The sequence below is a fragment of the Pleurodeles waltl genome, chromosome 6 (genome assembly GCF_031143425.1).
Source record: "Pleurodeles waltl isolate 20211129_DDA chromosome 6, aPleWal1.hap1.20221129, whole genome shotgun sequence".
NCBI classification, from domain to species: domain Eukaryota; kingdom Metazoa; phylum Chordata; class Amphibia; order Caudata; family Salamandridae; genus Pleurodeles; species Pleurodeles waltl.
Window position 1 is genome coordinate 73,137,075 of NC_090445.1, and position 418,456 is coordinate 73,555,530.

The 418,456-nt window shown below is 46.7% G+C and overlaps 1 protein-coding gene and 1 long non-coding RNA gene across 2 annotated transcripts; both read right to left on the minus strand.

Moving 5' to 3' along the window:
• Positions 1 to 141,408: 141,408 nt before the first annotated feature.
• Positions 141,409 to 358,349, minus strand: LOC138299219 (E3 ubiquitin-protein ligase TRIM39-like). Its single transcript, XM_069237345.1, has 8 exons — positions 357,810 to 358,349; positions 317,806 to 317,901; positions 311,072 to 311,302; positions 307,223 to 307,245; positions 306,201 to 306,292; positions 275,774 to 275,800; positions 172,299 to 172,871; positions 141,409 to 142,033 (listed from the first exon to the last, which is right to left on the minus strand). The coding sequence occupies exons 1-7, from the start codon at positions 358,221 to 358,223 to the stop codon at positions 172,327 to 172,329; spliced, it is 1,428 nt and encodes a 475-aa protein (XP_069093446.1). The 5' UTR covers positions 358,224 to 358,349; the 3' UTR covers positions 141,409 to 142,033; positions 172,299 to 172,326.
• Positions 334,329 to 338,327, minus strand: LOC138299220 (uncharacterized). Its single transcript, XR_011204723.1, has 4 exons — positions 338,208 to 338,327; positions 337,449 to 337,540; positions 336,604 to 336,680; positions 334,329 to 334,665 (listed from the first exon to the last, which is right to left on the minus strand). It is a non-coding gene; the product is annotated as an uncharacterized lncRNA (long non-coding RNA).
• Positions 358,350 to 418,456: the final 60,107 nt, after the last annotated feature.

A 418,456-nucleotide genomic window follows, 5' to 3' on the forward strand; every position in this document is an offset into this window, starting at 1 on the left:
TCATTAGATTTCTCACTGGTGAGCTGCTAACAGGGAATAATCATACCTGATTGAAGTATTTTTTACATCCTAGGGAGAGAAACAAAAGCAGGTCAACATCCAACTAATAGAGTTTAATAGTAAAATGTGTATTGTTTTAAAACATGTATGCAGAAGGACAAATAATTATAAACAACTGTTAATAATATTACTTACTTCTACAACTTAATTAACTTATGAAAAGATTCAATACATCATTACAAAAGTGATAACTGGTGATAACTGGTTGTGTAATTGTTTTTTCGACCCCTGTTCCAATTCAGTATGGTGTTGCGCACTTGCTTCTCTAGTCACAGTAGCTGTCACCCACCCCCATATATTGGTTGATTACCCTCAGATGTAATATGTTGGGAATCCTGGGATTTATAACCTTACTTCTGCCTGGCTCCAAGTTTACCTGTTAACCCTTTGAAGCCTCTACTAAACACTGTTCTATAGTTATGTATTGTGTTTATAAAACCAGCACAAAAAAAACCTCACAAAATTTGAAATGTTTGTTTCCATGAAGAAATAAATCAACATCATTCCTGTGCTACAATACACATCCGGTAACCTTTAACACTCAGGGGTTCAACCTCCCTCTCCCATAAAGAGATTTTCAAGTCAAATGGAAATTCCTATTGCACATCTAGGACAGGGGCACCTCACATCACATTACAGAGGAGGGGGAACTGGTTTCAACACTAATGGCCTGATTTATATGTTGGTGGAGAGGGAACTCTTTGGCAAAAGCAACTGAGTTCCCTCAATGCCAACACAGTGGTCTGCCCGCCCGATTTAGATGTGGGTGGACCACCGGTTTGGAAACGGAGGTGATTGCGTAGTCTAACTTCTCTGACCGCCCAACAAAGAACTGGATATATGTCAGTCCACTGAATTAGGATGGGCGGACATATAGCTCTTTTTTTATTGTCTGTCACATCCACGCAACCTTTAATGGTAAGGGACAGTAAAAAACATAAATACCATCTCATGGCAAAAGGGGGATTTTTTGTTTTTTATACTATGGATGAAAATAAAAAAAGAAAACAGTGTGGTGCGAGGATCTGTCATTTTGACAGAGCCCTGCACCAAACTGCAAAAAGCACTGACAGGAACTGGCATGTCGGCAGTTCCTGCCAATGTGTTATAAATTACCTCCAGCTTGGCAGTCATTTATAAATGAGGCAAGCGGCATCTCCATCAGTGTAACATAGTAATTATTCTGTTGCCCTGGCAGGGAAACGGCCCATCCATCCACATTTAATTTTGGCTCTAAATTCTAACTTACATATTCTGGTCGGGTATTTGCGGGTATTTCTTTTCTGGCCACCCTGTTTACAGAGACTCAACCGGTTAATTACTGGCCTCACAGGAACCTTATTTGGTATCTCTGGAGCGTCACAAGTAAGGTAGTTCACAGTCTAGAGGCCCAAACAGGATTTTGTGGGCAGCAAGAGGATGTCAATTAGGCCATTCATCTTCCGGTGTGCTAAAACTATTAGTTTTGGACCCAAAGGCAATGTTATCACTTTCAGGCTCAGTCACGCAATATCTGTGGATTACTTTGAATGTGTTTGTTTGTGGGCCTGATGGATCCTGTACGCAGTAAACCCCAGCAGTATGTGGTTCATAGTATGATTTATCATCTATCTGTTTTCCTTTTTTGTTCCAGACACCAAGGGGGTCATTACAACCCTGGCGGACGGCGTTAAAGCGGCGTTAAGACCGCAAACAGGCCGGCGAAAAAAAAAAGGGAATTATGACCGTGGCGGAAACCGCCAACAAAGACAGCCACTTTAACACTCTGACCACCACGGCGGTACAGACAAACATAGCGGCGGTTACCGCCCACAGTATCACAACCTACCAATCCGCCACCTTTTCCGGGGCGGATTCACCGTGGATAAAAACAAGGCGGAAACAGCCATTTCAATGGGAAAACGCTCACCTCTACACACTCCACGAGGAAGGATGGCACCATGGAGCCGGAACTCCAAATACTCCCTGCGACAGTCTTCCTGCTCCTGTACGATCATCATCAATGCCGGCGCCGAAGACAACGGTGAGTACTGCACCTAAGACATAGGGGAGGCAAAAGTCAGGGACACGCACACGCAACACCCCCACCCCGACCCTCACCCACTACAACACACACACCAATGCACATCCAAACATAACAGTAACAACCCCAAAACCCCCCGGAAGAATGCAAAGACAAAAGGAAATGAGTGCAACCATTGTAATGTATCAAAATACAGTAAGCAAATATATACAGATATATATACATTAAACAGAATATACATCACGATTAGTAGTGCAGGTATGCACCATTCAAAGTCCGTGGACCACTGGGCCCAAAATGCATGGGCGAGGCCCACACACGATACCTGAGCAAAACGGAGAGAACACTGCAGGGGCATCAGATCGAAATACAACAGGCACCTCAGGGGGAAGGGGGGGGGGGGCACCTCAGCCGGATGACAGCACCACGCCAGATCCACGAGGGGGCTCCATGCCCATTGATGTATCCTGGGGAGTGCAAAGCCACAGTCTCTCAAGTCTCTACAGTGGGTGGCTTGCCCACTGTAACATCCTGGGGAGTGCAAAACCACAGTCTCTCAAGTCTCTACAGTGGGTGGGTTGCCCACTGTACCATCCTGGGGAGTGCAAAGCCACAGTCTCTCAAGTCTCTACAATGGGTGGGTTGCCCACTGTACCATCCTGGGGAGTGCAAAGCCACAGTCTCTCAAGTCTCTCCAGTGGGTGGGTTGCCCACTGTACCATCCTGGGGAGTGCAAAGCCACAGTCTCACAAATCTCTACAGTGGGTGGGTTGCCCACTATACCATCCTGGGGAGTGCAAAGCCACAGTCTCTCAAGCCTCTCCAGTGGGTGGGTTGCCCACTGTACCATCCTGGGGAGTGCAAAGCCACAGTCTCTCAAGTGGATGACAGTTTCCACTGGTTCTGGAGGGGGACTGGTGCCCAGAGTGCTTCATCCTGTTAAGGACTGAGGTAGTGGATGCTGTTCTCCACTGGTACTGGAGGGGGACTGGTGCCCAGAGTGCTTCATCCTGTTAAGGACTGAGGTAGTGGATGCTGTTCTCCACTGGTTATGGAGGGGGACTGGTGCCCAGAGTGCATCACTCTCCCCGTGACAGTCCCAGTTCCGTCACTGCCCCTGCCGCACATGGGCTAGCGGTGCTTGCCCTGTTCAGCAGTGCTTGACTTTGCAGTTTCTGACCTGTTCAGCGGTGCTTGCCATGGCGGTCTTTGCCCTGTTCAGCAGTGCTTGCCCTGTTCAGCGGTGCTTGCCATGGCGGTCTTTGCCCTGTTCAGCGGTGCTTGACTTTGCTGTCTCAGACATGTTCAGCGGTGCATGCCATGGCGGTCTTGGCCCTGTTCAGCGGTGCTTGACTTTGCTGTCTCCGACCTGTTCAGCGGTGCTTGCCATGGCGGTCTTTGCCCTGTTCAGCGGTGCTTGCCCTGTTCAGCGGTGCTTGACTTTGCTGTCTCTGACCTGTTCAGCGGTGCTTGCCATGGCGGTCTTTGCCCTGTTCAGCGGTGCTTGCCCTGTTCAGCAATGCTTGCTATGGCGGTCTTTGCCCTGTTCAGCAGTGCTTGCCCTGTTCAGCAGTGCTTGACTTTGCTGTCTCTGTCCTGTGCAGCGGTGTTTGCCATTGCGGTCCCTCATTGCCCAGCGGGGCTGTGGCTGCCGGGACCCTCCTGGGCACTGACTCTGGCGGTGGTCTCCTGACCAGTGACGATGGGACTGCCCTCCTGGGCACTGACTCTGGCGGTGGTCTCCTGGCCCCTGACGATGGGACTCTCCTCCTGGGCATTGACTCTGGCGGTGGTCTCCTGACCAGTGACGATGGGACTGCCCTCCTGGGCACTGACTCTGGCGGTGGCCTCCTGGCCACTGACGATGGGACTGCCCTCCTGGCCACTGACTCTGGCGGTGGTCTCCTGGCCACTGACGATGGGACTGCCCTCCTGGGCACTGACTCTGGCGGTGGTCTCCTGGCCAGTGACAATGGGACTGCCCTCCTGGGCACTGACTCTGGCGATGGCCTCCTGGCCACTGACAATGGGACTGCTGTCCTGGGCACTGACTCTGGTGGTGGTCTCCTGACCAGTGACGATGGGACTGCCCTCCTGGGCACTGACTCTGGCGGTGTCCTCCTGGCCACTGACGATGGGACTGCCCTCCTGGGCACTGACTCTTGCAGTGGTCTCCTGACCAGTGGCAATGGGACTGCCCTCCTGGGCACTGACTCTGGCGGTGGCCGCCTGGCCACTGACGATGGGACTGCCCTCCTGGGCACTGACTCTGGCGGTGGTCTCCTGGCCAGTGATGATCGGGCTGGCAGTGGCCTCCTGGGCAGCGCGGATGATGGCGGCCTTCTCCGCCGTGCTGCTCTTCCCAGACTTTGGCGCTTTCTTCTGCCCCTTCCCCACCTTGGGAGGAGTCACAGCTGAGTGGGCACTCCCCCCGGGACCCTTGTGAGCGGCTTTGCCGGCTGGAGTCTTCCCCTATCCCGTTGGGCACTGTCCAACTTCTGGTGCTTCACAGGGGGGGGACTGGCTGTGCTTTTGCTCCGTGTCACACTGGCTGCCCTGGTGCCCGGTGCACTCCACATACCTCTAACAGGCACCACTGGTACCGGAGATTTTTTGGCTGAGGTGCTAGTACGGGACCTATGAATTGGAGGGGGGGGGGGAAGAGTTCAAGGTTGCTAAGGAAAAGTTTCTTAGGAATACTGGTACGGGTAGCTGGAGGGGGGTCTGGGAGTGGAGGAAGAGGAGGTGGTTGTAGGAGGTGTAACTTTTGATGATTTGGGTGCAGGTGCATGTGCTGGAGGCTGTCGTGAGGTGGATGGATGTTGGGTGTGTGTGTGCCCGCGTTTGTGTACTTTGGGAAGGGGCGTCACAGACACACTGGGAGAGGACACAGGGGACGTGTAAATGGTAGTGGGGGTGGTGAGTGCAGGTGAGCGGGGTGTGGTGGTGGGTGTGCTGGTGCGGGTCCTAGTGGCTGTAGTGGTAGTGCATGCAGGTGAGAGTGTAGACGACACTGGGAGGGAGGAGGGAGACGACGACGAGGGGGACACAGTGGAGGCAGTGGATGTTGCTGTGTCTGTATGTGTGTGATGCTTGTGTGAGTGCCTGTGGGATGTGTGGTGCCTATGTTTGCCTGAGCTTCCCTTGTGTGTTGACATGTGTGCAGGCTGGTCTGATGGTGTGCTTGGGATAGGCAGAGGTACAGGGGATTGGGTCTGGGTGGAGGAAGTTGGAGGGGGGAGGCTAGACACAGGGACAATGGCTGCCATCAGTGCTGAGGAAAGAGATTGCAGGGTTCGATGATGGGCAGCCTGGCCAGAATGAATGCCCTCCAGGAATGCATTAGTGTGTTGCAACTCCCTTTCTACACCCTGGATGGCATTCACAATGGTAGACTGCCCAACAGTGAGTGACCTGAGGAGGTCAATGGCCTCCTCACTGAGGGCAGCAGAGGTGGCAGGGGCTGAGGTGCCTGGGGCGAAGGTGATGCCCACCCTCCTGGGTGAGCGGGCACGGGGCGAAGGCTGAGGGGCTGCTGGGAGGGCGGTGCTGGTAGGGGGGGTGGCGGCTGTACCTGTAGAAGTGGGGGGCACAGATTTTGCCGCCACCACAAGGGAGCTCCCATCGGAGGACGAGTCTGTGTCGCTGGTTGCTGATCCAGTGACCGCCGTGAAGCTCCCCTCGCCCTCCGTCCCACTGGTGTATTCAGAGTCTGTGGTGTGGCCCTCCACAGCCATATGGGATGCAGCTCCCTCGTGCTCCGGTGCCAATGTACCTCCGCCTGATGATGCTGATGCACAAAAGAACAGGGAGAGCACAAAAAGGGGGGGGGGGGAGACTACAGAAGAAAGACAGGTCGAGTGCATGGCTTACCGCTACAGTTGCCGGACAATACAGACACAGCAGCCCCCTGCACTACGCCGCGCTGTTGGGCTCTACAGATGCAGTTCCTGGGATATGGCCTACATGGCTATGGTGGACATCAGCACACATAGATGACACAGGGGCATGTATACCTGTACTTGGCACTCTACAGAGGTGGGGTGGAGTGCCACATGGCCTGCATTACGGTGGGGCCTAGCCTACGGAACTCGCCCTGGCCTAGGGAAACCCACAGCCCTCCTCCCCCACCCAGACACCTTCACTGCGCGCAAAAGTCAGCTGAATGATGTTGTGTCTGCTGTGATGCCCTCAAGCGCCCATCCAACTCAGGGTAGGCCACCGCCAGGATCCGGAACATCACAGGGGTCATGGTGCGACGGGCACCCCTCCCACGTTGGGAGGCCATCCCCAGCTGAGCCTCCGCCGTCTTCTTGCTCCAGCAGCGAATGTCCTCCCATCTTTTACGGCAGTGGGTGCTCCGTCTCTGTTGGAACCCCAGGGTCCGGACGTCCTTGGCGATGGCACGCCAAATATCCTTCTTCTGGTGGGCGCTGACCTACATGACATGTACAGGGGAAGAAGAGAAGTCATTACCAACTTCACCGTCGAAGTGAGTGGCCCACATCCCTGTCCTTGCCATGTGGCACATGCATTCACAGTCCTTCATGCTTGCAGAACTCTGCCCCCTTCCTTCTTACAACCAGCCCTCTCCACCCAGGCATAGCCCATACAACTTGCACCTTATGTACTCACCTGTTGGTCTGGAGGACCGTAGAGTAGCGTGTACTGGGGGAGGACCCCGTCCACGAGCTTCTCCAACTCCTGTGCAGTGAAGGCAGGGGCCCTTTCCCCAGACGCACGAGCCATTGTCTCTTCCAGACCGAGGTCACAGCAGCACTTGCAGTATAGGTCCTCTCCTGTCGAAGATCAGGTATCAAGTGATTCAACAGATAGAAAATGGCGGTCACGTCCGCGGCGGTGCGTATCATCACCGCCGGCGCACTTCGTCATTGGCTCCTGGGACCCATAGGGTCCAATGTTAACCAATGCAGCATTGCGCAGCGGTCTTCGACCGCCTACCGCGACGGTGTACAACGCCAGCGCAATTAACCTCACATCCCATTGTCCCACTTTAGAGGTCAGGCAGCCGCCATTTCAGGGGCCCACATGGCTTCATTTTCAACTGCGTCACACATACCTAGGCCTGGACTCAACACACTTACAGACAACTTTTTGGATTATGTTTCGTGTTCTGTGTAGCTGTGGGTACATACCTCTGAGTTACTTGACTCTGTGGTCGCTGTTGTCCTTCCTAGGCACCGTCAGCTGGGACATGTGAGGAGATGGCGGAATCCTCCGGTGTACTGACCGCTGGTGGGCCTGTTGACAATGGAGGAGCGACATTTAATCATCACCTACAGGTTTGACCGTGCCACAATCCAGGAACTGTGTACCCAGTTGGAGCCTGACCTGATGTCAGCAATCCGCCATCCCACAGAAATCCCCCCACAAGTGCAGGTGCTATCAGTGCTCCATTTCCTTGCAAGTGGGTCTTTTCAAACAACAGTGGCCATGGCATCAGGGATGTCCCAGCCTATGTTTTTCAACGTGTTGTCTGCTCTGCTGAAACACATGCGGAGCTACATCGTTTTCCCTCAGGTGGAGGATTTGGCTACTGTTAAAGGTGACTTCTATGCCCTTGGACATATCCCTAACATCATAGGTGCCATTGATGGGACCCATGTAGCTCTGGTCCCCCCCCCCCCCCCCCACAGGTGTACAGGAACCGGAAGAGTTATCATTCCATGAATGTACAGATGGTATGTTTGACAGACCAGTACATCTCCCAGGTAAATGCTATGTTCCCTGGCTCTGTGCATGACGCCTACATCCTACGGAATAGCAGCATCCCTTATGTGATGGGTCAACTCCAGAGGCACCGGGTGTGGCTATTAGGGGACTCTGGTTACCCCAAGCATAGCAGACACTGAAAATCGCGACGGGTGCAACTGCACCCGTCGCACCCTTTCCACTCCGCCAGCTCCATTCGGAGCCGGCATCCTCGTGGAAGGGGGTTTCCCGCTGGGCGGGCGGCCTTCTGGCGGTCGCCCGCCGGCCCAGCGGGAAACTCAGAATTACCGCAGCGGTCTTTTGACCGCGCTGCGGTATTCTGTCGGGGGAACTTTGGCGGGCGGCCTCCGCCGCCCGCCGAAGTCAGAATGACCCCCTTAATCTTCAGCTGTTTCCTCAAAAATCCAAAGTCTCCAAAAGTCCAAAGTCTCCTGCCAAGGAATGAAAAGTGACTCTGCTGAGCTATGTGAAGGATCAGTCTCATCATCCTAACATGTCAATTGGATCTTTGTTTTTAAATCTGCGGACTGGCCCTCCAATCACATCAGTTTTTAATTAAGCTATCAATACATCCATGCATTGCCTCAATCAAGATAATTTCAGCTCGTAGTTTCCTTTGTCTCTGCCCCCAAAAAAGGTGATGTTCCAACTCTCTAGGAAAATAAAAACTCTAAAAGGCCATGACTCCAATCCTCAGGACTAATTTGATTCTCCTGCTTCTGACATCTTTTAGGCGCTACCATCACCAAGTGCCTTAGGTTACCCTGGTACGCTGCAGCCAATAAATTACGCAACTTAGAGCACCAGATTTGCATATTTTTTACTTGTATGCACTGTGCAATGTTTTCTATAACCTTTGCCTTTGGTTCCAGGATGGATGATGTCATGAAAGCAGTAGAGTGATATTCTTTTCCACCTTTAAAACCTTCAATTGTATGCATGTATGACTTGTGGGCTGAATAGTGTCTTTTGTACCACAAATAAAAAGGAAAATCTTACTTACCCAGTAGACATCTGTTTGTGGCATGTAGTGCTGTAGATTCACATTCTCTTCATGCTCCTGCCATCTAGTGTTGGGCTGGGAGTGATATAAGTTGTTTTTCTATGGGAAGCATTTTTCGAGTCCCAAGATCGAGTGAATCCTCCTTCTCAGTGATACTGCACATGGGCATTGAGTCCTTTGTTAGATTGTTTTCCCGCAAGCGGGTGAGAGAGAGCATAGGAGAAGTATAGAGAGATGCCAATGCAAGAGAAGGTACATATGTACAAATATATACAATTATAATATAATGTAACTGATACGGCCACAGGCATCCCGGGAGGAAGGAGGAAGCATCTGAATCTACAGCACTACATGCCACAAACAGATGTCTACTGGGTAAGTAAAATGTTCCGTTCAATGGCATGTGTGGCTGTAGATAAACATTCTCTACATAGACTGTAAAGCAGTCCCTGCATAAAATGCAGTAGCTAGCCTGTGGGAGCCGCAGTTGTCCTGAAAAGTGTTCTTAGGACAGCCTGTCCTACATTGGTTTGATGACATGCTAATACATCTAGACAATAATGTTTTGTGAAAGTATGCGTTGTAGACCAAGTAGCTGCTTTACAAATGTCAGCTAAAGGAATGTTTCCCATAAAACACCATAGTGGCACCTTTTTTCCTAATAGAATGTGCTCTAAGAGTTAGTGACAGCTTTCTTTGTGCTTCAGCATAACACGTTTGTATGCACTTAACGATCCACCGAACTATGCCATTTTAAAAAACTGCATTATCTTTATGCGGTAGTGAGAAGGCTACAAAAATCTGCTTTGTTTTCCTAAACTGTTTAGTCCTTTCAATGTAATACATGAGTGACCTTTTAACATCTAAAGTGTGTTGTGCTCTTTCTGCCACTGAATCAGGTTGTGAATGACAACTGGTAATTCAATGGTTTGATTGATGTGGAATTGAGAATCTACTTTTGGTAGGAACCTTGAGTTTGTAGAGAGGACCACCTTAGCTTTATGTCCTTGAAAGAAAGGTTCTTCTACGGTTAAGAACTGGAGCTCACCTACACATATGGGGTTCGGGAAGATGTAAATAGTCAGTGTTTGCCTGAGGAAGGTGAACCACAGGTGGTAGTGCTCTTACCTCTACCTCTGAAAATATTGTCACTATGGGGGTGATTGGCCAGGGTCGGCGGGAGCACCGCCAACGGTTTGGCCGCGGTCAGATGCGGAAAACCGGCGGTCTCCCGCCGGTTTTCCGCTGCCCTTAAGAATCCTCCATGGCGGCGCAGCTCGCTGCGCCGCCATGGGGATTCTGACAGCCCATACCGCCATCCTGTTCCTGGCGGTTCTCCCGCCAGGAACAGGATGGCGGTATGGGTTGTCGTGGGGCCCCTGGGGGCCCCTGCAGTGCCCATGCCAATGGCATGGCCACTGCAGGGGCCCCCATAAGAGGGCCCCACTTTGTATTTCAGTGTCTGCATTGCAGACACTGAAATACGCGACGGGTGCCACTGCACCCGTCGCACCTTCCCACTCCGCCGGCTCAATTCTGAGCCGGCGTCCTTGTGGGAAGGGTCTTTTGCACTGGGCTGGCGGGCGGCCTTTTGGCGGTCGCCCGCCAGCCCAGTGCAAAAGCCAAAATACCCTCAGCGGTCTTTCGACCGCGGAGCGGTATTTTAGAGGGGGGAAGTCTGGCGGGCGGCCTCCGCCGCCCGCCAGACTCAGAATGACCCCCTATGTGTCCCTCTGAAAGAACCTCAAGAGTAAGATGTTGAGGCTTGTTTGGTTTGGGAGGTTTGTTGGGTCAGAGGTTGTTGATGGGCTATAACCTCTTCTGTATGTTGGCTGACAAACAAAACCCTTGTGTGACTGGGACTGAAGAGCCCCCATGGCCTTTGCGGTTTCTCTATCTTTCTTTAATTCTCAAGTGTAGAGTCAACTTGATGGCCAAAGAAATGCTCCTTGCCAAATAGAATATTAAGTACCACTTGTTGAATTTCTGGCGTGAAGCTTGAACATCTAAGCCATGCATGTCTCCTCAATAAAATGCTGGTGTTTATCCCACGTGCAGCTGCATCAGCATGCATGTCATGCACATCTGATACTATTGTTTGCAACTGTTTGCCCCTCTGCAACATTCTGCTGGTTACGATTTTGGTGCTTATCTGGGAGAAATTGGAAAAGCTCCTCCATCTCATCCCAGTGAGCCCAGTCGTACATAGAGAGCAGGGCCTGCGATTCAGAAATACGCCAATGATTTGCCAGTTGTTCAGCCACTCTTTTGCCAGCTGCATCTAGCCCCTTGCTCTCCTTTTGTGGTGGAGGAGAGTCCCCAGTAGCCTAGCTGTTAGCTCTCTTCTTGGCAGTGGCAGCCATTATAGAATCTGGTGGGACCTGATACTTGATGAATAGTAGGTCAGAAGGTGTGGGCTTGCATTCCTCGTCCACCCTGGGTATTATAATCATAGAGGACAGGCACTTTAAAGATTTTGTCTGTGTGACGAAGAATACCTGGAAGCATAGGCAAGAACTGAATGTTTCTGTGTGTGGTGGTGAGAGTGTCAAACTAAAAATCCTGCTCTCTTTATGAAGCCGCACATTGTGAAAACTGGCTGCCCTAGCAGTGACTCGTTGGTAGCTAGAAGTATCCCCAGGAGGAGAGGGCTATGGAGGATATAAATCTGGATCCGTGTTAATAATAGGATCTGAATCATAAGAGTCCCAAGGGTCTGTGTCTGGATGTATGTCCCTTAAGTCTTCCCCTACAAACAAAGGTGAACCTTGATGGGTGAAGTCTCCTGCGGGGGAGAGGCAGGATAATGAGGAGGAAAAGTAGGTGGAGTGGAAGCAGGGAGTGGGGGTGGAGAATGTGGTGGATCAGGAGGAGGAAGAGGAGGAGGTAAAGGCTTGGTCGCAGTGGCTTTGTCCTTTAAAGTCTTTTTCGGAGTCAGTGGGTTGTTCAAGGCCTCATGGAATATTACTTCCCTCTTAAAAGTAATAAAGGGGGTAGCCACAATACGTCCTATCTCGTCTTTTATATAAAACCTGCGATGTTTAGCATTACCGGTGTTGGAGTGTGTATTTTTAAAAGAAATATTAATACGAAAGCTTGCAAAATATTGTGTGATGAAGCTGCATAGAAATGTTTTTAACATAGAAAATAATGCACACGTTTGAAATGTGCCCACAGGGAGTGGCTACCAATGTATACGAAGACTAATAAAAAGGCTTATTCTGAATTATTATGCAATATGTTTTAAATTTGTATTATTAGTATATCATAATTAGGGTTACATGTTAAGAGTTTGCTTCGTTAAATAAAAGGCTTTAACTTAGCAAGGGCTTGGGCCTAGCTGCCTGGCCTCAAATTTGAATTGTATTTTCTAACGTGTAGACCAGTGGTTCCCAAACTTTTTTGACCCGAGGCTCCCTTGACCTATTGGCTATTGGCCGCGGCTCCCCATTATGGTATTTTGTTTTTTTGGGCGGATGGGGGGGATGTGAGCCGGGCCTCGGGAGTACTTACATTTTTCACCGTGAAAATAATTGGGATAAAGCCAAAGAAGGTATTATAATCATAGATGTAACAACATAAAAATATAACAGTTGTTTAATTAAAAAAATATATAAATGGTTAAGTCAGAAACAATATAAACTATGCTTAGAAATCTGTATTGGAGGGAAATGTCTCCAGTACTAATCCTATGCTAGACAGTATATGCTCTCCTCTGCACTCTGGTGTTTGACTGTGCGTCGCACAAAGCAGCCTATTTGTATGCTAGATCTGGGAGTGACACCAGCAGCATGCAAAGTTTTTTCTTTAATGCAACAATGCACAGCAAAATTGAAGTTTCATTGCATTGTGTGAAATCTTAGTAAACTTGAGCCTGTATGTCAATTTCCCTTTGAGTACTATAAATAGTGTGTAATGGTCTTTTTTTCAGGATGACTTTACCATCAATGCATGTTCTCTTATTTCATTCTCATATCTTTATTGTGTTGAGGAGCTAAGCATTAAAAATATGGTCTATCTAGGTTTGCTACCTTTGGGGGATTACAGTAGTATACATTACCCATGAAATAATGTTGACCTGTCTTTTTTCTGCCAACTGAATATTTTTATTGCTGTAGGTTTCCTTCTGTCAGCATTTTACTATATTAGTCTTTCACTTGTCCACCAAGATAACAGTTTTTTAAATAATGGTAACAGAAGGAATAGCACTTCTTATGTTAGTGGTAAAATACTACGAGTAGTAATTTACTGGTCTTTTAAGAAGAGTTAATTTTTGTTAAAATTGGGGATCAAGTACTGCTGTTTTAATTACTGCTCTGACAAGTTAGCACTGCGTTAAGTATGTGGTAATCACTGTTGCCGGTGACAGCAAATCCTTCTCAAGTAGTCGCTCAAACATAAAATACAGTCAGAAAGTGGTGGTAATCATGAATAAAATAACCTGAAATGCACGCCATGTACGTCATTTGCCATATAGGTCACAGATGTCTGCAGGAGCTGCAGAAGAGAAGATAAATGTGGACTGGCGGAGCAGGCTACCAGGACTCTGTGGCAAAGCAGGATCTCCATGGGTAAACTAAAAAGCTTTTGGTCTCGATTGGGTGTACCAATACTTACCTGCTGTCTTGAAAAGAATAACTCAGCCGAGGATCGGGGTTCTCTGGCACTCCAAATATACATTCTTGCTTTTACAAGGAGCATAAGAAATGAAATCAATTAAACCGCCCACCACATTCTTCCTATATTAATTTTCGGCCTTGGCATTGGAAAATGCTTGTTGTCTAATTTTCTAGCCAAAGACCTAGTACACATTCATTATGCAGGTTTTTGTGAATAGAACTAGTGTGTACTATAATTACTTCCACTAGATGGTGTTTGAGGATTAAACTTCAAGGCCCTTCCTTGCTGTATTTCAATTTCTCACTAGAAATTCCACAATCACGAGCTCTGCACTCCAAACAAGGAAAACGGCTTCTGACTTTTTTTAATGGAGGGGATTATCTAAATTCTAATATGCAGCTGCAGAATTAGGTCACTGCTATCCAGTAATGATGCAGCTCATGGCGCCCCTGTCTAGTTTTGATGGCGCACCAGGGCGCCATGGCGCATAGTTTGGGAACCACTGGTGTAGACTGTGTGCTGCTTTTCCTGAAGAACACAAAGCTGTACTTTTCCAGAAGTTATGTGTGACTAACCGCAGTAAACTCTTTCTCATGAGAACCGGCTTGCTCAAGGCGATGTTCTTGCTAAATGCAACAGTGTAATTCGTAACAGGTGCAAGGTTAACTCTCCTAGGAGAGGACAACGAAGACACTGACTGGAGCGTAAAATGAAACATTTGTTACCTGACATTCCAACCGTTGAAGACGTCAATAACATGGACCAATCCGTGACATGGGAACTGGAAACTGTGGAAAATTCTAGTAAGGTGTTTGCAAATTATTGGACAGAGATACGGATGCACCAGACTTTATCCAATGAGGAATTAGGGGATAGTTAGACAGCTCTGACTTAACCGCATGACCCAAGAAAAAAGCATGCATTGCCATTCTACTTTTCCTTTCAGACACTTTTCAGTTATTAAGTCTTTAGTTGTCCTATCACCCAAACCATCCTCTGGCCATTTTCCTGATGTTATCTTCTCCTCCATCTGAGGGAAGTAATCCATTCTTAGCTATGCTATCTTGAGACTTTGCCCCATTCTAACTTTGCCTGATGCTGATGAATTGATGTCCTGAGGACGAAGACTGACGCAGCTTGCTGATCTGTTGGATTGGTAACTATCCGATGCAAATTGTGATTGTCTGTTTGCCTTTTCTTTCTAGGTACCAACTGCTATTTTGATAGAGGCCTTAGTTTAGATGTTTTCTAAATTCGTGATCACCAAAATGTTTTGCATGAAGCCCAACATGTTGATGCTAATTTGAGGTTAGTTAAGGCGTTCACTAATATCTTATGCAAATAGACAAATAACTAGGTTCTTGCTTTGTTGACTCATGTACTAATGAGACCCTGCTAAGTTGATTCATATTAATGATGTGCTTTAATTCTGAATGAGTATAATCCATGCATTGATTAAGTTGTGTTCTGATTGCCAAATAATAGTGCTTTTTGAGGTGTTTTATTACTATTGAGATTAACCGACATGATATTAGACTGTTGCTAATAGGGAAAATAAATATCCTAACACTTAATTAAACTGGTGTGTTTATTCATGACTGAAAGGTCACGGTGTGTTCAATTATTGGTCCTTATTGGTTGTTTATTGATTAGTGATTGTCATTATTGATTGTTTATTGATTTGTTGATTGACGATGCTAAGAAAATATTTCGTACTGGGAAGTCCCCAAACACGGTCCAAAGGTTTGTCAACCTAAACGCGTACCCTTGTACGTTTACTTATTAAGGCTCTGACACGCTAACAGTTTTTGGTAGCAGTGCGGGTGGTTTGGCCTTTTGGGGCCCCAGTACGAAAGATCAACAGTTTTGGTAGATACTCATGAGTTTGGTCCTTTGAGGTCCTGGTACGGATGGTACAAGGCAAAGCGGTTTGGTGGTAGGCAAGGTGTACCAAATACATTGGGTTTTGTGGGGTTTTCTTTCTCAATGGTGCAAATTGGGGAGATGTGTCCCTAAGTCCCAAATGACTTTCCCGGAATCTCGAAGCTTGCTGAAGGGAGTCTGAGTATGTTCTACTGAGCGTTCTAGTGATAGTGTGAATGAAGTAGGTTTTGTGCTTGTACAGCTTATGCAAATCGCAGGTGAATTGTGAGGTTTGTGAGGATTTTAGGCCAATTGATGTTTTAGTAGGAGTGGGCGTACTACACCGTATGAGAGTAGGGAAGTCGGCGAACTTCGTGTGAGTGTGGCGCTTTGTGCTAAAAAATTGTCCACGTGGTTGTTGATGATGTACGGACCCTGTGTGGTCTAAGACTCTGGAGTATATTGATAAGTGTATGAGACACTTGGTTTATGTTGTAATTTGTGCGGTTTAATAGGTCGATAGTGAAGTCGACGAGTCGAGTTTGAGTCAAAAGTGAGTGAATGAAAACTTCGATGGAGATTTGGTGAGTTCTAAAGTGCACTAGAACAATAATCCATTGACAAGTCGGGAGTAGAATTTGCGGGTCAAATTTTGCTTGCGAGTGCAGGATCTGAAAAGGAGAGAGTAGCGGCCGAGGCTAAGCGAAATCTCTGAAGCGATTGTGTTACCCTTCCTGTAGTAAACAGGCAAATTTGGGTTTTATTTTGGTAGGTGCTCGCAATATATTGCATTAGTTTTGTGTGAATTGAAAGTGGGAAGACAAGCCGCAAGACTTTGTCAGCCGCAGTGCGTGTGAGTGTGACGTCATTGGAGCCGTGCTGGTATAGGTTGGTTAGTGAGAAGGGTCGCGCACGGATTGGCAGCCGTCCGTGAGAGGCAATTAGTTTAGAAGGTAGGCGAAGAGAATTCTGGGAATAAAAGTCAATTCCTGATTTGATTTTGAACAAAAATAAAAGACGTAAAGATTACATTTTTCAAGGCTTTAAAGAGTGCTTTGAGGGGACATGTATATATTACCACAAGTGTAGGGGAAGTTAAACCGCCAGAGGGTACACAAGATTATATTGTAATGGAGGAAAAGGATGTTGCGCCATGTCTTTAGCTAAAGCAATGGTGCAAAGCGACGGAGAAAAGTGGGAGCTTGGCGTTTCCTGTAAATGGAATGTTCAATTTGAGGATTTTGGAAAATTTGCGGGTGGTGCTATATGATCTGAAGCCACCTCCGAGACCAGCACAGTTTGAGGCGTTAGCAATCTGGGAGCTAATGGCAAGACAGCAACAGCAACAGAAATTTGAGAAGAGAATGAGGACAGCAGAAAAGACAATAGCAGAGGCTAGATGGGATTGTGTACAGAAAGTCTGGAGAAGAGAGACATTAGACGGGGTTAAGCTGTTTCCAGTGATAGACCAAGAGGGTGAAGGCAAAGGGAGGAAAGCTACCCGTAAGACTGACAGAAGTCCTTCCAGAGACAGAGAAGCTAGAAAGTCCTCGATAGGGATCGACGACTCAGACGATGATGAGTTCCTTACTCAGTTACTGAATGATCGTCCACCACCATATGTGGCAGACGAAAATGGCCAGAGTACCAGTACACGTCCTATAGGCACAAGAGAAGGCGACAATGAATCCGATACAGGTTAGTCCTGTCACGACACAATTCCCGATACAGAGTAGTTTTGGCGTGCCCACCGCACAGGTGATGCAACCCCAGTTGGAGCCGCCACAGGTTCAGAGGCTTTACCCTGACGTACCCATTTTAGAGACTACCACCAACCTGATGGTACCGAAAGAGCCGGTATATTCGAAACCAAAGTGGATTCAGACTGAACCAACCCCGCCTTTACTTCCCCAGGTGCAGCCGCAAATGATCCCGAGGTATACTTCGTTCACAGGACCGCAGTCAGACATGTCATCAGTGTTGAGCCAGAATATGGGAGTTAGTCTTCCACAGGTTTTGGGAAATAGACAGACACCAGATGCCATATCTTTGCCTATTACGGTTAGTCCACCTGTACCATTGTATGCGCAGGCGAAGCCTAGTGTATGCGATCAAGGGGTAATGACACAAAATACAACAAGAGGAGGGTTAGCACAAAGCTCCCAAGGGATGATTCCAGCGGAACCGACATTTGAAGGATCTAGATCCTTGTTAGATTTCAGTTCAATTGGGGCTCCTCCTGATGCTATGAGACAGTCAGGCTCGAGATTGCGGACACCGCTGACCTTGAAAGTGAATGTACCACAGACGCCTTTAGTACAGGCTGGAAATATCTCATTGCAGGGTTTGACTGCACAACAGCTGACCGATTGGTTAGACAGACTTAATATTCCACAGACTGCTCCTGTAGCAGCAGGGAGAGCAGAAGGAGAAGAGTACCTAAACTATGTGAGGTTGGGTATGGAAGCAGAATTGAGGTACTTGTGCCCAAAGATAACTAGAGAAGTGAGGAAGGTGCACCAGAGGTTGGCAAACCTGGCAGACAAGTACGGCATAGACCTAGAGAATACCAAACATTTGAAGAGAAGCTACAGATTAGATTTTGAGCCAAAGGATTTTGAACACATGAGGTCTACTAGAATGAAAGCGCACCTCAAAGAAATACTGCAAAGTGCACAAGTTTGGGGAGCCTTAGAGAAGTGGGAAGGCAGATGGGCGAAGAAAAGAGACAAGAGGAAGAGTGATTGCATAGAGCAGACAGCTAAAACACTACCAGATACAAGCACGGTAAAGATGTTACCAATGAGAGAAACCGCAGGAGGGGTTCTTGTCCATGTACCTTGGACTAGAGGTGATACTCTGTCATTTACGATTGATTTCCCCAGGTTGAGAGAGAAACCAATAGAGTGGTATCAGCAGACAGACAGGTTTATGAAGCTTGCAAAGTGTCTTTGGGAAGACCTGAACACTGTTTTTGAGATAATAGTTCCAGCTGATTTGTGGATTGAGTGCAAAAGGAGCGTAGATTGGCCGACTGAGGAACCAGCAAGGGACAGAAACACAGGTGCGCCGTCCCCTGTTGTGATGAAGTATTATTATAAAGTGACTGAGTTTCTGAAAACAAGAGTTTCGCCTAAGAATATTGATTGGCAAAGGATTGATCGAACGGCTCAGGAAGTCCAGGAGTCGATACATGCTTATTATGAGAGGTTGTTGAAAGCGTTCAAGCATTACAGTGGCACAGAGGTTATTGAGGTCAAAGACATGAATCACCTTGTGTTCAGATTTGTGGAAGGGTTGAGACCTGAGATTGGCCAGATGATTAAGAATCATTTGATTTGCTGGCAAGCAAAGCCGATTGATGAGGTGTTGCAGTATGCGAAGTACTGTAGTAATGAGATTAAGTTGAAGCAGAGAAAGTTGAAGGAGAAAGCAATGGTGATGCAGATAAAGGCTGCACAGACGGGGATGCAGGGAGGGTTTTTACAGCCGATGGTACAGCAGCGCAGGGAAATGGGATGTTTCAGGCACAGGTGAGAGCTAGAGGTCGAGGAGGTATTGTGAACCGCGGTCCAGACTTGAACACTGCAGTAGTTCAAAACGATGCACAGGGAATGAAGAAGCTGTTACCTTATCATGCTTGCGGGGTCTTTGGACACTGGAAGCGGGAGTACCCAATGATGGTGCAGGAGGGTGTTGTTCAACAAAGAAATGATGTCAGTTCATTTCAAAATGCGAGAGGACCAAGATTGAGAGGTCCAAATCCAAATTTTCAGAATAATCTGAATCAGATGCAAGGTTTTCAATCCATGCAGCAGGTACAAATGCCACGTATGCAGCCAATGCAGTTACAATCGATGCAACAGCAGGTCCCCATGGTACCTAGACAGCAAAAGCCAGTGCCTTTAGCCCCAATGGAACAGCAACAGGTGATGCTTCCTCACAGGTCAAAGAATGAGTCAAAATAACAAAGTGCAGCAATACCCACTGCGTGGTGAGAATGGAATAAGCGATGAATGGTCGGATGAAAGTTCAGGCGGAGAGGAGTGCAGGCTTGCAGCATCCTTAGAGGTAGATCAAAGAGGACCCTATGTGCAGGGGAAGGTTATGGGTCACAAGGTTTCCTTTTTGGTTGACACAGGAGCTCCACGCTCCACAGTCAGAAGTGCAGAGGTTCCAAAACTGCCCCTTTCGGGACAGACAGTTAAGGTAGTAGGAGTAGCAAACCAACTCCTGACTAACCCGATCACTGATCCGGTTCAAGTTGAGCTTGGCACTTTCAAAGGATTGCACAGATTTGTGCTTTGCGATTCCCTATCCCTATCCCTATTGGGTAGAGAGTTATTGTGCAAGACGAGGTGTTCGATCACCTGTTCTAATGAGGGAATTGAGGTCCAGACAAACAGTGACGATGAAGGGGAGGAACAGGTTTCAGAACCTGAAATTGAGACCACAGATGAGGAATACCCTCTGATTAACTTCTTTCTGATGTTCACAGTGGCTGATCTCCCAGCAGACTTACAAGGAACAGTTCAAGAAAAGGTGTGGGATTTGACAGGGAAGGAAGTAGGACTGATAAAAGGAGTAGAGCCAGTCAAAGTCAGTGTGAAGCCAAATGCTGTATTCCCCCCAATACCGCAGTATCATATGGCGCAAGATGTCCTTATAAAGGCTGCGCAAATCATTGCAGATTTTGTGAAACAGGGAGTCTTGAAGGAGGTAATGAGCAGTCCATGTAATTCACCAATAATGGGACTGAGAAAGCCCTGTGGAAAAGTTCGGATTGTCCAAGATTTGAGAAAGATCAATGACATAGTGGTGAAATGTTGCCCAGTGGTACCAAATCCAGGTGTGATTATGTTTCAGATTCCATGTGACGCAGAATGGTTCACAGTAATTGATCTGTCACAAGCGTTCTTTTCTGTGCCTCTCCATGAGGACAGCCAATTTCTCTTCTACTTTAAGTTATTGTACAAGGTCTACAGTTGGTGTCGAATTCCTCAAGGGTTTTCAGAATCACCTTCTATATTCAACCAGATACTGAAGAAGAAGTTGGAGTCGTTGGAGCTGCTTTTCCAATCGACTCTAGTGCAGTACATTGATGATATGCTAATTACATCCAAAACAAGGGATGAGTGCAAGTAAGATTCCATTGCCTTACTGAATCACTTGGGGAAGAATGGGCACAAGGTGTCCCCCAAGAAATTGCAATATTGTCAGAAAGAGGTGAAATATTTGGGACATCAAATTGAGTAAGGATCGAGGAAGTTAATCAGGGAAAGAATAACTGCAGTGTTACAGATGAATCCCCCGATAACACGGAGAGATGTTAGGATGTTTCTAGGGATGGTGGGGTACTGTCGCCAGTGGATCCCAAATTTCTCAGTCATCTCTAAGCCATTGCTGAGGCTGACGGCCAAAGAGGGTCAGGATGCTATAGTGTTGGGAGAGAACCAAATGAGAGCGTGTACTGAGTTAAGGGAGAGCATGTGCAGGGCTCCAGCTTTAGGTATGCCTGATTACACAAAGGGGGTGATTCTGACCCCGGCGGTACTAGACCGCCGGGGCCAGGGTCGGCGGGAGCACCGCCAACAGGCTGGCGGTGCCCCGCAGGGCATTCTGACCGCGGCGGTTCAGCCGCGGTCAGAAGAGGAAAACCGGCGGTCTCCCGCCGGTTTTCCGCTGCCCTTCTGAATCCTCCATGGCGGCGCAGCTCGCTGCGCCGCCATGGGGATTCAGACACCCCATACCGCCATCCTGTTCCTGGCGGTTCGCCCGCCAGGAACAGGATGGCGGTATGGGGTGTCGTGGGGCCCCCGTAAGCGGGCCCCACTTTGAATTTCACTGTCTGCATTGCAGACAGTGAAATTCGCGACGGGTGCAACTGCACCCGTCGCACCTTCCCACTCCGCCGGCTCAATTCTGAGCCGGCGTCCTCGTGGGAAGGGTTTTTGCACTGGGCTGGCGGGCGGCCTTTTGGCGGTCGCCCGCCAGCCCAGTGCAAAAGGCAAAATACCCTCAGCGGTCTTGCGACCGCGGAGCGGTATTTTGGAAGGGGGAAGTCTGACCCCCAAAGTCTTTTGTTCTGTTTTGTCATGAACGCGATGCATATTCTTTGTCTGTCTTGACACAGGTCCATGGAGGTGTAAACCGACCAGTAGCATATTTTTCAGCTACTTTGGACCCAGTTGCAGCAGCCTTACCGGGTTGTCTGCGTGCAGTAGCAGCAGTTGGACAAAGTCTTACACAGTGTGAAGGCATAGTGATGGGACATCATTTAACAGTCATGGTCCCTCACTCAGTGGAAATTCTCCTGATGCGTACAAAGACGCAACACATGAATAATGCGGAGGAGGAGCCAAGATGGGGGCCGGGACGGGAGCTTAGTTTCGGAGCTCCGGCCCGTGCCTCGTAAAAAACATCCTGTGGGCACCCCCCTGGGCCGCCGAGTGGGGCGCGATTGTGGAGGAGAACGACTCAGGCACCTGGCACCCCCCCCGGGGCCTCCGGGCGGCCCCCTTGCCTCGCCGGGACCGATCCGGGCTGGAACAGGCAAATGGCCGCGAACGTGCGGCGCACCCGGCGAAGGATCGGAGTGCCGGGAAGCCGCTAGCGCTGAGGCGGAAGGCCCCCCAGTCCTTAACACAGCTCAGAGTGGGGGAAGCGAGCGAGGGGGTGCCGCCCCCCCCACATGAGCGGAGAGGAGCAGACGCTGACCTGTGCATGGGCAGCCCTTCTCCCACAGTAGACGGATCAGCTGCAGCGAGGGGAACGCCCGACCGGCTGCCTGGGACCGGCGGGTGCGGCGGTGAGGACGGTGGAGGAGGGGAGACCTTAGGAGAGGCTATAGAGTGAACCACCTGCCTGTGGACCCCCCCCTGGCTGGGTGGAGTTGGGAGCACAGGTGAAGACAGCCCGCTGGAGGTGAGCTACGCCCCGCGGGGTGCGTCTGGCATTGGACTGAGGGGGGTTTCCGTCCCCCCCTCCCCCTAGCATCAACTGCATTGGACTATTGCGTCTCCCCTGTCCCCCGCTTCCTGAGCCCATTGGGGGCTGGGGCGCAGAGCGCGCAGACGGGGGGGAAGAGGGGGCTGACCCGGGACCCCCCCCCCGAGTGGAACAGAGGGGTCACCTCGGCGGGCCATCAACAGATGACAAACTTAGGACCCAAGGGAGCACGGAACGCTCAATCCCCTGGGAGAAAATAGCAGCGATCAACCGGAGGACTAGCAGGGCACCCAATAAAAGGCTTGAGCAACACGCTAGACTGCAGTGCCTGACAGAAGGGAAGCAAACGGGGCCCAATCTTCGGGGAGGAAATGACGGAGGCCCCCCCGTCTCGTGCGCGCAGCGTGCAAGGGGAGAAAGCGAACCACCTGGAGGGGCGGCCACCTGCTGCCCCCCGCGCTAGACGAGCGAAGGGGACTCTGCAGGCAGTATCACAGAGGGAGGATCGTCCAGCTGAAATCAAGGGCCACGCCGGAGCCCTGAATTAAAATATTCGGCTCCGCTTGCGGCGAGCCACCCGCCAGCCACAAACTATTGCTGCTAGAAACAAATCCACAAAAAAACAGGACCGGCACACACAGATGCAATCAACGGGCGATCAATAGTTGGCCCCAACCCTGCAAGCTCTGGAATCTACCCTGCAATCCCACTCCACCCAGTTTGAAAAAGTACTGCAAGCAATTATGGACACTAAAACTTCCCTGGAGACCAGGATCGATTCAGTATCACAAGATCTAAATCTGCTAAGAGTCGATCACCGTAACCTAGCGGAAAGGTTAAAGTCAGCGGAGGCGGAGATAAAGGAAATGAACCCCTCGGTCTTGGACAACCAAAAACAGGTACAGGTTTTGGACGCAGAGGTAAAAACACTCTGGCGCCGAGCCGAAGAGGCGGAAGGCAGATCACGGAGAAACAACGTGCGCTTCATGGGCTTTCCTGAAAAATGAGCAGAACAGAGCACAGAAATAATCCTGGAGCAATGGTTGATCAAGGAAGTGCTGAACGGGTCTCCGTCGAAATACTTCTTGGTAGAAAGAGCGCACTGGATACCGGGGAGACCTCCGGCCCCGGGCCAACCACCGAGACCCTTGATAGCAAGATTTTTAAATTACAGAAACCGCGACTTAATTTTGCAACAATTCCGCAGCAAAGGTCCATTCAGACACAAAGACTCTGAAATAAACGCTTACCCAGACTTCACACAGGAAGCAATTCATTCGTGAGGGTCAAACAACGCCTCTGAGAGCATAATATTAAATATGCACTACTATTCCCTGCTAAGCTACGAGTCATAACGGATGAACGTATCCATATATTTACATCCCCTGAGGATGCCTGGACGTGGCTGCATGCGAAGGGCCTGGCGCGACCCCAGTCCTGAACGGAGGACAGAGAGGAATGGCTGACTGCCCCACTGCGGAAGCGCTCCAAAAGGAGACCGAGAGGCCAGCCCTCAGAAGAGCAGGCGGCGGAAGAACGGGCAAAAGTCTTGAAGGCCACCCCACTGCACACACAGAACACTTTTACGGCCTTGAGGGAGATCTCGGCGGACAGCCCGGACTCTGATTCGCTCAGCTCGACATCCGGCCTCACGGAGTCACCAGCGGGACCAAAGCTCACCCCGAGCAGCAGACGAACTGTAAACATAGACAGCCTCCCGCTCTATCTCCCCCCCCTACTCCGTCCTTGCCCTTTTCTCTATGACCCCCTCACCCGCCCTATCTCTCCCACCCCTCCTCTCTCCCCCCCAGCGGTGTGGGGCGACAACCTGGTCGAGGTGCCCGTGCCGAATCCGCGCCTCTACACGTATCGGTTAATGCTGCCGCGGGCCCTGAACAGCCCCAACTGCGTCACGGATGGTATTGTCTGGCCGCAGCAGCCGGGGGGGCTGGGGGGGTGGCCCGGGAACCAGGCGGGGCCCAGTAGTATAGGCAGCCGATGGCTGCGGAAGGGTGTGGACCATGTGTGCTGGCCGCATTTGGTTGCTTATATGGCCGCCCCATGGGAGTTCGAATGGACACCAAGTTTGTTGTTTGTTTGTGAGATTAGTAATTTGTTATTAGTTAAAAGTTTTAAAATGAGTGTGAGTGGAGGGTGTGCAGCGGGGTCAGTAGTTAAACTGCTTTCAAAAGGTCAACACAGGACACAGGGAATATTGCTAGCGCAGACACGTAGCTGGGCAAAAGTGATTGTACAGGAAGGGACCCGTGTGGATACAGCTGGGTTGGTGGGATGGGAGGCAATCATACAAAATGTAAAATGGCGCTAAGAGCAAACCCACCCACGCACCAATATGATATAATCACGTGGAATGTAAGAGGGCTGGGGGCCATAAGTAAAAGAAAGAGGGTACACAACCGCCTTAGAAGACAGGGCGCACATATAGCCATTCTGCAGGAGACACACAGTTTGGAAGCAGACCTCTGCGCGTTACGCGGAAGATGGGGTGGACAGCTGGTGGGCACAACATTCTCGGCATACGCCAGGGGAGTGCTGATTTGGATAGCAAGGGGAGTCCCCTTTGTCATAACACACCAGACGATTGACAAAGATGGCAGATATGTGGCACTAGAGGGGGCCCTGGATGGCAGACAGTTAACAATAGTTGGAGTTTATGCCCCTAACAGTGCCACAGCCGAATTCCTAGGCACACTCACCCCAGCTTTATTGGAGAACCCTGAACCCCCAGCCATATGGGGAGGCGATTTCAACAGCATCCCAAACACAGAGTTAGATAGGTCCATCAGTGCCCCAAAAACAAACCTAAATAGAACAGCCAGAAGCCCCCTGCTCGGATGGGCTGCGGAAATAAGAATATTTGATTTATGGCGCATGACACACCCCCAACGGAGAGAATATTAATTTTATTCAATACCACATAAGGTACACACAAGAATAGACACTATGTGGGGGACCGGAGATATTTGCGCCCTGACAAATAAGGCAGAATATTTGGCCAAAACATTATCCGACCATTCTCCACTACGAATAACGCTGAACTGGGGCAGGAGACGCTCGCAGATCCTCACCTGGCGGATGCAGGGGGAGTCCCTACAGGACCAAGCGTTTAGAGAGGGATTAAATGCAGCGGTGAGACAATACTGGGAAATAAACAAGGAATCAACCACTTCCAGAGCATTAGAATGGGAGGCACACAAGGTCGTAGTAAGAGGGTACTGTATCTCAACTAGCTGGGGAGTCAGGCGCGCGCTGCACTCGGAAATAAACAAACTAGAGAAGGAAATGGGAGACTTGGAAAAAGCGGTGGCAAACAAAGCGATTCCCTACTTAACACTGAAAGAGGCTTGCATAAAATACAACGAAGCAGACAACCGCCTCCGAAAGCATGATCACAAATATCGCTTAATGCAACTACATGCGGAGTGAAACAAGTCTGGCAGGATGCTAGCGTGGCTTCTCCGCGAGAATCGGCAACACTCCCCGATCGGGTCTATAAAAGGGTACGCAGGTAAAATGCTCACTACACAGGACGAAATTAATGGGGTTTTCAGTGAGTACTATACTAAGTTATACACCAAACGAACCACGTGCACTCTCCAGCAACTGAGGTCCTTTCTGGAGGACTCCCCAATGACACAAATATCGCTAGCAAACAGGCAGCAACTAGATGCCCCATTCACAATGGAGGAAATAGACAGGGCAGTGTTGCAGATGCCCAGGAATAAAGCCCTAGGCACAGACGGACTCCCCATAGAATACTACTCCACATGCTCGCTGCACCTGAAAACACACTTGATGAAGGTGTTTGAAGAGGCATGGGTCAGCAAAACCCTACCACCCACAATGAGAGAGGCTATGGTGGTGGTTCTCCCTAAAGAGGGTCGAGACCCCACAGATGTTAAATCCTACAGACCACAATCACTCTTGAACATAGACTGCAAAATTTTAGGCAAGATTCTTGCTAATAGGCTTGCCCCCCTAATGCATACAGTGATACATGAAGACCAAAACGGCTTCATCCCAAAGCGCAACACTTTCTTAAATATCCGCAGACTCCTGGGAGTAATAGGGGATACCCCCCAGAGGCTCAGGATGAGGTGGTACTATCGCTAGACATTGAGAAGGCATTTGACACTCTGGAGTGGGACTTCCTATTTGCCACAATGCAATGCATGGGAATAGGGCCGAATTTTATACAGTGGGTGCAGACACTGTACACCAAACCACACGCCAGGGTAAAAACAGGTGGGGTCATATCAGATAGTTTCCCAATCACAAGGGGCACAAGACAGGGTTGTCCACTGCCCCCCCCTGCTGTTTGCCATGGCAATGGAGCCGCTGGCCATCCGCATACGGGCTGCACAGAGGAGCTGGGGGGTAGTCAGGAGCGGTCTTTATCATGGCATATCGTTGTATGCAGATGATGCGTTAATTTATATGCGAAAAGGGCCTGAGACGATCCCTCTGGTAATGTCTCTGTTAACTGAGTACGAAGACCTGTCAGGGTTGGTGGTAAATTGGGACAAATCATACATATTTCCGCTAATCAGATGGTCCCCGGCAAGACAAGAGAATGCCACGACTGGCCGTCTGAAATGGTGCTTCGACACATTCAAATATTTGGGGATACATATATACCACAAAAAAGAAGACCTCAGAGACGGGAACCTAGGGAGGGCACTGACCTCCATGAAGGGGTCACTAAGTTTCTGGACTAAACTTCCACTGTCACCCCTGGGCAGGGTGGCGGTGGCAAATATACTACTGCTGCCTAGGTTATTATACTACTTCGCGGCTTTGCCCATTTGGGTCCCCAGGAGCTTTTTCAAAGGTCTGAACACAGTATTACTGCAACTAATATGGGGAGGTGGCAGGGCAAGGGTTGCACTCACCACCCTGCAGTGCCCGCTTGAGGCGGGCGGACTGGGCGCCCCTAACTTCGAACTGTATTATGCAGCTGCACAATTACAATGGATATTGAACTGGTTGCACAGGCCAACACAAGCAGAGTCCAAGTGGCTTCTAGCGAGGCTGGAGGGGTCTCCGCTGACCACATGGTTAATGAACAGGACACTCAAGAGGACCCCTGGCAATCCGCTTACAGAGGTAGCGCAACTATGTTGGCAAAAATACATACAAAAGACCATAAAACACTCCCATACTCACCACTCCTAACATTAGAACTGATCCCAGGCTGCGTGGAAACGGTGGGCCCGCATACACTTAAGATTTGGACAGAGGCCGGCATAACGACGGTTGGGGATTGCTTTGAAGACTGGAAACTGATGACATTTGAAGCTATCCAGGCTTTAACGGCAGTGAAACCCGGACAATTCCTGTCTTATCACGCAATTACCCACTTGATCCAAAGGACGTGGGACATGGGGGACGCGGAACCTGAGTGCTCTCCTGCACTTCATCACATGCTGAATTTAGATAGCCAAACAAAAATAGTATCGAATATGTACAAAACTCTGAACAAGCCCTCCGAGCTCAACCAGGAGAGGCCAAGGGATAGGTGGAACGCAGTCCTCACCGACCAGATCCCACAAGAGGAGTGGTTGAAAGCCCTCAACCACATAAGGGGGGTGTCCAGAAACTCCAGGTTTCGCTATACACAATTCAATTATGCACATCAAACATACCTATCCCCAGCCAGGATCTGTCGCATGTTTCCGGGGTCGACATCGAACTGCCCGCGGTGTGGCGCCTCAGGAGCGCACTTCTATCACATGGTGTGGGAATGTGTCCACATACTCAGGGAATGGAGGGGCTTGACAGAAGAGGTAGCGGAAATAACAGGTCTGACACTAGCAGTAGACCCCAAATCTTGTCTGCTAGGGCTGAGAGCCAGAGAAAAGAAACACCAACACCTACATAAGTTTGCAGACCTCGCATTTGTGCTATACAAAAGACTGATAGCAATGAACTGGAAGGCCCCCAGTGCACCCGACCTGAAGGCCTGGCGCTCCTTAGCGTTGTGCTGGACCAGGACGGAGGCCCTGGTACTTAGTAAACTTGCACGTGCGGGACAAAATCACACAGGGGTGGAAACCTGGGAAACGCTAATCACCCGGCTAGCTGCCAAAAACGATGAAAGGCCGCCATGATACAGACAGAGAGGCTGGGTAGGCACAGAACTACTAGACAATCTTGAAACGCCAGATTAAGTAACCAAACCAGGAACACAAGACAAGGCAAAGAGGGAACCCCCCCACCCCTCTATCAGCGAAGCCAACACAAGTAACAACAGGGGCCAGGTGAGGAATGTACACATGCACCAGTTTCAGGCAAACAAAGCACACCACTGAGCCACACACAAGTCCCAAAACAGACATGTCCCCCCCCTCCTTGCATCACAGTCAACAAGTATTATCAGAGATAGACCCACTAGCGCCTATAAATACGCTCACCCAAGTTACGTGGCAATCAACAGGACAGATTGCAGTAAGAATCGACCCAAGTGCTGCTATGTGTAAGGTGGTGGGATTTCAGTGTGTTAATGTAGTTGTACGAGTACTGTTTAATCTATTAATGAGTATCCTGGCGTGACTGCCCCTATCCGGAAGTGTAGGAGGGGTGGTGCAACATTGTAACTATGTAACCCTAAGTGTGTAAACATTTAAAACTCAATAAACATATTTAAAAAAAAAAAAAACACATGAATAATGCAAGATTGACCAAATATGAAATGATGATATTGGGGTCACCAAATGTAACGTTAAAGAGATGTACAGTGTTAAACCCTGCAACTTTACTTCCAAGTGAAAATACAGAGGTTGAAAATCTGGAAGATGTTGAACATGATTGTCTTGAGGTAACAGAAATGTGCACCACACCAAGACCTGACATTAGAGACACCCAATTGGAAGAAAATGACCAAATTATCTTTGTTGAAGGCTCATGTTTGAGAGACACAGTAGGAGTGCTGAGAGCCGGATATGCGGTATGTACAATTTCTGGTATCCTGGAAGCATACTGGCTTCAAGTAGTGTATTCCGCTCAAGTAGCTGAGCTGGTAGCTTTTACCAGGGCTTGCCATGTCTCTGCTCAGATGAGAGTCACTGATTTTGGCCAACTATGGTCACTGAGGGGTTATTTGACCTCTTCTGGTTCGCCAGTGAAAAATGGTGAAAGAATTAAGGAGTTGTTGCATGCGATTTAGTTACCTCATGAAATTGCTGTGGTGAAATGCAGTGCACACCTGAAGTCACAAGACTTTGTTTCAATGGGAAATGGATATGCGGATCAAGTCGCAAGCTTTTGCGCATTGAACTGTGTATCGTTCAAGGATCAATGGGAATTGTTACCTGAAAGAGAAAATGAGACATGCACAGGTTACGCATTGAGGGTGATTGACACGTTAGAAGAGTTGAAATTTTTGCAGGACCGTGTGGGCACAAATGAGAAGCGTTCTTGGGTTAGGATGCAATGCATACAAAGACCAGATAATTTGTGGGTTTCAGAAGAAGGGAAAATGGTTTTGCCAAACAGTCTTTTGTCACAGTTTGCAAGGTTTTATCATGGTCAAGCACACATTGGGAGGGATGCCATGATCAGGTTGTGCAAGATTGACTGGTTTACCCCAAAGTTTAGACAAGCTGCAGAAGTGATTTGCCATTGTTGCGTCATCTGCCAACAGATGAAAGCGGGGAAAGGGACATTTGAGCCGCATAGGAAGAGCTGGAGGTCCATTTAGCAGAATACAATTGGATTTTATTGAGATGCCTGTATGTGGAGGTTTGAGGTATGTTTTGGTGATTGTGTGTATCTTTAGTCATTGGATTGAAGCATACCCTACACGTAGAAATGACAACCTCCCAGTAGCAAAACTGCTGATACCACGTTTCGGTTTTCCGATCTCTTTAGAATCAGATAGGGGAAGTCACTTCAACAATGAGGTGGTTAAATTACTGTGTGCAGCATTGAACATTGAGCAGAAGTTGCATTGTAGCTACCGCCCTGAAGCATCAGGACTAGTGGAACAGATGAATGGTACCCTGAAGTCGAGAATGGCGAAAATGTGTGCGGCTACAAATTTGAAATGGCCTGACGCATTACCTTTACCTTTAGTGTTAATGTCAATGAGAAACACGCCTAACAAGAAGACAGGACTGTCTCCGCATGAGATTCTCATGGGTCGAGCTATGAGACTGCCCGCAGTGCCTGCGAATGCTCTTGTGAATATCACGGATGATATGGTGTTGGACTACTGCAAGGGTCTGGCTGATGTGGTCCGCTCTTTTTCTCACCAGGTGGAAGCTACCACCCTGCCACCGATTCATGATCCTGGACACAACCAGAAAGCTGGTGATTGGGTTGTCATCAAGAAACACGTAAGGAAGACGTGCTTGGAGCCTCGCTGGAAGGGACCCTACCAAGTGATACTAACGACTAATACAGCTGTGAAGTGTACAGGAGTTCCGAACTGGATCCATGCCAGTCACACGAAGAAGGTGACGTGTCCAACTGATGAGGAAGTTGAGTTGTTGAAAGTACCAACAACTAACAAGGAAGTCTCAGGGCCAGAGAGAGAGATCGAAGGGGAACTGAGACAGAAGGAGAGCACGTTGAGGACGGCTTGGTCACTCCAGTAAGAGACGAGGGAGAAGATATCCAGAGGGGTGACGGTGAGCCTATCTCAATTGAGGCAGCAGGGGAGCCTAATCAGAGGGAGGCTCTCCCAGAAGCAGACGATTCTGAGAATGAGCAAGAGCACTTGACAGACCCAGAAGGCGAAGGAGTTGAGGTGGAAGAGAGTCAAAGTGTCCAGATTCCTCCTGAGCAAATTGCAGGTCCATCAAGCGAAAACACCATAAATCAAAGAGAGAAAGCAGGGTTATCACAAGAAAGATCAAAGACCAAAGAGATATTGAAAGGAGACAAGTGGCCAGAGTCACAAGTAAAGAGGAGAGAAGTGGTTGTCGAGGACGCAATAGAGGAAGAAGTAGATACAACAAGGAGAGAAGATCTAAGTGAGCGAGAGTTGAAAGGTGATTGCAAGTTGAAAAGGAAGAGAGTAGCAAATAGAAGGTACGCGGGTCCTGAATGGGAGAATACAACTACATCTGAATGGCAACTGGAGTTTTTGTCTTTTTGTTTTGATCGAGAAGTCCCAGGTCAATATTTTGGCACCCGAGTCTGGCTGAAGGGACTGAATTGGTGTAAAGATTGAATTGACTTTTGAAAAACGATTTTGATAAGCTGCTAACCTGAATTGACAAGGGATCCTAGGAGTGAGACTGAAAGCTGTAAATAATTGGTGAAAGAAGATTTGCTTGTTTTGACTTTGCTGCAGAAAGAGAAATTATTAACCATCCTCTGCTGTTGTTTTAATAAACCATCCTCCACTTTCTGATTCTTTACAGATCATGGCTAATACTAGCCAGGAGAATAGAGGGAGTAGGCGTTGTAAATATTTGGGTGTTGGCTCAGGTATTGCGTGTCTAATCTTGGTTGTGGTTGTGATTGTGGGTATGACACTAATGGATAAGAGTGGGACTAACAATGCTTCTTTTCCTGAAACTACTACCGTACTAACAGCTATAGAGAGGTTTGAACTGGATGAGAGATACTTACATGAGGGAACTAATGTAAAAGGGGAACTTTCCTCTAACGTTTTCTATGGCTTGCTGAGTGAATATGTTGAGACAATGGATGCAAAGGATTGCTTTGTGTGTACACAGATTCCTACTTCAGTACAAGAAGGGGTTACTTATCATAGCTTGCCACTAACCTATGGGATAAGTTGTAGTCTGTTACTAACAAGGTTTTATAACCAGGAGGATATTCAGTACTTCTATTCTAATCATGATTATGGCCCTCATTACAACCCTGGCGGTCGGTGTTAAAGCGGCGGTAAGACCGCAAACAGGCCGGCGGATTAAAAAATGGAATCATGACCGTGGCGGTTACCGCCAACACAGCCAGCCACTTTAACACTCCGACCGCCACGGCAGTACAAACAAACAGCATGGCGGTCACCGCCAACAGACAGGCGGAAGACAATGTACCGCCCACACTATTATGACACACCAATCCGCCACTTTTTCTGGGGCGGATTCAACGCGAACAAAAGCACGACGGAAACAGGACTTGGAAGGGGAAACACTCACCTCTACACAACCCACGAGGAACCAGGACGCCATGGAGCCAGAACTCCAAATCCTCCCTGCGATAGTCTTCCTGCTCCTCTACCAGGAGCACGAAAGACGGCGGCGATGACCACAGTGAGTACTGCACCTACAACACAGGGGAGGGGGGAGGGAAAAGAGAGTGACACACACACGCAACACCCCCACCCTCACCCACAACAACATACACACTAATACATGCTGCAACATTACATTTACACCCCCCAAACCACCCTGGAAGAACGCAAGGACAAAAGGAAATTAGTTGAACAATTGTAATCAATAAAAAACTATTAGTCAAAACTTTAAACACAGTATAAACAAATATGTACACCAACTATACAAGTCCGGATACTGCACCATTCACAGTCCCTGCACCACTGGGCCCAAAATGCATGGGTGAGGCCCACACTCGATACCAGACTCAAAACGGAGAGAACACTGCTGGGGCATCAGATCGAAATGAAACAGGCAGCTCAGGGGGAAGGGAAGGGGGGCACCTCAGCCGGATGAGTGCACAACGCCACTGCTCCACGAGGGGGCTCCATGCCCATTGATGTATCTGGGGAGTGCAAAGCTACAGTCTCTCAAGTCTCTACAGTGGGTGGTTTGCCCACTGCTTCATCCTGGGGAGTGCAAAGCCACAGTCTCTCAAGTCTCTCCAGTGGGTGGTTTGCCCACTGCTTTATCCTGGGGAGTGCAAAGCCACAGTCTCTCAAGTCTCTACAGTGGGTGGTTTGCCCACTGCTTTATCCTGGGGAGTGCAAAGCCACAGTCTCTCAAGTGGGTGGTTTGCCCACTGCTTTATCCTGGGGAGTGCAAAGCCACAGTCTCTCAAGTCTCTCCAGTGGGTGGTTTGCCCACTGCTTTATCCTGGGGAGTGCAAAGCCACAGTCTCTCAATTGGATGTCAGTCTCCACTGGTTCTGGAGGGGGCTTTGTGCCCAGAGTGCTTCATCCTGCCAAGGACTGAGGTAGTGGATGCCTTTCTCCACTGGTTCTGGAGGGGGCTTGGTGCCCAGAGTGCTTCATCCTGACTGAGGTAGTGGATGCCTTTCTCCACTGGTTCTGGAGGGGGCTTGGTGCCCAGAGTGCTTCATCCTGCCAAGGACTGAGGTAGTGGATGCCTTTCTCCACTGGTTCTGGAGGGGGCTTGGTGCCCAGAGTGTTTCATCCTGCCAAAGACTGAGGTAGTGGATGTGGCACTCCACTGACGGTGGTGCAACATGCAAGCTGGCCAGGCTCCTGGAACTGACCACCAACCTCGTACGACTGACCACTGGGGATGGCAGCTATATCTGCGGTGGTGCCACAGGCTCAGGATTTCACGGGGCCGCTGGCGGTGCTGGTGGTGGTGTCAGTAGCGGCGGTGCTTGCAGCGGCCTCTGTGGCATCTGTGCTGGCGACCGCCTCTGTGGCATCTGTGCTGGCGGCGCGCTCTGTGGCATCTGTGCTGGCGGTGGTCTTTGTTGCGGCGGGGCTGGTGGCGGTCTTTGTGCCGGTGGTGCCAGTGGCGGCCTCACTGACTGTGGTGCTGGTGGCAGGCTCAGTGTCTGCGGTGCTGGTGGTGGGCTCAGTGTCTGCGGTGCTGGTGGTGGGCTCAGTGTCTGCGGTGCTGGCGGCAGTGTCTGTGGCGATCTTGTCCGCCGTGGAGGTTGGCGTCGACGTGGACCTGCCTTTACTATGCTTGCCCTTCCCCACCTTGGAAGGTGGTGCAGCTGTCTTGCCACCTTCCACTTTTGTGTTGCCTGACCCCTTGGTGGCAGGTGTTTCCGCCTTCTCCCTCTGGGATGTGGGCAACTTCTTCTGTTTTGGAGGTGGCGGAATGTCCTTGCCCTCACTCCTTGGGACACTTGCAGCCCTGTGGCTTGGCGCACTCCCAAATCCCACTATTGCTGGCACCACTGTGCCCGGTGATGTGGTGGCTGAGGTGCTGGGTTGGGACCTGGAAAGACGGGCCCTCGGGGACAGACAGGGGGGAGGGGGGGGGAAGAGGTGTAGGGAAGAAGTCAACATTAGATAGGAAAAGCTTCTTAGACACACTGGGACGGGTAGATGGAGGGGGTTTGGGAGTGGAGGATGAGGTAATGGTTGTAGGAGGTGTACGTTTGCTGTCTTTGGGTGAAGGTGCATGGGCTGGAGGCTGTTGTGAGGTGGAGGGCTGTTGGGTGGGTGTGTGGCTGCGTTTGTGTAGTTTGGGAGGAGGGCTCACAGACACACTGGGAGAGGACACAGGGGATGTGTGAATGGTAGTGGGAGTGGTGATTGCATGTGAGCGGTGTGTGGTGATGGGCGTGATGGTGATGGAGGTAGTGGCTGAGGATCTAGTGCATGCAGGTGTTAGTGGAGATGAGACTGGGAGGGAGGAGGGAGACGTGGAGGAGGGGGACACAGTGGAGGCAGTGGATGTTGGTATGTCTGCATGGGTATGCTGCTTGTGTGAGTGCCTGTGGGATGTGTGGTGCTTATGTTTGCCTGAGCCACTCTTGTGTGTTGATGTGTGTGCATGCTGGTCTGATGGTGTGCTTGGAAGTTGGAGGGGGGAGGATGGACACAGGGACAATGGCTGCCATCAGTGCTGAGGCCAGAGCCTGAAATGCTTGCTGTTGGGCTGCCTAGCCAGAATGAATGCCCTCCAGGTATGCATTTGTTTGTTGCAAATGCCTCTCAACATCCTGGATGGCATTCACAATGGTAGACTGCCCAACAGTGAGGGATCTCAGGAGGTCAATAGCCTCCTCACTGAGGGCAGCAGGGCTGACTGGGGCAGGGCCTGAGGTGCCTGGGGCGAAGGTGATGCCCACCCTCCGGTGTGAGTGGCCACGAGGCACACGCTGAGGGGCTGCTGGGAGGGCAGTGCTGGTAGGGGGGGTGGCGGCTGTACCTGTTGATGTGGGGGCACAGAGGGGCCCTCCACCGCAAGGGAGCTCCCATCAGAGGAGGAGTCGCTGTCGGTGGTCTCTGTTCCTGTCCCCGCCGTGGAGCTCCCCTCGCCCTCTGCCCGACTGGTGGCTTTAGACCCCGTAGTCTCGCCCTCCAGGCCCATGTGGGATGCAGCTCCCTCCTGCTCCGGTGGCACTGCTCCTCTGCCTGATGATGCTATTGCACACAAGGACAGGGAGACCACAAAAAGGGGGGGGTGAAAGACAGAAAAAAGACAAGTTGAGTGCATGCAATACCACTACCGTTGGTGGACACTACAGACACAGCAGCCCTCTGCACTACGCCATGCACTTACAGTTCCCTAATTAATCACAGGGAAATGGGGTACAAGGCCTATGCCCAATTGTTGCACACATGGAAGTCACAGGAGCCTGACTAGGTGTAGTTGGCTCTCACCACTGGTGGGGCTGGTGTGCCACATAGCCTGCCTCACGAAGGGACCTTGCCTACAAAACTCGCCCTGGCCTAGGGTAACCCACAGCCCACCTCCCCCACCCAGACACCTCATATTGCGCGCAGAGTCAGCTGAATGAGAGTGTACTCACCCCCTTGTCTCTGCTGTGATGGCCTCAAGCGCCCATCCATCTCCGGGTAGCCCACCGCCAGGATCCGGAACATCAGGGGGGTCATGGTGCGACGGGCACCCCTCCCACGTTGGGAGGCCATCCCCAGCTGGGCCTCCGCCATCTTCTTGCTCCAGCGGCGAATGTCCTCCCATCTCTTCCGGCACTGGGTGCTCCGTCTGTGGTGGACCCCCAGGGTCCGGGCACCAAATATCCTTCTTCTGGTGGGCGCTGACCTACAGGAATAGTACAGGGCAAAAGGAAAAGCTTTAACTGTCCGGACCGTCACAGTCATTGGCCCACGTTCCCACCCTTGCCCTGACGCACATACACTCACCGTCCGCTCATGCAGGGCTCATTCCCCCATCCTGGATCGTCCGTCCACACCACTCCTAACAGGCATTGCCCATACAGCATGCTCAAAGTGTACTCACCAGTTTGACTGGAGGACCATAGAGTAGCGTGTACTGGGGGAGGACCCCATCCACTAGTTTCTCCAACTCCCGTGAAGTGAAGGCAGGGGCCCTTACCCCAGACACTCGAGCCATCGTCGCTTCCAGACCCAGGTCACAGCAGCACTTGCAGTATAGGTCCTCTCCTGTCGAAGGTCAGGTATCAAGTGAGTGAACAGAGAGAAAATGGCGGTCACGTCCGTGGCGGTGCGTACCGTCACCGCCGGCGTACATCGTCATTGGCTCCTGAGACCCATAGGGCACAATTTTAACCAATGCAGGATTGCGCTGCGGTCTTCGACCGCCTACCGCGACGGTGTACAACGCCAGCGCCGTAACCTCATATCCCCTTGTCCCACATTACAGGTCAGGCAGCCGCCATTTCAGGGGGCCACATGGCATTAATTTTAAATGCGTCACACCTATCTAGGCCTTGCATACACACAGTGACAGGCACATTGCGGATTGACAAATGTGTGCAATAAATTATTATTTCAATAACTCAGTGTTGGCTGACTCTGTGCTCGCTGTTCTCGTCCATAGGGCACGTCCGCTGGGGTAGGTGAGGAGATGGCGGCATCCTCCGGTGTACAGACCGCTGGTGGACCTGGCGACAATGGAAGAGAGACATGTAATAGTCACCTACAGACTTGTAGACAATCCAGGAACTGTGTGCCCATTTGGAGCCAGACCTGATTTCATTTATCCGCCATCCCACACGAATCCCCCCTCTAGTGCAGGTCCTGTCAGTACTCCATTTCCTGGCAAGTGGGTCTTTTCAAACAACAGTGGCCATTGCATCAGGGATGTCCCAGCCAATGTTCTCAAACGTGTTGTCCAGAGTGTTGTCTGCCCTACTGAAATACATGTGCAGCTACATTGTGTTCCCTCATGTGGAGGATTTGCCCACAGCGAAAGGTAACTTCTATGCCCTGGGACATATCCCCAACATCATTGGTGCCATTGATGGGACACATGTGGCATTAGTACCCCCCCGCAGGAGTGAACAGGTGTACAGAAACCGGAAGAGCTACCATTCTATGAATGTGCAGATGATGTGTTTGGCAGACCAGTACATCTCCCAGGTGAATGCCAAGTTTCCTGGCTCAGTGCATGACGCTTTCATTCTGAGGAATAGCAGCATCCCTTATGTGATGGGGCAACTCCAGAGGCACTGTGTGTGGCTAATAGGTGAGTACAAGGACCATATACCCTGTGAATAGTTATCAGGGTCTGGGGTTGTTCCTACGGGTTAGTGTGTGTCTTACAGTTGTCCCTCTCTATGTGCAGGTGACTCTGGTTACCCCAACCTATCATGGCTACTGACCCCAGTGAGGAATCCCAGGACAAGGGCAGAGGAACGCTACAATGAGGCACATGGGCGAACTAGGAGAGTGATAGAAAGGACCTTTGGCCTCCTGAAGGACAGGTTCCGGTGCCTCCATATGACAGGTGGTTCTCTCTACTACTCACCAAAGAAGGTGTGCCAGACCATCGTGGCCTGCTGTATGCTGCACAACCTGGCTTTGCGATGACAGGTGCCTTTTCTGCAGGAGGATGGCCCAGAAAAAGGTCTTGTGGCAGCTGTGGAGCCTGTGGACAGTGAAGAAGAGGAGGCAGAAGAAGAGGATATCGACAACAGAAACAACGTTATCCAGCAATACTTCCAGTGAGACACAAGACATCACTGCCTCCTACATCTGATACAATTGTTAGACCTCTCATATGTCTGTCACTTTCACCCAGTGTATGGACCCTGACTTGTCCCTTTGCCTTTCCATTTCACAGATATGGGTCCCACTGTGTGACCTCTGCTACATTACCTCATGGACTAGAGCTGTGTGACATAAGTATGTTGACAATACAATGGACATTGCTTTTTCCCTTAGTTTTAGCAAATGCACATTTCTGAAAGCACAGACTGACTCCAGATATTTTTGTGATTCAAGGTTGTTTATTTATGTTGAAATAAGTGGGGGAGGGGTTGTGAAATGGGCTGGGGGGTGGTGGGGGAATGTCCATGGCAGAGTCCAGTCTATTTGTTTCACAGGTGCATTGTCCAAAGGGGCATAGGAAGTGAAGCTAGGGCAGTTTAAGGTTGGATAGGGTGACGAAAGTGGGACAGAAGGATGAAATTCAGGGTGGTCTCATTTCTTGGCAGGGGTCTTGGCATTGTTCTCTGTCTTTATCCTGGATCGCAAGGACCGTTTGTGGGGTGGTTCTCCATCTGCAGGGGGTGGGGTGCTGGTGTCCACTAGCGCCGGCGGAGGTGGTGGGCTGTTCATAATCCAGGCTAGTGTCAGGGGCCCCTTGTTGTGCCACAGAGTCCCTCCTGGTGTTCACAAGGTCCTGCAGCACCCCTACAATTGTGACCAGGGTGGTGTTGATGGACAGGAGTTCCTCCTTGATCCCCAAATACTGTTCCTCCTGCAGCCGCTGGGCCAGTACCGTTGCCATCGTCTCCTGGGAATTATGGTACGCTCCCATTATGTTGGGGAGGGCCTCGTGGAGAGTGGGTTCCCTGGGCCTGTCCTCCCCCTGTTGCACAGCAGTCCTCCCTGTTCCCCTGTTTTCCTGTGCCTCTGTCCCCTGAACCGTGTGCCCACCGCCACTGCCCCCAGGTCTCTGCTGTTCTTGGGTTGGTGGGTTTGCCTGGGTTCCCTGTAGTGGTGGACACACTGCTGCTTGACGTGTCCTGGGGACGGAGGGATGGGCCCGCTGGGTGGGTGGGTGCAGTGCTGGTGTTTCCTGAGGGGGGAGGCTCTGTGGTGGCTTGTGTCAGTGTGTGGGGAACCGACTGTCCCGAGGTCCCAGATGGGCCGGGCTGGTCATCTAGATCCAGTTGGACAGAGCTGCTGTCATCACTGTGGGCCTCTTCTGTGGGGGGGGGGGGTGGACATGTCTGGAACCTCCTGTCCGGTGACGTTGGGTAGGGGTCCTGCAGGGGTGTAAATGCATGATTATTGCATCTGTGTGTGCCATCGTGTGCAATGGGTGAGTGACCCTGTACCCCAGTGCTTACATTCTTGTCTAGGACCTTGTGTGATATTTGGTTTGGGGATCTGTGTGAGTATCTGAAGTGGCCATGCTTGAGTGACGGTGGTCCATGCATTGGTGTTGCATGCAGGGCTTGGTTGTGGGAGTGGTGGGGCGTGAGGGTGGGGTGAGTGGGAGATGGTGGAGTGATGGGGATGAGGGTGGGAGTATGTGATGGCATGCAGGTGGGATGCGGGGGACGAGGTAGTTGAGATTTGACTTACCAGAGTCCATTCCTCCTGCTACTCCTGCGAGGCCCTCAGGATGCATGATCCCCAAGACTTGCTCTTCCCATGTTGTTAGTTGTGGGGGAGGAGGTGGGATCCGCCGCCAGTCCTGTGTACTGCAATCTGGTGTCTTGAGACCACAAAACGCACCTTCCCCCGTAGGTCGTTCCACCTCTTCCTAATGTCATCCCTGGTTCTTGGATGCTGTCCCACTGCGTTGACCCTGTCCACGATTCTGCGCCACAGCTCCATCTTCCGTGCAATAGATGTCTCCTGCACCTGTGCTCCAAATAGCAGTGGCTCTACCCGGACGATTACCTCCACCATGACCCTGAGCTCCTCCTCAGAGAACCTGGGGTGTCTTTGCGGGGCCATGGTGTGGTGTGGGTGATGTGTGGGTGTGTGTGTGTTGTGATGTGTAAGGGGATGTGTTTGTGTGTGTTGTGTGAGGTGCGTGGATGGTGTTGTGTGCCTGTGGATGCTAGTTTGTTGATGGTGGTGTCTCTCTCTGTGCCTCGTTCCTAATTTTTGTCATAGGGGTTTGTGGGTGATGTGGGTGTGTGTTTTATATTGTATTGGGTGTGTGGGAGTGGTGTGTGTATGTGTATCAGGTGTCTGTGTTTCGATTTGTCCAATGTGGTGGTGTTTTGGAGATGTGTGTGTATTTTGAGCGTGACGGTGTGTACCGCCAATGGAATACCACGGTTGAAAGACCGCCGCTTGGATTCGTGGGTTGTGATACTGTGGATGTATTCTTGTTGGCGTGACGGTGGAGGTTTTGTTTTCGCCATTTTATCACTGACCTTGGGTGTGGCTGATTTGTGTGGGTGTCTGGATTTTGGCGGATTCCGAGCTGTGGGTGGTAATAGCTGTAGCGGAATTCCGCGGGCTAAGCGGTGTGTTGGCGGTCTTCTGCACGGCGGTAAGCGGGATTTACTGCCAATGTTGTAATGAGGGCCTTAGTGTTTTCTTATGTGCCTATAATCGAGGATTTGAGTGATGTAGCTAGATACTATAGTATAAAGTTAGTTAAAGGACTCTTTGAGCCGACATTGATAATTAGTACATCTTATGGTCACCGCAATAATTTGACATGCTTGCTTACACCTGTAGAAAAGAGCCTTTTAGATCACACGGATGATAGAGGGAGAGCATTAAAGGGTAAATTAGAAAAAGGATTACAGCAGCGAGCTTTTGCTAGTAATGAAGCTTATGGTGCAATTAGGGTGCAATTAGAGAGCAAGGGAAATTAGCTTTACATGCATTACACGTAGGGAAGCTTTTTATATCTAGGCTGAAATCATACTATGACAATGTGTTTGTGGGAATGAGTGAATGTAAGCATGTGTTTTTGTTTCAGAGTAAATGGACGTTCATGTTAAATGGACAGGATCCGGCGATTCCTGGGATTTACTATATGTGTGGTCTTAATGCTTATTACCGTCTTCCAAAGGGATGGTATGGGACATGTTATTTGGGGATAGTTTTCCCAAAGATATACCAACTTGATGGCTTAAAGAAGTTTCCGAGATTGTCTGAATTACATCGTACTAGACATAAAAGAGAGACCGCTGCTGGTGTAGTGGGTGATATATTTGGGGCGATAATTCCTTCAGTGGGAGTTATTTTGAACTCAATAAAGATTCGAAAGTTGTCTACTATTGCGGATAACATGCTGACAAATTTTTCAGGAGCTATTCTCCTAATGGATACTGAACTTGCTGCGGAGAGGGCTATGACTCTTCAAAACAGGCTTGCTTTAGACATTCTTTTAGCGAAAAATGGCGGAGTTTGTAGGATGCTTAATGAGCGTCATTGTTGTGCATATATACCAGATAATAGTAATGAGATTAGAAGTATGCTTACTAACTTGACTAATGATAGTACAGATTTGGAGGAATTGAAAGAACCTGGTGTTTGGGAAAAGGTTGGAAAGGGTTTTGCTTCAGTGGGGAATTGGCTTAGCAACATTTGGCATGGGATATTGTCTAAAATAATACAAGGGATATTGATTGTTATAGCTTGTCTATTTGGATTGTGGTTGGCATGTAAAATTAGCAAAAGAATACAAATAAATAAGGCGAAAAATAATAAGAGAAGGGAAGAAAAAGAAAGGGAAATATTGTTTAGGGAAAAATCAAAGGGGAAGCCAATACGTGAAGAGATTGAAATGACAGAATTTTAACTGATGTAAAATTTGTTGGAAAGGTTTTGTGTGACGACAAGAGTCATCAGAGGAGGGATTGTTGGAGTGTGTATTTTTTAAAGAAATATTAATACGAAAGCTTGCAATATATTGTGTGATGAAGCTGCATAGAAATGTGTTTAACATAGAAAATGATGCACGCGTTTGAAATGTGCCCACGGGAGTGGCTACCAATGTATACGAAGACCAATGAAAAGGCTTATTAATTCTGAATTATTATGCAATATGTTTTAAATTTGTATTAGTATATCATAATTAAGGTTACATGTTAAGAGTTTGCTTCATTAAATAAAAGGCTTTAACTTAGCAAAGGCTTGGGCCTATCTGCCTGGCCTCATATTTGAATTGTATTTTCTAACGTGTAGATTGTGTGCTGCTTTTCCTGAAGGACACAAGGCTGTACTTTTCCAGAAGTTATATGTGTGTAACCATAGTAAATTCTTTCTCATGAGAATCGGCTTGCTCAAGGCGATGTTCTTGCTAAATGCAACAGTGTAATTCGTAACAGGTGCAAGGTTAACTCTCCTCGGAGAAGACAATGAAGACACTGACTGGAGCGTAAAATGAAACATTTGTTACCTGACATTCCAACCGTTGAAGACGTCAATAACATGGACCAATCCGTGACATGGGAACTGTGGAAAATTCTAGTAAGGTGTTTGCAAATTATTGGACAGAGATATGGATGCACCAGACTTTATGCAATGAGGAATTAGGGGATAGTTAGACAGTTCTGACTTAACTACATGACCCAAGAAGAAAGCATGCATTGCCATTCTACTTTTCCTTTCAGACACTTTTCAGTTATTAAGTCTTTAGTCGTCCTATCACCCAAACCATCCTCTGCCCATTTTCTTGATATTATCTTCTCCTCCATCTGAGGGAAGTAATCCATTCTTAGCTATGCTATCTTAAGACTTTGCCCCAGTCTAACTTTGCCTGATGCTGATGAACTGGAGTCCTGAAGACGAAGATTGACGCTGCTTGCTGATCTGTTGGATTGGTAACTATCCGATGCAAATTGTGATTGTCTGTTTGCCTTTTCTTTCTAGGTACCAACTGCTATTTTGATAGAGGCCTTAGTTTAGATGTTTTCTAAATTTGTGTTCACTAAAATGTTTTGCATGAAGCCCAACATGCTGATGCTAATTTGAGGTTAGTTAAGGCGTTCACTAATACCTTATGCAAACAGACAAATGACTGGGTGCTTGCTTTGTTGACTCATGTACTAATGAGACCATGCTAAGCTGATTCATATTAATGATGTGCTTGAATTCTGAATGAGTATAATCCATGCATTGATTAAGTTGTGTTCTGATTGCCAAATAATAGTGCTTTTTGCTGTGTTTTATTACTATTGAGATTAACCGACATGATATTAGACTGTTGCTAATAGGGAAAATAAATATCCTAACACTTAATTAAACTGGTGTGGTTATTCATGACTGAAAGGTCACGGTGTGTTCAATTATTGATCCTTATTGGTTGTTTATTGATTAGTGATTGTCATTATTGTTTATTGATTTGTTGATTGACGATGCTAAGAAAATATTTTGTACTGGGAAGTCCCCAAACGCGGTCCAAAGGTTTGTCGACCTAAACGTGTCCCCTTGTAAGTTTACTTACTAAGGCTCTGACGCACTAACACCGGTCTCTAATATAATTTCAATGGATGGGAGAAGCAGTAGTAGAGGATTGACTAGAATCCAATTGCTCCAAAGGGATGGTGTCTTGACTTTTCGGTACGAAAGATTTCAGTCGGTGGACCTTTTTCAATGCGGGACCTGATTCTGAGATGCTTCTGCGTGGAGCCAATACACTCTTTGCCAAAGGTTTGGTAGTAATAATTCAGATTGAAATGGAAGAGGTCGATACTGAAGATGCGGCAGTAGTCTTCATTTTCTTCGGTGAGGAGCCCGACGGGCAGGGCAGCCGAAATGTCCTTCTGAAACCGACCATGGCCTGGTGGCAGTGGTGGTCAGTGACCTCAGTAAGGGCTTTTTTTAAAGTCTTAGAGGGGGCAGGAGGGGGTGCGGTACTCACTCACTGCGTGGACGGTACCTTGTGGCTTTCCATGTTGGACTGCACGTGGGAGTCCAAATCTTCAATGGAGACAGCCTGCTCGGGCTCCTCCTGTGCACATTCTTCCCAAAGATGTCTGGAGTGTCATCTGGGGATTTATCATCTCCAAACTGTGCCCTCTTCGGTCCTGAAGGGTCTTCTTCGATCTGAACCATCGACACGGGTCACAGATAGCCTCCTGATGACTCGGTAAGAGGCACAAATTACACACCTGGTGATGGTCGGTGTGGGGGAACATGGGGTGGCCTGAGGACAGAATCAAAATGGTGTTTGTTCCATTAGTCCATCATTTTCTTTGGTGCCGCCTGGAAGTATGCTTGAGGCCAGGCGAGCGCTACCCCGAAGGGCGCGTAGTTGGTACTGGACCCGACGAGCTGTAGACTACAAACGCAAGGTGGAAAACATGATTAAAATAACAATACCTTGGAATAAAGGATAAACGGAAAGAAAGTCTCAGACCAAATCTAGTCGAAGACGGAGCGAAGAATACAAGTCGGAACCTGACGGCAGAGAGAAAACAATCTAACAGGGGACTCGATGTCTATGCGCAGTATCACTGAAAAGAAGGAGTCACTCATGTGACTCAAAAAATCCTTCTTGAAGAACAACAACTTGTAACACTCTGAGCCCAACACTAGATGGCAGGCGCATGCAGAGCTTGTGAATCTACAGTAACACATGCCATAGAACATACTGTTTTCACTCTTTCAAATTTAAATGTGTTTAAAATGTAACTAAATTTAGTTTTCACTTCAAAATTGAAAATTGTCACCAATTTAAAAATAATTTAGAGAAATATCAGTAATATTCGAGTCATGTTTATATGCAGTTATTACAAAAAAGAAAGAACTATGCCCTCTTAGCCCTTTTACTAAAAGAGTGTTGGATGTTTTGGGGCTGATTAACAAAGGCTTATAAAAGTACATAATGAAAGAGTGCTCTTTGCTGTGCTCATAAACGGTATTGCAAATCGGTCTGCACGTCAGTGAGACAAAACAAATTGGTTAACTTTCATATATGCCAGCCTTGCTAACTTCAATTGATTTAATTAGACTAATCCAGCCAAAAACAATGATTTGTAAAAGAAAGCCCATGACTAGAAACATGGTATGAAGCTGAAAATATGAGACATGGCAACCATAACTGACACATAAAACGATCCATTGTACACATAAATGATGACACACACTTTTTTACATTGATATGGGCAATGGCACCAGGCAAAACAAACACTGTTATGGGGGGGAACTGCTGCCTTACTTATTTCTTTTTAAAACCATCTAAAGTAATCCAGGTAGCAAGAGGGTGGTGGTAAGTCTTCATTTATAGCCCAGCAGCGGAGAGCAGATTTACACAGCGAGGTACTGTATTTTTGTTATTAAGGCTTTTAACCCCACGCTCTGCTGCTGACACAATCTCTGGCTTTGTGATCGGGACTCTGAGGAAGATGCTCTTCTCCTAAAGTTCCACACTTCTATACCACTTATCTTACCTTCAGAAACTCCACATCCTGTTGATGATACTTTGAATCGATCTCAGCGATCAGGTTTCGAATGGTGATTTGCTGTTCTTCTAATTTGGTCACTTTCTCCTTGATGCTCTCTAGACTCTTCCTTTCTTTTTCATTCAGGCTCCTGAGGCGAAGAGATTTTTCCTTCTTTAAAAACTGCTGCAGATCCTCATATTCATTGGAGCTTTGCTCTCTCTCGCGCTTGAAATTGTCCTGTAACATAAAAAGTAGTCACAAATTCACATTGCTATCACTCAACAAATATGGGATACATCTATCAATCGACTATGGAAGTGACCCATTCTGAAGCAGGGTATTTTATCATCCCCCGAGTGATTGCAGCCATTGTTTATGTCGTATCGGAGCAGAAGGCATATAAAGGAGAGCAGAAGGCAGTAACTCTTTACCTCACATGGGAAATTTCTTATACAACTATTGATGCTGTGGTGGAAGACGTGGAAAAAGTATTTCATAGCAAGCGTTGACAGAAATATTTATGGGTATATTATAATTGTCCTGCCACACAGACGCCTGCCTTGAATTGCAAGACAGGGCTCACAGACTGATCTTAGAATGCAGTAGGTTGTCTCCTTGGAAGAGAGAGTCTGATGATGGGTGATGTTGCAATTTTGTAGGAGATACACTGGTCATTCAACTGAAGCCTTGACTAGACAGGAAAGCATCAGGATACTGCTGGACCCTGTTCTAGAAACAGCAGATACTTCCATAGACAAATGTATGGGATGTATATAATAGTCGGGTGGACTCTGGAGAAGAGGATGTAGGTTATGAGCAACAAGACACTGCTCAGAAGGGGAGAATGGTTGTTTATTTCATTTTTTTTAAACTGAAAAGTAAAGAAGAGTTCTAAAGAGGAAATCCAATAGTTTTAGAAGCTGAACTTGAGCTTGGCTTGGGCCTAGGTTATGGGACAACAGTATGCTCTGAGACAGTCTCAAGATTTTCTGTCCACATGAAACTCAAGTGTTTTGATCTTGACACATACGTAATAAATGATAAATGCAAACACAAAAAAGAAAAAAACTGACTTTAGGCCCAGTTTGTTTCATCAATATCAACAATATGATTGGGTAGATATGAAGGAAAGCAAACCCATGCCAGTTCAAAGCATCTCAGGTGTTACAGTACAAAAAAGATAATTAACAAAGCCAACAGGTCTTGCACGCAAGACACGAGCTATTGGCTTTGTTAATGTTTAGCCAAGTTGTACACCAGGGCAGCTGGGTGGACAAGGACTGAAAGTACTTTTTTTTTTTTTTTTTTAAGAGCACTATGACATAACCAGTGCTGGCCATGTCATTTGTTTAGGGGAGGGGTAGGGGGGAGGAATGGGGTTGGGTTGACAACACAGGGGGAGAGGCAGCAATGGGAGATAACAATCTGGAAAACAAGAGTGTTTGAGAGAAAATGACCTGAGGCAGCCAGAGGTGGACACATCATAGCACTTTTTGTTCTGACGTGGGGGGTGGGGGGCAAACAGCACAGATGATCACACAACAATACAGATGAGAGACTAAAGCTAGATGGGGCCAAGCACAACGGATAAGGGAATGGAGGCTAGCAACACAGACCAGAGCTTGGGGCAAACAACACAGATCATTGGTGGCAAGCAATGCAGACCATGAGGGGAAGCACCATGGACCATGGGGACAAGCAACATGGACTTGGGATCAAGAGGCACAGACAAGGGTGGGCAGGTGGCTGTGGGAAGCATCACGGATACGGGAGGCCAGGTGGGAGGGTAGGTGGGGCAAGCAGCACAGTTGAGGGAGGGCAGAAGGAACACACAGGAGAAGTATGAGGGGGGCAGGTAGAAAAATATGCACTTTGGAAGAGTGCTTAAACACAAAAAAAAAAGTAGCACCTAAAAAATGAGCATCAGAAGGACACAAGTAATGTGTCCATGCTTCAGAGAAGCGATAAACACAAGAAGAGGAAGGAAATCCACAGCAATTGATCTATAGGAAACTAGCTAATGAGAGTGACAATGAAGCCAGCTAATGGTAGGCAATGGGTGGCATCTATGCCCACTGTACGAAAATAAATTGTCTCGAAAAGACAACACATAAACTGTGAAGGTCAGGCCCAAAGAGGATGCTTAGAGAGAAGGAAGCCCTTGTCACAACGGCTGCCAGATGTTGTGTGACTATTGAGTACCACTGCACTTGGTGAGCGACTTATCAGCTCTATACAACTTTAGGGCATCTAGTGGAGAGGAACACACAAAGACCCTCTATTATACATCATACATGTGTTATGCATTCAGTGCACATACATTGTGAGCTGAATGGTGACTTTTTAAAAGTTGTATCACTAATAAAAATACTGTTTTCACTCTTTAAAATTTAAAATTGTTAAAATGTGATTACATTCAATTTCAAATGTTTTCACTTTAAAATTTGAAATTGTCACAAATGTAAAAAAATATTTTTGTGAACTATAAGTAATATTCGAGGAATGTCCACACCCGGTTCTGGGCTGAAATAACAGCGGAAAATTACACAAAATCATACTCGTACTGATAGAGAAAAGTCTGGTCATACTAAAGGTTCACAAAACACAGTTCACTGCCACCACTATATGTATATAATTAGGCTATCTGAATTTAGGTTTCAAATGATTTTCACCAATCGTAAACATGGATTTTCAATTGAAACCAGATACTATGACATTTTTCCACCAAGTGGCAGCAGCAAACTGTTATTACTGCAGTTACATTTCGGTGCTGATTTAGTAGAGAAAATATTAGGGAGCATGGCAAGTACTAAAGAGATTATAAATTACCCAAAGGGGCTTAAAAACATAGGTTCTGATTTAAATTTCGCCAGACGAAATATAAATCCCATAGGATAGACTGTTTTGACTGAGTAACACGTCGGACGAAATCTAAATTAGGCCCATAGTCAAGTGAATGGTCATGGGTTGAATAGGAGCTATTGCTGGGATTAGGTCATTATAATGCCTTCCCTGTCAGCATCTGCACTTCACTGAAAGGCAAGACGAAGAACTGGAGCAACTTCAATCAAACAGACATAACAGCTAGTTGACACACAGCTTGCTGTCAGGGTTCCTCGTCAGACGAAGCGATCAGTCCCAGAAAACAAACCTTTGCTCTTTTTGAGTCTTCCTCGTAAAGAAAGAGGCCCTCATTACGACTTTGGCGGTCTTTTTTTAAGACAGCCAAAGTCGCTGCAGCCAGCAGACCGCGGTTTGCTGACTGCAATACTACCATGCCATAATACCATAATACCATGCCAACAAAGATCTGCCCGCCGTATTACGATACATAATATGGTGTGGCAAAGTCCTGTACGGTGGTGCGGTACAGGAGGTGCTGGTGGTGGAAACCGTCAGGACCCATCCCCTCCCGAATGACCAGCTCGCCGGAAAAAGAATGTTGATGGTTTTAAAGGGGTAGTGGGAAGTGTTGGGTGCATGTGTGTGGTGTGCGTGCATGTGTGCCTGAATGGGTGTGGGTTAGTGTATGTCTGTGTGCGTGGAGGGCGTGTGTGTGTGTGCGGATGAAGGGGAGTGTGTGGATGAGTGTGGATTAAGGGGGTGGGGGATTTGTGTATGTGTGTGGAAGGAGAGAGGTGTGCATGAGTGTGAATTTGGAGGTGTGTGTGTGTATGTGCATGTATGCTGATGAGTGGGGGGGCATGGAGGTGTGTTGACGTGTGTGTGTGTATGTGCCAGTGACAGGAATAGGGATTCCTGTAGCCGTATGCTGCCTTGTAATTCGGATGACCGGGAGAATCTCACCGCCGCCCACATTGGTGCGACCTCAACGTCGGGCCAGGTGGCCTTGTGGCGGTTTGGCTTCAGCCAAACCCCACAACTCGTAATGCGGCAGTCTTTATCACTGGGTCCGTGGCGGTAAGACCGCCAGCCTTGTATTGAGGGCCATAGTGTTGGGATCTGAACCCAGAATGTGTAGAGGCAATACACAGCAGACAACTGCAACTTTTGTCCTGTACAGAAAAGAGAGGTGGCTTGCTGGACAGTGGTATGTGTGCTAGAGGGAGTAAGGTACTGCCAGGTGGGAAGCAGGTGACTGCTCTCTTTCCTGGTGAAGCAACACAGCAGCATTGTGTCTTTCACTGGTATAAGCGGAGTAACAACTATATCACTGCTGAGTAACAGGCACTACCCCATGCATTCCTTAGTGCAGAGGAGTTACATGCCACAATCTCCTAAACCTAAATAGTGGTAGAATATTGTAAAAATAGTTTGCATTGTAAAAACAAAAGAAACACTGTTGGAAGGTGGGCATCATGGTACCATTTTGGTGGAAGTAAATCTAAAACAATGATTTATAAGTGCACACTCACAACCTGAAAACAAACATTATTTATATGTGAAAAACTAGACTAACCTACTGGGGGACAACAATCCAAGACTGCATTTATATAGTATTAAAAGGCATAGAAGGACATGCATATGGAATATTTTGTTTGTTAAGTGTTGTTTTAACTGATCAAAAATATCTTAAAACAGTATTCTTTGAAGGCCAAGGGGCAGATGTCACACCTCCAGGTTGCAATTGTGCTATTAAAATACGAAGTGCATGTCTATGCTTGGGCCTTGTGACAGGATGCACACTTAAGCAGACTGTTTGGGATGGGCTGTGTGTCCCAGCTGGTTCTGGGAAAGGTTGCACTATACTCCCCAAAAAAACCTCCATCCTCTACAGGTCCCTCCCACCAATTGTGCTACATGGATATTCATTGCCTCCTGAAATTGTGGGTTTTTTCAGCAGGGGATTCTCACCGAATAGCCAATAAGAATTCAGAGGGACCTATAAACAGTGGAAAAGAGAACATCATAGGTATTTTCCATAAAAGATATAACACTAGTGCAACCAGAATGTCCTGCTGAATCCCTGATTACTCTTGCTTCTCACGCTATGTTATAGTGCTTGGGAGTAGGTGTCAGACCACCTTTACTGGCGTTTTACTTGCTTCAAGTCTCCTTTTGCAGTAGTGGAATTTCACACAATTATTGCAAAATTCACAAAATTATGAGGACTTACACAAAATGCATCCTGCACTCGAAAAATGACGGTCCGTTTGTGTAAAAATTCAATGCAAAAATGTAATTTGACTTGATTTTCCTTTGCACAAATCCAAAACGGTTTTGTACTCAAATGTTACCCTAATGGTCCGCAGGGGTAAAAGAAATGTACCTGAAATGCAGCTCGAGTCAAAATTTCTTCATGAAATTACGGAATGTGGCGTTATGACATAATCTCTGCAATTGTGTGATGCTATATTACCAAAATGATGCCAAATACACAGGCAAATAAAAGTTTTGCCCAGGTCTACATGCAAAACCACTCACCGGCTGCTTCAGGACATCTTTGCTGCTGTTAGCATTCCTTAAATGTAAACTTTTCACTAATGTGCAGTGTTTCACGTACCCATGGACTGCTTTTGCCCCAAAAACTATACTTCAGCTTCTTACCTATTAAGTGTATTATTCATAATTTAAGCTATTTGTATTTCAACCTGTCGTTTTATGTGTGGTTTCCTTTCTAAATTAAGTAAATGTATTCTCAAGAAAACATTTCATGATTATAGTAGGCAGGCTAGAAAGACTAAACACCCCCTGCACCCCTCCCTCCCAAACCCCGTAGGCCTGGAGTACAGGAAAAGTGCATTTACTTTCTTTACCTCCGTGTACACCCTTTAGTTTTTTAGGTCGAGCATAAGCGTTCAATATGTTGTATACTTTTAAGTATACTTATACTGCGAGTTCAAAGCTATTTTGTTTGTTGGTTGCAGTGTCCTTTAAAAATCCTTGCTTGCTAATGGTCAGTTCTGCCTCTTTGTCCTGCCTTTTTTTCTCTCTGGGAGCAGCACCAACTACTGTATAATTATGCTATGTCCTGTTTATGTTTTCTGTAGGGGACTTTTTTTTTTTTTAGTATTTGCCTGTTCGGTTTACACTGTGGGTGCGTGTTCAGTCCCTCCTCCCCACTAGCTCCCTCTGCAAAAATAAAACCAATAGCAGAGGGAGGCTTTTCCAGGGCCAGCTTTTTTTTTTTTTTTTACATCTGAAAGAGGATTTCTCCTGAGTGGTAGAGATTTGACTAGCTACAAGCTTTTCTGTAAACGGGGCTCTAAATTGTGGTCAGATTTGTGACTTCAAAGTGAGATGATTTCCCCCTCCCTTAACCCCCAACCCATCTCGCAGCTTCAGCCGTCGCCATCCCCCCCCTCCAATGCCCTCCCTTTGCGTGTACATCCAGTGAGGCAGCAAGCAGCCCAGGAAAGTGCACCTGCAGCCGCTTCTCATCTTCCCACACTCCACAGCCGCCTGGCATCCCTTAAGGGTTTCATGTTCCTGTGCCCTGGCCATTGCTTGTTTATACAGCGCTTAAAATCACTCTTCTTCCAAATCCACGAGCTGTGATTAAACAGTACAGGCGAAATTAATCAAGGAAGCAGGGCGCAGCCAGGAACTCTGCTCCATAAATCTGAGGTTTCACCCAGGACTTTCCCCTGCCCCCAGCTTGCTTTAAATCTTTGTTATTGCTTTTGGGCGGTGAAAAAACGAACAGTCCTGTACACAATAGGAAGGTTTATGACTTCTAGCTGCATTTGTTTTGGTCTAAAGACAGAGGTGACGTACCTAATAAGCCCTTCTTATTTTGCTTGGTACACAATCGTATGCTTATGGTTACTCAGAATTGCACTCACTGTGGCATGTGGTGAATCTATGAGTGTCTCTTGTTCCATTCAATGTTTTATAATTTGTGCCTTTCTTTCACCCGCTAGTCATCTCCCCCTTCCCTGCGCCGCATCTCTTCCCATTCCTCTTCTCCGCTCTGGCTCTCTCCTTCTTGACCTCCTGTCTTTTCTGTGTCATTCTCCACTTCCATATCTATTTGGAGGGCAGACAGAGATCTCATTAGCCCTCAGTACTCCACCAGAGGATGGCACACGAGACAGGCGTGAACATTTCTACCAGTTATGTCTACGTTCTGGCTTATCATCTTGTGCAGCAAAGACCTGCTGCAGTATTAGACAAGTGTCAGTAATTTATAGCCTGAGCTGAGTTTAGCGTCCCGTTGACTCATGTATCCCCTCGCTCTTCCAGAGGAGAGATCTGCTGCTTCTGCCTGACCCGGGTCGGGCCGAGTTTCCTTTCCGGAAAGGGCCGAAGAACAGAGGATACATCATTCGAAAGGGGGTAACAGATACCACTGATTAACAGTATAATACAAACATGCTAGGAATAAATATCAGAAGATTTACCAGAGGCAGCCAAGACAAACTAGGAAGTATTGCAAGAAATTTGTAAAAAGGAGACACACGTTTGGTTGGCGATGTGTTTTTGTTTTTTATAACCTTTATAACAAGAATGGTGAGCAGTCAGGAGAAAGTCAATTGGTGGAAGAGCAGGAAATAAAACAAGCTGCACAGACTGATGTTATCTCACAGCAGAATAAAAACAGCACAGAGAGTAAACAACCATTATTAACACTGGGCTTGATTATATTGTTGTATGAACCGGTGGCCAGGGTGCCTTGTTTTTTCCTACATGTTGGTAAGTATCTGGGCTTTTAACCATGCCCACCGCACGCCCATCGCTACCACTTGTTCATAGGCTTAGCCTTTCAAAAATCCTCTTAGTAACAAATTTACGTTTATCCCTTGTCTTTTTTCTTTTGTCTCTATCCTTTGCGCTAACGCAGCACTTTGTATCGGCTAGGTTATGTCAACTTTTTTACTTTTTATTTCCAGTTTGTGTGGCAAGAAAGTTCCATTTAGGAATTTACAAAGCTAATAGCTCTACCTTGAGAAAACACGAGACCTATTGCATTGCAAATGCTTGTCTTACTTCCATCAGTCTCATAATTTACCCCTCTCCTTGTCTTTCATTATTATCTCTCTTTGTTTTCCTTCATCCCATCAGGTTTAAATCTGCATACATCATCAACTAAGAATCATGCAACAAAACCTCATTAGTCACCAGCAACTGAGACCTTGGCTTTTATCTGAAACCATAAAATCCTGTTCCCATAATTATTTATCAAACAATAAGAGGGACTGGGAGGTTGATGGTCCAGTGTACAATCTCCAGATTGACTAGTAATGCAATTAATGTGTACACTGTTCCAGGGAAAGATGTGACTAGGGAGCGTTAATGTTCAGGAGCAAGAGCCCTCACACATCCTGAGAGGATGTCATGATTCATAAAAAAAAATAAAAAAAATGATTTATCATCGGGTAGCTCCTCGTCAGACCGGCGCTGCAATGTCTGACGGGCTCCCCGTTAGGGGGCTCTTTGCCGGAGGTCTTTTGAGTGATTGCTGTAGTGATGAATACTCACAAGTTAGTTTCAAGGACAGGCACTATTCCTGGCAGGAGAGTGAAATATTAAAATTAGTTCTCAGCCCCAATCAGCCAAAATTATTTAAAAGAACAAAATAATAGGACTGAGACCAAGATTAAAAACATCAGGAAAGTGGAAAATACGGGAAAGCACGTCAGGGTAGGTTACCCTGCACATCGGCGGCGCTACACTATAGTGACCGCTAACGGCATGTTAATTTCTAAGCGGCCCCCCGTATGACGAGGGATGGGTGACAGTTTTGTTCCTTTTTGACAGAGAGTTAACTTCAATGTAAGTGACTTCATTATCTTTTTCTTTTGATTTATTTAACTCCCTTAAACTTATTAAGAGTCAGGAGAAGTTTTTCTATATTTGGTCCTGAAGAAGCGTCATAGTATCTCTATAGACCACCGCACACGAAACATGTTGACCATACTGTAGGGGATTTGTGATAATTTCCTGTCTCCAACTTTAAGTAGAAAGTGGTTGAGCATGATATCTCATTTCCCACTTTCCTGATGTTACCCATAATTACTTATTCATTGATTTACTGTAGGGTTCTACTGTGATGCAACTGGAGGGCCTGCTATGAATTCTTAACTTGACGGGGAAAGTAAAGGCTCAGTTTCAGACATAAAGCCCTACCCTGACTGCTTTTACTTTGTCAACCAAACTCTAAACGGGCCCTTAGACTAGGGCCAAACATAGAGTCCGGCGGGCAAGTAACTCCATATCAACCGTGAGGCACTTGTAATAAGGCTCATGCAATATTCGTCATGTTAGTGACAGAGTAACCCATACGCCAAACTCTACATAAGGCCCTTTATGCCTTAATCTCCAAAGGAGGCGCGGGTAAAAGTCACAAAGCACTGACCCAGGTATTGCAGGTAGCTGACAACTGGTTAAAAAGGAGGATAATGTTTGAAGTTTTCACTCCATAGTACTGACACTATTCTCTTACCTTAATCTGTATAACTTTAATTTCTTCTTTGTGCTGCAGTTCAAGTATATCAGCCAGCTTTTTCTTTAAAGCTTCTCGATAACTCTGAAACTTTCCCTAGAAAAAAAAAGCTGAATCTTCAAAGCAATTCAGATAGTGATTTACAATAACAAAGCACAACATGCATGTGTTCGAGTAACACTGTTGTAGTACCGATCACAGAAAACTCCTAAAATACATGAAGATTCCCCAGCCTGTTATAAAGGTAACATAACTGTTAGCATGTTACCATGGTACCAATTCTGATGGCATGCTACCTGATCAATGACTCTGATGGCATGTTATCATGACAGCATGTAATGTTATCTGCGCAACAATTATTTTCAGGGCAAAAACAACAGACGTGGGTCCCGTGCTCACTGTGCCAGTGGATTCAAGCTAGCCTGGCTGATGAAGGGTGACACCCTGAAACTGGTCCCAGGATGCTTGTTTCCGGTCCAGGGAGGACGTGGCCTGGCAGTTAGGGCTGGACTGTTCCCATGGGGAACAGGGTCAAGACTGATTTGCATATGGCTTAGTCCAAACTGGGGTGGCATGGTGAGTGTTAGAAATGGGGTCACTAGTTGGCAGTCGGTATGCACCCCGTCCAAGTAGGGGACCCTCACTCTAGTCAGGATTAGGGAGATACCCGCTCAGATAACCCCTGCTCACCCCCTTGGTAGTTTGGCACAAGCAGTCAGGCTTATCTCAGAAGCAATGTGTAAAGCATTTGCACATGACACACAGCAATAAGTGAATACACTACAAAAGGAGACCACACCAGTTTTAGAAAAATAACCAATATTTATCTGTGTAAAACAAGACCAAAATGATAAAAATCCAACATAGTGTTAAAGATATGAATTTGGCAAGATTTACTCAAAAATACAGTTACTTGAAGTCAATAGCTCCACCTGGGGCTATCACAGCGTCGTGATCAACAAAACCAACAGTTTAGGCCAGCCGCAGCATTGCGGGCCAGCTACGGTGTCGGGAAGACCCGCAAAACAGTACCTTTGGAATTGGAGAGCATCGTGATCCTCGTGGCGAGCTCCAGAGAGCGGCGTCGCTGATGTCACATTGTCAGTTCCGGAGTCGATGAAGGGTCGTCAGGCCCTTGAAGTCACACGCACTGCAAATTGAACTCTGGGCTGATGAAGTCAGGAGAGCTGGCGTGGATGGCGTCAGGGCTTCTGTGCAAAGCGGGACGATGCGACGTGCGGTGCCCACAGGTCACGGTGCAGGCAGCGGCTTGGTGACACTGTCCAGCAGCATTGGTGAGACCAGGGCTACAGTGTGAAAAGGAGCGGTGAGACGTGCGGTGCCACCAGGTCACGGTGCAGGCAGAGGCGTCGTTGTTGCTGAAGTGCTGTCATTGGTAGGCCCAAGCCAGCGGTGCGGGATGGGTCAGTGCTTCCTGACCTTCCAAGTGATGTCCACATGCCACAGTGCAGGCAGGGATGCCTAGTGACGACACTGGAGTCGATGGTGCTGGCGTTGGTGGACCAGGACTGCGGTGCGGGATGGGGCGGTGCTTCCTGTACCTCACAAGCGGTGTCCACAGGCCACAGTGCAGGCACCGGTGTCGGTGTCAGCATGAGCGTCGTCATTGGGGATCCCCAAGCTGCGATGAGAGCAGGTGATGTCGGACTGCAGGGCCCCCAGGTCGCGGTGCAAGCTGCAGCTCGGTGAGGTTGTGCGATGATGGCGACTGTAAGACCAGGGTCACAGTGCAGTGGCGACCGGCAGCTTTAGGAGGGAGGGGGGCGGGCGGGGGGCACGCACACACACACACACACTCATTCTTTCACACACAGACACGCACGCACATTCATTAACAACACTCATACCATTCAAACATGCACGCATGTACCATTCATTTTAAAACATCACACACACTCATTCTTTCACACACGTACGCACGCACATCCATTAACAACACTCATAACACTCAAACATGCACATGCGCACCAAACATTCAATTTAAAACATCTCACACACACACACACTTACCTTCAGCCTCCAGGTCCCAGGAGGGTTAGGACTGCTGCCTTCCCTCAGCCACTGAGGGAAGGCAGCAGTCCCAGCCTCGTCACAGAGTGGGATGGGGTCAGTGAGACTGCTGACCCCACCCCACTCTGTGACGAGGTGTCACTGATTGACACTCGCCCTGGGCTCTTCAGGGCTTAAACCTGAAGCGCCCAGGGCGAGTGTCAATGGGTCAGGCTTTCCTCGTCAGCCAGGGGAGGGCCTCAAGGCACCTTTGCTGAGTCGAGGAGGTCACGCCCATAGGAGCTGTGGCCTCCTCAGCCCAGCAAAGTTCAGCTCAGGCAGCCAGGAGTCTGCGCAAATCACGCATGGATCACTCCTGGCTGTCTGAGCTGAAAATGATGAGTGTCTGTCAGGCTGGCCTTTGTTCAGCCTGCCAGACACTCTTCATGAGGGGCAAAAGGTGGGGGGCGTGGCCCCTTCGCCCTAAAGGACGGGCCGCCACTGTCACAGTGCGAAGCGGGGCATTGCAGCTCTGTGCGGCGTCGGCAGGTCACGGTGCAGGCCAGCAGCTTCGTTGGCGGCGGCGCAGTGGTGTCTCCTCTTGAACAGCACAAAACACACAGTTCCCAGTGCTGCAGGTCGAGGAAACTGAAGTCTCTGGTGTCCCTGAGACTTTCAACAGGAGGCAAGCTCTACTTCAAGCCCTTGGAGAACTATTTCAAGCAGGACACACAGAAAAATTCACCCTTTGCACTCTTTTCAGGCAGAAGCAGCAACTGCAGGCCAGTCCAACAAAGCACTCCAGCAAAGGGAGAGTACTCCTCCTCCAGCTCTTCTCCTGTGCAGAGGTTCCTCTTGATTTCAGAAAGATTCTAATAGTCTGGGATTTTGGGTCTTCTTCTTATGCCCCTTTCTGCCTTTGAAGTTGGCAAACTTAAAAGTAAAGTCTCAAGTGTTTGTGAGAGCCTTCCTTGTCCAGGCCAGGCCCCAGGCACACACCAGGGGATTGGAGACTGCATTGTGTTAGGGTAGGCACAGTCCTTTCAGGTGTGAACGACCACTCCTCCCTCCCCTCTAGCTCAGATGGCTCATCAGGATATGCAGGCTACACCCCGTCCCCTTTGTGTCACTGTCTAGAGAGGTGCAAAACAGTCCAACTGTCAAACTGACCCAGACAGACAATCCACAAACCGACAGAGCCACAGAATGGTTTAAGCAAGAAAATGCCTACTTTCTAAAAGTGGCATTTTTAAACACACAATTTAAAAACCAACTTCACTAAAAGATGTATTTTTAAATTGTGAGTTCAGAGTCCATAAACACCACATTTTTATCGGCTCTAAAAGGGAATCTGCGCTTTAAGGATATTTAAACGCAGCCCCCATTTTAACCAATTCACATTAGTCAGCAAGAGGCTAGTGGGGCTTCACATCACAGGATTAGCCTTAGCAGCTTGGGTAAGAATGAGAAGCTAGAGAGCTGTAGTGCATCAGATTGAAGGATCAGCCCCAACAGCCTTTGCAAAAAGGTGGGTAAATTGCAAGGTGGATGATGGATGGCTCATACCACTTTCACTGAGCAAGGCTGTGAGAGAAAGAGATAGAGGGCAACATATTCAATGACCACCATTGTTGTGGATCCATTTTAGTTTGCCAAGTTCAGCTTGGCTTCGGCTTCCAGGCCTATGCCCTTTTACCTGGATAAACATGCTCTTTTTTTATTATTCATTTTAGCAGTGTTGACAGTTCTTGCATTTTAGAAACAATTTTTTTATTTTATAATCAGTTGCCATTCCGTGAAAGCACAGATGCTACCAACTTGCTCATAGTTCAGTCTGCCACCATACTTAAAACACATCACATGATCAAACAAGCATTTGCAATGCAATAGGTCACACACTTGCAAGAGTTAGAGCTATTGATGTCGTAAATGCATAATTAGACTTTTCTTGCCACATAAATTGGTTAACATTGCCTCATAATTTGGTCCTCTCCTGCCACATAATTCCAGTGGCCCTGTATATAACTAAAGCACGTCCATTTACCTTCTTACTCTATCTGCATCACAAAATGGAAATGTTGCCATTTAGCATTCTAATTTAAATCTGCCATGCTAATTTCAATAGAATACCGCTGTCAGTACCCCATCATCAGAGTTGCTGGCTGGTTAACACAATTCCCAAAAAACAAGTCTCAGTGTTGCTCAGCATCCTGTGATGCTGGAAAAAATCACTTAATATCCCTGTGCCATAAACATTAAAGTGTTATTGTAACTGGTGCTCAAGCAAAGAGCTCCAGTACCTTCGGGTCCAATTAATGCTCAATAAAAGTGCCCAAAAAAAATATCTCCCTGTGCCATAAAACATGAATGTTCTCTGCAAAAATGAGCCTCTTCAACGGCTACTTTGTTGATAAACAATGTTCAAATATTTTTGTCTATATAATAAACGCTGAAAACTACGGGACTCATTATGAGTCCGGCGGTCTTCAGACTGCCAGACTCACAATGGCGGTCGGACTGCTGCGGTCGTGGCGGTCCAACTGCCACATTATGACCATGGCATCCCACTGCTTGCAACCTGGTGGCCCCAGTGGTTGCAATCCACCAGGGCAGCACTGCAAGCAGCGCTACCCTGAGGATTCTGGGTTCTGGCCAGGAGTTTTACTTGGCTCCACCAGCCTGCCCCCGTGCCCCTGATACTGTCGACTGCAGCCTGGACAGCAGTTTGAGGTCCTCCTCCACCCGCAGGCACCCGCCTGCGCCTCATCCCTGGTGCCTAGTGTTAGGCTTTTCCTGCTGTCGTCGCATGAGTAATCCTTCTGTGTTGCCACAATCTGTTTCTGCTATTTGTATTGCCATTTGTTTTACTGTGTTTTCCTTTCCCTGAGTAATCCTTCTCTGTTGCCACAATCTGTTTCTGCTATTTGTATTGTTGTTTGTTTTACAGTGTTTTCCCTTCCCTGAGTAATCCTTCTGTGTTGCCACCATCTGTTTCTGCTAGTTGTTTTACCGTGTTTTCCCTTCCCTGACTAATCCTTCTGTGTTACCACAATTGGTTTCTGATATTTGTATTGCCGTTTGTTTTACTGTGTTTTCCCTTCACTGAGTAATCCTTCTGTGTTGCCACAATCTGTTTCTGTTATTTGTATTGCTGTTTGTTTTACTGTGTTTTCCCTTCCCTGAGTAATCCTTCTGTGTTGCCACACTCGGTTTCTGATATTTGTATTGCCGTTTGTTTCGCTGTGTTTTTCAGCGTGTCTCTGCCCCCGCTTATCTCTCATTTTACCTGGTTCTCACCACCCGTTTGTTTTGCTACTGGCTCCGGACGGTCATTGTTCCTTCTGCCTCCCCTGCGGCCCCGCCCCCCTCGCACACCCATTGGCCCTCCCTCCCACATGCCAGCTGCTCCACTATCCCACTCCACCCTCATAATGGCAGCCACTGTGCGGCCGCCCCGCTTGCACGCCAGAGGCAAGCCTGGCTGAGCCCATCCACGCCTGGACCGCATCCAGCACCAGTCCCCTTGATCCCCCTAACCCAGGCCCCCCCAGACAACACTACTCCACAACCACACTCCACTCCCTCAACCCAGGACTACTCTCCACCTGCACCCAAGCCAACCCCAAACACACGCAGGGACCTTTCACCTGCTATGCCTGCCGTTTCTCCTGCTCCCCCACAAACACCAGAAACACCCACATGCCCCACACCAACCCCAACACTCCCCACAACAAACACCACAACTTGGATGCAGAAGACTCCCACACAGCCCCCACCCACCCCAACAGACCCTACCCCAACAAGCCCCACAACCCGAACACACTCCACAACAACACCACCACAACCCACAGCAACACCAAAAAAAAACACACCAACACCATTGTGCACCACAACAACAGCCCCCACAACTACCTTAACTGCATACTCCTAAACACTCGCTCCTTACACAAGCATGCCATCGAACTCTGGGACCTTATCACATCACACTCACCAGACATTGTCTTCCTCACGGAAACTTGGATGAAACACTCATCTGAGCCAGACATAGCCACAGCCACCCCTGATGGATACACTCCATCGCAGAGACCGCCTAAACAAACCAGGAGGTAGCATCGCCATTATACACAAAAACACCTTTAAGCTCACCACCAACACACATGACACCCTAGACAGGGCAGAAAACATGCATTTCCTAATTCACATAAACAACAACACAACCCTCAGAGGAACCCTCATCTTCAGACTACCAGGGCCTCGCCCCCCCCTTCTGTGATGCCATCGCTGACACATCAGCCCTCATGCCCTCACCTCCACAGACTACATCATCCTCAGTGACTTTAACTTTCACCTGGAGAACCCGCACGACCTCAACTCCTCATCCCTTCTGGATAACCTCACGAACCTCGGACTCAGACAACTGGTCACAGCACCCTCCCACTCAGCAGGACACACAGTAGACACAATCTTCACCTCGAGCAAAGACATAATCTACACTCACACCACCGAACTCCACTGGACTGACCACCACTGCGTCGACTTCTCCTTCTCCAAACCCCCCACACACCACACCCTACTGCATGTGGGACAAGATCCCCACAGAACACCTAAACTCCCAACTCGCGCAGAACCCCCCCATACACACCAACAACCCCAACATTGCTGCCCATAACCTCACACAATGGATCACAACCTGCGCAGACTCACTCGCCCCTCTCAGAAGAAACATCACCACCGCAACATCAAGAACGCCCCTTGGTTCACCACTGAACTCAAAGCCTCCAAGACTGAATGCCGCAAAGCAGAGAAAGCTTGGCGACAGGAACCCTCAACCACTAACGTCTCCACCCTCAAAATCACCTCTCGCAAACACCACCAACTTATACGCACCACCAAAAGAGCATACTACAAGGAACGCATAGCCAGTAACTCTCACAACAGCAAGGAACTCTTTACCATCATCAAAGAGCTCTCCAAACCTAAAGCCAGCAACATAGACCCCCTACACACACAACTCCTCTGCGACTCCATCTCCAACCATTTCCACCGCAAAATCTAAGACATACACAACAGCTTCACACCACACGCACCCGCCACACACACCACCGACTCAACCAGCAAAGACACTCCCCCCCCAACCTACTACTCTCCTGGGCCCCCACCAACGACAAAGAAACTGAAAAAACGATGAATTCCATCCACTCAGGCTCCCCCTTGGAACCCTACCCCCATCGCATTTACAACAAAGCCAGCCCAACCACCGCTCCCAAGCTTCGTGACATAATCAAAAGCTCTTTCGACACCGACACCTTCCCAGACTCCTGGAAGCACGCAGAAGTCACCACACTCCAGAAAAAGGCCAAAGCTGACCCTGATGACCACACCAACTACCGCCCAATATCACTCCTCCCCTTCCCCGCCAAGGTCGCTGAGAAACTAGTGAACACCCGCCTGTCCCACTTCCTAGAGGAAAGCAACACACTTGATACCTCCCAGTCTGGGTTCAGCAAGAGCCGCAGCACTGAGAACGCCCTCATCGCATGTACTGACGACATTAGAACCAGAGTCGACAAGGGCGAGACCGTCGCACTCATCCTCCTGGACCTCTTCACTGCCTTCGACACTGTCTGCCATAAAACACTCCGCACACGCCTCCACAACGCAGGTATTCGACACAAGGCTCTAGGCTGGCTGACCTCCTTCCTTACCGAAAGAACCCAGAAAGTCCGCCTCCCTCCCTTCCACTCCACAGCCACCAAAATCATCTGCGGAGTCCCCTAAGGGTCCTCCCTCATCCCTACCCTTTTCAACATTTACATGACCCCGCTCGCCAACATCCTCCGACCTCACGGAATCACCATCATATCCTACACAGGCGACACCCAGCTCATCATCTCCCTCATCCCTAACCCTACCACGGCCAAAACCAACCTCCACGCTGCACTCCTTGACACCGCCACATGGATGACGGCAAACCACCTCAAGCTCAACTCCAACAAAACCGAAATCATCATTTTCCGCCCCAACAAAATCATATGGGACGATTCCTGGTGGCCCACCACCCTAGGCTCCCCACCAACCCCCTCAAACCACGCCCGTAACCTCAGCATCATCCTGGACCCCTCCCTTTCCATGACCCAGCAAATCAACGCCATCACTCCTCCTGTTTCAACACTCTCCGCATACTGTGAAAAACCTTCAAATGGATTCTCACAGAGACCAGAAAGACCGTCACCCACGCACTCATCAGCTGCAGGCTAGACTACGGGAATGCCCTCTACGCCGGCATCACACTCAGACTCAAACACAAACTCCAGAGGATCCAGAACGCAGCCGCCAGCCTCATCCTGGACCTCCCACGCCATCAACTTATCTCCTCACACCTCAGATCCCTTCACTGGCTTCGATCGACAAGAGAATCACCTTCAAAATCCTCATCCACGCACGCAAATCCCTTCACAACACTGGACCAACCTACCACAACAAAAGAGTGAACTTCCACACTCCCACTCGCTACCTCCGCTCCACCAACTTCGCACTCGCCACAGTCCCCCCGCATTTAACGCGCCACCACCGGAGGAAGATCATTCTCCTACCTCGCCCCCAAGGCCTGGAACTCCCTCCCGACCAACTTCCCCAAGACTCAGAACCACCTGCTCTTCAGAAAAAACCTCAAGACGTGGCTGTTCGAACAGTAATCAACCTCGCCTCCACCCCCACCCACCCCTCCACCAGCACCTTGAGACCCTCACGGGTGAGTAGCGCGCTCTATAATTTTTTGATTGTTTGATTGATTACAAGTCCCCATCTGCCAGCCTGTCCATGGCGATTTACACCGCAATGGAAAGTTTGGCGGAATGTGGGTGTTGGGGGACACCTGCACTTGGCATGAGCAGTGCAAGAGCCTCCATGCACAGCCCTGTCACCATTCCACACTGCCACATTGGTGCCGGCTCTATTAGGAGCCGGCATCAATATTAAGGCCCTGTTCATTGCAGGGACGGTGGGCGGAAACGCTGTTTTTGCCCGCCGGCACTGCGGTGAACTCCTAATATGGCAGGCAGGGAACAGGCCACACAGGCGGCCTGAAGGCGGAAAGAGTTTGGCAGGTGGCCTCTGCTGCCCGCCAAACTCATAAAGAGGTCTAAAATGTCAAAACTAAATAAAGGAAGTAGATATATATCTTTATGTTAATGCCCAGTCGATTTATAATACTTTGGTGGTCATTACAACCCTGGCGGTCAGTGTTAAAGCGGCGGTAAGACCGCCAAAAGGCCGGCGGAAAAAAAATGGAATCACGACCATGGTGGAAACCACCAACATAGACAGCCACTTTAACACTCCGACCGCCAAGGCGGTACAAACAAACACCGCAGCGGTAACCGCCAACAGACAGGCGGAAGACAATGTACCGCCCACATTATTACAACAGTCCAATCCGCCACCTTTTCCGGGGCGGATTCACCGCAAACAAAAACACGGCGGAAACAGGACTTGGAACGGAAAACGCTCACCTCTACACACCCCACGAGGATTCAGGATGCCATGGAACCCGAGCTCCAGATTCTACCAGCCTTTATCTTCCTGCTCCTCTACCAGAAACAACAAAGACGGCGGCGAAGACCACGTGAGTACTGCACCTACGACACAGGGGAGGGGGGGTAAAAAACAGTGACACACACACGCAACACTCCCACCCCCACCCACTACAACACACACACAAGTACATGCAGCAACATTACATTTACAACCCCCAACCCCCCCTGGAAGAATGCAAGGACAAAAGGAAATGAGTCGAATGATTGTAATATATTCAAATACACTAATTAAAAATATATACATATATAAAGATATTTACACTATAAACAAATATATACGCCAATAATACAAGTCCTAGGTATTCCACTATCATAGTCCGTGGACCACAGGGCCCAAAATGCATGGGCGAGGCCCACACAAGATACCCAAACAAGACGGAGAGAACACTGCTGGGGCATGAGATAGAAATAAAACAGGCACCTCAGGAGGAAGGGAAGGGGGGGAACCTCAGCCAGATGAGTGCACAACACCAGATCCATGAGGGGGCTCCATGCCCACTGCTGTATCCTGGGGAGTGCAAAGCCACAGTCTCTCAAGTCTCTACAGTGTGTGGTTTGCCCACTGCTGTATCCTGGGGAGTGCAGAGCCACAGTCTCTCCAGTCTCTACAGTGGGTGGTTACAGCTAGTGGAGTTGCCCGCCCCCTCCGGCCACGGCCCACTTTTGGCGGCAAGGCCGGAGGAGATAATGAGAAAAACAAGGAGGAGTCACTGGCCAGTCAGGACAGCCTCTAAGGTGTCCTGAGCTGAGGTGACTCTGACTTTTAGAAATCCACCATCTTGCAGATGGAGGATTCCCCCGATAGGGATAGGAATGTGACCCCCTCCCCTCAGGAAGGAGGCACAAAGAGGATGTAGCCACCCTCAGGGCTAGTAGCCATTGGCTACTAACCCCCCAGACCTAAACACACCACTAAATCGAGTATTTAGGGGCTCACAGAACACAGCAAGATAGATTCCTGCAACCTAAGACGAAGAAGGACTGCTAAGCTGAAAACCTGCAGAGAAGACAGAGACACCAACTGCTTTGGCCCCAGCTCTACCGGCCTGTCTCCCCACTTCTAAAGAAACTGCTCCAGCGACGCGTTCCACAGGGTCCAGCGACCTCTGAAGCCTCAGAGGACTACCCTGAATCTAGAAGGACCAAGAACTCCAGAGGACAGCGGCTCTGTTCCATAAAGACTGCAACTTTGCAACAAAGAAGCAACTTTGAAACAACACACGTTTCCCGCCGGAAGCGTGAGACTTTGCACTCTGCACCCGACGCCCCCAGCTCGACTTGTGGAGAACAAATACCACAGGGAGGACTCCCCGGCGACTACGAGACCATGAGTAGCCAGAGTTGACCCCCCTTAGCCCCCACAGCAACGCCTGCAGAGGGAATCCCAAGGCTCCCCCTGACCGCGACTGCCTGCTTCAAAGACCTGACGCCTGGTAAAGACACTGCACCCGCAGCCCCCAGGACCTGAAGGATCCGACCTCCAGTGCAGGAGCGACCCCCAGGTGGCCCTCTCCCTTGCCAAGGTGGTGGCTATCCCGAGGAGCCCCCCCCTTGCATGCCTGCATCGCTGAAGAGACCCCTTGGTCTCCCATTGAAACCTATTGCGAACCCGACGCCCTGTGCTGCTGAGGGTGTACTTTTTGTGCTGACTTGTGTCTCCCCCCGGTGCCCTACAAAACCCCCCTGGTCTGCCCTCCGAAGACACAGGTACCTACCTGCTGGCAGACTGGAACCGGGGCACCCCCTTCTCCATTGAAGCCTATGCGTTTTGGGCACCCTTTGACCTCTGCACCTGACCGGCCCTGAGCTGCTGGTGTGGTAACTTTGAGGTTGCACTGAACCACCAACGGCGGGCTACCTTGGACCCAACTTTGAACCCTGTAGGTGGTTTACTTACCTGCAAAACTAACAAACACTTACCTCCCCCAGGAACTGTTGAAAATTGCACTGTCTAGTTTTAAAATAGCTTATTGCCATTTTTGTGAACACTGTACATGCTATTTTGCTGATTCAAAGTTCCTAAGTTACCTAAGTGAAGTACCTTTCATTTAAAGTATTGTTTGTAAATCTTGAACCTGTGGTTCTTAAAATAAACTAAGAAAATATATTATTCTATACAAAAACCTATTGGCCTGGAATTGTCTCTGAGTGTGTGTTCCTCATTTATTGCCTGTGTGTGTACAACAAATGCTTAACACTACCGTCTGATAAGCCTACTGCTCGACCACACTACCACAAAATAGAGCATTAGAATTAGCTCTTTTTGCCACTATCTTACCTCTAAGGGGAACCCTTGGACTCTGTGCATGCTATTTCTCACTTTGAAATAGTACACAGGAGCCAACTTCCTACACACAGTTATTGCAAATACACATTTTCGAAAGCACAGACTGACTCCGGATAGTTTTGTGATTTAAGGGTGTTTATTTAAGTGCTAAATAGTGGAGGGAGTTGTAAAATGGTCAGGGGTGATGGTGGAGGAATGTCCATGGCAGAGTCCAGTCTATTAGTCTCACAGGTGCATTGTCCAAAGGGGCGTAGGAAGTGGAGCCGGGGCAGTTTAAGGATGGACAGGGTGACAAAGTGGGACAAAAGGATGACAATCAGGGTGGCATTGTTCTCTGTCTTTGACCTGGATCTCAGGGACCGTTTGCGGGGTGGTTCTCCATCTGCAGGGGGTGGGGTGCTGGTGCCTCCTGTCCACTAGCGCCAGCGGAGGCGGTGGGCAGTTCATCGTCCAGGCTAGTGTCAGGGGCCCTTTGTTGTGCCACAGTGTCCCTCCTGGTGCTGACGAGTTCCTTCAGCACCCCTACAGTGGTGACCAGGGTGGAATTGATGGATTTGAGTTCCTCCCTGAACCCCAAATACTGTTCCTCCTGCAGCCGCTGGGTCTCCTGAAACTTGGCCAGTACCGTTGCCATCGTCTCCAGGGAATGGTGGTAGGCTCCCATGATGTTGGAGAGGGCCTCGTGGAGAGTGGGTTCCCTGGGCCTGTCCTTCCCCTGTCGCACAGCAGCCCCCCAGTTCCCCTGTTTCCCTGGGCCTCTGTCCCCTGAACCGTGTGCCCACTACCACTGCCCCCAGGTCCCTGTCGCGCGCGGCACGAGCCGAACATTCGGCTCGAGCCACGGCATGCGGTCCCAAGACGCCTCTGCACCTTACGAGGCCCCAAGTTGGGCATGGGGCCTCGTTCTTCTTTAGCACACCGCGCTCACAGGCAGGTCTGACCCCCCACTCACCTGTTCTTTTCTTCTTTTTTTTGTCAGCTTGTTGTGCCTTCCTTTATGTTTTTCTCCCTTTCCCATATTAACCTTCTCTTCCCAGCATTCCTTGTTCCCTACTCTCTATGGCTCCTAATCCATTCTGTTCTATGTGTTTTTCCCTATCTAAGATGGTGTCCTTTTACTTCCTGTTGGTCGCTTCCTGTTTGTTGGTATTTAAGGACTGTGATTCTTTCTCTCCTTGCGCTGCAACACTTTCTGTTTGGATGGTGTCTTCGCTCCTGCTTCCTTTTATTCCTGTGCTGGTCCTCTCTGCCCTCCCATCTCCCAGGTAAAAAACATGTTATTTTGGTCTAAGACCCTTTCCCTCCAACAACAAACCTAGGCCAGCCTCACCATATGCCTGACTTACAAGATGATATTGCAACTTACCAAGGGATGATTTCTGTAGCAAATATGTAGAGTAAAAACACACACATAGCGTATTTTTAAAAAATGTCACATTTAAACTGTATAATATATTTAATGCGTTCACATGTAGTGCTTTTTGACTTAATGAAAGTGTTTTAGGTATGTGCGTTGATAAACCTTCTAAGGTTGAAAAAATCCAAGATAGGTTAATAGCTTGGCTAACTATTCTGAAAAGAGTCTAAAATAGTGAAGGGGTGAGCCTGTCCCTGACCCAGACCTCCACACACATACGGTTATCTCTTAGACAGCCTTTGCATTGGGGTCCTCTGTGTCACCTCGGCCCACCCCTGACCCTGCTCTAAAGCACAAATACCCAGCCAAGTCACGTACCACAAATCTAGGGTTAGAATAATGAATTTTACTGAGAGTCCCCGCATCTTGGCATTAACATGTATTTGTAACTCATATTTAGTTAATCTTCATTGCTGGAGGCACTTGATCTCAGCAAGGGATATGTAAAGCCATTGCTACTCTTCACCACGCAAAACACTATCTCCATCATGAACTCTACACACTTAGGAGCACCCACAACCTTGGAAGAAAGGCAATCGGCGACAAGCTCAGGAAGGTCATGAATACCTCCATCACCGCCGATTCCTTCCCAGAGGTCTGGAAACACGTTGAAGTGAATTAAAGAACTACCGGCCCACCTCTCTGCTTCCCTATCCAGCAAAAGTCCTTGTGAAGGTTATCAACCAGTAACTCACCCAACACCTAGAAGATCACAACCTCCTGGACCCCTCTCACTCAGGATTTCAAGCAAACCACAGCACCAAGACAGTTGTGATTGCAGCCACAGGGGACATCAGAGCCCACCTGGACTGTGGGGAAACGGCAGAGCTCATCCTCCCGGATCTGTCTGTCACGTTTGACACCATCTCCCACCACATCCTGATCAACAGACTATACCACCTTGGGATTCAAGGAAACACACACAAATAGATCGCCACGTAGCTCACCGGCAGAACACAAAGGATCAGTCTCCCACCGTTCACCTCAGGGCCCAAGAAGTACATCTGTGGAGTCCCTCCAAGGAACATCCCTCAGCCTGACCCCATTCAACACCTACATGACCCCCTGGGCCATCACTGTCAGATCACACAGGCTCAATATCATAACCTACACCGACGACACACAGCTCATCCTCTCACTGTCCGAAGATCCCTCCACAACAAAAGCTAACTTACACAGATGCTTGATGAACGTAGCTGACTGAATGAAGGACAACTCTCTCAAACTCAACACCGATAAAACGGAAGTCCTCATCTTTGGGAACAACACCTCGCCATGGACTGACATATGGTGCCCTGCAGAGCTCTGCACCCTCCCCAAGCCCCAACAGACCACGCCCACAACCCCAGCATCATCCTGGATAGCAAACTATCCATTAAGAAACAAACTGATGCAGTCTCATCTGCCTGCTTTTACACCCTTTGCATGCTTCAAAAGATCTTCAGGTGGCTCCCAGCAGACACCAAAGGAATCATCATGCAGGCCCTTATCACCAGCAGACTGGACTATGGAAACACACTCTACGTAGAAATCACAGCCCACCTCCTGAAGACCCTCCAGACAATACAGAACTTAGCAGCAAGACTTGTAATCAACCTCCCCATAAGGTCCCACATTACATCCCATCTAAAAAAAAATACACTTGCTCCCAATTCAGAAAAGATGCCAGTCAAGATGCTGATCTATGCCTACAAGGCCGTGCACAACGAAGGACCAGCACACATCAACAAACGCCTCTCCTTCCACCAGCCGACCATACACCGATCAACTTCCCGCTCCCTTGCCGACATCCCACTGTTCAGTTGAGCCAAAGCCACAGGATGCTCCTTCTCTCACCTGGCAGCCAAGACTTGCAACAGCCTTCCCCTGCACCTAAGGACTGCACTGTCACTCCAGCAATTCAGAAAATAACTAAAGACCTGGATGTTTGAATGGTCATTCCTCCACAAAGCAGCATACAACTCCAGTAGCTCTAGACCCTCATGGGTGATTTTCCATGCTCTGTAAATGTTTGATTGATTGATCCTTTAAAGTGCTACAGGTAGTGACAGCTGGAACCACAGAATAGCTGAATGTTATTGCCATGGAAACCAGTTCTAGGCCCAGTTCACCCCTGTCTGCAGTTCAGATGAACTCTGAGAGAGAAGAGCAGTGACACAGCAGAAGCCCAACTGGAACGTTGTGACTGCAGCAGTAACTCAGTGTTCTGAGCAAGCCACTCACCTAAATTCCAAACGTTTCGATAGGACAATGACAATTCCCCAATCCCGGTGAGGACTAACATGACTGCGATTAATACATTGCCCTCTCGCAAGTCCTAAAAGGGAAAGGGGATCTGGGAAGAGAAAAAGAGAAAATACCAGCTTCTGCAATGTGGACTGCATAATCGGACTGCTGGACCCTGGACTGTGTGTGGTGTTGGGCGTCAAGACTTCTGATTTCTCAAAATTCTGGGCTGCAAAAGAATAACTTCATTAATACATTGAACTAGCATAAACTATTTTGAATTTATATATTGCATAATATCAGTTATAATTGACACATTGTGCATATGTTTCTATAAGGCTGAACAAGTCTATGCCTCTTTTTACAATACTTTCGAAGTCTCTGAAGCAATGTCCAAACTCAAAAACAGTCAACTGACTAAAGACCTTCTTTGTGTTCTGCCGTGATTAGCCATTAACAGTTTTAAAAAACGTACTCTATTTTCAATCTCCTCAGGGGAGCGCTTTTTATAGAAAGTACATCTGTCCTTAATGTCTGGTTAGCAGTATTTGGATTAACACCCAAATGATAAATCACGCTAGTTCTTATTGTCATAAATTATTTAAAAGGCATAGCTCTGTTTTGTTTCATTTAAGCAATTAATCTTTATTCACCTTGAAATGATGTTACTTGCTTGAAACTTTCAGAAGAGTCCAAACTGAGTTTTGTCATCTTTTTTATTTTCTCTCTTTTTTAAGAAATACAGAACAGTCTGCAGTAGATGAAAGAGGAGAGCCAGGACTCCGCAGGAAGCAGGCGGAGGGTGAGGATTGCCGGAACTCGACTGGAGGCTGTCCAGAGGACGAGAAATGCTAGAACTCAACTGGAAGCTGGTTGAAGAACGAGGAACATAGAACTCGACTGGTGGCAGGCTGGAGAATACGGAACTTGACTTAACTGGAAACAGGTGAGCAGAGCAATATATATGAAGCCAAGCAAGGCCTCAGACTCACAAGCATCCTTAAATAATCAAATCTGCACACGTGCCTTTTGGCAGTTGATTGCTTGTTAAGGAAATGAGCAATTATCCTCCTGATTGTGGCACATGTTCAATACAGATCATATTGTGAAGTCTGAATGTTTGCAAGCAACAACATCTTACTGTAATCGAGCTCTTGGGTGTGCTAGTGTACCCGCAACAGCTAACTCCCCAAAGTGCTGGGCGTGGTTTCATAGGACTTAACAGATTAAATTGTCGCACCAAACGAGGGGCATGAATGAAAGACGCAGATTCCAAAGAATGCTCAGAAGGATCATATCTTTTCCAGTCAATCAGAAAATGCAATTTATCATGGATTTGCTTAGCGTCTAAACGTACCTCGTATTCCTGATGTTCATTGACAATGACTGGAGGTGGTGGTGAGTCAGGTCTGGTATTTGGATGGTAGGGTTTTAAATGAGATACTTGAAATACTGGGTGTATCATATATTCAGGAGGCAGTTGCTTTGACGTAACTGGTCCTAAGATTTGTGTGATCTTGAATGGGCCTAGATAACATGGTTGCAGTTTTCTGGGACCAGCTAGGGTAATGTCACGAGTAGAGGGCCATTTTAAATCTACAATTTGGTACATGGGTTCAAGGCTTCTGTGTTTGTTAGTTTGCAATTTCCTCTGGGTCTTGTGTTTAGCTAGTTAGTTTTTGCTTTCCATTGGATGTTCTGTAAAATCTTTAATCATTTAGTGACAGAAGGGACTGAAGGGGTTAAGTCTGGAAGTGTTACGGGGAGATTACGGAGATGGGTGCCAGAGAGAAAACAAAAGAGTGAGCACCATAACCCTGAGTGGGTAGAGTTATTATATGTGAATTCTACCAATGGTAGGGCTTTGTCCTAAGTCCCTGTTAGTGAAGACAGGAGGAACCTGAGTGTTTTTTCTAATGTCTGTGTTAACCTTCTCCGTTTGACCATCTGTTTGAGGGTGGTAAGCAGTGAATTGGGCTATTTCTATGCAGAAGAAGAAGAAGAAAGGGCCTTCCAGAATCTTGATGTGAATTGACTTCCATGATCTGAGATAATTTTCGTGGGCAAGCCATAGAGTTTGACTATATGGTGTACGAACAGAGTGCTAAGCTCAGCAGCCTTGGTTGGTAATTTCTCAGCAGCACGAAATGTGCCACTTTTGACAAGAGGTCTACTACAACTAACACAGTAGTAATGTTTGTTAGATTCTAGTACGTCTGTAATAAAATCCATGCTGGCTGTGTGCTATTGTTTATGAGGAATTGGTTTCTGAAGACCAGCGGGAGCAAGCTGTGAAGGTTTATTTCAAGCACAGGTTGGGCATGAATTTCCATGGTCATAAACATCCTGGGTGTCCAGCCAGGGCGGAATCATGACTCCAGACTAGTACTTAATGTTGCAATTCCTATGTTAGATTGTATCATTTCCTTGCATGTAAGTAATAGTCCTGTTCAATCGTATTATATGGTTTTATGAACCACTGTTCAGAGGGGAGGTCATGAGATGTCGTTTTGACATTAGCCATGAAAGTATCTATTGTGGTTAAAGCTAGCACTCTGTCTGCAGGTATTATACTGGGACGGTTACAAGATAAGCATCCTCTGAGCGGCCTGTACATGACAAGATATCTGACTGAAGTTGTTTGGTCTCTGATTTGTATGTGATAATAAAATCAACATTGCTGAAGAAGTGAAGCCAGCGCATTTTTCTAGGGGTCAAAGCCTTAATTGAACTAAAGAACTGCAGATTCTTATGGTTGGTGTAGATGGGAACAGTGTGCTTTGCTCCCAGCAAATGATGTCGCCACTCAGTCAATGCTGTTTTAATAGCTAATAGTTATTTTTCAGCAATGGTATCGTTTTTTTCAACTGGAAGGAGTGTTTTTTTAGAATAAAAGGCTACAGGATGGAGATGGACTCCGCAGGAAGCCGACAGCGCCTGAGGATCGCCAGAACTCAACTGGAGGCTGTCCAGTGGATGAGAAATGCTGGAACTCGACTGGAAGCTGGCTGGAGAAAGACAAACACTGGAACTCCACTAGATGCAGGCTAGAGAACAAGGAACTTGATGTTCACTGGAACTTGACTAGAGGCAGGCTGGAGGAGAAGGAACTTGACTTGACTAGAAAAAAGGTAAGCAGAATAAAAGGTATGAAGCCAAGCAAGGCCTCAGACTCACAAGCATTCTTAAACAATCAAATGTGCACATGTGCCTTGCTTGTTAAGGAAATGAACAATTATCCTCCTGATTGTGGCACATGTTCAATAGAGATCACATTGTGAAGAGCACATGTTTTGGCAGTTATCGTTGGAGCAGGTGGAATACAATGTGCATAATCAACAAGCATTGGTTATAATAAATGGCACATTTAATAAGCATTGGTTATTGCAAACTTGATATACAAGGATGTAATGAATATATCCAAATAAGTCTGAACGTTTGCAATCAACAGCATCCTACTGTAATCGAGCTCTAGGATGTGCTTGTGTACCCACAACACTCAGCCAGCGCAAACTGAGTTCTCAACAATGGCTGAACACCTTTAAGGTAATCCCTGTCAGCAATGCACTCTGAGTCCCTATTTACATTTCATGGATTGATATTGTGTTTCCATAATGATTTACATGCAATATGTGAGTTTCTTTATAGCACATACTATGAAGTGAGTTAGATATAGAGCTCTGGTTAACTTCAGGTAATAGGATGGTGGAAATGTCTGGTAACGAGATCGGGAGTTCAGTTTGAAGGCAGTGAGACTTTCCCACTGTACTTGTCAGTGGGTCCAAAAGGAGTTCATAAAACATGCTCAACCAGACCTTGGCCTCTTCCTAGACAAATGATGAAACTTCAAGGTAATCCCACTCAGATTTACTTCATCTTGCATTCCTTAAGAGTTTATGCTTTTCCAGGTGTTTCTTTATCTATTTTTTCTCACAAAACCCATGACTCTTGCAAAGTGCATACAATTAATCTAGTTACCTCTAGTTGTCTGGATACATTCAGATTATGGGTAGGTATGCAAGATGGTGCACAAATAAGTGCTCTGCTGCTGAAGGCAGTGAGAGTTTCAGGCTATCAGATCCTTGACGTCTATGCAGAGAGCACAGGTCAATAGTCACATATGGAGACGTGCAAATGTGTCTACACCCTTTCAAGTCACTATGACACAATTATATGTGCACTTAGCACAACATACTCTATGTGTTCTAACGTGTGTACTGAAGTGCATTCACTGTGGAACTATCTTGTGTGCCTTAACCTTACTAAACTAAATGTTGTCTTCAAGCACTGACAAAGATCATTTCCACAACATTGAAATGCATTTGCTTCTAAAACAATAAAGACAGATGTAACTTTGCATAATAATGGATTGCACTTGAAGATTATTGTAGTTCTAGGCTACAATTATATACATGTGTATTCAGAATTATACTGCATTTACCAAATTCTGTAATATGTTAAAAATAACTTTTGTACTGACAGCTTAATTTGATTTGTAGTTACATGTACACAAATGACACATTAAAATGTGCACCATTGAATTGTAAGTTCAAAGTTGACATAACTAGGTCTGTATTTCTTTCAGTCTGAATATCCCTTTTCATTTCTTCCTGCTTTACTTTTGTCCAGGTATTTTCACATGAAATGTTAGTTTGGGAAGAAATGTAATATTTGTGTTAGTAACAGAGACTGTGAGATGAAGACCCTGACAAGGAACATGGAGAGCCGGACATCTAACTGACAGTCCCTATTCAGTAATGTATCAAGGATCCAAAGTTGACATCATTCTCAGGACTGTCTTCAGAAATTATGAGTGGTGCCATCTGAAACATGAGAATGGAAAAGAACAATAGAACCCCTCATGGTGTGAACAAGAGGTATTGCTAAAGAAGATTTGTATGGTACGAATCAGTGTTTCTACATGATGATGTGTCACTATCCCTTTAGACTTCGAGAGGTGCACACCTCTATGAATATCCTTAATTCTGACCCTTTACTGAGTGTAGCTTAGGACAACACTTATTTCTTCATTTTTGTAGAATACTCTTGACTGAGCTTATAAACATTGACACCTTTCCTACCTTCCGGATTTTCCTGATTATTCTGCATATGCATGAGAATATGATTATTCCCCTTAATGCACTTCTCTAGCTTTTTGAAAGTTTTCTAGGTTTGACCATCCTAAAGAACTTAGACCCTAAGACAGATGATTGTAGGGATTTCTCATACCTAATAGAGGAGACCAGTGACTCTTCTCTGAGTGCCAGGCATAATACCAATATACTCCATGGCTGTAATTGTATTTCTGGTTTGCCTTATATTGATGGGCCTACACTTCGTCAGGAAGTTTGGTTATCTTGTTGTTATTCTGTATCTATACAGTATGATGCGGAGATTGATTTACATTAATCTGACTGCTAACTTTTTATAAAACATTTAACATGATTTTTGTATTCCTGGCCCTTATTGTGTAATCAAATTGGTTACACTGTTAATTGGAAATTGTTTAGAATGATGCTAAGTCCCTACATCCATGAATGTGGAATTCATATAGGCCCAACGCCCGGGACATATTGTTTGGTGTCATGGGCAACAAGTTTTCATGTTTATTTTGTCCTTGGGACAAGTAGGCACCCCCCTGAAAAATATTCAGAGAAAAAAGCAAGTAGGAAAAAAAACATTTCCCTACTATGAAATTTTAAGTGCTATTTCTTTGAAGCATCATTTAGTAAAATGACTTGATACATGCTAGTATTTCCAAAAAATATTCCTGAAGGAAAATCAGTGTAACCATTTTCAAAAAGATTGATGAGAAGCATGAAAATAAACAAGCAATGTCAAAGCCAACCGACCCAACATTTTTTGTGAGTCTTTTGGTTTTGTCAATCCGTGACTTGTTTTGACATGGCTTTTGTAACACTTTAATGTTGTGGGAGCTGCCAGGCACTCACCACTGTAACAAACACTTGCAAAAAGAAGAAAAAAGGTTTTAGTCTCAAAAAGCACACATTGCCACCAGTGGCCTAACAAAGGCCCTACAGCCCCCCCTCGCCTCCCCTCTAGGGGCCCTTCTCAGCACAGCACAGCACAGCACCTGCCCTAAGTCAGTATGGAGGGGGGCCACTCCATGTTCTTTGCAGGGGGCCCCTTCCAGTTTTGTTACGCCACTGCTTGCCACAGTAGTTCCTGGCACTAAACAAAACTACTTTGTGTGCCAATTTGCTCCTTGTGGGAGAGCAGAATGCAATCGTTCACAGTAAAGCCAGCCAATAGATAGAGAAATAGAAGTTTAATAAAACAAAATGCCTTAACATCAGACCTCATTAGGGACCCAATTCTTAAAGAAAGTCACAAAAGTGCACCCACAGTATATATTTTTTATTAGTGGCTTTCACGAATTCACAAGAACTTACAAAAGTAGACCAGGAAATTGTACTCCTAGAAAATATTTGTGAACTGTATTTTAGCACGAGCAAATACGCATGAGTAGACTTTCTCATGTCAAAATCTATTGAGCATTTACAAGTTCACTTTTCCTCCAACCACTTTTTTCCCAACCCCGGAAGAGCTTCTACTTCTCCCACTGTCAGGAGTGAATTTCAACCCTGTCTCATTTTGGAAAGGATTAGAGCAGAGCTGGTAAAAATCCTGAAAACATGCAAGCTAGTAGATTTGCAGACACAAAGGCATTCCAACCCTGGAACTATTGCTTACTGCTACCTCCAGCCCCAGTATGTAGATCTGCGTAATGGTGGCAAAATAAGGAAATTGCTATAGTAGGAATTGAAATTGCAAGTATTCAAGCTCTACCATACTAGTCGCCCTGGCATAATCAGAGAGGCTATTATCAGAGCTCTTACATACTGAGATTGCTGCCATAATTTGTTGCCGCACTATATGGCACCGAAGGGACAAGTAGATTTTTTTACAGGACAAGTAGATTTAAGAAGCAACCTGTCCCATGGATGAGCAGATATTTTATTAAATTCCACACCCCTGTACATCTTTTGTGTTGACAAAACAATGGTCTGTTGCATTACAGATGTCAACAGAAGCTCACCACCCCTATATGTGCCTATTATAATTACCAAGTCTTTGAAGGAGGTACACAACTTTGAAAATAATTACAGTACCAAAGGAAAGAAAAATGTTGTGTTTACATGCGATGAAAGCAAATTGGTGGATGTGTGGTAAAAGAAAGAAATACACTATAGTATAAGTAGAACAGACCAAACAGACAGTGATGACGGGGAAGGAGAGCATATGTGCAATGTGCAGATGTAAGGTTTCAGAAATGTGGGAAGAAAAAAAGCATGGGCGGCTAAATGTGGAGTTCAAAGGAAGGCAGGGAGAAGGCACGAACGTGAGACATTCTGAAGACCAATACCCCTTGAATTTACCTTTTGTGAAGTTTAACTATGTGTATTCAAAATTTGTTGTGAGAACAGTATCAGTTCGTTTTTATTGTTTCTAATAGCATCGCTTTGAAAAAATATGGTCTGCACCTGAAATGAACTATATGTGGTGTTTCTTAGAAAAGGAAAGGTTTGTATGTTTTCCTTTCAAATACAATCTCTTTAAAGTGATATCATTTTCCAAAAGACAGGAAAATAATATCTGTTAATGACATAAAACAAATATACTCACAGGGGTTTCAGTAAAAAAGAGCCGTAAAATCCTATACTACCCTTTAACAATACCTGCCCCTGAACACTAAAACTGCTTACTATACTTTATACTACCTTTTCCCAAACCCCATAAAACCCTTGCTACTCATTAAACTTACTGTTGTCTGAGTCCTACAAACATCATACTTATCTAGTACTTCCTTGAGCCCTAAAAAGCATTTATTACTCCTTAAAATTACCCTTCTCTGATGTAGGAGGCTGGCATTCTATGTAGTGTGCAAAGTTAGGCACACTGTGCGAGGGGTCCAGGCAACCACACATTGGTATCCAGGGTTAAAAACTAGATCACCTAATGCTTTAATTTTTAAGGTAGCTTGGTCGAGCTGTAGGGCCAATCTTGGAGAAGTGAAAAACATTTGATGCATTCACAGCATCAATCTTGCAACTCACACACTCAGGAATAACTTGAGACCAATTTATAACAATACTTCAGATTTTTATGTAATTTTTAAGACCAAGATCATACAAATTGGTTAAGTACTTTTCGAGATATTAATTTTTAAAGTTTAATAAAAAGTATTTTTGTGCGTAATAACGCACCATAGGAATCAATGGAGAATCACCTTTAAAAATACATATAAAATTGTACAGCTGGTGTAGGAAGTTGGCTCTGTATGTGCTATTTCAAAGTAAGAAATAGCATGCACAGAGTCCAAGGGTTCCCCTTAGAGGTAAGATAGTGGCAAAAAGAGATAATTCTAATGCTCTATATTGTGGTAGTGTGGTCGGGCAGTAGGCTTATCAGAGGGTAGTGTTAAGCATTTGTTGTACACACACAGGCAATAAATGAGGAACACACACTCAAAGACAATTCCAGGCCAATAGGTTTTTGTATAGAAAAATATATTTTCTTAATTTATTTTAAGAACCACAGGTTCAAGATTTACAAGTAATACTTCAAATGAAAGGTATTTCACTTAGGTAACCTAGGAACTTAGAATCAGCAAAATAGCATGTACAGTTTTCACAAAAATGGCAATAAGCTATTCTAAAACTAGACAGTGCAATTTTCAACAGTTCCTGGGGGAGGTAAGTGTTTGTTAGTTTTGCAGGTAAGTAAACCACCTACAGGGTTCAAAGTTGGGTCCAAGGTAGCCCACAGTTGGGGGTTCAGGGCTACCCCAAAGTTACCACACCAGCAGCTCAGGGCCAGTCAGGTGCAGAGGTCAAAGTGGTGCCCAAAACGCATAGGCTTCAATGGAGAAGGGGGTGCCCCAGTTCCAGTCTGCCAGCAGGTAGGTACCTGTGTCTTCGGAGGGCAGACCAGGGGGGTTTTGTAGGGCACCGGGGGGGGGGGACACAAGTCAGCACAAAAAGTACACCCTCAGCGGCACAGGGGCGGCCGGGTGCAGAGTGCAAACAGGCGTTGGGTTTACAATGGAGTTCAATGGGAGACCCAGGGGTCTCTTCAGCGAAGCAGGCAGGCAAGGGGGGGGCTCCTCGGGGTAGCCACCACCTGGACAAGGGAGAGGGCTACCTGGGGGTTGCTTCTGCACTGGAGGTCGGATCCTTCAGGTCCTGGGAGCTGCGGGTGCAGTGTCTTTACCAGGCGTCGGGTTCTTAGAAGCAGGCAGTCGCGGTGAGGGGGAGCCTCTGGATTCCATCTGCAGGCGTCGCTGGGGGGGGGTCAACTCTGGCTACTCACAGGGGCGCAGTCGCCGGGGAGTCCTCCCTGTAGTGTTGTTTCTCCGCAGGTCGAGCCGGGGGCGTCGGGTGCAGAGTGCAAAGTCTCACGCTTCCGGCGGAAAACGTGTTGTCTTTAAAAGTTGCTTCTTTGTTGCAAATATGTTTCTTCTTTGGAGCAGAGCCGCTGTCCTCGGGAGTTCTTGGTCCTTTTAGATGCAGGGTAGTCCTCTGAGGCTTTAGAGGTCGCTGGACCCTGTGGACCGCGTCGCTGTTGCAGTTTTTCTTGAAGTGGGGAGACAGGCCGGTAGGGCTGAGGCAAAAGCCTCCGTCTTCTCTGCAGGGCTTCAGGTCAGCAGTCCTTCTTCGTCTTCAGGTTGCAGGAATCTATCTTGCTAGGTTCTGGGAGTCCCTAAATACTCAATTTAGGTGTGTGTTTAGGTCTGGGGGTTAGTAGCCAGTGGCTACCAGCCCTGAGGGTGGCTACACCCTCTTTGTGCCTCCTCCCTGAGGGGAGGGGGGCACATCCCTAATCCTATTGTGGGAATCCTCCATCTGCAAGATGGAGGATTTTTAAAAGTCAGAGTCAGCTCAGCTCAGGACGCCTTAGGGGTTGTCCTGACTGGCCAGTGACTCCTCCTTGTTTTTCTCATTATCTCCTCCGGCCTTGCCGCTAAGAGTGGGGCCGTGGCCGGAGGGGGCGGGCATCTCCACTAGCTGGAGTGCCCTGGGGTGCTGTAACAAAGGGGGTGAGCCTTTGAGGCTCACTGCCAGGTGTTACAGTTCCTGCAGGGGGAGGTGAGAAGCACCTCCACCCAGTACAGGCTTTGTTACTAGCCACAGAGTGACAAAGGCACTCTCCCCATGTGGCCAGCAACATGTCTGGTGTGTGGCAGGCTGGTAAAACTAGTCAGCCCACACTGGAAGTCGGGTATGTTTTCAGGGGGCATCTCTAAGATGCCCTCTGGGGTGTATTTTACAATAAAATGTACACTGGCATCAGTGTGCATTTATTGTGCTGAGAAATTTGATACCAAACTTCCCAGTTTTCAGTGTAGCCATTATGGTGCTATGGAGTTTGTGTATGACAGACTCCCAGACCATATACTCTTATGGCTACCCTGCACTTACAATGTCTAAGGTTTTGCTTAGACACTGTAGGGGCATAGTGCTCATGGCCCTATGCCCTCACCTATGGTATAGTGCACACTGCCTTAGGGTTGTAAGGCCTGCTAGAGGGGTGACTTATCTATGCCATAGGTAGTGTGAGGTTGGCATGGCACCCTGAGGGGAGTGCCATGTCGACTTAGTCATTTTCTCCCCACCAGCACACACAAGCTGGCAAGCAGTGTGTCTGTGCTGAGTGAGGGGTCCCCAGGGTGGCATAAGACATGTTGCAGCCCTTAGAGACCTTCCCTGGCATCAGGGCCCTTGGTACCAGAGGTACCAGTTACAAGGGACTTACCTGGATGCCAGGATGTGCCAATTGTGGAAACAAAGGTACAGGTTAGGGAAAGAACACTGGTGCTGGGGCCTGGTTAGCAGGCCTCAGCACATTTTCAAATCATAACTTGGCATCAGCAAAGGCAAAAAGTCAAGGCGTAACCATGCCAAGGAGGCATTTCCTTACACAACCCCCCCCAAACGAAAGAGGATGAGACTAACCTTTCCTAAGAGAGTCTTCATTTTCTAAGTGGAAGAACCTGGAAAGGCCATCTGCATTGGCATGGGCAGTCCCAGGTCTGTGTTCCACTATAAAGTCCATTCCCTGTAGGGAGAGGGACCACCTCAACAGTTTTGGATTTTCACTTTTCATTTGCCTTAGCCATCTGAGAGGTCTGTGGTCAGTCTGAACTACAAAGTGAGTACCAAAGAGGTATGGTCTCAGCTTCTTCAGGGACCAGACCACATCAAAGGCCTCCCTCTCAATGGCACTCCAACGCTGCTCCCTGGGGAGTAACCTCCTGCTAATGAAAGCAACAGGCTGGTCAAGGCCACTGCTGTTGGCCAGAGAGGGTGTCTGAATAGATCACTCCATCAACTGAGCCATCTTTAAGGTCTGTGGAGAGGAGATCAGGGAGAGGTTCACTCTCAGCTTCCTGGTCCTCATCTGTTACCATCAATAGATTCACATCTGCCCTGTCATGAAAGAGTTTGAGGCGGTTCACATGGATCACCCTTTTGGGGGTCCTGCTAGTGCCTAGGTCTACCAGGTAGGTGACCTGACTCTTTCTTTCTAGCACTGGGTAAGGGCCACTCCATCTGTCCTGAAGTGCCCTGGGAGCCATAGGTTCCAGAACGCAGACTTTCTGCCCTGGCTGAAACTCAACCATAGCAGCCTTTTGGTCATACCACATCTTCTGGAGTTGTTGGCTGGCCTCAAGGTTTTTGCTTGCCTTTTCCATGTACTCTACCATCCTGGAACGTAGGCCTAGTACATAGTCCACTATATCTTGTTTAGGCTCATGAAGAGGTCTCTCCCAGCCTTCTTTTACAAGAGCTAGTGGTCCCATTACAGGATGGCCAAACAGAAGTTCAAAGGGGGAAAACCCTACTCCCTTCTGAGGCACCTCTCTGCAGGCGAAAAGCAGACATGGCAAGAGGACATCCCATCTCCTTTTGAGCTTTTCAGGGAGCCCCATGGTCATGCCTTTCAATGTCTTGTTATACCTTTCTACAAGACCATTGGTTTGTGGATGGTATGGTGTGGTGAATTTGTAAGTCACCCCACACTCATTCCACATATGCTTCAGGTATGCTGACATGAAGTTGGTACCCCTGTCAGACACCACCTCCTTAGGAAATCCCACTCTGGTAAAGATACCAATGAGTGCTTTAGCTACTGCAGGGGCAGTAGTGGACCTAAGGGGAATTGCTTCAGGGTACCCAGTGGCATGACCCACTACCACTAGGATATACTGGTTCCCCGAGGCTGTGGGAGGTTCAAGTGGACCCACTATGTCCACACCCACTCTTTCAAAGGGGACCCCCACCACCGAAAGTGGAATGAGGGGGGCCTTTGGGTGTCCGCCTGTCTTACCACTGGCTTGACAGGTGGCACAGGAGACACAAAACTCATTCACCTTCTGGCCAATAGAAATGGTTAACTAACCTTTCCCAAGTCTTGGTTTGTCCCAAATGCCCAGCAAGTGGAATATCATGAGCTAAGGTTAGAATGAACTCCCTAAACTCCTGAGGCACTACCACTCTCCTAGTGGCACCAGGTTTGGGATCTCTTGCCTCAGTGTAGAGGAGTCCATCTCCCCAATAGACTCTGGGGCGGTTATACGACGGAACACCGACTTCCGAAACAACTAGTGCCTTAACAACGACACTGACCTCGTTGTTACTCCTAATGCCTTTACCACGAATGTCTTAACAACGATATTTCGTTGTAAAGGCATTCCTGATAAAAGCATTAGTAATAGGCACCATTGATCCTACATCCCTCACCCCAACCCCCCAACCTCACCCTAAAACCCCTCACCCCCTCCCCAAAACCAAAAACGCCCCACCCCCCCAAGCCCACCCCAAAACCTAAAACCCCCAACCCCCACCCCCTCCCCAAAACCAAAGACGCCCCACCCCCAACCCCGCCCCAAAACCTAAAACTCCCTGACCCCCCCCAAAACCAAAAATGCCCCACCCCCCCAAACCCGCCCCAAAACCTAAAACACCCGACCCCCACCCCCTCCCCAAAACCAAAAACGCCCCACCCCCCAACCCCGCCCCAAAACCTAAAACCCCCTGACCCCCCACCCCTCCCCAAAACCAAAAACGCCCCACCCCCCAACCCCGCCCCAAAACCCCCTGACCCCCACCCATTCCCCAAAACCAAAAACGCCCCACCTCCCAAACCCGCCCCAAAACCTAAAACCCCCTGACCCCCCACCCCCTCCCCAAAACCAAAAACGCCCCATCCCCCAACCCCGCCCCAAAACCTAAAACCCCGTGACCCCCACCCCCTCCCCAAAACCAAAAATGCCCACCCCCCCAACCCCGCCCCAAAACCTAAAACACCCGACCCCCCACCCCCTCCCGAAAACCAAAAACGCCCCACCCCCCCAACCCCGCCCCAAAACCTAAAACCCTCTGACCCCCCACCCCTCCCCAAAACCAAAAACGCCCCACCCCCCAAAACCTAAAACCCCCTGACCCCCCACACCCTCCCCAAAACCAAAAACGCCCCACCCCCCACCCCGCCCCAAAACCTAAAACCCCCACCCCCTCCCCAAAACCAAAAACGCACCACCCCACCAACCCCGCAATAAAACCCACTGACCCCTCCGCAAAACCAAAAAAGCCCCACCCCCCAACCCCGCCCTAAAACCCCCTGATCCCCCCAAAACCAAAAACGCACCACCCCCCAAACCCCGCCCCAAAACCTAAAACCCCCTGACCCCCCATCTCCTCCCCAAAACCAAAAACGCCCCACCCCCAACCCCGCCCCAAAACCTAAAACCCCCTGACCCCCCACCCCTCCCCAAAATCAAAAGCGCCCCACCCCCCAAAACCTAAAACGCTCATCCTCCCAACCCCACCCCAAAATCTAAAACCCCCCACCCCCTCCCAAAAACCTAAAACACCCCACCCCCCAACCCCACCCCAAAACCTAAAACCCCCTGACCCCCCACCCCCTCCCCAAAACCTAAAACCCCCCACTTACCTTAGTCGTCCCCTCGTCACCTGCGTCGTCCTCCTTAGCCGACTCCCTTCTTTGTACCTTAACCACGCATCTTCGTTGTTCAGAACATACGTAGGTAAGGCACAAAATAACAGAGTCGTGGTTAAAAAAAGCGTTGTTGCGCTTTCGTTAACCACGACTTCGTTATTAAAACTTCGTCATAAAGGATGTTTCCCCTCTGGGGGTCATTTTGACCTCGGCGGTCTTTTTTAAAGACCGCTGAGGGACCGCCGTGCGGAAGACCGCCAGTGGTGGTGGTTTGCCGCTCGGCCTATTATGACCGTTGGCAGCTCTCCGTCCTTTTACGGACGGAGAGCCGCCAACAGCCATACTGGCGGGAGGCGGGGAAGTGGAGGTCGCTCCACCTCCACCGCCACGCCAACAGAACACCGTCCAGCGAATCACGTCCTGTGATTCGCCGTGGCGGTGTTCTGTGGGCGGTGTGGTGTCAGCGGAGCTGCTCCCATGGCTCCCGTCCCCTCCCGGAGGATCGTCGGACCAGGTAAGTTGATCGTCTGTGAGGGGGGGGGGGGGGGTGTTTTGTGTTGTGTGGGTGCATGGGGGTGTGTGTGTGTATGTAGAAGGGGTGTGTGAGTGCGTGCATGCCTACGGGGGTATTGTGTGTATGGGAATGAGTGCGTGTATGTCTGTGGGTATGTCTGTATGGATGTGTGCGTGTATGTTTGAATGTGGGTGTGCGTGTATGACTGTGTGTGGATGTAGGCATGTATGTCGGTGTGTGTGCGTGTAAGTATGTAGGTGGTGCCTGCGTGCTTGTCGTGTGGGTATGGGTGAAGTGATGTTGGGGCTCGCGTGAGGAGGGGGCCCTGCCACCTTTGGGGGTAGCAGGGGTGGTGGGGGGGTAGGGGATGGAGTCGGGGTGGGGGGAGACCCCTATCAGTGCCAGGGAAGGAATTCCCTGGCACTGATAGTGCTTTCCACCATGGATTTCATGGCGGTTCAAACTGCTGGAAATCCACGGCGGTAAGCCGGGTCCAAATACCGATGGCGGTATAGTGACGGCCGCCGAGCTGGAGACCCAGGTCTCCAGCCCGGAGGTCGTCTCCGCCCTGGCTGTCGGAACGGAGAACCAGTGGATGACCATGGCGGTAACCGCCATGGTCATAATTCCACAAAGTAAGACCGCCAGCCTGTTGACGGTCTTACCGCCGGTTCTCTGCCTTCCGCCAGGGTCATAATGACCCCCTCTATGTGTTCCAATAATCTTTCCTTTGGTCTCTTCAGCAGCTTGCTGCCTAAGGCCTTCAAGAGAGGGGCAGGTTTCTTGCCCCTTACACAACTGTTCCCTTGTGGGTTCCCCTGGGCCTAAGAGTTCAACCTGATAAGGTTCCAACTCCATGGGCTCAGTTACCTCAGAGGGCAGAACTTCTTCCTGGGAAGAGAGGTTTTCTTTCTCTTGTTGTGTGGAATCTGGTTCTCCAGTCTTCTTTCCTTTTCTCTTGGAGGGTTGGGCCTTTTTTCCAGGCTCCAACACCACTTTTTCACCCTGAGCCTTGCACTGTGCCCTTGTCTTGACACACACCAGTTCAGGGATACCCAACATGGCTGCATGGGTTTTGAGTTCTACCTCAGCCCATGCTGAGGACTCCAGGTCATTTCCAAGCAAACAGTCTACAGGGATATTTGAGGAGACCACCACCTGTTTCAGGCCATTGACCCCTCCCCACTCTAAAGTTACCATAGCCATGGGATGTACTTTAGTCTGATTGTCAGCGTTGGTGACTGGATAAGTTTGTCCAGCCAGGTATTGACCAGGGGAAACCAGTTTCTCTGTCACCATGGTGACACTGGCACCTGTATCCCTCAGGCCTTCTACACTTGTCCCATTAATTAAGAGTTGACGCCTGTATTTTTGCATATTAGTGAGCCAGTCAGCCAGTGTGGCTAAGTCCATTCCACCCTCAGAGACTAATGTAGCTTCAGTGTGAACCCTGATTTGCTCTGGGCACACTGTTGATCCCACCTGGAGACTGGCTATTCCAGTGTTAGCTGGAGTAGAGTTTTAAGTGGAACCTTTCTTGGGACAGGCCTTGTCTCCAGTTTGGTGTACCTGCTGATTACAGCTACGACACCAGGCCTTCTTGGGATCAAAGTTTTTACCCTTGTACCCAAAATTGAATTGTGAAGAGGCTTTGGACCCTCCCTCCTGAGCAGGTTTTTGGGGCCCTGTAGAAGACTCTTTACTTTTTCCCTTGGATGTCTCAACACTCTTCCCCTGGGGAGTCTTTGTGACCTCTTTCTTTTGGTCACCCCCTATGGAAGTCTTGGTCACCCTAGTCTTGACCCAATGGTCCGTCTTCTTTCCCAATTCTTGGGGAGAAATTGGTCCTAGGTCTACCAGATGCTGATGCAGTTTATCATTGAAACAATTACTTAACAGGTGTTTTTTCACAAATAAATTGTACAGCCCATCATAATCATTTACACCACTGCCATGAATCCAACCATCCAGTGTTTTAAATGAATAGTCAACAAAATCAACCCAGGTCTGGCTCGAGGATTTTTGAGCCCCGCTGAACCTAATCCTGTACTCCTCAGTTGAGAATCCAAAGCCCTCAATCAGAGTAGACTTCATGAGGTCATAGGATTCTGCATCTTTTCCATAGAGTGTGAGGAGTCTATCCCTACACTTTCCAGTGAACATTTCCCAAAGGAGAGCACCCCAGTGAGATCTGTTTGCTTTTCTGGTTGCACAAGCCCTCTCAAAAGCTGTGAACCATTTGGTGATATCATCACCATCTTCATATTTAGTTAAAATCCCTTTAGGGATTTTCAACATGTCAGGAGAATCTCTGACCCTATTTATGTTGCTGCCACCATTGATGGGACCTAGGCCCATCTCTTGTCTTTCCCTTTCTATGGCTAGGATCTGTCTTTCCAAAGCCAATCTTTTGGCCAACCTGGCTAGCAGGAGGTCATCTTCATTGAGGCTGCCCTCAATGCTTGCAGAGCTGTTGGACTCTCCTGTGAGAGAAGCAACATTCCTGACTATCACTTGTGGACACAGGGTTTGAGAAACCCTGGGCTCCCTATCTAGGACTGGAGGTGGGAAATCCTCCACATTACTAGCTTCCCCCTTTGGGAAGGTATCATCAGAGGGGTTATTTTTAGCAAACTCTGCCAAGAGCTCCTGGAGCTGTACTTTGGTAGGGTTTGAACCAGTCTTTATCTTTTTGATTTTGCAGAGAGACCTTAACTCTGACATCCTAAGATGCAGGTAAGGGGTGAGGTTGAGTTCCATCACTATCTCTTCTGCAGCAGACATTATGGCCCTCATTCTGACCCTGGCGGTTCTCTACCGCCAGGGCCAACGGGGGCGGGAGCACCGCCGACAGGCCGGCGGTGCTCCCTTGGTCATTCTGACCGCGGCGCTTTGGCCGCGGTCAGAACGGGAAAACCGGCGGTCTCCCGCCGGTTTTCCACTGCCCCTTAGAATCCTCCAAGGCGGCGCAGCTCGCTGCGCCGCCGAGGGGATTCTGACCCCCCCCTACCGCCATCCTGTTCATGGCGGGAAAGCCGCCATGAACAGGATGGCGGTAGGGGGGGGTCGCGGGGCCCCTGGGGGCCCCTGCCGTGCCCATGCCCATGGCATGGGCACGGCAGGGGCCCCCTAACAGGGCCCAACTAGGCTTTTCAGTGTCTGCGATGCAGACACTGAAAAGCGCGACGGGTGCTGCTGCACCCGTCGCACGCCTTCCACTCCGCCGGCTCGATTCCGAGCCGGCTTCCTTGTGGAAGGCGCTTTCCCCGCTGGGCCGGCGGGCGATCTGAATCAGATCGCCCGCCGGCCCAGCGGGAAAGTCAGAATACCCCTCGCGGTCTATTGACCGCGGGGCGGTATTCAGGCGGCTTCCGACGGGCGGGCGGCAACCGCCGCCCGCCTAGGTCGGAATGACCACCTATGTTTCTAAAAGTTGGAATACTTTTTAAGAATCTAAAACTATCTCTAGAACTTAATTCAAACTTTTACAAAACTTTTAAACTCTAAAAGAAATGCTAACAGAGACTAACACAAGGCCCTAGCAGGACTTTAAAAATTTTAGAAAAATAGGTCAAATTTCAAAAATCAGTTTCTAATGACAATTTTGGGAATTTAGTCGTGTGATCAGGTATTGGCTGAGTAGTCCAGCAAATGCAAAGTCTTGTACCCCACCGCTGATCCACCAATGTAGGAAGTTGGCTCTATATGTGCTATTTCAAAGTAAGAAATAGCATGCACAGAGTCCAAGGGTTCCCCTTAAAGGTAAGATAGTGGCAAAAAGAGATAATTCTAATGCTCTATTTTGTGGTAGTATGGTCGAGCAGTAGGCTTGGGTAGTGTTAAGCATTTGTTGTACACACACAGGCAATAAATGAGGAACACACACTCAAAGGCAATTCCAGGCCAATAGGTTTTTGTATAGAAAAATATATTTTCTTAATTTATTTTAAGAACCACAGGTTCAAGATTTACAAGTAATACTTCAAAGGAAAGGTATTTCACTTAGGTAACTTAGGAACTTTGAATCAGCAAAATAGCATGTACAGTTTTCACAAAAATGGCAATAAGCTATCTTAAAACTAGACAGTGCAATTTTCAACAGTTCCTGGGGGAGGTAAGTGTTTGTTAGTTTTGCAGGTAAGTAAACCACCTACAGGGTTCAAAGTTGGGTCCAAGGTAGCCCGCCGTTGGGGGTTCAGTGCAACCCCAAAGTTACCACACCAGCAGCTCAGGGCCGGTCAGGTGCAGAGGTCAAAGTGGTGCCCAAAACGCATAGGCTTCAATGGAGAAGGGGGTGCCCCAGTTCCAGTCTGCCAGCAGGTAGGTACCCGCGTCTTCGGAGGGCAGACCAGGGGGGGTATTGTAGGGCACCGGGGGGGGACACAAGTCAGCACAAAAAGTACACCCTCAGCGGCACGGGGGCGGCCGGGTGCAGAGTGCAAACAGGCGGCGGCTTTACAATGGAGTTCAATGGGAGACCCAGAGGTCTCTTCAGCGAAGCAGGCAGGCAGGGGGGGGGGCTCCTCGGGGTAGCCACCACCTGGGCAAGGGAGAGGGCCACCTGGGGGTCGCTTCTGCACTGGAGGTCAGATCCTTCAGGTCCTGGGAGCTTCGGGTGCAGTGTCTTTACCAGGCGTCGGGTTCTTAGAAGCAGGCAGTTGCGGTCAGGGGGAGCCTCCGGATTCCCTCTGCAGGCATCGCTGTTGGGGCTCAGGGGGGGTCAACTCTGGCTACTCACAGGGGCACAGTCGCCGGGGAGTCCTCCCTGTAGTGTTGTTTCTCCGCAGGTCGAGCCGGGGGCATCGGATGCAGAGTGCAAAGTCTCACGCTTCCGGCGGGAAACGTGTTGTCTTTAAAAGTTGCTTCTTTGTTGCAAAGATGTTTCTTCTTTGGAGCAGAGCCACTGTCCTCGGGAGTTCTTGGTCCTTTTAGATGCAGGGTAGTCCTCTGAGGCTTCAGAGGTCGCTGGACCCTGTGGAACGCGTCGCTGTTGCAGTTTTTCTTGAAGTGGGGAGACAGGCCGGTAGGGCTGCGGCCAAAGCAGTTGGTGTCTCCGTCTTCTCTGCAGGGCTTCAGGTCAGCAGTCCTTCTTCGTCTTCAGGTTGCAGGAATCTATCTTGCTAGGTTCTGGGAGCCCCTAAATACTCAATTTAGGGGTGTGTTTAGGTCTGGGGGGTTAGTAGCAATGGCTACTAGCCCTGAGGGTGGCTACACCCTCTTTGTGCCTCCTCCCTGAGGCGTGTCTTATCCATAGTGTATGGAGTGTATGGTGGACAAGGCACACAAGCAGTGTTTCCATGTCGAGTTGGTGTTTTAGGCTTACACCAGGACACTCAGCCTGCAATGGCAGTGCTGGGTGTATCTGGATGCATAGCCCTAGAGGGTGGCACAATCTGTGCCGCTGCTCTCAGGGGCCTACCCTCAGTACCCCATGCCCTACGTACCTAAGTACCTTTTACTAGGGGCATATAGTGGTAGCTAAAGATATATGCAATTGTGCCAATGCAGCGCAACAGTTTTAGGGAAAGAGCTCTGGTTCAAGGAGCCTGGTTAGCAGGGGCCCTGAACGCTACAATTTCTAGGCTACATCGAGCAAGAAGTGGGGGCTAACCATGTCAAAAAGAGGCCCTTCCTCACACCTGAGACCTCAAAAACCCTTACTACCACTTAACGCTACCCTACTTTGAACTCTAAAATCCCCATACTACTGCTTTAATGCCTGTCTTCTGAACCCTAAAAAGCATTTACTACTCCCATATCCCCACCTATCCCTGAGCCCTAAAAGTCCCTTAACCCTACACTGAAGCCTAAAAGCTCCTTAATATAGCCTACCGGCTTCATGTATGAGCGGAAAAAAATTTAATTTCACAAAAACTTACCACAAAGTTTTTTTAAATACATTACTTTAAAAATACATTGCATTTATCAATATACCAAAATGTTTGCTTTTTTGCAAATATTTTACCACTATCTGATGTAATTTAAAAAAAAAACACTGCATGCAGAACTGGAGTCTTTCAAATTGCATGTTCACTGTTAACTGCACTTTTTTATATGTTTTACTTTGTGGAGGCATCAATATTTCGTAGTGTTTAATTTTACACGTTTAGAAAGTATAATTTTTCAATTTGTTTTTATTTGTCGTGTTGAGGTAACACCATTCACAGTCCAATATTTTCAGAATTCAAACATTTCAAATTCTAATACTTTACTACAAACTAATTTTGATTAATCGTTTGGTTAACAATGCTCACAAGCATTGACAAAGCCAATAGGTCTGGCTTCTGGTCTGTGTAAGTCCATTACTGTATGATACATCTGGATGCAATCAGAGAAAACTCAGAGATACCAAATTACTGGTGACTGATTTGATGTGCTTGCAAATGTCACGCAAAGTCACACATTTGACAGTAGAAATGATGCTCATTTGCACACTGAAACCAGAGTATTGACAGATAAGCAATCTAAAAACTTGGCAGCTATGTATAGTTTGTTCTTCTGAGTAGCCTCTGGAATAGAATTTAATGTGCGAGATTGCCCCCCTCCCCCCCAATTCTCCCCAAACCCCCCACCACCACCACCACACACACACAGATCTACAGCAAACGCCCTTTATAATCCTGGACAGACTCTCAAATGGGGACCACAGTGTGAGGCTGGTCTTCCTTCTCCCCTTACCTATTCCCTGTCGTAAATAACACATACCAGGCACTCCTGGGCGTGATCTTCACCGGGAAGCAGCATGAGACTGGTTGCATGGGAATGGTGGGTGGATTCGATAACTAGGAATAGCAAACCTGACCTACACACATATCTTGTGCTCCTGGGCAGCTTCTAGAATGGGGACCACCATGTGCTGCTTGTGATCATGTGACACGCTGCAGACCACACAGATGGGCTCCTGGTCATCTTCACAGAACAGCTTTAGTTTCTCCTCGTGTTTTCTGCATAGATTCGCCTCCTGGGTGGTCGCACTCGGTACTTGAAGCTGTTTGGCGATTTCCACCACGTTCGCCAGTTTCCTGTTGGGCCGGAGGGTTTTGGTCTCGGAGATAGCTCTACACTGAGGACAGGGGAAGTCTGTCTGCAGCCCCTCCCAGCACCGAGTGACACAGGACAGACAGAAAGTGTGTCCACAGGCCACAGCCACGGGGTCTGTGAAATAGTCCAGACATACGGAGCAGGTGGCCTCCTCCTTGAGGCTCTGGAGATGGCGCGGCGCTGCCATGCGGACACTGATGTGCACCAGGTTCCGTTTCGTTCCGTTACTCAGTGCTGAGTATCTTCTTCAGTAGCGGTCTCCTCCGCACGTGAACACATGCAGGGGTGGCTGTCCGGGGCGTGTCTGCACCAGAGCGGGGCGTGTCTGAGGCGGAGCTGGGAGCGGTTGTAGCAATGCTTGGGGGAGTCTGTCACTGACCTGGGAGTGTCTGTTGCAAAGTCGGGGCGTGTCTGCAGCGCACCTGGGAGTGCCTACAGCGGAGCTGGGCGTGGCTGATGGAGAGATGGGCCCCTCTGTGTCAGCAAGGACTTTACCTGAGATAACAAGCATTTTTACTGGGGTGCTTGCAGGTGACCCGTGAATCTTTGTCTGTACTGGCGGCACGTGCCCTGGCATTACACCCTCCTCTCCCCAACATGACTTGTCAGTGTCTCCCTCGGAGTTCAGCGTGTCTACTGCCGAGAGGATTAACAGTAATGGGGCATCACACAGTGATGGTCTTGTTTTTTCGAGTGTTATTTGGAAACCCAATTAGTTGTGTGGGGCACAGTTAATTAATTAAGTTAGCACATTTCAAATACTGAAATCTTAATATAGGAAAGCTCTGAGAGAATGAGGATTACAGACGCCGCAGAATCTGTCACATGGTGTACCCTATCACAATGGCCCACATTTATTTAAAAAAGAGGGCTGCAAATACTCCCAGCTGGAGGGAAATTGTCCTTTCTGGAGAGTCCCCTTGGATTTTTCACCTTTTCTGTATTTTGATGGCTGTAGAACACTGTGCGCTTTAACCCTTCTAACCAGAGATACAATATCTGTGCCCCACTTTTTAACAGGGTGAAATTTGCATACGTCCAAATGGCATATTTACCTTACCTTTAAGTCCCTGGTATATGGTACAAAGAGTACGCAGGGCCTGCAAGTTAAATGTCCCTAGTGGCGTGCAGCACTGTTTGTACCACCCACTACAGTGACAGTGCAAACATGACTGCAGGCCTACCATTTGTAGCCTGACTGTTGTAGTTGTAACCTACAAATTCCACCTGTCAAAAAACATTTTGATAGGTCAAAATATTCCTTTTAGAAGTTGCCCCTATGTGGGCTATTATTGCAGCTAGGCAGGGTGCATGGTATTTAAAAGTAGGACCTATAGGAATTTAATGTTAAACGAGCTATTGTCACTGTAGCAAGGCTGGCTGAACATAGGAAATTACTGGGTTCCATTATTACATTTAATAATGCTAATTTTGGTTACAAAGCAGCTACAAAAATAATTACACAACTATCTTAATAGTCATTGAAAATCCAAGTCAATTTTGAAGGCTGATTTTTCACGAATATTAAGGAAAATGTTCTTTTAGAAAGTCACCTTACCCTGCCTAAAGTCTTTGGAGGTCCATTAGTATTTAGTGTCTCATGTATACCAGCCAGTAATTAGAATTTGAATACGTATGAAATTCATCCCAGGAGCAAACAGGCTGATCTGAATGGGCAGAGACGATCCTCTTGACCTCGAAGAATAGGCAGGGTGGAGCAGTGAGCATACTTTTTGACATTACAGTGTGAAATCCTGCTTCAATGTCACAACCTGCCAGACAGGTCAGCTGAGGTTTTACATACACAAAAGTATTAAAAAAAGTGATGGAAAGAGTGCTTGAATTAATCTCATCTGCTGATTATTACTTGGCCCACATCCCAGTCCATCGTTATTTTGCACACCATGGCACCCCACTTTGGACCCAGCCATGCAAATCAGTCTTGGCCCTGTTCCAATGAGAACAGTCCAGCCTGAACTACCAGGCCAGGTCCTCCCTGAACTGGGTCATAAGCAACCGATTACTGGTTTCACCCTAGTTAGGGCTCATCAGCCTGGGATAGCGTAGTTCCAGTGACACAGTGAGCACTTGTCTTGGCAAACCTTTCCCACTTAGGGCGGCACACTAACGTACAAAAAAAAAAAGTGATGGATGTAATGCATGAATTATTCTCAGCCAAGAATTAATGATGAAGGCAAGACACCCACCTAAAAGCAGATTGCAGAGATTTCAATAAACTCTAGGAGGCAAATTACAATTTGCATGCTAATGTTAAAATCAAATATGATTTTACCGCTACTGTGTGGTAAATGTGCCCCAGTACCATGCCACTGTTTAGCGGGGCCCAGGACATGTACAGTTCAAAACCACATCAGGTTCCAGGCAAAAAGTTGGGGGGTACAACACCCGAAACCCAGCTTCCCACACAGCCCCCCCATTAGCCAATAGCCCAGGAGACTCAACCAGATCTGGGGCAGTATTTCTAGTCTGTCAGTCGAGGAAGAGTAGTGGATCAGGCTGAATGGTTGTAGGGCTACTCTGCCTTACATCTTACTGTCCAGGTCACTTCCTTTGGGAAGGTGACCAACCTCAACAGTTTTAGGACCCAAGTCAGTGGATTCTACTTTTGGTTTTCCTCCTTCCTTGGGAAGAGAGGTGTCCATCTCTACTAACCCTATTTTAGCCAGGGTCACCCCTAGTTTACCCAAAGAAGTTATCCACAAGTGGAATAACCCCAGCATGACCAACAGGGTCAGAGAGCATACTTTGCTATTTGGCATGGGGTTGGACCAACATGCCAAGGATAATGTAGCCATAAAGGTTAACACCCAGCAGAGGCCACTGACATCTGTAAGTGCCCAAAACCACACTTGTAGCTCTTCACTGACAGGTGAAGGGGCTAAGTTACAAGCTTCTTTGGGTTCAAGGGTGCCTGTCTGCTGTTTTAGAGTGGAGGTTACTACATCTTGTAGAAAACACCCTTCTTCCACTCTCTTGTCTGTCAGCTGAGGAGTCACTAACTCAAGCTGAACAGTTGTGAGGAGGCGGGTATTTAAAAGCCTGTCTCCCCTGCAGTACGGCACACGCCTGGGCACATGCCTGGGCCAAGAGTGGGTTTGTCTGCGTCCATAAGAGCCCGGTTGAGGCTCGGCTGGGCCACCTTTCTGTGGCATTGCTTCCCACAGCACCTGTGAGTTGATCTTGGTCTTTGACCTGCTTTGATTTGAAGAGCTTTCTGTCTTGGTTGCTATGTGGGCTGTTTAAGACCATTGTTGACTGCCTGAGACTACCTGTTAAATATAGTTGACAAATGTCAGGAACTAGCAAAACTATTTTATCTTTCTTAATCAACGCTATGGTGGTGCTCACAGAGGAGATTTCCACTGTGGAAGATCAGCTGTCGGAAACTCACTAGAGTCAGTCTTGTTTAGGGGGCTATCAGATAATTCTCCTAGGGGCACCCTGATTAAAAATGCAAAGGACAGATACAGCGCTATGCGCTGTTCTATAACACAGGACATGCAGGGCAATGTCATACATAATCAGGGTCAGGCGCATGCTGAATCCCAAAAACTGTTCCATAGAAATGGAGGCGGTGCCAGGCCCAAATGTAAAAAAGGGGTGTTGCCTCGTAAAACCCAATCAGGTAATTAAACTTGTAGAGGGAGTAAAAGGGGGACCCTAGCAGCTTCCTCTGGGCATTGCTTTAATCAAGATCTCTTCTTAAATTTAGAAACACAAATTCCGGCTGCCTTTGAAGTCCTTAATGAACTAATTTCCAAGTTGGTGGACGTCATGGGCAAAATATGGGAAACAGTGGGATCCATTTGTGATAATTCGGCAAATATTGTAAGTAAAGTGTCCTCGCAGATAACTTTCTCCCCTGACAATAATAATTTACCCCAGGTGGGTGGTCCCAGCAGGTTTTCTACTTCCCAATAATTAGGGCATGCCAGGGGTATGATGAAACCTGGAAGTCTTGAAATCAATTCTATTAGTACTTCAACAACAATACAGGATGCTCAGTCAACATCAAAGGGGGCCACAGTTGGGGCATTGGGTGGAAGGATCCTCACTATTATTCACAGTCAACACTCAGGATAAGGTAGTTCAGGGAGGGCCCTGTATATCTAAGGCTATCACTATCCTTCCCCCAAACCCAGGTGTTGCTCCATGCAATGTGGTTTTTCAACTCCCTCCTGCATCCCATTGTATATCATAGGCGTGGCTAATATCCCACCTTTAAAACAGAATGTATCAGAATATCACCAGCAAACTTAGTATTCAGGAGACAGGGGACACGGAGGGGATAATATACGTAGACGGGTATCCTACCTATATTTCAAAAGCCATTCCCTCTATCCGTAGGAGAACAAGAGGAGGTTTAGCTGTGTTCCTTCTATATACACAGCACTGATGTTGACAGGTGATTTTAATTTGCATCCTTGCCTGGAATGTTATCTGTATGACCTGTCTGATAATGACAGCATAATTAGTGACCATGTACACCTCAAGCATACTGAGCAGGGGGATTTGCTAAACAATTTGGTATTGGATTATAACTTAGTCAACCTGCTCAATAAGAGAGAAGCTAATTCTGTAGATGGATTACCCACTTTTAATGGAGCAGGGGCAAGGTCCGTTACTGATTATATCTTTGTTTCAGCCGGAGTGTTGTTCATGTTATCAAATTTCAATGTGGTATAGAATATTTACATCGATCATAACCCCCTCGTGGACACTTTTCAGTGGGGCATGAAGTGGGTGGACATCTGTTGTTTGTTCAAGGAACCTGCCATTCTCAAAGATCAGGAGTGTAGATTAAAATGGGCAAAGATCATACTTGAGGTCTTCAATTCTGAGGTGCTCTCTACTTGTTCTTCTGAACTCCAGATTTGTTTGAACCAGAATGCCTCTGATGATTGTATTTTGACAGATTTTGAATCACTGTGCGGGTATATCAAATCTGCCCGTACTCTGTCCTTACCGCCACCTCTTCTTAGGTGGTTTGATAACAATTGCTCAAGGGCACGTAAAGAGTTGTTGGCTATCTTAAAAAAGAAACCCTAAGATAGAAATGAGGTGAAAAAAGTACAGGGTATCATACCATTTGGCATTGAGGAATAGAAAGAGAGACTTGAAGAAAGAGATGTGGGAGAACTTGCAGACAGCTAACGTATTGTGGGGCAGTGCTGGCTTCTGGAGGGTGGCGAACCACCTGTTTTTTTTAGTTTTGAACAGGTTTTAGATCAGGCCCTAAGAGTCCCAGCTCAGACCTGGGTTGATCATTTCTCAGTCCTATACAATTGTGAATATAATGAGCTTCCTACTCCGAGCACCCAGGTGGATGCAAGGTTAACAGTACACTGGGAAGAAGTTAGGAAAGCTAAAATTTCCTTCCCTACAGGCAAGGCTCCTATTCCCGACAGGGTTCCCCGATATGTTTAAGTCCTTAGTTGATCTCTTGGTGCCCATCATTACCCACCCTAAAATGCAGGCGTTCTTGGCCCATTACCCTTGGCTTGGCATCATTTTATGATAGTGGCAGTGTTTAAGATGGGGGATAGAGTGACCCCTGCTTGTTTTAGACTGATTTTGTTACTCGATGCAGAGTTTAAAATCATAGGCCAGGTGATTTTGAAGAGACTTACCCTCTAGGCTAGCAAGGATGATATCTTATCCAATGTCCAGTATGGGTTTAGACTGGGCTGGGGTATTGGTGGAGAGCTGAATCTTAATTAGCATTTGTTAATATTAAATTATACAAGAGTGAAAGGGGACTCTGTGCTCAGCTTTCAAAAGGGTTAACAGAGTCAGGCTCTGGGCTGAGCGGGAGTACATGAGGTTGATCCCCTCTCATTGTTTTTTTTTTTTTTACATATCTTCATAATGGCCTCACAGCATTGGTAAGGCATTGTCCCAATGGAGAATGCACACATCACTTTAATTTAAACAGACAGAGGAGTTCTGCAGGGATGCATCCTGGTTCCTTATCTGTTTGTTTTGTACATCAATAGCCTTGAGCGGGTATTATCTGAATATGGGCTTAAAGCCCAGAGGGTGGGAGGTAAACCGCTCCCTACCCTCCTATATGCAGATGACGCTATCCTGATTGCACTCATGACGAAAGGCTTTCAGCGCCTTCAGCACCTTTTAGACTTTTATTTTTATTTTATGGACAACTTGGACTTGTCAACTAATTTTAAAAAATCATATGTCACGGTGGTGGGCCCCAAGAATACTAAAGCACAAAGATTTGTGGCTAGTGGCCAGAACACATAAATATGGTGGAAAATGTTTCCTACTCGGACATTTATCAGATTCAGGTCTTAGTTGGCATCCCCTGATAAATTATAATAGGGTGAGCTTGAAGAGGGCTAAATTTAGCTTAAAAGACTTCTTGCCTCGATTGGGACAAAAGCCAATTAAAATATTATTCGATGTTTTTAAAGCTAAGTGCATCACTATAGCTAGCTTTGAATGTGAAATCTGGGGCTGTGCTTCTATTGCTCAGATTCAGGTAGCACAAAATATGTTTATGAGGGCCCTCTAAGTGTAGGACAGTGCATCTCCTTAAAGATTGTACATGAAGAGCTGAGAACTGGATACATATGAGACATTATACGCATCTGACCCCGTTTACTCTGGTTCTCAGTCTGGCAGAAGAAGGAGTTAAAGCTAAATAAGCTAATTATTTGGGACTGCTTGGGCCAGGATAGCATGCTACATATTCCACGGGTGCATTAAATCATGTCCAATCTTAAAGATCTGAGGAGAACAGAGCGTTTCTTTGATCCAGGTTGCATTATCAAAGAAGCTCTTGCTTGGTTGAAACAAGTTGTCTCTCTCCCAGGGTAGCAGTAGAGCATGGGACCTGTGCCTTAACCAAGCAGTCAATGCAACCGTACATTATGGTGAAGTCAGTGAGTGGTACTGAACCTTAACTTTATATGGAGATGCCTAACCACCATCGCCGGCGCTTGACTTACTTTGGACTAGGTATATTTCATCAGCTGATGCTTTCAAAAGGTGTTTAGTACAAAACGTCCAATTTACCTCTATGCGTGTAATACAGTGGAGGTGTGTGGGATTGTCAGGTTGCTGGTTAGTACTGTACTGCTAGTAATTTAATTTTTTAGTGATACAATATGGTAGTTCTGTGGTGGGGTAGCTATGTGGACTGTGTGTGACAGGTGGGATTTCAAGTGTATAATTGATGTAGTATTAGGGTGATGATGGGCTAGTTATATGAGAGTATTGAGTGGCAGTGTGGTAAGAGTGGGTGGCAACTATGTACAGCAAAGGATTGAATCTGATGATTCATTGCAGATTTGGGATGGTTAATAGTCTCTTGTGCACTGCAATGGAAGCACATCCTATAAGGCGAAACAATGCACAAAAATCGAGCAGTACAAGTTTAAAGGTGTTTAGCCATTTGACCGCTAATGTGTATATGTAAATATATCATCAATGTACATATTCGAGGAGTTAGGTGGAGTTAAGTATAGTAAACCTGTATTTACATCCATATACTTGCCTTCACAATAGTTTGGTACTCAATATTTAGGCAATGACATTATTCCATGCTTTTATTTTACCTACAATATTCTGGTAGCCTCTCACCTGGAAGGCGTATTGTGATTACCTAACACCAAAATATTACTAGCTTCATCACTAACGATATTGCAAGACAAATTTGTCTTTCATGGAATATAATGGGTAGTTGATGGTTGAAGGTATAATGAGGATGGAAAATGATGAAAAGATGAAGGTAAGTAAACCAAAGAAGAAGTTTATTCCATAAAGTTACAGGAGCCCTTGGAGATATTCCTTGTCCTGTGCTCACCGATTCAAACCACCCAGCCAACTGGATTGGAATGCTCAGCACGAGGAAAACCGAAGAGAAGAGTTTTACACAGTATTAGAGCATGCATAACATTATAACTGTAAACTGACATGTTGAGATACTCCAAAAGAAGTGACTAACGTAGTAAGGTCACATGAGTCTGGGGCTAAGGGAATCTTATGATATGCAGACTTTAAATCCAAAAGGCTAAAGATCTTCACACCCCCAAGGTTTGCAAGAAGGTCTTGAATTTTTGGAAGCTGTGACAATCAACTACAATGTTCTTATTCAGTAAGCGTAAGTCTGCACATAACTGGATCCCACCATTCTTCTTGCAGACAACCACAAAGGGACTAACCTACTCAGAGAAGTCTGTGCCAGAAATTACACCCTCCAAAACCAATTTATCCAACCATTGTTTGAGATCATCCCTAATACTTAAAAGAATCAATCTAACTTTGTGTGTGATAGGAATTGCATTTTGTTTGAGTTTTATAACATGTTCAAATGTTGTAATCTTACCAATTTTGGAAAGCAGTTGTAAGTCTGTCTCCTAATGTATCAGAAACAAGTGCAATCTGAGAATCATTCAAATGTACTGGATTTTCAGAACCCATAAATAATTTTAACCCCATTTTTGCTAATACTTGCGACCCCACAATGTTTTTGCCTTTCACTGCCACATGTACTTTGGTAACCACTTGTCTACCCAAACATGAAACAGATTCAATAAAATAGCCTAACATATCGATGTCATTGTCTCCATAAGATTTTGGTGATATATGTTTCCAGTAAATGAACCTTGGGAAACAAGATTTTATAGTATAATTTATCTGAAGTTATGGTGTCAGGTGCACCAGATTCTGCTATCATATTTAAAGAACAATCAACAATCATAACCTCACAAAAAGGACCTTAACAATGACCTGATGTTGAGGAGAGACAACAGTATCAATGGTCAATACCATCTTCTGAAAATCATTTAGCATGCAATCTACATTGACCTGAACTAGCACATGGCTGACTTGAAGAAAATTTTTAGCTCTATAGACTGCCTGAAAGTGACCTATCTTGTGGCATTTTAAGCATTTCTTACCTTACTTGGGACCATTACCAACATGAGAATTAGAACCACATCTATAACATACTGTGTTCCACTTCTTTTAGAACAGTTTGGGGCCCTATTTTTAATCGAAAGAGCATGACTGTCTCTGCTTCTTGAACTGAATGCACGAAGGAACTAGTAGGAGCATCATTGGAAGAAATCATGGTCTGTTCAATCCCTTTCGCTATATCAATAACCCCAGCAGGACAGGGATCCCTACAACTCAAAATCCTTTGTTGTATTTTTTTGGAGTAACAGCTATAAACAAACTGATCTCTAATATAGGTATCCAACGCTAGTCCAAAACTACAGCCTGATTCCAAATTTCTGAGAGCAGAGATGTACTCTTCCACAATTTCATCTACTTCCTGTTTTCTTTTCATGAAATTAAAATGTACTAACAGCACATTGGGCTCTTCTAAAAATGTCTTATTGAGTCGCTTAATCCCCTCAGTGTAGACAGTCCAATTATAACCATCAGCAGAAGGAGGATTGATTACGGGAAGATTGTCAAATGTTTGTTGGCCCTCAGTGCCAAGATAGCTGAAAAGTAATGCTAATTTTCTTTTTGGAAGTAATTCTCCGCAAAATTCTCAAAAGAACGATACCAGATATTCCTCTTACAGCTTGTTATTGGATATAATACAGCTGACTCTTGTACTCCACTTCTTTGTCCTGGGTACAAGAGGAAGCTGGTCTAGTCCTCCAGGGCTCCTCTCAGGTGACATAGTGACGATCCAGTCTACTTCTGATCTTCTAAAGGTCCGGAAAGGCTTCTGAAATTGGAGGTGCCACATTTGTTCCTAGCATTTGTTCCTGTGTGTGACTCTTAGCTCCACCCTAACCAATGTGGTAAAAGTTCTCCAGCCCTGACCTACCTACTTTGAAGTAGCTCCTGTTTGCCTTACTGCAAACAGGGCCAACATGCAATGTGTAAGGCAAAGCCAAAATGGCAAAAGACTTTAGCCTTACTAAACTTGAGCTCTGAGGTTGGGAGTGTTTGTGGGGGAATGTACTAGGGTAATCCTAGTATCCTCCCCATCTAACATTAAAATCCAGTTTGAAGCAGCACTCTTCCCACAACAAACCCAGAGAAAGAAGTCTGGTAGGACAAAGCCAGAGAGTCCTTCAGTAACTAGAAAGGGAAAACAGAAGAAATGTTGTGGCATCCTGTTCTCTCCCTTTCACATGCACCTCAAATGTTACATGTGGCTCAAACAGGATTTGCCACTGTGCTGTCAAAAGGAGACCAAAGTCCTCACCTGTTGAACTCAGAGAAGTCATCTCTGACCATTCAGGTCTGTTTATTTTTTGCTCCTGGGAGCCATTTCACACTTTTTTCACACCTGTTGAAGAATTATCACTAGCTGGGAGTAGCTGGAGAACTAATGGAGTTCATAGGGGGTACAGCATAACTTTCTGAAAGTAACGTTTGCTAATTTTTATAACGAATTGGACTTCACATTGAATAGGACTTTTACTAAATATTAAAATATCTGACTAATAATATTTCTAGCTGGTCATATTCCCGAGATACAACATTAGTATTTTAACCTGTTCTCTGAACTGGACAGCTAGGCCTGTGACAAGGAAAATAGCTTTTTGGGCCATGGCAGTACTGTTCACCAGCTGGGATACATCTGTGGTCAGTTTATGGACATTGTAATATTCATTTTTTACATCTCCAAGTTGTGAATACCATGCACCCTACCTTTGTGGGTTACAAGCCTGACATAGGGGTGAATTACTCATATATAAAACTGGGGGTTTTACATGTTAAAAAAGCATTGTTTTAACAAGTCGCATTGCAAGTTAGACTCTCCCACAAGGTAGGCCTGAAGCTATGTTTGCACTGCCAGCGTAGTGGATGGTACAACAGGTGCAGCAGTCCACAACTGACATTTTAATTTCTGGGCCCTGGATGCACTGTCTACACCATATAGTGGGGACCTATAGGCATGGTAATTTGTCCAATTAGGAATAAGCCAGTTTAACCATGTTTAAAGAGGCAGTAGGAGCACTTTACTAATCACTAGCAGGGATAAAGTGCACGTAGTTCTAAAGGTAGCAAAAATATTGCGTCCAACAAAAGTTAAGGAATCCAGGATGACAATGTCGAAAAGGCAACTTCTGACACCAGAGTACTACTAAAACACTTTGGAAGGCAGTCATTGTGCTTGGGTCCTACTAGTACCATTAGAGAGGCAGTCAGTATGCCAGGGTACTACTAGTGCCATTAGGGCAACTGTCAATATACTATTAGGTAGTAGTCAACAAGCATTACTAGTTTCATGGGAATGGCTCTCAAAATGCCAGATAACTATCAGTAGTATTATGGAGATACTACAAAATGGCAGAGTGCAACCAGTACCTTTAGAGAAGTTCTCAAGATGCCTGAGTACTAATAGTCCCATTGAACAGTACTCCAGTCTTTCATAGTGCTATTTGTACCACACACGTTCCTCCCATTGTTGCAGATCAAAAAGTTTGCTTTTTGTGGTTATATAATTAAGGGCCTACAGCCAGTATCCCATCCTCATAGAGTTCTCTTTATCATGCCTGTGTCAAAGGCCTTCGAAGTTGTAGCGAGCCAGGCACCGTTCACCAAGGCCTGGTGTAAGAAAGGTTTGTTTATCATATCAATAACATGCCATTCTACTACAGGTGACACCCAGGACCAAGCAAACAACTAAAAGCGTCTCCCACCAAATCCCACCGCATGTATTCTACCACCCAGAATGTCTCCACCTTCCTTATTAGTTGTAAGTATTGTGAGCTTCTCCCTGGCACTAATGACAGATGACAAAAGGTTTTCTGTTGGCAGGGCAAGTGAGGATATCAGTTTTAATTGTGACATAACCACTGTTCAGGGGCATTCTGACAGGTTGTCAACCAGACTCTCAAACTTGCGATCATATGACTGTGGAGGCAGAGGTTAGGGAGTTTTTTTAAGGCTATGAGTCAGGATGCTTTAGAGGTGTGTGGTGATCAGCCAGGCTTCAGGCTGGTGGTTATAAGCAATGGCTACAAATTAGTGAGGCATCCCAAAGGTTAGAAGGACAAATATGAATCCAGTGATTAGGGTGTGGTGTCAGTGAAGGGTCTGGTTTCTAAGGCACTGGTCTAAGAACTTGGGTAAGGGTGTCAGTGTAGTGGCTCATCTCTGGATGTGTGCCAAGATGGGTTAAGAAAAGCACAATGGCTGGGTGAGGTTAGTGTGTGTATAAATATATTGCACTAGGCTCCTGCTTTGGCAGCTTTCAATGTGTTTATCTCTGCCAGACTCTGCTTCTTTTCTTTTACTCTCAGTCAGGGTTTTGTTTTCAAATCTAGAGTTTACCCTGTTGAGCACCTGCAAACAAATGTTCATCATACCTGCACACTCTTCAAAAGCAGAAAAGGAGTGATAGAATCGTAGAGATGCTTGTAAATGTCATATCTACATTGGACTAGGCCTTCAGCGCTTCTTCTTGTTGCGATGTAAATAAGGTGACCATCTGGAATTTTGGCAGTACCAAAATCCAAGGCATTATAATTTTGCAGGAATCAAACACAATGCTTCACTAAGTGTTAGTCAACAAACTGTAAATGCCAAGGCTTGTTATTCAAAGCACGTGTTGCTAGCAGTGACTATTGTTGTAATGTGTCAAAAAATGTTTTATTATTAAATCAGCTTCTCTTGGTTGAAACTGGGTTACAAAACCAGGGACTTGTTTACAAGCCACTTGCCCCACCGGTGCATTAATTTTTCTTATATAAAAAGTGATGTAGCGGCAGCACAAGGGGGTTGTAAATAAGCCCCTCAGTTTTGTAGCTGAACACCCACCTTTAAGTGAGTAAGAAAGGTCTTTCAACACTCCGTGAAAGGGAATGTGTTGTTCATTCACTCAGAGTAGCTGAAAACAATGGCCTTTTAGAATAACATTGTTTCCCATGAACGGAGGAGGTTATTTATGAGAGGCTTGCGCTGCCGGAGCATCACTTTTTGTGATGCTCCGGCGGCGCAAGTTTCTCAACCAGATCTATGAGGCCACGCAAAGCCACTTTGCAACACCCATTGATTTTGATGCTGGCCCAGATTTACTAAATGACGTAAACCAGGGGCAGCCCCAAAACCTTACGCCTTCCTAGGGGTAGCGTAACAAGGAAAAAGTATTTGATTTCTCCTTGTTTTTAACTCTTTCCATGTGTACTGCATTCTACACTACACATAGAAAGAGGAAACTCCCTCTTTGCCTTCCTGCACAAAAACAGTCCTGCATGCAACGCAGACACTCTTACACCATGGTGCAAGGGGGCCTGCATTGGTGCCAGGCAGCAAATTGCGTGCCAGCGCAGGGGGAAAGAATAGGAATGTACCATATTTCATACATGGGGGGCATTCCTGGGGGCGTGGCTATGCCAGTAAACATGGCAGACGCTCGGTGAAGGAGGTCTGCTTGGCCAGCAGATGAGCTGTCTTTAACCGCTGTTCTCCTGGGTCATCTGATCCGGGTTGAGCCCTTCGGCAGTAGTGATCTGCAGCAACATCTAAAACACCCGTTTTTAGGTGTGGGTGTTCTGGGGGCAGACAACAGATGCTGGGCCACAAGGCAGCTGGGCTGATGCGAGGAAGAGCAGCGCTGTGGCAGTGAATGTCCTGAGGGCGGAGGTGCCCAGCAAAGATCCAGTGGGAAACCCTGCCGGAGGCACCCTAGGGGACGGTGTCCTTGCTGACAGTCTCCAAGTGACTTGACGCATACAAGGTGTGAAGGGGCGCTGAGGCGGTTGGTGGGTGGCTGCCCTGGCTGTGGAGCGGTGGCACTGGGCTCACTCGGGTGCTCAGGCAGCACCTGAGACCAGAAGAGGGGAGCAACAAGCACTCGGCTGAGAGACCGGCCAGAGGGGTACAATTGTCGGAGAGCAGCAGAATGGTGGCTCTTAGAGCTCACTTATACTAGTTCTGTTACCGGTTGAGTGACAAGGGGTCCCCACAATTGAACATTGGCGTGTTGTGAAAGACAGGGAATTCCACCCTACATTCTAGACTTCACCCAGGAATAGTGTGGGAACTGCCTTGAGGACCCCTCAAATGGACTGACTATCCTAGGCCCGAAGGCCTTTATCCTCTGGCCGCGTCTTGATGCCTGGTGAGCATACGGTGGTCCTCTAATTGAATGGTGACCAGCTGTACGCAGGTGCCACCCTACTACATGACCCTCTTTAGCCCCAGAGACAAACCCGGTGTGGCCCCCCTCAGTCGGACTGAGCATTTCTGGACTTATGGGTCTGGAGGCCCTTTTCCTGAGATCCCACCCCCATTGCTCCGACCTCTGCCTGTGTGTGGCCGGGCCCTGGATGTTTTGGACGCTCACTCTTTTTTCACTCGTGCCTGCTGCTGGAGGTCAACTGCGGATGTGGTGTGGCTCCCGTATTGGCCCTCTTCTCTGGTTCTCCTGCCCCATTACGACTCCGGCATGACTAGGGATAAGGTGGCGATGGCAGCCTCTCAGCAGAAAATCGATAAGTATACTAAACAGACTGACCAGATGACTGAAGTGGGAGCGATGGGGGAAGAACCCCCCAGTGGATAATGATCTGCAGACCTCACCTATTCTACTCGTAATTCAAGACCTTAAGACTACTCTGGAGGGTAAGATGGGAAAACTCAAAGTAGGCTTAGCTCTAGTCAGGCAAGACCTCTGTAACAGCACGCACAGAGATTGAGAGCAGGGTGTTGGAGACCAAAGATATGGTCAAATCACATGGTGATCGCTTGACAACCCTGCAGCGCCTGGTAGCTGGAGACCTGCGTTGAGGATGCCGAAGGGAGGTCTCAGAGAAATAACCTTTGGATGGCATCCCAGAAGGGGCGGAAGGCTCCATGCCAATGAAATCCATGTGGACTGTCAAACGGGGTTCCCAAGGAGGATGTATTGAGCCGCTTCATCATGGAGTGGGCCCACAAAGCGCTGCTGACGAGACCCCCTGTGGGTGCCCCATCCAGACTATTTATGGTGTGGGTCCTCAATTACGCAGATAGAGGTGCTGTCCTTAGGGCTGTGCACAAGGCTGGCCAATTGACATACCAGTCCTCCCCAGTGATGATATTCCCGGATCACCGTGGATCCTTCCAAGATGCTAAACTAAAACTGAGGGCCATGGAGATTAGGTACATGCTCCTATTTCCGGCCTGCCCCAAGGTTCTGTTTCAGGGTAAGACTTTCTTTTTCAACTCCACAGATGTGGTGTGGGACAGGATGGAGGAGACGAGCACAAGGCCCAGTGGATACTTCACTACCGGGGGGAAGAGGACAACAAGGGGGGTATTCAAGGACCTTCGAGGGAATGGCGCACAGCTCTGAGAAAGCACCTGCAACGCAAAGGGGTGGAGGGATCATTGGATCTTGGCCGTGTGACTGCTGGCGCTGGCTCGACTGCATCAACGAATGGATTTCTAGCAGTCTCCAGCTCTGAAAACCTGCCGCAGGCCCTACTGGCTGTTCCGTAACACATAGGGATGGTCCTGACAATGGGTGATGCTTACCTGGTTTCGTACTGCTCGGGCCTTTGCTGTTTGTCGGAAGGGATCCTCAGGCTTCATTTTGGTTGGGGATGGTTTCCTTTGGGATAGGGAAATTGGGCAGAAAGGCCAGAAACCATATATTTACATTGGAGAGCCAACACTTGGTAACACAGCAGGAATCCCTCTTGCAAGATTCGTTGCATACTCAAGCCGTGCTATGTCAGGAACTCACGTAGCAGGTAGGAGAGGCGTGGCTGCCCATCCGTAGTACAGTCTATCAGTGGTAGTTTTTAAAATGATCTCCCAATCAACTACAAAATCACCCATACCTGATCGCTAAAACTTTCCTCTGTAATGTCAATGCACAAATCAGATTACTGCTGGGGAGAGGTAGGGCGCTCCGCATTGTTCTTGGGAAATGTTGTAAGCTGGTAATTGATGGGGGGGATAACTACTCCTGACATACTCCTCTATGACAGGGCAACAGATCTGCTCAATGTGAGTGAATGGGGGTTTGGTGGCTTTCGAGGTTCCGTGTATGCAGAGGAGGGATGGGTACTGGGCGATCAGGACCTTCCACACTTGTTGCATGGTGGGAGAGGCTCTGCAGCGCTTCCACCTGCCACACGAGTTGTGTGCGATGCATGGAGTATGGACATGAAGGGCGTAGGATGGGCTGACCCTCTCACTCTGGTGACCCTGTTGTGGTGGGCACCTGACTTCCTCAGTTAGCAGCCCCCGAGGCTTCTCCGCATGGGACACTGTAGGCTTCTCTGCATTGGGTATGTGCTTCATAATGGGATGCTTAAGTCTTTCCTGAACCTGCAGGAAGAGTACGACATGCATCGTAGACAGTTTTTCAGGTACTTCCAGCTCCATCATGCTCTTCTCCCACTTCTGCAAATGGAAGATGAAATTCTGGAGTTCTCCCTGATGGAGGCTAGAATCCTCCTTACAAATCTGAAGGAGCACAAACTGTCAGACATATACAAAATTCTGTTACGCAACTTACCAGACCCGAAGGAGGGGATACGGAGGGCATGGGAGGGGGAGTTGGGTCCTTTGGATGATGAGGACTGTAGGGAGGTGGTGAAGCCCCCCAGAGAGGCAGTTGCATCCTCACAATTTCAGTTAATGCAGCTGAAAGTACTTCACAGGGTTTATTTCACTAGAGCCAGTCTTCATTGCCTGGGACTGATCCTTGCAGGGAACAGCTTGTGGTGTGGCGACGTGCAGGAAGAACTACAACACACGCTTTGGCATTGCCCCTGCTTTTGTAGGGGGAGTGCTGAGGCAACTTGAGAGGTTTCTGGGTTTAGACATTCCCTGAGACCCCAAGCTCATCCTTCTTCATATCATGTATAATCTGGAAGGGTGGATATGCTGACCAGAGGGCTCTCCTTTGGCTGGGACTAGTGGTCACTAAAACAGACATTGCTAAGACCTGGAAGGCAACAGAGGTTACCCCGTTGGAGACATGGGCCAAAAGCATGGACCAATGCTTAGGAATGGACCTTCCGATATACTTGTCCTGGGGTTGCCCCCAAAAGCACTTCAATATCTGGAAGGACTGGGAAGAGTACAGGGGTATACAGCTAGCATCTTGTGCCTGATGGGCCCTAGACTACTATTGGAGATGCTGGATTGTGGGGTTGGGCACTCCGCATGCATCAACACGAGGAATGGGATATGCTATGCTATATGCTATGCTATAACAATGTCTGCGGCATTGGTAACTTGTGTCTTGTGATAATTCCTGCTTTTTATTACTGGCTTTTGATGTATCATTGTATAGTAAAAATGTTCGTGCTCCACGCATTTCTTTCCTCCTGTGTTGTAAAATCAGTAAAATGTTTTCCAAAAAACAGGGGTGTGGCTTCAGGCGTCAAGATGGCGGCCGCACTCTGAAAGTGCTCTGGACCCCTCCGTCATCTGCCCAAAGTAATCGCCAATCTGGACGCGCTCCTGCGCTACTAATCACCCCCGTGGATGCTCCGGCGGGTGTGGACCGGGAGGCGGCAATCGCCGAGGCCGCAGCGCCCCTGTGGAGGCGGAAGACTCGTCCGGCCGCAGCAACCAATATGGCGGCAGAGGACTGTTTCGGCCGTGGTGGTGCGTACCCTCGTCGGAGATACTCATAAGGCGGAGGAGCCGGGTGAGCCGTGTGCGCTTGGCTCGGTCCGCCGCCGCACCCGCATAGGACCCCTGGTGAAGGCCCCTGGGGGGGATCTGAAGGGCGGAGGCGGCACTCGGCTGCCCCCTGAGTTTGCAGCGAGGCGCTCCCCCCTCATCAGCCGGCCCTTGCCTCAAGGATTCCCTCTGGGAGTCCCGAGCCTTGTCGGCGGACGCCGCCTGACTGCCCAGAGAGGCGGGGCGTGCAGGCCTGTGCGGAGCACTTCCGTGATAGGGGCGCGGAGCGGGTTGAGCGAACCCGCCCGGACAGGCGCGACCGAGCGAGGGGCTTAACGAGGCGCTGGAAGAGGGGGGCAGCTGTCGGCTGCCCCCAAAGACGGCGGCGGAACGTTACTCGTCGGTGGGGCGCTCCCTGGAGTGGAGATACCCCCCTGGACGCACACTCAGGACCAAGCCGCACCAGCCTCTGTGGTCCGGCGGGAGGAGGCCTTTCCCCGCCTGGGCTGCCTCGTGTGGTGGAGGCAGAGTGTCGGCCAGAGGCGCAGTGACAATCCGCTGGCGTGTGCGGTCCCATTGCGCCCCCCCCCTGCGACTGGAAGGCACAGAAGAGCCGAGGTGGGTGAAATAAAACTTGGCCTACCCTTGTGCTATGGAGAGCATTGGGGCCACGACCTGAGTCAGAAGGACTGATTGGGAGTTTGCTGAATCGGTCCCCGCATCTTGGCTGGACTCGGAGATAGAAGGACTGGTCTCTTCCCCCTAGGTCGAGTAGTCAGTTTTGGGGCACCTGAGTTTGCCTTCCAGGGCCGGGCGTGGGGGCCCGCGCTTACCCCGATCTAGCTCCTGGAGGAGCGAATGACCCTGTGGCCTGCCGGTTCTCCCAGGTGGTGGCGGAACTGCTCGCCTTATCGTCAAGAAGGAAGAGAGACCCACTTGGTGCCCCCCCCCGTCCTGGCTGCATGAACGTCTGCCCTCCTTGGGCTGAGTGAGCCCCTAGCAGCCTGAAGTAGCAGGAACTAAAGACTCTGACCCCTTATGAGACCATGGGAAAAGATAAAGCAACAAAACACTTGTCAGCATTCCAACAAAAGATTGACCAGTTCACCACACCGGCGGCCTCTTGAAGTGATGGAGACGCCCCTGTCAGAGGCCCCACCTCACTGGACGGAGCGAATGCCATTCCACAGGCAATCCAAACCTCGCAACTTGCTGTGGAGACCAAAATTGGTGAGGTAAAGGAAGATGTGGGCCTCATAAGACAAGATCTCAGAAACGCCATTGGTCGCATTACCACCGTGGAGGCCCGCGTCTCACAAACTGAAGACGACCTGGCTGACCTCAGGGCCAAAGTAGCCCAACTACAAACCTGCACTGGAGAGCTGAACCGACGCGCCGAGGATGCCGAAAACCGCTCCAGACGCAATAACCTCTGCTTCATTGGTTTTCCGGAAGGAGCGGAAGATAACAAGACACTTTTCTGGAACAATAGATCAAGACCTGGATGCCGGAGCACGCGCTCTCACCCTGGTTCACGGTCGAGCGGGCACACAGAACCCTGGGCCCGCGGCCCCCCGCCCGGCGGACCCAGAAGACCTATTATTGCACGTTTCTTTAATTTTAAAGACCGAGACAGCATCCTAAGGGAAGCCAGGCGATCCACTGACCTCTGCTGGAACAACCACAAGATCTTAATATTCCCTGACTACACCAGGGAGGTCCAAGCCCGACGCCGGTCATTTGAACAGGTCAAACAAAAAGCTCCGGACGATGCAGCTCTCGTACATGCTCCTCTTCCCTGCACGCCTAAAAGTCATCATGGCAGGCAAAACATTCTTCTTCGATTCACCGGAGGAAGCGTGGGACTGGCTGACAGAGGAAGGCATCAGGAGTCGGAAAGGTCCCCTAAGTGCGAGTGCCTCCTCCGAGGGCGGTCCCGGGCCCCAACCAGCCCCACAGAGAAGCCGCAGGCGTACCAGGTCCAGACAGGGAGGGAAGAGAGTGTCCAATGACCCACCTGGGCGTGATCCTGGTTCGAAAGCTGGTCCCCAGACAAGGGTGAGTGGTGCATAAACTCCGGGATCCCGTTCCCCGGTGCGGATGTCGGCTATTGACAACTTGAGCCAGTCGCCTGTACTTGGATAGCACCCAACTGAAGATCCATGGGGTTCTAGATATGATCCATCAGTGGTCTTACTAGAGGAAACTCACCTGCTTGGTACCCTTTGCCCTATGTTGGCACGAGGGGGATATGATAAGGTCTACCACTCTGGTTTTGCATGCGGATCAAGGGGAGTGGCCATTCTTCTTCATCGCTCACTGCCAATGGTTGTCACCTCTACGAGGTCCGATCCGCAGGGGAGGTTTGTAATAGTGTCTGGGTCGCTTCACGGTTCACCGTGTAACTTTGTATGCGCCAATGCCCCCCCAACCGGATTCAATAACTTTTTACTAGCGCTCCGCCGAGCTCTAGCAGACCTCCCTCAGGGTGCCACCCTAGTGGGAGGAGACTTTAACTCAGTCTTAGACCCCTCATTAGACGTCTCTGGGGCGGTATCGGCCTCCCGAACTGCAAGGGCTTCTAGCCTACATGGATGGGCAGAAAGCCTCGGAATGTGCGAGGTATGGAGAACCTGGCACCCAAGAACGAGGCAGTACACACACACTTCGGCAGCCCACCAATCTCACGCTAGAATTGACCTTATGTTTATGCCGGCTCAGGATGTACCTAACGTCACTTGTGCAGAGATCTTGCCTCTGGGGTTTCCGACCACTCACCAGTGCAAATCAGATTGAGTGGCTCAGACCCGACCTAACGTCTGCTATGGCGCCTAAATGTGTGGCATCTGCAGGAGGGCGATTACATTCAAGAAATCGGAGACCATCTTACCCAATATTTTGAACACAATTTGGGATCGGTGCGATCCCCGGGCACAGTTTGGGTGGCTAGCAAGGCTACCATTCGGGGTTATGCCAAACACCTTGTTCGTATCCGGGAACGAGCCTGTGACGAACAGTTGTCAGTTCTAGAGGCCAAGGCACTATGACTTGAGCGCCAATGCTCAAGGGACACATCTACCTCCATACTAAGACAACTCACCTGGCCCTCGAATCCGCAAAACACATTTGGAGAGTGAAGGCAGCCCGTATACACGGCTGGGGAGACAGGAACGGAAAGCTCCTGCACTGGCTGGCCACATGACCCCTAGCTGACAGGGTCATCCAGGAAATCCTCGACGAGTCCGGGACGCTCGCTAGATCCCTGTGCAACATTGTACAAACCTTTGCTTCCTACTATACACGGTTGTATGCGGAGCGCCCCAGACCTCCAGCCGAGAAAGAATCCCCCCTTCTAGAAGACGTCGTGCTTTCCAGGATCTCACAAGCAACTAAAGAGTGGATGCAGAACTAACCCTTGCAGAAATAGCAGGGGCGATAAACAGCCTTACATCAGGTAAAACCCCTGGCCCGGACGGCTTTCTGACGGAACTCTATCACTGATGTAACGACATACTGAGCCTCCACCTCCTCAACATGTATGAGGAGGCTGAGAGGGAGGGCCAATTTCTCTCCGGGATCGACCAGGCCACTATTGTGGTAATCCCCAAAACCCAGCCCCCGTTGCGCAGCTGCTCGGCATACCGGCCCATTTCCCTTCTTAACACCGAAATCAAGGTGCTGACAACCATACTTGCTACCAGGTTGAAACCTGTCCTTCCCACACTGATACACTCTGACCAGTGTGGGTTTATGCCCTCACGCAGCACCAGACACTGCATTAGGCGGCTGCACTTGGCTTTGGCACATCGTGGGGTCCCGGTCACCCCTGGCCCTTCTCCTCCTGGACTTCGAAAAAGCCTTTGACACCGTGGACTGGTCCTATCTGGAACAAGTCCTCCGACACAATGGATTGGACCAAAGTTCCAGGGCCTCGTTAAACTACTTTACTCTAATCCGACAGCACGTATCCAAATAAATGGGGTGGTCTCCGATCCATTCCCCATACGTCGCAGTACCCGTCAAGAATGCCCTCTATCCCCGTTGCTGTTTGCACTTGTGATAGAACCCTTGGCGAAACTACTGAGAGAGGACCCCCTGATAGAAGGTTGGGCGTGGCCAGAAGGTCCTGAAGACAGAGTGGCACTATACGCAGACGACGTTCTTGTTTACTTCTCAAATCCTGCCAGAAGAGGTCCTCGGATCCTGGAGCTCCTGGACCTTTTCTCCCAGGCCTCCGGTCTGGCTCTAAACCCCGGCAAATCCCTCCTGGTCCCCCTACATCCTTCCAGAGTGAGCATCGACTGGCAATGCAATATTCCAACCTGAAGAAATAATTTTAAATACCTAGGCATACACGTAGCCTTATTACCCGAGCTAGCATGGGAGTTAAACGTCACGCCTCTCACCAAAAAAATTTAAGAATACCTCCAAAAATGGAGGAACTTACCCCTCAATCTGTTGGGTAGAATAGCTCTCTACAAAAAGATGATACTCCCCAGATTCCTATACCTCCTGCAGAATTTTCCACACCCAGTCCCCCGAAAGTGGTTCGTCGAAATGGAAACAGTGGCACGTCGGTTTTTGTGGCACGGCTCCCATCCCAAATTGGCCCTAGTCACATGCCAAAGAGATACCTATGATGGAGGGTTAAGCATGTCCAATATACACCTCTATTACCTAGCTACCCACCTCCTAGTGATCAATGATTGGCTTGGGGGAGGTTGGTCGGATCCTGCTTACAGGCAAGAACTTCAGACACTCGGCCACTCCGGAGTCTTTGATGCCTTATATGGGGGCCGGATTCCCCGTGACACCCCGGATGTCACGGGGGTAGTGCTGCTGGGTTAGCGTGCAGCCCAAAAAGTGACAGGGGAGTCACCTACGAGAGGTCTCAACACTAGAGGGATTCCGAAAGTGGGACAATATTGGGATATCCACCCTAGGAGACGTCTTGGGAGAGTCACACATGCGGTTCTTTGCGGAATTCCAAGAAAACTACTCCCTAAATAAAACCCAATTCCACAAGTATTTACAGCTCAGACACGCACTTCTGGTACATGTCAAACCGGGAGATATTGTCCCTGAATGCAGCCCTATGGAGGTGAAGACCCTGATGGGTGACCTGGGCAAAGGAGGAATCTCCCAGCTTTACAGCTCCTTGCTCTCTAACACTTCCCCCTCACTTGTGAGTCTTCGCCGGAAGTCGGAGGGCTGGGTAGGCCCTATTGAAGAGACAGACTGGATAGATGTGTTGTTGGCCCCTAGGACCCTATCCATGCCGTCCCGATTCCGAGTACTCCAGACATTCTTCCTCCACACAGCCTACCTCTCGCCTAAAAGACTCTTTAGGGCTGGCCTGCTGCAAACTTCTGTTTGCCCCCGATGTTCCAGCCCTGACGCTGATTTTTTCCACATGGTCTGGGCATGCCCCATCATATCGACGTACTGGAAGGCGATAATGGGAGAAATCTCGAGGGTTCTACAATCAGAGGTGGAGGTCGTGCCCCTTCCCCTCCTCCTGGGGGCAATGGGGAGATGGAATTAGGGAGAGCGGACCGTATCTTTTTAGGAGTGGCGTGTCTGGTGGCAAAAAGGGATATCATGATGGAATGGAAGGTGGGAGCTGCTCTCACGTTGTCTAAATGGAGGCGGGGTGTTGAATGGTGTGCGCTGTGTGAAAAAGCCCGTGTATGAGGCCAGAGGATGCCCAAACAAATACAACAAGATATGGGGGAAATGAGGGAGCATGTAGGGTGTCTGGCCAGTCACGGAGTGGGACCCTCACTTGACATGCAGTTACGGAAGGGGTGACCTCCTATTGGGGGTCCTCCTGGCCCCCTCCGCCTTAACTGTCCAGAGCCCACAGGTCACGATAGAAATTTGTTAACCCAGCACCACCCAGTCGATTATTCTCATGCTTATTGTGTGCACATAGCTTTTAATTCAGAAAAGCACAGGCCTCTGGTCACATTTCGGTTGTCCCAATTTCATTTCATTTCATTTCATTTTATCTTATTTTATATTATCTAGCGTCAGGATATTTGTTTATGCCATGTTATTTTTTGTTAACATTATGGTTCGCTTTTCTTTGTATTTGGAATTTCTATACATTCCTCTTCTATAAAATCAATAAAAATATCTTTATAAAAAAAAAAGTTTTCCAAAAAACAGCATTCCTGCTCTTTCACTGTGGCAAAGAGCAGCAAAGCAAGGTGACTTGCTGCACTACCCTACACCACCATTCCACTAAATATGCCCCCAAGAATTTATTTCACTGTGCGTACCGCTGTGCCTCCCTCTTAACCTACATCTCTGGCCTAACCTGTGTGATTTTCACATGTCCTCAAAATCTGCATAGCCAACACATGTGCCCACATTGTATTTGTTGCTTCCATAGCACAGTACTAGACTTTGCTGGACCAGAGGTGTGTCCTCACCAGTCTATCTTTCATCCTTTCACAAAGCTGCAGCAAGGATAATGGATAGTAACTATTAGGAATGAAAACAGGCCCTATCTGGGCCTCTTAAAAAGGGTTATGCCATTCCCTAATCAGGATTTTTCTTCTCCCAGATTGTGTATTGTGTGTACTACAAATGGAATTAATGCACCTAAAACTACAAGCACAAAATGCAGTTTCCCAATATAAGGACAGAGGCCAGTGCAAACGGTCTCATCCTCGGAGCAGCTACTGTCAGTGTCCCCAGTCTCAAATAGTTACTGCCCCTCTGGGGCCAGTGCTTGTTTTAATTGTTGAACTTGAGAAAAAGCTCTGCTGCATTAGCTGAGAGAAGACGAGGGACCATTAACAGAGGTTGCCTGATGCATCCCTCAAAGACAAAGCCTCTAGTGTTTGGACCTTGAGGAACTCGACCACTTATAAAAGATGAGGAACAGCCACGATGAAGAGTAGCCAGAGTCAAGGCTAAATTCTGGATGAGACTCTACTTAAGGAGAGAGCCTGCTTAATAAGCATGCAGATCTGCAACCCATCTGACATGGATTGCACAAAATGACCAACAACATCACAAGAAAAAAAACTATTAAAAAGTATCTGAAGACCCTGTCCCTGTACTGATTCTAAAGGCACAACCCATGTAAATCAGTCCTACAGCTGTGCACTGTGGGCAGGAATATACCCAAGAAGACATTTACTCCTAATCATACTTCACCCTTATCTCTTGGCAACACTGGACCGTTTGAAATTGGAGAGGACATACCTGTATACCTTCCACTAGGTTGCTTTTGCTGAGTGGACTTCAAGGCTCTTTGAACTTTGGCTGCACAACATACACATAATAAGTGGCACTATTTTCTTTGATATGTTTGAATTCGCTTTGTCACACTAGCACTTAGTGGTACTCTTATTCCTGCTGAGTGCCACTTTATCCAGTACAAACCCGTGGTGCTGGGGAGTAGCTTCCTGCGGTGAGGTGTTGATGGTCGTTTCTGTATAACTTGAATAAAATCTACCTTCAATCTGATCATGCTGGACATTGGTTGATTCTCCTTTGCAAATTGGTGATGAGCGGGTACTTCAATGCTTCGACCACCAAATTGGCATTGCAGTTGATGCTGTGCAGTTATTATGAAGTCCAGCTGGATCTCCTGGTGTCTGATTCAGCCTGCTGCCCTGTTCTGCGTGAGGCTACTAGTGTGCCTCCATCATGAGGACCAGCAGCAGTTTATAAGGAAATACAAAGGCGGATTTCCCTTCCTACAGGTGTGGCATGGCACGCGATGTTCCCACTGCACAAATGCAGTCTCCACAGGAACGCATCAGCACCACTTCATGCATCTTGTCTTTGCATCTCCCGTTTTGTCTGAATTTACACATGCAATATAGCACGTGACGTGCGCCCCACCCATTTTGGTTGCCCGACATTCCGAAATCATCGCACCACATTTTATTGTACTGTGCAACATCATCACTCTGGGTGTGACCGACAAGTACATCGCTGTTTTCCCTTCCTGGGCATTCTGGATAGACGTGGGTGACCTCTATGTATGAATTTTACATTTGTGTCCTGGGAGGTGTATTTAGCCCTTCCTCCACTTCTATCAAGTGTAGATGAGCAGGATGAATGTGATGCTAGTAGCAATGTGATATTGTGCGCTTAAGAAAAGGTAAACAGTGATGACAATGATTTGCAGAATGTAGATTTGTATCGAGGAGTGAAGCGAAAGCTTCCGCATTGTCACATATTGATCAGTGGTAATGAAGGTCATCTAATGGCTGATTCTGGATCATCATTTACTCTAACTGGTCTAGACACTTTTAAGAACGTTCTACCATTGTCTTTGAATACTTCTATGGTGAAACTGTTTACTTACGGTGGAAAGCAAATTGAGCTGATTGGCCAATATCAAACTACCCTACAATTGGAAGAGTAGAGCGATGTTTCCAATCTTAATGTTGCAAACGAAGGATCAATTATATTGGGCTGGGATGATCAGGGTGATCCATATATACTACTGGATCCTAATTACCCGGATCAGGTCTTTGGAAAGACTTTTCAACACAGAATCTTTTTAAGGAATGTGGCCATTCTGGTTGTCGTGTTCCATTGTGTCTCGGGTAAGAATCGGCGAAGGAAATGGAGAAATTGTGTAGCCTAGACATAATTGAATCTGTTGAGAGTTCTGATCTAATTTCTGCAGTGCTGTTGGCACAGAAAAGTGACAAGTCACTTTGGTTCTATGGGGATCTCAACCAAAACATATGGGTGGACTGTGAACCGCTGTCAAATATATTAAAAATGTTGAGCACACATAAGGGCATTGTGAGATTTACCACCCTAAACATGTCTGCTGCCTGTCATCAAGTGCAGGTAACTGAGGGTTCAAAACATCTCACTTGCTTTGCAACACCTGAGGAGCAGTACAGCTGCAAAACAAATGCCATTTGGTTTCACATCTGCTTCCTCAGTGTTCAAGTCAATAATGAGACTTATGTTTAGGGATCTCAAAGGTGTACTGTACTCTCAAGATGATGTTCTGGTGTACAGTGTTGGTGTACGCTGTTGATATCAACTAAACATGATGACAGATTGAGGCAAGTGGTGAAGATATTGAGCAGCTATGGACTAACTCTACGAGATAATAAATGCAAATTCAGTAGAGATGGCGTGGACCATTTGGGTAATCATATCTCCCAGAAAAGTGTGAAACCTAAATCCAAGATTCTGGAAGCTATTGCGAAGGTTCCGACACCTCTCAATAAACAACCGCTTAGATCCTTTTTAGGAGAAACTTAATACTTTTCCTGTAAGAAAGTTGTTGAGGAAAGGCAAGAAATATGTATGGGACAATGAATTATCCATTGTGCATGGCAATGAGCTCAAACCTTTTGACACCAGGTATTGCAGTATCATAATTAAAGATGCTAGTAATGCTGATGTTGGTTCTGTTTTATTGCAAAACAGAAAGGATGGAAAAGAAGAAGTGTGGCATTTGCTTAAACAGCATTTCTCAGTGCAGAAGTCTCTTAATCCACCAATGAAAGAGAGGCCTTTCCATTCTGGTGGGGTGCAAATCATTTTAAAACATATGTGCATGGGGTGCATTTTACCATCTGTGTTCATCATAAACACTTGGTGAGGCTTTTTACCACTGAAAGTGCTGGAAAGGCCACCCCATGGATAGTGAAGTGGCAGTACTGCCTCCAAGAGCACAATGGTTACACTCAATATGTTCCTGGAAAGAGAACATATTTCTCTTGTACCTTGCACCTTGTAGAGCAGGGACTGTTACGCCAGGTGCATCAATTGCTTGTACGGTTGTGCTCAGGAAGAAGAGTGTTGGATTTAGCCTTTGAGGGACATGTAGGAATTTATGCCATGAAGCAGACAGTATGTGAAGAGGTTTGGTGGCATGGACTATATAAAACTATAGAATTGTATGTCAGGTACTGTAGTGTTTGTGTTATAAATAATATGGCACATGCCATGCACCAATTACCAGTAACATCAGTGGAAGTGCAGTTGGTTCCCTGGAACAAATTTGCTTTGGGTAATTCAAGTCCACATACGGTGTTGGGAGAAAAATCTAAGTATGCTTTTGTTTAGATGGATTATTTAACCAAGGGGCCAGAGGTAAAATTTGTAAGCACAGTGAGTGCCCAGATTGTCATACAATGTTTGCAGGGTTGTCTGATAGAATATCGAAGCTAAAAATATGATGTGTTGACAGAATATTGTGTCAAAAATATTGAGAAGGTAAGTGCAAAATGTTAAGTATGGATTTATTATTATTAACTCAACATCTACATACCTTGAAGATACTCAGGCCCATATTTATGAAAAGTTTGTGCCGCCATTGTGCCAATTTTTTTTTACGCAAAAGGGGCACTAACCCGGACCCATATTTATAAAGTGGTGCTAGACCTGTTTAGCACCACTTTTTCTTGGCTTGCGTAATTTTTTTAAGAGCCCTGCTTTACCTTGCGTCGTTTATCAACAATGATATCCAAGGTAGGAATTTCCTCCTAGAAAATGATGCTAGCGCCACATTTTTGAGCCTTTGGAAAAATAGCGCTAACTCTTTTTACGCTTGGTCAGACCATGCATTAAAATGACACACAGCTATAAGTATATAAGGAAAACTCACAGAAGGTACTCTGGCAAACAACAGGACAACATAGACCTTTTACTGCTACAGCTCGGCAGCTGGAGACAACAGTGATGATGCCAAGCGCCAACACTACCACCGTAGCACCCTCAAACACCACAAAGGCAGCGCAGAAGGACAGAGCAAATATTTTGCCAACGGACATCTATCCTTAGCCTCAGGGAACAAGAGGTCATCAGACACTACAATTCGAAGCAGGAGTCCGTAGTAGGCCTTCTCTACCACATTGCTACTGACATCATGGCAAGAGCGGAAAGTCCAAAAACCATACCACCCAAATTCCTGGCCGTGCTCCACATGCTGGCCTCTGGCTCATTTCAGACCACTGCAGCACAAGTGGGTGGTATCTCTCAACCATCCTTTCCTGCCTTCCTCCCTAAAGGTACACCTCACTCCCCACCACATCCTTTTCTTCAACACCCAGTAGCTGCAGCCGGAGGCATAACAAGGATTCTACCAGATCGCTGGGTTACGGAATGTGCTGGGTGCAGTGGACTGCACACATGTCCAACTTGTCCCTCCTGCTGTAACTGAACACCTTCATAGGAACAGGAAGCACACACGCTCCATAAACGTGCAAGCCATTGTGAACCATTGCGGGATATTCACGAACATCCTTGCTAAATATCCTGGCAGTGTGCATGATGCCTACATCTTCAGGCACTCAATAATAAACCAGCGCTTTGAGGATGGACAATATGCTTGCTTACCTACTTGTAGGTAAGCAAGCAGTAACTACAGAACACATACAACATACAAAACCTTTGGGGCAAACAATACACCCACCAAACTACACACACATTGACAGGGAAGCATGGATGACCGTTGAGCAACACATATGCAACATGCACCATTCCACACATCAAATGCATATTACCCCTACATACGGCCACATGAAGAATCCCCTTGCACCACTGGACAGTCACTTTTAATAATGCTCCGGTGGAGCAATGACCTCTCCACATTTAAAAGGTGGTTTCAAGCCACTACATGTGTCCTAACAATGCCTTCTAAATACTGGCCCTTCACCACCCATCACTTAGTGTGGAAGTGGTCTGCAAAGGGTTTTGCAGTGGGGATTCCACCTTAACACACCCACACATTTATGACAATCTAAAACCTGAGGCAGCACCAACAAATAATGCCACCCTATGGGTGGCATTACCATTGTCTTATGAAGACAAATGATTGATACTCTCATTGAGTATACTTCCCCATGTGTGGTGCAAAATGCAACACACATTGAAAGAGGAAATTACCATCATTGATTAGTCATGTACAGCAAGGGACACCTTACTACACAGAAACAATCAACCCCGCAAAGCAGGCATCTTTCTACCATGCTGCAACAGTGGAGCTTGGCAGCTGATTTACTGCCAGCACACTGGTAGACGGAAATGCACCATATCTAAGAGATATGGCATATTGCTGGCCTTTACCGGTGGTATAGGGCAGTGCAGGAAAACACCTCATGCCCTCTCTTGTGCCGCAGGGGTTTGTAAAGTAGTCAAATAGATGGCAATACATTTCAATCTACTATGCCACACTTCGCATGATGTCTACATAAGCACACATGCATGCTAGCCAGGAAATATTGATAACAGCTCTGTGTGCAGGGGGGCATACCATATCCGGGGGTGGGAGGTCAAGGGGGGATAGGGTTCACATGTAACACACAGGGCACAACACTGGTCTCATGGCACACACCACACGTAATAGGTTCTAACTTGCACTACATGGCTCTTTTGTAGGTCATAGGTTATAGGGCAAATGTACAATAATCTGCAACATCACACATATCCCGCATGGGTGAACTGTCATGCCACACAAAGCACTCAATCACCATGCCCCTGAGGCTGTACCCATGACTGGTAAGTGCACCACACAATACAATCATGCATGCAAACAGGATCCCACACAATGCCAGATGCAAGTCCGATTCTCTACTCCATAGACAAATATTGTGCCAGGCCAGTTAGAAAGAGACAAATGCAAGTTTAACACTGTCTCTTCTCTTCCATTGCAGCAGACCAAGGTTACGGCTTCCAGCCATAGGTCATCACCCCATATGAACCCCACATACTGATGCCGAGAAGGCTTAGAATAATACACACAAAAGGACCAGAAATGTGGTAGAGAGGACATTCAGTATCCTGAAATCCAGGTTCAGGTGGCTTGATGTGTATGGAGAAAGCCTATTATATGCACCACCCCTTGTGTGCAAAATAATACTAGTCTGATTTTGCATGGCATCTGTGTTCGCACCAGTGTCCCCTGGGAGGAACAGGTGGAGGTCCCCGGGGAGGAGGATGAGGACCATGATGCACAACAAGAGGATGGGGCAGCACAAAACTCTGCTGCTGGAACACACAGAATGGACAATATTGTTCACAACTTCTTTACTTAGAGACTGTACTTTATTAATCACTGAGCACACATTTTTAAATAAACCACTTGAACACAGATTTGTCTTGGAGTACTTTTGTCACATTCACATGCCTTATCAACTCACCCACATCTTGGAAAGCATGACTAGGCCACAACAGTTGGAAATCAACTAGGAACACACTCAGGAAGACCAAACAACTACACACAATGCACTAATACATGAATGTGCAGGTGTAATGTATGCATTGTGTGTTGAACATATATTTTACATACCAACACACATGACACAGACATCTGATTGACATTTGACAGCAACCAATTTGAAAAAACAAATGATGACTGCTGGTCAGCTGTCTGGCCTAGGTAGCACAAGTGTAGTCAATACCTACAACAGTAGGTCAGTGTCTGTTGTGTAACAAATCAGTGTCTGAATGTCACACTCACAGGTGACAACTTACAACATACCCCTCAGTGGCACTCACATGTATGACTAATAGTGAGTTACATAGGTCTGTCCAACTCAAATCAGTTGTTATATTGCATGCATGTCAAGCAATGTCATAGCAAGTCACAGACACTTGGCAAACTGTATGTGTGAATAAGGACACAGACATGTTGAAACATGCTTGTTCTACTTATAGATGTCAGAGTATTCACACAATCCAACCACTCTTATAGATCTCTCCTGTCCTGCATTCTCCGTTTTGGGTCCTCCTGGCTTCTGTTTGGTGTTTTCGCAGTTTTTTTTTTTTTTTACACATTTGATACAAAAATGGTGCAAGCACGATTAGCGTAAAAAAAGTGCTGCAAATCATGCTAGTGCCACTTTTAGGGCATTAGCGTCATTTTTCCTTGCGACATGTCACAAAGGTTAGTATCATTTTATGGATGCTAGCCCTTTCTTAGCACCATGGTGTGCCGTTTTATGAACATGGCGCGCACATGGCGCTAACAGAAGTCATTATGTGGCATTAAAAATGTTGAAGCACAACTGCACTAGTGCAAGTGTGCATCATTTTTCATAAAAATGGGCACTATATTGTTTGGAGTTAAATATAGTAAAACTTTACTTACCCAAAGAAACTTACCTTCACAGAATTGTTTAATTCGATATTCTTGACACCATATTTTGTCCACACAATATTTTGAACTCTATATTTTGTCCTCACCATTTTGAAGGTGAGTAGGATCAAAGGATATCCCAGTGAGTTGGTAACTGACAACGGGATGCAACTGGTATCACATTAGAATAGGACATTTTTGGAAGAGACCGTAATTAGGCATACGAGTATTGAGTTGGTTAAGCGGCTTAACCATACCCTAAATGGGCAGTTACAGCTGGCTTTCATTAACAAACTGCTGTGGGTGTTGACAACTACCCCAAATGACAGAACTGGTGTTTACTGTTTGTTAAGTTATGGTGTTGACTCTCAAACATTAAACTGAAAAAGAGTGAGTTTATCAACCCCAAACTATTGAAAGGAGTGAAAGATGTGAGGAAACATATTAAAAAGAAATAAGATGGTGGTAAATGTGGGTGTGGAGGAGTGCCTGGAGACAAAAATAAGAAAGGTTGTTGGGTGAGAGTCGAGAAACCAGGTCATGTAACATCTGTTGATTCTAAATTTTCATCTTTTGTTCAAGTTGTTGAGGTGTGGTCTAATGATGTGCGTACGAGTGATGGCAAAGTATGGAACAAGGACAGATTGGTAATAATTCCAGTTACTTTTAACAAAGGTATCCTAACACCCTGTAGTCAACGCTTATGAGAAATAGTGTCCTTGTCCGTTTCTCCAAAGAAAATATAATTTTTTTTTATTGTGGACCCTCATACACCTTGTTGGGTTGGTGCCATGCTTCATCATCGGGTTGCACCCTGGTTCCTATAAACCAGGGTGGACTCATCCATTTTCCAGGGAGCATTTAGGATACAGGTTTAAATCTAACATGGAAAATATAAAAAAATACCTATGATTACCCTGGTATTTCTTTATTTTGAGCACCACTAGTATGATTAAAATTACTTAATAATTTGGTTACGTAGGGAGGGGTTACTGTCCCTATACCCTATAGAAAGTCAACATGTTTCAGCTCTTTCTTATGGCCCTCACGGGGTCCCAGGCTTTCATCAGGACTAGAAATTAATTTCTGTTCTGTCAATGTTACTGTCACAGTTTTGTGTAGGCTGTCTGTGTCTATTCTATCATTTATTATTTGTCACATGTGTAAGAACATGGCCAAACATGCAAGATGAGAGACCTACTTGCCTGGGCCTCTAGTGAGGAGGCATTCCACTGTGCCTTGCTGCGGAATCACAAGACAAGGACAACATGTATATAAAAACAACACAATGCAGAAAAGCTTGTTAGCTCCAAGTCTTCAGAATAGTTATCTGAGTGATATGTGGGTTTTACTCACCCTCATGGTAAATGCCCTGTCATGCAACTCCCATGTGTATTTAGGGGAGTATCACAATGTTTTTGTGTTCAGCCACACATTGTATTTTTCTTGTAAACATTTGTACCCAAATCTACACAGTGCATAACACATAACTCATACACATGCGGTGAGGTTCCAAACCAGTATAATATAGTTGTTATCAATAAATTGCCTGTTTAGAGTGGTGATTTCAAAATTGTGAATGGTTCTTACCCTCCAAGGTTTACACACACAGACTGTCAATTGTGACAGTGGACGTGCAGGAGGTTCTGCTTCCGGGTGAGCAGACTTCTGGATCGGAGCGGCCGGCAGGACATGGTGCGCAGCGAGGAGCAGGAGCACAGGACGGGAGCAGACGGGAACAGTGCTGGTGCATCTCGAATGGCACCCGAGAGCGGCGCCGACATCTGACAAAGCCCTACGGTGGCCAGAGCTAATTGGGCATCGCCACTCCTGACCCCGCCCTGATCTTTGCGACTGCCCCGCATTCACCTCTCCCTCTGCTCTATCCTAGCCCTGCCAACGTTGCTCAACGTGGGGAGGGCCTAAGCCCCAGGGCCCTCTGGGCCAGGACCTGACTCAGGAAGCCAGAGGTGCGAGGAGAGGCCAGCAAGTAGTCGCACAGCTGCTCGGGGGAAATCTCCATCGCCACACACAACTATAAGATGCTTTAAAGTCGCCCTGCACCTCACTCCCCTCCAAATTAAGGCCTGTATGAAAAGGGAGAAAAGAAGGCGAAGAAAAGGCGAGACATCAACATCTTACCAGCAGTAAACCTGGCAGCCCTTGTAGCGGCATATACTGTCACACCCAGCCAGCCACCTAATCAGCCACACCAGGTCTCCCGGTTTTCCACAATTTTGGCCAGGAGGCACCTCCTGGGGTTGAGTAAGCGCAGCGGCTGTAGTCCTGGGGGTTCACAGAAGTGGCCCAGCCAGGCCTGGGTGTGGCTTGTGTCCCCCAAGAAAGACCCGCTTATACCCCCCTTCCACTTGAACACCTATCTAGTACAAGTATCGCCTCTCCAAGCTAAGAGCCTGAACACTTTTGTCAATTTCCCTAAGCAGCTGGTCCTTCAAATCCAGCACCCCCAGCAAACCAGCGCAAATGTGATCCAGCAGACCTCGGGGGGGCCCTAATGGAGGGAAGAAACGGCCACAAAAAAGGACTAGACAGAGCTCCCCAGCAAACTCTTCACCAACTCTCATAGTCTCCTCACCAAATGAAGGAGCTCAGCTTTTGAAACAGACTGTGAACTCTTGCAAATCCACCCCAGCTGTCAGTAAAAAAAGAGGGTTACAAAATTACCAACTTTTTAACCATCCTGCCCTCAGCCTGTCAGGGCTCAACTGACCCTTCAGAATCAACAACTACAGGGAAGACCACTGATAAAGAATTTAAAAGGGTCCACTTATCCACATGTCAACTTACAAGGCAAATTTACAACTTGCAAGAGTCAGAATGACCGGTCCCTAGCAACAACCACATCAATTCACTCCCCCCCTCATGGAATGGAGTTTGAAGGCAGCATCCAGCAGAGCACCCTCCCTAGAACTGGCTTCAGTCTTGGATTTCAGCATTTGGGAGGACCAATCTTCACGCTTTAGCATAAGGGAGCACTCAACCCATCTGGTCTCTGTTAGTCCCCATGCTCCACCTCCAACTGAACCCTCTGACACAAATTTACTTAGAGTCTCTTTTGGCGGCATCATGCAGGATACGACCACCAACCCCAGTAACCCCCAAAAAGCAAGAGCTGGAGCCTATAAATAGCATAGTCTCCCTAAGCCCGTTCCTGGACAGCCCACAAAATCCTCAGCAACAATCGGAGGTGGCCACTGACACCTGCGGCTCCCTATTGTCGACACTTGACATCATGGCAGTAGCAATAAAGCACCAGGAAGACAAACGACATCCAAGTTGACCTCCTCAACATCATGGCCAAATACATCGTGGGCATCGACTCTAAGCTGCAAGCACTCAGTGATCTGATACTTCGAGCCCAAAAGCACAAATATGTCCAACAAGCAAGGTGCAACTGCACTCCCTCTGGGAACAAGCCCCAGGTCATCGCTCCCATCCTTAATGAAATCCTAACTGAAGTCAGGGCCCAGGCCTTGAACACAAGGGAACGACTTTGAGTCAGAAGCACCAGCACAAGAAGCCAACACAACGCTCACGGAACAGTTTTCAAAAGTGACTGCAAAACCAAAAGCTCTACAAATCCCAGGGCGCACAGCCTCTGGTAGTCCACAGCCCAGGCCTCAGTCCTGCTTACAGGAAGAAGTTCATCACTCTGAGAACAACAGCGCCTCCTGCAGCCTCTCCCAGTGCACACCACCACCAAAAACAAAACGGGAAAAGGAAAAGCAAAGGAAGGCACAGAAAAAAGAAAGATCGGACAAGCAGAAAAGCATTTGGCAACTTTTCAAGCAGCAGAAGCAGCCCAACGCCCTTAACATTTGTGCAGAATCATCTTCTCCATCTGACTATGATCAGTCTAGTACCATAATGGATCAACCCATTCTGGATCCAAGCCCCCAAAAATCACCCATATCCACCGATGTAGGGGTCACAGTAGTGAAACCCAAAGCGTCTCTTCCAGTCATCCATCACAGAGGTCAATCAACAAAGTCAAAGAGGCCGATAGAATCAGTAAGTCAGGTGAGACAAAGCCAGTCAATACCGACCATACTACAGCGTGCCTTCTCACAAGCACTGAATTCAGCTACGCAATAGCTTGGCAGCCTGTAACAACAGACTATCTAACACAGAAGCTGCGGGACCAAAGCGGGAAAGAGAGGAGCCCACCCGGCCTCAGTAGACAGCTACATCAATTGCCCCAGCACCGCTTAACAGTGTGTTCCAATAACTTTCCACTACCTTACAGCAGGGAGTTCCAAATGGCAGCCCTAACTCCCGCCACGTCTTTAGAAGAGTTCAAGCTACTTCTCATTCCATATTTCAAGTCAGAGGGAAACTTTGACACCCTCAATGGAGGAAATATCTTAAAATTGCTAGGGGAAATAAGTGAACTATCTCAGATAACCTCAGCAGATCTTCTCTCCGTGGAATTTAAACCGCATCCACAAAGGATCGATCAAGAGGCCACACTTACCTCATGGTCTTCGGCAGCCTTAGTAGATCAATTAGTCACTTTTTCTGACATTTTTTATTCATGGGGCTTTGAACTACGACAAGTGGACCACCTCCCTTATCCGGGACCACTACGGGCGTCAAAGCCCCGTAATAACTCAATATTAAGAGGGGCAATGGGAGCCGGTACAGTTGCAATGACCACGGACAATCTAATGGTAGTGAAGCACGCGGGCGATCCAGGTTTAGGCCACATTCTCTGGGCCTCAAAAGAGCTCCCCCCCCAGCTCACAAAAATATCCCTGACCATGACCAACAGCGAGGAGATCGGGGCTCTTGAAGCTCACACATTAACATCTTCTCATGGAATGTACACAGCATTGAGTCAATATACCAAGATCCAGAGGCCCAGGCCTTTCTCCAGGAGTACGATATTATCCTACTCCAGGAAACCTGGTGTTTAGATCCGATCGCGGCATCAGGATATATATCGCCTTTCACATACCAGCCAAGAGTTTAAGCAAATATGGTCATGCAAAAGGAGGCATGATAACCATGATCTCCTTGGCCCTTATAGGCCACAAAGTCGCAATCGACACAGTCACATTGGATACAGGCAACTAAAGTCACACTCAGCAGTCAGCAAAATAGTCAATTACAGTTAATTCTTATAAACGTGTACATTCACCCTAAAAAGGCTCAAAGGGGGGGAAAGTGGAAAAATTGGGCGAACTAATCAAGCTCTTACAAAGGAAACACATCAAGTCCACGTTCATTATCAGCGGTGACTTCAATATTAACTTGCTCTCGTCAAAAGGAGGACGTGCGAAGACCCGATGGGCAAGTACCCATAGGAAATACCTGGATCTTTTAGGTCTAACACTATTAAATGGTAACAGCGAAAAGAACTCTCCAGCAGCAGTAACCTTTGCAAGTGGAAAAATAAGTTCAACCATCGACTTCACCCTACTAAACAACTTTGCAACACCCCTGGCGCGCTTCTTCCAAATAAAATACAGAGCTGAGAGCGATCATTTTCCACAATCACTGGAGCTGGCTTATAAACCTGAGAAATTACAGATCTCGAATGACCTACTCTCAGCCCCAGCAACATTCAACCTCAAGAGACTGAAATGCGCCAAACAGGGATACCGGCTGTGATAAATGAGGTGTATCAAAAGGCTGGGTCTTTAGAGGAGAGAACAAACAGAGCAGACAAGCACCAAAAGGACCCCACCTTCAAAGTAAACTGGACTGACGCCTGGGCCGAGCTCAGCAGTGGGCTTCTTTCAAAATTTCCAACCGTCCATAAAGCTCCTTCTCAGTACCTGGCCCTTGACTCTAAAGACAGAGACAGTCAATCCTGGTTTAATAAAGTTCTGCGCCTCCAGAAAACACACATTGCGCAGCAGGCCAGGAAATTGGCAAACACCATTAGGTAGGGTGAGTAAGGCGACAGAGCCTCCCAGAGGTCCATGAAAAGAAAGTACCGCGCAGACTGCTGGGCTGCAAAGAAAAACCTTTTAGAAGATCATTGATCCAAGCTACTCTGGCCGAGCAAAACTAAAAACAGCAAAGCATTCTGGAGTATGGTGAATGACCTGGCCCAGGGAAAAAATCGTCTTCTCAGTTACAGGATCAACCCGGCCATGTGGGAGAGTCATATCTGTAGCTTGTATGGTCCGGCAAATAGGAAAGGAATCATCCCATTTGATCGGAAAGGGGAGCAAGCGCTCTCGAGTCATAACAACAAAGCAGGCCGACAAGCAGTGACCATCGCCGGGAAAGATCCCTGGGGCGCAGTTTGGAAATCGGACCAAATAGCCGGCCTGATTAGGAAGATGAAATCTGAGGGGGCCACCGGACCAAACCGGCTCCCAAACGCAATCTTTAAAATCCATCCAGAGTATTGGGCACAGTACTTTCTGCCCCTCTTCACTACTACCGCCCTGGCCAGCCACATTCCATATTCATGGAGAGGTAGCATTATACACACCATCTTCAAAAGCGGAAAACCAGCCCCACCCACGACTTACAGGCTAATAGCACTCATCGATGTGAAAGCTAAAGTGTACGGCTCCTACTTGTTACAGCATCTGCAAGCCTGGGCCAATGAGAATATGCTCCTCCCAGTATTTCAGACAGGCTTTAGGGTTGGCCAGGGAACATCAACAAACCTAACTGCCCTTACCCTCATTGTGGAAAGGGCCAGTCACAAGAAACTGAGCCTTTATGCATGCTTCATCGATCTTAAATCAGCCATTGACCGGGTCCCCAGGGAAAGACTCTGGTACAAGTTGGCTCAATGGGGCATTCCTTCCAACCTGCTAAGGGCCATCATAGACATATACACCGACACCTGGCTTCAGGTTAAAATCAGTGACGGCACAAGACACACAAAATAATTTCCCACAAAGTCTGGCCTAAAGCAAGGTTGTATCCTGGCCTCACTTCTCTTTAATTTATATCTGGCCGACCTCGCCGGTGTGATGGCAAAAGTAGACAGTCATCCCCCAGCCCTCGGCCTAGAGAAAATCGGATGCCTACAATATGCGGATGACATCTTGCTTTTGAGTCACACTCCACGAGGCCTGCAACAGAGCTTATTGGCACTCAAAATCTTTATGGACCAGCAAGGTCTAGAAATCAACCTGGCCAAAACAAAACTAATGAGACTCCTCGGGACAAAGTATAAATCTTTCACCTGGTTCCTAGGAGACAAAAAGGTGTAGGTGGTGCAATTTTATAAATATTTGGGAGTCCATCTCGAACCATGCCTGAATTGGAAACGTCATCTGCAGTCAATCCAGGCAAAGTCCAACTCATTAACCTATAGTTTCAAGCCACTCAAGAAAAAGCTTAACTGCCCAAATTGGTTGCACCTGTTACAAATTATTTCAGCTCAGCTGCTCCCAGCCATCTCTTATGGGACCGAAGTATTAAAGGGCCGGGAGATCTCATCACTAAACAGTTGCCAAGTGAGAACCTACAACGCTGTTTTCAGCCTACCAAAAAATGTATCTCCAGCCTAGGTAAGGGTGGAAATGGGCCTAACAAACCAGATCTTTCAGACTCAGGGAACAATCCTCAATGCATCATGGAGGTTACGACTGGCAGAGAACACTTCAATACTTTATTCCTGCTGGCAAGAAGTCCAGGCTCAACAAAACTATAATAGAATAGGCTCTTGGGGAAGCTACTTAAACCAAGTAATAAACAGCCTGGGCATGGAAGATGTTTGGATAAGCGGCGCAGAAAAATCTGAATTCAAGAGATTAGTCAACCTCTCAGTTCGCTCGCTTTTCTCTTATCGCCGACAAAGCTTCTCTAGCCAAAGGATGGCACACCTAGGCAGTCCTAGGGTCCTATCTGTTCCCATCCCAGCAACGATATCTAACCAAACATTCTTCCACTCTAATAAAACAACAATTCTTCCTCTTTCACACCAATGACACTCGCCCATCCTGGAAAGAGCAGTACCTCGTCCAGAATTGTCGCCTTTGGGTTTACCACCAGGAATCACTCCTGCACGCATTCTGCACCTGCCCAGCTCTAGGCCCTGAAAGAAGGAAGCTGTTAAAACCTGCCTTTCTGACAAACCACATTCGCTCTTGCAGACTAGCGGTCATTACCTGGCTTAAGGGCGACTCAATCCCATTCTGTTGCAGGGTGGTTACGTTTTTAAAACTAGTTCTAAAGGAACTGACCAAGGTCGACCTGGGTCAGCAGCCATGATATCACTCACTTATATAGTTCCATGGTTTTATCTTATTTATTTCGAATGAACGTTCTGATTTTGTACAACATTGCAATGGTTTTTAGTAATCGAGCAAGATTATCCTATCGTACCCTCCATGGTGTCTCCAATCATATGGGCTGGTGGGACACATCACTCTATCCTCACTCTTGTAGGATGTAAATTTAAGTAAGTTTATAGTGCCTACTTTCACCTACCCAGTCCGTTCTACGAAAAAAGGAAGAGAAATGAGGAGCGGCTCATCTTACCACTGTGTCGCTGGCAACCTGCCTTTACCTCACAAATTGCCTATGCCAGTAGACTCTCCATGTCTCAAGGACGCTGTGGGAGGGGCCGCTTCCTAAAGGGGGGTGATGCCATGTAAGCCTCAAGCCTTCCCTTAAGATGCTGGGAGATGTAGTCCCCTGATAGTTCCAGTTAAACATATTGGCCCTCATTACAACCCTGGTGGTAAATCCCGCTTTCCGCCGTGCAGAAGACCGCCAACATACCGCTGCGGCCATGGAATTCTGCTACAGGTATTACGACCCACAGCTCGGAATCCACCATAATACAGACACCCACACAAGTCCGCCACAACAAAGGTTAGTGATAAACTGGCGATAACAAAACCAACACCGTCACGCCAACAAGAATACGCCCAAAGTATCATGACCCACGAATCAACGCGGCGGTCTTTCAACCGCGGTAAACCATTGGCGGTACACACCGCCACGCTCAAAATACACACACCTGATACACATACACACACCACACCCACACCACTATAAAACACACACCCACATTACCCACAACCCCTTACAACCAAAATTCTGAAAGGCCAGAGAGAGAGACTATCTAAACCAACACCAGCATCCACAGACACACAACACCATCACTTACACAACATCCACGCACCTCAAACAACACACACCAACACATTCCCTCACACATCACAACAGACACCACCTCACACATCACCCACACCACATCCTGGCACCTCAAAGACACCCCAGGTTCTCTGAGGAGGAGCTCAGGGTCATGGCGGAGGAAATCGTCCAGGTAGAGCCACAGCTATTCAGAGCACAGATGCAGCAGACCTCCATTGCTAGGAAGATGGAGCTACAGCGCAGAATTGTTGACAGGGTTAACGCAGTGGGACAGCATCCAAGAACACAGGATGACATCAGGAAGAGGTGGAACGACCTACGGGGGAAGGTGTGTTCCGTGGTATCCAGACACCAGATTGCTGTACAGAGGACTGGCGGTGGACCCTCACCTCCTCCCCCACAACTAACAACATGGGAGGAGCAAGTATTGGCAATCATGCATCCTGAGGGCCTCGCAGGAGTAGCAGGAGGACTGGACTCTGGTAAGTCATATCTTCACTACTATATCCCCCACACCCCACCTGCATGCCATCACATACCCCCACCCTTACCCTCACACCCATCACCCCAACAACCTACAGATACCCCACCAACACAATCCACACATCCCAAAACCAAGCCCTGCATGTAACACCAATGCATGGACACCCATCACTAAAACATGTCCAGTACAGAGACTCACTCATGCCCCAAAATCACCAATCACACAAGGACCAAGCCAATACCGCAAGCACAGGAGTAGAGGGTCACTCACCCATTGCACAAGATGGCACACACAGATACAATAACTATGCATTTATACCCCAACAGGACCCATACCCAACGTCACCAGACAGGAGGTGCCAGACATATCCAATCCCCCCACAGTGATGACAGCAGCTCTGCACGCCTGGATCAAGATGACCTGCCCGGCCCATCAGGGACCTCAGGACAGTCGGTTCCCCTGACACAGTCACAAACCACCACAGAGCCTCCCCCCTCAGGAAACACCACCACAGCACCCACCCAGCGGGCCCATCCCTCTGTCCCCTGGACACGTCAATCAGCAGTGTGTCCACCACTACAGGGAACCCAGGCAAACCCACTAACACAGGACGATCAGGGACCTGGGGGCAGTGGGCACACGGTTCAGGGGACAGAGGCACAGGATAACAGGGAAACTGGGAGGACTGCTGTGCGACGGGGGGGGACAGGCCCAGGGAACCGACACTCCCTTAGGCACTCTCCAACATCATGGGAGCTTACCACCATTCCAGGAGACCATGGCAACGGTACTGGCCAAGTTTCAGGAGGCCCAGCGACTGCAGGAGGAACACTCCCTGGGGATCAGGGAGGACTTGAAGTCCATTAACACCACCCTGGTCACCATTGCAGGGGTGCTGGCAGACCTTCTTAGCACCAGGAGAGACACAGTGGCACACCAACGGGCCCCTGACACTAGCCTGGATGATGAACAGCCCTCCACCTCCGCCGGCACTAGTGGACAGGAGACACCGCCACAGGACCAACAGGACACCAGCACCCTATCCCCTGCAGATGCAGAATCACCCTGCGAACGGTCCCTGAGATCCAGGAACAAGACAGAAAACATTGCCAAGACCCCTGCCAGGAAATGAGACCCCCCTGAATGTCACCCTTCTGTCCCACTATGTCACCCTGCCCATCCTTGAACTGTCATTGCTCCACTTCCTATGCCCCTTTGGACAATTCACCTGTGAAATAGACTGGACTCTGCCATGGACATACCTCCACCATCCCCCAGCCCATTTTACAATCCCCTCTACTTATTAGCACAGGAATAAACACACTGCAATCACAAAACAATCTGGAGTCAGTCGGTGCTTTCACAAATTTGTAATTGCAATACCTATGGAATATAGCAATGTCAATTTACATGTTCACATACTAATGTAACAAAGCTGTAGGCCAGGAGTAAACATAGCAGAGGGCACAAAGTGGGACCATCACCACACACCACTCACGTGCAATCACCACCCCCACTACTATTCACACATCCCCTGTGTCCTCTCCCGGTGTGTCTGTGAGCCCTCCTCCCAAAGTACACAAACGCAGGCACACACCCACCCAACAGCCATCCACCGCACAACAGCCTCCGGCCCATGCACCTTCACCCAAATTCAGCAGACGTACACCTCCTACAACCACTACTTCTTCCTCCACTCCCAAACCCCCTCCATCTTCCCGTCCCAGTGTGTTTATAAAACTTTTCCTCGCTAACTTTGACCTCTTCCCTTTACCTCCCCCCACCCGGTTCTTTCCCGAGGGCCACGCTTTCCAGGTCCCAGCCCAGCACCTCAGCCACCAAATCCCCAGGCATAGTGATGACAGCAACTGCGGGTCATCGAGTGCGTCACCCATCAGGGCTGCCAGTGTGCCACGTAGCGAGGCCAAGGACATTCCACCACCTGCCAAGGCGAAAAAGGTGCACACATCCTGGAGGGAGAAGCCGAAACTACCAGCCACCAAGGGCTCAGCAAAAACAAAAGGGGATAGTGGCAAGACAACAGCGGCACCATCAAAGTTGGGGAAGGGCCAAAAGCAGAAGAGCAGGTCAGGAGAGGGCATGGTGGCACCGACTGAGGGACCAGTGTCACACCTTCTGTCCACGACCACACAAACCTGTACAGTGGCGAACACCGCTAGCTGCCCCACCACCTGCACCGCCTCCGGCACGTCTACAGCCTCACCGACAGTCCCCAGCCTCTTCCCCAGTGGGCAGCCGTCCGAGGCTGCAGGAGACGTCCTGCTCTGTCCCTCAGGAGGTGCTGACCCATGCATCGCAGCCAGCCCCGCCGCCACAGGCACCGGCGCAAGCACCACCACCACAGACACTGCCGCAAGCACCACCACCAGCCCCGCGACGTCCTCGGACAGTGGCACCACCACTGACATGGCTACCGTCCCCAGTAGTCAGTTGTCCGAGGAGAGTTCCTGGACCCTGGGCAGCTTCCATGAGGCATGACTTCCATCACTGTTTGCACCTGCAGGTGGAAGGCGAAGCCGCAGCAGTGTGGGGTATGTCGCTGCCTTCATGGCGTATCATGCTACCTGTACCTCGCCAATCTCGTGGCACGCACACCCAGGTGAGGGAATTGTACCGGCCACACTGCACGTGGAGCACTCTGGGCACCATGCCCCCTCCAGAACCAGTGGAGTATCACATCCACTACCTCAGTCCTTGGCAGGATGAAGCACTCTGGGCACCATGCTCCCTCCAGAACCAGTGGAGTATCACATCCACTACCTCAGTCCTTGGCAGGATGAAGCATTCTGGGCACCAGGCCCCCTCCAGAACCAGTGGAGTATCACATCCACTACCTCAGTCCTTGGCAGGATGAAGCACTCTGGGCACCATGCCCCCTCCAGAATCAGTGGAGACTGTTATCCACTTGAGAGACTGTGGCTTTTCACTCCCCAGGATAAAGCAGTGGGCAACCCACCCACTGGAGAGACTTGAGAGACTGTGGCTTTGCACTCCCCAGGATAGAGCAGTGGGCAAACCACCCACTGGAGAGACTTGAGAGACTGTGGCTTTGCACTCCCCAGGATACAGCAATGGGCATGGAGCCCCCTCATGCAGCAGTGGCGTTGTGCGTTCAGCTGGCTGAGGTGCCCCCCCCCCTCCCCCTGAGGTGCCTGTATTTTTTTGATCTGATGCCCCAGCAGTGTTCTCTCCGTTTCCAGTCAGGTATCATGTGTGGGCTTCGCCCATGCATTTTGGGCCCAGTGGTCCACGGACAATGATTGGTATACTTCCCGGACTTGTGTAGTTGGTGTACATATTTGTATATACTGAATTTTGATTTTTGACTATTAGATTTTTCATGATTACAGTCGTTACAATCATTTCCTTTTGTCCTTGCGTTCTTCCAGGGGGTGGGGTAGGGGAGGGGTATATGTAATGTTGCTGCATGTATTTGTGTGTATGGTGTTGTGGGTGAGGGTGGGGGTGTTGCGTGTGTGTCACTGTTTCCCCCCCTCTCCTGTGTTGTAGGTGCAGTACTCACTGTGGTCATCGCCACCGCCGTTCGTACTCCTGGTAGAAGAGGAGGTAAACCAACATTGGTAACACCTATAGTTCGGGCTCCATGGCGTCCTGGTTCCTCGTTGGGCGTCGAGAGGTGAGTGGTTTCCCTTCTGTGTACTGTTTCCGCCGTGCTTTTGATCGCGATGGTTCCGCCCCGGAAAAGGTGGCAGATAGGCATCTTGAAATACAGTGGGCGCTACTTTGGCCTCCGCCTGTCCGTTGGCGGTTACCGCCGCTGTGTTTGTTTGTACCGCTGTGGAGGTTGGAGTGTTACAGGGGCTGTCTATGTTGGCGTTTTTCGCCATGGTCATGATCCCATTTTTTTTCCGCCAGCCTGTTTGCGGTATTACCGCCGCTTTAACACCGATCGCCAGGGTTGTAATGAGGGCCATTAACTTTGTGCGACAACAGATGGAGAGGGAGGATGGTTCTGGATGATGAGGTAGTACATAATGATCACCCTCAACCCAAGTGTTCAGCTCTGAAATAATTTGAAGATCATGTGCTAAAGTAATATTATTATTATTATTTTGTTTTTTCCATCTAAAGTCTAATTGTACTGACCATTTATAGTATGAATTATTTTTTGCATTAGATAGTATTTTTTATGTTATTATCTTCCTTTTGTTTTAATGTGGGGGGGGGGAATATATGGGATTTTCTTAGAATGCTCTTTATGTAGCAGAATGTAGAATACTCCTGCCGTGAGGTTCTAGGGTGGCAGTTGGTTATTCTTCCTGTGTTACTTGAATAGACGCCTAACTTTAATCCGAGCATTGGGACTTTGGTTGACTCTTCTTTACAGTTATCAGCTATTTCCAACAAACTACAGTTCGTGAATACCCTTAAGTGATAAAACATTTTTTCTCACTGCCCCACACCCATGCTGACGTTAGCATTGAGTTGTCCAGTACATCAGTCCTCATGCTCCAGCTACATGGATCAGCAAACATCATCTGATTTCTAGATACAGCTCTGCAGACCACTCGTGTCACCGTTCAAGCACATACGTGTTGGTGAGGGATAACTGAAGGACTGAATCTGGGTCAACCACCACTGCTTTGAATCAGGTGCGCATTCTGGAGAATGCTAGCAAAGAGACCACAAATAATGAAAGCCAAAACTCTAGTGTCAAAGAGTTTACCTGGGATCTTGGCACGGGACATTCAAAGCACTCCCTCTTTTATAACACGATTCCATTACAGTTGTTGTCTACATAATAGCAGCACTTTTCTACATTTGCATATGATTAGTGTAGCACACGTATGTAACATTTTAGAATCCCCAAATGGCAAACTGGTTTGTGATCTTCTCTTCTGTATCAACATGTTTGTGGCACCTCTCTGCCCAATTTCTTTCCACCCATTTCCTACAGTGGAATGTGTGCACTGGGGACTTTGCACTTCATCAACTTCTGTTTTGGTTGCTCCAACCTACACTTCTCTTTTTAAAAAATGTTCCTCACTTGTCACAATCACCCTGCACAATGTACTGCAGTGTTGTGTTTACTTCCTATTCCAACTTCCCAAAATACACAAATATTTGGGACATGCAGCCAGGCAGTCAACATGCCTGTACTACTACTAGTGTCAGATGCAAAGGCAGTCATTGTCTTGCTCATAGCAATCAATTACCACATTATTTCATTCACTGGTTTTAGGTACCACATTTTCACCATACAGCAGTAATAAAAAATCCCTTCCATTACTGGTACACATCGTCATTGGTTGGGTTTGCACAAGATGGCAGTTCATACAAACGTATCTCCTACGCCATGTTCTGCACTGTACACCTTTTATGTTCACCACTTAAAACAAATGTGTTCTTCTGACTCCTTTTTATAACACGCCTATGATGTCATACAGATTACACTTGCTAGTGCAGTATGTTCAGCAAAGCAACCTTGCTCTTCCCTGCCACAAAGACTGTCCCATTGGCTTTAGTAATGCTTAAAGGCTGGGCTTAGGCAGCTTCATTGACTCCCTGCGAGACAAAGATCTTCCTTTAAAGCCCTGTGCTTTTGCTATTAAGTCATGAACAATAAAGGGCCACAGTATGCAACTATTGGTCAGACCCTACGTACCCCAGAGGAATCTTAGATCAGCAAGGAAATTGTTGGCTATAGTTACCAGAGTTAGAGATACACACATGTGCAGGAAGTTGTTTGGCTACTTATCACCCAAATTGTGGAATTCTATGCCCTCAACATTTGGTAGGCCAAGTTAGAAGAAATGTTTAGGAAAAAACTCAAAATCAGGTTTTTCAAATCAGGATGCAGGGGGGTGTTTGAAGGCGGATGGGCATCAGAACCAAGCGCTGCAACACCTCTTTTGAGGTAGCTAGGCGCTGTAGAAATGTCACTATTATTATTTTGATTTAGAATCATTACTGAAGATACCACAGATTGGGACGGTGTACAATTCTAGCTAGTTAATACTAAATATGTTGAATAGAACACACGTTTATTGTAAACAATAGGCCTAGAGTCAAATAGGATTTTCTCACTTCAAAGCAGTCCATTTCAATTTGTGCTCTGGCAGAATCGTAAGTAACGAGATAAAGAGTACTGCAGCAACTGCAACTGGCAGGGAATATTGGGTAAAGATGGGATACTGAAGGAATATACAGATGAAGCAATCAGTTTACTTGCCACTCGAGGCTGTAGCCCATCTAGCTATATAGCTTTTCCATTCAGCTAGCTTAGAAACAAGATTCCTGGACAAGGTTTTCTTTGAACCCTTCTTAAATTAATGACAATTTTAATGTTCAATTTACTTTTTAGGCTACCAAAATAGCTATTGTTTCCAAATACAGCAAGAAGGTGCTCTGGGATCCTGCACTTTGTTTTAGGAATAGTCACTGCCTATGATGAAAATCCCCTGAAGGCCAAACACAAGTGGAGTTACATTTTTTGGAGGAATTCCAGATTTTTCCATTAATGTTTTTACATAATGAACCATAACGTTCTCTTAATTTGTTTCTTTCAGCTTTGCAGATTTTGTAATGGTATATTTCTTACCCAATCTATGAACCCCCACAGCCTACTGCACACAGCCTTTGGCTCTGTGCATCAGGTTGGGGTGGCAGAGCTAGGCCTGCATCCATACCATGCGTGCACTGTCCTTGGTCACAGAGCCAAAATAGTCTTTAGTCATGTGCAGACTCCTTGGCCTTCTACTATCATCTGCGCCTTGAGTATTTACCACCAGAGTCTGCTGGGCACATTTTTTTACCTGTAAGCAGGCTTTAGTTTCAACCACTCCTCTTTTCTACAATCACTCCTTCCTGGCCATAAAACCATCAACAGTTTCTGAGCATCTTTCCTATTTTCAAATATGTCACAATTTCTATATTATTCTTTCAAACCCGTCTGAGATGCGCCGTGATCCTGCGCCAATCGATTCAGATGTGCACTTCCCTAATAACCTCACCCCTCCACAATGGTGCCCTAGAATTTTTTTCCGTGAATGGTTTGTGACACTGGGTGATCGGAGATATTTTTCAGTGTTTTATCCAATCCAGATTGATATGTGGGATTCAGAACCTCGGCTTTCAAACACTTCTCAAACCCAATCGTCAAAATACTCTTCAAACCTTGCTCAACAGCTTTTTTTAAAAGTAAATATTTCAAAAACTCTTAAACAGAACAGCTTTACATTAACTGAATAATGACTGACCTGAGTTGGTGAAATCAAATTACAGTATTAAAATATTAAAATCCGACTGGGATATACAAACAGAGGGCCATATTTACAAGCCCTTTGTCTCACCAGAGGGTAACTTTTAGTGACAGTCCTGCCGTGCACACTGCAAGGCCATATTTTAAAGGCTACATAAAACCACCCTGCATGGCTTTCCATGTCCTTGTAAATATGTACTGAGTCAACGCAGCGCAGATCACTGTGTTGGCTCACTCTGCAACAGGGAGGCGTGCCATAGGTGTTACAGTGGCTATTCCAATGCAACATCCATGCCGCACACATAGAAATAGGAATACACCTCTCTTGATTGTTTTTGTGCAGGAAGGTGACCCTTCCCCCACAAAAACAATCATACCAGCAGACACCCCTGCACCATGGTGTAAGGGTGCTTGCGTTGGGACACTGTGCACCAGCGCAGGGCAAATGAACAGGAGTGTACTGTATCTTATAGATACTGCGCATTCCTGCCCTTGTCTTCTGACGCACGGCAGAGCAGCAAGAAGTCTTGTGGGGAGTCCCTGCATCAAAAGATTGTAACTATGGCCCAGAGATCTTTTTGTAAAGGACGCAACACCACCACCCACCGAGGTGCCATGCTTCATCACTGGTTCTCCTCCTTACCTGGGTATATTTCTTGTCTGGGTGGGCTCTTGTATAGAGGATCTTCTCTGTCTTTGAGGATAAGCTTTCTCTGTTCCAACAATTTGTCATTTGAAAAAGGGGAGATGGCCTTATGTAGCTAAAATTACCAAGCAGTAGAGTCGCAGGATTTTATTGTTGACTCCCTATGACAAGATTAACAGTAGTAAAGGATAACTGGGGTAATTACTTAACTTATCTAGGGAGACATGTTTCCCAATGGCCAGAGATGCTGACTAGGAACAGGATAGGAATACAGATATCAATGCGAGGAGAGAGCAACCTTTCATCTATTTTCAAACAACTTCGGATAAAACACTGTGCAATATGGTCAAACAACATGAGGCTGCATCTTATATGAACTCCACAAATATACCAATGTAATACTGAGAATACCATTTAATTGACAATGTGTCCTTGCTCTATGTGGTGAAGATACGAATTAGCAAACATATTATATATGTAGTGTCAATGAGCAACCCCTAGAATGATAATCCACTTCCTAGAAAAAGGTCACAGTTTATGTTGTCCAACTTTAAACTACGCCACAAACAACAGCTTGTCCTGAATAAAGTTCTCTTTTATTCCAAATTTGGATTAATTCTCTTCAGAAGTTTTTTGCTGTTGTACATAGAGAAAATTACTATTAAACATAGAAAGGGAAATGCTTTTTTTTACCCCACTTATGCTTCCCCATCGTATCTGCTTGAAACTTGTCAGAACCAAACTAAGATACTCGCTCTAACTTTCTTCCAGATATGGTCTTCTTCAAAATTATTAGCATAACAAACAGGCCCTTCCAGAGCAACGCACAACCTAACCATAACTAGAGAGTAACATACCTATGTATATGTATTGAAGCAGCATATGCTAGATGCAGCTTTTACAACAAGACTAATAATGGCTCAAAACTGTTTTTTTATCAATTCTCGAAATAACCTCCTAATAAAAAAAGAAAATCTGGAGTCTTTTGCTGATGTATTCTCTTCGGATCTATCCAGATGTCAGATTATGTGAACAAAAATGTGTCCGTATGAACCAGTCTACTCTGGAGCCATGTTCTCTCCTGTGAAACATTAAACACAAAATACATTTAGGTTAGAGTTAGGACAGAGTTATAACACTGCCTTATTTTGAATTGTTTTCCTTTTGCAAAAATTACATTAAGTTGTGCATTTGTCAACTCAATTTTCAAACATCCAATCAGCATAAAGACACTTTCTGGTTCTGTACCAATTTACTAACATTTATTATCCTAATGGATATTGAGAGTTCCATTCTAGCAAAGAGGAGATGGAGCTGCCCTGAGTGTTATAGTTTTGTTTTATTGTGTGAATGTCCTAATAATAGTATAATAAACCAAAGCAAATCAAGAGACATTCTAGGTTTGTTCATTTTTCGATTGCCAACATCATAGATCATGCCTCCTCGCATTTCCAACAAAGAGCTGCACCTGTCATAGACTTCAACCATGCATGTGCCTGGAAGGGAGGCAGCCATCCTAGTAGCTACTGCTTCAAGCAGTGATGCTCACCAAGAGGCTCCAGGTCGCCTGCAAGAACTTGGGCTCTCCTCAATTTTTTTCCAAACATCCAGTCAAGAGATATACTCAAAATGGGTCACACAACAGTCTTGTTTGTCCAGAGATGGCTGTGTTGCGAAATATTTTTTAAACAAATCTTGTTGAGTTTTTATGAACCACATCCTAATAGACATCCAGAGAAAGACTATAATTTACAAACAGCTTCCTGAAGTCCCTTCAAGGTATATGAAAAACACTTTTGGTAGATTGTATATGGAACCAAGGATCACAGGTGCAGCTGCTGAAACTGAAACAGGTAGAGCAAGAGCAGAGGAAAAAAGAAAACGGGGAGAGTAAAGAATTCGTAAAAAAAGGTTACTAAAGAAAAGTAAAATGGAGAACACATGGTAGGTCATGTAAAAGCACGGGTTACTGGCCAGTATATATTTATATCCGCTCCACACATTAAAAGGCATTAGGTTTGCTCATGGACGAGGTCACGGGGCAAGCAGTTGCTACTGGGCCACAGAACACACTACAATCCCTATAATTAGTATGGTAGCATCAACAAATGATTTATATTGTGAATAAAAACTGTAGTCCTTGCGTTCTGTAATGGCTGCCACAACTTATTGCTCAGGTTGTGGCAAGCCAATCTGGAACAATCTCATCACATCTTGCACTGTGATGCATCCACTTAACAAAACAGATTTTACTTTTGGAGTCTGGTATTGTGGTGGTGAAGAGTGCATAGTCCCAGTTTTCATGAAGTAAGGACAATGGTTCCAAGGAAGAACATGAGTATTCACGTTTTTCCATCAGTCCTCCACAGGCATTCTGGTCAGTCAAGTAGGAAAAAGGCAAATGTGAAGTGGTCAAAATGGATGAGTACTTTTTTAATTGTTTTGGTGGAAAATATATTTTTTTTAGAAGTGTTTTATTTTGCATTTTGATAGTTGTGAATAGTTTGTATACAAAGCAAACTAATGAGCTCACATATCCTTATACAATTTTTCACTGTTGGTGATTTGCTTGGTGCACATTCCAACTGTCATTGAATTTCAGCAAGAAAATAATAAACAAGAAAAGTAACTTTTATGCATCATCCCAGTTCTGTGTACGTCATAATAACATCTCTTCCCAATGCTTTCCCCAGCAAACTGAAAAGTGGAGAAAAAAAAAGAAATGGGGGGAGGAAGGGGAATGGAAACCTCCCTCAGACTTCCTAGTCGTACCCCTAATGCAATCCTCAACATGACGTAATATGCAATACATCTGCCATGAATCGGATCGGGAAGGAGATGGGGAAAGAAGGAAGGAAGTGCAACCCGCAGAACACTTTTAAACCTCCTTTTTCCATCTGCTCTGGGGTGGTCCATCAGGTGATTGCTAATGCTTTGTAATGTCCCTGTGGGCTAGGACAAAGGGAAGGTCCAAATACCTATGACCATTATCTTTTTCCTCTTCCTGGCATGTATGGGGTCATTATGACCCTGGCGGTCGGTGATATTGTGGCGGAAGTACCGCCAACAGGCTGGCGGTACATACCGCCACATTATGACATTGGCGGGTTGGATGCAGCCAACCTGCCAATTTACCATACCGACCGCCATGGTGGTAGCAGCCGCCGGGCCGGAGATAAGAATCTCCAGTCCAACGGCCGATATTGTCCCGCCAGCGGCATCATGACCCTGCCTACCGCCATGGTTTTCATGGCGTTCGCAACACCATGAAAACCATGGCGTTAGGCCCTACCAGTGACAGGGAATTCCTTCCCTGTCACTGATAGGAGGCTCACCCACCCCCCCACACACTCCAAAGATGACCCCCCACCACCCCCATCCACGCTCCCCCTTCCTATCCACCCCCCCATTCACGCACACTCGTAGACATGCACCACGCATACACATACTTACTCTCACAGGCATACACGCATTCATTCACACATGCATCCATTCATTCTCGCACACATCCGTATTCACATTCACACTGACTTGCAGACATGCATTCACATTTCCATTCATACATGCATTCTCACACATGCATACACACCCGCAAACAACAGACACATTCGCATTCACGCACACACTCACAAATTCATGCACACAACCCCACACACACACAAAACCCCCTACCCCCCGTCGGAAACCCAACTTACCTGCATCCAGGGTGTTTTCCAGTAGGGGACGGACGGGGCGCTGCTACCGCCTGCAGTGCCCGCCAGGCCGTATTATTTTTCATAATCGGCTTGCGGCAGTCTACTGGTGTGGCGCTGCTGGTGGTAGCAACGCCACCTTAACACCATCCACCAGTATGGCCACAGACGGATTTCTGCCCTACTTGTGGCGGAAATCAGGCTGTGCTCATAATTTACAGACGGATTTCTGCCCTACTTGTGGCAGAAATCAGGCTGTGCTCATAATTTGGCAGACGGATGTTAGCCGCGGCAATGGTCTTTTGGCGACCTCAGGCAGCATTTACCGCCAATGCCTTAATGAGGGCCACAGTCCCATCAGGCATGTTTCCACTATAAACAGTTCCGTCCTGTTCAGTGTACATTCAAGATCTCTATTGCTTTTATCCAGATTGGAGACAGCACTGGGAAGCTTCACACCAAAAGAATAAATCCTACATTCACTAGGCGGCAGTGTAGATGACGCAGGTGTCTGTGAGTTACATTACATTCAATTGGTGGGGTGTGATGTATGTGGTCTGTAAATAATTAAACTGTGTGTATTTATAGCGGATATTCCTTGAAACAGAATGGGCATGTTTTAGTGCCTGCTCCCATTCCTTTCCCTGGAATTTGTAAATCACCTCCTCACATTTAGTAAGCAAGTTCAGAAGCCAGTAATTAACCATCTGGGGTACGAACTTATAGAGCCAAAAGACCAATCTATGTTTGTCGCCAAACGTCAGCAACACTTGTGCAAACCACCCCACCATACATCAGGAACTGGGAACCAGGAAGACTATTTTTCTCAATCATCACAGCAAGGTGGCGAGGAGTCCCTTTGGGGTAAAAGTTGCCAGCAGTCTCGATGCCAATCCCAAAGGAACCCTGCAGTCTGGATTCAACCCTTACGAGTGGGAAATTCCATTAATGGAAGTGCTGGGGAATGCAACATCCATTTTTGTGTTTTCCCAATCACTGTACTCCAAAAGAAAAGTGCTATGCTGAGAAGCCTGGGACGTTGTGTCCCAGCTTGGTCAAAACAGTGCCACCAGAGATCCTCTTTGCTCAGGAGCCCTCACCTTGGCAATCTCTGCCAAACCCAACCCAGCACGCCATCCACAGCGGTTGAGCAAATAGTAAAGTTAACAGTCGGGAATGCCCAGTCCCACCCCTCCCAAATCTGCTCCATCTCCCTCTTGGGTGAGACAAGGTATGACACTCGTTGGCACTCCCCTTGTCAAATTAGCTCCTGGAGCACAGTGCAACGCCAGGAACCAACTCTGAGGCACCAAGACCAGGAAATTTACAAAGAAATACAGCACTCTTGGGAGCACTACCATCTTGGAAAGTGCAACCCTGGCCATCAATGGCAATTTCTGAGAGCATCAAAAGCACACACACCCCTTGAGCGATCGTAGCACCCACCTTGCCCTCTCGAATGTCCACCTTTAGTAGTAGACCCTAACGCCTAGATAGTTTTCCCATATTATACCAAACTGCCTAACCAGTGATGGTATCCACAGCCCATTGGGCGCCACCGGGCATGGACATATCTTTCCCTAATTTGTGTGTAAACTGGATATTGTCCCCAGATACTCCAGCAGTCCCACACTCCAGGGGATCCCTGTCTTATGTACAAAGGCATATAATTTGCCTGCATAGATACCACATGCACTCCATCATTTAAATAGATGGCCCTACCCCACCTTCCTTCCTCAACACACTAGCACATTGTTCCACTGCAAGGGAAAAACCAATCGGAGACAGTGGGCGGCCCTGCCTTTGCCACAAAAACAAATGTCTTACCGGACCCTTGCCCCTACATCTGCATACAACAGAGCCACCCATCCTGAACTCTGGTTAATTCAGTGCATGACAGCTCTTAAGTAACCCCAATGGAGAGTGTAAAAAACATTGTGGAGATCTATTGTCAACACCACTTCTGGTGTCTTATCCAGGACTCTGTGGAGGCTCCTGATGTTAAATGAGGTGTTACTCTGAGGGAGGAATCCCTTCTGAGCTTTGTGCACCAGTGTCTAAAGACAGGACAATAGGATATTTGCCAGCACCTTGCTAACAATCTTATACATTCAGCATGGACAGTGGCTTATATGACACTCTGGGGGTTATTCTAACTTTGGAGGAGTGTTAATCCGTCCCAAAAGTGACGGTAAAGTGACGGATATACCACCAGCCGTATTACGAGTTCCATAGGATATAATGGACTCGTAATACGGCTGGTGGTAAATCCGTCACTTTTCCGTCACTTTTGGGACGGATTAACACCTCCTCCAAAGTTAGAATAAACCCCTCTATGCAGTGCATCCCCTCAGGAATGGAGAGAATCAGTGCCTCTCTGATAGTAGTGGGCAAGGAGCCCGGATCCAAGGCTGCTGTGTAATGTTCAACTAGCTTGGATGCCAACTGAGTTCCATGTTATTTTATATCGATTTGTATGGAGCAGCTAATCACCTATTAGGGTATTCAGGCGTTGGAGCAGGCACATATGCTGTGTGGTACTCCAAGTTGAATCACCAGGTATTCAGTTTCTTGCACCCACCTATCTTGCTTCTGCGGATGCGAGGGACCTGTGCAGGAGAGAGAGAGGTGGAGCGTAGCTGTCTGGAAGGTTGGTAGAGCCGGAGTCGGCTGTTGAGGTATGCTTGTATAATGATGTGGAGGATTTTGTAGGCATGGATGAGCAGCTTGAATTGGCAAGATTTCTGGAAGGGTAGCCAGTGTAGTTCAGTATGAGGGTGGAGTGATGTGAGCACTACGGAGGATGTCTAGGATCAGTGGCAGCGGTGTTTTGGATGGTCTGGAATCAACCAACAACTCATTGGAGCCTGATGTTTTCCCCCATGCCAGTTCTTTAATAGCAACTTTCACCTTAGGCTCCATAAATGGAACGCTTTGTCCAGAAATGTGATATCAGACTTTGGGATTGTGTAGTCCACACCATACAGTTCTCTGTAGTAATGGATGAACTTATTGATTTTCATGGTGATTGAACACCACCCTATTCATGTTATCTTTAATTTGAATGATTGGCCACAATCTATCCCTGGGCTGAATCAATCTGGTGAATAGTCTACCTGCTCTGCCCCCTTCCACATGATTCTCAGTTATAGGTTCAAATTGTTCAAAACCCTTATGCGCCAGAATAAGGTTGCCTGATTTTCCCTCTACTCCCATAATCCTGTGTGTAGCACAGGAGATTCCGGATGTCCCCACTCCAGGCCATGGATAGTCGTCTCTATTTAGAGCAGCTCAGTCTCCAGAGCCCGCTGTACCCCAATAGCCTGACCTATACAAAATCCATGCACTACCACTTTGAAAACATCCCGTTCGATGTCAATGGGTCCTGCAATGTGGTGAATGAACTGAATTACTCCCATACACAATCCCCCAAAGGATCCCTGGATTCAGGCTCATTAAGGTGTGAGGTTGAAAGCCTCCACATTGTGATAGTGCTAAATGTCATCTACATGAAAACTTCATGAGGAGTAGGTTGTGGTCCAAGAGGGTGCAGCCAAAATACTCCAAGTGTGTAACAAAATTATGCACCCCTGCAGAGCACTAGGTATTGCCGAAATGGACTGTAGTTCATAAACAGGTGAGTAAAACGAACATTCTCGTTGGTTGCCATCTCTCATCCTTCAGGTATTCCACAATGTCCCACTCAATCCCGAAAGTCTGTTACATGTTTGACCATCAAGGAGTCTAGTGGGGGCGTAGATTTCTCAAGGTTGACATCAGCCACGCAATTGTAATTCCCACCTATTAGTGATGCCTGCATGTCTAGAGACAGGAGAGGGGCAAGAAAGTCTACAAATTGCATTAAAACTGTGATAGGGGCATATTTACTGCCAATAGCAATCAGTGCATCATTCAGTCTGCCCATCAGCCAGACAAATCGTCCATTAGTGTCAATATGAACGGTGGTTGGTTGGACCTAAAGCAATGCACCTCTTGCAAAGGAAGAAGAACTAATGGCAAAAATTTGCCCCCGCCATCGGCATTCAAGCATTGCTACTTCCTCCGTTGTCAAGTGGGTCACCTGGAGGAGTGCCACACCCCTGTCAGTAGTAAATCAAGCACATTTAGGATCATCCTCTACTATCTCCCTCAAATTACACTACTTTTCATTCAAAGAGCCCACAAAGGTTTACTCTGTCCACACCTCCCGCCATGCCAGAGTACCACTTAGTGTACATTTAAGTAATAGTATAGTCTCTAGGTAAAGAGGGCCTGACCCTAGTTTAAGAGTGTAACATAGGAGAGGGTGAGCAAACATTACATCAAGGCCCTCAGAGATCATCTGCCGTCTGTGCTTGATCCAGGGCACCAGAACATTCTCATACTTGAGGGTGTCATAGTTCTGGCTATCCGAGATCGACCCAAAGTCCTCTCCACCAGAGGCCCACTGAGGCACAGCAGAAAAGGTGGTCGCAGTTACAAGCGCCTCAGCTCCCTCTCATTCTGTTTGACTCTTGGAATTGCGTGGCTCTCACGCTGTTGCGTCATCTACGCAGCAGTCACTTTCGGAGCCGCTGTGTCCTTCATTCGGTTGTGTTTGTGGTGCTCCAACCCAGGCGCCCTTGAGGCCACAAAATGTCTTTTCTCAGGACATTCTTGACTTTGTCAAGGGGCGACCTTTGTTGTTGGACATCCTGCATATAATTGGGGAATATTTACTTGGAATCAATCAACAATATGTGAGCACTTTTTAAAAAAACGCATTATTGATTTTATGCAACAAAACAATAAGCAGATAGCACACAAGCAATGCATGGCTCCATTCTGGAAAGAGGATAAACTCCAGTTACATGTTATGGCAGAACATTTAGAAACATAAGTGCACATGGCTGAACATAGACAAAAGATGCATAAAGACGGCTAGGGGACAAGAGCACATTAAAGCCAGGTCATCAATCCAAATATACAGTGATTATTACAATTATACAAGCTTAGCTGCCCCATTTATGTTATCTTGGTACAAATGGTACAATCATCAGCCCTCCAAGTCAGAGCCTTCCTCAGAGCTAGTCACATCTTCCGCAACAAAGTTCTTGGGAAGAAGCCCCAAAACATGATCGCATCTGACGCACCCTCATCCGGGCGGGCAATACACATGAGCATCTCCTCCCCCACCCACCATTCAGTGAGATCCCGTTGCCAAGAAACACCAGTTGTACTCGGGTCCCCAACCATCCGATAGCTACTCGAATCTTGGCAAAGAGCAGTGAAAGCTGGGCTAGCCTATAGTGAATTCTAGCCCCCTGGGCTTCACCACAATCCCCAGGAGGCAGGCCAACAGTCAGTGCTAACTACCTCACCGCCTGGTGCCCCTCTCAACTTCCCACACCTCAGAGAAGTTGCCTCCAGTCTTGATGCAAACCAGAGGGCTTAGGCATAAGAGTCGCACCCAGCTACAGAAGGCGAGGCCAAGCCCCATTACCCATGGCATCACCATAAAAAATGGCCAATCCACTGTATCAAGTGCCTTTTCCAGATCGAGGGGGACCAATGCCAGTTCGTGATACTCATCTATGGTCTCATGTAGGATGTGTGTGAGCCTTCTGAGATTAAAGGCGGTGCTACAGGCCAGCATGAAGCCGTATTGGTCTCCGTGCACTAAATCATAAAACACTCGCCCCAACCGTGTTGCTAACAGTTTACATTGTATTTTGACATCAGTGTTGAGCATCGTGAGGGGTATATACGACAAAGGGTTTGTCTCATCACCCCCCGGCTTCAATAGGAGGCAGAAAACACCCTAATAGGTTGCGGAAGTATCCTGTTAGCCACGCATCCTGAAGGGCCTCTATCAACCTTCCCTTGAGTGTGATGAAGTAAGCCTGTTAAAACTCCACAGGGGATCCATCCCCACCGGAGCCTTAGATATACTGAGGGCCCAGATGGCAGCCCCCAGTTCTTCCAGAGAGTTCTCACCCTCCAAGTCCTGTACAAGATCCGGAGCCAAGGTATGTACTCCTACGCCTGTCAGGAAACTCTCAACCAGCTCCAGCGTACCCATCTCACCTGAACGATACACCCACCTGAGGTGTTCTATGAAGACACCCAGGATATCACGTCGAATGGTCACCAATTCTCCACAAAAAGAGCAAAGATGAAGGATAGGAAGAACCTCCTGCTCCGTTGCAATATCCATGTCAAAAGTCTACTGGATTTGTCCCACTTTCTGTGTAGTCATTGATGGTATGCCCTAATTGTACACTTATCCAAGGATTTCCAGGCTGACTGCACCCCCCCCCCCACTAAACCTAGAACACTCCTTCCCGCACCTCCAGCGAGCACACCTCAGAACCCTTGAACACCTTCAGACGATGATCATGCATCCCCAGGTCAGCCTCCAGCTGTTGTTGCACACCAGAGGTGACACCTATGCAATCACCATGCATGACAGCCTTGACCTCCACAGCCCCTGAGGTGGTAGATCCCCACTTAATATCCAAATAGTCAGAAAGGGATTTCACCAGTGCGTCACAACACACGCTGGCAGCTAAGAGGTCGGAAGGCATACGCCATCTGCGTACACAGCATAAAGCTGTGCCCCATTGTAGTTTGAAAAGCACTGGCACGATTAGAGAGAAACCGCCCTAGGTGCGTCACCCCCAACAGTTTCTGAATATCTATTCCGCCAACCAGTATACGATCCAAGTGGCAATAGGTGGTGTGGGTCAAGGAGTGACAGGTATGCTCGTGGCCGTTGGGGTGCAGATCCTGACAACTATTGCGGAAACCCAAAATTACACATTACTGCTGCGAGGGAGGACATCATCAGGTGCTTAGTATCTTGCTTGGGTGGATAGCGATTACTATCCCCATACAGGAGACAGCTGTAATCCCCCACCAGATTACCAGGGCCCAAATAGTGTCTTCCAGGAGGTCCTGAATAAAAGTATTTATCATCAACATTAGGTGCACAAATATTGAGGAATGTAATGGCCTACCATCAGGAGATAGCCCCCCTCTATGTCTGCCTCACTGTAAATATGTCAGAAGGGTACCCTTGGTGCAATCCAAATGGTCACCCCCGAGCATAGGAGGAGTAAGTAGCTGAAAACAAATGCCCCCACCATTTCCTCCCCACCTTCTCGGATTCATCCCTCAGGGGATGGGTTTCCTACAGACAGACTAGCTATACTTTAAGTCGTCGTCGGAACAAGTGAATGCTATACCTTTTAGAGTAGCCCTTCAAGCCCCTAACATTCTATGTCAAGATATTCATAGACTCAGCCATGTCCAATTAGAATCCCTTTTCGAGAGGACCGGACTCCGGCCTACTCCCTACCGGCTGTCTACACAGACCCACTTAGCCACGTGAAAGGAGGAGTTCAGTCTCCTACATGCACTGCAAGCAATATTTTGCACTCCAAAACAAGTAGGAGTACCAAACAAAAAACCTCCCTCAACTCTCCCCACCCCAGACAGACAGTATAACAACAATAACTCATACTGCACATACATAAGTATTGTGCTGTCAGTATCCACAGCTTAACCGCAAAACCCACAACTGTGGCCTACCACTTAGCGTGTGAAGAGGCACTCTCAGCTATGTAAATAATGCAAAACCCCCAAACCTTCTACCTAATAGTCAACAATACATCTTATACAATACCCTGCAGCAATAGTGCAAGTCAACCATCCCCCAGGACCACTGCTACCCAGCTCAGGGCTTGAGAACGAAGGAAGAGAACGAAGAACACGTGAAAAAAAACAGAAGGAATCAGCACATAGAAAGGATATGCACTCAGCATGTCTGGGTCGGGCCCAACAACAGGCACAGTCCCCATGAAACAGGCTCAGCATCTCAGGACACCAGCGCCATGGTGCCATCCCCCTGGATCTCAATTCTCATAGGGCTCCCAACTCTGTGTGGTGACGATCCTCCCAGTGCGGTGTCCTCTCGGGATCTCCAGTTCGGGCTGTGGACCCCACATGCAATCCCAGCTCCAAACCGGTGGGGGCACGCCCCTTCCCGAGGCACCTCATCCCACACCTCCAGCCAGCCTCACACATATTCTGGGGTATCAAAGAAGTGGGACTTGCCCCCGGACAGGACCCTCAAATGAGCCGGGTACAAGAGCATGTATCAGAGGCCCATTAAGCATATCTTAGTCTTGTACTCCAGGAAGCCCTTTGTAGACCCCCAAACTTTGTTGGTGTAATCTGGGTAAATAGAGATCTGGTGACTGTCAAAGTGGGCGGCAGCAGTCTCCCTGGCACCAACAATGATACAATCCCTGTCCTTGTAGTGCAGGATCCGGGCAATGACAGCCTGCAGCAGCCCCCCAGGCCTAGGGGGAGCCACCAGTGCCTGGTGTGCCCCTTCAATTACAAACGGCACATCTCGGATCCAGTGCGCCACAAACTCTTCAGTCCCAGCACCGTCAGCACGCTCTGGGAACCCAAGAAAACGGACACTACTGAGGCGGGACCAGCCCTCCGCACCTTTTACTCAAGCCTCTCAGCTTTTGAAGTGACCTCAGCCATCTGTTTCGCAGTGCTGCCACCTTGGACTGGAGCTCAGACATGGATCCCTCTGTGACTCGCACCTGATCAGACACCTTCTCGAGATCCAACAGGAGGAGGATGACCTCAGTCACCACCATCTCGTTCTTCCCCTTGAGGGTCGCCCAGAAGCAGGGAATCACAGCAAGCAGCTCCGCTCCTAAAAGGATGAACCTGTAAACGGATAGCCCCCAATACCAGCCTGTCTGGTCTGCCTCTGGAAAGGGCGGACACGCGTAGCATACTGCTTCGTGGTGTGCCCACCCGAGGGGAGGACATGTATTCTCACTGCACCAGGTTATAAGATGGCAGAGACAACACCCTGGGAGAAACAGCAGCCCTTGTAGAACTGTCCAGCCGTAGGATATATAGTACTTATAGGGGCCAAAGAACTTAAACCCCTTTCAGTATCTCACACAGCCTTGCAAGGCCCCTCAGCCAGGGCCCCCTCCAATTCTCACTGTCCCAGAGGTAATCGTGGGAAGAAGGAACACAATCCAGAACACCAGTGCCCCAGGCCTCAAGCCCAATCCAATAATAAGGCCCTCACTCCAGAAGGGGTTCCAGCGAGGGACCCAAGGCGAGCCGCACAGCCAGTGACCAGGCCAGGACAATCCTAGGCCTACAGTTTTTATAGTTCCCCCGGGGCCGGCACAAGTCTAGGGGTAGGATCCTTCCCGCTTGAACTTATCGTTTCACAGCGAAGCCCCCACGCACCATTGCCTCCAGTCCTGCCACCAGTGCACTGTCAAAGGAGCAGGGCTCCCTAAGTGAGTCTAGGGCTCAGCCTTCCACCGCACTCCCACCGCTCCACCATGGCAGACTTTAACACCGGTGCAACAGCGGCCCTATGATGACATGGGAGTGGCTTCAGGGACAACTGGCCTGCTCCTCCATCTGCGGTGGGACAGCCTCTGGGGCCAGCGTCGCCACAAGGCCGCCAGCTGGTTTCAATGCGTGGCTAGCGTTCAGGGACCACAGTGGCCTCTACGGTCGCAGAAGAGAGCCCCTCCCCTGCAAGTCTCTAGTCCAGGGCAGGGGGGCAAGCACACAACCCTAATGTCTCACCACCAGCGGTCTGTTCGGATGTGACACGTCGGGCAGGTATTGCCCAAGACTCACCGCACGGCCCAGTCCTCCCGAGGCTGCTGCTCTGAATGCCGCAATCAGTCCGCAGTTTTCAGGAGGTGCAAGCAATCCCCCCCTGCCGCCGCTCATTAGCCCACGGTGCCGGTCAAGCGTAGGGAGGACAGGAGCCGAGTTACAGGGGCAAATGTCAATAGGTATGGCAGGATTTTGAAGGATATCACTGGGCATCAAGGAGCCTTCTAGAAGTGCGTCCTGCTGGCCATCTTGTGTGACCATGCCCTCGAGCACTGTATTATTAAATCCCTATCACAGTAATGTAACAATTGTGCCACCGCTGGGTTCATGGGCCAGTTTGCGATGATCATCTTGCAAGATGCCAACATCCCAATATACTATCTATTTTGACCTTAAGAACATCTTAGCAATTATTGACAACATCTAGAATCTGATCCTGTTTAGCGGAGGAGACAGAGAGATTGCTCAGTTGATGGGGTGAACAGTCCAGGGGAGTCTTCCACTTGCAGGGGTGCGTTTTTTGGTTCAGGTCTCCCTCCTCTCACCTTGTTTTGGCCCATTGCTGCGAGTCTCAGTCTATGGGGCTTCTGGCAGACAGCTCATGCTCTGCCACCTGTGGAGTACTGCCTCGATGCTGTTCACAGTGATCGGGCTCTGCCACCCCATTTGATGCCCAAGTCCCCTTAGTTTGAAGTAAAGTCAGTGATAGGCTCTGCTACCCCATTTGATCCCTTAGTTTGGGGTAAAGTCAGTAGGAAAGAACAAAGACACCCTCCCAGGCAGCTATACATGCCGGGCTGCAGTTTCACAGGCAACTGCTCCTCCTCAGCTGCCCACAACACGCTGCCTTGATGCTGCTCATGGGCCCCAACACTCTCAGTTGGCGCCTGGGCCACCTTGGCTTGACTGCTGCTGCAGGCTAAGATCAGTAGGTAGACACAGGTAACCCACTAGGCAGCTACTTACCGGGCCGCAGCCACGCAGGCCAGCCGATTGTCCTCAGCCGCTCACGGTGGTTACTCGATCACAGCTAAAAGGAAACGCAGAGCCTCAGCCCCGAGCACGGTCACTACATCCAGCGAGGTGGTATGACACTTGGTAGCGTGCCTTTAAGTGTTTACGCTGAGTATGGTTCACCTTTACCATCACTAATGAATGTGTCTCTAAAGAGCAACTGGTCAAACGAATTAGAGAGAGACTTCTGGTTTCAGAGTAATGAAGGGTACTCTGGTGAAAAAACTACTCTACGTTAGTGAACATTAATTTTTAAGCTCAATGACAGGGAGACAATTGTACATTGCAGCTAAATGACTATGTTTTAGGTTGATAGAGAAAATCAATGTATAGTGTTAAAGTGTTAATAGCAAGGAACAGGTGCTAATGTCAGATGAAATGGAACAAACAAGCTCAATCTTGTTGAAGGAATTTCTGAAAGATTTTAGTAAATCTAAGAGAAAATTGGTTTGTTATCAACATAACATATTGTTGAATCCAAATGCACAACCTAAGGTTCAGGAACTAAAGAATGTTCCCATATTATTGAGGGATAAAGTGTCTAAGGAACTGGAAAAACTGGTCAAGACTATAAGTGAACCAACTGAAGTGTCTGATTGGCTTTGAGAAATAGTTTGCACTGCGCTCCCTAAAATCAATTAAATGTTGTCTACAGGTAAGGGTGCTAAATGGTTCTCAATGGTTGGCTCATTCTCTGCTTAGCATCAGATTTAGTTAGTCCCATATAGTAACAGACTGACTGTATTTATCACTTACAAGGGATTACTCAAGTTCAGAAGGATGCTGTATGTGTTGCCTTCGCCTGTTGCAGTGTTCCAGAAATTAATGTCACACCTTTTTGGCAGAAGTCCAGGTTTGAAACGTGTTAGTGTTGGGCACAGGATATATGAAGGTTGCGTTAGACCTAAATCAAGCTTGGTGGAGGTGATACAGGCAGCACCAAAGGACCATGTCAGATCCTTTCTTGGGTTTGCAGAATTTTATATGAGGTATGTTACTACTTTTGTGTGGTCCGATGATTGTTAGAATGTTTTGAGGCTATTAAGGAGGCTGTAACTATTGCTAATGCTTTAGGAGGTATTGGCATTCACCCTTATTTGGAAACGTAATGACGGACACAAGCAACAAGGTTAAAGGTGCAGTGTTATCGCACACTAAGAAATGGGGTAAAGAGTCAATAATTGCTTTTGCTTCTAGGACCATGTCACTATCGGAAGATAAATATTCTCCTACTGTAAAAGAGACTTTGGTGGTCATTACAACCCTGGCGGACGGTGTTAAAGCGGCGGTAAGACCGCCAACAGGCCAGCGGTAAAAAAATTGCAATTACGACCGTGGCGGAAACCGCCAACAAAGACAGCCACTTTAACACTCAAACCGCCACAGCGGTACAAACAAACAGCACAGCAGTCACCGCCAACAGACAGGCGGGAGACAATGTACCGCCCACACTAATATGACAGGCCAATCCTCCACCTTTTCCGGGGCAGATTCACCGCGGATAAAAACACGGCGGAAACAGGAATTTCGAAGGGAAAACGCTCACCTCTACACACCCCACGAGGAACGAGGACACCATGGAACCGGAACTCCAAATTCTACCTGCGATAGTCTTCCTGCTCCTCTACCAGGAGCACAAACGCCGGCAGCGAAGACCACGGTGAGTACTGCACCTACGACACATGGGAGGGGGGAGGGCAATAACAGGGACACGCCACACGCAACACCCCCACCCTCACCCACTACAACACACACACTAATACATGTTGATACATTACAGTTACACCCCCGAGCCCCCTGGAAGAATGCAAAGACAAAAGGAAATGATTGTAACAATTGTAATCTATTAAAATCCAGTACTCCAAAATATATATACACTATAAACAAATATATACACCAATAATACAAGTCCAGGTATTGCACCATTTATAGTCCGTGGACCACTGGGCCCAAAATGCATGGGCGAGGCCCACACTCGATACCCGATCAAAACAGAGAGAACACTGCAGGGGCATCAGATAGAAATACAACAGGCACCTCAGGGGGAAGGGAAGGAGGGCACCTCAGCCGTGAGCTCATGAGTGCACGACGCCAGATCCACGAGGGGGCTCAATGGCCACTGATGTATCCTGGGGAGTGCAAAGCCACAGTCTCTCAAGTCTCTACAGTGGGTGGTTTGCCCACTGTTCAATCCTGGGGAGTGCAAAGCCACAGTCTCTCAAGTCTCTACAGTGGGTGGGTTGCCCACTGTTCAATCCTGGGGAGTTCAAAGCCACAGTCTCTCAAGTCTCTACAGTGGGTGGTTTGCCCACTGTTCAATCCTGGGGGGTGCAAAGCCACAGTCTCTCAAGTCTCTACAGTGGGTTGGTTGCCCACTGTTCAATCCTGGGGAGTGCAAAGCCACAGTCTCTCAAGTCTCTACAGTGGGTGGGTTGCCCACTGTTCAATCCTGGGGAGTGCAAAGCCACAGTCTCTCAAGTCTCTACAGTGGGTGGTTTGCCCACTGTTCAATCCTGGGGAGTGCAAAACCACAGTCTCTCAAGTGGATAACAGTCTCCACTGGTTCTGGAGGGGGACTGGTGCCTAGAGTGCTTCATCCTGTGAAGGACAGAGGTAGTGGATGGATCTCTCCACTGGTTCTGGAGGGGGACTGGTGCCCAGAGTGCTTCATCCTGTGAAGGACAGAGGTAGTGGATGGATCTCTCCACTTGTTCTGGAGGGGGACTGGTGCCCAGAGTGCATAACTCGCCCCGTGACGGACCCAGTTGCGTCAGTGCCCCTGCCGCTCATGGGCTAGCGGTGCTTGAGCTGGCGGTGCCCGGTTCAGCGTGCTTGAGTTGGCGGAACCCTGTTGAGCGGTGCTTGAGTTGACGGTGCCCTGTTCAGCGGTGCTTGTGCTGGCGGTCCTTCATGGTCCAGCGGGGCTTGTGCTGGCGGCCCTTCATGGCCCAGCGGGGCTTGTGCTGGCGGTCCTTCATGGATCAGCGGGGCTGGCGGTGGCCTCCTGGGCAGCTGGGCTGGGGCTGGCGGTGGACTCCTGGGCAGCTGGGCTGGGGCTGGCGGTGCCCTCCTGGGCAGCTGAGCTGAGGATGGTGGTGCCCTCCTGGGCAGCTGGGCTCGGGCTGGCGGTGGCCTCCTGGGCAGCAGGGATGATGGCGGTCTTCTCTGCTGTGCTGCTCTTCCCAGATTTGCTGGATTTCTTGTGGTCCTTCCCCACCTTGGGAGGTGTCACAGCTGACTCCACACTGGGGACCCCTGGGAGCGACTTTTGTGGTTGGAGTCTTCCCCCTCTCCCGCCGGGCACTGGCCAACTTCTAATGCTTCACAGGTGGGGGACTGGCTGTGCTGTGGCTCCATGCCACACTGGCTGTCCTGGTGGCCGGTGCACTCCACATACTGGTGACTACAGGCACCACTGGTCCCAGAGATGTTGTGGCTGAGGTGCTACTTTGGGACCTATGAGATGACGGGGTGGGGGAGGTGTGGGAAAAAGGTCAAGGCTGGACATTAAATATTTCTTGGACACACTGGGACGGGTAGCTGGAGGGGGTTTGGGAGTGGATGAAGAGGTGGTGGTAGTAGGAGGTGTTTCGTGACTTTGGGTGCAGGTGCATGCGCTGGAGGCTGTCGTGAGGTGGATGGCTGTTGGGTGGGTGTGTGGCTGTGTTTGTGTATCTTGGTAGGGGGTGTCACAGACACACTGGGAGAGGACACAGGGGATGTGTGAATGGTAGTGGGGGTGTTGACTGCACGGGAGCGGGGTGTGCTGGAGGGTGTGCTGGTGAGGGACGTAGTGGCTGTAGAGGTAGTGCATGCAGGTGTGAGTGTAGATGAGACTGGGAGGGAGGAGGGAGACGACGAGGAGGGGGACACAGTGGAGGCAGTGGATGTTGGTGTGTCTGCATGTGTGTGTTGCTTGCGTGAGTGCCTGTGGGATGTGTGGTGCTTATGTTTGCCTGAGCTTCCCTTGTGTGTTGATGTGTGTGCATGCTGGTCTGATGGTGTGCTTGGGATAAGCAGAGGTACAGGGGATTGGGTCTGGGTGGAGGAAGTTGGAGGGGGGAGGCTAGAGACGGAGACAATGGCTGCCATCAGTGCTGAGGCCAGAGTTTGAAAAGCTCGGTGAAGGGCCGCCTGACCAGAATGAATGCCCTCCAGGAATGCATTAGTTTGTTGCAACTGCCTTTCTACACCTTGGATGGCATTCAAAATGGTAGACTGTCCAACAGTAAGGGAACTGAGGAGGTCGATGGCCTCCTCACTGAGGGCAGCAGGGGTGACTGGGGCAGGGCCTGAAGTGCCTGGGGCGAAGGTGATGCCCACCCTCCTGGGTGAACGGGCACGGGGCGAAGGCAGTGGCGCTGCTGGGAGGGCGGTGTTGGTAGAAGGGGGTGGCGGCTGTACCTGTAGATGCGGGGGGCACAGATGTTGGCGCCACCACAAGGGAGCTCCCATCAGAGGACGTGTCTGTGTCGCTGGTGTCAGCTCCTGTCCCCGCTGTGAAGCTCCCCTCGCCCTCCGTCCCACTGGTGAATTCCGAGTCCGTAGTCTCGCCCTCCAGGACCATGTGGGATGCCGCTCCCTCGTGCTCCGGTGCCACTGCTCACAGACACAGAAGCCCCCTGCACTACGCCGCGCTCTTGGGCTCCACTGTTCAATTCCTGGGAAATGGCCTACAAGGCTATGGACGACATCTGCACACATAGATGACACAGGGGCATGTATACCTGTACTTGGCAGTCTACAGAGGTGGGGTGCGGTGCCACATGGCCTGCCTTACGGAGGGGCCTTGCCTACGGAACTCGCCCTGGCCTAGGGAAACCCACAGCCCTCCTCCCCCACCCAGACAACTCCACTGCGCGCAAAGTCAGCAGAATGAGAGTGTACTCACCCCTTTGTGTCTGCTGTGATGCCCTCAAGCGCCCATCCAACTCGGGTAGGCCACGCCAGGATCCTGAACATCAGGGGGGTCATGGTGTGACGGGCACCCCTCCCACGTTGGGAGGCCATCCCCAGCTGAGCCTCCGCCGTCTTCTTGCTCCAGCGGCGAATGTCCTCCCATCTTTTCCGGCAGTGGGTGCTCCGTCTGTGGTAGACCCCCAGGGTCTGGACGTACTTGGCGATGGCACGCCAAATATCTTTCTTCTGGTGGGCGCTGACCTACATGAAATGTACAGGGGAAGAAGAGAAGTCATTACCAACTGCACCGTCAAAGTGATTGGCCCCCATCCCTACCCTTGCCATGTGGCACATGCATTCATCGTCTTTCATGCACGCAGCACTCTGCCCCCTTCCTTCTTACATCCAGCCCTCTCCACACAGGCATAGCCCATACAACATGCTCCCTGTGTACTTACCTGTTTGTCTGGAGGACCGTAGAGTAGGGTGTACTGGGGGAGGACCCCATCCAGGAGCTTCTCCAACTCCTCCGATGTGAAGGCAGGGGCCCTTTCCCCAGACACTCGAGCCATTGTCTCTTCCAGACCGAGGTCACAGCAGCACTTGCAGCGTAGGTCCTCTCCTGTCGAAGATCAGGTATCGAGTGATTGAACAGATAGAAAATGGCGGTCACGTCCACAGCGGTGCGTACCGTCACCGCCGGCGTCATTGGCTCCTGGGACCTATAGGGTCCAATGTTAACCAATGCAGCATTGCGCCACGGGTCTCCGACCGCCTACCGCGACGGTGTACAAGGCCAGCGCAGTTACCTCACATCCCATTGTCTCACTTTACAGGTCAGGCAGCCGCCATTTCAGGGGCCCACATGGCTTCATTTTCAACTGCGTCACACATACCTAGGCCTAGTCTCAACACCCATACAGGCCACCTTTTGTGTATGATTGGTGTTCTGTGTAAACTGTGGGTACGTACCTCTGAGTTGTTTGACTCTGTGCTTGCTGCTGTCCTTCCTAGGCACCGTCCGCTGGGACATGTGAGGAGATGGCGGCATCCTCCGGTGTACCGACCATTGGTGGACCTGTTGACAATGGAGGAGCGACATCAATACAGGCTTGACCGTGCCACAATCCAAGAACTGTGTACCCAGTTGGAGCCAGACCTGATGTCAGCAATCCGCCATCCCACAGGAATCCCCCCTCAAGTGCAGGTGCTGACAGTGCTCCATTTCCTTGCAAGTGGATCTTTTCAAACAACTGTGGCCATGGCATCAGGGATGTCCCAGCCTATGTTTTCCAACGTATTGTCCAGAGTGTTGTCTGCCCTTCTGAAACACATGCGGAGCTACATCGTTTTCCCTCAGGTGGAGGATTTGCCTACAGTGAAAGGTGATTTCTATGCCCAGGGACATATCCCCAACATCATAGGTGCCATTGATGGGACCCATGTGGCTTTGGTCCCCCCCACAGGAGGGAACAGGTGTACAGAAACCAGAAGAGTTATCATTCTATGAATGTACAGATGGTATGTTTGGCAGACCAGTACATCTCCCATGTGAATGCCATGTTCCCTGGCTCAGTGCATGACGCCTACATCCTGCGGAATAGCAGCATCCCTTATGTGATGGGTCAACTCCAGAGGCACCATGTGTGGCTATTAGGTGAGCACCTGGAAGCAAGTCAGTGGGAATGGTTGTCTGGGGTTATCCCTCCAGGTTAGTGTGTGTCTAACAGTTGCCCCTCACCATTTGCAGGTGACTCTGGTTACCCCAACCTGTCATGGCTACTGACCCCAGTGAGGAATCCCAGGACCAGGGCAGAGGAACGCTACAATGAGGCCCATGGACGAACTAGGAGGGTGATCTAGCGGACCTTTGGCCTCCTGAAGGCCAGGTTCAGGTGCCTCCATGTGACAGGTGGATCCCTGTTCTACTCACAAAAGAAGGTGTGCCAGATCATTGTGGCCTGCTGTATGCTTCACAACTTGGCTTTGCAACGACAGGTGCCTTTTCTGCAGGAGGATGGTCCAGATGGCGGTGTTGTGGCAGCTGTGGAGCCTGTGGACAGTGATGAGGAGGAAGCAGAGGAAGAAGACATGCACAACAGGGACTCAGTGATCCAGCTATATTTCCAGTGAAACACAGGTAATCCTGCCTACTACATGTACTTTTACACTACTACCTCTCTCCTGTCTGTCGTTTTCACCCAGTGTATGGTCACTGAGTTGTCACTTTCCCTTATGATTTCACAGATGTGGGTCCCACTGTGTGATATCTGCTTAAATTCCTCATGGACTAGAGCTGTGTGACATAGGTATGTTGACATTACTATTTCAAATTCATTTTGTCATTGTAATTGCTAATACACTATTTCGAAATCACAGACTCCAGATCATTTTGTGCTTTAGGTGTGTTTATTTAAATGCAAAATATTGGAGGGGGTAGTGAAATGGTGAGGGGTGATGGCGGAGGAGTGTCCATGGCAGAGTCCAGTCTATTAGTCTCACAGGTGCATTGCCCATATGGGCATAGGAAGTGGAGCTGGGGCAGTTTAATTATGGACAGAGTGACAAAGTGAGACAGTAGGATGACAACCAGGGTGGTCTCATTTCTTGGCGGGGGTCTTGGCATCGTTCTCTGTCTTGTTCCTGGATCTCAGGGACTGTTTGTGGGGTGGTTCTCCATCTGCAGGGGGTGGGGTGCTGGTGTGGTGGTCCTGTGGCGGGGCGTCCTGTCCACTAGCGCCGGCAGAGGTGGTGGGCAGTTCATTGTCCATGCTAGTGTCAGGGGCCCCTTGTAGTGCCACAGTGTCCCTCCTGGTGTTGAGTACTTCCTTCAGCACCCCTACGGTGGTGCCCAGGGTGGAGCTGATGGTTCTGAGTTCCTCCCTGAAGCCCATATACTGTTCCTCCTTCATGTGCTGGGTCTCCTGAAACTTGGCCAGTATCGTTGCCATCATCTCCTGGGAGTGGTGGTATGCTCCCATGATGGATGAGAGGGCCTCGTGGAGAGTGGGTTCCCTTGGCCTGTCCGCTCCCTGTCGCACAGCAGCCCTCCCAGTTCCCCTGTGTTCCAGTGCCTCCGTCCCCTGGACCGTGTGCCCACTGCCACTGCCCCCAGGTCCCTGTTGTTGTTGGGGTGGTGGGTTATCCTGGGTTCCCTGTAGTGGTGGAAACACAGCTGATTGACGTGTCTTGGGGACGGAGGTATGGGCCCGCTGGGTGGGTGCTGTACTGGTTTTTCCAGAGGGGGGAAGGTCTGTGGTGGCCTGGGCCTGTGTGAGGGGAACCGACTGTGCCGAGGTCCCCGATGGTCCGGGCTGGTTATCTAGATCCAGTTGCACAGAGGTGCTGTCATCACTCTGGGCCTCTTCTGTTGGTGGTGTGGACATGTGTGGACCCTCCTGTCCGGTGACGTTGTGTAGGGGTCCTGCAGGGGTATAAAAGGATGTTTGTTAAATCTGTGTGTGTAATGGTGTGCAATGGGTGGGTGACCGTGTACCCCAGTGCTAGAATTCCTGTGTGGGAGCTTGTGTGATGGTGGTTTAGGGGGGTGTATGGGTATGCGCAGTGGCCATGCTTTGGTGATGGGTGTCCATGGTTTGTAGTTGCATGCAGGGCTTGGTGTTGGGATGTGTGGTTTGTGATGTTGGGACATTTGTCAGGAGTTGGGGTGCTGGGGGTGAGGGTGAGGGGTATCTGATAGCATGCAGGTAGGGTGGGGGATGTAATAGTAAAGCTTTGACTTACCAGAGTCCATTTCGCCACCTACTCCTGCGAGGCCCTTAGGATGCAGAATCGCCAAGACCTGCTCCTCCTATGTTGTTAGTTGTGGGGGAGAAGGTGGGGGTCCACCGCCAGTCCGCTGAACCGCCAGGTGGTGTCTTGAGACCACAGAACGCACCTTCCCCCGTAGGTCGTTCCACCTCTTCCTGATGTCCTCCCGATTTCTTGGGTGTTGTCCCACTGCGTTGACCCTGTCCACTATTCTGCGCCATAGCTCCATCTTCCTAGCTATGGAGGTGTGCTGCACCTGTGCTCCGAATAGCTGTGGCTCTACCCGGACGATTTCCTCCACCATGACCCTGAGCTCCTCCTCAGAGAACCTGGGGTGTCTTTGCCGTGCCATGGGGTGGTGTCGGTTATGTATGGGGTGGAGTGTGTGGTGATATGTAGTGGTGTGTTGTGTGAGGTGCGTGGAAGTTGTGTGGGTGATGGTGTTGTGTGCCTGTGGATGTTGTTGTTCTTGCTGGTGGTGTCTCTCTGGCCTTCTTTCTGAATTTTTTATCATGGGGGTTTGTGGGTGTATGTTTTATATTGTAATGGGTGTGTGGGAGTGGTGTGTGTATGTGTCTCAGGTGTGTGTATTTTGAATTGTCCAATGTGGGGATGTTTTGTATATGTGTGTGTATTTTGAGCGCGGCGGTGTGTACCGCCAATGGAATACCGCAGATGAAAGACCGCGTGGATTCGTGTGTCGTGATAGTGTGGCCGTATTTCTGTTGGCGTGACGGTGGAGGTTTTGTTTTCCCCAGTTTATCACTGACCTTTGGTGTGGCGGACTTGTGTGGGTGTCTGAATTTTGGCGGATTCAGAGATGTAGGTCATAATAGCTGTGGTGGAATTCCACGGTCGCAGCGGTGTGTTGGCGGTCTTCTGCAGGGCGGTAAGCGGCTTTTACCGCCAATGTTGTAATGACCGCCTTTGTCTTGTGTTTGTGGATTATAGCACTTCAGGAGTTTTGTCAGGGGCAAGTCAGTCACACTGAAGTGTGATCAAAATCCTTTATTGAAGGTTTTGACTACAGAAGGATCTTTTAAAGCTTCATCTAGAATTGCAAGGTTTTTGAAGTGCTTGCAAAACGTTGATCATAAATTAATCAATGTACTGTATAGGGAGGATTTAATAGTTAATTCTTTTTGTCAAGGTTACCTTTGCCTTTAAAGGAATGTGCTGACGAGATGAGGGATGAATATCGTGTGTCTTTGGTTAAGGACCCAGGTATACCAGCTGTTCGTAAAGATGTACACAAGGAACATGTAAGGAAGGGTGGTATTTTTAGAAAAACTAGATCATACATTGAAAAGGTTAGGACTTAAAAGGATGTGTTAGAGGATTGTTTAAAACCTGTTCTGGAAGGTACAGAATTATTGGTTGTCAAGGACAATGCTTTGACAGGTAACAGGATGATTCCACCTGAAATGAGGAGAGAAAATATAATCAAAATTGCTCATGGGGTGCATTTTGGAAACAATCTGTAAAGAAAAACTACTGGGAGCTAGGTATAGATCTGAGGACCAAGGGAGCTGCGAGAAATTGTGTGCACTGGGCCAGGTAGATAAAACTTTCAAAATCTTACGTCCTCCAATGTCAGATTGTATTATTCAAAGGATCCCTTAGGAATATGTTGCTGTAGATATAATGGGTCCTATAGGATTACAAAACAATGATATTTTAACCTCAATTGATTTGTTTTCACATTAGCTAAAAGCAAAGATAGTTGAAAAAATAGACATTAATGATGTGCTTGATGTTGTAGATAACATCCTTAGAAAGGAATGTATTCTTGCATAGTTTTTAAGTGACAATGGAGTGCAATTTACGTTCAGCAAATCCACAATTATTAGATATCATACACAAAATGACATTGTTATATAATCCTAAAGGAAATGGTCTTATAGAAACCATGGGCCAATTGTATCAAAGGGTGTTACCCATTCTGTGTCAATGGCAAAATGTGTTCATACATATGGCCCTATGTGTTAAAAGTGCTATACAAAAGACCATGGGAGGAAAACTGAGTTGGGATGTACAATTTGCAAAGGCAGTGTGGCCATACAGGGATACGCAGCATGAAGCTACAGGATGTTTGCCATCTGTTATTATCAGAACGCATAACCATAGAAGTAAATGTAATCCTGGGTGGCCATTTCAATCATATGTGGTACCTGTGAGTGTTGATAGCATAAGGAATGGTATTAAGGATTGGCACATGTCTAAAACATACTACTACAAGAATACCAGTGGAACTAAGAGTAGAGCAATAGGTTTATGTTAAGAAATCTGCTAAATTGTATAAGGGAGAGAGTGTATAGTATGAACCAATGGAAATTACAGAGATATTGCTTTATTGTGTACGCTTGAGTGATGGGAAGATTTCACATTACAATTGGAAATTATGATTTTTGGAAGGAATATAGTTTGAATGTTGGGGCACAATTTTTGATTAAAGATACAGAATTACGAGAAAATGTATTTGTTCCATCTTCTGAGCCTAGCACTGAGAAAGCTAAAGAACTGATTGGTGGATTAGTGTGGAGAATTAATACAATGAATCCTCATATGATGAGTGTTAGACTTGACAGTCTTAGGGTGGTCACCCCTAACTTTTTGCCTGCCTCCCTCCACTTTTTGGACACTGTTTTTGCTGGTTTTTAGACTCTGCACACTTTACCACTTCTAACCAGTGCTTAAGTGCATATGCTCTCTCCCTTTAAACAAGGTAACATTGGATCATATCCAATTGGACTACCTAATTTACTTATAAGTCCCTAGTACTGTGCACTATATGTGCCCAGGGCTTGTAGAGTAAATGCTACTAGTGGGCCTGCAGTACTGGTTGTGGCAACCACTTAAGTAGCCCCTTAACCTTGTCTCGGGCCTGCCATTGCAAGGCCTGTGTGTACAGTTTCACTGCCAATTCGACTTGGCATTTAAAAGTACTTGCCAAGCCTAAAACTCCCCTTTTTCTACATATAAATCACCTCTAAAGTGTGCCCTAGGTAACCCCTAGAGCAGGGTGCTGTGTGGGCAAAAGGCAGGACATGTACCTGTGTAGTTTACATGTCCTGGTAGTGTAAAACTCCCAAATTCGTTTTTACACTGCTGTGAGGCCTGCTCCCTTCATAGGCTAACATTGGGGCTGTCCTTATATATTGTTTGAGTGGTAGCTGCTGATCTGAAAGGAGTAGAAAGGTCATATTTAGTATGGCCAGAATGGTGATATAAAATCCTGCTGACTGGTGAAGTTGGATTTAATATTACTATTTTAGAAATGTCACTTTTAGAAAGTGAGCATTTCTCTGCAATTAAATCTTTCTGTGCCTTACAATACACGTCTGGCTGGGTTTAGTTGACAGCTCCTTGTGCATTCACTCAGACACACCCCAAACAGGATACTCAGCCTCACTTGCATACATCTGCATTTTGAATGGGTCTTCCTGGGCTGGGAGGGTGGAGGGCCTGCTCTCACACAAAGGACTGCCACACCCCCTACACAGACCCTGGCAGACAGGATTGAACTGAAATGGGACCTGGTGCACTTCTAAGCCACTCTTTGAAGTCACCCCCACTTCAAAGGCACATCTGAGTATATAAACAGGACCTCTGCCCCTTCCAACTCAGACACTTCCTGGAGAAGAAACTTGTAACCAGAACTGCCTGGCTGCCCAAAGGACTCACCTGACTGCTTTCTGTGAAGGACTGCCTCCTTGCTGTTACCCTGCTGCTCCCTGGCTGTGGTGAAGAAGTGCTCTCCAAGGGCTTTAATGGAGCTTGCCTCCTGTTCCCTGAAGTCTCAGGATGAAAAAGACTTATCTCTTGCAACTGGACTCCTGGTGCTGCGAAAATTCAACGCACAGCTTGCTAAGAACGACGCACAGCCTGCACTGCGGTGAGAAATTCACCGCATGCTGAACCGGAACGACGCAGCGCTTGTTACTTCGCTCCACAAGCCCAGGATTCCACGCACATACCCCGGGGCGTCAGAAAACCCCGCAACCTGAAGAGGATCCACGACCGAGCGTTGGAAATCGACGCACAGCCGTCCCTGCGTGGAAACTAAACGACGCATCACTGTGTGCGGCCTGAAAAATCAACGCACAACTCCTTTGTTTCCAAACTTCTCCTCCTCTGCGGCCCATTGCCGATATTTTTCACGCAAACCACGTACTTTGTGCTAAAAGAGACTTTGTTTGCTTTAAAAAGACTTAAGACACTTTTTATCACTTTTCAGTGATATCTCTACATTTACTTATTCCATCTTTGCTCGTTTTGACCTGCAAATATCCCGATAAATATTATATATTTTTCTAAACACTGTGGTGTATTTTTGTGGTAGTATATTGTGTTATTGTATGATTTATTGCACAAATATTTTACACATTGCCTTCTAAGTTAAGCCTGACTGCTCAGTGCCAAGCTACCAGAGGGTGGGCACAGGATAATTTGGATTGTGTGTGACTTGAATGGATAGAGAGAGGGTCCTTGCTTGGATAGGGGGTAACCTGACTGCCAACCAAAGACCCCATTTCTAACAATGTGGAAAGTAGGGATATATCTCTAACAAGAGACATCACACAAGAAACTACAAAGTCAGTATCTTGTTCCAAAGATAATGTCAGGTGGGCAGTTCTACTGTAAAGATATTCCGAGTCAATGCTGGAAGAGATGAGTTAAGGAATTCTGAACTGAAGGTACTATCAAGTGGACAGATGCCAGAGATGAACTGAAAAAGGAGCAGGAAACCTACAGTCTAGATAAAGGACTATGGTGCATATTTATAAACCCCTAGTACCACTGAAGCGTCACTTGTTTTGATGATCCCGTGGCGTAGTGTGACAGCCGATATGTACAAGGTTGCGAGAAGCCACCTTGCGCTGGCAAATATGGACCCCTTTCACGCATTAGTCTGTGTGAAAGTGGCGTTATATGGGTGTTACTGTGGCTGATCCCATGCAACACCCATGGAATCTGACAAATTCCAGATCAACAAAGCTCGGAATGGGTAAGATTCCTATGCCACACCAGGGGTGGTGTAAAAGTGGCACAATGAAGAGAAATACCTCTATTTCTCCTCTTTTTTCCTTTTTCTATGTGTACTGCATTCTGCAGCACACATAGAAGTAGAAAAACATCATTAATGATTATGTACATAAACAATCAACCCTGCAACGCAGGCACCCTTGCACCATTGTGCAAGGGTGCCTGCGTTGGCGCTAGGCTGCCACTTCCTCACCAACACTGAGGAAAGTGCAGGGATGCGTCGTATTGCTATAAATCCAATGCATCCCTGTACTTTTCTAATGGCGCAGCTCGGCGCTGCAAGATGGCCTGTGGCGCCGGGCTACGTCATTATTTTGTAAGTGTACCCCTATGTTTGCATGGAGACGGATAATACTATTGCACAGCTAAACATTTTTTGTAATTATATTAACATTCTTTTTTGTATTTGGATGTGGATTTGATTTTAGGGTAATGTACAGTGTTATACTGTATTTACTATCTAGAGTGTGGAAGTTGGAATCTTGAAAAATGTACATAAACAGTGAATGTTTGAATGTCCAATGTGAGCAGCTGGATGAGTTGGCTCTTTGCTGAGCAGTACTTAATGTTGATGTGCAGTTGCGCTCTCCTGGTAATAAATCTACTATCTATCTACATTGGTCATATTCTGAATTTTAATACATAATATTGATTGCTTATTTTGAAAGTCTTCAACAGGCTTCTGATTAAGTCTTATAAAACTGTTAGCAGAAAGCTAGAAGTTAGAGAGGAGCGTCACGCCAGCAACATCAGACAGGATGGACAGGCACGCGTTCAGCACCCAGTATAATCAAAAGTTACTGTGAAGCAAGTAGGCTTCACAGGCTGCTCCCCTGGGCTGTTTTTACCTTTTGACATTTGCACCTACCCTGTGACCAAAATAGCAGGCTTGCTATTCAGATAGAACAGTAGGCTTTATTGCTCTGAATCAGATATGCAAGTGTGCACCACTGTAAATTTCTGTGCTGTTAAGATGTTTCTCTTCTCTGTCACTACTATTCGTCTCGGGTGCATCAAAGTGGAATCTTAAAATAAATATTTTGAAATTGATTTTTCATGTTCTAACACTCCTCGAGTGTTTTGTTTATCTATGAAAGAGGATTTTGGTTCCCACTAACTGTCCCCTGTCTTGTCTCATGGGACTGATTGTTACCAGAAACTCCTCTAACGCAAACATTGCTCAGTGGGTTGCGTATTGGTTGCAGTCCAACTTGTTTTCTGATTTGGGTTGACACACTTAGTCCTTACCGCCAGGGGAGTCTCAAAATTTAAAACTGTTGTTCTAGATAATGTATCAGATAGATACATGAACGACCCCACCAGGAGCATTTACAACTTACAGCGCTGCAATGATGACACTCACTGGTTGTAGTGACAGGCACAACACCACAATCATCTCATCATGTTCTTCACTGTGTCTAAAATGGTTGCACAACTGTTCAAGCAGCCTTAGAGCTACTTTGCCATTATGCTGCTCAGTACTGTGCTTTTAACTACTTCTTCAATGTGTGTAAACCCCATTCCTTAGCAAAGCAACAGCCTTGGGAGCTGGGGGAAAGCATGATGTCATTTCCCTGAACAAGGAAGTGAAATCAGCCGATCAACTCATTTCACTTTCTCTGCACTGGTGGTTTTGGGGTTACCTATGCCCCCGAGCATCGATCCAGACAGGAGAGGTATTGTTGGAAGGGGGAGAGTCTCCCCTTTCCAATGGTACCCTTCCCTAGTGAAGGAGGGTGATCCCCAAGCAGGGATCCACTCCACTAGACCCCAGGGAGGAAGAGCAGCCCCTTGGACAAGAGCTTCTGCTCTCCTTGGTTTTTTTTGTCTATTTTTTTTTTTTGCCTAAGGGGGGGAGGGAGCAGAAACCCTACTAGGACACAAGGGATTTTGTTTATGTAATTAGTGTAGGGGTGGGCCATCATGGCCCTGTCAATGCCCCTGCCCCTCCTCCCCAAAAAATGGACAGTCTTTCTGCTTCCCAGGGAGGGGGCAGATGGGGGTAAAAAAAAAGTGGCAGTCTATCTGTGGCAATAGTTCCTGATCTGCCTGCCGCAGAGGGGGTGGGGCTGGGCTGGGGAGATAAAAGCCAATTAGGCACCAGGGATTTTGTTTTGTAATAGTTTAGGAGTGGGGTCTGTACAGTATGGGCATGGCAATGTCCTCACCCTCCAAACAAAAATGGGCACAGTCTTTCTGACTCCCTTGGGCTGAGGTCAATAGGAGTCTCCACGCAGTCGCTCCCACTGTCCTTGGTTTGATCCATTCCTGTTGTGGCGATGGGCCCAAACACACAGGTGGGACAGCATTTATTTTAGCACAGGTGGGACAATGCTGCGTGTTAGGAATTTTGTGGATTCCTGCAGAATCCAGAAGTTTCCATCAGAGAAATGTAAGGAGGATCGGTGATTTCAGGAAAAGTCTGATGTTTGCAGGGCACTGTTACTAAGAAAAACTAAAGGGATCCACGAATAACACACAATCCTGTATTCCCTCAGGTGTCTAGTTCAAAAAAATGTACAGGTTGGCTACGTTTCCCTCGGTGCCGGCTGAGCTAGGGTCCAAAATCTAGAGCTACCCACAATATAAAAAGAGGGTACATTTTCTGTGGAAAAATACGCTGCATACATGTTGTATTTTGAGCTGTTTCCTGTTGCGGCCACTAGGTCTTCTCACACAGGAGAGCTGCCATTTTTATTGGAAGACTTGGGGGAATGCAGGGTTGTGGAAAATTTGTGGTTTTTCATATTTTCCAGAACTTTCCATCACCAAAATATGAGGAAAATGTGTTTTTTAGACAAATGTTGAGGTTTGCAAGGGATTCAGGGTAACAGAACCTGGTGAGAGCCGCACAAGTCACCCCTTGGTGTTCTCCCCTAGGTGTCTAGTTTTAGAAAATGTACAGGTTTTTATTAATTGTATTTTTATATACTGTGTTGCTTTAAGTGAACTGAGTGGTATATATAGAGGGCCAAAATGGCGGCATCGCTGAAACGCATTCCCGTCCAGAGAAATTAAACCTTTTTTTGTTCTTTCATTCATGGAGTGCTGTTTACCTTAACAACCGTCAACAATTTATTGGATATATATATATATATACACACAAATAGAAACACATATAGGGGCTATGAGTCAACTCTCATCATCCATTAATTGTGATACCAGTGCTCACTTGTATTGACATGTAGTGGCGGTAAGTGGTATACATTGCTCCTTTATCTGGTTACAGTGACATTAATACATTATACACTACTCATTTACCTTCCATTGTAGACACTCTCTGTTGCTCTTACTGCTGTCCATTCACCGGCAGGATCTGCAATGCTCCCTCATTTTTCCCACCATCGGTGGGTCCAGGATTGAAGTAGGGCCGCACTGTGGTGGAGAAAGAGGCCCCGGAGAAGGTGAAGAGCAGAGACTTGTCATCCACATTATACACTGATAACTTACCGGCCTCATAGTCCAGGAAGAGACCCAAAACTCTTGGGGAAACAGACGTCGTCAGGGGGGTGGTGGGGAAGGTGAGAGCTCTATATTCACCATCTCTGAGCGACACTGCCCAGAATCCATCCTCAGGTGATACTGAGGTCCTCCTTTTCCTGCTCACACACTCATCACACACCCCCAGGCCCCATTCTGTCTTGTCCCCCACCTCTACCTCCCAGTAATGCATCCCTGAGCTCAGTCTCTCTCTTCCCAGAACAATGGGGTATTTAGTAAATCTCTGAGGTATATTGGGCAGATTCTGTGCTCTGTGACCATTTCTCACGCTCCTTCCATCCTTAGACAGGATGAGCCACCGTTGAGCAGTGTCAGGATCCAGAGTCACCTCCCCTGTAAAAGAGAAGCAGGCATCAGTGCTCAGCAGCCAATCCTAGTAGTAATTACACCTTATCAGTGTTTTAGCCATACATATTTCTACCAATCAAGAGACATCACCTATAAATCATACAGTCCCTCTCACTTGTTGCTTTAGCCAAATTAAATCACATTTTCTGGCACTGCAGAAAGAAAACACACAATCCAGATCTGGAGAGGAAGACAAATGGCAGTTTCTATGTGGTGATGCACTTCATGTGCATGGAATACACGGTTCTCAATGCCCAGTTTTAGACAGCTGGTTATAGAATGTAACAATGGGGGAAAGTTTTTATCAGATATGAATAACAGAATACTTAATTCAAGTGAAGAGGTACTAATAAATAAACAGGATAGGTAACAAATACTCTCATTCAAATGACAGTCTGTTGTTTCACAAAAAGGAGAACCAAAATCTGTGGTTGAAATGACACAAACAAATGGGCTCTTGCTTATGCATTCGATGTACAAAAGATTGTCTCCATTATAATTTTTTTTTTTGTATACAACAGATTTTAATGCATATATTTTATTTTTGACTTCCAAATTAAATTCTCCTGGTGGAGTTTTAATATAAAAAAATAGTCACACAACATTTTAAGGATTGCAAAACACGTTAATGTTTTTTGTGTGTGCTTTAACATAGGGGTGAAACCAAGGAAGTACTATTTCTCACATTTTGATGAATGCAACCATGCATTTGTAGGAGTTATGTATCACATTTATCACAAACCAGATATAAATTACATAACGTCAGATAATGTCAGTGCCAAATTGCAAGCATGGACCCTTCAATATAGCCAAGGAACTGCTGATTACTGCACTCTACCATGAGGGACTGGAACTATCTGAGTTGTGGGGTCCGCATTAGTCTTTATAAAAGAAAACAGAATGTGATATAGCCCAAAACAGAATAAGCTGGTGCAGAGCGTAGTTTACTGCTGAGTAGAAAGCTGTGCTCACACATCGGGAAAGAGTAGGGGGCATTGACAATTGCAAGGGTTGGGGGTTGTGCAAAACTGAAAGCTATTTTGGGATTGAGGCAGTGCGGAGACTGGACTATGCTCTACTCAGAATGGAGAGATGAGCATAGAGTGAATATGTGCCACGGTAGAGAGTGCCCTACTGTGAACAGAGGACTGTACAGAGTGTGAAAGGGCTCTGTAGGGTGAAAAGTTGTGCAGGGTGTAGCTTGAGAGCTGGGCAGAGTGAGGATCTGTGCAGAATGGAGGGTTACTGGGAGTGCAGAGGACTATACAACTGGCACAGGAGCACACAGAGTGGAGGTTTGTGCTGAGTGGTTGCTGTCTGTAAAGTATTTATTCTGTGCCCAAACATTAATAAAATGAAAGAGCAAAAGAATATAAATCCTAAACAGAATCAGAAAAATAGATCACAATTTTAAAATGACACCAAAATGACAAAGAGGATCAAGGAGAAAAGGAGATATGACTTTTTAAATGTTTAATTATAAATAGTGCTAAAAAAGGCAAAGTGCCAATGACAGTCATTTGTCGTGGCAGACTGGAACATTGGTGCAATTTTGGATGACCAAAATGGAGCACGGGTCATATACACCAACCAGGTTTGTCCTAGGGTCCGATTTAAATATTTGCCTAGCGGACATTTCTAGCATTGGCAGGAACCGCAGTCACAGCGATTCCTGCCAATATTTTCCAAGGTTGATGGACAGCTCTGTCAACAAGATGGAGCCGTATGGCAAACATAATATATTTTTTGTTTGCAAACAGAAAATCTGAATATGGGATTTTCTTATTGAAAATAAAATAAGCAATAACCCTCCACCCTGGGAGCGTCCTCCCATTGCAGAGGGGAGAATTGAGCTCTTTTTAATGCTCCTTATCACCAGTTTGTTTCTGATGGTGCCAGGCACTGAAAATCGGCTGTATGTCTTCCCATCTAAATTAGATGGGTGGATATATAGCCAAACTTTTGACAGCCTGACGGATGTTTGACTACGGCAGAGATGTAGTGATTTTTGCTGTCGTGAAACCTCTGGTCTGCCCTATTCTAAATTGGGCGGCCAGACCATAATGTTGGCTGGGAGGGAACCTTGTTACCATTGTTCCCCACCAACATGAAAGTCAGACTTTTAGTCTCCTTTAAGTCCCAATCTACCACAGGAGTACCTTTCCAAAGCCCCCAGGACCTCAGGGGAGGAATTTAGAGACAGGGCGTCAGGCAAACTGCAACATCAGGGCTCAGTCCAGGTCTAGATGCCACTACTTATCTGAGCTCTAACAGCAAAGTCCTCTTTTTTACCAATGAGAAGAGATCACCTGTTAGCGGGCCAGTGTGTAGCAAGTTGCATCCCAGCTAAGCTTTGATACAGAGCCACCTCTTAGGAGAGTGAGTGCACACGAGAATTCAATTAGTTGCACACCGCGATGGAACACTAACACGCACCTGCCTTGGGAAGGATATCAAGGACCGACCAGGACCCTCCATTCCGAGGACAAACTCAGGTGCCCTCAGTCAAGAATCAGACTGCTTTGTAACTACTTTGTATCTACTCCTCCAGGGGTAAGTGTACCTGTAGTGTTTCAGTCCTCTTGTCCACAACTTTCAGGATTTTGCACTGATGGTCTATATTCTTACATTAAAGGTACAGAGGTACCCCTGAGTAAGTATTTCATCTCTAACTTGTACTAGTGGGCATTTACCCTGATATTTGTACCTGGGCCTCTTAATATTGCCGTAATAGCAATTCTGACGATCTAGCAGGTAATTGCAACACATGGTGAAAATTATATAATGCAATTTCATTGCCAACCAAGTTAACATAATATTTCATCATTGCAAATGTACCAGTAATCCTACTGTCCTTATTAGACCTACATATCAGCATAAGAGTTTAATAGTTGTCTACAATATTACAACAAATAAACTACTCAACAATACAGAATATATTGGGAATCCATTTTTGGTGTTTGTTGTAAAAAACACATAAACAATTTGTACTGCACGTTTTCCTCACTCTTGGTTGTGTTTTTTGCACTTTGTAATTTTGAAACAAGCTTTGAGGTTTTGCCCTATTAGAGGGCATGTATTAGATACAGTGATTGTGCAGAGCTGTCCAGCCTTCAATTCTAACTAAATGATACCTCTGCAAGCCACTGCTTATGAAATTTGGAAATTACCCAGGTTCCTGTGGGTTGAGGAGTACCCCTAATTTTGCTGTACTGGTTTCTACATAGGACAGCTAAGCCAGCCACCGTGAAAAATAGCTTGTTGATGCTAGTCACAGTAATGACATGTTAACATTTAATTTCTACATGTCATAATTTCAAATACCTTGCACCCTGCTTTGTTGACTACAGGGCCTGTATGAGGGTGACATCAATATTTAAAAGAAAGGTTCAGATCTGTCAGAATGGTTTATTTTGATAAGTCAAATTGCAGTTTAAAAACTGCTCCAGCAAGGCCTGTAGCCTTGTTGCACTACCACATTACTGGATGGCACAATAGGTGCAGCAGTCAACTGGTGGCATTTTATATATAGCCCCTGGGTAATCTCTGTACCATATATTAGGGACTTTTAGGTAAGGTAAATATGCCAACTAGGCTATGCCAATTCTACCATATTTTAAGAGGGAGCAGAGGCACTTTAATACTGGTTAACAGGTGTAAGGTGCACATAATTCTAGTGATGTTCCTCATGTCACGGTGTGATAATTTATGTTTATGAAAGTAAAAGAGTGAACAACTAATGTAGAACGCTGCACTGACACGCAATTTAAATGTGCAATTGCCTGTATTTCAGAGTTCAACTTGGGTGCCTTTTGAATTAAATCACGTTAGAAGGATCAGACTTATGTTAAAATGTAATCTAGACTCTAGACTAACAGTGCATTTAGAAACAATATTGAATTTCTTGTGATTATTGAAAGCTTAATGAGTTTAAAAATATGTGCAAAGTGATTGAAATGCACTTCTCTGTTGTACTTAATGAAATGCAATTCCAAAGTTTTCTCATTTGAAATGAAATGTGTTACTCATATTGATAAAATATTAGTGTTGAATTTACAAGTTTGCATATTACATATGTATAAAATCATCTATGTACACAGGCTCACATGTGCCAGGAGATGTTCGGCATAGATTGTTAGTTTAAAAGAACATTTGAAAGCAAAAACAGACGATCAGTAACAGGACCCCTCTCATCTTATGTATAATGGGTAAAGCGCCATCCTTTATTTTGATTCTATTCTTGAAACCCTTGATTTTCCCATGCTCACCTGAAAAGACTTTGGGAAAGGCCCTTTATTGATTTTCCACAAGGTCTGAATCTCTTATAACCAGTACCTATTCTTGGGTAACTGGTTTTGAGACCTCCCACTAAATGGCAACTTCCCAATAGTGGAACAAAGCAGAGACAATGCCCACTTTCAAAAACACAAAAATTATGTTTCAAGTGACAACTACAATGATTTCCTGAAGGTACAAAGAAGTGCTTGGGTACAGAGAAGACCGTTCAGATATAGGTGAAACATCAATCAATAAGGTTAATTAAGTTTTAACTATAGCATACCTAATGTAGTCATGAAGTTAGTGTTCTTATAGTAGAGATTGATGCAAATGTTTTCCTTCGTGTTACTATTTCTTTAGTTTTGATTATACTTATGAATACACATGTATATTGGGTTTACTGGTTTGAAAAGTTGAACTCGTGTAATTTTGCGAAGTATCTCTTTTTTCCATCATTTTTGTTTTAGTCTATGTGTTGCTTCAAATTTTGCATGTACATTTGTTTTTCAAATTTTTATTTGAAGGAGAACCCATGGAAAATCCTCTCTGTACAACGGTTCATGACACCAGCTCACGGAGCTCATGAAGCCGTCTTGTGAGGCTGTGTACCAGAAGGCGGTCGGCATAGAACATTAGTGTATAAGAACATTTAAAAGCAAAAACAGTCCATGAGTAACAGGACCCCTCATGCGTCGCTGGTTGCTGAGAGTGGTTTCTGCTAAGAACAAACTACAAGTTGACTTACTTGATTCTCTCAGAGTCTGTTGATTACCACAATGTGTTCTACTAAAAAAACAGTACATTGCAGGTACACAGGCTGAGTTTGTATACATTCCTTTCAGCCCTGTTTGGAGTCACACAGAATTGAGATGTTCCCATGACAGACCTGGGAAGAAATTGGACTGTTTCAATTTGGAGTCATACGATTATTTCCCAATTGGATGATGTCTATTCAATGTGACATGACATTATATTTTTGAAGAATCAGAATGTTTTGGGAAATTTTGTGAAGTTTAAAATATTGATGGACATTTGAATTTTGAGCATTCCTATTCAGTTCCCGCAGTCTTGACCAGCTTGCAGAGAGCTCCTGATGCATGCATATGACTTGTTGATTTTGTTGTCTTGCTGATGAAGATTTCCTCAATGCTGTACCCTTGGAGAAGTACCTTCTTCTTTGCCATTTCCTCTCACTCTTGAAATGCCCTTTTATATTTAGAATCCTTTATTTCCCCCTTCAGAAGACTTGTGACTGAACTTCTGATATGCTGACGCTTTCCCATTTTACTTATCTTTTGCCAAACTTAGCTAGTGACCTGCAGTCCAAGATGATCTTTTTCCAAATTATTTTCTTCTTTTTTGTACTTTTGTATTTTGCCCACAAGTGTTCCTCCCCACACATGTATTTCCCTGATTTGGTTAGCTGTAAGGTTGACCTCTGTCTAGCCAAAGGTTATCTAAATTCAGCTAAATTCGAATTGACTAATGAATGTAAATTCTGAGCAACAGGTTGTCTTGATGTTATGCCTTATTCTTCCTGAATCTATTTCGAAGCCATGGGCAACCCTTGGTGATTATGCATCTTTATAAATTGGTTTTGCGCATTGTCTTAATGACTTTGAGCTTGTGTTTGTCATAAATCTTTTATCTTTATTCCTGATTGGAGTTTTCCTTCTGTGGCCACATTTGTCATGGTGTCTAAATTGTCTGGGGTGTTGTTAAAACATTTTTGATGGTTATACCACACTATTTACTGAGTCAAAAGGTCCATCGACCTTGGTGAGCATTTGATTCCTGTGAAGGATGAAAAATGCCACAACAGATCTGGTAGCAGAATGATGGTTTCATCCCATTGGAGGGGGAACCATATTTTTGTTTAGAGTGGGGAGTTATGATTGACCCTATGTTATTGCCCAGTCCCAAAACTGTCCACCCCGTAATTCGTTCCATGGTCCATATCAGAGATGGATGAAGTTCCAGCATTGTACCTAAAAGTGATGTGCTGCGTGAGTATCAATAGGGTTTTGCGCTTGTGATGCTTTTGGCCTGAAGATTGTGGTCAAGTGTAAGGTTCTGAAGTGTTTTGCAGAGTTGTCCTACTCAAAGTGATTTGGGCGTTTTTTGCTAAAAAATGTCCATGGTTGTTGCTGATGGGTCCGTCGTGGCCTAAGATCCAGGGGTAGGTGTAGAAGACACTTGGATACTTTACTGTTTGCAGTTAGGTACTTGTCATGAGATGTCATTGATGGTGCCAATAGTTTTTCCTTGGGTGAGTGTGAGTTGCTGGTTGGTATTTGGTGAATCCTGTGTACATGGAGGATCTATATCAACTGGCGTGAGAACTGCTGGTCAAGTTTCAATCCTTGTATAATTGCTACACAGTCAGAAATGTAGCCGGTACAGCTTTCGAAGTATTTGAATTCCTACTTGTTGTGTGCAGATAAGTTGTTTGTTTTTGCTCGCAATATTTGCATTAGGTGCAAGTGAGTGATTTCAGCTGCTGAGAGAAGTGATTGTGATATAATTTTGTGCCGCACTGGTGTAGGTCGGTTAGTGTGAAGTCGTGCTGGTATTGGTAGACAGTACCACAGTGCTATAGGTTGAGAAAAGTTTGCAAAAAGGATTGTGGGGTTGAAATTACGTCCTGATTCGGTTCGACTGAAAACCATTGCAGTTCATTAAAATTTGAGCAAAAATGAACATTTGCAAGGCATTAAGAAGTGCACAAAGATGAGATTTATTTATTCCAGTTAGAGAGGGTGCCGAAGCCCCACCTGAAGGAACCCCGTCTTATCATGTGGCATTGCTAAAAGGATTTTCTGCATGCGTATGGCTTGAACAATGGTGTAAAATTACTAAGAAAGAGGGTGCATTAGCTTATCCTCGTTATGGAACATTTAATTTGAGAATAATAGACAATTTGAGGAGAATATGGTATGCGTCTAAGTCATCCCCAAGACCTGCACAATTGGAAGCCCTTAGTATTTGGGAACTTATTGTAAGACGGAGCACAATGACAAAATTAGAGGATGGAATGCAGAAAGCAATTAAAACATTAGCAGAAGCTAGATGAGATGCATTAAAAAGTGTGGATAGCAGATATATTGGATGGAGTGAGAATGATTCCAGGTATTACAGAGGAAGGTGATGTGAGTACAAAACCTAAAACTCAAAGGAAACAGACAATAAAAGCAGAGCAGGCAGCAGAAGATGATGGTAAAAAGACAATCACATATGAGAGTGATTCGGAAGATGAGTTCATAAATCACTTTTTGATGAATCTTCCCCAATTGTATCATTCAGTTGAGACAGGGATGAGAAGTGATGCAGTGTAGAGTGTAGTCCTGAATGTGCCAACTGCTCCACTTGAGCAAACCCAGAATAAAATAGTTCCAAGTACACCTGCTAATTCAGTGGCACAAAAGCCTGTGTTTTTTCCACCAGTTCTGACTGTTTATACAGCACATTCTATTTGTAAATCAAGCAGTATCAAGCCAAGTTATAGATCAGGTAATGCCAAGTCCTAATGTGAAAGCGCTGGGACCCATTCCCCTCCCGGATAACCACCTGTTGTGTCAATGTGAGTGATGTCTGCATGTGTGTAGGAATGCCGGGAGGTGGGGTAAGGAGGTACGAGTAAAAGGGTATACCTGAGTGGGTGTTTGAGTGAGAGTGTGTGGGGGTGTATGTAAGCAAATGCGTGGGTGAGTGGGGCTCCGTATATGTAGGTGTGTTGTTGTGTGGGTGTGTGTCTGCCAGCGATAGGAATGGAGATTCCTGTTGCCGGGTGCCTGACCGCCAGCATGTTCGTGGCAGTGTGAATGAATTGCAGAACCTAACCAGATGTTAAATCAAGTAGGACCAGTTCTTGATGCAAGGCTTCCACAGGGAACCCCACTTCCTTACATGCCCACACCTGATCAGATTACGAGTGTAGGTTGCAGTACCCCTCAAGATGTGCCCCAGAGAAATAATATTAGTTTACAAGGTCTTTCAGCACAACAGTTAATTGGTTAAACAATCTGAGCTCACAATGTGCAACAGATGCACAAAATGGCAATGTTAGATTTGAAGAGACACCAGAGAGGGACAGGACAGTGAATGTCCCCAGATTGAAAATAGAACTAAACAAATTAATTTTGGGAATGTTAGATACTTCTCAACTGGAATTGCGATTCATGCGTAATGATGTTACTCAACATGCAGGACAGACTTATGAAAAGTTAACAGAATTGGCTGAGAAATATAAATTGAACTTAGAAAAATCTAAACCCCTAAATAGAAGTTACAGATTACTTCAGCATCAAAGACATTATTAATATGAGATCACCCATAATGAGAATGCACATTAAGGAATTAATTACATGAATTCAAACATGGTGAGCATTAGATAAAAGGGAAGGCAGATGGGCAAAGAAAAGAAATGAGAAGAAATCTAGGCATAATTTGTCTCCGGCAAGAGCAAATCAAGCTGAGGACAATGTAAAAATGATGCCTATGAAAGAAATACTAGGTGGAAGTTATGTGCATGTACCCTGGAGAAGAAGTGATATATTGTCATTCACTAATGATTACCCAAGACTGAGAGAGAAGCCAGTGGAATGGTACAACTTTCAAAATGCCTGTAGGAAGATTTGAATATGTTGTTTAACATTGTGGTTCCAGATGACTTGTGGAATGAGTGCAAAAGAAATGTTGATTGGTCAGATTGTGAACCTCCAAGAGATCCAGTAACATGTGTGCCATCTGAGGAGGTGATGAAAAAAGTATTACAAGATAATTGAATTCCTGAAGAAGGAAGTGTCCACAAAAGATATTGGTTGGCAGAAAATTGACAGGACATCACAGGAAACCAACGAGTATACTCATGCTTATTAGAAGAGATTGCTGCAAGCTTTCAAACAGCATAGCGGTACAGAGAACATAGAGCCAAAGGATATGTCATTTTGTATTTAGTTCTGTGCGGGGAGTGAAGCCAGACATTAGTGAAAAAATTCAGCAGCACCGGATTTGATGGCAGAACAAACCCATTGATGAGATCCTGCGGTATGCAAGGTACTGCATCAATGAAATAGAATTGAAGTAGAAAAAGCTTAAGGAAAAGTTGATGGTGAAGCAAGTGAAGGCTGCACAGAAAGGAAGTTAGAGCCCACAGGTGTTGGTGAATACAAGTAGAATGCAGGTGTGCAACAGCAAGTTAGCAATGTGGTTCAGCCTAGAGGTAAAGGATGTGGTGATCATAGTGGAAATTTGGTTGACAATCAGTCATTGAAGAAAACAAATTCTTGTCATGCTAGCGGAAATGTTGGTCACTGGCAGAGGAAATATCCCCACAATGATGTGAATAATTTGGTACCAAATGCTAGAGTTGCTAAGACTCAAGGTAATAATCAGGTTCAAATTCAAAGAGTTCAAAGATCCCAAATTAGGAATGTACATTTAGGTTGTAGGAGTAGCAAATAAGCAGTTGACAAACCCTGTTACAGAACATGTCAAAGTAAAAATAGGTTCATCTGAAGTTAATTTGTGGTCAGTGATTCAAGTCCAGTAAGCCTGTTAGGGCGTCAACCTATTCCATTAGCTGCACACCTCAAGGAACAGGAATGCAAACAAATGAGGAAAAAGATGTCCCCTATAAAACTGTAGAACACTACCCACTTGTCTCACTGTATCCAGTGATGACATGTAATGATTTGCCCGAAAAATTGCAGTAGACAGTTTTTCCTGAGGTTTGGGATATCTCGGGGAAAGATATAGGACTCATATAAGAAGTTAAACCAGTTAAAATAACAGTGAAGCCAAACACAGTGTATTTGAGGATACCACCATACAATATGACATCTGAGGCATTTGCAAGAATAACCCCCTTGATTGGTAGCTTGATTGAGCAAGATGTTCTGAAGGAAATTTTGGGAAGCCCTTATGATTCCTCTATTTTAAGATTGCAGAAGCCGAATGGAAAATACCACATAGTTCAGGATCTGAGAAAAATGAACAAGATTGTCATTCCATGTTGTCCAGTGGTACCAAATCCAGCACTGATTTAGTTTCAGATCCAGTGCGAAGCAGAGTGGTTTACAATCAATTGCTTGTCTCAGGCTTTCTTTTCCATTTCCCTTCATGAAGATAGACAATTTCTTTTTGCCTTTAAATTTGGCAGTTGTATTTTAACATGGTGTCGTATTCCACAAATTTTGAAGAAGAACTTGGAAACACTTGGAATGTGCTATCGTTCAGTTCTAGTACAGTATACTAACAACCGTTTGGTTGTGCCAAACACTCATGAAGCTAGCAGGAGAGATACCAATAGCTCCCCCATTCAGAGGAGATTTTGATAACCCACTACTGCTGCCAATGGGTTTTTAAACTTTTGCCTTTTCTCCAAGCTCTTACAGAGGCTGACTCACAAGGTCTGATCTGGTACCATTTGAAGATGAATGCATCAGCACTGAACAGTGCAAAGGTTGTTATGAGCCATCCACTGAACTTCCCCCATTTAGTGGAGATTTTGATAACCCGCACCAAGACTCAATCCCTGACCAATGCACGTTTGACCTGTTATGAGCAAATTATATTGGGCTCTCCAAATGTTAATATGAAACAATGTATTGTATTGCATTTAGCCACTCTTTTGCCAAATCCAGTTGGGAATGCAAGTGAACGTTAAAATGCGTTTGAGCATGACTGTCTCAATATGAATGAATTGGGCACCAAACCAAGACCTGATATTTAGACAAAAATGACTATGGGCCTCATTAAAACTGCCGCCCGCCAATGTTGGACCGCCGAGCGGCCGCCAATGCAGCCGCAATCCCGCCGGCCGCATCATGACATCCCCGCTGGGCCGGCGGAAACAGAGTTTCCGCCCGCCGGCCCAGCGGGGATGTCGGCCTTAATATGGGAGCCGGCGGTGTTGCGGCCGTGCGACGGGTGTGAACCCGTCGCGCTTTTTACTGTCTGCTGTGCAGACAGTGAAAAGCAGGGTGGGGCTGTGCCTGGGAGCCCCTGCACTGACCAGGCCAAGTGCATGGGCAGTGCATGGGCCCCCAGGGGCCCGCCACTCCCATTCCCACTAGCCTGTCCATGGCAGTCTCTACCACCATGGACAGGCTGGCGGGAAGGCGAGTCGTAATCCCCTGGGGATTAAAACCACTGGGACGACCATGGCAGGAAACCGCTGGTCCCGTCGTAATAAGGAGATTGTACCGCCAGCCTGTTGGCGGTACAATCGCCAAAACAACCCTGGCAGTCTTTGACTGCCAGGGTTGTAATGAAGCCCTATGTCATGTTCATTGATAACTCCTGCTTAAGAGAACCTGATGTTACCCTGAGAGCAGTTTATGCAGCTTGCATAGTCTCAGGTGTGGTAGAAGCTTCCTGGCTTTGAGGAGTCTTTTCACTACAAGAAGCCGAATTGATTACTTTTACGAAAGAATGCTCTGTTTCTGAACATCTCAAAGTGACCATTTTCACTGATAGCCAGTATGGGTTTGGGATCCTTCATGACTTTGGACAGTTGTGGTCGCAGAGAGGTTTCAAGACCTCTTCTGGATCACCTATCCAAAACGATGACGAAGTTTATCAATTGTTGAAAACATTACAATTACTTGTGAAGATTGCAGTTGTGAAATGTGCAGTTTGCCAAAAGTTAGATGATTATGTATCCTTGGGCAATATCTATGCAGACTAAGTAGCGAGGTTGTGGGCCCTGCATTTCACTTTCTTTAATGAGGAATGGAGATATGGAAATGGTGATAAGACAAGTCAAAATGTCTTTATGGCAGCCATTGATACTTGGGAAGAAGTTAAAAGATTGCAGGAAGACGTGACAGAAGAAGTAAAGCAGGGTTAAGTTAGAGCAGGATGTGTCCAGAGGAATGTGGATGATGTTTGGGTGTTGAATGATGGGAAAGCAGTTTTGCCAAATAGCTTATTGTCCCCATTGGAAAGGTACTACCATGGACAGATACATAAGTAAAGATGCGATGATTAGAACATTCAGGAAAACATTGTACAACCCCAGATTTAGATTAGTTGCGAAAGCAGTGTGTCACAGATGTGCAACATTTCAACAGATGAATGTAGGGAAATGCAGTGTTGTTACCCTGAGTCAAATAGGCAGATCAAGAGGACCATTCAAGAAAATGCAACTTGATTTCAATGAACTGCCAGTGTGCAATGGACCGAGATACATTTTGGTAGTGGTGTGTGTATTCTCCCATTGGATAGAAGCTTATTCAACTCAAAGGAATGATAGCCTCACCGTTGAAAAGCTGCTATTGAGGGAGATGGCACCTCGATTTAGCTTTCCAACTTCTCTGGAATCAGGTTTAGGAACTCATTTCAACAGTGAGATTCTTAAATTATTCTGTGCATTATTACCAGTTCGGCAAAGATTGCACAGCAGTTACAGACCAGAGGCTTCAAGACTGGTAGAGGAGATAAATGAAACATTAAAGTCTCGACTGGCAGAAGTATGTGCATCTACAACACTGAAATGGCCAGATGCATTGCCTCTTGCCTGAAGCGTGTGCACAACACACCTGACAGGAAGACAGGCTTGTCACCTCACGTGATCATCATGAGGTGCTATGAGATTGCCAGCAGTGCCTGCAAATGCTATTGTGAACATTACATATGATTTGGTACTTGCAAAGAACTAGCTGATGCGGTTCATTCTTTGTCTCGCCAGGTTGGAGAAGCAACTGTACAAATGCAACAAAACCTTTGTTATGACCTCAATCCTGGTACATGGGTGATGGTGAAATAAACTGTAAGAAAGACGCTTTAAACCACATTGGAAAGGGCCGTATCAGGTTGTTCTAGTAACGACAACAGCTGTGAAGTGTCTCGTCTTTCTAACTGGGTTCATCCAAGCAATATGCACAAAGTTCCATGTCCTCTTGATGAAACAGTGCCTGTTCCCAAAGCATCAGTTACAGTGAGGGAGAGGGTTCCGGTTTGCCAAGCTGTGGGGACTAGACAAATTGCTAATGGAGAGCATGCATTGTCTGGTGAAATTTTGAGCAAGTCAATAGAAGTTGAAGGTACAGAAGGGTCGAGACACAGTCAGGTGACTTCTGTTAATAACATAAAAACACCAGTGGTGCCAGAGAAAAGAGTGGTACCCGGAAGATCAGTGGCCCGAGAAAAGCACAGAGGCAGTAATAAAAGTGTCCCCCTCCATTGCTGAATGAACTGAAGAATCAGATCAAAGTGACAGTAAAACTGAAGGTTGAGTAACAAGGAGGTCAAAGAGAAAAAGAGTGCTAAGTCAAAGATATTCAGCTCCCAAATGGACTTATTTCACAGCTGATGACTGAGAGGAGTTTGCTGCCTTATGTGTTAACAATTCGACTCCAGCTGAACATTCTGGAAGTTGAAATTGCTTTGGAACTGAACTTTGAAATTTCATTGTCACTTGGTGAACAAAGACATTATTTGCTGGAAGTGATTATTAGTGTTTATCAGATGCTTTATTATTAAAGACATTTTTAGTGGAAACGTTTGAACATTTGCAAGTAGAGAAACTCAATGAATTTTTGAAAGTCCAAGGAAGTTTGTGAACATCTGCAGCAATTATTTTTTTTTTTTTAAATAACTGTTTTGATTTGGCTTTGCTGAAACAAAGAAAATACTGAAAAGAGAGTGAAATAATTAAAAGCCACTTTGCATTTTAGATTTTTATTTTTAATTTTGGATAGCGAGCATAATGTGGTCTGAGTCTAGACAAGCCATGAAACCCAATCAAAGTAAGAGGAGTAAATATAAGAATGTGTAGGTTTAGCATACGTATATGTGATTGTGATTATTTTCATGATAGTTGGATTGAGTTTGTCTGTTGGGAAAAAGATTGACAAAACTTCAGTCACAAGTACCCCAAATTTAGAAGATCCATTCACCGAAAAGAATCCTCTGTATGAAGATGAGAGACTTTACATACTGAAAGTTCTAAGGGAGATTTGACATCAAATGTGTATTATAAATTGTTATATGAGTATATTAAAACTATGGAAGTTCGTGATTGCTATATATGCACACGAAACCCATCATCAGTGCAGGAAGGAATCACTTATCACAACTTGCCAATAACATATGGAATTTCCTATAGTCTTATACTAATACTATTGTATGAGAAGGAGTATTTTCAATATTTATACTTAAATTATGACTTGGGCCCTCATTACAACTTTGGCAGTCTTTCCCAAAGTCCGCCGTGCTGATGGCCTCCAAAAGACCGCAGTGGCAGCAGTAATCCGCCCTCCTTATTACGACCCACAAATCACAGAGCGATATTAGCGCGGTGGTAATCCATTGGCGGTCCGGACTGCAGTGGTCGAAATGGAACCTCCACTACAACACAATAACACATTGGGCAATTCGAATACCCCACACCTGATACACATACACACACCACATCCCCCCACACACACACCACTATAAAACACACACACAACCCACAATCCTTTGCTACGAAAAACTACCATACATTGCACGACCACTCAGAGGATCGCACTGCACCCAGACATCACAGACACCTGCACACCTCTCACGCATCACACTTCACGTGAAATAATTTTCAGTCACACACACACCACACTCAATATGTCCCGACAAAAGCACCCCCATTCACCGATGATGAATTAAGGACCATGGTGGATGAAATCATGAGGGTAGAGCCACAGCTGTTCGGGGCACAAGTCCAGCATACGTCCATGGCAATGGAGTTATGCGGAGGATCATCGACAAGGTGAACTCAGTGGGAAGCAATCCATGCACAAGGGAGGACATACAGAAGAGGTGAATGACCTGAGGGGGAAGATCCGGTCTATGGCATCCAGGCACCAAATTGCCCGCATGAAGACTGGTGGTGGGCCCCACCTCCTCCCCTGGAGATGACATCATGGGAGGAGAAGGTCTTGGAGATCCTACACCCTGAGGGTCCCTCCCCAGGCCAAGTCCCTCCATTTCCAAGTCCTCCCATGACCCTCCTTCTACCTCTACTGGCCCTCCACCTGCCAAAAAGCCTGTCCCCCAAAAGAATCACCTGCCCCTAAACACAAGTCCAAAGCACCTGCCCCTCCATCCAAATCAAAGGTATCACCCCCAACCCCTCCCAAACCAAAGCCAAAGCCCAAGGACCCCCTCCCAAACCCAAACCCCCACCACCACCAACCCCACCCACAGACCCTTGAAATGCCTGCCTGCCCCATTGATGCCCCTACCTTGTGGAGGCCATTAGGCTGTCAGTAGTCAAGATGGGGCCTTTACCAGGCACACTGTGCCTTAAAAACCTTTGTACATTGGACTGGCCTAAGGGCCTTTCCTGGTGTTTTTATTATTATTATTTATTATATAGATATAATTTTCTTAAAATTTATATAAATCTGGCCAACAGAATTCCTGTTGGGTATTTTTACAATACATTTGCCGAGTCTTTTTGTTTACAGGTAAGATTCCATACATCTATTATGTGCTGTACAATGTGAATTTGGATGCATTGTTTTTTCAAGATTATTGTTAGTCCTTGTATTTGGCCACTATGGGGGTCATTCTAACCCTGGCGGTAAAAACCGCCAGGGCGAATGACCGCGGTAGCACCGCCAACAGGCTGGCGGTGCACCGCTGGGCATTCTGACCGCGGCGGTTCAGCCGCCGCCAGAAACAGAAAGTCGGCGGTGTATCGCCGACTTTCCGCTGCCCTTGAGAATCCTCCATGGCGGCGGAGCGCGCTCCGCCGCCATGGGGATTCTGACACCCCCTACCGCCATCCTGTTCCTGGCGGGTCTCCCGCCAGGAACAGGATGGCGGTAGGGGGTGCCGCGGGGCCCCCATAAGAGGGCCCCAAAAAGAATTTCAGTGTCTGCCTAGCAGACACTGAAATTCGCGACGGGTGCTACTGCACCCGTCGCACTCCAGCAACTCCGCCGGCTCCATTCGGAGCCGGCTTCATCGTTGCTGGGTCTTTCCCGCTGTGCTGGCGGGCGGCCTTTTGGCGGTCGCCCGCCAGCACAGCGGGAAAGCCAGAATGGCCGCCGCGGTCTTGTGACCGCGGTGCGGTCATTTGGCGGTAACCGCATGGCGGGCGGCGACCGCCGCCCGCCGCGGTTAGAATCACCGCCTATATGTTTTGTTGTGTATTTGTATTGATTTGTGTGTCTCAGCTTGTTAGTGGTATTGGTGTGGATTTGTAGTTTTGATACGGGGTGTGTATGTGATGTGTGTGTTTGGCGTGGCTGTGTTTTGTGTGTGTTGTGTAGAATGTGCGTGTGTGTGCGCGTTCGAGTCAGTCCATGGTGTGTATGTTGTGTGTGGTTGTGTAATTCTCCCTTTCCCCCCTAGTGTGCTCTGCAGGTGTACTCACCAATGGCGTCTTCGTCAGCTTTGGTGGTCATGGAGGAGGAAGGAAAAGAAGAGCACTGGAAAGACTTCAAGGTGGCGTTCCATGGCTTCCTTTGGAGTTGCCTGTGTCATGGAGGTGAGTGGGTACTTTCCGCCAGGTTTTGGGTGGTGGTCATACCGCCCCAGAAATCGTAGCGGGCTGCAGAGCCGTAACAGGGTGGGCAGTGAAGTGGCTGCCGCCGGGTTGGAGATCTGATCTGTATAGTCAGACCGCACTGGCGGCAAAATGTCTATGTTTCAGTGGGGAGACCGCCGTGGTCGTAATATGGCGGTCTGAACCGCCGGCCTGGCGGTGGTCCGACCGCCATCGCCGGATTGACGGTACCATGACCGCCAAAGTCGTAATGAGGGCCTGAGTATTTTCTTTCATGCCTATTATGAAGCACCTGAGTAAGCATATTTTATTGGCATTTAAAGTAAAGGCATACAAACACTTGAAGAATCACATGTATCTGTCAACTGCTGTAAGGATTACAGTTAGGCATGTGTTCTGTAATCATGTTTACGCAGAAGAAATAAAAGTTCTAGCACTGTCCACTAGTGTGTCAATCTATTCAAAGTTACATGCTCCTGTAATTCCTCAACCAGTAACATAAAGTCCCTTCTATACCCACCCTCCCCTGCATTTGCTCCCTGAGTGGTCTAGGGTTTTTGCCTCCCCAAGCATGGTATGTTGAGATGAAGGCATCTCTGTCCCAAGTGGAGCCATTAGTCCTCTCCACTCTCCATTGTTTTCATAGTCAGTGTCTTGTGAGTGGTGTGGAGGTGTCAGAGGATTCTTTTAAACATTCCACCAAGTGGTCCCAGGCTTGGGCCTTGTTGGGGAAGCTGCAACCTTTTGCTGCTTCCTGGAGCAGTATGCGACCCTCTAATTCCACCCAGTGTTGTAACATGCACTTCCATTTCACTATGAGGGGGCTCCCAAGGGACTTCCAGTGTACTGTAATTTCCTGTTTTGCTAAAATGAGGGTTAGGTACATGTATTTTGTGGCGAGCTTACAGGATCCGGGTGCAGAAATACCCCCAAAAGAGCTGCAAGGGAAGTGAATGGGCTCCTTCTAGCTGTTACCTCGGGTATGCAATGGAAAACCCTCTCCCAGACCCCCTCCAAGTAAAGACAGGACCCCAGCACGTGAAGAAAATCTGCTCCCCCTTTAACACAGCTCAGGCAGTGGGCATTTTCTTTCCCCAAATAATCAAGTTATCTTATTTAGAGTAAGCCCTGTGAAGTATGTAAAATGTTATCAATGTAAAGCAGGCATTTCTAGAGACTGCATAAGTGTGCAAGATTATTTTTGTCCATTGGGCATCCTCGATTGGGTAGCCAAGGTCGCCCTCCCACTTTACACGTAGGGCATCCAGGGGGAGTAGTATGTCTGCCCATAGTGCCCATATAAAAGTGTACCTTCTTTTACCTTTCCAAAGATGATGCACAATCTCTGGCACCCCAAGTGCTATGTAAACGAACTGCCCATGGGGAAGCCTGTATTCCTCCACTAAGGTATCGAAGGGTAGGAGCTCCCCATCTCTGTATAGGTCCCCCAGTGGAGAGTTGGTATATTATTTCCATCCTATTACTCCCCGAAGAGCTCGGCCTCAGGGAAGGGCTGTCGCCCAGCAAATTGGGAGCTCTGTGGCATAGGGTAGAGTGGTCCTAGTCTGCTGCATGCCATGTAACCAGCAACATCTTATCACCTGCAGGTCTGGGGAGAGTTTAGGGTGCAGTCCACTAGGAGCCAATAGGATGTGGATAAGCAGCTGATACGGTGGGATGTTTTGGGGTAGGTCTCTGTAAGGTTGTGTTCGTGCATCCATCCATTAGCCAAACCACGGGAGCTGGCTGGCCAGGTAATACAGCTCCATGTCCGGGGCTGCCAGTCCTCCTTCCGCAGTTGGGTGCTGAAGTTCACTCAGGGCTATTCTACGTCTCCCTGTGCCCCAGATATGTTTTATTACCATAGAGTTTATTTCTTAGAGGTCGAGGCTGATGACCGCAAAATGACCAGCTACAGACAGCGGGAGTGTCCCCAGAAGGCTATGACCGATCTAAGTTTTCTAATTGCTGCCTCCACGTTGGCGTCTATCAGGTCGCGGGGTTCATGGTATATTACAGGTACTTAAAGGTAGATGCCACCCAAGAGAGCCCCCGAAGGTCATTCAATTGGTGGAGGTGTGTGTTGGTGCAATGGAAAAATGATGGACTTCTTCCAGTTTATGTGCAGGCCAGATAGTTCCCCAAAGTGTTCCAGCAGAGCAATCGCCCCCCCACTTCCTGATTGGCGTTGTGAAGGAAAAGGACCATGTCATCTGCATATTGTGCAATCTTATGTAGGTGTCCATGTGCCTCCAATGCCCTAGAGTGATACCCCACACCTCAGAGATTGTTCTACCTGTTCTGACCCGGGCCGTGGGTGGAGTGTACAGTAGTTTGGTCTATTTAATGAGCCCCTGTCCTAGTCCCGTCTTTTCCATGCCCTGATAGAGGTAGTCCCATCTTAGGCTGTCAAAGGCCTTTAAAGTATAGATTGCTGCTATGACTGCCTCCTCAGTCACCAGAATTTGTGGGTGTAGGAGAGATTTGAGGCATCTGATATTGATGGCATTATTCCGATGTGGAATAAAGCTGGTTTGGTCCAGGTGTATAAATTTAGGCATGCGTGGGAGATGAGTGTGGCAAGAATTCTGCTTAGTATTTTATAGTCCATATTCATCATGGATAATGATCAGTATGATCGCACGTCTATGGCAGGACGACCCGGCTTCAATAATGGTATAATTATGGCTTCATTTGTAGTGGTGAGGGGGGAGTCGGCCCATCTCCAGCGCCTCCGCATAGAGGTTGACTACTCTAGGGGCCAGGTCATCACTGTAGGTGGCGTAGAACTCCTCTGGGAGTACGTCCCGTTCCTGGCACCTTTCCCCTTGCCATTGCTTTTATGGCTACTCTGACCTCTTGAAGGGAGATATGTCTTCTCAGGTCCGTTCCCTTCTCCTGTAACCGCAAAATGTTCAGTTCCTCCAGAAGGTGCAATTGAGGAGGCGTGTGGAGTATACTCGGTGGTGCATATAGAGAGGTATAGAAGTCTGCAAATCTGGCATTTATATCCGTTTGGCGAAATAATTGCTCTCTGTTTTCAGCTGTGATCTCCAATACCAGTGTGCTTTTGTGGATGGGGTTCACCAGCTACGGCAAAAGCATACCTGTTTTGTCCCTCTTTGCATGTGCCCGTGTCACGTAGGCCTTGTAATCAAAGCAGCAAAGCTTCTTGAAGGAGACTGCCACTGCTTCTTTTGCCTCTAATAATAACAGGCCCAAAGTAGGGTCACCAGGTCTTTCCGGCTACAGGACCCGCAGGGCCTCTTCTTTGCCCTTTATCTCCTTCTCCAGGGTATGACTAGCCTGACTGCTTCAGCAATGCATCTGGCCATGATAACTGATTTAAAGGCCTCCCGTTCCATGGTGCTTCTGTCAGTGGAATCTCTATTTACAGATTTACAGTAAAGTAGGTTTGCATGGCTTCTCCGATAGTGTGGCAAAATGCTGTGTCTTCTAGTGCTTCCACTTTTAATCGCCAGCCTGGGATGCAAGGACGCTCCCTGTGTCATGCTATGGGTTATCAGTAGGGCATTACAATACGATCTCATGCGGCACCGATATTCTGCCATATGGAGAGTGCTGTGGCTCTCAGGTGATGCTAGGAAGGCACCTAATAAAACATGTAGGTCATGTAGGCCTGAGTAAAAAGAGTAATCTCTTATGTTAGGGTGTAAATGTCTTCATGAGTCTAAAAGGCCCCAGTTATTTTGCCATTCCGGAAGGAGTTTAACCACGCAATGAATTGGACAGTTGCTTAGGGGAGTGTGCGATCTATCACGATCGGTATTTGATATACAGTTGTAGTCCCCTCCAATCAGTTCATCTTGGGTTAGGTGTGGGGCCAGTGCTCCTGATAGTTTAGTTAAAAAAGTCCCCTGGTCCTGGTTGGGTTCGTATACTCCCACTATAGTAAGGTCCCTATCTTCTACTCATCCAGACACCAGGACATAGCGTCCCTCTGTGTCTCTGAGTTCCCTAGTAACCTGAAACGGGACTCCTGGGTGAACCCATGTAAGGACCCCCCTGGCGAAAGTGGAATAAGTTAGGGCGAATATCTGTCTCCGACATCTTTTTTTAATGACATTCCACTCACGGGCAGTTAGGAGTGTTTCTTGGATGGTAGCAACATGTACACTGCATCTCTTTAGGTGCGATTACACCTTTAGCATTTAGTCACACTATTTAGCATCCTGACATTTCAACTGATAAGATTATATATTAAAGACTGTGCCATTTGGTTTTCCAGGTCTCTTTGAGTATGGTCTCTTTGAGTATGTATTGAGGCGATGTGAGTGTGCCATACCTCCCGCCCACGGGGCATCTAAATTGAATGTATGTGGTGTCAGGTGAGCAGATGAAGACCTAATACAATCCCCAGTGAATAACCAAACAACTAATGAAACAACCCAACTCCCTTTCCCCAGGGCAAGGGAACTGAACCTCCCTGCCCAAACAAACTTCCAATCCAACAACATTCTCAAGCTTGTGGCACACAGCCTAAGAAAAGCGTGGGGGGAAAGCTCCCATCTTGGGCCCTCCCTGCAATACATCTCACAATCCAGTGTGTAAGTCAAATACTTTCCCCCCGGTCGCGTCATTTGGCATTCCCCCATCACTGTTATGAGTCTGCACGACAGAAGGTATGAGGACAATGTCAGTAAGCATGAAGAGCAGAGGGGTTTAATGGAAGCATACTTAATCAGAATTTGTGTCGATGTATGCAATTCCTTATCGATGGTCAGGTTGTCCTTCCCCTGTGAATGTCAGATTGTTTAAATGGTTTCGTCCGATGTCCCAGGGGTTACCACTGGGGGAGGTTCCGTTGAGTCCATGGAAGAGGTTGAGGCACATTTGAAATCAGAGTCATTGTCTGAGGCGGTATTGGTTTTCTGAGAGGAGCTCGGGCTCGCTCCGCTAATGGCTGCCGCCACCTCCACGTCCTTTGGCATTCTCTTAACACCTGTGTGTAAGAGGGCAGTCCCCATTTTGCTCTTCGGAGCCTTATTTGGGCGGCGTTTGGCTTCTCTATGAGTGCTTTTTGGGCCTCCAGCTGTGGTTGCATGATTCACCTCCATCTATTCCAAGACCTGCTGGAGAGAAAGAGAAAAAGACCACAGTCCCGTTATGGGTGATGCAAAGCTTGGCGGGGAACAGCATGGCATACTGGATCCCTAGGGTTCTTAACTTCAATAAATGAGGCCCTTTGTTTCTGGATCTCTCTAGTAAAGTCCGGGAAACTTATAACACAACAGTCGTCGATTTTTATTTCCCCATGTAGTATTGCTTGAGCCAGGATGTGGTCACGATCTTTAAAATGTAGTAATTTGGCAACCACTGGGCAGGAAGATAGTCCTAGCAGGGGGATTTGGGGGCAGGATGGTACCCGATGGGCGCGTTCAAGGGCAAAATATGGGGGAGCGACCGTCTGGGGCCACGTAGGTGCCTATCGATTGCTGTAGGAAGACCGTCATTTTCGTTGGCAGTCCCTCAACTTTTTCAGGTAGTCCCACTATTGTTCCTTCGTGCCCTATTTTCAGCTTCTTTAGTCAGTGTCTCCAGTGCTTTTATTTTGTTCTCCATTATGGCCATGCGGTCTTGCATTTGGCGGAGGTCCGGAGACATGTCACTGAGTGCTCTTTCTGTGGCGGAGACTCTGTCTGATAGCCTCCAGTGTTCGCCTCTGAGGATGCCCAAACCTGTAGCTATATTGTCTATTTTTAGCTCCAATGCTTCCCAAGAGGCAGCAATAGCTTGCAGAATAGTGTCTAGCGTGGTTTCATGATATGGGCCTTGGTGGGAGGCAGAGTCTCCAGTCTTTGCACCTGGGGGGTGTGGGCCAGTTGGGCCCTCTCGCTCCATGGTTTCTCTTTTCTTTGTGAAATTCCGATAATGGAAGGAGCAACCAGGGACAAGGACACCACTGAGTTTAGGGTATCATGGATAAACGTGATGTTCGCTGTCAGTTATCCATTAAATTGCAGTCTTAAGGAGTGGGGGGTGTACGTTGATCTGCTCCTCTAGCACGCATGAGTGGGGGAGGTTCCTGCACAAGGTGCAGGTAATCTGTGTGGTATGCCCACCTATTAGGCTGCAGTTTTGCAGTGTGACACCGTGATGGTGTTTAGTGAGCGAGGGGGGGGGGGGGGCGCTCTCTGCTCTCCGCTGAAGGATGACTGCTCTCCCCAAGATATGCCAGGTCCTCGAGGGTCGAACGAGAAATGCTGTGGGGTTGGCCCTGGCTGTTACCTATCCCAAGCACGCAAGTCTGTAGGGCCACTGCGCACAGGGAGACAGCCCGCAGAGATGGCCATTAATGATGCCCGCTTCCTAGTCCCGGGAGTTTGATCACTGCAGAGTTTGGTGCTGTGCGCTCTGCAGTCGGGCGGCCCACCCGTCCTAGGTCGTCAGTTCCCGGGGTGATGCTTCGCGCCCAGGGTCCAAAAGTACTGTTGATGTGGAATTAGTGGGGCTCCCCCGGGAGTCTGTCTCAGGGGGCTGCAGGTGAGTGGGGACGGGGTGGTGGAGCAAATGGGGAGAACAAAGTCAGGTCCATAAGCTTTCCTGCTAGTAGTTGGGTGTTACGCCACCGCCACGCTCGCATGAGGCCTCCCTGCTCCCCTCCGGTCACTCTGGGTCTCAGGTTCACCTTTCCAATGCCGATTTTCCTCCAAGCATTAGGCGGCAGCAACTTCGCCTCTGGTTCAGTTGTGGGCTACACTTTTGCTTTGTGGCCGGTTGTCCACCCGATGACTTGTAGTTCCGAGCCTGGAGCACCTTGGTCTCTGCTCCGCTCCCTCCCAATGCAGGTCCAATCTCGGAGTTCGCAGCAGGCCCCCACGGGCGGCACCAATGTGCGGCAGGCGCCGGCGCTCTCAGCCCCGATCTCTGCAGTAAATGCTGCGTTCAGTCCATGTCTCCCGGTCGGAGCTCAAGAAGGAGTACCACAGGGTTCTGCCATCTTGATCGTCTAAGCCTCGGTGCCAGGTCCGGTCGTCAAGTAGTTTCTGTCACTGCCAGGGATGAGATCTTGTTTTCACGGTGCCAGGATGAATGGGGACCTCGCTGCAAGCGAGTGGGGGACTCCAACTGCAAGGGGAGGAGATAGGATTAGGGCGGATGGCAGAGATCGGTGGGAGTGCTGCAAAATGCGTGCTACTCCATTGGCGCCCCTGAGTAGCAATGCTAAAATAAAAAACATTGACACTGTGGGAGGATACTTTGAACCTACCCTGACCTTTGGAACAGTGTACGCACATAAGCATAAGAATAATTTGACATGCATACTTAACCCAGTAGAAAAAGAGTTAATTCGACAAGTTGATGAAAGGAGGAGGAGAATGAAAGCAAATTGGAAAATGTAGATGTAGTATTAAATTGGAAAAGAGACCCCGCACAAATGCTGGAGAGAAGAATAGTCAAGGCTTCGACTGGCAACATGTAGAGAAAGTATGTGTACATAGATCGAAGTCAAAGACAGAGACACATTTTAGTGAATGTAGACATGTTTATGTGTTTAGAAGCACACGGAACTTTATGGTAAATGGACAGGGTCCCGCCATACCAGGTGATTATTTCACATGTGGGAAAAATTTATATTACAAGCTGCCAAAAAGCAGGTGTGGAACATGTTTCCTGGGAGTAGTCTTTCTGAAAAATTATCATGTGGACAACATTAATGATCCAGTCTGAGATGAGAAATCAAACTCCAAAGGTAAAAGAGGAGCAAGTGCTTCAGATATAGTGGGAGATATTTTTGGTGCCTTTATTCCATCAGTAGGAGTAATCGTGAATGATCTCAAGGTTAGGAAGTTATCAACAACAGTAGACAAATGATCTGCTATAGCACAAAATAAAATGATGGACGGAGTGTTGAAACTTTTCAGACCCTCACCCCAGTTACATATCTGGGTTTAATCCATCGTTATTTTGCTTGCCACCTCACCCCAGTTCGGACCCAGCTATATGCAAATCAGTCTTGACCCTGCTCCTAATGAGAGCAGTCCAGCCCGAACTGCCAAGCCAAGTCCTCCCTGGACAGGATTCAAGCATCTCGAGACCGGTTTCAGGGTATCACCGTTCATCAGCCAGGCTAGCTTGAATACAGTGGTGCAGCAAGCAAGGGACCCATGTCTGGACATACCCTAGCCACATAATTCCAGTGGGCCTGCAAAATATTGACATTATTTATTATTTTTGTATATTATTATTCTGGGGTCCCCTCAACCTAGTGTGGGACTGTAAACTGTAAAGGACTGTAAACAAATGAAAGCAAAAGTGTACTAGTTCAATATAATAAAACAGTTTGGGGGTCATTCTGACCTCGGCGGTAAAAGCCGCTTACCGCCGGTCAGAAGGCCGCCACAATACCGCCGCGGCCAGCCGCCACGGACATTCTGACCCACAACTGCAAAACCTCCGAAAATCCGCCCTCCACTGCAGTCCGCCACATCAGCGGCCAGCGGTAAACTGGAGAAGACCAAACCTCCACCGCCACGCCAACAGAAATACGCCCATCCCATTATGACCCGCAAATCCACGCGGCGGTCATTAAACCGCGGTATTCCATTGGCGGTACACACCGCCGCGCTCAAAATACACACACCTTTACAAACCCCTACCACATTGGACAATTTGAAAGGCACACACCTGAAACACATACACACACCACTCCCACACATCCAATACCATATAAAACACGCACCCACATCACCCACAAACCCCTACCAACAAAAACCAGAGACGAAGGAGAGAGAGAGACACATCAGAGAATAGAGAGCCAGACACACAGAGGCACACCGCAACATCACACACACCACATAGAAGCACAAAGCACCACACACCAACACACACATCATCACATACACCACCCCACACCTCATACACACCACCCCATGGCACCACAAAGGCACCCACGCTTTTCGGACCAAGAACTCCGGGTCATGGTGAAGGAGATCATTAAGAGTGGAACCCCAGCTCTTCGGCTCACAGGTCCAGCACACCACCATAGCAAGGAAGGCGGAGCTCTGGCAGCGGATCGTGGACAGGGTCAACGCGGTGGGACAGCATCCCAGAAATCGAGAGGACATCCGCAAACGATGGAACGACCTACGGGGGAAGGTGCGCTCGATGGTCTCGCGACACAACATCGCAGTCCAGAAGACTGGCGGGGGACCCCCACCCACTCCACCCGAATTCACAACATGGGAGCAAGAGGTACTCAACATCCTGCATCCCAATGGCCTCGCTGGAGTACACGGAGGAATGGACTCTGGTAAGTACAAGGCCAACCACTTCACCCCCCCCCCCCCCAGCATGCTAACCCCCACCCTCACCCCCAACCCCCCAGCACACATCCTCCCTGAGAATGTCTCCCCAGCACAACCCACCCAACACCAACCCCTGCATGCCACCCCCAAACTATGGACACCCATCACCTAAGCATGACCACTGCACATACCTATCACCCCCCCCCCCACAAAACACCCTCACAACACCTCCCCCAAGGGAATGCCAGCACTGGGGGACAAGGGCACCCATAAAACGCAAGCTAATGCACACACAGAAACAATAACCATACCCTCTTACCCCATGCAGGACCCGAACGACAACACACCGGTCAGGAGGGACCAGAAATGTCCATCCCACCCCCGGAACAGGCCCCTAGTGATGACAGCAGCTCTGTCGACCTGGAACCTGACGACCAGCCCGGACCATCGGGGACCTCTGGGCAGTCGGTTCCCCTCACCCAGACACAGGCCACTGCAGACCCAACCCCCTCTGGGAACAACAGCACAGCTCCCACCCAGCGGGCCCATGCCTCTGTCTCTAGGACAGGTCAAGCAGCGGTGTGTCTACCACTACAGGGCCCCCAGGGTAACCCACCAACCCAACAACAACAGGGACCTGGGGGCAGTGGGAGTGGGCACACCGTCCAGGGGACAGAGGCCCAGGGAAACAGGGCAACTTGGAGGGCTGCTGTGCGACAGGGGGGGGAGGAGAGGCCCAGGGAACCCACTCTCCAAGAGGCCCTCACCACCATCATGGCAGCCTACCACCGCTCACAAGAGATGATGGCGACGGTACTGGCCAGGTTCCAGGAGATCCAGGCACAGCAGGAGCAACGCTACATGGGGTTCAGCGACCAACTCAGCAACATCTCAACCGCTCTGGGGAGCATAGTCCAGGCCCTGAACCGTATAGAGGACACGTTTCGGGACCATGTGGCATCACACAGGGCCCCTGTCACTAGCCAGGAACAGGAACAGCCTACCACCTCCGCCGGCGCTAGTGGACAGGAGGCCCCACCACAACGACAGCCCACCAGAACCCCACCTCCTGCTGAACAACAACCGCCCCGCAAAAGGAGCCTGAGATCAAAAAAACCGACAGAGTAGGATGTCAAGTCCCCCGCCAGCATCACATACCCCCGGAAGTCCTCCCACTGTTCCACATTGCCACCCTGTCCAACCTTGAACTGCCCCTGCTCCATCCTGCCACAGGCATATGGACAATGCACCTGTGAGACTGAGAACTGGACTCCGCCATGGACATTACTCCACCCCCACCCATCACTGTTTCACTATCATGTACCAATAGCTATGCACTGATAATAAATCACACATTGGACTGAAATCAATCAGGACTCAGCCTGTGTTATTTACAAATGTATGAGACATTACATATCAATTACGTATAATTAACATTGTGAATTACACATACCGAGGTAACTTAGCATTAGTCCATGGGCCAACCAAGCCGAGGTCACGCAGTGGCTCATACAGTACAGAAAAGGGAAGGGAAAATCAAACATCATGTTTATAGGTCTGGGGGGAAATCGACAAAGTTGAGATGCAGGAGGCTTTCAGGAAATGTAAAATGGCATGGGTGGTTATTACCTGTGTGCTACTGGAATGAAAATGTCACTTACCCAGTGTACATCTGTTCGTGGCATCAGTCGCAGTAGATTCGCATGTTCTGCAATAGCTCGCCATCTGGTGTTGGGCCGGAGTGTTACAAGTTGTTTTTCTTCGAAGAAGTCTTTCGAGTCACGGGACCGAGTGACTCCTCCTTTTGTCTCCATTGCGCATGGGCGTCGACTCCATCTTCGATTGTTTTTCCCCGCAGAGGGTGAGGTAGGAGTTGAATTGTAGTAATAGTGCCCATGCAATGGAGTGACTAAGTATGCACCTATTTAAGGTTGAGATGATACATATATAAATAATTGAAGGTAACTTCCAAACTGCTACAGGCTCCCGGGGAGGCGGGTGGGCACATGCGAATCTACTGCGACTGATGCCACGAACAGATGTACACTGGGTAAGTGACATTTTCAGTTCGATGGCATCTGTCGCTGTAGATACGCATGTTCTGCATAGACTAGTAAGCAGTTATTTCCCCAAAAGCGGTGGATCAGCCTGTAGGAGTGGAAGTAGTTTGAAATAATGTCCTTAATACGGCTTGACCTACTGTGGCTTGTTGTGCGGATAACACGTCTACACAGTAGTGCTTGGTGAATGTGTGAGGCGTAGACCATGTGGCTGCCTTACATATTTCTTGCATTGGGATGTTTCCTAGAAAGGCCATGGTAGCACCTTTCTTTCTGGTTGAGTGTGCCCTTGGTGTAATGGGCAGCTGTCGTTTAGCTTTAAGGTAGCAGATTTGGATGCATTTAACTATCCATCTGGCTATACCTTGTTTTGAAATTGGGTTTCCTGCGTGAGGTTTTTGAAATGCAATAAAGAGTTGTTTAGTCTTTCTGATGTTTTTTGTTCTGTCAATGTAATACATCAATGCTCTTTTGACATCTAATGTATGTAGTGCCCTTTCAGCTACGGTATCTGGCTGTGGAAAGAACACTGGAAGTTCCACTGTTTGATTTAGATGGAACGGTGAAATAACCTTTGGCAAAAATTTAGGATTGGTCCTTAGGACGACTTTATTTTTGTGTAGTTGTATAAAAGGTTCCTGTATAGTAAACGCCTGAATCTCGCTTACTCTTCTCAGGGAAGTAATGGCGATGAGAAATGCCACCTTCCAGGTTAGGAACTGTATGTCGCAGGAGTGCATGGGTTCAAAAGGTGGACCCATAAGTCTAGTTAGGACAACATTTAGGTTCCATGAAGGAACAGGTGGTGTTCTTGGTGGTATAATTCTCCTAAGGCCCTCCATGAATGCTTTAATGACTGGTATTTTATATAGGGAAGTTGAATAGGTAGTCTGCAGGTATGCAGATATTGCTGCAAGGTGAATCTTAATGGAAGAGAAAGCTAGGTTAGATTTTTGTAAGTGAAGCAAGTAACCCACTACATGTTCTGGAGTTGTGTGTAATGGTTGTATTTGATTAATATGGCAGTAGCAAACAAACCTCTTCCATTTACTTGCATAGCAGTGCCTGGTGGATGGCCTTCTTGCTTGTTTTATGACTTCCATACATTCTTGGGTAAGTTGTAAGTGCCCGAATTCTAGGATTTCAGGAGCCAGATTGCTAGATTCAGCGATGCTGGATCTGGGTGTCTGATCTTTTGGTTGTGCTGTGTCAACAGATCTGGCCTGTTGGGCAATTTGATGCAGGGTACCACTGATAGGTCTAGCAGCGTTGTGTACCAGGGTTGCCTTGCCCAAGTTGGTGCTATCAATATGAGTTTGAGTTTGCTTTGACTGAGTTTGTTTACCAGGTAAGGAAGGAGAGGGAGAGGAGGAAAAGCGTAAGCAAATATCCCTGACCAGTTCATCCATAGGGCATTGCCTTGGGATTGTTTGTGTGGGTACCTGGATGCGAAGTTTTGGCATTTTGCGTTCTCCCTTGTTGCAAACAAGTCTATCTGAGGTGTTCCCCAGAGTTTGAAATAAGTGTTCAGAATTTGGGGGTGAATTTCCCATTCGTGGACCTGTTGGTGATCTCGAGAGAGATTGTCTGCGAGTTGATTTTGTATCCCTGGTATAAACTGTGCAATTAGGCGAATTTGGTTGTGAATTGCCCAATGCCAAATTTTTTGTGCTAGCAGGCTTAACTGCGTGGAGTGCGTCCCTCCCTGCTTGTTTAGATAATACATTGTTGTCATGTTGTCTGTTTTGACGAGAATGTATTTGTGAACTATTATTGGTTGGAAAGCTTTTAGTGCTTGAAAAACTGCTAGAAGTTCTAGGTGATTGATATGCAGTTTTGTTTGATGTACGTTCCATTGTCCTTGTATGCTGTGTTGACCGAGGTGTGCTCCCCACCCTGTCATGGAAGCATCTGTTGTTATTACGTATTGTGGCACTGGGTCTTGGAAAGGCCGCCCTTTGTTTAAATTTATGTTGTTCCACCACAGAAGCGAGAGGTAAGTTTGGCGGTCTATTAACACCAGATCTAGAAGGTGACCCTGTGCTTGAGACCACTGTGATGCTAGGCATTGTTGTAAGGGCCTCATGTGCAGTCTTGCGTTTGGGACAATGGCTATGCATGATGACATCATGCCTAGGAGTTGTAATACCATCTTTGCCTGTATCTTTTGTGTTGGATACATGCGTTGTATGATGGTGTTGAAATTTTGAATTCTTTGTGGACTTGGAGTGGCTACTCCCTTTGATGTGTCTATTATGGCTCCCAGGTATTGTTGTACCTTGCGTGGCAGAATTTTGGATTTTGTGAAATTGACGGTGAACCCGAGTTTGAAGAGGGTTTGTATGATCTGATTTGTGTGATTTGAGCACTGTATGAACGAATGGGCCTTGATTAGCCAGTCGTCCAAATATGGGAACACATGTATTTGCTGCCTTCTTATGTGTGCAGCGACTACCGCTAAACATTTGGTAAAGACTCTTGGTGCGGTTGTTAATCCGAAAGGCAGTACCTTGAATTGGTAATGTATTCCTTTGAATACAAACCTTAGGTATTTCCTGTGCGATGGGTGTATTGGTATATGGAAATAAGCATCCTTGAGGTCTAAAGTTGCCATGTAGTCGTGTAGTTTTAGCAATGGCAATACTTCTTGTAGTGTGACCATGTGGAAGTGGTCTGATTTGATGAAAGTGTTCACTACTCTGAGGTCTAGGATTGGTCTGAGCGTTTCGTCCTTCTTTGGTATCAGAAAGTACAGTGAGTAAACTCCTGTGTTTATTTGTGTGTTTGGCACTAATTCGATTGCATTCTTTTGCAATAGTGCCTGCACTTCTATCTCCAGGAGATTGGAATGGTGTGTTGTTAAATTTTGTGCTTTTGGTGGTATGTTTGGAGGGAATTGTAGAAATTCTATGCAATAACCATGTTGGATAATTGCTAGAACCCAAGTGTCTGTAGTGATTTCCTCCCATGCTTTGTAATAATGACCTATTCTTCCCCCCACTGGTGTTGTGTGGAGGGGGTGAGTGACATGTGAGTCATTGTTTAGTAGTAGGGGTTTTGGGGCTTTGAAATCTTCCTCTATTTCTAGGGAATTGCCCTCCTCTATATTGTCCCCGAAAACCTCCTCTATACTGTCCCTGGTATGTGGACGGTGTTGCTTGTGAGGTGCTGGCTTGTGTGCTTTGACCCCGAAACCCCCCTCGAAAGGGCGTTTTACGGAATGTGCTGTAATTCCCTCTGCTCTGCGGGGAGTAGAGTGCGCCCATGGCTTTGGCAGTGTCCGTATCTTTTTTGAGTTTCTCAATCGCTGTGTCCACTTCTGGACCGAACAGTTCTTTTTCATTAAAAGGCATATTGAGAACTGCTTGTTGAATCTCTGGTTTAAATCCAGACGTTCGGAGCCATGCATGCCGTCTGATAGTTACAGATGTATTAATTGTCCGTGCAGCTGTATCTGCAGCGTCCATGGAGGAACGTATCTGGTTGTTGGAGATGGTCTGTCCCTCCTCAACCACTTGTTTCGCCCTATTTTGGAAGTCCTTGGGCAGATGTTGAATGAGATGTTGCATCTCGTCCCAGTGGGCTCTGTCATAGCGCGCAAGTAGTGCCTGGGAGTTCGCGATGCGCCACTGGTTTGCAGCTTGTGCTGCGACTCTTTTACCAGCTGCATCAAACTTGCGGCTTTCTTTATCTGGGGGTGGTGCATCTCCAGATGTGTGAGAGTTGGCCCTTTTCCTAGCTGCTCCTACAACAACAGAGTCTGGTGGCAGCTGTGTAGTGATGAAAACCGGGTCCGTAGGAGGCGGCTTATACTTCTTTTCCACCCTTGGTGTGATTGCCCTACTTTTGACCGGCTCCTTAAATATGTCTTTTGCGTGCCGGAGCATACCAGGGAGCATAGGCAGGCTTTGGTAGGAGCTGTGGGTGGAGGAGAGTGTGTTGAACAAGAAATCATCCTCGACCTGTTCTGAGTGGAGGCTTACGTTATGAAATTGTGCTGCTCTAGCCACCACCTGAGAGTACGCGGTGCTGTCTTCTGGTGGAGATGGCTTTGTAGGGTAGGCCTCCGGGCTGTTATCTGACACTGGGGCGTCGTATAGGTCCCATGCGTCCTGATCTTGGTCACCCTGGCTCATGGTGGTGTGAGCTGGGGAGTGAGATGGAGTTTGTGCTGGTGAAACGTTAATCACGGGCGGAGGAGAGGGTGGTGGTGTAATTCTTTTAACCACTTTTGGTTGTGGTGCTTGTTCCGTCTGGAACTCCAACCTTCTCTTTCTCCTAATGGGGGGAAGGGTGCTTATTTTTCCTGTCCCCTGCTGAATGAAGATACGCTTTTGCGTATGGTCCACATCAGTTGCTTGTAGCTCTTCCTCAAACCTATGCTTTTGCATTTGGGAGGTTAGCGAGTGCTCTTCTGTATAAGAGCCTGAAGCTGGGTCGCTTGCAGTTTGTTTCGGCGTCGAAACTTTGTCTGCGTGTTTTTTCGGCTCCGAGGTGACTTTTTTCCTTTTCGGGGCCGAAACCTCTCGGCGTCGATCTGTTTCGGTGCCGCTGTCTCGGCGTCGAGCCGTGTCCACACCGGCATCTCGGTGTCGAGGCTTGTCTCCAGCACTTTCTCGGTCCCGAGAAGGCTGCGTGCCGGTGTCTCGACCGGAGTCGGACGATCTCGGCACTGTTTTGGCCTTTTTCGGTGCCGACGGTCGGTCACCGAATTTATGGGTGGAGCCATGGCCTGGTGGCAGTGGCGTCCCCTGGGCCTTGTAAATGTTTCTTTGTGTGGTTTTCGACGTCTTACTCACGGTTTGTGTGTCGTCGAATCCTTCGGAGTCTGAGTCTTGGAACGAGAAGGTACCTTCTTCTTCCTGTTCCTCGAACTCCCGTTGGGCTGTCGGTGCGGACGCCATTTGAAGTCTTCTGGCTCGACGGTCTCGGAGTGTTTTTCGGGACCGGAACGCACGACAGGCCTCGCAGGTGTCTTCGCTGTGCTCAGGTGACAGGCACAGGTTGCAGACCAAGTGTTGGTCTGTGTAGGGGTATTTATTGTGGCATTTGGGGCAGAAACGAAACGGGGTCCGTTCCATCGGCGTTCTTCAGCACGCGGTCGGGCCGACCAGGCCCCGACGGAGGATCGAAAAACTACCCCGAAGGGCACCGGAGCTCTTCGATCTTCGATGCGGTGTGGAATCTAAGTACGCCGATCCCGAACGCAACAATACCGACGAAAATCTTCCGAAATTAGCTAATTTTCCGTTCCGAAACTCGGAGCGACAGGAACACGTCCGAACCCGATGGCGGAAAAAAAACAATCGAAGATGGAGTCGACGCCCATGCGCAATGGAGACAAAAGGAGGAGTCACTCGGTCCCGTGACTCGAAAGACTTCTTCGAAGAAAAACAACTTGTAACACTCCGGCCCAACACCAGATGGCGAGCTATTGCAGAACATGCGTATCTACAGCGACAGATGCCATCGAACATACTGTTCTATTACTCTGTCCCTGTTGTCTGTGTCGTCCTCTGAGTCTTCCTCCTCTTCACTCTCCGCAGGCTCCACAGCTGCTTCAACACCACCATCTGCACCATCCTCCTGCAGGAAAGGAACCTGACGTCGCAATGCCAGATTGTGAAGCATACAGCAGGCCACGATGATGTGGCACACCTTCTTTGGTGAGTAAATCAGGGATCCCCCAGTCAAATGCAGGCACCTAAACTTGGCCTTCAGGAGGCCAAAGGTCCTTTCGATGATCCTCCTAGTTCGCCCATGGGCCTCATTGTACCGTTCCTCTGCCCTGGTCTGGGGATTCCTTACTGGGGGCAGTAGCCAAGGCAGGTTGGGGTAACCAGAATCACCTATTAGCCACACACGTTGTCTCTGTAGCTGCTCCATCACATAGGGGATGCTGCTATTTCGCATCACATACGCGTCATGCACTGACCCTGGGAACTTGGCATTTACATGGGAGATGTACTGGTCAGCCAAACAGACCACCTGGACATTCATAGAATGATAACTCTTCCTGTTTCTGTACACCTGCTCATCGTCTTTTGGGGGTACCAAAGCCACATGGGTCCCATCAATGGCACCAATGATGTTGGGGATATGTCCAAGGGCATAGAAATCACCCTTCACTGTAGGCAAGTCACCCTCCTCTGGGAAAATGATGTAGCTCCGCATGAGTTTCATCAGGGCAGACAACACTCTGCTCAAAATCTTAGAAAACATAGGCTGAGACATTCCAGATGACATGGCCACTGTGGTCTGGAATGACCCACTTGCCAAAAAATGGAGGACTGACAAAACCTGCACCAGAGGGGGAATCCCTGTGGGTTGGCGGATGGGGGACATCAGGGCTGGCTCCAGCTGGGCACACAGTTCATGGATAGTGGCACGGTCAAGTCTGTATCGAAGTATTATATGGCGTTCTTCCATTGTCGACAGGTCCACCAGCGGTCGGTACACACGAGGATTCCTCCTTCTCATCGCAAGTCCCAGCGGACGGTGCCTAGGAAGGACAACATGGAGCACAGAGTCAGGCAAACCACAGGTACGTACAGACAGCTTGCACAGTTAAAGAATGGCAATGGGTTGAAAGGCGTGTATGTGTGGCAATGCAAGGCCTAGGCCTGTGTGTCGCAGTCAAAATTAAGCCATGTAGGCCCTTGAAATGGCGGCTGCCTGACCTGTGAAGTGGGACAATGGGATGTGAGGTCAATGCGCTGGCGGGGCACATCGTGGCGGTAGGCGGTCGAAGACCGCGGCGCAAAGCCGCATTGGTTAACATTGAAGCCTATGGGTTTCAGGAGCCAATGACGATGTGCACCGGCGGTCGCGGTACGCACCGCCGCGGTACGCACCGCCGCGGGCGTGACCGCCATTTTCTATCTGCTTAATCACTCGAGACCTGATCATCCACAGGAGAGGACCTATACTGCAAGTGCTGCTGTGACCTCGGTCTGGAAGATACAATGGCTGCTGCGACTGGGGGAAAGGGCCCCTGCCTTCACGTCTGCAGAGTTGGAGAAGCTCGTGGATGGGGTCCTCCCCCAGTATGTGCTACTCTACGGTCCTCCAGACCAACAAGTGAGTACACCGGGTGCACATGGAATGGGCTATACCTGTGTGGATTGGGGTGGATGTAAGTTGGTGGGGTGGGGGGCGAATGAGGAGTGCAACGCCCGACAGATGAGAGCATGTGCCATATGGCAAAGTTGGTGGGGGGGGCCAATCACATCTAACATGCAGGTCATTGATGATTTCCTCCTTTCCACCCTGTACATGTCAAATAGGTCAGCGCCCATCAGAAGATCGAGATTTGGCGTGCCATCGCCAAGGAAGTCCGGAACTTGGGGGTCCACAACAGACGGGGCACCCACTGCCGCAAGAGGTGGGAGGACATCCGCCGCGGAACAAGGAAGACCGCAGAAACACTGCTGGGGATGGCCTCCCAACCTAGGAGGGGTGCCAGTTGCACCATGACCCTCCTGATGTCCCGGATCCTGGCGGTGGCCTACCCTGAATTGGATGGGCGCTTTAAGACATCACAGCAGACACAAGGGGGTGAGTATCAGCACATTCTCCTATCTTTCTGCGCAGTGGAGGCGTCTGGGTGGGGGAGGAGGGCTGTGGGTGACATTAGGCCAGGGCGCTTTCTGTAGTGTAGTCCTCTCCCTTAGGCATGGCCCTGTGCCCCCGGCCCCCACCTCTGTAGGGTGACAAGTACAGCCATTGAAGGTCCAGCATCTCCCATGTGCGCGTTTGACGTCTCTTGGCCTGTTGTCCTAGTCAGTAGTACTGAGTAGTGTACCCCGAATGCGCGGCTTAGTGCATTAGGCTCCTGTGTCTGTCCTCTCCGCCAACGGTGTTGACATTGCATGCACTCAACCTGGTCATCTTTTTTCTCCCCCCACCCTTTCTCTTCATCTTCTTGGGCATGTGTGCATTAGCATCATCAGGCGGAGGAGATTTGGCATCGGAGCACGAGGGAGCTGCAGGACACAAGGCCCCGGTGGGCCCAGGAACAGACACCGAGGGCACCAGTGATCCGGAGGGCGAGGGGAGCACCACGACGGGGACCGCTGGTGAGAGCAGCGACAGCGACACGTCCTCGAATGGGAGCTCCCTAGCGGTGGCGGCAACATCCGTGCCCCCCGCCTCTACAGGTACAGCCGCCACCCAGCGCACCAGCCCCGCCCTCCCAGCAGCCCCTCAGTCTTCACTCCGTGCCCGTTCGCCCAGGAAGGCGCGCGTCTCCTTCGCCCCAGGCACCTCAGCCCCTGCCCCTGTTGCCCCTGCTGCCCTCAGTGCGGAGCTCATTGACCTGGTAAGGACGCTCATTGTTGGGCAGACGACCCTTTTGAATGCCATCCAGGGTGTGCAAAGGGAGGTGCAACAGAGCAATGCGTACCTGGAGGGCATTCATTCGGGTCAGGCTGCCCATCAACGAGCGTTCACTGCTCTGGCCTCAGCACTGATGGCAGCCATTGTCCCTGTTTCCAGCCTCCCTCTTCTTACTGCCTCCAGCCTTTCTCTGTCTCCTGTTCCTCAGCCTATCCCATCCACACCATCAGACCAGCCTGCACACACCTCAACACCCAAGAGCAGCTCATCCAGACACAAGCACCACAGATCCCACAAACACTCACCCAAGCAACACACAGATGCAGACATGCCAACAGCCACTGCCACCCCTGTGTCCCCCTCCTCCTCGTCTCCCTCCTCCCTCCCTGTGACGTTTACACTCACACCTGCATGCACCCCAACATCAGCCAGTGCTTCCATCACCACCTCACCCTCCAGTACAGTCCACACTCGTGCAGTCACCACCCCCACTGCCATTTACACGTCCCCTGTGTCCTCTCCCACTGTGTCTGTCACCCCCTCTTCCAAGACACACAAACGCAGGCAGCCACCCACCCAACAGCCATCCACCTCACGACAGCCTACAGCACCAGCACCTTCACCCAATGACAGCACACCTGACTCTCCTACAACCACATCCTCTTCCTCCACTTCCATCTCCACTTCTCCTACCCTTTACCTTGGCCCTAAAAAACTTTTCCTGGCTAACCTTGACCTCTTTCCCTCCGATGAGCTCCCCCCTCCATCTTCAAAGAGTCCCAAGAGCACCGCAGCCACCACCAGCCCAGCTTCGGGTGTCACTGTTGTGCATGGGTTCTGGAGCCCACCCTTTGCCAGCAGTGACACATCGATCAGCAGCAAGGGCACGTCCTGCCCCCCCCCCCAGCAAGAGGACCCGCAAAAACAAGGGCCGCCGTGCGAGGACCGACAGGGCTGCCCCCAAGGAGCAATGTGCGGCCACTTCACCACCCACACCATCTAGGGGAGGCAAGGGCCCGAGAGCCCCATCAAAGGAGCGGAAGGGCAGCAGGAGCGCGGAGAAGGTGGACCCCACGTCACATCCCAGCTGGGAAGGAGGACACTAAGGAGGCCAGGAGTCCGTCCCCAAAGGGTCCAGAAACGTCACGGTCCGAGGGCGACTGAGCAGGGAGTCCAGGCCAGGTCTGGCTCCCTTGACCTGCTGGATGAGCACCGCTGAACAGGGCCCGCGGGGCAGAGGAGCACCACTGAACAGGGCCCGCCGTGGAGAAGAGCACCGCTGAACAGGGCCCGCCGTGGAGAAGAGCACCGCTGAACAGGGCCCGCGGTGCAGAAGAGCACCGCTGAACAGGGCCCGCCGTGGAGAAGAGCACCGCTGAACAGGGCCCGCGGTGCAGAAGAGCACCGCTGAACAGGGCCCGCCGTGAAGATAGGCACCGCTGAACAGGGCCCGCCGTGGAGAAGAGCACCGCTGAACAGGGCCCGCCGTGGAGAAGAGCACCGCTGAACAGGGCCCGCCGTGCAGAAGAGCACCGCTGAACAGGGCCCGCCGTGAAGATAGGCACCGCTGAACAGGGCCCGCCGTGGAGAAGAGCACCGCTGAACAGGGCCCGCCGTGGAGAAGAGCACCGCTGAACAGGGCCCGCTGTGCAGAAGAGCACCGCTGAACAGGGCCCGCCGTGAAGATAGGCACCGCTGAACAGGGCCTGCGGTGCAGAAGAGCACCGCTGAACAGGGCCCGCCGTGGAGAAGAGCACCGCTGAAGAGGGCCCGCCGTGGAGAAGAGCACCGCTGAACAGGGCCCCGCCGTGCAGAAGAGCACCGCTGAAGAGGGCCCACCGTGGAGAAGAGCACCGATGAACAGGGCCCCGCCGTGAAGATAGGCACCGCTGAAGAGGGCCCCGCCGTCTCAAGCACCGCTCCGCTGGGCCCTTCTTCTCAAGCACCGCTCCGCTGGGCCCCGCCGTCTCAAGCACCGCTCCGCTGGGCCCTTCTTCTCAAGCACCGCTCCGCTGGGCCCTTCTTCTCAAGCACCGCTCCGCTGGGCACCGCCGTCTCAAGCACCGCTCCGCTGGGCCCTTCTTCTCAAGCACCGCTCCGCTGGGCCCTTCTTCTCAAGCACCGCTCCGCTGGGCCCTTCTTCTCAAGCACCGCTCCGTTGGGCCCTTCTTCTCAAGCACCGCTCCGCTGGGCCCTTCTTCTCAAGCACCGCTCCGCTGGGCCCTTCTTCTCAAGCACCGCTCCGCTGGTCCCTTCTTCTCAAGCACCGCTCCGCTGGGCCCTTCTTCTCAAGCACCGCTCCGCTGGGCCCTTCTTCTCAAGCACCGCTCCGCTGGGCCCTTCTTCTCAAGCACCGCTCCGCTGGGCCCCGCCGTCTCAAGCACCGCTCCGCTGGGCCCTTCTTCTCAAGCACCGCTCCGCTGGGCACCGCCGTCTCAAGCACCGCTCCGCTGGGCCCTTCTTCTCAAGCACCGCTCCGCTGGGCCCTTCTTCTCAAGCACCGCTCCGCTGGGCCCTTCTTCTCAAGCACCGCTCCGCTGGGCCCTTCTTCTCAAGCACCGCTCCGCTGGGCCCTTCTTCTCAAGCACCGCTCCGCTGGGCACCGCCGTCTCAATTACTGTTTATGGCTCACTGTGCCCACCATGCCTCCTCCTTGACCAGTGGAGACTGTCATCCACCTGATGGACTGTGGCTTTGCACTCCCCAGGATGGTACAGTGGGCAGCCCACCCACTGTAGAGACATTGAGGGACTGTGGCTTTGCACTCCCCAGGATGGTACAGTGGGCAGCCCACCCACTGTAGAGACATTGAGAGACTGTGGCTTTGCACTCCCCAGGATGGTACAGTGGGCAGCCCACCCAATGTAGAGACATTGAGAGACTGTGGCTTTGCACTCCCCAGGATGGTACAGTGGGCAGCCCACCCACTGTAGAGACATTGAGAGACTGTGGCTTTGCACTCCCCAGGATGGTACAGTGGGCAGCCCACCCACTGTAGAGACATTGAGAGACTGTGGCTTTGCACTCCCCAGGATGGTACAGTGGGCATGGTGGCTCCTCGTGGATCTGGCGTCGTGGACTCATGTGGCTGTGGTGCCCCCCCTTCCCTTCCCCCTGAGGTGCCTGTAGTTTTTACATCTGATGCCCCTGCAGTGTTCTCTCCAAAGGACTCAGGTCTCCTGTGTGGGCTTTGCCCTTGTTTCTCAAAACTTTGGCCCACGGACATGATGAATTCGTAGGATGTGCAGGACTTGTTACTTCAGTTATACACTGATGTGTATGTCATTTGTTTTCTTGTGAATATCTTTCATGGTTGTACGATATTTTTCAGGAGCTTTTTGGTACATAAATATTTATTCCAAATTTGATTATGTCCTAGCATTTTTCAGGGGTGTTTGGGTGGTGTCACTGTGACTTGTTGCTCTGCATTGGTGTGTACATAGTTGGGAGGGGGTCGCATATGTGTGTGCCCGTAACCTTTCGTCCTCCCCCCTCCCGTGTGTCGTAGGTGCAGTACTCACCGTTGTCGTCTGCGCCGGACTTCGTACTCGTGGTAGATGAGAAGGTAGACGAGAGCAGGTAGGATGTTTAATTCGGGTTCCATGCTGTCCTCCTTCCTCCTGGAGTGCGTAGTGGTGAGCGTTTTCCCGTTCGTAGTCTGTTTCCGCCGTGTTTTTATCGGCGGTGCTCCCGCCCCGGAAGAGGTGGCGGATTGGTGAGTTGTGATAGGGTGGGCGGTACATTGTCTGCCGCCTGGCTGTTGGCGGTGACCGCCGCGCTGTTTGTTTGTACCGCCGTGGCGGACGGAGTGTTAAAGTGGCTGTCTGTGTTGGCGGTTCCCGCCAGGGTCAGAATTCCATATTTTTTACCGCCAGCCTGTTGGCGGGTTGGCCGCCGCTTTAACACCGACCGCCAGGGTTAGAATCACCCCCTTTATGTTCAAAGGTACCGGGTAGCACTTAATGTGAAAGGGGTACGAGTGTCAACAGGAGATGAGGGTCTAATTCACGGAGTAAGGGAGCTTACATATCACATAGGAGATATTTGTGTGAAAGGAGGTTCTCTATCCAAGAGCTCGGGGACAAGGATATTTCCAGGAGCTAGACATTGTATGTCACTTGCCTGGATTAGACTGGCTTGACAGAGTGGCTGTGTGCAGCAACTATTGTAACCAATCTTTCAACACTGATCGCCTTCCGATCCATCCAGGAATGTATCTGTTGTTTCCCAAAACCCACTATCTCCATTCTAGTGTCGGTGGCCATCTTAGTCTTACATCCATGGGCCGAGTCGTGCTGAGACAACTATTGATAGGGGCTAGAAGGAACGGGATTCAGAAGATAGCTCTACCGAGTCAGTGGGAGGCAATGTAAAGCCCCTGTAAAGTTGGTCCCACACATATCAGATCACACTCCATACTCACCTGGTCCTCCGGCAGCGCTGACCTCCACATGCGACACCAATCTGATGTGCATGCGCAATATTATAAATTTTCCCCTTTTATGACATCCTTTAAAAAAAAATAGGCAGTCGTAAGTTTGGTAAGGCATGCGATTTAACTATTTCAGTGATCTTTTGTTAGGCTGGGAGGAATACAGACTAAGCTGTTGGAAAGCCCTCTGGAGTAAACGATCACCAGTTAAAAGGAATTCCTAATATTGGGCAGAGTGTGAGAGTGTAATTCACCGGTCTCATTATAAAGACCCAGTGTGAAAGAGAGTAGTGAGCGCTTTATTTGTCCCTGCTACCATCAATGTACACTCAAGCAATACACTGTCAAGCAGACAGTCTGGAGTTTAGAAAAAAACGTTTGACAGTTTATCTGCTTATAAGGCAGGCATTACATATGTTAATCTTTATTCACAATGGCAGATGTTCTGACAAATTCCCGTATGTGTGAAATGGTGAACGCAATAATGTCTCCCCACATTAAACCACTTTAGAAACAAAAATGACATAAATGTCACATGCCTTCTACAGACAGGGTAAAAGTTTATTTTAAAAGCTACCTTGCACACAGTCAAACTGATATTTAGTGGCATTTATCATTCACAAAGACTAACTACTAAACCGATGGATTTAAGTTCAAATGCCAATGTACCATTTTTCAGGTCCGTCCTATAAAGACCATCTCTCAGTGTTGGAGCCAAGTGTGGAGAAGCAAAGATTAGCACCCGAGTTGGGAAGGAGTGGGGAAAACAATGGGTTTTCCTTACAGTAACTGCACCACACCCCAAAGTGCTTCGTATTTTGCCTTGTCAACAGGGAGTGTCCGTCATTTGAGAGAACAAGGGGCCATATGTACAAACACATTTTCCCATAGATACAGAATGGGTAAAACCCTTTGTTACATCTGGCCCCAGATCACCATCACCAGACCAAAATGTAATGGAATGAGTGATAGATTATATTGTTAAACAGTTCTAGGTCAGCGTACAATCTGCCTTTAGTTGATAGTCTGGGGTATGAGTATACTTTCCAAACGCTTCCATCAATGGAAATGTGCAGCCATGCTGGGGCTTTGCAGAATCAAACCAAGAGGATGGGATCACATGCATGCAGCACATTTCAGCTTGGAACATGCAGCGTGAACAGCTGCTCTTCCATGCTTGCCCAGCAATGGAATATGCATACAACACACATTCAAACACGATTATGTGCACACCACCTATAAAAGCATTCTCAAAACCACTGTTTTGATACTTTCTTGTTACAATAAGATGTGACAAACAGCGGAGCTGTGTCGGATGCATGTTTAATATGGGAATACAAAGTGCATATTCCACAAACCTATTTAATATCACCATTTAGGTTGCGGCAGTATTTTCGATTAATCTGTTTAATGTACTGATTCCATCTCATTGCACATCATTTAGCAGACTTCAGTGTAAACATTTAAAAAACTGAACTTTTTAGATCAACCGTCTGGCATACGGATGAGCTGACTGATTCCAACAAGCAGGAAAATGTTCTAGGTATTTTTGGGGCATGGGAAATTCATACTGTAACTGCTTGGTAAGCAACATACATACATTTCAAATCTTAGCACTCTATCTTGCAAGCAAGCATCAGGGAGAACAGTGTTGCCTTCTTCGCTTTTTAGGGTCGAGTCTGCGTTGCATGCGCTCGCGCATGCGTATTGCTAGCGAGGCGCTTTAGGTATTAGAAAAGGGCTCGGAGCCCTGTCTATGTCACGTCAGTGTCTTTCATTAGCAAGTTAGCTTGCCTGTTAGAATCCGCTTCGTATGATTAGTGGAAGGCATGCATACGTCATGCCTTTTACGGTGGTTAGCCCTCCTCGAGCGCAGCGACCAAGTACAGAAAACATGCGAGGCTCGCTGGGTTTGTGGACGACTTTTTCTCTGTTTTCGCAGCGCAATCTCGCTGGGCAGAAGTCCAGCGCTTCACATAGTATCAACCTTGTTTAATTGGTGCAAACAGACATTATAGAACTTTCGGTGAAGCTGGAAATTCTCAGTGAAGTTTAAGAATGGTGTAAAAATTGTAGGCACTGTCTCAAAAATAGTTTTTTGAGTGCTTCTTTTGTATTTATTCATGGCTGTTTAGTGTTGTTTATAGTTAGGGCGTGTAGGCACAGGTAAACAACTTTGTTTCATCATTCTTTTTAATTTTCAGGGAGCTTTTGCGCACTTTAGAAAGTGATTTTGTTTATTTGTTAGAATTGTAGATGCCTTTCAATCAAGTGCAGTGCACTTTTAACTTTTAAGCAACTTGAAAATTACATATGCTTTCCTTTACTTTAGTTGATCGTGTGTGTTTTTGTGGTACCTTAAAGACATTGAGATTCTTCTTCTGTGGGGTTTTATAAACATTAAATTTGAAAAGTAAGTCCATGTTTGCAAACGCTTACAAATATATTTTCTTGTGTTAAAGGAACGTGTCTGCACTTTGGAAAGCGCTTTTGGTTATTAGTTTTAAAGGTAGAAGCGTGATGTATTACGATCTAATGTAGTGCGCTTTTACAGTTTAAAGCAAATTTAAGTTTGCTTTAAGTGCCTTAACTAAAGTGCATCTGTGTTGGCAAACGGTTAACAAATTTCTATTCTAGCACTAACGAAGCGTGTCTGCGCTTTGGAAATCGCTTTTGGTTATTTGTCATAAAGGTAGAAGCACGATGCATTTAAATTTCACTTTTTTTTTTATACAGGTAAAAGTGCAATGCATTTAAATCTCTAGTGCAGAGGGCTTGTACAGTTTAAAGCAAATTACAATTATTGTGTGTTTTCACTTGCTGTTGGTGCAGTCGGTTTTGTGGTACCTTAAAGCATTGTGCTTATTGTTTGTACAATTGTTTTTTTTTAAAGTTAGGAAGTGGGTCCTTGTTGGGAAACGTAAACAAACTTTGGCATTTTCAGTCGGAGGCTCTGTTATTTGATGTAGTGCCTATATTGTTTCTTGAGATTGGTGGGGTGGGGGGACTGAGTTGGGGGGGGGGGGGCACATAGGTGGAAGATTTCAAATGGAAAACATACGCCCTGTGAGGTATTTCCGGCAGAATAAGAATGCTCTCTGGTCATACAGCTGTTTCTTCTTTTTTATTTGCAAACTTTCAAGGTCTTAAAGTGTTAAGCGAGCGTGTATGCGCTTTGGAAAGTGTGCTTGTTTATTTGCTTATGAAGTTGAAGTGCAATGCATTTTTAGCAACTGCAGCATGCTTCTACCTTTTGTGCTAATGAATAAATATGTTTTTGAAGTGTACACGCGCTCTTTTTACAATAAATATTAAAATTTGTTTAGATGGTGTGAATACGCACTAGTTATATTTGTAAAATGTTTGGGTTCAGTATGTGCCCATTTTCTGCAGGATGCTGTATTATTGATGTGGTGGCAGTTGTTTTTTTATATTGCAACTAAATGAGGTGTAAGCACAGGAGAGGAAGACTTCAAATTAAAAACACCAATCTTGCGAGGTGTTTGCACAGATATGGAAAGGCCCTCCATTTGTCCAGCTGCTCTTCTGCCTTTTTAGGTTGGCCATAGCAGCGCGCAAGTGCTGCTTTTCCGTCATGTTGGTATCTCTGTGGGCTTTTAACCACACCCGTCTCAGGCCCATAACTTTCACTCGTTCGCGGGCTTGCGTTTCAAAAATCTATTGTTATAATTGGTAAATGCTTTACTTTTGTCCCTCCTTTGGGCTGTTTTGTTACCGCCTTGGGGACCGACCCTGTTACATGGATAATTGCACAATTGCCAATATGTTTGACTGCGAGCAAACTTATTTTTCCTTTTGTGTGTCTCCTTCACACTCCTGGCGACCGAGGAGCTATGAATCAGCTCGCTTATGTCAACTGTTTTTCTTTTCATTTTTCCCTTTGCGTACCTCCTTCGCGCTCATGCTTATGGTGGCCGTAGTGCTTTAAATCAGCTCGCTTATGTCAACTGTTTTACTTTTGATTTTCAATGTATGTGGCAAGAAAAGTCCAGTTAGGAAATTACAACGCCAATAGCTCTAACTCGAGCAAACGCGAGACCCATTGCATTGCAAATGCTTGTTACTTTTACTAACAAAGAAAGACTGGAAAAGCAGGGGAGGTGTGCAACTGACAGCAGAGTGAATACCGACTGCTGATCAAACAAAAACATGTAGCTACTGCCGGGTGGGACACTTTATCTGCATCATAGCATGTACCGCCTCGGAAATTCCTGTGAACGTATAAGTCATACAAAAGGATGGATTGCCGACTACGACCCACACAAAGCAGCCCTTGGATTTCATTTTAGCTTCCAGCCACATAACAGTGGGGGAATTCTTATGAAATGTTGATGGATGCTCTTACCATCTCAATGCGGTGAATTGAGGGTAGTCTAGAAAGCCTGATAACTGAGTCAATAATTACATTTAATGTTGCGACCGGGTGTTTAATTCAGTGCGCATCTGAGTGCATGTAGAGGCTCTGGGAGTCTGCTGCACCAGTCAGGCACAAAATCCGTCAGCTAAAAAAAGTCCATTTAGTGCAAGGGAAATTAAGAGCCCACTCGACCCGTCTAAAAAAGTTATAAACCTTTGGAAATGGCTCCCTGGAGTGTTACAATCTGCAAGAGCAAGCATTTTTCCTAAGTCGGCTTAGTTTTGATAATATTAAGTGCAGAGCGGCAGAGGGAGCCAGGCAGGGGCAAGGGGGCAAACAGCACGGACTGTGGGAGGAGGGAGGAAGTGAAGAAGAGGGACTGCAAGACACATGTAACAAAAGCAGGATACAGCAGTTTCCTTGCGTGGAGCTACTAGCATGTTGGCGATTTTAAGGAGTATAAATAAATGCAATAAACAAAGGTAATGAGAATTCCGAATGTAAAAAAAAAACCTGCTCCCGTCCGATGTGCGTGTTGTAGGCTGAATGCAAAATTAAGATTTACTATGACAGCCTCTGACAATAACATGATAAACAAAAGAAAGCTTCACTGACACAGCAGGGATTTAATGTATAAACACCACACAATAACACAATAAACGAATGAAGGATTGACCGGCACGGCAGAGAACAAAAAGGGAACCTGCATGAAACACAAACAGACACCTAATAAAACAAGTTAATTCAAAGCTCCACAGCCACCATGAGGGTAAGCACAAAGGAGAGACACAAAAGGAAAAAGAAGTTTGCTCACAGTCAAACATATCGGCAAACATACAATTATCCATGTAACAGGGACAGTCTGCAAGGCAGTAACAAAACTTTTACCAATGATAACAAAGGATTTTTGAAAGGCAAGCCCACAAAACATGTGAAAGTGATGGGCAAAGTTAAAAGCCCGACACATCGGAAAAGCAGTGCTTGCGTGCTGCAATGCTCGACCTACAAATGGCTCTGTAGTAGATGTGTGCATCCATTCACCATTAAAAAACTTTACAAAAATGTGCTTTGTTAATTAGCTTTTTTCATAATGTTCTATATCTTATGCACAGTACTGTTTTGTCTAGTGTCCTCATTCTGTTTCATATCAGGATAAAAAATTTCCTTTTCAAAACAAATGCTTTGTCCACTAAACTCTTAATAAGTTACTTCTGCTTAACTATAGCACTTCTCTTTCTATACTTATCTTTTTCAGCACATTTTATATTACTCTAGTTCAAAATATTTTTGCTCTTATCTCCTTAAACTGATTTTGTCTGCAAGTCAAAGTCGTCTGTTTTTCATTACATTTTCTACTTTTGCTAGTTTGTAAACTGTTGTCTTTGTGATTTAATTTACAACCCCTCTTAAGGTCAGACAACTTTTTTTCAATTTGCAATGTTCGACACACTTTTTGTTTAGAAAGTCCCTAGAACTCTTATAAGCTGTTCCTTTTTTCTTGTCAAAATTTTGCACCTTTTCTGTCTTTTTACTGTCAGTTTGAATTAAGTAGTATTGTTTCCTCTGTTTCTTTCTTCTTTGTGTCTTATCACGCATTCTGTTTGCTTTGTTCAGTACAAGTTGATATCTGCAAATGTAATAAGAAATACATCCCATCTATCTATATATCAGCGCCTCTATTGTTTTGTTATTACCTATACGAGTAGCAGTATTAGTTAGACACTACATATATAAGTAAGAACAGCACTCTGTAACTGTATATCTAAGTCAGTTAAACTTAGGAGGATAGCTTTCATCGTTTAAATATGAAGCTCTATGATATATGCTCTACCTGATAAGTGAACTTTGACAACTAAAATGACAATTGAGGGAGTGACAAGTAGCCGTTCTAATGTCTACTTCAGCAGACAGTAAACATGCATAGATACTTACAGTCTGCAGAAGTAGGCCTGAGCCACGTTTAAATAAGTAGTTATCTGGATCTGTGAGTAGGTTATGGTGATACCTTGCTACATATTTGAGTGAGTTTATGACTTATTTTATGAGTGTGCCACCAGATGTTTAACTAAATGTGGTTAGCACAGACATATGTAACTGTGTGTGCAACTGGCCCCAGTACTAATGGTATCATAAGTTTTGTCTGGGTGTGTGCATATATGTATAAGCATCTCTTTCAGTGTCTGACTGGATGTGTCACTGCCTCTATCATTTTGTTATTAGCTATATGAGTTTCAGTATGACTTGAACACTGCATATATAAGTGAGCATAAGACTCTATAACTACACAGCTACCTCAGTGAAACTTGCTGACTACAATAGGATATAAGTATGTGTGCAATTGGGTCTGATACTGGTGGCTACATAGTTACTGACTGAGTATGTGCATGAGTTTTATAAGTGGGCATTTCACTCTCACAGTAGCTGTGTCAGTGTTTCTATAATTTTGTTATTAGGTGTATGAGTTGCAGTATGACTTGGACACTGTATATACAAGTTAGCATGGAAGTCTGGAAGTGCATGTGTAACTCAGTGAAAGTTAAAAGGACATTTTCTATCTTTTAACTACAATGCTCTTTCCTGTATATATATCCTACATGAGTACTCACCTTTCAGAAGTAAAGCAACAGTTTAAAAAGCAGCCTTTTTAATGGCAAGTCCTCCTAACAGTAAAGCTACATAATCAGGCTGTACAGTAGTAGGCCTGAGCTATGTTTAAAGCAGCACTTTTGTGGATGCTGAGTATGTTGTGTCAGTATTCAGTACAAATGTGACTGACTGTATCAGTTTATATATATCAGTGTCCCACCAGATCTCTAAATAAATATTATGAGTACAGAGGTATGTGAGTGAATGTGTAACTGACTGAAATATTATTGGAAACATAACTGCTCCCTGGGTGTGTGTATGAATGTATAAGCAGACTTCTCCCAGTCTTAGTAGGTGTATCAGTGGTTCTATCCTTTTCTTAATAGTTGTATGAGTTGACATATGTGTGGGAGACTGCTTGTATAAGTGAGAATATAAGTCTCCAAGTGCATCTTTAACTCAGGGAAATTTAGAAGGACATCTTTAATGTTTTTACCACAAAGCACTGTGTTCTATTAGCTACCTACCTAAAGACTAGCTGATTGGTCAATTTACTGTCCTAAAACCACACTTGCAGAATTTTCAAGCAGCCTTTCTAATGTGTACTCAAGCTGATAATAAAATTGCAAACTTTCAGTCTCCACCACTGGGCCACAACTATGTTTAAGGTTATGTTACTATTTAGCTAAATATCTGTCTGACTGTATCAGGTCTGTGAGTGTCCGACCAAATGTTTAAGTAAATATAGTGAGTACAGGACTATTTAACTATGTATGCATGCTTCTCCAATACTGATAAAACCATAAATACTATTTAGCTGCACAAACAAGTGTACAATCGGCCCTGTAAGTACCTAGGTGGTATGTCAGTGGCTCCATCTGTATGGTAATAGCAATATGACATCTAGTATCTATCTCAGAGTCAATACGTATGTGACCAAAATACTCTCCAATGCCACATATAACTAAATTCTACTTGGAACAACATGTTTCATGTTTGAATAACAAACTACCATACTCTATGGCCTACCTCTACTCTACCTTAGTTTTGCCTCTTTTGTGTTTACTGATTATTATACCTGTGTTTATTCTTAGCATATAGACATTATTTATATTCTTTTTTACTGCTTATGAACAAACTACTCATGCTATCTCTTGTAATATCCTATTATTACTCTAATAAAACATTTTAATTTAAAATATACTATTATATATATATATATATCCCTGTTAAGTATGTTTCTTGCTCTGTATATTCGTCTGTCAGTATTGGTTTCAATTTCTTCTCATTTAAAATACACAAAAACCAAGCGGAAAAATGGTACACCACTCTCAAGCATATGAACCCTTAATGGCAACCTTTTCAACTTTGCTTTCAAGGTAAGTCAATGACAAAGCCACTCAAAATCTGTCTTTCACATGTAATTTATGGTATACATCTTCTGACTGGATATCATAGTTAACCCTTTACAACATTCCTCAAAAGATAGCCCAATTCATACCAGTTTGCTCAGAGCAGCCCCCCCATGTAACTTCACAGATGGATCCGCGGATTCAAACAGAAGGATGAAATAAAATGTTGGTATTTTATCTAAAATAATGCTGTATATAGTTCTGTTTGAATAAACAAATATATTCTCACATAAACATACTTTTATACACTTTTTTCCCAGTGGAATTCTTAACTACTAAGATAATCTATAGTCTTTTTTATAACCTTCCCCTATGCTCTTCTAGCTGTGCTACTATGGTAACATAGTTTGCAGCACTCTCTTGCAGCAGTAGGTCAGAAGTTCGTAACAGTTTCTGCAAGCACCATGGTTAATGTTAAATAAACAATAGCAGGTGTGGTTGACATTTTCAAATAACACATATATTACATTCAACAACACTCTTTTCTACTTTATCAAAAACCAAATCCTACAACTTTTCTCTTTTCTCACAATATCACTACCTACCTTTATGCACCAACATACACAGAACAACCAATAAAAACTGTTGTTTCAACTTTTCACTAGTACCCTCCGTTTGCAACTACATTTCTGCATTTCATTTGAACACAGCCTTATTCAGCTATACCTTCTCATTTGTGGTGCTCCAGCTTCCCTCCAGAATGCTCAGAGTGTGGATTGTGGATCACAACTATGTGTTTTGGGCTAGAGAGAGTGCAAGAAAGAGTGACATTGACTAGGACCTGGGTTTATCTAATGTGGATATTACTTGGATTGTCCAGAGAGTTAAAGTGGCATCAATTGCTCTCTTTGGTAGAAAGCATTATGGATTGGCAACATCCAGGCTTTATGATAGTGCACTGTGTTGGCAATAACTTAGGCACAGTTACAGGGGTAAGTTTGGAAATCCTAATGAAAGATACCTTTGGAAAATTAATGACACTGTTCCCATACTCTACCTTGGTTTTTTCTAACATTTGCCAAAGGCAGAAATGGAGGTGGTCAAGTGAGTTATGTCCACAAATAGACAAATGCAGGAAATATGTTAATAAAACTGTTTCTGCATTCCTCAGAGGCCATAACATGGGTTCTATATAATAGCATAATTTAAGGTTTGATTTGGATGGTCTATATTGTAATGATGGAGTTCACCTGACAGAGAAAGGCAACAGGATGTTCCTGCAGAACATGAGGGACTGCATCCTGTTTCATGTATAGTGATCACCTACACATCATAAACACAAAGGCTCTTTTCAGAGCCAATCCTTTAACCATACACATATTAATTTATGTTTAAATACTTAATTCTTTTTTTTTTTTTTAATCTCACCTGGATTTAAGATCCATCCCTGCACACAGGAAAAAAAAAGAAAAAAAAAACATAATTGCATTCTATTCCCAATTATTCCACATTTATCTGAACCCCTCTGGTCAGGGAACTCCTATCCTGACCCCTTCATATGTATTACAATGCACAATTTTGCCCTGGGACCATCTCCTGTTATTACAAAAAACTGAACTTACAACTCTGCATCTCCGGTCACAGACACTCTACTCTGTATGAGTATCTCTCCGAGTGTGAGAGTGTGCAAGAGAGTGTGTGACTGGATATCAGAGTGGATGTAAGAGTATCTTTCTGACTATTAGGCTGTATGTAAGAGGGTGTCTGGGTGTGAGGGTGTCTCTCTGAGTGTGAGACTGCGTGTAAGAGTGTCTCTCTGGGTGTCAGAGTGTATGTCCAGATGTGAGCGTATGTGTGAGAGCGTATCTCTGAGTTTAAGAGTGGGTGTGAGAGTGTCTCTTTGGGTATTAGAGTGGATGTGAGAGGGTATGTCTTGCTTTGAGAGTGGGTATAAGAGTGTCTCTGCTGGTGTCCAAGTGGGTGTGAGGGTGTCTGGATGTGAGAGTGTCTGTCCTGGTGTGAGAGACGGTGTAGAGAGTGTCTGTGTATGAGGGTGAGTGTGAGTGTTTGTCTGGGTGAGAGAGTGGATGTGAAAGGGTATGTTTTGCTGTGAGAATGAGTGTGAAAGTGTGTCTGTTTGTGTCCAAATGGGTCTGACAGTGTCTGTCTGGATGTAAGAGTGGGTGAGAGTGTCTGTCTTTGTGTGAGAGATGGTGTGAGAGTGTCTGTGAATGACAGTGAGTTTGAGAGTGTCTGTCTCGTCAGAGTAGATGTGAGAGGGTATCTCTTTCTGTGTGAATGACTGTGACAGTGTCTCTCCTGGTATGACAGTCGATGTGACAGTGTCTCTCTAGGTGTGAGAGCGGATGCGAGAGTTTTTGGATGTCAGAATGTGTGTGACAGTGTCTGTCCTGGTGTGAGAATGGGTGTGAGAGAGCATGGTTAGAAGAGTGGGTGTGAGTATCTGTCTTGCTGTGAGAGTGGGTTTGAGAGTATCCTAGGTTAATATGCAAGTGGGTGTGAGTGTCTCTGGATGAGAGTGGATGTGGCAGTGTCCATCTTTCTGTGAGAGAAAGTGAAATTGCATGTTCTTGAAAGTGAGTGTAAAAGTGTCTGGATGTGAGAGTGGGTGTGAGAGTGTCTTGCTGGGAGAGTACGGTGTGAGAGTATCTCTGTTGATGTGCAAGTGGGTGTGAGAGTGCCTCTCTGGATGTGAGAGTCAATGTCACAGTGTGTCTCTTGGTGTGAGAGAGGGTGTTATAGTGTATGTGTGGAAGTGATTGTGAAAGTGTCTTTCTGGATATGAGATTGGGTGTGAGAGTGTCTGGGTGTGAGTGTGAGAGGATCTCTCTGGGTGTGAGAGTGTCTATCTTAGTGTGAGAGTGGATATGAAAGTGTCTTTTTAGATGTTAGAGTGCATGTGAGGGTGTCTGTCAGTGTGGGAGTGGGTGTAACAGTGTCTGGGTGTGAGAATGTCTGTCTAGGTGTTAGACTGTCTTGCTGCAAGAGTGGGTGTGAGAGTATCCCTGCTGATGTGCAAGTGGATGTGAGTGTCTCTCGGATGTGAGAGTGGATGTGAAAGTGCCTGTCTTGGTGTGAGAGAGGGTATGAGAGTGTATGTGTGTGAGAGTGAGTCTGAAACTGTCTTTCTGGATGTGAGAGTGGGTGTGAGAGTGTCTGTCTGGGTGTCAGAGTGGGTGAGAGACTGTCTATCTTCGTGTGAGAGTGGATGTGAAAGTGCCTGTCTTGGTGTGACAGAGGGTATGAGAGTGTATGTTTATGAGAGTGAGTCTGAAACTGTCTTTCTGGATGTGAGAGAGGGTGTGAGAGTGTCTGTCTGGGTGTCAGAGTGGGTGTGAGACTGTCTATCGTACTGTGAGAGTGGATGTAATACTGTCTGGGTGTCAGAATGGATGTAAATGTGTCTTTTTAGATGTCAGAGTGAATGTAAGAGTGTGCGTTTTAGTGTGACAGTAGGTGTAGGTGTGTCTGTCTGGGTGTGAGAGTGGGTGTGAAAGTCTCTGTCTGGTTAGGAGCGTGGGAGTGACAGTGCCTGTCTTGCTGTTACAGTGTGTGAGAGAGTATCTCTGTTGATGCACAATTGAGTGTGATAGGATCTCTCTGGATGTGAGAGTGGGTCTGAGAGTGCCTGTCTGAGTGTGTGTGTGTGTGTGCAAGTGAAAGTATCTGTGTGGGTGTGAGTGTCTGGCTAGGTGTGACAGAGGGTGTGAGAGTGTATGTGAGTGAGAGTGAGACAGACCATGTCTGGATCTGAGAGCTGGTGTGAAAGTATCTGTCTTGGTGTGACAGGGTGTAAGAGTGTGTGTGTAAGAGTGAGTGTCGGAGTGTTTCTCTGGGTGTGAGAGTGGAGTGATAGGGTATGACTTGGTGTGAGAGTGTGTCTGTTGGTGCGACAGTGTCTGTCTGAATATGTATCGGAAAACAGGGCGATTGCAGAGGCCCCCTGACTTTTTGCCCCCATTTTTCACTTTTTGCTGGTGTTTTCCTGACTCTGGTGGTGCCCTGGGTACTGCTAACCAGTCCCAGGGCATTTACTGCTAACCAGTCCCAGGGCATGTGCTCTGTACAAAATGAGTATGCAAATGAAACTAATTATTATTGGGTAAGTCAACCTACCTATACGCCCCTAGTACATGGTGGAGCATGTAGGTTTAGGGTCCCAAGCATAGGTGGTGGTAAGTCTTAAACTACCTTATTTTTACATATAAGTCACCTCTTAGGTGTGCCCTATGTGCCCCTAGGGCTGGGTGCCATGTAATTATAAGCAGAGACCTTATAAAAAATAGTTTTATAAGCCCTGGTGAGGTAAAACAGCCAAATTCGTTTTTCCCTCATTGTAGTGAATGGCCTGCATAGGCTATAATGGGGAGACTTTATTTTAATTTTAAAAGTCCCCTTAAGTAAAAGAGACCTCAAGTTGGGTATCAAATTAATTGTTATAATACATCCCACAACTTCCAGTTGTTGGATTTAATATAACTTGTTCAGGTAAAGAGTTTTAAACTTTCCCTGAAAAGTTGCCAACTTCAGCCCTGCAGTGGTTTTGCTGCTTTGCTCTGATTGGCCAGCCTCTGGCAGCCTGGCAAGGCAGCCTTATTGAGGTGTGAAGTGGCCTGGCTCAACAAAACGAGATGTGTCTGGGGGAGGAGATCTTCCCTCAGCAGATGGAGAGGCAGGAATGGGGGAGGGCTGCAAAACTGGTCTTCAAAGACAGGGAGGACATTTGGAGCAACCCAGCACCTCCCTCACATCCTGCAAACCCAGACAATTAAGTGCCTCCCTGATTAGATTAGGAGAGGGCAGGAGAAGGGTGTGTTTAAGACTTTTAGCCACACCAGAGGGACGGATCAGCTAGATCTAATCTCCAAAAATCACTTTCAGCCATGATGGATTTTTGAGAAATGTTGCTCCCTTGGACTGATTTTTGCCACACTTCCCAGGGAGTGGTCATCACAGGGGGAAGGACCCTACACCTGATTGGAAAACCAGGACCCCCGTTTTTCACCCAGGAGCAAGGATAAAACTGGCAGACCTGCACCCAAACCTCAGATCCCTACCAGATTCCAACAAGGAAGATTTACAGAAGGACTGCCCTGTTGGACCCCTGACCTGCACCTGGACACTACACTCTGGAGGACTGCACCAGCTGCACATTTGGGCTTCACCTCAAGAAGGACGTGGCCTGGCTTTAACTGGTTCAAGGAGGGACTCCCTATTTGCTACAGGTGAAAACTTGCTAACCAGAGTCCCCTGCACCAGCTCCTGAAGAAACTGACCAGCTGACCACTGTCCAGTGACCAAAAAGGAGTTTGCGCCAGGTGCATTCTGGGAGTTGTAGTCAGCACCCTCAAGGAGCATCTCAGAGCTTCTGGAACCTTGTGATGAGCTGTGGACCTAAAAAAAAACCTCAAAGGAACATCTCGAAGAAGATCCAGAAGTTTGGAGAACTTTTGGAAAAAAGGTCCATAAAGGGACCGACCCGCCCCGATAACTCTGCCTCAACCGCGACCCGGCCTGACTTGCAGGTTCGTCCCAGTGAAGAAAATCTCCAAAAAAGTGACTAAGTCCGAATGTAGGAAGTTGACCGGGACCTCCCAAGCAGTGTATCCGAAGAGGGCTCCAGGGACGTAGGATCAAAATTCAGGTTTCCACCAGTTGAAGGATGCTGATCTCGAAAAAACGACTAAGTCTGAAGGTAAAAATCTCCACCGAGGGCTACCGCAACGCGTATACGAGGAAGAGTTACAGGAGGTCGGAATAGACTGGCGACTTAGTCCTGCTGAAGAAAATCTTCAAGAAAACGACTAAGTCCGTAGGTAAACATTTGACCTAGGCCTCCCGCGAGCTGTAGCCAAGCAGTGCTCCATTGTTTTCGGCCTCAAACTTTTACTTTGCCCCGGGCGAGGTCCGACCAGATTGCCGCTATTCGTTTCTAAGCGATAAAAAGCACAAATTCATATATCAGGTTCCCCTTACCCGATTTTATTCGTTTTGGTGTCATTTTAAAGATAAAAATATAATCTATTTTTATAAATTGGTGTTGGATTTTTATTGTGTTTTGTGATTTTTAAATGCTTTACTAATTAGTCCCCTAAGTTAAGCCTTGTCGCTCGTTGCCAAGCTACCAAGAGTTGAGCTGGGTTTAATTGAGACCTAACTGGACCTAAGTGGAGGTTAGTGGCCTATTGCTAAGTGTAGGTACTTACCTGCCCTTACCAATAACCAATTTTCCAACAATATAAGAGTGGGTGTGAGACTGTTTCGGTGTGAGAGTGGGTGTGCAAGTGTACGTATAAATGTGTGTGGGCTAATATTTTATATTTTTTTCCCCTGACAGTTTTAAAGATCCATGGATCCATCCACGGGACTCAGCCAAACCCCCCGTGAATACGGGAGTAGATCCGCGGATTACATGGGCCCTCTGGGGTCAGGGAACTCCTACCCTGACCTTCATAACAACTGCAGCCCACATTTCAGCCCTGGGGAACGTTCCCTGATAAAATAAAATGGTGGCCGCAACTAGGTTGCGGCCAACCAATCAGAAGCTTCATATCCCTTGTGGATCCGCGGATCGATCAATAGTGGATCCGCGGATGATTCACTTCCCCATAAATCTACATATCTTTTGGCCATAAATATCTCTTCAACAACTGAACGCATTTACATCAAATCACAAAAAAGCACACTTTCTGGACCTAGAACTAGCTTTTTGCCGTATTTGGTGCAATTCCGTCCAGCGGTTCGGTCTGTAGTCCCGTTCAAAAATTTGAAAAATCCCTTTGACTCAAAATGGGGAAAATGTTTTTTGAGACTCACCCTTTTTCTCAGCTCCGACTTGACAGATCACCCCAAAACTTTCAAGACAACAGCTGCCCTGACCAAAGTATAAGTGTTGAAAATTTCGCGAAAATTCGTCAAGCGGTGCCAAGGTTATTGTCAAAACAAAAAACACTTTGTTTATGGTAAAATAAAGTCCTAACTATAACTACCTAGTGGCAACCGCCAGCGACTAGGTATATATATATATATATATATATATATATGGAAAATGTCACTTACCCAGTGTACATCTGTTCGTGGCATGCCCCGCCCCCCCCCCAAACGAAAAAGGATGAGACTAACCTTTCCCAAGAGAGTCTTCATTTTCTAAGTTCAAGAACCTGGAAAGGCCACCTGCATTGGCATGGGCAGTCCCAGGTCTGTGTTCCACGATAAAGTTTATTCCCTGTAGGGAGATGGACTTGGATTTTGACCTTTCATTTGCATTAGCCATCTGAGAGGTCTGTGGTCAGTTTGAACTACAAAGTGAGTACCAAAGATGTATGGTCTCAGCTTCTTCAGGAACCAAACCGCAGCAAAGGCCTCCCTCTCAATGGCACTCCAACGCAGCTCCCTGGGGAGTAACCTCCTGCTAATGAAAGCAACAGGCTGGTCAAGGCCATCATCATTTGTTTGGGACAAAACTGCCCCTATCCCATGTTCAGAGGCATCAGTCTGCAAAATAAACTGCTTGGAGTAATCTGGAGCTTTGAGAACTGGTGCTGTGCACATAGCTTGTTTCAGGGTGTCAAAGGCCTGTTGGCATTCTACAGTCCAGTTTACCTTCTTGGGCATTTTCTTGGAGGTAAGTTCTGTGAGGGGGGGGTCATTATTGATCCATATCCCTTCACAAACCTCCTGTAGTACCCAGTGAAGCCAAGGAATGCCCTGACTTGAGTCTCGGTTTTTGGAGCTGCCCGGTCCAGAATAGTCTGGATCTTGGGCTGGAGTGGCTGAACTTGGCCTCCACCTACAAGGTGTCCCAAGTAAACCATAGTTCCCTGCCCTATCTGACATTTGGATGCCTTGATAGAGAGGCCTGCTGCTTGCAGGGCCTTCAAAACCTTCTTCAGGTGGACCAGGTGATCCTGCCACCTGGAGCTAAAGACAGCGATATCGTCAAGATAAGCTGCACTAAAGGACTCCAAGCCAGCAAGGACTTGATTCACCAACCTTTGGAAGGTGGCAGGGGCATTCTTTAAAATAAAGGGCATAACAGTGAACTGATAGTGCCCATCAGGTGTGGAGAATGCTGTCTTTCCTTTTGCTCCTGGTGCCATTTTGATTTGCCAGTACCCTGCTGTCAAGTCAAAGGTACTTAAGTATCTGGCAGCACCTAGTTTGTCAATCAATTCATCTGCCCTTGGAATGGGATGGGCATATGTCTTGGTGACAGAATTAAGTCCTCTGTAGTCCACTCAAAACCTCATCTCTCTCTTTCCATCTTTGGTGTGAGGTTTGGGGACTAAGACCACTGGGCTAGCCCAGGGGCTGTCAGAGTGCTCAATGACTCCCAATTCCAGCATCTTGTGGACTTCCACCTTGATGCTTTCCTTAACTTGGTCAGACTGTCTAAAAATGTTTTTGACAGGCATGCTGTCTCCTGTGTCCACATCATGGGTACACAGGTGTGTCTGACCAGGGGTTAGGGAAAAGAGCTCAGCAAACTGTTGTAGGACCTTCCTACAGTCAGATTGCTGTTGGCCAGAGAGGGTGTCTGAATAGATCACTCCATCAACTGAGCCATCTTTAGGGTCTGTGGAGAGGAGATCAGGGAGAGGTTCACTCTCAGCTTCCTTGTCCTCATCTGTTACCATCAACAGATTCACATCTGCCCTGTCATGAAAGAGTTTGAGGCGTTTCACATGGATCACCCTTTTGGGGGTCCTGCTAGTGCCTAGGTCTACCAGGTAGGTGACCTGACCTCTTTCTTTCTAGCACTGGGTAAGGGCCACTCCATCTGTCCTGAAGTGCCCTGGGAGCCACAGGCTCCAGAACCCAGACTTTCTGCCCTGGCTGAAACTCAACCATAGCAGCCTTTTGGTCATACCACACCTTCTGGAGTTGTTGTCTGGCCTCAAGGTTTTTGCTTGCCTTTTCCATGTACTCTGCCATCCTTGAACGTAGGCCTAGTACATAGTCCACTATATCTTGTTTAGGCTCATGAAGAGGTCTCCCCCAGCCTTCTTTTACAAGAGCTAGTGGTCCCCTTACAGGATGGCCAAACAGAAGTTCAAAGGGGGAAAACCCTACTCCCTTCTGAGGCACCTCTCTGTAGGCGAAAAGCAGACATGGCAAGAGGACATCCCATCTTCTTTGAGTTTTTCAGGGAGCCCCATGATCATGCCTTTCAATGTCTTGTTAAATCTTTCTACAAGACCATTGGTTTTTGGACGGTATGGTGTGGTGAATTTGTAAGTCACCCCACACTCGTTCCACATATGCTTCAGGTATGCTAACATGAAGTTGGTACCCATGTCAGACACCACCTCCTTAGGAAATCCCACTCTGGTAAAAATACCAATGTGTGCTTTAGCTACTGCAGGGGCAGTAGTGGACCTAAGGGGAATTGCTTCAGGGTATTTAGTAGCATGATCCACTACTACTAGTATGTATTGGTTCCCTGAGGCTGTGGGAGGTTCAAGTGGACCCACTATGTCCACACCCACTCTTTCAAAGGGGACCCCCACCACTGGAAGTGGAATGAGGGGGGCCTTTGGGTGTCCACCTGTCTTACCACTGGCTTGACAGGTGGCACAGGAGACACAAAACTCTGTTACTTTCTGGGACATGTTGGGCCAATAGAAATGGTTGACTAACCTCTCCCGAGTCTTTGTCTGTCCCAAATGCCCAGCAAGTGGAATATCATGAGCTAAGGTTAGAATGAACTCCCTAAACTCCTGAGGCACTACCACTCTCCTAGTGGCACCAGGTTTGGGATCTCTTGCCTAATTGTAGAGGAGTCCATCTTCCCAATAGACTCTATGCATTCCAGTGATTTTTCTATGGACTCTTCAGCAGCTTGCTGCCTAAGGCCTTCAAGAGAGGGACATGTTTCTTGCCCCTTACACAACTGTTCCCTTGTGGGTCCCCCTGGGCCTAGGAGCTCAACCTGATAAGGTTCTAACTCCATGGGCTCAGTTCCCTCAGGGGGCAGAACTTCTTCCTGGGAAGAGAGCTTCTCTTTCTCTTGTTGTGTTGAAGCTGCTTCCCCAGTCTTCTTTCCTTTTCTCTTGGCGGGTTGGGCCCTTTTTCCAGGCTCCAACACCACTTTTTCACCCTGAGCCTTGCACTGTGCCCTTGTCTTGACACACACCAGTTCAGGGATACCCAGCATGGCTGCATGGGTTTTGAGTTCTACCTCAGCCCATGCTGATGACTCCAGGTAATTTCCAAGCAAACAGTCTACAGGGATATTTGAGGAGACCACCACCTGTTTCAGGCCATTGACTCCTCCCCACTCTAAAGTTACCATAGACATGGGATGTACTTCAGTCTGATTGTCAGCGTTGGTGACTGGATAAGTTTGCCCAGCCAGGTATTGACCAGGGGAAACCAGTTTCTCTGTCACCATGGTGACACTGGCACCTGTATCCCTCAGGCCTTCTACACTTGTCCCATTAATTAAGAGTTGCTGCCTGTATTTTTGCATACTAGGGGGCCGGGAAGCTAGTGTGGCTAAGTCCACCCCACCCTCAGAGACTAATGTAGCTTCAGTGTGGACCCTGATTTGCTCTGGGCACACTGTTGATCCCACCTGGAGACTGGCTATTCCAGTGTTAGCTGGAGTAGAGTTAGAAGTGGAACCTTTCTTGGGACAGGCCTTGTCTCCAGTTTGGTGTCCCTGCTGATTACAGCTACGACACCAGGCCTTTTTGGGATCAAAGTTTTTACCCTTGTACCCAAAATTGGATTGTGAAGAGGCTTTGGACCTCCTGAGCAGGTTTTTGGGGCCCTGTAGAAGACTCTTTACTTTTTCCCTTGGATGTCTCAACACTCTTCCCCTGGGGAGTCTTTGTGACCACTTTCTTTTGGTCAGCCCCTGTGGAAGTCTTGGTCACCCTAGTCTTGACCCAATGGTCCGCCTTCTTTCCCAATTCTTGGGGAGAAATTGGTCCTAGGTCTACCAGATGCTGATGCAGTTTATCATTGAAACGATTACTTAACAGGTGTTCTTTCACAAATAAATTGTACAGCCCATCATAATCATTTACACCACTGCCATGAATCCAACCATCCAGTCTTTTAACTGAGTAGTCAACAAAATCAACCCAGGTCTGGCTCGTGGATTTTTAAGCCCCCCTGAACCTAATCCTGTACTCCTCAGTTGAAAATCCAAAGCCCTCAATCAGGGTAGCCTTCATGAGGTCATAGGATTCTGCATCTTTTCAAGAGTGTGTGAGGAGTCTATCCCTACACTTTCCAGTGAACATTTCCCAAAGGAGAGCACCCCAGTGAGATCTGTTTACTTTTCTGGTTGCACAAGCCCTCTCAAAAGCAGTGAACCATTTGGTGATATCACCCCCATCTTCATATTTAGTTACAATCCCTTTAGGGATTTTCAACATGTCAGGAGAATCTCTGACCCTATTTATGTTGCTGCCACCATTGATGGGACCTAGGCCAATCTCTTGTCTTTCCCTTTCTATGGCTAGGATCTGTCTTTCCAAAGCCAATCTTTTGGCCATCCTGGCTAACAGGAGGTCATCTTCATTGAGGCTGCCCTCAATTCTTCCAGAGTTGCTGGACTCTCCTGTGAGAAAAGCAGCATCTCTGACTATCACTTGTGGAGTCAGGGTTGGAGGAACCCTGGTCTCCCTAACTAGGAGTGGAGGTGGGAAATCCTCCACATCACAAGCTTCACCCTCTGGGAAGGTACCATCAGAGGGGTTGTTTTTAACAAACTCTGCCAAAAGCTCCTGGAGCTGTACTTTGGTAGGGTTTGAACCAGTCTTTATCTTTTTTATTTTGCAGAGAGACCATAACTCTGACATCCTAAGATGCAGGTAAGGGGGTAAGGGGTGAGGTTGAGTTCCATCACTATCTCTTCTGCAGTAGACATTATGGCGGTCATCCGCCGCCCGCCATGCGGTAACCGCCATATGGCCGCTCCGCGGTCAAAAGACCGCTGGAGCCATTTCAACTTTCCCGCTGGGCCGGCGGGCGCTAGCCAAGTTAGCGCCCGCCGGCCCAGCGGGAAAGGGGTCTGCAACACTGAGGGCGGCTCCGAATGGAGCCAGTGGTGTTGCAGGTGTGCGACGGGTGCAGTTGCACCCGTCGCGCTTTTCACTGTCTGCTAGGCAGACAGTGAAAAGCAGGCTGGGGCCCTGTTAGGGGGCCCCTGCACTGCCCATGCCAGTGGCATGGGCAGTGCAGGGGCCCCAGGACACCCGTTCCCGCCAGCCTGTTCCTGGCGGTGAAGCTCGCCAGAAACAGGCTGGTGGGAAGGGGGTCAGAATCCCCATGGCGGCGCTGCTTGCAGCGCCGCCATGGCGGATTTGGCCAACCGGGGGAAATCCGGTGGGAAACCGCCGGACCCGGTTTTCTAACCGCGGCTTTACCGCCGCGGTCAGAATGGCCCAGGAAGCACCGCCAGCCTGTTGGCGGTGCTTCCGTCATCCACGACCCTGGCGGTTTTTACCGCCAGGGTCGGAATGACCCCCTTTGTTTCTAAAAGTTCGAATACTTTTTAAGAATCTAAAACTATCTCTAGAACTTAATTCAAACTTTTACAAAACTTTTAAACTCTAAAAGAAATGCTAACAGGGACTAACACAAGGCCCTAGCAGGACTTTTAAAAATGTAGAAAAATAGATCAAATTTCAAAAATCAGTTTCTAATGACAATTTTTGGAATTTTGTCGTGTGGTCAGGTATTGGCTTAGTAGTCCAGCAAATGCAAAGTCTTGTACCCCACCGCTGATCCACCAATGTAGGAAGTTGGCTCTGTATGTACTATTTCAAAGTAAGAAATAGCATGCACAGAGTCCAAGGGTTCCCCTTAGAGGTAAGATTGTGGCAAAAAGAGATAATTCTAATGGTCTCCTCGGGGTAGCCACCACCTGGGCAAGGGAGAGGGCCACCTGGGGGTCGCATTTGCACTGGAGGTCGGATCCTTCAGGTCCTGGGGGCTGCGGGTGCAGTGTCTTTAATAGGCATCGGGTTCTTAGAAGAAGGCAGTCGCGGTCAGGGGGAGCCTCTGGATTCCCTCTGCAGGCTTCGCTGGGGGGGGCTCAGGGGGGTCAACTCTGGCTACTCACAGGGTCGCAGTCGCCGGGGAGTCCTCCCTGTAGTGTTGTTTCTCCGCAGGTCGAGCCGGGGGCGTCGGGTGCAGAGTGCAGTCTCACGCTTCCGCGGGAAACATGTGGTCTTTAAAAGTTGCTTCTTTGTTGCAAAGAAGTTTCTTCTTTGGAGCAGAGCCGCTGTCCTCTGGAGTTCTTGGTCCTTTTAGATGCAGGGTAGTCCTCTGAGGCTTCAGAGGTCGCTGGACCCTGGGGAACGCGTAGCTGTTGCAGTTTTTCTTGAAGTGGGGAGACAGGCCGGTAGGGCTGGGGGCAAAGCAGTTGGTGTCTCCGTCTTCTCTGCAGGGCTTTCAGGTCAGCAGTCCTTCTTCATCTTCAGGTTGCAGGAATCTATCTTGCTAGGTTCTGGGAGCCCCTAAATACTCAATTTAGGGGTGTGTTTAGGTCTGGGGGGTTAGTAGCCAATGGCTACAAGCCCTGAGGGTGGCTACACCCTCTTTGTGCCTCCTCCCTGAGGGGAGTGGGGCACATCCCTAATCCTATTGGGGGAATCCTCCATCTGCAAGATGGAGGATTTCTAAAAGTCAGAGTCACCTCAGCTCAGGACACCTTAGGGGCTGTCCTGTCTGGCCAGTGACTCCTCCTTGTTTTTCTCATTATCTTCTCCGGCCTTGCCGCCAAAAGTGGGGCCGTGGCCGGAGGGGGCGGGCATCTCCACTAGCTGGAGTGCCCTGGGGTGCAGTCACAAAGGGGGTGAGCCTTTGAGGCTCACCGCCAGGTGTTACAGTTCCTGCAGGGGGAGGTGAGAAGCATCTCCACCCAGTACAGGCTTTGTTACTAGCCGCAGAGTGACAAAGGCACTCTCCCCATGTGGCCAGCAACATGTCTGGTGTGTGGCAGGCTGGTAAAACTAGTCAGCCCACACTGGAAGTCGGGTATGTTTTCAGGGGGCATCTCTAAGATGCCCTCTGGGGTGTATTTCACAATAAAATGTACACTGGCATCAGTGTGCATTTATTGTGCTGAGAAGTTTGATACCAAACTTCCCAGTTTTCAGTGTAGCCATTATGGTGCTGTGAAGTTCGTGTATGACAGACTCCCAGACCATATACTCCTATGGCTACCCTGCACTTACAATGTCTTAAGGTTTTGCTTAGACACTGTAGGGGCATAGTGCTCATGCACCTATGCCCTCACCTATGGTACAGTGCACCCTGCCTTAGGGCTGTAAGGCCTGCTAGAGGGGTGACTTATCTATGCCATAGGCAGTGTGAGGTTGGCATGGCACCCTGAGGGGAGTGCCATGTCGACGTAGTCATTTTCTCCCCACCAGCACACACAAGCCGGCAAGCAGTGTGTCTGTGCTGAGTGAGGGGTCTCCAGGGTGGCATAAGACATGCAGCAGCCCTTAGAGACCTTACCTGGCATCAGGGCCCTTGGTACCAGGGGTACCAGTTACAAGGGACTTACCTGGATGCCAGGGTGTGCCAATTGTGGAAACAAAGGTACAGGTTAGGGAAAGAACACTGGTGCTGGGGCCTGGCTAGCAGGCCTCAGCACACTTTCAAATCATAACTTGGCATCAGCAAAGGCAAAAAGTCAGGGGGTAACCATGCCAAGGAGGCATTTCCTTACAATCTCCCATTTGTGTGTTTGTTGGTGATTTCTGCTTAGGAGATCAGCCAGCTGATTGTCTCTCCCTGGAATGTATTGTGCTAATAGATGAATGTGATTTTGCCCATTTCCATATTGTTTGGACTAGTAGGGACAGTTGAGATGAGTGTGTCCCGCCCTGTTTGTTGAGGTAATACATGGTTGTCATGTTGTCTGTTTTTATGAGAACAGTCTTCTGTTTGAGAAGAGGTTGAAACGCTTTTAAGGCAAGAAATACAGCTAATAGTTCTAGGTGGTTTATGTGAAGCTGTTTCTGTTCGGCATCCCATTGCCCTTGAATGGTCTGATTGTTGAGGTGAGCTCCCCAACCGATGATCACTGATGTGTCTGTTATGATTATGGTTTGAGGCACAGGGTCTTGGAATGACAACCCCTTTATTATATTGCTGCGATTCCACCATTGAAGGGACATGTATGTTTGGCGGTCCATCAACACTAGATCTTGAAGTTGACCGTGCCCCTGAGACCATTGTTGTGAGAGGCACTGTTGTAAGGGCCTCATGTTTAGTCTTGCATGTGGAACTACGGCTATGCAAGATGCCATCATTCCTAGAATCTTCATGATAAATCTTACAGTATATTGTTGATTTGGCTGTATGTGTGGTATGAGATTTTGGAAAGTTTGTATCCTTTGTGTATTTGGATAAGCTAGGGCGTTTTGAGTATTTAGGATAGCACCTAGGTAAGGTTGTACTTGTGCTGGTTGAAGATGTGATTTTTGGTAATTTGAGAGTGAACCCTAGCGTATGCAAGGTTTCGATCACATAATGAGTGTGTTGTTGGCATTGTGTAAAATTACTTGATTTTATTAGCCAATCATCTAGATATGGAAAGATGTGGATGTGTTGTCTTCTTAAGTAGACTGCTACTACTGCTAGACATTTTGTGAACACTTTTGGAGCTGTTGTTATGCCGAATGGCAACACTTTGAACTGGTAATGTTTTCCTGCTATGACGAACCTGAGGTATTTTCTGTGAGCTGGATGGATGGGTATGTGGAAATACGCATCTTTGAGGTCTAAAGCAGTCATGTAATCTTGTTTATGTAGTAGTGGAATGACATCCTGCAGAGTTACCATGTGAAAATGTTCTGACAGGATGTATAGATTGAGAGGCCTGAGGTCCAAGATGGGCCTGAGGGTGCCGTCTTTTTTGGGAATGAGGAAGTATAGTGAGTATACTCCTGTTCCTTGTTGAGAATGTAGAACTAATTATATTGCTTGTTTTAACAGTTGAGATTGTACCTCTTGTTGCAACAGAACGCTGTGTTCTGGGGACAATTTGTGGTATCGTGGTGGAATGTTTGGAGGGGTGGAGATTAATTCTAGGCAAAAGCCACTGCGGGTAATTGATAATACCCAATTGTCTGTGGTGATATTTTACCAATGAGAGTGTAATTGCTGTAGTCTTCCCCCCACAGGAGAAGTGTGGAGTGGAAGGGTGGGAAGGAAGTCACTGCTTAGGTGGTGTAGTGGCTTGCTTTGAGGTTTGGAACTTGCCTCTGTTCCTGAAATATTGTCCTCTATAGGACCCTCTAAACACCCCTCTTTGATATTGGGTTTGTTGTCCTTGCTTTGTCTGGGAGGTAGAAGCATCAGCGGACTGTGTCTTAAAACCTCCTCTAAACTGGGGACTGCAAATGGAGCCTCTATATGGTGTGGTATATATATAAAGCCCCCATTGCTTTCGCAGTATCTGAGTCTTTTCTCAGTTTCTCAATAGTGATGTCTACTTCTGGGCCGAACAGATGTTTCTTGTCAAAAGGCATGTTAAGTATTGCCTTGTTGAATTTCTGGTTTAAAACCAGAGATGCGTAGCCATGCATGCCTTCTAACTGTAATGGCAGTATTGACACTCCTTGCGGCTGTATCAATAGCATTGAGGGCGGACCTTATCTGGTTATTGCTTATAGCCTGTCCCTCTTCCACAAACTGTTGTGCTCTCTTTTGATGCTCCTTTAGGAGGTGCTGTATAAGATATTGCATCTCGTCCCAATGGGCCCTGTCATATCTGGCTAGAAGTGCCTGAGAATTGGCAATTCTCCATTGGTTAGCCGCTTGTGTGGGTACTCTCTTGCCAGCTGCATCAAATTTCCTACTTTCCTTATCAGGAGGAGGTGCGTCTCCTGATGACTGGCTGTTTGCTTTTTTTCTTGCCGCACTGACTACCACTGAGTCTGGAGGGACCTGATGTGTGATATAGTCTGGGTCCATAGGGGCAGGCTTATATTTTTTGTCAATTCTAGGGGTGATGACTCTAGCTTTGACAGGCTCATTAAAAATTTGCTCAGCATGTTTAACCATTCCAGGCAACATCGGGAGACACTGGTACCTGGTGTGAGTGGAAGACAGTGTGGTAAATTGAAAGTCTTCTTCCAGGGGTTCAGAATGCATAAGCACTCCATGATAAGTCGCTGCCCTGGAGATTACTTGAGTGTAGGCAGTGGTGTCTTCTGGAGGAGAAGATTTAGAGGGGTAGAGTTCTGGATCATTGTCCGGAATGGGATCACGGTCTTAGAGATCCCATGGGTCTACTGTATCTCCATGTGAATATAATGAATGTGTTGGAGAAGGCAATGGTGGTGGACTATTGTCAGGGAAAAAATAAAGCTGTGGAGAAGGAGAAGTACAGAGACGTGCTGGTTTCTCCTTTTGTTTCTGCACTTTTGCTGGTGGTTGAACAGAGTCTAAAAAGAAAAGTCAGCTTTCTTTTAGTCTTTAAAGGAGGTGCAGTGATGATTCGTTCAGTCTCCTTATGTATATTGATTCTCGATTGTCTTTCATCCATAACCTCTAATATTGGCTAAATCTCAGTCTCTCTTCTTCAGAAGCTTTGTGAGATTCCAGCATGGGCTTTGAGATTTACTTTAATTTTGTTGAAAGTCCCTGTTCCTCTGTGTATGAGGATTTTTTCGGCTCTGAAGTTTGGATCATTTTCGGTCCTGAAAAAGTGGTTGGTTGTTTCAGCTCCGAAACCGAGTTTCGAATTTTCGACTCTGAGGAATTAGGTCATTTACAGGGGTCTGAAGTGGAAGCTTTAACCGATTTACTCTACTCCCGAGGAGGACAGAGGAGAGCCCTTTTTAGGCACCGACCCCAAAGGTCAGTCGCCAACAGTCTTTTTTCGGGCCGAACCATGGCCTTCCGGCAGTGGTGTACCCAAGGCCTTCGGATGTTATGTAGGGGTGTAGGGGCAGACGTACCCACATGCTGGCCAGCTGTGATGGGTCTATCGTCTTCCGATTCTTGTTCGCAGTCAGTGTCTCGGATGGAGACTGCCGTCTGCGCCTGCTCTTCCTCCATGACGTTGAGATGTTCGGTGCTTTTTGACACCATTTCCAGTCTTCGGGCCCTGCGATCGTTTAAGGTCTTCTTTGATCTTTGATCCAAACGATCGACAGACTGTGTATTTGTATAAAGGGTTCTTCCATAGTAAATGCCTGTATTTCGCACACTCTTCGTAGTGAAGTGATGGCTATTAGAAAAGCTACCTTCCAAGTTAAGAATTGGATTTGACAATAATGCATGGGTTCAAACGGTGGACCCATGAGTCGTGTAAGTACAATATTAAGATTACACAAGGGTACTGGTGGGGGTCTTGGAGGTATGATCCTTTTTAGTCCTTCCATAAAGGCTTTAATAACTGGGATTCTAAAAAGTGGCTTTGTATGTTTAATCTGCAGGTAAGCAGAGATTGCAGTGAGATGAATTTTGATGGAAGAAAAAGCGAGATTAGCTTTTTGTAAGTGTAGTAACTCACAATGTTTTGTATGGAGGCCTCTAACGGCGTGATTTGATTTGCTTGGCAGTAGAAAACAAACCTTTTCCATTTATTAGCATAACAATGCCTTGCTGTGGGTTTCCTTGTCAGTTTAATGACTTCCATACACTCATTTGAAAGGTTTAGATAGCCAAATTCTAAGATTTCAGGAGCCAGATTGCTAGGTTGAGCGATGCTGGATTGGGGTGTCTTATGTGTTGTGTTAACAGATCTGGTCTGTTTGGGAGTTTGATGTGAGGTACTACTAAGAAGTCCAACAGTGTGGTGTACCACGGTTGGCGAGCCCACGCTGGCGCTATGAGTATTAGTTTGAGTTTGTTTTGACTCAGTTTGTTGACTAGGAAAGGAATGAGCGGGAGAGGGGGAAAAGCGTAAGCAAATATCCCTGACCAACTGATGCATAGAGCATTGCCCTTGGACTGAGGGTGTGGGTACCTGGATGCGAAGTTTTGGCATTTTGCATTTTGTTTTGTTGCAAACAGATCTATGTCTGGTGTACCCCAGCGGTAGAAGTAATCTTGTAGAATCTGGGGATGTACAAGTTTGCTGGTGATCTCGACTGAGATTGTCGGCTAAATGATTGTGAATGCCTGGTATATATTGTGCTATCAGGCGAATGTTGTTGTGAATTGCCCAATGCCAAATTTTTTGTGCTAGGAGACACAGTTGTGATGTGTGTCCCCCTTGTTTGTTTAAATAGTACACTGTTGTCATATTGTCTGTTTTGACAAGAATGTGTTTGTGGACTAGAAGGGGTTGAAAGGCTTTTAGTGCTAGAAAGACTGCTAGTAGTTCTAAGAGATTTATGTGAAGTTGTTTTTGTTGACTGTCCCATTGACCTTGTATAATGTGATTGTTGAGGTGTGCTCCCCACCCAATCATGGAAGTGTCTGTTGTGATAATGGCTTGAGACACTGGGTCTTGAAATGACCGCCCTTTGTTTAAGTTTACAGGGTTCCACCACTGAAACGAAGAGTGTGTTTGGCTGTCTATCAACACTAGATCTTGAAGTTGACCCTGTGCCTGCGTCCATTGTTTCGCTAGGCACTGTTGTAAGGGCCGCATGTGTAGCCGTGCGTTTGGGACAATGGCGATGCATGAGGACATCATGCCTAGTAGTTTCATTACAAACCTCACCGTGTATTGTTGGTTTGGTTGCATGCTTGACCTTATACTTTGAAACGATTTAACTCTTTGTGGACTTGGAGTGGCAATTGCTTTTTGCGTGGTGAGTGTGGCTCCCAAGTATTGTTGTATTTGGGATGGCTGCAAGTGAGATTTTTGGTAATTTATAGAAAACCCTTGTTTGTGTAGAGTATCTACTACATACTGCGTGTGACTTTGACACCGGTGTTGAGTGTTGGCCTTTATTAGCCGATCGTCTAGATACGGGAATACGTGCATGTCATGTCTCCTTATATGAGCTGCTACTACAGCTAGGCATTTTGTGAATACTCTGGGTGCTGTTGTTATCCCGAAGGGCAATACTTTGAATTGGTAATAATTGCCCTGTATTACAAATCTGAGGTATTTCCTGTGAGATGGATGAATGGGTATGTGAAAATACGCATCCTTTAGATCCAGTGTTGCCATGTATTCTCCCTGTTTTAGTAAGGGAACTACGTCCTTTAGTGTGAACCTGTGGAATTGATGAAGAGATTTGACGTTCTGAGATCTAGAATTGGCCTTAACGTTTTGTCTTTTTTGGGAACAAGGAAATATAGGGAGTAAACCCCCGTTCCTTTTTGATGATGGGGTACTAGTTCTATGGCTTGTTTTGCTAGTAGTGCTTGCACCTCTATTTGTAGTAGGTCTAAATGTTGTGTCGACAGTTTGTGCGTCCTTGGGGGAACATCTGGAGGGATTTGTGTGAACTGTATGCAGTAACCATGTTGGATAATTGATAGAACCCATGTATCCGTGGTAATGTCTGACCAATTGTTGTGGTATTTTGTTAATCTCCCCCCCACTGGTGATGTGTGTTGGGGGAGTGTGACATTGAAGTCACTGTTTGCTACTAGGGGTCTGCTTGGCAGGCTGAAATTTTCCCCTTGTTCTTGGGTACTGTCCTCTGTAGGAACCACAAAACACCCCTCTCTGGTACTGAGACTGGTAGGTGGGTTTTGTTTGGGAGGTGGATGGCTCTGAGGGTTGGTGTCTAAACCCTCCCCTAAACTATGGCTTCCTAAATGTTCCCCTATACTGGGAATAATAGAGGGCGCCCATGGCTTTGGCCGTGTCTGTGTCCTTCTTAATTTTCTCTTTTGCGGTGTCCACCTCCGGCCCAAATAGTTGGTGTTGGTTGAACGGCATATTTAATACCGACTGCTGTATTTCTGGCTTAAAACCAGAACTTCGTAGCCATGCATGCCTCCTGATGGTAACTGCTGTATTGACAGTCCGTGCTGCTGTATCAGCAGAGTCCAGTGCAGAGCGGATCTGGGTGTTGGAGATGTCCTGTCCCTCCTCCACCACCTGCTGAGCATGCTTCTGATGTTCCTTTGGTAAATGTTGGATAATATCCTGCATCTCGTCCCAATGTGCTCTGTCGTAACGGGCGAGGAGGGCTTGTGAATTGGCGATACGCCACTGGTTGGCCGCTTGCGATGCCACTCTTTTTCCCACCGCAACCAACTTACGGCTTTCTTTATCAGGGGGTGGCGCATACTCTGACGATTGAGAATTGTCCCTCTTTCTTGCGGCCCCCACTACAACTGAGGGAGCTGTTGTGTAATAAACACATGGTCTGACGGGGAGGTTTATATTTTTTCTCAACCCTTGGTGTAATGGTCCTTCCTTTCACCGGTTCCTGAAAGACTTGTTGTGCATGCTTAAGCATGCCCGGTAACATTGGCAGGCTTTGATACGAAGCATGCGTGAATGCCAGTGTGTTAAAAAGAAAGTCAGCCTCCAATGGTTCTGAGTGCATAGTGACATTATGAAATGTCGCTGCTCTGGCCAGTACTTGTGTGTAAGATGTGTTATCCTCTGGAGGTGAACGCTTTGAACGATAAAGACTGTTGTCCGAAACTGGTGGGTCGTATAGATCCCAGGGATCTGCATCGTCCCACGTCATCCAAGTAAGTGTGGGTGACTGTGTGATTGGTGTGCCAAATGGTGACCTTGTCCGTTGTGGCGAGTGAGGTGGGGACATTTGTGGTGAGAAATATGGGAGCAGTGACCTTTCTCTAACCACTTTGGCTTTTGGTTGCTCAGTTTCAGTCTCATGAAAAGCCAGTTTTCTTTTAAACTTGAGTGGAGGGATGGTTTGAATTTTCCCTGTGTGCTTTTGGATTTGTAGACTTGGTTGAGTCTGGTCAAGCTCTTCCAAATCCAGCTTCTGCTCAAACCTGTGCCTCTCCTTGAGTTGTTGAGAGAGCCCATGTTCTTCCGTATAGGAAGTCTTTTTTGGCACCGAAGCCGGTTTTTTCGGTACCGAAACCCCCATGGATACTGGCGGTCTTGGCTCCGAGAGGCTCTTTCGAGGCTTGCTCGATTCGACCAATCGATGTCGACTCTTTTCGGTGCCGGTTTCTCGACCCGAGTCGGAAGACTTCAGCACTATCATGGCCTTTTTCGGTGCCAAAGATGGTATTTGGTCACTGCTTTTCTTGTGGGTCGAGCCATGGCCTTCTGGCAGTGGCGTCCCCGAGGCCTTCTGTTTCTTCACTTGAGTTTGGGGCAGGTGTACTCACTTTTTGTGCCGCCGTCGGTGGCCGGTACCCGTCAGAGTCATCCAATTCCGAACCTTGGATCGAAATTGTAATTTCTTTCTCCTCGACGTCGAGGTGTTGTGTCGACTTCGATGCCATTGCAAACGTCTTGTGCGTCGATCTCTTAAGGTCTTCTTGGATTGAAAAGCTTTGCAGGCCTCACAAGTATCCTCTCTGTGTTCTGGCGACAAACACAGATTACAGACCCGATGCTGGTCTGTATAAGGATACTTGGCGTGACACTTTGGACAGAAACGGAAGGGGGTCCAGTCCATGAGTCTTTTACGACGGGTGTGGTCGGGCAAACCAGGCCTCGGTTGAGTGCGGAAGCCCCGAAGGGCCGCCGAAGCGGTTGTGTCGACGGTGGTGATGTATCTATACTAAACCGGTCCAGAACGCAAACAATACCGACGGATTTCGTTGTTTTTCTAAGTTGTCCCGATTCGAATTACGGACTGAAGAGGAACAAGTCCGAACCCGATGGCGGAAAGAAAAACAATCTAAGATGGAGTTGACCCCCATGCGCAATGGAGCCGAAAGGGAGGAGTCACTCGGTCCTGTGACTCGAAAAGACTTTGAAGAAAAACAACTTGTAACACTCCAAGCCCAACACTAGATGGCAGGAACAGTGCACAGCATGTGTATCTGCAGCTACACATGCCATCGAACATATATATATATATATATATATATATATATATCTCTATATAGAACCTTGTCAGTCGCCAATAGGTAGCATAGTTTCCATAGAAAAAGCGTTTTTTGACTTGCCTGTATCCTTGGCACCATTAGACGAATTTTCACAAACCTTTCCCCCCGGTGATTCTGCGCACGGAAAGTGTCAGGGTGATCTGTCAAGCGCGGGCCGAGAAAAAAAGGGGGTGCAGGGAGGAGTGTTAATTCCCATTGGACCTTTGAACAAGGCTACAGCCCCGAAAACTGGATGGAATTACACCAAATTTTGGCAGAAAGCTGGCTGTCAATCAATCATCAACCAAACATAGCATTTGTAAAGCGCACTACTCACCCGTGAGGGTCTCAAGGCGCTGAGGGCAGGGTGTGGGGGTGCTGCTACTGCTCGAACAACCAGGTCTTGAGGTGTTTCCTGAAGGTTAGCATGTCCTGTGTCTGTCACAGGTGGATAGGCAGAGTGTTCCACGTCTTGGCGGCGCGGTGGGAGAACGATGTGCCACCGGCGGTAGTTCTGTGCATGCGTGGAACTGTTGTGTAGGCATTTTAGTTATAGCTCCATGCACGTAATTGTAGCACAGTAGGCCTGCCGCTGTGCTCTTTAACCTAGATGTATTTTATTCAGCTTCATTTATTATTTTAGCAATAACCACATTTGCGGTCTTGTTTATTTCTCTCTATCTAGGTTTTGCATTGTGTGCAGCCCGTGTTTCCAGCCCGTGTTTCGGTGCCACTGGTGCTCATCTGAACAAGCACTGAAGGTTTGCCTTTCTACGCATTGCTTGCTTTCACTGGATGCTGATCTGTTGATGTTCTAGCTGAGGGCTCATTACCAGACATGCACGTTGAGGGTGCGCTTGCTACGGGAAGCTGCTTATGAGTTGCCCTTCCTGGAGGATGCAGCTCTGAACTCATTATTGGGCATACCACGGAATGCTGCCGCCTTGGCTGAAGCTCAGGCTATGGAACACGAATGCTCCCTGGTCCTTCTTGGCGATGATTTTCCTACTTTACCACCTGCCGAAGTGGAAGATCACCTGTCTTCAATTGTCCCGGATTCGACTGGTGACTTCCAAATTGACTCTGACTTTTGAAATTCGGCCTTTTTACGCCACAAGCTAACATTTTTAAATTGTCCTTTTATGTATGCTCAAGTGTCGTTTTTGACTTGTCATTATTGACATATTTTATATATATATCTTAGGTTAGATATTAATCGCTTTTTATTTTAATTAGGCTTTGAACCCCCTTTAAACTGGCAAGGGGAGGGTGTTGTGTAGCCATTTTAGTTATAGCTCCATGCACGTAATTGTAGCACAGTAGGTCTGCCGCTGTGCACTGTAACCTAAATATATTTTATTCAGCTTCATTTATTATTTTAGCAATAACCACATTTGCGGTCTTGTTTATTTCTCTCTATCTAGCTTTTCTTTACCTAGGCCAGCACCACGTTCTTAAACAAGACATTCTTGTTCACTCTGTGCTTTTCTCAAGGCAGCAGTAAGATAGGTTGCCAGTAAAATATGGTAATGCTTTGTCTCTGCTATTCATAGAAACATGCACATCCTTACATAGGGACATTTTCCCAGAACATCAGCTGTTTTATTATAAAAACACTTCCCTGTCCCATACACGTTAGAGGGAGATTCCAGCCAGATGACCAAGGCTGTATGCTGATTGCTGAGCACTTCACTATCGCTGCTTATGCAGACTTCAGGACTTTGCTCAGGTATAGGGGATGATGTCTTCCCAGGGGAACCTGAAGGGCAGAACTAGAGCTAAACATGCTGTGCTCTAATATAGCCTAGGTAGGAATTAGTCTATTGACTCTAGTGACAATATTGTAGCGTTATTTCTATGATTTACTCTCCTTGTCACAATTTTAATCCTGAGAAGCTTTATCGTCATGGTTATTGCAGCTTTATTGTCTAAAATGCAGTTGCTTCATAAAAACCTTATTGAAACATATACTTCCTCTGCTTGTCCTTGTATATGTGAGACTAATGTAACTGAGAGAAACGGATGAGATCTGAGTGACCACGATTTCCCTGAAGAGTCAATTGTGTCATGCGCTCAGCTGCCCAATCATCCCTGCTCTTGGGTAGAGATGAGGCACTGCTAGTAAGCTGGAGCAAAACCCAGATTGGGGCAACAGGTGTCACCTGTAGTGGGTTAGACTCAGTCTCTGACACTGCAGCCGATTCTGCCGCTCAAATCCAGTAGTGTCATTAGAATAATGAGAGTCTAGGTGATAGAATGGTGGCGAGGGCAAGGTTGGCGGAGCGAAGCTGGTAGGTCAGGGTGTAGAAGGAGAGTTGTCTGTTGAGGTATTCTGGGTTGTTGTGTAGTGCTTTGTGAGTGTGGGTGAGGAGCTTGAACGTGATTCTCTTGTTGACGGTGAATCAGTGAAGGTCTCTCAGGTGGGCTGTGATGTGGCTGTGGCAGAGGATGTCCAGAATGAGGTGTGAAGAGGCGCTCTGTATGTGTTGCAGTCTTTTTCTGGAGCTTGCCCGTGGTTCCTACATAGAGGGCGTTGCCGTAGTCAGTACGCAGATTATGCTTTTGCTTATTTGGTGTAAATCCATCCAGTAATTATGGAGATATAAAAGGGAAAATAAATGTGTATATCTGGCTGCGACGACTTAGCGAAGATTAAGAGCTCATGCATGACAAGTGCACAGCTCTGAATGGCTGGCAACACTTCAAACCAGAAAGTGTTGGCAGCCATCTTGGGACTCGGCTACAGAAAAAGGGCCAGGGTAGGGACACCCTGATGCCTCAGCTCTGGTGCTGTGGTCCCAGAGCCTCCCACTCCTCCAAGAGTGACCTCTGACCTGCCTTAGGTCTAGAGCTCGCCCCCCACGGCCGCAGCACCACCCTGCTGTCTCCTGCCCCTGACCCCCGCCCACACTGCTGTTAGCGTGTTCGAGGCCCTCCTCCACCCGCAGGCATCCTCATGCGCCTCATCCCTGGTGTCTAGTGGGCTCTTGTAAGCTTCACTTGACCCGTGTGCCGCTTTTCGCCGTCCTGTAAGTTGTTTTTCTAATTTTCAGCGCCTTGCCCCCTTGCGCATCTGCCCCCGTTGTGCCCCTTCTGATTGTGCCGCTTTTCGCCGTCCTGTAAGTGTTTTTTCCTAATTTCAGCACCTTGCCTCCTTGCGCTTCTGCCCCCGTTGTGCCCCTCTGATTGCTGTACCCCGATTGTAACTTGTGCCATAATTGTATTTTGTGCCTGTTTTAAAACTTTTTTCCTTACTGTTTTGTGCCTTTTTCCCTGTTTTTTTCACCCCTTGGGCGCTCCCCCTTGCTGATCTCCCCTTGCCGCTGCCTCCCTGCGGCCCCGCCCCCCTCGCGCCCCCATTCGCCGCTCCCTCCCGCCTCTCACCTCCCAGCTGCTCCTCCCTCCCCCCTCCCTTCTTAATGGCTGGCGCTGCGCGTCGCGAGTGAGCGACCTCTGACCTGCCTTAGGTCTAGAGCTCGCCCCCCACGGCCGCAGCACCACCCTGCTGTCTCCTGCCCGACCCCCGCCCACGCTGCTGTTAGCGTGTTCGAGGCCCTCCTCCACCCGCAGGCATCCTCCTGCGCCTCATCCCTGGTGTCTAGTGGGCTCTTGTAAGCTTCACTTGACCCGTGTGCCGCTTTTCGCCGTCCTGTAAGTTGTTTTTCTAATTTTCAGCGCCTTGCCCCCTTGCGCGTCTGCCCCCGTTGTGCCCCTTCTGATTGTGCCGCTTTTCGCCATCCTGTAAGTGTTTTTTCCTAATTTCAGCGCCTTGCCTCCTTGCGCTTCTGCCCCCGTTGTGCCCCTCTGATTGCTGTACCCCGATTGTAACTTGTGCCATAATTGTATTTTGTGCCTGTTTTAAAACTTTTTTCCTTACTGTTTTGTGCCTTTTTCCCTGTTTTTTTTGCCCCTTGAGCGCTCCCCCTTGCTGATCTCCCCTTGCCGCTGCCTCCCTGCGGCCCCGCCCCCCTCGCGCCCCCATTCGCCGCTCCCTCCCGCCTCCCAGCTGCTCCTCCCTCCCCCCTCCCTTCTTAATGGCTGGCGCTGCGCGTCACAAGTGAGCGACCTCTGACCTGCCTTAGGTCTAGAGCTCGCCCCCCACGGCCGCAGCACCACCCTACTGTCTCCTGCCCCTGACCCCCGCCCACGCTGCTGAGAGGCAAGCCCGTCTGCGCCCGTCCGTGCCTGAACCGCGCCCAGCGCCACCCCCCCTGGTCCGCACGCCCCTCACCCCCCTGCCTTCGATACTCGGCCAGCGAACTCCTCGCCCTCAACCCTGGCTCCTCCACAGAATGCTTCCAGGCCACCCCGAAGCACACCAAAGGACCTTTTTCCTGCTGCACCTGCAACTTCACCTGCAACAGAACAACGAAGCCAACAACAACCAACACAAACCACCTGCACTGCATCCTCCTCAACACACGCTCCGCACGAAAGTACGCCATCGAGCTCTGGGACCTGCTCGACACCACCGCCCCAGATGTAGCCTTCCTGACCGAAACCTGGTGGAACGACTCCTCGGCCCCTGCCATCGCCATCCCTGACGGCTACAAGATCACTAGAAGAGATCGCACCAACGGAATCGGCAGAGGAATAGCCAGCGCCCACAAATCTACCCTCAAGATCCTCACCTACACGGACGACACCCTCAAGACAGCCGAACACCTCCACTTCCAGATTCACACGGACCCCAACACTACCCTCAGAGGAACCCTCATATACCGCCCTCCAGGACCAAGAGCCCCCTTCAGCGACACCGTCTCCGACCTCGCAAGCACCCACGCCCTCGCCTCTCCAGACTACATCCTCCTGGGAGACCTAAACTTCCACCTGGAGAACAACAATGACGCCAACACCGCATCACTGACCACCAACCTCTCCAACCTCGGATTCCGTCAACTGGTCAACACACCCACCCACATCGCCGGCCACACCCTTGACCCACTCTTCACTTCAAGCAACCACATCTCATTCAGCCACACCTCCAAACTCCACTGGACCGACCATCACTGCGTCCATTTCACCTTCAAGAAAAACACCGAGCACCACCGCACCTGTCTACCGCCTCACCGCCGCTGGGGAAAAGTCACCGAAGATCAACTAACCAGCACCCTCGCCAAAAACCCACCACCCGACCCCATCGACCCGGACTCCGCCGCCATCAACCTCCAACAATGGATCCTCAACTGCGCCACCATCCTAGCTCCACTCAAGAGCCCCACCGCCAACCAAGAAAAGAAAAAAACAGCCTGGTTCACAGACGAACTGACTACCTCCAAACGCACCTGCCAGAAACTCAAGAAAAAATGGATCCTCGAGCGCACACCCAACAACCTTGCGACCCTCAAGGAAGCCAACCGTGAACACCACCAACTGATCCGACTCGCCAAGCGCTCCCACTTCACAGAACGCCTCAACAACAACGCTCACGACTGCTAGGTACTCTTCTGCATCGTGAAGGAACTCTCCAACCCCAACGCCAACGACGTCCATCCTCCCCAGAAACTCTGCGACGATCTCTCCACCTTCTTCTACCAGAAAATCGCAGCCATCCACGACAGCTTCAACACCTCACCTCCGCCAGACCCCACCCCCAACAACTCCTCCCACGCCTACCGCATCACCACCTGGACCCAAGTAGACGACGCCGAAACCCTAAAGACCATGAACTCCATCCACTCAGGATCTCCCGCTGACCCCTGCCCACATCACGTATTCAACAAAGCAGACGCCACCATCGCCCCCAAACTCCGCAAGATCATCAACCTCTCCTTCAACACCGCTACCTTCCCAGACAGCTGGAAGCACACAGAAATCCAACCCCTCCTCAAAAAACCTAAGGCTGACCTCTACGATCTCAAAAACTTCCGACCGATCTCCCTCCTCCCTTTCCCAGCGAAAGTCATCGAGAAGATCGTCAACGCACAACTCGCCCACTACCTAGAAGACAACTCCATCCTAGACCCCTCTCAATCTGGTTTCAGACGAAACCACAGCACTGAGACTGCACTCCTCGCCGCCACAGATGACATCAGACAACAAATGGACAACGGCGAAACCTCAGCCCTGATCCTCCTAGACCTATCAGCCGCTTTCGATACCGTCTGCCACCACACCCTACTAACCCGTCTCCACGAAGCCGGCATCCAAGACAAAGCCCTCAGCTGGATCTCCTCCTTTCTCTCCGGCAGAACCCAGAGAGTCCGACTCGCACCTTTCCGCTCCAAAGCCACCAACCTCATCTGCGGCGTCCCCCAAGGCTCCTCACTTAGCCCAACGCTGTTCAAAGTCTACATGGCCCCCCTCGCACAACTGGCCCACCAGCACAACCTCAGCATCATCTCCTACGCCGACGACACCCAGCTCATCCTCTCCCTGACCAAAGACCCTCTCACCGCCAAAGCCAACCTCCACGAGGGACTGAAATCCATCGCCGAGTGGATGAGCAACAGCCGCCTGAAACTTAACTCCGACAAGACGGAAGTCCTCATCCTCGGGCGCACCCCCTCGGCCTGGAACGACTCCTGGTGGCCCACCGCCCTGGGCCCCCCACCCACCCTAGCCAGCCACACACGAAACCTCGGCTTCATCCTCGACTCCGCTCTCACCATGTCCAAACAGGTCAACGCTGTCTCCTCTTCCTGTTTTAACACCCTCCGCATGCTCCGCAGGATCTTCAAGTGGATTCCAACAGGAACCAGAAAGACGGTGACCCAAGCCCTCGTCAGTAGCAGACTCGACTACGGCAACGCACTCTACACAGGCATCCCAACAAAAGACATCAAACGACTCCAACGCATCCAGAACGCTTCCGCCCGCCTGATCCTCGACATACCCCGCCGATGTCACATCTCCCCCCACCTGAAGGACCTCCACTGGCTCCCCGTGGACAAGAGGATCACCTTTAAACTCCTTACCCAAGCACACAAGGCACTACACAACACCGGACCCACCTACCTGAACTCCAGACTCAACTTCTACGTACCCTCACGTCAACTATGCTCTGCCAACCTTGCCCTCGCCATCATCCCCCGAATCCAGCGCAAGACCTCTGGCAGCAGATCCTTCTCCTACCTCGCCGCCAAGACCTGGAACTCACTCCCAAACTCACTACGCCAGACCCAGGACCTCCTCACCTTCAGGAGACTCCTCAAGACATGGCTCTTCGAACGATAGCAGCTACCCCCGCCCCCCCCCAGCGCCTCGAAACCCTGACGGGTACATAGCGCGCTTTATAAATTGATTGATTGATTGATTGATTGAAGAGTAAAAAGCATTTTGTTTTCAATTTTTGATGCGATTTGTGGGGGATCCGGCGAAAATTAAAAAAAAAATTAAAAAAAAAACAAGCCAGGGCTCCAGCGCTTGTTTATTTTCTAAAGAGCCCCCAGGTGGGCCAGGACATAGGTTTATATATACAGTGGGATACCCCCCAGCCCCGGGGACCACCATCTCTCCAGGGCACAAAACAAATATGGCGCTGGGGGCCTTGTGCTCCCCCACCCCCCACAGCCCTGGGGACCACCACCTCCCCGGGGTTTTACAATTATAACGGGGCGGGAGCTGACAGCCCCCAATAAGCAAAAGCAAACAAAGTCCAGTTTCTGACAGCGAGAGCTGTCAAACAGCTCCCGCTATCAGAAAGTGGACTTTTCAGCTGTCTTCCCTGCTCTAAAAAATGCATGCAGGGAGGAAAGATGAAAACATTGTTGCTAGACGCATGAAGCTGCTATTGAAAGCAGCTCACTGCTTCTGGGAGCAATGTCAACTTCCAGAGGATGCTGGGAGCAGGCTAGGACTGCAGGGGCCTGAGGCTCCCCCCACTGTGCTCTCACTCTCTCTCTTTCATTTCATAATAGGATGGAAGAGAGAAAGAAATTACACTGAGGATTCGGACTAGCAAGATGTTTGGTTAGAACATTATAGCTGGTTTTGGGTACAGTGCAGAACAGAGTCACTTCTAGCCTAATGGTCAACGTTTTGGACTGTCACTCCCTTTTAGACACATGAGAAACATTGTAAAAGCATTATGAATTTATTGAATGTTAAACATTCAAAAGTAATTGAAATTCAAAAATATACTGGGGTAAGATTTGATTATTAGTTAATAAAAATCATAAACTCAAGGAGGAAAAAGAAACCAAATTAGTTATGTGTAATACAGTGCAGATAATCAGCATTAAAAAACATTCACTAAAAGATACAATGTTGAAGATTACGCAAAGTGTGCAAACAAACTGATCTGAAACTTTAAGATGAATACCAAATTGTTAAATAGCTGTCCAGGCTAGCGCAATGTGACAATATTAAAAAAGGCCCTGAGTGGAGGAAAGTGATCAGGGTCTCACACGAACTGCCATAGTTCATGCACAGTTCAGTGCAGTTTATCAATATTAGTGCTTTCACAAAAATGTACAATGTGCAAAATTACGCAAAAGATGCAAATGAACCACTCTCAATTTTTAAGATGAATATCAGGGTACTAGATGACTAGCCAAGCTATCACATATTAAAGTATCAAGGAGCTGTCCAAGCTTGTTTACAATTTGCAGACGTATGCAAATTGTGGAAAGGATCAGATATGTAGTCTTCAAAACATATATCGAAATAAGACATAGTTCATAGTATCATAGTTTTAAAAACCGGTCCAGGCTGACAGCTAGCTAGCTTACAATATCCAGACTTATGCAAAAAAAAAATTTGTCAGGGGCCTTCTCCGTTGTTCAACTATATCACCTAATAAGTGATCACAAGATTTCAAGAAACCAGACCACCCTGATGTTCCGCATTATATTCTTTGGGTCAAATGACTCAATAAGGGCTGGTCAACAGGAACTGATCCCCCTTTTTTCAGCATGCTTCTTCCCTGTGGGGCCAAGGATGGCCGTGAACAAATAACATGCAGCAGCGTCTCTTCAACCTGATGGCACAAGCAGCATTTCAGGTCTTAGTTTTGGACATCTTCCCTCCACTTTGGCTGAAGTCAAGCACTGGGATATCACCAAATCTTAGCATCAGTAATCTCTGCTTTATCTTCAGGGAGGAGTAGGCATCCAGGATAGATGACTATAGGTTTTATAAGATTTTTGAACCAGCCACTCATGCAACCGCTTAGAGACTTTTGCTTCATCTTCTGTCCGACTTTGCAGTTTGATGGATTTGTTTACTGCTTTCCTGAAGGCTGGACTGGATAAGTTAAGGTACCACAGATCACCCAACTTTTTTACAGATATTTTTTATAATCACCATTACCCTTTTCAAGACTGATTTCCGTCCATACTAGGTTTGCCAGCGTTCCTTCGGCGGATTGCTGCCATTTGGAGCAGCATTTTATAAATGCAGCAGACCTAGCAAGCGACTGCCTTACTAGCGAGAATTCCAGTCTGACTTGGGCAAGCAATGCCGAGCTTGCTTGTATGATCTTACCATTAGTTTGTCCAGAAGGTCAGTCTCTGCACCAATCATAATTTCTGTGCCATATGAAAGGGTGGGTAATAGCTTAGCCTTCATAATGGATGCCAGTGTTTTGAGATTATGCCCCCGAATAGACCTTGCTAGTGTTATGAAGGCATGATTGAGGACCTGAGCTTTTTCCTTTATCACCTCCCTTTGGGGTGCATACATGCCTCCTGCATCTATCTTAACCCCTAGGTTTGTATACATAGTGGGGTCATCGATTTTCTTTCCAATAAGGTGCCATTTGCAATGGTTGGAAATTAATCGATTTAGAATGATCACTTTAATTTTATTACGATTTATTCCCAGCTCATTGTTCTTTGTATACGACCATAGACAGTTCAATAGTCTTTGTAGGCCTATTCTAGTATTACTGAGTAGCAGCAAGTCATCTTAATACAGCATGTTGGAATGTTGCTGACCGCCAAGGCTGGGTGCATGCTCTCTCTGACCGTATAGATCTGAGGAAAGGTCTGTGAAGTATGAATTAAAGAGAAGTGGTGCCTTAACACAGCCTTGTTTTAGACCGATTGATGTTTTGACTTCCCTTGACCAGTGGGTACCCTTCCTGAGCTTAATCTTGACCAATGTGTCGGAAAATAATAGCCTAATGGCACTCGGAATGTTTGGCAGTAACCCCATTGACGCAATTTTGCCCAGAGTCTACCGCGCGGGACACAGTCAAAAGCTGCCTTAAAGTCCACGAAACACATGTAAAGTGGGGTCCCAGTGGCCTTGGTTCTACTGAGGATCAGTCCCAATGCCAGGAGATTTGTTAGTGTGCCTTGGTTTTTAGTGATGCCGGTATGGGTAAATGGTAGTGTGCCATTACCTGGAGCCCATGTTTAAGATCTTGAAGTAGAGGCATTGAGAAGTACTTAAAGTCTATATCTAGAAGTGCGATTAAGTGGTAATTATTTGGAAAAAAGGCGGTAACTCCCTTGCAGGTGGGATGGATTACTAAGCCCTTCCAACTACCCGGGATGACCCCTTGTTGGACTTTTGGCCGTACGCATGGTCATCCCTAGTCTTTTTGCCTCCTTCCTCCTGGTTTTTCTGACCTCTCGCTGTTGGCTCTAGGACTCTGAGCACTTTATCACTGCTGACCAGTGCTAAAGTGCAGGTGCTCTCCCATCTAAAGTTGGTATGATTGGCTTATACCTAATTGGCATATTTAATTTACCTGTAAGTCCCTTGTACAGTGGTATCTCTATACCCAGGGCCTATAAAATAAATACTACTAGTGGGCATGCAGGGCTGCTTGCGCCACCCACTGAAGTAGACTTTCAAACCTGTCTCAGGCCTGCTAGCGCAGGGCCTGTGTGCGCAGTTTTCTGCCACAGGGACCTGGCATCTAAACTTACTTGCCAGGCCCAGAACTCCCCTTTTATTACATGTAAGTCACCCCTAAGGTACGCCCTAGCTAGCCCTATGGGCAGGGTGCCATGTATGTAGAAAGGCAGGACATGTGCCATATTGCATGGCCTGTCCTGGTAGTGACAAACAGCCTAACTGGTGTCTCACTACTGTGAGTGCTGCCTTCTCATAGGATTGCATTAGAAATGCCCTGCCTTATGTGTAAGGGGTATTGCCTGATTTATGAGGGGTAGCGAAGGCGTGTTTAGTATGGTTGTGATGGTGATAATAAATGCTGCTTACTGGTGTGGGTGTATTTTTTATTACTATCACAGAAATGCCACTTCTAGAAAGTGCGCATTTATCTGTGCTTATGACTCTGGTGTTTTGCAGCTTGACTCCAATCCACGTCTGGGCAGAGTGACAGTTGGGGCTTTGTGCATACTTTTCAGACAGCCTGTACACAGGGAGGGTGGAGGTGTCACCGAGGTGCATCTGCATACTGAATAGTCTTCCTGGACTGAGAGAAGGGAGAGGTGGGGCACACCTACATTTGTAAAGACTGTGCCCTGGCCTCCCACAATATGGGTCGTTAACCCCCCACTGATGTTTGGAGCCTGTGCTTAAAGGAGAGAGGGGGCACTCCCAGAACCAGTTGTAACTGGCTGGAACCTCCTCTCCTTATCATTGTAAAACACTGTAAAAACGGACTATAAGTACAGGGGAATTTTCCCCACAACGTGAAAATTTTTGGAACTTGAAACTGGACACAGAACGCTGATGAATGGACTCACCAGGAAACCGCCTTGGACTGCTGCTTCTGTGCTGACCTGTGACCTGCCTGGTCACTAGGAGGAACTGCCACCATCTGCACCCCTTGTGCTGGCCTGTAGCTGGGCCCACCAGCCCTGTACCTTTTCCTTGCTTATTTGTTCCCAGAGGCAGGGTGCTGTGGCCCCTGACCCCTGTAAACGATCTCTACAAACTTGGTTCAGGAGGCGCTCTCCTAATCGCTAAGGAAGAATCACCGCCGCAGCCCAGGCTGCAGAATAATTTTCCTAGTGCTGTGAAAAGCGCTTGATTTGGAACCCCCGGATCACCGCCGCAGCCCAGGCTGCAGAATTTTCCTAGCGCTGTGAAAAGCGCTTGATTGTGATCCCCCGGATAACCGCCGCAGCCAGGTTGTTTAATGGCCTCAGAGCGCGAGGACCGCGCTCAGCTCAGTGCCCCCGGGGCACGAGAAAAGCAACATCGAAAGAATCAGGAGCAAGCCTGCTCCTAGCGGTGCCCCTGGGGTAGGGATCGCTCCGAGGAGCGCCCCCGGGGCACCGGAAGGCCCTGCCTTGGGCCGGAGAACCATCGGAGAGGCGAGAGGAGAGGAGGACGCCTCTCCCTCGCCTAAGAAGCCTCGGAAGGCTTCGGTCGCCGTCGGAGGGGCGAGGGGAGAGGAGGACGCCTCTCCCTCGCCTAGAAGAAGCCTCGGAAGGCTTCTGTTGCCTGGGGAACTGGCAGCAGCCTCATCGGAGGCTCGCTGCACCCCCAGATCCCTCGGGGCCCCTGCGAGGGCCAGCCTTGACGTAAACGGGTCTCCCCTTCTGAAAGGGCCGACGGAGGCCCCTGGAGACCCCAGGAGTTCGCGGGCCCCCAGAGGGGCCCGTTCGCAGATTGGAGGGGGTGCGTGGCACCCCCCTCCTTACCCACAGGATTTCCCTGACTTGGGCCCCCCCTGGAGAGGGCCGGTGGAGGCCCGGGGGGCCCCCAGTGATCACAGGTCCCAGAAGGGGCCCGTCAGGAATTCAGAGAGGGTGCGTGCCACCCCTCTCGGTCTACCATGTTCAGGGAGGCCCCCGTTTTTGCGCAGAGGAGCGCTGGGGGCCCCATTGGTTGTTTTAGGCACTGGAAGTGCCTCCTCATCAAGACAGGTACTTTTTAAAGGGACCAATATAACGATAATTGAAGTTCTTTCTACAGACTTTGCTAATTATGATATATGGCCTACCTGTTCTATGATGCTTTTACATATATGTGCACATGTTCCTTTTATGGGCATGACTTGCTAATATGTTTCCTTAACTTGCCATAGATTTTCTAATGTTCCTACTATGGGCGCTTTATGATATTCTTATGACAAGTGTTCTAATGTGATAACGTGTTTCCTGACTACTGCTTATGTTGCAGAATACTGAGTAACCTGTGTGTTATGTGTGACTACTGCTAGTTTGCAGAGTAACTAATGTGTAACGTTCTGACAACTGCTAAGGTAGCAGGATAGTACTGTTATGTGATGTGGGTCTAATAATTACTTTGTGTACAATACAGTATATTTTCATATAATCTGGTGTTGTGTTTCCTTTGTGGTGGGGATATTGTGTCACATGTGTTGTGTGTGTTGTGCAAATGCTTTACACATTGCCTCCGGGTTAAGCCTGACTGCTCGTGCCAAGCTACCAAGGGGGTGAGCAGGGGTTATCTTGGACGTGTAACTCCTTTGCCCTGACTAGAGTGGGTAAGTTCTGCCTGGCTGAGGTGCATACCCTAGCCAACCAGAAACCCCATTTCTAACACTGGAAGTCAGCGGTGAGGATAGGACTTGCGCTTGCACAATACCATTGTGACTCATTATTTCACTACAAGGATTGCGTTTAGAACATCACATGTTTGGCTTCTCTTAACTTTCTCTCTTTGGTCATTTTTCCTGTTTTCAGTTCTCACGCTTGGGTATTGTGGTTGTCACATTTGAGTTATTTGTACCTTTTCAAGATGGGGCTTACCTTTGATTTAGAGGACCTGCCGTTTTACACGCAGGAGGAATTAGAGGGGTTCTGTAGACAGAGAGGGCTGCCTGTAGAAGGGGTCCTCAGGAGATCTCTGAATTTCTTTGAAAGGTTTGTGACATATACCCAGGGAGGGAGTGTGCTTAGGGGTAACCAGAGGATCCTGAGTGTAGCGAGGGTTCCCAATGGGAGGGCTCCCAGACCTCATCCCTAGAGAGTGGTAGAGAGACTGATCAGGAGGGTGAGAATGACCGGGTGGGGACGCCAGTTGACAGGGAAGGCCCCAGTGATAGGGAGTCCCTTGATGGGTCCAGTGTAAGAAGCAGGGCTACCTCTCATTCCTTGACGCCTTGTAAGCTAAGAGATAGGCGGGAAGAGAGGGACCTGAAGTTGCAGTTAGCACGCCTAGCTGTTGAGGAGAGAAGGGCTGAGGCAGAGAAGGCCTTAGTACAGGAGAGAATGGCAGAGGCAGAGAGGGCCTTTGCCAGAGAAAGACTCGCTCTAGAGCGCAGTCTGAAGGTTCTGGACTCACCAGCGCTGCAGGAGGAGTCCAGTGGTGGCAGCAATGTACAGTGCTGTAGCAAAGATGTTCCTCACATACCCATAGATCTGGTACCTAGCTTCCAAGAGGGGGGTGACATACGTCAGTGGTTAAAGGAATATGAGAGGGCTCTGGTAGAGCGCAGGATCCCTGAGAAGGATTGGGGAACTGGCCTAGGGAGTTTTATTCCTGGAGGGGAGGGATGCCCTACTGACTCTAGAAGAGAGTGACAGGGAGGGGTACTCCGCTGTGAAGAATGCACTGATTGTGAAGTATGATGTTTCCCCTGAGGAATACAGAAAAAGGTTTAGGGGTGGTAATTTAGGGGTTATAAGAAACTGTCCCACCAGTCTTGGGAGGAGTTTGTGGAGGATTGCTGCATTGCACTAGATGGATGGGTGAAGGGTAGCACAGTAAACAATTTTGAAGGGCTGTTTAATCTGATTGTCAGAGAGCACCATTTTCGTTGTTGTTTTTCAGAGTTACGCCAACACTTGTCAGTGTGTGAGCTCTCTGACCCCAGGGAGCTCGAAAAGGAGGCTGACTTCTGGTTGCGTACCAGAGGGTCTGGTGTGGCATTAGGGGGTGTTCCTAATGAGAGTGGTCTAGGTGTTTCCCAACCAGGTGGGGTGGGAAAGGAATGGAGTGTCCCAGGTAGGTCCCAGTGGACTGGGGTGGGTGAGGGACCCCATGTCCCATCTCAGAGGAGAGAGAATGGGGCTGGGCTGAGGCCCAAGGTGCCCGAGATCCCGTCCCAGGTCCTGGAAGGTTCCATGAGTGAACGCCAGGAGGTGAGCCTAGCCTGTGCCGTAGGCCCAGCTGTTCAGAAGGATCACATTTTGTCATTAGGACTTAGGCGGGTGGCTGGTGATAGCGTTCCGCCGGTCCTGGTGTCTGGTAGTCTCGCTCTACAGCGCAGGAGGCGGAAATCCAGGCATAGGGTTAAGAGGGGGCTGAGGGCCCCAGTGGAGAACCTGGAGGGTCAGGGGTCAGCTCTGAGAGCAGAGCCCCCCAGGAAGGACCTTGGTGAGACCATTTCTGGGCTGGGGGAATCCAGACTCTGTCAGATGGGCAGAGGTCAGGAGACCTGCGCCAGCCAGACTCTTGTGTGGCCCTTGGGGAAGGTGTTTCCCTGGTGGGGGGTAGGTGTGCCCCCCAGGAAGTCCTGGTGCGCCAGGCAATGATTCAACTGCAGGGTGTTGATTCTGGGTTGGATAATCAGGTTCAGGGGGTAAACTCTGACCTGATGGGGAGTAGGTGTGCTCCCAAGGAAGTCCTGGTGCGCCAGGCAGTGGTTCAACCGCAGGGTAGTGACTCTGGGTTGGATTGCCAGATTCAGGGGATAAGCTCTGATCTGGTAGGGGGTAGGTGTGCTCCCAAGGAAGTCCTGGTTTGCTGGACAATGGTCCAGTCTAAGGGTGTCGTCCCTGGACTAGATAGACAGGTTCAGGAGGTAAACTCTGATCTGGTTGGGGGGGCGGTTAGTGTGCTCACCCCAGTGTGAAACTTCTGGTGGCTTCTCCCGAGGTGGGGAGACGCAGGACTCTGGAAGTGGGGTTCAGGGAGGGGGAAGCCCGCCCCGGACCCCGGTGCAACCCAAGGGTGTCGTCCCTAGGTTGGGTGGTCAGTCGCCAGGTAGTGATCCTGGGCTGGCGAGAAAGTTGTGCAGGGCTGCTGTACCCAGCACCCTGGCAAGTGTGGATTCTGGTGATACCCCTCCTAGGAGAGGAGGGCGGGATCCTAGACGGATGGGTAGAGGGAGGAGAGGCTCGCCTCTAGCCCCTGGAGAATCTATCGGTGCGGACCCTAGGTTGGTGGATCAGTGGCAGGGTAGAGCCCCTGAACTGATTGGAAGTGGAGTGGAGACAGGTTGCTTTGCACCTGGGGCCACCGCCCCCCACTCGTTATGGTTTCAGAGACCAGAGGCCCCTAGATGGCCTGGGGCCTGGTTCTGGCCATTGGCAGCTAGAGAACCCCCGTGGGTTGGTCTAGGCTGCCTGGGAAGCATTGACAGAGAGATCCAAGTGGAGTCAGGAAGGCGTAGAACTGGGACATGCCTCTGCTGTTGTGGGTCTGGGTCCTTGTTCTATCGCCCCAATCAGGGAAGTACATCAAGGTATTGATTGTTCTCCCCTGGCTTTTGGCTGGTAGGGGGTTGTGTTGGACTTTTGGCCATACGCATGGTCATCCCTAGTCTTTTTGCCTCCTTCCTCCTGGTTTTTCTGACCTCTCGCTGTTGGCTCTAGGACTCTGAGCACTTTATCACTGCTGACCAGTGCTAAAGTGCAGGTGCTCTCCCATCTAAAGTTGGTATGATTGGCTTATAACTAATTGGCATATTTAATTTACCTGTAAGTCCCTTGTACAGTGGTATCTTTATACCCAGGGCCTGTAAAATAAATACTACTAGTGGGCCTGCAGCACTGATTGCGCCACCCACTGAAGTAGACTTTCAAACCTGTCTCAGGCCTGCTAGCGCAGGGCCTGTGTGCGCAGTTTTCTGCCACAGGGACCTGGCATCTAAACTTACTTGCCAGGCCCAGAACTCCCCTTTTACTACATGTAAGTCACCCCTAAGGTACACCCTAGCTAGCCCTATGGGCAGGGTGCCATGTATGTAGAAAGGCAGGACATGTGCCATATTGCATGGCCTGTCCTGGTAGTGACAAACAGCCTAACTGGTGTCTCACTACTGTGAGTGCTGCCTTCTCATAGGATTGCATTAGAAATGCCCTGCCTTATGTGTAAGGGGTATTGTCTGATTTATGAGGGGTAGCGTAGGCGTGTTTAGTATGGTTGTGATGGTGATAATAAATGCTGCTTACTGGTGTGGGTGTATTTTTTATTACTATCACAGAAATGCCACTTCTAGAAAGTGCGCATTTATCTGTGCTTATGACTCTGGTGTTTTGCATCTTCACTCCAATCCACGTCTGGGTAGAGTGACAGTTGGGGCTTTGTGCATACTTTTCAGACAGCCTGTACACAGGGAGGGTGGAGGTGTCACCGAGGTGCATCTGCATACTGAATAGTCTTCCTGGACTGAGAGAAGGGAGAGGTGGGGCACACCTACATTTGTAAAGGCTGTGCCCTGGCCTCACACAATATGGGTTGTTAAACCCCCACTGATGTTTGGAGCCTGTGCTGAAAGGAGAGAGGGGGCACTCCCAGAACCAGTTGTAACTGGCTGGAACCTCCTCTCCCTATCATTGTAAAACACTGTAAAAACGGACTATAAGTACAGGGGAATTTTCCCCACAATTTGAACATTTTTGGAACTTGAAACTGGACACAGAACGCTGATGAATGGACTCACCAGGAAACCGCCTTGGACTGCTGCTGCTGTGCTGACCTGTGACCTGCCTGGTCACTAAGAGGAACTGCCACCATCTGCACCCCTTGTGCTGGCCTGTAGCTGGGCCCACCAGCCCTGTACCTTTTCCTTGCTTATTTGTTCCCAGGGTAAGGGTGCTGTGGCCCCTGACCCCTGTAAACGATCTCTACAAACTTGGTCCAGGAGGCGCTCTCCTAATCGCTAAGGGAGAATCACCGCCGCAGCCCAGGCTGCAGAATTTTCCTAGCGCTGTGAAAAGCGCTTGATTGGGAACCCCCGGATCACCGCCGCATCCCAGGCTGCAGAATTTTCCTAGCGCTGTGAAAAGCGCTTTACTGGGATCCCCCGGATCACCGCAGCAGCCGGGTTGTTTAATGGCCTCGGAGCGCGAGGACCGCACTCAGCTCAGTGGCCCTGGGGCACGAGAAAAGAAACATCCAAAGAATCAGGAGCAGGCCTGCTCCTAGCGGTGCCCCCGTGGTAGGGATCGCTCCGAGGAGCGCTCCCGGGGCACCGGAAGGCCCTGCCTTGGGCCAGAGAACCATCGGAGAGGCGAGAGGAGAGGAGGACGCCTCTCCCTCGCCTAAGAAGCCTCGGAAGGCTTTGGTCGCCGTTGGAGGGGCGAGGGGAGAGGAGGACGCCTCTCCCTCGCCTAGAAGAAGCCTCAGAAGGCTTTGGTTGCCTGGGGAACGGGCAGTAGCCTCATCGGAGGCTCGCTGCACCCCCAGATCCCTCAGGGCCCCTGCGAGGGCCAGCCTTGCGGTAAAGGGGTCTCCCCTTCTGAAAGGTCCGACGGAGGCCCCGGGAGACCCCAGGAGTTTGAGGGCCCCCAGAGGGGCCCGTTCGCAGATTGGAGGGGGTGCGTGGCGCCCCCCTCCTTACCCACAGGATTTCCCTGACTTGGGCCCCCCCTGGAGAGGGCCAGTGGAGGCCTGGGGGTCCCCAGTGATCACCGGTCCCAGAAGGGGCCCGTCAGGAATTCAGAGAGGGTGCGTGCCGCCCCTCTCGGTCTACCATGTTCAGGGAGGCCCCTGTTTTTGCGCAGAGGAGCGCCGGGGCCCCATTGGTTGTTTTAGGCACTGGAAGTGCCTCCTCATCAAGACAGGTACTTTTTAAAGGGACCAATATAACGATAATTGAAGTTCTTTCTACAGACTTTGCTAATTATGATATATGGCCTACCTGTTCTATGATGCTTTTACATATATGTGCACATGTTCCTTTTATGGGTATGACTTGCTAATATGTTTCCTTAACTTGCCATAGATTTTCTAATGTTCCTACTATGGGCGTTTTATGATAAGTGTTCTAATGTGATAACGTGTGTAGGAAGTTGCCTCTGTATGTGCTATTTCAAAGTAAGGAATAGCATGCACAGAGTCCAAGGGTTCCCCTTAGAGGTAAAATAGTGGTAAAAAGAGATAATACTAATGCTCTATTTTGTGGTAGTGTGGTCGAGCAGTAGGCTTATCCAAGGAGTAGTGTTAAGCATTTGTTGTACATACACATAGACAATAAATGAGGTACACACACTCAGAGACAAATCCAGCCAATAGGTTTTGTTATAGAAAAATATCTTTTCTTAGTTTATTTTAAGAACCACAGGTTCAAATTTAACATGTAATATCTTGTTTGAAAGGTATTGCAGGTAAGTACATTAGGAACTTTGAATCATTTCAATTGCATGTATACTTTTCAAGTTATTCACAAATAGCTATTTCAAAAGTGGACACAGTGCAATTTTCACAGTTCCTGGGGGAGGTAAGTTTTTGTTAGTTTTACCAGGTAAGTAAGACACTTACAGGGTTCAGTTCTTGGTCCAAGGTAGCCCACCGTTGGGGGTTCAGAGCAACCCCAAAGTTACCACACCAGCAGCTCAGGGCCGGTCAGGTGCAGAGTTCAAAGTGGTGCCCAAAACGCATAGGCTTCAATGGAGAGAAGGGGGTGCCCCGGTTCCAGTCTGCCAGCAGGTAAGTACCCGCGTCTTCGGAGGGCAGACCAGGGGGGTTTTGTAGGGCACCGGGGGGGACACAAGCCCAAACAGAAATTTCACCCTCAGCGGCGCGGGGGCGGCCGGGTGCAGTGTTAGAACAAGCGTCGGGTTCGCAATGGAAGTCAATGAGAGATCAAGGGATCTCTTTAGCGCTGCAGGCAGGCAAGGGGGGGCTTCCTCGGGGAAACCTCCACTTGGGCAAGGGAGAGGAACTCCTGGGGGTCACTTCTGCAGTGAAAGTCCGGTCCTTCAGGTCCTGGGGGCTGCGGGTGCAGGGTCTTTTCCAGGCGTCGGGACTTAGGTTTCAGAGAGTCGCGGTCAGGGGAAGCCTCGGGATTCCCTCTGCAGGCGGCGCTGTGGGGGCTCAGGGGGGACAGGTTTTGGTACTCACAGTCGTAGAGTAGTCCGGGGGTCCTCCCTGAGGTGTTGGTTCTCCACCAGCCGAGTCGGGGTCGCCGGGTGCAGTGTTGCAAGTCTCACGCTTCTTGCGGGGAGATTGCAGGGTTCTTTAAAGCTGCTCCTTTGGATAAAGTTGCAGTCTTTTTGGAGCAGGTCCGCTGTCCTCGGGAGTTTCTTGTCGTCGTCGATGCAGGGCAGTCCTCAGAGGATTCAGAGGTCGCTGGTCCCTTTGGAAGGCGTCGCTGGAGCAGAGTTCTTTGGAAGGCAGGAGACAGGCCGGTGAGTTTCTGGAGCCAAGGCAGTTGTTGTCTTCTGGTCTTCCTCTGCAGGGGTTTTCAGCTAGGCAGTCCTTCTTCTTGTTGTTGCAGGAATCTAAATCTTTAGGTTCAGGGAAGCCCTTAAATACTAAATTTAAGGGCGTGTTTAGGTCTGGGGGTTAGTAGCCAATGGCTACTAGCCCTGAGGGTGAGTACACCCTCTTTGTGCCTCCTCCCAAGGGGAGGGGGTCACATCCCTAATCCTATTGGGGGAATCCTCCATCTGCAAGATGGAGGATTTCTAAAAGTCAGAGTCACCTCAGCTCAGGACACCTTAGGGGCTGTCCTGACTGGCCAGTGACTCCTCCTTGTTTTTCTCATTATCTCTCCTGGACTTGCCGCCAAAAGTGGGGGCTGGGTCCAGGGGGCGGGCATCTCCACTAGCTGGAGTGCCCTGGGGCATTGTAACACGAAGCTTGAGCCTTTGAGGCTCACTGCTAGGTGTTACAGTTCCTGCAGGGGGGAGGTGTGAAGCACCTCCACCCAGAGCAGGCTTTTGTTTCTGTCCCCAGAGAGCACAAAGGGCCTCACCACATGGGGTCAGAAACTCGTCTCTCAGTGGCAGGCTGGCAGAGACCAGTCAGTCCTGCACTGAACAATTGGGTAAAATACAGGGGGTATCTCTAAGATGCCCTCTGTGTGCATTTTTTAATAAATCCAACACTGGCATCAGTGTGGGTTTATTATTCTGAGAAGTTTGATACTAAACTTCCCAGTATTCAGTGTAGCCATTATGGAGCTGTGGAGTTCGTTTTTGACAGACTCCCAGCCCATATACTCTTATGGCTACCCTGCACTTACAATGTCTAAGGTTTTGCTTAGACACTGTAGGGGCATAGTGCTCATGCACATATGCCCTCACCTGTGGTATAGTGCACCCTGCCTTAGGGCTGTAAGGCCTACTAGAGGGGTGACTTACCTATGCCACAGGCAGTGGGAGGTTGGCATGGCACCCTGAGGGGAGTGCCATGTCGACTTAGTCATTTTCTCCCCACCAGCACACACAAGCTGGCAAGCAGTGTGTCTGTGCTGAGTGAGGGGTCCCTAGGGTGGCATAAGACATGCTGAAGCCCTTAGAGACCTTCCCTGGCATCAGGCCCCTTGGTACCAGGGGTACCAGTTACAAGGGACTTACCTGGGTGCCAGGGTTGTGCCAATTGTGGAGACAATGGTACATTTTAGGTGAAAGAACACTGGTGCTGGGGCCTGGTTAGCAGGGTCCCAGCACACTTCTCAGTCAAGTCAGCATCAGTATCAGGCAAAAAGTGGGGGGTAACTGCAACAGGGAGCCATTTCTTTACAACGTGTTTCCTGACTACTGCTTATGTTGCAGAATACTGAGTAACCTGTCTGTTATGTGTGACTACTGCTGGTTTGCAGAGTAACTAATGTGTAACATTCTGACAACTGCTAAGGTAGCAGGATAGTACTGTTATGTGATGTGGGTCTAATAATTACGTTGTGTACAATACAGTATATTTTCATATAATCTGGTGTTGTGTTTCCTTTGTGGTGGGGATATTGCGTCACATGTGTTGTGTGTGTTGTGCAAATGCTTTACACATTGCCTCCGGGTTAAGCCTGACTGCTCGTGCCAAGCTACCAAGGGGGTGAGCAGGGGTTATCTTGGACGTGTAACTCCCTTGCCCTGACTAGAGTGGGTAAGTTCTGCCTGGCTGAGGTGCATACCCTTGCCAACCAGAAACCCCATTTCTAACACCCCTGTTACGAGGATATGATCAAACACTGCTGTGAGGAGGTTGCCCATTTCGAAGTTGAATATTTAAGCAGTGCTTGTGGTAGCCCACTGGTGCCTGAGGTAACAGTCGGTTTGTGATTTTTCAATTACCTTAATTATTTCTGTAGGAGTGAATGCTAAGGAGGGAGCACCTCTGTAGTCCAGGTGCCCCTCTTCCATTAATCTGGCACATTTTCATTCAGGGAGCTTTCCTTGAAATGAGATTTCAGATGACCGACCTAGACATTTTTGCTTATATTTGCGTTATGGGCCGCTCGAGGACCTTTTTTAATGTAACTAGATGTCTCTCCAAAAACGTTTTGAGTCTGCTGAGTTGGAAGCATATACCAATTTGGCCCACAATGTTTCCTGTTTAGTTTTTTGTAGGATCATATCTCCCTTTTGAACAGTTTCCTCTCCTCACAAAGACTTTTTAATAGCTTTTCATCCTTTGGGGATTTACGTAGTTGCCTAAGCAGCCTACCCATGGTGGATTTTCCCAGGCACACAGTTATGGCGCCCAAGACAAGTTCCCCATGTTCACTCCCTTGGCAGTATATTGATTTGTTAATTCCTTTACAAAAACTTCCCATAATGATGCCAGGTTTGCGCTTTCTGTTGCCATGCACTCCAGACTCGCCACTGCCTCCTCTGCTTGAGCCTTGACTGTACATGTGCTCCACTTCGGGCGCTTCAAGTTTTCAGTGCCAATCTATCCCTGGACAGCTGCTACGGCTTCTTGTTTGTGCACAATTATCTGGACCATGATTGTCTGTGGGTCGTGGTGGTCACTCTCCTGACGGTGGAACACTCCAAAGTAACTTACTTACTTAAATAGTGGTAAGTTTACCAACGTATAATCGAGGTTCAGGACTGTTTCACCCTTGTCCATGCTTGGGGGATATCTGCTGGCTTCTGTCCATTTGGATTGATGTATAAGCATGAATGGGTTTGTGTATATTCTTTGCCCAGCCATCCATGCGCACAGCAGGAGGCACAGGTCATCCATATGGAGTTCTGAGATCTTGACAGACAGGTTGGTATTGATGTATATTGCTAGGCCACCTTTTTCCCTGTAGAAGAGGCAGCTTTTCTCTGCCGGCTTGTTAAATTCTTCATACCCAATATGAGGAATACTTGCTTGAGCCAAGGTCTCTTGAATTATTACTATAATAAATGCTCCTAAAAACTGGGTGACAACAGGGTCTTCATTTTTTGCCTGTAAGCCCCCTATATTTCAAGAGCAAATGTTCAAACCCCTCCCTCCACCCCCCAGACAGTGTCGGTCAACTGCAGAGCTATTATATTTTTCTGGGGTTTTGCCTGTGATACCGCTATGGGCAGCCAGCTCCAGGTGTTCTGAGGGTTGTACTTTGGTATGATTTTCCGGCGCTCCTCTTCTCTCACAATTTGGATTGTCACGTGGGGCTGCCCCCAGAACTGTGTCTCCCGTTTTCCCCTCTTGGTACAGACCTGGGCAAGTCGGTCTTCTTCCCAGGACCATGCTCCTCTAATAGCAGGTAAGAGTATCTGTCTCCTTGATAGGTTGTTACCTCTATGCTTTAGGCCTTCAGAAGCTTATCCCGTTCTAGGACCTCTGCAGGAAGATCTGAAGCCACAAACGTGAGAAGGGCGGGATCCTAAAGCTGTCTCCCTCTTGCTGGAAGAAACTTTATAGCCAGGATGTCTTCATATACCACATGATCTATGCCAGGTAATGCCTTTATTAGTTTTAAGATTATTGTGTGATTAAGTACATCCTGGGGGCCCCTAGACTTGAATTTGGGTATCCATACTGGGGTACTTGGATTGACAGAAACATACAGGGAAAAACAGTGAAAGGTGACATGAGAAAGAAAAGGTGAGAGAAAATTCACTTACATACTCAGTTGGCTCACCTCCTCCAGTCCTCATGCTTGAATCCTTTGGCACGCTGGCTGCAGCAACTGAATTCTCCACACCATTCCAGACTCTGCTCTCATGCTGCTGATAATGTTAAGCATAATGAGAACAGCGCCAGGGTTGGCTGGAGCTGGCTGACTCAACGCCCCCTGGCTGGGGACCTGTATCTGCTCTCCACTCAGCTGTCTAAGACAGCTTGGTGGAGTGGTTTAAAGTTCCTATGTGAGGCTGGCCGTCACAAGACAGTCGGCCAAAATGACATGAGTACTCTAAACCTGAGGAGTGAGCACCACTCTCCTGCTACCAGTCAGCAGCAGTGGCCTCGCCCCCAAGCACAGCTCAGGCTTGGGAAAGGGAAAAATAAAAATTATAATAAATTTATTTTATTATCATTTTATTTTTAATCTTTGAGGTGCTGGCAGCAGGGCTCTCCGGCTGTGGGGGTCCTTCTTGTGAATACTGTGAACATTGTGAGCTACTGAAGGGTAAGCAACTTGTGTATTGTTACCACATCCAGCTTAATTGCCTTTCAGCTTAATGTCTATAGAGCTAGATACTATGGTTTGAGCAAAATACTTTGACTAGGGGCACTATGACAGGGCTACCATGTATGTCAGCGAGAGCATGGCCCTTGAAGATGTATGAACATGTATGTGTATGAAAGTGAAATATGTGTACAGGGGAATGAGAGACTGTGCCGTATGTACTTGTGGCACAGTTACATGTATAACGCAAACATACAACCATTCTTTTAAATGGGAGATAGTTAAAGCACATAAAAATGACATGCAAAAATATTCAAAATATGAAGCAACTTTCTGTACTGTAAATCTGTCCCACTTAAAATAACAACAGTTGTTTTCACTTATAAATACGACATTATGTTGAGAAAATTAAACTGAAGAGTTAACTTTGTTTACATGAGTTCCATAAAACACATCATTTAGGGCCAGATGTACTAAAAGGCAATTTTGCATTTCCTATATAGTGACTTTAAAAAAATCTCTATTTAGGAAATGCAAAATGCTATGCACAGAGGCACTGATTTCCTAACAGCGATTCCTACAAAGTGGGAATTGCTATTAGGAAATCTCAAATATCCTTATTGCATTGGTGTCAATGGGCCAGTTTTGCATTTTCCAAATAGTGATTTCCTAAGAGGAAATCACTATTTGGGAAATGCAAAACCAAGAATGTCAATGGTCAAAAATAGTGGTGCACATGTAGATCACACATATGCCCAAGCGGCATGTGTGTGCTCTATTGCAATTTAAAAAAAGCAAGTCAATGGTAACTGTATTTCCTAAATGCCCAAATCACATTTAGGAAATGCTTTGTACATCAGAATAGGAATCGCAAATAGGTAATCCCTATTTGCGATTTCCTATTCTGGGGATCACAAATTGCATTTTCTACATGGTAGAAATCACAATTTACGATTACATAAAGGCCTTTGTACATCAGAAATGGCGTTTTGCATTTCTTGACGGCCCAAAATGATGATTCGGATCGTTAAGAAATGCAAAAGGGCTTTGTACATCTTGCCCTTAAATTTTCTTCCACTTCCTAGTGTCACATTTGCAAACACCAGGCATCTTGCTCCCAGAAGCCTATAGACATGGTTCCATATATATAACAGAAAAATGCATTTGTTTAAATGGGAGGAATTTTAAGTGACGAAATATGCTTCATAAAACATTGAGACGTAATAGGCTTAATCAAAATTGGAGAAAGACATTAAGACTTAGGCCCTTATTATGACCCGGGCAGTCTTTTGAATGCCAGGGTAAAGGTGGTGGTGTCACTGCCAACAGGCTGGCGGTGAAGACCGCCACATTATGAGTGTGGCGGGTTGACCTCTGCCAACCCGCCACACCCCCACTCATACCACCAGGGCGGTTGGACCCGCTGGGCCGGAGATGAGCATCTCCGACCTAGCAGTCCACAGAAGAACGCCGGTGGTATTATGATCCGGCTTTCCACCAGGGTTTTGCGGCGGTAACACCGCCACGAAAACCCTAGCGGAAAGGCTACTGGTGACAGGGAATTTCTTCACTGTCACCGGCAGATGACTCTCCCCCCTCTAATCAAGCACAATACCCTCCCCCAACCCCTCCATACCAGAACCCCCCACCCCTCTCAGGTACAAAGCCCCTCTCCCCCCCTTCAGGTACAGTGCCCCCCTCCATGTACAGCGCCCCCACCCCAGCATAAATGCACACCCACACGCACCCCGCATACACTCATTCACCAATACTTACATGCACACATTCACTCACACAAATTCATACATGCATTCACTGCAACACTCATACACACATTCATGACAACACTCATACTTGCATTCAACCACACACACTCATACACACTTACATTCATACAAGCACTCACTTCTACATTCATACAAGCACTCACTTCTACATTCATACACGCATTCAACCATGTATATACACATACATGCACACATGCAGACAACACCCATGCACACACAACACAACCCACCCTCCCACCCCCTTCCCTGTCGGACGATCGACTTACCTGGTCTGGGGAGGAGGTCGTCTGGCAGGGAATGGGTGCTTCCACCACCGGTGGCGCCCCGCCATCAGGACACGCCACGCCGTATTACTGCTCATAATACAGCAGACGGAGTCCTCCCGGCGGGTGGGCCTGTGGTGGAACTGCCCATGCGCCTGCGCCCACCAGGATGACTACTGCTGGAGTTTCGCCCAAAATGTGGCAAGAATCCAGCAGTATGGTGGGTGAAAGACCACCAGAACTGGCGGTCTTCTCTGCGCCGTGGCTTTGATGGTCTTGTAAGAAAACGGTTAAAGTCATTATGAGGGCCTTAATGGTTTGTAGAAAACGCATTCTTTATTTTAAATTTCTCCTATTTAAAAAAATGACTATTTTTCAGTTATAAATATGGCACAGTGTCTACTGACCACTGGGAGCAAAAAGCTTGATGCTTGTAAATGTTATAATTTAAAATGACAGAAAAGTAAAATGAAGAGTTAATCGTTAAGGTAACTTCACAATTACATTTTTTCCTATTGTCAAGCATTCAGAAACATCATTTTGTTCTCAAACTCCAAAATTAAGTTGAAAAAGACTTTTATTTAAAAGTTCAATATTTCAGCACTTCACCTCTGTGCCCCAGCCTGGCCCATAAATCTGACTGAGCACTGCTCATTATCAGGCTCTGCTATCTGCAGCCTGATGATAATAATGTAATCACAGCCTTTCCCTTACCTCTAAAAGAAAAAATGACCCTGTGTTTTGCTTATTTAAGAATTAACTTAAGGCGAGCTACTGTTAGGGTAACTGGGAGCAACTGGTAGCTCGTGATTGACTGGTTGGAGACACCTGTTACAGTGTATTATTTTCAGGATGGCTGAGCAAAGTATGATGGTGCCACCAACCTTTTTGCCAATACGAGGTGAACCACTGATTCCATGGAAAAGATGGAAACATATGTTTTCCACTTATATGTTGGCAATTGGTGGTGATAAATATGAACCTGTAAGAAACAGGCTATTCTGTTACATCATTTGGGAGCAGAAAGAAGAAGGGTGTACGATGATCTTCCAAAAAGTATCACTAGGTGTTGGAGCGGGTCAAGTTGCAAATGTTTTTGACATGCCGCTGTCAATTCTTGATAAGCGCTTCATACCTAAGGTGAGCACTCTTTTGAAAGACACAAGTTTTGTCTCATGTTGAAGGAGTAGATAAAGATATTTTGTCCTATGTGTCTGCGTTAAGAGGATTGGCCCTTACATGTCAGTTTCAAGATTTAGCTGGTAGTTTAATTTGTGACCAAATATGCTGTGCGAGTAATAAGTGAGTCAAAGAGAAGTTATTAGCTAATGATGGTAAATTAGAATAAACTATTCAAATTGCAAGAAGCATGGAAGACACTGCTTTGTGGTTAAAATAAATGGATTCTAGCAATGAGAAAGATAAAACTGTCAAGGAGGAAGGTGTAGGAGAAGTGAAAGAACTTGAAAAAGTAAATCAAACTAAGATGTATGCGAGAAACAGTAGACAGCCAAAATTATATCAAGTGAAAGTCCTAGAAATGAACAAAGAAGCATCATTTGTTATAGGTGTGGTAACCCAGGACACATTAGTTCAAGTACAATATGTCAGGCAAGAAATTTCATATGTAGGTACTGTGGCAAGAGAGGCTATCTAGCTAAAGTGTGTAGCATGAAGGGTGAGGCGCAGAATGAAGAGGTGGTGCCATCAGAGAGACCTAAACGTTATGTTAGATCCCAATGCTAGTGAACCTGTCATGATAACAGAAACAATACATGGACAGGGCAAGGGAAAACATGGAAGGGAAAATAAGAGTGAGGATATTATACAAAGATTTCCTTTTTTTTCTGAGAAACCTGGACTATTGAAGGGTTTCACCCATAAGATAATCTTGAAAGAAAAAGATGTACCATAAATTGAGACCTGTGCCTCATTTGATGAGAGATAAATTGCAGAAAGAATTGGATAAGTTACTGGCAAGGGGAATTATAGAATCCTTTGATTGGCTATCTCCAGTGGTGGTGGTGGCTCCTAATGATGGTGGAAAAATGCACCTATGTATTGATTTGAGGGAATTGAACAAAACTATATGGGTAGGTAGGCAGCCATTACAAACATTTCTGACATATTATGCATGAAGGAAAGATGTTCAATGTGCTTCACACAGCGGTGTACCACCAGGTAAACTGACATGAAGATTCAACCCCTTTAACTTCATTTATTACAACTTTGGGTGAATTTATTATCAGAGGATGCCTTTTCGCTTGGCACCTACATCGGCTATTTTTCAAAGAATGATACAGAACATCTTTAATGGTATGAATAAGCTTTTATGTTTTCAAGACGATATCTTGGTAATTGGGGAATCTGAAAAGGGGCATGATAAGGTGTTAATGAAAGTCTTATCAAGGACTGAAAAACATGTCCTAGCTATAAAGAAGGAGGAGTGTCAGCTAAGAAAAGAGGAAGTAGATTATTTGGGCATGAAACTACAGTATCAGGCATAAATCCAAAAAGCTGTAGCTGATGCGCCCGACCCTAGAACAAAGAACAACTGAAATCTTTTCTTAGACTGGTGGAATATTGTGCTAAGTTTATATATAATTTTACAGAAAAAGTAGAACCTATGCAAGTTTTATTGAAGAACAAAAATGTATTTGATTGTGAAAAGGAATGTGAGAAAGCATTCTGCGATATCATACAATCCATTATAAAATCACCTTCGCTGGGTCATTTTAATATCAATAGCAAGACTGAAGTAACAACTGATGGCGACCTCCCCGCCAGAGTTAATAAGAGTTCCCCACTAGCGGGAAACAGGATACAGCATTGTCTCTAACTCGTAATTGAGCTAGCGGCAATGTTGTAGCCTGCAGGGTGCCCCAGCACCCTGACAATGTTCACTGTCTGCAAGGGTGCTGCCTGGGGTCCCCTGCACCCATTCTATGGCAGCATTTTCATGGCAGTGGTGCCAGCATGAAACCGCCGGGGGAGAAGGGAGTCGTAATGCCCAGGGGATTGTAATCAGCATTGGCAGCGGTCCGACCGCCATTCGGGAGTCTGTCGGTCTAGTGACCGCCATACTCCTTATGACCCCCTGAGTGTATTACAAAGTTTATAGAAAAGGTGCTCAGGTAGGCAGGAATTTCTAAAGTGTTAAACATTTTCTGAAACAGATGGGCATTATTCAGACCACAAGCTAATGGTTTGAATGAAAGAGTGAATCGAATAATAATGGAAGACAACTTTCAATAGCAAATTGCTTAATATGGAAGGAATAACTGAATAAAATGATTTGCGGTTATATAGAATCACACCACATTCTATAACAGGAGTGGTACCTTTTATTGCTCTCAAGGGTAGAGGACCTGCCACCAAAGAATCCCCCATGTAGTTACAGAATAAGAAACAAGTATGGGTGGACTGGGAAGCTATTAGGAAGAGAGTGAGTTAAATTGAAAGAGCAAGTGAACAAGTTTATAATAGCAGGAAAGGTGTGAGACAGACGGTTTTGCTTTCAAGAGATTGATTGGGTGGTGACAAGAAGAGAGGATTTGTGAGAAAAGGTTAGAGCAGATAGTCTCAACCTCGGAAGGTGCTCTGAGTGAAAACAAATCTTGTTGTTTTGGATGCTGGAAAGGAATGGAGTTTTGGGAATTTAAGTACAATAAATAGACCAGATGTGTAATAAGTAAACTACAATTTACTGAAAAATGCATAAATATTTATGAAATGTCTTTAAAATAAAGAGTAATATACTATTTTTGAAGGAAAAAATGTTTGATTGGAATTGTAAAAATCTGTATGATGGGAAGATATGTAGGAATGTTCTTGTTCACAGGAATGTTAAGAGTAAAATGTGTGAATGGGGAATGTTCTGGGAACTGTCAGTTGGAGATTGGAGGCTGCAGTCTAGCTGGTATGAATGCGGAATAATAAAGATAAAACTCACTGGCATGTGGAGATTACTACAGCATCCAACATACCTAAAGGGGCCCCTAAGCCATTTTAGGAACTGCAGAAGGGACCGAAATCGAAATGCCTAGTCAAATCATGAAGGTCCTGTGGAAAGAAGGACCGTGTGTATAAAACAACTTTCTCTATCAGGGGATTATTGCATGTTGAGATTATAGCACTGACATTTGTGCATGTCTAGGTTTTGGTGCTAGAATTATGACAGGTGTTTACAAATATAGACACTTCAGCCATATTCATTCTCTCCCAAAGCAAACACCCTCTATTGCCAATACATGAATAACATCAGAGCAAGGCAGAAAAAGCCTATCTGTTTCATCTCACAGCAGAGACCCTCTGAAGTGATAAACAAAGTTGCTAAATGTACACTATCACAATATGAGAAACAGAATGTGCAAGAATAAAGAAGTGAAGAACAAAAAAAGAAGGACAAACTGTTACTTGCAAAGCTGCGAGACCATCTCCATGCTAAAAGAAAAACACAATTAGAAAACAGTCAGTAAATATTTCAAAAACAAACATTAAATACAGAAAGTTCGATTCATATTCACACTTTAAAATTCCAAAAAGGTATACCTTAAATAAAAATGTTTGAATTCTACTTCACTGTGCATGTCAATCACCCTTGCTGCCCTCCAGTCACCCAGCCCATAGTCCAAACATTCACCATCCCTTACTTAGATCCAATATCTAACAAATTCATAAACATAATCGAGTCCTATCCCGCACGCTAACCCTTATCCCCTCTTAAATCTTACCCCCACCATTAACCATACCCTTACTTAACCCCATCATATGCCCAAAAGACAACCCTTAACCACATTCAAAATCCATTGAAAAATAATTTGTAATGTATTTTTCTATTGTTAGTATACATACCAGATTTTTAGTATAAACACATCCATCAAATAGAAGTCCACTTACTAAATATTACATTTGTGGTATAGTTTTTTTGTGCCTTGACATTTTCCATTTTACAGCAAACCCTAAACATAACAGAATATCTTTTGAGCTCCTATGCATCATATACAAGTGCCATTGACCTTTTAACTACCTGTCAGGTATTCTATCAATCCCCTGCAACCTCCGTAACAGTTGATGTACACTGATGTATATATTTGCAAGTCGCAAGGAAGGTTGGGGTGTTACAAACCCTTTTCTTCACAAGTCAAAAGAGTTTGTAGAGGACACCATCAATTCCATAGGTCAGACACCCTTATAATTAACTCCAGGGGCCGTATTACAAATACAGCACATTTTACTTGCTTGCTCTGGACGTACCTTTCAAAAGGTGCACCTGGTGCAAACAAGGAGAGTGTGCTGTATTAGAATGAATGTGATGCCCCCAGGGCAGCCGCAAACTCTAGCTGTCCTGGGGGCAGCGCATTCAAGTGAAATAGGGAGAGGCTTTGAAGCAGCCACTCTGTGATTCAGTGTGCAAGAGGTAATACACCTGCACTTTTGGAGGAGTGAGAGATCCCCCTGCAGGCGGCTGCAGTGAGTGTCTGCCCCTTCCAGAGGGCTGCTATCAGGCGCACAATGGCAGTGCGCCAGCTTTTGTGACACACTGTCAGTGCGCCTCCTGAGAGCTTCTTTGCCTTTGCATGCACGTCTATAATACAGAACAGGTGCAGAGGCAAAGAGATTTACTCATTTGCATGGTGCGCCTCCGAAGATAGCGCTGGTGCTATTTGTGTGCCCGCGCTATCTGTAATACCAAAGTGCCCCAGGTGCCCGCAAAGTGGGTGCAAATGCCTGTTGCGCCCCGGGGCACATGTGTAATACGGCCTCAGATTTGAAAAATTCTTCCTTTTGATTGTGCTGAAGTTATGGAATTTCCTCCTTCATGCTATCAGAACAAAAGCCTCCTAAAAATCCTTAAAAGTAAATGGCATTATCTATAACCATATAAAATGACTCATCTTCTGGTAGACTCTAAGGTCACAGCCAGTTTGGGGGCATATTCTGTTAAGATTACTGAATATTATATCGAATGTTTTAATCTGAAGCATTTATGCCTGAATATCACATATAACTGTGGCCTCCTTTTGGTATCCTATATTTACTAGGTTCTTGTCTGGAATGTCTTTACTGGTTAAAATTCTATACAATCTTCACCTGAATGTAGCACCTGACTGCTTAATTTAGGCAATTTTGACTTTGTGACTTCTGTAATATTCTGTGCAACTCTATGAATCCATTTCACACTACACAAAACCATAAATGCAACTCTATGAATCTATTTCACACTACACAAAACCATAAAAATAATAACTGTATCAGTTGTTATATAGTAAAAACACACTGAAAGTCACAAAAGGATTTAGGATTTCCCAAAACGTTAAGTCCTTAATCCATTTGCGAATTTTAATGTGTTTGTAGTACATACTGTTGGACTTTTTTGCTTATGCAGCGTCATCCCGAATCTTTTTGCCTCCTGTCTCCTAATTTTTCTGAAATGTTACTGTTGGCCTTTGAACTCTGAGCACTTTACCATTGCTAACCAGTGCTAAAGTGCATATGCTCTCTGTGTGAATTGTAGGGTTGGTTGGTTTATCCATGATTGGCATATTTGTTTTACTAGTAAGTCCCTAGTAAAGTGCACTAGAGGACCCAGGGCCTGTAAATCAAATGCTACTAGTGGGCCTGCATCACTGGTTGTGCCACCCACATAAGTAGCTCTGTAATCATGTCTCAGACCTGCCACTGCAGTGTGTGTGTGTGCAGTTTTAACTGTAAATTAGACTTGGCAAGTGTACCCACTTGCCAGGCCTAAACCTTCCCTTTTCTTACATGTAAGGCACCCCTAAGGTAGCCCCTAGGTAGCCCCAAGGGCAGGGTGAAGTATATGGTTAAGGTAGGACATATAGGCCCTCATTACAACATTGGTGGGTGGCAACTGCCGCCCACCAAGTTGTAAGCGCGGTGCGGCCGCCAATGCAGCGTCACTTCTGCGGAGGCCATTACGAGATCCCCGCCGGCCCAGCGGGGATGTTGGCCGCAACACGGGAGCCGGGGGTGTTGCGGCGGTGCGACGGGTGCGGTTGCCCCCATTGCCCTTTTCACTGTCTGCTATGCAGACAGTGAAAAACTCCATGGGGCGTGGCAGGGGGCCCCTGCACTGCCCATGCCAGCAGCATGGGCAGTGCGGGGGGCCAAAAGGGCCCCGCAACTCCCCTTTCCGCCAGCCTTTTCATGGCGGTTCCTAGCGCCATGAAAAGGCTGGTAGGAAGGGACTCGTAATCCCCGGGGCTGCTGGGGATTACAACCGCCGGGACCAACGTGGCGGTAAACCGCCACGGTCATAATCCCAAGGAATGCACCGCCAGCCTGTTGGCGGTGCTTCCTAAGAAACAGCCCTGGCGGTCTTTGACCACCAGGGTTGTAAGGAGGGCCATAGTAATGTGTTTTATACGTCCTAACAGTGAAATATTGCTAAATTTGTTTTTCACTGTTGAAAGGCCTGTGTCTCTCATAGGTTAACATGGGGGCTACCTTTAAATCTGATTAAAGTGTAGATTCCCTTTGAGAGCGGATGGACATGCGGCGTTTGGGGTCTCTGAGCTCACAATTTAAAAATACATCTTTTAGTAAAGTTGATTTTAAGACTGTGGGGGTCATTCTGACCCCGGCCGGCGGCAGATGCCGCCGGCCTTGCGGGAACCGCCAGAATACCGCTGTGCGGTCAAAAGACCGCCACGGGTATTCTGGGTTTCCCGCTGGGCTGGCGGGCGACCGCCAGTAGGCCGCCCGCCAGCCCAGCGGGAAACACCCTTCCACGGGGATGCTGGATCCGAATGGAGCCGGCGGAGTGGAAGGGGTGCGACGGGTGCAGTAGCACCCGTCGCGATTTTCAGTGTAATCATGGTGGGGCCCTCTTACGGGGGCCCCTGCAGTGCCCATGCCATTGGCATGGGCACTGCAGGGGCCCCCACGGCACCCCATACCGCCATCCTGTTCCTGGCGGCCAAAACACGCCAGGAACAGGATGGCGGTATGGGGGTCGGAATCCCCATGGCGGCGCAGGATTCCCCAGGGCAACGGAAAACCGGCGGTACACCGCCGGTTTTCCGTTTCTGACCGCGGCTGTACCGCCGCGGTCAGAATGCCCAAGGGAGCACCGCCAGCCTGTTGGCGGTGCTCCCGCGGTCCCCGGCCCTGGCGGTTTTTACCGCCAGGGTAGGAATGACCGCCTGTGTTTGAAAATGCCACTTTTAGAAAGTGGGCATTTTCCTGCTTCTACCATTTCTGTGACTCTGCCTGTTTGTGGATTCCCTGTCTGCGTCAGTTTGATAGTTGGGCTGGTTGCACCTCACACTAGACAGAGACACAAAGGGAGCTGGGGTGTAGTCTGCATTTCCTGATGAGTCATCTGTGCTAGGAGGGAGGGGAGAAGTGGTCACTTACACCTGAAAGGGCTGTGCCTGTCCTCCCACAATGCAGTCTCCAGCCCCCTGGTGAGTGTCTGGGGCATGGCCTGGGCAAGGCAGAATTTCACATTTAAGAGAGACTTAGCTTTGAAGTAGGCCTACTTCAAAGGAGAAATTGGGTATAAGAAGGGCACCCAAAACCACAGACTTTGGAACACTTCTGGAAACCAAGCGGAACCTCTGCCTGGAGAAGAGCTGAAGAGCTGAGGAAGAAGAGCTGCCCTTCCTGTGACTCTGCCAGAGTAAGAGGGCAAAGACTGGACTTTGTGTGCCTTCCATCTTGAGAAGAAATCTCCAAGGACTTGATTTAGAGCTTGCCTCCTGTTGTTTGAAGTCTCAGGGACAGCAAAGACTTCTCTCTGCCAGCACCTGGAGTCTCTGGGGAGACTCCTACTCTGTGGTGTTCATCCAGTTCCTGGGACCCTGAAAGGAGAAGCTGCTAGCCTAAGAGGAGGAAATCCACGCACAGAGCGCCGTGCGGGGTAAAGATCGACGCAACTCCAATCTGCGGCTGAAGAAACGATGCGCTGCCGGCTCCGCGGCTGAAAATCAACACTCGCCGGAAAAGCGACCGAAGAATCGACGCAGGGAGCAGGAGAAACGACACACAGCATTGCTGACGGAGGCTGGGAGATCGCAACGTTCACAACCAGCGATGCGTGGTTTTCAGATCATCGTGCGACTGGATTTCTGACGCAAGTACCGCTGGGCATCTAAAAACAACTCGAGGCCTGCCCGGACCTAGAAGTGCTGACCAGTTCGACGCATCGCTCTCCTGCAGAGAAAAGAAATGACGCGCCGGACCCAGACGAAAGAAGAAACAATGCAAGATCTCGCTCGTGAGTGAAATCGATGCATCGCAAGCTCTTTTTGACGCACCAGTGCGGGTTATTTTTGACACACCCAAGGTACATTTTCACGCTAACAGTGTTAGTATGTGCTTCAAACTACATTAAGACTCTTTTAGCTTTTTAATTGATAACTTGACTTGTGTACTGTGGATTTTTGTTGTTTTGTTTAGATAAATATTTCCTATTTTTCTAAACCTGTGTTGTGTCATTTTGTAGTGTTTTTATTAAGTTAATGTGTGTTGGTACAAATACTTTACACCTAGCACTCTGAAGTTAAGCCTACTGCTCTGCCAAGCTACCAAGGGGGTAAGCAGGGATTAGCTGAGGGTGACTCTCTTTTACCCTGACTAGAGTGAGGGTTCTTGCTTGAACAGGGATTAACCTGACTGTCAACCAAAGACCCCATTTCTAATACATACAAACTGATATTTTGATCTGTAAAGCTTGCAATTGTGTGGAGCACAGCCCTTGTAAGTACAACAATCTTTATGCACCTTATATATTTGTGCTTACTGAAACAGCCCCCTCTCACCAAGGCCATGAATACACACAAGAAAATCACTGTGGGGCCAGGAATGACCCCAGAATGGTATACAGTCACTTATCAAGCCCTGCGTGCCCAATTGCAAGTATCTGGGATACCGGTTTCTGGAGGTCTGACCCCACACTGATACTAATCTAGCATGTGCACACAGGCCTATGCCTGCCTTCGGCATGTGCCTAGCCCTGGACTTGTCAAGCAAGCCCTGAGAATTAACAGATTGTAGAGTGGTGGTGACATCACACCATGCTTTGAAATTAGCAAGCCTTTTTACCTGTGTCACAAGAGTGGAACCCTACTGCCCCCCTCATATAAATTTCCTTGTTCGGGTGTCCAACATGGTAGCAAGGACATTGTATAGACCACTGCCCCTCACTGATGGCGCTCTGAGAGATGAATCGGACGGATGGTAGCCAGGGTGCCTGGTGAGTGTCTTCATTCATCTCGGCACAAGGATTTGACTGGAGGTATGTCGGGCCACAGCGGGATTGGAATCAGGACCTCCACTGGATACTAAATGGAGGTGCTGGAGCCTTGTGGTGTCTAGGAAGCATACATGGTGCTGCTGCCATTAATGCTGCACCACTACTACTGACTGTGGATTTCCTGAGGAAGAGAAGTCTGCTTTTGCCCCCCTCCTCCCCGATCAGAGGCAAAGTGTGGGGGGAGGGAGGACTAGATGTGGGGACACAGAACATCTGTGAGATGCCAAGGGCACCTTTGTACTGACCTTGAAAGTCTCGCTTCCAAAGCGGCTTACTACTTAGATAACAATTACACACATGCCTTAAGAGATGGAAGCAGGCCTATGACTGCTGTTCGGCTGCCTGGTTCTTTTTTTTTTTTACTGCTCTTGCTCATGCCTGTTGACCTAAACAGGAGGATTTATCTGGCAGATGTGAAAGTGCTAACATTAATGGCAAGGTGATGAGCTAAGGGCCCCGGTGGCAGCATGTCCAATAAAGGTAACACACACCCTGGCTTAAACATAAGTAATACAGAGGACAAACTGCCCAAACTTCTATTTGAACCCAGATGTGGTTCTATGCTTACTAGAGGTAATGGTGGGACTGGAGTCCTGTCAACACTAGATCAGTTGTGAATGACTGCATGAAGACATTTCTTGGAGCAATATAGGAAAGACTTTCCTCTATTAACAGTAAGATGGGCACACAACCTCAGAATGGACTGCATCTTGCATTAACTAGAGAAACACTACATAAGGTTGCAGGAAGTAGAACAAACAGTGTCAGATGTTGGTGACAACCTTAACACTAAGGGTGAAAAGCTGCTGAAATATGAAAAAGGGACTAAACATTATCACTGCTAAAAACAAAGACTTGGAGGCAAGGTCTAAGTGTAATAATATCTGCATACTAGGTACCCCTGAAAACACTTGCAGGATACAAAACTATATATATTAAAACTGATGCCTGACACACTTGGATCTCAATTATTTTCATGCCTCCTGTAGTGGACAGTGCACATAGATCGGTTGTCTAGAGCAGTGTTGTCCAACCTTTTTATCGCCGCGGACCGGTAAATGTTTGATAATTTTTCCGTGGCCCGCTTGTCCCATTGTGTGACAAGCGGGCCACGGAAAAATTATCAAACATTTACCGCCCGCCACAGTGGGGCGGCCCGGTGCAGATTGATCCACGGACCGGCACCGGTCCGCGGCCCGGGGGTTGGGGAACACTGGTCTAGAGGCCCCCTTGGTGATTCAGGCCGCCCCATAATTGCTAGGCTTCTTAGTTTTCAAGCTAGGGACACTGCCCTACGACTGGCCTGCAAGTAAAGTATTCTATTCTATGATGGTCACTCAAGCTCCCTGTTCCCTGACTTTACCATAGCAGTATGGCGAGAATCAAATTCACCCCGGTCAAGCAACAACTTCTGAAGGAAGGAATCCAATATGCCACACTTTATCCGACTCGACTGAAGATCTCTCACCAAGTCAAACAACATATCTTTCAGTCCCCTCAAAAAGGAACCTGAACTCCTGGAGAAATTATCATGTGCCAGATTTCAGTGCCCTGAGCACAAGGAACCCCAATCGTCCTCATCAAGACGCAGGGCCTCATTACGAGTGTGCCGGTCTGAACCGCAGGGTAACCGACTGTCCAGAGGTCCCAGATGGGCCAGGTTGGTCGTCGTGATCCAGGTGTGCAGATCTGCTGTCGTCACTGTCGGCCGCTTTGGGGGGGGGGACTGGATGTAGCTGGCACGTCCTCTCCGGTATGGGTCCTGTGGGGATGGAAATGCAGTGTTATTGTATCTGCGTGTGCAATCTTGTGCATGGGTGTGTTTCCCTGTATGATTGTGATTTCCCTGTCAGCTTGGCCTTGTGTGAGTGGTGATTTTGTGGGCTGGGTGAGTCTCTCTACTGGGCATGCTACGGCGATGGGTGTCCATGCAGGTCTGTGTTGGGGGTCCATGCATTGGTGTTACATGCAGGGTTTGGTATTGGGATGGGTGGGTTGTGATGGTGGGGTATGGGTGAGGAGGTGGAGTGATGGGGGTGAGGGTAGGGGTAGGAGTTTGTGATGGCATGCAGGTAGGGTGGGGGGGATAAAGTAGTAAAGATTTGACTTAGCAGAGTCCAGTCCTACTGCTACTCCTGCGAGGCCCTCAGGATGCATTATTGTCAAGACTGCTCCTCCCATGTTGTTAGTTGTGGGGGAGGACATGGGGGTCCACTGCCAGTCCTCTGTACTGCTACCTGGTGTCTTGCAACCACGGAACGCACCTTCCCCCGTAGGTCATTCCGCCTCTTCCTGATGTCATCCCTTGTTCTGGGGTGCTGTCCCATGGTGTTGACCCTGTCCACGATTCTCCGCCATAGCTCCATCTTCCTAGCAATGGACGTCTGCTGCACCTGTGATCCGAATAGCTGTGGCTCTACCCTTATGATTTCCTCCACCATGAACCTTAGCTCCTCCTCTGAAAACCTGGGGTGTCTTTGGGGTGCCATGGATGTGGTGTGAGTGATTTGTGTGAGGATGTGTGGGGTGATGTGATAGGGTGTATGCTGTGATGTGCGTGGATGGTGTATGGGTGATGGTGTTCTGTGCCTCTGATTGAGTGGGTGCTCCTGGCTTGTGTCTCTCTGTGTTGGCAATCTTGTTTTTCATTGAAAGGGTTGTGGGTAATGTGGCTGTGTGTTTTATAGTGGTGTGAGTGTGTGGGTGTAGTGTGTGTATATATGTCAGGTGTGTGTAGTTTGAATTGTCCAATGTGGTGGTGTTTTGTAAATGTGTGTGTATTTTGAGCGCGGCGGTGTGTACCGCCAATGGTTTACCACGTTTGAAAGACCGCGGCATTGATTCATGGGTCGTGATACTGTGGGTGTATTCCTGTTGGCGTAATGGTGTGGGTTTTGCTATCGCCAGTTTATCACTGACCTTTGGGCTGACGGACTTGTGTGGGTGTCTGTATAGTGGCGGAGTTCTCAGTGTGGGTCATAATACCCATAGCGGAATACTGCCGTGGGCACGGTATGCTAGCAGCCGTCAGCACGGCATTTACTGCCAGGGTTGTAATGGGGGCCTAAATCTCATTTTGATATAGTATATACAGAGCCAGCTTCCTACAACTTAGTTACTACAAGAGAAAAGAATTCAGTTGCTGCTGCTCATCTTTGTAAGGTCTGCTGTCACCATTATTTTAATACTTTTTAAACATAATTGAATTAGGATCATGGCTATTACCTAGTTTGATGCACATAATCTATAATCAAATATAACGTGATGTTAGAATATATAAGATTGTTGAAATTCATTATTTACTTGCTGACATCCTAGGTGGACAGCGAAAAAGTTCAAACCTAACCACTTATTGTGTACTGTAGAAAAGAAGGTGCCTTATCCTGTCAGTGTCTGTGCCACCCAATGTCCAGCAGTTTATGTTCCGGCAGGATGGGCTTCAGTGAGTTGGCTGCGAAAACATCAAATGCTTGAATTAATCTCAACCACTGGCAATCTCTGGGGGCCACATCCCAATCCATTGTTTTTTTTGCCAGTCGCTGAAATTAATTCAAGCATTGCATTCATCATCTTGTTGTTTTTGCTTCAACGAGTTGGCAGTGGCCAATCTGTACCTAGCCGAGCTAGAGGATCTGTCAAGTTGCTCATGCAGAATGCAATTTAAGTCACCATCCCAGAACAGGATGTTTGGCTCAAGGGGCAGTAACTTAAAGAAGCCAAGGTCATCAATTTTGGAACATTAACTGTTAACTAGCATAATATGTGTAGCTCCTGGTATGCCCTATAGAATAACATATTTGCCATGGTCATCTATTTTGGTGCCAAGTATATTGAACATTTTTGATCACCTTACCACCCCTTGAGCATAAGAGGAATACGATGAAGCATTGCAGTGAGCTGTAAATCTTTTAGAAAAAGCAGATTCACACTTTTGGTAATGTGCTTCTCCTGTAGGGGTGCAGTACTGATTTGCTGTCTATCAAGGTATGCCAACATCTGACACATTTAACAAGGGCGGTTAAGTGCTCCAACATTCAATGTTAGGAACAATTGGGACTTTTTTCCTCTAATTCATACCACAAAGAGAACTTTTCTAATCCATATGTATGTTACAGCTGTTGGACGTAGTAATATCTTACTGACTAATTTGTTTCAAGCATCAGACCGTAGTGTGAAGTTGACCATATCAAGAAACGAAATAACAGAACTCAACCACACTCCTCCCAAATCCCTCCCGCTGTGGTTGCCCAGTTCCACCAGGACACATTTACCTGCACCCCCACCTTCCCTACCAAATTTGGAACCTAGAACAAAGCTAACTGTGCTATAAGCTCTTCTGATGGTATTACCCTTGATTAGCTACATAGGGGCCGGCTCCTACTCTGCTTAAACAAACAGAGGGGGGCAGAGGGTGATTAGTAGACACTTACTTTGAACAACTACTGTATACATTATACAGCGGTTTCTATGGCAGTAGAGTTCCAGTCAGGCTGTAGGCTCCCTGTGGATCACTCATTCACAGGCCCCGCAGGCAGTTATGCAGCAAGGAGCTCATAGGGAGTTTTAGGATTAACACATCACAATTATGAATTTTGTGTCACTGAAGGCCTCATTATGAGTTTGGTGAATGGAAAACTCAGTTGGAAACCTAATTTTCCGCCCACTTGCCTAGTGGGAAACAGGCTACAGCATTGTCTCCGGCTTGTAATCGAGCTAGCGGTAATGCTGTCGCCTGCAGGGTGCAAAGCGGACAGTGAACATTGTGATGGTGCTGGCCAGGGGGGGCCCTGCACTGCTCATGCCAAGTACATGGGCAGTGCAGGCGCCCCCCTGTGGCCCCCCTGCACCTGTTCTCCACCAGCCTTTCCATGGTGGGTTTACCGCCATGAAATTGCTGGTGGAGAACGAGGTCTCACTCCCCGAGCAGCACTGCTTGCAGCGCTGCCCTGGCAGATTAGGACCTCCGCCACCTCCAGACCGCCGGGATCCAAGATCATGGTGGAGCTGGTGGTTCCCTAGCGGTCTGCCACAGTCCCAACCCACCACAGACCTTCCCCCCTAGGGAAACACCAGGACAGCACCCACCCAGCGGGCCCATGTCATTGTCCCCAGGACACGTCAAACAACAGTGTGTCCACCACTACAGGGACCCCAGGCAACCCCACAAACACAGGACGATCAGGGACCTGGGGTCAGTTGCAGTGGCACACGGTTCAGGGGACAGAAGCACAGGACAACAGGGAAGCTGGGATGACTGCTGTGCGACAGGGGGAGGACAGGTCCAGGGAACGCACTCTCCACGAGGCACTCTCATACATCCTGGGAGCATACCACCATTCCCAGGAGACCATGGGCCAGATACTGGCCAAGTTGCAGGAGACCCAGCAGCTGCTGGAGGGACAGTACCTGGGGATCAGTGATAACCTAAAATACATCTATACCATCCTAGTCAGCACTGCAGGGGTGCTGGCTGACATGGGCAAGACCATGAGGGAAGCAGTGGCACAACAACAGGCGCCTGACACTAGCCAAACCAATGAATAGCCTTTTCACCTCCGCTGGCGCTAGTGGAAAGAAGGCCCCACCACAGGAACAGCAGACCCTCAGCACCCCACCCCCTGCAGAAGAAGAACCACACCGCAAACGGTCCCTGCGATCCAGGCAGAAGCCAGAGAACATAGTCAAGACCCCCGCCAGGAAATAAGACTCTCCTGATTGTCACCCTTCTGTCCCACTCTGTCACCCTGTCCACATTGAACTGCCATTACTCCCCTTCCTATGACTCACTGGACAATGCACCTGTGATACCAAGAGACTGGACTCTACCATGGACTTTCCTCCACCATCAGCCCAGCCATTGCACATCCCCCTCTACTTATGAGCACTTAATAAACACCCTTGGAACAAATACTAAACTGTATTAGTACAACATTATCAAAGCATTGCAACTCAAATATACAGTTAAATTTACTTTGGAATGACCTTTGGTGGGCAGCAGTACACATAGCAGGAGCCAGAGTGGGGCACAGAGATCTGAAAATAGAGATGCCAAAGGGTACAGTCAGTGGCCACTGACATAGGGAAACAGGCTGCCATGTACAATGTCCAACAGGAAACTGAAATGTAAAGTGAACTTACAGTGTCTTACCTGTGTGTCACTGGAAGTACTGCTGAATTATATTGCTTCTGTTGTCAACATCTTCTTCCTCTGCCTCCTCTTCCTCACTGTGCACAGGCTCTACCGCTGCCACAATACCATTTCCAGGCACATCCTCCTGCAGAAAAAGCACTTGGCGTCTCAAGGCCAGGTTGTGCAACATGCAGCGATGATCTAGCACACCTTCTTGGGTGAGTAGTACAGGGAGCACCGGAACCTGGCCTTCAGGAGGCCGAAGGTCCTTTCAATAATCCTCCTTGTACGCCCATGTGCCTCATTGTAACATTCCTCTGCCCTTGTCCTGGCATTCCTCACTGGGGTCGGTAGCCATGAGAGGTTGGGGTAACCAGAGTCACCTGCAAATATCAAGGGACAACTGTTGGACACCATCTAACCCTTTGGGACAACCCCATACCCAGACACCTACTCATAGTGTGTGGGGACCTTGGGCTCACCTATTACCCACACCTGGTGCCTCTGGAGTTGGCCCATCACACATGGGATGCTGCTATTTCTCAAGATAAAGGCATCATGCACAGAGCCAGGATATTTGGCATTCACATTGGAGATGTAATGGTCCGCCAAACACATCATCTGCACATTCATAGAGTGATAGCTTTTTCTAATCCTGAAAACTTGTTCATTTCTCCAGGGGGTGGGGGGCAGGGGAAGTGTGTGTGGGGGGGGGGGGGCTACAAATGCCACATGTGTACCATCAATGGCACCAATGATGTTGGGGATATGTCCCAAGGCATAAAAGTCAGCTTTCACTGTGGCCAAATCCTCCACCTGGGGGAACACGATGTAGCTGCGCATGTGTTTCAGCAGGACAACACTGGTCAACACGTTGGAGAACATTGGCTGGGACATCCCTGATGTCATGGCCACTGTTGTTTGGAAGGAACCACTAGTCAGTAAATGGAGCACTGACAGGACCTGCACTAGAGGGGGCTACCTGTGGGCTGGCGGATAGCTGACATCAGGTCTGGCTCCAATTGTGCACACGGTTCTATGATTGTGGCACGATCAAGTCTGTAGGTTATGATAATGTGTCTGCCCCCCATTGTCGCAAGGACTACCAGGGGTCTGTACACGGGAGACGCCGCCATCTCATATTCAGCCTTAGCGGTTGAAGCCTATGGAAGAAAACGGTGAGCAGAGGGTCATTTTCCCACCTCTATTGCACTAATGATGATTTGTTTAATTTACAGAATCAAGATGTAAATCCGACAATCAGTTGCTGTGCCAATGTCTATGGTAGGTGGTCGAAGACCGCCGTGCAACTTCGCATTGGTTATCATTGGGCCCTATGGGTTCCAGGAGCCACCGCCGCGGACGTCACCGCCATTTTCTATCTGTTCACTCACTTGCTACCTGACCTTCAACAGGAAAGGACCTACACTGCAAGTGCTGCTGTGACCTGTGTCTGGAAGCGACGATGGCTCATGTGTCTGGGGAAAGGGCCCCTGCCTTCACTGCGGAGGAGATGGAGGCGGAGGAGTTGGAGAAACTGGTGGATTGGGTCCTACCCCAGTACACGTTACTCTACGGTTCCAGACAAACAGGTGAGTATACTGTGAGCAAGATGCATGGGCCATGAATGTATGTTTGTTGCTACCACCGTGGCAGTCGGCGTGTCAAAGTGGCTGTCTGTGTTGGCTGTTTCCGCCATGGTCGTGATCCCATTTTTTATACTGTCGGACGATTGGCGGTATTACCGCCGCTTTAACACCGACCGCCACGGTGGTAATGAGGGCCATAGTGTGAACAGAGTCCAGGGGTTCCCCAGAGGCTTAACAGAGGCTAAAGTAGATAATACAAATGCTCTCTTTTGTGGTAGTGTGGTTGAGCAGTTAGACTTATCAGAGGGTAGAGCAAAACATTTGTCGTACACACAGAGAAATAGAAGAAGCACACACTCGTTGACTTAACTCCAGACCAGTGGTTTTTATATAGCAAAATTATATTTTCTTAATTTATTTCTAGAACCACAAGATTCAAGTTGCAGGTAAGTACTTCAATAGATGCGTATTTCGCACATATATCAACAGTACTTTGTTTAAAATCAATAAGTTATATACAGTTTTTGAAACATTGGCAATGATCTGTTTTAAAAATTGACTACAATTTTCAGAAACAGTTTCTGGTGGAAGAAAAGTTAGTACAATTTACAGGTAAGTACTTGACTTAGAGCTCCAGTCTCCGGGGATTAGGAAGTGTATAGGTTGAGGTTCAGGTTAACCCCAAACACCCATCCCCAGCAACAAGGGGTCAGCTGGGTGCAGAGGTCAAAGTTGAGGCAAATTTAACATGGGCTCCTATGGAGACTGGGGCACTCGTAATCAGGCCTGTCTGCAGGTAAGTACCCGCGCCTCGGAGGGCAGACCTGGGAGGTTGAGAGGAGCACTGGGGGAGCCGCGAGTAGGCACCAAACACACACCCTCAGCTGCACTGGGGCGGTGCAGGTTGCAAACAAGGCGTTAGGTTTCCAGTGCTGGTCTATGAGGGGACCCTGGGGGTCACTCAGATGCTGCAGGCAAGGTCTAGGGGGTCAGCGTGGACAAGCCACAGGCTTGATTACGATTACGCCAAGAAGAAAGCCGTATCATTATCCATTACAACACAGTGCACCTTGGTCTCAACCAGGATCATGAATGGCATTATTGGCTACTATAATTTGACTTTTTCGTTTTCACCACAGTGTTTATTGTAATTCTGTCTTTTCCTCCATTATTTTGTATTTGTATTTGTTATCTTAGTCCTCTTTCCCTCTTAACTTCCTTTTTATTGTTGTCTGTATTGATTTTCCCTTACAGGCTATTTACTGTTGCTTTACATGCTTATACCCATTGGTTGGCCTGCTGGTCTTTTTCCTCTTTTCTTTTTCTTTTTTTCCCTTCTTTTCCCTTTTTTCTTTCCTTTTCCCTTTCCTTCTTTTCCTTTCTTTTCCCTTTTCCTCTTCTTCTCTTTATTCTTTTCTTTCATTTTCTCCTCCTATCTATATGCATATCTCCCTTACTTCGCGTTCTATTTACTCATTACTTTTATTGTTTTATTTTCCTTATTCTCTTACTCTTTTAGCAACATTATTTAACATCTTCCATAGTAATTTTCTGGGTTCCTTTTCCCCTCTTTCCATTTGGATCTTAATCTGTTAATGTTTATGCTATCTCATTAAGTATGCCCGTTTAAAGATGGCGACTTAAATCTCGATATTTCCCATCCCGGTAGTCCTTCCTCTGTTTTCACGACTCAGATCAGAGGAAGGACTACATGCGGGTGCTCCTTTTTGGAGCCTTATAACGCGGGGACTTTCACCGCGCATCCGCGATTCACCGCGGGACACGTAACAAGACTTTACCTTATCTACGATCGGTAAGAGTTTCCACCGGAGACGTATTGGCTATTCTAGTCTTTGTTTTGCTCTGTTTCCTCCTCTCCGCTTTTAGCGGTCATTGGTAGAGGTTACCTTACCTTGCTCCTTCACGAGTCCCTCCTTTGACAGTATGTAAACTATTTTGTATATGGTATGGTGACATCGTTCTAATGGGGTTTTTCGGCGAGTTGCCCTTCAGATGCCTTTTCAAATTATCTTGATTTATTTTCTTTCCTATCTTGAGTATACGCCTACGGGCTCGCGATGTGCATTATTACTTTCCTTTTGAATTGTCATGACGCTTTAATGTCTTTTGTTATGTTTGTACTGTTTAATGTGTCAAATATATATTTTTTTGCCTTATAGATTTTCTTGGCATGTACATATATATTAATTTTGAGTATGATATGGATAGATTTATACTTAATAACTTTTCTTCTGGCAGCTAAACTATTGTTAACTTTCAATTAATTTCTTGCTTTTTTAACCATCGTTTCAATTTACTGTACTAGTCTTTCTGACAGCAATGAATTTCTCTGTGCTTAGATGAATTGTTTTATATACCATTGAAGTACTCCTATGCATCTGACTACTGGTATGCATTTTTTTCCATTTTTTCTGTTTATTCTGAGATATATATATCGGATACTTTTCCTCTTCACTTTATCATCAGTTCTATGTACTAACATAATAACTAGGAGAGTGCCAGCTTGCTTTTACTTACTGTTTGCTTTAAACCATTTACCAATGGAGTTATTCTTTTGAGTATACCCTTAATTCAATCTTATTGTATTCTTACAACGGTTAACTCGTATCTCACTTTTGATTGTCTTTCTCATTAGTTAATGTCTTGGTCTTAACTGGAATTTTGTTCCTTCAAAGTACATTTTCTTTTTTCTCACCACCTGGGGAGCACATTTAGACTTGGTTGCTTGACCTATTTGCTTGTTAGCAATCAACCATCATTTTCGGGGAGCACCCTTTTTTTCTTTAGCATTTCATTATATTTTATTATACTTTTTATTATATATGTCTTTGTACATTTTTCACAGCCTTGAGAAAGCCCTGGCTCAACAGCCATCAGGGGGCGAAACACGTGTTGGCTGTTACTTCCAAGTATCCCGATTGGCTGTTACTTCCAAGTATCCCGATTGAACTATCTACGTGTTGAAAAAGAAAGTCTAAATATTCCGTTCTTCCTTAAAATAAACACAACTTTGAACTTGACTAATTGACATTTTTGTGTGGGTCTGTTAGACCTGACAGCCTTAGGGTAGTCACCCCTAACTTTTTGCCTGCCTCCCTCCTCATTTTTGGATACTGTTTTTGCTGGTTTTTAGACTCTGCGCACTTTACCACTGCTAACCAGTGATAAAGTGTATATGCTCTCTCTCTGTAAACATGGAAACTTTGGATCATACCTGATTGAACTATTTAATCTACTTATAAGTCCCCAGTCATGTGCACTCCAGGTGCCTAGGGCATATAGATTAAATGCTACTAGTGGACCCGCAGCACGGATTGTGCCACCCACTTAAGTAGCTCCTTTTCCTTGTCCCAGGCCTACCATTGCTAGGCCTGTGTGTGCAGTTTCACTGCCACCTCGACTTGGCATTTAAAAGTACTTGCCAAGCCTAGAACTCCCCTTTTTCTGCATATAAGTCACCCTTAATGTGTGCCCTGGGTATCCCCTAGAGCAGGGTGCTGTGTAGGTAAAAGACAGGACATGTACCTGTGTAGTTATATGTCCTGGTAGTGTAAAACTCCTAAATTCGTTTTTGCACTACTGGGAGACCTGCTCCCTTCATAGGCTAACATTGGGGCTGCCCTCATACACTGTTGAAGTGGCAGCTGCTGATCTGAAAGGAGCAGGGAGGTCATATTTAGTATGGCCAGAATGGTAATACAAAATCCTACTGACTGGTGAAGTCGGATTTAATATTACTATTCTAGAAATGCCACTTTTAGAAAGTGAGCATTTCTTTGCACTTAAATCCTTCTGTGCCTTACAATCCACGTCTGGCTAGGTTTAGTTGACAGCTCCTTGTGCATTCACTCAGACACACCCCAAACACAGGGTACTCAGCCTCACTTGCATACATCTGCATTTTGAATGGGTCTTCCTGGGCTGGGAGGGTGGAGGGCCTGCCCTCACACAAAGGACTGCCACACCCCCTACTGGGACCCTGGCAGACAGGATTGAACTGAAAGGGGACCTGGTGCACTTCTTAGCCACTCTTTGAAGTCTCCCCCACTTCAAAGGCACATTTGGGTATAAAACAGGGCCTCTGCCCTACCTCATCAGACACTTGCTGGAGAAGAAACCGGAACCAGAAACTACATCCTGCCAAGAAGAACTGCCTGGCTGCTCAAAGGACTCACCTGTCTGCTTTCTACAAAGGACTGCTGTCTTGCTGTTGCCCTGCTGCCTTGCTGAACTCTTGTCTGGCTGTGAAAGTGCTCTCCAAGGGCTTGGATAGAGCTTGCCTCCTGTTCCTTGAAGTCTCAGGACCAAAAAGACTTCTTCCTTTCACTTGGACGCTCCGTGCGCCGAAACTTTCGACGCACAGCTTGTTTCGCGGCGAGAAAAACGCCGCACACCGACGCTGATCGACGCGACGCCCTCGGGGCGATCGAGACTTCGACGCACAACCTCGCAAGGACAAAGCCGCTCGACTTTCCAGGAGAAATCGACGCGACACCCACCGTGAGTGCGAAACTTTGACGCACGGCCTCGCAAGGACAACGCCGCCCGACTTCCAAGGAGAAATCGACGCGACGCCTGCCGTGAGACCAAACTTTCGACGCACGGCCTCGCAAGGACAACGCCGCCCGACTTCCAAGGAGAAATCGACGCGACGCCTACCGTGAGATCGAAACTTCGACGCGCAGCCCCGCAGAACGACGCGCAGCCGGAAAACAAGCAGGAGAATCCACGCACAGACCCGGGACATCTGGTAATCCCCGCGATCCACAAAAAGAGACTGTCTGCGCGCCGGAAAACGACGCCCGACTTCCCCGCGTGGAAAAGACCGACGCAAGTCTGTGTGTGCTGAGGAGAAATCGACGCACACACCCCTTTTTCCACGCATCTCTTCTCCTGTGGCCCTATGAGGAGATTTTCCACCAGAAACCAGGTACTTTGTGCTTGAAAGACACTGTATTGCATTCTAAAGACTTAAGACACTCTATATCACTTCCCTGTGATATTTCTACAATTTTCCATTGCAACTTTATTCTTTTTGACCTACAATTATCCTGATAAATATTATATATTTTTCTAAACACTGTGTGGTGTATTTTTGTGGTGCTATATGGTGGTATTGTATGATTTATTGCACAAATACTTTACACATTGCCTTCTAAGTTAAGCCTGACTGCTCGTGCCAAGCTACCAGAGGGTGGGCACAGGATAATCTTGGATAGTGTGTGACTTACCCTGACTAGAGTGAGGGCTTTTGCTTGGACAGGAAGTAACCTGACTGCCAACCAAAAACCCCATTTCTAACAGGGTCCTTTCACCATTTTTTAGCACAGGGAGGAGGGCCACCTGCTGAACATAGCTGCACCTGAGGTCGGGTTTTTCCAAGGCCTGGGGGCTGCTGGTGCAGTTGTCTTTTGCGGTCAGGGGGGTCCTCGGGATTCCCTCTGCAGGCGTCGTTTTGGAGGGGTAGAGACATCAACCCAGGGTGAGCACTTGCTCACAATCACCTGGGGACTCTCTCTAGCTGGTTGGGCCACCTTATCCCCAGGTCAAAGGCGTCGTGTGGCGGGTGGTCAGTACTCACAGATCCGGGGAGACTCTGGAGTCCCTTGGTTGTTGATTCTTTGTGGACAGGGACGCTGTCCTCTGGAGTTCTCGGTCCTGTGTGGTGCAGGGCATCCCTCTGGAGCTTGGCAGAGGTCGCTGGTCCCGCTGGATACATCACTTTCTTTGTGCAGGTTCTCTGAAGCAGGAGCCAAGCTGATAGGGCTGGAGCCAAGTCCGTTTGTGTTGTCCTTCTTATCTGCGGGGTTTCAGCTATGCAGTCATTCTTCTTCTTGTGAGGTCGCTAGGAATCTGACAACTTGGGTTCAGGGGAGCCCTTAAATCCTTGATTTATGGGTGTTACAGGGTTCAGGTGGCAGTAGCCAATGGCTACTGTCCCTGAGGGTGGCTACACCCTTCCTGTGCCCTTTGTTGAGGGAGGCACATTTCTAACCCTATTGGTCCCTGTCCTCCAAACCAAGATGGAGTATTCAGCAGGGAGGGGGGTCACCTCAGCTCTGGACACTTTAGGGGTGGTCCTAGCTAGGGTGGTCACTCCTCCCTTCTTTCCCTAATGTTCCCACCAGCCTTGCCACCAAAAGTGGGAATTTGTCCGGGGGGGGGGGGGGGGGGGGGCCTTTGAGGCTCACCGCCAGGTGTTACAGTTCCTGCAGGAGGCAGGTGTGAAGCACCACCACCCAGGACAGGCTTTGTTTCAAGCCACAGAGCACACAAAGGCTCTCACTCCAAGGGCTCAAAAACTCATCTCTAAGTGGCAGACTGGCACAGACTGGTTAGTCCTGCACTAGCAGTTTGGCTATCATACAGGGGGCATCTCTAAGATGCCCTCTGGATGCATTTTTCAATAAACCCCACACTGGCATCAGTGTGGGTTTATTGTGCTGAGCCGTTTGATACCAAACTTCCCAGTATTCAGTGAAGCCACTATGGAGCTGTGGAGTTCGTTATGACAAACTCCCAGACTATATACTCAATATCGCTATGTTGCACTTACAATGTCTACTTATGGACTTAGGCACTGAAGGGGCATATTGCTCATGCAGCTGTGCCCTCACCTGTGACATAGTGCACCCTGCCTTAGGGTTGTAAGGCCTGCTAGAGGGGTGACTTACCTATGCCACAGGCACTGGTTTGTGGGCATGGCACACTGAAAGGGGTGCCATGTGGACTTTGTCTTTTTCTCCCCACACAATCTGCAAAGGCACTGTGCATGTGCTTGGTGAGGGGTCCCCATGGTGGCATAATACATGCTGCGGCCCTTGGGGACCTTTCCTGGTCACAGGGCCCTTGGTACCATGGGTACCTTTGAGGGAGGACTTAACTGTGTGCCAGGGGTGTGCCAACTGTGGAAACAAAGGTACAGATTTTGGGAAAGAACACTGGTGCTGGGGACTGGTATGCAGGATCCCAGCACACTCTCAATCAAAGTTGGCATCAATATCAGGCAAAAAGTGGGGGGGGAAACCAAGCCAACAGTGGCACTTTCCTGCACAAGTGTTAGAAGCCATGCCGGTGTCAGAAGAAGCAGGATAAACAGAAAGTGATGGATGGCTGTAATGAAGTAATCACTGACAATGATGAGAACGCCAGCGTACAACTCAATAGTGAAGTAGTAGATGTTGTAGTGGTGCGGCAAATATGGCATCAACTTTAGTAGCAAAGCTCAAGTCAATGGTGCATCATCAAACACAGTGATAGGAGAAATGCTTGCAAAGAGTGTAAAACACTGGGAGTCGCTCTGGTTTTTCGCTGATTGTGCCATGTAGACAGAGGCCCATATTATTATACAAATAAGTACTGAACATGCGACTCATGGGAACAGCCCTACCTTGTCCATGCCAGGCAAGACCCTATTCAGCAGGGAAGAAACACAAGCAACAGCAGACCGGTGTTGGTGCAACATGGAGTCACTAGTGCACAGCGATACATCCAAAAATGACAAAAGAGGTTGTCACACATACACTTATTGTGCAAAATGTGTTACCACCAATTGTTTTCAACTGAGGCATCTTTGATGATGAGCAACTGCATTGCACTGCCATGCGCTTGGTGTAGAACAATCAGCTGAATCAGCTCTCAGTGACCAACTGGAAGCATGGGTTGTAGTTCCAAGGAAAGTTCAAGATGATAGTGAGATAGCAATTCAATCCCTGAAAGAGTGTGCTCATATAGGGCAGTAGACGTTTGCGTTCATGCTTATCATCTTAGAAAGACGATAAGTAATACAATATCTACGACAATTAAAAATGATGAAATTCCACCAAGCAAGTTTAAAAAGTGACTCCCAAAAATGTAGAAATGTTTCCAAAAAATAGTCTTCAAGCAAGTTAACAATCAAGAGCCAATTGTCTTGAAAACGGGAGATAACACCAGTCATGTTAAGGCATGAAATACAGCACTAGGAAGACCAGCAAAATGTGTTGGAAACAGAATGTGCAAAAGCCTTTGTACCTCAGATACTTGAAGTGCAAATGTTTGAAGCGCAGAGGTCAGAAGAGCCACTTTTTTGTGTTAGAATTGCAAAAAGCTTATTCAATTTATTGAAGCGCATATTTGTAATATTGTCTTTCAGCCACAGAATAATCAGATGCCTTTTTTGGAGAAGGATATAAAATAACCCCAAAACATTTCACTGTCTGAAAAGTTAGCACATTAGCGTATACTTGGGGGAGACTATAACATGAAATATTTGATCTAATAACATACCTACCATTGTTCAAAATATTATCATTGAATGGATGACCAATGCAGGTTTAGAAGGATTGCAATGGCCTTGCATCATAACTTCATCAAGTGAATGTCTTAAAGGATAAGTACACAAGCATCTACTAAACAACATTTCCATTGGAGAGACAAATAGAATTTGAAAGTAAAACGCCACATACTTTGGAGGACTGTATTGCCTATGCTTTTATCCTAAAGAAGTTTAGCCCCTTTCCCACCAAGGATGTAGTGGTTACGTCCGGTGGCGTGGCGCTGAGGCGGCATGGACGTAACCACTACGTCCTGGTATAGGCACTGGGGGGGGAAGCGCTGGCGCTCACCCCCGAGGGCCTCCCCCCCAGGACAGGGCTAGAAGGGGAATCGCCTCCCCTTCCAACTGCGAACCCCCTTGAACCCCAAGTGACGTCTGATGACGTCAGCATACGATTACGTGCTGACCTCATCAGAGGTTACCTCCCATCCTTCCAGCGCGATGTGGAAGAGAAATGCTCAGCATTTCTCTTCCGCTCGGAGGACGGGGCAGGCAGAGGCATGAAAGGAAAGGCCTTTCCTTTCATGTCTCTGCAAGCATTTCTGCTGCCCGATCGCAATGCGATCGGGAAGCAGAATTTCCTTTCATGTCTCTGCAAGCATTTGCCCACTAGACACCGGGGATTTGTTTTTTGGAGTCTTACTCATAAGGGGAGCGGCCCCTTGGGCAAGGGCCGCTCCCCAGGGGGCCAAATTATTTTTAGGCTATTTCTGCCCCCCTGGGGGCAAATCGGCCTTATATAATTAGCCAGATCTGCCCCCATGGGAGGCAGAAACCACTAGCCACCAGGAATTTATTTTTTTATACTTACGCACAAGGGGAGTGAGGGCCACTCCTCAGGGGGGCAAAATACTTTTAGGCCTTATCTGCCCCCCCTATTATAATTAGGCAGATCTGCCCCCATGGGGGGCAAAAACCTCTAGACACCAGGGATAATTTATTTTTTAATGTTTTTTTTTTATATGTAGAGAGCGACTCCTTAGGCAAGGATCGCTCCCTGGTGGACCAAATTATTTTTAGGCCCTTTCTGCCCCCATGTGAGGCAGAAACCACTAGACACCAGGGATTTTTTTTTTTTATACTTACGCATAAGGGGAGCGAGAGCCACTCCCTAGGGGGGGCAAAATACTTTTAGGCCTTATCTGCCCCCACGGGGGCAAAAACCTCTAGACCCCAGGGATATATATTTTTTTCTATTTACTTTATGTTTTTATGTATGGGGAGCGACCCCTTAGGCAAGGGTCGCTCCCCTGGGGGGCAAATTGTATTTTGGCCATTTCTGCCCCTCTTGGGGGCAGATGGGCCTATTTTTATTAGGCCAATCTGCCCCCTTGGGGGCAGAAACCACTAGCCACCAGGGATTATTTTTTGTTTATATACTTGCGCATTAGGGGAGCAGCCCCTTAGGCAAGGGTCGCTCCCCTGGGGGGGGCAAATTGTATTTAGGCCATTTCTGCCCCCCTTGGGGCAGATCAGCCTATTTTTGTTAGGCCAATCTGCCCACTAGACACCAGGGATTTTTATTTTTTTGCTTCAATTTCACGCAAGGGGAGCGACCCCTTAGGCAGGGGTTGTTCCCCTGGGGGAGGGGGTGGGGGGGGGGGTTTATTTTAGGCCATTTCTGCCCCGTGGGGGCAGATCGGCCCATTATAATTAGGCAGATCTGCCCCCAAAAACCTCTAGTCCCCATGGATATATATTTTTTTCTATTTACTTTATGTTTTTATGTATGGGATTTTTTGTTTTGTTTATATACTTGCACATTAGGAGAGCAGTCCCTTAGGCAAGGGTCTCTCCCCTGGGGGGCAAATTGTATTTAGGCCATTTCTGCCCCCCTTGGGGGCAGATCGGCCTATTTTTGTTAGGCCAATCTGCCCCTTATTTGGGGGGGGCAGCCCCATGGGCAAAGGTCGCTCCCCATGGTGGCACATTACTGTTGGCCAAGATCGGCCTATTTTCTAAAGGCCCATCTGCCCCAAAAGGGGGCAGAAAGCCCACCAGAGACCAGGGAAGATTTTTTTTTCAAAATAAGAGGGTGGGGGTATGGCCATACCCCACCCCAAATAAATGGGGCCAATGTTGTTCTGCCCACCAAGGGGGGGGGGGGGGCGCTGGGGGGAGCAAAAGGTCTACTAGATGCCAGGGTATTAAAAAAAACAAAAAAAAGTGGGGTGTGTGCTACCAACCAGTATGGGCATGGTTATGCCCCCACCCCAACTGAAGGGAGTAACAGTCTTTCAGCTCTCCCCCCGCACACTAAAACATCTTATCCCACGGCAAGCAAGAGGTCATTTGATTATTTTGGGTTCTGGTTTACATTTGGGCCATGGGAGCTTGGATAACTTTCAAAATCGTCCCACTTGGAATGGTGAGGGCTGCACTTTTAGAACTTGGGGACGCTGCCATGTGGAAAAATCCACAAGACCTAGACACATCTGAAAACTAAACATCTGGGTGATTCCCGGGTGGTGTGCTTCACATGCACCCCGCACCACTTTCCTACCCACAATGCCATGCAAACCTCCAACGTTGCTGGAAATCACACATTTTTCCCACATTTATGTGATGGAACCTTCCGGAATCTGCAGGAATCCACAAAATTCCTACCACCCAGCATTGTCTCATCTATACCGATAAAAACTCGGCAGCACTTGTCAACCTAAAAAAATTTTTTTTTCAAACTGCCCTTTTGGATCCGCTTTGGTTCTCCCTCAACTCCGACATGTTTTTGGCTCTTCCCTGTCACAGGCACTTGGCCCACCTACAAAATTGAGGTATAATTTTTACCGGGAGACTGAAGGGAACGTTGGGTGGTAGGAAATTTGTCCCAGTGCAGTGATCTCACACAGAAATGTGGAGGAAATTTAATTTTTTAGCTAAATTTGAAGTTTGCTGAGGATTCTGGGTGAGAAAACATTGGGGGATCCACACAAGTCACACCTCCCAGGACTCCCTTGGTGTCTAGTTTTCAGAAATGTCTGGGTTTGGTAGGTTTCCCTAGATGGCTGCTGAGCCTAGGACCAAAAACACAGGTGCCCCCTCCCCCACCCAACAAAAACAGGTAGTTTTGTATTTGATCATTTTGATGTGACCAGATAGTGTTTTGGGGCATTTCCTTTTCCTTTGCTTTTGTAGGCACTAGGCCTACCCACACAAAGGAATGCTGGGTAGAAGGAAATTTGTGGCTCCTCTCAGATTCCAGAACTTTCTGGCACCGAAATGTGAGGGAGGTGGGTTTTTTGGCCAAATTTTGAGGTTTGCAAAGGATTCTGGGTAACAGAACCTGGTCAGAGCCCCACAAGTCACCCCATCTTAGATTCCCCTAGGTGTCTAGTTTTTAAAAATGCGCAGGTTTGGTAGGTTTCCCTAGGTGCCGGCTCAGCTATAGGCCAAAATCCACAGCTAAGCACTTTCCAAAAAACAGGTCTGTTTTCTTTGGGAAAATGTGATGTTGCATTTCCTGTCGCGAGCATTAGGCCTACTCATGCAAGTTAGGTACAATTTTAATCGGGAGACTTTGGGGTACACAAAATAGCACAACAAGTGTTATTGCCCCTTGTCTTGCTCTACAGTTTTTCCTTCCAAATGTAAGACAGTGTGTAAAAAAGATGTCTATTTGAGAACTGCCCTGTAATTCACATGCTAGTATGGGCACCTCGGAATTCAGAGATGTGCAAATAACCACTGCTTCTCAACACCTTTTCTTGTGCCCATTTTGGAAATACAAAGGTTTTCTTGAAACCCATTTTTCACTCTTTATATTTCAGCAAATGAATTACTGTATACCCGGTATAGAACGAAAGCCCATTGCAAGGTGCAGCTCATTTATTGGCTCTTGGTACCTAGGGTTCTTGATGAACCTACAAGCCCTATACATCCCTGCAACCAGAAGAGTCCAGCAGACGTAATGGTATATTGCTTTAAAAAAAATCTGACCTCGCAGGAAAATGTTACCTCAGTTTCAATATTTTTTTATTTCAGCTGTTATTTTCTGTGGGAAACCCTTGTAGGATCTACACAAATTACCCCTTGCTGAATTCATAACTTTGTTTACTTTTCAGAAATGTTTAGCTTTCTGGGATCCAGCAGTGGTTTCACACCCTTTTCTGTCACTACCTGGAAGGAGGCTGAAAGCACAAACAATAGTAAAAATGGGGTATGTCCCAGTAAAATGCTAAAATTGTGTTGAAAAATTGGGTTTTCTGATTCAAGTCTGCCTGTTCCTGAAAGCTGGGAAGATGGTGATTTTAGCACTGCAAACCCTTTGTTGATGCCATTTTCAGGGTAAAAAACACAAGCCTTCTTCTGCAGCCCCTTTTCCCCGTTTAAAAAAAACAAAACATTTTTGCTGTATTTTGCCTAATTTCTTGGTCTCCTTCACGGGAACCCGCAAAGTCTGGGTACCTCTAGAATCCCTAGTATGTTGGAAAAAAGGACGCAAATTTGGCATGGGTAACTTATGTGGACAAAAAGTATTGAGGACCTAAGCGTGAACTGCCCCAAACAGCCAAAAAAAGGCTTGGCACCTGAGATGGAAAAGGCCTGGCAGCGAAGGGGTTAATAACTGGAGAACGGAAAAGCAGGTAAATAAATAATCAGATGCAATACCACACTGATGGCTCTTAGGACCGCCAGACTTCCGGTGGCGGTCAGACCGCCGCGGTCATGGCGGTGGGACAGCCACATTACGACGGTGGTGGCGGAGCCACCACGGTCTGACCGCCGACACTGCCAGGTTGCTGCCAGTCAACAGCCTGGTGGTCTTGGCGGTTGTAATCCGCCAGGGTGGCGCTTCATGCAGCGCTGCCCTGGGGATTACGACTCCCCCATCCGCCAGCCTTTTCATGGTGGTTGGACCGCCATGGAAAGGCTGGCGGAATGGGGGTGTCGGGACCACCTGGTGGCCCCTGCACTTGGCATGGGCAGTGCAGGGGCCTCCATGGACAGCCCCATCACACTTTCCACTGCACGAATTACAGGCAGTGGAAAGCAGACTACGACTACGAGCTGTTAAGGCCTTGTGCCCCGATGGGCCGACGGGCGTAAACACTGTTTCTGCCTGCTGGCGCAGCGGGAAATTTGTAATAGGGTCGGTGGTGTTCTGGTCGCATTGGCGGTCAGATGGCGGTAAGATGGCGGTACGAGTTTGGTGGGCAGCCTCCGCCGCCCGCCAAACTTGTAATGAGGGCCTGAATGTAGACCAGCTGCAGGAAGAAGTGCCTCCTATTTAGAGACAGTTTGCCGAAAATATAAGGCAGAAAGAGATCAGTCTCTTTTAATAGGAGACCAAGCCACTTTATAACTTGTAAACATTTGCAATGCCCAGCTCAACTGTGTTAAAGTGTGCATCTAATCCTGTCCTTGCTATAAGGATTGTAAGACTTTTCTTATTATACTCAATGGAGAAGCAGCAATAAAAGAGATATTTAGATGGGAGCAAAGAACCCCCCCCCTTTGAGCTGTCATCTACCTCGGTATCCGTGCGCTGGGAATGCTGCAGCTGTTCTCTAAGTGCCATATTGTGCACAATCTACACTGCTATGAAGGAAAATTGGAGCAAAGCAAAGATCCCCGATTATAAACCAGTTGCCAAGCACCTGTAGGGGAGAACATTGGGGCACAGTTAAAAATGCCCAGGAATGATGCTTCCTAATAAACAGGAACCCCATCACGAATAGCTTGTAGCACATCCCTGAATCTGCGTGATACATCCCCCAAAGGGAGCAGGGGATACACATCCATCCATCTGCAAGGACTTGACAGTAGAAGTAAACAATTGCTGATATGTGGCCCTGGTGGAACACTTAAAGGTCATTAGGATGGTCTAACTAACCAAATGCTGGGATACCGGGAAGGTAAGCTTCTTGGTTATAATAGTAAAAGCCTACAGAAGCCTGCTGTGCACCATAATGCAATTTGTAGAATAGGCACTGAAATAATTCCCAAAGGGAGATGAATGCACAGTCTGCTGCCTGAACTCTCAGAAGAGACAAATTTGATCAAAGGAACTTGAACTTGAGACCCAGTATAACAGAGGCGGAGTGTGGGCTACTGACCTAATGGCCAAAACACCCATATCTGCTAAAACAAGGAAGGCTACCATAGAGAAATTCTTCTGTAGCAAGGCAGCCGCAGTTGACAACCAAAAAAGGACTAATACGCCAGGAGACATGGCTACACAAATCGAGAAGGACGACTTGAAGGACTGAGTGTCAGATCTTACAGAGAGCATGGAGAGGTATCTGACAGAAGCCAAAAACAAAATAAAATGTGCAGAATTAAATAAGAGATATGATCATTATGAACCACAATATGGAAAACAGGGAGCAGTCTAGAGTCTGGAGAAGCAAAGGAGCAACTTATGTACCTCCGTCTCCACTTTAGAATCATTAATGCAATACTCAAAGAGAAAAATGCGAGAACCTTGAAAACAGACAGGATATTTGTATACAGACTCTTACTGATGATGTGGAGAAGACATTTACACTTAGCTCTCAGAGCTGTTCCAAGAACTTCTAAATGCTAGAATTGAAACCCATGTTGGCATCTTAATGGCTCATAACGCGGGAAGGTGATCCAAGGAACCTGGTGCTAGACCAAGAGCCATTATCACCAAAATAGAGAATTTTAGGCAAAAGGAAGAAATCGTTGCGAGGGCCAGGAAACATAAACAGGTCCTGTTTAAAGAAGATACCACTACTCAAGATGTCTCCTTGGTCATGTTACAAAGTAGAGTAGATTTTGTAGCACTAACTCAAGACTTGCATAGAAAATATTTTAAACATAGGTGGACATTACCCATGGGCCTGCAATTTCAATGGCTAAGGGAAAGCACAGTGGACAGAGATATAGAAAAGGGCCTGCAGATTTTGAACCCTGGTGATGACCCTGAAGCCCAATCTCCAATTATAGCACAAATGTTGCGAAAGACATAATGGAGGATGGAGCCCAAAAAAAACAAAGGGAGAAGTCAGTGAGGTAAAAAACACAAAGGGCCCGATTCAGAAAGGTAACTTACACTTTTGAATTAAGTTTACACTTTTGAGTATGTTTACTACTTTTCAGTATTGACAAAATAAAAACACAATAAATGTATAGACGTAATACCGATGCAGATTGCCAACAAATTGAATGACAATCTTTAGATGAAGTTCAAGATGGAATCTTTTCTCTTCTACCCCTAGATAAAATTTTCATTAGCACTAAAAGTGTTACCTTGAATACCAGGCTCCCAAATGACCTGCAACAGCCACATACTCACTCATAACTCAGTATGTGTCCAATATGCAGCCTTCTTATAGGACCAAGGCTGGTCTGAGTTGTGTATTGTTGCTGTTTTCCTGAGAAGCAGAGAGCTAACGCCAGCGAGCACCACTGAGGAACAGAGTGTTTACCAATTCAGATGCTGCCTCTGGAATGTCTGAAGCTTCACTCTTGCTCCGAGCTTATATACCGTATCCCAATATGATTATGAACATAACAAGCCTTTTGATTTGTGAAGTTTGGTCTGAAAAGAAATTTGTTATTTCTCTTCAACATTCATCTAAATGTCTTGCGTGGCGTAAATAAACAAACACATAAGAATAGAACTACTGAAGCACCATTAATTAACCTGTTACAATGCATGCTTTGGAAAATATACGTAAATAATAATGGATACAGAAATAAATGAATGTCATGAGTGGGCTCAAAAAGAAAGGTAAGGCAAAGCACATGCCACTGGGGCGGTACTCCTAGCTTATGTAAATACTTGTTCACTTTCCTGTCCAGTAGCTGACGTGGTGGTTCTGAATGAGAATAACAATGGTGAGAGCAGAGCTAGAGAGACTGCTTAAAGTATGCTATTGGATCTGCCCAAGTGGTTATCTGCCTTCAGTAAAATCAAGATCCTGTGAATTCTAAGTAACATGCGGGAACTGCAGGTGGGGTAATGACACATCGGAACATTTTTGATGATGGTTTTGTTTTCACACTTTTCTAAATCAAGCCCTGACAAAATTTGAGAGATCCTGTGCAATGGTCAAATGATTTATGAGAACTGAGATCAAGTATCACTTTTGAGTGGTTTTGGCTGGATTATGTGTCTACTGCATCGGAGACAGCTTTCGCAATAAAGTATCAGCAGGGGCAGGTAAGTCAACCAGCCGCTCATCTCTATGTGTTCAACACATCACAGGTTAACTCACAGCAGGTTCACTCGACCACTCATAGGTGTGATGCTGAAACCATGAGGACAACAACACTGGGTGAATAAATATACAGGTATTTTAAAACGTTAAAGCTGAAGATCTGTGGTATAAACTGATCTTTAATTTCGACCTTCATTTTATTGTCAGCATTGGTACATTCAAGCCCTTTCACAGACTTAGATTTAAGTATTTTAGAAACAACATTAATTCTTATACAAAAAGATCTGTAATAATGGAGTGATTGACAAATATGGGCAATTATTGTTTCCTGGACATGCTTTAAGTCTCACTAATAACAAGTCGGTGCTTTCTCACCCAATGATTGAAGTATCTTCATCTGCAAGTCAACCTCCTCTTCCGTGGCTGCTTTCTCTTCATTCTCTCCAAAGCTCTCAAAATCAATATGCCTTGGAAAGAGACAAATTATGATTCTGTCAAATTTCCATCTGTTCTGAAGGTAAAAGTAGTTAAGAAAGCCTATTCTGTGTCAGACAAAGAGGAAGTAGAAATATGCAAACAGGAAGAGATAGAGAAAAATAAAGAATGAATGTTTGAGGTACAAACAAAAGTATGGTGAGAAACATTGCAAAAGAGATACCTCCCATACTGAAGCAGCAGAGAGGGACCACTAGTATGACCCAAATAGGGAATGTAGGACCTCCAAGAGCAAATAATCAGGCACTTGAGTGGATAAGTAAACTGACAAATTTTCCAAAGGGAACTATTTGATTGGTAATCAATGTTCTTAAATAAAGAGATGAGGTGAGCCTCAAAGATAAGAATGGGAGAAGGAACTTATATACTGTGGAAAATTAAACTCCCAATCATTTTATACAACTCTAAATACTTTTATGGTTTAGACGTTAATATGTATTGTCATTTTATACAAATAAATAATATAACAATGTTCAAAATAAGAAAAAAGAGGTATTGGAAAAGAACATTTATAATAAAATGTGTCTAGAGAGAAAAGAAGAAAAGGCAATGGGAAACTGTAAACACAACATAGAGATTAAAGCTAATGAGTGAAATGTCAGATAACAAAAATAAAGAAAAATTTACAAACAAACATTCTACTTCTTGTTTTTGAGTGGCAAGCCTCCATATAAAGGAATCATTTGTTTTTAAGAATTTAAACATCCTTAGATAAAGGACGTACCCCTGTTGTAATTGTAATAGCTATGCCTTTATCACCTAATTAGAGAATGCTGAGCACATCACAAAATAAGCCAGAGAAGGGGGCAAATACAAAAATAAGACTGTCCTGTGAAACAGTATTTGCAATGGTTCCTCATTTGATTTCTAAATGGTGAGCTGCAAACAGAGGATAATCATACCTGATTGGAGTATTTTTTACATCCTGGGGAGAGAAACAAAAGCAGGTCAACATCCAACAAATGGAGTTTCATAGTAAAATGTGTATTGTGTGTATTGTTTGAAAAATGTATGCACAAAGACAAATAATTATAAACAAATGTTAATAATTAATATTACTTACTTTTACTTCTACAACTTGATTAACTTATGAAAAGATTCAATACATCATTACGAAAGTGATAACTGGTTGTGTAATTGGTTTCTCAACTCTGGTTTAAAATCAGTATGGTGCGCTTGCCTCTCTAGTCACAGTAGCTGGGACCCACCCCCTTATATTGGTTGTTTCTCCTCAGCTGTACGATGTTGGGAATCCTGGGATTTATAACCTTCCTTCTGTCTGGCTCCAAGGTTACCTGCTGACCCTTTGTAGCCTCTGCTAAACACTGTTCCAAAGTTATGTATTGTGTTTATAAAACAGGCATTTAAAAAACTCACATAATTTGCAATGTTTGTTTCAATAAAGAAGTAAAGCAACATCATTCCTGTGCTACACTGCACATCAGGTAACCTTTAACACTCAGGGGTTCAACCTCCCGCTTCCATAAATAGATTTTACAGTTCCATGAAAATTCCTATTGCACATCTAGGACAGGGGCACATAACATCATATTACAGAGGAGGGGGAACTGGTTTCAACACTAAGGCCCTCATTCCGAGTTTGGCGGACAGCAGAGGCCACCCCCCAAACCCGTACCGCCATCCGGCCGCCAGTGCGGCCAGAACACCGCCGGGCCTACAAGAAGTGCACCGCAGGGCCAGCAGGCGGAAACAGCGTTTCCACCCGCCAGCCCAGCACTGAACAGGGCCTTAACATTGCCGCCGGCTCGTAATCAAGCCAGCAGCAATGTGGCGGTGCAGCGGGTGCAGTAGCACCTGTCACGCTTTCACTGCCCCTAATTCGGGCAGTGGAAAGCAAGACGGGTTGTCCATGGGGGCTCCTGCACTGCCCATGCCACGTGCACCGCCTTTCCGCCAACCCTAAAAAGTCTCCTGCCAAACAATGAAGAGTGAGTCTGCACAGTTAAGAGAAGGATCAGTCTTTAGACCAGGGGTCTCCAACAAGTAGCTCAGGAACTACTGTTAGCACCCCAGCACCCTCAAAGGAGCTCTCAGATGTGAAGTCAAGCCCAGTGTCCCTTTGAGAGATTCTGTGCTGTTAAAGAAGGCAGCACTGCTCATTTCAGCACCCTTAAAGTGACAGCCAGACAACCAAATGGCAAGGCCTCATGACAGCACTCAACCACACACAGTGTCAGCCTTTGGGGTCTGCCACATGACCATCTGCAGTCAATCTTGATCTTGCTAAGTCATAAGGAGATTATCCGTGTCGCAGGCCGTGCTCTAAGTTGCACCTTGAGTGTGAACAATGTAGCCTGAGCACTAACCAGTGCTGACCCACTGCAGTCTGGGACTGAAGGAGCCAGAGTGGAAACATGTTAGATGGGTTTTAGCCCACGAGCTGAGGAGAGGATGGTATGGATCCAAAGCAGCAAAAAGTAAGAGCCTCATTTTCATTAATTTATGTGCATGTCTGCGTGACAGTGTGTCCTTCCCCAATTAACAGTTTCGCTCCCTGGACACTACGCCTATTCCATGGTCTGCCAAACGTGCATTCTAGCTTCTGTTGAAAGGGTTTCAGATCTGGTCCAACTGTGTCTGTTTGTAGCATAATGATGCCAATTGCATAATAATGTACATCCTTGACTATTTTGGGCAACGTCTTTCTAGTTTGTGCATACTGGCAGCTATCACTGATATACTAAGAGTATGACTGCCACTCTCCCAATTATAGCCATGACTGATATATGGTGGGCATCCAGGCTGGTATGGTGTACAGACTTGGCACAGTAGTGGTCCTGGTGTGATGGCAGGCATTATTGCCATAATTAGGGTTATAGTGAGCATAGCTGAGCTATGACTGAAATACCTGGCCATCTGAAGCAGGACTGTCTATGTGAGTCATTTGTTCCTATGAGTACTAGAAAACTACAAGCTGTTTGGGGATTGTGAATTTCCTAAAAGTTAAAACTGCTATTTTAAAGGCAAAACAAAATCTTTTTTTACAAAAAAGGTTTTCTTCTGGTAAATTGAAAGTGGTAGACAAATATGTCTATTTTCAGAAACTGATCAAGACAAAAAGTTGCAGTTCCAAAACACATTTAAAATTGAGAGTTGAATGATAATTTAAGTGGAGTTAGGGAGATTGTTTTGCTGTGGTTATGTCTTTTGTGCCAGATGCCATGTAATGATGTGAATGTTACTTCACCAGTCAGGTGGAGACACTGAATATTGATAAGCTTTTTCCTGGCATTTCTTTAGGTAACCTTGCTTGGACTACTTGTGGAGTCACTACCCATAATCATGCATACAGTGGTCGTAGGGTAACGTTAACACACGTGGTCTTATTTTACAGTGATAAAATCTGTTAGTAGCTCAGGAGGATTTTCCTGGAGCAGAAGTAGGTCTCACAACGGAAAAGGTTGAGGCCTCTTGCTTTAGACACTCCTCATTCGACCTCAATGTGACTTTTTTTTTTTAAATCAGCGTGTCCCTCCAATCCTGTCATGTCTTTGCAGCAATTATTAGCTACGCTATCCATACATCCATGCACTGTCTCAATCGAGAGAATTTCAGTTTGTAGTTTCCTTTTGCTCTCCCCAGAAAAGGTGATGTTCCAACTCTCCAGGAAAATAAAAACATCTAAAAAGCTATGACTCCAACCCTATGAAATAATTTGATACCCTGCGTCTGATATCTTTTAGCTGCTCCCATCGCCAAGTGCCTTCACTGACACTGGTACACTAGATCCAGTAAATTATGCAACTTGGAGCACCAGATTTGCATATTTTTGCTTGTCTGGAGTGTACAATGTTTTCTATAACCTTTGCTTTTGGCTCCAGGATGGGTGATGTCATGGAAGCAGCAGTGTGTTATTCTTTCCACCTTTCTAACCTTAAATTGCATGCAAGTATGGCTTGTGGGATGTATAGTCCAATGTTTTAAAGTTGTAGCACAAATAAAAAAACATACTGTTTTCATTCTTCAACCCAATAACAAAGATTTGTCAAAGAAAACCCTGGAATACACACATGGTATAAAGTTGAACTTAAGAGACATGGCAACTATACCTGCCACATAAAACGATCCACTGTACAAACACTACTAAATAATTGGCTGAAATGTTGCTGTACTTTGTGACTCAGATTTGGAATTCTCCACTTCTCATCAATAAAAATCTTTTGAACTGGGAACAAAATATCCCTCTTTGCAGTTTTTGCCTATGAACCATATTTTATACTGCAATTAATTGCCTGAAAACACGTTCTTTCAGTGGGACCTTACCAATTAATTAGTAGCGTACTTTCAAATAGTAGGACTAGGGTCCATGTCCTCTGGTCTAAGCTCCCACAACTACTGTACGAACAGGCATTCTAAACAGGAGGTTATCTTGTCTGGACCCTTTTATCTTTGATGTGATACCACTGTACAAACAAACAATAACACACACACTTTTTTAACACTGATATATGCACTGGCACTGGGCAAAACTAACACCGCTATGGTAGGGCAGTGCTGACTTATTTATCTCTTTTTAAAACCATCCAAAATAATGCAGATAGCGGTGGTGGTAAGTCTTCATTTATAGCCCCCCAGCAGAGGGCAGATCTACACAGCTGGGTACTGTGTTTTTGTTATTAAGCTGTTTAACTCCACTCTCTTCTGCTGATACATCCTCTGGCTTTGTGATCAGGACCCTGAGGAAGATGCTCTTCTCTTATCATTCCACAGCTCTGTACCCCTTGTCTTACCTTCAGAAACTCCACATCCTGTTGCTGATACTTTGATTCAACCTCAGCGATCAGGTTTCGAATGGAGATTTGCTCTTCTTGTAATTTGTTTGCTTTCTCCTTGATGCTCTGCAGACTCTTCTTTTCTTTCTCATTCAGGTCACTGAGGTAAAGAGTTTTTTGCTTATCTAAAAACTGCTGCATCTCCTCATATTCATTGGAGCTTTGCTCTCTCTGGCTCTTGAACTTGTCCTGTAGCATAAACATTAATAACAAATTCACATCACTAGCACTCAACAAATATGAGATACATCTATCATTCGACTATGGAACTGCCTCATGATGAAGCAGGTTATTTTATCACCCCCTGAGTGATTGCAGCCATTGTTTATGTCACATCAGAGCAGAGGGCATTCAAAGGAGAGCAGAAGGCAGAGCGAGTAGCTCTTTACCTCACATGGGAAATTTCTTATACAACTAGTGATTCAGTGGTGGAAGAGGTGAGAAAGGATTTCACAGCAAGGTTTGACAGAAATATTTAGGGGTGCTTGTTTTGAATTGCAAGACAGGGCTCACAGACTGATGTTAGGATGCAGTAGGTTGTCTCTTTCACAAAGAGTCTGATGATGTGAGATGTTGCTCTTTTGTAGCAGATACATTAACCCATAAATTGAAGCCTTCGCTTGACAGGAGGACCTCGGGATAATGTTGGCCCCTGTTCTGGAAACAGTAGATACTTCTGCAGACAAATGTATGGATGTATTTAATAGCCTGATGCACTCCGGGAAAGAAAATGTAGGTTATGATCAACAAGACACTGCTCAGAATGGGAGAATGGATATTTTGCTTTTTTTAAACTGACAAGTCTAAAAAAGAAATCCCAAAAAGAAAAAAATGACTTTAAGTCCAGCTTGTTTCACCAATTTCTACAGTATGGTTGGGTACATATGAAGGAATGCAAACCCATGCCAAGCAAAACAGCCCTTCCCTGTGAAATGAGAGCTATTGGCTTTGTCAATGTTTAGCCAATGTTGTACACCAGAGCAACTGGGTGGACAAGGCCTGAAAGTTCTTTTTTTTTTTAAAAACAGCACTATGACAAAAAAGAAATTTGGGGAGCGGGTGGGTTGACAACACGGAGGGAGAGGCAACAACTGGGGGATGGAGAAACAACATGGAAAACAGAGGGTGTTTGGAAAAAAATGCACTGAGGCAGCTGGCGGTGGACACATCATAGCACCACTCCCCCCATTCCTCCCCCGTCGGACAATACACTTTCCATGTTATGACCTTGGGAGGCGAAGAGCACAGATGATCACACGACACGGACGAGGGCGTGAAGCTAGATGGGGCCAAGAACAGCGGATAAGAGAACAGAGGCTAGCAACTCAGACCAGGGCTTGGGGCAAACAACACAGACCACTGGTGGCAAGCAACACAGAACATGGGGAGAAGCAGCACGGACCATGGGGACAAGCAACATGGAACTGGGAGCAAGAAACACAGACAAGGGAGGGTAGATGGTGGTGGGTAGCAACACAGATGAGGGAGGACAGGCAGGAGAGTAGGCAGGACAAGCAGCATAGCTGCAGGGAGGGTGGATGGAACACACTGGGGGGAAAGTACACAAGGGGGCCAGGTAGAAAATACACAACATGGTAGAGTGCTTAAACAGAAAGAAAAAAGTAGCGTCTAAAAAATGAGCAGCGTAAGGGCACAAGTAATGTGTTCATGCTTTAGGAAAGGAATAAACACAAGAAGAGGAAGTAAGTCCACAGCAACAGACCTATAAGAAACAAGCTAATGAGAGTGTCAATGAAACCAGCTAATGGTAGGCAATGTATGGCCTTTAAGCCCACTGTAAGAACATAAAGGGTCTTGAAGAAACAGCACATAAACTATCAATGTTAGACCTAAAGAGGATGCTTACAGAGAAGGAAGCCCTTGTCACAACGACGTCACAGTTGATGACTAAGGAGGTTCTGTTGCATGCAGGGGTGTGGAATTTAATAAAACATCTACTTGTCCATGGGACAGGTTGCTTCTTAAATCTACTTGTCCTGTAAAAAAATCTATAGTCCCTTTGGTGCCATGTTGTGCGGCGACATATTATAGCAGCAATCTCATTATGTAAGAGCTCTGATAATAGCCTCTCTGATTATGCCAGGGTTACTACTATAGTAGGGCTTGAATATTTGCAAATTCAATCCCTACTGTTCCAATTTCCATATTTTGCCACCTTTCCACAGATCTACATACTGGGGCTGGAGGAAACAGTAAGCAATAGTTCCAGGGCTGGAATTCCATTTGGGTCTGCAAACTAGATAATGCATGATTTAATGATTTTCACCAGCTCTTTTCTAATTTTTTCCCATAATGAGAAAGATTGGACATTTACTCCTGACAATGGCGGAAGTAGAAGTTCCTCCAGGGTTGGGTAAAAATGTGGTTGGAGGGAAAGTGAACTTGTAAATGCTCAATAGATTTTCACATGAGCAAATCTACACATGCATATTTGCTCGTGTTAAAATACAGTTCACAAATATTTTTTAGGAGTCTGATTTCCTGGTCTACTTCTGTAAGTTCCTGTGATTTCACGAAAGCCACTAATTCAAAGACATATACCATGGGTGATCTTTTGTGACTTTCTTGAAGAATTGGGTGCCTAATTAGGTCTGGCGTTAACAAAGACATTTTGTTTTTATTAAACTTCTATGTCTCTCTTTATCGGCTGGCTTTAGTGTGAGTGACCGCATTCTGCTCTTCCACAAGGAGCATATCGGCACACAAAGTAGTTTTGTTCAGTACCAGGAACTACTGTGGCAGTCATCATTAACATACCAAAACTTGAGGTGGCCCCCCCTGCAAAGAACATAGAGGCCCCCCCCCCAGACCCACTCAGGCAGCTGCTGTAGTGAGGGGGGCTGCGGGGCCTTTCTTATGCCACTGGTGGCAATGTATGCTTCTTGAGACCAAAACCTTTTTTTCTTTTTGCCAGTGTTTGTTACAATGGTGAGGGTCTGGCAGCTCCAACAACAATTAAGTTTTACAAAAGCCATGTCAAAACAAATCACGCATTGATGAAACGAAAAGACTCCCAAAAAATGTCCGGTTGGTTGGCTTTGCCAGTGCTTGTTTATTTTTATGCTTCCCATAATCTTGTTGAAAATTATTACAATGAATTTCAGTTACAAATATTTTTGGAAATGCTAGAGCATGCATCAACACATTTGACTAAATGTTGCTTCAAAGAAATAACATCTAAAATTTCAAAGTAGCAAAACGTTTTTTTGCCAACTTGGATTTTTTTCCGAACACTTTATTTTGAAAGCAAAGAATCATCACCCTTTCTTGCAAGCTTCCGCAAACAATTGTACCTAATTATAAAGCATTCTGGGAGCATTATACCTAGCCTCAAATGTACGTGTGTACTCTTTTTTTTTATTTTTTACTGGAACTACTGTCAGTAGTGTAGTGTGACCTTAAAACGTTTATTTACAGCTCTCACCCTACTAATGGAGGCTTTTAATTAATGAACCATAAATACAAGTTCAAACAGACAGTTCCCTTCTCTGTAAACTGGCAGCCAAGGGGTTTGTGCTGCAGGGGGTTGGGCCTACCCGTCCCAAAGGCAAAATAAACATGAAAACCTGTTGCCCTTGACCCCAGACAGTATGTCCTGGGTGTAGGGCAATAGGAATTCCACATCCCTGATTGCATGGCTCGTAGTTGATGTTGTATGCAGATTAGAACCTCATGGAACGGAAAACAAAGCAAAGAGAGGTAGTAATGAAAGCCAAGGGGTGGGGTAAATTGGGACATTATGGAAGGGTGTACACGGAGGTAAAGAAAGTAAACAACTTTTCCTTTACTTCAGGGCTACGGCTGGGTAGTGGTTTAGTCTACCCACCCTGCCTTCTATTTTGATGAAATGTTTTCTTGCGAATACATTTACTTGATTTGGAAATGAAAGCAAACATAAAATGTTAACAGGTTTAAATGCAAATAACTTAAATTATGACGAAATTATGAATATATTCTTTTAATTTAACAACAAGAAATAAGAAAGAAGCTGAAGTAAAGTTATCACAAATAATGTTTTTGGGGCAAATGCATTCCACGTGTAAGTGAGACATTGCACATCAGTGAAAAGTTTATATTTAAGGAATGCTAACATCAGCAGCAAAGACCATTAGGATAACTTTTTTGTAAAAAAAAACTACAAATTCAAATACGAGTAACAATGTTTTGAATTTGAGCTACTGAAATCAACTCATATTACATTTTTGCATTGAATTTTTACTTGAACGTCCATCTGAGTATTTTTTGAGTGCAAGATGCATTTTGCGTAATTCCTCATAGTTATGTTAAATTTTGCAGTAATCATGTGGAATTCCACTACAGCAAAAGGAGTCTGGAAACAAGTCAAACTCCACCAAAGATGATCTGACACCTACTCCCAGGCACTGTAACATAGCACGAGGAAGGAGGGGATTATCTATTATGGAAAATACCTAAGATATCCTCCTCTCCACAATTTATAGGTGCATCCCATCACAAGGCCCAAGCCTTGACATTTTAATAGCTCCTGATTCACAATTGCAATCTAGAAGTGTGAAATCTGTCCCTAGACCTTCAAAGAATACTGTTTTAATATATCTTTGATCAGTTACAAGCAACACTTAACAGAAAAAATATTCCATATGCATGTCTTTCTATGCCTTTTAATACTATATAAATACATTCTTGGATTGTTGTCCCCCTGTAGGTTAGTCTTGTTCTTCACATACGAATAGTGTTTGTTTTCAGGCTGTAAGTGTTCACTTACAAATCATTGTTTTAGATGTACTTCTACCTAAATGGTACCATGATGCCCACCTTCCAATAATGTGATTTCTGTTTTTACAATGCAAAATATTATTACAATATGATATTATATCTTGTAGCACTATTTAAGTTTAGGAGATTGTGGCATGTAACTCCTCTGCACTAAAGGAATGCATAGGGGTAGTCGGTTACCCAGCAAAGATATAGTTGTTACCCCGCTTATACAAGTGAAGGACAGAATGCTGCTGTGCTGCTTCACCAGGAATGAGAGTAGTCATCTGCTTCCTACCTGGCAGAGCTTTCCTTCCTTTAGCACACATACCACTGTCCAGCAAGTCACCTCCCTTTTCTGCACAGGACAAAAGTTGAAGTTGTCTGCTGTGTGCTGCCTCTACACATTCTGGGCACAGATCTCAACACTCTGGCCCTCTTTTCGACCCTGGCGGTCCAAAGCCGAGGTGGGGGTCTCACCGCCAAATTACAAGTTCAGAGGTTTAGCCAAAGCCAAACCTCCAATACTCTGCCCGTCCCGCCTCTTTTCCGCGGTCCGCCAGGCTGGAGGTGAGCGGACGTCGTAATACTGATAGCGGTTTTACGATGCGGGAGATTGCCAGCATTTTCTGGCAGTCGCACTGCCAGAAAAGGCTGGTGGTCTTTCATCCTGGCAACAGGAATAAGCATTCCTGTCATCAGGATACACTCTCACACACGTTTTTATACCTGAACACATGCACCCACATACTCCCACACACAAACACATCCCCACTCACCCAGGCACTCACTTCATACACCCCCATTCACAATAACATACATACACACTGCACTCACGCACGCAATCACTCCTCCAGCGCATACAAACATTCACACCTCCCTCCCTCAGCACATGCATACGTTCACACTTCCTTCCCCCTGCACCGCATACACACACTCACCCACTCTCCCTGTCCACTTACACAAACACTAACCACCCTCCCTCGTCCACTTACGTACACATGCACACATACACACGCACACTCACCCCTTCCATCCTCTCTTTTTGGCGTGGCGGTGCCGGCGGTGGAACTGTCTTTTCACTGCCGACCGTCAGCACGACTGGTTGTATTTCGAAATCCGTCGTAATAGGGCGGCCTTAAGACTGCCAGCACTGGGCGGTCTTTTGGTGCCCACGGCTTCGGCGGTCTTACGAAAAGACTACCGAAGTCGTAAGGAGGTCCACTGTCTTTATGAAGAAGACTCAAGAAGAGCAGAAAAAAGTGTTTGTTTTCTGGGAGGGAGAGATTGTTTTGTTTCACCTGGAACCCTGACAGCAAGCTGTGTGTCAACTAGCTATGTTATATCTGTTTGGTTGAAACTCCTCTAGTTCCTCGCCTTGCCTTTCATTGATGTGCGGATGCTGTCCGGGAAGGCATTATAATGACCTAATCGTGGCAACCACAGAATACTTTGAAAAATACCTCAAAATAAAGTTCCCATGACAAGAGTGTTTGAGGGGCCGCTCATACTAAGCCCAGCAAATTAGGTCAAAGCACTGGAGAACCACAGACACAGTGTAAACTGTTGCTCTGGCATCAACACTTCCTACTCCCATAATTATTTATTGTATTGTCATACTCTGATACAATTGCAAGGTCAGCTGTGAGTTCTTAACTTGGTAAAGGCTGGGTAGCAGACATAAAACCCCGCACCACCCTCACTGCTTTTACTTTGTCCACCCATCTCAAAATCAGGCACTTGTAATTAGGCAGATGGGATATTCATCATGTTTGTGACATAATAATTCATACGCCAAACTCTATGCCTTAATGTCCAAAGAAGGCACAGCTGAAAATTGCAAAGCACCGACCTAGGTCCAGCACGTAGCCGACAACTGGGTAAAGGAAGATAATGTTTGAAGTTTTCACTCAATAGTAATGACGCTGTTCTCTTACCTTCAGCTGTATAACTTTAATTTCCTCCTTGTGCTGCAGTTCAAGTATATCAGCCAACTTTTTCTTTAACTCTTCTAGATAACTCTGAAACTTTTCCTAGAAAAAAAAGTCTGTATCTTCAAAGTAATACAGATACTGATTTACAGTAACAAAGCACAATATGCATGTGTTTGAGCAACATTTTTGTAGTACGGACCTCAGAAAACTCTTAAAGTACATGAAGATTCCCCCCAGCATGTTATAACTGTAACATAACTGTGGACATGTTACCATGGTACCAATTCAAATGGCATGCTATCTAGTCAATGACTCTGATGGCATGGGTTGTTGACAGTACATCTGATGGCATGTTATCTGGGTACTAGATAGCATGGAATTTATCTGTGCAACGATTCTGTAAGCCTTATTCTCGGGACAAGCACCTCCCATGGCATATGTGAAGTGATGAGCAAGTCGTTTTGATGGTACACTTACTGGTCACTAATTCTGTAGCACAACATTTCTATGTATAGTCATAAACAATGACAGGAATTATGGTGGCGTTCACTGGCATGTTCTCATCTGTCAGTCATACTTCTGGTATTTTTGATGGTAGAGTTTTGTAATGCTGAAGATGAGCATGTAAGCTTACAATTTATTTTTATAATGACAGGTATAATCATTGGAACAGGTTCTCTGTCAACTGCCACGTTCTCTGCACTAGTTATGATGAATGGTGTAACCAAGGTTTCATGATGCACAGCTTAGGTGGCACAGAGTCTATGAAGCTATCATGCTTTCTAGTATTGGTGGTACTGGTAGTGTTGGCTATGAATGTTCTCAGATATACAATGTGAGATGATAGGCGCATTAACTTGGCACAGCATTTAAAATGTTGACTAGTGAACAATCACTTGCATTACAATGGGCATGATCTCTGGTACGTTTTTGATCATCTCGGAGTATCATTGTGATGTTGCCATGGAAGAACAGCTCTTATTTTCCCATCCACTCCACCTGCACATGGGTGAATCTGATGTAGCAGTGAGCCATAGCTGACCTCTCATGATTCTAAACCGGGGAAGATATAGAAATAATGTTATTCTGCCCTTAACCAATACACATTAGTCAGCAAGGGGCTAGTGGGTTTTAGGTCACAGGATTAGACTTACCAGCCTAGGTAAGATTGGGAAGCTTTCATTGAGCAAGGTTGTGAAAGACAGAGATGGAGGGCGACATATTCAATGACTACCCTTATCATTGCCAGACTAGGGAGGGAAACAAGAGTAAAACAGTTTTTTGAAGAAGGTACTAAAGCGTTTTCCTTCCATCTGCATGAGGAGACTCTGCTTGTCTGTTCTGCAACCAATAACACATTGGTGCAATTTACTTACTAAACAGGAGGTATCATGCACTCTTTGCTAGTGGCACCACCTGGCCTGCACACACATTGTCCACGGTCCCATCAGTGTCATCACAACTCGCCCCCCCCCAACCCGAATCCCCCTGCACCTCCTGCAGCTAGGGTGTGGCAACAGTGTATGTTAAGGCCTCTCACACAGCCACTGGTGTATTTCATGAGATGTTTCTACTCATGAATCCCTGGCATCCTGTAGGTGCCACTGATGTATACCCTTGGTTACTCCCTCTTCTGCAGTCTTTGAAGGCTCAAGAAACCCATGGTGTATGTCACCAGCGACATATGCTGCAGTTCTGAGAAGAGGTGGCTTGTGACATTCTTCCCTTTGCCAGGGGCTTTGGTGCTCAAAGGGGGAGACATCTGTAGTCTGAGTCCCACCAAGACTGTTACACACTACATTCGTGCTGACAGCAGCTTCTTACCCATTATGTTTTAGGTCCAGATTTGTGTCCTACAGTTTCTTCTTCATTACTTCAGGACCAGAATATCTATTTTACCTTCTCTTTTTCCAACCTTCCTTAGCTGAGGAAGAAGTATGGAACTTCTTAGATGTCATCCTAAGAGTCAAGAGCTATATCTTTAGTTCTGTTTACCACAGAGGCCTTGAGAGTCTTTATTTTTTAGCCCTTTACATAAGATTGTTAACCTTCTGCTTCTTCCTCGGCCTTAACATTCTACTTCTTCCTTGAGATAGATAAAACTGGTAATCACTCTAGTTTACGAATCCCAAAGGGATTATTTACTAAAATCAGTTCTGTGGAGCTCCACTCATGGAATGGCGGATTCTTGGGCAGAAGCAGGTACATCCTCCATTCCAGATAGTTGGCGAGCAGCAGTCTTGGCAGTCCCTTCAATGTTTGTAAAACACTATCAATTAGATTTGATGAATCAGAAAACTTTGAATATTCGGTATAAAGTTCCAGCGGCTGTTTAAAAAAATGAATGACGTCTCTGGTAATGCTCCATTTTCGATTAAAATAAATGTGTTGACTTACTTTAGAGTTCTGGGTTTTACTGTGGTTAGTATCAGGAAGCAATGTTTTTGCTTTGGTATATCCTCATTCACTAACGACAAGGGAGAGATAAAATTATTATTATTATAATCCTTCCATGCCACAGAGCTTACAACCCAGCCTTATTCCTTTTACAGAGACCATGAGTACATGGGTCCTGGGATGACAGGATGCTGCAGTCTTCTCCTCCTTTTCCCCAGGTGAAAAGTTGGAGTCTGGAGGGAAAAGGAGAGGCCACCGAAGTGAGAATACAACTGAAGAGTTTTGTTGCTCTGACATGTGACATCTGTGGGAATGTGACACCCCTGTTGTAGTTGCTTCCTCTAATATAACAGACAACAGCATTGTGAATTTAGAATTCATTTATTTAAGAGATAGCTTCAAGAGTAAGGAGCCCATCTACGAGCATCCTCCCGGATCAACAATCCTGGTCCTTCTACTGGCTGATCAAACCTTGGAGAATGCTCGGAATATGCACTAAACCAATAAAATACAGAATGGATGCAGAGAACACAGAACACATACTGCATGTCACGACAAAATACCATAACCACCTCATTCAGTAAGTAAAAATGACTGCTGGTCTGTATTCGCCACATTATCTTACATGTGCAGCGGGTCACCCTACCAGCGTGCCTATGGTCTGTGAACCAGTGTGAAAGATTAAGATATAAAACTCTGTGAATACATCCAGGTGAGCAAGCTAATCAAACAACAAATTACATCGGATGGCTTCCCTATATCAGTCATGGTTTTAACTCATGTTTTAAAATTGTTTAAATCAGCTTCAGTACTTCATCTTGTGGCACAAAAGATTACTGTCCCTAAAGTGCATTAGTTAATAAATGTAATTGTGAAAAATATGTGGATAGTGAACATGTTGGATGTAATTTATTTACTGTTTCATGGTTGGTTGCCTCGTGTCCTTGTGTTAATCAGGCATCAGATGGGGTATCTGCTGTGCAGCCTATTGAAATAGGGTACATTTGTTGGAATGACTACTAAATCCCCAGTCTTCAAACATGAAGCCTTCAACCTATTGAGACACACTGTCTTTAATAGAAATAGTATGGCAATAATGGATACAATATAAATAAAACAGCATGTAAACTCGCAATCTTGTTTGAATGTATAAAGTGCAGGCATTTTTAAATTTACCAGTTGTCTACTGGTCTTCGTTTAGGATAATAATACCTTGATAATGCCTGCAGAAGCCACGTAGGTGAACCAATCGGAAGGACTCTTGAGGGAGAATCATATTTAGTGAGTAGAATGAACAGTGATACCACAATGCTAATTTTCCAGAGGGGCCGCCCATATATTCTGAGGATCAAATGCAAACATCTGCAACTCATGGATCTCACAAAACTAGCTGCAGGCATTTCTTACTTCGAAAAACAGACATGATGATTCCCACAAAGTCTGCACTCTTTTTGCAGCAAAGACTAATGGGTGTAGTAGGCACAAACTCCTGTAGTAAGAGTAGCACCATCGCTGAAGACGTGAGCGCATAAATAAGACAGTAATATTGCTCCTTAAAGAAATGACAGTTCAAGCATTGGGAACCAGTTCTGCCATTCAAAAACGTTTAGGAGATAGAGTGGTCTATGAAACTCTTGGAGGCCCAGGAGCCATACTCAAAGGTAGCAATCAAGGTGATACCATGTAAAAAGAAAAATTAAATGGAGATATAAAATACTGTCTTAAGGGTATCACGAAACCAAAGTATCGAAGAGACTGATACTTGTGCATTCTGTGACAACAAAATATCACATGAAAATTGTAGGTGGCTACTTCAACTGGCTGTGCAAGTGTTTGGCATGTGAGAAACCAAAACATTTACCAAGGATGTGTGGGTCTGAATTATTTGCAAGACGCCAACTAGAAGGGGGCAGAGCAAGATGGCCACTTAGTCACATCTTGCTGGCACTCCATACCCGAGTATTAATCATCCTGTTCACCTACAGGCTTTTCCTACAATAATCAACACAGAATATATAGCAGAAACTCACCTGCTGCCAAAGTGGTCTGATGGCTGCCGCTGTTGCTGAGGTGCAGCGATTGAGCAGAGGCGGGGCGAGCAGCAGAAGCTGAGTAGCTGAGGGTGGTATGGGTCACCTGACGGAGGAGAACGGTGGTACCTAAATCGACTGACCCAAGCGCACACAGTGTGTGGTTTTCAGTGCTGCAAGAGTGAATGGGAGTTAGGACATGCTGGGGGGCCTCTGGCGCGAGCGGTGGAGCTCAGCCTGTGGGGCTGATGGAGGCCTGCCGGTGGAGATGTGGCCTTCCGTCTAGGGCCTGATGCCAATGTGGGCCCGCTGTTTGCAGGGGAGGTGCTGCTTGGGAGGAGCCTGCCCCGCCCAGCAGACCACACAGATGCCAAGACTTCTGGTGTCTGATTGCAGGCCTGCCGATGGTTCCCTCTCCCCCCTGCTGGCAATTCATATAGAACAGTGTTTTGTACACACCACACAAATTAACTGAGAAGGCCGCAAGGAGGGAAGTGCAAGCCCCATGAGGTCTGGCCTACAGCACATAGCCCTGAAAGTGACACACACACTTGCCGAGCTGTGAAACGAAGTGGGGGAAAGGGGTCCAGCATAATTCTTTTGCATCTCCTACCATATGTCCTCCAATCCAAGAGGCAAAATCTAAGGCACCGGAGCTGGCATTGTTAACCCTAAGGGAGGAAAACTGCGACCTACTGTGATCCCCGCAGTGGCTGTGTTTTTGAGACCTGGCAAAAGACTTAAGCCCTCATTACGAACATGGCGGTTCAGACCGCCATGCCGGCGGTGGCAGAAAATACTGCCACTGGCATGGCGGTCTGAACCGCCATATTATGAATAAGAGAGGGCTGCAACAGGCAGCCCTGTGGATAAAGAACCCTTGTTCCTCCAGCCTTTCCCTGGCGGGTTCCCCATCCCTGGAAAGGCTGGCAGAAAGGGTGCTCTGGGGCCCCCCTGGGGGCCCCTAAACTGCCCAAGCACTTGTCATGGACAGTGCAGGGGCCCCTGTGCAGTGCCCCATCGCGCAGGTCATTGCCTGATTTACGGCCAGTGATCTGCGCGACGGGTGCTGCTGCACCCGCCACACAGCGGCATTGACGAAAATGTCCCGGCCGGCAGGGTCTCAAGGGGGCTGGCGGTCTGTGAAAAGACTGCCAGCATGAACACGGCGGGGATTCCTGCTGTGTTCATAATGACCCCCTTAGGCCCTCATTACGAGTTGGGCGGTCCGAGTACTGCCATGTTGGCGGTGGCGGTCGCACCACCTCCAGGCTGGCGGTGCAGACAGCCACATTATGACCATGGTGGTCTTCCCAAGAGAACACAGCCAATTCACCGCCAGTGCGGAGGGGCCAACAAGGGGACCATGTTTCTGTCAAGTGTATCACAAGGTTGCATACCGCCAGGATTTCCGGCGCTGTCGCACCACCACCAAAACCCTGGCGGAACCGAACGCTACACAATGAGACACTCACCTTCAAAAACACAGACACATTCGGAGTCGCCATGGAACCAGAATTTGAAGTCTTCCCACTGCTCCTGATCGTCCTGCGTCTCCAGAACCAGTGACAACGAAGACTACAACAACCGTAAGTACACCCACCTAGCACACACTGGGGGGAAAGGTATTAGAACACATGCACGCACAACATACACATAATGGACGGCTAGCGACTGCCACACACACGCAACCACACACCCATACCAAGACACACACACCTACACACGCACACACAAAAACCATAGACGCATATGAACATTACACACACCACCACACACACACAAAGATCACCGCCACAGGCTAACACACATATACACAACACCACCGAGTCACACAACATCACAATCGCAACTACACAAACGCGTTGCCAACCCATAGCACTGCACACCTACACGTGACAACCCACAAAAACAACTCACAACCAATCATGGCTGTGTGCATGTGTGCTTTGTATTGGTGTGGGGAGAGGGCTTTGGGATTGGGAAGAGGTAGGTGGAGGGGAGATGGGAGACAAAGGGTGACTGTCTGCCATCAGTGTGGTGGCCAGAGCCTGAAAGGATCTCTGGAGGGCAGCCAGGGCACAGTGAATGCCTTTTAGGAATGCATTGCTCTTTTTTAGGACTTGAGCTGCCAGTCTCTGAACGGCATTCACAATGGTGGAATGACCCACAGAGATGGACCTCAGGAGGTCAATAGCCTCCTCACTGAGGGCAGCAGGGCTGACTGGGCCAAGGGCAGAAGTGCCTGTGGCGAAGGAGACGCCCACCCTCCTGGGTAAGTGGGCACGGGCAACTGGGTGGGGAGCAATAGGGAGGGAGGTGCTAGTAAGGGGGGTGTCCATCGGAGGAGGAATCAGAAGCTGATGTTGTAAATCCGGTGTCCCCCGTGGCACTCCCCTCAGCCTCCGTCCCACTGGGTCCCTCGGCCTTGCTGGTATCAGCCTCTTGGGTCCCGTGGGCTGCTGCTTCTCCACTCACCTGTGTCCCTTCTCCTCTGCCTGATGATGCTGATGCACAAAAAGAGAGAGAAAGAGAGGGAGGATACAGATCAATACATACCTCCCATAGACTCCTATCAACATTTACATCTCTGACATATCATGACAGTCCATGCCATTACTAGTGCACTCCAAGTCTGATACTACCTATTGGCCAAGGCAAGCTGTAATGGGAATTGAGCATCAGATGTGCACACAAGTTAACATATTGACATGATGAAGCCAGTGACTATGCATAGCAGCATATGAATTGTATTGTATTGTAACAGGTCCTAACCTTTATTCACACAGGTGACTCAGGCTATCCAAACCTTCCCTAGTTGTTTACACCAGTGAGGTACTCTGTCTCGGATGGGGAAACCCGTTTCAATGAGGCCCACGGCAGGTCGAGGCATGTGATAGAAAGGACTTGTGGGCTACTTAATGTAAGATTCCGCTGTCTACACGTCTCTGGAGGTGCCCTGCTCTACAGTCCCCCAAAGGTGTGCCAGATCATAGTTGCCTACAGCATCCTCCACAATCTGGCCCTGAGATGTATGATACCCTGACTAGCAGATGAGGAGGTGGCCGCAGCATCAGTGGGAAATAATGGTGACATGCAATGTGAAAAGGAGGCAGATGAGCATGGTGCAGCTGACTCAAGGACAGAGCTGATCAATCAGTACTTCCAGTGACATACTGGTATGTTGTGTGTGTTGTAGCAAGTGATATACTTGCTACAACACAGGAGTTGCACTGTGCAATGGACATAGCAGGTTTACCTGTAGATGGGCAGGTGCATTGTGGGAGTTGTAGTGATTGTGCTTGGCAGTCAAATCTGTGCACTTGGAAGGGACTGTGTGGGCATTGTGGCTGGGTGGTGGTGTGGCACGCAGGGGAGGGGTATTGGTGAATGGGTGTGAGGTGGAATGGTAGATGGGTGACTTGGGGAGTGATACGGTGGTGAGGAAGCATGCAAGGCAGGAGTACTCAGTGCCAGGGGAGTGTTAGTTTCTTACCAGACTCCAGTCCACTGGGTATTCCAGTCAGGTCCTTGGGATGCAGTATTGCCAAGACCACCTTTTCCCATGTTCAGAACTCGAGGGAAGGAGGTGGGGGCCCACCACCAGTCTTCTCTCTGTACAGCAATTTGGTGTTGTGATGCCATGGAATGCACCTTCCCCTGTAGGTCGTTCCACCTCTTCCGGATATCCTCCCTTGTGCGTGGATGGTTGCCCACTGAGTTCACACTGTCGACAATTCTCTGCCATAACTCAATTTTCCTGGTTATCGATGTTTGATGGACCTGTGCTCCAAACAGTTGTGGCTCTACTCCAACGATTTCATCGTCCATGACCCGCAGCTCTTCGTCTGTGAAGCGTGGGTGGTTTTGAGGGGACTCAGTGGTTGTGTTGTGGGTAGTGGTGTGTGTTGTGGTCAAGGGTGTAATGTAGGGTAGTTTGTGGGGTGGGGGGTGTTTGGTTGAGTGTGATGTATAAATGTGGTGTTTGTGTGTAGTGGCGATGTGTGTACTGTGTTGCTGGGGCCGCTGCGTGGTGTGTGATGAATGTGATGGTGCCTATGGTATCCAAGCTCAGAGTCTTCTGTTTGTGTGCTTCTCGCTGTCTGTGTTGGTAGTTGTGATCGCAAAAGATTGTGGTTGTGTGGGAGGGTGTTAGATGGTGCGGTGAGCAGGTGTGTGTGATGTCTGTATATGATTCAGGTGTGGGGAATTCGTACTGTCCAATGTGGTGGTGTGTTCTCGTTATGGTGAGATTTTGACCGTGGTGGTTCGCACCGCCAATGGTTTTCGGCCGTGCAATGACCGCTGTGCTGATTTGTGGGTTGTAATACAGAGGGCGGTATGTGGTCGGTGTGGCGGTGCTGGTGGTGGGACTGCCTCTTTCCCACCCTTGGTCATCCTGGCGGACTCGGATTTGAGGCGGCTTTTGACGGTGTTCAGTGTGTGACTCGTAATACGGCAATCAGATTACTGCCTCCATTTTGGTCCTTCCAAAAAGACCACCAAACTCGTAATGTTCTTCGACAGTGGCCTGGAGGGGTGACGCAAGGGGACAAATAGATGAGACAGTGGTGGCCAGTCTTGGGACACTTGGGGACTCGCCCTTAGGACTGAGATGCCTCCTCCGAGCCCTCTGCCATGAGATCTGAGGTAGGTAATGTGGTGACTCGGTCAGACACGTCAAATACCCCACAGCCGTTTGGCTCTGGCATCCGGTGCTGATCACAAACTTCACTATTGTTGAAAATCATACCCCCGGTGTCGACAATGGTCAAAGACAGGAACACACGGGGATCTCAAGCTAACAAAATCGTCCAATACAAAGTTACAGGCTGCGACACGCCCACCACTGAAACACAAGACCCACCATTAGTGCTCTGCAAACTACATCGGAGATCCTCGCAGCAATGCGTGGCACACAAGAAGTATTTGAAACAAAAATGGATTCTATAGCAATGGATATTAACCATTTGCGCTTGGACCTTTGAAAGATAGGAGAAAGGGCCACCACCACAGAGGAGGGTCTTGCTGCGCTAAAGACCACTATTCAGGATTAACACCATGGTGGAAGGCCTCTGGCACAACACAGCTAGAGGAAAGCTTGGATGATGCAGAGGGATGCTCCAGATGTAACAATCTTTGTTTCTTAGGATTTCCGGAGTGTGTAGAGGGACCCACGACTGAACTGTTTATGGAAAACTGGATCAAAACAGCAATGCCCACTATTAGACTATCTAATTTTGTTCTCATTGGAAAGAGTTCATAGAACATTTTGTCCAGAGCCTTGGCCAGAGGCCCCACTGTGCGCTATCTTTGCGAGACTGTTCAATCATTGCGAAAGAGATCATATCCTATAACATGTTCGAACTCAAGGTCCCCCCTAATATGAAGGTACAGACATCCAAATCTTTCTGGATTATACAAGAAAGGTCCGGAACTGCGGAAACAATTCCTGGCAGACAAGAAGAGAATGAAGGGTCATAACTTAAAGTATAGTGTGATTTTCCCAGCCCGCTTGCAAGTTCAATATGAAGGAAAAGTGCACTTCTTCGACACCCACCAGGATGCTGCAGATTGGCTGGACTCTTTGGGTCTGGCCAACAGAGAGCAATTCTACGTGTGGGCGGATGCCTGAAAAATAAAAAACACAACAGCAACAAGTAAATAGCTAGACACAGACCACCCACCGTATCATGGTGGTCGCTGATGGAACTCTGCAAGCGGAGAGAGTCCTTATTGAAATACAGAACTCTTATGCACCGATGACCCAGCTTTCAGACCCCATGCAAGAAGACGGGGGAAGACGGATGGTCTACCTACTGAATTCTATAAACACGCCCCGGCAGTTTTGCTGGACCGGCTAGTGGAGGTATATGCAGAGGCTTATGAAAGCTGAAAATTCCAGAGCTCAATGGAGGAGGCATTGATTTCTTTGATAGCAAAACCTGGGAGAGACCAGCTCGAGCCAGGATCGTACCGTCCAATATAGATGCTCAATGTTGATCTTAAATGTCTTAGTCAGGTATTTGCAGCTAGACTCCTTACTTACCTCCCTGGTATGATCCACGAACACCAGTTGGGGTTTATCGCTGGGAGGAGCACCCTGCGAAATACATGACCCCAAAGTTCAGAAGGGGAACTACACGTTAGCGTTTTTGGATATTGAATGAGCTTTTGACACACTACCCTGGAAATATGTGTGGTAGGTTCTGGAGAAGGCAGGGCTGTGTACCTCATATATCACTAGGATAAAACTATTATATACTCATCCATGAGTGACAGTATGCACCGGACACTACATCTCGGACAAATTTCTCCTCCAACGCAGCACGAGACAGGGATGTCCCCTCTCACCATTAATTTTTACTATTGCCATGGAGTCCCTGGCCTATAGACTGCGATATGCCCTGGCGGGATGGAGTATACAAGTGTGAGCTACAGAACACATAATATATCTTTATGCAGACGATGGTATGGTATACTTGAGATACCTAGATATTTTGGTGCCTATTCTATTAAACGTAATGCAGGAGTTCTGGGAACTCGCAGGCCTTAAGGTCAACATAACAAAATCTGTTTTGTTCCCATTAGTGATTTAGTAACTCAGATAGCTGAGGGCAACTCCCTGGAGGTCCTTCCAGAGCGAATAGAAAAGGTTTTATGATCTTAACCTCGCTCAGTGACTATAAAGTTAAAACCCTAGATCTAATTTTGGAACATATTACATTTATCCTTAATGGGGAAAAGGCCCTACTCAAGATGGTAATACTTCCATGATGCTTGTATGTGATGCAGGGGTCCTTTTATGAGATCCCGCCTTCAGTTTTTAGGGAAATAGACCGCCTGATGTTGGACCTTCTATGGACGGGTAGGTGCTGTAGAGTCAGTCTGGCCACTCTGACAAGAGAATTGGAGACAAGCCTGGGCGAAAATCTCTCCTCTGTTGGCGGAGTTCAGCAACTCCGCATTCTGCAGAGAATGCACAGTTACAGATACTGTTTCCCCCCGTTAGCGCAAGCTTGATATCATTTTGTGTGTGTTGGAGGTGCGACAAGAAACATCCGGTCACTCGTGAGCACAAACAAGATTTTGTACCTGCCCGTGAGATTTTGTGCCGCACCAGCGACTTCTGGCTCGTCTTTTTGTTACATAGGTGAGTGAGCGTGATCAACCGAGGCTACAACGTGGCGAACCTCAAGCAGCTAAAATCTCCTCAAAAAGACAATTTTGAGTTAAAAACTTTCTCTAATGGACCGATTTGTTTGTGTGAGGAGTACTTTTTTAATGTACTTTTTTTTCCAACAACAGGAAGTGCCCCAGAGACTCCAACTTCCTGTTCCTATCCAGCAGGTTCCTCCCAGTGCTTTCTCCATCTCCTGGTCATTTTTCACTTGTATTTCGAGCTGGAAGGATCACTATTTTGTCTCCTGATGTATCATTGGATTTAAGAACTGTATTTGAGATTTCAGAAGTAAGTTCAAAAACACTTGTATACGGGTCTTGTACAACATGTTTCATTGACAGAGGGCATGCACCAGGATTTATCTGTAATTTTATTTGATTTTTAGAATTTATTGTGGTGGGTAGCCTGCAGTTTCAGTAGGGGCCTAGTAGCGTTTGTTTTACTTGTAATTTTTCTTCTTTAAAAGAAAAATGTTTCACAGCTCACTACATTTTCTCCATGTTTTGTAAATTTGCAATATTCACTTAATTCACTATGTTATGTGGCTTATTCTATTCTACTAATGGAATAGACAATCCAGCTGTAGGCCCAGGCCAGTACTAGTCATGGGTGCACTGAAACATAATTTAGACCATGGATGGAATTGGAATAAATAATTACAAAATGTTGTTTGGCCGGATTTAGTATTTGTTTCCATGCAAACAGTGTATGGTTGGGTAATATATTTTATGCCTTTGTATGATGTGTGCTACTGTTGTAAAATGTACTTTTTTAGCCCGTTTAATGTTTTTGGGGCGATTTGCTGACAATGCTGTTTTTTTTTCTTCTGTACAAATGCCTCCTTTGTCTGGGCAGTGTGTGTGGGTGTGTGTGTGCCATAGGCCACCATTGGTCTTTGTTCCCCCATGCCAGGGGCCCTTTTAGTATAGTCAATTATAGTCAAATATAGGTTTTTTAGTTTTCTTCTATTCATCCTGCTTGTTGTTTGACCATGTGCCTAGAGGACATTTTTGTGTAAGCAGCCAGTTCTTTTAGGACTCTATGTGTTCTCTGTTTTGGCTATGCCTCCTTGCTGGTTGTTACTGTTTGACCATGTTGCTGGCGGCCATTTTGTGTAGGCAGCCAGTGGGCCTGCATGTGTTCTTCTATGTTGTAGTGACCATGCCTTCTTGCTGGTTGTTGCTGGACCATGTGGATGACAGCAATTTTGTTTAGGCAGCCAGTGGGCCTGCATGTGTCCTTTGTTGTGGTGGCCATGCCTCGTTGCTGGTTGTTGCTGGGCCATGTGGCTGGCGGCCACTTTGTTTAGGCAGCCAGTGGGCCTGCATGTGTTCTTCTTTGTTGTGGTGGCCATGCCTCCTTGCTGGTTGTTGCTGGACCATGTGGCTGGTGGCCATTTTGTGTAGGTAGCCAGTGGGCCTGCATGTGTTCTTCTTTGTTGTGGTGCCCATGCCTCCTTGCTGGTTGTTGCTGTTTGACCATGTGGTTGGCAGCAATTTTATGGAGGCAGCCCGTGGAACTGTATGTGTTCTTATTTGTTGTGGTGGCCATGCCTCCTTGCTGGTTGTAGTTGTTTGACCATGTGGCTGGCGGCCATTTTGTGTGTGATGCTTAAGGCCTAGTAGGTCAATGCTCATTACTATATGTATGGTATGAACAGTGTTATATATTATATTATATACTTTTTTGTGTTTTTAACCTGCACCATTCCTTGCCTCTCAAACCCCAGTGGTTTTTCATGATAATCCCCTTTCCCTTATACATCAGAAATTGTATTTGTTTTAATTATTTTATTTTTTATAATTTGTTTCACAAAGTTTACTTAATTGAATAATATTTAATAATTAATAGATTTTATTTTAGACTTTTTTAAATGCATTTCCATTTTCTTTATTTTATTTTTATTATTTTTTTTTCCCATTTTCACCATCAGTCCCAAATCTGCCATAGCCGCACAGCTGCACAACATTATTCAAGGATGATTCCATTTGTCACCAGCACTTCCCTGAGTGCCAACTTGATGCACATAAAGATAACAGTTGCATTCTGTATGTTGTAGTTATTGCTCTTTCTTATCCTTCCTGAGCGTACACAATGATGAACGTTCATGTTGGTGTGGTTTTACGAAAGGATACATGTATTGTAAATAATTTTTAATTTAAGTAACCACTAAATAAACTCTGATATTCTTTCTACTACTAATTCAACTGCAACAATGCCATGTTTCAATGATGTTCCTCTTGCATGTTTGGTTTAGGTGTACGAAGAGAAAAAGACATCACCATTGGTACTGCCAGATTAAAGTCCTGTGCACGATGTGATGTGTGACCACGTTCACAACACGGACATCTCTTTACCTTGTAAAGTTAAGTGCTACTGCCAACTTACAGCTTCAAGGTGGCCTCAAAGAAAGGTGCTACCAAGAAAGCCGCCAGTGATAAGGAGCTTCCAACCACTGGCATGTCACCCCAGACGTTTTTCGGGCAAAATCGTGTGCCTGCCGCACCGGCCTCTGGGGAGCAAGCTGGGAGCAGCACTCCTGCATCAGCGGCCCCACTCCAAACTAAGCCCAAGTCCATGTCTGGCACAGAGGCAGCCTCTCTAATCACGAAAATACCGACGAGCAGTGATGCTGAATTGGACTTATCTCTCTTTCTCAAAGAAGTACCCAATTCTTGTAGTGGACAATAACGGCCGCAGCCAGCACTACTAATTCCTCCCAAAGTAGGAGCACATCAGGAGGATATTGAGCTTCGTGCTGATGAAGCCGAAGAAGTTCCTCTTTCACAAGATCCACTGTCTTCCAGATCTCTGCCACTTTCTTCTTGAAGCTTCCCTTCTGATGAGCAAGACTCCAGTTGGATGCCACCTCAGTCTGAGACACGCCAGAAGAGGTAAGGAGTGACAAGAAAGGTTCCTGAAAGCCTAAGAGTTTTGGATGGAGAAGAAGAGAATGACGACTCTGACGACGAGCCAGTCATCATGGATGTTAGCCCAGCTCCAGTGGAGTCCAATATTACGCCATCTTCTCAACTTGTTCTGAGGGAATGTGGCACCGATACCACCACCACCAACAACTTCCATATTTACAACAAGGTCCCAGCTGTGACCTACATCCACAGCCACCTGAGTAGAAGTAGGCACTGTAGAGAGGCAAACGTCATCAAAACACCCACATACCGCCACTTCTTCCGACATTGGCAGTGGTACCAGTGTTAGAAAGTTCGACCTCCCAGCTTGGGACTTATTTACGGTTAATGAAAAGGAGCTGAACATTGCCATATGCTCCATTTGCCAAGTGAGTGTCAGTCAGGTTAAGCTTGGTACAAACTATGTACGGGAGTCCGAACAACCCACTTAAGAAAACACCACGCAATCTGCTGGGAGGTGCACCTTAGCAGCCAAAAACCTGCAAGTGGTGTTGGTGAAGGTGGTGAGTGCAGGGAATCCGATCCAATGATGGTGGAAGGTGAAGGTGAAGAAGAGGGTAACATTTCCATTTCCATTATGCAAATCAGGCCTGTTCCCAGCAGTGCAGTAGTATCGCCGCCCACATCAGCAACATCCAATTAGCACAAGAAGACTCAAAGTCAGGTTGGGACACCAAGGCAAGAACATACAGTGGCTGCCCCACTGAGATGCACATTGAGCATACCACCACCTTCTGCTCTAAAGAAGTCGCCTGCATCAGTGGCACCAGTAAAGAAAAAAATCAAGGCTATCACTGCCATGTTTAGGCTGGAAGGGCAGTACGAACACAACCACCCAACGGCACGTTTGTACAATGGGAAGCTGGCTAAAATGTTAGCGCTGGACCTGCTCTCTTTTTCTTTTGTGGGAGGAGTGGGTTTTCTAGAATTTGTGGTGGCCGTCTGCCTGAAATGGAAGGTTCCCAGCCTAACTTATTGTGCCAGAGTTGCTGTTCCAGCATTACATCACGATGAGCTGGAATTGGTTGCACAAGCTTTGCAGCAGAGTGCTGGCCACACAATCCACTTGTGGACCTGTTGCCAAGCCACTGATTACATGTGCATCACTGCACACTAGATCTCTTTTGTGGGGATTAGAGAAATTATGTCTGCAGGTGTTGACACTGCTGAAATTTTTAGTGGTGCTGGGAAGCATGCAAAGGTAGCTATGTTCGCCATGGAGAAATCCCATACAGCTGCAGACATCTTGGATGACTTAATCAACAAGGTCTTTGAATAGCTGCACTCACTCTTGATGGGGCAGATGCGGTGGAAGCAACATCAACTCAGTATGAAAGATCTTCATTTGAGTTCATGTTGGTGGAAGTGGGACCTCGTTTCAGATTTCTTCACTGTTAGTGCACTAGTATGCTACTACTACCACCACCATGGCAACTTGGGAAACCAGGCAGTCCTTGTTTTATCTATTCAGGTAAGAGAACTATGGAGCACTGTTGTACCTTTAGCCTTAGGCAGTGTAATAGTCAATGGAAAATCTCTTACCCCACTCTATGGGTCAAATATAGTTGCAGACTACATTACAGAGGCTATGGGAGTAGTAGGACAAGGGTACCTAACCGCAAAACTAATTGTTATACACTATCAGCAGATTTTTAAAACATGTGCACTAAAATGCAGCAGTGCAAAGTAAAACAAACACCCCCAAAAACATATGAGACATTAATAACATTAAATAACTATTTCTTCACCCTAACAAGAATTTAAAGCATAAACACACCCCTCCCTCCCACAACTGGCCCACCCCTCTCCCCAAACAAATATCTCTGTCCTTAACCAATGTCCAAAAAAAACCTCTACTGTCCACCAAGAAAAGAAAACAAAGTCCAATAGTCCCGGACCCAGTACCAAAAACCCATTCCCACCCTCTCCACCCACAACAAGTCCCACCACCAAAAATAAAAGGTTAAAAAAAGGGCAGAAGAGGGCACTAACGGCGGGCCAGGAGTTGTTTGAGGAGCCTCTCCAGGTGTGCCTGCTTGGCTTCCATTTGCGCCAGCCTTCTAAGAACACGGCGTAAAAAGTGGTGTCTAAAGGAGGGCAGCAGTGATGGAATGGCCACGTACAGCTGCCAGCGAACTATGGTGCCAGTGTTGAGAGGCTGGAGGTGCTGGGGGCTGGCTGGAGCCCTGATCATTGCCAGCGGGTGCTGCAGCCTCCTCCTCCAGGACCACCAGTCGCCGATATTCAGCACTGATGGCCTCCAGCTTCTGCTACTGCAGCCAGTCTACTATTTCCTGCTGTGATGGTGGACCACAAGAAATAGCTACATCAAGAAAGAAAAAAGAGAAATTGTAAACAATGCTCTGTGCAAAACACTTGTTTAAAATCATATAGTGGCACAATAGCAATACATTTGCTGGTCACTTCAGGCCATTTAATTTAGATGTGATTAAAGTCACAGCCATTATGCACTATGGAGTACAAGTATTCTTCTCTCTCTCCTGTTGTGCTAAATTAATGAAGGCATGCTAGCTCAGCTAGCACCCACAGCCCTAGACGTTACTGACTACAGCTGGGGCAGCTGTAATAGACAATTAACTTATTACAATGACCCTGCTCTTCTCCAAAATGCCTTTCAATGTTACCCTGAATACAAGGCAGATGAATACTAAGAATGATACACACCTTGTAATATAATAAAATCAATCATGCAGACATCTTGTAAGTAGACGGTGGGAAAAAGTAGACAGTGGGAAAAGTGATATACTACAGTATAGGGAAAGGAATCGGATTAAGGAGCAGGAGATATGGATTGATTTTGGCACGTTCGCCGCAGACTATCTCATCCGCAAAAGTCAAGTCACTTATTTCGTTCCACTGTCCTCTCCTCATCATCCTCATCCACCACACTTTGTAATAATAAATACTTTTTTCCAACAAAATGCATTTGGAATCTTAACTTACTCTACTGAAACACAAGTTAAAGAGGATTAGGCTGGGTAGGTAGAGTAGACACTTTACTGGTCAATTCATCATCACCATGTGCTTAAGGTTTGGCTACTAGTGTGAGTCACTGCTGTGTGTGGTTGGCAAATGTTGAAAGGGTAAAATTTGAACAGACGTAAATCTGTTATGGAAGCCATATTGAAATATAACACTTGGCTAGAGAAATGTGGCACAAGCAAAAATTGGATTTTTCAAATTTTTCGGAAGTCTAGGACAGAATTTAAGAAAGATTAAAGGAGTGAAGTACTAGGAAGTGACTGAGTGAGTGGGCACTGGGAGGAAAGGGAAACATACCTTGTTTTTGCATTGCCAGGCATTGAAAATGTTGAAAATAAATGACAAAACTAAATAAGTTAAGCAGACGCACATTGCACAGCTAACATTGCAGTGCTGATTCTGCCAAATTGAACCATGCCAGCTGTTAGGTCATCATGAGTGGCACTGGTGAAAATGCCGTAGGTAAGGAGGGAGGTGATGATTAATGATGATGGGATACATATTATCTGGCTCGCCTTGAAAAATACTGTGAGTCAAGGGAATAGTCAGAAATACCACCAAACCCTCTGAATCAAAGCTTTCATAAACCCATTCCAAGCAAGTAAAGTAGGTGAGAAGACCGCCCTTATCCAGAAGCTTCCTTGTTTCTTCATTCCAAGTACTGCTCTTCTAGTATTCTTATTCTTCACCCTTGGATATTATTCACACCATTTAAGCTTTACATTCTCTCATCCAGTCTTTCACCATTGAAAACCACCCAGATTCCAAACATGGCTCTCAACAAACCTTTCACCAACACCCATTTACCCAATACCCACCCATGCATCCTTTCATCCAATCACCCATCCAAGATCCAACCCACTGAGGATTCCTTCCACCCATCCAGGCGGGTTCCCAACCATCTGGGCAGGCACCTTTCATTCACATACTCTTTCATCCATCCTTCACACCCACCCACGCACCCTATCACCCACCTACATGATTATTATGCACTCTTTCTCCCACACATCCTTTTACTCATATTATATTTCACCCATCCTTTCACCTTCCATCCTTCTTTCAATTTTCCATAAGCCCATCATAGTTAAAGTTTATTATCAACCTTTGTCTGCTGAGTTGCAGATTGAAGAGGCCATTACTACTTAACTCCCGCTGTCTCTGCTAAAGCAGGGAGTTCACCAGCGAGTCAACAACAACACTGGTACACCCTTGCAGTGAATATATTACTAATTGCCAATAAGCAAGTAATATGACTTACCACCGCCCGCCACTGCCGTGGCCGAGACTCCTCCTTCAACTGATGCGGCGTCCGTGCTGTCGCTGCTGGTCCCGACTCTGGTGGTGGGTGCAGATAGAAAACAAATTACACATTTTAGTCGCCCGATATGCCTCCCTCTATTATTATTATTTTTTTAAATAGCAAAATACAACCACAATGCAGTACTACAATTCGGTTACAGACTTATCTTATATCAAAATATTAGGTGGCCATTTTGTTGGTTGGCAGTTTTTGAAAAGCTAGGTATTCAAGCCAAACAAAAATATCTTGTAATGGAGGGGCAGAGCTACTGATGAATCTGAGGTTTGAAGAGAAATAAAAGGGTGCAAGAATTGGTCAATGAAGGACATATGGTCTTGGGTGGTAAATGCAATGGGGCCATCCTCCTCATACTTCCAACCATGGTGCATGGTCATCAACCGCTGGTATATTATAATTATAATAATATAATAATACATACACAACATTGGAGAGTCCATCAATCACATGACCACATCCAAACACTCTTTTTTTAAACTGATTGAGCAGGAGCAAGAAAAAGAAAGTCTTCTCAACAAAAATGCGTTGACTACCTTACTTGTACATGCAATCTCGATTCTTCACAGTAGAGTACGTGGGATCTCTGAGCCTTACAGTACCACCAGTCCACAATATATATGAGGGGTGAGGGAAAGTTTACTGACAAAGCATAAGAAAGGAAGCAGTTTGAAGTAAAATACAGAAACTTGAAATATAGAAAATAAGTAAATAGGAAAATACATGGATAAGAAGAATTTACAAAACAGATACAACGAAGAGGAGACAGGCAAAAAAGGAGGACTTACCGGGGGCAGTAGAGCCATCTTCCCCGGCACTTGTGGAGGGGCACCTACAGCTCCCTCACCCACTTGACCAGCCCTCTTCTTACCCCTGGATGCTGAATGATGTGCGAAAGAAAGAAAGAAAGAAAAATTAAAAAGATTAGTGGTACAGTTAATAATAAATATCTCTCCAAAAATAGTTTTTGAAAGGAAAAGGCAAACGCAGTAACATTGAACTTTTCAAAATCAGGGCGCCTGTATAATACTAGTAACATAGACCATCCTATTCCAAGTTTCCTGACCCTATTCCAAATGACCTAAACCACATTTTGGAATGACATTTTTTGCTTCTCATCTCATTCTCAATCTCTCAACACCCTTTGACGGGCCAACTGAGTCTGCATTTTTTTAATGCACAGATGGATGCATGCATGCATAACTACACATCACTAGGAAATAGCTTGGCACTGTACAAGCTACACAAAATCAAGGCACAGAGGAGTCAGAGAATGTGCTAACTCACTAATACTAATTACTATCAGTATCTTAGTGACAGGAGTGGACAAAGGAGGAATCTTTGCATTAACTCTTCTACAATCAGCCCAAGCGATCTCCAACAACAAGTATGATTAGGTAGCGCTGACCACCTCTCTAGATGACGATCACATAATATTTGTAACATAAAGTTAACTTGCCAGTGTGTGAGCACTGGCAGCATGCTTGGTTTTTGGAGAAAAAAAAATAACAGCATGGAACACAACTAATAAAAAAAAATTTACTCACCGAGACTCGCAACCTTCATGCCTAGCAGGTCCAGCAGGTCCGATCCGGGATGTCGGCCCATTGGTGTGTAAGCTGTTGCTGGGTATGTCGGACCCCAGAGCTGCGGCGCACAGCCCGCCACACCCTCTCCCAACACTGCCTGCGCTCCCGGAGACCGTATCCACTCCTGGGCCTGCTCTGCCTGCTGCCAGGTGAAGTGGAGGGTGGCGTGGAACATATAAAACAAATGCTGCCACCTCCACCTCTTAAAAATGGCGCAGGCTGTACCCATTCGCGGCACTGCTGACAGCCGGCAAGGAAGGTGGCTGCTGGTGGTGGTTTGGGGGGGGGGGGCAGACGCTGATGCTCCCCTGCTCTGCCATCGTGCTGGGCACTTGGGAGAAAGATAGGTAAAAGGAAAAAAGGAAGAAAGGATTAATAATCAACCAAGGGTGGAAATGTGCACCTTGAGAAGGACTGTGACCCAAAGGTAAAGTCTTGCCTGACTGGTACCTTTCTATCAGACTGGGGATACATCTGATCTGCCTCCTGAATTGAATACTACTGGGCTGTTTATTTCTAATTTCACTATAAATGACCTCAAATGTGTACTCCCATGAAACTTGTTTTTTAAGGCCCAAAAAGAAATGTTAAGATATGAGTGAAGGAAAAAGGGAATTCAACTTTTGTTCAGTACTACTGGGCAGTCAAGCAAAGATATATCCCTGAGTGCAGTGGAGGGAAGATGGAAGGCAGTGCTTTGCAGAGTACAGCCTGGATTAGCCAACTACCTGCAAGAAATTTATGGGAGTTGATGTGAGGTGTGCTCCACTCTAGGACATGACATGAGGTAAACCAGGTGCTTTTCAGGAGGTCACACAAAAATCAACATCAACACTATCTCCCTGCACCACTTGGGGCCCAATAAAAAGCTTGTGCTCGCGGCTGGCCCCTCTGTGAAACTTGTGTGCTCCTTATGGTTGTTTGAAATGGCCTTCAGATTAGCACAGTGAGCTAGTGAAGTAGCTGCTGGGAGGTGCCTGGACTTCAGAACTGTTAACCACATCCAAATACATCAGGAAATAACGTACATCGGAACCCCCTAAACTGTTTCTAAAGCTTTGCCTTTGCTTTAACCAGAGACCAAGCCACCAGCCCTTTGGTCACCCCTGGCACTGCAGAACTTCAGCGATGATCAGATGCTTCTTTAATGTATTGTTCTGAAGCATTCTGCGCCATTGCATGGCAATTCTGGTGGGTATCAGACACAACTATAATCCTCCATGACTACTGAGTGGACTAGTGGATACCTGTGGGCTGCTCTAGGCATAAAATGATGTCTCCTTTAAGTGACTTATGAGTTTGCCAGGCTTAGTTAGGATGGGCTTGTACGGCAATTTTGGTTAGGTTTGTGGGCAGCACTTTCAGCTTGAATATTTTGAAGAAGATAGCACGTGCTCTTAAAACTTTCAGAACCTTGCATAGATACTATAAACAGCAGCATGTTTCTGGCAGTACAGGCAAACAGACACATTTACCTTTTGAAGTGCAGCACCCAAGCTAGTGGCTATCTGAACTGTAGCGTGAAGAACTGACATTTTGCATTGTTTTTTTTAGCTGCTGTTGTTCGGCATTTGCAAGCTAGATCTACGCAAGGACTTCCACTGGATAACACTGGCCATAGGACCCCCATTCCTAAAATATGCCCAAGGACTTCCACTGAATAACAATGACCATAGGACCCCCATTCTAAAGTATTTTTGTATCATTAGTGGGCAAGCTATTTAACATTATTTGGATCTCTATCTCAAGCCCAAAGGAAGGAGCTAGCAGGGTTCTAGTTTTCTTTATTAATTACTGTTGGAAAATGGGTTATTGGTATGGGCAGGTAAAGTACCTACACTTAGCAATAGGCCACTAACCTCCACTTAGGTCTAGTTAGGTCTCAGTAAATTAAACCTAGCTCAACCCTTGGCAGCTTGGCAACGAGCAACAAGGCTTAACTTAGTAGACAAAGCGTAAAGCATTCAAATATCACAAAACAGTAATGAAATAAAACACAGGAAACAGTTTAAAAATCCAAAATCAAGTTTTAAAAATAGGAAATATTTTTAGCTTTAAAATGACACCAAAACGAATAAAATTGGATAAGGGGAACCGGAGATATGAATTTCTAAAGAATTAATGCTTTCTAGTGCATAGAAACAGAAAGCGCCAATCTGGTCATCTGGTCGGACCTCGACCGGGACAAAGTCACAGTTTAAGGCCGACTTCCATGGAGCCCGGCTCGGCTACAGCCCGTGGGAGGATTCGGTCAAAAGTTTACCTTAGGACTCAGTCGTTTTTCTGGAGATTTTCTTCAGCGGGACGAACCTGCCAGTCCAATCCGACCTCCTGGGACTCTTCCTCGGATACGCGTCGCGGGAGCCCTTGGTGGAGATTTTTACCTTCGGACTTAGTTGTTTTTTCGAGGTGAAAATCCTTCGACCGGGGCAAACCTGAATCTTGATCCGACGTCCTTGATGCCCTCTTCGGATACACTGCCTGGGAGCTCCCGGTCAACTTCCTACGTTCGGACTGAGTCACTGTTTTGGAGATTTTCTTCACAGGACGAACCTGCAAGTCAGGCCGGGTCACGGTTGAGGCAAGCAGGCTAGAGTTGCCGCAGCGGGTCGGTCCCTCTATGGAGCTTTTTTTCCAAAAGTTCTCCAAACTTCTCCAAATTTCTGGATCTTCTTCCAGATGTTCTTTTAAGGTTCTTTTGAGGTCCACAGTTCACCCCAAAGTTCCAGAAGCTCTGCGATGCTCCTTGAGGGTGCAGACTACAACTCCCAGAACGCACCTGATGCAAACTCCTTTTTGGCCACTGGACAGGGGTCAGTTGGTTGGTTTCTTCAGGAGTTGGTGCAGGGGACTCTGGTTAGCAAGTTTTCACCTGTAGCAAACAGGGAGTCCCTCCTTGAACCAGTTGAAGCCAGGCAAAGTCTTTCTTGTGGTGAAGCCCAAGTGTGCAGCTGGTGCAGTCCTCCAGAGTGCAGTGTCCAGGTGCAGGCCAGTGGTCCAGCAGGGCAGTCCTTCTTCTTCTGTAGTTCTTCCTTGTTGGACTATGACAGGGATCTGAGGTGTGGGTGCAGGTCTGCCAGTTTTATCCTTGTTCCTCGGTGAAAAATAGGGCGGTCCTCGTTCCACACTCTGGGGCAGGGTCCTTCCCCCTGTGATGACCACTTCCTCGGAAGTGTGGCATAAATAAATCCCAGGGAGCAACATTCCTCAAAGATCCATTATGGCTGTAAGTGAACTTTGGAGGTTACATCTGGCTGAACCCACCCACTGGTGTGGCTAAAAATCCTAAACACACCTCTCTCCTGCCCTCTCCTAATCTAATCAAGGGGGCACCTAATTGTCTGGGATTGCAGGATGTGAGGGTGTTGCTGGGCTGCTCCAAATGTCCTTCCCTGTCTTTGAAGACCAGTTTGGCAGCCCTCCCCCTTCCTGCTTCCCCATCTGATGAGGGGAGATCTCCTCCCCCAGGCACATCTCTTTGCGTTGAGCCAGGCCACTTCACACCTCATCAAGGCAGCCTGGCCAGGCCATGCTACCAGTCTGGCCAATCAGAGCAAAGCAGCAAAAACACTGCAGGGCTGAAGTTGGCAACTTTTCAGGTAAAGTTTAAAACTCTTTACCTGAACAAGTTATATTAAATCCAACAACTGGAAGTTGTGGGATTTATTATAAAAAATAATTTGATACCAAACTTGTGGTATCTGTTACTTAAGGGGACTTTTAAAATGAAAATAAAGTCTCCCCATTCTAGCCTATGGAGGCCATACACTAGAATGAAGGAAAAACTAATTTGGCTGTTTTACCTTACCAGGGCTTATAACAACTATTTTTATAAGGTCCCTGCTAATAGTTACATGGCACCCAGCCCTAGGGGCACATAGGGCACACCTTACGGGTGACTTATTTGTAAATAATAAGGTCGTTTAAGACTTTGGAACTACTTTTAATTCCAAAGTTGAATTTGCATGTAACTTTAATTTAAAAGCAGCCAGCAAGGCAGGCCTGCCTTTAAAATGACACTGGGCACCTCAGCAGTGCACCTATGGGGGCACTACCTATGCTTGGGTCCCTAAACCTCCATGCCCTACCATATACTAGGGACTTATAGGTAGGTTAATCTTGCCAATTATAATTAGCCTAATTTGCATATCCACTTTACACAGAGCACTGGCCCTGGGACTGGTAAGCAGTACCCAGGGCACAGCCAAGAGTCAGTAACCACCAGTACCTGTCCAAAACGTTTGGTGGTGACCTGGGCAAAATGGAGGACTTTCCTACGATTACTACAGGGAGTGCAGAATTATTAGGCAAGTTGTATTTTTGAGGATTAATTTTATTATTGAACAACAACCATGTTCTCAATGAACCCAAAAAACTCATTAATATCAAAGCTGAATATTTTTGGAAGTAGTTTTTAGTTTGTTTTTAGTTTTAGCTATGTTAGGGGGATATCTGTGTGTGCAGGTGACTATTACTGTGCATAATTATTAGGCAACTTAACAAAAAACAAATATATACCCATTTCAATTATTTATTATTACCAGTGAAACCAATATAACATCTCAACATTCACAAATATACATTTCTGACATTCAAAAACAAAACAAAAACAAATCAGTGACCAATATAGCCACCTTTCTTTGCAAGGACACTCAAAAGCCTGCCATCCATGGATTCTGTCAGTGTTTTGATCTGTTCACCATCAACATTGCGTGCAGCAGCAACCACAGCCTCCCAGACACTGTTCAGAGAGGTGTACTGTTTTCCCTCCTTGTAAATCTCACATTTGATGATGGACCACAGGTTCTCAATGGGGTTCAGATCAGGTGAACAAGGAGGCCATGTCATTAGATTTCCTTCTTTTATACCCTTTCTTGCCAGCCACGCTGTGGAGTACTTGGACGCGTGTGATGGAGCATTGTCCTGCATGAAAATCATGTTTTTCTTGAAGGATGCAGACTTCTTCCTGTACCACTGCTTGAAGAAGGTGTCTTCCAGGAACTGGCAGTAGGACTGGGAGTTGAGCTTGACTCCATCCTCAACCCGAAAAGGCCCCACAAGCTCATCTTTGATGATACCAGCCCAAACCAGTACTCCACCTCCACCTTGCTGGCGTCTGAGTCGGACTGGAGCTCTCTGCCCTTTACCAATCCAGCCACGGGCCCATCCATCTGGCCCATCAAGACTCACTCTCATTTCATCAGTCCATAAAACCTTAGAAAAATCAGTCTTGAGATATTTCTTGGCCCAGTCTTGACGTTTCAGCTTGTGTGTCTTGTTCAGTGGTGGTCGTCTTTCAGCCTTTCTTACCTTGGCCATGTCTCTGAGTATTGCACACCTTGTGCTTTTGGGCACTCCAGTGATGTTGCAGCTCTGAAATATGGCCAAACTGGTGGCAAGTGGCATTGTGGCAGCTGCACGCTTGACTTTTCTCAGTTCATGGGCAGTTATTTTGCGCCTTGGTTTTTCCACACGCTTCTTGCGACCCTGTTGACTATTTTGAATGAAACGCTTGATTGTTCGATGATCACGCTTCAGAAGCTTTGCAATTTTAAAAGTGCTGCATCCTTCTGCAAGATATCTCACTATTTTTGACTTTTCTGAGCCTGTCAAGTCCTTCTTTTGACCCATTTTGCCAAAGGAAAGGAAGTTGCCTAATAATTATGCACACCTGATATAGGGTGTTGATGTCATTAGACCACACCCCTTCTCATTACAGAGATGCACATCACCTAATATGCTTAATTGGTAGTAGGCTTTCGAGCCTATACAGCTTGGAGTAAGACAACATGCATAAAGAGGATGATGTGGTCAAAATACTCATTTGCCTAATAATTCTGCACTCCCTGTATGTTATCCACAGTATTTAATCTATGTAATAAAGTACTTTTTTAGGTTTCACCTGCACGGTACACGCTTGCTCGCTGAGCTTGCGATCTCTTTTGTATTAAAAAAATATCTTAGAAGGGGCCTAGAGCCCACCCATCACTTACCTTGACTTACCACTGGCTGGCTCCCAAGTGGTTTTGCATCGCTCTACTTACCATTGGTTGGCTCCACATGGGTCTTTGCTGGTCCATGCCTCCTCCTCGCCTTCATTGTCCTGCCGTGGAGACTGACCATTAGCCCACATACTGTTTTGTGTCCCCCGTCTACTTCCAATTGCAGCAGCTCAATGCTTCTGATGGTACTTTTTGTTTAAAATTATTCAATATCTAGCACTCCATATGAGTGCATCTGCAGACCGTCTTCTTTCCTCCCTGGTTCTAACAGTGCATGACTGCTCTATTTGTTTTGTTGATGATTTTTTTAGACATGTTACATAGCAACGCAAGCTGTGCAGCATGTCTAAAAGTAAGAAAAAAAAGCACTATGATGCGCTGTTGTGTCACATGTCTGAAAAATATTCACAAACCAAAACATTTCACAGGGGCGAAACCTATTGGATCCATGCAGCAAACAGGATTACAGTTTATGGCTACAATCTTCAATGCCCTGATCTGTTGTGCACCATGATGCTAAATAGCTCCTGAATGGATAATCATTAGTGACATCATAGGCACTGGAGTGCAGCCAGCTTACCGCGGGATCTATGGCTCTTGTGAGACATCATGACTGTAACCATCAGAGAAGTGCTGGTGCACGGAGGGACCAGGATCAACATTCCGACGAAAGTAATGGAAGTTCCTGAGATAGTATGCCTCTGCAGGTGTAACCAGGTCACTTTAAAGCTTGTGAAAGTGACCCAGCAGCTCCCTCCTGACTCAGTGAAGGGAAGCCTTCATAACATTAGGGTTCTGCAGCACACATGGCACTGAACCTTTTGACACCATAGAGTGGGTTGCAAGCTGCGACAAGCAAGCATGAGCTCCAGGTTTGGATTTTGCCCATGCCAATCCCGTCCACTTTTCTCTCTGCAACTCAGTGAATGGACAACAAACTTCCCCTGTGACCTGCCTCATTATTATCATGAAGCCGATCATCAGCTTTTGCTGCACAGAGAAGTATGCAACAGGCTGCTAAACTTATACAGAAGGGCAGGGCGAGACAGCTAAAAAGGAGAGAGGATAGTGAGAGAGAGGTAGCACTAGAGAGGGGAGGGAAGAACAAAGAGCAAAGGGAGGAGGGTCGGGAGAATGTGGTTCCAGTAAAGAAAAAGTGAACACATGTTTAAAAAGTTTAACAATTCAAGGCTCAGTATAAAACTCCCCGAATGCTCTCTGAATAATGAAAATATTTACAGAAGCTTGAATGAGATATGGGGGAAGACTTTTATCAGCCAGGCCCTTTTAATCCAGGGAGCGTGAGAGACGTATTATTACCTTTTCTCGCACTAACTCTGACTGACAGTGACAACTCTGCACAGCGAAGAAGTCTCAGGTTTGGGTCTGAGTCTTCAACTTCTAAACATCCGTTTTTTATCTGCGGGCAGGGACCCCACCAGGCTGAGTGAGCAATTGCAAACAAGGATGGCTCAGGAACCAGTACACGCCAACAATTCACCAAACAAGGAACCAATATTACGAGTGGTAGACATCTTAGACACTAATCCCAATTTGGAAGTGGTACCTATCTTTAATTTGTCTTTCCACAAGTTGAGTTCAAAGGAAATTGAAGTGCTGAGTACTGGTCTGTCATTCATACCTCTTTACATTGTTTAGAACTTTGAGGTTGCAGCACCTTTTCTCCAACACACAGGATATTGGTTAAGGTGATATTACAGGCCTACATCGACCATCTATTTTTTATCCAAAATCCAATGTTATGCTAAAAGAGATTTTAACATTTGAAAATGTAGCCTTGACGTAAGTCTAATTATATTAAAAAAAACATAAATAAGTGAAATATAATTTTTATAAATCACAGAATGATGTCTTGACCACATTGGCTAGTTGCAGGAATATTATAATTAATCCTGGGGATAAGGGTGGCAGTATCATAGTTCAGGACAAATTGGATTATGATAACAAAGTGATGAGACAGTTACAGCATCCCTTACACTACAAAAACCCCAAAGACCCTACTCTTGCTATCAGAAAAGTGTTTTCTACATTGCCAAATTCAGGTTTAAGTGGTGCCTGGCTTGGCAAAAAAGAGTTTGATTATTTAAACAAAGACAATTACACAATACCAGCGTTTTACACATTACCCAAAATTCATAAAGACGAAAGAAGATCACATGGGAAACCTATTGTGGGAGGGTGTCAATCTACTTTACACCCATTAGCGGAGTATGTACACTTTTTCATAAAACCACAGGTTTCTATCACAAAGTCCTACATTGGGAACAGTCTCTCAGTCATTACTCAAATGGAAGGGATGCTTTCTGATGCCAAGTGTTCCATTCTTGTCATAATGCACATCGAAGCCTGTACACAAAGAAGAGGTACTTGACTCTCATCCTAGGCCTCATAATGTACCAACTGGTTTCATTAAGAAATGTGCTCAAATAGCATTAGAACACAACTATTTCATCTTTAATAGGCAATTTTATATCCTGATAAATGGAGTTGTGATGGGGGCAATTTTTGCTCCTGATATCACAAATTAGAATTTTGCTGAATTTGAAGAGAGAACCATCTATAGTGACTCCAACCCACTTGTAAAGAATATTTAAAAAAATGGCTTTGATATATAGATGATGTACTGTTTATTTGGCAGGGTCCACGGCTGAACTGCTCCAGTTTCATGAATGGTGGAATAAACAGAATGATGACTTACCGTTCACTCTTAAATATAATAACCATTCAATCAGCTTTTATGGATCTGAAAATTACAGGTGATAATGGGTCCCTATATGTAGGCCTACATGTAAAACCCACAGCTTGAAACACCTTACTGAAATATAGCCATCGCAGACACCTGTAGGATAATCTTCCTTTTGGGCAGTTTTTAAGAATCAGAAGTAACTGTACCTAAAGAGAGGATTACTTTGCAGAAGCTAAAGTCCTGGTGTCTAAACGTGTGACTATGGCTTATCCTTAGCGATTGATCAAAAGATTGCACAAAAGAGCATGGTATTATGATCAAGATGTATTATTACTGGTGAAAGAGAGGCCTAATCAGTCTCGACTGGCCTGTGTTACGACCTTTGGCACAGAATCCAATAAGATCAAAAAGATTTTTCTGACGAACAAGCATCTATCAGACCGACTACAGTAACAGTGGGATAAACCTCTAGTCTCCTTTAAGAGAAAGAGGTCCCTTTAAGATCGTTTGGTCTGTGTGTATGCCGAACCACAACAGTGAGTTTGAGCAATATGTGAGGTTTAGCTCCTACTTGTAGTCATTTTCCCTGTGGGAAATGTACAGCTTTCTCAAAATGTTGTCAAATCATGTGCCCTAATGAAAAAGCATGGAATCTGAAACATGTTTCTAATTGTGGGACCAAAGATGTATATTGCATGTCCTTGTGCATTGTACTACAGTGGAAAAATTATGCAAGAAGTAAGAAAACACACTATACAACACTAATCACTGGTACGTTGTAGTGTTGTTAATGCTCCTTTGGTGGATTATTATAAAACCATGGGACATGCACTCAATGCTATGAAATGGTTTGCTCTTGAAAAGGTAAAATATTCAAGAAGATGGCATGTGGATGTGGACCTCTTGCTGACAATAAAAGACAATAGATGGATTTGGAAGGCAAATATTGTGAGAAATATTTTGAGAAAAGAACTGAATAAACAGGTGGAATGGCATTTATCTTGTGGTATGTGGCATTGATCTGCGTTTCAATTACAGTTTTGGTTATTTAGATATGGTGTGTACATTCCCAATTTTCATCAGAGGGTTTAGGATGGTGTTGTAGTTCGAAAAATGTGGAGTACTTTCTGGTCTCATTATGTGACTTTATATTACTCATTTTCATCTGGTGATTTAACAAATTTTTGCTTGCCTAGGACTGTTCTTTGGGCAGGCACCTCACTAGGTGCTCTGTAGATAGAATATAAGCTATTCCTGTTTAAAACCCTTTTTTACTAATTGCTTGGCCTTCTGATGTGCTTGTAAGAGAGGTGATTACATATAGATTATATATTGATTTGTTCTTGCGTTTCTCTTTTTGGTTTGAATCTTTGAGCATTGGTACCAGGAATTCTCTATGTCTATCCTTAGGTGGGGGAGTGACCGTAAGACAGCACCACAGTTTTACTGAGGATTAGGTGTGTGATTCTTTTGTTTCATTCTGTTTGATCTATTTTTATTTTTGGGGTGGTCGGCCTATTATCAGGAATGATTTGTATTTGATATTGGGTTGGAAGGATAGTCAGTTTCATTGACCATGATTTGAAGCATCTGTTTTTGTTCCAGTGTTATGTTTTTTTCTCTGGACGGTTTTGCCATTCTAAGGTAGCTGCCATGGTTCAATGTTAGATCATATGACCTTTTTGGCCACAGTTTACTTTACGTGCTTTCCAGCTTACTTATCGTTCTCCCCAGCAACTTTCACAACGAGCATTGGTGCCACGAGTTGAAACATGCTGTCCTCCGAAGTTAAGTAAGTACAGGTCTTGTGGAATTCTGAGTTATTTCTGTACTGCGTGAAAGATGGTATTGGGGATTTGAAATGAACTATGGTTTTGACATTTTTTCAGAACTTTTCCTGGCTGGCCTTTACATTTACTATTATGTACGACTGGAAAGACAAGGGGCTGCATGTACATACATATTGATATATCCCAAACAAATATCTGCTTCCCCTTCAAGCCCAGTGTGTCCGCAGCCGGGTCTTGGAAAATCAGATTTTCAGATGTTCCCTTGGCTGAGTACTGACCAAGTTCTTAAGTTGACTGGTCAGGTAAAATCTGGAGCTTCTTCGGATCTTTGTCCAGCCAAGGTAATGCAACTAGCGGCTGATAGTGCTGCACCAGTTTTGAGGACCTTATGACAGGGGTCTTTCCAGAAGCCTGGAAAAAAGGTTTTAATTCTTCCTTTGATAAAAATCCCTTCACTGGACTGTAATGAGGTAAAAAATTCCCATCAAATCTCCCGGCTTCTTCTTCTGACCAAATTGTTTGAAAAACATCTTAATGCTAGCCTAGATACTTACTTAGATGAGAAAACTTTCTGGAGAAGGCACAATTTAGCTTCAGATCGGGCTGTAGTACCGAGACTGTGCTGGTAGCTGTCTTGGAAGAGATCAGAGCGACCAGAGAAGGCAGTGGTGGGGCAGTGCTGGTCTTTTTAGACCTCTCTGCCGCTTTTGATACCATTAGTCACACTGTGTTATAAAAGAAACGACTGATATCGGTGTCTCTGCACTGACATATGATCTCATCTCCTCTTTTGTGAAAGAAAGGGAACAGACAGTAGTCTGCGGGGATTTCCACTCTAACCCATTTTCCTTCCCAGGTAGTGTGACCCAGGGGTCACCACTTAGCCCTTCCCTTTTTAATAAATATGTTACACCATTGGCTAAGCTGATTAATTCCCATGGTTTGGCTACCGTGGCTTATGCTGACAACACACAAATTGTGGTCTCCATCCCTTATACTGCTGAGGATGTTCCATATAGGTTTATTGCCAACTGGATGACCTCTAATTGTTTGAAAATGAATTCTGATAAAACTGAGGTACTTATTTTTGGGAAGGATACCTCCTTTTGGGAAAACTCTTGGCGGCCACAGACCTTGGGTTCACCTCCAATACCGTTTATCAAATTAAAGAATTTGCGGGTAATCTTTGGCACAGATTTATCCTTCGGGAAGCATGCCAGAAAACTGACGTCATCAAGTTTTTTACTTCTTGGATCCCTTAGGAAGGTGCTGCTATTTATCCCATTTCAGATGCAAATATCTGTAGTCTTTGCTTTGGTTTCTTCACAAATAGACTTTTGTAATGCTCTCTATAAGGGATTTTGGCAATCAGCACTCAGCAGACTCCAGAGGATACAGACTGTAGCTACCCGCCTTATAAAAAAATATTCCCAAATTTTTGTCGGTGTCAAGAGTTTTGACTGAGCTTCATCGGCGCCAGTGACAAATAGGTTGTCTTTTAAGGCATTATGTTTAGCTCATAAGGCCCTGTTTAATTTCAAAACTATCCCTCTTGCAAACAAAATCTGATGGTATAGGCCGACCAGGAATTTGAGATTCGCAGATGCCCTTTATGGTTGCCATCCCCAAGATAAATAAAATCTCTTGGGGTGGCCATAGTTTTGTTTACACCACCTGTAAGTTGTGGAATACATTACTACTTTATCTCAAAAGCCAATCAAATTTGTTAAATTTTCGGAAAGCTTTGAAATCCTGGCTGTTTCCCCTCTTGCTTTAGATATTAGTTTGCCACCATATGCTTAGAGATTCCTAGTGCCAAGACACCATCGGGTATTCCAACACTCTAGAAATTCAAATATCTCTTCATCACAGACGAGTCCGGCACTTCCAGCTGCTTTGTGTGCAAAGGATTATTGGACGGATGCTACCAACACGCTGCGGTCCAGGCTGGACCTTGCTCACATTTAGGGGCGAGTGCCTGCCCACAATATTTAAACACATCACATGATCAAAAATTGCAAAGTGAAACCAGCATAACAACCAAAGGAGCATAATATCTGTGCTAGTACATTTTACACGCAGCAGTCTTCTTATCACAGCACGTTGTCTCAAGGAAAATATGATTTCATAATTCATCATAGTTCCTTGCACATTAAATACTTCACTTATTACATATTCTAAGCATTTTTAAACATTGTTTAAATATCCGTACATTTAAACGCATAGTACCAAGGTTTTAATCATGCGCAACAAATAAGCCACACGTACTGTGCTTCATTCTGCTCAAATGAGCCTCTCCGGTGGATACTTTGTTGATATACAATAGTCAATTACTCAGTGGTTCTATTGGCCGATACATGTTCAAATGTTTTCATCTATGTAAAAACGCTGAAAACTAAATGTCAACAAGTAAAAACAAAATAGAGAAAATCGATATGCCCTGTTGATTTATAATACTTTAGCCCCTGTTTCTTGTCACAGTGGTCTGGTGTTATGAGTGTTTGGTTTTGCACTTTGGGTTTTTTATTTGTGGACTTGTATGGTGCTGTCTTTTGGTCTTATACTCACGCCTGTGTATCACCCATGGTTCTCGGCATATCTTGCTTGACACCTCGAGTTTTTTAGAGTTTCCATGTTGGTTGTGACACTGAGTACGGTGTTTATTTTGGTAATGATACTATTCTATCTAACTGCAAAATCCTCTCTGCCCTCCACCTCCCAGGTAAGAAACATGTTCTTTTGGTCTAAGACCCTTTCCCTCCAACAGCAAACCTAGGCTAGCCTCACCAGGCACGTGACCCGGGGTAGGTGCACAGATGGACAACAGGACGACTCAAATATAGTCCCTCTGGTTTGAGACTGGCGCGTTCCTAGGATGCCTTTTCTCTACTATGGGATGGGCGACCTACTGACCAATTGACAGTGACAATTAGTCCACGTTCAGTAAGTGACTCTCCAGCACTGACCCTTTTTTTGTATAAGTAGGAGAAGTAGTTATTACAGTCCTGATGAAGCGCCAAGGGATCATTTGTTGACCATAGAAGCGCGAAACATGTTGACCACACAGTGTTAGGACTAGGTACACTACCTTTTCCTTTCCATGGAGGATGGTGGGACATTATTCCCATATTAACTCCCTCTGTTTTCTGTTTTTAATCTTGGCCTGACCCTAATTTTTCTCATTGTCAGTATCTTTCGCAGACCTCATTTCTGCTAGATCATTTTCGGTTGAGTACCACCACCTTGTGTGGGGTGGTCCGCCAGACATTGCAGTGCCGGTCTGACGAGGAGATTGCCCAATGATGATGCCTAGCATCCTAGTGGATGCTTGAGGGCTGTCCTGATAAAACTGACATTTCCCCTCCCTGCTGGTACATATACTGGAACAGTGTACTATTTCTATTTTATATTGTAGCCTCACCATATGCCTGACTAACAAGGTAAGAAATAAAACATGATATTGCAACTCACTAAGGGATGAGTTCTGTACCAAATATATAAAGTAAAAACACACGCATAGCTTATTTTACAAAATTTCACACTTAAAAAGTATCATGAATTTAACACTTCCATGTGCAATGCTTTCTGACTTAATGAAAGTGTTTTAGGTATGTGTATTGGTACATTTTCTAAGGAGTTAAAAAAATTCCAAGATAGGTTAATGGCTTGCCTAATTATTCCGAAAACAGTCTGAAATGGTGAGGGGGGATAGCCTGACCCCTTCCCTGACCCAGATCTCCCCACACACACACCGTTATCTCTTAACCAGCCTTTGCAATTGGGTCCACTGTGTACAGTTGGGCCCACCCCTGACCAGGCTCTAAATCACAAATACCCAGCCAAGTCAAGTGCCACACATCTAAGGTTAGAATAATTATTTTTACCAGGAGTCCCCACATCTTTGCATTAACTTGTATTTGTCACACATATTTAGCTCCTCTTCATTTCTGGAGTCACTTTGATCTCAGCACGGGATATGTAAAGCCAGTACTACTCCTCACCACGCAACACTAGCTCCATCATGAACTAGGTACACTTTGGACCACCCACGGACCCTTGCCCCCACAAAGTCTTCAAACTCGGAAGCAAGGCAATCAGCAACAAGCTCAGGAATGCCCTGAATACCTCCATCACCACGGCCTCTTCCCCGGAGGTCTGGATACATGCTGAAGTGAGGCCCCTCCTGAAATAACCATCCGCCGACCCAGCTGAACTGAAAAACTACCGGCCCATCTCTCTGCTCCCCTATCCAGCAAATGTCTTTGAGAAAGTGATCAATCAGCAACTCACCCAACACCTAGAAGACCACAACCTCCTGGACCCCTCCCAATCTAGATTTCGAGCTAGCCACAGCACTGAGACAGCCTTGATTGCAGCCATAGATGAAATCAGAGACCTCCTGGGGAAACAGCAGCCTTCATTCTCCTGGAACTGTCCGCCACGTTTGACACCGTCTCCCACCACATCCTAATCAACAGACTACACCACATTAGGATTTATGGAAACACCCCAAATGGATTGCCTCATACCACACCGGCAGAACCCAAAGGATCAGTTTCCCACTCTTCACCTCAGAGCCCAAGAAGTCCATCTGTGGACTTCTCCAACAAACGTCCCTCAGCCCGACCCTCTTCAACACCTACATGACCCCTCCTGGCTGTCACAGTCAGATCACATGGACTCAACATCATCTCCTATGCTGATGATACACAGCACATCCTCTCATTATCCGAACATTCCTCCACCACAAAAGCTAACTTCCATAGATGCATGATCAACGTAGCTGACTGGATGAAGGACAACTGTTTCAAACTCAAAATCGAAAAATGGAAGTTCTCAACTTTGAGAACCACACCTCGCCATTGACTGACACATGGTGGCCCGCAGAACTCGCCCCCCCCAAGACCACACCCACAACCTCAGCATCATCCTGGATAGCAAACTATTCATGAAGAAACAAGTCGACGCAGTCTCATCTGCCTGCATCCACACCCTCTGCATGCTTCGCAAGATCTTCAGGTGGCTCCCAGCAGACACCATAAGGATCTTCACACAGGCCCTTATCACCAGCAGACTGGACTATGGAAACACACTCTACGTAGGAATCACAACCCGCTTTCTAAAGAGACTCCAGACAATGCAAAATTAAACAGCAAGACTTGTACTCAACCTCCCCAGAAGGACCCACATTGCACCCTACTTCAAAAAACTACACTGGCTCAGATTCAGAAGAGATGCCATTCAGGATGCTGGCCCATGCTTACAAGGCCCTGCACAAAGAAGGGCCAGCATACATCAACAAACGCCTGGCCTTCCACCAACTGACAAGACACCGATCAGCTTCCCTCTCCATGGCAGACACCCCACGGATCCATTGAGACAACAGTGCAGGACACTCCTTCTCACACTTGGCAGCCAAGACTTGGAACAATCTCCCCTGCGCCTAACAACCGCACTGTCACTCCAGCAAATCAGAAAAGAACTAAAGTCCTGGATGTTCGAATGACCGTTCCTCCACACAGTAGCATACAACCCCAGCGCCTCGAGACCCTCACAGGTGATTTGCCACTCTATATCCTTCACATGTATGCAGAGAGACGCAATTATATGTGCACTTAGCACAACTTACTCTGTGTTCTAATGTGTGTACTGTAGTGCATTCAATGTAGAACTATCTTGTGTGCCTTAACCTTATTTAATTAAATGTAGTCTTTAAGCATTGATGAGGATCATTTGCACATTACTGAAATGCATTTGATTCGCAAACAATACATAAAGATGTAACTTTGCATAGTAATGGTTTGCACTTGAATATTTATGTAGTTATTGGTTACTTACACACATATATTCAGAATTATATTGCATTTACCTAATTCTGTAACATGAATTTAACAAGTTTATGTACTGACAGCTTCATTTGATTTATAGTGAAATGTGCACCAATGACGCACATTAAAACGTGCACCAATGAATGGTAAGTTGAAAGTTGACATAGCTAGGTCTTTATGTCTTTCAACCGGAATATCTTTTTTCATTTCTACTTGCTTTACTTTTCTTGCAGGTATTTTCACATGAAATGTTAGTTTGGGAATAAATGTAACATTTGTGCTAGTAACAGAGATGGTGAGACAAGGACATTGAAGAGGAACATGGAGAGCCGGAGATCTGATTGACAGTCCGTATTCAGTAATGTATCAAAGATCCAAGGTTGACATCGTTCTCAGGACTGTCCTGAGAAATTATCTGAGTGTTGCCATCTGAAACGTGAGAATGGGAAAGAACAATGGAACCCCTGATGGTGTGAGCACGAGGTATTGCTAAAGAAGATTTGTATGGTACTAATTAGTGTTTCTACATGATGATGTGCCACTATTCCTTTAGACTTTGAGAGGTGCAGAGATCTATGCTTATCCTTCATCCTGACCTTTTACTGAGTGTAGCTTAGGTCAATACTTATTTCTTTGTTTTCTCAGAAGACTCTTGACCGAGCTTCTAAATGCTGACAAACTCCCAGCCTTCCAGATTTTCCTGATTATTCTGCATCTGCATGAGCATATGATTTTCCCCTTAATGCACTTCTCTAGCTTTTGGAGATTTTTCTAGGTTTAACCATCCTGAAGAACTTAAACCCTAAGATAGATGATTGTAGGGATTCTTCATGTCTAATAGAGGATACAATTGACTCTTCTCTGAGCGCCAATTTTAATACTAATATTCTGTATGTCTGTAACTGAATTTCTGGTTTGCCTTATATTGATGGGCCTACACTTCTTCAGGAGGGTTTGTTATCTTATTGGTATTCTGTGTCTTTACAGTATGATGCAGAGATTGATTTACATTAATCGGACTGCTAACTTGTAATAAGGCATTTACCTTTATTTTTGGTTCATGGGCATTATGTATTCAATTTGGTTACACTGTTAATTAGAAAGATGCTAAGTCCCTACATATTTTGTGTAGACGAAACAAAGGTCCATCATGTTACGGGTTTCAACAGAAGGGTCCAGAATCAAGCCATCATATATGTGCCTATTATAATTCTTGCCTATTATAATCTTTGACAGAGGTACCCAGCTTTGAAAATAATGCATGTCAAAGGAAAGAAAACGTTGTGTTTACAGGCAATCAAATTGGTGGATGAGTGGGAAAAGAAAGCAATGCAAGAAAGTATAAGGAGAACAGACTGAACAGACAGTGATGAATGTAAGAAGAGCGTGTGTGCGATGTGCAGATGGAAGGCTTCAGAAACGTGGGAAGAAAAAAGCACGAGTGGCTAAACGTGGAGTGGAAAGGGAGGTAGGGAGAAGGGATGAATGGGAGTGATTTGGACATTCCGAAGACCAATACCCCTTGAAAAGACCTAGGGACAGATGTATCAAACAGTTTTGGCCATTCTGTGTCTATGGGAAAATATGTTTGTACATATGGCCCCTACTGTATTGATTAACCATGTGTATTCAAAACTTGTTGTGAGAATAGTATCAGTTCATTTTCATCTTTTCTAATAGCATTGCTACGAAAAAAACAATGTCTGCTACCGAATTCAACTATATGTGGTGTTTCTTAGATAAGGAAAGGTTTGTATGTTTTCCTTTCAAATACAATCTCTCTAAAGTGATATCATTTTCCAAAAGACAGAAAAATAATTTATGTTAATGGCATGAAAAAAGAGCCGTAAAATCCCATACTACCCCTTAACACTACCCGTCCTTGAACCCTAAAAACTACTTACTATACTTTATACTACATTTCCCTAAACTCCAAAAACACCCTTGCAACTCATTACAACTACTGGTGTCTGAGCCCTAGAAACGTCTTGCTACTCTAGTCCTTTCTTGAGCCCTAAAAAACATGAATTACTCCTTAAAATTACCCCTCCCTGAAACCTAAAACACACCCTCCAAGCCCCATGCTACAGCTTTAAGGCCTGTCTTCTGAACCCTAAAAAGCATTTACTACCCCATATCCCTACCTATCCGTGAGCACTGAAAGTCCCTTAACTCTACCCTAAAGCCTAAAAACCCCTTAATATAGCCAACAAGCTTCATGTATGAGCGAAAAAATGGAATTGTGCAAAAACTTACCACAAATAGTTTTTCAAAATACATTTCTTATAACAAATACATTGCATTTATCAATATACCAAAATCGTTGTTTTTTTACAAATATTTGATCACTATCCAATGTAATTTAAAAAAGAGTACTGCATGCAGAACTGGACAATTGCAAATTGTATTTTCACTGTTAACTGCATTTTTTTATATGTTTTACTTTGTGGAAGGTATCACTATTTCGTAGTATTTGATTTTACACGTTATTTAGAAAGCATCATTTTTCAATGTATTTTTATTTGAGGTGTTGAGGTGACACCATTCACAGTCCAATATTTTCAGAATTCAAACATTTCAAATTCTAACCGTTTACAACAAAATAATTGTGATTAATCATTTAGTTAACACTACTCACAAGCATTGGCAAAGCCAAAAGATCTGGCTTCTAGTTTGTGTATGTCCATTACTGTATGATACATCTGGATGCAATCAGAGAAAACTCAAAGAGATACCCAAATACTGGTGCTTGATTCGATGTGCTCGCAAGAAAGTGTCACTTAAAGTCACGCATTTGGCAGTAGAATGTCGCTCATTTGCACACTGAAACCATATGTATGCCACAGATAAGCAATCTAAAAGCTTGGCAGCTAAGTATAGTTTGTTCTTCTGAGAAGCTTGTGGAATAGAAATCAGTGTGTGAGACTGGCCCCATTCCCGCCACAGACCTACAGCAAACGCCCTTTATAATCCTGGGCAGATTCTCAAACGGGAACCACAGCGTGAGGCTGGTCTACCTCATCCCCATGCCTATTCTATACACTATACACACCTTGTGTTCCTGGGCAGCAACTCGAAGGGGGAACTCCGTGGCCTTGCCCACTCTGTCGTACATAACACATACCAGGCACTCCTGGGCGTGATCTTCACCGGGAAGCAGCATGAGACTGGTTGCATGGGAATGGTGGGTGGATTCGATAACTAGGAATAGCAAACCTGACCTACACACATACCTTGTGCTCCTGGGCAGCTTCTAGAATGGGGACCACCATGTGCTGCTTGTGAGCATGCGACACGCTGCAGACCACACAGATGGGCTCCTGGTCATCTTCACAGAACAGTTTCAGTTTCTCTTCGTGTTTTCTGCATAGATTCGCCTCCTGGGGGGTCGCACTCGGTGCCTGAAGCTGTTTGGCGATTTCCACCACGTTCACCAGTTTCCTGTTGGGCCGGAGGGTTTTGGTCTCGGAGATAGCTCTACACTGAGGACAGGGGAAGTCTGTCTGCAGCCCCTCCCAGCACCGAGTGACACAGGACAGACAGAAAGTGTGTCCACAGGCCACAGCCACGGGGTCTGTGAAATAGTCCAGACATACGGAGCAGGTGGCCTCCTCCTTGAGGCTCTGGAGATGGCGCGGCGCTGCCATGCGGACACTGATGTGCACCAGGTTCCGTTTCGTTCCGTTACTCAGTGCTGAGTATCTTCTTCAGTAGCGGTCTCCTCCGCACGTGAACACGTGCAGGGGAGGCTGTCCGGGGCGTGTCTGCACCAGAGCGGGGTGTGTCTGAGGCGGAGCTGGGAGCAGCTGAAGCAATGCTGGGGGAGTCTGTCACTGACCTGGGAGTGTCTGTTGCAAAGCGGGGCGTGTCTGAGGCGGAGCTGGGAGCGGCTGAAGCAATGCTTGGGGGAGTCTGTCACTGACCTGGGAGCGTCTGTTGCAAAGCGGGGCGTGTCTGAGGCGGAGCTGGGAGCAGCTGAAGCAATGCTGGGGGAGTCTGTCACTGACCTGGGAGTGTCTGTTGCAAAGCGGGGCGTGTCTGAGGCGGAGCTGGGAGCGGCTGTAGCAATGCTGGGGGGAGTCTGTCACTGACCTGGGAGTGTCTGTTGCAAAGCGGGGCGTGTCTGAGGCGGAGCTGGGAGCAGCTGAAGCAATGCTGGGGGAGTCTGTCACTGACCTGGGAGCGTCTGTTGCAAAGTCGGGCGTGTCTGCAGCGCACCTGGGAGTGCCTACAGCGGAGCTGGGCGTGGCTGATGGAGAGACGGGCGCCTGAGACAATTTCACTGGGGTGCTGCAAAGGACCCGAGCAGTGCTTCAAATGGGCAGGTACCGTCTGGTACTAAGTACCTGCACTTCTTCAATTTGGAAAGCAGAGTACCTGCACTTCTCAGCACTGCTGCAATACATTTAATGAGAGAGTGCTGGCACATCTCAGGAGCAAGGAAGTACTCGAAGTAGTGAGAACCTGCACTTCTTTATTTCCGTTTAAAGCACTGGACCCGAGAATGTGAGAGGCTGTGCCAGGGGCACCTGCTCGGGCAATGTCTGAGTCTGTGCCCTGAGTACATTCATCAAGAGGTGGGAGCTGTTGTAGCAGTGCGAGGGGTGTTTATCTCTGTGCGTTTTACTCAACCACACTTTGCCAACTCCCAGGATTTGATCTGTAAAACTACAGCAAAACTACAGGTCCTATGATGCAAAGAGCTGCTGGGAAACGGGGATATCTCACGCACGGTATGGGGCATTTGTCAGCCTTGGCTCCTGGTTGTGAGGCTTAGTGGTTGTGCTGTAAATGTCTTCTATTTGAGTTGTCAGTGCTTCCTTCAGAGTTCAGCGTCTCTACTACCGAGATGAGAATCTGCAGTGTAAATTGACGAGTTTCCCTCTCAGTAGTCCGTGTCAACAACTTACCTGCTCACAGTGTCTGCAACTTTTAAATTGGAGTGTCTCCTCTCTGAAATTAACAAGCATTGGCAAAGCCAATAGGTCTTGCCTATACAGGAGCTATTGGCTTTGGCAATGTGTTTTGCCATGTTGTACACCAGTGTGGGTTCAGCATGGCTAAACGTAAGTGGCATGGAGTGTCTGGAGTGGGGAAGTAGAGTGGATTTGTTGGTGTGTTGTAGAGTGGAGTAGGGAAGTAGAGTGTTGTAAAATTGAGTAGAGGGGAGTAGAGTTCAGTGGCAGAGTGTGTCATAGAGTGGTGTGGGTTGGAGTGGGTTGAGGTAGTGGGATGGATTAGATTGGAGTAGAGTGGGGTGGATTGAGTGGAGTGGGGTGGATTGGTATGGAGTGGGGTGGGGTGGGGCGGGCTGAAATGAGGTGATGAGATTGGAGTGAATTTGAGTGGGTGGATTAGATTGGACTGGAGTAGGGTGAATTGGTTTGGAGGGGGTGGGTTTACTGGTTTGGAGTGGGCTGGAATGGGGTGGATTGGATCTGAGTGGGGTGGATTGGATTGGAGCGGATTGGAGTGGGGTGGGCTGGGTGGATTGGATCTGAGTGGGGTGGATTGGATTGGAGCGGATTGGAGTGGGATGTGGTGGGGTAGACTGGATTGGAATAGAGTGGGATGGATTAGAGTGGTAGATTGGAGTGAGTGGGGTGTAGTGGGTGGAGTTGATTGGATTGGTGTGGGGTGGATTGAAATGGGGTGGGGTGGGGTGGATTGGGGTGTGGTTTGGTGGGCTGCAGTTAGATGAATTGATTTGCAGTAGGGTAGAGTGGATTGGCTTGGAGTGTGGTGTGTTGAATTGGATTGAGGTGGATTGGAGCGGGTGGATTGGAGTGGGGTGAGGTGGATTACATTGAGTTGGGGTGGGTTGGAGTGTGGTGAATAAATTGGATTGGACTAGAGTGAACTGAACAGGAATGGAGTGGATTGGATTGGGCTGGATTGTAGTGGGGTGGATTGGATTGGTGGATTGGGATGAGGTGGATTGGAGTGGGGTAGGCTGGATGGATTCGATTGGGGTGCGGTGGACAACTGGGATGAGGTAGGGTGCGTTGGATTGGGGTAGAGAGGGGTGGATCGGAGTAGATTGGGGTGGGCTGGAGTAGGGTGGATTGGAGTGGGGTGGAGTGGAGTGGACTGAAATGGGGTGGAGTGGATAGCAGCGGGGTGGACTGGAGGGGTGAATTGGATTGGAGAGAGGTGAGGTGGATTGGATTGTGGTTGCTTGAGGTGAATTGAATTAGAGTGGGGTGGACCGGAGTTGGGTGGATCGTACCAGGGCAGATCAGATTAGGGTGAATCAGATTGGGGTGGGCTGGGTTGGAGTGGGGTGGGGTGGACTGGATTTAGTGTGGTGGATTGGATTGAGTGTAATGGATGGGGTGGGGTGGATTGGATAGGGGTAGGCTGGATTGGGGTGGGGTGGCTTAATTTGAGAGGGGTGGACTGGATTCGAGTAGGGTATATTAAGGTGGTTTGGTGTGGGGTGGATTGGACTGGAGTAGGCTGGATTAATGTGGACTGGAGTGGGATGGATTAAAGTGGATTGTATTGGAGTGGATGCATTAGGGTGGTGTGGGTGGATTGGATTAGAGTGAGGTGGGGTGGTGTGGGTTTGAGTGGGGTGAGTTGGATTGGAGTGGGGTGGGGTGGGGTGGATTGAGCTGGAATGGAGTGGAGTGGGGTGGATGGAATTGGTGTAGGGTGGATTGGATTGGAGTGGGGTGGATTGTAGTGGCTTGGAGTGGGTTGTTTGAGGTTGAAGTGGGGCAGGGTGGAGTGGGGCAGGTTTGAGTGGGGCAGACTTTTTTGGATTGGAGTTGGGCAGATTAGAGTGGGGCAGATTGTTGATTGTAGTGGGGCAGATTGCATTTGGGTGGATTGCAGTAGGGTGGATTGGATTGGTGTGGGGTGATTGGATGGGAGTGGGTTGGATTAGATAGGAGTGGGGTGAATTGTGACTGAGTGGGGTGGATTGGATTGGGGTGAGGTGAGGTGGATTAGATTGGAATGGGGCATATTGTGTTGTGGATTGAAGTGGGGCGGATTGGAGTGGGGTAGATTGTTTTGGATTAAAGTAGGGCATATTGGAGTGAGGTGGGTTGGAGTGGGGCAGATTGTTTTGAATTGGAGTGGGGAAGATTGTTTTGAATTGGAGTGGGGCAGATGTTTTTGGATTGGAGTGCAGCAGATTGCAGTGGGGCAGATTGTTTTGGATTGGGCAGATTGGAGTGAGGCAGATTGTTTTGGATTGAAAAGGGGCAGATCATTTTGGATTGGAGTGTGGCAGATTGGATTGGGATAAATGGCAGAGGGGCGTATTGTTTTGGTTTGGAGTGGGGCATATTGGTTTGGATTAGAGTGGGGCAGATTGGAGTGAGGCATAATTTCAGAAATTGCATATAATAAAGAAACAATGTTGCTTTGCAATATTTAAAACAAGATAATCGTAATTTTTTAAGAACTGCATCCACGAGTAAAAACAAAAGAAAACATGAGTGCAAAGACAGAAAAGGTGACTTGGCAAAACAAAAGAAAGTTAGCTATAAAAAATAAATCTTTGCAATTTTGTTTGTCCTGCTGGGCACGTTTTTGCCAGTCGCAAGCCTTCTGTTTGCAGTGCACCAGAAATTTTTAAAAACTAAATAGTACCTCAGTCACATCAGTCTAGCCTGTTTTAATTTAGTATGTTTAAAATAATTGTTTTAAGTAATCACAGACTGTGTTTTATTGTTTTCCTTCTATAGGATGCTGATGACTGTCCCGTGTTTTGTCTTGTCAATTTTACAGGCGGAACAGTCATGCATTTTTACGTCAAAGTGTGGGAAATCACTCATAAACTGTTCTGGTTATGAAATATTTTGATGGCCTATTTTATTGATTATAACGCATACATGTCTGCTTTTTAATGTTTAAAAAAAAAACATTTTTATGAATATGCTGATTTCTTTTTGTACTTCATGGTCTAATTGGGACCGAATAAAGTTATTTGACTGACTGATGTCGGGAGCAGCGGACGGACACTGACTAAGTTTAATCAATCCGTGCTTGGCACATGTGCCACACAGAGGAACGGAAATGATGCCAGGCCTGTAGTGACAAATTATGAGGCTGCAAACCACCATGCAACTCAAGCCAACTAATGATAAGCAACAGGCAGGCTCCAAGCCCTTTACTCTACACAACAGAGTCTCGCAATCGAGACGCGTGCACTAGCACTTACACTCACTGGCTCAACCCTAAAAAGCAGTGTAGCAGATGCTCTGGTATAGGCAATGGGTTTGGCTCATTGCTAAGTGGTGAGGTGGTCATTAGTGGTGTATCAAAAACTGAGGGAGCCCCCCTTGCAAGATACTGCTGAGGGGCCACTCTACAGCTTGGCCCAGATTTATGAAAAAATCATGCAACACAGCACCACAACTAAGGTTGCTGCATTGCTTGAGATGGGAGAAAGCAGAACGGCACTTTATCTGCAAATAGGTGTGTTAGAAATGGGGTCTCTAGTTGGCAGTGAGTTTACACCCTGTCCAAGTAGGGGCCCTCACTCTACTCAGGGTAAGGGAGATACACAGCTCAGATAACCCCTGCTCACCCACTTGGTAGTTTGGCACAAGCAGTCCGGCTTATCCCAGAGGCAAGGTGTAAAGTGTTTGCAAAAAAGCACACAATAACAGTGAAAACACCACAAAAGGACTGCACACCAGTTTAGCAAAATAGGCAACATTTATCTAAATTAAACAAGACGAAAATGACAAAAATCCAATATACACAAGCAAAGATATGAATTTTTAAAGTAAAAAGAGTCCTCATCCATAGAAATCAATGGATGCATTGTTTTAGAACAAAGTACCTGGTATGCGTAAAAAATAAAGCCGCACAGGTGAGCGTGCATCAGAAAAGCAAGTGAAATGTAGGTTTCCTACTCGCAAATGAGGTCGTGCGTCAATTTTTTTATCCGCCAGGTAAGTGTTGCATCGATTCTTTCCTCGCAGGGAAGGTTTGCGTCGATTTCTGGACAAGCTCCTCAAGGCCTTGTGGTGATGTTGAAGATTGTGATTCCCAGGGTCGATGCGTGGCAAATTTTTGAAACGCTGTGCGAAGGGTCCACATTGAGAACAGGCACGGCATTGATTGTCCAGCTGTGAGCCAGGTGCTGCGTCACATTTTCAGCCACGGGACAGGCGCTGCATTGATTTGTCTGATGCGCACACAGAGATGCATGGATTTTCTCCCGCAGGTTACCAGCTTCACCTTCTAAGGGCCCAGGGACTGGATTTGGCACCAGTTAGCAAGTCAGGTCTATCAGCAAAAAAGCCCAGGCACTGGCAGATGAAGTCTTTGATGTCCCTGAGACTTCAGGCCAGGGGGCATGCCAAGCCTTTGAAGAAACTTCACAAGCAGGATTTTGGTGGTGATGATGTGGCTGTTTTGTGGTGAGCTTTGAGTGGGAGAAGTAGTTGGGACCAGAAAGACTGGTGATATACAGACAAAAGATGCTCAGGTGTTGCCGAATGAGGTACAAGTATGGATGCCGAAATCAAAGTCGGGTCAAAAAGGCAGAGGAAAGTGTGTGACACTCAGGAGTTACCCTGACAAAACAGTATGGGGGTGATTCTGACCCGGCGGGAGCACCGCCGACAGGCCGGCGGTGCCCCGCAGGGCATTCTGACCGCGGCGGTAAAGCCGCGGTCAGACCGGCAACACTGGCGGTCTCCCGCCAGTGTACCGCTGCCCTGTTGAATCCTCCAAGGCGGCGCAGCTAGCTGCGCCGCCGAGGGGATTCCGACCCCCCCTACCGCCATCCAGTTCCCGGCGGTCCGCCCGCCGGGAACCGGATGGCGGTAGGGGGGGTCGCGGGGCCCCTGGGGGCCCCTGCAGTGCCCATGCCACTGGCATGGGCACTGCAGGGGCCCCCGTAAGAGGGCCCCTACAAGTATTTCACTGTCTGCTTGGCAGACAGTGAAATACGCGACGGGTGCAAATGCACCCGTCGCACCTTCCCACTCCGCCGGCTCGATTACGAGCCGGCATCCTCGTGGGAAGGTCGTTTTCGCCTGGGCTGGCGGGCGGCCTTTTGGCGGCCGCCCGCCAGCCCAGGGGAAAACTTGAAATACCCGCCGCGGTCTTTTGACCGCGGCGCGGTATTTTGGGGGCGGAATTCTGGCGGGCGGGAATCAGAATCACCCCCTATGTCCAGTACATTGGTGGCATACTTATAGGGATGAGTTTTCATTGGAATCACTATTTCACTATGGGTGCTGAGAAAGGGGTTTACAGACTCACGTCTTAGGGGTGTTGCTAAAGGCATTTCACAGTTTGAGTTTGCCAGAAAAAGAATTTGGCACACATTATTTTACAATAGGAATGGCAACTGATGCTGAGATGTGGGGTTGGAAGAGGCAAGAGATTCAAAATGTTGGAAGGTGGAATCAGATTGTTAAAAACATTATATGAGGGCTGGCTTTGCTCGGGAGCGATGCTCTTTAATATGAATTTATTGTCTGTTGTAGGTTGCGTTGTTGGGCCACAACATGAGTACATTGAGGCCTGGATTTGCAGGCATTCCTTTTTGAAGTGGGCAGCATGCCAGGCTGCTGCTGGAAAATTCGGCAAGTAGCTACGTTTCAGGAGGTGGGGACTGAATCAGAGCCAGTCTGGCGCTTTAAAAGCCTGCTTGTCCCTCGCAGTGCAGGACACGCAGGAAGGAGACACCATAGAGAGGCAGGACTTGAAGCCCCAGGAGCCCCTTTGTGAGGAGGCTGGAACTGAATCAGCGCCGTTCGGATGCTTTAAAAGCCTGTTTCTCCTCTGTGGAGTGGAAAGAGCAAGGGAGGCACCCGGGTGCATGCCTGGGTGAAAACCGGGCCAAGTGCGGGTCTGCTAGCGCGCCTGGTCCTTAGGAAGTGAACTTACAAGGGGACGCGTATAGGCCAATGAACCCTTTGGATCGCATGAAGTATCCTAGCCATGTGGTGACCAATGTCATCAATATTCAATGTAATCAATCAATAACCACTAAGAGAATCATTAAACATTAGACAATATATCAACATTTCATGAATAACCACAACTCAATAAACGTTTTAACAAATTTTTTTTATTTCCCTATTAGTTACAATTCTAAACCATCGGAATAATTCAAACTTTATTCAATTATCTCGTAGTTAATCCATTAGTGACCACCAATAACAATCTAATCAGAACTTGAGAAAACATATGCTCTAATGCTTCAGCGTAAGCTAACAAAGTTGAATATATCGACATTAATAGCAGAGTTCAGCAAACAGTCTGTCAATCATTTGTCACTGTCAATGTCACCCAAAGGAACCTTACCTAACCCAGATTAGCATCAGCATGTGGGACTTGATGCGGAAACAATTTAGAACATGAATTTGGAAAAACATCTGGCTAAGAGGAAAACTATTAAACAGGGCAGTTGGTACCTAGAAAGAAAGGCACAAAGTTAATCAGTCACATCGTCATAGCTTGATCCATGGAATGGATCAGCAACAAGGTCAGTCTTCGTCTTCAGGTCATCATTCGATCAGCAACGCATCAGGCTCTCAAGAGCATGAGCCCATTGACAGAATCTCGAATCGCATCTTCTGGCATCAGCAATTCACCTCTCACATCTAAAGTTTTTGCCCTTTGTCATGACTTTTTATTAAGGTTTTCCAGTCCATCCCCCTAATTCCTAATTGGTCAATTAGTCTCCAGATATGACTCTACCCAATAATATTAATTTAGCAAATCTATGAATTCTAATATTACACCCTTCTCAGTCCATTGATTGGTTCACTGTACGATGTTCTCATCATCCGGCTTATCCAGGTATCGAAAATGTTGCATCTTATTCTCCAGTCAGTGTCTCTATTGTTCGAGTCCTGGGAAAGTACATTGAGTCTGTTTTACACCAAATGTGTTACATGCCTAGTTCCATCATCTCCTTTCCGTCAGTACATTGCAGAATATTTTAGCTAAGCAGATTTTATTAACATATGCGGTCAAGGTTAGTTCAACGCACCAGCTTCTCTACAGTGTGCTAGAACTTCAGCTTCTGCATGAGGCCTGGTAACTAGGCCACAACATCGGCTAAGTTAACTCTACAATTTAATGCAAAACATAGGGTATACATCTTAATATGACATATTACTACATTATTATTACACATTTTAATTATTTCACACATTTTTAATCATTTTAGTACAAGTTTGTATAAACTGGCTGTCACTCTCCGTGGGCCCATTTTCAAACGAGCACATTAATTTCTCTACATTTAATTCTTCTATCAACTTCTTTTTAATCAAAACACATAAACATTCATTAATAATTTCTAATTAGCATATCTGCGTCAGCAGGTCCATCTGCGCCCGTTAGAGCCCAGATGAGGCTGGGCTACCTTACTGAGGCCTTGCTTCCCGCAGCACCTGTGAGTTGATCATGGTCTTTGACATCCTTCGATTTGAAGGGTTTTTTGTCCTGGTTGCTATTTTGGCTGCCTGAGACTGTTCACTGCCGGAGACTGTTGTTTTTAGTTGTTCCCTCTCCTTACTAGTACCATGGGAAAGAGAAAAGTGGACCTGTTAAATGTGGGCGACAAACAACCAAGAACTAGCATAAGAATGTTATCTTTTTTAAACAACGCTGTGGGGGCGCACCCAGAAGAATGTGGAAGATCAGCTGTCAGAAACTCACCTAGCGTCAGACTTGTCTAGGGGGCTGTCGCATAATTCTCCCTGGTTGAAAATGCAAAGGACACATGTAGCGCTATGCCCTGCACTGTGACACAGGACACACAGGGCAATGTAATTTCATAATCAGTCCCATGGGCAGGCTGAATCCCCGAAACTGTCTGGTGGAGATAGAGGAGGTGCCAGGCTGAAACGTAAAAAGGGGGCATCACCCCATGAACCCCAATCAGGTAACAAATCTTGTAGAAGGAGTAAAAGGGGGACCCTATCAGCTTCCTCTGGGCATTGCTTTAATCAGGATCTCCTTTTAAAATTGGAAATACAAATTTCAGCTGCCTTTGAAGCCCTTAATAAATGAGTTACCAAGTTGGAGGAAGTCGTGGGCAAAATGCAGGAAACTGGGGTACATTCATGATCATTCGGCAATTGGTCCAAGTAAACTGTACTCGCCAATAACGTTCCCCCCTGACAGTAATCTCAGCAGGTTTCTCCTTCCCAATTATTAGGACATGTGAGGGGTGCGAGGAGCCCTGGTAATTTAGAAATGAGTACTTCAAAAACAATACAGGATGCTCAATCAACAACGAAAGGGGCCACTATCGGGGTGTTGGGTGGCAGGATCCCCACTATTAATCAAGTCCCACACTCAGAAGAAGGTATTTCAGGGAGGGCCCCGTATATCTCAGGCAAGTCCCCCCCCCCCCGGTTGTTGCTCCATGCAATGTGGTTATTGAACCCCCTCCTGCATCCACCGGGTACGCTTTAGGCTTGGCTAATGTCCCACCTTCAAAACAGAATAAAATCGGAAAATCACCAGCAACTTAAAAATAAAGTTGTGCACAGGCTGTTTAGGAGGGTTAAATTCAACATCAGACAGTCTCTTTTTGAAGTGAATATAACGCCTCAAAGAGTAGGATGGATAGGAAATGTTTCCAAAAATTGTCAAGGGGACTGCATTTTTGTGATTTTTTTTTAAGCTGGCAGTGCCAGCCTAATTTTGATCAAACTCAAAGCCAACACAGCCATCACCGGTAGTATTTCAGTGTGCCCTCTGGTGTTCTTTTATAAGCCCATGATCTTGGGGGAGATGCGGCAGCAGGGATGAAATTCAGGCCTGAAGGGGGGGGGGGGTCGTCCGAACACCCAGGGGCGGACACGTAATACAGCTTTGAGTAACCACTTTGAACCGCTGAGTGGGCCAAATGACCAATATTGACTGGGCCCTGAAGCTGCTAACCCACGTCACACAAGAGTCAGCAGCTCATTAGGAGATCTGAAAGTGTTAAGTTGGAACATTGCTGGAGTTCATGGTAAAATCTGTGATGAAGGATGCGTTAAGATGTTCCTATGATATTATTGGTCTCCAGGAGACGTGGGACACAGAGAGGATCATATACCTAGACAGGTATGCTACCTACATTTTGAATGCCATTACCTGTATCCGTGGGAGAGCAAGAGGAGGTCAGGTAATGTCAATAAAACTGGATCAGAATTGTAGAATGGAGGTGATCACATCTAATTCACCCATTTATACTATGTAGCCTCTTGCCCTTTGAAAATAGGCTCAGGAGCTTTGTGAGGGAGAAACACAATGGGCTTAGGGATCGTAGGAAGTTTTTAAATGATTTTTTCACTTCTTGTTCTTCTATATACACAACACTCATGTCGATGGGTGATTGTAATTTGCATCCTTAGCTGAAATGTTATTTGTATGACCTGTCTAATAAAGAGAGCGTAATTAGTGACCAAGTACACCTCTAGCATAATGAGCAGGGGGGTTTGCTAAACAATTTGGTTTTAGATTATAATTTAGTCAACCTGTTCAGTAAGAGAGAAGCTAATTCTGTCGATAGCGTACCGGCTTTTAAAGGAGCAGGGGCAAGGTCCGTTATTGAGTATATCAGCCAATCTATTATTCTCAATTTTTATTGTGGAATGGAATAGTCACATTAATCATAACTCCCCTGTTGGTCCCTTTTCACTGGGGCAAGAAGCTGGTGGACATATGTTGTTCATTCAAGGATCCTGCTGTTCTCAAAGATCAGGGGCATGGATTAAAATGGACAGAGATCATACCTGAGGTCTTCAATTCCGAGCTGCTGTCTATTTGTCATTCTTAACTCCAGATTTGTTTGGATGAGGATGCCTTTGATGATTGTATTTTGACTGCTTTTGACTCACTGTGCGGGTACATTTATATCTGCCTTTACTAAGACAAAGGTGGCCGAACCTCCACCTCTTCGTAGGTGGTTTGCTAAGAATTGCTCAAGGGTACGTAAAGACCTGATTGCCGTCTTTAAAAAGAAATTCCAAGATAGAAATGAGGCAAAAAAGTCCAGGGCATCACATTGGTGGGCATTGAGTGATAGAAAGAGAGTCTTAAAGAAAGAGGTGTGGGGGAACTTGCAGACAGCTAACGTATTGCGGGACACAGCCACCTGCCGGGGGGTGGCGAATCACCCATTTTTTAGTTCTGACCAGGTTTTAGATCAGTCCCTAGCAGTCCCAGCTCAGGCCAGGGTCAAACATTTCTCAGCCTTATACAGTTGTGAATATACTGAGTATAGTAGTCCAAGCACAGTGTGAATGCAAGGTTAACAGTATACGGGGAAGAAGTTAGGAAGGCAATCCTCTCCTTACCAATAGGCAAAGCTCCTGGTCCCGGTGATCTGTTTAAGCCCTTAGTTGATCTCTGGGCTTCCATCGAAACCCAACACATAAACGCATCCATTCATAGCCCATTACCCTTTGGTGATTTTAGTGAGACTTAACCTCTGGGCTAACGAGCATTATATCTTGTCCGATGTTCAGTACAGGTATAGACTAGACCAGGGCACAGTGGAGCAGAATCCTAATTTGCCTTTTTTATATCCAAATGTACAAGAGCGAAAAGGGGGCTGTATGCATTTGGCTTTCAAGGATCTCAGCTCTGCTTTTGATATGGTTAACAGAGCCAGTGCAATGGGCTGAGCTGGGGCGCATGGGGTTGATTCCACTCTCAGTGATTTTTTTGAGAGATCCTTATAATGGCCTCACAGTAACCTTAAGGTATGGTCCCAATGGGTAATTCACACAGCACTTTAATTTGAACGGACAAGTTTGCCATGGATGCATCCTGGCCCTTTTACTTTTTCTTTTTTGTAGATCAATTGCCTTGAGCGTTTATTATCTGAATATGGGTTTGATGTCCCCAGGGTGCAAAGTACACCACTCCCCGCTCTATAGTATGGAGGCAATGCTTTCCTGATTGCACGCTTTCAAGGGGCATTAAGCGCCTTCTGGACCTTTTTATAGATTTTATGGATAGCCTCGAAATTTCGACTAATTTTAAAAATGTCCATCTCATGGTGGATTACACCAAGAATAATAAAACACAAAGATTTTTGGCTTGTGGCCTACTGGGGGATTTTATTTGATTCAGGTCTTAGTTGGAATCCCCTGATAAGGAATAAGAGGGCTATTTTTAGCTTTAAACACTTCTCGATTCAATTTGGACAAAAGCCAATTAAGATATTGTTAGTTGTTTTTAAAGCTAAGCGCATCCCTATAACTAGCTTTGGATGCAAAATCTGGGGCTATGCTTCTATTGCTCCGATTCAGGTAGCAGAAAATATGTCTATGAGTGGCCTTCTAAGTGTAGCGCAGGGCAACCCCTCAGAGACTGGACATGAAGAGCTGGGAATTTGATACATATCAGACATTATACACCTCCACAATTTTTTACTCTGGTTCTCAGTCTTGCTGAAGGAGGAGTTAAAGCTAAATAAGCTAATTATTTGTGACTGCTTTGGCCAGGATAGCATTCTACATATTTCATGGGTGCATTACATCATGTCCAATCTTAAAGGTCTGGAAAGACCAGACTTTTTCTTTGATCTGGATCGCATTGTCAAAGAAGATCTTGCTTGGTTGAAACAGGCTTTCTATCTCAGGGTGGCAGCAGCTTTATATGGAGATGCCTAACCACCATCGGCAGCTGTTGACTCACTTTAGACTAGGTATATTCCATCAGCCCAATTTACCTGAATGCGTGTGTGATAACCTCTCAGTTTGAAACATACGGCATGTTGTCTTTATCTGCTCCAGAGGCAATTGCTACAAAGGCCTCACCTGTCGTCTATGAACTTTAGACAGGTGAGACCCGCTTTTCTATACCTACAATATGCTTTTATGTGACATTGTTTTTATCAGGAGTTTTCAGCTCAAGACAATAAAACCCCTGTTAGCTTGTTGAAATACTTGATTTTTTGGATTTGAAACGTGGGATCACTTCTCGCACTTATACCTGTACTCTTTTGAAATGCTTTTCTAAGTGTATGCTCTCATTACGCTGCTATCTTCTTTCGGACATTTTTCATTCATTTTTTGGATTGTCTCATCTATTATGTTTTATTGTATTTTATGATGTGTTTTTATTGTTGTCTATGAATTGTGCATGGTCTGCACACTTTTATGATTTTTATTTAAAAATCAAATAAAGTGTATATGATGATGAAGATGATGCTAAATGTGGTCAACTACTACAATTTAGATTTTATATTATATTATTTTAATAAGGTCAATTACATTTTGTCATTAAATAAGATAACTATGGAAATGCAAAAATGATTGGAAAGTTTCTTTGAGTGAGCAGATGATTGGGTGAATGTGACAGTATGGAAGCACTATAACTGAAAGAGTGAAAATTAATGAATGATGTGCAGTCCATGAAAAGCACACACTGACTGCAAAACACCATAATATTCACCTCCTGTCTACATCCAAAAGGTTTTCAATCTCATGGCTGTTCCTTCCGGCACAAAGAACCTGGTTTATTATACAGAAAAACCAGAAAGGGAGCACTCTGCTCACACTCCAGCATACAGTCAGCACCAGTGCATCATGGTAAATGCAGTACAAGGTCGTTTTTTAGCCATAAAGTAAACTAAAGTTTTTCACCTTAATAGGTTCAGCAAGTGCTGTAAATCTCTGGCCACGTGTTTCTGGTTAAGCCCTTCATCAACAGAGAGCTGCTTTGTCTGTGGGGTAGTTGGAAATGCTGCCAATAGACCTCCCAGGTTTGTGTACCACTCACTGGCACACAGGTGCTTCAACCAGAGCTCATCAGCTCGTTGGCTGAAGGAAGCCTTCTTAAACAGAAAACTAGAAAGGGAGCACCCTGCCTCACACTCCAGCATACAGTCAGCCCCAGTGCATCATGGTAAATGCAGTACAAGTTTTTTTTGTTTTTTTTACAATTTACTAGTGTTCAACTTGATGAATTACTACTTGTGTGTTCCCTGCCATCTCAAATGGGAAGGTCTCTTCTGTTTTGCTAATAATAAGGCTGTGTCTGTGTTTGAGAAAACCTGCTCTGTCATCATGTGCCACTAAACATTTCCCCAAACGATGTGAGTTTTCTTGGGTCCTTTGCCTTCACCCCGGAGTTTTCCACTCAATGTCTAAAATGCAACAATGAAAATCTTTTAGCCTGTGTTAGGCTAAAATCTTCACTAGCCTCCTTAGAGGATTTGATCTGTTACCCCTCAAGCATGGCCTACATAGAACAGCCTCCATCTTTTAGGCTAGGAAAGCATGTCACTAAAGGCCTGAAGTTTCTTTATTCCATAACAGTGTCCAGAGGGAAGAAAAGGGTGTGAAACTGTGTCTGGTGCAAGTTCTATTCCAAGCACTTATGATACCCCTTGTTGTTGGGGATTTGCGTAGCTTTGTGTCATTCTGGATCTTAAGATGCCAGTCGTACACCATCCTTTGTGTCCCATCGCGTATAGTCATTGAAATGATGTAGGAGCCCCACTTAAAATCCATGTGCAAAACTAAATGATCACATAGAATACGTATGCTGTCCTTGGTAGTGTTGACATTTTGCTAGTGCTAGTGAATACTGATTACCAGCCGAAATCACCTCCCAAGAGTAGGCCATGGACTGCTCTGCTTCGCTACCCTGTGAGAGCTGAGTGCTACAATAGGGTGTTTGTTTCCCAGTAAGGACAATTGTGGACCTATTACTTGTGCAGGCCTCATACTTGTAGCCTAATTTCCAAAAGTAGTAAATACCATATTCTTCCTGGGCAGATACAAGGCGCCATTGTCACTGACACATCCCTCGGAAGTGGAACCACATAGCATAATACCAGAATAAAACAAGGAAGACAAGACCGCCACCACTCCAAGATGCAGTCTCACTCTGTCAGCAAACCTACAGACCAGCCAGTCACACCAAATCAAAAGAACACAAACTGACTCTTCGCAGCAGGACTCAACCACAAACAGATTTAACTCCCACCAGAGGTGTGACTTTTCTCCTCAATTCTTCATTAAATTTGCATTACTGGACATCTCTTCTCTACTGCACAAAAGGAAGTGGTTGATAAAACTGCATCACCTGCATAGGAAGATACAAATTGTGCAAACTACACTCTTGCTCTCTGCGTCTCACACAAGCACTCTTCACAGTGACTTTAATACCCTAAGGGGCATATTTACAGTGAATTGGCCCAGCAGGGTGCTGCACCAAAATTGGCAGCGCCGTGCTGCGTCAGTTCTGAAACGAAGAGATGCACCATATTTACAAAAATACGGCGCACCCATGTTACCCCTAGTGCTGACTCTAAATGTAGCTGCCGGCGTCAACGCAGGCATCCTTGAACCATAGTGAACGGGTGTCTGCGTTGAAGGAAAGGATTGTTTGTGTGCAGGAAGTTGTCCCTTCCTGCACATAAACAATCTACAATGGCGATCTGGCACTTCATTCTGCAGCAAACATAGGTGTACCTAATCGTCTTTATTTAATGATTGTTTATGTGAAGGAAAGGACACCTGCTCATAACCAATCATTCATGGTTGTTTTGCTCTTTCTATGTGTGCTGCAGAATGCATCACACATAGACAAAGCAAAAACGAGGTGAAATGAAAGCATTTCTCCTCATTGCGCCATGCTAATGCCACACCCAAGGTGGCGTTAGTTTTTGGCGCTGCCACAGATTTACAGATTCTTGTAAATCTGGGGCAGCGTCAAAAGCAATGGGTGTAGCAGTGGAACCCCCCAGCAACACCCTTGCACGCCCCTCTGCCGTAGAAAACTGCATCAAGGGGTGCATATTTATAAGGCACCTTAAGCCACAGAAGGTAGCTTGACGCTGCCTTGTAAATATGCGTAATGTACAGCACCACGGGAGCGTCACAAAAAGTGACGCTCCGGTGGTGCTATGGGGCTTGTAAATATGCCCCTAAGTGCTGAAAAGTGCAACATGGACCCCAACTGGTGCAGTTCTGAGCAGTTCTTCACACACATTACCTCTGCCACACCCCACATACCAAGATACTTTGTTACCTCTGAACCAACAACACCCCCTGTAATCACAATCTCTAGACCTAATCATCCTAAATCTAAATCTGCCATCAGCATTATTGCTTAATGTATTGGGCTTGCATCTCTGAGCTTGCTTCTGAGTTTAGTCATTTGTTGATAGTGAGTGTTCTGCAGTCATCTTTCCTGGTTTCCTAACAGGTCAGTCTGAAGTTCTATCTTGAATCTGCTTGTTTGTTTGGATATTGAGTGCTTGTTTCATCTTGTGCTGTAGGTGATCTCCATAGGCTCTCAAGTGTCCTCCAACATGTTTTGTCGCCACGTCTTCTGGTGGTGGATTGGTGAAGATATGCAACATCATAGTGTCATGGCAGGGACAAACTGAGGCACCACATTTTGGAGGTGGTTGGACCCACTGGCCCCAGAATGGATTGTGCAAATGCATTTCATTTTTATAAAGGGGCACTAGAGTTTTGCTAGCTTTCTCTGTAATTTTAGTGCTTTTCTATGTTTTCCTATAGTCAGCAGACAGTGTGAGTGCACATGATTAGCCTAAATGTCTAACCTTGGAGTACTTTCCAAGAAGGTCTCTGGGACACACACAGAAGGTCGTGTTTGTTGAACCCTGTCTAAGAAACCATTTGGGTTTCTTTCTTCTTCATAAAATACTGATTGATCATTATCAGATCACTAGAATCATAAATTGCTTATTTTATTTATTCTTTGCAACAACATCCATGCACCTTGTGTGCATATAAGTCCATGAATTAGTGTTTTCTCACTGTGCATCCAGACATATCAGACAACAACAAACTCCCATTAAAACAAAATCACCAATACAACCTGCACCTGTTGGCTTTGATAATTCTTATTTGTATTCTGATACTTGTAGTGTTGTATTTATTGTAAAAACGCAAAACTACAAATCCCCAAAAAACACAAGAATATGCAAAACAATAGCCTGGAAGAGCTATTTGACAAGGGACAACTTGATATGTTTGCAGATTATAACTTCTGATCTGTGTTAAAGTTGCTGATGATAACGTGCTCCAGTGCAGTGTATAGTTTCCAGGTTTCCCTGGGAAACTTCCCCTTGTTAGACATGGTCAGGGAAGTGGTGTGCTGGTGCTACTGCCTGCAGTGTGCACACCACATAAACCTCCCTAGTATACAATCCTGGTATTTCCTATGGGACTGGGGTGACATTTAACAAACTAATGTAATACGGATGTTGTAACCTTGGTTCACTGCACTTGCAAAAATGTCCGACAGTCGTTGGCCTTAAATGGGATTGTGAGATGGTGAATAGAAAACACCCTCTTCCCATTCTACCTGGCGGTAACTACACAGTAAGGGGGAGGTGAGTGTGAATGGAATAAGTATGCCTCTGGGGGAAGAGTGCACAGGGCCCCCAACTTGGATCAATACTGGTGAGTGTGTTTCATCTGATTGTTTAGAAGCACTTAAAACCACTGAGCATATACGGTGATGGGATGGAACCTGCAACAACACTTGAAGAACTGAAGTCAAAGAGCACAGTCCCCACACACTGGCATAAGTAATAGTTGTCAGTACAAACACTCATTATACAAATATAATATATGAAAGGTGTATTTGCTGCACATAAGGAAAACTGGTTAATGAGTAAAATATGATCTATATTCACAGTAACGAGCTGAGCCAGACCGCAGCTACCTCCGATGCATCCTACTAAACACCCGCTCCGCACGCAAACATGCCGTCGAACTCTGGGACCTGCTCGACACCTCCACCCCCGATGTTGCCTTCCTGATGGAGACCTGTATGAACGCCTTCTCGGCCCCAGACATCGCCATAGCCATTCCGGATAGCTAGAAGATCACCCACAGGGATCGCACCAACGGTATGGAGGCGGAAATGCCATTGTCCACAAGAACACCGTCAGGGTCACGACCTGTACCAACGACACCCTCAGCACCGCCGAACACCTACACTTCCAGATCCACACCAACCCCAACACCACCCTCAAAGGAACTCTCATCTACAGACCCCCCAGACCACGGCCTCAGTTCTGCGACTCCATCGCCGACCTCATCAGCAGGCACGCCCTAGCCTCCGCCGACTACATCCTCCTCGGCGACCTGAACTTTCAGAGAATAACAACGACCCCAACTCCACCACCCTAATCGACAACCTCACCACCCTCGGACTCAGGCAACTCGTCACTACTCCAACACACTCCGCCGGCCACACGCTGGACCTCGTCTTCTCCGCTAGCCCCCACGTCATCTTCAGCCACACCACCGAACTCCCATGAACCGACCACCACTGCATCCACTTCACCTTCCAGAAACCCACCACGCACCACTGCACCCAACAGATCCCCCGCCGCAACTGGAGCGAAGTCAGCCAAGACCAGCTGAACACCAGCCTCGCCCGAAAACCACCCACCGAACCCACCAATCCCGACCTCTCAGCCAGCAACCTCTGGCGCTGGATCGACGACTGCGCCAACACTCTCGCCCCGCTCAATAAACCTTCCAACAGAGGTGCCAACAAGAGAGCCAGCTAGTTCACCTCAGACCTTCGAGCCTCCAAGCAAACCTGACGGAAACTGGAGAGAAAGTGGCTCCACGAACAGACACCCGACAACGATGCTGCCTTCAAGAACGCCATCCGCAATCACCATCACCTCATCAGATCTGCCAAGAAAACCTCCTTCAAAGACCGCCTGGACTACAACGCACACAACAGCAAGGAGCTCTTCAACATCGTGAAGGAACTCTCCAACCCCAGCACAAACGACATCCCACCATCACAAGACGTGTGCAACTGCCTCGCCGCCTTCTTCCACCACAAGATCACAGACATCCATGACAGCTTCAACAGCCAGACCACCCCGTCAACCACCGATTCCTCAGACTCTCCACCCACCTCCAACTACAATCCCCTGCTCATCTGGGCCAACGTGAACTAAGACGACACAATCAAAACCATGAGCACTATCCACTCTGGATCTCCGTCAGACCCATGCCCGCACCACATCTCTAACAAAGAAAGTGCCACCATCGCACCCCACCTCCGCAAAGTCATCAACATCTCCTTTGAGACCGCGACCTACCCCAAGAGCTGGAAGCATGCTGAGATCAAACCCCTATTCAAGAAACCCATGGCGGACCCAAGAGACCTCAAGAATTTCCGCCCCATCTCCCTGCTCCCATTCCCGGCCAAGGTCATCGAGAAGATCGTCAACAGACAACTCATCCACTACCTCGAAGAAAACAACATCCTGGACCCATCCCAGAAAGGGTTCTGCAGCAACCACAGTACCGAAACCACCCTCATCGCCGCCACCGACGACATCAGGGCCCTGCTTGACAACGGCAAAACTGCGGCCCTCATCCTCCTGGACCTCTCAGCCGCCTTTGACACCTTCTGCCACCGCATCCTATGCACACGCCTCCACAACGCAGGCATCCGGGACAAAGCTCTGGAGTGGACCACATCCTTCCTCACTGGCAGAACCCAGAGTGTCCGCCTCCCCCCTTTCCAATCCAAAGCCTCCAAGATCATCTGCATTGTCTGTGAAGGATCGTCCCTCAGCCCTACACTATTCAACGTCTACATGGCCCTGCTCGCACACGTCACCCGGTTACACAACCTCAACATCATCTCCTACGCCGACACTCAACTGATCCTCTCCCTCACCAAGGACCCCCTCACCACCAAATCCAACCCCCACGAAGTAATGAAGGCCGTCGCCGAATGGATGAGGAACAGCAAACTGAAGTTGAACTCAGATAAGATGGAGGTCCTCATCCTCGGCGCCAACCCCTCAGCCTGGGATGACTCCTGGTGGCCGACCGCTCTGGGAGCAGCCCCGACACCTACCGCCAACGCACGCAACCTGGGCGTCATCCTCGACTCAAACCTCTCCATGACCAAGCAAGTTAGCGCGGTCTTCTCATCCTGCGTCAACACCCTCCGTATGCTCCGCAAGATCTACAGATGAATCCCCACAGATACAAGAAGAACAGTCACTCAAGCCCTCGTCAGCAGCAAACTTGACTACGGAAATGCCCTCTACTCAGGAGCCCCTGCCAAAATCCTCAAATGACTGCAACGCATACAAAATGCTTCCACACGCCTGATCCTCCATGCCCCCGCCACAGCCACATCACTCCCCATCTGAGAGACCTACACTGGCTCCCCATCAACAAAAGGATACCTTCAAGCTCCTCACCCACGCACACAAGGTGCTCCACAACACCGGTCCAGCCTACCTCAACAGATGACTAACCTTCTACACCCCGTCCCACCAACTCCGCTCAGCCGACCTCGCTCTTGCCACCGTCCCCCGCATCCGAAGAGCGACTACCGGAGGCAGATCCTTCACCCACCTCGCCACCAAGACCTGGAACACCCTTCCTTTGCCCCTACGACAGACCGAAGACCTGCTGACTTTCAGAAAGCGCCTCAAAACCTGGCTATTCGAGCAGTAGCAGCACCCCACCTCCCCTCGAGACCCTTAAGGGTGGGTAGTACGCTCTACAAATACACTGATTGATTGATTGACAGTAACTGAGAGCACAGCAACACAGTTCTACCCAGGACTGCATCCCCAACCCACATAGTTAGTCCTATTGATGTATACAGGTGGCTCTTAAATGGAGTGCTGTTCTGTCAGGCTGAAGGTGGGAGAGAGCAGGACTGTAGAGTCGGGGGCCCCTTCAGTGAGCTAATGAGGTAGATGATGGTTGTGCTCGGTAGTAATAGGTAGCGGAGATGCAGACTTGGGCCCGATTTAGAGTTTGGCGGATGGATTACTCCGCTACAAATGTGAAGGATAGTCTGTCTACCTTATTACAATTGTCAGTGGATACAATATAATAAGATGGAGGGGATGTCTGTTTTGTTTGTGATGTAGTAATCCGTCCCCTAAACTCTAAACGAGGCCCCAAATCCTAACCCAAAGAAGTCTGCAGGCCAGGGTGCCAAGGGTCCAGGGATGGGGCACTAAGAGGATTGAAAACAATTGTGCTTTAAACAAAATGTGGCTAGCATGTTTCTGAACATATAATAGTGTGTGGTCAACTCTAGAATTAAAGTGCATTTCCAGGTCAGTCATTGCATGGTTCACTGCTATAAAAAAAAACATCAACACAATCTCAATAAACGTGGGTCACTGCCATGGTTGATAACTTTTGTCCACATTGGCCAAGGTGGTGGGCTCTTCTTTTGCCATAGATGAAGAAAAGGGAATGTTTTTATGGTCTGTGTGTCTCAATATCAAAATGCAAGCTGGAAATGCTTGAAAAACACCTCCTGAATGGGGAATCAAGCTAGCGCCTTGGTTCTGTGGCTGGAGGGGTAGTGGTGACGGACAGCCTACCTGTTGTCCCTGACATCTTTCAGGTGCCTTGACACCAGTACAAGGTTGACCTCCAGAAGGAGCACAGTCTTTCCCTTTGGAAGAATTCTTGCAACTGCCTCAACTCCTTGGCACTGTAAGAGATAATCTCAAGATGCAGAAGCCTGCTTATTCCAGTGACCACCAAGGCCACTTCAGATAAAATGTGCCTAGAAATGGAGTGTTCTTATGATTTCTGATTATATCAGGAGAGCCACCTGATAAAACAAAACAGCAAGTTCATCACACCCTGCCCATGTTTCTAGAGATGGAGCCTATACTAGTCTGGGCCTGTTCTATTCCAGTGCTAAAGTTGGTGAGTCTTCCTTCTGCCAGGCAGCAGGGTCCCATCCTCAAAAGGAGGCAACCGGGAAGGCAGTGATGGTTTCTCCAGCATCAACTGAGATCAGAATTGCCTTGTTTGTGAGTGCCCTGTGGAGCAGATTCGTAGAAAGTAGTGCAGAAAGTGGAACTGAAGGGAAACTGTTGGTTCTCCTCTGTGAAGGTAAGGCATTGCCACTTACATACGTAGTTTCTATCAATCTTCTGTAAAGTGATGCCACATGGGTAGATATTGAGTACAGCATAGTACTCCCAGTGACATTAGCTAGTTACTCAGAATGTCAGAGTACTACTAGTACTACTAGAGATGAGGGCAATATGACAGAGTAATACTATTACCATTAGGGAAGTACTCAGTATTCCAGAACATTACTGGTGCTGTTATGAAGGTGCTCGACCTCTCAAGCAACAACAGTGCAGCTGTCAATAGTATTAGGATGTGCATCAATCTACTAGTGTTGCAAGTGTCATTACATTTCCCCCTTTGTTGCAGGGCCCTTAGGGTTGTTCTTATTGTGGCAATATAATTAGTGGCGAACAGGTGGTCTGACAGTCACATGGGCCTCTCTTCATCGTGGCTCTGACAGAGACCTTTGAAGTGGTTGCGAGACGGGCGACACCTGCACATCAATTAAATACTATGCTAGTATAAGTGCTGTTTCTGGGGGCCAATGACTTATTCATTAACTTTGAAAGGTCCCAACCAACCCCACCACATGATTCATCCATTCCAAGAATGTTTCCACCTCACTCACTGACTGTGAGCTCTTAAGAGGCTGATCTCCGGCATGACTGACAGATTGGCTTCTGTTAAATCAGCAATAATGGATATTATATTTTGGTGTGGTATAGAGACTGTTCAGTTTTCTGGACTCACCCTAACTCTCAACAAAAGTTGGAAACTGTGGAGGTGGAGGTTATAGATTTATCTTAAAGCTTAGGTGGTGAGCCAGGATTCTTTTGAAGGCTGGTGGTGGTCGGTGAGATTTCTTCCTGGTAGTTATGAGCAGTGAGCAAGGTCAGCGTGGGATGCTAAAGGGATTATGAAGGTTCGTAAGAGGAATCTAGGATTATGATTGGGTGGGATGTCAGTGATAGGTCTAGTTTTGTAGGGAACAATCCTATACATTGGACATGGTGTTGACCCATTTCAGTGCATGTCAGGAGGTCATTTCATAGGGTGAGCAAATCACAGTGATTGGGTGAGGTTAGTGTCAGTAGGTGAGCATAGTTGTTACATCAGGCTCTACTACCATTTCTTGTTATGTACCTAACTCTGATGCTCTCCATGCTTCTTTAGCCTCTGCTACTCTCTGTGCTTCTTTAGCCTCAGTCACACTATCTAATATCTAGAGCTTTGCCCTATTAAACCCTTAAGAGCCCATATGTAGACACTCATGTCTCCCTACAGTGCAAGACCTAAGTAGAATGGCAATGATAAATGAAAGTCTGATGCCTACATATTAAACGAGACCCTCAGGGTTTCTTGCTGTTGCACTGCAAGCATGGCGGCCATCTTGGAATTGGAGCAGACCTCTTTTACTGAAACCAAAAGCATTACATCTTAGAAGGAAAGAGGCACGCTGCTTCACCAAGTGCTAGTTTTCACACAGCTTGTGTGCTGTTTTTTCCTCCTGTTAACCCCTACTCTAACTTGAACTAATCCCCCTATTGCCATTTTTTTACCCTTCACTATAAATTTCCCTAACACCTTAAATAAAAAAAGGTATATATTCATTCATGCAGCCCATGAGAACCAGTACCTTTCAGCAATGGTAAACATGTTCCACTATTTTGAGACAATGATTGGCAGCTACCCTTTTATGGAAAGTCAAACGACCCTTCTAGCTCACTTAAAAGTGAGTGCTCATCCTGAAAATTGTAGTTTTTGCAAACTCGCAGTGTGAACGAACTACAGCTCTAAATATCAAATCTTTAAGTACTTATTAGAAGAATAATCACTTCTAACAACATATGTTTTACATGAAAAAAGTTCGGGCATTTCCCTTTTGAATACCAGCAAAGGCTCAAATTAATTTGGTAGATAAGGTAGACCGTAGTTGTCCAAAGTATCACTTTGCACATTCATGTAACATTGCAGAACTCCCTAATAATACATTTGTGCTGGGTCCATTAGAACGTTGTTTAGGGTGATGGACAACACTTCATAGCATGGCCTTAGTCCTCTCCATCGACATTCAGAAGATTGATTGACAGAATACACTGGGAGTACCTCAGAGCAGTGATGGAGGATATCATCTTGGGACAGGAGTTGGACAAGTGGGTTACTTCACTATACGTGGAAACTACAGCTAGGGTTTGCACAGGACAGTGTATATTTGAGGTGTTTAGGGTACACTAAGGCACACGGCAGGGCTGCACCCTGTCCCGAATGCTTTTCGTAGTGGTCCTTGAACCAGGGCAGAGGAAGCAGTGAGAGAAATCCCATTGGGGGACAGGGGGCATATGCTGTTGCTGCATGTGGATGACATGCTTCTCCTGTACCTCAGGGACGCTGAGACAGGGATATCGTGGAGTATTGTGCTGCTGGGGGAATTGGGGCGAGTGTCAGACTTTTACACAAACTGGAGGAAAACTTGTGCCTTCCAAGTGGCCACTGACATGCAAACCCCCATCAGATCGTAGTGCTGCAATACCTCGGAATTTAAGTGTACAAGAATTGGATAGCTGGGAGGGAAACCTTATGAGGAGGATTGAAAGCCCAGAAGGGTAGCATGCACTTTTGGTGGTCACTGAACTCCCAATAATGGTAAGAATTGCACTGTCGAAGTTGGTGATGCTATTGTGAATTCTTTATTTATTTTCTGAACCTGCCAGTCTGGATCCCGCAGGCCAGGTTCAGAGAATTTAACATGTTGTTGCAGAAGCTGATCTGGGATGGCGGTAGGCACCGGATCTCTTTGGACATAGTGAGACGCCCCATGCGTAGGGATGGGGGAGGTGGTGGGGGAAGAGGCTGGGTATCCCACTCTTTGAGGTCTACTTCTTATCAGCACAGCTGCAATGGTTGGCCCAGTGGCTGGTGGGACTTCAGGTGGAGGAGATGGGAGAAACCAGAAAGCCATTGAATACAGGGGCTTATACTGCTCTGATGTTAGGGGTGAGAGTGACACTTATGAGGACACCCGCTCTTCTCGCGGTGGCACTCCACAGCTGGAGATCAGCAGCCAACAAAGTGACACACACTCCACGCACTGGCCCTCCACTTGGTGGGGCTGCCCACTCCCAGATGGGGCTATTTCACTCGTACAAGATTGTGGGAAAGGAGCAGAGTGGGAATAGAAACAATAGGCGACTCCTACGAAGCGATAACGTTCTGTACATTGGAGGCTCTAGTAGAGGAGGAGGGCCTCCTGAGGGCACAATTTCTGACCTACGCAGCACTAAAGAGGGTGCTGCTCCAGCTGTGGGGGCCGAACACTTTGGAGCTGTGAACCCAGAAGCTCTATCACCACACATTCAGTGGAGTGTGTTAAGCGGATCACTAGAATTTATTGTGTTAATGACTTTCAGTGATCGTATGCCCCTGCAAGCTAGATGGGAAGACTTGCTAGTCAGGGAGTTTATGGGCAAGGAATGGGAGCAAATCTTAAGGCTGGTGAGCAAGGTATCTAGGAACACTAGATTCAAGTACATCCAATTTAATTATCTTCATAAAACCTATGTCACTCCCCATAGGATCAATGTAATGATGCTAATTGATACTAAGCTATGTCCACGATGCTCACTTTTAAACACATATTTCATACGCATGGTATGGAGCTGCCCTGAAATGGAGTGATTCTGGGTCAAGGTGGTCCAAGCTATGGACATACACTTGCTAGGCAAGACCTGTTGAACATGGAAATATGCTTGATGGGCTCCTACCCCTGACGGCTGAAAAATAAGGTGCAAAATAGATTCTTACACTTAGGGCCCGTAGAGACATATGGTACTCCTCTGGCGGTCAATAGACGGGCTACTACATGGCGGATGGCAAAGACGGCTAGAGAGCTTGGTGACAGAGATGGAGGCAGCCCTAAGTACAGAGGAGCTGAAAGGGGTGCGTTGAAAACCAATTGCAGATGTGTGGTTAGAATTACTAACAGCTTTTACTGAGGGGGATGGGGAAGTGAGGGACTGATGCACCAGGAGAGGCTGGTGCCTGCTGCCCTAGGGCTATCTGAAACCACTGCCTTGTGCAACACACTGTGGTGGGAAGATTCTTCAACATTAACCGAATATGCGAAGAATAGACATTGCCATTAGGGTGGGTGCACTGAGCATATAAGTCTGAAATTGCTGGAATGGATATGTGAAAATGTGGAATACCAAAGGCTCTAAGTTTGTAATTTGTTATTGTTAATAATTTGGGATCAAAGGAAAATGCTAGTTAAAAGGAGGGGAGACGTGCTATCTATCCCTAGCTTGACAGGGGTACAGCTGTAATATGAAAGATGTACTTTACACCTTCGCAATGTTGATGTACTGCTCTGTTGCTCTGCTGCTACATTACATTTTCCAATATTAATAGATTTAAAAAAATAAAGAAATTTGGGTTGGGCCAGAAAAGTCTTCTGCATGGTGATGGACATGCATCCCTGTTGTGAGTCCACCAGCTGCATGGATATCTGAATCCCTGTATTAATTTTTGGTCATGGGCAAATCCCTGTATTGATTTTTGGTCATGGGCAACACACATTGTGTGTGCATCATGAACTAGGCCTGTATTGCGGTAATGTGGTCTTGTTAGACCAGAAGGGGCGCACCAAGAGCCACCCTCAGAGTAGGAGAGGACTACTGCCCATTCTTTGAGTTACATAACAGAACACAGTGGAGGCCACATACCCATTTTATGTTTTTTAGGAATAAGTAGTGTGTACAAGCTTTTTTGCATGTGTCACTAGAGTGGTGCCTACCGGCCCTCTCGTGTAAATTTCTGTGGCTGAGTAGGCTGTAGCCTAAATGGATTGTGTGTAGTGCTAGACAACGTGTGATACCTGCAAATGTGTGCAGGGATGTGTGTGTGGGCCTGTGGGTGGTACATGTCACTTTCATTTTTGCAAGCCCAGGACCACTAGTGGAGTTGAGGACTACAACCCTAAGACAAGAGATGTGAATTGCTGAAATTATTAAGTGCTGGGGTGGGAACACACACACTGGAGAAAGGGAGGCAGACCATCCTCTGTGCACATCAACAGTCTCTTTGATTGCAGGATGAGTTACTGGTCAGTAGGTTCATTATTATGGAGATGTGCAATTGATGTGGTTGGCACTGTAAGATCATGGAATCATGAAAGAGGGGAAGGCTTAGGACTCTGAATCATTATGAGAAATGTTTCAGTGGACACTGACAGCCAGGTGTGATACCCCAGCTACTGCCTTGACTTGTGTTGTGGACTACACATAACTGGAGCCACTCCTGCTGTGGCAGACTGTTCCTTTGACAAAGGACAGGGCAGAGAGAGAGCATTTCTAAGGAGCTGACACCCACAACCCAAATTTTAAAGGCTCAGACACTAAGGCCCATATTTATACTTCCTTTGCACCGGATTAACATCTTTTTTTTACGCTAATCTGGCGCAAATTTAACCCCATATTTATATTTTGACGCTAGACCTGTCTAGCGTCAAAATTTCAGAGTGTGCGCCAATTTCTGGATGTGTGAAACGCCTTGCGTCAATGAGATAAAAGGTAGGCATTCCCGTCCAAAAAATGACTCAAACACCTGTGCGCCATATTTATCCAACCGGGCAGAAATTCTGCATGGGTGGGAGGCGGACCCAAAAAATTACACAAATCCCGATTTGCGTCAAATTTTAACGCCTAGTTCAGGACAGGTGTTAAAATGGGGCAAACACACCACTACTTAAGGAAAACTCACACAAGCAACATCATTGCTCAAGAAGGACAACATGGAGGTGCTACTCATACAGCATGCCAGAAGACGCAGAGCACAGGACCAACAGCAGCAGCTACCACCACACCATCGTGGACCCCAAAGGCAACGCAGAAGTTGGAGAGGCTATTCAGGACCAGGAAAACCCTCCAGGTTCTCAGAGAACATGATATCATGCAGAGGTACAGACTCAACTGGCAAGCCATACAGCAGATGCTGCGCCAAATTGAGGCACAGTTAACAGCCAGCTTGCAGACACCCCACATCTTTCCACCAGAGACCAAGCTGCCTGTGCTGCACATGTTGGCAAGTGGCTCATTTCAAACTACTGGTGCCCTGGTTGCCGGGGTCTCACAGCCCTCATTCTCCACCCTTCTTCCCAAGGTACTTGATGCCATCATCTCTCTCACGCCCCGCCACATCAGCTTCCCCAACACACAGCAGAAGCAGCAGGAGACCAAACGGGGGTTTTACCAAATTAATGGCTTCCCACACGTGCTTGGTGCCATTGACTGCACAAATGTCCGGGTTGTGCCACCTGCTGCAACTAAGCACCTATACCGCAACAGATAGCACACCCACTCCATCAATGTGCAGGCCATTGTTGATCACCAGGGATTGTTCACCAATATCATAGCAAAGTATCCTGGGAGTGTACATGATTCCTTCATCTTCCGCCACAGCACCATCAATCAGCACTTCCAGGATGGACGATCTGCAAATGACCTTCTTGTCGGTAAGTCCAGAAAACTAGTAATATACACACAGCAACCCTGTAGGACACACAAGACATACACCACTACATTGACACGTGGGCAGGAAGACACTGATGTGTGACACTGGTAGTTATGTTTGATATCCTGACCCAATGGGATTCACATCTATGGACAAATGACGGCTGCCAATAACAATAGCTGCCACTATAGAGCCACAAGGGACCAATTTAAAACCACTCAGTGACAATGACATGGCCTTAACTGGCAGTACAACTTGGAAGATTAACCATTCAGTATCACATAAGGCCACAGTCAATCCCACACCCTTCCAAGCAATACGTCCTGTGTAAGGGGTGTGCAATGTGTGTTGCTGCAGGTCAAACACCATGAGACACATAGCATGATGATGCTGACTCAAATGAAGGTGACATGGAATTATTGAGGCAGTATCAGCATCCCACATCACTCCTGGGGTGACATTGCCAGCTAGCAATAAGGAAGTGGACTGTGCAATGAAAACATGTTGATGTGACCCTAATGCAAAGTGCACACTGCTACACATACTGAAAGAGACAATTCCCTATCTACATAACAGATGTACAGGGAGATGGAACTTCCTACACTAAAACATCCACCCCCACAACCAAGTTAGCCAGCTCACCTGGAGCAAGTTCAGTAGGGTAGGTGCACGGCTGCACATGAGCCAACTGGGTGAGAGAACAAAAACAGGTTTGCATAGAACTAGTCACACATGGGATAATTGTCCGTTGTCAATACTGAACACCTCAGTGCTGCCTATGGAGATGTGTTGTGCATTGTCACCCAGCCAAATCAATGTGCCTCAATGTTGCATTTCATCTGCAATTACAAATGTCTAATTGGATGGGATGTCCAGCCATGTAGTGCAACCATGTTACCACCACAGTGGAATCTATTGTGTGTGTGGAAGTATCATGTCACCTCCACTGAATGCACACGGACACATCTTTCTCACCACATAACCAATGGGAGATACAAACTGAACTGAAATTTCAAAATATACCAGAGATATTAGGTCAATTAGCCAAACAACAGGTTTGCTAGTCAAACAACCCAAATCAGAAAGAAACTCACAGAAGCTTAGGATCCCACACAATACCACAAACACATATGAGTCACAGACTACAGAAGATAACAACTGCCATGCAAAATGACATTCCCGGTGCAACCAAAAACAAAATACTTACCCCTATTTTCTCTTTCAGCTGATCAGGGTTACAGGATCCAGCCAGGATCATGACCCCATTTGCCAACCCAAGCACAGCAGAAAAGCGTGCCTATAATGAGCACATCGGAGGACACGCACAATGGTTGAATGGACCTTTGGCATCCTGAAGTCCAGATTCAGGTGCCTGGACATCACCGGAGGCAGCCTCTTATATTCTCCAGAAATGGTCTGCAAGATCATTTTGACCTGTGCCATCCTGAACAACATTTGTGTTAGGAGAAACATTCCCCTATATGAACTTGAACAACAGCTGCCTGAAGAGGAGGAGGAAGAGGAGGATGCTGTCCGAGAAAATGAGGGGGAACATCCTAACACAGCTGCAGGAATGCATCGCAGACAAAATATAGTACAAAAGTTTTTCCAACAATAGTTACTATCACCACTTTGTTACAATATGGAATTAAACAGCTCACTTTATCACTCAATCATGCTCTGGGTAATTATTTATGCATCACATGATCTTTAGGAATCAGAAAGACAAATTTGCCTACTTCTGATGCCACATGACATTTGATAGGTATGAATGTACAGCAAACGTCACACACAGTTTGTATGAAAAAGATTGTGTCTATTTCACATTTGAAGGGCAAATTCATAGGACTACAGCTATGAGACAAATCTATGTTGCCAACATGGTCCATTGCAGGATATGACACCCAACTATGACACCATCAATTATAAGGTAAAAAAGTGCATCATCCATGAGGCGGTGGATGTGAAATAGCATTGGTAGCAGGAATGTATGAACAGACCCTTGACATCAGTAAGTGTGACATCAGCTATCTCTGCAAGGAGCATGTGTGACAAGAAGTGCATCAAACCTGAAAATAGATAGCACGAGTGTCACTGTGCATATATATGTTACTGAAATTGCACAAAAGCACTGTCTCACCACCAGGTAGACCTATAATATCGGGTATAGGAGCACCTACGGAAAGGCTATCTGAATTTATTGATAGTTACTTACAGCTGATTGTGAAAAACATCCCTTCATATTTACAGGATACGAAGGATGTTCTTCGAAAATTAGAGGATGTGACCTGGACCTCGGACATGATGTTGGTCACACTTGATGTATCCTCTCTATATACATGTATCCCCAAGGATAAGGGTCTACAGGCAGTAAGACACTTTTTGTCTAGTATATCTGCATCCCACATGGAACACACTGAAATGATATTGTGCATGATTGAGTTTACATTGGAAAATAATGTATTTATACATGAAGGACAATGGTTCAAACAAGCACGAGGAGTAGCCATGGGCTCGCGGTTTTCTCCATCCTATGCAAACCTATATATGGGTTTCTTTGAGGCAATACATGTTTGGAAGAGGTGCCCTTCTGGTTTCACCAATAATATTCTCTTTTGGGAAAGATATACTTATGATGTTTTAATGATTTGGACTGGGTCTGAACAATTGCTAGTGGAATTTTACGATTATGTTAACTGTAACATTTTCAATATACAGATGACTTATGAGTACTGTAAGAATAATGTTTGCTTTCTGGGTCTGGACATATCCATTGTGGACAATAAGATCGATACAAAAGTGCATTGCAAACCAACAGCCTGTAATTCTGTACTGCACGCTGAGAGTGCCCATCCTAAAAGTCAGATTTCAGCTATCCCGTTTGGGGAAATGACTAGGCTGAAAAGAAATTGTAGTGATCCCAATGTATGTAACACAGAACTAAACAAGTTAGAAGATAGGTTCTTACAGAGGGGTTACTAGAAACATATCATCAAAACATCAAGAAAAAAGATCGATCAGGTTTGCAGAACCACCTTATTGGGCCAAAACACTAAAATGTGAGACAACTTGCCATACAGAACAGTCAATTTTTGTACGACGTATAGCCAGAATAGTCACAAAATATACCGTATTTTATGTAAACATTGGAACGTACTACAGACAGACAATACCCTTGCTACTTTACTTCCCAAAAAACCTAGAATGATTCATAAAAGAGGCAAAACCATTAGAAATGAAGTCTGTAAGAGCTTCTTACCACCTATAATGGAATGTAAAGCAACATGGCTTTCCAATAAAATTACGGGTTTTTGTAGTTGTGGCAACTGTAATATGTGTGGCATGGCACTACATAAAACATCTGAATTCAGTTATAATGGCAGTGACAAATATAAAATCTCTACTTTTATTAAGTGCAATACGAAATTTGTGGTATACATACTGGAATGTATGTGTGGCCAAATATATGTAGGCAGTACCATCAGGCCCCTAAAGGAACGTATTCAGGAGCAAATTAGAGCTCTAAGAAACTGTGATACAGAATCACCGGTAGTGCGACATGTTAATGAAAAACATCCAGGAATTGAGGTCCCACTAGTCAAATATATGGGTATAAACCACATTCCGATGAATCCCAGGGGTGGTAACAGAACGCTGGATCTACGAAAAAATGAAGCAAAATGGATTATTAAATTAAGAACTATTGAAATGGGAATGAATTTGCATGATGAACTGTACCATTTTCTGTAAAATGTATGATCCTGGTCTGCTGCTATTTGATGTACCTTTGATAAGCATATATATGTACAACAATTGCACTCTTGCGATACAGAGGACACAACCTAACTACTTGGACTTTGGGGAGACTGCTTCACCCCTCTATTTGCATACGCACTTTTAATACATCTTTGCATGTTTTCATGACACCATTCTTTTTGTTATTAAAACATATGACTCTTGGGGATACAAAGAATGGGGAAGCTCATTTCTTTTTTTGCAGTGGGTCTGACTATAAGCTCTCAAAGGAATTGATCTATATTGATGGACTTAGAATACTATAAAGGATGTGACCAAAGTGCTTGTAATGATGACCCATGAGGGTTCAGAAGGATTGTGTCCGCACATGCCGAGTTATCCATAATTCGATCGAATGTGTAAATGGGAAAGGCTTTATTGTTATAATCACCATTTAAAGATGGCCGCCGTGGATATTTGAATATTTCAAGGATGGTTGGGTGGCGCCCTATGGGTTTTCCAATTTCCCTTTTCTTCTATCTTTGGTTTTGATATGTGTGGAGGGACTGCTCATGGGGTTGGGATGCAGTATCCTCTTAATTGGTCTGAATATGACATGACCGATTACTGTGATGTGTGCACTGGCTGCAGGTGCTTATCTATATAAGGTACTATTTCAATATGGCCGCTGTGCTTCATGCGATAGATAGCAGTCCTTTTTTATTGTTTTCTATCTTTTCCGAACGCAAACGCAGCTTTTAAAAATGCTTGCGCGAGGTTCGTTCGTTATGTACAGGAGAGAGTTTGGAGTTATGCAGGGGCGGAATTCTTTGCGTACATATGAAGTAATACAACAAAGATGACAAGACCGATTTTTGCTTTGTGTGTACTAGTTGCAGTGGCATCTGTACACAAGGTACTATTCAAATATGGCTGACGCGCTTTACGCGATGGATAACAGTCAGTTTTTAATGTTTTTTATACAATACGAATGCAAACGCGGCATTTAAAAATGCTCGCGTGAGGCTCGTTCGCTGCATAAAGAAGGAAGTGTGGAATTGTGCAGGAGGGGCGAAATTCTGTGCGTCCGAAGATATGAGGTAACAAAATAATTGACTACATAAGAGGATTACGGGATGGTCTTACCTTTTTATCTCAACCGTATTGGGAAGCGCGTTTGGCAGCTACTAGCGTACTAATAATAAAAAAATTGGATGTTTGGAGATGGATTAGATACCTGTCTCAGCAGGACATGATTGGAGACCTTATCCATTGGTAACTATATTAGATAAGTCGTGCTTAGATTAGATTAACTAACTAGGCGTTTGGGCATCATTGGTAAAAATATCTTTGCATTTAAGATGGTGGCTTCATAATAATTATGCAGTCTGAGTTGTTGAAAAAGGTTATAAGTTATACCATTATACAGTCTTCTACTGTCGTTTAGTTTACTCTAGGCTATATGAAATGAAGTGGTGATGGACAGTTTGGAGACCTGATTTGGGGAACTTGAGAGGCGGTTGATTTTGGTTGAAAGCAGGTCAGTATGGGTGAAAAGTAAAAAATACTTCCAAAAAATACTTTAGCAATAGGAAGGAGACTAATGGGGTCTCCCATTTTTCCTTTTGTGGCTATATAACAGCTTCAAAGCGGGACATGTGCTTGAGGGGTGATCAAGCGCTTAAAGGTATAGACTTATTAAAAACTCTTGCTCTCATCACAGTGGATGGTGGTATCCCTTGGAACATTAAATAACCTACTAATTATGAAGTTCACATGCACTTGGGCTCGCATGCTGTACTAAAAAGCATTTCTACTTGGAGATATGTGGAGGTTTGTACATAACTCTCTCGGACAGTAAACAACAGTTGTTTACAAAGGACATTTGGTGGTGCTTTTCACTGTTGCAATGTGCCACTGACTAAATGATTACACTATATGCATGGTATTGGTGTTGGTGGTTTGTATATTGTATTGGTGGAAAAATCATTATATTTTTTAGTCAAAAAGAAAAATGTGACATAAAAAATATTGTGTGTGTTGATAGTTATGTATATATATGTTTTAATGGGGGTATTATTTGTTATGATTTTCTAAGCCTTGAAGAAGTCCGGTGTGGACGAAACACATGTCGGCTGATGGATTCCTATGTTATGTGTTTATGTTTGTTTTCTGTACGCTTATATTTTTGTAGATAAGAAATATATGTTTTGATGTATTAAATGTGCTTCTTTTTTTGGATAATATTGTTTGTGGTTAATATTTATTTGTTTATGTTTGTTCCTGTTGGATGATGTCCACTAAAACCAGTCAGGAAATGTTATTATAACGTTATATACCATGTTTTTATATTTGACCTAGTAGATATTGTTACTTCTAAAGTGAAGATATATTAACTACTTTGGGTGTGCTCCACTGCTTTGTTTTTGATTTCCAAAATGGGTATGCTTTTTAGCAACCCAGTTTTACATATCATGGCAATGATGTGTTTTAGTGTATGAGCACCCATAAGTGTGTCAAGAATATACAATTAGAATGTGCATCTAACCCAATGTATGAGTTACCATTTGTTGTTTACTGAGTACACCTGAAACTGCTCTTTGTTTCCACAGTGTTGTTCCTGCTTGTTCCAGTCAGACTCTGCTCACTGTTTTTCTGGCTTGTTCATGTTTGTTCCTGACAGAGCCAGACGGGTTGCAGTCTTTGCAATAACCAGAGACGTTCCCTGTGGCTACATTTGCCTCATAGTTGGTTTCCATACCCTCTGTTTGGGGTATTGTGTCTGGTACGTCTACGATCAGTCCTCAGCTGTATAGAATAGTTTAATTTGTTTTCTTATCATTTTTTGTACCAGGACATGTTTTCCAAGGGGCAAATCCAGCCCCCATCCATTGTCTGGTTTTGTATGTATTCATTAGTGCCAAAGAGTGACAGTGTGCTATGGCTGAATACCTGGATTTGGTACTGTGCCTCCAGCCCAACAAACAAGGCCTGCTAATGTGTATGTAAGGACAGTACATGTTTGTGCTCTGACGGTCCAGACACAGATTCACTTCTGCCGCCACGTTTTGATGGGGGTTGTGTGGTGACTAGCTGTGAGATTAATCTGCACAGAGGCACTGATGTTCTCTGTTGCTGTGGGAATTTCAGAGCCCTACCCTGTGTACAAATGTAGTGATGAAAACTGCCTGTTTGTCTATTACTGATCCATAAGGTATTTGACCACAACAAGGTTGTTCTGTCATAACCCTTCTGAAATTTCTGCTGTACTATATCTGCCCTATTCCCTTGTATGCCGTTAGCTGATCTTTTGCTTTAGGTCAAATCTGCTTTGAAGGATACTCAGTTAACTCAAGGGTTGGCTCCACGGGCTCCACAGGCTCCAGACCTGCACGTAACTGTTACACCATGGAGGCCAATACTGACACAGGGTACACATGGCCACACACTTGAACTGGACACTTCTGTGCAATGAACCACTGGAAATATGTGAACACATGCAGCATGGGCTGCTGGTCCACCACAGCCACAGGAGGAACATAGGTCATTTACATTAGTCAAACTGTGGTGTACATAACAATGTTATGATTTGATTTTAGACTCTGTGTCACAAACACTGTACCTACCTAGCATGTTCAAATGCCTGACTCATGGGTAGTATACACACAAGTGACAATGAAGTGGTAGTCAACATTTCATAAGATGGGAGGGGTAACATATCTGACATAGCCCTCATCAGCCGTCCTCAATCTTTCCTGTGTATTGTTTGTCATGGGAAATGTATTGTCCCCAAAGTCAAGCAAGTACACACAGCATAAGAGGCAACAGATAATACAAACACATATCATGACTATGTACCTCATTGATTGGGATCTGATGGTGATGCCCATTTGTAACACATTCATACATGAACATTACGTCAAATGTTTTGCATGCCGTTCCCACAGAGGCACACAAATAATTTTAGCAGTCAATTCACACACAAAACACACAGGCCATGAATCAATTTTTTGTAGCGTAGCCTTGCTGTCCTCTGTTGATGCAACGCCTGCGCAAACTTGAAAAATCAATTTTAATTGCATATGTGTCAAAAATGTTGACGCAAACTCTGTTTGCGGCAAAAAATGGGCCGCAAATGAGACACGGAGTGATGTAATAGGATATCCTGTTTACAGAAATGGTACAGTGGGTAAACTTTCACTTTCACTTTGCAGTCTGTAATTATTCTAGACTGTGTGGCTATGTTTTGGATTGTCTCTCGGGGATTTTGTGATTTTGGGCCAGATGTAGCAAAGAAAAAATTTGCTAGTTGCAAAATGCGAGTCCATGCGACTCGCAATTTGCAACTCGCAAATTGGTATGCAGTACGGTGTCTCAGACACCGTCTGCGACTCGCTATGGGGTCGCAATGACCCACCTTAAAGGAAAACGAGCTGCACTTAAAAAAAAACGAAACCACTACCTGCCCTGAAAAAATAGTATTGGGTCCATTCACAAAGGGGAAGGGGTCCCATGGGGACCCCTTCCAATTTGCGAGTGGGTTACCATCCACTTGAAGTGGATGGTAACTGCGACACCCGTCGCAAATGGTATTGCATGCCACTCCGAATCGCAAATAGGAAGGGAACACCCCTTCCTATTTGCGATTCTGAAATGCATATTGCAAGTCGGCCCTGACTCGCAATATGCATTTCTGCATAGCAAAGAGGCATTTGCGCCTCGCAAATGGCGATTTTCGCCGTTTGCGACACGCAAATCCTTTGCTACATCTGGCCCTTTGTCTCCTGTGTGATCTATATATTGTCTTTTGGTGTTTGGTAAGTGTATTTTGTATCCTGTGTAAGTGTATTTGTGTCTTTAATTGTAGTTAGATTTGTATTTGTACTGTTAGGAGTCTGTTTGTGGGTAGTATTAGTTGGGGTAGTTATGGACTGTCATTGGGTTAGATAAGTTTCCTTTTTCTACCTCCTTTCCCTGTTTTTCCCTCTTTACTTTTGAAATACTGTTTTGTGTGATGTCAGGAAGGCCATGGCTGGGGCGCATGGGTGAAGAGGAGCTAGGGGCATTTGTGTGGCTGGTGTGCCACTTCTTCCCCCTGATGTTGGAGGCTGAAAGCCATGTGATACAGGGGTATCACATGGAGGCAAGACGGCTGAGGTGGGCAAAGGTGCTGTTGCACGTGAGGCGGATTTTCAACACACAACGGAATGAGCACCAGCTGAAGCATCGGAAGGCTGACCTGGTGGCCCGAGAGCAGGACCTGCTGGACCACCTGGGTGTGGTGATTGGTGGCCCTGTTGTTGAGTACCAAATTGACTAATGTGTACAGTACAATGCTCTGGAGTGACAGTAGCAGAAGCTGTGACATGCTGCATGCAATGTTTGTGGACATGTGGAATGCAAGTTGAACAAACTGTAAGTGTACCAGGAATGGGATGTATTACACATGGTAATACATGTTAACAATGCAGTCCACAGTTTAGTTGAACCATGTCCCAACAGTGTTCAGGGCCATACGTACCAAGCTCTTCATAACTTTCACTATTATCTTGAGGGCCAAATTTCTACTTTGTTTGTGCTGCATTTACGTAATTTCTGGACGCAAAAGTAGCGCACACTTGCTACATAAACATTTCTTTTGCTAATTTGCGCAGCTGTTGTGTCAACAAATGAAGCAAATGCGACACAAAATAAATTAGACATATGGGCCTAAGTTCACTGTTTCTGTGTGTTTACATCACGACAAATAATCATTCACATGGTCAAACCCAAATGACCCATTATGCTACCAGATTGCACTATCACAAAACAGGTTCATCTTGTGGCATTTCAGATTAGGCGTTCAAATCCTGTCATTGAGTAGCAGGGCCCTACAACATTTTTTGCTTGGGCACAATTGCCGGCACTGAGCTATTGCAGTTACCATCTGTGTCACATTGGTGCCAACCCATTTTCAAAAGTGAAAGGGTCAGCATGGGATCCATGCTCTTTGTGAATGCATGGTCACAAACTATTTTTGAGCATGATGTTTTGCAAGGGACCACTGACTGCTTCCATAATACTATTTTAGTGAAGAAATAGGTTGTTAAATTACTTTCTGTACACCACTGCTGAAATATTGCAGCAGTTCAACAAATGTACACTTCTCTGTATGAAGGCAGTCACAGACATGGTGGTCTGCTGAGCTCAGCAGGCCAGCATTCCTGTGAGTGCTGCCATTCCCAAGGTGTTGTCAAATAGAGACCTACCTCATCATGATGGGCGAAGTATGACATTTGCTACCCCATTTTTCATAAACGAACAGGGTCATTTAGGGTGCACTACCTCTGATCACCCAACTTGCTAATCGTAAGTTGCTGAATCTTGCAATGTGTGATTCACAATACCTGATATAGGTACACATGGCCCTGAGTGACACATTTCAGGTGTAATGACTACACCTGTGCCCATGCATTCTGTCAACGATGATCAACTAGGACACTGTCAGCATACATCATTTTGCCGTTTTGAAACAGAAAAAGTGGCCAGTCCATGTTTAGCGTAACATTGTCATCAATTAACACACAGGACCCCTGCCATCATGTTGTCATAGGGGGCATATACGGCTTAGGGGACACTGCCAATGTGCCATATGTAACCTACATACAACACTGGTACACCTATTATGGACCACTGAAAGCACAATAATTCCTAAAAGCAAATCAACTTACATGACCATCACACAGTTACTCATTGTCCCTTGATGCCCAAGCCACAATACCTGAGTCACTGGTATTGCAGTGCACCAGGAATGTGGCATTGCATGTGTCTCCCAATTGCAAAAGATGAAATAGAGTACCATCTGGAATGTATTATCCACTAAATTGTGTAATCATATTTGGCACCACATGATTGTTAGGGCCAGTGCATGTGTGCATATGTGTGTCTATCACTCACTGGAGTGACAGAGTCAATGCATTTTTGCAGTGGTATGTCTGTTGGGGTGTCTATATGCCTGATGTGCAGCTCTATCATATAAAATGTCACACACAGTGAATTGTTGTTCCGACGTTTGTACAGTGAGCAGACATTGAGCATATATCAGCCTTCCATGTTTTACAGGTGGACCAGCCCCCTACACAGTAAGTGTGAAAATGTTTGTCCTGTGTTGTGTTTGCAGCTGTTGTGTGATTGACTCCTGTGTGTTGGACTCATTGCAAGATATGATGAGCTGGCACGTGATCTGATATGTGACTTGGCAGGAGGTTGACATAGTGTTCCATGGAAGAGTTAGACATTCACTGGCATAGAGTCATATATTGGGAGGCTAGTGCTGCACAGTAGGCATGAGCAGGTGAACAAGGTGATTTGTAGCCACATGTATGCCCACAATTGATTTGGAGGTGGCCAGTGTCATAATTTTGTCAGCAAGTCGTACCCTAATTCACACAAAACAGTGATGCATCAGTTTCACACACAAACCTGCGCATCCCTGTAAAGTCATGAACATGTAGGACTGTATGGGTGACTGTCCCACAGCATCTAGCCCCACATGTTGTACTCCATTTATGTGGCACTTGAGTGATATGATATAGGTGTGCATGCAGGTCAAGGCCTGATGGGTGCTTGCCTCAATGTGGTTGATATAGGAAATGTGTCAGTGAGATCTGATGTTGATGGTTGTCCACAAATGGAAACATGAATGTTGATGTGATTGTCCAATGGTTGGCTCACTCCTGGTTGGCAGGCCTCCTTACCTGTGTCACACTGACTAAATCCATGTACAGCTGGACAAAGCTTCGTGGTCGGCCTTGATGACTGAAAATATGTATGGCATGCCCATCCCCCCTGAGGCACAGAGTTAGGGGGAGAAAATAAATGTAGCTAGGTGTGATGGTCACAGTGTAGATGACAGACATGTAATTCAAACATTCATGTGTGCCAAACTACAATGCCCCCTAATGATTACCAACTGCGTACCATCCTGCCAGTTCCATATACAAATCACAGGTCTTGTGTGCCTTGAATTTGATCCAGAAGATAGGGATTAGTTGGCCTGGCACATGTTGAGTACTTGCAGCATTTGTTATGTGACCAATAGCACTACATATATGCACAGATCAGTTAATTAAGTACACACCTTGTTGTGCATTGCTGCGCTGTTAGATAGTTGATGGGTAGGCTGCGTTGGCATGTCATTCCTCAGGGACATTCTATCATTTGTACTGTGATTTGGACTGCATGTGCTATTTGTGAGGAAGTGTTAGATTATCATCTGTACATGTATCACACAATGATGACACTAATGTTTGCCTGTCTCTTTTTTACTGCTGCCCACATGAATGCATAGGAAATCCGTGAATTTCAAAGGCGGGCAGTGCGATACAGGCACATCCTCGATGTGGAGTCTGGGTACCGCATGATGGGTAGGCGGTATCGCCACGAGAGAGCCACAGGTGCATGGAGGGCTTTTAGCCAAGGGGGGCCAGCACTGGCCACAACAGCCGCCACCTCACCAACTGCAACCACAGAGGACAGTGGGATAACAGCCACTCCAGCAGGGCCCTCAACCTCATCAGCACAAGGCCCAACAGCAGCACCATCTGTACCACCAACACCAACCACAGCACCAGCACCTGCAACTACGAGTGCAACACAGACCACCACAGCAGGAGTTATGGGCATGGCAGCATTGCACCCCCTCCAACGTGACATGCAACGGATGATGAGGCGCATGGACAGTCTACAGCAAGAGGTGGCCCGCAACAGCAGGAGACTGAGGTCGATTAAAAAAATACTGAGGAAGGCAAATCTTTGAGTTCATTGTTCCTCACCCCTAATTCCGTCCCCTCCCTCCCTCTTTCCTCATACTGTTTTTGTAGTGGGTTTAGGGGGATTAGTGATAGGTTAGAGTAGGCTGTTAGTTTAGTTAGGATAAGGGGGTTGGGGGTGGGGGAGTTATATTATTACATGTTGGTTTGTGGGTGGGTGGGGGTTGATGTTGAGTTTATGTGTATTTTCAATTAAAAAATATATACATTTTTTTAAAAATAAAATAAAATAAATATATATATTTGTTTAGGATTAGTTAGTATGTGTTTAGGTTAGTATATGTTGTCCTACACCTGTCCCATCATATAAGGGAGGTGGGGGGTTGATGTTTAGAGTGTTTAGTTACATGTGGTAAGTAAGTTTAGCTTAGGGTAGTTAGGGCCAGTTGTGGGTAATGTATAGTTAGGATAGGTTAGGTTAGTTTAGGTGTTTGACATAGTTTAAGTTTCCTTTCATACATATATAATGTTTTATGTACTCCTTTACAGTATGTGTCATATGCTTGTGGATCAGGGCCTTTGCATGAGTGTACAGTGTAAAATTTGTGTTTGCCTTTGTGTTCCATCCTGCATTCACATCCCATTCGTGACATGGTTATTCCCACTTCCAAATGAGCTGTCACCTTGGCAGCTACAACAAAGCTACTACTGTGATTTTAAAGCTGTCATCGTTTGAGTCCTCTGTTGGAATCTTGGGCACTGTGGGACGTCTGCCTGCAGCCTGATGTTCATGTGAACTCTGATAAACTGAGTGGTGTCATTATCTTATGAAGTTCAGTATACATAAATCACACCTATGATTTATTACTTTGTACTCCCAGGTGGCGTTATTGTCTAAACACTCGTACACATTTATTCCTGCTGTATCGTGTGGGATTAAAGTTTGGAGTCATATGTCACATACACAATGATTGTCTTGTAGGGGATGTGGACAGCATTGAGCTTCATCTTGTAGATACTTTGGGCCTGACATATACATTTTCTACACAGCATTATACTGTTTGTGATGTTTTAAATTCAGAAATAAGCCACAGGCAGCACAGATGATGGTGATAAAATCCAGACCCTTGTGCATAGATATCAGCCCACATTCTTTCAACACTATTAGATTGACATTCTGTGGCCACTGACATGTTACATGCATCACAAAACTCCTGCACAGTTGATGTGTCGTATTACACAGAGATGAAGTGGGTGTGTAGGTGCTGTTTATTTTAAAGTGCTGTAGTGCAATATTTACATAGTCCAGGATTGTAAGTCCATTAGTGTGACACATTCTATTGTGACGCAACACAAGTGCAATGATGAGGGACATGTCATTGGACATGCTGTGATGGAGTGTCATTCAGTGCAGAGGAACATGAATTGCCAATTGGGTAGTGAGAGACAATTGCAGTCCATAGTGGTAAGGTAAACAGTGTGTTGGAGAACAGTGCATGCTACCAAATGTGGCATGGGCTGGTGCTACTGGGTACTCCTACGGGTGAAGGTGATCTGTTTCACGTCTTCATCTTCTGATGTGTGTGTAGTCTCCCCTGCCCTTGGTGGTGGTGGGGTTTAGGGGGCAACACACACTTCAGTGTTTGGAGAAGTGGACTCCGAATTCCCAGTAGCTGCCAACTGTGGAACTATTAAGGGCATAACTGCAGCAAGGAGGAGCTGCTGGTTATTGAGTATAGCACCAACATCGCTGTGGTAGGCAGCCAGGTCGGCTCTGAGGGGGTCATGATTGTAGTCATGCATATAGTGAAATGTTTGGGATGCCAGTTGTTGTGGCAACTTCCTAACTGCTGTGGTGAAGTCCCTCACACACTGTTGTAGTCCTTGCAGTAGAGAATGTTGGACTTGCATGGCTGCTGACTGTTCTGCGGATGTCATCATGCACATCCCCTCAAGGCTGGCTGCCATATTTTGCATACCCACCCGCACCTCCTGGGCCAGCTCCCACTGGACTCCCACAACTGTCCTCTCAAAGGTGGTCATTGTCATCAGAGTCCTCAGCTGTGTTTGAGCTAGCAGGTCGTACTATTGGGGTGGTGGGTGGATCCTCTTTGATGGCTGCTACATCTGTGTTCCTCCTTGCGACTGAAGGTGTGGTCTGGAGGGTTCCCAGGACATCTTGGGGGGTTTCCTGGCTAATGGTTGTCAGCTCATCATCCATGTCATCCGGGTAGTCCAGGACAGGCATATCCACAGGAGAGCCATCGTCCTCTACAATGCGATATTGTACAATTAGTGTGTCTGTGTTGTGGCAGTTGTAATGTGACGTCACTGACTTCCTATTAGTGGAACATTGTAATCTTGGTTCCTGTTCATTGCTCATGTCATTAATATCAGCATTCTCACAGGCCTATGCCCCACCTACATGTCATGTAGTGTGGGCATGTTGGGGAATTGTCTGCGTCACATCCTCTAGGTGTAGGTTCTGTCCAAATTGTGTCTTGCCACCTTCTTGTCCTATTCACGCCTCCCTCTACTTCCATTAGCATGGTGAGGCCTTGCAATGCCAGTTGGTGTTCTGATGCCACTTGCACCACACATAACAATATGGGACTGACCCAGTATGTGATATTTCACATACACCTATATGTTGCTGAGACCTAGCACATACCATGTATTGCATTGGCTGGACACAATACAGGTGTCAGCATTGGTAGTGTGTCATGTTGATGTTTGCCAATGTGTGCTAAGAAAGCTAAGAACACTTGCTCTATACCTGGCGCATCAGCCTTCTGCTTGGCTGCCAAGATCAGTGTGCCTTTTGAGGAGGAGGAGAGAGGCTGGTGAGTGTCTCCCAGTGAGCAGAGTATGAGGTGCGCGGTCAGGACAGGTGTTGCTGGAGCGCTGTCTGAGAGCTGGTGGAGGTTGATAACCCCGTCGGTGCTAGCATGAAGTTTTGTGCCATTGACCGGTGAAGTAGACAGTTTTGGGGACATTTCCTTTGTCTGGGACCTCCGTGCCCTAGGACTGTTGGGGTAGTTGCCTGGGCTGTCGCCGTACCTGTGACCCCTGTGTGTCAGGAGGGGTGCTCAAGGACCACTGAATCCATTATCTATGTCGGAGGCATCCTTGTAACTAGAGGAGGGCCTTGGAACAAGGTCAGACGTCATGCTACAGCATTACCGCTGCTCCGTCAAATCACTGTCAGGAACTGTGAAGGAAAAAAAGTTGATGCACCCCAATGGCGTCAATGCGTGCAACTGCGTTAGCACACTGTGTGCTGCTGCTCATTGACGGAGGGTGGGAATACGCACTCCGGCTCCGAACTCTTTGGAAGGCCATAGTTGCATAAGACTGAAGCAGGGCCACAGGCCCTTTTGGAAGACTTGGATGAGCTTTGCAGACTAGCAGCCTGAGAGCTGAAACTGTGATCCATGTCTGTAGTACAGGCAGCACCTGTGGGGTCACCATCAAAGACCTACCTGAGACACACTGGTTAGTGTGGAAGAACACAGCCCAGATCAACACCAAGGTGCTAGTCTTGGGAGGCGTTATGTGTGACGTATTTGGGGTGCTATGTGTGTATGCAGAATACTTACTGGTTTTCTTACTAAAGGAAGTAGCGAACTGGGAAATTATATTAGTGTGGTTACTATGGATAATTTAAATTATGAGCCTGCGGAATATCCTGCACATCCACACCACAGGCAAGTCCAGTGCACTAGAGCAGTGCACATGAGAGGGCGATCCCGAAAGCGCCTCAGAAGCTGTTTCAAACACTCCTCAGGATATGGCACTTTTATAGGTACTAAGAAATATCTGATCACTTTGTAAATGTTTAACAGAAATGCATCTCTTATGTGGCCTAGCCTTTTAGCAACCAACATCCTAAATACATTATTCATAGTCAGTGAAACAGACTATTGAGGAACAGCACAAAAATGTTTTAAAACTACCACAAGAGCCAACACCAAGATTAGTTGTTAAGATACCGTCTTATTTTTGAATTGTGCCCATGTTATACAAAGCCCTGCTTCGGACATATTCACCCTCCTTTCCAAGGATTCACAAAAGACACAGTAAGTATCTGTGAGTTTACATTATTTATAGCTCTCCAAGGTCCTTTTCATTCTTCTAATGAGAAGGCTGTGCACCTTCTAATCTGCATTTCTTTTTCTGTCATACGTACTCTCATTCGAACCAAAGTATGTAGAAAATCTCCAAAAGTCATACAAATTAGGGTAGGGTTTAGAATTAAATGCTCAGGACATATGCTGTCACTCTGCATACTAATATTGCACTTTAACTATCTTGCTCAATAAATGTATGCATACTTCTTATAGAATTGTAGGTGTTCTGTGCTATTTCTCTGACAATCTGGTGCCTTGGCCAGGAACCGCTAATGCTCGCCTGGGGTGGGTAGAGAGCTAGTCGGGACTCCACACAACGACACAAGGCGCGGCCCAGCACTCGACCCATTGATCAGGTCGCACAGCTTTAACATGGTTAAAGTTATAAATGATATCTGCATTGGTTTTTTGTAATACTCGGGGAGTGGGTATGCTAAGCAAATTTGATGTTTCTTGGTAGGTGACAATGGTTGAAACTGCTTTTGGCAGGTAGGTCTGGGGGAATCTCATCACTCAGGTAGATGAACAAGTTACTTACCTTCAGTAACGTTCTTTTTGGTAGAGACTCTGTCTAGCCACAGATTCCTCATTCCCTGGGTGTCAGAAGGGATCTGGAAATGTTTCAGCAATATCTCTGTGTGCCAGTAGATGGTGCCTTGCAGCTCCACAATATGTTGTCCTGTTCCAGAAATTATGTGTGGAGCCTATGTAGACGTCAATCCTTCACACTGGCATCAGTTGCTTTCAAGACTGTCTACAACCCCAGATGCAGAGGCACAAAAGCAAACTGGTTGTGACAAGTGTGCAGATTTGTAGAGTTGGGATCTTACTAATGTATAGAGTCCAATCACAGAACAGCAGAACGGGGATGATGGGATGGTCATTCAAGAATCTGCAGCTAAGTTACAGTCTATTAGAATTAGGACCTGATTTATGCTAAGGTGGTGTAGCGCGCTGCTGCACCAAAAATAGCAGCACCGCACCACTTTTGAAATGCAGGGGTGTACCGTATTTACAGGAATACGGTGCACCCCTGTGTTTCCTCCTGCGCTGTTGCTTAATTAAGCTGCCTGTGCCAACGCAGGCATCCTTGCACCATAGTGCAAGGGTATCGGAGTTGAGGGGATAGATTGTTTATGTGCAGGAAGGTGGCCATCTATAATGGCGATTTGACACTTCTATGTGTGCTGCAAGATGAAGGACACAGAGGTATCAAAGCGTCATCTTGGAATGATTGTTTATGTGCAGGAAGGGACACATATAAAAAGCAAAAAACAAGGAGGAATAAAAGCATTCCTCCTCGTTTTGCCATGTTAACATCACTCCTGGGGAGGTGTTAGTTTTTGGCGCAGCCACAGATTTACGATTTCTCATAAATCTGGGGCAGCGTCAAAAGCAATTGGTGTTGCGGTGGAATGCACATTGCACGACTCTCTGATGCAGAAAACTGCGTCGGAAGGGCCCATATTTACAAGGTGGCGTAATGCAACAAAAAGTGGCATTACATCTCCTTGTAAATATGGAGCAGTGGTTAGCGCCATCGGAGCGTCACGAAAAGTGACGCTCCAGTGGCACTAGAGACTCCTAAATCTGCCCCTTAGTGTTTCCGAAGGTAAGTAGCTTATTATTCTAATAAAGATTTCTAGCCTCAGATTCCTCACCTCTTGAATAGATACCAAAACAGTACCATTTCAGAGGTGGATCTGTGAATGAACTCAAACTAGAAAGTCCTGCAGGACCACGTGAGAACACCCATTTTGTTGAACCTGACTGCCCAGACAATAGTACTTTGTGAATGTATGGAGGAACACCCACATAGCTGCCTAACAAATGTCCAGGACAGGGACTCAGTGTGTCAACGCATTGGTAGAAGCCTTGGCCATGGTAGAATGAGCACAGTCCTGGAGGCTGCTTTTTGGCCAATGTGTAGCAGATTGTAATGCAAAGCACAATCCAACAGTAGATGGTTCTCTTCTGCACAGACTTGCCTGTTTTCGCTCCAGAGTCCCGATAAACAGCTGATTGTCTACACAGTATCAATATAAAAGCTTACAGCTCTCTTGGGGTCCAAATGCTGGAGTCTCTCCTCCTCCTCAGTGAGATGAAGTGGAGCACAGAACGCCATCCCAGCAAGGTGATGTTTTGACCGATGTGGAACAGGGTCACAACTTTAGGTAAGAAGGATGCTTGTGTCCGCAAAACCTGTTTGTCTGGGAAGAAGGTGGTGTGCACCGCGGGTTGACACAGGGAGTTTGAAGCTCACTCAGATGTTGCACTGATGTTACACTGACAAAGAATACTGTCTTGAATGTCAGAAGCTGCAAGGACCAGCTGTAAAGCAGTTGAAAGGAAGTGCAGAAATGTGAGAACCCACTGTGGCATGGTAAAAGGGAGAGGGAGGAAACACATGTTGCAAAATGTTCACAAAACATAACAATTGGAAACTTAAAGAATGAGGGCTGATCTAGTAACTGTAAAAAGGCTTAAAAAGTGAAAAGGAAACCTTCAAAAATGCCCAGAGTGAAGCCTTGCCGAGCTAAAGACAAAACAAACAACAAAACTTCAGATATCTTTGCCTGGAGGGGGGTCCATCTGCCAAACACTGCACCAAGCCACAAACTTGTTCCAATGACAGGCAAGTACAGTTTTTGTCTAGAGATGCCTAGCTGCCAAGATGACATCAACCACCTCTGGAGGACGATCAAAGGTGTTCGGCTGTCACTGCTCAATGTGTAAGCTTGAAGGTTGAGACTGCAAAGGCCCATGTGCAGAACCCAGCCCTGTTGCTGGAACAGCAAGTCCTGGCAGTAGGGGCAGCCTGCTTAGAGGACAGATGCTCAAGACCAAGAGCTCTGAATATTATCCCCACCATGCCCAATACGGGCCACTAGGATGACTTGGGCACTTTCGGCAGAAAAGCATGCAGGAATCTCGAGTTCCATTTGAGGTGGAACACAGATCTGAGTGAGAGACACCTTGGAAACGTTAACATGCAGAAGTGCTGAAGCTGCACATTCTTGCTGGTGGCGAAAAAATTGAGCCAACATTCTCCCCATTCTCAAAAGAGGCCTTGCACCACCTCCAGATGTAACTGTCAGTCGTGACCCACTAAGCACCGTCGGTTAAGCTTGTGCCCTGGCATTCAACGATTCTGCCACTGGATTCAAGCTAGCCTAGCTGATGAAGGGTGATACCCTGAAACCGGTCATAGGATGCTTATTTCCGGTCCAGGTAGGACCTGGCTTGGCAGTTTGGGCTGGACTGTTTCCATGGGGAACAGGGTGAAGACTGATTTGCATTTGGCTGGGTCCAAACTGGGGTGGCGTGGTGAGCAAAAAAACAATGGATTAAACCCAGATCTTTGTGACTGGGGGTGAATATTTGCATTGTTCAGCATTCCGTCCATCATCTGTTCTTTCTGCATTTCTTCCTGCTTGTTGCAGCACCACATGGTGGTGGTGTTGTTTGTGAGCCCTGGTACAAGACCCCCCTTGATGGATGGAAGGCAGGATTTCAGAGCCAAGAGGATGGACCTCAGCTCTTCAGAATGTTGATATTGAGCCAGGACTCCACCACAGATTAGAGGCCTGTGATTACCACCTCTACCAGAGAGCCACCCCAACCTAGGAATGATGCATCTGTTATGACTGTTAGCTCTGGGTGGGGAAAGGAGAGGGGTCTGATGTTGACCCAATCACTGTCCAGCAACCACCACAGCAGATCCTTTGCAGTCTCCACCAAAATCTGAACGTGGACGGGGAGGTCCCGGTGATGTTGGGTCCAATGATAATTTGGATCCCAGTGCAGAACCCCATATGCCTCCCGGCATGCCTAACCAGCTGGACGCAGGAAGCTATCAGTCCCAGCATCCTCAGAGTTGACCTCATTGAAATCCAAGGCTGAGGCTGAAAGATTGGGATCATAACCTGTATGTCCTGGACTCTCCTTCCTGGGGGAAAGGCATGGGACCAAACTGTGTCCAGAATAGTTCCAAAGAAGGGGAGCATCTAAGAAGGGGTCAGAGATGTCTTAGGCACATTGATAGTGTTAATTCCCAAAGCAGACAAGAGGTTAGCCATTGTCTGGAGGTGGTTGATGACAGCCTGGAATGACTCTGTCTTCAACAGTCAGTCGTCTAGGTAGGGGAAGACTGGGGCTCCTGACATCAGTTCTGTGAGCACCTGAGGTGTACTGTTGAGACCAAAGAGGGGCACAGTTAACTAGAAATGCTCCTGTCCCACCACAAACTGTAGGTAGCGTCAATGGGTCTGCAGGAAGGGTATTGGAAAATAGGCATCCAGCAACTCTTACACCACCATCCAATCCAGAGGGCAGACATGACCTGGGCCAGCATAATCATCTTGAATTTTTCCTTCCAGAGGCGTTGAGAGGGCACAGTTCTAAAATAGGACAAGGCCTCCATTTTCCTTGGCACCAGGAAGTAGAGGGAATAACAAATATGACCAGCTTTGGCACAGGCACCCTCTCTGTAGCCCATAAGGCCAAATGGCTTGCAGTTCCTATTGCAAAACAGACAGTCAAAGGCATGGTGGCATGGAAAGGAAGAACCAACCTGTCCAATGTTTGGGCCTGCCAACCTGGCAAAAATCATCAGTTTCTGCCTCTCACCAAGTGGCTGTGCCCCATTAAGAGCAAGCTAAAGGGGCTTGACAGCTAGGGCTGTAGGGGGGGTAGGCGGTGGACTGGGAGGCCCGTTGACCTTGACCTCAGTGGGAACCACATCCTCAACCACAAAACTGCTGGCCATCTTGTTGAGGTTGAATTGGCTAATGGTATGGGATGCCTCTGTGGCAAAAAGAACTATAGGGCTGATGCAGTTTGTGAGGTAGGAGAGATAACCCAGGGAGCATGCCATGGCCCTACTCTCCTTGAACTCCTCTAAAACAGAATTTGTCTTGTTCTCAAACAGGCGCGTCATGTAAAAAGGCATGTCCATGAGGGACAAATGGACATAGCCTGAAAAACTAGGGGACCGCAGCCAAGCATTGCGATGAATGGTTAGATTAGTGCAAGTAGTCTACCTGATGGAATCGGTGGCGTCCAAGCCACAACTAATTGCAAACTTGGCCTCACTAAGTACGTCCTGTACAGCCTGTGTGAGGACAGGTCAGAGATCTTTGGAACACTTGAGCTGACTTACGACACTAAACCCAAGGGGCGACCCTAGGAGACAGCTGGTATTCACTTATCTAGTAGCCAAGCTGGTGGATGAGAAGACTCCCTTTCCAAAAGTCTTGATTTGCTTTCGGAGGGAGGAGTTACAGATATGTTTACGTTTTCCTAAACACCTGAGATAAAAATGTATGGGCACCCATGGCAAGGTGGTGGCATCTTGTGATCTGACGGTTAACCTGGGGGACCAGAGAAAGATTGGCCTACGTCCCCATAAAAGTATCCGTAAGTGCCTTGTTAAAAGGTGAAAGGGGCTCAGTGGATGTTTGCCCCAGTTGGAGGACTTTCATCAAAACATTGGTCTTGACATCCAAGGTAGGGAGCTGCAGGTCAAGTACTTCAGCCACCCTATGCATCACCATGGTGCAAGAAGCACTGCCCTCAGTTTCAGGACCATGGGATGAGACAAGCCTTGACCTAGGGGAGGTAGCAACGCTACTAGCTTACTGTAGGTCATCCTACCAATTCTTTTAAGGGTATGGCTGTCCAATTTGTCACCCCCATCATAGTCATTGTCATTGTCTGAATCTATGCCAAACAGGGAATGCGGATGAAGTGTCCTCTAGAGTGGCCAAGAGCGCCCTTGGTCAAGGTCATACTGGTGTTGACTCGGAGTCAGGCAAGACAATAGGTACCTTGTCCTCCGGGTTTGATGAAGTCTGCATCTGCGTCAAAGTACCAAGATCCGCCATGTATTGTGGTGGCGGAGTTAAAACTGGAGCTGTAGGCGTCCCCTTGGTGGTCTCAGAGGGTTTAGTTGGCACCAAGGGTGAACCCACCAGCCGTATTCCGGATGAAGAACCTCTCAGCTCTATGGGACCCAAAGGCAAGGGCCCAAAGAGACAGAGAATGTCCTTGTGGAACTCTTCAATCTGTTTCAGAGTGGCAGAGGGCCGCGGAAAAACAGGTTGTGCCAGGGTAAGAGGTCGATTGACTTCATGAGCAAGCTCAAGATGTATGGTGTAGCACTGCCCATCCTGCATCTTCTCAGGAGAGTGTGAGTGGCAGGAGGGGTCATGCTTAGATTTCTTGTGCTGCTTCTTCAACCTACATGATGAATTTGATCAAGACCAACCTCTGTAACGAATTCTGCAACTTCTGGATCTGGAATTGGACAGAACCGGTCTTGTTGTGGAGTCTTCCAGTGCCCTGTGATGTAAAGTTTCACCTTATGGTCTTGTGTGCCCTTTGGGTTCATTGATGTGTGATCACTGCAGGTCTTAGAGTTGTGAGGGGGGTTTGGACCAGTAGGTCACAGAATAATTATACACTTATCTGGATCCCTCACCCTTCCCCTGCATAGCTGATTAATATTAAGAAATAATTCCTCAAAATAAAGGAAGAGATTCATTCAGGTGATGCAAAGTATATTTGAATCTTACAAATCTAATTGGATAAACGTACATCCGTTACTAACAATGGTGGTGCCAAGTGGAGTGAGAGATCAAATAATAGAGAAAGGGATTTGGTGGCAGTATGATGCTACTCTGGGTGCCACCTAGGATAGATTGTTGAATATAGTAACGGATTTGTGTCTGCATAAATTAGGCTGGGCGAAAATCTCTACATCTAAACAGAATAAATGCTAACCACCTGCATATTATCTAGGTAGACAAAAAAATTGTGTTTGAGAGCTACTCAGGTATTGCCTAACCAGCGGAGCAGCCGTAGGTGCCTTTTCTATACAGAGATTGTAACTGAAGACTCAGAAACAGTTGGGTAGTATCTGTTTTGGATAGCAACCAAAGGGGTTAACTCAACTAGTCGCAATCACTGCATGTCTGTGTAGAAAAAGAAATTCCTTAAAGATGTGACCTGTGCAACCGATGGTAAGAGGAAGAGGCAACAAGCAGGTCTAGGAAGAAGGGATCTGGGAGAGAAAGTCAGAGACCTAACCTCATCCAAGGGGTTCATGCTTTAACTGTGATGAGTTTGGTCATTGGAAACCTGACTATCCTAGTTTCATTTCTACTGCTGCATCCACCCAATTAACACAGTCCCCGTACCCACAGTATTAGGACAGTCTGAGAGGTGCCAACTCGCCCATGCCCTGATTTTGGCTGATCTAAACGGCACATACATAAAGTATGTAAATAACAATAAACCACAAATGGGAAATGACATCCAGATTTCCCTCTTTGGCTCTCTCAGGCTTGTCCATTGGTGCAATTGCCATTTGCAAAAGCCATGTCCCATATCACCCTAACGATCCTCCTTTATCACTTTAAGACATATAACCAACATGCTCTCTTAGAGTTTTGTTGTGAAAACTGAATTACACTATGCAAAACACATTCAATATGGTATTTCTTAACATGCCCAAGCAAAATTAAGGATTGTCTGTGTTATGTGACTGAGGGTGGAGGTTTGGAGGAGAAAACTAAAACTTGTAATGTACCTTTATCAGAGGAATTACTCAAACAAGAGCCTTCATCTTTGTGGTCTAAACATGATAATGATATAGTATGTTTGCTCTCATCTGATCCTGTTAAGAATAAGGGCAACCTCAGGAAGAAATTACCTTGTATCCCACAAAGCAGAATCAGCATTTAACGCCAAATTCCACATATTTTGCTTTTTTCCCCCAGACCTTTTCCCACCACTTCTTTTCAGCTTTTTGACCGGCTGGAATTTTTCAAAGGAAAACTGCAAGGTCATGATAATTATCACACAACTCGTAATTCCAACCAAAACTGGCATTTGCACAGGGTTTGGAATTTAGCCCTTCCCTTGTAATCAGGGCCTTATGGACTTATTTCGAGTTTTGCAGATGGGATACTCCACAACGTGGAAATTGTCCAGTCCACAGTGTTGCAAGTGCCAGGGGCTATAAAGCACTCATAATATGGCGGACAGGCTATCACCCTGTCTGTGATACATTATCCATCAAACAAACTCTAAGTAAGTCCCTTAGGGCCATATGTACGAACACTTTTTCCCATACACACAGAATGGGTAAAAACCTTTGCTACATCTGGCCCTTAGTTTCCAATTTGAGACCCTGTAACACTCCTATACTATAAAGAAGGTGTATGGGATGCATTAGTAGTACCTGGACCAAGGTCTTCATCCTGGAATGATTACTAGCTGGAGAATAGGTCTTAAAGTAAATTTGTCCTGTACATTTCATGCTATGCCTCTGGCTTTCTCCAAACTCCCTCTCTCTGCCTGCAAATGACTGCTGTAAAAAGAACAAGTGATGGATGGAATGCTAAACAATGTCAAACATTCACCCCCAGTACAGTGATCTGGGCCTAAATCCATCTTTTTTGCTACCCATGCCATTCCAGTTTGGACCCAGCTTTATGCAAATCAGTTTTCACCCTGTTCCCCATGGGAACAGTTCAGCCCGAACTGCCAAGCCATGTCTTCCCTGGACTGGAAACAAGCATCCTAGGACCAGTTTCAGGGTATCACCCTTCATCAGCCAGGCTAGCCTGATTCCAGTGGCATGGGGAGCACGGGACCCACGTCTGGGCATACCCTTCCCACTTGGGGCAACAAATGCAAAAAGAACAAGTGATGGACGGAATGCTGAACATTGTCAAACATTCACCCCCAGTACATAGATCTGGGCCTAAATCCATTGTTTTTTTGCCATCCATGCCATTCCAGTTTGGACCCAGCTATATGCAAATCAGTCTTGACCCTGTTCCCCATGGGAACAGTCCAGCCCCAACTGTTAAGCCAGGTCCTCCCTGGACTGGAAACAAGCATCCTAGGACCGGTTTCAGGGTATCACCCTTCATCAGCCAGGCTAGCCTGATTCCAGTGGGATGGGGAGCACGGGACCCACGTCTGGGCATACCCTTCCCACTTGGGGCGACAAATGCAAAAAGAACAAGTGATGGACGGAATGCTGAACATTGTCAAACATTCACCCCCAGTACATAGATCTGGGCCTAAATCCATTGTTTTTTTGCCATCCATGCCATTCCAGTTTGGACCCAGCTATATGCAAATCAGTCTTGACCCTGTTCCCCATGGGAACAGTCCAGTCCGAACTGCCAAGCCAGGTACTCCCTGGACTGGAAACAAGCATCCTAGGACCAGTTTCAGGGTATCACCCTTCATCAGCCAGGCTAGCCTGATTCCAGTGGCATGGGGAGCACGGGACCCACGTCTGGGCATACCCTTCCCACTTGGGGCGACAAATGCAAAAAGAACAAGTGATGGACGGAATGCTGAACATTGTCAAACATTCACCCCCAGTACAGAGATCTGGGCCTAAATCCATCGTTTTTTTGCCATCCATGCCATTCCAGTTTGGACCCAGCTATATGCAAATCAGTCTTGACCCTGTTCCCCATGGGAACAGTCCATTCCGAACTGCCAAGCCAGGTCCTCCCTGGACTGGAAACAAGCATCCTAGGACCGGTTTCAGGGTATCACCCTTCATCAGCCAGGCTAGCCTGATTCCAGTGGCATGGGGAGCACGGGACCCAGGTCTGGGCATACCCTTCCCACTTGGGGCGACAAATGCAAAAAGAACAAGTGATGGACGGAATGCTGAACATTGTCAAACATTCACCCCCAGTACATAGATCTGGGCCTAAATCCATTGTTTTTTTGCCATCCATGCCATTCCAGTTTGGACCCAGCTATATGCAAATCAGTCTTGACACTGTTCCCCATGGGAACAGTCCAGTCCGAACTGCCAAGCCAGGTATTCCCTGGACTGGAAACAAGCATCCTAGGACCAGTTTCAGGGTATCACCCTTCATCAGCCAGGCTAGCCTGATTCCAGTGGCATGGGGAGCACGGGACCCACGTCTGGGCATACCCTTCCCACTTGGGGCGACAAATGCAAAAAGAACAAGTGATGGACGGAATGCTGAACATTGTCAAACATTCACCCCCAGTACAGAGATCTGGGCCTAAATCCATCGTTTTTTTGCCATCCATGCCATTCCAGTTTGGACCCAGCTATATGCAAATCAGTCTTGACCCTGTTCCCCATGGGAACAGTCCAGTCCGAACTGCCAAGCCAGGTACTCCCTGGACTGGAAACAAGCATCCTAGGACCAGTTTCAGGGTATCACCCTTCATCAGCCAGGCTGGCCTGATTCCAGTGGCATGGGGAGCACGGGACCCACGTCTGGGCATACCCTTCCCACTTGGGGCGACAAATGCAAAAAGAACAAGTGATGGACGGAATGCTGAACATTGTCAAACATTCACCCCCAGTACAGAGATCTGGGCCTAAATCCATCGTTTTTTTGCCATCCATGCCATTCCAGTTTGGACCCAGCTATATGCAAATCAGTCTTGACCCTGTTCCCCATGGGAACAGTCCATTCCGAACTGCCAAGCCAGGTCCTCCCTGGACTGGAAACAAGCATCCTAGGACCGGTTTCAGGGTATCACCCTTCATCAGCCAGGCTAGCCTGATTCCAGTGGCATGGGGAGCACGGGAACCAGGTCTGGGCATACCCTTTCCACTTGGGGCGACAAATGCAAAAAGAACAAGTGATGGACGGAATGCTGAACATTGTCAAACATTCACCCCCAGTACATAGATCTGGGCCTAAATCCATTGTTTTTTTGCCATCCATGCCATTCCAGTTTGGACCCAGCTATATGCAAATCAGTCTTGACCCTGTTCCCCATGGGAACAGTCCAGTCCGAACTGCCAAGCCAGGTACTCCCTGGACTGGAAACAAGCATCCTAGGACCAGTTTCAGGGTATCACCCTTCATCAGCCAGGCTAGCCTGATTCCAGTGGCATGGGGAGCACGGGACCCACGTCTGGGCATACCCTTCCCACTTGGGGCGACAAATGCAAAAAGAACAAGTGATGGACGGAATGCTGAACATTGTCAAACATTCACCCCCAGTACAGAGATCTGGGCCTAAATCCATCGTTTTTTTGCCATCCATGCCATTCCAGTTTGGACCCAGCTATATGCAAATCAGTCTTGACCCTGTTCCCCATGGGAACAGTCCATTCCGAACTGCCAAGCCAGGTCCTCCCTGGACTGGAAACAAGCATCCTAGGACCGGTTTCAGGGTATCACCCTTCATCAGCCAGGCTAGCCTGATTCCAGTGGCATGGGGAGCACGGGACCCACGTCTGGGCATACCCTTCCCACTTGGGACGACAAATGCAAAAAGAACAAGTGATGGACGGAATGCTGAACATTGTCAAACATTCACCCCCAGTACAGAGATCTGGGCCTAAATCCATCGTTTTTTTGCCATCCATGCCATTCCAGTTTGGACCCAGCTATATGCAAATCAGTCTTGACCCTGTTCCCCATGGGAACAGTCCATTCCGAACTGCCAAGCCAGGTCCTCCCTGGACTGGAAACAAGCATCCTAGGACCGGTTTCAGGGTATCACCCTTCATCAGCCAGGCTAGCCTGATTCCAGTGGGATGGGGAGCACGGGACCCAGGTCTGGGCATACCCTTCCCACTTGGGGCGACAAATGCAAAAAGAACAAGTGATGGACGGAATGCTGAACAGTGTCAAACATTCACCCCCAGTACATAGATCTGGGCCTAAATCCATTGTTTTTTTGCCATCCATGCCATTCCAGTTTGGACCCAGCTATATGCAAATCAGTCTTGACCCTGTTCCCCATGGGAACAGTCCAGCCCCAACTGTTAAGCCAGGTCCTCCCTGGACTGGAAACAAGCATCCTAGGACCGGTTTCAGGGTATCACCCTTCATCAGCCAGGCTAGCCTGATTCCAGTGGGATGGGGAGCACGGGACCCACGTCTGGGCATACCCTTCCCACTTGGGGCGACAAATGCAAAAAGAACAAGTGATGGACGGAATGCTGAACATTGTCAAACATTCACCCCCAGTACAGAGATCTGGGCCTAAATCCATCGTTTTTTTGCCATCCATGCCATTCCAGTTTGGACCCAGCTATATGCAAATCAGTCTTGACCCTGTTCCCCATGGGAACAGTCCAGTCCAAACTGCCAAGCCAGGTACTCCCTGGACTGGAAACAAGCATCCTAGGACCAGTTTCAGGGTATCACCCTTCATCAGCCAGGCTAGCCTGATTCCAGTGGCATGGGGAGCACGGGACCCACGTCTGGGCATACCCTTCCCACTTGGGGCGACAAATGCAAAAAGAACAAGTGATGGACGGAATGCTGAACATTGTCAAACATTCACCCCCAGTACAGAGATCTGGGCCTAAATCCATCGTTTTTTTGCCATCCATGCCATTCCAGTTTGGACCCAGCTATATGCAAATCAGTCTTGACCCTGTTCCCCATGGGAACAGTCCATTCCGAACTGCCAAGCCAGGTCCTCCCTGGACTGGAAACAAGCATCCTAGGACCAGTTTCAGGGTATCACCCTTCATCAGCCAGGCTAGCCTGATTCCAGTGGCATGGGGAGCACGGGACCCAGGTCTGGGCATACCCTTTCCACTTGGGGCGACAAATGCAAAAATGTCAAACATTCACCCCCAGTACATAGATCTGGGCCTAAATCCATTGTTTTTTTGCCATCCATGCCATTCCAGTTTGGACCCAGCTATATGCAAATCAGTCTTGACCCTGTTCCCCATGGGAACAGTCCAGTCCGAACTGCCAAGCCAGGTACTCCCTGGACTGGAAACAAGCATCCTAGGACCAGTTTCAGGGTATCACCCTTCATCAGCCAGGCTAGCCTGATTCCAGTGGCATGGGGAGCACGGGACCCACGTCTGGGCATACCCTTCCCACTTGGGGCGACAAATGCAAAAAGAACAAGTGATGGACGGAATGCTGAACATTGTCAAACATTCACCCCCAGTACAGAGATCTGGGCCTAAATCCATCGTTTTTTTGCCATCCATGCCATTCCAGTTTGGACCCAGCTATATGCAAATCAGTCTTGACCCTGTTCCCCATGGGAACAGTCCATTCCGAACTGCCAAGCCAGGTCCTCCCTGGACTGGAAACAAGCATCCTAGGACCGGTTTCAGGGTATCACCCTTCATCAGCCAGGCTAGCCTGATTCCAGTGGGATGGGGAGCACGGGACCCAGGTCTGGGCATACCCTTCCCACTTGGGGCGACAAATGCAAAAAGAACAAGTGATGGACGGAATGCTGAACATTGTCAAACATTCACCCCCAGTACATAGATCTGGGCCTAAATCCATTGTTTTTTTGCCATCCATGCCATTCCAGTTTGGACCCAGCTATATGCAAATCAGTCTTGACCCTGTTCCCCATGGGAACAGTCCAGCCCCAACTGTTAAGCCAGGTCCTCCCTGGACTGGAAACAAGCATCCTAGGACCGGTTTCAGGGTATCACCCTTCATCAGCCAGGCTAGCCTGATTCCAGTGGGATGGGGAGCACGGGACCCACGTCTGGGCATACCCTTCCCACTTGGGGCAAATGACTGCTTTGCCAGGGTCTCGGCAACAGATGTGTGAAATGAATGTAATGAAACATGCTGTGGCAGAGGATGGTTTTCTTTTTCTTCTCTGATTAATGTATTGGTCAATGTCTAACTGTGCTTTATACTATTTGTTATATAAACAGATTTAAACAAAAACAACATAAATATGTTCAGAAGCACAATCACACAGGTAGATGCACTTAAGGCAGTGAGAAATCTCTGCCAGGCAATTAAGGATCTTTCTATAGGACATGCAGTGCTAAAGTGGAGGGATAGAGATGGGAGGTCCTTTACAGACCCAGCAGTAAAATGGGTCCTTCTTAGGTCCTAAATGATCTCCTTTGTACAAGACAAACAAGTTACTTACCTTTGGTAACAATCTCTCTGGTGGACAAAAGTCACATGGCCCCTGCTCCAAACATGGAGGTAGGTATGAGGATGAATCTACAGGTAGACAGAGTATCACCTGAAAGATCATTACCAAAGGTAAGTTATTTGTCTGATGCATAGTTCTAATTGCAGATTCCTCACCCTTTGAGTAAATACACAAAGCAGTACCTTCCAGGTGGTGGGTCTGAGAATATGGTAAAACCAATAAGAAGTCCTGCAAAGCATAGCTGGTAAAAAGTAATTTTGCTGACTTTGGGGTTGAGACATTAATACTCAGTGAAAGGGTGGACCAAAGCCTATGTGGCAGCTCGGCAAACATATACAGCACAAAAACACCCTGAGAGAACACTGAAACAGTGACCATTTACTGTGACCATTTACTGGGGGAATAGGCACCAATGCCCTTGTAGTGCTTCCTCTCGGTGAGGGTAAAGAGGATCCTAATACACAGAATAATCCAGCGTAAAGATTTCTGATCCTGAATTTTGTGACAGAGTTTTGTCTTTAATCAGCGGCAATTTTAAAGTGTAAAAAATTAAATGAATGTTGCTCAATATAGCCTTTTAATCTTCTAGAAAAACAGACTTTTGGTTGAAAATTGTGAAACAGTTCTCTGGAATTCAAGGCAAAGGCTGGACAATGAAGTGCCTTATAATTATCAATGGAGACCCTATGGATGAAAACTATGGGCCTGATTTAGAGTTTGGCGGACTGGGTTACTGTCACAAACATGGTGGATATCCCGTCAGCTGTATAACGATCCCATTATATCCTATAGGAATCGTAATATGGCGGAAGGGATATCTGTTTGTGACTGAATAACCTGTCCGCCAAACTCTAAATCAGGTCCTATGTCTCACCGGATGCTTTTTTGGGGGGGAAAGTCAATGTTTTTTTTCATTATGAACAGTATTTCTCTAATAAATGATAACTCCCCTTTACCAATTTTTTTGGTGATTGTTTTTCTATTGATATACTTCTATGTCCTGTTTATGTACCAACAAAGCCCGCAT

What these genes read in the sequence shown, in the direction of transcription:
- LOC138299219 (XM_069237345.1), bottom strand. Translation starts at nt 358,223, where the DNA reads ATGGCAGCGCCGCGCCATCTCCAGAGCCTCAAGGAGGAGGCCACCTGC. An exon ending in TTAAAGTTATACAGCTGAAG is followed by an intron (nt 311,303 to 317,805) that starts GTAAGAGAACAG and finishes TTTATGCTACAG; the next exon opens with GACAAGTTCAAGAGCCAGAG. An exon ending in AGGATGTGGAGTTTCTGAAG is followed by an intron (nt 307,246 to 311,071) that starts GTAAGACAAGGG and finishes TTCTCTCCCCAG; the next exon opens with GATGTAAAAAATACTCCAAT.